Raw genomic sequence first — 541,564 nt, forward strand, 5'->3', positions numbered from 1 at the left:
ATTAGATTAAGACTATAATTCAAGAGATTATTGACCTATAAATAGATATCTCACTTCACTTGTAAATACATATTTGAATAAAATCTTCTTACTTCCTCAAAATATTTTCTCTTATATTTCTTTTATAATTGTTCTTTTAAGATTTATTTCATAACAAATTTAAGTTTGTAGCAAACTTCTTTTGAGCAATACAAAAGTAAATTTAACCATGTGACAAACATACGCATCATTTCATGAATGAGCATATTAACTCATCAAACACTATATACGTACACTATGCTCAAAGAGACTCAATCACAAAACAAGGTTATGAATAAAGCAGGCAAGGACTAGCCATGCTACAAACCTGGCCCTCTCTGATATGAACTCAACAACATAACAAGGGTGAGTTAATGAATCCATGTGTTGCACAGCACGACTACTCAAATACAATTATGTGAACATGATTAAAAGTAAAGTGGGAGGGAAAAACTACTGTTTTACCATGTCATATATTTTTCAAAGATAAAAGCATAATAAGAACCCTTTTTAACTCTATCCAAAATAACACTTATAAGCACCAAACTTCAAGAAAATCTTTATGGAACATGGGCTGAAGCACTACTCTAAAATGTCATCAGGGGGCGATTCTTTGTGGATCACGAGGGAAAAGCGAAGTTTTGCGAATGTTACCCAGACCACAAAAAAGCATCACGACACGCTCCAGTCCAACTCCAAACCCACCATGTGGAGGCGCACCATATCTGTATAAAAGTAGAGCAAATGAGCACATTAAAAACTCTAAGCAATTCAATCCTGTAAACACCAAGAAAAGCTTCAACAAAATAGCAGATGCCATTTATACAAACATTGATAAACAAATATTATGATCAGCACTAACTTATCTGCATCCCAGACTGTAAGTTAAGGTATAAAAGAAAAAATTGGCAATATTCACAATTAAAATTTACTCAAGTGACAATTCCAAAAGATATAAGAAAGAAAGCAAGGTAATAGATAATGGTGCTTAAAAGTACCTAAAAGAATCAATATAGGTTGATATTGTATTGACATCGATTCCACATGCCTGTGCACGTTCTGCCAAGAACTCTGGTACATGTATACGCTGGGCTCCGGAAATTATCTCCTCGCCTAAAGGATAATGAACAGTTCCACAAGTTTCAATCAATTGAATAACACAAATGAAAAGGGCTCAACTAAAAGAAATTTTCCTTTCATTAATAAAATTATTATAATTAAACATTACTATAAGCATCAATGGGGAGAATCATAAGCTGAAAATCACACCAAAAGGGCAAACACAAAGATAACAACAAATATAAGCCAAGAAAGAAAAGGACATGAATGCCATTATGTCATTTCAAGGGAATAAAAAAAAAGAAAACATTAAATGCGTCTTCATCATGAGCATGATAATTCTTTTTACAGCTATCCAAAAAGTGATTATTTCAATCCACTAAACCTCTTGTTTCTCAAATACCACCATGAATGCATTATATCATGTCAAGGGATAAAAGCAGAGAACAAGCATTAAATGCACATTCAACATGAGAATGATAATTCTTTTTAAAGTTATTTAAAAAGTAATTGTAAAGAGTTATTTTGGTAGAGAGAAGACGTGTTGCAATGAGTGAATCGGAATGCACTAAAGGCGACCAAGAGAAAAATAGGAGCAATCCTTGAAGCTTAAGTGATTTAGTGGCAGGTGATGAAGAATAAGAACAGGTGGAGGAAGCGACGGATTGCGACAAATAGAAAGGGCGGAATAAAAAAATTGTTTAGAGGAATCTCGAGTGAGCTTTTAGGATAATCTCTATTGGGTTTCTAATAATTTCTCCTTCTCTTCCAATCTCCAAGGCTCTCATATTTATTCTGAACAAGAACACTTTCTTTTCTTAAAAGTAATTAGGAGAACACGTTCAATCATAACATGCTTATCATAAAAAAGCACGTTAAAAGAACAACTTATTGGATATGAAACTCAATCATAGGAGAACGTACTTATCATGAAAGAACACGTTGAAGAATGACTCACGAGATATTAAGAGAATGACCATGTAGTTGGGTAGTAGACATTAATTTTAGATAGTGGAATAGTGACACTTGATGGTGCACTGCGTGTACTCTTAAGAAAAAAAGAAAAAAAAGGTAAATCACATGTACTTTAAGAAAAGATTAAAAAAAAGTCCTCTTAACTCTCTCTATATTTGAGTCACCAAACCAAGCTTTATAAAACATCTTAAAAGCGAAAGTAACTCATGAACCTCATCACTCGTTCTGAGTTACTTGCACTTCTTCATATAAATATTTGTTCCTAGGCGCTTTCGAGCTTAGAACGCTCTTGGGCACTTCCACGCTCCAAACACCCCTAGGCGCTTTCACGCTTAGAACGCCCCTAAAAGCTTCTGTGCTTGGAACTCCCCTGGATGCTTTCGCCTTTGGAACTCCCATGAGCATTTTCACACTTAAAACGCCCTTGGGCACTTCCACGCTTGAAACGACTCCAAGCACTTATGCACTAGAACGTCCCTAATGTAATTTTTTCTATAGCACATTACTTCAAAAATAATAATTAGAAAAAAATGAGCATTTATATGTTGCCCCCTGCATAAAAGTTCTTATGAAGAGTTTTACGCATGAAATATATATATTATTTTTATATTTTTCAAATAATAACTTACAAATTATTATTATTATTATTACGCACTTAAGAACGTTCTTGGGAGCTTTTCGCAATTGGAATGCCCTCGGGGGTTTTGCAATTGAAACGCCCTTGGGTGCTTTTGCAATTGAAACATCCCTGACCGCTTCTACGCTTAGAAGACCTTTAGGCACTTCCGCGCTTGGACCTTCCTTCAGTACTTCAACGCTTGAAACACCTTGGAAGCTTTCGCGCTTGGAACCCCCTTGGGTGCTTCCACGCTTAAAACTCCCTTAAGCGCTTCTACGCTTAGAACGCCCTCAGGCACTTTCGCGCTTAGAATGCCCTTATGCTTTATGCCCTTCAAAAACATTTAGCATAATTTTACCCCTGCATGATAATTTTATTATTGAAAATAAAAATTTCATATATAATGAAAATATTGTGATTAATAACATGTCTTGTTAGATTTATGAAGTAATTCCTTGCCATTGATAAAAACTGTAGAAAAAAAAAAGTAGAGATATGCGGGAAACAAGGAAATGTAAAAAAAAAATAGTAAGAAAATTTAAAATGTTAGATTCTTACTAGAAAAATAATTCCTCAAAGTCTAATAATTTTGCAGAAATTCACAATCAACTTCTCAAATTTCTTTGAACAAGTTTTCTTTACAACAATATTTTATATATTTTTTATATTGTTTCTTCTTGTTTCTTTTTTTAAATATTACTTTTATAAGGGAGAAATGAAAGATTTTATTTTTATTTTTTTATTATTTATTTTGCAACATAACTTTTTGTACAAAAGGTTTTTTTTTTTTTACGAAACTAGCATCTTAATCAAATTTTCTTTATGTATATATTTAATGATTAATATATTTTTCTACATGCTTTGTTTGGCATAAAGATAATAAACAACCATGGGACATTAGTATAAAAATATGAATAAACAAACAAAGATGAAACATTAATGTAATTTTAAAAACATAATAATGCGTAGGTAAGAATGATAATGAATAAGTAATAATAATGTATGAATACTTATTTATTTAGTGTTAAGGAGTTTCACTTTTTCATCTGATGACTAAGACTTATTTTGCACCAAGAGTTCGCTACAGTGAGTGTGGTAGAGTTGCTCTTAAAAACAAGAATATTGATATAGCTTCTCTTTCTAAGAAAATGTGAGTAAAAAGGACTAGCAAAGCTTCTCCTATGCCTGAAAAGTGGGATGATGATGTCATTAGGGAAGGAGGAGAGGATTGCTTCTGGGAAGTAATACATGTAAACCAAGCGGATAGGTATCCATGTGCTTCTGTTGGCTATCATTGAGTCCGCATTTGTACTGAAACAGCTCCAGATAGAAGGCGTTCAATCAATGTTTCTTCTCTTAGGGGTGTTCTATCAATGTTTCTTCTCTTAGGGGTGTTCTGAATACTACTCACAATACTTTTTCTGCAAGAGGTGTTCTAATACAACTCACAATGCTTCTTTTCTTGGGTGTTTTGAATACAACTCACAATGCTTCTTATTTCCATGTGTTGTCTTTTCCAATGATAGGTTGTAGACTTAATGCTTTAGACACTCATTTGGAAGGCTTTCATGACATTCTATTCTTATTGCAAAACTTAGAGCTTTTGGAGCGAATAGATGGCTTTACAAAGAGATCGAGAGATGGAGTTGCAAAGAAAATTAGATAGCCTTTTTAATTTTGAGCATGAGAGATCTTCCTCCACTCAAAATTTCTTGTTCTTGTTCTTTTGTAGACTTGTTTTCTATACTAAACACTTACTTTGCTTTCTTCATGGTTTAATTTCGTCACTTATAAACTGAGATACTCTATTCCATATTTCACTCTTTACAAACATGACCGTTTCGCATGTATCACTGCGCAGCTGAAAAGGGGTTATCCACTTCACATTAAGAAGAATAATCCTCAACTTAATATGAAAGAGAATAACACATCCTTTTATATAAACATTTAAAGCTGCAACCTATTTCTGAATAACAAGCTATGGTCAAGAAGTTATTGATAAAGCTAATGACTAATAGCATAATATCATTACAGCCAAATTATGAGCGATAAAGCATGCAACTGAAATATGAGCGATGAATTATATAGTCAAAGAATGAGCGATAAAGCTTGTGACCAAGTGCAACAATAACATTACAACCAAAACAAGAACGATAAAGCTTACAGTTGAAAAATGACTTCTCTTTTGCAAATATTAAATTTTGAATACATGAAATAATCGGTAGTAGAAATCATAGAAATCATGGATGAGCGAGAAATTGGTTATTCTAGATCTTGTTATTTCTAACCATTATTTCTCCTGGTTGCACTCTTTTATAAAACATTTTGCGTAGATCTCTACATTCATCAAATGAATGACTAATTGTACAATGATAGTCACAATACCTTAGATTAGACTTTTCTTCTGTTGTTAGTGGTAGTAAAACATAAGGTAAGTTCACTTGTCCATCCTTTATCCATTCGTGGAGAAACGCTCTAACTAATGAGATTGAGAATGGTGATGGAGAATCAATCTCATCTTCTTATCCTCTTCTTAGATTGTCTCTTTTAGGACGTAAAAGAGGTCGATGGTTTCTTCTCTCTCTATCTCTTCCTTGAATTGCGTTTACTGTTGGGGTATTTCTCCTCACAACACGACTAGCTCCCTACTGCCTAAGAATCGTATTGTTGGCTCGTCGTGCAGCTTCAACTAAAGTGACAAGAGTAAGAAAAAGTAAGTTTTCCAAATGTACCTTATATTCATCAAACATACTTTGAATGCAAATTTTGACTAGCTCTTTCCCATCATGGGAATCTTGTATGTCTAGCATCCTTTCTTTGAAGTGTTGGATGTATTCCATGAGATCTTTTAAATTCTGTTACTCTCTTTCCAAGTCAATAAGAATTACTTTTCTTGGATAAAGAAGAACTTTTCCCCAAACATCCTGCACATTTGAACCTATGATTGTACAGAACCAAGAGTAAGATTGACATAACAAGTGTAGGTTTTTTCGATAAGAGACTTAGAGAATTCCTTTAACTTCAAATCATCATCCAATCCCACTACTCCAAAGGTCTCCACAAACTTCATGACATGTTCTCAAGCATCACCGTTTTAGCCATTGAATTGCTTAAATTTTAGACTAGTATAATACTTGGGATATGGCTTGACAGCTCTGCTGGCAGAATAGGGCTACTTAAGATTAAACTTTGAAAAGTTGACTCTTATTCTTCTGATTGAGCAACTTTTCAAGCTCTACCTTTGTGACAAAGCTCTGAGTAAAGATTGAAGGACTTGTTGTAGTGAGATTCAACAATAAAGGGATTAGTGGTATTGTGAAGTGAGTCGATCATGTTCTCTCCATTTCCTCCATTTTCGTTCATATTGATGACCACGTTAGTCGCATTTTCGTCATTATGTGTTGGCATTGGTTAAGGTTGAGAAGTTGTGACAATTGAGGATGCAAACTGAGCGATGTTCTCCATCATCCGTTCGTTGTTTTTTTCCAAGACTTGCATCCTTTCTTGGGAAGCTTGGAGCATTTTCATGAGCTCCTAAACATAAGTAGGGACGGGTATTTCTTGGTTGTTTAGAGAACTCACCATATCTTCTAACAAAAAATTTTCGATAACTTTCACTTACTGCAATCACTCCTCTTAAGTGAAGTCGTTAAAATGTAGAGGGTTCTTTTGGTAAGGAAAAAAGACATGCTGCAATAAGTGAATCGGAATGCACTGGAGGTGGTAGAGAGAAAGACTAGAGCAGTCCTTGAAGCAGAAATGCTTTGGTGACAAGTGGTGAGGGATAAAAAAAATGAAAGAAGTGACAAATTACAACGAATGTGAAGGGCTGAATAAAAAGAATGTTCGGAGGAGTCTCAAAAGAGCTTTTTAGATAATCTCTGCTAGGTTTCTAATAATTTCTCTCCTCTAACCTCCAAGGCCCTTATATTTATACTGAACAAGAACACTTTCTTTTCGTAAGAGTAGTTGGGAGAACACATTCAATTATGAAGAATGTGCTTGCCATAGAAGAGCACATTAAAGAACAACTTATCGGATATGAAGCTCAATCATAAGAAAACGTACTTATCATGGAAGAACACGTCAAAGAATAACTTATGAGATATTAAGAGAATGATCTTGTAGTTGGGTAATGAGCGTTGTTTTGAATAATGGAGTAGTGACATTTGATAGTGCAACACGTGTACTCTTAAGAAAGAAAGAAAAAAAATAGTAAAGCACATGTACTTTAAAAAAAAATTTAAAAGAAGTCCTTAACTATTTCCATACCTGAGCCATCAAGCCAAGTTCTCTAATACATCTCAAATGTGAAGGTAACTCATGAACCCTGTCACTCGTTCTAAGTTACTTTCACTTCCCCATATGATTGTTCTTAGGTGTTTTCGTGCTTGGAACACTCATGCCACTTATGTGCTTAGAACGCCCCTAGGCACTTTCGTGCTTGAAACGCACATGGACGCTTCCGTGCTTGAAAGTACACTAGGCACTTTCGTGCTTAGAACTCCCCTGGGTATTTCTACGCTTGTAACGACACCAAGCGCTTATGCACTAGAACACCCATAATGTAATTTTTTCTGTAACGCTACTTCAGAAATAATAGTTAACAAAATTAGGCATCTACAATAATTATTTCAATCAACTAAACCTCTTGTTTCTCAATTACCACCTCAATCTTTCTACTATCACCATGGATTGATTTACAACTTCATCCATGCAACACAACAGCCACATCAGGAGTATTCTAAATATTCTTGAAGATCATTTCTTGTTTCATTTAACATTCCCACTCATTATTTATTTATAAAATAGTTATTCTTGACACTAACATAACTGTTAACAATTCCAAGTCATTCTTGGCACTATCAATACCAACTAAACCAAAATCCTCACATGATTAAATTTTGGCAAAAGAATACCATGAGACACGGAAGCAGAAACCATGTGAAGAAATCAAAAAAGTAAAACCTCCAACCAAAACATACTTAAGCACAACAAATGTAGCGAAACTAAGAAATTAAAAATAGGAAAAAATCCACACACAAGAAAAAAATTGATCTCACGGATTACCTCGAATGAAGACATCAAATGAATTACTATAAAGGGAATCATCATAGCAAGGCATGGTGTAGAATGGCCTTACAGCCAAAGGATAGCGATGCAGAATATAGAATTCAGTGCCGTACCTATGATACACAGTATAATTTTAGTTCCTTCTCACAATTATACAAAATTTAAAACTTAAAATATCGCATTCAGTAAAAAGAAACAAAGGAGTGACAGACAAAAATGTAAGGGACAAGAAATAAGTAAAAGTAATATATTACTTCTCCAAAACTAGCTGGCCCAATTTTCTTTCTGCTTCTGTATTTAAGTCCCCAAGAGGATCAACTTCCACACCAGCATCCTGAACAAACACACAAAAGTTTGAGAGAAGGTAAAGTATCCTCTGAGAAGATAAAACCAAAGCCAACTTAAAAATGGCATGCCCATTTCATAACATACAACAGATCTATAAATAATCCATGGTGTCCCATTAAAGCATAACAACTTAACCAAGCTACTTTCATCTGCCTCTTAATGCTCTTTTTTATGGTCATTCTAATTTATTTTTATTGTACATGTATTTTAGGTCAACACAATGATTTATTTCACCTATTCCCTTTTTGACATGTTTACAAATAAAAAAGGAAAAATATAGCAACATGCGACTTAAATTTAAATAGTAATAAAGATTTAAGATTACCTTCAGCATCTGAACTCCTTCTTCAAATGTAAGTCGCAGGGTATTTGGCTTGTACTGCACATTTATAAATGTCAACAATAGAATATCCATTCAAATCAAAGTGATTAACATTGCTACGTTTCTATCTATTCCACTTATTTTTAACAGACTAATACAAGTATATTTATTAATTCCAAAAGATACAATCACTTAATAGCAATAAAAGCATAGTAATTCTGAAAAGTGGATAAAGACCTTCAAAGGTTCAAAGGGATACTGCCTCGCCACAGCTTCAAGTTCCATCTCACACCTCTCATTCAAACTATCAAACATTGTAACAAATAATCGGTCCACAATGTCCATCACCTGTGCATAGAGGCTCAATTGGTCATTAAAATATAAACAATCACAAAGTTTTCAGGTAGTCATGACTCAAGACAACAACCATTAATTGTACCTCAGAGTAGTGCTTCTCAATCTCCATTTCAACATCAAGACCCGTAAACTCGCACAAATGCCTATGAGTGTAGGAATCCTCAGCTCTATAAACAGCACCGATCTCGAAAACCCGATCAAAATCACCACAGATTGACATTTGCTTGTGAAGTTGAGGAGACTGGGCCAGACATGCAGGTTGCCCTTTGTAGTCAAGTTTAAAAACAGCAGAACCACCTTCACTAGAGCCTGCTATCAGCTTTGGGGTGTGGATTTCAACAAAATCCTCTGATAGCAAGAACTGCCTAAATATCTGCAGAACTTTTCAACTTGTTTAAGAAGCCATTTACAAGTTTAGCACTAAGATGCAACTGGGAAAGGAAGCAAATAATAATAAGCTTCAGCAATTAGAGGCCACATAAAATATGGTGGATGAAAATCAACAATCACATAGTGAAACCACTCTCATAGTTCAACTTGAAGATCTTAACAGTTGATCGAAATGCATTTCAAAGCATATCCAAACCTATTAAATTAAAAATGTTGCAGACACAATAGCATGCAGCAATTTTTGTAATCATATAGTATTAAAAAAGAAAATGTCATAAGATTGGCAAAGACTCAAAGACTGACATTTCCAACTTGGCTTTGGATGCGGAAAATCCCTTGATTAGCAGGGGTTCGAATATCAATAACTCTGAAGTTCAAACGTGTATCCTGATTGACACGAGGAAGTTGCTCTCCAGCCTGTAGTAGAATAAATGATAATATGGTTGAGAATATTACTATGTATATATAATATATTGCATACCAAAATAAAAAGGCGTGAATGCAAAGGGTATATAACATACTTGCAAAGCATTTTCAATTTCAACATCACTTCGAGCAGCATCCTCAATATTAATGGGTAAGGTGGGCATGGCTTTATTCACACAATATAATTTTCTAACTTGAATTTCGACCTGAAACAATTAAAAAAGAGGTGACTGATGGATACTTGATATTATTTAAAAAACAAAGAAAGCAAGGCTTTATTACTATAGAAGAAGGTACTACTACCTGCTGCGTGGTTCCCTTGATGGGATTCCCAGGGACAGATACCACACCGATTACGTCTACGATGGACTCTCGGTTAAGTCCAGCTACAAACTTCACCATTTGTCGACTCACTCCCATTGATTGCGTGGCAGCCAAGCACTGGACAGTGAATCCCTTCTTCCTGACAACCAGGAAGGCCATATTTTTCCCCACCGGTCGTATTGTGTGGGCTCGCCCCCGTATTAGCACCTCCTTCTCCTTCAACTCCTGGGTAAGGGCTCCAACTTGAGTCCTAACCATTGATGCAACGGCTCGGCTCCAATTGCCAGCATCGGCTTGGGAGCAGGACTTGAGCTCGGGGAGAGGGACGTCGCCATAGTTGGAGGAATGGGGGTCCTCCTCGTCAACGGAGAGGGAAGAAGCCGAGGAGGCCAGGGAAGCGGCTTCCTGTCGGCGACGCAACTTCTCAAGCTTAGCAGCTTCCTTTTTGGCAGCCTTCTTGCTCAAGTTGGGCTCTTCCGCTTCCGATGACATGATGATGATAGAGAAAAGAAGCTGGAAAGGTGGTGGGGATGGCGGAGCGGACGGCAGAGTTAGAGAGAGGGAAGGAAGAGGAAAAGAGGGCAGAAAAGAAAGGTTTTATATGGGTAGGGTTGTAAATTAGAATAGTCAGCAGGGGGCATTTAGTCCGAAAAATGCTAATCCGTCGAGGAGTAAACTTTCTCTGAAAGGCGATTAAAAAATGAGTTTAACATTCGAAATTCGTTAATTATCCAATCAAAGAAATGAAAAAATACCCAGTTTTAAATTTGAAAATGATTAAAAGAAAATGGGGGCTTTTAAGTGGGTTACGTTTTTTCCTTTTTTAATAAAGAAATAAAAGATCTCAAGTTCCAATTTATTTATTTATTTATTTATTTATTTTTATAGAATTTGAATAAAAACCAAAATCAAATAACAAAAACCCAGAAGGAAATGTCAAGTAGAATGTCCCAGCAGGAGTGGTTACTTGCCCGGCCTGGATCACACTCATGAGGACCCAATTCAAAGAAAATAATCAGCACGCAGAAATAGCTATTGATACAAATACCATGCACCACTGAACATCTGCTCATAAACATAAATGAAAAATAACAAGTTTACCCAATTGAGAACCTGCATTTAAACAATCAAAGAGTAACAGATATGCCAGGCCCCATATATATAGCTACACAGGGTAACCACATCAATGATCCCCTTCACTACTACAACTACAACACCACTAGTCCAAGTACAGTTGACACCAAAATCCAGAAACCACCAGTCTCAATAGTTACCTTCTCCTATCTCCAACTTAAAAGGACAAAAAAAAAAGTAAAAATACTGATACATACATGAACTTATATGTAAATTCTTACTGCTCCTGTTTTTCCTTTTCATTTTCATTTATATCCTCTTTTCCTTTATCTTCTGTTCTTCACTCTCCTATTCTGGATCAGTCGATTGTCATTGGTTGAGTCATGCAACACCTGAAGCGGGCCTTACGAACAGTTGTCATTATCTCATTTTCAGCATTCTCAAGCATCTTCACAATCTCAGTGAAGGGAGGACGAACTTCTGGGTTAGTGTCCCAGCAACGTGTCATGATCTCACTCAGCACAGGGAGACAATCATTTGGAATGACCGGCCTTACACCCTTGTTCACCACGGCAAATGCTGCCTGCACTGCAGTCATGTTCTGGAAGGGAAGCAAGCCAGTGATAAGCTCCCAAAGTACAATTCCAAAACTATACACATCTACTTTTTGCGTGTAGGGCCGATGTTGTATCATCTCTCTGAAACAGCAAACACAAGCATGGAATCAAAACCAACTGTATTACTAACATAAATAAAGAACAAAACCAAACAATATACTTAACAGATAGACAATATGGATACCAGAGTCAAATGGTCAGCATATTAATGCAGTTTCATGGAGAAGAAAATTCAGTGACAACTAATGACAAACTAAATGCCCAAACAAGTGCACCATTGAGCACCACCATGTAGTTATACATAAGGTGCAAATCAGTTTCCAATACTCCATTTGAAACAGGAAAACAATTCTACTAGAAACATTCTAGCAACATGGCAAGCAGAGAGTCACAAGATGCACTGATGAAATGCTGTCAACTAGTTTCTCTAACAGTAGGGAAGCACTCTAGCAGTGCATACTAAGTCACGCACACAACGAAGAGGAATAACAAATAAACAATTTCATGCCTCAACCTGTTCTATTGACTATGGCTGCTAGATATACACCAGAATAAATCATGTCTGCACCTCAATCCTCTGAAAATTAGGCTCATAACTACACATGGATATTGACACAGCATAAAACATGAGCAATGCTCAAGAATTCCTCCACAAAAATCACCCTATCGGGGCAAAATAATTTCAGACAAGCCATTAAGGTTCAACACACTATTAATTGAAGCAGTAAATTAATTGATCCCTTAAGGTAACCACAGCAATGGATTAACTCATGGTAAAATGCATCGAGTGTCAAAGCTACCGTGTCAAAAAGATTGATCCACCATAATTAGAGTCATTAGACAATTATTAAGATCAGAAAAAACAATTGTGCAATATGGCCACATGAGTAAGCCTCTAGCTTCCTACAGATGGCAAACACTACAACTTTAAGACACTTCGAATTTGATAGGAGCTACATATCTTATACATGGTCGAACATATCTTGACATGGCATTCTGCCTTATCGGATATAGTTATATCAACTCATAGATACACCTCTTGACTTTACATCAAAGTTGAATTCCGAAACTGATATTATTCATTCAAAACAAGTACTTCAAACCAGTCAGAACTTAACCCTCTGCAAAGGTGTTGACAAAATTTTCCACCCTCAGCAACCAACAAGACCAAAGCAAATAGAAAAAATAATTCGTAGAGAAATCTTAACATTGAAATACAACAATCATTTGATGAATCCTAGAAATGTAGTGCACATCAATTTACTTAAAAGGACCAAAAATATTATGGGTAACGATCCATGATACTTATTTTCAAAAAAAAAAAAAAAAAAACAATCCATGATACTTTCTCATCTTCCCTAATTCAGGTTTTTCGCTCCATCATTGCATCTAATGAATGCAAATAAAATATTTCCAATTAAGAGGGCTGCATAATCTTTTGTTAAAATTTTCGGTAATTCTTCCACCACCCTACACCTACCATTTCTATTCTCAAAGATTCTATGGATACACTTTTATTTTTTTTTCGCTAATTTCTATGGATACACATTTAATGGGGAAAACAACAACAATTTTGCTTAATACTCGTCCTCAACAGTTCCCAATCTTACATGAGAGTGTTTTTGGAGGGATTTGATACTGAGGAAGGATTTTAGATTCCAAAAATTAAATTACATCATGTGGGTAAAAGATCGCAGAATTTTGGATAACCACATACCTGCTTCAAAACAAAGCCTTTTTTTTTTAACATTAAATTTCATTCAAGGTAAAATGGAAGTGCCCAAAAACACGAGCAAATCCATATCTGTACACAATCAGAATGGCTGCAAGAACTGTACAGGTTAGCAAAGCTTCAAAACAAAGCCTAAAGAGGTGTTATTTCAAATTATATTCTTCCTTCAACTAGAAAACAAAATACTAAAACAAAGAAAAAGGAAAGAGAAACTCTCATATACTCAAGCTTTGTCGCTGAAAGTCAATTTTTTGTCAGCAATTTCATTGTTACCACAGCAAGTGATATCTTCTCCAACTCCTATTGACTCCAACAAGACCAAATTTTATATTTTTCACTCTCCTCCCCCTACTCTACGGAGATCCCATCCTACACTCCACTTCTGGTGAGCTTTCTTCCCTTCTTATGCTTCAAGATGCCATTTCCAGTAAAGAACTAGTAATGGTAGCCACCTTTTTCTTCTTGTTCTACTCAAATATCTCTCTGGTCGTGCTTCAAGATTGGTCTTCTTTCAGCACATTTTTGAAAAAGAAAAAAAACTCAGTATGTTTGAAGCTATTGGGAGGATGATTTGTTGATGGCAAAATGGCAAGTTTCTGTTTACATCATATAACCCAGGAACAATATTTCAATTTGTGGAATAGTAAACTAAACCACACATTTTCAATTGCTGCATTTTGGATTGCCTCGTTTTAAAATGCTGTAGAAATTGTCAAATGCTCTATCCAAAGATAACCTAAGAAACTATTCTCAGTTTAAACCTAGGAAATTTCTTGGTAACACATACTTGCATGCAATCTCCCTACTTGTGCATGCTTCAGAGTAGGTCATTACTGAGTGCATTGAACAACTTGTTCATCTTCGTCTTTGTAGCCCCTTGCTTCAACACAACTTAGGCCATTATTAAGTACATTGATTCACCTTTTTGTCTTCCACCCTGTAATGCCTTGCCTCAACTTAATGTGACAAAATAGTAACCTCCCCTAATTAAAACAATAATGAAACCTCCCAACCATGAATGGACCCCTATATGCTATTAATTAGTAAGGTCATAGCATAAAAAAGAAAAACTTGAAAAGCTAAATCTTTCTTGCATGGCAAAGCAGAATAGTCTGAGTGTAAAGCAGAAGCATAAGACACCCGGAAACGCACTCACTTTGGCCATCCAGCCTTCATTATAAATTAAACTAAAAACAAAACACAACTCTTAACCCATCTGTTTCTCTGCATCACAATTATACAATGATGTAAAGGCTGCAAACAACATTAAAGTAGATAAGAGGGGAAACACGAAGCATAGGACAGGGCTTGAAAAAAATGAGTGAGAGATCTTTTGGCCATAATGAACTGGTTTGTTCCTACGCATGTGACAGGTAGATTCCAATGCTTGGCAATTAGCCTCTTTGGAACAGAACCATATTAAATTTAGAGAGCCAAGTCATATATACAAACTGTCTATCAGTGCAACCTCAGTGCTGTACGATAAAACATTGCAAACAATAACCTATGAATTCAAAATAATCCCCAGGGAGATTTTGCAACTCCTCTCTTGCTCTGACGCAGCCAATATGGTATAGGTGCTGCTGCCAACAACTAGTCATTGAGCCATATGAAAGTCTACTACAAGGACTGGTCACTATTCTAAATAGATAGTTATATAGTTTTATTAATTTAGAAACAAATTAATGGGTATGTATGACAGCAATCCGGAGAGTAAGGCAGAAACCAAAGAGGAAAAAAAATCACTTTATATGTGTGAATCCCAAGTACATCATAAAGGCCTCCGAAAGCAATCCAAACAAATAACTTTAAATACACCAAAAGTAAGTAGGAATATAATGGGTGAAAGAATAGTATATTCCTATGAAAACCATTCAACATGTGGCTTTAAAATGCACCCAAACATGAATAGGAACCAGATCTCAACATCAACCTCGCATATTACAATCCTATCACATTCAAATCTCATAGTAAGTATATTCACCCTTCCAAACTAATTTAAGGACCTAAATTGATGCATGCTTGATGGGTACTTTATTTATCAAATAACTACTAGATAGTAGCTACATCTATTATTTTTCTTCAAAAAGAAGCCTAATTCATTTTAAGCTGCGAGACATCCAGATCCCCAACACTCACACTTATGTTAGAGAAAGAGAGGGTGAGGCATCAAAAAATTAATCGTTTAAGATGATACATGCACATTCCCCAGAAACCTACCCCAAACACTCTTCTAGATAGACAACAATTATGTAAAATTATTTAAACCTCAAAATGTTCCAGCCAAAAACAGAGAACTCAAAAATTCTAAATCAAATCAGAGTCATGAAGGCAGTGCTTTACTTCAAATTATCAAACAAAAGCATCATCCATTTTAGAAGGTAGCTGCTAGTCAGCACGAAGGGGGTAGCATAATCATATTCAGAATTCAGATAAAGAGGTAGAAGAGTTTAACAATTTAGTTCACATTTTTAAAACGAAACTAAAAGAATATATAAACTAAAAGCTCAGAAGATGGAAACAGAAAATAGCAGAACCTTACACTGCAGGAGTTACCCCTTAACATAACTCACAACAGAAGAATATAAAGATGATCTACAAACAGATGAAGTTAATTAAACAAAGGAGCATGAAACCTTATCTGGAAGGTATGCACAACTTAAGGTTTTTCTTTAAAAAAAAATCTGGAGAGTTCATGCCAACTAGCAAGAATCATCTAAAAAAGATGAAAAAAAATGTCATATTGTAACAGGGAAGAAACTGAAACATATAATAGTCTAAAGACTTACGGAGCCATCCAACGGTATGTCCCTGTCTCTGGTGTCATACCCTCAGTCTGCACCTCAATACGTGCGACACCAAAATCTGCAATCTTTATTGATTTATCAGCGGCTATTAGAAGGTTATCTGACTTCAAATCCCTGTGAATAAACCCAAGCCCATGAACATAGGCCATCCCTCTTGCAACATCCAATGCCTGCTTAACTGCCAATTTCAATGGCACGGCACGATTCTGCCTCCTTGTTAGAAACTGTCGAACTGAGCCTCCCTTTGCATACTCTGTCACAATGCACCATACCATTGGCTTACGACATGCCCCAATAAATCGCACAATATTTGGATGCTTCAGTGTTGCAAGCATCATAACTTCCTGCTGAAACTGCTGCTCCATAACTTGTGCCCTCTCTGGGCTATTCTCTGGCCTTTCCAATATCTTAATCGCAACATCCTCACCATTATATGTACCTCTGTATAACTTCCCAAAAGCTCCTTGAGCAAAAGCTGTACCCATATTAAGTTTTCTTAAATCAATAGTCCACTCATCATAATTCTCCAAGCCCTCAGTTGGAAACCTACCATCCATCAATGCTTGTGCTAATGCATCATCATTAAGTGCATGGCCAACCTTACCAGGACGAAACACACTCTGACCCACAGAGACGGAGTAATTGTGGCGGTTCACAGGCTTTAGACCAGGGTGGCTTAAAATGTGGGTTAGAGAATCATTAGAGCCCACACTACTGTTTTCGACTGACATGGACACAGACCCACCAGCATTACTTGTCTGTAAACTGTCAATAGACATGTTTGTGCCCTCACCAAGTTTTTGGTAAAACCCTTGAGTAAAATCAAAGTAATTGTTATCATTGTTGTTGGTTCCTCCCATAAGTCCAGTAAATTTAGGCCCCTCGACCATTTTCCCAATCATGAATGAAACTCCAAAAGTTAAACACAGGATAAGCAGTTCTCCTTAGCCCAAACTCTTGACACTCATTTGATGGCGCAGTCTCTTTAGGATATGTCCTAAAACCAACAAAAATGAAAGCCTGTGAGTTACAACCTGACAGTAAGTGCTAAAGATTATAGGCAAGCACTTCTTGGGTTTTAGAACGTCACTTGTACTTAATTTATTGGGTTAAGGAATTCAAGAGAAAGACAGAAATCAAGAAGTGCGAGATAAAGTGTCCCTTAGCAAGCAAAGGGAGGTAAGTGGATGATCGGAAATGCAAAGAGAGAAGTAATTTTACAGGGAGAAGATATTTTGGGAAGCAGTGTCCAAATATCCAGCTCCCTGCATTTTTTTCATATATAAATAACGGATTTTCAAAAGGAGAAAATAGCTAGCTTTTGTTTCCAGTTTTGAAACGATTGTTCATACGTTTGCTTTTAAAAGAACCGAATGAAGAAATAAGACAAACCTTAATTTGGTTACGGGAAGTGAAAAGCTATGGAGGTGCTCGCAAACCCTAGAAATGCAATTATTTCGATCCCAGATTGTTTAAGCTGAATCGGAACCCGCAAGCAAAAATATCCGTTCAAGAAACAGTCAAACCCTCAAAGCTTCAGTGTTAGCTGAGATTGAAATGCAGAAAATGCAAAGCACTAGACTTTTAGATAAAAATTCTATTTCCATACGTACAAAAACAAAGGCACGAATTTTAACTTGGAAATGTAAAAAAAATGCCCTAAAGCCCCTATGCCCTTAGAACAACTGTACAGAGTGAAGCAGAACAAAAACGATTCAGCTACAAATATTCGACCAACAAAACACAAATTGAAAATGAAAAATCTTACCTTTTCATTTTCATTTCAAGTTCCACATCCTTCCCAATCAAAATATACCAATTGCTTTTAAAGGAAAAAAATGATTAAAGAATAACAAATTCCATCATAAATCAGCCAACTTCAGGCAGAGATCAGATTATCAAAACACGCTGAAAATCAAAGGAAGCGTAGAAAATTGCAGAAAAGCAGCAAAAACTTTAGCCTGAGAAGTGATCAAGAGAGCGGATTCAGAGGGGGGAAATATATCGAATGCATACCTGAGATATATTACAAAGAGAAAACGTGGACGAAATTTGGATAACGACTGATCGAGATACTTAATGAAAAATTCATCGAATGCGTCCCGCAAGAAGGAGAAGGAGAAGAAAACCCCTAAAAAGAGAAGAAGAGGAGCAAAAGATTTGGAAATAAGAAAGAAGAGCGGAAGAGAGAGACAGAACAAAAATAACACCAACAACAAGGAAGAGGAAGAAGGAGGAGGAGGAGAAGAAGAAGAAGAAGAAGAGAGGAGCAGTCCACGCTTCTCATTTACTTTCAAAGCCTCGTTTTTATTGTGACCAGACCCAGTACCACTCGCTACTATTCTTCACTTTTTCACTCGCTCTATTTCCTGTACACGTGTCGATAAAGCTTCGCTTTGTTTGCTTTTTCGAGGTCCTCCATCCCGTAATAGCGCGCGTGCCGTCCCTTCACTTTCCTTGTTTTTTTTTCATTACAAATTTTTTTCCCAATTATTTTATCAACAGTGTTGGACACATCTACGCCTTTAATAAGACTTGTCTAAATACATATATATATTTTTTAATTATAAGTACTTTAGTAAAGTATTTGGTTTATTCTAAACACATTTCCATCAGTCGCTAAATCAAATCTCAGAGTTGCCTGTTTCAACGAGTCTTAACATTGCAACTTACAATCACCATGAAATGGTGTGCTCTAGTACTAGCACTACCGCGCGAGCTTATTTACAATAACAATCATCCTTTTTTCACAATCATTCAAACACTTTAAAACTCGGCACTTTATGTATCCCATAGTCCTATGATTTCCCTAATAACCAGTATTGGTATGCCAAAACAAGTGGTAACAAAAGAAACAACAAACGGAGAAAAACCACCATATTTCTTATTTACAGGAGCTTTTTTATCCTCTACAACACTATATTCCAGGGATTTCCCAAGGATCTGCAGCTTCACAACCTGTTATGAAGTCTCTACCCCTGAACGTTTCTGAAGCAAGTTAACCTGAAAGCTGTTGTATGGAGGCCATAACTCCTCCTCGTTCAACAGTTGCTGGAACTGACGGTTCTGATAAGGCTAACACAGATGAGAGCCAGGATAATATTCTGCTCTGAATAGTCTTCCAGTTAAGGTGAGAAACTGCAGCAGCTGCATCCACCTTCCTTCAGACCTGCATTGCATTAACACCATTCATTCAACAAACAACACCCAGATCTTCATCAGTCCTGAAGAGAATAAAAACAGAAACTAGACCATATATTCCCAAATTCCAAAGCCATATCTGCTACGTCTATCAAGGGTTTAAATGCTTCTCCCCAGTGCATTGCTCACCCCTTTCTGCAACACCATATTTAGTGTATGAGGATGGAGACAGCCGACAAATAGTTAATTTCATTCCCAACCTCTAAATTATACCTCAACAATTTTTGCCTAGCCAGTCTGAAAAACTGACGAATTGCAAACGTACCAAAGGCATGCTGCCGCTAACTCCCTTGCCATTGGTTTAGGCTACTGAAGGAAATCAAGGATTGGAAGTTCATAGAAGAAAGATACTAGTACTACCAATTATTTATCCCTATTGCAGCTGATCATTTGGCTCAACTGTAAGTGCATATACCTCCCTACCCAAAACAGTTGAAGTTCGAATCCCCCCCTTCCCTCAAATTTGTACTTGACCAAAAAGAATTTATTTGTCCCTATTAATGTTCTAATTCCTAAAAAGCATGAGATATTTTCCCAGGACTGATTCTTAAACCTATTACGATGATGCTGATAGTTAATATTCTTTCTTACCACTGTGCTATATTCCAAATTGAACCAGATCTATATCACTAATCTCTAACCATTATTTTACTTATTTTCGCCCACAGACACTTATCAGCTATCCAATATTTCCCAATCATCCTAGACCGGTCTTATATCAAGCAGCCTTCAAAAATTGAAGGCAGCAACTTGAAAGCTGTAGTGATTCTTTCAAAATGTCTCTTCTCTATCCTCGCACTTTCATCAATTCTATGTTTCGATCCTTCATGTACTATGCTGGAGGATGGCAGGAAAATTAGAACTGGCAAACCTTGGACATGGACATGGATCTCATGATGATTTTGTAAAAGAGTATCAGAAAACATAATTATCCAGTGTCATATGGTTTTCAAAATTGCAACTTCAATCAAGTCAATCTAAATAGAAGCTTGGACCTTTGTGCAAATAATTTCAGCGAACCAACCATCCTACACCCCTCCAGGAAAGGAAGCTTGAACCTTTGTGCAAACCATTTCATCCAATCAACCAACAACCCTACACCTTACATCTTCAGGCATTATCAAGTAATCCCCCAGCCCCAGAGACAAATAATTATTTACCTTCACAATTCTCGAGACAAATGTAGCTCCACACAAAGTAACTGCCTTGTCAAGAGACTCCTTGCCAGCAAAAGTAATGTAAGAAGACCTAAAACCAGGAAAATTTAACATGCAATTAGCACATTATTGACCAGGAATAAAAAAGATTTTCCCTTTAGTGCCAAAACTGGTTAGCTGAATTAAAGAATGTACCCTCTTGGCCGGCCAGTTACTTTGTCAGTTAAAATCACCACATTCTCAACCACCCCACATTTGGCAAAATACAATGATAAAGCTTCCTTAGTAGCACCAAAATGCACCTGACAGGTTAGTATTCTGTTAGAGGTAAAAATCATAAGTGAGAACAAGTACTCCTTTACTGAGTTGCGCTGACCAATTTACATGAGGTTGAACTGCAACACATAACTGAGATTGCTACTGTCTACTCTTAATATAACCATACCAGAATGTGATAGTTAATACATCCAAGAAATCACACCTCATATGAAAGTTACAATAGCAGAATGTGATAGTAATAAATTTGTTTTCCCATCTTCCTCCTTTCCTTCCTGCTTTGTCCAAAGCTTTTGACATTTTTGTTTCAATTTGGTGCAATCTTTGTTTCAAATCTAGTACTTCCTGAAAAAGATCCTATGCTTCAACAAAAACTCAACTAGAGTCCTGGCTAACAACTATTCTATACTATCTTGCAGAAGGAAAAAGATATTCAACTGTTTATCTAAAGCTGCTTCTCACAGCTTGTGCAGGCATGCTGTTTTTTAATTTCATGACAAAGAATAAGTAGGCAAAGAACAGAACGAAACAAAATTTGGAGTAGTTTTTGATCCTTTGTGCCCAAGTTTAGTTTCTTCAAATCCTGCAAAGGGGCTTTGCATTCAATATCTATGTTCCTCTCAGTATCTGAAGAAACTGCACAAATTGCATGGCCAGTGCTAATTTCACCAAAATACTTATTCTTACTGGCTCCTCCTTCTGGCACAAGATGCATTTATACATGCTAGTCAAGCACTTTTTGCTCCCTAATGCCAGCATCATGCAGCTCAGTTTTGCTGCTCACAGATAATTCATCACACGGCTTGCCCAGTCTACCCCAAACACTACCCCGCGGTTCTACCTCCTGGTGAGGCACTGCACAAACATGTCTTGGAAAAGAACAACTTGCAGAAGCATTTGTAGTACATATTGATTTCGAAGAAGGTAGTCTGCATGAAGAAATGAACACACATGATACATCTTCGGTTCACAGGAATGAAACATTATGAGCATACATCAGCCATAATTTAAGGTGTCCAAAACATTTCTGAAAATGAATGCCGGTACCTGATATTGGGGATTTTAAATTTCTGGAAACTGAAGCCTTCACAGGCCATTGAAATTGTTGTGGGCAATCTACTCTCCAGCATCATTAGTGGCAGTTGCAGCAGCTCTATTCTGATTTGGGCATGGGTGGGGCTGGGAGTGGAACGACAACTTGTTGGTGCTGGGTATTAGAGTGTTAAAAAACGCTGAGGAGATGCGAAATCATTGGAAAGTTGGGGATGAGTGTCGTCATCATCGGACTGCCAGGGCCAGGGGCAACTACATTAATACTGGATCCCAAAGGAAAAGAGAGGAAAGCCATTGGAATGCACGAATGAGAGTCGAAAATACCAGCAAGGTGTTAGCATCTGATACACTGTCACATCTTGAATGCTTGTGTTGATGAGTTTTTGATAAGCATGTCTAGAATGGAAATCCTATAACCTACAAATACAAAACTTGAGAGTCGTGAAAATGAAGCAATGACAGAATGATCTCAAATAATTAATTGAAGCCAGGGCCTGGGAGGGAGGAAGAGAGGACCAAGACACGAATTCAGCAGTCTTATCACCTAGAAATGCGTCAAGGTCATCTCTAGCCCGATATTGATGCTTTCCATTGCAAACAAGAACCGTGATACTATCTTCTGCTAATATTATGAAACAAGAAGAAGAATAAAGAACGAAGAATGGAGATCATAGATTCACATGCATCTGACGATGTCTATACGTATTGACAGAAGGTGTAGAAAGTAGAAACAACTCTGAAGAAAGTGATGCTGAAGCAGGTCGCACAGCGAGGACGTCGTCGTTATAGTCTCCAAAGGAGCTGCATGGAAATGGAAGATTTGAGCAGGTGATTTCCTATGGATTCGGACCTCCACCGCCGTCACCATTACCATGGCTTGCCCCTCTCTTCTTCTCCTCGCCTCTATACTAGTACTAGTCTATTCTATTCTATTCGGGCACCAGAGGCAATCCGTTTTCTTAATCAGGATATTTATTGTTTACTAACAAGTAACAAGACTAGACGAATAATTAGTAGCCGTAAACAGCCAGAAAAGAAAGACAGAAATTCATTCCTTAAACCCCTTAATTGCTAAGGCCTCTGCTCCAATTTATTTGACATTAGCATTACATAGACTCCATAATCGTAGAGCCCCGTAAACAAAAGGAAAATGAATCCTATGATAATAACATAGCCAACAGCCCAGATGCCAAAATAGGCTTTGGTGAGGGTATCGAATTTAGCCCACACCAACCAACTACTTGTGGGCCTCATTCGGTTGGCATTGGCAGGGCAATGGCATTGGCATTGGCATTGGCATGTAGCACCCAACCCTCAACTGTCAACCATCATACACCAGGACCAAAATAATTAAAAAATTGGCTCTCCTCCGCCCTTGCACAGAGCCACATCCACCCTTCCTCCCACCCTCTTACTGGAATTTCTAACCAAAAGTAACTAACAACTTAGGCAAAATAAAAAATAATAATAATAATAACCCTTGAAACAATAATTACAAGCATTTCGACTATTTCTAAATGCATTGTGACCAACATTTCTGCCTATCTCGTTAAAAAAGAAAAAATTAGAAACCAAAACCATTGCCCGCAAAATCCTCTTCATCACCACTGCTAAAAGACTCGACCAACTGGCTGTCATCATCATCATCCTCACCCTCAGTCACAATCTCCAATATCCCACCTCCACCATCGAAGTCAACATCATCCATCATAAAATCTCCATCATCATCATCAAGTTCACTCACGCTGTCATCATCCTCATTGCTAATGTCAGCATCACTCTCACCATCCCCATTGAGATCTGGGCCAAGTATTGGGTCTATATCACCGTCGTCATCATCATCATCCTCGTCCTCATCACTTTCTGCATCATCAGGATCGGAATCATCATCAGTTGGTCTTCGGCGACCAATTTCATAAACCCTGGCTGATGAAAACATCTCTTCTTGGTCATCCATAGTAATCAACCCAACAAAGGAATCAGTTGGTTCAGTTGCAAAGTCAAGAACACATCGATCCACTGGAATAGTGGCAATATCAGAGTAGTTGATGGCATCTAATGTGCGGAAAGCAGCAAATAGGGGGTGCTTCACACGTCGAGTGTGGACCGCTGACATCACGTCCTCAAGATTTCTCCTCAGGATTGCATAAATTACATCCCCACGTGCATTGAATGTTATTGCTGTTTGGTCTAAAGAAGGTACACTTCGGAGTAACCTGAACTTCCGCAGATCCCAAACCTCAGAATTTATAATAACCTGTGGAAAGATAAAGTATTAACCAAAGTTTAAAAGCAAACTTAAGACAGGAAAAAAAAAACCAGCTAATATATTTAAGACTGCTTCAGTTAACAGACCATGCACACTAAAACTTCATTTTGCATCATAAAACAACTAAATGAAATGCACTCATAAAAAAATTTTTAGTAACAAGCCAATAAGAAGAGGCGTATTATAATTGTAAAGGACTGGAACATTCCTCCCAACTTCCGAAGTTTCAATGAACAGGCTTCCATTTGTACTGTCCTCCACATACAAACAGATCACCCTAGTGAACCACCTAAATTACTGACTTAAGATACAGTCTACAAAAGAATTTGAATGAGGTCTGAACAAAATGCTTTATAACAAAGAGTTTAAAGAGATAGCAACCGATAAAACAGACCAGCAACAAAAATACCAAAAGAATCAACCTATGGTGGAAATAGGGTTCTATACCTCATTCCCAGCAGGATGAAAACCACCACCACCATAATCTGTAAACTGGTCAAAACGATGAACAGGGCCTGGAACCCGCCGGTCCCATAAAACACCATTCCAAAGCAGCATAGTATCAGATGGACTAAAATGTATTAGAGAATATACATGACCACGAGCTGTAGAATTAGTTGTGGCATCAGAAAGCTTCAATTCCAACTGGTAGGTCTGGATATCATAAAGGAGAATTTCTCGTTGGGTGGAATCTGCAGATAGGGCTGCAAAAATGCTCCCAGAATTGCTGAACCTAGCAGCCTTGCAGCCTTCAAATGATTGCATGGCCCCACCTGATACAGAAGAGGCATCCCATAACCGCACATCCTGAGAGGTTGATGAGAGAACCATTTGGGTCTCACCAGAAAAATATGACTGAACAAGAGTCACAGGAAGCTGATGGCCTGTGCAGCTGTCCAGCACATTGTTGCTGTTGGAATCAAAAATTTTTAGCTCACCAGCATGGCTACCAACTGCAACATGGGAGCCATCTCCCAGAAAAGAGACACATGTCAACAAAGTGCCAGCATCGTCCCTGCAAGTTCTCCATGGCCTGAATCTACTGTAAACAAACTGACGATCCCTACGATTTCCATGGACTCCACCATAAACACTCCTGAACTCACGAGTACCAAGCCGTGAAGTGATATTCGATGGTGCATCAAGACTTCGTTTTGGCTCAGGACAAACATGTGGGTGTAAAAGAGATAGTGGTGGCAGAGTCGTTATAGGAGCAGGGCACTGACGATGCTGGTGCTTTAGATACTGAACAACTATAGTATCGAGACTTAAACGTTCTGAGTTGCTGGGTTGGGGATCATTTAGAAACCCAACTTGGGAGGAAGGTGTCATATGTCCCCCATGAGAGTTACCAGATAGGTTGTCATCGGACAAATCGATTATGCTGCTCGGTGTTGCTCGAACATGTTGATCCCTTAAAGTAGAAGTTGGTGTGAATGCAGCAGCATCTGCAAGCAGACAGTTTCTCCGAGTAGTATTGGGTGTCAGACAAACTGGAGATCGTGATCCATGATCACCAGTGTTGAACCGCTTCCCAGACAATGCCAAACCAGTATCCTTTAAGTCGGATAGCTTTCTTTTCATTGGCAACACAAGGGGTGTCTTACATTGTGATTCCATATCAAGGTTACTTTTCAGCATAGAATCTGTAGGAGTTTCTGATACACTTGCCAGTAAAGGACATGGTTTTGAACTAGTGAGTACTTTCCTGGCAGAAGATGGTTGCAAATCTTGGGATTGAAACGGATTTCTTGATTGTAACCCAAAAGTGGGCGAGAAAACAAGTGATTTCTTCTTTAAAGACAAAGCTGAATCACACTTCAAATTAACATCCTCATCACGGCCAGCAATCTTTGGTCTGCTGCAGAGAAATCCACCAGATATACGACCTGAGGGCCACTGGAGTTGTATTGAAGGAGTATCTTGTGTGGAGGCTTGGTGTGCAAGAGATGATGGGGCAGCCAAGGACGGCAAAGGTGTCAATTGAGCTTCTTTCAGAAGTGAACCAGCAGTTTCAGCCAGACCAGATGCCTGTAGATGTTCATGAATAAGAAGCAAAAGTTCCCTGTAGTTTCATGATTCATGGGCATGTGGAAACAACAGCACAGAATGAATAAGAAGAGCCAAAATATATGAATTAACGAAACAGTGAAGAGTTCAAAAGATGATGAATCATAAACTATCACTGCAAAAATATACCTCGAATGGTAAGTAATAGGAGTGGCAGCAGCAATAGCAGCTCTCTCTATGCGCCTCAAAGTGGGTGTAGCAGCATCTGTAGCTGCCAGAGTACTTGCACGACCAGAATTTGTAACAATCTAACACATCATAGACAAATGCTGAGAATCAATCTCCTATAAATTTAAGTACAAGCAAAAAATATGTTCACCACGTCATTTTCATTTATTGGGACAGTAAGCTTAAGTCATGCATGCATGAGAGAAAGAATAAAAAATACTTAATATAACAATCAATAATAATGCTTTCAGTCCAGTGATATTAATATCAAACGAACAAAAGAAACAAAAAGAAATATAAATACTCATCCAGTAAGTATCATAGAACAGAAGTACTACAACTCAACAAAAACAAGCAAAATCATCGAAAGCAAGTTATTCTGAAACCTGTGCTAATAGGTAGCATATGATGCTAAATTCTGCATTAATGAAAAAAATTTAGGGTTAAACAATGACTCAAAATTTGGTCCCTAAACCCTATTATTTGCATTTTGGGAAAAGAGAAGTCAACTTTAAAGTGCTTATGATTGATGGTTCTATACCAACCACTTCTTGATTGAATATTTGAGGGGTCATCACAAGGCGAATAATAAATATATCAAAGAATAAAGCATTGATTCTAAGGTTAATTACAAAGAAGCTTTTATCTCCCATTGAATATACCAGGTTGTAAAAGACGCACTCCATAACCACAATCGTTTGCAAAAATCAGGCCGGAAGATTATAAGCATAGCTTTTAACATATTCTAGTCTAATCATGCTAGGCAACAGGTATGACATTGCAGTAAAAGAAAATAGCCTTTTGCACAAAACGAAGCATGCAACCAGCGGAGAGTAGCAGGTAAAAATGCTTACAGCAATTAGCTCAATTGCCACCTGGGCAAGTTCAGATTGCCACCTTCCTTGCTCAGTTCCAGGTGTCTGGCCACCTGAATCTCGTATCAGTTCCGATAGCTTTTTCCCAACCTTAAACAATGATAAGTTTAAACTAGTAGCATTAACCAATGACTATATCACCATATCAAATAGATCTTAACAATATTCATCTTTTTCAGGGTAAGCAATGAGAGAGGAGTGAAGCAGTGAACTTTTGAATCCAGAAAAGTATGACAAATGGTAAAATTACAAAGAAGATATTAATCAGATAGAATGTGGTACTAATCTATTATAAGCATTGCATAATCCATGTTTACCTGAAGCTTGGTCAAAATGTGTGCAATTGTCTCATCTCTGGCTAAACCAAGCAAGACTCGGCATGCAAGGGCACGAAGACAATCCAAAGCAGCAGGAGGTGAATATATGCGGGGTTGGAGGAGATGCAGTAGAACCTTTATGCCATTATTGGCACGGACAACCTCTCTTGCTTGACGATATCCTTGTTCTAATTGTGCAGCAAGGCCGGCACAACCTGCTCCAGCACCTAAGGATATTCTACGATCTCCAACCAACCCAGACGGAGCAGCAGAAACAGGTGTCTGTGCATTGCTGCTGATGGACTGGGTGCCTGCTGCAGTGCCCCTATCTACCAAATTCGACTCTCCACTCCGCTCTCTCATGTCACTCTGATTAGCCATGTAAAGCACTCGATCAGAAACATTGCGCTCTGCATTTCTATCTCTAGTTTCCACAGCAGGACCATTTGTGGTTTGTCCAGAAACAAACTGCTGACCTTGAGCTAGTAAGGATGGTTTATTGCTGATTGAAGGTGGAGGGCAGACTAGATTGATTAACACATTAAGAGCTGGCTGTATAATCTGCAACAACAAAATCAAAAGGAGGTTAAGATTAGTGGCTAAACCAGTTAACATACAACTCAAAAGTCTACTTTCAGCATCCAAGAATAACAACAGTACTTTCAAAGCCATAAACACGATATCACAAAAAGGCCCACGTAAGTGCTAGCATTATTTACTAGAACAACAACATCACAATATCACAGCACATGCGCACCTCAGGGTCCACAAGACTACTAGCACTGTTTGCTGCATCCAAAATAACCGCTATGCCAGCACGATTATTGCTCAAGGTGGCATTCACAATCATCTTGCGGCTGACAGGCACCAATGTAACAATGTGCAGAACACCTAGAGCATACTGAAGCAAGTCATGCAGGTAACGCTCAACAGGAGGGGCCTACAAAGATTACAAGAGGAATAAATTATCAAAAGATGAGGCAGAAAATGATAACCCACGGGGGGAGTGGGGGGCAAATGAAGAAGTTTAACGCAGGAAACCTGACACAATTCCAACATGGTAATATGTCCATTACAGCTCAAAAACTTCTCAACAGCAGGCCACCGAGTTCTCACAAATGCAGGACCCAGCTTCCGATCCTTCTGTAACTGCAGAAACACAGCATCCATAGCCTCATTGCTAATGTCAAGTGGCTTGTATGCTGCCCTGGTGCTTGGAATATTCCGTGCCCCGCTTCGGTTACTTTTATTTGGACGTACGGAATCAACAAGCAAAAGAAGATGAGCTCTGAAGTATTGCCGCAAAGCAACACATGCATGGTAAGCTATCTGCTTTTCTGAGGATGTCAGTACCTCTGACGGTGATCTATCATTCCGAAATGACGTTGTTCCAGACAAACCTAATGCACCAGAATTTGCCCCAGATCTTACTGAAGCAGCATCATTTAAAAGGCCCAGTAGTTTCTGTAAACCATCTTGAGCATCAAAAGCATCAAGCACCGCTCTGAACACAAATGCAGCAGCAAAAAACAATGCTGCATTTTTCCGAGCTTGATCCTGGGAACATTCAAGAAGTTGGATAGCTAACTCAACCACCTGGTGGACAACATCAGAAGGAAGAGCGCAGACGCGTTCCATTATTCCCTAAAAGTGCAAGAAGAAAATAACATTATGGTAGTCCTCTACTTGCAATTTGTAAAGGCTCAAATCACATAGTTTCTCAAATACTCTCAAGCCAGGAAAAACATCTTCAAAACTCCAAGTTTCTTAAATATTTACTCCTTTATAGGATGGTGACCTCCATATATAGTTATAAGAATTTCAGTTAAAAATTCATGGTAATTCCTAAAATTCAGGAAATGTAAAGACATTGTATATAGTATGATAATACATCATAAAGTGTAACATTTAGTTTATAAGCATACCTGAAGAGAACCTATAGTAAATAAGCAAGAAGAAAGACCAAAAAAATTTTGAGCAACTCTTGGAACAGCAAGCAGTTTTTGCATGCCACCCCGATCAACAAATAATGCAGCAAACTTCCGATGGGCAGCCAAAGCACAAATTAGCTTCATCACATCAGGCAAAAGAGACATAGCCTTTGATGCTTCATCCAACTTGGAACTTCGTTGCAACAGGGCAAGACAGACATCTACACCCTTTTCATGCAGTACAGGCCCAAGGACTTCAACATATTCACCCAAAGTCTCAAGGCACTGAATACAGTATTTTTCTCTCAGCTGGGCAAGCTGCTCAGCATTGGGAATAGAATACTCTTCAGCATCCTCATTTACTTCGGTTTCAGCAGCACTTTCATTTATTGGATCAGCACTTGTGCTAGTGGAGTTCCTGTGATCAACAAATGAGGTGTATTACCACTTGCACTAGGCAATGGAAACCCAAATAAAACGTCTGTCAACAAGAAGTACCCACCTTGAAACTTCAATGGCATTAGCAGCATCAACAACAGTAGTTGCCGCTTTGGAAGCAGCCGATAATGCAGCTTCTTCGTTGTTAGTAGTTTTGAACTCCTGAGGGTAGAAAACAAAAATAAATGAGAATGAATCTCATTCAAAAGAAATTGTTTTGAGGAGGGGGGAAAGGGAAAATGAAAACAAACAGAATCATGAGAACAGCCTGGCACCTCTAAAGCAGCGCACTTGACAACTTCAGCAGCAGCATCACCAGCTGCTTTCACAGCTTCAACAGGTGCATTGGCTGCCCTAGCTTCAGCTTCAGCAGCTCTAACTGCTTTTTTTACCAGATCAGAGAAGTCTTTACTTCCAATTCTGCATCCTTGAAAGCACTCATCATTATCCTCTCTTTCCGCTACAAGATCATCAGCATTGGTCTTTCCCACACACTTCTTTGGCTCCAACACCTTTCTCCCATCTAAATTTTTAGACGAACTTCTGTCTCTCATACTACGTGCCTGCCCAAAACGACTTCCAGATCCTGGAGAGGTTAGTGACTGTTCATTCTCCATAGCCCCTTCAGTGGTCCTTCCCTTACCTCTAGACCTTGCAGATCCACGGTTTATCCTGCGCCTTGAGGAGTCATCTCTCCCATTTTCATCAACATCTCTAAATCTCATTTTTCCATCACGAACATCTCGAACATGCCATCTTTCCTCACTGTCAGCATCTACATCATGCATGTCAACCGCCTCAGCCACCCCATCAGGAGGTTGTCTGTCAGCAACCCAACACTCCTCTCCACGTAATTGCCGATTAGTGCTTCGATCTCGATCCCACTCAGCACATTGATCATCTAAAGATTTCTCATCTATTATTCTGGGATCATCTATATGAGTAGTCTCTAGAACTTGCCGAACCCTCCCTCGACCTTCATCTCTACTTCTAAAAGAAGCAGCACTGGATAAACTCTTACCTTCAGTTAAATGGCAGGCATCATTTTGACCTGCAGTAATCTCCCCAAGGACACGCACACGAAGATAACGCATAAGCTTAGCAGACAACCCAGAAGTCAACACATCTTCCACTACCTGACCACCACTGCAACCATACAATAATGATAAGAATGGTCAGATGAAGAACAAAATAATGAGCCCTAGCCAGGCATATAAGAACAGAATAAAGAGAGAAACATAAACATCAAGATAGGAGCAGACCCTGTCAAACACACAGCAAGAAGTCCAGTGGAATAGGTTTTTAAAATTTCAGCATCAGAGGCTTCCTTTCTGGCCAAGTCATGCTTGCAGTTGTTATCTTCAATAGAATATCTGGCAGTCTCATTCATCACCCAAACTTTAATATTCTCCAAAACTGGTTCTTCAAAAACATGAGGATACTGTGACCCATTTACAGCTCACTAAGTCAGAAAATATCCCATAAAGTTGAAACAAAACTAGAGGAATTAAATACATTCGACTAAAAAGAAAATCTCACAATCCAAGTAAGAGAACAGCTAAGAAGAAGTCTTGCAGCAGCCGCCTGGAGAGAGGTTGAATATCTACTCTCAGAAAGAAACTTTGAAGATATCAAGTCAAAAAACTCATCATTCTCCTGAAAGCAAAGGGCAAAGCTCCAAGTAAGAACTTTGGTCAAATGAGCAATAATGCGCTCAAAATCATATCTTGTCTAAATAACAATAAAAATAAAATGAGAAAGAGAAAGAGAAAGCTGCCAGAGACCAAGCTTAAAGTACAATAATAACAAATTCATGCATGAAAACAGGAAAAGCAGGAAAAATAACCGATCAACAAAGAAAAGTTAATTACCTTGACTAAGTTTCCCAGGCGTCCAATATTATGAGAGGCACGACCACTACTGGAAGAAGGACTGTTCTCTTGAAGGTATCTAAAATTAAATACAAAAAGAACTAAAAACATCTGTAAAGTATGCAAGATAGATACGGCCATGAAAAATAACTACTGGATAATATGAAAAAGAGAAAAGCATTGGGACATTACTGCCCATCCATACAATTTACATATCAGGCTCTCAATAAGCTTAATATATGTATTGTGTGCAGTTGTTGTGGTTCATTTTGAAGCACCTTGTTTGATTTTCCAGAGAACCAGGACTGGAAGGTAGCACAGATATAGGCGAACATTGCTTCCACCGCCAAACTTATTTTTCGTAATTTAGCATTGGACGAAAGAATAGGCATATGAACCATCAAGCACGGGGAAAACGTATGAATAAAAGTATACTAGTAGTATTAAATTACACTGTGCAAGCATTTCCTTGGCTGTTTAGTAGAAATAAATTTAAAAGAGCAAATCTATTTAGTAAAAATAAATGAATAAATAAGTAAGAGAAGGAGAGAGCTTACAAAGACTCCTGAGCTTCGAGAAGGGAGGCGAGAGCATAAAGAACGGTAGGATTAGGGTTATCAGGAGAAGAAGTGATCTTTTCCATAAGAGCCTGCGCCTTTGCCATCAATTCCTCGTCTTCCCTCCTCCCTTCTTCTTCCTCGTCTTCTTCTTCTTCTTCTTCTTGTTGCTGCTCCTCTCCTTCTGCGGGCGGCTGCTCTTCCGCTTCATTCTGATTTTCGTTTTGATTAGGATTTGGGTTGGGAGCTTGGCCTTGGTTGGACATATCCTCCATGTCTAAGCTACTATTTCGAATTTTATTTACAGGTTTAAAAAAAGAGAGAGAAAGCGGAATATATTGAATTACTATGATGAAGAAGAATAAATGATAGGTCCAATCGAAGAACAAAAAACCAAAAAGGTGATAGGTCCAAGGGAGTAACGAGTAGGGAGGAGGCTCCTTCTCGACGCAATGGGAATGGAAATTGGAAAGAAACTCTACCCTGGCTGTTTTCCGCTTTTATAAGCAGGGGCGGAGAAAGGGCAAAGGGGATCCGAAGCCTCTCGATTCTACCCGACCCCCTAACCCATTTCCACTCCGCCCCGTCTCTATTTTTTATTTTTCTTTTTTTTATTATTTTATATCTTTTAAACTTGTTCGTTTAAAAATTTTATTATTATTATTATAAGAAGGATGTTGTGTGGAACTCTTACTTTTCTCAATCTAACAGAATTTCACCACATATTTTTTAACTTTTAAAGAAAAGGTTGATATATGCACATAATCATCCCTATCTCTAAATCGGAAAATGAAAAGAGTTCTATGTGATCATATTTAATTGAGATGTAAACATAGAGTTTTACATGGAATCATAATTTATAGAATTTACATCTTTTATTTTTTATTTTTGGCTTTTGATTGAGTATTTTTGTACTGGATAAAATTGTATAAATGGTTAATTCGATCAAAGAAAATTTTATTAAATTAAATTAATGTGTTAAAAAAATTAATTGAATTAATAAAAAATTATGTTTTAATTATTAATCATTACTTAAATTAATCAAAAATCTTATTTATTATAATATTTATATTATACATAAACATAATATTTAAAAAAATTTCAAATTATTTAAGAAAATTCAAATCATCACTTATTCTTTTATTTTGTTCAATTAAACTTTTATTTATAACTAAGTTTGACTAATTGTAATTAGTCAAAATAACGTTTATTGTTTTTTACATTAATATATCACGTTATCATTTGTTATTACATGTCATCATGCCCCATCAAAATAATATAGAATAACATATAATATTTTAACTAATAATAGTTAATCAATTATTAATTAAAATAATTTATTTAATTCAAAATAAAAGTATAAATTTTGATTAAAAGTAATAAAAATAAAAATTTATTTAAAATTTTTTAAATAACTCATGAATTATTTTTAAATATTATGACTATATTATATATACATATATGTTATAATGTATTTTATAATAAAATTATATATGTTATGATTTATAAATAATTTATGTAACATCTCAGTTATCTATACAAGTGCATTACGAACGTTCAGTAAAAATGTTGGGGAATTAATTTAGAGGAGCTTAATGTATAGAGGTTTAACTTCAATTGATTAATATATATATATATATATATATATATATATATATATATATAATAAACCAAGATAGGGGTAGAAAATAGATTAATGGAGAATAAAAGTACAAGAGAAGAGTTGAGAAATAGATTAAAGTTAAATTTCTGCGGTAGAATTTAAATTGGTCCAACTAAGTTACAAACAGAGTTGGACCCTTAAGTTAAAAAAAGGCTGAACCTTAAGATGAAAAGAGCCCAGCCCGTAAGTTAAAATGATAGAAGAAGGCCGAAAACCCAGTAGTTGTGAGGCCGAAGCTGGCGGGCATAAGGGGTTTTACTTTGGAATGTCCACCCACTTGTTCCGTTGGAAAGAAAACGGAGGCTAACTTCTGCACGTGAACTCCCTGCTTTTTCCAAGGTGTTTGGACTTCAACTTCAGCCCTTGGAAGCTCTGAAATTAACAACCAAGATAAGGTTTAGTTTTCTAGTGGTTTTAGGTTTCATTTTGACTGGTTAGTTATTTCAAACCTGTTTATGTTTCAGTTGGGCACACTCTTCTTAAGCTGAAACATTTCTGAAGTTTCGGTTGTGGATTTAACTACTAAGGTAAGGGGTTTAATGTCTTGATGATTAAGGTCTGTGGGTTTAAGATTTGAGAACAAATTGTATAAGTGGAGCTGGGTTTATGTTGGTAAATTCTGCCAACATATGAAAAACAAGAAATTTGTGATATTATTCTATCTAGGGAATGTGGGAGGCGCGAAGGAGAATTGATGAGTATGTTAGAACATTAAATTGGAAAATTTAGAAATTGGTTTCAAGATATGTATTAATGTCACTGTCCTTAATATTTTATTCGCCCTCATTTGTAGTGTATAAAAGAATTACCGACGTATAAACCTCGAAAATACAATGAAGCATAGTGATTGAGGTATTTTGCACTGACCAAATTAATCTACTGAGCACTCAATGGAGTATAACAAAATTAACAAACTTTTATAATATTTTTCTACAAGAAAATAATATAAAAGAAAACTTGGAGAATATTTGAGAAGGGGAGGAAAGACTTTTCTATTTTTTATGTACGTTATCTTTTATAGGCTTAGATGCTTGTTCCTAACCGTCACTATTTGTGTCTGTTTCAAACAATCGCTCTTGTTGGTCTTTTCCAACAAACGTGACTTCTCTTTTATTTTATTTTATTTATTTTTAACAGACATAACCCTTCTCTTAATTTTAATTTCCAATAGTCATAATTTTCCTTTTGTTCTGATATCTTTTATTTGAAAATATCCAAGAATCCCCTACTATTTTCAAATTAATCCAAATTTTCAATAATCTTGGAAATCAATTGCTTAAATGAAGGTGTCTTTCGATTGAACTTTCACTTAGTGAAAACATATTAAAGTTAACCGAAATTGCATGATACACTATGCTTTAAACCAACTATTCCATTTGGTTAACCGAACACATCTCACACAACGATTTCAACGCCAATGAATGCATAGTATCTGGCGACGTTTTTATAGCCATGCGTTTGTATTCTCTTTTCATGGTGCTATTAAAGCCAAGCTCTTGAACTCTAGAAGCGGCCACACTTCACACTCACATAGGTAGATCTCATGAATGCCCCCGTAACTAAAGCATTCTAACAAATTTATGTTATGAGTCTATTAAGATATATAACTCATCATTTCCTTACCATTACGAGTACCTAGCACTTCACTTGGAATATAATATAATATATTATATTACAATGCTAACAGCAACATAAAAATGATGTACTTTGTCTCATTGAACTCAAGACTTGATGTTATACCAAGCGTTGAGTCAAGTTTCCACCATAGGTGACTTTCAATTTATGAGCTTGAGTCCCACCCCTTTTGAGGTCTTATTTACAAGATCTCTAGTAAGAATTTTTGTTAAAGGATCCGTCAAGTTTTCACTAGATCTCACAAAAGTTATAGTGATTACTCCATCAAAAATTAATTATCAAACATAGCTATATCTTAATCCAATATGTCTAGACTTTTCATTATACACTTAGCTATATGCTTTTGCTAAAGTTGCTTCACTATCACAACGGATAGAAATTGAAGAAATTGGTTTAGGCCATAAAGGCACACCATAAAGTAAATTTCTTAGCCATTCGACTTCCTTAGTGACAGTAGCCAATGCAATAAATTTAACTGCCATGGTAAAATCAGTTATACACTTTTGTTTCTTAGACCCCTAAGAAATGGCACCCCCACCAAGCATGAAGATCCATCCGTTTGTGGAAGCATGATCTTTTAAACTTGTAATTCAACTAACATCCTAATATCCTTCTAGTACTGATGGATATCCATTATAGCAAAGTCCATAATTAATTGTTTTCTTTAAATATCTTAGTACTCTATTTATGGCTTGCCAATGTAAAGTACTTGGATTACTTGTATATCTATTTAACTTTCCAACAGCAAATGCTATATCTGGCCTTATACATGTCATTGCACACATCAAGCAACCAATTACTCTTACATATTGTAATTGATGAATAGCCCTACCAGCATTAGGTACTAATTTAATTTGAGATGTAGATGCTGGTATACAATTACTAAGACCAAACTTTTTAAGCATTTTTTCAATGTAATGCGATTGAGATAAAGTTATACTATTTTTATCTCGAAATATTTTAATTCCTAAAATGACATCTGCTGCACCCATATCTTTCATTGCAAAGTTATTTGACAAAAACTTCTTTGTCTCATTGACTTGTTCCAAATTCGTATGAAAAATTAGTATATCATTCACATATAAGCAAATTATAACATTGCTACCATTTTGAAATTTGCTATATATACACTTGTCAGACTTATTTATGTTGTAGCCATTAGCTAAAACAATTTTGTCAAATTTTTTATGCCATTGTTTTGGTGCTTGTTTAAGCCCACACAACGATTTGACAAGTTTACGAACGTTATGCTTTTGTCTTGAAATAACAAACCCTTCTAGCTGTTGCATGTAGACTTCCTCTTCTAATTCACCATTTAAAAATGCTGTTTTGACATCCATTTGGTGAATTACCAGCTTATAAATTGATGCAAGAGAGATTAGAAGTCTAATTATAGCAATTCTTGCTATTAGAGCATTAAGTATCAAAGTAGTCAATCTCTTGCTTTGAACTTGTCTATGGTTTCATCCACTTTCATTTTCTTTTTAAAAATTCATTTACAACCTATTGGTTTGAAACCTGGTGGAAGATCAACCAAAATCTAAGTACTATTTCCCATTATTGAGTCCATCTCATCATTAATTGCTTCCTTTCAAAATGCAGAATCTTGAGACTTCATTGCCTCATCATATGTAATAGAGTTTGATTCTAAATTTAAACAATAAGGAATCTTATTGTCAATATTTTCTCCTATTCCTTCTACAAGGAACATATAAAAATTTGGACCAAAATCTTTTACATTTCTAGCCCTTTTGCTTTTGCTTATTTCTAGACTAGATTCATCATTATTTTTTTCCAATGGAATGACATTTGATTAAATTGATTGCGGTGGTTGTAGTTGTCTCGAAACAGATTTGAATCTATTTTCATCAAACATTGCATCTCTTGGTTCAATAACAGTATTTACTGGAATTGAATTATTTGGTTCAATTACCATCAACCTATATGCTTTACTATGTTGCGCATATCCTATGAATATGCATTCTATTCTTCTTTCACCCAATTTCTTTCTTTTGGGTTCTGAAATTTTAGCTATAACTTTACATCCCTAAACTTTCATATAGCTAAGGTTTGGTTTCCTTTTCTTCCATTGCTCATATGGGGTCATTTTAGTTTCATTTTTAGGAACTTTATTTAATATGTGACAAGCTGTTAACAAAGCTTCTCCCTATAAACCTTTTACAAAACCTAAATATGATAACCTAGCATTTACCTTTTCGGTCAATACCTTATTTTTCCTTTCTGCTACACCATTATGTTGTGGTGTGTAAGGTGTTGAAATATGATGGATTATTCCAGTGGAGGCAAAATAACTTTGACTATTATATTCTCCACCTCTATCCGATCTTAAACACTTGATAAAAGATTTACATTGTAATTCAACTTCTGATTTATAAACCTTAAATTTATCAAAACTTCATCTGTGAGATCTCAACCCCTATAGGCTCATAATTAAGCATAGATGTAATAACACGGGGCCAGGGGTAGTTTCGTCATTTCTTCTCAAAAGCTCCAAGAAGAAGGTTTATGGTATTTTAAGGTCTAAATAGGCATAATAAGACATTTTGGGTGCCAAGGAGACAAGAGGAGGCAAGAGAAAATTTTTGAAATAAAATAATATTTTATGAATAAAATATTATTAAAATATCAATATTTTATTAAGTGTCAAAATTTTCCATGAAGAAGGAGTATATGGTCAATCTAAGTGGGAGAGAAGAAGAATGAAAGAATTTTGGAGAAAAACGACGTTAATGGGGACGCGTGTCTTTATTAAGTAAAGATAGCGCGAGCAAATAAATATTTTAAATATTATGGGGATATCGCGTTGGAGTACAAACTTCATACTTTGTTTGTACATGTGTAGAAGAAGGTAATAGAAGAAAATTGGAGTTAAATGAGTGTTGGGAGGACTAAATTAAAATGGAAGGAAACAACAGGGGCAAAATGGTCATTTTGCACCCCGAGTCAAAATTTTAAGTTTTCGTAAACTCGAGTAGTTTAGACCATTGTGGACCTTGTCCTAGTGTCAAAAGAATAAAAAGATTGCACAAAGGATTGGAGAAGAACAAGTTAACTAGCTAAAGGGTATTTTCGTAATTTTAAAGGGAATTGGATAAGTTTGGCTATAAATAACTTCTTCTTCTAGCAGCTTCTTGAATTTCCAGCAACTCATCTTCTTCTTCTCCTCCCATCTCACATTGGTTTCTCCTCCATGGAAGCATGGTATGAAAACTTCCTAACTTTCTCTCTCTAGCTCCAATTTTCATGCTTTTGGTGCACCATTTCACAAATCCTTATGCTCTTCCACTCTCTCTCTTTAAAACCCTTGAAAAATCTTGTTTCCATACTTTCTCTCACTAGCTAGGTGTTTAGAGAGAGAAAGAAAGAAAAAAAGCCATATAATAGCTTGAGAATTGTTGGAAAGAAATTCAAAGTTACTAAACTATCAAGGTGAGTAGTAAATTAGCATTGGGTTTTAAATGTTGATAATGTTTAGCGATTAAATTATGGGTTTATTGTTGAGATTGTGTATTGACTCTATTATGACTAGGATAGTGGGAATAGATAGCCATTTAATGGCAATTGAAAGCTAGATAAGGGGTAGCTTTTAGGGTTTATAAGTATGAATTGACATTATGGTGATGTTAATTTGATGGTAGGTTCCAACGAAGCCTCATTATCCCAATTGGATCATTAGAGAAGTTAGAGTTGGCTAAAAGCTCAACTAATACCGGTGAGTGAACTGCATCTCAAAATCATTTTGAGATCGTGACTGTTTTGTACAAAGAACTTGAATGATTTTATACAACTTTTTCTTAAAACAAGTGCCTTGGGAACAAGCTTTTACTAAATGGTTTTAAGTTGTAAAATGTGGTTGTTATGGATTCATGCACTATTTCATTATGATGATATATATATATATATATATGTATGTATGTATATTGTGCATGATAATTGACATTGTGTATGATGACTATAACCGTGTGTGTGCACAATGTGAGGGGATGCACATGCCGGTGATGATGGTGGTGTGAGAGATGGATAATGATAGTGCCTGTGTGCGCGATGTAAGGGGATGTACACGATGGCACTGATTGTGCACGATGTGGGGGGATGCACATGATGGCACTGACTATGTGCACAATGTGAGGGGATGTACATAAGCCGGGTGTAATTATACTGATATTGGTGTTTATCTATGCATTTATATATATACATCTATGTTTATGAAATCAAAGTCCATGAGTATGGTATATGATTTTGCATATGTGAATCTTGCATGTTGAACATTGAAAGTTGCTAAGTATTGTTAAATTGATTTTCATTGTAACAAGGAATTTGGTTGCAGCGAAATGGATTCTCGCTGCCGCTAGAAATTTTCGGTGGTGGTATAGTACTGTCACTTTGACAGTGATTTTTGACCACCTTTCAATTAGAACTGGGCAAAGTGGTAAACAGTAAAGTCGTAGTCCTGCCTCTTAGCTTTCTAATGACCCAACAAGCATGTCAATTGGACCCATGTAGTGGAAGATATGCTTGAAAAACAGAACAATATACAAACTGAGAATGCCTTTTTCTACAGTGAGAAACGTGTTGTCACGTTACTACCTTGCTCGGGTTCTGATATAATTTCCTCCACTCCCTTTTCTTCATGATTGAGCATGGGTTTTTACAATACTAAGAGTCCACTGATCAATGACCAAAACAAGGGGGTTTGGGAAAAAAATTATACCAAATTGCATTGTTTTCAAAACAAGTGCATCACGATTTCCAAATTCTTCCTTATCAATTGCTTGTTCCCTTCCTTGTTTACTTACTGGGTTTATACTCACCGTTTTTAACTTCACGTTTTCAGATTACGAGGTAGTTGGTAACTAGGTCGGGGTGCCTTTACAGACTCGACTATTGGTAGGTGTTTCGGCATTTAGTAGCTGTATGTTCGTCGAGTTTTTTCGCTGGACATCGAGTCTCCTATTAACATGTATAGACAAATCTGATGTTAATTATTAAAATACATACTGTAGACAATGTATGCATATTTTAAACGAGTAGCGCCAATACGAGTTGGCAATGTCCATCACTATTTTGATCCAAAGTTATAAAATGTGACTTAGCAATATTTGATAGAGTAATGAGCATGATAAATAGTAAGCTTGCTTGGGCTTAGTAGACTACGTCCATTGGGCCCATGCGCCGGTCATGGCTTGAAATTTGGGTCGTGACATCATCTTTAGAATGCAACAAGTATACATAGCAATATCTGAAGAAATCATCAATGACTGTGACAAAATATTTCTTTCCAGCTAATGTAGGTATACTATGCATATCACACACATCATTATGTATTAATTCAAGTAATTTGACATTTCTTTTAACTTTAGAAAAATGATTTCTAGTTATTTTTGTCAGCATACATGTATTGCATTTATCAATATTTGGATTAAATTTTGAAGTTAAGTCCATTTTATACATGTTATCCAATCTTCTATAATTGAAATGTAAAATCTATAATACTATAACTAAGAATATTCAATCATATAAGCAGAAAAAACTGTTTTATTCTTATTATTATTAACAATATTTATTTTGAACATTCCATCACACATGTAAACTTTTCCCAACAAAAATTTCTCCTTTGAACATAATGAATTTATCTGTCTTAAATACAAGCTTGAAACTAAACTTTTTTAATAGACTTCCAAATACTAAATTTTTCCTAACTTTTGGAACATAGTATACATATTTTAAAGTTAAAGTTTTTCCAAAAGTGAATTCAAGTTCAACAATCCTTTTGCCTTTAATCGTTGCTATAGAAGAATTTCTCATGTAAAAGAAATTTCCACACTCACTTAGTGCAAAATTCTTGAAAAGACTCTTATCATTGCACACATGTTTTGTTGCGCCAGAATCAACCCACCAAGCATCATTTTCTTCAAGCACATTGATTTCAGAAATCATGGCTACAAAATTTTCAGAAGCTTTTCTTCTTGAAGAATCATTTTTCTTCTTCAATAATCGACATTCATTCTTGAAATGTCTTGGTTTTTTGCAATGAAAACATGTGCTTTTGTTTTGTCTTTTGAATTTCGGACTATTAACAATTTGCTTGAACTTCTTTTTGGCAGGTTTGGTGGCTTGTCCTTCCTCCACAACATGTACTTTGGCTTCACCAGAAACAACAACTTGTTCTTGTTTCTTGTATTTCTCTTCAATTCGAAGATGATTTGTGAAAGCCTCAAGAGTTATTTCTTCCTCTTTGTGTTTCAGACTTTTTGTAAAGTCTTTCCATGATGGAAGAAATTTTTCTATAATGGAGGACACAACTATAGTTTCATCCATTTTCATTTTATATTGTTTAAACTAATTAAGCATTCTTTCAATTTCTCGTAGTTGTTCTATAACAAAATGCCTATCGACCATTTGATAATTAATAGAGCAACTAACCAGAAATTTCCTACTTGTTGCATCTTTTGTCATGTACCTGACTTCCAGTTTGTCAAATAATTATCTTGTAGTAGCCTCATTTTGGTATGTGTCAAATAAGCCATCAACCAAACCATTCAAGATGTGACCTTTGCTCATATAATCGACATTGTCCCATTTTTCCCTCTTTCTCGTTATAGCAACAGAATCATTTTCTCCTTCTTCTGGTCTTTGTATAGTCAAAACATAGACAACTTTCAAGGTTGATAATAGGAAATGCATCTTCTTTTGCCATCTTAGAAAGTTGCCACCATTAAACTGGTCCAATTTTACAAAGTCAGAAACCAATTCTCTTAGTGTTCCACTTGCAGCAGCCATTGTTGGAACGAAATTAAAACCTTAAGATTGTTAGAACACCAAACTGAAAAACTTAGAAATCGGCTTCAAGGCGTGTATCAATGCCACTGTTCTTAAGGTTTTATTCGCCCCTGGTTATTATGTGCAAAAGAGTTATCGACGTATAAACTTTGAAGATACAATGAAGAACAGTGATTGACGACGTTTTGCGCTGTCAAAATCAATCCACTGAGCACCCAATGGAGTATAACAAAATTAACAAACTTCTATTATATTTTTCTGTAGGAAAATAATATAAAAAAAAACTTGGAGAATATTTGAGAAAGGAAGAAAAAACTTTTCTGTTTTCTGATGTACGTTCTGTTGGTAAATACGATCCTCTTTTATATGCTTATATGCCTGTTCTCAACAAACACTGTTTGTGTATGTTTCGAATAATCACTCCTATTGGTCTTTTCCAACAGACGTGACTTCCCCTCCATTTTATTTTATTTATTTCTAACAAACATAATCCTTCTCTTAATTTTAATTTTTAACAGCCATAATTTTCCTTTTATTTTGATATCTTTTATTTGAAAATATCCAACAGAGTAAAGATTGATGAATTATCAGCTGCTGGAGGGCATTTAATCATGGGGAGAGTAAAGCGCAAGTAGCTGTTGGCAAGCAAGGATGGGTGTAATGAAGTTGCTGGAAATTATTTAACCAAGGAGAGTGGGTGTTAGTTTTTAAAATGAAATTGTTCTGATATGTATATATACAAAAACAGAGCATGGGTGTTTGCTTGGCTAGTAGAATATTGCATTACTGGATTTTGTGACTAAACTCCCGATTCTGAATCTTCTGAAAAGTTGGTTTATGTATATATATAACTCTAAGAATAGGAAACAAGCATTTTAAATGTTTTGAACTTTCAGAAAGTTTTCTGGAAATTCTGCTCTGCTGTGTAGACCACATTGTTGGCATTTTCTGATTTAACATTCGCTTGGGAGTAGGGTTTAAATAGCTGTTGAGCTTGATACTTGCTTTGAAATATGTACCACATAGGTACATAGTGGCAATTATGCTTAGAGACTTGCAGGAGACTACGGTCCTAAACCCAACCAAGTCTGATACTTTCTGCTTAAAGCGGTTTGTTGAACTTGCTGTTACTGCATGACTAAATGTACTGACTTTGTCATACATGCATTGAATAAACGTCGAATTTCTGGAAATGTATGTGCTTTAGAATGGCTTATTGGCAATAAAGTCCATATAGAGCTGATTATTATTCCATCCAATGAATATGATACCGAACGAGTCTATTACGATCCAATGAGATCAAATATTCCGTCCGAAGGCTATAATGCTGGATGTGACCATGTAATATGCCATTCCGTCCAATACAATGGTTCCGGACGAATCTGTAATGATTAAATAAGATCAATTATTCCGTCAATGGCTTCGACACTGAAAGAGTCTAATATGCGATTGTTTATTCTGATCTGTACCTGTTTACCGTAATAAGGTTTTGTCTATGCTCATGCACTTCTGAGGTGTGTATGTTCTGTCATATTGTTATTTTTCTGTTGATGAATGCCTAAGGCATGTTTGATTAGTTTAAATTGTTAGGCAATTCTGACTTTGTCTGAGAGGCTTGGAGTTTGATCTAGCTTGAAGGTAAGCTTACGAAACTGCCATGTTGGTATGTCTGTAACCCTGCTTTTCTGTTAATGAGCTCATATTGCTTCTGTTTCTATTTTAAAGATTCTGCTTGCTACGGCAAAGCTTATGCCCTCTACTTATACACCTTTGAGATCAGCTACTGATAATTTAATTCTAGTTTTATATGTTTGATTGAGTCTCTAAGGGCTGGTTCATAAAGTTAGCTCTATGGTGAATATATATTCTGTTATACCTGGTATACAATCTATGATTTGAACGGCTGGGTATGAATTTAACCTTGTAAAAGCTATTGAGTTGGGAATATTAGACTTGGGTATAATTTTAATGAAATCTTTCTGTATTGTGATGATTGGAGAAAAAGGTTTGAGCCTTAGCATGTTATTTCTGGACATCTGATCAGCTTTAGATAAGCGTTCTGTCATCCTCTGTTTGTGCTCAATAATCTCAGTTTCTCTATGAGTATGCTTTCGTTATTTGCTTATGGACTTCCAGAGGCTAGTTTGCTTAATTTAAATTCTGTTTTGACACGTCTAATCGAGCCTAAGAGAACTGACACATGAAATTGTTCTAAAATATGCCTGGTACGCAGCATAAGCTTTGATGGACCAGCTATGATTTTGATTCTATTAAGACGAATGGGTTAGAAAATGTAAGGGCAATGACTTCCGTAATACTAGTTCTTGTAAAAAAGAAAAAACTCCAAAGGGAGAGATTTTATATTTCGAGTTTGAAAGGACTAGCTGGGCCCTGTAAAGCTGAAACACTTGAATCTGAATAAAGAAACAGAGTGCTTCACTTACCGTAACTCATAACAAAGCTTCTAAAGCATAAGCATCACAATAGCTTAAACTGAATGATAAAAGTAGCAACAGAAGAAGCAACAATTCCAATAGCGGAATAACAGTCAAAGAATCTCACCAAAATTAACTCATATGCGGAATAAAAAACATAAAAAAGACTGAGCCGAATGCAACATCGATGAGCACAAATAAATAGAATAAGGCACAACAATCAGTGCAACAGAAGTTAACAGTGACAATAGCGAGGCAAAAGATGGAAAGAAGGCGAGAATTGGAAAAAAAAAATTCAAATCCACACAAAATACTGACTCACGAAGGACAACGCCAAGCAAGGAAAACAACTCATGAACAAAATCAGATCCAACTGCAGAAAACACAAAGAATAGTAGAAAACACGCAAAGCACCAAAGCAATAGCAAAAAAGAAACAAGACACGAAGAGCAAACCACAGAAAGCAGAGATCAAACAGCACAAACCTCAAAAGAACGAAGGAAAGTTCTGGAACAGGCAAAGAAGAGGAAAAATACGAAAAAGACCTCAGGAATCCAAAGCCAAAGAAGATGGACTCCCGGCAAAGGACAGAAAAACTCTTATGAAAATTGATTGATAGACATCAAAGTGTCAGAAGCTGACATCGAGCGAAACACATAAACACCGCACCCAAATCAGACCATACACGTGAAGCCGTACGAGCTTCCTAGGGTTATTCAGCCTTTCTAACTCGATGATGTTTCAAATAAAAGAGTTTGGAGACATGGATGATTTTGGGGAGTTGCAAACCTGACCAATTTTGAGAGCCGCTTTGGTTTCTTTTTGTATCAAGTTATAGATAGTTGTTACAAACAAATATATGAAAATGGATTGATTTATGAGTTGCATACTAAGATGCACATATATCATTTAAATTTCAGTCTTGTTACCCTTATATGAAAAAGATTAATGTTTGTCAATTCCAAATTCGATTGCTGAGGTTCGTTCGGGTCTTACAGGTTTTGTCTGCTTGGTTCTTGCATTGGTAATGATTCAGAGGTTTAGGTCGTTATAATTTATATATATACGAATTAATTTGATTAATAAAAAAATTTTGATCGAATTAATTAATATAATTATATTTATTTTCAAGTTAATTGAACAACAAATTAATGAAATTGTTTTAACATCATTTTTAAAATTTTTCAATAATAAAAAATTCACTCTAAAAATTTTTTTTATTTAAGTTTGGTTTTTTTAGTTAGAAAATCTTTTCTTTTATTATTAAAGTAGATTTATTTTTCAGTGTTGACGGTACTTCCTCTTATTAGTTACATAGAAAATAAGTTAAAATATTTAAACCCTTTTAAGTTTAATCAAAAATTCATATAGATTCATTAATTTTTGAAATAGATAATGAAACTTAAAATGCAAACATTGTTAATAAAAAACATGGAAAAACTATAATATCTTTTCTGTTATGAAATAAATATGAAAAAACAACTACAAAAAAAATATAAAAACAAGTATTTTGAGAAAGCAAAAGGATTTTATTTAAGTGTATATTTACAAATGAAGTGGAAGACCTAAGCTTAACAACTCCTTGAATCGTAGTCTTAATCTAATTTTTTCTAAGACTTCATATTATATTACATTTTTTGTATCTTTTCTATTGGGCTGTTTGATTTGGTTTATACTTATTGGATCATAATATAATAGACATTCATATATTTATTTAAAGCAGACTTATTCCAAAAGTTTGAATTTAAAAAATATATATAATTTATATAATAATAATTTCTAAAATTAATAAAGATAATAAAAATATAATCAATTCGTCCCTAAGGAAAATATTAACAGAAAGATAAATTTATGAGAAATAGTCTTTCTTGATAAAGATATTTTAAAAATAACCATCAAAATAAATTTAACTATTTATAATCATATTTAGTCATGACTTGATAAAAATATTTTTAAAATTATTTTAAATAAATTAAACAATTCATCACAATTTCTCTCCATTTGTGTTTCTGATTGCTCTCTCTCACTATTACAGTCTCTCAAATTTTATCGATTTCTCTGTTCGGCATTAGTCTGCTACGCTTCTGATTTCTCTCTCACACATTTTCAGATTTCTCTTTTTTGCGCTTTCAAGATACCAAATAATGGTTTTGATGTTATTGGATAGGTGACTATTTGAAAAATTTGAATGAAATAGCTTTTAATTGAATCAATTTGGGACCTAAATACCAATAAACTCAAAAAATTGAAATTTATAAACTTAGATTTTCAAAAAAAAATTTTTTATTTGAAATAGGTGTTTTAGATAAGAAAATTTATATTTTGATTTATGAAAATATGCTAGAAACACTTTAATAAGTGTTAAATTATCAAAAAAATAAAAAAATATGAAGAGAGTTAAGAGAATTTGAAGTTTTGGTTCGTAAGTAACAACAACATTTTAAATATTTAAGTGTAACAAAATGTTTTTGAATATGACGTGTAATAATAATATTTTTTCAACATGATGTATAATAACAATATTATTTTTAACGTAACGTGTAATAATATTTTTTAACCTTAGTGCATAGTATGTAATTTTATTAATGATAATTTTATCTAATTTGATTTAAAATAATTAAAATTATAAAAAGGGTTATTTTAAAAATATTTTATGTTATTTTTAAAAATAACCCTAACAGAAATATTAACGTTAACGATTGACAACGTCTGATGACTGATCTATGTGTTTAAGGAAAAATAAATTTTTAGACTAAATGTAGATTTCGAAAACAAATCCTACACCCTAAAAAATATATGCATATGAACCGCCAGTCATCTGAATTCAGCACAAGGAGACTCTGAAGAAGTTGCGGTTATCTGATTCTGAAGTTCATCATCTGAATTCTGAACAAGTTGCGTATATTTGATTCTGATTTCTGATCGCAAGTTGTGAACAGCACCAGCGTAGCGAAAGCGAAAGAGGAAAATGGAAGGAGTAAATGAGAAAGAGAACGAAGAAGTAGAAGCACAAAAACATTCAGGTCCGTCTGAATTGGGGAAATGGGCAGAGTATGTAATTTTTGTATTGCATCAATTGTTTGATTGGATTTGAGTTTTTTATTTGTAGATTGTAGATTGTAGTGTAAAATAGACGAGTGATTGAAATGACAGGATTCAAGATATGCTGAAGAAGAGAGTCATTACCGAGGATGATTTCCCATGGAGATTGCCCTCTTTACAGTCACAACACCAACAACTCAGGTATGTGGGGGGAGTGGACGTCAGCGTCTCCAAGGAAGACCCATCCATGGCGTGTGGGAGCCTGGTGGTTTTGGACCTCCATCATGCTCTGCGCCTCGTCTATCAGTGCCATACTGTCCTCACCCTTGACGTTCCTTATGTCCCTGGCTTCCTTGCCTTCCGCGAGGTACCCACTTTTATCAGTATATACTAGCAACTAGTATGATTCTGTTCTATCATTATCTAACTAAACCCCGTTTACGGGTTCTTTTTAAAGGCTCCTATTCTTGTACACCTCTTGGAGAAGATGAAAAGCACTGCTAGTCCTTTCTACCCACAGGTCCTTTTTTGTATTCAATTTAATATTTTTAGTTTGTGACATTATTATCATTAGTCATCATCATTATCATCTTCTCTTTGTGTCTTCTAATTTCTGCATGCATTCAGCAGGTACTCATGGTGGATGGTAATGGATTGCTTCACCCTAGAGGCAAGTTTAGTCTTTACTCTTTATTAACTCCTCTTATCACCTCCACTTCCAACACCAATACTATGGAAACCCAAAATAAGCAACATTTATATTTATATTAATCCTCCACTTTACTTCTTTGCGATCATTTTCAGTTTTTCACTTTCTGTACGTTATATTGCGATAATGTGTACAATTTTCTTTGAGATCTTGTTGTCTAATGAACATCCTTCACAACTTGCACATCTCTGTTATCAGTTATCATCATTATTAGGGAGTTACTGCTTTCTGTTCATCTTCAACAAATGATTTAAACTACAAATTTTCCTCAGCCAGGTTTTGGTTTGGCCTCTCATCTAGGTGTTCTTGCTAATCTTCCAACCATTGGTATTGGAAAGAATGTGAGTTTACATCAACAATTATTCTAAGTACTACCATGGAGTGTGTTATTAGTTATTTCAAATATATACATATATACAGCCACTGCCAATATATTGGTATCTTTTACAGCTGCACCATGTTGATGGTCTGACTCGATCTGGGGTAAAAGAACTTCTCGAAGCTGAAGAAAACAGAACCAAGGACCTTATTACTTTAAGAGGCAGCTCAGGATTCATCTGGGGTGTGGTAAGAGGTTGAGCAGGATCTCTTTTTTTTTTTTCTTATTTTCCTTTCCCAATCCAAGCATAAGCAGATATGTAATACATTAAAAAAATTCACAATCATGCATTAAAACCACTTTTATTCAGCCAGCCTTTAAGGTGAAGTGAATGAATTCAGAAACATAATTAGCTGGCCTCATGTAATGGCCTAATACACCATGAGACTACCATCATATTGTTATGGAGCACTTTTATATTCATTACGGGCATTATCATTTGACTCACATGATTAACAAAGGAATGCATATCAGGGATGGAGCTGGTTGTTCTTCTTTGAAATCTTTTCTGGCAAACCTCATTTGGTTGCTTATGCTTCAAAATGAAGTAGGCATATGCCGTAATCATTCACTTAATATCAGCTTGAGGATTTTTATCTCATTCTATGGACTATCTATGAAATCAAGGAGCAAGTAGGTGTAGCTGTCTATTTATTTGATGCTGCAGTCTACAATCTTATGCAACATCAAGATGGAAAAAAATGGAGTTGAGGGACTTGAGAATAGACAAAATGGAGTTACAAAAGTCAACCTCAGCTTTGTAGTCCCAAATGTTCACAGTACTTTGCTTTGTTCTTTTCTTCATAGGCAATGAGATCAACTCAGAGTTCATTGAAGCCTTTATTTGTTTCAATTGGTCATCGAATATCACTTGATACCGCCATCAAAGTTGTGAAAATGACATGCAAATTTCGTGTGCCAGAGCCTATCAGGCAGGTAAATCGAGTTGGTGCTTTCTGGTAAAAACTATGAATTTTTTTTTAGAAAAATAAGCATGCAACTGATTCTTTGAAGTACTTAATTTTGTAGCTTTCTTAATTTCTTTCTAGTATAGTTGTTTGTTGTATTTCTAAACTTGAATGTGGAAGTATCATGCTGTTAAAGATTCTTGTATGAAGGCTTTGATGTGCTGTTTGTAGAGCTATCTGGTGTCGGTTTAAAGGAAAAAAAAAAACTAAAAAGAAAATTTATTTTTTGTATACATCTAGGAGGTAAGTTAGAGTGATTGACTATGGTTGTAGAAACCTCCTGTGATAGCTGTTTTCTTAGTGATTTAATGCTGACAGACGTCACTGATTCAGTGTTTTAAAATGATTACTCAGTAGTAACTCCTCTCCGTAGATGATTTCGGACATTGATTGCTACTCCTCACATAAGACTGTTATTATTGTTCAAAAAAAAAGTGCTGGTGTTCGGAAGGCCATTATTTTAATATAATTTTCCTAGTCGCTGAGATCTATTGTTTAGAAATAAGAAACTTGAGCCATTGAGCATCTGTAATTTGATTCTTTCTATTAGACAAAATACTAAAGCCTGGAGTTGCTTTCATATATGTAGGCTGATATAAGATCCAGAAAGCATCTTCGTAAGCATCAAATTGGAAGGTTAGAATGATACAATTGCTAAATGGTAGGTTATTTTTCCCTTTTTATTTAAACTTTTAATTTTCTTCTCAATTATGAGAAATGCAAAATAAGTGAAAGGTCAGTTCCTAAAAGTATTTGGCTAATGTGATGGAAAGCATCTAGGACGTACTGGTGGCAATATGTTGGGCAGATTACTTGCTCTGAGGTACCAGATTTTGTCAGAAGTTATCTGGTCCAGCGTTTTATTAGATTTTCAAAGTTGTTTCAGAAATTGAGCACACTGAGAAGGGAGATTCAGACACAATATTGACATGTCATATAGTTAGTTATGGATCTGCAACAAGTTGAGCCAGCAGGTTGTATCATCTGTGTTGCTACTGCTGCCAGTGAAAGCTACCGTGCATGATTTTTGGGGCTCTGACAGATGGATCACTTTCAACTGGCATCGTTAGCTTGTATTTCCTATCCTGACTGTTGATGCCCTTGCCTATCATCACTTCTTTCCTGGTAGTTGATGTTTATCATTTTATTGCTAAAACAAAAAATCTGAGCAAGATGAATTGCATCAATCAGAAGAACTTAATTAGAGAAAGTTTGTTCTTTCACATGCCAGGCATACATAGATAGCATATCAGCTCGCAAAACACTTATTAACATGAAGCAGGTCCTTTTTCTCTTTCTTTAATTGTAGAATTAGACAACGTATGAGCCTATGAAGTTATGGAGGTATACTTGGAGTCAACTGATCCCAAACAAAACCAAATTGAGGAGCTAATTGGTTAGCTCAACCTGTACCTATTTGACATAATACTTGGCTCCCAGATTGCAAGTTCAGAATCTGAAATGCTGAATATTCTCTCCGTAGTCTGTACATGTAAATTGAAGGAATGAAATGAATTGCGTGCAGCTGCAACCAAATGTTCACGAAAGTGTAAATACAAGTAGGGATACAAACACTAGGACATTCAGTCTTAAAGAGCTGGCTGTTCCTTGAGCTGCTGGCAGGCTTTGGATCATGATACTAAACCTGCAATCTCCAACAGATGGGTCAATGTCTGTGACAACAGAAAGGTTGTTTGGGAACATGCAGGCACTATCAAGCTGATTAAAAATCTGGTAGTAATTGTTAAATGCATAGGAGATGTTCCCACGAGGGTCCAAATTTGCACAGGAAGTAGCATACCCAAGACTGGTGCAATCAGCATGTGAGCAAGCATAACTCACACTTGGTCCCACCTGTGGGTCATCAAGGTTTGCCGATGGCGACATAACACACCATTTCTTGGCCATATAACGTACATCCGTAGCTGGCACCAAACCATTTGAGCTCGTCGTTCCCAGCCTGAGCGGGTACTTGGGTTGCCCGTCAAAGTAAAATAAGCCCCAGTGACGCTCAAAGTTACCTGGCTGAATGCTTTTGGCATCTTCATCTATGAGGCTAAATAGGTATGCATCCACAGGGCCTGATCTCATTGGGGTCCCCTTTCCAGCTATGACGCGGGACATAAACCCTTGGTTGAACTGCTGTGCGTACTTCGGATTTGCATTTTTGTCCCCGTCAGTAGGCCAACCAATTTCTCCGACGATTATGGACAAGTTCCCATATCCATTTTTCTGCAAGGCCCATACAAGTGTGTCGTGGTTGGCATCGAACACGTTCTCATACACTCTGTCGCCATCGTTAATTGCAGATGAGGAGCCATCAAAGAAGGCAAAGTCAATGGGGAAATTGGCATCGTTATGAAGGCTTATAAACGGGTATATGTTTACGGTAAAGGGGGCTCCGTTGTCATTTAAAAACTTAACAATTTGAAGCATGGGTTGGCGGATATCTGACCGGAAATCGCCATCAGAAGGAAGATTTGTTGAACTCTGATACACATCAGCATTAAGTGGCACCGTTACCTTCACTTGACCGGCCAAGCCAGCCTTTATTAGAGCTGACTGAACATTCTCAAGTGCAGGCAGCGTAAGCCCAATGTAGCTTCCATTATATGCTCCAAGGAATGGTTCATTTCCAACTGCGACATACCTACAGGTGAATTGGAAGGCACAAAAGTTAAAATAAGCAAACATGTTCATCAAATCAAAACAGGAAATGGCGAGTTCCCACGCCCGTTTCCGAAGAGCATATACCCATTTGGTAACAAAAATTTGGCAAATAGGAATAATGTGATTCAAGAATTATTAAAAGACAACATAAGTAAAGCTAGTTCAGTTGTTGATTTTCTTTAAACGGGACAGGGAAAAAGGGGATGTTCCATAGTAAGATAAAAAATGCTGTTCCATTTTAAGCTTTTCATCACAGGCCAACTTTCACTTTCTAGTTAGCCATTCTGGTGGAGATTTGGTACCAAGGCATTCTGTTTGTCCATCGTCTTATCAGCTCCATACCTAAGAGCCAGAGGGAGTGGGCTGTCTGCACTCTGATTTCTCAAGTCTATCTGAGTAACTAATTAAGCAAGTAGTATTATTTACAATATTACTAGCAGTGAGGAGTGATAAGATGTTAGCCATTGTTCATATCATCATCATCATCATCATTAACATCAAGTAAGTAATTAACGATATTTTGCTTACTCAACACTCGGAAGGTTTAAAGTGTTTGAAATTGGAATGTTTTGGCCTTGTGGGAGTTGGAAGTTGAAACCTGACAAAATGACTAACTACTAGGATGGATGTATCATGCTTGTTTGTAGTAGTAAGCTAAGATAGGAGAGGAGAGGAGGCGGCCAAAAAAAATAAAGAATATCTATCTATATATCACCTGATGTCGACAGCGTTGGAAGAGACGTGGGAAGAGACATTCTGAGCAACCCAATCTTGAGCGGCTTGAACACTGTTGGCAAGAGTAGGGAGCAAGTCATTGGGAATCCCCACCATCACCTGAATTCCGGATTTGCCAAGAGCTTTCAAAGTAGTAGCATCGGCGTCGAAAAGCTTAACCTTTTGAAAGCCAATATCTTTGAGCATCCGTACGATGGTTGAGGGAGGCAGAGGGTGCGTTGATTGGGTTCCCCAGTTCACCCCAATTCCACTGGCTGGACTGATCGACAAAGCCATATGAAGAAGAAGCACAAGAAGCCCCCCAAAACCCAAACTTTCGTGCGAGGCCATCTCCGCAATACGTATATATGTATGATCAAAATAGTTTAACTCAAAAATAGAGATGGAACTATATAGTGGTTTCAGAGCAAAACAGAAGAGAAGAGAGGAGAATCACAGGTCAACGGAATCTGACAACTCAAGGCAATACTGAAACAGAAGCTGCAACGCTACAAAAAAATGCGTAATATAGTGTAATTGAGAATTGAGACTCGGAAAATTCTTACCAGTATTAGTATAGATAGTAATAAATCAAAAATAGCCAATTCCTGATGCCTTTCTTCATATCTTTGCATAGAGGCTGAGATTGGTGGATAAAAGACGCAAGCAAGCTGCTTGCGAGTTGCCAGTATTATAAAACTTTAAAGAATATATATATATATATATATATATATATATATATATATCTTTAGATGAAAAAAGAATAGATATTATATGGTATACAGTACTAGTTGTTTGGTTTTCCAATCTCCTTTTAAGAGTTACAGCATATATTCCTGCCTGCCTGTATTGCTTAGTAGTAGAAAAATTCTTTGTTTCTTTTGGGTTGTTGTGCATTAAGATAAGGGATTGGGACTGCGTAACCAATAGCTCCCCTCCATTAAAGAAAGAAAAGGAAGAGCCTTGAACCTTATACCCCTGTTGTATTGTGGTTTGTTTTGCTTTTGCTAAATTGCCATAAATGCCTCCCAGGGGAAGGAAATGCCATCCAACTACTAGTATATTTATTTACTTCTGTTGGGCCCCGTCGGGTTCTCAATTATTTGGGCTGAACCTAGTTTTTTATCTTATTGTAGAATATAGTATGTATATGGCAAATGCCAAAGGATGGTATTTTTCTTTTAGACTGATACGAATGGTTTTTTATGTGGAAAGTGACCTTTTTTCCAAGGTGATAACGTAAAGAAAAGTTTGCTTAGTAGTATTTGTTTTATATTAACAGTTTGACACATGGACAAGGCAAATTAGCCATTTGTTTAGATTTTAAAATGATATTTGAAACGTAATTAATCAACTAAGTATTTCATCTTTTTTGGACTCAAATTGGCGTTAGTGTTAAACTCGTATAGTTGGCATTTTCCTTTACCTACAAGTTTAGTTCATTCTCATGAACAAGATAATTGGTACATTTAGTTTATTAAAAATATTATATCCAATTTTAAACATTATTGCTCGCAACGAAAATCTTGTAGTATTTGTCAAATTGGAATGTACATCTCCAAACAAACTAAATGTTTTGGGTTCTTTTTTTTGGAAAAAAAAAGAAAATATCATGCAATTGAGAAATTAATAAAAGGGGGAGAATTAAATTTCTATTAATTATTAGAACTGCCAATTCCAGAAAAAAAGGGTCAAAGAGTCAGAGTCAGAGTCAGAGTCCCATCCATCCCAGCTAAAATTAAGTGTAGCGTTAAAGGGCCAGGTTGGGATTTACCTTACTTTTTGCCTTTTCTGGGTAAATGCAAAAGTGGTAAATAGAAAAAGTTAGCAGAACGAGGAACAAAATGAGATGAAATGCAAAACGAAAGGGCAAAAAGGTAATCGTAGGGGCGATGGATAAGGCGAGATTCCAGGACCATTCTTTGGGGGGTCTTTAGAATCCGGATCTCACTTGTGTTCCCCAAACCCTCGTTATTGGAATATAAAAGGGGAGAATTGGTTTCATCATAACATATGCATATTCCTCCTCTGTTTTCAGTCTCCTCTCTCTCTCTCTGAAAGATCAGGTATGTTCATTCCTCCTCCAACAATTTTTATCTGACGAAAAACAAAAAAAAAAAAAAACCCTTTAATTGATTGAATAGTTTGCTACCAATAATACAGACGGAGATGAGATTGCCTAATTCTGAACTAGTACTCATAGATTAATTGATACCGCCAGTTTTTCTACCATTGTTGCAGAGCACCGTATCGGCAAATCGAAATCCAAAATGGCTGTCACCATTAAGCAAATGGCCCTGCTTGTCTCCTTTCTCGGCATCTTGTCTTTCATCTTTGGAGTCATCGCTGAAAACAAGAAGGTATTATTTTCTCAACCTTGTCTAATCCAATCTGCTACTGTTAATATTGGGGTTTTTTTTATAAAGAACCCAACTTTTATTTTTATTGATGTTGATTATATCTTTTTGATGAATCTTTACTACTTTAATTGATTTTTTCACAGCCTGCAGCTGGAACTCCAATTTCTGGAAAAGATGTGGTTATTTGCAAGTATCCATCGGATCCCACGGTGGTTCTTGGTTACCTAGCGGTCGTTTTTCTGGCATTATCTGGTCTGGCTGGCTATATCTCTCTGTTTTACCCTTACAAAGGAAAATCTGTTCCGCAATCTGTTCTCTTCCGAAGCACTAGTTTCTTCGTCTTCTTCAATATTGCCTTGTAAGCACTATTCTCTCTCTCTCTCTCTCTCTCTCGAAACTTCTCTTTTATGTAAATTCAATAATTTCCTTACTATGAGTCATCTGTTTAAGTTACCATTACCACTAATATTTGGTAGCATCACATCATATCATATTCTCGAATCATATTACTATTACTTAGTAATTTATCATGAATGGATCATCATATCCTATCAACATACTTAAGTATTCACACCCTTGTTCTTTAGATATACTACAAGTTTGACCCGCTTGTTGCAGGTTTACATGCGGCCTAGCAGCCACTCTGCTCTTATGGCCAACAATAACAGAGCAGCTTCACTTGACGCGCAATGTTCATCACAATCTCACCACAGAATGCCCTACTGCTAAGACTGGTCTCCTTGGTGGTGGTGCTTTTGTTTCACTCGATTCAGCTCTCTTCTGGTTAGTTGCCCTTATGTTGGCTAATAATGCCCGAGAGGATCACTTTGACGAAGTTGAAAAAGACAGTAAAGCTGAGCCCGGTCAGGTTCTTTCAGCTGAATACCATGTCAAAGGCGGTGCTGTGTAATGCTTTTGATGGCCCTAGAATCTGTCCAAATCTATCTTTATGGTTTAGATTTTTTACATTTCACAGTATCAATTATGTACTCGTGTTATTCAGCATCTCCATGGAATGAAAAACTTCTCATTGTAAATGCTCCCATCTTTCAATGTTGGTGTCAAATATGGTAGCTTAAGCTAAATTCATCTGGATTGGCTTGGTTTAGCATTGGCTGGTGTTTTCTTATGAATAGATATGGCGATTGATTTGGCTTTAAACACAAGCAGCTAGCTTTGTGAATTTAGCCGACTGCTGTTTGTGGTCTGTCTGCCCCTTTTCTCTTGTATTATAGAAACAAGTTGGGCTCTTTGCGTGGTAGAAAATGCTAGTTATTTTTCCAAAGAATTAGAAAATCATTCAGCTATCCGAAGTCCAAACTTTGGACATTTTTTATTGACTTTAGTTTATTAAGTATTCTATTTCTGAGGAATAGAGTTGACGAGTACCAAAAGCCAGAAGGCAACATCAACGAATTGGGTTAAAAACAATTGGTCTTGATGGCCAGATGAAGGTTGGGAGATTGCTCCTGAGATGGGCTTCTGACAAGATAGTAGCCAGTTGTATTCTACTCCCAAGGTCGTGGATGTTTATTGTTATGACTTGTTGTCCAACATGTAAAGCAATACCTGAAATAAGAGGTTTTTGCCTGCAAGTAGAGTCATTGCGAAGAGAAGAAAGGAAGAATAAGCCATAAGCCCATAAGTGTTACTACTACTAATACTTATCATTTTCTGGGTGACTTGGGGCCTAATTATTGGATCATGTATTATGATATGGGCTCAGCTGACTGGGCCACCAAGTCAGCGGTCACTGCTCAGCATGGACATATATAACCTAGGTTAGAAACAGAAGAAACCCTACCAAAACCCTCCCCTCCGGGCTCTGCTTCTGCTACATTCTTTGTGTCTTCATTTCCTTATTATTCCTATATAATCAAATTTTAAGGCAAAGCCAAAGCCAAAGCGAATAGATTTTGGTTTAGAGAAGAAGCAAGAATCAAGAAGCAGAAACAGAAACAGAAAAAAAAAAAAGAGAAAATGCCTCTAGGAGAGAGAGGAGGATGGGATAAGAGCGAGTCCAGGTACTGTGGGGTGGAGACCGAGTTCGAGGATGACGTCCCTCGCCTTTTGTCTTCCAATATCTCCTCTGGTGGCTTTGATTTTGTTGTGGCACCTTTGGTTTGTGCCTTTCTTCTTCTTCTTTCTTTTATGTTGAACAAGTAGGCAGTAGCCCACTCCAACTGCATTCTCGTTCAGATCTTGGTTGACGCTCAGACTCAGCCATGCATACTTTTCTTGTGTTATTTCCTCATTTCTGGTGGCTAGTTAGCCAGGCGTTTTTGTGTGTGAATGGTAGAAGGCTCACCTAAATCATGTTTTGGCGGCCTTTCTTGTGGAAACTGGATTCTTTTTCCACTTTTCGGCGGTCAACAACATTTCTTTCTTTCCCCCTTCCTGATGCTCCTTATTTTCCCTTCTCATCATATCAAATTACGAGTATTATTTCTTGAATGATACGCATACAGAAAATTCGCTTCTTTTCTGAATTTTTCCATTTTAGGGTGTATGCTACGTACCTGCTTTGTTTATTTAGTTCTCAATTTGGACTTTTTTTTTTATCTATACTAATTTTTCTTTTTGTCTGTTTTGAAAGCAAGAAAAATAGAAAGATTGAAATGAAGGGGGGAAAAGAAACTATTCTTTTATTTATGTTATTCATTTTCTAGCTGCACTTATTTTCCTTCCACTTATTTACACAGATGGATCCTACTTATAGACCCAGCTTGTTGGAAGTAGACATTGATAGCTTTCATGTTCTGCCATTTGCTGGGTCGGACTTAGTTTTGACTCCTGCCCAGTGGAGCAGTCACGTTGTCGGTATGAACATTTACTTGCATCCATTAGAATTTTAATCATGGCATTCTGAACACACTGTCATTAAGTTTTATTGTGAAGAGATTAAGGTAGTTGAAAGACATTGGGTATATCAGCAGTCTAAAACACTGGCTAATACAAGTAGACAAATTGTTCAGCTAAGGTAACCATTCTTAAAAACAAGTAGAATAGTACTCTGCATTTGCAATAAAAGGACAATAAAATGTGACTCCCTGGTCAGTTCAAGAAATGCAATTACTGATACTGAGCCCCTAGATCAAAGTAAAACAGACTTATAGTGTAAGTTGGCAGAATGTCTGTAATTAATCTCAAGCTTTGATAGTTACTATCTGTTTTCTATCCATTTTATGGTTGCTTTTATAAAGTGAATAATGGTACTCGTGTGACATTTTTGTCAACCATATGTTTATATCCATACCTCCTTGTAAGGATTTTAGATTCACTTGTCGCAGTTGCTAGCCATTGAATGTTTACATCAACCTGAGCTTGTTAGTGAAAGTCTCGAAATTTATTTAAATGCTATCAATAGCTTCTTGAAATTGTCCAGGAAAAATCAGTTCATGGATTGACTTGGATTCAGAGGATGAGATCCTTCAGAGGGATTCTGAGACTACCTTGAAGCAAGAAATAGCATGGGCTGCTCATCTATCCCTACAGGTGTGCATAATTGTAATATGCATTTTGTAGTGTTGTAAGGTTTTGCTTGCAGAGACATGCAGAAAGCTTTCTTTGCTTCTGATGTTCAAGATTAGTTGAAGAGTAATTTGATGCTTTTATTTTGAAACCAAACTTCACAATGTGATGAATTGTGGATTGACCTTATTTTCCAAGAATAAATTATCCTGTATTAGCATTCAATTTTAAATCATAATTCTAAAGTTGGATTTTTTTTTTTGGCTTACAAGATATTGAACTATAAAGTTGGATTAACAATACCACAAACATTGTAGATCTCATAAAGTTTTCATGGTCTATATACCACCTTGAAGGGTGTTTGTAAATAAAGATTCTAATTGCATTGAATGACTTCCATTTTTTTAAAAAAAGTCCTTTATTCTAATAGTATTGAGTAATTTATATATTAATATTATAAAATTTCAACTATTTATGCTTCAAATTTTATATTTCAAAAACATTTTTATTTATATATAATTATTATTTAAATATAAATAAAAGATAAGTACAACAAATGCTAGTATAAAATAAAGTAAAACATTAAGTAGGTTGCATAAGATGTTGGGGTTCATCTTGATGGTTGTAAAATGCATGACAAAATGTCATGTGTCCTCTAGTCCTTGAAAGAGATTTTTGGTTCTTTGATCGGCATCTTATGATATTCCATTTTACTATCTGCCGTAGGCATGCCTTCTTCCTTCTCCTAAGGGAGCATCCTGTGCTAATTATGCTCGATGTGTGAATCAGATTGTGCAGGGCCTAAGCAATATGCAGGTGGCTTTCTTTATCTGGATTTATAGTCAGAACCAATTTAATTTTTTGTGTCCTGTTCTAATAATTGCTTCTGCTCTTAATGTTCCTCACTTAAGCTGTGGCTAAGGATTCCACTGTTAAAAAGTGATGATGATTCACTGGATGTTGATTCTGATCATTGGGTGAGTGAAGTCTCTACTCTTGGTGCTGGCATCTTACCCTTGATGAACTGGATTGATCTATGCTGCGATTATCCTTTTACTATTTTCTATCTTGGTCTTCAATTAATTCCCAGAAAAAATATATATAAAATGTGTCTGAGAAAAAACTTGTCATTTTTATTCTATTGTCTACATCACTCATAAAACCTTCAAGTCTATAAATTTTTTGGAGTTATTTTTAACTAAGAGAGTAGGGTTGCAAAGAAGTGAGTATAACATATGTGCTTTCAATAGTTACCTTTCCCCCTTTTTGCACAGATGGATTCTTGGGAACTTTGGAATTCATTTCGACTAATCTGTGAACACCATAGTCAACTGTGTCTTGTCCTTGATATTCTGTGAGTTACCATGATTGGTTTTATTTTTATTATTTGACCAGACTTATGAGTTAAAACAAACAGTTTTAGTAATGATTGGTTTTACTCTAGGAGTACACTACCTTCTGCAAACTCAATTGGACGGTGGTTTGGAGAGCCTGTTAGAGCAGCCATAATACATACTGATGTAAGTATGCCATGAGGTTCTATTTACTGCTATTTTTTATTCAGAAGAGCTAAGTTCCAACCCCACCATCCCATAAGACTAAAACTCTTCTTTAGATTTTATTTAGTTTTAGTACAGATTATTCCATGTTTCCCTGGATTTTTAATGTACTACCTTTTCCAGTCTTTCCTGAAAAATGCACGAGGTTACCCATGCCTATCAAAGCGCCATCAGAAGCTAATTACTGGATTTTTTAACCATTCTGTACAGGTATGAGAACCAGGTGCAATCTTATTTGATTTTTATGTCATTTGAGGATTTTTTTTTTAGTTTTTTTCCTGGCAGTCCAATGTAAAAGCTTGCTTGCTGCTTTGTTTTAGACCGTAGCATGTTATGCTGTGATATTTAGATTTTTATGTTATTATTATTATTTGTTTTGAAAATTCACCTATCATTTTTCTTGGAAAATGTCTTGACAGATGGTTATTTCTGGAAAACCTGTGCATGGTATTCCTGGAGCAACTACAGGCGCAGCTGCTAATCATATTGATAACAATGTGAACAGTAAGTTCCTATCTTCTGTCAGAATAGCTTGCTGAGTGGCAGGGGGGTCTGATGTTGAATAAGCTCCATTTCATCTTGCATAAATGCAGGTATGCAAAGACATCCTCTCAGGTCATATTTGGATTATGTCGGTTATCTTTATCAAAGGATGGAACCACTCTCCGAGCAAGATCGTATTGAGGTCTCTTTCTTTCTCTTTCTGAATAAACATCAAGGCAAGTTAATTCTGTGCTATTGCCTTCTAACTCTTTCATTCTCATATGTCAGCTTGGTTATAGGGATTTTTTACAGGCTCCATTGCAAGTGAGTTTTCTTTGCCTTATTTTCTCTTCTGATTCACAAGCTTTCCCTTTGTGTTTGCAGATATTATTTCTTTTCTATTTCTGCTAAGAGAAATGCTAGAGTGTCTGATTTTTGACTACTCACAAGAAATAAATGCCCATATATTTATCACTTATATGCCATTTATGAGTAGTTGGATGGTCCGAATGTTGGACAAAATAGCATTACTCTTTTGCAAATTTCTTGCCAATATTATTATTATTATTTCAGTTAAAGGTTGGTTGATTATGCTATTTCAATGCAGCCTCTGATGGATAATCTGGAGGCTCAGACCTATGAAACGTTTGAGAAAGACTCGGTGAAATATATACAGGTAAATACTGTTTTGTTCCTTTAAAAATAATTTGTTTAATAACTTTTTTGTTGGTGGGACTCATCTTATAGTGTTGACTGGTGGCAGTAGTTATCTATTATTATGTTTTCATATTTTGCAATCTAAACAGAGGTGTGCTTATGTTTTGCTAGTATCAAAGGGCAATCTGTAAAGCATTACTGGACAGGGTCCCTGATGGGGAAGCATCAACATTAACCACTGTAAGCTACCTTTTTATCACAAATCATAATATTCTGATTTCTCTGTTTTGTATCACATCTGATCATCTTGTTTCCATATTGGCTTTTCATGGATCTGATGCTCACAAGATTTCTCATTCTTGATATTGGTGTGTCTTCTACTTGTGGAAGGTGTTGATGGTTGTGGGAGCAGGACGAGGACCCCTTGTGAGGGCATCATTACAGGTAAATTCCTGTGTCTTTTGCAGAATGGGCATGCTGATTTATGCAATTTCTTTCTATTCTGATGTGCATCATCACAAGATATTCTTTTTGTTGGTTTGATAGGCAGCTGAGGAAACTGGACGCAAGCTTAAAGTTTATGCTGTGGAAAAAAATCCAAATGCTGTGGTCACGCTTCATGTGAGATGCAGATTCTAGTTATTATGTTTCAAGTTGTGATACTCTGCAGATAATGCTCTGATAATTTGCTAAGACATTATGCTGGCAGCGTATGACTTTTGTTCCTGGATAATTACTTTGGATGCCCTGAATTAGAAATGTGGACTGTTTTTTTGTTCTTTCCTTGTCCAAATTTGTTGAACATTCATTTAGTTTTCAATTTTATTTAAACAGAGTTTGGTTAAACTGGAAGGGTGGGAAAATGTTGTTACCATAGTGTCTTGTGATATGCGTCTTTGGAATGCTCCTGAAAAAGCTGACATCCTGGTACGTGAATATTTATACATTGTGTTCTATTTTTCACTTTTTACTCTCATATTGCCTTTTCTTACATTTTCATATTCTTTGACTTTACTATGCTGGTATCTAGGTCAGTGAATTGCTGGGATCTTTTGGTGATAATGAGCTGTCTCCTGAGTGTCTTGATGGAGCCCAACGGTTTTTGAAGCAAGATGGAATCTCAATACCCTCATCGTATGTATATTCTTCTTTTATGAAGCAGCGTGGCAATTTATAATTCATTTTTCGAAGGAGGATTCAGCTGAATTCTCTATCGATGCTTCTTAAGGCCGAACCTCATGTAGGTAGAGATCAATACCTGAAATTTTGGGATAACAATATCAGAGGTCACCAGATTTGTCACTGTCACTTGGCTTTCTCAATTTGAATTCTTAACAATTGGTAACCTTTGGTTCTATAACCAATTGGGTCATTCTGTTAACTTGCATATCAACCATATTAGGAACCATGTCAACTGCGAAGGTCACCAACAAACTAAGTAAAGTTCAGTAACAATAACTGAAAATCATGAAGTCATGGTGACTGAAAAATCTGAAATGCATCTTGTTGTGATATGCCTCTCTCAGGTACACAAGTTTCATCCAACCAATCACTGCTTCGAAGCTATATAATGATGTATGCCCTTGTATATATGCTATACTATTTCCTGGTATGTTCTTTTGAAGTTTGTCTTCAAAAAACTTATTTTTTCCTTTTTGTTGTTTTCACAGGTGAAGTCACATAAAGATATTGTCCACTTTGAAACTGCTTATGTCGTCAAAATGCACAGTATTGCCAAGCTTGCTCCTTCAAAACCTGTGGGTTTCCACTTATTGAGTCTTGCATGCTTATGAAACACCAGAATTGTGTTATTTTTAACCTGTCTTTTTGTTTTTCCTTGTACAGGTATTTACATTTAATCATCCAGATTACTCAACTAAGAAAAGCAATCAACGTTACAAAAAGCTTCAGTTTGTAATACCACGAGACACTGGATCAGCCATTGTACATGGTGTGTAGTAATAAAGTCTATTTCATTTCCTTTCAATAAATGTTGTAGAAAAACTATATCATGCATAGATCATCATTTTTTTGGAGTTTTCGTGGAGTCTGGTTTACACTATTTTAATGAGTTGGATCTCTGTCCATTTCAAGAATAATCTTAAAAATGTTCTTTCAAAAAATGGAATAATCTTAAAAATAAGTGTAGCAAATAGTAATACAGGATGAGAACCTTACCTCTTGTTGTCTATGACCTCATGTTATAAATGTTTATTTGCATTATGATAATATTCCAGTTTGTCACAGATTTGATATATTATACTATTTTCAGGTTGACAATACTAGGTTCACAGCAGTCCTTTAAACTTATGAAGTGCTTAATCTTGATGAAACTTTAGAAATGTTAGTTTTCCACTAGTGGATAGTACTTCATATTTAGTTTAGTATGTAATTATATGCAACTGATAATTGGTAGTGATTTCTTTATGTTGGTGATGGATGCTAAAGTCACAATGTGGAATGAAGCAGCATTTTACAGGGTGCAAAATCCTTCAACCATTACCTATAGTAGCATTGTGGGATGTAGTATAGAAGCAAGGTAGTAGAATCACCAATAGACGTGAATAATTTATCTCATCCTACAGGGATCTGGGAAAGAAAAGAAGATAAATAGGTATTGGTATATTTGTTTGTGGTGGAGTTTAAATTCATAAGCCACACACAATCTAAAGTTGAATTGAGAAGAAATGGTTGGATGAATACCGGCATTGAAGCTTTAGGATTTAGCATCCGACCTTGTACTGCCTTGAAAATTCTGGTAGTAGATTGGATACCAATTACTTATACTCTAATGTTTTTCTTACTCATGATTACAAAATTGCATGCATGTTAATTTTACAGAAAACAGTTTTCTTAAATGAAAATCATAGTACATTTTCATGTGATAAGTTTTGGACCTGACTTCTGTCTGCAAACCTGATTAAAGGATTTGCTGGCTACTTTGATGCAACACTCTACAAAGATGTACATCTTGGTATTGAACCATCAATGGCCACGCCAAACATGTTCAGCTGGTATGCAATTCTATTTTTCTTGAATTCATGTGTGAAGGGCTCATAAGTTTGAAGCTTGTTTATCTTAGAAGAAATATGGAATCAGACATTTTCAAGTTGCATAATTAGTTAGAGGAAGCCAGTGCAATATTGAGAAAATAAATTGACAAACTTTGACGCAACCATTGTTTGCCTTTTAACTTTGTGGAACTGTGTATCTGATCTGCTATCTTGCAAACATCTGCAAATAAGTCCCACAAAAGAACCGCAAATATGACTTTGGGTTGGGTAATAATTTCAGCAAACATTTCAGCAGCATGAAGTATGGATAGCCCTAAACATAAGCAACTGGATCTCTTGTTTTTGCTGAGTGACCACTAGAACGATGGTGGTTTTCTTTTATTTTACAGTCTTTGCTCCTTTTTGTTGTTAAAGATATTTACTAAAGCTTCTTAGTGGGGTGGCAAGAATGAGACAAAGACTTAAGATTATTTAAAATTCAGAACCATTGAACTGCCTAGCACCTATACAGAGCTTTTAAACTTAATGAGCCTACTAAAATATGAGATGCATTATCTTCTATATCCAATTTTTACAAAACAAAAACTGGATGTTCTTTCCTTTGTAACAAGGCTTCCCCGAAATTGACAATTTTGGGTTTTGTGTTTTGATTCCATCAAGGTTTGCAATATTTTTCCCACTAAGGAAACCAATATGTGCACAGCCTGGTTCCCCGCTAGAAGTACATTTTTGGCGTTGTTGTGGTTCTACCAAGGTGAGTCATTTTGTCTATAATTATTATGAGTTTCCTTTTCTAATATTAGATTTATTATTTTCAAAGCCTGAATTCCTAGTTTGTTGTAAAATTAAAAGTGTAATTGATTGGGTGGGCGCAGGTTTGGTATGAATGGTGTGTGACGTCTCCTTGCCCATCGCCTATTCACAACAGCAATGGTCGGTCGTACTGGGTGGGCCTTTAGAGGGAGCTCGCTTCCAGTTGGGTGGAGGGAAGATGTATCGCTTCATAACATGTCAAAGTAGCAGAGGCATGATCTTGGAAACCTAAGAGAGAAAAAAAGGCTATGTTTTCCAGCCTCGAGTAGATGTGAATGCACAACAGTTATCAGTGTCCTGGGGGAGTTACATGGTGTAATGGTGCTTGTGATGTCATTTTCAGAGTACAATGGAATGACGTTTGGCCATTTAAGATGATTAAAAGAAATTATCAGTGTCCTGAAGTGGATGGAATGACGTTAGGCCATTTTCTGAATACAGCAGACAGTTATCAGTGCCCTGCTTGCCTTTTGCCTGTTTATCTATGTAAATAATTATTACAAACAGAAAAAGACCTTTAAGATGATTAAAACAAATCACATCTTTTATGGCATCATTGATCCAAATCCCAAAGAAGAAAAAACAGTTGACAGGTCCGTCAAAGGTTTAGTTGCCAAATTCATCAAGAATTTTGAAGTTGCTGATGAACCCAGTTGTTGTAATCTTGCACTAGCTGCTGAAGAAGCGAAGGAACAAGTCCATCCACGAGAGCCTGCATCATTCTGTTCATGGGAGATACAAATGAAAATCCATCCCATATTCCTACTAATTGCACTTCATCTTGACCGGCCTCTATGCAACTTAATTACTCATGAAATATATATATATATATTGTATTAAGATAGAGAAGCTACTTCATTTTTGCAACCCCCCAAAACACAAGTTCTTTGAATTGATGATGTGCATCCACTCCACAATACATATACATAATCCTAGCATCTGCGTGATTACTGCAATGAACATCTGCATTTCTTGCTGTATCTATCTTGTTGATAAATACATAATCTATGCATTATATGGCAAAATCCATAGACTACGCCATCCCACCAGTAAACTCATATTTTATTAAACCAAAAATACTTACAGATTTCCTGGACGCTCAACAGCTGAAATTGGCAGTGAAGTAAATGGTCGTGTGTAAATCTGTTTACAAAGGTCAGCATCATTTGTATGTTATCAAAGTGAAAAAGACTAAGCAGCTCAATACCAGGCAGAGAAAAGATGAGATAAACATATGTACAAGCAAATAATTTCAGCACACTAACATGTTTAAAACAGGAACACCATCATATTATCATGCTGCTGTTCTCAAAAATATGACCAGAATCGAACTTTCAGAAATAAAAATATAACTCGACTCATATGAGCCCCCCATCCCAACTTAATGGGATTAGAGCTAACTTGTGAAGTAAAAGTATCTGGTGAAAGGCCCCAAAATCATGGTGACACCAACACCCTGAATACTTTGAAATTCCATTAAAACTGAACCGAAGAAGTGCAAGTTGAAGAAGCGGGTGTATTTGACGTAGTCTGCTTCCTCTGTGGTCGAGAAGCTGGATCTAGACCAAACTTTTCATATTGGCAGATAGAACTAGAGCATGGCTGCATAGGGGAGAATGAAAAAACCCAATCTATCACTACTATAAAGCTCAGTGAACTGAATACATCCATCAAGATTCACTACTATAAAGCTCAAACAGTTGATCAGGTCCTCCCTTGTCGACTGTCACTTTAAGTGAAAATTGAACTCAACCCATGCATGAGACTTTTGTCATGCAACAACAATAAGCCTTCACTTGGTAGGAGACTAAAGTGAAAAGAGAAAATTGTTGCGATGTCATCCCCCTTCTATTCCATTCTATGAACCAAATGTGCCATAAATGGAAAAATGTTTTGCTATCTATCCACTTTTCCATCTTATCTACCAAGCACATGGTAGAAAGAGAAAAAAGCTCACTCCTATCTCCTCTCTCAACTTTCCTTCCCTCCACCTCTTTCTCCTCCTTATCAAAACTTGAATGACTTTGGAAGACAATTTCACAATTTCTTATACATTGTCAATGTGGCAGCATCTCAGGACCACACAAGAACCAGGAGAAGCATGGCATGTTGATATTAGAGAACAATGCTTTGTCAATGGGTGCAACCAAAATGTAATTTTCAGATTACTGTCATGATCTGTCAAGGAAATAAGATAACAACCTCAAGACTTAGATTCAACTTGACATTAACCTCCAAAAATGGTTCAGAAATATCTGTGTCCCAAGTAATATGATTTATCATAGAAGCTGCAAAATTGAAAGCAACATTAATTGTGATAAATTAGTAACAAATACTCATTTTATATGGCATAACATGGATTCTTGAAAATCCTAAAAACAAGTTCGGAAGTTCATAATTAATTTAGTGACAAGAAAAATCTTGATAGGCCCTCCAATTTCTAATAAAAAGCTTACATGGTTAATAAGGATACAATTGAATGAAATCTTGCCTAGTGTAAAGCAAAAATTACTTCATTTAATCAAAATAATTTTCAACCGTTAAATACATGCAATCTGGTTTTTACAACAATAGGTTTAGCACTATGAAAAAACCTATTGATTTTACTTCATACACAACATCTATCACTCTAATGAATACCAAAGCTATATAAGCCCAAAGATATACAAAGGCCATAAGTACCTGAAAAATAGTCATTTTGGCGTTCCACAACTTTTGAACCCTTGAACTGCATATACATTAGCAACAAGCGTATAAAATTTTCAGCAGCCATCAAACAGAATATGACTAACAATGACCTTCATTTTTCTTTTTAATACTTAACAAGGATCTACATTTATGTCATCCATTTGCATATCACTAGATTCTGGATTCAGTGAAAATAGACTATATGTCATTCTTATCATAATCATAAACTAACAAGCACAACAGCAAAAATTGGCATTTTGTTGTTGAGTGTCACTTATTTATGTGTATTCTTTTGTGTTGTGAGCAAGCAGAAACCAGCTTGATTGAGGAAAGAAGTCTTTCCGTACAACAATATTTTCATAGGTTGATCTGTTCAAATTTTGGGCATTCTTCACTTTTGTACTGGAGCTTCAATGCTCATGGGTAAATCACCAGATGATAGATTTTTTTACACCCACCTTCTACAATATCTAAATAGAGGATAGAAGCTCACCTTGCAAGAAAATAACTCCACAGTGCAATCTTCTTTTGTGGGGATCACTCGCAAGTCAAGTACAGGTGTTGCTTCAAAGTTGAAGAAGGCAAGTTTTGGAAGTGTGCACCTGCACAGCAGGCAAGAAAAATCATTTCTGCAGCTATTGAAAAGACAAAGAAGATGGGAGATAAAAGGCATCAAACCTTATTAAGACCTGAGGTTCAAGAATTTTCTAAGGTTAATGGTTTAGGATGACTGAGAAAGTAACTTGGAACGGATTCATTAAAAATCAGTTCCTTTTCTTTCGAGGAAAAAAAAATTGTCAGGCCATAGACTGAATACAACAAGAGTGGAGTTTAAAAATATATAATTTTTCCAAATCAAGGGTCGGGAAGTGAATCTCCTAACATTTACTTTCGAGGCAGAGCCAGAAAGGGTTTCTATCATCTTTGTTATGGAAATTTATTTAGTGAGATACTATGTTTTGCCTAGACAGCAATGGGGTGGAACAGTAGTAGAGGAAGAAGAACATGAATGATGATGGCAAATAAATAGTAGCAGTAGCAGTATGAGAATGAGACAAGGGAGGAAGGAAGTTGACCTGTATGCATTGGTGTCAAGATACTGAAAGTTTTGCAAGGCACTAGTGTTTAATATTGCTTGGATCCCAGATGGGTGGCTTAAAAAGTGGCTAATATGATAAGCTTGGCGGCCCTTGGAAGTGTCATCATAAACCGGAAGCTCAACTCTTTGGATCCTTGAGGCAGACAAATTCGCTTGCTTTGCATTAGCTGAGGCTACAATATGACTGGCTTGAACTTGATGCAGGTGTAGTTGGTCGGGGAGAGTAGCGTTCCTGAGTCTGAGACAGAGAGAAAGCATGTTTTGTATTTCAGGCAGGAATTAGTAGTAATAATTTACTTTATGAGGCATTAGCATCACATAAGAAGCAATCTCAACAGTCAACAGTACTGCTCTAACACAAACAACCTGCTGCTGCTGCTCAAGGTCCATCCACTTGCGGTGTTGCTCGCAGTTACCGTAGCCATCATCCCCAATTACTAGCCTCAAAACAAAAGGACAAGCTGAGTTGAGATTTGACACTTGTTATTTTACTTATACAGTGCAATCTGCAAAGTCAGCAGCAACACTTTTGCGTTTTGTCCTGCAGAGAAAGTTGTTGTCGGCCTCGCGGGATTTTTTTATTTTTATTGCAAGTGTCGTTCACTTGTGTAAGTCTGTGAAACCTTTTCCCAAAATAGTACAAATATACATACATATACATATATATATATATATATATATATATATATATATATATATATATACACACACACACACACGAACGACTTGCTTCAGGTAATAAGATGCACGTCTTTATTCATTTATAGACATTAATGGACGTCTTGCTTGCTTCTACCAACAATTCTTTTAGGTATATGAGTTTCTAGAAAGCTTTGCTTTTCTGCATATAGAAATGACGACCATCCCTCCAAGATGCATACATACGTACTCCTACTAAAGTTTCCAAATTGAGGGACAATAACCCCAAACGTTGCAGACATGAAAATTTTTCCTTTTATTTTTCCCCAGGGATGAATATGCGAGAATCTCAAGTGTTTCTTTTTAGTTTGGCTCAATGTAATGCAACTTAACTTGCACATCAAATAATTCCACTCGTATGACAACAAAAGGGTAGTAATCCCACGGCCAATGGTGGCAAAGGAGTCCCCTTCCTCTTTTCAAATGTCATACCACCATCATCGCCCATCCTCTTCTTATCCTCGTAAAATTGAATTTTAGTTACAAGATGGTACACTGCAACAATTTTTCCCTCTCTGGAAAGTTTCTAATTGTGAAACAGATAGGATTGAATACCTAAGGCAGAGCGGCTCATAAAAGATACAGTTATAACCTTCCTAAGCTAGCTACGACCTCCAGCTACAACTCACCTATCACCTATCTACGCACCTTCTGAATTACCCTTAGCTTAGCACTTCTACACCGACGGTTGAGCCCTTCTTCCTTTTCAGATGGTGTTAATGGCCTCTTGGTAAGTATTGTTCCATTCCAACCTTGTATTGTCTGTCGAATCCATGCTTCATTTTGATTATTGTCACTTTTCACCTTTCTCAAATCTCCTATATCCTCACTACCATCCCCACTTTCCATGCAGCAATCAATGATTTTAAGAAATGTTTGTTTCACAATTCTGTCCTCCAAACTGTGGAAAGAAATGACAGCAAGCCTACCCCCAGGAGCAAGGCAATCAAAACAAGCATACAAGGAGTCCTCCAGTGTCTTGAGTTCATCATTGACAGCGATTCTTAGGGCTTGAAACACTCGTGTTGCTGTCTTTACCCAACCTTGCCTGCCTCCTGTGTCAATTTAATTGCATGTTATCCATCCAGTAGAAATAAGCACAGCAGATTGTGTCCATTTAACAAACAAAAAGCCTCACCATTTGGACCCAGTCCTTAACTTATTGGCCACATTTCAACACAAGTAAGAAAATTTAAACACGAATCATGAAAAGCACAAAACTACACCAGATGAATGGAGAGGAAACCTACCTCTCGTTCTAGGATTCACACTCCGAATAACATCAACCAGTTCACCAGTGGAATGCAATCCACCTTGTAGGCGGGCCTGAATTATCTTATTTTGAAGCAACCACCAATTGCTTTCTTCTCCATAATCCCGAAGGATTCTTCCCACTTCAATGTCTGGCCAAGAATTTAATATGTCTTCTGCTTTCAGACTAGCCTGTCATAGACCAGTTAGAGTTAATTAAGTGGAAAAAAAATATTAAAGATTCTGAGATGTTTAAACACAAATTTCATCTACATGCACAATTGAGTGAACAGATTGGGTAGCAGATAAGTTGCCAATGTTTTGATATATATGATCAATGAACCAAGGTAAGCAATTTAGGATATGACATACTATAAATTTGCCCAAAAAGTGAACACATTTTAGGTAGCAAAGGAATCAACATCCATAAAGTTTCCTATGGCAGTGAGAAGAAATAAAGCAAAATTTTAACTCGACTGGCAGAAAGATGAACAAATTGCAGCGAAAAGGTAAAAGCAGAAAAGCATCATGATGAACATGTGTAAAATCACCAGAAAAGTTGAAAACTTGAAATGTAGATGTGGTAGAGGGAAAGAAACAATAACGAAAAACCATGCGGTGTCTTGTGAATGGCGAGAGGTCTTACTCTTAAGTCTTACCTGAGGATCCATGCGCATATCAAGAGGTCCATTAGCAAGCACACTGAAACCTCGCTCGGGATTGTTGACCTGCGCAAAAGCAGAAAAGGGAGACGATGAAGGATAATGACGGAGGAGGGAGGAGGGAGGAGGGAAGAGGGAAGGCAAGAAAACCTGCATGGATGACATTCCTAAGTCCATTAAGATGCCATCGACTCCCGAAGAGAAGATGTCGGGGTGGACAACCTGCCTGAGAAGGGATTTGATGTGTCTGAAATTGTCCAGAAATGTGAAAGCTTGGAAGTGAGGATGAGGATGAGAGTGGGACAGAGAACGGATGCGAGAACAAGCCATATGGAGTGCAAGAGGATCCACATCCATTCCAATGAAAAGCTTGAGTTCAGGGTGGGCCTGGATTATCTGACATTATATGGTGAAGATGAAGCACCAATTTGTTAGTATAGAGGAGAGGAGAAAAACCTAATATTAACACTCCGCAGTCCACACACATTATTATATAGTAAAGAAAGAGATTAGACCGCGGAAGCATGACCACCAGCTCCAAGAGTACAGTCCACAAAAGAGCAGAGAGGCTTTGAATTTGAAGAGAAGACATCAAGCACTTCACCCAACATAACGGGAACGTGGGTCTGGGTCTGGGTCTGCTGCATCATCACTGAAGTAGAAGAAGAATCATCCTCCTCCTTCTCCTCAATCTCAATATCGCAATCCCTGAGTGAACGGGTCCTTCTCTTTTCTTTCTCCAACGCGTTTGCATTCCAATTGCCCTTTTCTTTCTTCTTCTTCTTCTTCTTACTTGTATCAGTAGAGATGCTTCTACAAGCAGATCTCACGAGAGCACAGGATTTTGTGGGATGACGGACCGCTGATACCGATGCCGGTGCCGAAAGTGATGAAACAGAAAAAGAAAAGGAAGAAGACAACATCATCAGCATCATTTGCTTTGCCTTTGCCGCCATCGATTCTAAACCCAGATCTATCATCATCTCGATCAAGCAAATGCAGCCAGGGATAAAGTGAGCCATAAACCAACCACTAGGCCTAGAAGGCTAAAACCTTTGGGCCTCGTCCTTTTCCCAGACCCCATGGCCTTACGACTTTGTGCTTTTAATAATATACACTAATCATACTTCAGATTCTAATTCTACCACGATTTTTCTCTCAATGGAAGAAAACAAAACATGCGAATGAAATTGTATTTTAATTTTTGTTCATTTTTAATCAATTATTTCACCATTATTATTATTATTATAAAGTAAAAAATAGATAGCCATAAACTATGATTCCAGTTGATGTAACAGTAAGTAAACTGCTAGCTGAAAATAAGATTCCAGGAAAGCTACGTTATATATTTACCAAAATACTACTTCTAGTACTCGATAGGTCTGATGTTCTTGACACACAACACGACTAGATCTCAGTATGAACCGCACTCAGCATCCTATCTCCACATCTTAAACAGATATTACTCATTTGTACATGCAAAATATAGTCTACAACTTAAAAGCATCTCCAGTACAACCAAAGGAATATTACAGCCCCTCAACTGATACTCGTATCCATCTCCACTTGTATATATAAAAAACACTTCTCAGCAATTCCAGGATCCTCTTCTATCAGCGTGGTCACCCACCAGTTTACTCTAAGCATCTGCCATGGATGAGTAAGTCCGGGTTTTCTTCATATTATCAAGGCACAAAAATGGGCTGGGAAATAGACAAAAAATTCCTTTAAGCAGCAGCTTTCCTACCATCTGCTTCCACAAATACAACATTTGTATGAATCAGTTATTTGTTGCACCATTGACCAAACCCACAACAAGTTACAAAATCAACCAAATGAGATGCGTCCTCTTGCCATTTTACGTTTCAGACACCAACTGGAATGGTGTTCATGTCACCAGATATACAAAAGACTACTTACTGATGATGTCATCAGACAATCGAATGCAGATTCGAACATCTAATCATGTCTGAATAACCAATCCTAGAAGCTAGGACATTGACAATTTCATTCATGCTGCACTGGAGCAGAGGTCTGCTTACTGGCCATGGCAGCTTTTTAATAAGTATTATGTTAAGATGATAAATGAGGAAGCTAAAAGAAATGCGTGTCCAAAATATAAACAGAAAAAGTTTACAATCCAATAAAAAGAGTTAAGGCATCTTACCTCCTAACATGCAAATAGAAGCATTCCATGATTTCTTCTTCCAGCATAAATATCTACAAAAATTTGTTGTAGGCAAAAAACAAAAGTATTCTTCCTCTAAACAACTTGAGATGAAATATTTGCTGTCAATAGTGTTCCCCGAAATCCTTCTTCAATATTATCAACATTCATTTTCTGGTCAGAAAGCTCATCTGTGCAGCACCAAAGAATCAGCAAACAACAGCTACTTCAGTGTTGAACTACTTAGGTGATAAAGCTTACAATGAAAGTAACTATACAGATTCTTCCCATATTTTTCCTGTTCTAATGTCATTGAAATTAAAGAATCCAACAACTCTCACATAAACCAAAGTCAGATTCTTATTCATGCCAACTGCAGTTTAAAGCAGTAATTTATAACAAAGATGAACATGCTGAGGACATGAAGACAGAAAACAGTTTCCGTAGTTTCTTGTACATCATATCCAACTGGGGGAAAAACCAGTGCAATAACACCTTAATTCCGTTTAACACATTATCTATGACAGTCCATTTCTTGAAAAGGAAAAAAAAACAAGAACAATTACCAGCAATATCTCGATCTTCATGGATTTCTGAATCTTTCACCCAAAGCCTATCTCCAGGAAATATATTCATGTCTGCAAGAGTTGCCATTTCCTGATCAATTATTCGGGATCCTTTGTGAAGTATTTGGTTTTCCTTAACAACCTGCACAAAATGATTGTCAAAGAGGCTACTATCGAACGAAAACATATAATGAGGCTACTATCGAACAAAAACATATTTTACTATGAGAACAACAAGTGCTCATCAAAAACACATCTAATAAAAATAAAGTTGAAAATAGCAATATCTAAGTTTCAAGAAGACAAGCAATCAAACCTTGTCAGAATGAATAATATTAAGAAATTGACTCAAATGCTACATTTTCAAACAAAGATTGATATTTGGCCAAACAAAAGGAAATAAAGATTGATATCAACCCTAAATTAATAGCATGTTCTACTCAAATCATATGCAATGAACTTAGCGCAAACTTTTATTTTCCATAAATTTAATCAAACTTTGCCCAGATAAGTGATTTTAAATACATGAAGCTAAATCAGAGACAACTTGAACTAACATTCTTTGCAACATGACCTACTAACATTTTTATGAGCAAACAATATATTGCAATAAGAATGGCAAGCTTGATAAGATCAATGTAACAATATAAATGGTGTATTTAATATTACTAATTAAGACTTTATTCAACTCAACAACAATACATCACCAAAATTTTTAAAGTCCACAAATAGTAGTGACTTGTTAAGCAAGGAGATGGTAGGAAGACAATGGTTCATGGGAAAAGACAAGACTGTCAGTCCAACTAAAGTAGTCTTAAACATTACAACTCGAAGTTCTAGACAGAGAAAGGGGAATGCATGTTCCTATTTCTGCAATATTAAAAATGCATGATGAGTCGAGAAAAACAAAGCATGCACTTTCAAAAATAATAATAGTTAAATTCAACAAACTCAACATTACCTACCCCGAGTGATTCCCATATCATCATTTTTAACTGGTATATTGATGTAGATGCAGAAACTTTTAAATTTAGTAAATTTCCATTGTTTGTCCTTCGAGAACGCTTGGAGGTTCGTCGATCTGGCTCAGAGTACTCAGATGCTTGCAAGATCGATTTTGGGGCTTCTTTTCCACGTACAAGATAAACATAAATCTCTTCATCAGCATAGTTAAGCTTTTGCATCAACTCACAGCTTTCTCTTTCTCCAATGCACTCCTCACATGCCTAGCAAAATATCAACATAAGTCATTCTAACTTTCAAATATAAGAGTGATAGCAACTGAAAGCCCAACCATGTTTAGGACAGAAAATTTTTTAGCATACTTCATTCCCCAGATTTGAGGCAACTACAAAATTTTAAGGCACTATTTACATTCCTTTCATTGAGGGTCTCTGTCCATTTTCCCAATGACCTGGGCCAGTATGTTGTAACTTGCCTTGTCCACAATTCTGATGTCCAGATGTTATGGACATCTGAGATGCCCAACAATGTTCGGTGAACCAATTAGGCAATTACCAAAAATAATTTTCAAAGCACCATTTACATTCCTTTCAATGAGGGAGCATGGTCATTCCCAACAAACTGGGCAGAATGTTGCAAACCCACTCTAGCCAATATTACATTGTTCAAGTTTCATAACTTGTGAGATGCCTCAGAATTTTCTGTGAACCCATGAGCAATCCTGCATTCTTGCAAATTAAATTCCTAGAACTCTTTTAGGATCATATAGATCAAATAGCATCTATTTCATTCTTCCTCAATCTACAATAATATTTCAATTATTTCTCTACTTGAATGCATAAAAATTCACCCATTTATGTGAAGAAAAAAATAAATAACTAAAAAAAAACTACAGCAATCTTTGTCTTCTTCCCAAATATTTTTCTAGTTCTTCAAATTCGCATCTTCCATGTGAAAAAGAAAAAACCATGTTGCATACCTCAGGACTTCCACTTCACATTTCATTACAGAAAATTAACAACACCAACAACAATAGTATTAGCTAATTATCATCAATTTTAACTTTCAAAGGAATTCAATAGTCATGAGTACTAAAACAAAATAAACTCCATTACATAGATCACCGAACAATAAGAAAAGTTCAGGGTTAAATAGCAATATTACCTCCGGGCAGGTCCTAATCACCACCTGTCTTGACTCAACCTCATTATTTACTTCATTTGGAAGATCAAGTTGCTGCACAGATATTGGCATGTCCTCACAGCATCCAGCCAAATTATCAGTGCTACTTAACTCAATCACAGCAGATATGCCGTCCTCTTCGGTACCACCCCATTCTTCACAAAAGCATTTCCAGTCATTCTCAGTGATAATTGTCAACCTATCTGTCTAAAATCCAAAGATGAGAGGAGGAAGGAGGCAGAAAGAAAAGAAAGCAAGTGGCAGGTATTAGAGAATTTATACAAGCATTGACCTGAAGCAGAAGGTGCTTATATACCTTTAATTTTTAACTACTATTCTAGACAACTAGGCAGAGTGGGTATTGCCAAAAAAGCTTATAATTAATAGATAGCACTAGTAAGCGTCAGTGTCTGCATATTTAAGCAAATGAATATATATATATATATATATATATAAACATTCATATACTTACAGTAGAACCCTTCTGGAAATAGGAACCACGTTTGTAGACCACTTTTGGCGGCCTTTCAAGAAGACGTAAATGCTGGTGAAAACAAAGGTGGGAGAAGGATATTACGACCGTTATCCTCATGACTAAAAGTAAAGAGTGAAAGTTGAGCAAACAGGAAGCAAAATAGGCCCCAATAATCTACAGCTAATTTAACTTCTGACATCAAAGTCCTCACCATTTTGGCTAAAAGTCAATTTTAGTTATAAGGTGGTTGTTGGCCCATTCATAAGTGCATTATTCCTGAAATTTTCTTTAACTAACTACAGCAGAAAAATGTCATCATCAAATAATTGAAAGCAACAAAATGCACATCAAAAAATCTTTTCTACTTCCCCACATGAGAGGAAAAATAATAAGCACCAATTCTTGGCACAAAAAACAAATGATCTGCAATGGTGCTAGAATACAGAAAAAGAATTATTGGAGAAGTTGCAAGTCACCTTTTCACATTTCAGCAAATTAATGATGCCATCAAGAATTTCAGGTTCCATAGATGAAATATTTTTGCCGCTTGCAGTGATGTAGCTCCTCCATTTTGAAAGCCAAGTAGAAGGCACCAAGTAATACTTGCAGTTTAAAGACAGTGGAATACTCTTGCCCGTGGCTAATTTTTCATGATTTTGGCGCTGTTTAAGCTTTACTGCTCTGCAGCATAAACAATGGAAGTCAATCAACTGTGAAATCATATTTGTGGATATCAATACACAATGGATGTGAATTTAGTTCAGATGACCTTATAGAATCTTCCAAGCAAGCAACTTCCGAAAGTGCATTGCTGCACTCAGGACACTCTTGAAAGTCAAAAGGAAAAGTTGAGCAACCTGAAGGTTCATCAGGTTTTATTGTGATTGCATCTTCATAAAAGAAGAGCCATAGCTTCTCAGGAACCAGCAATCGCTTAGCACCAGCAGCTTGTTCCGGCATCAGGTGCCCATGAGGACATGTAATAGACATTGTTGGTCCAGCATCAGCTTCACTAGGTGCATCAAGGGTTTTTCTTTTCACCCACTGTTGCAACCTACAAGCAGCAACTGACTAGCATCACTACACACCCAAAACATAACAATAGAGAACAAAGTGGAGTAAGTTTCATTCTTCAGAATAGGTCACGTCATCATCCCACAACTTTCAACCTGACCAATTTCTAGATCAAATTGAAAGCTCAAGTTGACAAAATATGCAAGACAGAGCAATATAGCAGCTCAGAAGAAGAGAACCAAAATGTTAAAAGGAACTGATTTTCCTTCTATCAGGCAGAAGAAGAATATGATAATCTACTGTAGTCTGGCAAGGTAAACACAGCAGTGAAACTACTTAAAGTGGACATAAAATAGAAACAACTGTACTCATACCATGCCTTTGACACATAGTAGGTTCCATCCACGCACTTGCCCAAAAGTACATTGTCTGCAATCTCTTTCATCAATTTTCTTCGGTCCCTATAGCTGTCAGCACAGACGACTGTGCGTGCCACATCAATAAGGCATTCCATGCAGTAGTCAGCTTTGGCAAGTGCTGGGCCCCCATTGTACTGGTTTCCACAAGCATCCAACAAAATGTATCAGCAGTGATGGCACAGCACCACAGGGGCAAACACGAGATGAAAATGGAAATGAGAACCTATCTACATACATATGAATACATTGACATAACAATTATCATTTTTACCTTTTGATAACTGAAAAAATTAATGTGCACATCAGAATTCAAACCAAGATAAGTATACACATGCAGCAATAAGGAAAGAGAAGAGTTTAGAAAAACAGAAAAGAACAAAGAAAAGGCAAAGGAGGTGCACAAGTTGTCCAAGAGAAAAGATTCTCATGAGATTTCATCTTCCTATTGTAGATAGGAAGCATTAGACTACCATTTACAGAGAAGGCCAATACATCAGAAGACTAAAATATGTACCTTTCCAAGAAAAGACACGAAAGATACCCTGCAGGAATAACATTATACTCATGATATCCATTGTTACACACTTCGCATAGATTTGTGCACTTTGGTCTCTGGAAAATCCTGGGCCATATCTGCATGACCACACCATTTGTTCAGGACCTACAATTCACTAGCCCACACACCACCCAAGCTAAATGACAAATGTTTTCAATATCAACAGATGGAAAAAGAGATCAATGCACCAAGAAAGTGGTCCAGCAGCTCGCAGTGGACCACACTGGCTGCATATGGTGTTTAAAGGTTTACTGGCCTTCTGCTCTTGTTAAAGAGAACAATCAGAAATCTCTGCTCTCGTTAGAGAGCACAATAAAAAATCTCCTCCTCCGACACTCACTATGTAGCTATGGGACAGCTATCAAACTGCATTTTATTATAAATTTAACCAAGTGCCAAAGATTAAAAAACGAAAAAAAAAAGAAGCAACAAGAAAGGTGTTATAGCATAATTAACCATAATCAGTGAGTAAATAACACTAGACAGAGTTTGTGGAGCAAAAGTTAGATGACTAAAATGCAGCTACCTTAGAGAACAATTTCATCCAGGCTTTAGCTGACAATCGCTTCACAAAGCCAACTTTGGAAACTGGGACTTTTCCATGAAAACATTGGATAGATGTATTATTTAAAACACTGCAGACATCAAAAGTAAACCATCAGCTCTAAAAGTGCAGAGGTGACAAAATAGTAGAACTTGTGACAGTTGCCACAGACCATTACAAATATTCCAAAAAGAGAACTAAATTCAGAAAGTCAACACTAAAATTTAATTCAAGATCGCTAGTAAGCACGCGTCCACAATTTAATGTAGGCTAGTAGCCAGTAAAAACCATCTACTCATTGCTCAACAACTTCTACCTACAAGAAACATGTTTAACTGCCTAACATGCACAAGCTAACAAAAAACAAAGATTCAAAAGAAATTAGAAATGTGGCACTATACTTACGGAGGAGTAATGTTATCAGCCCATTGGCGAAGCCAGTCTGTAGAAATCCAATAAAATGGTTCTTCAACTGAATGAACAGGAGCTTCAGATAGCACTGATCTCACTTCCTGTCTCCTCGCTGTTATGTGCTCTAGTTCTCTTTCCTTCTTCAATTTGTATTGTTCACATGCATCATCATATGATGAATTCAAGTCTTTTATCTCCTGAAAAAGATGAGATGGAAGAGATATACCATCATGCAAGAAAACTGCATCCCCTTCTAGTTCCATGCAGTTGGCACTATACATCGTACATCCCCTCATGTCATTCTTCTTATTACACCTAAGATTGTACATTATCATGTAGGCATCAGTAGATGAAAATATCTCTGCATGACTCCCAATACTTGATTCTGCGTGTTGCTGCTGAATTTGATCCAAATGATTTCCATTGGCAGTGCCATCCACTCCTATGCAAGATGAATAAACAACTGGCTCAGTTCGAATAGATTTAGTGTTGGAAGTTGAAGAGCCTTCTCCAAATGGATGATGACCCAAGTTTGAGACATGCTCATCATCAAACTCCCACCACAGCCCTGTATTCTCATCCTTAATGTGAGCTATGTAATGGCCACTGTTTGCAGCAGTTCCTTTGTGAATAAGTACTGCCGATAAGTCATATATTAATTCCACTTGAGAAGGTTCAGACAGCCTCCCCCGCATATCTAGCTCTCCGGGAAAAGAGAACAAAGAAGAAATTTTCTTCTTTGTCGTAGTCTACTGACACATTGAAATACACAAACATCAAAAGTGATGACTGTTTGATGAAGCATGCTACTGACAAGAGCTTCTACCACAATCAATATAAATGGAATTGCTTTGCACATTGAGTCAAAAGGTTATTATAAAAAGGGAAAAGGATCAACTAATCTATTAGCTGTAAAATTCAAGCAAATAGCAAAATGGTACCAAATACATCATCAATTACCTTTTGAAGGAAATCATAGCGCTTAAGCTGAAAATTAAGCACATCAGGCAGTGTACGTAGCTTGATGCTGCGAGAAGCATCAACTCTTGTGTTACATGACTCACAAAAATATTGGTTATCACCATGCAGCTCTTCCACACTCAAGTAATCATTTAAACTCTCATCTAGAGTTTTCAGGCCCTTGACATTCAACTCAACCTCATAAAAGTCTTCCATCTTTGAAGAAGCTTCAGAATCTTTTCCACATTTGGAGCACCTATGAGTAAAGGATAATACATAAATCTCACACAAATTACACCCTTGTACCTCAAATTTTGTTACATTTATACGATAAATCACAAGATTACATATCAAATCCCACAGGGAAGTCCATTTATATAAACTCAGAGGCATAAACAAATGAATGGCTGAATGAGGTAAAATGCATACCTCAACACAAATTGCTAACATCAAAACAACTGAAAGAGGCAAACAAATAATCTCATGATTAAAAGTGGATGCAACAAGAGAATTGAAATGTTGACCAAGAGGTAGCTGACATAGTACAGGATATTTGTAACAAGCAGATGATTGCCGAAAGCTGCTGATTCATGCACCTCATATAAGCTAATTCTAACCCAAGCATGACAGACTTCGACTATGCAAGTTCACATTGGATGAATTATGTAAAATAAGGCAACAATAAAAGAGCATCCACAGTAATTTGAATAAACCATGGCCAAATATAAGAAACAAGGATTCTCATATATGAGAAGCATAATTGAGTATGATCTAAATATCGCTGGAGGAAATCCACTTAATGGGCAATGTAAGCAAGTAATAACATTGAATGGCAAATCAATATCTCTTAAAAACATCAAACAAATATCTGGTGCATGAAAAGAAAACTAAAATTTTCCCCTTGTTCCACTTAATTGGGAAAAAGTGTTTTTCAAACTGGAAGAATGGATTTTCCTTTTACCCCTCTCAGTTGCATTCCCTTTTAGGATAATTAGTCGTTTGCTTCTCTAGCTCATTTCTGAATTGTCTATCTCCATTTTCCATCATTATTCAATATCTAGTCATAACTTATATAGGTGGGCAGGGAAGATGCAATCATACATAAGGATCTAATAAGTATGCAAAAAACATATTAACTAAGTAAAAGAAGAAAAATGAGCAATAATGCTAGGGAAACAAGTACAGAAAATCATAATTTTCAAACTAGCACTGATGAAATCTAATCTTACGTTGTCACATGTGATACACTTCCTCGGAATAGATCTTGAACAATTGTCCTTGCCTTGGTAACTTTGGAATGGCTTAGACAACGCTCAAGCAAAGAAAAAAGCAAGGTCAGAAATTCATGGCTATCCTGCTGAACTCCATTATCTAACTCAAGTGTTTTTATAAATGGAGCAGAGTCAATGAAGGCCATTTTACTAGCATGCAATTGTGCAAAAAGTCGGGCAAGTTGATCCAAGACAGGATGTTGCTCCAAAATATCAGGTTCAACAGAGAAAACACCTTGTCGAAATGATTTATTCATGTACAGGCACTGTAGAATGCTGTTAGCATAACATGTTGCACCCAGATTCGTGAGACCTGCAGGTGAGTAAGCAGAAGCACGGAGATCTTTAAATGGATCTGGACCAAAGGCTTGGACAATATCTGACATTTTCTGCCATAAGCCAGTTTTCCGACTTCCATTTGGAGGTGGAATTAACCCACAAAAACAATTAGGGTTGTCTTTAGTATTCACGCGACATCCTTGACAAACTGGCTTTGTGATCATGTACAGCTGAAATACATCATCATCATTTATTTGACCCGTTGCATGAATTTTCCTGCACAACGCAAAAGAAAAATTATAGAAAAAGAAAATTCTCCCCCCCCAACGCGGAAAAAAAAAAAAAGATTCCTTAGTCTTAAATAGAAAGCTTGTACCTTAATATTTCAGAAGTGGTATCATCATTCTCCACTTGTCTATGCCTTTTATTTTTACTACGGGTTGTTGGTCGGCTCATTTTATCATTGACCAACCTTGCTGTGCACACATGTAAGAAGAATTGGTCATCTATTCTTGTTTTTTATAGAATAAAGGAAAATTCTCAATTAATAGGCAGCTGAGTACAAACATTAAATTCATAAGTTAATGAAAGAGACAATGAAATAGATAATAGAGCTTAAGTATAGTCCGCAATCATCCTAAAACGAGCCAAACCTTGGAGAGAGTTGAGGATTAAAATACCACATCCCTACCTTAGCTCAGTTGGAAACACAAAGATGATAGAATTGTGTTCCCCAGCAGAACAAATCTTAGTAAAATATGAAACTAACAACCTGATAGTATCATAGAGATAAATGATAGAAAAGAGCAAAGAAGTTTGCATTTCAACTTACTTTTCAAAAAAACAAGTTTGCATTTCAACTTTTATAGAAAAAGATAATGCAATGCAACTAATAGAACCTGAGATCTTCTTTGGCAAACACACTTATCTTCCAATTTCGAAGTAAGTTTGTCTGTTTGTCGTAAAAACAGATCATCAGCTAAGTTACACTAGTTAATTTCGTTTCAATCATCGGGAATCAAAGGCATACCAACTGTTCCATGAATTAGTTTGAATCAGAATCATACGATAACATAACTGAGTACGTTTAATTATAAAACTTATTGGAAATTTCAATTCATGTCCGCTAATCAAAATAAGACCTCCGGACTAACACGAGAATCAGATTAAAAAAAAAAAAGCCAATAGGAGTTGCAGAGACGAAAAGAAAACCCTAGAGATAATTACTACTCCTAATCCTAATAATTGTAAATTCGCATAAACACAATCGTCCTGAGAACATTATAACGGCAGAGGAGTCGGAGTTAATACCTGAGGGGGAGAGGCGGGCCAAAAGCTGCTCCGTAAGTGAGGTGACGAGAAGGAGGAGATGAACCTGATTTTTGGTGTTGGGAATTTTGGTGATATTCCCACAATTTTTGGCTTTGCGATATTCTTATTATACGTATTAATTATAAATTTATATTTTATGGGTAGTAGTAGCAGTAGTAATACTGGTGCCAGCTTTTTATTTCAATATACTTACCATATAATAATAGTTTTTATTCTTATTTAATAATAATAAAATGAAAACTTTGGAAGGGAGACGGACGAGTGAAGGAGGCAAGAGCGTGGCGAGGGTCAAACGTCAGAGTCCAGTCAGGTCAGCTCGGATATGGGCTCACACTTCAGCGCTGGACAGCTAGACGTACCTTCGTTATAATTAGTTGTTTATGAATATTAATTAGTAGAATAAACTTTGTTAACTTTACCCTTATTTTTGGCAAAAACGTTTGGCCCCGACAAACACCATGTTCATGCGTTAACCATTATTTTAATATATTCTCGGCGTCAGATAATGGATGATCCAATTTAAAAGGCATATAGTACGTGATAGGTGATGATATTAATTTTATAAATTAAACTAATATTTGATGTAATAAGTTTGTTTGCTTAAATTTTGAATGCAATAATTTATTTATATTGAACCTTATGTCAGACAATAATTTGGCAAATACTCATATACACGATGATAATTCATGTGTCCCATTAATTCTCATCATTGCCTACATTATAACAATTAGTACTATGAAAGTTTTAAATTGAAAATCTCAAATTCAAATGATTATACACTCATAAATATTTTAACGTGCTTACTTGTTAATATTTATAAACTCAAAATTTTAAAGTTAATATTAAAGAGGATTATCTCATTTTCATTTATGTGTTTGATCACTCATTTATATTAGATTATTATATATATATATATATATAATTATATTTATGGTATAATTTTTTAATTTTGTAAATGAATTTATATGATTGACAATTGCTTACCAAATATCTCAATTTTATGCATCCATTTTGTAAAACTTAAAAAATTGATAGTCAAGATGTAAAGATAAATGTCCTTTATATATTTTGATTGCACATGGAATGCAGACTCGATCATCCATGTCCACCATGCTCATTTATTACCTAGCACATGACAAATAGCAAAAAACAAGCATAACAAAGGCTTACATATGGAGAATTTGTTAAAGATAAAATAAAAGCATGGGAAGATAATATTTGTTGTAGAAAGAAGTCATGATTCCAATACTTTTATAACCCATTTTAGAAAGAAATCAAGTTTGGAATGTTTAATATGGAATCAAAGGCAAAATCATAAATATAACCAATTTAGCCCTCTAATATTTTACAATACTTACTATAATATTCCTTTTCATTTTAGATAATAATCATAATTCCAATACTTTTATGAAATGTTTAAATTAGTGTAATCATTAACACTTATAACACTAATGTGTGAAAATTTCCATTAGTTTGGAATTTTGTTTTTGTGGGAAGAAGAGTTCAAATTTAATTTTTTAATATATTATTGAATCAAATATTTATGTGAAAAATCAAATTGTTATTGTTAGTAATAAAAATTCTACTATCTTATATTTTTAAATTTATATATATGTATGTATAAATAAATATAAAATAGGTATACATATTTCCTCTAATTTATTGGTAGATAAATTAGACATATCATGATTTACAATGGTGTAAGTTGATGTTTTGATTAATTTAATTCTTTTTTTTTTTTAAAGAAAAACAGAAAGAGAGGGTGAAGAGTAAAATAATAATAATTTAAATAAAAATATGGTTGATTGCTGGGAGAAAGAGTTTAGGTATCGTGAAGTTAAAAAGGAGGAGGGTCTGGAATCCGCGTTTACCCCACGGAGTTGATTTGCAGTTTTCAACAAAAATTCATCATTGTTTTTCTTGTCATCGGTCAAAGAAGAAGTAAGGGAGGAGAAGGATCAGATCTACAACTTCGATTTCAATAATTAATACTAGTAATATATATATATATATATATATATTTATTTCTGATTATCGAAAATAGTAGGAGAGGAGGCTTTCCAGGTATTTCTTCCTTATTTTGCAGTCCCTACTTGTTGAATCGAAAATGAATCGTCCTCCGACTTGAATTTAGTAGCAACGATGATTTACCATTAATTTTTACGTGTTTGAGATGATTTAATTTATGGTAATGGCTTGTGTGTGTGTTTGAATAGGCAGCGGTGAGCGATGGCGGAGGACAAAAGCATTCCCGAAGGTGAAAGCAAAGAATCGAGTCCCCCGGTGGTGAAGAACAAAGGCAAGGGAGTCCTCTCCCGCGTCTGGAATGCAATCTTTAGGATTCATGGGGACGATTTCGAGAAGAGACTTGAACACATTTCCAAGGAAGAGGCCGCTGTTCTCGCGCGAATGAAAAGAAGATCCCAGACTTGGAGGAGAATGGTTAGGCATCTCATTGTCTTTTCTGTCATTTTGGAGGTACCCACCCTCAACCTCATCACCCTATCTCTACACTACACTAGTTGCTAATAACAATAACAATGCCAAACAGTTTTTTCACTCCTAATCTGCAACTTGTTGCTCTTCGTTTCTCATGCAGTGGTATTACTACTTTTTGAAATCATTTTTCAATCGGAAATGTAGCTTTATTCCGTGTTTTGTTTAACATGTGCATACTATCTGTCATTTGGAAAAGCTCGCGGTAGAGTCCACCAACCTTCTATCATTGGTGATTTTCCTCATATTCTGCATCCAACCATTCATATATTTTCTTGGTCAGCAGCTGGAATTTCTTCATCCATATTTAGCCTGTGCATCTTCTATTTACCTCTGAATAAATTTCGTTGTTCTATCAACTTCTTCCAGAACAGAAGTGCTGCCCAAATGACCTTTTTTTGTAAGAAAAAAAATGACAAGGAAAATGTGACAAGTACTTGCAATAACTTTCTACCTTTTCAAAGAACTCTTTCCTGGATGGGCCCTCATGAAGATTTTCTTGTCAATTTACAGGTTGTTGCAGTTGCTTATGCCATCATGACAACAAGATCCATGGAGTTGAATTGGAAGATGAGGGCTTTTCGAGTTTTACCAATGTTCCTTTTGCCTGTTTTTTCTTCTCTTGCTTATTCTGCAGTTGTAAGCATCACAAGGATGTGTAAGTAACTCAGTTCAGTTTCTTACACAATTTTCATGTTGTTAAAGGTCTAGAGTTGTTGTTTTGTCTCTCTCTCTCTCTCTCTCTCTCTCTATATATATATATATATATATATATATATATATTTTATGTTATTACTTGGTAATAGCTGTTGAAAATTTACAACAGGGTGAATCCTGTTGATAGAATTTGTGAGCATGTGCTAACTATCTGCACAAGTTATGTATTAAACAAGCACAGAGAAGTTCTAACCTTGTAAATAGTAACATGAAATATCCTCATTACTTCTCTTACTGGACAGTTGCCTATTAGTAATTTGCTGTTGTCATGCTTGGCATGTGTGTGTTGGAAATCGCTTTAATGCTTGTCTATAGAAATCATAACTTGTTTTTAATCTGTTGTATTTGTATCCACAGTTGTTATCAAGATGTATGAGGCTTGCCTTTTTTTAGGTTTTAACTTACTTTGAACATTGAGTATATCAAGCAGAAGTTAACAACCCTGAGATTGTTAGTATGAAGTGTGTTCTTAAACTAGACATGCTGATTCAACTTTAGATATAACTTGAGGAACCTAAAATTGAAAAGTATAGAATTAATCTAGTTGGCAGTTTGAAACCTGAAGACAATATGTCCGTTTGTTGAAATACATTTTTAACTTATATAGAACAATTTAATTGGATGGCCTTTTTCTAATCCTTTTTGTACTGGGTGACTTCCTCCTTTTTATCCTCCACTCCTGTACTTTTTTTCTTTCCATCCCCACTCATCTTAGATTTTCAGAAACAATTTTCCTGCTGCAAAACAATAACTTATTTACAATGTTGTGCAGTTAGTTTAGACAATCTTAGTACGCAACTTATTCGAACTTTTTGAGCTAACAACTCACATGAGTACATTCCAGTTGTGGCAAAACAACACTTATACAGAACACCTAGAAGGAAGCCTAAATCTAGCCTTAAAGAGGCCCTATTTTCTTATTAATATAAGTTTTATTTTGGGTAGCTTGTTTTTGTAAGTAGTTCAAGGTAAAACACAGAGCTGACTATTGATTTTAGCTGGTCACAATTGGGCTGTTCCAATCTGTTATCTTTGCTCTATTTCCTCTGTTTGTTACACTAAAGATTTTTTTTTTGATTAATTTATGAACCTAATATTTGATCCAGAATCCTCTCAGTGTACTTCCATGTAATTGGCGTCATGAATTTCTATACTTCATTTATCATTGTAGCATTGTCTACCTTAATGTTTCAAAATGCAGTCCTTTATTGTTGTATCTATATTTTGATGATCCAGGTCTTTCTCATGCTCTCTTAGGTAGTTGGACAGTTCTTTATTCTGTCTCTTACCTTCTTATGTTAGGCAAAGCTCTTTCTGATTCAAAAGCAAATAGCATAAGTGACATTCCATAATTATTCTTACTACTATTCAAAACACTATTTCCATCCTTTACATATTTCCTTGCATTGTGATTGTATTTTGGTAATATGTGTACCATGGAAGGTAAGCCTGTACAGTTTTTAAGAATAAGTGGTAACCATAATAAGCTATATTACGATGATATATTAGTTCAACGTTTGTGGGTTTTCTAATTATGGGTAATCTTGTTAATTTAATGCAATTTTATTTTATAGGCGATCGTAGGGACCAGAAAACTCTAGAAAGACTTCGTGCTGAAAGGCAAGCTAAAATTGATGAACTTAAGGAGAAGACAAATTATTACACTACACAACAGCTTATTCAGGTAATCATGGAAACCCAGCTATTCATTTCATCAAATCTCCATTTAAGTCCTGCGCTTGAAGTCTACTCGAACTTTCTTCTGTTATTAATGCCATGAAAGGGGGGTGTGAAACTCCCTGAGATATATTGTTGTAAAAAGTATTTACTGCTTTTTTATATTTTCCCTAGTAGTGTAAGACACCTCTTGGATAGCTAGAAGAAGAGTTATTTAACTAGGGAAAAGGTATTAGTTAGAGCCTCATTTTATTTTGAATGATAAACTAAAAAGGGAACTATTGATAGAATTGCTTGCAGAAGCACTGTGGGATAATTTTTCACATATATGCTATGCACAGAACCATGCAGGAAGGTATAAATGCTTTGATTAATCATCTTGAAAAAGTTGCTACTTAAGTAAATTATAGGTAAAAGCCTGTTATTAAGAAACTTATGTTATCAAACAGAAGGTATAACAATTAATTAAGATTTCTTCTTTTCTCTTTTTAAAGCTGAAATGGGGACAGTGGACAAAATTTCCTTTTTTAGTTTTTGTTTTGTTCTTAGAGTTTGTTTTGCTTATGAGCTAGATCCTGGAGTATTTTTTTGAATGCGTGATATCATATGCAAATCGAACTTAGCCAAAGCACTTTGATGCAGAGATATGATCCTGATCCAGCAGCAAAGGCTGCTGCTGCAACTGTCCTGGCATCTAAGTTGGGTGCAGATTCAGGTTTGAAAGTCTATGTTGGAGACGAATCTAAGCTTAATGTGCCAGGGGGGAAGAGCAATGATGTTGAGGTAGTGCCATCTAGTGGACTTCGAAAACGAAAGCAATTGCACACTAGATCCAGTAGTACAGGAAGCACTCCATTGCTTCATTCTGATGAAGAAACACCTCATTCTGCAGGGAATGAGGGTCCTCAACCTTCTGAGCATGATCAACTGGTTGTTGTTGATCATCACCATCCACAAGGACCTTCTGCACAGGATGGGGGGTGGCTTGCACGAATTGCTGCCTTGCTTGTGGGCGAAGATCCAACACAGTCTTATGCACTCATATGTGGCAACTGTCATATGCACAATGGTTGGTGGTATTTACTTTTGCGGTTGTAGTATCAACTCAGGAATATTGCTCATCCCCTGATTCCACCACATAATTGCACACATGGACACTACAGACTTGCAGTGTTATTGCACAAGAATATTAAACTTCAAATTATTTTGTTGTTTTTGGGTGTTCTTCAGGACTTGCCAGGAAGGAGGATTTCCCATACATAACTTATTACTGCCCACACTGCCATGCTCTGAATAGGCCAAAACAATCAGAAGAACATGTTTCTAGTTCAAGCTCCCCTAGTATGAACCCCTTGAAAGCAGAAGGAAGTGGTGATGCAACAAAACATTCCAGTGGCAGTGGTACAATGGGTGAGAGTGTACTGACGAGCAACAGCTCTGAGATTGAGGAAGTAACTGAAAAAGTAGTGTCAAGGGATTCAGTTGGATAAAACGCATATCCACATGGAGCCATGAAATTGAGTTGAGATGTTCTATTTTGTTAAAGAGTAAGAGGTGGTTCTGGTTGGCCTTTGATCTCATGTGTAGAGCATAGAAACTGTTGATCTCTGGATTTGCCCAGTGGTTTTGGTTCTCTTGGTTGGTTGTGTGACTAAACATTATTGAGATATCTTACAGGGAACTTGTGATTATACACATATAGATCACTTTTCCTTGATTGTAATCATGGAAAAAGTGCACCTGTACCATTTTACCTTGTGATCATCGCACTAAATCTTTTTAGGCTGTAAGCGAACATACTCGTGGAAGTTCCAAAAGATAAATGAGAGTTTTCATTTTGCCTATAAACTGTCATCCCATCTCTTTCAATTAAATTAATAGTCACTTTTCTTTTATTATTATTATCTTTAAAAAAGGGTTAATAGTCACTTATCATTGTCATCAACAATTACAATTGACCTTGTCACGCATGATTCGATAAAATCATCACAATACAAAAAGGCCAAGGACAGACAGGGTTCATATTTGGAAATCACAAAATCAAATTGACCCAGTATGTTTAGTTTGATGGGAAATTAGAAATAAATTGTTGTTTTCAAAAGTGAAGGCTTAGTAATTTGTAGTAACTAATTCGCATTAATGATTACACCAAAACCGACAAAAAAACAAAAGGGAAAAGGGGAAGAAGATAGAAGGCGGGCCGTGGCCCGTGGGGTTTTTTTATTACCAAATTTAGGGTGTTCCGGCGGGAAAGAAAGCACTTTGTTAACACGTGTAAAGAGGAGAGCATTTACATTTACTACTATTTATTAGAAAAATATATAAGTAGTAGTAGCAACAGTAATATTGGGAAGAAAAATTGGTAGCGAGAAGTCAAAATGGGTCTCGGCTTTAGGGTTCATGTTCAACCACTCTTACTCTAATCTTAGAATTAGAATTAGTCTCTCCTCAAGTTCGACGCACTCCCTGTGTGACTCGGAATCGAATCCATTTCTCATTTGAGGTTCTATCTTCTCCCATTGCATTTTTTCTTTACTTACTCTTTTCTTGTTTGGATTGATGCAGTTTTTATGAATTCGTTTTTCTATAAACCGTAACTGCTATTCTTCGATTCGGCTTACTGCATCCTCCTTTGGCTGCAATTCAGGGACTACGATGAATGTAGATTAATCCGATTTTCTTTTCGTAGTTTCATGTTTGAAATATAAATCCGCCGGAATTAACTATATTTCTTTTCTCTCGGTTTTGTTTTGATTCTTCGCTTCTGCTGGAGCTGCAGAACCATCGTTTCTGTGCCGTGGACGACTACATGGACCAGGTTAGTTGTCATTTTAATTTACCTCGTTATTTTGCTGCGTTATCTCTGCACCTGAGCTCGTTATGCTTTTTCTCAATCTTCCAGTACGAGAAAGTTGAGAAGATTGGTGAAGGAACCTATGGCGTTGTCTATAAGGCTCGAGACCGCATCACCAATGAAACGATCGCTTTAAAGAAGATTCGCTTGGAGCAGGAAGACGAGGGTGTACCTAGCACCGCAATCAGAGAAATTTCTCTCTTGAAAGAAATGCAGCATGGAAATATCGTTAGGTATGCTAAGCACTGCAAAACTCAACTATTATTCCATTCACATTGCTGTTTCAACCTCACCAGTTTAAACCATTTTGCTTTCTGCTTGTGCTACTCTTTAATTTTCTTCCTTGCTGTTCAGTCAGAGTGTCTAGTTTGTTGTCTACTCCTTAAATCACTAGATAGTAGATAATGATCCCTCCTGCTTTCTTGTGATGCTCTATTTAGAGAACAGGACCTCATGGTAGCTTTTGATGCTGATCTTGCCTGCCGTAGGTTTTAAGTTTTTGCCATATGGTATATGACAGCACCTCTTGCTTTAATCAGAAATTTTTTCGATTTTCCTGTAAGATGAAGTGAATAAGTATATTGAGAACTTACATTACGTATGGAGTGAAAGAAGAGAAAAACAAAAGAAATTTAAAAATGCGGCAACACCATACTTTCCTGGAAGCGGAAAGAAGCTGATGCATTGCTCTACTTTCTTTAACTAAGGAATTTGACTTAGGTTGCTTAAATTAAGCCCATGAATTGGCTTTCGTGGATCTGAATGTTTTGAAACCATTAACATCTCTGGTCATCTTTTGCACTATGTACTAACTTCTTCTTGTCTCTTGTATACATTGACCGTAGACTGTTTGTCAGGCAGCTTCTCTGATTGATCTTCTGATGACAGGTTGCAGGATGTAGTGCATAGTGAGAAGCGTCTATATTTGGTTTTTGAATATCTGGACTTGGATTTGAAGAAGCACATGGATTCATGCCCAGAATTTGGGAAAGATCCACGCATGATAAAAGTGAGTGAGTTTTTTCTTCTGTTTGAAGGTTTAGGCCTTATATGCATAAAAATGAGCTTTCTGTTTGGAGTTTAACAGCTTTAAAATGTCACACCCCATTGTCCAATTACTTAATATAATGGTTGCTGTAGGTTTTTGTTGTTTATAATAGATATGATTCACAAATTCATTTTGAAGTGTGAGGAGATGTAGTTCTTTTATCTGCAATCGTCTCATTCAAGTGTCTGTTGGAAGCCAGAAATATGCTATCTTATACCTTTCATGTTTTGTATATAAATTTTGAACTTAGAACATAGAAATGTAATGCTTTTGGAACTGCTTGTCAAGAAATGTCTAATTGCACAAGTCTTTCCCCCCAGCCTCCCCAACCGTATTAACTATACTATTGTAGGTTAGCATCTTCATCTGAGTGCATTAAGCCCTTGCTATTATCAACATTGGTCATTGCTTGACCTTGGTTGTCTAATGTATTCGGGTGATGATACTATTACTCACAATAGTAATGTTGTTATTTGATCACCTTGCAGACATTCCTTTATCAAATTCTCCGTGGCATTGCTTATTGTCATTCTCATAGGGTTCTTCACCGAGATCTAAAACCACAAAATTTGCTGATAGATCGCAGCACCAATGCACTAAAGCTTGCTGATTTTGGGTTGGCCCGAGCATTTGGTATTCCTGTCAGAACATTTACACATGAGGTATCAAGAATCACCGAGTTTAAGGTTTTGGGGTGTTCACTTGTCTTGCTAATGCTTGATTATTCCCGTTTTATGCTAGGTATTTATAGTTGGTTGATAACAAACTCTTAAAAGTAATATTTCATCTTCCTCTCATACAAAGTGATAACAATTAAAAGCTGGAAAAAAGAAGTTTCAATCTGCTGGAAAAGTCCTTGGCTTTGCTGCATTTCTGCAGGACGAAACATTTTGTTTCTACTTGTGACAAGAAAATTCCATTCGCTTGAAAATGGAAAAGATAGTCTGAGTAACTACAATTTGTTAGTTATATCAAACAGTTTCCCCTTACATTGCATTCAGGACTTCTGTTGCTCTGGAGTCTCTAATGCAGATTTAGATTCCTTTAGAGCATCAGTGAATTGGTTTCCAGTTGGATATATCTTAAATGTTCTAGGATAACAGAGCCTGGCTAATGACTTGCATGCTTGATATTTTCAGTACATCAGCATACCAATATTACCTTGGGTTCTAAAAATAGTCGTTATCTCTAGGTGGTTACCCTCTGGTACAGAGCACCAGAAATACTGCTTGGGTCCCGTCATTACTCTACACCTGTTGATGTGTGGTCAGTGGGCTGTATATTTGCTGAGATGGTGAATCAGCGGCCATTATTTCCTGGGGATTCTGAGATTGATGAACTGTTCAAGATCTTCAGGTGTTGTACTCTTCTTACCACAAAGTTGTTGCCTTCATTTAATTTTAGTTTCCATCCATGGTTGTAAATTTATTATCTGTGTCTGTTTCTGGTGTTCTTTTATAGTTCTGTTCAGCAGTTACCTTCAGTGCGTTCATTTGGAGTCTGCTCTGAATAGTCTTGAAGGGACGATTTGATTATGTTATTTAAATGCTAACTCAAAATGATTATAGGATATTGTTTAATTATGCATCTGCTGGGAGAGGAGTTGTCCTTAAACCGAAATGTATAGATAAGTTTATAAGTGGCTTGCCAGAACCAGACATGGACATTGATGGTCTTATATAATTCAATTCAAAGGAGTGTCCCTAATGTGATGGTTGGATTCAGCAAGGTTAAATGTTTCTTTTTCTATTCTTACCTGTTGTTCCACTCTTCACATGTTGGGAAAACTTATTATTTAAAATTTTGTGTCATTTTATCCACATATGACTAAATTTGGGTTGAATTTAGATAACATGAGCTAAACTGAGTTGTGTGAGTGTTAGCTTGGCTTGTACCGAAGAAGAAAAGAAACTTAGCTTGGCAAACTCTTTTAATATTTAAATAGATAGTGTGTTTATGTTTTCTCTTTTTCTTTTTTGACCCTATTTTTATAAGTCCTACAATGTTGCTCATCTGACATTTGATGCCTTCTTTGTTGATGTGCATAAGACAATGCATTGCCATAACCATGAGCTTTTGATTTGCATTTTGCTAGACGGCAACGTGAATCTCTACCGACTAAAGGCTAAAAGAAGAGTTATTTGGCATTAGAAGATATGAATGATGTTAGAATGGGCTTGCTTATGGCTGTTTATCTGTATTTTACATGTGCAAACACCCACACATACCTTGTACATATATATATATATATATATATAAACAAAATGGAGCTCTTTTAGTTCATTGAACATCAAAGGGTGCCTTCTACATGTAGTGTATAGGAAAATATTAGTGCAAATTTGCTCTTTCTCATGTAGTTTTGCATATATGTAAAACTTGTGCATTCCTTTTAGACTGATATATATATATTTTTTTATGTCAAGAATCTTGGGTACTCCAAATGAGGATATATGGCCTGGAGTGACTTCATTGCCTGATTTTAAGTCTGCTTTTCCAAAGTGGCCGCCTAAGGTAGCATTGTGTTTATGGCATCTAGTGGTTGTATGTTTTATCATCAACCTCTTAGAGAGAAAATGTTGTTGGATGAATTAATTGATACACCCTTTATTTGCAGGATTTGGCAACTGTTGTTCCAAATCTTGAATCAGCTGGCATTGACCTCCTTTCTGTAAGTATCTATCTGGTGTATTTCTTTTCTTGCTTCACCTGAGTCCTGATTATGTGACTGCAAAGTATCAAAATGGGCGATATATAAGATAAAATAACTTTGCTAGTTGTTATGAGTTGTGAGCTAAAGCAATGTGGCAATTTTTTATTTTGCTAAGGTCAGAGTATGTAGTTGATTGATGTGCTTGCTTCAGCTTTAGAGACTTTGGATTATTATTTTGTTTGTTTGAGTATATTGGTGATAATATTACTCCAAGCAGACTGCAGCTTGAGATCATTTTGAAACTCGCTAATATTACTCAATAAATTTAAGAAAAGATGGCTTAAAGCGAAGCATTTTTGTTTTCTGTGAGCTTTAACATATCACCATTCCTGATGATGGCCGAGGAATGTTTGAATACATGTATTGCATCTCTGCAATTTTAACTGATCATACATTGGTGCTATCATGTTTCAGAAAATGCTGTGCATGGATCCCAGCAAAAGAATTACAGCAAGAAGTGCACTTGAGCATGAATACTTCAAGGATATTGGGTTTGTACCCTGATAAAGCCATTTATCCATCTTCCTGAGAAGTGTCTATATTGATGTTAGCATCTTGTGGGTGTTGATTGTGAGAAATATGTGTGGTCTATTATAATTTTGTTTGTTTTTACTCATTGCAATTTTTGGTTGCCTCTTTCGATTTCCATGAACCAAAATTGAGATAAAATGGAACTGGTTTTTTGCAGTTACCTTGGAATTGTCTAGCAATAGCAAGTATCTGTCTTTTGTTTGCCTCATCCGGAATGAATCACATTGCATTGCTTTGCTTTTGGTAAAACATAACATTTTTCGTGTTGATTTGGATTTTATCTGAAACAGCCATATCGTTAGTTTGATGGGCCAGAGATGAAATTGACAAATCGTATCTCAATTAAAACCCCGTTAACCGGAAGGAATCATTTACGGTGAATATATGTATAAAGAATCGAGAAATATTCAATGGACAAAGACAAGCAAAAGTTAGAACAATGTGAAAAAAAACAAAACAAAATACGAAAGGCATAAATAAAGAGATCAAAAAGGTCCAGGCTATGACATTTTAGTGCAAGACGATGTGAAAGCACAATCCAAGCAAGGAAGCTTCCAAGGAACCAGCCCCGCCCGAACCTTGTGTCGAGCTTTTAAGGGAGCAGATGTAATTCAAATGCAACCGATGCAATCCTGTCATTCTTGTTTTTCTTCACTTTGTATCCAACTCTTAACATGCAGTTAATAGATATTAATTGATATAATACATATAAATAATTTATTAATGTACATAGAAATAGGCAGGTGGATGCCTAGATGACACGTACTGACAATTGCGGCAAGGATTCAATCCAGGTGTCGCAGCTGCATATATAACTGAATTCACCCACCCTTTCACGTGTAAGTACTCTTTTCTTTCCATTGGCCCTCTATGTTTCATCTTCTTCAGATATTCTGAAATTATATATTTGACTTAGACCTACTGGTTCTTTTTTTTTTTGAAAAAAAATGAAGTCTCAACTTTTCCTTCGTATCTAATTCATGTGTATATATAAAAAAATATATATAAGGAACAACAATATTTTCAAACCTCATTAATTAATCACTTTAATCTGCCATATGTTATGTTAGATACTTCTGGGAATTGAAGAAAGGAATATGATAATGACATGGCTTGTTAAGCAAAAGCCTTGGCAATGGGCATAGCAAGTAGCGGCACCTTTATTCTTCCCTTGCATGAGTGGCCAAAACAATTCACGGGACAAAGTTTGCATTGCCCTTTCGGTTTTTCCGCTTTACAACTTAACTTGTTTCCCTGCAACTGTACGCACGTATTACTGTGAGATAAAGTTCCCAACCTAGATGCTACGCCTACCCCCGGCAGCTGCAAAGCAGTTAAACATGTTGCTTTCTTCATAACCATAAAAGCTTCCCTGCATCACAGACTCCTTGACCCATCCCTTGCAAGTTTTACGTATGCTTTGCACTTATAAAAAGTTGCATTAAAGCCAACCCCGTGTCTCCCAAGGAATAGTTATATCAAAACCCCACAGCAGCTAGCAAGTACTCAACCCAACAAATACAATGGAGCCCTCCGCCAATTGTTCCGCATGCGATGCTGGCCATGGCAATGAGACTAGTTATTTGAACGTACCCTTGCTACTCCAACCATCGTACTCTAGATCAAAGTCCTTGCTCTGCGATGAGTTGCGCCGCTTCAGAATAAGCCTCAAGTGGTGTGCACTAGACCACTCCTCACGCCTAGGCAAATTCATATCCTATCTCATGTTTGTCTCCCTCACCGTTTTTGTGCCTATCATAAGCTCCCTCTCGGTTCAAGTCCCATCCTCTTCATTAGCTACAGACACCACCGCCTTCAACCTCCTGGTTCAGTTTCCTGAGTCAGGCTTGGCTTTCTTGGGCTTTTTCACCTTATGCTGCTTCTTCAGAAGATATGGTTTGAGGCAACTCTTGTTTCTCGACGCCCTGCAACAAGATACCACCTTTGTCAGACGTGGATACACTCGGGAGCTGGACAAGGCGTTTCGTTACCTTGCTTGCATACTTCTACCCTCTTTTTTTGTCCAAGTTGCGCATAAGATCATATTCTTCTCCACCGTAAAGATATCGCTGCCTTATGTTAGGTCCGGATTCCCACTGAACTCCATAATGTTTGTGTTGGTGCTGGGGTCATGGGTTTACAGGACGGGTGTGTTTCTGCTCGTCTGCGTGCTGTTTCGGTTGACTTGCGAGTTACAGATACTAAGGTTTGAAGGGCTCCACAAGATGTTCGAGGGGTCCGGGTCAGGGTGTGATGCTGGGGAAATATTTCAGGAGCATGTTAGGATCAGGAAACAGTTATCTGTTACCAGTCATAGATATCGCTTCTTTATTATTGCGTCCTTGGTTGTCATCACCGTGAGCCAGTTCGCGGCTTTGTTAATGGTTTTGGCTTCAAAATCAGAAAAGAGTTTTTTCAATTCTGGCGATCTCCTGGTAAGTGTATATACCAATTACCATGTAGCAGTAGGCAGTAGTAACATTAATCTGAGAAGCAGCGCTCCATATATAATTTCTCTTGGCCTCTTCATATTTTTGTAAGAAATTATAACTAATAAGCAACTTGTTACCGGTCGATCGATAGGTATATATGTATATGTCTTGTTGGGGAAATGAATTACTAGTAGTGTTTATGATGAAATTGGTGGTGGTGCAGGTTTGTTCAGCCGTGCAACAGAGCGGCTTCTTCTTGTGCTTGTTGGGTGCGGCGAGAATGACACATAGAGCCCAAGGAATGGCTTCGGTAGCAACCAGATGGCATATGAGCATTATTATAAGTAGTCTCGCAGGATTAGGGCAGCAGCAGCAGGGGAAACTCCATAACCCAGATACCGACGTGACCCCGCAAGCATCTATATCTAAATGCAACGATGAAAGCGACTCCGACTCTTCATCAGATACACTCATCAGGCTTTCCGCACAACATCCATCCAACTTCCAAACCAGGCAAGCTTTAGGTCGGTTTCTCATCCAGCTTCCATAGTTAGTTATATCTCACTCTGCATTAATTAATTATTTGGTAGATTAATCATATACAAGACATTAAGGACTATTCTATTGGTTTTGGATGCAGTGTTATATTTGCAACACAACAACCGAGGGATCACGCTATTCGGATATGCTCTGGATCGTGGATTGCTTCACACTCTCTTTGCATTTGAGTTCTCTTTGGTGATGTGGATTCTCAGTAAGGTTGTTGTTTTGTCTTAGAATCCCAGTGTTTACTAGTTACTACTCACTGCCAACACCAAAAACCATATTATGTATATGTCTCTGAACATACGAATGGAGAGGATCGAAATATCACAATATATATATATATGTATATATATATTAAATAGCTCATGTCAACAAAAAAAATGCTCCATATGCAATTTCTGTGTAGAAGTAGAACTAAACTAGTTTCATTTACGTTCGTCTTGACTTAATCCATACGGGCAATTTGCTACTCAATTACTATGGATAGAAACTGATGAAAAATAAAAATCCAAACCATCACCTTCCGTTTCATTCTTATTGTTACCAATCACAATTATTGTCTGGGTTAATCAATCCAATCTTTAGAATTGAATATTGAGCTGTTGTAAGTACAAAAAGCTTTGCTTCTGGGCCAGAAGCTACCTGTTCTTCAAATTTTAAAGATTTCCCCACTTGTTCCAGCTCCTTCTTCATTTCTTCTTTCTTTTTTATATTTTATTTTTTTTCTATGTTTCCCTGCAACATGGTAGCATTAGTATGAGCCGTTCAGCCAATTTTCAATATTGAAAAGTTGTCGAACATTCCAGGAGACTCCATGGCCCAATGGATAAGGCGCTGGTCTACGGAACCAGAGATTCTGGGTTCGATCCCCAGTGGAGTCGGTTGGCTGCTATGTCTTGAGTTTTTGATCTTTGGAAATGGCCATGGCTGCCATGCAATGAATTGGATAATGGAAGCAGGCCGGCCTCATTCAAGGCTCGCATGTTGAAATGTATCACTATGACTCATTCAAGTTGGTAGTCAATGATAAACCATATGCTTGAAATTGCACCCTCAATAGAAAGGAAGTTTACAAATATATCTCTTTAGGGCCAATCATTCACATTCCTGGACAAGTTCTGAAAACTGATTGAGAGTGCTTAAAATGTCTCCCAAGCATGCAACAAGCTTGTCCCCTTGACGTCTTATAAAATCTGTCCGGAAGTCCTCAACATTCTTCACATCAGCAGCTGAATGGTCAGCATTCTCTGTAAAATTTTCCTCAACTACGGCATGGATCTGCTCTGCCTTCTCACAAAGTCTTGCCATCATAATCTGCTCCTTTTCTTCTACACTAAACATATGTTTTATGCCCATGTAGCTCATTTCAGGATTTTCTCCTGCCTCGATTCTCCAAGTTCCTTCTTCTGCTTCGCTTCTCTGAGGCTTTTCTTCAGCACAGCTTTCCTGAAGTTGTTCCACCACATGAATTTTCTTCGGCTTTTCGACTGCCCAACGTTTGTGGGGCTTTGCTTCAGCATGGCTTCTCTAAGGAATTAACTGTCTCCTTTGCTTCCTGGGCCCTGATAAGACCAAATAATAAAAGTGCCACATGTTACAAGTTCAACGTCAAAGGTTCCAGCAAACTATTCATATTCTCATTCCTACATTGGCACAAGCACATTTCACTGAAGAGCAATTATGGTTGGTTACAAAAATATCATGAAGATGACAAAAGGCAGAAAAAAGCCACTGGAGACCATCACTGTATCAAATGCAAACATCACAATGCTAGGCCTATGGACAATCTGACAATAGCTTGAACAATTTGATTTCCGAAAGCTGAACTATTCATATTTATCACAACCCACTACAAATTCAATAATGTACAAAGATATATTCTATTTCCTAAAGCACTGCTTTGACAGTTGTAGTAGTAAATAAACAGATAAAATGACAAGACCAACTGCAAAAGAGAAGCGGAGAAAACAGATCACAGTAGGAAAATGGTGTAATAGGTTTCAATGGATAAACAACAAATAATTAGTATACTAACTTTTAGTTGAAAGAAGAAAATGGAGACCCTAGTAAAGTAATACGTAAAAGTTCTATGTCAGGACTAGCCAATTAAGTTTTTTGCAGTGAAAATGACTCAGGTCAGTTAGACGAGATACCATCCATATAAATAGACTTACAGAAAAAAAAAAGAAAAAAGAAAAAGAGTTCCATTGAAAGGAATCCTTCATGAAAATCCAAAAATTAAAGAGCATTCATGCATGAACAAGAACTCAACTGTCTAAGTCACACAATAGTAGAAAGCTTTTAATGAAAAAGCTAGTCTTCTTTGTGGTTGATGCGGTTCAATACTAACAAGGCATTTCCATTGTAAGACATGAAAAATATTTAAGCAAAGCTGATAATGGGCTCCTAATAATTACTACGCAATGAATGAGATAGATACCAACATAATATTCTTCAATGGACTTTGCAGAACGAAATAAGGAACTAAAGAAGCAGAAAATCCCATCAGTATAGCAATGCAGTGTGACCTTCACCAGAGTAAAAGTTGAACTTTACACAATCCACAAGTAGGATTGATGGTGATACTGAAGACAAGTAAGCAAGCAATCTGGTCGGAAACCACATTAGAAGTTACATACATTCAAGAGACTAAACTAAGAGCATGTTTGTACAGTAAGGATAAACCATACCTAGCTCTGCAGTTATTTCAACCATATCATCCTGGGCTTCTGGATCACTGTCTCGGTCAGTACCTGATTTCTCCTCCAGCAATCTAACAACATCATTGATGGCTTTAAACAGATCTTGGTCAAAATTTTCTAGAAGTTCGTATTCTTTTCTCCTTTGACCACCCAAAGACCAGTACGAATCACATAGTGCTGACTGTGACTCCCAACGCTTGATCTTGGTGTAGTCCTGAAGCAACAAGCTCCACTTCCTGCGGCACTGATTTGAAGAGTGTGGCACACCCAAAGCATTGCAATTTTCCACTATAATTTTCCATTTCTGAAAGGAAGACTAAGCATTTGAACAATCGGCCTCAATAGCAGCAATCTCATTGACAAGAATGAGCAGATGCTGTGCAACCCAGTGTGCAGATTCCTCGGAACGTGTTCGTCGAATGCCTGAAGAGCGTGATGGGATGTCATCTTTATGCTCCATCTTTATTTTGCTCGCCTAGTCTAAGAAAAACGGCAGTGGGTGGTTAGGAAAAAAAACAAAAATCAGAAAAAAGGAGGGTCTGCCTGTCTAAGAGGCTAGACAAGATACTGATGGCAACTGGTAATAAATTCATAAACAAACTGGAAATAAAAGAAAAAATTTGACCCTTTGGCATGGATTATTCAATTTGAGCTACGTGCAGAACCTAGCAGTAGCAGCCATCTAGGTTGGCCAAGTGAGAAATTAAGGCATATAGGGTCCAGAAATTCTCTAATTTGACTCACATTTATACACAAACGAAATGAGGAAAGAGAAAGGAGTTAGTACAAGGTCACTGTAAATGAAAGCTAAGACTGTAGCAGATTAAAAGGGAAAAAAAGAAAAACAATATAAACAAATACCTGGAAAGCACAGCCCTTTGGCTGGCGATAGAGACGGGGAGAAGAAGTAACATGGTGGGAGGCTGAGACCCAGGGTCTAGGCTAGCCAAATTTTATCTGAAGGGTTAAATAAGTTAAATAAGAATTAAAATTTTTTAAAAAATAATATATTAAATTCAATCAATAATAAAAATATAAATTTATAATTTATAAAATATAAATAATTAAAAATGATATATAAAATTAATAAATTTTTTATATAATTAAAATTATTTAAATATTATATATTTAAAAAAATTTTATTTTAACTAAACATAAAATGTAAAGTATATAAAAAAATATTCAAGTTAATTTTCTGTTATATAATTAAAGTTAATAAAAACAAATACGTTAATGAAATTTTAAATAATAATGTAATATTATAATTTATATTTAAAAATTATATAATAATTTATTAATTTTAAATAATAAAATAATAAAAAATAATATTTATATAAATATAAAAAAATATGATAAGTAGAAAGTAGATACCACATATTATATAACAAAAAAATATATATATATAGTTAATGATTTATAAAAATTTGAGAAAGAATATTTATAAAAATTTATAATATATAAATAAATAAATAAATATAAATTAAAAAATTTAAAGTTAAGTGAGATAAGTAAAATTATTTTATTATTTATATTAATTATTAAATAAAATATTATTTTGAGAGAGTTAGTAATAGAATATATAAAAACATTTAAAAATTTTTATATGTTATAGAAAAAAATTTTAAAGTTTTGACCCCCCATCACATGCGGAGGCTGCGCCCCTGCTGAGACCCATTCTTCATCTGTTGAAGGATTCAGGAAGCAATATTATCGTCATTTCATTTGCATTACGATTTGTAGCAAGGGAAAGCGACGGTCCAAAAGCGAATCCAGGTTGACCAATGTTTTACGTTTTGACTGAATTTTTTTTGTTTTTATTTATAATTTATTCAAGAAATAAATAAATAAATAAAAACCTCCGTGGGCTTGGGGTAAGTAGGCCTTTGAATTGACCAAAACAGCGGTCTTCGGCCCATATTCAAGTTTGAGCTTTGAACAAACGTCCAATTTATTGCGATTGGAATTCCAGAAAAGAAAAGTAAAAGTTTTGACTGACCATTGGGCACTCGAATTCCAGGTTCCGGTGGTGGACGGATGTTTGGATTTGGCAAATCACCTAATCCTCTCCCAACCTTAGGTGTCTACATTCAATGAATCCAAACTCCAAGAGTAGGATTTTGGTGCTGCTTTGCCTTTAAGTTTTTTGTTTGACTTTCATCACAGGTTTCTGATGCTCAACTTCAGTTATGCTACAGTTTCTCCTTAAAACTCGTATCCTATGCGATTTCCACGCGGAAAACGATACCGCGCTTGCCTGTTACTACTACTAGCTACAATTTGTCCAGGTTCAATGCATCTATAAACATCAGTCCCACGCATTTATTATCCATACCAGCATGACCATGACATGCATACCTTATTTCACATTTTTCAATTATACTTATATTATGTATTTCACCAAAAATATACATCGCAAGTTATGTAAATCCACCCAAAAAAAAAGGGAAAAGAAACAGATGATATGGTACATACTATATAATATGGGACAAGAGGATCCATAAGTGGATGGCATGGCGATGGCAAAATGGCAGCAGCATATACATATCTAAGACAATTAAATAATAATAATAATAATAATAATAATAATATTGTTGTTGCAACTGGCAAGGTATTGTTGATAGTTGAGGCCCAGTTTGAGTTTCGGTCTGGTTTTGGCAGCTATAAATAGTGTCCCAGTGCAACTCGCCTCCTCCACCTCCTCTTCTCCTCTTTCTTCCTCTTTCGGCCTTTGCAAACCATACACAGACCCCAGAAACGCAGAGAGAAAGAAAGGGAGAAGGGAGACGCAAAGCAGGACAATCTTAATCTCAAAGCCCAGCATTGTCTCTCTGTTTCTCTTCTGAAGTTGCCTGCCGCCACCGTCCTCGCTTGCTGTTTTCAGATCCAGGCAACGCATTCTCTCCTTCATATCTATCTATACATCTTCTTGTAAGTCCTCTCTCCTCTTTTTCGTTTCTCGCTTATGCTAACAAGAATTAAGGACCCCAAACATCCTTTTCTTTGGTTTTTTTTTTTGTTTTTACTTCATCGTGGAATGTATTCCCGCATTCTTTCATTGTGTTTTTATTACCTTTTCTTTCTTTTCTTAAAAAAATAAAAAGTAAAAAATACTACAAGTGGCATATATCTGCCATTGGCGGGGTACTCAATAAAGAGGGAACAATAACAACAAACCTGGTTTTGATTTTCACCTTCTCTTCTTGCAATTTTCTTTCTCCCTCTTACATTTTAATTTCCCCCTTTTTCTCTTTCTTTTTCTTTTTTCTAGTATTATTAGTTTTCTTGCTTTTGCCCTGCCTGCCTGTTTAAGTTTTCTTAGTCATGATTTGGAATTTGAGGACAGTTTTTTGAGCGCGGGTAGATAGGTTGAGCTATGATTCCTTCTCTTTCTCCTGTGATTCTGACTCAACTGGGGCCAACACTATATTTGTAACTTGCTTACATTTGTTGGGCTTGGATGAGTATGACAATGACTGCAGCGATTCATAAAATCATGACCAACAACACTTATTCTCTTAGTCTTTGCTATCAAAATGAGCTACCCAAAGACATTGCCTTGCCACAACTTGTACATTGACCAATCCATAAAAAAGATTTGTTGTCATTGTTTGTCATGTTGTGACACATGTTTTTGTTTTCATCTCATTCTATGATGAAGAATTAACGGTATCAACTTCATTTCTCAGGAGTTTTACAACTATGGTTTTCTGGGTATTTGGTTATGGTTCACTGGTGTGGAACCCTGGGTTTGAGTACGATGAGAAAGTCATAGGCTTCATCAAGGATTACAGGCGTGTTTTCGACCTTGGTAAGTATTTTATTCATATGCTACAACATTCTCTTGTTGTCAATGTTTGCCTTATATATTATTTTACTGCTTAATCATCTTTATTCCATATGACAGCATGCATTGATCACAGAGGTACACCTGAAAATCCTGCAAGGACTTGCACCTTGGAGCTCATTGAAGGAGCCGTTTGTGTAAGTAGCAGCTGGCAGCAACTCTTTCATGTCATATAATCTACTAGTTATCAAGTTTATGCCTTTGATTGTTACCTTCTGATATACTTGCATTTGTTGCTGATTATGAGAGGCAGTCATAGAGCAAGAGATCAGGATACTGTGATTTGTCTGTTGATTACTATTGCTTGTTATTAGTAGTCTTATTAAGAGCTGCATGTTTTCTTTGTTTGCTAACTCTTTAATATCTTTTTCAGTGGGGTGCTGCTTATTGTGTTCGGGGCAGTCCTGAAAAGGAAAGGGCAGCAATGGAGGTATCTCACTTTACACTTCACAGTGCTGTATTGCTATTTATATTTTATGTTATAGAAGGACGATTTTAGAGGCACTTAAAATCTAATGCTCGTTTGTTTCATTTTACTATTCTTATTTTTAGATGTTCTTTGTTTGAATTAATTTGCACATTATTTAGAAACAAAATTGATGTTATCTTCAATTTGTAGTACTTGGAGCGGAGAGAATGCGAATATGATCAAAAGACCCTTGTGGACTTTTACAAGGTAAGATTGAGTTTTCTATTTCTCTAGTAATTGGAATTGGTTATCTCTCGGTGTTTGTCTTTTTCCCTTACTTTTATTTATATTTGATTGCTTTCAATCAGGAAGGAGATCCTCTGCAGCCTGCTCTAACTGGAGTTATTGTGTAAGTTGCCCTGCTTATCAGTACATCACATCATTTTTCCAATTATAATATGTGGATGCAAAAATAGTCTTTTGTGTGCATAATTTTCTTAAAAATGATGTTACTGTCTATGCAGTTTCACATCTACTCCAGACAAAGTTTCAAACAAGTATTACCTGGGGCCTGCTCCATTGGACGAAATGGCTAGGTATAGTAAAGGCATACTCTGATCCTTCCATTGTTACCTCTGACCTTTTGATGAAGTTTTTGTTTAGAGTTTTATTGTTAAATATGCTTGTTACGTTTTCAGGCAAATTGCAACTGCTGTTGGACCCTGTGGAAACAATAGGGATTATCTTTTCCTGCTGGAGAAGGCCATGTTTGATATAGGTGAGTCATTTGTCCCCTTGGCACTGAGCAGGAATGTGTCATAACTGTATGAATGCACATATTGAGACGAATATGTTGAATGACCAAATGGAAAAATTTGGGATTTGTGTAAACAGGTCATGAGGATGACATGGTCATAGAGCTGGCAAATGAAGTGAGGAAGGTACTGGGAACATTGGGGAAAGGAATTTCCAAGGAGAAGAAGCTAGTGGGGCCGCCTCAGATGCCGCTTAAATCCCAGACCCCCCTCCCATCAATGCAGTTGCGTCTGCTTCCGGAAGCTGTTGCGATGGATTCCTAGGTTTTTGCACGAAGTATCAGTAACTAGAAGGGCGAACCTTGCTAATGCTAACCCAAAAATGACTCTAGGAGAAGAGTTATCCCATTATTGTTACCGGGTTAACCTTATACGTTGAGCTTTATTGTGGTGAAGACACGAGAGAAAGGATGTAGTAGGTTTAAACTTGTAATGTGCGTTTATTTCAGTTTTCTAATCAAAGAAAATAATACTACTCCTCTTTATGTTTAGATGCGTTTTGAGCTCTTTCAAGATTACCCATTATGCACTATTCATTGAAGATTGCCTTCTTTACTTGATTCTTTTCAAGTTGCCAATGATGCATACAGAGATAAATTGAAAAGAAAAAAATAATGAATGCGTCGTCTTTGCAAGGACATAAAACAGGATCAATATGCCCCATGGCCTATCCTATCTATGCATGTATGCGTGAATGAAATAAGTAAATAAAGCATAAAAGTATAATTAATTATTTGACATGATGAAGCAAATAATTACCAACAAGTAGCCACATATCTCTCACATAAACAATATTAATTTGATGCGGCAATAATGTGAATTTTAATTATGGAAATATCGTCACTTGTTATTAAGTTTTAAATAATATATATATATATATATATATATATATATAATTTTAGTTTGAGTGAGCATGCTGTGTATGTTAGTACATACGTATCTCCCCCCGCAAAAAGACTTGAGAGACAAGTCAGGCGAGTAGAAAAAGAACAAACGCATCTTCATTCTTCTCTTCTCTTCTCTTCTCTTCTCTTTCTCTGTAGGTAAAAGCTCTTTAAATAGTTTGTAGCATAGCTGAGCGTGAAAGCCAACGCCAATTACGAATACCAACCAAATGGATCTGAATATGAACCTCAACGCCCCTCACTCCATGGGCACAACCATCATCGGAGTCACCTACAACGGCGGTGTCGTCCTCGGCGCCGACTCTCGTACCAGCACCGGTACGCTATTCCTCTCTCTCTCTGGTTTTTTCTTTTTGTTTCAAAAAATTGTAATATTAGGTATTTGAATTTCTAAACAAGGGTTTTTGTTTGTTATTTTGATCGATTAGGGATGTATGTTGCTAACCGGGCATCTGACAAAATTACGCAGCTCACTGAGAATGTCTACGTTTGCCGCTCTGGATCCGTAATTCTTATTTTTCTACTCACTCCCTTTATTCCCCTTCACAAATTTTATTTGTGGATTTTTAGATGTGATTGTCCTGTTTGCAGGCTGCCGATTCCCAGATTGTTTCCGACTATGTCCGCTATTTCCTTCATCAACATACGTCAGTTCTTTCTTATGCTTTGCCTCTAATTTACTACTTATTATTTGCTTTGCTATTTTGCCCTTTGCAAAGACTCTGTCAATCTATCTGCTCCAGTAAAAGTTTGTTGCCATTTGAGATTCTGACTTTACTAATTCTAATGCTTAAGGAGCTTCAATGGCAACATTTCAACAGTCAAAACTCAAAATTTTTGACCCATTTATGATGGCCCTCAACATAATCTAGTCCTTCACCTAGGTAACTCTAGTTGCAGTTCCAAAACCAACGTCTCGTCTCATTTCCACACAATTACCTTGCTATTCCTTACAACTTGTATATACCAATTAGCTTCAGCAATTTGCACACCGTATCTACAAATTGCTTTGATCTTTTTCTGTTATGTTTACGTGATAGGTGATTCTTGGGGTATTATTCTGTTGGCACTTCTTGTTATCACTCTATATGAGATTCTAGTTTCGAACTTCCAGTATGAGTGATTGTTTAACAGCTTTTCTCTTTTCTTTTTTTCTCCCTGTACCGCAGGATACAGCTAGGGCAGCCTGCAACTGTCAAAGTTGCTGCAAACCTTATCAGGCTACTATCCTACAATAACAAGGTTTGAGCTTACCGTTTACAAAATTTGCTTGACTATTTTGTCAATCTTCGTCCATTTTTCCTTTTCCATTCTATTTATTCCTTCCCTTTTTTCCCCAATGTTACTTTGGATGATAAATTTAGTGTCTATTTGTACACCCCTCCCTATTGTACAGGTTTTTTATGTACAATTTGTCAGCACTTACACTCACTGGAATCATACTGTACTTTTGCTGCAATTGTCTGCTGGATTTATATTTCTAGGAGCAAATGGTGATCTTTTATCTTTTTCCTATAATTCATGTTTATATGCTTGACTCAGTTCTATTTATCTTGAGCAGAACATGCTTGAGACTGGCCTTATTGTTGGTGGGTGGGATAAGTACGAAGGTGGTAAAATATATGGAATTCCTCTTGGTGGAACACTGATTGAGCAGCCTTTTGCTATTGGAGGTATGCTATTCTCTTCTCTTGAACTTTATGTATCCTTTCCCTCCAATTTCAGGAATTAGGCTTGGTTCCTGTTTATGTTTTCCAGTGGTATGGTACCGTACATAGCTTTTTGGTTCGTTCTGGTGAAATGCTGGCTAGCATCATCGAGTATTGTAGTTACATTTATAGACATGCATGTGTTTTTATAGAGTTGACATGTATATAGTCTTGTTCAGCTAGAGGTTTCTCTACCTACTATCTGCATATTGCTCAGACTGTTGGTTGGCCTTTTTATTACCTTCATTCAGCTTGAGAAATTAGGTGTTAACCCTAAAGGTTCAATGTAGTCATGTAACTTTCAGAGATTTTGGCTGATATTGTTGCTCATATAATTTGAAAGCAGTGAGTCAGTGGCAAAATATGTGAAGTCTTCGCATAATAAGTTAACTGATGAAATTATATTTAACTATTTTTTTTTTCAAATTAGGTTGTTTTGCCCTGATGACTAATGATTTGCTTAGTGTTAATAGTTCATTAACTTTCAGGAATCAATTTCCAAATCATCTCATAATCTCTACGCTTATTCAGGGTCAATTAAATTTTGTTGAAATGGTGTATTTGGCTGTAATTCCTGTTTGCAAAGGCTTCAACCTAATCTTTTATCATTTTGTTTCAACAATAACAGTTTTTGCTTCTGTAAAAGTATTATATAGTCAGTTACTCAAAATTCTAGATCACCGAGTTTCTACTATTGACAACCTAAAGTATTGGGAGTGTGGCTAAAAGTATGACGTGGGCTACTATCTCATTTGGTTTGACGTGCATTGCACAGGATCTGGGTCCAGTTACCTATATGGGTTTTTTGATCAGGCATGGAAGGAAGGAATGACAAAGGATGAAGCTGAGGTACATTTGTTTTAGTCAAGATTGACAGTCATATGTTTCATGTTTTCTTTTAACAAATTATATGGATAGTTCTTATTGGTTGGTTGACCATAGATTCGTTGTTAATTGTTTTATGGAATTTCATTGCAGCAACTAGTGGTTAAGGCAGTTTCCCTTGCCATTGCTCGTGATGGTGCTAGTGGGGGTGTTGTTCGCACTGTCATTGTAAGAGATTTCACACCTCTAACTGAATGATACTTGCGCGGGTAGTTTGAAGTGTGTACAGCATCTAACCTTGCTTTGTATTTTGTGTTGCAGATCAACTCTGAAGGAGTGACGAGGAACTTCTACCCTGGTGACAAACTTCCACTGTGGCATGAGGAATTGGAGCCTCAGAATTCGTTACTGGATATACTGAACTCATCGAGTCCTGAACCAATGAATATTTAATCAAGGGGACTCATCTCTTAGATGGTGTCTCACTGCGGACTGCTTATTTCTTCTTATGTTTTTAGTTGAGTTGAAAAACAATGATGTAACTGTGGGTTGACTCGGAATGCAGTTTTATTGGTTGATGAAATATGTTTGGATGTTGTGGGAGCTTATTTTATTATAGATGTGATGTTTGCGTACCGGTAATGATGTTTGGGGCAAAAGAAGAGATGGGATGACTTCACTGCTTTTGGATATCGTTCACGATTCACAGGCAGTACAGTGTTTACTGTTGATATGATATGAAATTCACAAGAGTGAGTTGCCATAAAAGACTGCCTATGGGCTTAGACCTGTACTGGGTTTTACACTTATAAACAAACAAAGAGGTTAGTTCAAGAAAACAAACAAGTTTTAATTAATTAATTAATTTATACTTGAATCTTCTCACGAGAAGAGAAAAAGAAAAAGGACAGCAAACAAATATTGATTTAATTGTATAGTAAAATATTAGTATTTGGGCTCTGATGTTGCGGTTAAGAGCAGGTTGGCACTTGGCAGGGATCCAAAGCCCAAAGTGGAGAGGAGAGAAGAGGATTTTCATTTTATAAACAAATAATCTAATCTAATTAATCATCCAAAGAGCGCGGAAAGAGAAGAGAGGATGAGTGCTATGGCGATGGCGAGTGCGACTCCGAGTGCGAGTGCAGCAGCAGCGCACAACGTATTCGTATATGGAAGCCTATTAGCAGATGATGTGGTTCGCGTCCTCTTGAATCGAGTCCCCCTTTCCTCCGCTGCTCTTCTCAATGGCTTGTTCGTTTTCTTCCCTCCCCTCCCCTCCCCTCAATTCCTTTCTTCTTCTTCCCCCTGCTTTTTCACAATTTGTTTGCGTGCTGTGCAGCCATAGATTTAGCATTAAAGGACGCGTGTATCCGGCTATTCTCCCTGTCCAAAACCATCAAGTTATTGGCAAGGTGTCTCCCATTCCTTTTCTTTTTCTCTTGTATCCAAGAAACACAATTTCAGTCTTAAAATTCCTCTTCAGGTGTTGTTTGGAATCACGGATCCTGAATTGCATATTCTGGATGAATTTGAGGATGTTGAGTACCAAAGGTCCCTCGTTGAGGTCTCCTCGCTGGTCAGTCTGTCTTTTACATCTTTCTCACCTTGTTTGCTTTCTTTCACCTTCCTTCCTATTGCTCATATCTTGATTCATCATACGCCCATTGCCAACTCCAAAACACACCCTTCTTCATTAAAAAAGAAAATTTATTGCATTTCTTCTTGTTTTCAGAACAGAAATTCTGTGCAATCTGCGGTGCTGCTAATTAAAAATAAAATTGAAGACTGTCTGTCGTTGCATTATGCAGGAAAGTTCCGATAAATTGCAAGCTCACGCTTATGTCTGGTCCAACGCAAATGATCCCAACTTGTATGGACACTGGGACTTTGAGGTATTTTCAGTTTTCTTCTTCGCTACTCTTCAATATAGTCTGCTAATAATTGACACCAGAGATGGATGGAGTGTGATTTGAGATTTTACTATGCAATAATACTATAAATTTTCAAGGTCCACACAGCTTCATGTTCCTTAATTCCTTCCAAGCTGCTATGTTGGTAAATAGAATGGCCCTTTGGCATTCTAGTCTAGTGTGTTAGTTTGATGTTTTTGAAGAGGAGGTAGCAGTGTGTGATTGTTCAGATGACCTTCATCCTGATGTTACCCCAGAAAACTGTAAACATATTGTCAAAAAATGAAAATCCGATGTAGCAATCACTTAAGCAGGGCAGGTAAGAAGAGGCTAATGTGATTGCCCCAAATTCAGTGAAACATAGTTTCCTTTGCAATTTGTGAATAAGTAGTGAATTATTGTGTTTGTTGCATGTGTTAAAAAGGAATGGGAAGGAGCTCATAAGGAAAGCTTTATGAAGATGACTAGTGGATTTATGGAAGAACTGGAGCTGCCGGAATCAAAGGCAAGAGTGGCCACTTATGAATCCTTCTATCACCAAGATGCTGAAAAGTGACATGCATTCTTTTTTCCGAATGTAAGGATATTCTATTGTCCTCCATTGCTGCCGGCTATTGTAGTTTGTTTTGCTTTTGCATGAATAATGCAGACGGAAGATATAAATATTACCGTCATTATTTTTGTGAAAGAGGAAAGATGTTATCAATGGGGGGAAGGGATGATATCTGGTTGAGATTAAAATGAAAAATAGCAGCTCAAAGGCATATCCTTACATTTGGAAGGCTGGCTGCCCAAACAATTACATTTCTTATTTCATACCTGAAGCTAGACCGCACTTTTTCATCAGCCTAAACCAATTGCAACTATAAAAAGGTCCAAAACATGTTGACAATTTACTCATAAACATGTGTCTGTCTCTGTGGGAAAGATTTTTTTATTTTAAAGATTCTAAATTTAATCCCATAATAAATGAATTTATTAGGCGGACAATTTCGGGGGGAGGCGGCGGCGAATTCTCAAATGCCCAAACTTGCCCGCACCAGGGGATGACCCTTCAAATATAAACGGCAAATACCCCGTTGCTCTTTTGTACCTCTGCTGAATCTGAAACGATGCACAAATTTGCAACTCATTATCTTACTATATATAATAGTACTAGAAAAGGATTACTCTACTATTGTTGTTCAACACTAGTTACCTCCAGAATGTGTTGGCTGCTTCCCAGTGAGTTCCTGCCAATCACACACACTGTTCCACCCGAACCCCCGCCTGTAATTTTAGCTCCATACAAAGTTCCATCTTCACCTTTACCTAATTTACAGTGCTGCATTTCCTGCACCAACTCCACTAGTCTATCTGTCCCATCAGACCCCAGTCCGCACGCACTATAGCTGTAGTGGCACTGCAATTGCAAATGTGGTTTCAAATTAACACCTTTCGCATCCACTAAACACGCACTTTCCTTCAACAATTATTTTAAAAAACTTTTGCCTATACCTGGTACAACAGTTCCCCAAGTGCCGTCAGCTGCTCATCTGAAGATTCTGACGTCAGCAGTGCCTTGAAGGCCTACACGTAAAAGCACGCGAATAGTTGGTAAGGGAAAAACATGTGTCATAACAAAGTATGCATGCATGCATATCACCCACAAACATCTCAAGGTCAAATCACAAACCTTGACCCTGAAATTTTCATACACAGGATGCTTAGCGGCAGCTGTCACTGCATACGTTCGTTTCTTATCAATTACTGTAACTGTATCACCATGATCACTATACTTCTCCAAAAATGTATCACCAATCATTGATTCAGGAAGTAGCTTCGCATAAAGAGCTTCATATCTGTAGCATAAGACCAACTCAAAACGACAAAGTTTTCTTAAGTCATAACAACACTGCTAGTTGTCCACAAAAATAGCTTCTTCACTCTCGAATTAATTCAAGGTAGTAACATCTACAAAAGAGAAAGCCTTATAAAACACCATTACCTGTGAGGTGTCAAGTTGCATAAATAATCTAATGAAGCTTCAGCTTCAAGTAATTCCAATCCATCATTGTCCAATTCATCAGGAGATACCCCATTAGCAGTCGACAGTGATTGAGACAATTTAGTAGATGCTATAGCTTTTATCATCTTTCGGCCCATGAAGGCTCCTACTCTAACAGAACCATAGTCTGCACCTCCAACACTGCCGCATTAAAAAAAAAAAATCCAACAAATAAGAAATGCGAATTACTATAGCAAGGAAAAGGTAGGTCCATAGCTACTGAAGTTAGTGAGAACCATTAAAAGCTTTAGAGTAATTAAAAGATCATGAATAACTAAAAGATCATGAATAACTGGAAGGTATTCGACTTTATGCATGTTTTAGAGTGAAATATGAAGGGTGACTAACTTTGTCTTAGTATAGTCAAATTTTCAACTCAGCATAATTAGCCAAGAAAACAAGCATGCACTGTAAACAATGTCCATTACTACTACAAGCTCAGCAAAATTACAAAAAAGAAAGGACAGAGCATTTATGGACCCAATACCTGTGCCGTATTCCTGAATCAATTCCCCAAAATCGGATATGACTGGGAATTGCTACAAGTCCAACTATCTCAGCAGGCTGCATAAGACAACCATTGATTTGAATGTCAGTTAACCAGCAAAGGAACTTCTGCATAGATTTACTCTGCAGCAACAATGATGATTACCTGGCAAACCATTGCAAGTAGTTTATTTGCTTCACCACAGGCTGAAGTCATTTGGTCCATAACACCACATGGAGCTCCTACAATGTGATTCTCCACCTAAAAAACAACTCAAAGAAATAAGCAAAGCAACATATATACCTGAAGCATCTCTTCTGGAATGTAAGAAGAAGATATTAATCGGAGGATGGCACCCGACTACAATACCTTTTGGCAGAGCAGGGCAAGATCTCTTGGACTGATGCTCAATCCTGCAAAGTATGTAAATGAAGGTCTAAATAAAATCTCACTCCAAAATAAAGATTAACTCTATCTGCCTGTAAATGGTCTAACTCTAGGAAAGACTGCTTTTTTATATGATCTAAACATAAACAAGATGATCAGGGTTAGAGAAAAAGATTAGTAATTAAACAGAAAAGCTTCAAATTTTCCAATTATTTCACTGATTGAACAGTTTATATTATGAAGCATTGCATACTCCAAAATCTATTTTCTTAAAGTAGCCATCCTCTCTTCAAAGATTCCAATTCTTCTGAAAGACTTCATTCATTTATCTCTATGTAGTTATAGTCCTCATGTATCTCATAACAAACTACTGCTTTCCAACTAAAAACACAACCAGTTTTGTAATATGTAGAAACAGGACTGAGGAAATGTAATAAACAGCAGAGAAGTTATGCAAGGGAAATGAGAATGTTAGAAATACCATGAGCAGCAGCAATAGCTGACATGCTAGCAACTTCCACAGAGGCGGAAGAAGAGACACCTTTGCCTTCTGGAACTGCAGAAGAGACCTGTAAATAGCTGAAAGTAATTATCTAGACAACAGCAGCAGTGTTTGTGATATATAACAGAGAGATGTCGGAATTTATCAGATTAAATAACTTGTAAAATTAATTTCATACAAAAACAAAAAAAATTCACACTTCATAGATCAACATACTTAATGAACGCTTTCATATGCCATGCTACTTTGTGCATTCGTTTCTTTCCTTTTTTTCTATTGAGTACACAACATATAAGCAGCTCCATCAATACTTCATGTATTTCTTTTCTATTAAAATAGTAGTACAGTTTTACATATCTCAAGTAAACTTGAAGTTATGAAATTACAAGCTATATGTAAGCAGCCCTGTCAAACATTAATCAAATTAATAAAAAAGATAGTTGAATGTGGAGAAACAGAGAAAGAAAAGTTGGCAACAGCAGCAGCATAAGAGAATTCCAAGGGGTAGATATCAATTCAACAACAGTATACACAATGAAGAAAGCACCCTCTTACCAGCATGCTGATACTATCCTCAAAGCGTACACCTAATTCTTTCATCAAAACCAAAATTGTCCCAGCAACATATGCTGCCCACCTGATATATGAAACACATAATTAGTATATAACGTAACAAAGATGGATAAATCAAGCAAGAAGAAGGACCCACTTTTGGGACGGATCTTGGGCGAAGTATTTTTTTGCCTTCTCATATGAAATCGGTTGCTCTCCTTCCATAAAGTCAGCTAAATCCATGTCAAAAGTTGGGCCACGATTGCTCAACTCTGAACCATATGATACCTGATACAACCAATTGGAGCTTAGCAATATGCAACTAGTACAGCATTTTTATTTAAAAATACATGTATATTCTTTTTCTTATCCGATAAGAACTTTGTTTGATAGGATTTAAGCCTAATGTGAAGATTTCCAGCACATAATTTGGCTATTCATTTGCAAGGAAGATTAAGATCTGTTTTATTTAACATGCCAGCATCATTCCCTCAGAAAACAAGAAAATTATTCAGTCCATGTTGGTGAGAAACAAGTTATTCAACTAATGATATATACAATTTGCAAGACAGGCATTGGTCCTTGTCCTTTTGCATTCTGCCGAGCAAGTGCATGTTTCCAAAGCCTGTGTTTACTTGGATGATTCCTTTGCACTGCTACATGGCAGGCTTCCCTTATAGGCATCTGTCAGAGAAGAAATGGTTAAGAGGAGAAAAGATTAGAATTAATTCCATTGGGATACATTAATAAATCATGCGGCAAGAAACAAACCAAAATTCTACAGAATGGCACACATATAAGAGAGTAACTGTAAGAACTGGAGAAAGAAAAATCTAACCTGCAATACTAGGCTGCCTGAGTAGTCTGCAATGCCTCCCATAACATCCAACCTTCCAGGTGCCCTAGTCACAAAGACATCCTCCTGTACAAAAATAACACATAAAGCAATCAACAACCTGAAGCCTGTCTCAAAGTTAAACACGACTCTTGCCTGAAGCACGTTCCAGTTTTGAAAGCTCAGTAGAAAAACAGTTACTTAGCCTAAAATGAAACTGTCTGTCCTTCCACACTGAAAAGTGACAAGATTGAAACAAGCAACAACTGTTTATGTCCATCCAGTGTTTATATAATGCATGAAAATAGAACTTTTTTGCTCAATGGCATGAAAAGTCTAATACGCAGGTTAAAAATCCAACTGATAGATACTACGACTATACAAGAATACATTATTTTTCACATGTTCCTAGCTCAAAAAAATTTATAAAAAAATACATCATGTAAAATCATCATTGGAGACAGTTGCTAATAATGCAATCAGGAAGGCATATACAGGATAGGAAAATTTTGTTGAAATTGTAAAATGAATAAATTTTAGTTAGAATGAGCATAACCTCCCAATTAAAAAGCCCAGCAGCAGCCTTTCGTTCACGCATCTGGCGCTTCTCACTATTCTTTTCAGAAACATAAACATTGTCAAGTTCTACCAAGCCATTTAGGAAACTCATTGTATCTGAAAGACCTTGAAGATCTCCATGAAGAATTTCAAAGTCTTCAGTGCATCTACAAAAGAAACAAAATGTGTCAAAGAATGACAATTGAATCCATCTTTATCATCACTACTAATTAAGATAGATAAAACTCACAAATCTGTGATCGAGTTGCTCTCACTCATCTTACAAGTTGGCGATCCAGTACTTAAACCAAGTTCATTTTCAGCATTTGTATACCATTCAGGAATGCTGACATCTCTTCCAGGGACCCTTTGCAGTTGATACCCAAGAATTATGGCATCACGCAACCTTCTAGCACCACTCAACTATATAAGGCAATAAATGAATCAGATAGCATTTGAGGGAAACAAAAGTTGCTTAAAACACATTTTGAATTACCAGTTTAGATGGCTATTCTAAGCAGCAACTTTTAAAAGCTGTACTAGCTTATCATGAGTGCTGGTACCTATCTGCATTATGCCAATATAACTCTGCTGTTCCAGAGTATATAAATTTGACTCCATGAAAGGCAATCTCAGCCACAAGAATTGCCTTCGTAGTCAATATGATTTAGTTTCTGCTTATTTTCTTAGAATTGTAACCACAAAGTGCCACTTACATCACCATAACACAACATCCCTTCTGACATGCATGCACAATCATGAAATACATCTCTCCTTTAAAACCGCAGGAGAAAGAAAAACTTCTCAACTTAGAATTTTTTCACAATTCCTCTATTCTAGTATTCCTAAGAAATATGAACAACATAAGGTATGATGTTTCTTTTGGGGCTATAACAACGAGGTTCAGAGTTCTAGCAATTATGATGTACCTTATCTGAAGCATAGTTCTTGCCAATAGCTGTCTCCTGCAAGATGTGAGCTGCCACCTAAAATTTTAACATGACATCAGCAAGTTACCCCAGATTATTATTTTTAGGCAATATTAGTAATTAAAACCTAGAATTTTCCTCCAACCTAACCCACCCCTTTCTCTCCCCCCCCCCCTCCCCCCCCTTCACCGGATAACAACCAATGCAATCAAAATACTGAAATGAATAAAAGGATTTCTATTTCTAACAGTCGATATGTCAGTAAATTTAATGTTTTTTAAGTCATACAAAAATGTTGGTGATCGTTCCATGGAATGGATATAAATATCTAGAGTTTAAGGTTCATATTTTAGCTTTCATCTCCCCACTGCATGCTCCAATTGATCATTTTTAAGTGAGTTGTAGACTTTCCTATCAATAAAATTTATAAGTTAAAAAGCAGATTAATTGCCATGCACTGGTCTTCTTGTTTATAATTGCATAACTAAAAGCTCTCAGATGCATATGCAACATGTTTAGAAAATTAGTAAAACTCAAGAAAAAGTAAAAAGATACCTCACCACCATTGATGCCTCCCTCATAGCATGGTTTTAAACTGATTGCACGTTCAAGATAGGGTTTCCAATGACCAGTGAGTAAATCCCTCCTAATCATCTCAACACCACTTTGATAAAACTGTGTAGAAGATAATAATATCTTAATCTAATTCTTGATTATTTCTCATTTATTCAAAGTTCTTGATAATTAATAAGGATATAAATATGTAGAGGTGAGTTAAACAAAAAAAGTGATGAAAAGAAAGGTACCTCAAGCATATTTCTTAAGAAGGGCTCCTCATTGAAGTAATCTCTTCGTACAAAGACAAAAGGTAACTTATATGCCAAGGCTTCACTGACAGTACCATATCCAATTTTTCCTGAGACAATGAAGATCTTATTGAATATTACTTATCACTCATCTAATACAGTTTTGCATCAAGAAAAATTTTTTTACTAACCAAGCATACAGTCAGATGCCGCTATAAGATCAGGTGTGTATGCATCTTTTGGAAGCTTTATAAAATTAGGTGGAAGCTCCTGGGTATCAGAAGCACCACAAACCTGGATCATAGAACAATATTGAAGATTACCACATCAAGCCAGACAGTATGATTATATCAGAGCAATTCGTAGAGACAATTGAATGTGCAGCCAAAAGATGTAAGCAGTATTCAAGATACCAGGCACAGCCAACCAGAAGGTAAATACTCCTCCTTCAACTTCCACCCTGCAGGCTGCATGTAAGCAACTGAGTAAATACGTTTACTTTTCAATCAAACAGTCATCTGTCGACACATCAACATGTCATACAATACACTATCTAACAAATTTCACTTGTTAGATTACTCTAGTTTTAACATGATAAATGTATTCTACGTTAATTGATAGTCAGGTTAATAGCTAAATTCCTGCATATCAAGTTCGTATACTGATCCAGAAAATAAAAAGCACTTAATGTGTTCAGCTGTTAAACTATTTGCACAATTGAACAATATCTGAACTGCCAACAACTCCTTTAGCAATTATTTGAATATGATCATTCAAAAAAAATGATACTTCATGTTTATGGGCGTCTGATAAAAGATCTCACCAGCCAAGTCACAACAAAAAAATGATTAAGAAACACGCATAAAGGTAAAAATTATGTAGTTCAACTCCAAGAGAGAAGAAGCCAAAATATAATTCCACCAAAAGTTCCCATGCATAGATGTTTACACCAAATAGTCCAAATAAAATTAGAGAAAACTATCTTGAATTGATAAATTTACTTACCTGTCCACCAAAGTTAAGAATAACTAGCTTTACATCCTCGCCAATTCCAAGTTCCTTTCTCACCTAGATCCAATAGGAAGGGAAAAAGAGCAATCCTTTGAAAACATAGATCAAGATGTAAATTATCTAATGTAAAAGGTATTGTTACTGCCTTGTACCAACCTCCTTGCGAGATTTGTGCAATCTCCTTACAACTAGAGGTACATCAATAACATCACGGAAAGCAGGCACTGTGAAAATAAGGGACAATCAGACACCAATTATTAGACTTCAAAAAATATATAATCAAGGTCTAAATGAAAACATAGGAAATGATGTCTGTATACATACTTGGACAATATCCTGGGAGACGGATGAGAAACTCACAATGTGAATAATCCTCTGCTATCTGCATCAAGGTCTAAAGAGATTAGCACAATCACAAACTTTGAAATAATTGTCACAGAAATTTCACACTTCAACTCTTTTGTCTGGAATTCAAACAATCAGTAATGCAAACATGTTTTAAAGGTGTTATTGACCTAAAAGCAACCAACTGTATACAAAAACTTGAATGACGTGTTTTAGTATGTGATTTAAATTTCTCTACTATTCACAAGATGGTAATCTCTTAATAGGAATATCTCTATGCAGAACTAAAGCCAAAAAAGTTCAGTGGAAAAACACCTAATTAGCAGCTGGAAAAAACTTCCTCATAACAGAAAAGAGGAACCAAAGCAGAAAACCATGATCATAGAATATATGCATCAAACAAGTGGAATATATTAATCACCTGCCAAACTATTGAACGGTGATGATATCCAGCAGCCATTACATACTCTGCATAAATGAAGTCCCAGCTGCAACCATAGATGGGTACAGATTAAAAATGCAGACAATAAAATTTTAGGCTCTGACCATTTCACAAGGGTCAAAAACGTCTGGTACTCAAAACATATTATCAGGGATGAAGGGTTTGAAACAGATTTAGTTTATACAAAGGTGTACTTGTTCCTTGAAAAGAATGTCACCTGAAGTTGGTAACACAGACTGAGCGAATTCCAGCTTCAGCTGCTGCACGGCATGCAACTGGAACAACATCTGAAACCTGTTTCCATTCACCAAAAGCTTGGTTTTAATTTGGAAGGCATGTTAAATATTAGCTACCACAATACACAATTTTACATCTCTTTTCCATTTTGCTTATTAACATAGTGATATGAAAGATTCCATGTGCCAATTCGATTCAAACACTGATAAGTGAATGAACTTCAAAGTACAAACCAGTAAGTCGGCTTTGATGGAGTTGAGCCACTCGACTTCGGTAGCCAAAATAGAATCCCGAGGTTGCACAGCTGTTTCTGAATACTAAAATATAAAAAAAATAAATCGAATTATAAAATATTACAAAAACCCCAACTTAAAAAAGTACAAACAAGGAGGGAGGGGATATAAAATTGTAGATTTGTTAAATAATTTTCAGAGTGATATGGAATTGAAGGAAAAGAATGATGGACTATAACATTATGTTCTATAAACGATAAAAAATAAAATTGAAAGTTTGAAATACCTTCTGCAGGGAGGCAAGACGATCCACGGTCAATGCATCTGCCTGAACTGCTCCACAGTCTAAAACTAGCTGATGTTTTCATAGGGAGAACCATAGATTAGTATAACGGAGCAGAACATAATTTTCACAATTGTTGAAGGAGTTGTCTAATTCTTAACATATTCATCTGTATTGTATTTTATTATATACTGTATAATACAATACGATGATAAGAACATGAGGGGCAAAAAATTGAGTAATTAGAAAACCTTGCGAAGGAAGAGGCGAGGGGACTGAATTTCAGAAGTGAAAACAAAGTCAGGTGCACCGGTGACGACGTGCACATCATGCCCCGCCACAATCAGATTCCGAACAACCTACAAGATATCAATTGACAGCCGTAAGTGATCAGCGGACTCGCCTGGATCAACCGTTACGCAGAATTTGAAAAGGAAAAAGGAAAAACCTCAACAACACGAGTGGCGTGGCCGAAGCCATGACCAGTGACATAGTAAGCAAAGACGAGGTGCTTGATGGATGCACACTCTACTCCATTCTCTTCAATCCTCATATTGCAACTCTTTCTTTCTCTGCTCGTCTAAATTTTTTGATCAAATCTCACCCCTCTAAAGAATACGAATGCTCTTTCCCTATTTAAAAAGAAAGTCTCAACCAAAATCAAATCGAAAATCAAACCTATCATGCAGAGACGTAAAATCATAGAAAATTGGAAACAGCATACATTACACACCGGATAAAGATATGACGTAACGACTCACACATTTCAGGAGAAAGACGGATTTACTTTTTTACCATATTAGTTGTATGCGGTAAAAATAATATCTCTTTCACGGATTTTCCGATTCTCATATCTCTATCTGTTTTTTTTTTTCAAATATTTTTCTTTTTTTTTACTTTTTCTTATTCATCGTCAAAACACTTTCAATATGCCACAACTTCCGATCATTTTCATCCTTTTTTTTTTTCTCGGCAGAGTTTTACTTTAGGCGGTAATCACTGAGTCAGTGCCGAGTTATAATCCGTTTACTGCCACGTCAGCTTTCTTAAAAACCGTTATCCCATTTTATCTTCTTTCTCTTTTTGCAATACCATCCTTTCGCTCCCTCTTATTTACGTACAAGCCTCTTAGATTTCTATGTCATTTTCTCCCAACTCCCCCATATTTAATCATCAATGCCCAATCATACGTTACTTTAATTTCGAAAGTGAAGGGATAGAAATAAGGATATGAGAATAGACAATGTTAATTTAAAAAAAAAATCGAATCTTTATTTAGATTCATTGGAATTATCTCTTTTTAATATTCAATCATAATGGATAAACTCATCCAATATGTTTTGGATTTTTTCTTCATCCATTTAACTACTTTTTGATTAATTACAAGATTTCCATTTTATGAATTTGAGAATGTAGATGTAAGGCAATTTTTTTTCCTAGTTATGTCTTCATCTTATTCATGCATATTTGATTTTTTTAAAATTACATAATGATTAATTAAGCTGTGCAAATTAAATAAGGTTTCATTAATGATGACAAAATTTGGTTCAACCTATTCTAAAATTTTTAATTTTTGACTTGATTAAACTAAATTATTTAGCTTTAATGATAAGTGTTTATGTTTCCTTATTAAATGATTTCTATATCATTTAGTACTTGCAAAACAAATATTAGATTAATATCAAATTTATTTCTATATTATATTTAATGTCATTACGTTTTAATTTTATTAAAATTCCCACTATATATATTTTTAATTTTGTTAAATTTTAAATAAAAATAACAAAATCGAAATATTTCGTTAATGTAAAAGGTAAGTTTTCATCAATTTTATTATTTTATATAAAAATTTAATAAATTAAAAGTATTATGAAAAAATTTAAGAAAATAAAAATATATAATAATAAAATTCAACAATTATCCAAATTTGACTTTTAATTTATAAATTTATTAATTAAAAAAAAACATGAAAATCAATGTAAAAGGCCCACCTAACCAGCCTTAGGCCTTACACTTGATTGGATCCAAATGCCAAGCTACTGGACTCCGAAGTCCGAACTGACCGTGAGGTTGGTAGAGGGCAAGGTCGTCAGTACGTGTTCTATGAACAGAATAAGGGTTTTGCAAATCGCCATCCTCCATGCCTGGCGGCTATAAATCATCTTTGATATCTCGCCTCTTGGCTCAATTAAAATTAGGTTTAGCATAGCAGCTGAAGTTTCTTTTCAACATAGACGAAGAGAGAGCACATCTGCTTTTGTTTTTGTTTTTGTTTATGTTATTCATTCGTAGGATGTTGTTTGATTTGATTTTGAATAACGGGGCTGGAGTTTGGCTCTTTGGCTAACCAAAACCGTGCCATGGAGATGAATGCAGCTCCCGATACCAAACTCGCCAACCTTGTCACCGAATTTCGCTATGGTTAGCGGATTTCTTCGGTAAGAAAGGCTGGTACATCTTTTGAAAGAGTATAGTGTATATGCGAGTAGTAATTCAGGCAGCCTCCTTGCCCTCACCATGGCAAACAGGGGGTGTTAAACTGCTCGCAAATTAAATATTGCTTTTGCTCTTCAGACTTGCTGAGATTATTCCTTGAAGCTGGTCTAGTAAGCCTAAGTACATTCTTTCTTTTTCTTTTCAATCAATGCTTGAATCTGTGTCTAGGATTGTGTAGTTCTTTTATGATTTAAAAATGCTTTTATCAAGTTGAAGATGGTTTGCTCAAAGGGGTGAACATCTGTTTAAGAGTAATTGGACTAAACCAGAATTAACATTCAAAATAAGCACTTTACCTCCACCTGGGGCAGGGTCCCCAAAGTTTCAAGTTGCATTCTAATATCATTTGTGGAATTGAGAAGTAAATGTTAGAACTCAACAGTTCCCCGCACCAGAACCTTAGCAAGATAATACACTGCTGAATGCCGGTACAGACAATTATGTTGATTGAACAAATTCATCCTACAAGAAATCTACACAAGTTTCTCTCTGAAAAACTAGGGGTATCATCTAAATCTGTTCAGGGGTATTCAGTGCCCATGTCCTCTGTTCTATATGTACCAACTAAGGACAAATCAAGATTACCAAAATCCAAGCGTTAAGGCAACTCAACCAATTTGTTACCAAGTAACTGGAGTATTCATGTTCTGAGGGAACTGTGGCATCAAACAGTGCTGTTGCTGTTGCTGCTGCCACAGCTGAAATGCTTCAGTTCCTTCCACCATTTCACCATCCTGAAAACCTTTCCCTGCAAAGTTACTAACACTGCTCTCTTCTGCATCCATCATTTCACTGTCCATATCTTCTGCTTCCGTTGGCTGCAAGGGGGCAGTAATTTCTGTCTCTGTTCCAGCGGGTAATGGAAGTTGAGGTGCAACCCAGGGAACAACAGCCAAGCAGTCATTTGGTCCGCTGCTGCTTCCATTATCCGTTGCTTTATCCTCCATTGATTTCACTGCCCATGAATCCCCTGGATAAAGTAAACGATCTGCCAACAAGAAGATTAATTTTTTTTTTTTGAAAATAACAAGAAGATTAATGTAACAATAATTATACAAGTTTTATAGAAAAGGAATTAACATACAATAGGAACAAAAAAAAAAGCAAACGGAACAAGTCCTGCGTGTGGCTTAAATAAAAAATTCATCAAATGAATCTTCCATTTTACTGCTTCTAACACACACAGCATGAAGTAGCAACATCAAGCAGAATTTGTACTGTGTAATTGTCTGCCAATAGGAAGAGTTGTATCAGATGCTGGACCCAAATTGAACATATAAAAGCAGTAGGATGATCAGAACAGTGATTCACAGAAGATTTTAGAACAATTATAATGATGAGAGCAAACAAAATTTAATCGCATTGTGAGTTACAGCACAAGATCACGCAAAGAACAATATGGAGACTGAGGTACATACCTTTTAAACCTGGATATAAGGCAGAATCAATGACGATGGATAAGTCTGTTGAAGTAGGAGATTTGAGAAACGGGGTGTTGGATGAATTATAGAGCAGGATGGCGCTCACTTGGGATGAAGGCATTGTATCAACAAAGGAGGCATTTGATTGGGTATTGTTGGTAGTGGTTGGAAGGGGCCTCTCTTGATGTTCTAGTCGCAGAGGAACCCTAGTACTTGGATCCTCCTCCATGATTGATAGCAAGTCACCACCATCCTTTACAATATATAAAGCCCAGAGGAATCATAAATTTGTCTTTGCCAGAAGAAAGGGCGATGAAGTAAGCATGACTATAGAAAAGCAAAATTAAAGATATACAAAGTATTCAATTCAATCCCAATTCCAAGTCCAATTGATTAGTAGAATGGTATTACTAGAATCATTAAAAGCAATCATCAAATCATTCATCCAAGGAACTAATTCCAGAGTTCGAGTATGAGGCCATCGACAATGATAAAAGAAGAATATAATTTTCTACAACTTTGAACAGGTTATGTGTAGCAAATAGAAAAGGGATCGATCAGGAAGAAATAAAAATAACAATTATTAAATTAAAAAAAGAAAGAAGAAAAACGCACCAGTCTCCTAGATTTTGTGGAGCGTGGAAGGAAAGAGAAATCATCATCGATATCCTTACGCTTCATGGGAAAAGAAAAACTGATTATTGAGAATTGAGTCGACACCAAAATCACTGTTAGGAATTCTTAGTATTTGCCTTCTTGTTCTTCCTCTCTTGGTTTTCCTGGTTATTATTCGTTTTCGCTTCTTAAATATGCCTCCTCAGTCCCCAGTCCCTTCCCGGTCTTTTCTTTTCCTTTTCTTTAGCAGTCTCTACTACCTTCTCTCATCTCTACAGACCTGGGCCTAAACCTGCAGGCCTATTTTCTGGCCTTTTGATTCCCAGCATCCTCCAAGGCCCGTAATTTTTATTCAACTCTTATGTCTCTTAGCATTTTGCATTTTTTTTTTTACTATTAAGCTATATTAGTTGGTGTGTAAACAATTAATTCGGCTATCAAGATGTGTTGTGAAAATTAATCTAACAGATGGAAGATAAAATTTTAGTCAATTAATCCAATTAATAATCGAATAGGAACATTTTAGGATATTAATATATATATTATAATAATATAATATGTTTATATTATTATGTATGTTATAACTCGTAAATGGTTTAAATAAAAATAAATTAATTCAGTTAATTGAACAAAATTTATAATTAAAATCAACCGAATTGATTGATTTAACCATATTTTTTTTGAATTAATCATACTATTTTAACTGAAAGTTACTTGCTGCTTCTCTGTATTAGTATGCATTACTTCAATTTCAGTTTACAACTTATTTTGTCGATTTTATTTTTTTTAATCACCAAACCAGTTTAATCTTTTAGGACATTCAATATTCTTGGTGGGTGATTTCTCATACTTTATGATACTATATAGCACTACTATATACTGATACTTATTATGTTAGTATTAGTTGTTCAATTTTTAATATATCTTGGAATGAAAAACATTTTTCTAATTTAATAAAAAGGAAAAAATATAAACTTTTTTACATTAAATTTGAAATAGATTCACATAAAAAGTCTCTAAACTTTATATATTTTACTTAAAACATTTTGACATTTCAATTATGAATAGTGAAATTCTTCCATTAATAGATTATTAGAATATTAAGCTAGCTACCATGCAAAAACTATGTTTTGGACACTCTGTTCATGTTAACTAATCAATCTTTTAGTGACATTAATAGCAGTATTTAATTTCGTATGGATTAAATTTGATTAATTAGAGTCATTTAACTAAAGAGTAAGGTTAGGAAACTTTGTTTATTAGTGTAAAGTGAAAACTTAGGCATTAGGCTCATCTTCATTCATAGTGTATAAGTAATTCATTTTATGATAGTAAATGGGATTAGCAAGTATAAACAAAAAAATAGACAATGTGATTATTAATATTTTCCAAAAGAAGAAAAAAGGTGATTTTATTTAGCTCATTAATTTTGCATTGATCAGTGATCACAAGGCACCAAATTGGCGCCTTTCCTGCAAAGCCCTTGCTCAGCTACAGAAGAAACCAGCTTGGCGTAACTGTATCTGAGGGGCATCCGCCCCAAAACTCTATGGAACTCGTTTATGCAATGCCCTCTCCTCTTGCGGTGCTCCGCTCTCCTACTGCTCAACCCCACCTCTCTCATCACTCTAATCCCGCCACCATCACCGTCTTCGCCTTCGTTTCTCGGGTCTCCCCAATCTCTGGCCCTTGCCGCCTCCACCATCAGAGGCCCCGCGTTGGTCTCCTCTGCCACCACGAAGTTCATCAGAATATCCTCGCAATTACGCATCTCATCGACCATCCTCCTCATCTCACGCATCGGGGCCCCACCCTCGCAACTGTACTTGAACAAATACTCCGTCTTCATCATCATGAACTTGGTCAGCACTACGGAGTACTTGTCCGGGTGCACCGTGTAAATCCACTCCTTCCTTGTCATGTCTATATCATGCGATCTCACGAATATTCCAATCAGACGCTCCGGGTTCCACCTCCACATCCTGAAGGCGAATTCCACCGTTTTGGGATCCACTTCCACGTCGTCATCGCACACCAGAACGGCCCGTGTCCGGATCGAGGACCTCGGAAGGAATCGGGCGTTCAGGCTGCTCGAGGATTGGGGCACGAGGGAGATGGCGGCGCTGCCCGTGGAGGAGACTGACAGATTGTAGGCCAATTGTGCTAAAGTAAGGGGTGGGGTGGAGGGGTTCCCCCAGAGGACCAGCACAGAGTATACCAGCGGGGACGCCGAGTAAGTGGTCGCGATGGATTGGAGGAGAGGGAGGCGGGACTCGGAATAACCGTTGATGAGGACTGTGAACTGAGAGGATCTGAGAGAACGAGGGTGGGGCTGATTGCTGGGGTGGCATGCTGATGATGAGATTGTGTCCCGAGTCGGAGAGAGCGTACGATGAGATAACACAAACGAGACGGAGAGCGTGACGGAGAGGAAGACTGCAACTGCATATGCCCCCATCTCTGCCTAAACTCCGGCTGTTGCAACTATGCGTTACACGTTACTCAACCAGCACCAAAGTTGCTCCTAAAACACGCCACGGCGGTGGAGTTGGTGCATCGCTGCCTGCCTGGTGGCGTTTTTGTAATTTGGAATAAAGGCAGGCCTTTTTATTGAATTATACTTCTTCTTGGGAATTACTGTTACTAATTACTAAGATAAGATATTGCTGACACAGATCGAAAATTTTATGCCACTTGCCTCTTGCCCTCCACTCTGCATATTATCCAAAAATAAAATAATGGCGAATTGCATGACGATACAGCCCTCGATGCTCAATCTGGTAAGAACTATCGTTATGCCAATGCCAGCAGCTGCAGGGGCAGTAGGTTCAGGGACCAGGCGTTTCTTCAAACCCCTGTATTGTGCACCTCACCAGCAACTGCAACCAGAGGTCATTCTCACCCTCTGCTTTCCTCCCTCAATTTTGTTCTGTATCCGCATGCATATTACTGTTACAACTTCACTCCTGTTGGAATTATAATTAACACACTTCCGCTGATATTGCTTCCTCATCAAACATACTTCTTTCCAGTGATTTGTTAATTGTTCAATTAAATTGGGCTGGCCCTCTTCCTCTTGTTTACCTGCTAAGGGATTGTTCTACAATTGGCCAGTTGGGCTCATTTGAGTGTGTTCTTACTCTGCTCCAGTTGTGTTGAAGGTTGATGGAGGGATCATGTGTGAACCTTGCAATGGTAAAGGATGGTTGCTCTGTGATTTCTGTAAAGGACAAAAAACCAATGTCAAAGCCGATAACAAGCGGATCTACCGTCGATGCCCATCTTGTAGAGCTGTGCGTATTCCTGAATTCCTGATTTCTAGTCCACTGAATACCTTTTTCTTAACGTATCAGTTTATGATACTTATAGTGGTTGCCTGCCATTTTTTTTTTTTATATTTTTGACCACATAGACAAGATATGCATAGCTGATTTAACTGCTCAATGGAATGATATATTGAGAACAACAAAAGATGCTTAAGTAAATTAAGAAATTATATTTTTGGTTTGCCGGATGATGGCTACGTTAACAAGGCTAAAATATATAGCTTGGTTTAAATATCATGTGAGAAAGAGAAATCAATGGATGGTTGCATAGAAAGACAAGAAGTAGGCTTATACATGGGGCACAAGAATAAGTAGAAGGCATGATTCCTCGTCCACAGAAAAAATGGAGAATAACTCTCATTCAATTTTGTTTTGTGTGCCTAAAATCATGTATATAATATATTGGTGGCTCTAGTCTTCTATACTGCTATAACTTTGTAGTGGCTGCCATTCAGACTTAGGTATACCCCATGTTTCCTTCCAAATTACAAGCTATTGTGGATCCATCCCAAGCAACCTGATGATATCAATAACAAAAACCCCACATTTGAAATTATAATGCAGATTGGTTATCTTCTGTGTTCAAAATGCAAAGTCTTCAAGTGTGTCACCTTCCCAAACAGTAGTGACGGTGAAGAGTTGACCTTCTGAGCACACCTTGCTGGTTTATTCATCAAAGATTCAACTAGTGTGCTTGTGGAGTTGTTCTTGGAGGAGTTTGATGTCAGTTTTCTTCTTGTCCTCCTTTGTATTTTTCTTAAACTCTCAAGAAGAAACGAGGCATCTACTAATGTCTAATGTGCATATCATGAGCTGTGAAATTTGTTGGATGGGTGACTGTTGACTTGCTGTATATCATTGTTGATAAAAATGAAGTGAGTACAATAAAAGAGTCAATTTGGTTCTTCCTTGCAATCACAGAATGTTGTTGTTAAGTCGATTGAAAGCTTTTAGGAATGTGGTTTTAAGTTAATTGAAGGATTGTCTTTGAAGTGGCTGGTTGCCAGTAGCCTCAGAACCATAGAATAGAGGCTTATATATCCTGGACCTACTCCAGAGTAGTGACAGTGATTCTTACATATTTCTGAGCTGAATGTGATGGCGGGAAGTGATGATGAATTATCTTTATATCTCAAGGTGTTAGCAAATGCTTATCAAATTTACAAGGTACATAAGTAACCAGAATAAATGTGAAGATGGTTGTAGACTTGTAGTGTTCTGGTTTGAAAACATGTTACTGAGTTATTTGATAGCAAGAAATTAGCGTATTCTGTCAAACAACCTTATGGGCACTGGGCAGTTGTCCCTTTGTTTTCTTAATATGAGAAGTGTTGACAATCTTTGCCGTGTTTCAAATTCCATAAAGTTTTATTTGAAAGAAAGCTGGTTTAACTCGGAAACTTTGCCACGCATTTCCAATCTGGATTCAGCTTTTAAACCCACAGTGTCTTTTTTCTTATGATATACCATTATAAAACTTAAAACTTGGAGAAATACTGCAAAGACTTTGTAGCAGCTAATATGCCATGACATCACCGGTTATGTATTAAAATTGAAGAATAAACTTACAACGCATAATCTGAAAAATTAAGAAATTTGTTACATGTGCTCCACCCCTTCGGATTGTCTTGAAAGGTAAGATGGCACATCGGGGGCCTGAATCAGGTGAAATACTGCTTAAATTAATTCAAATTGGTGATTCATGTGGTGCAGTAATATAGTATATGGAGTGCTAGTTCTAGCTACAATTCTGGTTATGAATTTGGGATTAACACATACCTGTAACCTTTGGTTTAGATGTCATGTGGTGGGTTCCTGGTTCATTGGATCTTACCAAAGCATGTTGAATTTGACTCAATACTCTTGTTCAGGATCATATGATAAATGCTTGTGTGTTAAGTTGTTAAAAAAGGGTGATGAGTCATGTGGCTAGCTATGCTCCCCTTGAGTTTGTAATGAATGGACGCATGTGATTGAGTTAGAAAGGTGTCAGAATTTCAGTTTTTATCATGCAGCTCTAGTTGATATCAGTGCTAATAGAATAGCCTTCAAATCATCATTTCCGTAATGAGACACATTGGATACTGTACTTGCCAATGTAAATACATCTTTTAGTCCTTGTTTTTAACGATTTTGAGTAACAAGGACACAATCCCACATGGTAATAATGGTTGCGGTTATATTGATCAGAGACAGCTAGAACAGGACATTAATCTGTAAGCATTCACCCGTACAGTACTTGTTGCTGAATCTAGCTTGGCTGTATACTTAGTTTCACTTCATATCATTAAGCTTCCCCAAAAGCATCTCGTGAGGGGGTGTTGTTAGGTACTTACGGTTAAGAAGATATTGCCATAATTTGAAAGAAGAAGCACATGCCACTGATCAAGCAGCATTTCTCTTTTGGCTTTTTCGAGTAAAAGAATTATATCTTCTTTATGTTAGTATTCCAGTCTCAAACAGAATTTTATTTTTTTGAAAAGTGAATTTTATTAATTTCCTCACCGAATTGCCAATTCGAGTCTTAAGCTTAACTGCTAAGGACTCTTCGTGACATATGAGAGAAGGTGAGGTTAATGCCTTTGTACATTTTCCAACAAAGTTCGCTACTCGAGAGAGTGGTAGCAGCACACGAACCCAAAGAAACAATCTAAACTATACAAAACAGAACATTTTGCTCAGAAATCACATGATAGTCAACCTATACCAAAGCAGCATTGCCCTAAACAGTATCCTAAGGTGTCAAGATGAAACAGCCCCAGAAGCCATCAAAGAGGAAGAAAGCACCCCGAAAACACACTTAGAAAAACCCGGCTGCAAGAAGAGAAGCCAGGGGGGTGGAAAGCGAAACTCGCTCAGAGCCAATTCCCCTTTGGCAAACACGGAACCTGGCACCAGCATCGGAAGAGGACACGGCCAACACGAAGACCAGCACCATCACTTTCACCAATCAGCAGAAGAAGAACCTATGCCCTCCACAAACGAACTCAAAACAGCCACCAAGGAAAGACAGACCAAACACTAGGACACTCCTCAGCCACCTGAAGCAAGAAGCCATTCCCTCACAAACCCGGTCACTCAACCTCGAAGCACTCTCTCCCTCCCCACTCATAATGCAAAATCTCAAACAGAATTTTATGTTACATTGCACAAGCTGTTTCTGAAATGTTCCTCATCCTGACTCCATAAGAGTTTACAGGCATTGAAAGATAGAAGCTAGTGAGATCTTGGCTTCTAATTTAACAAGCAATTGGTTTAGCAGAACTTATGAAACCTGAATAAATACGTTGTTTTCTTCTTTAATCTGTTTTCCCGTTGGCCAAGAGAGGACTTCTTGTTATGCAACCCCTGAGGGAGGCAGAGGACTTCAGCACTTCAAATGTACAAGTACTTCAAGTAGCATCTGAGATAGTTTCAATGTTGGCACCAAATAAAAACTGAAGAGTCATTAACCAAACCCTTGTTACGGAAATCATTATGAATGGAAAAAGTTATACGATTTATATAGGACGGGATTTTCTTTGATCTTTCTTATGAATCCAGGACAAATGAGACAGTGACAGTCAATTTCAAAATCGAAGTTCTCTTCTATCTTTCAATCAATTCTTACATTTTTCTCATACAGTCGTACAACAACCAATGTGATGTACCTCTCTCTGTCATACATGACACATGATCACCTTATAATATTCATAGGGAAAACAAAAGGTGGCAAACGTTACAAAAGATGAAATGTTAGAACAAGCTATCTGCACAAGGGGCTCTGGGGATGGTGAGATGGAGTTCTTTGACTTTCTGATGCACAGTATCCCAGGGATTCCTGCATGAAGAATAAGTCTTTCTTTTCCTCAACCATCTTTACGATGCTCTCAAAGATTGATACTTCACAAGGAATCCTCAAAACACCAGCCTGCTGGAACCCGAATTCCTCTTCTGCTTCTCTCAATAAAAGGTGAAATGCGTGGTGACTCAAATACTCCGTGGGTATAATGAACCTCTTTTGCTCTTCTCCTACAGAGACAGCTAGGTAGCCCTTTGGGACGGTATTGCTGGATGCTTCACGGACGGAGTTATCTGACAGTGAGAGTGTCCTTTTCAGAAACTTGATGCTCTTACTGCCACTATTGCAGTTGCTGCTAGATTTTGATGTATTCGCAAGCTTTCTCCATTTCTTTAGGATTTGCTGAAGCCTCACAATTTCTCTGATCTTGTTAGACTTGCGGGAATCCATAGCACTTTTCTTACCGCTCTCCTTTTTCCTCCTCTGTTACCGCTTGCCGTTGCCTGTTGCTATATGTGCATGCAGCTCTCATGCCAATGGGCAGCGGCGCTTTGAATTTATAGAGGTTGGGACCTCACTCTGGGTTCCTCTACGAGTCTCACGTATGAACTGCAGAAGCCCTTTTTTTATTATTATTTCGTTTTTAAGAATAGATTATTAATATTATAATTTTGGTTTTAATGTTTATTAAACAGAAAACCCATCAAAGTTTTGCTTGTTTTATCCTGAGACTTGAGTAACTATGGGGAAAGAGAGAGAAGCTGCATTAATTAATGAAATAGCAGTCGGCATGGATGTGTGTATTTAAATGAAATACTAATAGTCACAATGCCCTCCAACTGAGATTCTCCGACTGTCATTAAAGACGAATTTTTCCAACGCAAACCGCCCCCAACAGTCAAAGCCACCTCGTACACTTCAACTGTACCCGCATATGATATCACAAGTCTACACTTGTTTAATTATTCAATTTAGCAGTAGCATCACTTTGCCTAGACTGTCGTGAAATAGGGAATTGCATTTTGCTTCAACCCATGTGAAAGAGGACACAATTTACGCCATACCCTAGGTATTAAGGTTTGCAAAACCCTACGCCCGGGTTTGAAAGGCTACCAATTGCTTCACAGTGATTAGCAGACTTTCTTTCTGGATTCGCAATGGAAGGAAATTAAGATCAGGTGGCAACTTGAACTGAATTCATTAGGAAATGTCCGCATGGGCATTCGCTTAAACAAATTTCCATTCATTTGAGCTTTTAGCCTGACCTGCTGCAGGTTTAAGTAGAGATGCAGCCAATCAATATCAAAATACATATCCTGACAACACAAATTGATTAAACCATGATAATCAAGGAGGCAACGCAACGCTTGAATGGCAAGGATAACGTGATCCGCACTCCCAGGCTCTTACTTTACTTAGCTCCTTTTTTTCCACTAATTCAGAGAAACCTTCACATGCAACGCAAGTATGCTACTCACTACTAATCATCCAAATGATTGAGAAAAATTAACACCAAAAGTTGACATTTGCTGCTGATTGGTTCTTCAAATTTCAATCAGTACGTATGTGATCTTGCACTCATCTAAACTAATTTCTTTAGTTTTTGATGCATATATACCTACATATATATACTTTTCAGAGTGAATTAATTGCATAAATTTTGTCATTTTTTATTTTCTAACTATAAATTTACCCCTCGAAAAATAATTAATGCTATGTACATTAATTCTGACCATAATAAACTAATCAAAGAGTAAATATTAATTAAGCATTAATCCGTAACCTTTCATGGAATGAAATTAAGTTCCAAATGATTGTTGAATTATTAAGCCAACGAAGACATGAATGGCAAATCAAATAATTAACACTAAGCAAATATACTACTAAATGGAGAACATAGCTGTCTTAATTTTCTTTGTATAGCACATTCTAAAAATTTGGTACATCATAATCATATAGCTATTAACAGCACTCCGAATTTGCAACTAATTCTATATCTATAGATCATTGGACTTTTTGCGTATGATCTTTTAGGTGAGACTACTAAATACTAATCTACTCTCTCTCTGTTTCAAATTTTAATTTTCTAGCCACACCTATCTAACTTAATTTCTTTAAGCTAATAAGTGAAAAGATTCTATCTAATTAATTATAAATACCTTGTTGTTAATTTTCAGAGTATACTTTGGAGGGATGTCAGTGTCATACAACTAGGAAGGACTCAAAATTTTGCTTCAACGGCTTATGTCAAGGATATTACTGAAAGAATTTTGCAATTCATAATTCATAACTTCATTAATTAATACCATATATCTTGATTACTGTAAAAAAAAGAAGAAGTTATTTGACCAGATCCATATACCATGCCAGGATTAATTAAAAGTTTCAAATAAAATATAGATATAAAATAAAAGAAATGTAGAGAAATCGAAGCATTGAAGCAAAGTCGACAAGCACGTGTCTTGAAGGTTGGAACTTGGAAGCTGCAGCTGTGTTCATGTGCTGTGATACCAGCAGCAACTACGATTTTCAAAATGGGCTTATTTCTGGGGGGCCCAATGTTGGATCCAAAACTTTGGGAACAACTGTCGAATCCATCCCAAATTCTCAATCCTTGGTTTCCTTTGTTTTTGAAATTGAATGGGTTTGTATGGGGGGCAGGGGCGCATGTTGGGGTCTTGTCGCGTCCTGAGTCATGCGTCAGGACAAGCAAGCTATTCTTTTTAGAGCACAAGGAAAAGGAAAAGATCAAAGAGCAAAGCCACTACAAGGATATTACCACTTTTCTTTCTATTTTCATTGCACAAAAAAGAAATATTCTTTATGAAAGGGAAAACTCAAATGCAAGCAGCTCTTTTTGATGATGCATACAAAAAAGAAAGTGAGAAATAAAGATAAACCCACCATTAAACGTAATTGACTTAGATTGCATGGATTGAATTGAAGAAATACTTGGGAACTTTGTAAAAGAAAAACCCAAGGTCATCTTCGGGAGCACCTGCCGTTGAAAATGGTCCTATCTGGATTTCAAAGAACATTTGTTGCAAGTTGGAACCACACCTTGATAGGATAACAAAGGACACCCCCGACTTTGCATTTAAGCATTGGCCACACTCATATATGCATTATTGTACACATTCCCTTCTTCCATTTTTTTTTCTTCATTGAATCAAAGAAGATTACTTACCTTTCGAATTCAAAGGGTAGACGTCCTTTTAAAAAAAGAAGAAGGAAAGTTTCAAAGGGTAGTGTAATAGTGCTGAGATAAAAAAACAAAAGCCTTTTTGGCAGCGTATTGCTTTGCTGATGATGAACCATATGTCCCTTTTGATATTTCTTTTTTGGTCATCTGTATTAATGCGCTTCCCACTATTATTTTGCATGGCTACTTACTATCATAGGTACTATATAGCAAAGGTTATCATCATAAACAACAACTATATATATATATATATATATATATATATATATATATATATTGTCTCTCATCTTTTTCCCTCTTTATCCCTTCCTCTTTTTGTTTCTTTTTTTTATTGGTTTTTCCTTTTTTTTGACTTTGAATGGAAAAGGATACTCAACAAGAACAATCATTCAAATCCCTTCCAGTACTAAACCCTATTAATGAAAAATGTTTCACAAACAATAGACAAGTGGCTCAACATTTGTTAATTGTTACCCTTCATAGTTAATTAAGAGGGCTAATTAATAAGATCCCAAGATTACTTCTCCTCCCCTTCTATTGCTAGACTTGATGATCATTCAAGAATTTGTCGTGCCCAAATTAAACCTATATATGTTCCTTAATTATATTTTTGCCGTAGTGAAAAGGAAGAGATTTTATACCCTATGATTCATGACAACGAATTGCCATTATATACTTAAACAAGTAAATATGCACATTTCATATATTTAACATTATAAATCTCAAAAGGATATGAATCAGAAAAGCATCAACATCCAATCGAATTATAGGTGTTTACAGCGGAAGATAACTTCAAAAAAAAAAAAAAAGAAGAAGCAAAAGGTTGTAATTCGCGAACTGCTAATTGCATCAGAGGTTTCCTTTCTTTCCCCTTTTGTCATTATTTCCAACACCATTGGAGACCAAAAGAGATACCACTCGGCACTCGTATATAATTTCATGATAGCAGCAGCATGGCTGGCTAGCCTAGCCAGGGAATGGCTTGCCAACCATCCCCGCAACTACCTTTTCTACGGACCAACCGGACATCATCTCTCTCAACTCAATCATTCTCGTTTTGTGACTATTAAATCATAATTTATTAAAATTAAAGATATGTTTGATTGATATATAATAAATTGAAAGACGCACAAGTATATTCTATCTTGATGTCAATTAAGTTTAGAGTAAATGTTTCACTACAAAAAAGTCAAGGGTATGATAAGTCCTCAATAAAAAAAGATTTTTTTATTATTTTAAATTAGAATAATTTTTAGATAAGCATGAATTGTTTCGTATTTAGACTGAATCATGAGATGCAAACATTCAAAAAAGAAAAGAAAAAGCTAAGGCAGTTGAAATAACTAATAACTACTACTTGTTTCCTGGATAATTGATAAGAAAGGTGATATTAATAAAACATGCCGAGAATAATTGTGGATTCATATGTAGAAGAAATTTCCAGAAAAGAAAAAAGGTAGAACGGCCTCTCAAAAACAAAGGAATAGATGACGGCCATTTCAAGAAATGATTCTTTAATGGAATATTTGACAAATGGTGGAGGCTGAATCGGATTCAAAGACAACGTCAATAATTCCTCTTCTTTCTAAAATCAAGAATAAACCAGAATTTCATCATATGTTTATATTATATCCACCGAATATATTGATTCTGGTGCACAAGGGTAAACAACTGATGAGAACCCAACCCAAGATTCCTCCTAACAGTTTCATGATTTATGTTTATATGGTGTTGTAACACAGGATCATACTTTATGTGTGGGTTTATAATTAGTTTCCATCTAAATTAGATTAAGCAATGAGCAGCGGCGTCGGATTATTTTTATTTATATGTAGAAATTGGTTCCAATTCTTAAGTTGGAAAAAGTTGGTATTAGGTCATATTAATTAGGTTGCCGTGAATAGAGATGAGTTGAGGCAAGCATATATATATATATATATATACACACCTAAATTAATATAATGTAAGAAACAATAGGTGGTGAAGAATCCTCCTGATCAATCCTTAATCCTCAGTCCTCAGCTTCAAAGTTGACAGAGAGTTGCGCACACGTGTATGCCACTATTCTAAGTTGTAACGTCGATTGTATATGGAAAGATGAGATGGAAAACTTGTGTGGTTTGTTTAATTTCAACGTAACTTTTCGTCCATGCCGAACCCTGATGACGGTTTTCTTTCTGTTACGTTATTCTTCACAAGGAAGATTGTTAATATTTGAAGTTAATGCTTGCAAACACATACACTCACGCAAGCAAACACATTCCTTAATTTCCATGTGATTTGTGCGAATTGAGTGTCACCTTGACTCATGAGAAAGTCGTGGGTTGGACTTGGAGCAATTCATCTCTCCTTTTCTGTCTCTGTCTTATCACTTGTTCATCTCTGCGCTTTGTCAGATTTTCACTCTCTCGATCAATCACCCTTTGGACTCTCTAACTTTCTACTTTGCCTTTCCCAGTTACAACCCCGCTTCTGATCCTACTTCCTTACTTAATTTTACTTGTATTCTCTTCTCTCTTTATTTTGTACCTGAATCACCCTAGCTAGCCAGTTACAACTGATTACATTAATTTTGTATTTATATATGTTTTAGCTTTTAGAGATTCGAAAAATATATATTTCTAGAATTCCAACTGTATGGACTAAAATGCTTTTTAATATTTGGATTTGATTAGTAACTAACAGTAAGGGTGAGAATGACTTATGTATATTGTGAGATTGTAGCTGTGGATGATGGAGATTTATTCCTTTCTTAAGATATAGCTTCGGATCTGCTAGTCATAATGCGTTTTGCCCACCTTGGAGGATGCCCAACTATACTCTCCCACTTGTACGCATATACAGTGTACTTGCTCATGCTTATGGACAGATTCTGTCATGGTAAATATAGGAAATGCTAATGGCTAAATGTTAGCAGAGAGCATGCATGCAAAAAGTAGGTAAATTATTTCGCTAAAAAAGCAGAGAGAGAGAGAGAGAGACATATATATAATAATAATAATAATAATAATATGGTAAAGTGGGGAATGAGACAAATGACAAATGTGTCGTCCCGCATATAGTTAGGCTTGAGTTGCGTCCATAAATTTATTATTAATTTAAAAAAAAAAAAAGAAGAGAAAAAGGGGTTTGCTTTAAAGTAGTAGGAAATAGTAATACAAGGAGCAGGTGGGTTGGTTTGTTTTGTGGGATTGCATTTCGCGTTCAAACAAGTCCAAGTGCATCAAATGCTACTGTGTGCATTTGTGAAACTCAACTCCCTTCAAAGCCTTATAAAAAGGAGTCTAGGTCCCAGATTAATTCCTATTATGGTCACTAAACCAATAGCAGTAAAGGTAAGGGAGAGAGAGAAAGAGAGAGATGGAGTGGCGATCATGTTATTTGGACATTATTTTGGTGCCATTAGGCCTTCTGATGACCGTCGCTTATCATTTCTGGTTATGGCATAAGGTCCGGACTCAGCCGCTCACTACCATTATCGGAACCAATGCCAGCGGACGTCGAGTCTGGGTCTCTGCCATGATGAAGGTATGCATCACTCTCAACCACTTCTACATATATATCTTTTTCTTTTTCATTTTCGTTTTATATATGCCAGACTCCTTTAACTTCATGTGGAAAATTAGAGAAAACTAACTAATTATGTGAATATTTAATGAAACGAATTCCCTCCCCCTTTCATTACTACATTTAACAGGAATGTATACAATACATAAACAGTCCAACATTATTGTCCACCTTCATTTCAGTGTAAATATGAGCTTCATTTTCCCAAATGTGAGAATGATTACAACAGTTTTAGTTGGTTTGATTGTGTTTGGGCCGTGCATGACTTGATGTGTCTGTATCCATGAACATGTGAATATCTTTGTAATTAGGCAATAGTTAATGGACAAGTCGTGTTACTGGCAACAACTAGTGGCGTTGTCGTGGTTGACAAGCTTTAAGGTTCAGTGCCACTCACAATCACATCACAAATAAAAGCGGTTACACGTTGTCATGATTTGTCTATTATACTATTTCTTTTATATCATTTTTTAAAATGTTTTAAAATATTTTTTTTTTCAAAGTTTAGATATTCCATACTAATGAATTTATTTTTTTACGTTAAAAATATAGATATCTATATTATAAAGAAAATTTAAAATTTTAATATAAAATACATTAAAATCAAAATTTTTATCTTAATTTTAATAAAAATTGAAGATGAACGAAGAGAATATTATTTCATTAAAATTAAGTTGCCTCATAATATACCAACTTTTTTCTTTCTTTTGGTTAAAGTGATGGTAACATCCACTAAGTGAAAAAAAAAAATTATTAGTTTTGAATTTCTCTTTTCCCATTACTCATAATCTCATACGTTATGGCTTTGATAGACATCGACCTTTCAATGAACTCTAAATACAGGAAATCTACAATTGATATACAAAGAAAGAAAACTCATTTCGTAATCAACTGGACTAAGCTGTATGGACAGCCCTTGTTTTAAAATACTGCATTGTACCCTATTCATTAAATTACCAGTTGAGTAAAATTTTCCAATATAATGAATTAGCTAGAAGTAGCGTAGTATAGGAGGACTTGATTTGATTTTAAATGGCACGTGTATATATATGTAAATAATGAGACAGAAATATATAGTGGTAAGTTTTGTTTGACAGCAAAGTCTTGTGCAGTGGGCTGTGGTTTTCCTTCCTGGCATAATAATATATATATATATATATATATATACAACAAATGACAGTAATTTGTGGATAAGAGATAAAAGACATATATTTATATAAGTGGGAAATGACTCAAAACCAATTAAAATTTCTATATATATATATATATATATATATATATATATATAACAAATGACAGTAATTTGTGGATAAGAGATAAAAGACCTATATATATATATATATATATATAAGTGGGAAATGACTCAAAACCAATTAAAATCTCTCTGTTGTCTCCTATGAATATGGATATGAAAACGATGAAAATGAGGTGTGGGTGGCAGGACAACGAGAAAAAGAACATCCTGGCTGTCCAAACACTACGAAACTCCATCATGGGATCGACCCTAATGGCCACCACCTCCATCCTTCTGTGTGCGGGGCTTGCAGCCGTCATCAGCAGCACTTACAGCGTGAAGAAGCCGCTGAACGATTCCATATTCGGAGCGCATGGAGAATTCATGATGGCACTCAAATATGTCACCATCTTATGCATTTTCCTTTTCTCCTTTTTCTGCCACTCCTTATCCATCAGGTTCATAAACCAAGTGAACATCCTTATCAACACTCCCCAAGGCCAAGACCCCTCCTCCATAGTGACTCCAGACTACGTGTCTTTGCTGCTGGAAAAGGGCTTCCTCTTGAACACTGTGGGCAACAGGCTCTTCTATGCTGCACTTCCCCTTCTGCTTTGGATCTTTGGCCCCGTGCTTGTTTTCTTGTGCTCTATCACTATGGTCCCAGTGCTTTACAACCTCGACTTTGTGTTTGGGACTGGGGAAAACAAGGGCAAGCCTCGAGTACTGGATGGATGTAGGGACTGTCAATCAGCAGTGTAGTACTTCTATATATGTACATGTAGCAGTAAAGAATATATGTACACATAAATATGTGTAATCGATCCCTGAATGAGTTTCATTGTTTATGTCGTCGTTACTCTGGCTGAATATTTAATAAACATTAAACTTCTATTGAGTCGTCTAAGAGTTGTTAATTTATTTTAATGTTGCATGATGATATAGCTAGCTAGCTGCTGACTGCAAACTGCCGAAGCCCTTGTTTAGATGTAGCTGCAGTTGGAATCTTTCTCCGTCCGAATACCCATGAAAATTGTATATAATATATACTGTATACAAATGGCGCCATTGCGTTGATTAATCCATTGGCAGGAGAATGAGAAAAAGAGCTCGCTGGCTGTGCAAAAGCTCCGTAACAGAGTCATGGAAATGGAATGGAATCGAGCCTAATGGCCACAACATCCATCCTTTCAAGCCTAATGGCACTCAAATATGCCACCATTCCATGCATTACTCTTCGTGTATTAGATTCCTAAATCAAGTGATCAGCTTCCTAATCAAGTTGCCGCAAGAGCATCCTCATCATCACTACATGACAGAGCGATTGGAGAAGGGGCTGGCCTTCAACGACTCTAGGCAAACGCCTCTTCTATGCATCCCCTTCCTCTTTTGCTTTGGATCTTTGGGCCGCTGCTTGTTTCCTTATGCTGTGCCATTATGATCCCATGAACTTCTTTGTAGCCATGACTAATTTCTATAATGTGATTTGAGAGTGCAAAATTAGGATGCAGGGACAAGACTATTGGTGCAACAATACTTGATAATTGTGATTGTGATCATTAAATCCTACTTCTAATCTATATTAAAATCGTCTCACGCTCGCTCACTCTCTAGCATTTTTCCTTTTTCATAGAATTGCAAAATCAACCCACTGCTACAATTTTAGGTACTGCTATACGTTTTCATTTTTAGCAATGGATTCGACTCGGGACTTAAACTAAGGGAAATGGGCATGGCCTTGTTTTTCTGAGCTTTTCGTCTATGGAGCATGGACATGTGATCTCGTGGGCTTGTCCCTTATGGGCGAGGCGAGTATAAGAAAATGGGCCAGTTGGGGGCGATGTAACAGACAGTAGGAACTTAAACAACACTAAATTTTCTCTCTCTCTAGTTTCGACCCCAATCCCCAAGCCAAGAAGAATAGAAGATCTCCATTCTCCAGCACTCCCTTGCTCTCAATCAGACTCAGTTGTTGAACCCCGAGCTCCTATTTTTGGTCCTGCCAAAGGTACCTGATTTTCCTTTCCTTCTGAATTTCCAAAATTTCTCTTAAAATTCTCCACCTCGTCAACAAAAAAGTTTCCTTCCTAATCTGTTGAGTTTATACTCGATGTTCCCACACGAAAAAAACATATAAAAAGCTCTTAATTTGATAGTATGAGCCAAATGTTTTTCATTCTTACCAGACAAGATATAACACAAAGTCCAGTTAATTCATAACATCAACATGATCCAGCAGCTTTCTCGCATGAAAGCACTCGTCTTCTTAGGCTTTTCTTCTTTCTTGGATTTTTCATTTAATCAATTGTATATACAATAACAAGGTCAGATAATTGCTTTCACTGTAAAAAGCAAAGTTACTTGTATTATGGTGAGCTAACTTGTTTCTTCTGGATGCTGAGCAAATGTATCAATCGAGGATAGACCTTGAGACTTCAGCCATTGATATTTATGTTTTTGTTCTTGTTGGTTTCCTCTGTCTGACCTTTTAACTCTGAATTTTCCTCAATGGATGGCATTTAGGGATCTAATTCGGTTTAGATTTGGTGGTTTATATTGCAGCATGTATTTTGCACTGTGACAAGAGCAAACCACTACGTCTACATCATATCTTCCAGCTACAACAGAATCTGTTGCTCAAGCTTTAGAAGCTAACAACCCAAATGAGACCATCTCTATTCTTTACCGCATACTGGACAATCCTTCATCTTCATCAGAAGCTCTGCGCATAAAAGAACAAGCCATTACTAACCTCTCTGACCTACTTAGGCAGGAGAACAGGACTGAAGTCTTCGCAGCCTTCTTACTCAGTGAAAGGAATTGTTGATTGTGTTGCCAAAATACCAGGGACATCCGGCCTCCAAATTGCCTTCTGCAGAGAAACAGAAGCGTACATTTCTCAGGCAGAAAAACTGAGGCAAGGCTTGCAGCAGTTTTGATGGAAAACAAGGAGTATTCAGGAGCTTTAGCCCTTTTGACTGGCTTGGTTAAAGAGTTGAGGAGATTAGAAGACAAGCTTCTCCTTATGGATATAGACTTGCTAGAGGGTAAGCTACACTTTTCCTAGAGAAACCTTCCAAAGGCAACAGCTGCAAATGCTATATATGTGCCACCGGCTGAACAGGGAACTATAGATTTGCAGAGTGGCATCCTTCATGCAGAAGAGAAGGATTATAAAACAGCATACAGCTATTTCTTTGAGACGTTCGAGTCATTCAACGCTCTTGAGGACCGTAGAGCTGTTTTTAGTCTATGGTACATGTTGCTGTGCAAGATATGGTGAATCCAGCTGATGATGTGGCAGGGATAATTTCATCTAAGCCCAGCTAGAGGAAAGTTCAATTATCTACAGACACCACTCTTCCCTCTATGTCACACTTCTGGAGCAAAACTTGTGCAGGTTGATTGAGCCTTTCTCTAGGGTTGAAATTGCTTATATCGCTGAGCTGATTGACTTGACTATTGATCATGTGAAGAAAAAGCTCTCTTAAATGATTTTGGACAAGAAGTTTGCCGGGACATTGGATCAGGGTGCTGGATGCCTAATTATATATGAAGAGTCCAAGACAGATGACCGGCGGGGATAGGAGGTATTCTGAGAGATCACCAGGGCGATGTTAAAATTACTTTTTCCAAATCAGTTGGAAATGGGGATGCCAACCTTGCCGAGATACTAGCAGTAAGGGAAGCACTTGTGGTGTTTGTAGCATCAAGGTGGAAGGATCAATATAAGCTAATCATTGAAAGTGATTCTTGTAATGCTGTGAAGTGGGTACAACATCCTGATATGGCGCCTTGGAGACTACGGAAGTGGCTGCTGCATATTGAAAGGTTAAGAGAAAAGCTTAATGACTGGAAAATTCAACATGTCAACAGGGAGGCAAACCAGAGGGCTGATGCACTAGCAAAGGAAGGAGTTGATCGGCAGTCAGATTCTGTGCGTGTTTTCCTGTAAGTGCTTGGTGTTAAAGTCCTTGTTTCTGTTGGGTTTGGCTTTCTGGGTGGATGCTGGGTTGATGATGTGAGTTAGTGAGACAGGGCCCCGCTGGATTGCTGTGTTTTTAATCGCTGGGATGAGAGTGTGAGTGGTTGTTTGGTCGGACGACATCTGCTGTTTGGTTCTAGAAGGATCCTCGATGTATAGGGATAGTGTTGGTTTCAAGAAATAGGTCTCGGGTTTATGGTTGCTGTATATGATAGGTTAAGTGCTTTTGGCTCATTGCAAACAGGTGTAGAGCTGAATGGTGGAAAAGAGTTTTTGTTTCTGAGTTTTTGGGTCCTTGATGGGTTTGGCACCTTGTTTTTTGTGATGCTTGATTATTGGAATTGGCAAAGGTGTCTGTACAGATTTTCTGGGAAGGTCTGAGCTTTTTGAGACCTTCAGGGCCATGTTTTTGTATCTAAGGGCTGTCCATGCCCTCTGATTTAATGAAACTTACTGCATTTAAAAAAAAAAGAGTCCAAGACAGATGCCATCTACTCTGCAACTTTAGAAACCATTTCCAACATGGGCGAGGTTGTGGACAGCCTCTATGTTAGGTCTGCCAAGACCATGGCATGAAGTTTTCTTCGATTTTAGTTGGCATTGTTACTGAATCTTGCAGGTTTCCTTTTTCTTAAGAATTGGGCATCAAGGCCTAAGGCTTTAGCTAGTTTAGACCCCGGCGGGTCTTTTATTTTGTCGAAGGCTTAAACGCAGGCTGGTTGGTTTTATATATAGGGCTTTGCCCCTGGCCCAAAGACAGGGGATGTAGACGTTTGCTATGGATCTTAAATTAAACCTCAACTATCTTGAGAAACAATAATAACTGATAAGTAGAAAAATTTTGACAGTTGAGAGTTGAGAAGTAGAACTGTCAATGTTACCGTCTTTTTAACCCTTTCCTTATGATGGAAGGAAAACAACTGAAAAAGAAGTTCATAAAAGTATAAAAAGCTTTAAGACGGTGCCATGGTAGTGGTTTTAGCATGAGGTTTTGCTTTTTTTCGTGAGCACTGTAGAAAGTTAGGTATTACCCATTTCCCAAAATCTAAAAATAAAAGCAAAGATCGGAAAAAGCAAAGCTTGTTACTTTATTAAATTGAACTGGCTGCTTCTTTTCCTGAGCATGACAATTGACAGACAAAACAAAACAAAAGCATCTCTCAGCAACTTTGTCTTAAGGTCGGTGGCAGTCCATATCAACCCCCATTTCCTTCTTCTAACTTGGTCCTGTAATAATATATTATAATAATCTTACACCCTGATTTAAGTATTTACCATAAGACGAGGAATTGCCCCTCGAAAAGATAATCATTCTCTGGCTTTCCCTCTTGACGAAGGAAAGCGTAGCGTATAGGTATAGGCGTATAGCTCTGGCTATTATAAACCCAGCCCAGCAGGATTAGCAGTATTAAGGTTTAAGAGGGTGTTTTGAGTTAAAAAGCATAGAGATAGTAATTGGATGCATGAATTGGTGGAGGAGATGATGAAGCAGAGTGCCTCGGAGTTGGCTTTGGAGGAGTTCATCAGGAAGACTATGACCTTCTCTGACGCGAAACCCTTTCCCGATTTTGATCCGGATACCTGGGTCGCCCATCTTTCTAATTCTTTCGATGTCTTCAAAGATCATCTTCTTCACCAGGTTTATCTCTCACCTCTCCTGCATCATATATATATATATATAAACTCCTATGGAAATGATTCTCCTAGCTAGCTGCATGATTCATGCTTTAAACGCCTTCACTACTCTATAAATTCTTTTCTGATTTCAACCGCGCTGGTTGCTGCTGATGCATGTACTACTTGTTCACCGAAGCAATCAGGGTTAATTCAATGGATATCTGAATTTGCAATCTGTTTCTTTCTAGCTAGTGTTGGTGTATATATGCCTTTGGGCCAAGCCAATGGCAACCTGACAAAAACATACATGCTGTTACAATATAAATTGCAATCTGTTGATTCCTTTTCCTTTTGGATACTAGCAGTAGCAGTCTTATTATGGATATGCATGGCCCTTCCCTTCCCACTTCCCACCGATGTGCTTACTGTATCAGTCAGTCAAATTTTCAACTTCCATAAACATATGATTACACTAATTAAGACTATAATTAATCAACCAAATCTCTAATCTTCTAATTAGAGGCTCATAGTAAAACAGCTTAGCTTCTCATGTTAGGAAAGTCTAGTAGTCTTTGTTTCTTTGGAGCAATGTACTATTGGTACTATTTTTGTTTTTCCAAAGTAAAAGCAAAGGCGGACACTGTTTATGCTTTTGCTCTTTAATTAAAATATATAAAAAAAAAGAAATTGCATTTTAGACATGAAAAGCGAAATAGGGAAAAATTGTTATTAAAAGCTTTTACGGTAATGATCTGATTAAGCTGTGATCTTATATTCTCTATGTATCTCTTCTACCCTTTCTTCATCAATCAACCTTTTCTGTTGGCACTATTCTAAAGTGTTTATTGCTACGGAATTCATGATCAGGAAGGGGAAGCTGAAACACATGTATTATTGTTACAGAATCTTACTCCAAATCAATCCAGTGTTACAGCCACCCTTGATTCGCAATCATCCATTTGTGGTATGACACACATAGTTTACATATCTACCAATATACCAATACCATGTATATATACATATATCATTAAGTTAATAAAATTGTGGAATTATGTTGGATCATAAAGAGAATTTGTCATCCGGAAGTCCACTGTCTGGCAACAACCCCAAAATTAGGGAGAATGAAGTAAGAGGAGCTACAAGTGGTTCGTCTCATGAACAGTCGGATGATGAAGAAGATATAGAAACAGACCCTGGTCAATGCGAACAGAGCTTAGACCCCACTCATTTGAAACGCCTCCGCAGGTATATATACATCAGTGCCTAATTGCCAATTAACTTAATGATCATATCACCTCCCTAAAATATACATCTTCATCCATGCAACTGACCTGCCTTTGCTGGCTCTTATGATTCTATATGTATACTTCCAGGAAGCTTTCTAATCGGGAGTCTGCCAGGCGATCCAGGAAAAGAAAGCAAGAGCATCTTGCAGATCTTGAATTGCAGGTTATTAGCAGTATAATTCTATCTAATCAAACGATGCCTTCATGATTGCTAGTTTGGAACTTCCAGTCATGTTACTTTTGATCACTAACTAATTCAGTCCATCTGTTATATCATTTCTAGCACTAGTGAAGTTAATGTTTATAATCATGTTAATGAAGCATGCTGAGGCTTGGTTCTCATTTATGTATAAGGCTGAACAATTGAGGGGAGAAAATGATTCCCTATACAAGCAGCTCACAAATGCTCATCAACAATTTCGTGACGCTGACACTAATAATCGAGTGCTTAAGTCCGATGTGGAAGCCTTGAGAGCCAAGGTAGGGGTTTTCTTTTAGTTTTGGCTGAGTTATTGCTTTTTGATGTTTATAATTTGTACAGTCATTATCATGGATTGTCTGTAATGCAAGTAAGCAAAGGTTTAAGCCAACATTTTTGAGGATATGCTTGCTCTGAAGGAATTCATGGTGTGATTATAGGTAAAGTTGGAAGAGGATAGGCTTGCTCGACGCACCTTGACATGCAATTTGAATCTTCTTCAAAGTCACTTGACTTCCCCGCAACCGATTGCTACTCATAATCTGCGGATGGTGGCAAATGTCTCTCCCACCATTACCGTCCATGGAGAGGATTCCTCGTACGCAGGATTGACAGTCTCTGGGAATTCAGCACTTGGACTTGGAAATGTTGACATCAGCAATGGGAATCTGAATAGTGGAATTGGTAGTGATGCTGTAAGCGGTGTTTCAGAAATTTGGCGTTAGGATTCATCTGTGTGTGTGCCTGCTTTGTTCGATTAGATCAAGCTAATGTCTTATCTCTTAAGAAATATTTCTCCTGTAATTTATGGGTTTCTGTTTCTCTTTTCACTGCTCTGCTATGGCTATGCGGACATTGTCTTTTTCTTTAGACATGAAGATACTGAATTGCTTTCGTGATTCACATGGTATTTCTTTTGGATGTGGATGTAAAGAGAAGAAAGATTGTGAGAAAGCCAGCCACATTTTAATTCAGATGAAAATTATAAGTAAATAAAAAGGAAATATACAATTAGCATTGGAAAAAATGGTATTGAACATAGAGCATATATTCTAATTTTCCCTTGCTCGACACATTCGGTTTAGCCCATCATCAATTCGAACTCTCTAAAATCAACCTTTCCATCGAGATTCAAGTCTACAACCATCAACATCTTCTCAATCTGACCCATATCCCACCCATTGTCCAAGCCCAAGCATTGCAGCACCCTCTTCAACTCTAATGCGTCTATAAACCCGTTGCCATCCTCATCAAAAATCCTGAAGGCTTGGCGTAGCAGCTCATTCCGCTTGGAACCATCTTCCATGAATCCTCCTAGCACCTCCTCCACGGCTACTTCGTCCTCTAACCCACCACCACCGGCAGCAGCACCACCACCACCAGGCAGGTCAAAGTTAGTAGCGTCTCCCTCACCCTCAACCAAACCAAGCTTCTCCACCACTTGACGGGCCTTCTCCTTGGTGATTCTGCCATTGCTTTCCATGCCAAACACAGCAGTGAGAGCCCGAAGCATCGAGTCATCAACTGGAGCACGACGGGCCTCCTCCTGTGGCTTGAAAGCTGCAGGGTGAATTGGATCAATATTGTGAGCTGAAGTTGATCGTACTCGTCTCAGCCCATGCAGTAACTCCCCCATTAATCGGGAACATGCTCCGGTTATGCCAATCATCTTCAATTGAAGTGGGAAGTGAGAGGAAAGGGACTCAAATTGCTTCACTCGTTGCACTTGCTCCAACACCATCCCTCCAGGCTGCAGCGTCCCTAGGTTATATAGTTGAGGCTTTCAAGTAGAACCCCTGGTATCAACGAAAATCACAACAAGTGCCATTCTGTAACCTCACCAAGTAGTATATAAACTAGTTCATTAAAATAATGTGGCTCAAATCTGATTAACTTGTATATATAAATCAGAAATGAAGCTGGAAAATTAGGGTAATAAAATATAGTTGTGAGAGGATGATACATGCATTTTAGCAGCCTATAAATGCTATGTTCATAATTGTGTGGTAGTTCATGGCAGAATCAGACAACTCTGGGATGCCTACACCCTGTCCAGCGTCAGACTGTTCTTCCTCCACTAAACGATGCCCGCCTGATCAGGACAGTACATCAATCTCACCAAGACAAGAGGAAGCAAATTAATCACAGCATGCATTGCATTGCCCTGTAAATATAAGATAAATTTTAGTGCATAGTGGCGGTGGGGAGGCACATAAAATTAATACTACCCGGCCAGATCTGCAGCAGTACTGAAATTTAATTTCATATAAACAAAAGGGTTAGTAGTATTTTGTCCATTTTGAAATATGGGATTAGATGTGGGAAGGTGACATCGAAACCAACTGATCAAAAATGAACAAAAGGGGATGGATGTCAATGGTTGCTTGTAGCTAGTTGAGTTGTGCGCAATACTAGTAACATAGAAGCTTCTTGGAAGCATGGAGGACACCAATCTCTTGTCTTGTATACGACCTGATATTGTGAAGAAGACAGGTTAAATAATTGAAATTTCAACAAAATGATACTGGTATGGGAGTGTATCAAAAATGGGATATATATATATATATATATAATGGTATTCCTTTCCAGCCATGGCCATTAGTACTAGTATTTTAAAAGTTTTAAGAAGAGAGTGGGCAGAAACCGCGTTTCGTAGTTTTAGGCACTTGTAAATACGTGTAGGAATGGTATCACGCATGCATTCGCCAGCCTCGTCTTTGGATCCCATTAATTCACAAATCACAGTCACGCGATAGCGTTAATCGCCATGTAATGATAGGTGATTCGCCTGCACTTGGAAAACAAGGTTGGCATTTCATTATGTATTACCTTTTCACCTTCCATCTTAATTCATACAAAAGGAGAGCACCACACCTCAAATTCTTACCTTATTCCATCATATTAATATCCTGATACACTTAAAACCATTCGATACAAAAAATGGAAATGTATAAGTAAGATTTACAAGTTACATACCGTCTATCCATCATTATCACCCCCTTAATTTTTTCTTCCTTATTATCAAGTGGTATAAGAATAACCCTATAATAATCCATCATTAATCCGTGTGGCTATGTATGATATACATAAACAAAGTAACAACAGTACCACATGGCAAAATTTTATTCTCGTCCTTAATTAATCAAAGGGCTGAAGGTATTCAGATCCCTTCTACTAGATCCGGAAAACTCCTCCGGCAATGGGATGTTTAGCTCTGAACAAACAAGCTCAATAATCTTTGCGGTCACACCCCCAAATGACATTTTGTTAAGGGTCACTGCAATAGCAAATCGGTTTTTAATATCACAAAAACCTGTTGATCCACCCATACCCGAGTGCCCAAAGCCAATTAAAGACCCATCCTTCGATTTCAACCTCCTAAATCCTAGTCCAAATATCCCATCTGGCAAAGCCAAATTTCCATATTCACCTACACCCATGAATGCATCATGTATCCTAGGGTCAGAGAAAATCTTGTCAGTTTTGTTTTGAGGAGTATCCCTATTTGCATTGCAGTTGCTTGTACTGCTGCTACTGGTACTATTGCTATCCTCACTGTCAACCCTAGTGTAACTGTCGCCACTACCCTTGAAATCTTTACTGTAATACCTGTTTTGTCTACAACCATTAGCTTTATTCTTCGACACAGCATCTACCATGTTAGTCCGCTTACCCTTTTGCCTTTTATGGCTCTTCTTGGAAGGATAACTGGGGATATGGGGATGCCTGCCAAGCGGTGGATTGGAAAGAGAGGAATGTGGCGGCGGGACCACACCACCATCAGCTAAGGCTGCATAGTAGCGTGCAAGTGCACGGGCTGAGCAATGTCCATTAGCAGCAGGTATGATAGCTCGGCGGATGTTAAGCATATTAAATAAAACAGGTAAGGAAGTTGCAAGTTGGGCAAAGTTGTTTTGGAAGGTGGATGGCATCACAGGTCGATTGCGTATTTCTGAGAGCTTGTTAAGATCATCTGTATCTAGTGTAAGTGAAGCAAGTCGAGATTCCACACCTGGAGAGGAGTCAATAAAGGCATTAATACTAGTTTGAGTGAAAACGACTAGGGCCAGCAGGTAATGTGTATGTAGCATTTCTACTTAATGAAGCAAGAGGATAAAGACAGGAATTGGAAGTACCAGGCGGAATTCCAACATAAAGCTCGCCTTCAATTTTAAGAGGATGAATGAATGCCTCTTCAAGAATCTCCTGAAATTTCTTCCTAGATGCATGCTGTATCACCCAAGCAAATCATTAAGACCAGGTTAATATGTATTAGTTTGTTAGACTAAGTTCCTGAAGTTTCAACTCAGCAGAATGTTAGTAAGAAGAAACTGATAACAACAAGTGACCATGTATTCCTATCAAAGCCACTATTTCTTCCTCTTTTTTTTTTTTTTTTTTAAGATTGGTGAAAGCCACTATATTATAACAATTGGCAAAGACATTGTTTAACTGCTTGGAGAGAGAGAGAGAGAGAGAGAGATTTGAAAAACAATATTCTCAAAATAAATTCAAGCAAGAGAGTGCTGGGAAAACAATTACCAAAAATAATTAGAATTTCCAAGAGAACTTTAACTTCACTGAGCTAGGTGAAAGTTCGCAGGAAAAAAATTTATTAACATGTTTGAGCTTTCCTCCAAGGGAAGGATTTCCATATAGTTTCCTTTGAATTCAAACAGCACTATGATTGTGTAAGGATAGTGGACCTTTGCAAAAATCAACTCTAATAGTCCTCCCCAACAACATTGAAGTATTTAAACCCTCTTCATTTTTCTTTTTCCAAATAAGCATCATAATGGAATTAAATGAAATAATCATTTTAGGAATATGGTAAGATTTTAGAATCTTAAGCCTTAATTAAGTGTAAGGGAAAGAGAAGGAAAATATACACTTGAAAGTGTGATTCTTTCTCAATTTTAACCATTAGCACCCTTTTTTTTTCTTTTTAATTTGCACCTCAAAAACATTGAGTTACAGTGACACAATCCAATGAGAGAGCATGAAAAAATACCTCGATTATTCCACCACATAGCCAACCATAAGATAGATAATGATACAACTGCTGCTTCCCAGGTTCAGTCTCAGGTACTGATGCTGCAATCAGTTTCAAGCATTCATCCCACTCAGACATTAGCAAAGGATTTTCTGCTCTAAGTTCAGCCAAGGCATTGTGCAAACCAGATGTATGGTTAAGCACATGATGTACCTGAAGGAAAAACGTTTAAAGAACGATGACAATGAAATACTTACAAATTCTAAATGGTGGTTATCCAGTTTAATAGGTATATGTGTACAGAATAGTAACCTTTATGTGATCTTTTCCATTTCCTCTAAATTCTGGCCAAATATTTGCAATATTTTCCTCAAGTTTGACTTTTCTGCAAGACAGTGCACTATTTGTAAGAGACTACTAAAAATTTTCGTAACTTCGATTTTTCAAGCATCTCTTCTATGAAAAAATTGCATATTATTTGCAAGATTTTGAACAACTCATAATCGTTTGACCAACCATCATTCCTTAATTCTCCTAATTCATTACATTTGACAGACTAACATATTGAAATTCTAGAGTACGAGCATGGTCTTAGTCAATGCATTCCTGACAAGAAAAAGAAGAGTATTCCTACATATGTAAGACAAATTTTACAGGACATACCAACTTTTTCCAGTTATTCCACAAAGTGAATCTAAAGATTTTTCAACATTGAACTTTGCAGTTATGACATTATTGCATACCCATTGTCTACCAGCCAGTGTAACATTCCTGCAGTAATACCCTTCGTTGCAGAAAAGACAGAAAAAAGAGTATCAGGCTGAACAGGGCGAGGATCGTATCTTCCAAGCACTCCTGCAGCAGAATCAATAATAACCTCCCCATCTTTGTATGCACAAACCTTGAGATAAAAATTGAAAATATTATCAAGATCAACAACAGTCAATATTCTTTTAAAGTCACAATAATCAAAAAATAGAAAAAGAAAATAAAGCCTGTCACTTATTATTTTAAACTAGCCTTTTCAACAAAAATGTTAAAATATCAAAAGCAATTTACCTCTTAACTGTATATTGAAATGCCCTTATTCTTTGTTTCACCAAATCTTAAAAGTCCACCAGAGAAGGAATTCTAATTTCTACTTCGGCACTTGAGATAGTTAACGATTTATTTAAGTAAGAAAGTAACTTAGCCCCTAATGCTTTTCCAGACAAAATATGGACAGTGCAGGAGGGTTAAACGTATAAATTAGTGATAGTAACATACTTTGGAACCAAATACAGCATGTTCAATTGTTCTCAAAAGATCCTTATAAGGTGTATGAAATCCTGCCAAACTGCATGAAATAGAAAAACTAGGGAGGTTTCAAATGCTTATTTGAAGCAGACTCAATTATTGAAGCCATTTCAAGAAAAAGGACTTAGTCTGAAAAATCACTACATAAGAGAAAGAGGAGAAAAAGAAGGAAAAAGAGAAGCAAATTCCTCTGACGCATTTACTGAGCTCAGTGTAATGTTTCCAAACAACTTGGCTGGCAATAAAATAATAGACTGCAATCAAGCTTGGAAATTAACCACTGTAGTAGTGGAATTAGGCAGGTAAACAAAATATTGAAAAAGAAATAGAGGCTTGTCAGATCATCAGACAATAGTCTAATAACAGAATGCTGGTGGTGCAAACCTGAATCCCAAGTATTTTATCATTATTTCCCAACTCAACTAACAGCTGCCTCAGCTTGGCCTCTACATCGGAATGGACTGGCGTGTTATAGATCCACTGTGCATTTGCTGCTGGTCCCTTATTAATGTTTCTGAAAATGAAATCACAACTCAATCAAAGAGGAAGCAGGAGAAAATATTCATAAACTTGACCATGTAAATTTTAAAATAGACTCACCCTAGTAGAACAGATTCAGCAAATGGTCTCATGATATCTAGATATACTATGTGGACATCCATAGTGGATGAGAGCCCTGAATCCATGTAATACAATGATCAATTAGCAAAAGGCACAATCATTTAATACAACAAGGTGAAGATTGGAGTTTTTATTACAGACCTCTCAGAAGATTTAGAACCCGTGTAAAGATTACAATATCACCTGGAAATGCATCAACCTGAAAACAAATTGTATTCCTTAGTTAATGATGGGCTATAGTTAAGGAAAATACCAAAGGAATACCAGTAGTAGATGAAATGGACTTACAGGGTTATGTACCAAAAGAAAAGCAGAAATAAACTTACGGGGTTGAAGCGTTTAACTTCTTTTCGGTTGAGTTGCATCTTTTCCTGTATAATCTTCATGTTTCTGTCTCTTTGCTCAGCCAAAGATTTCATGGTTTGCTTCATGGAAAAACAAATAGCATTAGATGGACTCAGAATTTGAATGACAACTTGTGAGGCAAGCAGTGTCACTTACATGAGCTTCATTTGCTGGTGTTGAACTACGGAAGAATACAGTTGTTACCTCCATAGCCTGCTCAGGTGCATCAAGGCGCAGCTTGAGGCCCATTTCTGAAAAGGCAGACAAAAGAGCCACATGGTCACCCTGCCACAAAAAGTGATGTATTATTTCATAATCCAATTACAGTCATTTCAAGTACTCTTGGAGTGAAGAAGATGACAGCAATAAAAAAGTCTGTATCATTGAAACTAGATTATTAAAAATGTCAAAACAGTAAGGTGAATCATATCTCTCTCTCTCTCTCTCACACACACACACACATGCATATGTGTGTGTGTGTGTGTGTGTATTAACCTAAATGAAGGTGAAGACTTTGAAGAACTAGATAATATTTGAAGGTATAGAGCCATGAAGACAGGTAAAGCAATGATTGATATGAGTAGGTTGAGAAAATAATCCACACATTTAAAGTAGGAAGACGTGAAACAAGGACAAGACACAGTTTAAATAAATATTGGTAAAACAGGAATTAAATGACTGTTAAATGGTAAAGCAATGGAGCCTTAGGTATTTACAGCTCAAGGTCAAAATATTGAGCCATCTCTTATCTCTGTAATGGTCTGCATTTCACATGAAATGCAAGATTTAATGGAAAACAAATACATACATAAAACACAAACCTCGGCCGATGCCAAAAACATTTTTGCTAGTGCTTGCTTCACAGAGCTCGATAGTTTCTTTGTAAGCCCAAAATCAAGTAAAATTGGGCGATGAGGGGCTTCCTTGCTTACAAGGAAATTTCCTGCAAGTAAGTTAAGAAGAAAACTTGTAAAGGGCAAAACTCATGAGAAAGTAGCATCAAGTAGATCAGAAGTACACATGGCAAAAATTATTTGTACAGAGAAATTAAACTGCAGAAGATAGATGGATGGATAGATAGACAGATAGATAGATCACAGTTTATAGTACTAGGATGAGGATAGCCATTAAAAATCCATCAAGGTAGAGTTGGCAAGAGAGAGAAAGGGATACCAGGATGAGGATCACCATTGAAAAATCCATCAACATATATTTGGTGGGCATATGCACGAGTGATTTCTTCAACAATCTTTTGTTTGTCAACACCAAAAGCTTCCAATGATGCAGAGTCATTTAGACGAATTCCATCCATGTACTCTAAAATGAGGACACTTTGGGTTGACTGTCATTAAAACCAACAGGAATCAGACTGAGACTTCTAAACTGAAGAGGCAACATAATGAAGGAATAAGCTTGACACGCTAATCAGATGTAAGGTGACTAAAAGGAGGAACACCTCTTCCTCACATGGAGATTTAATCAGGAAAAATATGTGCTAGAGTTGTTGCACACAACATTTCTCTACCACATTCCAGGGAGAACCTGACGTTATGATAAAACCTAGAAGCTAAAGTTAAAGGCCTCTCCATTTATAGGCATAAGATTTGTTGGAGAGTATTCTGCTATAAAGAGATAGGTACCGCGTCAAAGATAAGCAAGGGCGCTAATTCCAATTTTTGTCTAAAACAAAATCATAAGACCACAGATTTAAAAGCCTTAAGATTTAAATTTCAATTATTATAATTCAAAGTTTTCCTTTATCTTACATTAGTTCATTTTTGTTTTATATGAAGTTAAACTAGAACTTCTATTTGTACATTAAGTTTTGCTTTTCAAGTTTTCAAAATTAGAAGGTGTTTCTGTGCCTTTCAAAGAGGCAACATTTTAAGGAGTCATTAGCTGACAGGAATCATCATATGTATTGGCCTTACATGTTAGTACCACATGGTCACAAAGATCAAAATTATTTCCTGTGCTAGATCTTTCACGCGCCACTACTACCGTCTTTAATTTAAATTATGAATCATGGTACAACAAGAACAACATAAGGATGCTCAGATGGTCAAATCCTAACAGTTTATTCTATCTTGGATCACATGCACTATAGCAACAAATATTCATGTATAGAAATTAGCTCAGAATATACCTGAATAACTTCCGGAATCAAAACATTGACTTGGTTGGAAGATTTGTTCTCATCATGTAACTTTTTGCAGCCAAGATTTCTAGACACAGTTCTAGTATTCTCTACAAAGGCAAGTGTCAATAAGAAAAATGACAGGAAAAAAAAGACAGAGGGTACAAAATTGCAATGTGTCTGAGAAAATATTTGCACGACTCGATTGAAGAAGGGTGCAGAGAATTTGGGAACCGGACTCATCCGTCTTTATCTTTTGGCCAGGGTTTAAAGGTCCAAACTATTAGCATAAAACTTAAGGAGGTGTTCCATTCTCATAATCCCAGCTGCTTGGATGCCTGACCACCTCATGGTCAAACAATACTATTAGATCACCATACTAGCAAACAGCCATTGAAACAGCCCTGCTAAACTGATGTCACCACATCACTTTTACCACTATTATCATTACCATTATGCTCATGCCAGAAAATTTTCATTTGTCCACTGCTTTTCTACTACCGTCAGCATTATCGCCAACAATTTTATTTCTGGTTCATGCACCAACTCCACCTACTGTGTAATTTCCAAAACCATTTTAAAGTCAAACACCAGTTTTCTCTACTGTCATTGACACAACATCAAAGCTACCATCACCAGTACCATCGGCATTACCAGCAATGCATCACCAACTACTATCAAGCAACATTAATCTATTAATTCATTGGCAATCTAAGTAGATGTGGAAATATAGAAAGTCGAAAAAGGATTTTCTTTCCTGTCATATCAATTTTCTTCTTGAAAATTTGCCCCAATTTCATGATTGTGATATAACTCTTTCTTTCAGTGGATTTACAGTGGGAATAATTGAAATAAAAAAGAAAATCCTTTTTTTTTTCCAATTACACACATCAGATATAGAATAAATCAAGTTAAAATAGTGCATACCAGCTTCATGATTAAAATCAAGCTCTTTTGGAGCTTCTTTGCACCATTCATCTATCATTGGATTAAAGTCATATTGGGGTTCTGCCCAAGCTATCCAGTCAACAACCGACTTTGCATTCTTTAAGTCCTGTAAAACAACAGCATGTCCAACAACCATAATGACTGCAACTCTTACTTTTCATCTCAATATCTTAAAAGAATAAGAAAACAAAACCTCCAATATGATTGCTTTGATGCCATCATGCTGAACTTTAACCACCACCTCCTGCCCATCGATTAATGTTGCTCGATGTACTTGTGCAATCTGCATAGAATAAAAGATGTCCCCATTCAACAACAAGATTTTCCAAAGAAATACTTTTAATTTGCCTCGGGAGAATAAAGCAACATGTCTATGGTCCTTACTGATGCTGTTGCCAAAGGTTCTTCCAGAAAATCTGCAAAGAGAACATCCATGGTCTTGCCAAACTCTTTTTCTATAGTCCGACAAACCTGTGCAAAAAAAATTGAGCACTCAGTCAATAATTACATAGGGCAGGACTGGTAGGAACACAGACAGAAACAATCATCTTAAGTTTTTCCTTGGAGAATTAAATATGTATAGAATCAATTGAAATATTAACACACAAACAAGTTTCAATTTCATTATTTTTTGTGTACCAAACTCCCCGGCTGCTTTATCCTCATCTTATATGGAATAATTACCGCTCAATACTGAAGCCTTCAGAAATCATCTGATGCACCAAGTTATCTCTTGCACTGACTTTTTATGGAATTCTAGCCATCTAATCTTAGCATGCAATCTTAGATCTTTATCCTTCTCCAAACCAAAAAGGGTTAATATTCTTTATGCATTCAAAATGCTCATGTGAATCAAACTTTCTAAAACAAGTTTTACCAACAATACAGTAATGAATTTTTTAGATATTTTACAAGACATCACCCTTAGTCAAGCAGAATGGAGGAATGTCACCGAATCCATCTAGTTTAAAAATACGACCTCATTGAGTTGAGCACATTCTAATAACTTCTCAAAGCTATCCCCACCCAATTTTTATTGAGCTAATAATTTTCCAAATACAAGTTAATCCATAACAAGTAAAATTCATGCTCAAGGTTATTATATACAAGTATAAGCACTTGGAAACCTGTTTATATATCCACTCATGATGGCATATATGTACTCCACAAACATAATAAGAACATCCAGTCTTTACACTGCACATGGTGACTAAAATCCAAATAAGTAGGACGGCTTCCATATCTTGGGTGTCAGACCAGATATTACTTAGTCATCACCATAACAAGCTTTGTAATTCTTAGGACGCATAAACTTCATGGTGGGATCATATGATAATAGTAACCTCAAAGTTAAGTGATTCAACAATAATAGAAGTGCATGAAAGGAGAACTGAGAGTATTGCCAACTACATCAATTGAGCAGATAGAAGTGCAGGAGACCATCTAAACCACTAAACCCTGTCCCTTTTGTTCATAGTCAGAGTGATAACATTGGGTAAGAAATTGATCTCAAAATGTCAAAATATAGAGCATTACCTCTTTCAAAGGACGAGGAGGAAGAGAGTCTTGCAATTGCTTGAGAAGTGATATATACGCTTGAGGAAGAACATCAGCACGCGTGGATAAGTACTGCCCAAGTTTCACCCATAAGCCTTCCAACTCAATTATCAAACTGAGAACACGCTTAGCATTGCGCTCATGAGCCTTTTCCCATAAAGCAGCACTTTTTGATTTGTTAGTCCATTTCTCTCTTTGCTGAACAGCCTTCAATAAAGGTAGAATACAAGTATATAAGATTCTCCAAGCATTAATTCAAAATAGAGGTAAGAATCAAGAAATTTTACCTTATAATCCAGGTATATTAAAAAAGCAACTGAGAACACTTTCACGCGTCTTTTATAAATATTTCCCCACCCCATCATACGAGGAGCAAAATGAAGCCAAGATAATGAAATGCACTGATCTCTGAGGAAGAAAAAAGGTAACATCAAAAGAAAATTATCAGATTGTGCTACAGTTCACACTTGGATGAATCAACACCAACATGAGCAGTCATTAATGTGAAGGTTAGCAAGAGTTTGGAAACCCCTAAGAGTTAAACATATGCAATAAACGACCATCCAAGAACAATACAACTTATATGATTTCCATTTTTTCAACATCAATCAGTACAATCTTAAATTGGCTGGTTTGGATTATTTATCCTAAATACGTGCACATGGATGCATCTAAACCATCTAGTGAAGCTTGAATTCATCACCACAACCCAAACCTTTTGCTCATTCAATATTACTCCTATATCTTTACTTTCTTAAGGAATGAAGTATTTACTTGTAGCACAGTATTTGGAATGACAAGTCAATCATTTCAATGTCAAACTAATGTTTGAGATGCAGTACTCTTCAGGCTCAGCAAATCAGACAACTATCATCACTGTCTTATCCCTGATAATGAAATTACCACTCGCACTTGCACTTGCACTTGCAAAGGAAATGAGACATACGAATTGGACACATTGCTTTGCAAATTCATACACCAAACCCAAAACTAAAGTAATTGCAAATTCATACATATATTACTATTAATATTTCAATCCATTTGCAGCGTAAAAAACAGAAGGTAAAACCACGCTCGGATTGAAAATCACAACATTGTTTGATTTGCAACGTCGAGCCTTGAGGATTGAGTCATTATTCCAAATCTTCTTAAAAAACATAAATCAATAAATATAAATACATTAATTTGCAACAATAAGAACCGATACAAATCTAAATATCACAATAAACAGAAGAAGCGACCTGGAACTCCAAAATTGGCAACTAGTTCAAGGAGAAATACACTCACACAGCATGGATCGAACGAGAAGGATGGGATCGGGTTCAGTTAAGGTAACCTAGAGGGTGAAAGCCTAATTCCAATCAAGCTCGCGTTGTTTTGGCATGAGAATCTTCCTTTCTACCTTTCGCTTTCGCGATGGAGTTAGACTCGAGGACCTTAGGCGCCGCCTGCACACAACCACTCGCATTTGCATTAACGCCACGAGCCGACAGAGATTGACCACGTCATCATCAAATTTTCAAATGCGACACGCGTCCTAACGTGATTAACCTGGTTAAGCGAGGCTTTGTCTTTCTGGTAGAGCGAAAAATTAACGTAACAACAAGTCAATGACATTAACATGGCGTGGAATCGCAGTGAAGAATATATCCTTCGGATGAGGAAAGCCGGAATCGGAGGGAATCCAATCCAAGACGTTAAGTTAGTTGAACGGCCTAGACCTTGAAGCCAACCTTGGGCTTTCTCTTCCAACCCATGAATTGCCTGGAAACTTCCACCTAAGGAAATTATAAAAGTTTTTATAGAATTAAGTAATATAAACAAAAAATAATTTAAAATTAAACTAAAACTATATATTTAATTGTTTGATAAAATAAATTATATAAATTTTAATTTTAATTAAAATTATCATAAAAATTATTCATATCATCTTTAATTATTTAATAAACTAAAGCAGAACAAATTTACTTTGAATTATTTCAAATGTTAAAATAAAAAAAATTCATAAAAAAACAACAACTCACAAATTTTGTATAATAATAATAATATCAAATTTTTATTAATATAACAAGCAATAAGATAAGTAATGCTTCAATTTCTCAAAAAAGAAAGAGAAAATAGAAAATGTTGTATTGAACATTAAAATTTTTTTTTGCGAAGAATAGGTAAAATTTTTAAATAATATCTTAATGTAATTTTGAATTTTTGATTTTTTTTATTCTATTGCCGAGAAAGGAAAGAGAAATCCATTAAGACAAGGTAATTTCTAAAAAGCTATTTAAAAAAAAAATCCTCTCTATATCTTATTCTTTAAGTTTTTTTTTAATTTTATTTTTTTTGAAAACCATTTTTGTTAAAACTTTTTTCTAAATCTTGTTTGGTCTAACTTAATAATAGATAAACTAAAAAAAAGTCAAATCAAATAGGCAATTATTACAAATATTTCTTCATTGTATGAAAATTTAATTATTTATTTTTTTCTTTTTATTAAAATTAATTTTTAAACCTTTTCAAATATATACATTTATAATTAAATTAAAATTTTAAATACATAATTTTATACCGTTACATTTACCAACTAAGTGATATAAAATTAAATTTTTTTTTTCAAAAAATAAATCAACCTCTAAGCTAAACTTCTCCTGCACTTGAACATTTAATTTATTAATTAATGTATAATCTTCTCATTTAAAACGTAAAATTCAAATTCTCTTTTTTTAAATAAAAAAAGCTGTATTTCTCCTATCTAGAAATTGTATTGCCTATAAATTAGGCATTCCTTACCTCTTCTTTAATTAACTATAAAGGATACATAAATGTTAGCGATAAGTAGATATATCGGCATTTAAAGAATTAATTCCACTCTTTAATGAATCCAACTAAATAAATAAAGAATATAAAAAATCGAAAAATATGGTCATCCTTAAATGTATATTCCTTTTTTCCACGGGCGCCGGCCTTTGGTATTAGGACAAACGCAAGGCCCAATGAGAAACCTCTGAGAAGGGCAATGTTATCTTTCTTTCAGTAATATAAGCCCAATGCTATCACCACAGGCTGTCGGCTGTCCATAACCACGTTCACGTAAAACAAATAAACAAGAAAGGGTACCATAGCTCAAATTCCTACGTAATGGTATGCCAACAAATGAATAATCTCCTTAATTAATCAGAGGTCTGTAAGCGTCACTAGATCCTGAAAACTCCTCCGGCAATGGGAGATTTAGCTCTGAACAAACAAGCTCAATAATCTTTGCCGTCACACCTCCAAATGACATTTTGTTAAGGGTCACTGCAATAGCGAACCGGTTTTCAATATCACAAAAACCTGTTGATCCACCCATACCCGAGTGCCCAAAGCCTGTAAAAGACCCATCCTTTGATTTCAACCTCCTAAATCCTAGTCCAACTATCCCATCTGGGCGTGGCAAAGCCAAATTTCCATATTCACCTACACCCAGGAACGCATCATGAATCCTAGCGTTTGAGAAAATCTTGCTGTTTTCGTTTTGAGGACCATCCCCGCTTGCATTGCAGTCATCACTTGTACTGTTGCTACTGTTACCATTGCTACCCTCATTGTCAAACCTAGTGCAACTGTCACCACTGTCCTTGAAATCTTTATTGCAGTACCTGTTTTGTCCACAACCATTCGTTTTATCCTTCGGCGCAGCATCTACCACGTTGGTCCCCTTTTGCCTTTTGTGGCTCTACTTGGAAAGAAAATTGGGGATATGGGGATGGCTGCCAAGCGGTGGATTTGAAAGAGAGGAATGTGGTGGCGGGACCACACCACCATCAGCTAAGGCTGCATAGTAGAGTGCAAGTGCACGGGCTGAGCAATGTCCATTAGCAGCAGGTATGATAGCACGGCGGAGGTTAAGCATATTAAATAAAGCAGGCGAGGAAGTCGCAAATTGAGCAATGTTGTTGAGTTGGAAGGTGGATGGCATCTCAGGTCGATTGTGCGTTTGTGAGAGCTTGTTGAGATCATCCGTATCTAGCGTAAGTGAAGCAAGTCGAGATTCCACACCTGGAGAGGAGTCAATGAAGGCATTAATACTAGTTTGAGTGAAGATGACTAGAGCCTCTTAAGTAATGACTACTTAATGAAGCAAGAAGATAACGACATGAGCTTGAAGTACCAGGAAGAGTTCCAACATAAAGCTCGCCTTCAATTTTTAGAGGATGAATGAATGCCTCTTCAAGGATTTCCTGAAATTTCTTCCTAGATGCATGCTGCATCACCCAAGCAAATATTAAAACCAGGGTAATATGTGTTAGTTTGTTCGACTAAGTTCCTAAAGTTTCAACTTAGTTAAGATGTTAGTAAGAAGAATCTGATCATGATAAGAACGAGTGACAATGTAGAAAACATGAGAAATGCTCACTCTTGTGAAAACCAACTCCAATAGTTCTGCCCAACAACATTGAAATATTTAAACCATCTTCATTTTTTTTCCCCAAATAAGAATTATAATTGAATTTAAAATAAGTGAAAGGGAAGGAAACTACTTCATACACTTGAAAGCATGAGAAAATACCTCAATTATTCCACCACACAACCAGCCGAAAGATAGATAATGATACAACTGCTGCTACCCAGGTTCAGTCTCAGGTACTGATGCCGCAATCAGGTTCAAGCATTCATCCCACTCAAACATTAGCAAAGCTGTAAGATCAGGCAACGCATTGTGCAAACCAGATGTATGGTTAAGCACATGATGAACCCGAAGGAAAAACGGTTTAAAGAATGATGATAATGAAATACTTACGAATTCTAAGTGTTGGTTATCCAAGTTTAATAAGTCTTTATGCACAGAATTCCAACCTTTATGTCATCTTTTCCATTTCCTCTAAATTCTGGCCAAATATTTGCAACATTTTCCTCAAGTTTGAGTTTTCTGCAAGAGAGTGCACATTTCTATGAAAAAAATTTGCATATAATTTGAAAATTTTTGAACCATTAATAGTCGTTTGACCTACTATCATGCCTTAATTCCCCTATTTCGTTACATTTTACAGAACAGACTAATTTTTTCCAGTTTTTCCTCAAGAGTGAATCTAAAGATTACCCAACACTGAACTTTGCAGTTATGAAATTATTACATACCCATTGTCTACCAGCCAGTGTAACATTCCTGCAGTTATACCCTTGGTTGCAGAAAAGACAGAAAAAAGAGTATCAGGCTGAACTGGGCGAGGATCGCATCTTCCGAGCACTCCAGCAGCAGAGTCAATAATAACCTCCCCATCTTTGTATGCACAAACCTTGAGATAAAAAAAATTGTAAATATTATCAAGATAAACAAAAGTCAATATGCTTTTCACAATTTATCTCTTAACTGTATACTGAAACTACAGTTAGCATGAATTATGCCCACCAGTGCAAAGTATAATACACAAAGATTGCCCTCATTTCTTTTTTTCACCAAGTCTAAAAAGTCCATCAGAGAAGGAATTCTAATTTCTACTTTGACACTCGAGATCCTAAATGATTTATCCATTAAGAGGGCAACTTAGTTCCTAATGCTTTTGCAGTCGGGTTAAACTTATACATTAGTGGTAGCAACATACTTTGGGACCATTTACAGCATGTTCAGTTGTTCTCAAAAGATACTTCGGAAGGTGTATGTAATCCTGCTAAAATGCATGAAATAGAAATACTATGGAGGTTTCAAATTGAGGCTTCTAAGATCATCAGACGATAGTTTAATAACAGAATAGTGGTGCAGACCTGAATCCCAAGTATTTTATCATTATTTCCCAACTCAACTAAGAGCTGCCTCAGCTTGGCCTCCACATCAGAATGGACTGGTGTGTTATAGATCCACTTGGATTTCCAGCTGGCCCCTTATTAATGTTTCTGAAAATGAAATCACAACTCAATCAAAGATGAAGCGGGATAAAAAATTCATAAACTTGACGTTGTAAAATTTAAAATATACTCACCCTAGAAGAACAGACTCGGCAAATGGCCTCATGATATCCAGATATACTATGCGAACACTCATAGTGGATGAGAGCCCTGAATCCATGTAGCACAAATGATGAATTAGCAAGAGGCACAATCATTTAATATAACAAGGTGAAGATAGGAGATTCTATAACAGACCTCTCAGAAGCATTAGAACCCGTGTAAAGAGTACAATATTACCCGGAAATGCATCAACCTGAAAACAAATTGTATTACTTAGTTAATGATGGGTTATATAGTGAATGAAAATACTAAACGAATAACAGTGGTAGATGAAATGGACTTACAGGGTTCTGCACCAAAAGAAAAAGCAGACATAAACTTACTGGGTTGAGGTATTGGACTTCTTTTTGTTTGGATTTCTTCTTTTCCTGTGCAAGCTTCTTGTTTCTGTCACTTTGCTCACCCGAAGATTTCCTGGTTTGCTGCATAAAAAAACAACTAGCATCAGACGGAGTCGCAGAAGTTGAAACACCACTTGATAGGCAAGCAGTCGACAATTACATGAGCTTTATTGGCTGGTGTTGAACTACGGAAGAATGCAGTTGTTACCATCATAGCCTCCTCGGGTAGATCAAGGCGTAGCTTGAGGCCCCTTTCTGATAAGGCAGACAAAAGAGCCACATGATCACCCTGCCACAAAGAGTGATGTATTATTTCATAATCCTATTACAGTGAATTAAAGAACTCTTGGAGTGAAGAAGATGACAGAAATAGAAATATTTGTATCATTGAAACTAGTTTATTAAAAATGTCAAAAGAGAAAGGTCAACCATATCTCACATATGTATATTAACGTAGATGAAGGTGAAGACTCAGAAGAACTAATTTGATAACACAAACCTCGGCTGATGCCAAAAACATTTTTGCTAGTGCTTGCTTCACAGAGCTTGATAGTTTCATAGTAAGCCCGAAATCAAGTAAAATTGGGCGATGAGGGGCTTCCTTGCTTACAAGGAAATTTCCTGCGCATATATTAACAAGAATACTTATAAAAGGTCAAAAACTCATTAGGAAGTAGAATCAAGTAGATCAAAACATACACCTGGCAAGAATTATTTGAACAAAGAAATTAAACTGCAGAACAGAAGATAGGTGGATGGAGAGATTGACAGATACACAGACGCATAGGTAGATAGAAAGATCACAGATCATAGTACTAGGATGAGGATATCCATTAAAATATCCATCAAGATAGAGTTGGCAAGAGAGAGGAAGGGATACCAGGATGAGGATCACCGTTGAAAAGCCCATAAACATATATTTGGTGGGCATATGCACGAGTGATTTCTTCAACAATCTTCTGTTTGTTAACACCAAAAGCTTCCAATGATGCAGAGTCATTCAGACGAATTCCATCCAGGTACTCTAAAATGAGGACAGTTTCAGTTGACTGTCATTAAAACGAATAGGAACCAGAGCAAGCCATCTAAACTGAAACATGTGAACATCTCTCACGCTCCATTGCTACCCTCTTTAATTTACATGATTAATCATGATACCAGAAGAACAACATACGGATGCTGATCAGATGGCAAAAATCCTAACATAGTACTCCATTTTGATCACATGCATTGTAGCATATAAATATTCACGTTTAGAAATGAGCTCAGGATATACCTGAATAACTTCTGGAATCAAGACATTGACTTGGTTTGAAGACTAGTTCTCATCACATAACTTTTTGCAGCCAAGATTTCCAGACATAGTTCTAGCATTCTCTACATAGGCAAGTGTCGATAAGAAAAATGAAAAAAAGAAAAAAGTGGGGGTAAATAATTGAAATTAGAAGAAATCATGTTAAAATTGGCACACCAGCTTCATGATTGAAATCAAGCTTGTTTGGAGTTTCTTTGCACCATTCATCCATCATTGGATTAAAGTCACATTCTGGTTCTGCCCAAGCTATCCTATCAACAATCCACTTAGCATTCTTTAAGTCCTGTAAGACAACAGCATGTCCAACAGCCGTCTAATCACTGCAACTCTTACTTTTCATCCCGACATCTTAAAAGCCAAAGCATGCAAAACCTCCAATATGATTGCTTTGATGCCCTTGTGCTGAACTTTAACCACCACCTACTGCCCATCGATTAATTTCGCTCGATGGACTTGTGCAATCTGCATAGAATCAAAGATGTCCTCATTCATCAGCAAGATTTTCCAAGGAATTACTTTTAATTTGCCTCAGGAGAATAAAGCAACACATCTATGGTCCTTACTGACGCTGTTGCCAAAGGTTCTTTCGTGAAATCTGCAAAGAGATCGTCCATGGTCTTGCCAAACTCATTTTGTATAGTCTGACATACCTGTGCAGATAAAAATCAGCGTCAGTCAATAACTGCATAAGGCAGTTAGATATATGATAGGAACACAGACAAAAACAATCATCTTAAAATTTTTCCTTGGAGAATTAGATATGTATAGAATCAATTGAAATTTACACACAAACAAGTTTCAATTTCATTATGCTTTGTGTACCAAACTACCCGGATGCTTTATCATCATCTTAGTTGGAACCTATTACTGCTCACTTACTGAAGCCTTTGGAGACCATCTGATGCACCGAGTTACCTCTAATACTGGCTTTTCATGGAATTCTAGCCATCTAATCGTAGCATACAATCAAATTTTCTCTATCTCTACCCAATGTAGTGGTCGGCAGGAATTATGTCAGTCTTTGTCCTTCTACAAACCAAAAATGGTCAATGGTCTTTATGCATTCAAAATGCTGGTGTGAATAAAAAATTTTAAACAAATTTTACCAACCACACAGTATTGTGAATCTTTTAAATATTTTACAAGATATGGCCATCAGTCAAACAAAATGGAGGAAATGGAGGAACGTAGATGAATCCATCTAGTTTGAGAATAAAGCATCATTGAGTTGAGCATATTGCAATGAAGCCATCCGGAGACCCAACTTTTATCAAGCTAATACGTTTCCAAGTACTAGTTAAGCTATACCAAGTACAATTCATGCTTAAGTTTATTATGTTCAAGCAAAGGCTCTTGGAAACCTGTTTATGTATCCACTCATGATGGCATATCTGTAATCTGCAAATGACATGACAAGAATATCCAGTCTTTTCACTGCACATGGTAACTGAAATCCAATTAAGCAGGACAGCTTCCATAACTTGGGTGGCAGACCATGGTATAGTTTCTTAGGATTCATAAACTACGTGGTAGGATCATATGATAATAGTAACCTCAAAATTATATGATGCAACAATAATAGAAGTGCATGAAAGAATACCTGAGATGATTGCCAACTACATTAAGCAGACAGAAATGCAGAACAGCTATACCACTAATTATAAGTCCTGTTTTTCTCGTTCATAGTCAAAGTGATAACAATGGGGGTAAGAAATTGATCTCCAAACGTCAAAATAAAGAGTATCACCTCTTTGAAAGGACGAGGAGGAAGAGAGACTTGTAATTGCTTGAGAAGGGATATGTAGGCTTCAGGAAACACTTCAGCATGTGTGGATAAGAACTGCCCAAGTTTCACCCATAAGCCTTTCATCTCTATCATAAAACCGACAACACGCTTAGCATTGCGCTTATGAGCCTTTTCCCATAAAGCAGCTCTTTCTGATTCGTTAGTCCATTTCTCTCTGTGCTGCACAGTCTGAACGCCAGTATACATAAGATTCTCCGAGCATTGATTCACAAATAGAAGTTAGAATCAAGGAATTTCATCTTATAATCCAAGTAGATTGATATAGCAACCGAGAAAACTTTCAAACGTCTTCTGTAAATACTTCCCCACCCCATTGGACTGTGTGCAAAATGAAGCCAAGATAATGAATTGTTCACAGATATTTGCGGAAGAAAAATGAAAAAGTAACATCAACAGAAAATGATCAGACTGTCGTACAATACACACTCGGATGAACCAACACCAACATGAGCAGTACATTTGATGTGAAGGTAATAAGCAAGAGTTAACCGTTAAATTCATGCAAAAAATGACCATGGGTACAATCTTAAATGCATGCACATGGATGGATGTAAACCATCTAATGAAGGCTCGAATTCATTGTCACAACCCACAGCTTCTGCTCATTCGATTCTACTCCTATATCTTTACATTTTTGTTTTCTTTCCTGAGGAATGCAGGTATCTATCATCTCAACGTCAAATTATTGAATCGGACCCTGTACCTCGGACGCCGCCTGCGCACAGCCGCTCGCATTTTAATAACCGCCACGCCCAAGTGTGAGAGATTGACCAAGTCTGTTTCAAATGTGACACGCGTTCAAACGTGATTAACTGGGTTAAGACGGGCTTTGTCTCTCTGGATCAGGTTCAGGGAGAAATATACATCACAACAAGTCGAATAACATTGACTTGAACATTTCTTTCTTGTTTCATTATTCTAGAACTTACGCTATAAATGATTCTAATTAAGAAATCCATGTTTTGTATTTATTTTTAAATTAAAAATTTAAATACATAATTTTATATATCTACATTTGTCAATACGTGATATCAAAATTAAAATTCATCAAAATGATTATAGTGTAATTTACTACTCTTTCGTTGCATATCTTCAAAATATGTCTTCCAATAAAAAAAGAAGTTGAAGAGACAAATTTTTTAACTTATTTCGAGAGTTAAAAAGGTTAAAATAAATAAATACTATTATATGCTTGTATATTTCATGCATGGTTGAATCGCAATTTTTCTAACTAAAAAAATGTAATTAAAATACTATTAATTTGTATTAAATTATGTAAATTATTATTACATTAGTGATAGCACTAGTGAATTTCAAAGTTTTTATAAATTAGATAGAAATTTGAAACAATTAAATAAAGAATACATAAATGTTGAATGATGAGTGTATCTATTCCGTGTTTAAAGAATTTGTTCGAATCTTGTTCCCCTCAAATCAAAATTAATAAATAAAAGAGACGAAGAATTGAAAAATATGCTTAACCTTCACATATTCCTTACTTCCACACGTGTGAACGTGACAGCAAATCTGTTCCACGTGCCCCAGCCCTACTGGGCTTGGGAGTTTGGTAATCGAGAGGAAATGGCACGCACAAGCGCAAAGGCCCAACGCTGTCTTTCTTTGGAAAATAGAAGCCCAATATTATGAATATGGGCATCTAATCTTCACATAAAATAATTATTTTGTAAATAATATAATGGAAGTAATGACGTGTACAGCAACGATTGTTCTCTTTGCCAAACATTTGCTCATCTTGTGTTGATAGGGATTAAGGGATGTGATGACCATATGTTGCTTTTCCCTATCAAAAACTTCAAAAGAAAAAAGAAAAATCCACGTGGCATTTGAATGGCATATTGTGCCCACTTGGATTGGGACAACTTTAACCTAACGTGGGGAAGCGGCGGTCTGCGAAAAAAATGGCATCAAATACTAATACTATTTCTTTTAATTATTTTTCTTTTTTGAGGCGTAAAAAGCACGAAAAATCATTTTATATATATATATATATATATATGCTTCGAGAAAGAGTGACAAAATGACATTACCTATCGAGATATGCCTCCACAAAATGTCAAAAGCCTTGCACTTTTTTTCCTTTCCATGTGTTTTTGCCCATGACAGATACAGCTCATCTTTCTCTGATCTCTGCCAGCCACATTCATTTACTGATCTCAAATTGCCTAATGATTTAATCTTTGCTAACCCAATTAAGAACCATATTTGACATAAAGCTTTCAAGCATGATTCATTAGAGCTGATATTCATGCCACAAGTTGACAACGGTCCCAAAAGAAAATTCAAGAAGCAGGGTGGGTGCAATGGCCCGATGGTGCTGTCTTCAGTCCTGAAAGCCACGTCTATCAAAGATTCCGTTCAACAAAAAACCAATTGCCATCATTTCCATTGATACCTCTCTGACTTTTTCCAAAGCCAAGTGGGTCCAGGAAATCCTGAGTTGGGACCTCGTCTGCTAACCCAATTGAGTAGGGTCTTGGACGGATTTATATCACTTACATGGGGAATTAATCTGGGCCATGTTTTATAGGTGCTCTTTCTTTGGCACACTGGCCCTTGGCTGGCATTTCGGTCACTGGCCTACTTTTGGAATCTTTGGGCGATGCCCCCACTGTTCGTTTTTGTTCAGGCTAGCTAGCTAGGCCTACGAATATCAGCAACATGTGTCACAGATTTTCGTCCAAATCTTTTTTATCTATCTATATATATATACACAGCTCACAGCTAGAATGATTTGCATAGCAAACCAAGTAGAAGTGGCCGTTGGGGGCTTGCATGAAGAGGTAGACAGTGTGGTGCAGCCAAGGATGACTTGCCGGCTAATCCCTAGGAGGCATGCATTTGCCTTGTTTCTCTGCTTTAGATTATTCCGGCTAGTTGTCCTTGGCTACGGTGCGCTGTCTTCTTCTCATGTAAGACCTACATAATGGCGCAAGTTCGCCAGCAAAATTGCGTTAATATTGGAGCATATATCCGCCTAACAAAGGTATACGTCGAAAGTGCCTTGCCTGGAGAGGTAGAGAATTTAGTGCAGCCAAGGATGACTTGCCGGCGTAGACAATACTCAAATACTAATTATTATTGTATTTTTCCGGCAAGTCTGTCCTTGGCTACATTGGTTTCTCTTCTTCTCATGCAAGACCTGTTACGGCCACCAACTACGCGGTTAACATGTTCTTCTGATAGCATCGAGAGGGAGCTAGCCAACACGATGCGCGCGGTACTGTGTAGTGTAATGCACATCCCATGCCCATGGAGTATTACAAATTCTGCAAATGATATTGTGCTGATGACTGTAGAACTATAAATCTTTTAATAAATCAAGTTCACCTTTCAAAACCCAAAGCACGGGATATGAATATTGCTCCGTTAGCATTACCAAACCATATATCATGCACTACCATCTGGCAACTTTGTCCATGGCTGCGTTTGGTTCCTATTTTTCATGTACTGGCAATGAGCTTAAATGCACTGTCACTGATTATAACACTAATATTCATGCAAATTTTACGTATCGTATGTATATATTTGGCCCTCGTTAATCTTGCACCAAAAGGACTCGCTCACCTAGAAAGAATAAAGAGAAATTATCATCAGCCGGAAATGGAGTTCAAAGTACGGAAGCCTGAGATAGCATTAAAGGAATCAAAGATCGATCCTACCCCACTAAGATACTAATCATGGAGACTACAAATTGTAAACCCTGGTGACAGAAGGGCATGCCCCTGGGTCCTTTTTGGGCTATTCAAATCGTGAATCTTATTCTTTCTCCTTTACCTCAAATGAACAAAAAGATCGATCAAATTAATTAAAATTTAAGGAAACAGAAGCAACTTTTTTTTTGAAAAGGAAACAGAAGCAACTTAAGTCGAAGGCTAAGCATTAAGGATCAGAAGGAAAGCTGGAAGTTTCAATTACAAAAGAAATGACAATATAAACTTGATGCTATGTATAAACATATATATATATATATATATATATATATATATATATATATATATATATATAAAGAGAGAGAGAGAGAGCGAGAGAGAGAGGATCAACATTTGGGAACCTACCTTACTTTCGGAAAGAGTCATAAAAAATGGTCCTTATCCCACACATGTTTGGCCCCGCCGATAGCAGCCAAGAGATAACATGGCAGAACCAATGTGCCTTCAGACAGAAGTTTAACAGGAAATCTTGCTCTGTTTGATTTTTTAAAATCATGAGAGAAGAAATATGAATCTATTTTTTCTATTTTACTTAAATTTTGTCAGGCTAACAACGTGTTGCTTCCAAAAATGATGGCGTTGGTGGCTAAATCTGGAATTAATTAATTAGCTCACCCATTTTCACTTTTGCAAAGTGGCAGGATATATTTTTGCCCAATATAACTTAAATTTCTCACTATACTGATAATTGATCACAGTCAGAGTGGAGGACCAAAACTTTGGGCTAATGCCTTTCCCAAATGAGTAAGGTATTAAATTACACGGGAATATATATGGCATATATTTCCAAAAGATAGAGATAGTGCTTTTGCACGTACCTTTCATTCATGGCCTTTGCTAGCATTAGGGCAATGTAGGGAATATTTGTAGATTTTGATGTTAGATTGTCGGTTGACCGACCCAATCAAGGCTGAGGAAATTTGGGTAGTGGAAAGTGTCACCATTATTCATTTTCATCATTTGCATCTTGGCATTTAATTTGCCTATATATATAAATATATAGGAGATCGCACCACACACATTACAACGTGAAACTAAAATGAGAAAAAGCCCTAGCTAGCTACCTAGCTCTAAGGGCCTTACATGACGAGGTGGAAAGTGTAAGATTAATAAATATTGCCTGCCGCCAAGAATGACTAAGCGGTTAGAGGCTAGGGCTGGGGGGTTTGTATTCTTTGATTACCGGCCGGCTGATTGTTCTTGGCTAAATTCAGCTCTCTTCTTCTCATGCAATGATAGGATGGCAAAAGCTGGCGGCAAGATGGTACATATACACGTAGGCAGGATTGTTTCCATTAAGTCAAATCTCAAAAGCGCCTAGCATGGAGAGGTAGACAACGGAGTGCAGCCAAGGATGACTTGCCGCCAATGGCTAGCTGGAGACGAGTTGCTTATACGACCCTTTTCGTATGAGCAAGTCGTAGACCTAAGAATAGGCGGTAAGTTGTCCTTGGCTACATCAGGCTCTCCACCTCTTTTGCGAGTCCTTGTTATGTTCATGATGCAATGCATTCATCCGACGGCAACAGATTTATATGTTCTGCCATGCACCACTTAATATTATGTAAGTTTTACATTTACATATAGTACTAGGGCTTGCCATCTTGTTGTTGGTGTGTGATCGGACTGCGGGAGACCAAAAGCACATTTTGAAATGATTGATCCATGCATTCTTCACAAGACAAAGTGGGAACCAGTTGTTTTTAACTGGACAAAAATCTCTCCCGACATCGAAAGCTTTTTGCCTTTTCCTTGTTTCAAATTACACTCTGTAAAGTGTGAAAACCACCTTGGACTTTCTTGTGTTGTGTTATTAATTATTACACTAACTCTCGTGATGGCATAAATTATATGGTATAACTTTTATAACTTGATTAGACATTTGGTAAGAGAATCGAGCAACGTTTCCGTTGAATAAACCAGTATTTCATGAACAATTGAATATCTGGCATATCTCAAAGAAACGAATTCCTTCAAATCATGAATGTACTGCTGTAAACACTAGTTTTTGTCTTTGCTTAGCTTCGGTTAAATGTTTATTTTCAATGATTAATGTGCTAGTGGGGGAGAACCAGGTCTAAGGTCTAAGATAGGTCATTCCATTGTCGAAAATATCATATTTTTTTGCATAAAATAAAATTCAAAATTTTTAACTTATAAATTACATGTTTATACCTAATTAAACAAAGACTGTATAATTCATGTCATGGAACGGTGAAAATGACTTTGTTTGGTCCACCATATACTGTAGAACAGTCTTTTTTACTCCAAAAAAACTATAACTTAGCCAAATTTGGACAATGAAATCTAAAAAATGAGCATTACAAACTGAAATTCTAAAACAAGCAAGTGGGCCTTGTGCCAAGCTCAAGCCTTCGAAGTCAAAAAAGCTAGCCCAATTTGTTCCAAGCCTAATGTGCCATCTACTGGGTTGGCCCAAAGAAAAAGAAGAGCCCAATCCTGGCCTGTGGACCGGGGGGATCCTTTCTTTATTTATGGCGCAAAAGCTTGTACGGGATTAGGTGTGGCTTAACTTGTCCCACCTACCCTACCCGCCTTGATTTGTGCACCATTCGAATTCAATTGTCATCAAATCAGCCCTCCCTCCTTCATCATACGCCACGTGCTCTTCTTTAGAGATACTTAGAATCTTCGACAGCCACCTGTCGGTCTGCGCCCTTTAGTTGTTCTTTCCTCAAGGATTCTTTCATGGACCGGCTGGGACTAGTTCGCTCATAACAAAAAAAATATCTGGATTCGACAATCCGACTATTCTATTTCTTCAACGATTGATTTTGTTTGGGGATAAAATAATTGCCACGTTTCGTGAGGGAGAGCGAAAATCCAAGTTTAAACAATTTAATAATATTATTTTATTCAGAAGGGGAAGAAAGAAAAAGATTTGCAAATTGTTGAATCGATCAATCAGTCAGAAGTTGAAACCGCCCCTTGCTTCTGTTTGGCCTGTGCGGGTGTTAGTTTTTCCTCCTCGGCGAGTTTTGGTGGCTAAGTAACTGGCTGATGGCGGCCTCAAAGCTCGTGATTTTCTCCCTCTTTGTAGCCCTAATTTTCGCCCAAGTTAGAGCGGATGCCTCGATCGAACCCGTGCCTGAATCGGCCGGCGCCGATTCCTCTGCTCGTAAGATTGAGTTGGATCAACTCAAGGCTAAGATCCGTCTTCTTGGTTAGCTTTCCTATTCCACGATTCTCTACTTGACTATTTGTTTTGATTTTTTTTTTTGTTCTTTCTTTCTATATTTGTCTCTATTTCTATTTTAGATTCAAGCCTTTTACTTTAGGCGGACTAATCGAGATTACTTCGTTTTTTTCTAATACTAGTAATTCTTGTTATGCATTGACTTTATAATTTAGGCTGTCCACTTACTCATAATCATTGATGCTAGGTTTATCAATTATTAGAGTGGCTTAAGCTTACCCTTTTTTTTTTGTTTTTTGTTTTTCGTGGGTGAAAATTAAATTGCTTTTTCACTTATTTGTAATGTGGATTTGATGTTCATCTGGCTAATTACAAATGTTTCTTCTTTCGTTTCCTCTTATGTATATGAAGAATCAAATGATGAGGAAAAAACTCGAGAATTGAAGACCAAGGATGAGTTGATAAAGCAGAAAGAGAAAATCATTCAAGAGAAATCCGACAGCATTGCATCCTTGAACACTGAAATATCATCTCTTCAGGTCTGCAATTTATTTCTTTGTTTCTTTTAAATTGTTAGTGTGATAAGGAAGAGTGTACAAATGCAGAGGGCTTACCCATTTATTTTGCTCCTGAAGTGTATATTTTGTTGTTTCTCAGAAAAAGGGGACTTCAGATGCCAAGGAGCAAGTGGGGAAAGCTCACGCGCGGGCTCTTGAATTGCAGAAACAGGTAGTTGCTCATCAATGAAGTTCCTAGTTTTATGAATAAATGAAGCTCAATTTCAACATTCTGATGTGACTTCTGGTTGTCAAGGTTGATACACTTAAAAGTGAATTAGAAGCAAAATTAAAGGACAAAGATTCCTTGGAAGCCCGTGCAACTGATGCTGAGAACAAGTTGACTGAGTTGAATCTAAAGCTAGAGAATGTAAGTTCCTTCTTCTTCCTCTTCTATTTTTGGTTTGTTTGATGTGTGGAATTCCAACTCCTTTGTTGCTATGTTCTGCCGTGATTTTTTTTCTTCATCAATTTGATCTTGTTTCAAGCTGACAGAGTTAGTGGAGTAGTTTAGATTAGTGCGTGTTCTATTTAGAGTTTTCTGCTTTCAGCTTGCTCTATATGTTTTTAATGGAGGACTCATTCTAGTTCAGCACTTTTAATCTCAAAAAAAAAAAATGCTTTGGAGGGGCAATGTACAGCAGTAGACGCATTCTTCTCCTCCTCCCCCATCTGCCCTGTCTCTCTCTCTCTCGCTCTCTTGCTCTCTTTACGCACACACACACACACACACCCTATTTTTGTATGTGTTTAGCTGTGCCAAGCCTTTTCCGCCTTCCATCCCGCGTTGCCACTGTTCTGTCAAAATTGGAGAAAGATTCCAATTTTTTTTTAGTGGCTCATATCTAAATGCATTTCTTATGGTGCACTTGCTATGTGTTATAATTTTGTTAAGAGTTGTCTTCCTTTTTACAGCTTCAAAAGATCAATAACAAGCAGAAGAGCAAAATAGAAAAAACTGAGAGAGCTCTTAAAGTTGCTGAGGTATGTTATGGCTAAGTAGGTGCAATATCATGCTTTTCGCTAGATGCTGGTCCTTAAGTGAATTTTCTAACTATAGCATTTTTATTTTAATAGGAAGAATTGATGAAGGCAAAGTTTGAGGCCACTTCAAAAACAAACGAGTTGATGGAGGTAATAAGTTTGCTTAGTTCATCATGCTATGCTATCTGTGTGGCATTCTTTCGATGTGTCTTGTCACAAATATCTGAGTTCATTTAGTAAATTGTCTCTGCTCTTTGCTGGTTGAAGTAATTTTTTCCTTCTGCTAAAAGAATTAGTAAATGGACAACATTTGGTATAGGCCTTAGCTGCTTAAAGTTCATTAGAGGTGGTTACTATTTTAAGTGATGGCACTCTGTTGCCTTAATTTTGATTTGTCTCTTACAGCTTTTAAGTAGATGGATTTTCTTTATCTGGGATTTCTGTTTCTAGGAGTTTTCTTCAATCATCAAAACTGTATATTGATAATTTTAGTTGGTATTACGTGTCGATTTAATCCAATTACCTGTACTAGCTCCAATATAGTCTATTTACTACTGTTGTTGATAATGAACTGCAGATATTGTAGCCCACAATGAAAAAAGTTTGTTAAAGCACACAGTCCTACAAGTATCATAGGAAGTTAGGGAATCGAACTTTCTTAATAAATTGTGAAATGAATCTTATTGGAAACTATGAATTCTAGTCTAATACACATGTTTGCTATCAGGTTCATGGTGCGTGGCTCCCACCTTGGCTTGCTGTGAAGTTAATCCATTGTCAGGTAAATTTAGGTAAATATGTAATTATTCTCTTAAATATTGTACAAATATCTCACTTGTGATTCTATCATACTACCATGCTGCAGGCCTTTGTTCAGACACATTGGAATGAGCGCGGAAAACCGGCCATGGATATGGTGATCCAGAAGGTATTATTTACAGTTTTTTTATCATATTTTACTTCTATGTGACACCTTTAATATCTTACTGGTTGAAAACGGTTATTTATTACTTAGATAATTGTGTCAAATCTCAAATCTAGTGCAATATTATTGTTGAATATAACATTATATTATTGCAACTAAATGTTGTTCAACTTCTATCCAGGCTCTGGAGAAAAAGGCCTTAGCTGAAAAGTGGGCTGAACCCCGCATGGAAACAATTAAAACTGTAAGCTTCTCTTACAGCTGATTTTTTCAAAACAAATCAGGAGCTTATATGTGATTATATGAGCGTCTTTCTAAGTAAATGGCGTTCTTATGATTCTGTTATTTTCACTTGAAGAAATGGGTTCCAGCTGTAAAGGATCAGTGGTTGGTTGTAACTACATATGCTGAACCACATGTGCAATTGCTAACTGCAAAAACAGTTGAAGTTTATGAGGTATCAAAGAGTGCTATAACTCCTCATATTATCAAAGTTCAAGAAATAGTTGATCCTTACTTCCAGGTATGTGCTTATACTCCACCATGTCTTCTATATATGTTGACATGCATCCTGAAGCACGACTCTGGTCACAGGAAGCTAAGAAGCTCAGTAAGCCATACATTGATCAGGTGGCTACTTTAGCAAAGCCTCATGTTGATAAAGTTCGTGTGGTGATGAAGCCCTATACGAAGGAGGTAGTTAATGCTTATGGGAAGTTTTTGGAATTGGCAACAACATACCATCATCAGGTAAGTTATTGTTTGGTCTCCCTTCATGAGCTATTGTGGTAAATAAGGCATAAGTTTATCGGATTTGTAGAAGTTGGCAGTGTGTATAAGGTGCTGGCATTTAGAACAAGTAAGCCAGGTGGTTCTAGTGTGTTACATTTTTAATGTTGTTGATCTATTTTGCTGGGAGGCATTCACATTGTTTTTATTTTCCTTTTCATGTTTTAAAGGATTACATATTGAACATTTTTGGTTGTGGCACTACTAGATAATAACTTTAAATGTTCTTTTCCAAGTAAATGAACTGGAATATTGGCGTGACTTCAATGTAATAGTCTCCTAACTGTTTTGGCATATTAAGGTTTTCCACACTGCCTAGAATGCGACTAAACTGAAATTAGTTAGAGGCTAAATCATACAACATATTTTACATGAGTTGTTGGTTGCTTAAATCTTTCAACTGTATTAATTTTGTTTAGAATCTGTAATTGGAATATAATAATTTGAGATCGTTTTAACCTTGTGATCATTTTGGTACTATTCTGTTTAAAAGATATATCATAGCTTATTGGACTATTGTTGCATGTACAATTTAGGTTCAAGCCTCTGTCCGGGAAATGCTCAAGAAGCATGAGCTGACAAGACCTCTTGCAACCAAAGAGCTTGAGTGGTTTGCAGTATGTATATATTGTTTGTGTACCATAGCTTTGCCTATTGATTATTCTTCGCTGAAATCAAATAATATAATCACTGTTTACTAGCATAAACAATATAACTTACTGGTATTTCAATATTGCAGGCATCAGCTTTATTGGCCCTACCTATTATCATTTTGTTTAGAATATGTTCAGCAATTTTCTGGTCAGTTTCTTAATTATCTATTGAGTTTCCTGGTACATTATCTATTGTTCTTATAAGAATGTTTTAGTTTGCTGTAGATATTCTTATTTTCACCATGCTGAAGAATTTAATAACTCTAATTACTGCAGCAAAAAGGCAAAGAAACCTGTTCGACATGCTAATACCAACCAGGGTCGTCGTAAGGCCAAAAGGGGGCACCCAGACAAGCAGACTGCATGAGTTTACTTTCTAGTCTCTTTATTTTGGGAAATCTAGAGGTATGCTTCTCTGATTCAATTGGCCAACATGATAGTAAAACTTGCTTTCAAAAGAGGAGGAATTGGAACTGTAAATTTTGATGGTCAGAAAAATCTTGCATCACAATAATAAGACAGGTGATTAATAGTATCATAGCTTCTACAGCTGATGCAGTATGTCAAACCTTGAAGGTACAGAATCAGGAACTGGTCATGTTGCCCAATGGTTCATAGTTCACCTCATTGGCCTTGCAGTGCCAGGCTTCTGTTGACCATCTGAGTTGCTGACACTTTGCTTCCAACCTGTAAAATATCCCCGTTTACCATCTCTGTAGATGACCAGTAGTTCCTCAGTTGTCTTGTCTTTAGGTTCAGCTAGTAGGTTAAATAACATCAATAGGTAGAATTATGTGATAAATGTCACAAAAGAAAAAAAGGGGTGAGTATGGGTGAGAGAGGAAGTGGACTTAACGCTTATCATTTTCATCGAGGCGTGGTGTATGTGTACCTTGAGCATTCGCCTTATCTATGAATGCAATTTAGCGTGCTAACTATTTTGTTTTGCCTTTTGCAGACTGGACGTGTGTTCGTTGGGGTTAGAAGTTTCATCTTGGATAGGAAGCTTTGATTTTGCATTTGAAGCTATGGAATCTTTTCTTAACCCCCCGACTTCCCTCTTTTTCTTTTTGAGGAAAAATTGAAAAAAAAGCTCAGAACCCTTTCCCGCTACACAGTTGAATCTTGAGATATCTCAAATCTAGGAGTTTGTGTATCATGGCCGATGTTGGTTATTTCTGTTAGTGTAATTTTATTTTTTATTCTTCTAGATTCACAATGGAGAGAAGTTTTACGTTTTAGAAACCATACTTTTAGTTGCAACACCAATGGGACGTGTTACCGTTGTGTCCATACACGTTTAGTCAAAAGGTTAATGTTAAACAAGTTATTTTAGATTTGATTTCTTATTGCCTGCATCATTCGTTCATTCATTCATTGATTTTCCGGATTGGCCTCTGGCGTCTGCTTGCGCTTGGTTCTGGATTTGTTAGCTGTTAAAACATTGGCTTGCGTGATATTTTGGACAAAAGATGGCAAAACAAAGGTCAAAAGGTTAGGTTTGTGCCTTTGTTGTCCAACTTCTGTTATGCCCTGAGGGTGGACGAGGATCATTATTATTATGTTTGTAAAGAAAAGTGCCTAAGGATTATTAACAAATAGAACAGTGAGTTTACATTTGACAATAAGTAGAACAGGTAATTTAAGAATCTAGGTGCCGGAGGCGAGCTCGAATAAGGTGTGAATCTCAATTTTCTTTTCACAATTGAGACAGACAAAACAAAAGAGGATACTGATATTCCTAGTTTTCAGGGTAGTGACTGTTTGACCCGATGAACTTCCCAGCGTGATGCAGGGGAGTGAAGAAGTATTCCAAACTAAACAGATACTCGTGATTAACTAGTCTAGCAGATACTCGTGATTAACTAGTCTATTACTGGAACAAACTTGGAGGAAATTTTGTTTGATTTTTTGCTTGTCCTGATCAGTATGTAGCCCAATAGTTGTCTAAGTCCATGCAATGGTCCATGCTCAGGAATCTGTTGCTAGGCCCATTTGCGTTGTTGAGCTCTGCAGTACCATAGCCATTCTCTGCGGTGAAAGAAGTGGCGCTCATCATGGTGGCCGTAACGTCTTGTTGATGCGTTGCTGGAGGTGGCGGAGGTTGCATTGGTCGTATTACCTGCTGCGTGGAGGCACCTCCGAGATTCAAATTCAGCCCCGATATAGTGAACCCTCCTGGATAGTTGATTTGGGATTGAATAGGCAGGTTTACAGTAGTGCTTGGACCACCCCTCAGGACCCTTGAGAGCTCCGCTAGTTCTGCGTAGTTCCGCCCCATAGAGAACTGATAGTTTTCCGCCTGCATCATTGCCGGTGGCATGACACTTGCTCCTATTTCCAAGTTGTAGGGATTAACTGCTCTTGATTGATTCGAAGGGTACTTTTTCACCCCCGCACTCTTCTGGAACACACGGCAAACAACCCATTCATCCTGCTGGAACACATACTTTTTTCGTCAGTATAAATCTCCTCGCGTTGGAGACTGGCTACCTAGTTTTTTTGGACCAAGCTTCTTTCTCTACTTTCCTGTTTTAGTAATTTCTGTACCATGTCCTCTTGGCGAACTTATTTGCCAGATTAATATTAATAGGAGCGATTGCAGAAAAACACTACATAACAAGAGACAAAGAAGATCTTTCTTCAGCTTTTGTTTGCAATTGGTTTAAACCCATCAGCTTACTATGAATTGCTTCAAAAAAGTTCTTTCAGGTGGCCTTCCTGGCGTATGCTGATGATTTTACCATGAATTATGAACTTATCTCATACTAAAACGAAGGTAATGCAGCCCCGTACTCGAAAATGGTTTACAAGCCTAGTCAGATGGCGTAATGTAAACGAAGTTAAAAAATAAAAAACGGAAGAAGAAGTGCTGCATTTTGTTTTCATTGCTGTGAAGGGATGAGTGCATAGAGAAAGAATCAATGTAGATTTCTAATATGAATGAATGACGTGGATGTTAGCAATATACTCTCACTTTGCACTACTCAAAATGCTCGTACAAACTTCATTGTAAATTTACTTTATACCAGGTACTTTTATTTCCAGCTTCACGAACTGGAAAAATAGGTGACACAGGCATAAGCTTGATGATAACCAGAACCTAGCTACCTCCAAAAAGGAGGTTAGAACTCCTATAAGATTTGGAATGATATGACTTACGTACTTGGATATATATTTTAGTACCTTACATACTTTTCCATAGATCCAGGTCAGAAGCAATGATCTGATCAAACTATGAAGCAATACATACATACAGATGATGATGATGCATGAGCAGGGAGTATTGATTGGTACCTTGGTAGTTCTAAAAGATGATTTCGAGTGAATACGGTATTCATGCATGACCCAGTTGGTTTTCTCCCCTCTGGGAGCTCTCCCTCTGTAAAACACTAAGGTTTTCTTCATCCCAACCAACTCTGATGTGACGCTGTTGAAGATCTCCTTGTCTTTTCCTGTGGTTTTCCAGTAACCAGTGTTGGTTGCTCGATTTGTTCTTACTCCAGTTGGGTATTTTCGATCCCGAAGGCTGAAAAAATACCACTCTTTTTCTCCCATTTTGGCCTTCCCTGATTTGAACAAACGTTTTGAAAAGAATCAGACATCTAATAGTTAAATTTTATGCAAAGTTTGTCTTTTTGTTTTTTTGAACAATATATATATATATAAAATGATATATTTATCACAAGTTATGAATGCAAGTTGATGCTATTTCATCGTAAACTTGTACTTCCTTCCTTCCTTCCTTCCTTTCTTTTCTAAATTTCTTCCTGGGATTAAATTACTTACGCTACGTACGTTCGTTAAAGAGCTATGCTGCAGGTAAAACTTTCTATATTCGATGAAAGAGCATAAATATGACTTTGGGCCTTTATAATTTCTTTCAGAAGACTAAATTTGCCTTAGTGATGGAATATGCATATTACTATGAACTCAAATCTTCGGTATTGATGCTCAAACTTAATTTAGAACCAACGTGGATTAAGGATATTTAGAGATTAAGGAATAAAGAGGTATTAGGATAAACTACCAGGAAGGTCCCAGGGCTCGCACTTGTTAAGATCAACATCAGCAATTGCTCTTCCTGTAAAGCTAGCATCTGAAATCTTGTTCACAAGATAGTAAGTGATGAGCTCTTCGTCGGTTGGATGAAACCGGAACCCTGGCGGTAAGGTTTCTTCTTTTCCCTGTCCTTCCATTGCCATTTCCTTTAAGCTTTTCTTCTTCCCAACACTTTGCTCCTGTAGTAAAGGTAAAGACAAATTGACATAAAATGGAAAAAGGCAGTAGCTAAAGAAGCAACCAAGGAGAAGTGAAAAGAGTATGCGGATTGATTATCTTCCAAACTAACAGAAAAGAATATTGAAAACCCTTTAGGAACTTTAGTATAGCTTAGTTGTACGAAAAGAAAAACAAATTCTTCGGTCAGGGTTTGCTGATCGTTATCATCATATCATATTTTGAAATAATAGAACAAGGATTCTAGATCATAAGCAAGGTGTCAGAGTTGAAGAATTTAGCTACCTTGTGGGTTTTCTTACTTACCATGCACAAGAAACCGAGGAATTTAAGCTCCTGATTTGAAGAAAGAGAGCTGAGGGTATCTGTGAAGCTCTCACCTACTCTGGGTCTTCACTTTGAAGGTACAAGATAAATTTGGCCACTGACCACGTTCCTATTTTTATACATATATATATACGCTTTTAATCAATACACTAATATCAGTAGTATACATAGTAGAAAATTAAAATAGTTATAGTAATAAAATAGCGATGGATGACAAATTAACAAGAACAGGAAACCAAGGCATGCAAGTGCGAGTAAGACAAAGTCACGTAGATAATGTCGACTGCTGCACGTAAACCCCGTTTCACATTTCAGATTTCTTTCAGACCAAACAATCAGCATATATATTTGTATATGCCAGCTGCCAACATGCCACGTGATAGTGGACCTCTTGTCCTTTGGAATTCAATTCCGCCTACCTACCAATGGGTTCTTGCCACGTCGGATGGTCCAAATGCCACGGTGGGACCGCCTTTGAAATGGTAAGAGGAAGGAAGTGTCACGTGCCAAATGGATTAATTAGGAGAGGAGAGGAGAGGAGAGGCGAGGAGACGGGGCATGGGGTTTCCTGGGGAGCCAACCGCTGCCATATAAAAATGAATAATTCAAGGAACAGACGACCAATCTCCTGGATTCCCTACCCCTTTTCTTCTGCTGTTTCGGCTCCTTTAGTTTGTGCACATCTCCTTCATTATTTTTGGCTTTCACTCTAAAGGACATAATTTAAGGCGCTATGTATATCACACACCCCAGAGACAAGGTATCCATGCAACAGACCACCGTAGATTACACATGCATATAGAATAAAATAAAAATTATATGCAGAAACCAAACTGAGGAGTGGAGTTCATTTCAATTTGTCTGTTACATAAATTGCAAAACCCTGAGCCCATCATTTATTCTTTCACATGAATTCAAGGTTCATCAAAGTATATCTAATAATCGCTTTATGCATGCAATGATTTTTCTGTCTTCAAAGCTGAATTGTCCCTCCATTGTTTGACAATTTCAAAAATATAGGGTAGGGTGCTTTCTTGTTTGACTAAACGGTAAGCGAATTCCTTTAGCGTGCTTCCCATCAGACAGGAAGTTGCGGTGGCACAACCAGTCGTCCAGACTTCACCGCTGTTTGCTTATGTAAACGATGAAGTATATCATGCACACCTCATTCACGCAAACAAATATAATTATTTGCAACAATTTATTTATATATATATATATGCAGGCATTTTTGAGATGTATAAGATTCATAGCGATCTAATTATCGATCATTGCTTTATATGATTGATCATGACCTATCAAAAACCAGAAAGAACTCCTTTTTTCTTCTCTCAATATATATTCCATTCTTAATTTTTTCTTTTAGATATATATTCATTTAGGTTCTGAACATCTTGTGTTTCTCATGATCAATAGCAAAGACTTAAGACTGCAGCGGCTCTTAATTGTTCATGAAAACCAGGTCTATCTAACCCTGCATATATAGAATTAGTTTTGGACTTCAATTCTTCTCCCCATGGAAGGATAAGGGCATGCATGTCCCCAGTTTGCACGTTGAGTGACTAATTCTTTACTGAATGCAAGAATCAGTTTTCGTGTTGTTTAAGTAGAATAGTGGAACAGCTGATATAGAGATTCATAATCGTAACAATTAATCAATTTTTTTGTTAAGGGTGACTGTTAGTTATGATTTTGAGGAAAAAAAAAGTTAAAAAAATTGTAGTGGTATTGAATTTTGTTCCATGTACAAGACTTCCCAGCACATTTAAACAATTGTAGGAGTAGCCATCTATCCAAATCTTTTCTTTACTTATCTCACACTTCAAACATGAAAATTTCCATAAAGGTCTTGATCATGCCTACCTGTTCTGATATTGAAACTCACCTACTATATATCTCCAGATGATAAAGTTTTGTTGTTTTGCATCCTGATATTGAAACTAAACTAGATATGCTGATTCATGGCTACTACTTTTTTTTCTTTTCCCTTTAGATATATACTATTAATTTGATCTACTGACTCGTTTATCATCAGTTTGATATCAGCCATCCGCAACCTGCGCTAGCTTTTGCAGCCCTCTCCCCGAGAAATTCAGATACAAGCTTCATCCGAAATTATTGAGAAAGAGGCCGACGACCCCATATATTTGGTTCTTCCCCATGCAAATTACGTTCAACGAGACATGCTACTATAATTGTTTAGCTTACAGGAGATGATGGTGCCTAATAATTAAGTCTGCAATTGCAGAAGCTGAATAGTAATTAAGCATATACTTTCCTCAATCATCATCCATAGCAAATGGTGATCAGAGGTGGGTGATTAAGATCATGATCATCCATAGAAAATCGTTTGATATTATTGGTAGTTTATATTACATGAACACTATGTCAACAAGTGATCAAACATAGTAACAACAATTTAAATTAAACCAATTGTTATGCAATTTGTGAGCAATGATTGTCAAGGCTAAGTACTGATAAAGCCAGAAAAGGTAAGCCTGCAATTGTTCTGCCTAATGGAATCCAACTGCCACCAAAATTTCCAATCCATGCAGCTGGCGTGCTTGATTTAGTGATGAATAATGCCATTTAGCCAATTACCAGTTCGTAGCCAATATTATTTTATTGCTGTCAAGTCGGAAATGAAGCAGAAATGAGACATCTGTCTAAGAATAGGTAGAGACAATGAATCTCCAGACTAGTAAATTTGGCACAGAAGATTGCTTGCTTGTAGCTACTTGCTTGGCACTTCAAATTGCTATTAAACAGTTCATGTTTGAATGCATATTATACAAGAGATATAGTTACTTATATATTTATTTATGTATATGAGTTATATCATTTTGTTGAAGTTGTTGCATATAAGTCCTAAAAGATATAACGATACACATATGCACCATACTTCAAAATCATCTTGTTATTCTTAAAATTATAAAATAAGATTACGTGTTAATTTACATAAACATTAAAAAAGATTGTGAATCATTCACTTATTCAACACGATTCTAATATACGTGTTTGTTTTCTCTCGATTCACTCGTGATTAAGCTCTTATAATAATTCAACGACGACTTTAACGATGCATTCTCGGGGTAAAGTAGTTGTGCAGTAATTTTCAAAAAGACTCGTAGAACAATGACATAAACCCTAAAGTAGGTTTGGGAGATTCATGCTTGGCATGCTACTTGTCAAACACTTCAAAATATTTAAAGAAGGGCTGCTGCTTAATCTCACGGTTACGTCTTACCAGGTATGTTCCATAGGGCATGATAACAGCGATGAATCAAACTTTGAAATGGAAAAATGTGGATGATCATTCGTTGGTATGAATATATAGAAAAGATCAAGTAGAGTGCTGAGATGATTATTATTCCCAAAAGGGATGCAAAATATTCAAAGGAGTGGTTGCATGTCAAAACAAAATGATCAAATTAATTATACGTGGGATTATATATGCACAATCTTGGCCAAGTTTACCACACTAATTACAACTTGTACTTGTATCTAATCTTGTTTTGATTTTGTTCTGTTCCCCTCCCCCTCCCTTTCTCTATTTTTTTCCTCTGCAAACAAACAAGTTAGGCTTTAGTTAGCGTATGGTCTTGTTTCTTGTACATTTCTTGTCCAAAAATATAAAGTTATAGTTATGAATTTGCGCTAGGATTAGCATACGTTAGGTTGGAACTCGGAGGAGTCCACGTTCTACATATTTAGACTTAATATACAACATTCAAAGTTTCGGAGGGATGGAACAAGAATTGTGAAGCAAGGGCGCCCCGGTAGGGTGGTCGCTAATAAGTTTTATGTTCAGTGACTTTAGAGTCCACGGATCACCATACGTCTGAATTTACAACATATTCATTTGCTCCAACTGTATCATATTCAATTATAAAAGTACTTATATGATCATTGCTTGGTTCAATATGTAATGATTGGGCTAGAGGAACACGGAAAGGGTCGAGGTTTCAAACTTTGGTTGAGCCTAAGCGGGCCTACGAAGGGGTCCATATCATGGCTGATGCTCCACTTTTACCCAACAAAATACATGGGTCTTAACCCATTGTGATCATTTATCCCTGTCCCAGCAGTCTTCTTAATTTGCATGAGTGAACAACTTCCCTTTCTATCTCTATTCTGTCTGTCCTCCGGTATTTCCACATCAAAGTCACGCAGTCACATTTCCATACATATCTTAAATGGTGAAATATAAAGAGCTTCATTTGTTCCAAGTATCTCTATTCACTGAAATAAAAGAAAATGGCTCCAGCACATTTAAAACATTACGGCAACTCAGTACCTAAAACTGCTATATCCTCCCAAGTTGGAGGAGGAAGAGGACCTATAGCCTCCAACACCGGACGATCCATACCCTCCTATATGCGATGATGCAAATGTTGAACTATACGTGGTCTCTGGCAACTGGGAGTATGCACTCAACCCTGTGTCAACCTTGCTGTATATGCTTGGTGCGGGTTCCTTGTGACTGCTAATAAACTCCTGCAAAAAGAACACCACTTGAAGCTGTTAAAACGATATCTTACATGTTAAGACCTGAATTTGTACAGAGGGAAATGCACTCAACAATTACTATCTCATCTAACTTATGACACAGAATTGATGATAGCTACCTGGATTAACTGTTGGGCCATCTGTACTTGTGAAGTGGTGCCCTTGATTTCCACCGTAATCTCATCCGGTAAACCCCCACTCTCTTGTATTGTTAGGATTGCTCCACTCGCACGGCGAATATATGCAATATTTGATCCACCGACACCAATGATGTCCTCTGCATAGGACAATGGTACTTGCATCGTTTGCATCATCTAAAACAAAGAGTACCCATGCTAATGTTCAATCCAAAAAGAATAAGCCAACCAAAAAAAAGAAAAAGAAAAGAACAAAGAATTGGCCCAGAAGAATATAAAATAATAATAATTACAAAGAAACTGAAAGACTGGGAAGACATTCACACAATTCTTCTATCAATGCAACTGAAGCCAGAACAGTACACATAAGAAAGCCTCTATCATTTGAGATCATTTCCTAACTATCACCGGCAACAAATGGATGCAGAGGTATCCTGAGATACTATAAAAAACTTTCTTGAAATGAGCACATGTAGCATAGCAACACCAGCAGCAGCCATAATTTTGATGATTATGATTATCTTCATAATAATTACCTAAAAGCTCATTCTCATATGTTGATAATACATTGACAAACCTGTGTAACTATAGGAGCAGCAGCACGACTAACTCCACTTGAGCGTATTGCTCCAATTCCATGATCTTGTCCATATAGTGACAGTCCTGATGCAGGAATTTTGGGTTCTAGATGAGCTTCACGATCATATAAAGGATCCCGCTTCAATGACAGGGAATAATCAGAACCAATCCCAGTTTGATAAGCAGAAGCAGAATGCAGTGAGGACTGACTTCTATCAGTCCAGGCATCAACCGGACGCTCCTGTGATATTTTTGCATGGTACTGACAAAGGCATATGTTTCAGTACAGCTTGCAGTTTAACACTTACAACTCTGCAAACATGTAAAGTAGAAATTTCAGGTCTAACACTTACAGTTTTCTCAAAAATAGGAATGACGCTTTGATCAACCAAGAACTTCCTCAACTGTCCCAGTACAGCTTCTAATGCTTTAAGAACCTTCAATGCTTCACCGTGTATCTCCACAATTCTCTCATCCGAAGAAGCATAGGATGGCACTTCATCTGAAATAAATATAAATCTCAGAACCAAGCTGCTTTGAATTCAAGGGGAAAGAAATAAGGTACAGCAAATTTAGAAAAAGAAGTAAAATATACAGAAGATGGGGACTTGTTCAGAAATATACAACATGAGGGAAGAAAAGGAAAAGGAAGAAGAAGATACCACAAGAGGAGTTTATTTGATAGTTAAGGTGGGGGGTATTTAAACTCAAGACCTCAACTTTAGAGGTAGGGTGTGGCCACAACTAGGCTGTTGTCTCAGCCACCAAGATATCCCATCAAATTAGCAAATAGAAAACCAAGATTTGGGTTCTAACAATCAGCTAGGAAAGTCTTAATCCGAGTGGGTTAACGAGGTCAGTTTTCTTAAAATCCTTGCTTGGTTCTAGTAGATAACTAATTTAAGGAACCATAAACAGGTAGTGTATATGCAAACAAAAAGCAAACCAAAAGGATGAAATGCAGAAGTCAGGCATTGGCTTGCTTGATTTTGCCTTTTAAATTGAGATGTCTTATGAAATGGTAATCTTATTCAATTTCATTCTACCTTTACTCTTACTGACACCATTCTCGCACTCAGTGGAGGTCATTTCCTTAATTTATGGCGAGCTAAATACATGTCGATCCCACCTAAGTATAAGTAGTCAATGCTAAAAGAATTCCAATAAGAAGGGAAACGAAAAACTAAAAACATGTAGAATGAAACAGAGGTCCCCAGTAAGCAAGAATAATAGAGGCCCACCACACCAGAAAACTGATAGAGCGACACTTAACATCAAGCAAAGCCGCAAAGAAGAAAATCAACATTGGTAGTTTAAAAATTGTGATGAAGAAACAATATAGAGACTGAAGAAAAACATCATTGAAGCTGTTCCATGCAACAATTGTAGCAAATGTTTTGCAAAAAGAGTAAAATTGCACCTTCTGATAAAACCCGGACAGAAGCATCAGTGGCCTCCTGAATAGATTTAATAGTTGAGCCTTGCTTCCCAATCAAATTGATTGCTTGGGAAGATGCCACCAATAACCTTATAGAACAAAATGCTCCCCCGGCAACGTCACCTTCATTAGTTGATAGACCAACCACACGTTTAAAAACTCTTACAGCAGCATCCATTGCAGGGGAGAGTGAGAAATCTGGCTCTTCTTTTCCAGATATTAGAACCTAGAAAAGGAAAAAAAACTTTGCCCTAGGTAAGTAAGACATAACTACGCTGCACAGAATGAATAACAATTAATAAGAGAAACAAATAAAAAGATGGAATTTTTTGGTTGTGGGAAAAACCCTAGAGTTATTGTAGGAATTGAAGAAATGGAGGGAAAAGGTAACAGACAATGCGATCAGGAGTGCCAAGGGGGCCTTCGAGGATGCGAATGCGAGCACGAGTTTCGTCGCACATCTTCTTCACGAGTTCTCCCTTGCGTCCAATGATGCTCCCAACCTTTGAAACCGCCACAATCAACCTGAACACGTTGCATCCTGGCCACCCGGGCCACTTCTCCACCGTCGCCTTCTTAATCTCCAATTCTTCCTCTTCTTCTTCTTCTTCTTCTTCTTCTCCCTCTTCTTGCTTCGCCGTTACTTGTTCTGCCATAGCCGCGGTCGTCGCCGGAGGTGAAGGAGAAGGAGCGTCGGATGCGGGTGGTTCGGCGCGGACGCTGATAGAAGTTTCGTCCTTGCTATTGTTGTTAGAAGCCATTGAATTTTTATTTCGCGAGCTTGTTCTTTGTGCTTGCGCTTTGCGAGAGTGAAAAGAATGGCTTTGAGTTGAGCGGTGTCGCAGTTGGACAAATGCTAAAGCTTTGCTTTAGGAGTTCAGTTTTCGCTAGGACTTAATGCCCACCTGTCATCGGCAAAATTTGAGGTTTTTATTTATTTATACTACAAATTTTGAGGTTTTTATTTATGTATTTCTTCTTCCTTTAAATAATTAAAAAAATTACTTTTCATGAATTTTTTTTTTTAAAATAACTTTTTCTTATATAATATTTAAAAAAATTTTAAATAAAATTTTTTACTACATTCAACCAAATTTTTATATTTTTAATTTAGATAAAATAACTCTTAATGACAAATTATTAATTAACAATATTATCGTTGTTACATAGCATCATTCATATTAATAAATGATATGGTTACAGACATTTCACCGTTCACTTCAACCTCACATCATCGCTGAATGAACATACAATTTCTATGAGAAGCTCTGACTATTTCTTTAAAAAATGAAGGAGTTACAAAAGGAAACATTGCTAATGTACCTATCTCAGCTGAAGCATGGAATAGATGGACTCTTCAGCTCTAAACTTCCAACATCATCACATACTACTAAAACAGTAAACATCTGATTGCATATTTGATTTAAATGGAGGTTGCAGCTTGACAACCATCGAGCAATGGGGGTACAGTAAATGAATAAGTTTGTACACCCAGGCCAGAAGCTTATGAAAGCAACTCAGTGATCCACATATAAAAAGATCAAATAGGAAGGAAAAGTTACATTATTGATGAAGCTTCTCAAACTATCAGCACCAAACCACCATTTGCAATTATGTCCTACAGCTGATGGACAGGATTGGATTGGTTATCTTTTTGTCAGCTATGGAGCCACCAGATGATCTCTCTCCAGTCTCCGCTATGCAGAATACCTTGTAGTTGTAGAGACCAAATAGGGCTCAAGAAGCCTCCTTTTGCAGCCATCTCCATCGTAGGGGACCTTGGTGCTTCATAAACCAGATAGATACGAGTACTCAGTAGAAGATAAAAGTACAAACCCATGTTTCCGTAAAAAATATAACAAGCTATAGATTATGTGCAATGCAATCTTACTTCATTTCCAAATTGGGAATCTTCACTACTAAAAGGGCCCTCAAAAACATTGCCACCAGCCCTGCCCTTTTTTGCTGGATGATGAGCTGAATCTACCATACACATACAATGGGAAGCTTGAGAAGATGAAGGTTAATGTAGCCCCCCATTCTTTTCTATATTCCAGTAAAAACACATAGCCCGTTCTTCATTTTTTTAAAAAAAATATGTAGCCCCATTTTAGTCCTGGGAAGAGACTAATTAGCAACTATGTCTAGGATTTTGGAGAGCTATTCCATTCCCCAGAATCACAAATTATACTAGAAATCAAAATGCCTAACAAATAAAGATAAATTTAAACAAATACCTTGGTCCTCAGGTGTCTTGGAACAAAAGGTTTTGGCAGTCTCAAAGCATTTAGTTTTCCTCATTCTATGCAGTGCTCTTGCTCACTGTTAATTCAATTTCCAAACCATGAGGTGATTTAAACCTTACTTCGGGATCCCTCTGATCAAGCAGGATGTGTTGTAAACTGGAGGTTATCCCTATCTGATGCAACTACCAGTCTTAATCAGCCTTCAGTTCCTGCCAAGCACCTGGAACTGAATGATTACAGGAAAGCTTTATGGATTCAAACCACATGCTCATGTGCACGAAAGAGAGAGATGCTAGAAATTACCATTAACTTGTAATAAATACAAAATAAAAGAGAACTTCAGCATATTAAGAAAAAAAGCTTAAATAGACGGTAAAAGACGCATACCTCCTTAAAGAACACATGTAAGACTCAGCCTCCAAAATCCCAAAACACTTGACATCATTCAAAACTTGGACTTTCGAAACCATGACTTGAAAGCAAAAATGGGTGTTGCTTTTCTTGATACCCGTATCTGATTAAAAAGGATAAATCATTTTTTCCTCATCAACCACTTCTGATAGAGAGCAAATGTCTTAGTCAGAATTCCTCAATTTCCACTACTTTTTAATAAGTTTCTCATAGGGAACATGATCAATTTGTACACCAGATCTCTGAATCTTGGCAAAAAGCTCTTTTGCCTCCCTCAGGTTACCTCTCTTCCAGTGACCTCTAATCAGTTCTGTATAAGTTATTATATCAGGTTCACAGCCTCCTCTCAGCATCTCATCATGTAATTGGAGTGCAAAATCAAGCTGTCCAAAGTTAGAAGCAGCACCTATCAATAAATTATAGGTAACCACATCTGGGAAAAGGCCATTTAAAAGCATCTCCTTTTTCACAGAATATGCACTTCGTAAATTTCCTCCTTTCACTAGTGCATGAATTAATGCATTAAAAGTAAATATATTTGGTGAAACACCAAATGATAGCATTTGATCTATAATAGATAATGCATTTCTAAAATCTCCACATCTTCCATAACCATGAATTATAAGGTTCCATATAAGAGGCACTGGCAGTATGGACTTCTTTAACATGCTGAGAAGAAACTCATTAGCTTTCACAATATCTCCACAGGAACATAGGCCTTGAATAATTACTTTATAAGAAATCTGATCTGGAGCAATACCCATTCTTAACATAACACCATGAATGTGACAAGCCTCATCAAATTTTCCCTCCTTGCAGAGAGCACTTACAAGTGTGTTATAAGTAACAACATCAGGAAGTAAACCTCTTCTAAGCATTTCACCACAGTATCCGTAAGCAACCTTCCTGTTCTGACTCAAACAAAATCCGTGAATAAGGACATTATAAGCAACAACATCAATCTGAATATTCTTTTGAAGCATCTCATCCCAATATCCAAGAGCTTGAACCATATCCCCACTCTTAAAACTGCCATCCATAAGTATAGTTGAGGTTATCAAATCTGAAGTTGCTTGCGAATTGTCATCGCTTAAAATCTCTCTGAGAAGCTTCATAGCATCTCTTAATAGACCTCTCTTCAACAATGCATGCATAAGTATGTTACAAGTAACTCTATTTGGCCTAATAGAACAGCTGGCCATAGCGGAGAAAAGATATAGAGCTTTATCCATATCATCTATAAGACAGTAGCCCTTGATAAAAGTGTTGTAAGTCACATGGTTTGGAGGTGGACCCTTTTCTATCATCTCACGAAAAAGCCAATCTGCTTTCTTCATGTCACCTATTTTGCAGAGGCCATTTAGAAGATAATTGTGTGCAAGTACATCAGGAATAATACCTTTCTGTATCATCTTCCTCCGCAACATTAGAGCTGATCCCAACTTCCCGTCCAAACATAAAACCTGAATTATGGCTTCACCATGGTCCTCCCTTAACATCTTCCCAAGAAGCCTTGTAGCATCTCTCAGAAGATGTCTCTTGCACAATTTATGCACAAGCATACTACATGTAACCCTATTTGGCCCGATACCATGGCTAGTCATAGTGGAGAACATATAAAGGGCTTTATCCACATCATTTGAAAGGCACCATCCCTTGACAAAGGTGTTGTAGGTCACATGGTTGGGAGGTGGGCCAATTTCTAGCATGTCCCTAAAAAGCCAATCTGCCTTCTCCATGTCACCCTTTTTGCACAAGCCATTTAGAAGATAATTGTGTGTAAGCACATCAGGAATAACACCTTTCTTTATCATCTCCCTCCGTAACCATAGAGCTGCTCCCAACTTCTGCTCCAAACACAAATCTTTAATCATGGCTATCTGTCCAGCATTATCATCACTTAAAATCTCTCCGAGAAACTTCATAGCATCTCTTACTAGACCTCTCTTCAACAATGCATGCATAAGTATGTTACAAGTAACTCTATTTGGCCTAATAGAACAGCTGGCCATAGCTGAGAAAAGATAGAGAGCTTTATCCATATCATCCATAAGACAGTAGCCCTTGATAAAAGTGTGGTAAGTCAAACGGTTTGGAGGTGGGCCTTTTTCTATCATCTCATGAAAAAGCCAATCTGCTTTCTTCATGTCACCGATTTTGCACAGGCCATTTAGAAGATAATTGTGTGCAAGTATGTCAGGAATAATACCTTTCTGTATCAGCTTCCTCCGCAACATTAGAGCTGATCCCAACTTCCCGTCTGAACATAAAAACTGAATTATGGCTACACCATTGTCCTTCCTTAACATCTTCCCAAGAAGCTTTGTAGCATCTCTCAAAAGATGTCCCTTGCACAATTTATGCACAAGTATACTACATGTAACACTATTTGGCCTGATACCACGGCTAGCCATAGTGGAGAACATATAAAGGGCTCTATCCGCATCATTTGAAAGGCAACATCCCTTAATAAAGGTGTTGTAGGTCACATGGTTGGGAGGTGGACCAATTTCTAGCATCTCCCTAATAAGCCAATCTGCCTTCTCCATGTCACCTTTTTTGCACAAGCCATTTAGAAGATAATTGTGTGTAGGCACATCAGGAACAACACCTTTCTTTATCATCTCCCTCCGCAACCATAGAGCTGCTTCTAACTTCTGCTCCAAACACAAATCTTTAATCATGGCTATCTGTCCAGCATTATCAGCTTTCAAAGTGCGTACCTTGAGTCCTAACTTTGTCAATGATATATTTTCCCTGAAAAATCTCATATAGAAATGAAAGACATTATAGGTGAGAATTTTCTCATTTATAAGTCATTGAATCATCCATGACCAACACTCTCGAAATGCTTATGTAAAACAATTGGAAGGTCTTAATTAACAATCAATCAATCCTGACATAAAAGATAAATATTAAAAACAATTTCAAGATCCCAAGAGCAAGATCATTCTTAACATCAACATGCAGCCTTGATTTAAAGAAGTTTAACCAGATATCAACATATGTATATTATTTATACCCAAAGGCAGATAAAGCAAGTGTTACTTCAACTATGAGTTCAAGTCTTCAAGATGCTTAAAATGTATATTTGAAACTCTTAAAAACAAAGTAGTATATCCAATCTATTAGACATTATAAAAGTCATAAAACTCACAAAGTAGGCCTATGATTTCAAAAGAGGAAAAAAGAAATAAACTATCTTTATCACATATTGCATATAACATTAATTTAGTGTTCACTTTCTCTTTTGAGCCATGTTTGTTAGATTGACACAAGTAAGTCATAACATTGCGCTCAAGCAAAAATAAAATGCATGAAGCATTCAAATTTTGATTACAAATCATCAAAGGATAATAGGAATCACCACATGATTGTTTCCTTAGTTTTCATTAAACTCATTGGTTGTATGAGATGAGCATGGAAACAATATTAAATGATTGTGCAATTCTCCTGTTTCAAATTTTAGAAGGAGAAGAAAAGAAGCTGTGATTCCCAAACAAAAAAAAAGAATCAAAAGCTAACCTCATCATTTTCAAACGCTCCAAACTCTCCTTTAGTGTTGCATCTAACACATTGAACACTGCCTTTGGGTCTTGTTTGCCATTGAAATCTTTCTTCTTAAAAAACCAATCTTGAGTTCTCAACTGATAATGATCACTGGTAGCTGGCATGAGATCTCCAACAGCTGAAAGTGGATTTTCAACCTTACTAGCCCTTCACGAATTTTCAGGTCCATAAATTAGAAAACAAAATGCAAGGCAAGGTGCAATATGCTCAACAAAATGAACTCCATAAAATGTTTTCTTTAGGCTGATTAAAATTTCTATTGGATGGTTCCATCCAAAAAACAAACACTTTTGGGAAACTCAGAGTGGTTGTTTGTCTATATTGGGAATTGTTAAGAGGATGAGTCCTGTTTGTTGGATCACTCTGTAGGTTATTCTTTGTTCTATCACGTAGTTTTTTAAGTCTCCTCAGTTAAAGTTTAGCTGCCTACCCCAAGTACCCTTTTCCTTGTCTTGGACTGTACCATTAATACATTTACATAGCAAAAGTTAAAACAGCAAATCAAATTAAAGCAAAGATGGTTAAACAGCTACAAGAACATTGCAGATTCTTCAAGTTATTTTCCCCACAAAATATAACGATATAGCTGAACTAAACTTGGAAGGGAGATTAATCTGGAAATTAAAACAAAAAAGTTACCTTGCATTTGGATTAATGCTCAAAATGTTGGCCACCATCTGCGCAACATTGTACTTAATGGAATCGAGTGCTTGATTCAAGAACCGAATCAGAAAAACATGAGACGATGAGCATGGCATTGATTCCCCACAGGCAATTGCTAACTGGATAAATTCAAAAAACCATTTTCTTTTTACCTTTCAATACTTCTTTTTTACAAAGAAGAAGAAAAAAGAACAAGGGAACTCACGGCCATTGGATTAACGTCCTCGTAGGGCAAGGAATCTCAGTAGCTTCTAACTCTGCATCATCACTTCCTCTTCGTTCGCGGTTGCCCAGCCACGGTTGAGGCAGAAGTCGGAGGAGTTTTGCTCCGTTTTCTCTTTTCCCTGGGCTTACCGGGTTTCCTTGGATTTTGGACCTTGACTTCGAATGGGCTGGGACCTTAGCCCAAACCCCTCTGTTTGGAGGTAAGTTGGAGATTCTCACGTACACCTGCAGTGCACAATCTCCGGATACATCAGCCCACGTGGCGCCTATGTTAAAAAGACAAAACGAAAATCACTCGCTAAGTGCAACCCACATCCGCGGTTTAAAAGGCTAACCGCTCCTTCACCTTTCTATTGCAACTTGTAAGTTGTAGAGTAGAATTCCAGCAAAAGGAAAAATCTTTACTTCAATTTCCCGGTAATTCTAATTTCTGAAAGATGTTCTTGTCTATTTTGTTGCTTATTTGTTTTAGACAAAGATTTGGTTCTGTCGGTGAAGATGCTGCATGTCTCTGTCTCTCGACAAAAGTTTAATTTCTGTTCCGTTATATATGTTGGAATCAATCTAAGCCATGACTTTGATTATTCGCTAAAAAATGGATAAACTGGATTCGCTACTTGAATATTTGTGAGATATAGACATGTTGCAAATGATTGAACTTTCTTGTAAGATACTCCACTAGGTGTTCATTGACAAACAATATACTCGAAAATTTTAGATTTATTATTTGTTTTTGTTAAATTTATCATTGTTTATTGGATATAATCTTATTTTTGCGAACATGCACACTTACTAAATTCTAATCGGTGAATTTTTGCTCTTGGTGTGTGCTGAAACGATCTGCAAATGTTGAAACCAATGTTCTGTTAACAGTGGTGGCAGGAATATGTTTGTAGAGCACTGGCAGGGTTTGGAATGTGGTGAAATCCTTCACGGTGGATCAAAGCTGCTGACTGCCAGCAATACATGTATGACTTCTGAACCAACTCTGCCTTGCAAACGAAGGAAGCTTCTGAATAACGCCATTATTGTGTTTCCTGGTGAGCCAGAAGCAGATGAACTGCCTTCATCTACAGTCAGCGGAAGTCCTTCAAAGACTCAAATCTTGTATGGAAATAATTTGGTTGCTACAGGTCCTATTACTGCTGCACACAAATATGAAAGAGATCTAGTTGGTTCTGATGCTCTTGCAAATTCACAAGGGCTTGATAGTGGTCCTGGTTTAGACATTAAATTATCTATGAGTTTTGACCATGATTCTGAATCACAGTTGATACTCTCTGATAAAACGAGTAGATCTGATAGTTTTCATTTACTGGAAGGCAAGATGGGGGATTGTTTTGGTGTTACTAATAAGACTGAAGTCAATAAACCCTATGGTGATATTAAAGGAGTAGAGGAGGTAAAGGAAGACCACTCTATAAGAGATCTGTGCATTTCTGTTCTCAATAGTCAAGGGTTGCCTGTAAACGAGTGGTCTAGTACAAGTAGTCCTTTCACACAACCTCCAGAAGTTTGTAATGATTGGGCTTTTACCCAAACTTGTAAACAGTGTGGTAATTCTGAAAGTACACTGGAAATGTTACTTTGTGATCATTGTGAAGAGGCATATCATATATTTTGTTTGAACCCTAGGTTAAAGAAGTTGCCAACAGATGAGTGGTTTTGCCATCACTGTTCAAATATGAATTCGAAAGTTCTCCAAGAAACTTCCTTTCTTAAATCACCTATTCCAAGTTGGAGGAGAGCAACAGCTAAATTTGAAATGGGTCCAATAGCAATCATGTTGAAATACCCTGAGCCATACGTGTCCCATGTCAGAATTGGCAAACCATTCCAAGCAGAAGTTCCTGAGTGGTCTGGTCAAGTTCCTAAGTATGTTATACCTTTAGATCTACAAAGTAATATTATACATGTTAGCAAGCATATGTTTCTTGTACTTGTTCCTCTTTCCAACTTTTAATTTAGAGTATTCTGTGATGGTTATATAGGAGCCAAGTTCTAGTGCTATGGTAAATATCCAGACAACTTCTACTTGATCTTGCTATCTAGCTCTTTTATGAATACTCCTACTATGTGGATTTATTGGTGAACTGAAGTTTTAACAGTATCCTTTCTTTTGTAATACTGTTTTCTTTGATGGTGCAGTGATGATTATTTCTTTGGTGAGCCATTGGAATTGGATCCAGCAGAAACTGTTGCTTCAAATGTAAGAAATCTTTTTCAGCATGGCTAGTGGATCTTCTTTGGCTGTAAAGCTTCGACTTTGAGAATAGCTAAATCTTGAAAATAGGATTTGGGAAATATTGGGGTGGAATAACAGGTATTGTGGCTTCTCAGGTCCACTGGTCAGACTGGTTTTCCAAGTCCAATTCCTTGAGTAATTGGCTCCAATGTCGAGAAGTCCATTATGATGATGCAAGAAATTGTGTTGAAGGAACTGCATGTGGGAAATGGCGCAGGTAAATACAAATGCATACTTTCTCCTCTTTTCCTATCCTGTAGGGATGCAAAGTCCACCTGGATCACAAGTGTTAGAGGAAATTCTAAAACAATTGTGAGAGCAATTCTACCAGTTTGTCTTTTGTTAACTTCCCTAAAAATAGAGGAAAAATTTTCATGGTAATTCTACCTCCCTGCTGCTATTGTTGTATGGGCTAATGCTCATAAGATTTGTTGTAATAAGAAGGCAAAATCTCTATCATATCATTTTGTGACTGATATTGTCACGATGCAATAGGTACATAACTTTATGGAGCACAGATATGAAGTTCTTTTATTTTCTTATCATATCATTTTGTGACTGATATTGTCACGATGCAATAGGTACATAACTTTATGGAGCACAGATATGAAGTTTTTTTATTTTCTTTAAATGAGAAGGCACATTTTGCATCTCACTGGCACTTTATCAAATTTTTTTCCCTTATCCAATGTAATTGTGCACTTAAAAGTAAAAAAAAAATACATGCATCACTTTCATACATCCCTTTTACTTACTTGAAGCCCTGATAATACAGGGCACCACTTTCTGAAGTCCAAACTGATGACTGGGACTGTTCTTCTGCTGTTGTTTGGGACCCAGCCCACGCTGATTGTGCTGTTCCTCAGGTATTCTTCTAGTCTTCTCTATTATTTTGAACACTTCCTGCTTAGTAAGAGGTTTGCTCTGCTACATTCTGTCTTGCATGTTACAAGAGTAGATATGTCGTGTGGTGTGCCTGTGAGTATGCACTTTAAATCGTCATCTACTTTTCCATGCATTTTTCTTCGTAAATCTTAAACAGTTTTTCTATTGTATTTCACTAGTAGTGAGCTTAGTTCTTACCAAAAGCTTAATCTAGACAAATGAAAGCACTTTGAATGAACGAACTTTATTTCTTGGGTATTTTTGTTATAAGTAATGAACATTCTAGAAGGTCTGTTTTTTCCATAAACAGATTCTCTTTCTTCCCTCCTTCTGTTTGTAATGGACCTTATTATTACATAATGATATAGTTTTATCCTTTTTCTAGGAGTTGGAAACAGAACAAGTTCTAATACATTTGAAGTACATAGAACAGGTATGTCCCCTTTATTTACGATTCTGGAGCAGTTTTTGGGAATATGTTGCTGAGAATGTCTTTCTGGTTAGGCTATTGGAAGTGTTGCATTTGATTTATTTGACAAACACAACCTCATTGTTTAACATTGTAGTTTCTTGGGATTTACCTTCTGTCTCCACTGGCTATTTTTTACTTGGCCTGGTTTCTCTATTGTTAATTAAAATTTGGCTTATGGTTCCATAGTATAATTAAGTTATCTAGGACAGGGTTGGTTTATCATGTTTTGTCATGAAATTTAAGAAATAACACTATGTTTCCACGACTGCTAAAGTTAGAGGCTTGTGCTATATGGATTACAGTTTTGCTTATTGATTCATGCTTTATAATTTATATTAACAATTCTCTTACCTTCTGTCAATGGCTGTGTAGCTGAGATCTCACTTTGGTGCCAAAAGGAGAAAGACTTGAATATCACTATTACAAATTTAGAGTGCAGTGGTTGTTTTCCAAATCTGAGGTGAGTGTTCATAAACTACAAGAGATTGATATCTCAAAGTTTCGATTAATAAGAATTCCTTTTTGAATACCTTTTTGTCTTTGCAGAAGACCGGCGTAGATCTTTATACAGGCAAAAGGTTTAGCAATTCCACAGGAATCAACTTGGTTTCATTGTAGTTATACAATATACACAACAGTTGCCAGATGGAGCTGCTGTTGTAATTGTCACCCAAAAATGTTCAATTTTATACGCCCTTGATCTAGTTCGCGCCTGTAGTTTCCCCATACCATGCTGATGCTGGGTGAATGTCCATTCTTTTCAGCCACTTGGCTCCACACACAAACATAATTTTTGTTTAAACTCAAAAATAATGAATGCTATATTACCAATTCTTATCATCTTTCCAAGGTGAAATTGATCGAAAGAAATGCGAGAATGATATTTAAAAGATATTCAGAATATGTAAAATATGTTTCCCCTTGGATGTTTTTCCTTGTTTCATCTCCTGTGTCCCTGGAACTGTCTCCCACCAGATTTGCTTCTTCTCCCCACGCTTTGATTATGATGCCTGTTAGTGTTCCCGAATTTGAGAGGTACAACTTGCTCAATATATGATTTTCCAGGAAAGTTCCTCTTATCTCTGGGAAGGGCAAGAAGCTCTGGTAACCAATACGCCACATACTCGCCTTCAGGGTCATATGTTTGTGCCTGAAAAATCATTTATCTTAACAATATTTTTGCTTAAAAGAACTGATGTAAGCAAACTAATCTAAATGCAAGTAGAAAATTTGTTCAGAAATTTAGATATCAAAGTGCACGTACTTGCTTTGGGATGCTGAAATAGCGATCTTCTCTAGGGTCATTTCCAACTCCTTAGAAGAAGGAGCAGTAGTTAATGTTAGGATAAGACCTCAGGCTAGCTAGATTCTAAATATAGATGCTTAAGAAAGGAAATGCACATGTGAATTCACCTGCACCATACGTCCAGTTTCCATAGTTGGAACATGGGTCATAATCTAAAAGGCATGTTTCGAACCATTCTGCTCCCATACGCCAGTCAATTCCCATGTCTCGAACAAGAAAGGAACATACAATCTGCAGATGAGTAGACTAGCCATTGGTAATGTTGCAAACATGTTTAACAGCATGCTGGATTCCCAGAAAAACAAAATGAAGATGTAGGTGTTATCTAAGGATTGTTTACCTGCCGGCCTCGATTTGACATGAATCCAGTGGCTGAGAGTTCCTTCATGTTTGCATCTATAAGAGGGTACCCGGTGCAGCCATTTCTCCAAGATTCAAACAATTTTTGTTCTTGACTCCATCCCCTTTCCGCTTTTCTGGGGCCACCTACAATAGCTAAATTTGTCAAATGATATGATAATGACCATTGATTCATATGCATTTGTTCAAAGAAAGTTGGTCTTCTACTCAAACAGTGACAGAATTTCACCACAAAAACATTAATTTACTCCTAAAGAAATTCAACTAATTTCGATCTTTACCTAAATGGAAAATTGAATTCCCATATTTGATCGAAAGAAATCTGAAGTAATCCCTCCATATCAATTCAAACAACACCCTGCAACAAATTTCATACTGAGAAGAGTAAGGAAGGAAATGTTTTCCGCTGACAGCAAGAGCAATGGAAGGTACCAGTATGTGGAGTCATTCGCTAGCCTTTCCTTTTCATATCTCTTTACCTAATAGCATTAACCAAAATACCTGCCTGAGTTAAAATCATCATTTCCATCATACAACATGGTTATGTAACAACAGCAAAGGAAAAGTTCAGAAAGTTTGCAAACCTCTTCATATATGAATCGAGGAGAGAGACTTCCTGAAGCAAGCCATGGAGAGAACTTCGTTGAGTAATCAGGTCCTAACATTCCGTTCCTTGTCTCCTTGTATACTTTTAACGAGTCCTATAAACGCATGCAATTGAGACTGATTAAGGAAGGCAGCAAAATCTGAGCAATTTTTTCTTTTTACCTCCCTGTTATCAACTGCCCATGTTATAGTATTACATTCTCCGTCTAACACATATCATGCAAGTAAATTGGTAAATGAGCCAATTCATCTTGCCTTCTTCCAGAAGTACTCTGATACTCTGCTCAATGCAGCAGTTTCGCCTCCCAAAAATCTCATTCCTTTTGTAGCCTGTCATTTGAAGAAGAATAATAAAAGAAAAACTCATATAAACACTATCATTCTCAATGCTTGTTGAATATTTGTATGCATACTATATATGGCATGTTAGCTTGCCTTTTCTGATTGAAGTCCAAGCTGCTCAATTGAAGGAACATGTCCCCAGTCATCGATACTAGGAGCTGGCCCAAGAGATTTTGGAAGTCTGATGCACCCTCGTATGGCACATTTGGCTTCAACAGACTGCAAGTGTTAACTTCTGTTAACAATATCTAACACACACAACCTTCTTACAGTCATTCACACCAAACCATGATGAACCGAAAATGACAAAATGTAGAATCATGCCTTACGAAACTGAGTATACACGTCTGGCAAACTGCTGATACTGATTGGAAGGTCATCTAAGTGATACATGGTGCTGCCCCATATAAGTTCTAGCTTAGGATTGTGAGTTGAACTTGAACTCGTAGAATTCCCTTGAGCAGGTGATAACACCACCCCTCTCAGACCTCGCGTGACCAGTCTTTCAACTTGTAGCTCCTCACTGCAGGTTTCTTTATGTGCATATACCTGATTAGATTAGTATTCAAAAATGCGCATTATGTAAATTCAATGACTCAGAAAGAAATTATAAACCATAGATTCATTTATAGCTTGAAGTGGTAGGCACTCAACTGTGTGAGCTCCAAAAGCTTTTGCAAGAGAAGGAAGAATGTCCTCTGGCTTCCCACGTTGAATGAGAAGATCAAGGCCCTTCTTCATCAAATTCTTCTTCAAATCAGCCAAGCATTCAATAATAAATTGCGCTCTCAAAGCTAGCAAGAAACAAATGGAAAGAAAATAGAAATGAATAAAATAATAGTATTATTAGTAATACTAATGGCGGATTCAGAAATGATACCTCCAGTCTTTGGGAAACCAAAGCAATAGGTAGTCTCAAAGAGACGAGGATCGATGCAGTAAACAGGCAAAATGGCCTCAGAAGAAACCCAAGCCTTAAACAAAGCCTCGTTGTCTAACACTCTCAGATCATTCCTATACCAAACTATGGAAATCCCTTTCCCGTTCCTCTTCACTGTCTTTGATGAGTACCTTTCAAAGGTTTTCTCCGCAATGCTGTCCATTTCATGGGAGTCTAGTCCCGGGACCTGGTAGATTGTAGAAGAAGAAACGGATTTGGGTTCGGATTTTGAAGTGGAATTCATGATTTGGAAGCCAAGACGGAACCTAATATGACTTGAATATGCAAATATCGAAGACGGGTAGATCAGTTTTCTCTGTGAAAGTAAAGAGGATGAAGGAAGAATGGCCATGTTGCATGTAGTTGGGGCTTTGTAGCTGGCAAACTATTAAGCAGTTAGGCAGTTGAAATGTGGATATGAAGGACGTGGCGCTTTCTTAACCTGTAGACAGGTTCTTAAATTTCTCAACGGATTTGTCTCAATAGCAGCCACAGCTTTGTCTTTCAAAAAGTAACCCAGACTTGAATGACAGCAGATGACAAGCTCTAAGCCAGCTTTATTATGCAGCTTGGCCCACTTCAGGCTCCAACTCCCTTACAGTTTGGGGTCCAATTCATGATCTACAGACTGTCCTGTGCCTTTTTTATGAAAAAAATAAAACATGCTTGTAAATTTAGCAAGGAAGCTTCCTTGACAAAGGTGCAGTCAAGGTTTGCTTTCCTATTTTGGAAAAGAAAGATGCATAGTTGCACTAGCATCATCTCTTCTTGAATCATATGAACACATCTCGTCTAATTTATGATACAGAATACAGATATCATTAGACAATTTCTGCTTCTCGACCATACTGATGCAGCATTTTGGGCTATTCGGGTTTCATGTCTTTCGTTTCATCGTATGTATGATGTTGGATCTTGACATCAGAATAGCTACTCATTTGACTAATCAAACTTCCCCAGGATAAGCCTATCCAGATAGAACCTGCTGCTGGACAAAACTGTCGAACTAGGAATGCCAAAAGTCAGAGCAATCATTGATCAAGACAACGCAATTTTTCTTGGTAACATTCACTCCATTCAACCAACAAATTTTCTTTCTTGTTTGTTCATAGTTTACTCAACAATTAGATTGCCTTGAACATGAAGGAAAAGTTTTTTACACCTACAATTTTGTATGGTTCAGTGATGCAAGATGTCTCTAAGCTGCAAGTAGATGATACAATAAAGGCATCAGTTACATGGTGAGGGCTTCAACGAGCTCCAAACTTTGTCTATGCCTCACCAAAATTGTTGCGTCAGTCTGCAGCAAACACAGATAAGTCCAATCTAGTCCATTTGCTGCAATTGCCAATCACAAGAACAGGAATGCAGGTTTTCATGAAAACTTCAATCTGCACATGCAGAAGTGAAATGATAGAAAAGGAAAGTACCATTATATAACCAGAAAAAGAAATAGATAGACAAAAGAAGTGCAGTACGGGTACATACGTCTATTACTAGCTAAGGGTTCAATTAAGGCAACAGGGTCACAAAGAACATGGTAAGAACAATGCTACACTGACGGAAATGAAGACTGTAGATTAGCTAACTATTAAGTAATCTTAACTCACTACCTGTGACAAATGGAGTTAATCTTTCTGAAGGCCTGATAATTAATGATAAACCTGAACAAGTGAACATAAGATTTCAATTTTATATCTTGGAACAAAAAAAGGGGGAAAATGAATGAAGAGATTTCGTGCCTAATCACATGCATGGTGCATTCCTAGTGGCTTGTTTTTTAACGTGGGCAAAGCAACCACCAATCACCAACCTAGCCTTATTCTACGACCAGGAATGATGTAAAAGATTGGGAAAGAGAGGGGAAGAGCTGAAAAGAGCATTTCAGTTACCATATCCATAGCATAAGCAAATAGTGTAAAGGAGGAGAAGCATCAGATAATGATTTCAGAATTACCTAAGTGCCATGATTCACAACATGAAGATGGCTAATGATGATACTTTTGTCCTTTCAGAATAGTCCATGACCTGAAATCAAATTATATATCAACTCTCATAGGGTAAAGGGCAGAGAGTTATAAAACATAGGTTGCTGCTAAGCACTAAGCAATATCCAGAGAACAGAGCAAGTTTAAGATGTCTCACGAATGATGTCCCAAAAAGAAAAGCAAAAGAGGAAAACGAGATATAATTGCACTTGTGACCCAGACCTAAAGAGTTCAATAAAGTTTAACAAATTTGACCAGACAATATAACCATCCACCATTAACTGTTAAGAGAAAGCAACCACTCCTAACAATCCAAGTATTGTCTTATCTCAATAATATCTTCAATAACTTCCCATCTATATCCAGCTCAAGCAACAATGAGAGATGAGTCCTTCTGCACTATTGATTGACACAAACACAAAGGCAACTGAAACTTTCTGATATGCTGCATAGGACAGCAATAGCAGAATCACTATACCAACCAATAGTCCCGATTCCACCTAAGTGGATCAAAATTCAAACCCCTGTTCTATAAGAAGTAGCTGGGAAATTTTAGGTTGGAAAACGGTCCTTGAGGATGATTAAACAGTTACAAAAATCTCACCAGGAGCTTTTACTTCAAGATAGTTAAAATTATTGCTCATTTATGGTGACAGGAACCACCTTTTTCTTTCCTTTTTTTTTCTTTTCTTGATGAATTATCGTTTATCATTCAAAATTAGATTGAAGAAGGCTGCAAGCAGCAAATGAACAAACATGACTAAAAATCACCTTGATGTCAAATTAGCATTGTTTGTTATAAGTTATAACCAACAAATATGATTTCTGTAATGAATGTTTTTCAATGTTCCATGAGATTGGATGTATGAGATGATACTGAAGATGGAACTGTTAACCTCTTCTCACCTATAAAGTTGTTCCAGGAGCACAACTAGTGCAATTTGATGATTCAATACCATTGAAGACAACTTGATTGATACATTTGCACGTTCTCGTATTTGTTGTCCATGACCATAAGGTCCACCAATGCAAAACGATAACCTTAAAGCTCCCTATAACATGGAAAATTGCAAAAACACTTATACTATACATGAGTCAGTCTTTTAAATATCAAATTCAACCAATACGGAGTTACAAAGTATGCTTCATAATGTCCTATATCAGTGCATTGTGATCAAGGATCACAAAGTGAATATGATCCCAGAATTGTTCTGGCTTCTAAAACATTTGCAATTTCAAGCATCTGATAAATGGAAGGTGGTATCTAGCTAGAAACGAGCTTGATGGTGATGGCTAATATCTATCTCAAGGAGCAATGCAAAATATGTATGACAACACTTACAATTCCAGCTGCATACGCACCTAACTTACCAGAAGCTATTTGATGCCAATTTAGTTCTGAGTATTTTCCACAGTCAGTTGGTTTCATATACTCAAATAAGACTTAAGCAACAGGATAAATGTATTTTCATTCATTCCCAATAATCATTGTAATGGTTTTTATTCCATACCGTATTCCCAGCATCTCCTAACAATTCGGCCATGTGCTCAGACCCAATATCTAGTCCATGCTCATCCAACATCACCACCTACAAGTAGAGAGGTAAATAGTTGCAAATCAAGGCTGAATGCTCCAACAAAACTAAATTTGTGAACATTACAATGGTTAAAGGTGCCTAATAAAGAGCTGGAAGACAAGCAGGCAAACAGAAATAAGAAGTTAAGTTGAATGGTGTTTGAGGCCCTACCCAATCATCGGACCTGATAAGGTTGACAACAGCCGTGTCTTCATCATCAACCTGAGCCCTCGCATTGCTACAAGAAGTCAAGAACAAATTCACCCATAAAATTACAGTTCTTAGATGGCATAAAAAATGAGCACATAAAGACATAAAGGAAAGAGTACCGTGCATTTTTAGGATTGGACCGAATTTGAACATCATCAACATGACAATAACATTTGAGCTTTGCGATATATTCATCCACCAGTAATTGCACACCAGGAGACCTCTTTTTTCCTACCGATAGGATTCGAACAGGCAATGCTCTCTGCCCAGTCCCACCAATCGAAGCCTCATAGTTGTTACTAGCTGTTATTTATAATCTTGAAACATGAATTTGACATGAAACAGAGGGGGCGGAGCAGGAAGTTTACCACGGATTGACCAGTGTATTTGCAGCCTTTACCTGATAATTTTGATTCGAGAATTGAGATTAATACAAAGTTGCAGACGAATATTTAATAGTTTGATTCTGATTAGGATACAAAAACCTGAAGAATGAGAGCTGGAATTCTTCCACTGAAGACAAGCACCACACGCTGAAATCGCCATTGCCATCACTAACTTTTGGTATTATAATTGTACTACTAGCAACGGCGTCAAGAGTAAAGACTGTAGCTTTTCTTTTTCTTGGTACATAAAGACTGTAACTTTTCTTTACCAGCAATGGGTTCTGATGGTGATGAGTCTGGTGACCACTCACCCGAACCCCCACGTTGTGGTAAATGTACTATGGGTGAAACGACAGCGTTTCTCGAGGCTAAGTCAGGGTGGTTCTCTTTTTATTTATTTGTTCATTTTTCACTATAAAAGGTCTGTGGTATGGATTCTGGAAATGCCTCGTTCGTTTCCAGAACCTGCGGGACTGTTGGGTGCTGCGGAGGAAGAAAACAACCTCTTCAGCGTCGAGAATCAGGAAACGACGCGAAGATTGTCCTTAATACAGACAGGAGGTATTTCCAAGTGAGTAACCCAAATACCAATCCTTGCATATTTGCATTCTCAGCTAAAAATTCTTTCGTATCATTGTTTATATACGAAGTATATTAGTTGTTGCATTTGTGTTATCTTTAGATGTCGGCGTACGAGAACTTTGTCGGGGGAAGACTGAGGCTGAAGGGGAAACCCCTCCACGTTAAAGCAGATGGCATTTCCAAAAACAAGAAGAACAGACACAAACACCGTATTGCCTTCCATTCCCAAAGTTGGTTCCACCTCATGTGTTTTGCTTTATCTCCTCCTTCTGTGTCTGTTTCAGACATTTATCTCTATACTTTCTTGATATAAATCTTAAGAGTTGGATGATTAGTTTTGGGTGTTAAAAATCTATGATTAAGCAGAATAATCTCAGTAAGCTTTAAGCTTTCTAGAGCAAGGTGTGGTTTTCTTACTGTCCAAGCTGATCAAGGTAGAAATCAGGAATAAACCTTTTTAGGACTTATTTCCGTTTTTTATTGAGCCTTCTTCCTGCTTCATGTGCAAATTATGTCCTTCAAAGTCATGACTTTGGAAGATTGGAATCTGCGCTGCTAACTCTTTGCAAACTTGAGCTCTTGGTCTTTTGGTAGAACGGAGATAAATAAGCTTGCAATGGCCTCTAAAGGAAATACTCTTCTTTGATAATGACTTTCTGAAATTCTGATCATGATTTTGCTTCTGGATTTGCTTATGGAGTACATTTCTCCTTCATTTTCGCTTATCTGATGCCTTCACTTACACCTTGTTCATCAAATTTGGAGGTTGACAGGTGAAAAGACAGGGTTGTCAACAGATCAGACTGAGGAGGTTATCCATGAGACTGAACAAGATGGCAGCGAAGCTCATGCTTTTGAGGATCATCTTACGCCAGCTGAAAGAAAATTCCTGGAGCAGACGCACAAACTTGAGCTTCAAAGACTGGCAAAGATGGCGAGCAAATCACACCGTGATCGCATTCAGGAATTTAACCAGTATTTGGCTAATCTAACTGAGCATTATGACATTCCCAAAGTCGGCCCCGGTTAACTTTCATCATCTGTCTTGTTTTCAGTTGATTAATTGAACTGACCTGGATTTCAGAGTTCAAAAGGTGCAGTATTGTTTGTTCTGAAAAATATGCAAGATATATTTGAGTTATTCTGCTCAGTAAATCAACTGTCTGAAAAACTTTGGATTCTAGAACTTTTCCAGTTTGTTGGACTTCCTCTGTGTTTGTGAAATGCTCTCTCCTTTATCACCTAGATTTTGCATGATTTCGTCCATTTAAGGTGTTTGCTAGTGTGATGATTGTATTTGTATCGCCATATGAATCATTTTCCATTAATTAGTAATGGATGGTTCATTATTTATCTACCTCTGCTGTGAAGATCAATTGATCAAGGCTGATGTATGATAAAATCTTGAGCTTTGCCCATTCCATCTTCACTATACACTAGAGATTCAAGCATGATTCAGCATATCATGTGGAGTAAATTAAATTTTGATGTTTGATCCATCAAAATGATGTTCTTAATACTCAAGCATGCCCATACATGCAACTTCGCATTAACCATATAGAACAATGTTGAAACTGTGTGCGTGTATCTGCAAGATCAAATCCTTCATACTCTAGATGCATGGATACACATTGGCACAATCACACACGGATTCCAAATCCACGACCAGGCAAAATAGGGCATTTCGACCCTACAAGTTAGATTGTATGGTTATGTCCATTTAAGGTTTCTCATGCGCCAGTTGCGCCAGTTTCAACAACAACAGCAACTTTCGGCAGCATATAAGGATCTTAAGTATTCTGTTTATGAATCTGCAAGTATCAATCTTGCACACCTATCCACGCCTTTGAAATACAAATAAGGAACCTCTGGAGCCCTTTCCCAGTCTGACCTTCTCATCTATGTATGTGATCTGCAGCTTGACTTCACTCTCACCACCATATCGGAAGTCCAATGCTCCTACCTTCAGTTCAGGTGGCTCAAAAATGACTTGAATCCATTGACCATCCAGTACCTTCAGCTTTCCTGTACATAGCATGAATGAATACTTATCAGTTGACATCCACAATTTCACACCACATAAATTGAGTCCCTAATTCAGTTTGCTCTATTAGTCAGAAAACTATGAGATGGCCGCCATGGCAATGCCAAGTTTTGTCAGTGGGTGTCTCTTTAAAATTAGTTTACCGCATGCTAGTATATAGAAATTCATGCCAATTAAAACACATGAAAGATAATGAGAACTGCCGCATATCTTATTTAGGGGCAAGAAATCAGTGTCCAATGTCTTTGAGTTTGACAGATCGAAGAAAAATGTCCTCAAAATTGCCATACCCTGGCTTGGAAAATGCAAATAGCATCAAGGTTATGTTCATAATTGGACAATGAGCCTACCTTTCAACGAAACCTCTCCATCTAGAAACCCAAAAACCGAAAAGGAGACTTTGTTTCGGACGGTGTCAGGAGCTTCAACAGCCTGAATCATTTCCTTGGTCCTGAAGAAGAGGCGGCCTAATGCACTTCTGTAGCCGCCTCCTGGTGATGTAGGCCTCGAACAGTAAACCACATCCCACTCTGGAAACACAAATCCCCCCGCTACATTTGGTCAGAGCATCCAAAACTTGAAAAAAAAAATGATTTGTGACATAAATTTGGGCTGTTGAACAGCACAATTCTCTTTTGATTTTACCTCCGAAGATTAAAGGGCATTTTACTGGTTCATCTACGCAATATTTCTGCAACTCGTCAGCTACTTCAGCTACCTCTTCGTGCTCTTTTTTGGTCAGTGAAACCCCACCGTTCGTTTGCACCACCTAATTCATAATTCAGTTCTCATCGTCTGATCCCAGACTCAACCGACTAAAAAGTAGAGGAATGACTAAAATACTAAAATATGTAAATAATCCTGGAACTAAAATGTAGAATGAAGAAAATGAAGCAGATACTTTTCAAAACGAGTCAAACCTTGGAGAGAATAGAAGCAACTAGATCATCCGGGCCGGTTCGCAGTCCCGGATTGGAGATTGAAACCGAACTTGAAACAATCCTCAAAGTCTGGTTATGCTGGTACTTGAGCGGAAACGAAGATTGTAACGACAGATTAAAGCGTTTCGATCCATAAATGGAGGGTTTAGGTTGGGTGAAGAAGGATGACAGAGTGAAGGAATAAGCCGCCATGGCGGATATTAGTTATTATTATGGCAGATGAGATGATGTTCACCTTGAAAGAGAGATGTTCCTGCCTGTCCTCTCCCTCGCTTAAGAGAATTGAGATGATGATGATGATGATGGCGATGCCATGTCGCCATGTCGCCATGGAAATCAGACAAGGATAAGGATCCACCACCCCGTTAAGAACTGGATTACGTGCTGCCACCTAAGCAGATTTTTACTTCTGCATTATCCTTTGTGAATGTGGGCTGCGCAACTTGAGGCTGTGGCCATGATGACAAGTAAGTGGCCAAGCGGTAGTTGAGCACCGTATTGGAAGGCCCACCCAATTAAAATTTTTAACTAATAAGTTTTACTTCAATTGTATATAATTGTAATGTTGTGGATTATCTATAAGCAATCCATTAAATCGATAATATCGATTAAAAAATTTTATCAACTGATTTTATTGATTCTTTTATAAAATTAACTGAATTGATTGACTTTAATCCTTAATCGATTTTAACATTTTATTTTTTTATTTATTTAACCAAATATGTAACTTACATAATTTGATCTAACTTTTCTTACTTATAATTAGAAATTTTTTTATTTTATATATATATGAAGAGATTCTAATAGGAATAAAGAAGGAATTTGAACATTAAATCTTGATTTTTTTAATATAATAATCATTAAATCGAACATATATTATTTATTTATGGTTAGACCTTTTATATGAGATTGAGCTCTCCATAATTGTATTTCTTATTTTATTGTTATCAATATTTCTCACTACACCAATCAACAACCATCACAATTTGTACATAAAGGATGCCACCATTGAGTGTAAACATCACATTCTATAATTATAATGAGTGATAAGTGTATTAAATAGAACTCGTAATAATAATAATAATAATAATAATAATAATAATTAATGGAAGATAAATAAACTTATTTATTAGAAATTTGTACACTTCATTTATAGAACATTAATTCTTGGTTAAATGCATCCGTTCTCCATTTAAATAAGAAATTCCCTATTCCTCGAAAATCAAAGAAATCTAAAACTCATAGATTCTAAATAATATTTAAAAGTCATGACTTATTGTAGGAAAAGTCAGACGAATTAAGCAAAGATATCTAAGAATTGAATATATAACTAAATATACTGAAATTATAAAATTGTTTCTACATATAAATGGTGTAATCTAAAAAAACACTTTTTCAATAAATCACAAACACGTGACATTTATTTATTTTTAATATCTATTAATTGAAATTTTACCCAATGATAAAAAGTATATATATTTATTGTAATTGTAGATGCATGAATAGGTATAAAATATTCAATTGTACAAAAAAAAAAAACCATAATAGAGCCATAGTACTTAGGTACGGTCCCAAAATTGAGTTTAAAAGATTACAAAGAACTTGTTAAGACACGACTCATTGTAAGAAAAGTCAAAAGGACATGTAAAGATGTAACTAATATATAAATGTCCAATCTAAAATAATTTTCAATAAATCACAATCACGTGACATTTATGTTATTTTTTAAAATACTAATTGAGTTTTTTCCCAGAATAAATATTCGATCATATAAAATAAAGACTATCGTATTTAGGTATTAATTCCAAAAAAAGTTAGTTTATGAGTTTATTTATGTCTCATTTTTTTTAGGATTATGTAGATAATACGTGGGCGAGAAAGCAAGGAGAAATCATGTGAAGGGTAAAATTGGGAAAAGGGTGATCCAATCCAACTCATCCGAGGGAGATGGGAAATTGAATTCCAAGTTTGAATGATTCTTTAAAGGACAAAAAAATGGAACCTCACTAGAATTTCGGGTAGCGAAGGGCACAAAAGGCATTAAAGGAATACGAAAAAGCATGACAAAAAGAAAAGTCAGGGAAACAAGGAGCATAACAAAATTAAATTAACTGTGTAAACTACAGAGATACCCGTACGGGCCACCATGGTTGGAGCTCGAAAAGATTCCAATGAGATTTAATTACTGCTTAAAGCATAAACTTACAATTACTTTGAAAAATATTTGCTAGTAATAGTAAGATAAATTACTAGGAGCATTCTAAATCGCCGGCTCAACCCCAAGTCAAGATGAGAGAGCCCGAAGGCCGATCTCAATATTAGCACTCCTACTAGATCTCTCCACTTACTTCTGATCTCTTTGCATCTCTGCTCGATCAGCCACATTTCTTTCCAGGTACTTTTACCTTTCGTCGTGATTACGCGCCTTCTTCCTTATCTAGATTGCTGTGGATTACGATTGACAGCAACATGAATCGGTTGCTTCCGCTTTCTTTTCACATTTTTAATCGAGTTTGACTGTTCCCGTAGAAATCACATCGGGGTAATGCTATGTCAATTCTAATGTCATTCAAATCGGAGTTTTATTCGTTTCGACTATGATTTCTCTCTTTCTTTTTTTTTTTTTTTAATTTTTTCTTTTCCATATTTATTCAACTGGTATTTGAATCGGGGGTGGAAGCTGACTTTTCTGTTTGGTCCAGTGGTTTTCATCGGAATTAATATTGGCCTGATAGATAGAGTTGATTTGCTGGAATCTGATAAACACTGTTTGTAGGAGCCAATGCATCAATAATCATAATTGTTACTGCTTAACAATCATGCATACACCTTCACTATCAAGATTTAAAGGCTGAAATCTTCTGTATTTGTCTGTATCTGGCTGTTCAGAGAATCCTTGTTTTCCATAGTATGTGATTATAGATTATAGCTAGATTTCATCACCTCCAATTCGACATAATACTAACACATTTTAGAGTTGGTTTTGGATATTTCTATCACTCAACGGGTTAACATATACCTAAAATAAAGGTTAGGATCACTTGCTTCTTAACTTCAAATTCCTACTTTAGTTTTTTGTCAAACTAGTTTGGTTTCATAGTTAGTGTTGAAGATTTAAAGCTTGTTATCATGAATTCTAAGAATGATTATATGCCTCCTCCTCTCATATTGTGGTTCAATTATATTGGCCATTATGCCTTTGATGACTATATTTTCTACTTTTTTTCCCTTGTTTGTGGCAAAGCTTAAGGAGATCAGATCCCCTTAATCTGCATTTTAAACATGGTGTGTGTGATTGAAAATAGCAATAGTGGCTGTGGTCTTGCTTTACATACTATATTTTTGCTATCCTAAAAAAATGCTTTATGAGGTTTATTAAGCATGCTTGTATCCATCACTTTGATGCTGTATTTGTTTCCCATCTTGCCCATTTCAGATTACGGTCTGATTCCAATAAACTGATCAGCATAGTGTTCTTTGCACTCAACAGTGAAGCAGTAAGATGGTGAGATAAGGAAACTGAGTGATGCTTTGAGATACTGATATGTTGCCTTCAATCTAGATGAAGACAACTCGTGCATGGCAGCTAGGTGTAAAAGATATTCTAGTCATGTCTAGTTCAAGACAGCGCCCGCATCTGAAGAGGCCAGTGTGGATTATTGTATTGGTAACTTTTGTGAGCATATTTTTGATTACTGCCTATGTCTACCCTCCAACAAGTTCGGCAGCCTGCTATATATTTTCTTCAAGGGGTTGTACTTTGTACAACCAGCCACCGACATTTCCTTCTAGGGAATTAAGTGATGATGAGACAATATCTCAGGTTGTAATTAGGGAAATCCTCAAGACACCTCCTATACTATCGAAGAAATCGAAAATTGCTTTCCTGTTTTTGACTCCAGGGACATTACCTTTTGAGGAACTGTGGGATAAGTTCTTTCGTGTAAGGCTTTGTTCCTTGGTCATCAATAATTTTGTCTTGACTTTGCATCATTTATGAATCTTCTCATTTGCAAGTGTTTCCAATCTAAGAATTCTTCTGTTTCTTTCTATGTGGCTGCCTAGGTGGTCAGAAATTGACTTGTATGTTATATGGACTTTGGTGTCAGTGTTCAACTCATTGCATGTTTAACTTTCAGATTAAGTTCCCAAACAGAGGCAAACATTTTAATGTCCTTAGCTATTTAATCAAAAGGAAAAAAAAAGGCTAAAAAACTTACCTTTAATGAGAGATAGGCATAAAATTTGGCATCAGGTCTGACAAGTGCAAAAGAAAGCAATAGATGCTGATGTCTAATGAACAGTGGTTTTCAAGTCTTTGTTTCTAGGCTTTCCCAACTTCTCTAACTGAAAGCTAGCCTGAGATTTCTTACCTTCTTTTTTAAAATTTTCTTGAGGCAAACAAATTACATCAAATGTGAAGATATCAATCACTGCCTTTTCTGGGGGCTGATTCACACTTCACAAGCTTGTTTTAAATTGATTAGTTGAGAAACAGTTGGAAAATACAAATCATTACTTGATGGAAAACTTTGATCTCCTTGGCTTTTTTTTTTTTTTAATGATTTCTGGCTGTGTTATCTAGTGCAACTTCTTATCCTTCTCAAAGTTGGTATGGCTCCTTTCTTCTCTGGCAAGTTTAAATTTTATTCCAAATCACATTATTTAATTTTTTCGTGTAGGGCCATGAGCACAGATTCTCTGTTTTTGTACATGCTTCCAAAGGAAAGCCAGTACACACAAGTCGTTATTTTATTGGTCGAGACATTCACAGTGAAAAGGTAGGTTGAACTAGTCATTTTAAGCATTTTGTTAGGTATAAGATTATAACATCAAGCTACTGGAACTGTTTGCATCAAAAAGGTTGAGAGAATCATGATTGAATTTTACTCTGAGAGGGTGTTATTGGCCTTAATCTGTTGAGAAAGGAAGAGGATTGTTAAATTAGTTTCTCAGTCAAATTTCCATGAATTTTTCTTTTGTGTTCCTACACTTTGGCTGAAATATATATGGGGAACTTGTATATCTTTCTGAATGCTTAAGTTTATCTTCTGCCTACTTAAGGCTTGAAAAGGTTCTCAACCAAAGCAAAGAAGGGAAAAGGAAAAAAGATGGGTGTGCACATGCAATTTTGGTTTTGATGATGACCCCTTCTGTTCCCCAACTTTTGATGAATTCTGTCTTCAGTATTCCTTTTTCCTCCATTGACTTCACATGTCTGCTTGAACGTCATTATATAGTGCCTCCTAAGAAGAAGCTATCTAATGCAGGTGGTTTGGGGAAAAATTTCCATGGTTGATGCTGAGAGGAGACTGTTAGCACATGCACTTTTAGACCCTGATAACCAGCAGTTTGTGTTGCTGTCAGATAGGTAATTGAGGCATCAGATTTCGTGTCTTAATGTTCTTATGATAGGCATTTATCTAAAGTTTCCTCCCCTTTTTTAACCTTGTTCTACAGTTGCATACCGCTACACAACTTTGACTATGTGTACAACTACCTGATGCTAACCAATGTCAGCTTTATTGACAGGTAAGCAACATCGAAACTGTTTTCTTATCCTGTCATGTAACTTAGTATGAAAACCTCGTGAAAGAAAAATGGAAGCCTTTTTCATTTGTTGCTTGAAATATTAAGAGTGTATAAAAATTACTTTCCCCGCAATTCATTTCTCTCTCTCTCTCATCAGTTTTGTGGATCTTGGTCCACATGGAACCGGGAGGTATTCAGAGCATATGATGCCTGAAGTTGAAAAGAGCGCTTTCCGGAAAGGTTCACAGGTAAATCCTTTTACTGTCATAATGTGGCTTTGTGCTTATTAACCAATTCCAGAAAAACGAAATTGATATTTCAAGTGTAAAATGGAATGTGGTTCATATCGGAACTTTTTCAAGAATGTTTTCGAACTCCTAGATGTCTGGCTATTAGCCAAGTCTTTCCAGTTGGCATCTGTTAGAATAGCCCTGTTGATTGATATTGCTATTCCTGCCTTGATCAATAATGTAATTTAGAAATATTTTCTTGTTTAAAGTTGGACCACATCCCTTTCTTTCTCAACTGAGTAAGCTTGAAGACTGTGAATTGATTGAAGTGCACTTGAGCTTGCACCTCTTTTATGTAGTCACTATAGCTTTTATAAGCTATCCTATGGTGGATGGGATGTCGGAAAAAGATTACTATGGTTCTTAGACATTTTTTATAAACTGTGAAAGAAAAAATGCTTTAGCATATTTTAAGTATTATCAGTTTTACTGTTATTCTTGTTTGCCTCTATAATAACTGAAGAGTTTGACAACAGAATATGATATTTCTATTTGGGAATTTAAGCAAGTTTTTTCAGATCTAATTTACAGATCATATTATAGATAAATCTAATCATGAGATTAGTTAGAACAGTGGTTGGAACTAAACTTCACTTTATATTGTGTGCATGATCACTGAAAGCTTAGTTGATTTCAGGGTTGATAGTTGATACTGTTTCAGTATAGAAAACCAAGCAAAAAATCAAGGAATCCTGAATTCCCCATTAGGGCTTCCTTATATATCATATAGGAATACAGTGTAACATATTGTGGATATTGTACTTGTGATTGTTATTTCTTTTTCAGTGAGGATGTCATCCTCTACTCCTCCATTTGTTTCTCAGTGACGTTGGCATTCCAGGTTCATAACAATAGATAATTGTGGACAATTACTTTTTGGGTTTATTTTGCTTTGTGCATAAATGAGCTATCAGGTCATTCTTTGATTATAGATTTTACTGCATGCTGCGTTAATTCAACTTTGAAATCTCTGATTTAAGCCAGCCAAACAGTTTCAGAGATCTGCCAGTAGAATAGGCGTAACCAATTTCCTGAATTAGTGCAGTTCTAATGTCCCACCAACTCCCTGCACCCCCCACCCCCCCCCCCCCCCCCCCCCCCCCCTTTTCCCTTTTCTTTTCTTTTTTTTTTTTAATTTAATAGTGATTTACTGTATTTTTTTGGTTTATTGTGCTGAGCAATTAATGGCTCATAGTGTAAGATTTGTTGAGTTGTTCAGTGTTTTTTACAGTGGATTGGCAGGACACAGTAAGGTTTTTGGTGCTAAATATGGTTCCTCTTTTTATAACAGAGTTTTATCTTTATGGTTCATACATTTAGTTGGTTTTGATTCATATTTTATTTCAGTGGTTTTCCTTGAAGCGACAGCATGCTATAATAATTATGGCAGACAGCCTATATTACACAAAATTTAGGCTTTACTGCAAGGTAATCTGCTCATCACAGTTAGTTTGTTTTTATAACCTGCAGTGTACGTGTACGAATAATTCTTAGAATTTTGCTTTTCTATCAGTTTCTGTTGCAAACTCACCATAATAAGTTCATTTGTCCAAATTTCAATACTAACCACAATTCCATTATATGATGGAGTTTTTGAAAAAAAAAAAATTATGCATGTTGTTTTATTAACATACATCTTATGTTTTTGTGCCAGCCAAATATGGATGGGCGCAATTGCTATGCAGATGAGCATTACTTGCCAACCTTTTTCAATGTTGGTACATCGGACTTGTTTCTTCTGCTTGCATCAAAACTGCCTTTAGTTCATGTTTATTGCATATAACCAACCTCCTTATTGCCCCCCCCTCCTCGACACGAAAATAAAAAATATCAACCTCCTTACCCCAATTAATTTTTGTACTACAGATGATTGATCCTGGCGGAATCGCAAATAGGTCAGTAACATATGTTGATTGGTCTGAAGCAAAGTGGCATCCCAGATCATTTAGGGCTCAAGATATTACATATGAGTTCCTCAGGAACCTTACGGTACATTGTTCAATCCCAAATATCTTTGTTTCGGTGTTGTTTATGAATGTGGCATGGTATAGACTTAGAAACTTGTCTGCCTTTGCAGTCCATTGACAAGAGCGTACATTTCACGAGTGATCCAAAGGTGAAAGGTTCATTTTTTTTCCTTGCATTATGTTTTCTGGAAGAAGTAAACATACTAACAAGCAACAACTATTCCATCTGTTTTTCTTGGTTGTGGGTGCAGAGGAGAGTGATTACGGGGCCTTGCTTGTGGAACACAGTGAAGCGACCGTGTTATTTATTTGCACGAAAGTTTTATCCAGAAACCCTGGACAGATTGATGATCCATTTCTCTAATTACACAACAGTGTAGGGCTTTCCTAATGATAAATGTTATTATTCTTTTGGTGGGATCAATGTCATTTTATCCCCTGCCTCGCTTCCCATTGTTAATTAAACAAAATCTCCGATATTTTTCAATGATAAATTTTGATATTAGTATTATGAAATATTCTTACTGGGATGGAGCCGAACCCAGCCCGCAGCGCAGTGCTTTAAATCAACCATATTGCACGGGGAATGATGCTGGGTTGGCCTTCTTTTTTCTCTGCTCTCATCTATATATTTTTCCTCTTTTGTACTCGTAAAACATAGTTTGTTGTGTTCCCCTTTAACTAAAAGGTAACTAGGTTTTCTTTTTTTATGTAATGATTATTTTTATATATTATTATTATTCAATTGTGATTTTACAGATCATAAAAAAGGGGTGCATCCTTAATTTAAATACGTAATTATTGCTACGTAGTTAAATAGAAGCAGAAATAGTGGTAGTAATACTAAATTAATTGCAAAACCATAAAGACGCAGAGAAGGCTTTTTCGTTTTTTTTATCTGCTGACTGTAATCATGAGAATCCACTGTGTAGCACGTGGCACATTCCCCGTCCTTCATTTACATCCAGACACCTCATCTTCTGTCCGTACATAGTATTAAGCATCAAGGGCCATGAGCATTTAATCAAGAAATGAGTGAGCGGATGCCGTCCGTTTAAATTCCCTACCATATTGGAGCGCGGGAATACCAAAAATATCAGCTGCTGCTTAGGAGACCGTCGCAACGCAACCCAAGCCACAACAAACAAGAGAGAGAAAGGAGGAGAGAAATGGCTCCCAGGAAGCGAAAGGTGACGGACGGCAACGAGGGGGAAGCCAAGCCTCTAGGTCAAGAGACGTTGAAGAGGGTGACCCGGAGCATGACAAAGCAGCCAGGTGCCGAGTCTTCCCAGTTGGCTCAGCCCAACAAGGAGAAACCAAAGGCAAAAGCGAACGCAAGTGCCAAGGAGAAGAAAGTCAAGGTAGCTGTAGCTGTGGAGGAGGCTGCGCCTGAGGACTTGACCGTCTCTGAAGATGGGTCCCACAATAAGACTGTAGTAGTAGAACACTGGTCAGTTTCTTATCGCTTTGCTTTCTAATTATTTCTCCACAAACTTGTATTACTAATTTTGTATTTTATTTTATTTTATTTTTTGTACAAATATGATCTGTAAGGATTCTTTTTCGAAGAAGAGAGAGGACTAAATTTTAAGGGGTTTACAAGAAGAGTTGAATTACTAGTATTGCAAACATTTCTTGTTCCATCGGTCGTCTTGGGTTAATTTAGGGTTTGGCAACGACTATCGAAAGAGGCTAATCTTTAAATCCTTATGTTTTTGTTGTTCATAAATTGGTGCTAACGCAAGCAAACCACAGATTATTGGGTGTAGACCGTAGACTTTCGGGAACAATGAGAATATATGTACAAATAAGAAAAATGACGTTTCTAAATTCTACTTCTAGGGTTATAGTAGTTAGTTTCGGTTCAATTTGTCCCCTGCAACTAATAACTTTGGCCCATTTCACTTGGCTTCGTCCCCTTTGGTTTTTAAAAATCTCTAAATTTTTGCGCAAAAATGGATGTAACAACTAACAAGAAGGAAATAAAATGTACTAGTAAGTGATAGAGTGAACGGAGCAACCTTTCTTCCCGTTTTGTCTCGGCAGGTATTTAGGCTTTGTTGGTCCTCTTTTGATGGATTCGATTGAATGAATTTCGGGTCCTCACAACTTGAAACGCCCTTTTCTTTTTTCTGTTGTATGACATCTTTTGTTTATGATTGTTTTTTTCTCTAGCAAGCAATGCAACTCGTTCAAGACAAGGGCTGTTCAAGTCAAAGATGGTTTGGAGAAAGGTGTCCCTGGCATCAAAGTGTTGCTCAACCCTGAAAAGGTTAACACTAATTTCACATAAAATACTCTCTCCAGTTTACTTGCGCTTCAAATCTTTGTTAAACTAACACCTCAGGCATCTTGTTTGCAGTGGACACCGATAAAGGGATAAACTCCTTTCTTTCTCTTCTTTTAGCGGAGATGCCTTGTCCTTTTTCAACAAAAAATGGATGGTTTTTTATTTCTTTGTCATATTGTAATTATCTATTGTTTAATGACATTCATATTGTACCATGTCAACTCTCTTTAAGCATACAGTAGAGGGTTCTGTTATCATTCTCCGAAAGTGCAGTTCATTATTAGCTCTGTTCTTAATTTTTATACGACCTGTCAAAGAAACCTGCTGTCGATGTTGAATTTATAGATGCTTTGACTATCTGACAATGGTTTTCATAAAGTAAGATGTACTAAGTTTCTAATTACTCCATCAAATTTAAAGATCTATTTTATTTTCTCAAGATAAAGATCCTTGTGTTATAATTGTGTGATGAAAACTGAAATTGTATTTATACACAATGCACGAAGTTGGACTGGAGCATTTATGGCTTAAATAACCATATCTTGAGGTCTTATTTTTAATGCCTAATTGAATTTAACTCCAAACATTTCAATGTTAATACATGCAATATTGCCTTCAATACTCAATTGATTTTACCAGGGCCAAGCATCTATGATGGGTCAATTTGTTAATCAAAGAGGTACTTCTAGTTAGAAAGAGGTGTCTTGATTGTGATGTTCATATAGTTTCATGATTGTTTACACTTTAGGTTATCTTTGCTTTCAATGTTCCTGTGTTTTCTGTTCTGGCTATAAAGATCTTTCTGAAATCTGTTTTTTTTTTTTTTCCTTTGTTATTGACTTTTCTGTTGAAATGTCAATTTTGTAGTTGATCTATCCTTGCATTTTTCTTTTTTAATTTTCAACAGCCAAGAAGAGGTTGCTTTGAAATACGAGAGGAAGGTGGCGAGAAGTTCATAAGTCTGCTGGTAAAGCTTATTCTTGAAGTATTTACAAACAGCTAATTTGTTTTATGTAATTTCATGGTTGTAAATTACCCTTCAATACTCAATTTTTGGGTTAGCCTTCTAGACTTATTCCCTATTTTCCATTTAATATATATGCATAGTCATGAGAGTGATTTAGTAATTACAGAAATCTTATTTATGAAAAAAAGGAAATTGTCGTAAAAAGTTGATGATAGGATGATAAATCAACCGTTATGTCATGGTTCTTGATACAGAACAGATGCAATAGACTAGTTCATTTTTGGGTAATAAACCAACTTTTACGGTTTTAGAACACTGCATGATACAAATTAGCTTGTGATATAAATAAATTTACTGCGATAGTTAGGTTAGTGAATGCAGACCATGTCTAAGTCTAGTAATTAATATGTACATATCGATGATTTCTATCTTGAGGGCAATAAATAATCTAGCATTCTGGATCACTGCATGGCTGTACTGAAAACCCCTTTACTAAAATTTAGTAGAAGTAATTTTTATGATGATGAGTGGGATCATTTTCTTTTTGACAAGAATAAATTTGGTTTTTATGTTCTGCTTGTAAAGAAAGGTTTAATATGTTGCAGAGGAATTTGATTTATATGTCAGATATTTCCAGCAAATTATTGCAAGAACCTCTACTTAAGTTAACTGTGATTCTGCAAAATTGTTTTGCAGGATATGAAGCGACCATTTAAACCAATGAAGGACCTCGACATGGAGAAGGTGATCTCGGATATCATTGACAAGATTAAGTGATGAGGACCATGTGTGCATAGAACTGGAAGTATGTCCTGATAGTTACAGTGACAGCATTTTGTGGTTTTACCAGATTAACTTGCCTTGTAGAAAGGAGGGCTCGGTAAAAAAAAAAAAAGAAAAAAGGGAAGAAAAACTTCATTTTGTGTATTATCTTCAGTTCTTGATCATTCAATGTGTCAGCAGATGATTTTAGATTCGTAGGTATTGTGGATATTGTTGGCTGGTCGGCTTGTAGAAGATTCCAAGTGATACTGCTTCCGAAGCAACCTTGATCTGTATTCTTGTTTATCTTTCTGTAACCGCATTAACCTTTTAATTTTTTCCACCTCTAAGCTGCTTTTACCTTTTTAATTCTTGTTTACCTTTTATGCTTGTTTGGGACATAAGAATTAACAATAATGTTATAACAAATAACTGGATTGTCGGGATTTCTTAATTAAAATTCATAATAGAAAAAAAAAATTATCCGAACTGCCAATTTTACCTTTCTTTTCAATAATTCTCATCATGAGATTACCCATTGCCGTCTCTCCCAATACTCACGTTCACCCCTCGCTTTTCGTCTTGAATTTCAATTTTAGAAAAAAAGAACTAAAAAATTTTCCATCTTTCTTTACGTTATATAGCAATATCTTAGAAGGCTACTAAGTTCGCGACCAAGCCCATCACCGCTGCAACAGCCATGCTTGAAGCCACTCTAGAGGAAGCGGAAGGAGCGGCTGCTTCTTCATCAGCATCTTTGGGTGCCGGGGGCGTCTTCCCCTTCGTTGGAGCATCGGCCGCTGGAGCGTCAGCTGGAGCAGGGGAGGGTGCACCATCTGAGGCTTCCGATTCTTCATCATCAGCTTCCTCCTCCTCCGAGGGAGCAGGTGCCGCAGCCTTCTTGGGAGCAGGGGATGGAGGAGGGGATCCCGGTGGTGGTGGAGGAGCAAGGACCGCCTCACCGAAGCCAGGGGCCACAATAGGTGTGCTAACGTGAAGCACTGATAAGTTGAAAGGCTGGGAAACTACAGACCCCAAAAGCTTAGAAACCAGCGGTGCACCCTTCACGGCCGAACCGAACACAACTTCACCTGGACCTAGCTTGGTAATGTTCAAGAAGCCTTGTTGACCCTGAGCCAGGCCTGTGGTTTGGTATAATGTGGTGAGAATGACGCTCTTCTTTCCCAGCTTTTGGATCTTGAAAGTATCGAAGTAGTCAAGGACAACGTGATTCATGAGGATCTTCTTGACTTCATCACTAGGCCTGCTTGCGATGGAGGAGATGGAAGCGTTATCCAGGGCCAGTATGGTAATGGTTTGGCGATGGCTGATTTCTTCAGCGAGCTTGGTCTGGCTCAGAAGGTCGTTGAAACTGCCATAATCCGGGTATTGTCCTAGGACCTTGGTGACGTTGAAAGCTGTAGAAGTGGTGGACAAAGCTAGCAAGAACGCAAAAACGAAGAGGAGGGAGGCTTTGGCAGCCATATCCTTATCTATTTCTATTCGGAAAAGCTGACCAATACAAAGCCTGGATTCCTGCTAGCTCAACGAGTTTATGCCTTCTCATATATAGAGGTGGGGGAAGTGCCTATATTTGATGGCTGGGAGCGAATTCCTCTCTTGAATGGTCACAGGTCAATGAGGTTTCCACTCTACATGTAAATCTTTGGAGTTTGTTTTGATAGAGAGAAGGATGCCGAGCTGGACGATACAACAGGGAATTGGTCAATGCATGCCAAGAGTCACAGGAGGTGGATTTTCCTGTGAGTTAACCCACGCCCCTTACATTTGCAGCAATGCAATCGAAGTGGAAAATGGCCAGACGGCCCAAACCTAAAGGTTTCAGTGAGTCAGGCCGAGGACAACAGAAGTTGGGGCCTGAAGAGATTGGAATTCGGCCTATCCTAGCAGGCTTAGCTACAAGAAATATGAGGAGGCTTGGAAAAAGGGAAAGGAAAATAAAGAAAAGAAGAGAGAGGAAGGAACACTGAAACAGTCTGATGGAACTAGAAGCCAATGAAGCTGATGGTATTTTTGCTTTATTCCGAAAGCAGAAGAGGGTTTCTTGGAATTAATGTTGTCATTTCCGAAGGAGAATAAACATTTGTCAACTATGGTGGTGCAGAATACATGTAAACCTAGGCTTTTTGGCCAAGCCGAAGCCTACCAATATAGCCTTTAGCCAAGTTCATGGAATGAAAATGCTTAATAAACAAACCTGATTGTCCCTCCCTCCGGGGACATCCACACATATATTTTATGTATATTAAGTGGTATATATGTAGCAACATTGCTATGGGGCAATGGCTTTAATTTCTTAAATTGTACAAAAGGAATTTCAAAAGAATCAAATATAACAAAAACCCAAAAAAGATAAAACATTACATAATCACTTGAAACGATAAATTTCTACTTTTCCTTAATTATAACCCATCTACCATAAAGTTCGACTCTAGAAAATATGCATTAGTTTATTAATTCCCTAGCTAGCTTTCATTGATGCGTGTGGGAAACAATGGCCTTCTTTCGGAGCATAATTTTGTCAGGGAATGTGTTTCAAGCTTAGTCGAAAGGGATGTTTAGGTTATTTTAAATGAAGTTAGTTATAAAGGAAAAGATCCCAATATTCCTCTTGGGAGGGAATATGGAATCTCCAAATAAATTTTACTTATCAAAACCTAAAGTACCACTAGTAGTTTAATACAAACCTTTCATTAATTAGTCTCTTGTCTTCTCTCTTTCCCTTTAACTTTTGCAATATTCCTTTATAATAAGCTAGATTTTCCTCTGGGGGGGGGGGTTCTGGTTACTAATACAGGTTATACCCGATCTGGTACCCTTTACCTACTTTTGGATTATGCACCTTATCTTGCTTTTTGTCATTAATATATTTCTGAGTACATATGCCCTCACCCTCTAAACTAATGCACTTTCAATTAGTATATGTTGTTTTTAAAGCTTAACTGCATTAATTAGAAAGACAGTAATACGATTCTGAACGTCAGCAATCATTTTAGAGCCTCCGGACGAATGAAAGATATCTCAATTTTGTATTGGAAAAGTGATGGATTAACTAAAATAGGGATCCAAGAAAGGCCGAGTGGGAAAGGATTAATGTGAGTTTCGCATCCCTATCTTCTTTCCAACTTTCTAAGGCTTTGAGTGCTGGGAGAGTATGGATTTGATGAGATGATGGAGTGTAGTGGAGGGCTGCCTTTTGCTTGATTCTCATTTCACAGAGATAAAAGCTAATCGTATTGATAAAGTTTGTGGTGCAGGGTGAAACTGGGTATATATATATGTCCCCACCAAACCTGAAAAACGATCTAGTTGGACAAAGGAAAACCATAAGTCTCTGGCCTTAAAAAAAAAAAACAGTCAAAAACCCTTTGAAAATTCAGTAACAAGGAAGAAGTAAAAAAGATGTATTTACCGACACAAACAGGAATTGTTGCTGAGCTGGTTTTGTCCTCCAAAATCCCTTGGAATCCTAGTTGGATATGAGAAAATGACATGGGGGGGAGTATTTGAATCTAGGCATGGCTGCCAACTAAGCACCTTCACCCCAAATTCCTTCCCAACCTCATCAAACTCCAGCTGTTTAGCTGTACAAATGCCCTGGAGATTGACTCAGACTGACTTCTAGAACCATCACAAGCTCTCACGTCGGCCAGGCTTTTTCTGTTTTCCATACGTACAGTATATGGAAGCCTGCGCTCTCTTTTATAGAAATAGATATATAGATAGATAGATAGATACGTATCCCTGTAGATATTTTTCGTTGGTGATCTCTTCCAGGATCAAAAGGCAAAGACTTATACTAGTCTATAGGAATATTATCTACTCCTAGATTTTCTGAATTGATATCAATCGTGTCAGATCCCCATGCACAGAAACAAGGGGTTGGCTGGTTTTAGTCATTTACATAAGTAAACATATGCATGGATCAGTATACTTTCAAGCTAGCTAGGTCTCCCGCAAGCCTAACTCAATGATAGGTTGGGCCAATATTGAAAGTTGAAACACTTGCGGACGTCTTCTCCCTCAGCAGGAAAACATATTACTTACGAAAGAAGGAAGCGGGAATAATTTCTTATTTGAGGGAGGAAGTGTCAAGAAATTATTTGTGAGCTGGAAGGTAGGCTTGTGGGATAGAAGTTAGCTAAAAGTTGAAATCTTTATCTAAAACGGGAACAAAGACAAGTGGCAGTTCGTGAGTGGATGGAAAGAGAAATAATAGTGCAGTTTGGCATCACTTAGGATTCACCAAATCATGGGGCTATGAAGGGTCTGTATCGTTTAGGACATGGTGGCATGCTTAAAGAGGAACAGCGGAAACACAAAGAAAGAAAAAGGAAGGAAACCCCTTGTGCTAGAGCCTTCGGATGTCTAAAGGCATGCACAATCCTTCGCATTCCCCGCACGAGGGCACCATCCATTCACTCATCGTTGGGGAGGACCACTGCTGACTCCAATCAAAGATTAAAACGAAACCAAGGGAAGACGGAAACAAAAACACTCAAATCCATCAACTAATTTCCTACTCCAATAGGTAAAGAGTCTTGAACTTATAAATACGAGCATTGACTCTAACCTAATTCGTTTAGAAAGAAAATAATGACTCCATGATAAAGTGAAATTTAAACTAATTAATCTAGACGCAACAACAATATAACGTCGACAAGCGTTCCAATGAATGAAGTAAGCAGGATGACTCAAATTGCAATATGGATGTAACGAATTCGAATGGTAAAGAATGTTACGGAATCTAACATTTGATAAGTTACAAGTCTTGAACTTATATGTATGGACATTGTAGACTCTACTAAACTAACTTTTTAGAGAAAAGATAATTGTCTGGTGACAAGAGCAACTTGTGTCACGGCAGTATTAATTTTCCTGTCATTCCAGATTAAATACAAGGAGGGGGAGGGGCGGGGGGGGAAGATGATGGGAAGTTTAGCTCAAATTGTAGCGAAGGCATGACAGGATGTGTATTAATTGGATTGCTGCAATGTTTGAGAAACATCCAGTGACAAAGTTCATGGTAATGATAGATTTGACAAGACGGGGTAAGGGAGGACCATCTAGCCCATGTGATGCCATGTGGGTAATGTTGCATTTTGATTTTTTGCAAACTGAAAATATATACAGAGAGATATGTATGGGATAAAATTTTGTAATGTGATAAAGATGACTGAAATCTAACTCTTGCATGTGGTCCATTCTCTCTTTCAGTTTGGAACTTAAAAGGCTTCAATGATTTCCGAATTGACTTTGAAATATTAAGATTCTTTATTAGGTTCTAGTGGTGTTTTAACAAGATCCTAATCCAAATCATCAAAGTCTAATCTTCCAATAATTCACAGTCAAATCAAAGTACATACAAAACCATGAACAGTTTGGTACTCAAAATGTGATGATTAGTTGATTAAAACATCAGCCAAGTGTTTTTTTTTTTTTTTAAAGCTAACAATGTACAATTTCGTAAACTTCACTGTTCTTTCTTTAGAATTAATTAATTTTTATAACCGAGAGCCCTTTTTAATTAAAATCTCAAATTTTAACTATATATTAGATTATCTTTCAGGAACCACCCTTAATTATATTTGGTTTCTTCATTGAGAAAAGGTTTTCCTCTTAGAGATGTAAATCATTTTTGATTTGATAGCTTTAATTAGTCTCCACCTATCCAAGCAAGAAAGAAAAGACACCTAAATTATTAGGGTTTGGTACTTTTGGTAGCTAGGAAGGCACTAGCAAGGGCTGGTGTGTATATAGAAATAGGGAAGAAAGAGAGGAAAAAAGGGCAGCCAAGAAAATGACTAGAACTGACTTTAAGGTTTCAATTGATTGGCCAATGATGAGTAAGCAACAAAGGAAACGCCCAGAGGCAGAGAGAGCAGATGCCTTTCTTAGTCCTTTCAGTCACCAAACCCACTACCAATTTTACTAGTTGCGAGACAAGAAAGGGGGAAGTACCATCCCCTTTCCCCCCCCAGTGACAACTGTGCTGCGCTCTCTTCACGTGGACATCTCGTGCTTGGAGTGGGGCTACATTTGCAACACAACCCCGACCCCCTTTCGATCGATTGACTTTTGAAAATTATATCTTGTGAGTCACTTAATAGAACAGCGTCACAGCAGGATTCCCAATTCTGAAAAGCAAAGGGAAAAACCCTTGCACAACTAAAAAGAAGATTCTTTGTAAAACCCACACCCCCACGGATGGTGCGTGTGCCCTAAATTTCATCCTAAAGGCATCCATGTACCCTCTTATTTAAACCCATTGGGTCCCACAATATCCAGATTCTCTACACAAAGCCAAACATGCCTATCATCAACCCTTGTGTATGCCCCACTCCCTTCTTTCCTGTTCCTATGAAGAGTATTTTCCTCTTGTTTTTATGTGTCCCCCTCGTCACTCGTATATATACCCCCTCCCCCTCATTCTCCTTGCATCACCAACACACACCCTCAACACTTTTTTTCCTTCCCTTAAACACGCAAAACGAGCTCCTCGACCTAGCTATCTGCCCACAAACCATAAATAGAAAGCAAAGCAAAAAATGGCTGGAGTTTGGGTGTTTAACAATGGTGTATATCGCCTTGAAAGTAGTCCCCGGAGAAAGGTTTTGGTACACTTGCCATCTGGTGAGGTTATATCATCCTACTCTTCTCTGGAGAACATTTTGAGGGGTTTAGGGTGGGAGAGGTACTACGGGGGTGACCCTGACCTCTACCAGTTCGACAAGCACTCCTCCATTGACCTGATTTCACTTCCTAGGGACTTCTCCAAGTTCTGCTCCGTTCACATGTATGATATAGTCGTTAAGAATCCCAATGTCTTCCATGTGAGGGATATGTGAGCTCAGCTCTATCTACAGGCTTGGGCCAAATTAGCTCTGATCTCTTTCCTATATATATATATATATATTCCATGCTACCTGTATCATCATAACCAGTCTCTAGTCTAGTTCTTGTGTGATCCCTTGTCTTTGATTTCTAATTTCTGAGGTGACTTCAAGCTCATCTGTAGGGCATTGTTATCTGGTGTAGCATATGTTTTAGGAATGGTTCCACTAGTGTTTTAGGTCTCTCAGACGACCTATTTCATGTGCTTGCTTCAAATAAAGTGGACTAGTGTTTGTAATAGGTTTGTAATAAAGATATGGATTGCTTTTGTTTCCATGTCTGTATGTATATTTATTTTATGATAATAAAGTCATGGACCTTGACAGCAGTTTGAGATTTTACCATCAATCAACCCCCTTCTCCCCCCCCCCCCCCCCCCCCTCCCCATCCTTGCTTTCCCCATCACTTTCTGCCATGTCAGCCCTGGATTTGTTTCAATTGTTGTTTTGTCGAGAGACAAGACAACCAAAAAGTCAGCCCCTAATGATTCTGAGAATGATGGATTTGTTACAATTTCGATGGTTATCAAATCCCATCAAATGGCAATGATCATCAGCACTCTATATAGCAGACCATATCTAGCTAAACCTCGTAACAGTTACTACTTTCACTCCACAAATTGATCACCAAAGATCATAATTAATGCCACAAGGAAGGAGAAAATGCCTGTAAGTTTAGAATCAATCCCGAAGTCCTTTGTTTAAATTAGGGGAACAATCAGACAAAAAGACATTATGGGATTTGAGGTATTTGGAGAGTAATGTCCTGTGTATGGATGATCCAGCTCTGAGACGTTGTTCTTGGAATGGAAAATGAGGATAAATATTTGAAGATGTTGTTATATATATATATATGTGTGTGTGTGTGTGTGTGTGAGTGTGTGATACGAAAGACAGAGAAGCATGGAGACAAAAAGTCTAACTGTAGGATTTGAGAGAGAGAGAGAGACAGAAAGGGAGAGTAATCCAATCATAGAATCTTCAAACAAGTATTACCTTGCTTAGGTTTGATCGGATCCGAGGGGAGGAAACGGTCCCAAGCGAGAGGGAGGAGCAGATGGGGCATCACGTGAAGCAGATAGCGACACTTCATCCAAAGCCACGAATTGGTGCCACGTGTTCCAATAAGACGTGTCACTTCACCAAGATCTTTGCACTGCACGTGGGACTTCTCTCTCTTTCATTACAAGGTTTGTCAATGTTGTTTTCCGTGGCTTTCCAAATCCCCCGATATCTGCCCCCACATTCCTTAATTACACTTCCGAAAACGTTTGCCTGTCGAAGCAAGAAGCCAGGGAATCGACATTAGTTGCAACAATCTCACCACTCTCCACCATGTTTCATGATTATATGCTAACTATGTTTTGCTATATGAACAAGTAATAGAAGACTACTCAAACTTATCAATTTCCTCAAACCATGATTTCGCTATGAAAAGAGAGTTGTGATCCATTATAGCTTCCACTGTATCTTTTCCTCTCTTTTTGCTTTCTATGAAACTCCTACTCTTACAATTCTCATTTTCACCAACTGTGAAAACTTGTTTTTACCTCATTAGTTCAGTTAACTGTCACCCTTCATACTTTTCACAAAAAAAAAAAAAAAATCACCCTTCGTACAAAAAATGAACATGGTAGGTTGATTTCTGTTCTTTTTTCTTTGTTCATTTTTTCAAATATCATAAATATTTTTTTCTTTATTAAATACCTAATATTTGCACTTTTTCTATATCATAACCTTATTTTTCACAATTTTTTTTTATTTTTACTGAAAAGCTTTAAACATTTATATTATAAAACATACTTTAAATTTTTTTACTAAATTATTTATACTGCTACTAGTCTAATTCTCGCGCATCAAACTGTCCAACACATAACATGAAAAGCCACGGGCCGAAGACTCAGAGTTCAGTGGCCTTCGGCCTCTAACCGTGGCTCCAGTGCGGTAGAAATGCCCCTCTACTGCCGGAGGGGTCTGACCGAACGGGCACTTAATATCCGCGTAACTCCCTTCATTAGATCAATAACTCATAGCAAGTTGCTATACCCTTTCTCCAGACGGGACCAAATCCCTCCGAATTCCTGATAAGAGATAACAAGATAATTGTGGAGGTTGAAAGTAATTAGAATAGATAATAGCTCCAAAGAATTAAGATAGAAACCAAAAAGATGCATGTTAAGCTCCCAGCTATATCGACATTGTTGCCATAGAAACAGTCTGCATTTTCATCCAAATCACTTTTATTCAATAATCCCTTACTGCTAATTCCATTAGATAAATAATAAAATCCATCACAGACAGAAGGTTGTTTAACATGACACTAGATATTTTCAGAACATACTGAAAATTGGTACCACCTAAATTATGAATAGAGTATCAAAAAGGTAGCACCTATAGTTCAATATGCTACATGTCACATTTCAAAAGTGGCCCTAGATAGAAGCATCCAACAGATATCTACATGCTCTATCAAGGACATCGAGGGAAAAATTATCACTAACAGCATAGTTCATCAGTCATTAGAGATCCTAACACCCAAATTCCAAGCAAAACGCCACTCCGAAACTTAGCAACCTTCCACAGCCTTGTAGTGATAATCATCAATGGAGGAGTACACCAAACCTTCCTTTTCAAGGACATCGATAGCATCCCTAGCACATAAAAGAAGGAAAATGAAATAATAGAAGATATACATATATAGAAAAACAACAAAGTATGTTGGCAAGAGGATACTTGATCTTCTCTATGGGAGCTTTCAACTGTTGGGAAAGTTCTTCTACATGTACCCCCATTTCTCGATCACTGCAAATAACAACCAGTCAAATCAAATTAGAAAAATTAGCACCTAGAGTATAGCTGTAAGCAAGAGCATGTGAATGAATTTGATGAATGCCTCATACATCAGCACCCTAATAAAGCTAAAATCTCAAAGTGAAGAAAATCCAGTAAAGGACAGGGACATTATCACATTAAATGTTCCAATAGCAGTAACCAACACCAGAAAGATACTTAGAAAGAACATAAGACACGCTTCAACATTGCAAAAGCTCAATTCATTCAAGTTCATGAAAAGCTTGACTTAAATAAACATGGGAAATATATGTGCTTGTAACTATATACATGTATCTGCATTTTTACGCATGTAATGAGCGCATACAGGTTTTCCAAATCAAAATATTTTGAAGGCCACTTTCCTCCAAAGGGGTCAAACACAAAATTTTAGTGCACTACTTACATGTTTGAAGGTTGCTGCAGATAGTTCAGGACCATTTTATCAAAACCCTTGAGTCCATCAGCACTATGTTGCACAGAGAACTGGAAAAGAAAAGAATATGGTTTATGCAAAATACAAAATGATAAGGATTCCAAGAGAAAACAAAAACTATAATATTTTGATTTCATACATCATTCACCAAAGCTGGCTGAATTCCAGTTGATGCACCCCGCACAGGAGTGCTCAATGATGAATCCATCTGTGGCTGGGACAAAGCACCACCCTGTGACTACAATTAGCACAAGGAAATCACAAATCAAAAGCAATACTCTTCTCCTAAAGAATGAATCAAATGCATAAGCATTTTATAATGCAATTTTTATCAATTTTAGACATAAATACCTGTAGTTTGGAATGAAGATGGAAATGTATGCACTCAATAAAGTGGCAAGTAACTTCATCAAAATTTGTCACTGGCCTGAGAATCACAAAAAAAAACCAAATAAACCATAAGACACTAATGCTTATGCACATGGATGCACAAAGTGTATCAAATAGAAGTCAAGTAATTGTCAAGATTACATATCCAAGCTAGTCTATTGATTTATGATTTATAGATTAGACAATCAATTAGACAGCAGATGGCAGAACTGAAGGGAAAACAGAGTAACATATGGCAAAAGAAACTCATTGCTGCTCTAATGGTACCAGAAATCCACACTAAAATGCAACTAGGTGCACACTGACACATTCTCAGGCTGTAGGCATCCAAATTTTTGTCACAGTGCCAAATTAAAGCAGGCAAATGAATAAACATCGACTGCAAAGCAATAAAATGTTCTAAGCAGAACAAGACAACAATGCCTGTCCTAGTTTTGGCTCTCATGCTTGCTTCATTGGGAGTTGAAATAAAGCTAACTTGACAAATGCATATACATGAGTCTATAGAAACAATTTGTCACATGATATGGAATAGATGCAATTAAAATTATTAATATGATCAGATTCATGGAAAGAGCACATACTATCAACAACTTGTTGGATGTGATAACAACAAAAAAGAGATCCAGAAAATATTGGAAAGCTAGAAAATTTATTTCTACAACCACACCTCACAGAAAAGGCACTTAATTGCTTCTTGCCTTGAAAACTTTGCAAGTGTCCATTGACACGAACATAGGTTCCATCTCTGTTGCACAACGAAATTAAAGAATGTAAAAATAATATTGATCTAAAAGCATCTAATGATATTCCAAAACGCGAAACAGGTAATGCTTAATTGATTCAAAGGAAGGAGAGAGCTTACTCTAATGCATCCATTTCTCTTGTGTCAAGATTTTCGGTTACCCTGATTGAGACAAAAATTCATTTATATTAAATAATTTCAGATTTCAAATCAAATGTGATTCTCTAATCCTAAACAATATTATGATACTCATAGAGTGAATTCAAATGGAAACTGGTTCATCACCATCTTATACATTCAACTCGGCCTGTTCCATCATCAAGGTGGAAACGAACATCCGAGGTCCTTACATTTTTGTTAAATACCATGCCAACCACCGTAACCTGAACCAGCAAAGCACCCAAAAAAAGAAAGAAAAAGGAATTAATGAAATAGTTGAGTGCATTGTTTGAAATCTCAATTCAAAACCAAGCCACAGATATTTAGAACACTATTATTCTTTTTATACGAAACAAACAAATAAAAATGGAAGTAGTGGAAGGATTTAAGAAATGGTACATTGGTAACATCAACACCTTCAATTACGAAATTGGATTTCTCATCACCAGATTGAGAAGCTTCACTTATCTGCTTCACTGTCACGGATATCAACCCCTGCGTCTCACGACTCTGCTAACCCACGAATAATAAAAAAAGAAGAACATTGAAAATTAGATCAATTATAACAAATAAAACAAAGTTTCAAGATCCTTTTCCCAGATTTATGTTATTCCCCTGGGCGCTAAATAATTTTTCCCTAGACTTTCTCGGCAACCAAAGGGAACATACAAAAGACGAAGACATATAGATGAAAGAGAGAATGACTGACTCTTGCAGGAGATGGAGTTGAATTAGCGAACTGAGAAGGCTGAGAGGGCATGAATCCGCCGCCGGAGAAGGCGGAGGTGGCGTCGAACTGGCTGCTTGAGTACATACTTTGGAACCCTAGAAATAGCGATAAGGAGAGTTGAAAACTAAATTGGAACTGATAGTACTATTTTGTAGAATCTAGATAAAGGTTTACCTGTTCAGCTTTCCCGCCAATTAGTTTGGATTTCCCGCCTGGCTCTTGTTAATTGGTCCCAGCCCAGGTTGCCAGAAGAGGAAAGTCGATCCCGCTCGTATTTTCAAAATATCGCCAATTTCCGATCGCGAGTTCTCGTCCCTTCCTGCTGTGTCATATTTTTTTTTTTTTTGAAAAGCCCTCCTGTGTCATATTTAGTATTGGTATTATTATTATTTAGAATAAATATTATTACTATTAGTATAGAGTCAAATATAAGGATTAAATAAAATTATACTCCCCATTTAATACTATATTCATCATTTTATATGTCTTTTTTTCAGATATTCAAAACTACAATTTTGTAGATACCTAATATTCTTTTTTATAATATATATATTATTTTTTTATAGATTTTTTTTTTTTTTATATTAAATGTATTAACATTTTTTTTTATTTTCATACAAATAAAATAGTACAATTTAAAGATAGAAAGAGTATCATATAAAAAGATAAATTTAAAAATTAAAACTATGAGCATGAAATCACAAAATGCTACGAGCATGACTCTTGTCTTGTGTCCTATTATAGGCTGTCACCGTGAATTGTATCCAAAACTATTTTCATAATTTTTTTTTTCTACTATGATTTTTATTGACTATTATATTTATTTAAAATGATTATATTAAATGAAACTTTATAGCTTCTCCACCATATGTTATTCTTGAATACATTAGATAGTATCAGTGCAAGAAATTAATCAATAGTTAATGATTAGTGAGATTAGCATGAAAATTTTACCTTAAAGTACCAATCTAGATTAAATATTAAACTTGTTAAAATTTCTTTATTTTATTTTATAGATTGTATACATTCATTGGTTATATCAATCTATTTGTTTTAATTTTATTTTTTATTCTCATTTAATATTTTTTCTTTTGTCAATTTGATTCCACGCCAAGCAAATTAAAGTTGTTTTCTTATATTTCGTAAACTTTACCTATCTCATCATAGAAATCAAATTCAGAACTTCAATTCTTCATTGAAATATCACATTGATAACTCATTTATTTATAATTCATATAATTGTTTTAATTAGAAACCTTTTGAATTTGATTTAAACATTTTTACTTTGAAATTTTTTATTAACTTATTCTCAATGAATTCCAAAACTTGTTTTGAATAATAAAGTACTTTATATGTTTGCATTGAGTTTGGTTAGTCTAGCAACATAGAATCAATTCAAATGGTAATGGTTTAACAAGGTTTGAATAAACGTTAAATTTAAGTCAAAACAAAATTAATAAATCTTCTTAATTGCATTAGGATAAAAAAATTTTCGGCGGACAAATAATTGGATTTAGTGGGCGTGAGATATGTAAAAAATATTAATTAAGTCACTTGATATTAAAATTGAATATTTAGAAGCATTTTAATGAATTAGAAAAAAAAATTTAGAGCTGCTTGACGGCTTCGCATAGCACCAAGGAAAAGCGTGGACGCAAACCAAACAGAAACTCGCTTTCAATTCTTTCTCTCAATTTTTTTTTTTAATTTAATTAAAAATAAATTTATTAACAGCTAAAAAAATTATCTGCAAAAATGTTATGTGGTCGTCCATTTTAACTGATTTTCGAAGACTCTTCTTCTCTTCTCCCTTCTCAACCGCTTCGCTCCAACGCCAAACATTCGCACCTTCAAAATGAACTTAATTCACACAACTTGCATAAGCAAAACTCAATTCGCACCTTCTCCGGTCTCTGTCCATGGCGTGCCGCAAAGAAGCAAGAAACTCTCGGCGGTCAGAGTCTCTAATTTTGCCGCGTCGACGACTGAAGTTGTCGTAGATAACGGAACAGCCAGGAGGGGCTTAACGTCTTCGACCGACTCCAAGAATAAGTCGTTACCGCCGGGGAAGTCTAGCAGTGCCATGGAGCAACTTGATATCGAGCGCGGCGTTTGCATCCCCTTTCGAAAGTACTCTCCCGAGACAGTACGATAATATTCCAGTAATCAGATCATGTTCTATTCAATTTGCTATTCTTTTTTAAGTGTGCTTTGATTTTATGTTACAAGAAAGATATTAGGTATTCATAGAAAATTTTGTCGATGTCTGCGTTTAATTCGTTCTGAAACGATAAGGCAGTGTTGAAGTTGTTCCTTGAATTCGTTGCGTTCAAATTTATGTTTACTGTTTTCTGGTCTTGATATGTAGGTGAGGAATACGGTACTGGAATCTCGAGGGGCAGTTGCATCACTTATTCTACGTGGTGTGGAGATAGTGTGGAATTTGGGGCTGTACTGGTCTTCTTTGATGTACGATTGTTTGGTTGGGAGGGATAAAGAGGTTGTTCCATTTCGAGCTCGCCAACTTAGGAATCTCCTATGTGATCTCGGACCATCTTTTATCAAAGCTGGCCAGGTTTCTTGTGTTCGCTCTTCAAACTGTTGTTTTAAATGATTCTTGTAGTTGCTTACTTGCTTGAACTCCTACTTGAAGAGATTCTTTGAATTTCAACAAGATTTATATTCTGCTCAACCCACTGAAAAATTTAAAGATGAATTTTCCAAATTTCCTTCCAAAATTTGTTAAAAGGAGATAAAAAATAAGCTCATGTCTTTAATTGCTAGGTTTCCCTGGTGATGGTCATTTATATTGTTTTGACAGGTTCTTGCAAACAGACCTGATATTATCAGAGAAGATTATATGAATGAACTTTGCATTCTTCAGGATGATGTTCCTCCTTTCCCCAATCAGGTAGGAAAGCACTATGCTATCCCTGTGTTTTCTAGCAGCTAAATGTTTATGTTATGCTGTGATCGTGTCCTTTCACTTGACGAGAATTGTGTTGATAGGTTGCTTTTAACATCATAGAGGAAGAATTGGGCCAACCCCTTGAAGCTGTATTTAGCAAAATTTCACCACGGACAATAGCAGCTGCAAGTTTGGGTCAAGTTTACCGCGCAACCCTTCGTGCTTCCGGAGAGGATGTTGCAATTAAGGTATTAGAATGATTAACCAGTGGCTTTTCTGTTGTTATCCATAGCCTTGCCACTATGGCTCAAGTGTAACTTCCTATTTGCTTGGTGATTTTGTTTGTCATTGGAGTTTGTTGGGGGCGAAAAGTGCTCACTCTGCTCTTATTCTTGATGATCAAATTATTGGTGCTCAAGCACTGTTGCAGTTGCATACTGTTTCTGTGTAGCTGTACCTTTCCCACATGATATCTGTACTTTGGGCTATTTGCTCCCCTTAATTGCTGTGTGAAGAGCCACCTGAGTGGCCAAAGTGCTTGGCTGTGGATGCTTGAAAGATAGTAGTAATTTTGATTTGCTTAGTATATTATGCAGATTATCATAATAATTTTGGTTATTTTGCTTAGCATCTGAAGATTATCTTGGGAATTTTTCCTCCTCCATGTTTCTCTGCATGACTTAATTATGCCGTCAACCTATGTTTTGAAATGTTCGACTCTAAAATGGTGATCTTCCAAACAAAAACAAGTGCAGTAATTTGTAAATTCAATTAATGTAATTTCATTTACTTGCAGGTCCTGAGGCCTCAGATAGAACCGATAATCTATCGTGATCTTTTTCTGTTCCGAACGCTTGCCTCCTTTTTAAATGGAATTAGTATACAAAAACTGGGCTGCAATGCTGAACTGATAGTTGATGAATTTGGTGAAAAGCTTTTGGAGGAGCTTGATTATACCTTGGTACGTTCAAAGCTGCCCTGTGCTTTGCCTATGCTCTTTTGTGTAGATAAGAATGGAGTTTGGCTTGATTATCACTTGACATTAATGTCCTTCCTTTTACAAATTCATCTAAGTAGCAAAGAGAACTGCTAAAGTAGAGGTGTTTGTTTTTGTATCATAGTATTCTTGTCTTTATTTTTTTTTCTCTTTCTTTATTATTTAGGAAGCCAGGAATATTGAAGACTTTCTTGAGAACTTCAAAGATGATCCTACTGTCAAAATTCCTCGGGTTTACAAATCTCTTTCTGGCTCACGTGTTTTGGTAATGGAATGGATAGATGGTATTCGGTGTACTAACCCACAGGTTTGGATATCAAGATAGTACTCAGTTTACTGTCATTTTGAAATGGTTTTGTGGCGTATCTCTCCGTGTAACGTTTTGTCTCAATGCATCTCAGGCTGTTAAGAATGCTGGAATCGATGTAAATGGATTTCTAACAGTTGGAGTAAGTGCTGCTCTTCGCCAGTTGCTTGAATTCGGGTTATTTCATGGAGATCCACACCCTGGAAATATTTTTGCCATGCGAGATGGACGAATTGCTTATGTGGACTTTGGAAATGTGGCTGTGCTTAGTCAGGTAAGATATACCCGTTGAAGATATTTCAGTTCAAGACAATACTCAAGTTAGTAAGGATTTAGTTTCTCATTGCTTTGGCATGTAATTGCACTCAATTGCTAATGGTGGATATATGCTTTTCCTTACAATGCACCTGTTTACTAGTTGATAATGCTACCACAATTGTTATTGTTGCATGTTCCATGCTTTGATATGACATGCTACTCTCCTGCTTTCTAGGTTAGAACAGTCCAAAATCTGCTATATAGTAACTAGTGGTTTTCACTACGATGTATACTTTTGGTATGTCAAATAAGGGCAATTGATAGCAATGGTAGTGTTCCTACTATTCTTCACTAAGTTTGGCACATGTTAACCAGACCTTATTACTCTACATATTGACGTGCCTTTTGTCTTTCAGCAAAATAAGCAGATATTAATTGATGCTGTTGTCCATGCTGTTAATGAGGATTATGCTGAGATGGCAAACGATTTTACCAGGCTTGGTTTCTTGGCTAGTGGAACTGATGTCTCTCCTATTATTCCAGCTTTAGAAGCCATATGGCAGAATTCTGCTGGAAAAGGGCTCTCTGATTTTAATTTTCGAAGTGTTACTGGTAACCATTTTACATTTGCTTCAAATTGCGATTATTCTACTGGCTTACTTTTTCGTGTTTTAAGTTGATAAATCTTTCCTCTTAGCCCGCTTTTGCTGTATGAAGATTGCGAACCTTATATTTCTGCTATTTTTACTGCAGGGCAATTTAATAAACTGGTTTACAACTATCCCATCCGGATCCCAGAGAGGTTTTCCCTCGTTATCCGTTCTTTACTGACTCAAGAGGGCATCTGTTTTACCCTCAAGCCAGATTTCAAATTTCTTGAGGTGAGTTCACATTTGTTCTTTTAGGTTATGTTGATTCATATTATGATGCCTATCATCTCCATACTTGTACTGATTCTAAGCATTTGACTAGGTTGCCTACCCATATGTGGCAAAGCGCCTTTTAACAGATCCTAATCCAGCTCTTCGTGAACGCCTCATACAGGTTAGTTTAAAGCCACTTTCATCTTTTACTTCATTTAGAATGCTCATCACTCTGATAATACTGTAACTAGGTTCAAAAAGGCTTGTAGTGCACTTAATAGGTGTAAAAGGAAATCAGGAGGTTTTTTTTTTTTGTGTTGCCTCTTTGCACATTGCCTCCATTTGGAGATAATCCAATGACTTGGTTATAGATTACCATCTTTATATCTATTGTTTCTTCAATAGAGTCTATTCATTTTTTTAGTAAATCAATAATCGGTCTATCCTAGTTGTTGGAATCGAAGGCTTCTCCCATATTTATCAAGAATAAAATTCCTCCTTTCTCAGGTTCTTTTTAAAGATGGTGTTTTCCAGTGGAAACGGCTTGAAAATCTTATTGTCCTTGCAAAGGAAAATGTGGCCAAAATGAGTAGCAACCCTGCCTTGCGAGTGAGGAACGCGTACGTATCTCGTCGAAAGTCACTTGATCATCTTGTTTCAGATTCTGCCAAAAACTTTTAAGAATCAGCATTTACATAAAGTTTCAACTTCTTTTACTTTTTCAGGCCAAATTCAAGAAGCTTGCAAATTGAAAGAAAACTGGACCTGACAGACACCATTAAAGATGGAGCTCGTCTTTTCCTTTTTGATGAAGGTATCCGTAGACAGCTTCTTCTTGCTCTGACCGAAGACTCTAAGCTGCATGTTCAAGAGGTTTGTATGAACGTCAATGATAGTATCTAGTGGTTGCAATACCTTCTTTATGAGACTGCTAAAACGCTATGGTTTCTCCATTAGCTGGTTGATGTCTACAGACTGGTTGAAGATGAGATAGACATACCATCGGTGGCTGTGGAAATTGTACAAGGTAAATTTTAACTTGGATTTTCAAGTTATGTCAGAATATTGACAGTTTTAATTTCTGAATTGTCAAAAGTTTTTTACACTTAAACTTGCAGATTTTCCAAACGTGGTTCGGGATTTCTTGCTTTCATGGAGCAACTCAGTGTTATATGATAGATGATACAAAATTTTACTGCCTGTATGACAACACGAACTTGAGAATCATTTTGTCTTGATGAGCTCATCTGGATTCAGTAATCACCAAGAGTTGGTCATCGAAACTGTGAATACTGAAGGTTGTATCAGAAATAATTGCTGCTCCTGTATATATAATTATATCCATTCTTCTTGTAGGTATTTACTTCATATTTACTTATTGTAGGTTTTTTTTCTCTTTCCTTTCTTTCTCTTTTCTCCAAGAAAAAATGGTTTTTCGACAGACAAACGAGCAATACTTGAACATGAGTTGATTCAATACGCTTAATGTATATTAGGGGACCTTAAATATCACAAGAAAAACAAAACCATGCTATAAGTAGGAGTAATTCCCAAATTAAAGATTTATATACTTTTCAAGGTTTTATTTTTACCAAAGAAAGAAATAAAAGTTTTTTTTTTTTTTGCATGATTATTTGCTTATAAATAGGTATCGGGTATAAGTACATGATGATATTTTGATATTAACCTAATCATATTCGAATATTGGATATTCAAAAGATATATTCAAATTCAAAATAAAATGGTAAATTTATTATTTAAATTCATCTAAAATCTAAATATAAGATATTCATATCTTATATAATTAAATTGGATATTCGTGAATAACCGATTAAAAAGTGTTCATTACTATCTCTATAAGTTACCATCTCTAGAAGGGTTAGTTTTGGATTTTTCAATTTCAAGTAAAGAAAATTTAAAATTCAAAATGTGGATATATATATATATTTTTTGAAATAAAAATGTGGATCATTAGCATGGAAAATAAGAAAGAGTTGGGCCAACTTGAAAAGGCGTAGAACAAAGCCCTTTTCGCTGCATAATTTAATTTTTGTTGGGAAAAGAATTATTAATTAAGTAATCACAGAAAGAAGCAGTGAAGTTCAAAGTATCCCTGAAAAATCCAAAAATATTTGCAGCAGGCAACTCATTTCGTAGCATTGCTCATATCCAGAGAACACAAAGAAGCGCCTTCTTCCTCAGGTACTTTATTTTCCCCTTTATTTCTTCCTCTTTCCCTTTTCCTTTTCCCATCTCTTTCCATCCTGTTTTTGTAAACAATTAAAATCGGTTTTCATTTTGTTTTACTAAATTCTATATGAAAATGATCTCAATTCCGATTCTCCAAAAGCATAAATGCAAACCTCGTTCCTCTCAACCTTGTTTGATTGCTGAGAAAACTTACACAACTAAGAAACCGGAAAACTCTTTCCCACCCCATGTGAAACTCACTTCTCAGCTAAGTCAGATAATTTGAATCCGTGGTACGCACAGTTGAGTTTTGAGTTTCTCATTTTTAATTTTAATTTTTTAAATTTTGCGTATCTAATAATTGGAAGGGGAGGAAGCTTTTAAAATCTGTAATAGTTGGGACAAAAGTGAAAAGAGAGCATATGTTTTGGTGAAGTGAATGACATTTTGGGCTTTTGTGTGCAGTGCAGCTTCAGCATTCGTTGATGTGGGAGAGACAATAACCTTACGTATCAGAATTAAACTCATTCTATGGCTATTTGCAGTTTTCAACGTTTTCATTTTTAGATTAAGGTAGTCCCTTGAGCTTATAAGTCTTCGATCTTAGTATCAATTAGAGGTTGTTTTGGTTTCCCCATGTATTTCTACAATTATTAAGCAACGTCCCCACAGGGTATGCAAAATTTCCTAATTTAGCTTATTTTGTTTTTTTTTTTTTCCTTGTGTTACTTTTTTGTTAGCTTAGATTTGATATTCTGTTTTTGAACTTGTTTCGTCTTTGATTGAAACATCTGGTTGTTTCTTGGGTGCTAGAACTATGCCTCGGAAAGTTAACTATGGGGTTGATTACGATGATGATGATGATTATGATGACTATGATGAATATGACTATGGCTATGAAGTAGAAGAAAATGGTGAGTGGATTTTTTTCGCTTTTTTGTTGTCATGTCTTATATTTGTGATGAATTACTGATTAGGTGAACTTGCTGTTTTTGCTGGGTTGCTCTACATTTCACTAAAAGGCACTCAAAGATGAAACCTCAATATGATAGGGAGCAAAAACAGAACTTATGCATGCATCTTTCTTCTAACCAACTGAATGCGATTTGTTCCCTGCAACAGTGGAAACACCTTCTGAGGAAGAAACTATCAATCATGGTGTGTGGCGTTGCTCCATTTGTACTTACGATAATGATGCAACCTTGTCAGCATGTGATATTTGTGGGGTTCTTCGCAGTCCTTTGGTCAACAACTCCACCTATGATGGGAAGAAAACAGGTGTGTGACAATTGCACTTAACTTATTGATGTTGCTAATCATATTATTTAGTATGGGAGAATGAGCTACTCTCATTCTTATTCAATGTGATGGGGTCATTCTTTTTTCTTTTTCTTCCCCTTTGTCTCCATGTTCCTCTTTGTTGCTTCCTAGTTAAATTTTGATTCACATGGCCTTTGACATCCAACCTTATCAGGGTTCAATTTTCTTTAGAATGTCGTCAAACAGATAGCTTTCATGTGTCTGGATGTCCAATATATATTAAGTCTCTTTGTTTCATAGGTTCCTTTTACATTGGTGGTACCTTTTATAGAACAGATCTCTTTCCTGCAGTTGATGGCATATGCAAAGATTCTGGAGTATCTACTATGGCCAAGTCTCTTTTTGCATCACTGCCGCAACAGATGTCCAAAAAAGCTGTAGATTCTCAGCAACAGAATGATGGTTTTGTGGTGAAAGAGGGCAATAACTTCCACCCACTTGGGAATATCCAAGGACAATTTCATGAATTCCATAAAGCTTATAGTTCTCCTACCCATTCCCGTATTAATATAGGTCTGAGCATATTTTATAGCAGGACAAGGATATTTATCACAAGTGTTGCTTTAATTGAGAATACTTAGTTCCCAACAGTAGACACATTTCTTTGTTTAAAATTCCTGGTTTTTATTTCTTTTGCTGGATGCTGCCTTTGGAAGTCATTTTTCTGCTTTACTTTTGAAAAATAGTGCTCAAAGTATCCTGCTATAATATATTCTAACTGTACATGATTATTAATACAGCCCCTTTCAAGTTTGATGTTCCATCTCCAGATGATGTGGTTTCCAATGGACTGCGTTCCTCCAAATTGGGTTCGAAAGGTATTCATTAGCAATTGCAATTTGATATGTTGAAATTATTCCTTAATTATAACAGTTTTAGGGAGGACTGTAGTTTTTCAATTAGTCATGTCCTCTTTAATTGCTCTGAACCATCTATTACGAGCACTCCACAGTTTTGTTTATTAGAATGAATTCTTGGAGTAAGGTATAGCACATTATGTAACACCTGTGTGCTTGCTGCTGGTGTATTAGGATTGCATCAGAACTATATCTCTCTGCATCTTGATATGCAAATGCAAGTCTGCATTTTAAATAAATGCTGATTTTATTTTATGTAATGCATGTTTGTTTTCTTAGTGTTCTAAGAGTGTGTTTATGTATTAGAGTTCAACATCTCTAAAACAGGCCTGGAGTTAATGGATCTTGTGGAAAACTTTTTCTTTATACTGAGTTGAAGTTTAGTCTTTATCTTATTTCTATTCTGTCATTCCCTTGCAGCCAACATTTTTGACTCAAAATCTTCCAAAGTTTCCTCAAGTGTGGTCGGGAAGAATGAGGCAGCTAAAGTACAATTAAGTACTAAAAGGTCAGGTAGTTCATATGACTCAACAGCAAAAGACAAGCACAATAGACTGGATGAGATAATTTCTTCGAAGAATCTAGAAGTTGATGCATTGTCAAGTTCCAGAAACTCAGATAACTCCTCTGCATCAATGCCAAAAGGCAGGATTGATATTGTGGATGAAAGCATTGTTGCGGATAATCTGCGATCTAGTGTTAAAAGGTCATCATTGATGCCAAAAGAAATACATAATATGGTGGATGATAGCAGCTCTTCAAGGAATGGAGGTGAGGCACATAGTCTCACCAGTAATGTGAAAAACATGTCTTTGGCTGCTAAATCCGGGCACTCAAAGGATACAAGTGCTGGAAGAGCAAATTCATATGCTCAGTATAAACCAGAAGAGTGGATGCTCCCTGAAAAAGCAGAAGATTCACTGACTCAACTGAATCTTGCAATTGTACGTTAAAGTTTGAGTCTAATGATCTTAAAAGTTTAAGAGTCATTATCTTTTTTTCTTTTTTAATTTTAACATAATTGTTATGACATTAACTCTTCCTACATCTTAGGTTGGGCATGTTGATTCCGGAAAATCAACACTCTCTGGTAGACTGCTTCACCTTTTGGGACGAATATCCCAAAAAGAAATGCACAAATATGAAAAGGAGTCAAAATTGCAGGTAATTCCACGGCCATTTTCTACATGTGCTTATGTGAACACAAGTCTGTAATCTGATTATTTTTGTGTTTCCTATTCAATCAGGGCAAAGGATCCTTTGCTTATGCTTGGGCGTTGGATGAGAGTGCTGAAGAAAGGGAAAGGGGAATCACTATGACTGTGGCTGTGGCTTATTTTGATTCAAAAAGATATCATGTTGTTGTCCTTGATTCCCCAGGGCACAAAGATTTTGTTCCAAACATGATAACTGGAGCAACACAAGCTGATGCTGCAATTCTTGTCGTAGATGCTTCTATTGGTTCATTTGAAGCTGGTATGGACGGCGCAAAAGGACAGACAAGGGAGCATGCACAACTCATCAGAAGTTTTGGTGTTGATCAAATTATAGTTGCAGTTAACAAGATGGATACTGTAGAGTATTCTAAGAATCGATTTGACTTTTTAAAATCACAGCTTTGGACATTTCTCCGCTCTTGTGGTTTCAAGGATTCCTCTGTTTCATGGATTCCACTGAGTGTTGTAGAAAATCAGAATTTAGTGGCTGCACCTTCTGACGTTCGTTTATCGTGGTGAGTTTCTTCTTGCATGTATTCGAAGTTACTATATTTTTAGAATTTGGATGTTGTTAAGTCTCTATTGACCAGCAAAAAGAGAAAAAATCGAATCTTAACAGATCCTATTGAAAACTTGTGGGGAAATAAATATTTTAGCTAGTTTCATGGGAGATGATATTAGTTGGCTGCTCAATTGTGGCTTTGCCTGGTACAGCTGAAACTAAATCTAGACTAAGCTAAGCCTTTGTCAAATTCTGAATGAGAATTTATAGCTAAGCCCCACCCTGTTTTCACTTGATGTACCTGTTCTGAGAAATATAAGTATTGCCTATAAGTCTATAGTTGAATTTGTCTGTTTATCAGTTCCTGTCATCCCCAACTTGTAATGGCCTATTATGTAATCTTGGTCTCACAAGGTAGGAGATATGGTCTGCCCTTGTTACTATTGATGAAGTGAGTACCGTCAAAACTTGAATGCACACTTGACACTGGAATATTTGGTGTTGCAGTTGCACTGGCCTCAAAAAAGAGAGTAGCAAGTTATCAGTTAAATACTATTATTGGAGGACAAATATGATTTTATCATTTTATGTGTCAGTTGCACAGATCACATTGCAAGGCAACTTCTTGTTCACTGATTAACACCCTCTCTTAGGTTCAAACAAGTACTCTGGGGTTTGAATTTAAATTACAAGATGTAGCATGGTGGTGTTCATTACATAAGATATATCATGGATTTCCCTGTTAATTATATAATTAAATTTCACTATAACTTAGAAGCGATACTACACTATCTGAAGAAATATTTGTTGGAATTTTCTTCTTGATTTCCCATTGACACAGCAAATGTTGTAGAACTGACTTTGGTAATTTTGATGCAGGTATCATGGACCTTATCTATTAGATGCAATTGATTCCTTCCAACCTCCTACAAGAGATTTTTCAAAGCCTCTACTTATTCCTATATGTGATGTTATAAGATCACCTTCACAGGGGCAGGTGTCTGCTTGTGGCAAGTTGGAGGCTGGAGCTGTTCGAAGTGGATCAAAGGTAGACCATGTGTGGGATTTCTTGTTACCTCCTATTAGAAGAGCAGATAAAGTTGTTTGAATTTAGTTTCCCGTCTTGCCTTGCTGCCTTTGTTTGATTGATATTACCTATCTAAAAGTCTCTTTTCAGTTACCAATTATATTGAGTTCTGGTTTTAATAGAATAACATGTATACCATCCTTAACCATAAACTCGTTGTGTGTGATTGTAGGTTTTAGTCATGCCATCTGCAAATATAGCAACGGTGCGTTCCTTAGAACGTGGTTCCCAGGCTTGTACAATTGCAAGAGCTGGGGACAATGTAGCTGTCAACCTACATGGAATAGATGGAAATCTCGTGTTGGCTGGTGGAGTGTTATGTCACCCTGATTTTCCAGTTGCAATAGCAAAACATTTGGAGTTGAAGGTGCTTGTCTTGGATGGTGCAACCCCAATTTTAATCGGTTCTCAGGCAAGCTTCCTCTGTACATTTTGTACTTTTTTGTCTGAAATGTTTTGGTTCATGTAAACGGTCTAACAATCTGAATGGAATAATCAGTTGGAGTTTCATATACACCATGCAAAGGAGGCTGCAAGAGTTGCAAAAATATCATCATTACTTGATTCAAAGACTGGGAAAGTCACAAAGAAAGCACCCCGCTGCATTGTTGCTAAGCAGAGTGCAGTAGTTGAGGCAAGTCAGGAGTTGTTGTTACTAATTGCTGGTTTATTTGAGTTATTGGCCTGATAATTGCAACCAAATCTGGTTTCAAGTTGGCTTATTTTTCTACTTTCAGGTGATATTGCATGAACCGGTTTGCGCGGAAGAGTTTTCAAAATGCAAAGCCCTTGGAAGAGTGTTTCTTAGAACATTAGGAAGAACGGTTGCTGTGGGCATTGTGACTCGAATAGTTTAGGAGCAGTAATAGTTTCCACATGTGGTCGTACACTTCAACAGCTTTCAACCATTAGACTTCCTTTCTTGGTGAACGGCCACCTTGGTTGGAGACAAACTTTCTGTACTACTATTCCAGATTCACAACGAAGGTACTTATAAAACATCCAAAAAGAACAAAGCCATTTCTTTTTTACGGCTTGTATACTCCATGTTTGTTGTAGAGACAGATTTAAAGCTTTAGTCTGTACCATTTCTGGTCTGGCTGTACAATCAGTTTGATTGATTCTTTATATAGTATTAAGGCTTAGAGAAATATGCAGATCTTCTACCTGGTCCTGGTTGCACCTTGTAGCTAATTCTCCTACCATACCATGTTTGTTGTCAAGATAAGGCAAAGCCAGTGTCGTGTAGATATTACCTGCCTACCTGAACTGCTTAGGAACCAATGACCCGACAGGCAACGTCTGGTTTTAGTTATGAAAACATGTGTAAACAGATTTGCATGAGCCTTAGAAGGAGTGTGAAAGCAATTTCGTCTTGGGTTTTCCTTTCCAAGTCAATATACGATTTTCTTATGCTTGGTTTATGCTTAAAGCAATCCAACCTAAAATATCTAATCAAAAACCGGACACGTAGTTCAACGTAATTAAAATTAACTGAAAATTGTAAAAACTCATTCAAAAATGATCAGCTTTGCACCCCCAGAAGAAAATTTTTAATTACTAATTACTAATGAATTAACAAACAAAATACCTGGGTTTGACTTTGAGGGACAAGATAATGCAACTGTATATTGTATTCCTTCACGTTTGCCTTAAATTTTCAATTATTTCTTAATATTTATTTCAATAAATAAACTAAAATCTCGAATTTGTTTATGAAAGAAACGGAAGAAATGTTACTTAACGGGTCTACATTACAAAGGTGGCAAGTTGCAAGGCGCGGTTGGTCAATGGAAAAGGGCAATTACGTCAAGTCATTGAAGAGGGAAGTATGTGTACTTGCAACAGTAGTTTGCCTTTTTTATCCCTCTTCTCTTTTACTATAACAATATATAAAAAACAGTGGTAGTATATAACAAGGCCAGCAAGGCTACCTACTAAAATAAAATAAAATAAAATAAAAAAAAAGAACTGACCTTTCTCAATTTTATCTAATCAGAGAGGGCAGAGAAGAGCAAAGTCTCTCTCTCTTTCTCTGCTTTTTTTTTTTTTTTTTTACCTTCTGAACTTCTCGATCCTTTTTTGTTCTTTGTTGTTATATCCATTTTCAGTTCTAAACAAGTACATCTAAGGTAAGCCCCCAATTTTGTTCACTTCTCTTTCTTTTCCTTTTTGTTTTTTTTCTTCTTGAATATGCTTAGTGGGTTGCTTTTAAATTTGGTTGATTTCCCAAGCTCTTTTTCTATTCACATGGTAGGTACCCATGATTGCTTGCTGATTTTTTTTTCTTTTTATTAGTTCTATTAATACTGCCGGTTTGGGTGTAATCTTTTGACAAAGATTGTTGCTTTATGGACTGCTTTTTCATTTTGCTGAATACCCAATTGATCATTTCGTTTTACTCTTTATTGATGCATTCTTTTTAGGTGAGGTGATGAATCTTGTTGTTTTCACTGCGTATTTGATCATTTTCGTGATTGCCTATGCTCTTTATTCTCTCGTTTTCTGCTATATTAGTGTTTCGTTATTTACAATTCTGGTAGCAATCGGAATCTAGTTGTATGGCGTGATTTTTAATTTGGATAATAGTAATAAAATAATAATTAATATCATTACGAGTGTCTATCGGGTTATGACTTCTTCACTCTGTTTGGAGATCAGTTCCATGTTATTGCAGGCATCTGATAAGTTGATTGGTTTTAAGATTGTACTAGTTAATTAAAGGATCTTCCATCTTCCTCTTTGTTGTGTTTGGATTTTAGACGCGTTTAAACTGTTGCCACTTTCCATTGACCTTAGGAGTATGTTAATAACTGCAACTTACAGTTTTCTTCTGCTATGTGCAGCATCTTAGTTGGCATCATATAGTAGATCACCAGTTGATTTTTCTTGTTTGACACCTCGACGCTTAGTTGGTTTGTCCAAAAAGTTCTTTCTGATCTAATCTACGTTTGTCATACAAGAGAGGTGCATGCCATGCACTTGTAGTTTATTATGTAAGTTGTTTCTTTATGGCCTTCGAACCTTTTAATGCCCGAGGGCTCCAACCCAATAATTCTTACATGGAGGATGTTCAGTTGAATACCAATTGGGATGATGTGATTTGTCCTATATGTTTGGATTTCCCCCACAATGGTGTACTCCTTCAATGCTCATCTTACGAGAAAGGCTGCCGTGCTTTTGTGTGTGACACAGACCACTTGCATTCAAATTGTTTGGATCGGTTCAAAAAAGCTTATGGGATGTCATCTCCTTCAACATCTGATACAATTTCTATAACAAACATTCAGCTAACGGTATCTGAAGACAACTGCAGGCCGACCTGTCCCTTATGTAGAGGGGAAGTCACTGGATGGGTTGTTGTTGATAAGGCTCGTCTACATCTAGATGAGAAGAAGCGTTGTTGTGAGGAGGAACAATGCACATTTGCAGGAAGCTACTTGGAACTAAGGAAACATGCTCAGTTAGAACACCCTCATGCTCGTCCTTCGAGAATTGATCCTGCTCGGCAGCTTGATTGGGAGAATTTTCAGCAGTCCTCTGAGATAATAGATGTTTTGAGCACCATACATTCAGAAGTCCCACGTGGAGTGGTTCTTGGAGACTATGTAATTGAATATGGTGAAGATGATTCTGGAGATGAGTTTGAGGACTTCCCTGGTGATGAGGGCAACTGGTGGACCTCTTGTATTTTATATCAGATGTTTGATAACTTCAGGAATTCTAGAAATAGAAGGAGATCAAGAGTCACAGATACTAGAAGGGGAAGTCGCCGCTCTAGCTATGCTTCATCAAATTCTGATGAGGGTTCAGTGGCTTCTGTAGAATTTGCAGAATATAGAGTAGATGAGACTGATGATGAGTTTGTTAGCACAAGTGCCCCCTCCAGAGGTAGCTCTGCCTATCGGAGGTCAGTAGTTCTTTTTTCTTCTTCCAATTCCCTTTCTTATATGTTCTATTGTTCTACTCATCTCTAGTTTTACTTGTTGTTTTTGAAATAAGATATTATAATGGGCATCACAGAAAAACAGTTGCTTTATGTTGGACCAGATGTCAAAAAGCATCTCATGGTTTATTGTCTTTTTAATTGGTTTTCTACCTGGAAGTGTTATTTGTGAAATCATTTGTGTCTCTTGAACGTATCATAAAGACAAATCTTTTACATAATTAATGAGATGTTTGGCCTGCATTAGAACAGCTTGTGCTGTTGGGCTTAGGTCAAATTCCCGATGAATGGATCTTGTTTCTAATGAGAAGTTTGGAATAAACCAAATTTGTGGTGCAACAAGTACTAAAAAGTTGAAAGAGTATCTTTCAGCTTCATAATTGTGCTTGCTGCAGCTACGAGCTATACAAACTAGTCTGATTTCCCATGTGTTATTGCTGTTGGCTACTGAGTAATGACTGCACCTCACAGTCCACATTATCTGTTGTATTTAAATGAATGCAGTTGTTTCATTGACATATTTAGTTTGTTAGAAATACATGACAGCAGTTACTGGTTTTATGATCTTATTTTTCTTCGAAGTTTATCTATTTTTGTTCATGAATTTCACAGTTCACGAAGACGTCGTTCCCGCTTTTATGATAATTAGGTATGTACTGTCCAAAGCTTCCCTTGCTTCCTTTTATACAGGCTTTACTTTGCAAAGCCAAATTTTGATGAGCTTGACTCAAGTTTCCACTGATATTTGTGAAAACGTTTCTGGTCTGAGTTTTGTAGAGTGTAAGGCATGAATTGTGTTTTAAAACTTATAAGATGTCAAATTCTCAAGTTTCAATCATTCATTCATTCATTCTCTCAATTTCTGCTAGCAGCACCGAAGAAGAAATGAAGCTAGGGATTGATCGTGTAGAAGTGGAAAGTTACGGGACACTTGCTTCAGCAGATAGTATTAGATTTCAAAACATGTAAAAATACCTTTGGAACTTGTTATGCATGTGATCCAATGTTCTGATCAAACTTGAATTTCAAACATTAGAATTTCATGTGGTTCTGTTGACCATTTTTGTTGCTTTAAGATGTTTTATATCGAAATCTGATGGGAAAATTTTTTTAAGAACATTGGGATATTTTCTGTAGCCAACTGATGTATTTAACGATCATCTGTTTACCAATCATTTACTTTGAATGGGTTGTGGTGTGCTTTCAGGAGCAGAATGACAACCCACTTGTAGAGGTAACCCTGAGAAATTGATTAGTACAACAAAAGAATTCGTATTTAAAGCTGCACAATTTATATGGCTGGTAATTGCTGACAAGTCAGCATCTTGGTTTCCTTCGGTATTGTTCTGCTAATGTGCCTGAAAATGACAATCCTACTCCAATTTCGCTGTCAGCATAGTCCTTGGTAATGGCTGCCTACGCTGGCTGTGTTTTCCTGATTTTTTTCCTCCTTGCATCATTGTCCGATTGTCCTCTTTTACTCTTTCCCTGTTTCTTGTTTAGCGGTTAAAACAAAAGATTAACCAAACCGTCCAATTGACTATCGCTTGTTCATTTTCATACCAGAAATAAGCTTTAAGCATGATCAAACAACTAAGATTTTCATTCCCGAGTCATCAATCACCACCTTCAGAATATGTAAAATTCTATCATACATGGTTGTATGTCCTGTAAGTACTTTCAAACAGCTATGGCTTTAACATATGACCAGAGACAATGCAAAATTTGAGATGAATACAGAGCTAGAAGGCCCCCCAGTTTCCAAGAAATAAAATAATACTGAAAATGAGAGCCCGATGTGCTGAGATTTGCCACTGATAACAAAATAGATAGCCAGTGACTAAAATGGAACATTCTTAGGCAAGTTTCGGATGACATTATTCTTCATGCCAACTTTCGTCCGCATTGCTTCCACACCCGATCTATTCATTTGTTTCATCACCTTCATTCTCACTATTTGCTCTCTTGACTGCACAGTTGCTAATCCCATACTCCTGTACCTGAAAATCAATGCAAAATTCCCCATTACTGTATTGATTACAGTCTGCGTGTTGATCATTGTATAAACTAAGGAATTCAACCCTTTTCTAACCCTTTTTTTACTTTATTGTGAGCAAAAGCGAGGGGGGAATAGGGTGGGGTTGCTAGTTCCGATGGTTTAACAGACTTAGTAAGAGTGAAATCGACCTTGAGGCCAAGGCAGCCGTAATGGCCATGTTATTTGCAGGTGATGGGCGAGGCTTCTGTCGATAATAGAGCAAGTATTCACGAGAACCAAGTGTTTTTGTCATTATTCCCTGATCGGATCTTCTAGTTATAATAAGCTCTGAGCCACCACCAAGTTCTACAGTGTTGCCCATATCACCAACTGCAACCAACTGCTTCCCACTCTCATCCACATAGCTGTTTTCAAAGAAACAATAATAAGCAATAACAAATTAATATAAAAAAGATAAAATCAGATAAAATGATTGTTGAACAAAATGCACACCTGCTGCTATAATCATAGAATTCTTCCAATTCTGCTTCCTCCTCTTCATCGCCATCACCATAATGCACTTTACAATGAGCTTTGGCTGCCATATGTTTCCTAACAGCTTCCAAGCTAGCAAAAGGATGGCACCGTTCATTACAATACAGACACATGAAATCTCTCTTAACCTGAGATAAAGAAACCATATCGAGAGGGTGAACAAACCAAAATTTGATATATAACATATCTATCCAACAAAAGTACATACACTTTGGTACCTTAAGGCCAAGGTAGGTGAGCAAGCCTTCTGGATCCTTCAAATACTCAACATCAGGAATGAAGAAACCATGAAACTTATGCATGTGAACCATGCAGCTTTCAATGGTATCATGGTCAATATCACACATAAAACAACAGCATGGATCTAACTCCACTTCTTCTTCATCATCGGTATCCATTTCATCACCAGATGCTTCCTTGTTCACATTCAAATCGGTTAAGGAATTTGCAGCCTGACCAACCAAGTCTTCTTCTGGATCAACCTCCAACCACTCATCTTCACTTTCCTCATCATTTTTATCCCTTGGTTGTGGAGGTTTGTTTACAGCACAGCGAGGAAGTGGCTTGATAATTGCCTTCTCTTCTTCAGGGTTATTGGTTCCTTGAGAAGCCCGCATGACATGGGTTCGTGAGTTGAGATGCTGAGCATGAGCCTTGGAACTTCGATACCCTTTGCCGCAGAGACCACAACTGTAAAGCATGGGGGTTTCATTCCGCTTATCTTTCTCTTGAGCAAGCGCTGATTGTCTTGCCAGAAACAGAGCTTCTGTCACTCCTGGAACTCCAGCTACCTGATTCATTTCACCATAAAAACTCGCAACAATTATTCAAAAGCAACCATTAATTCAACAAAATGATTCATAAAAATATCAAACTTTAGCATCACAAAAGTTTCAATTTGAATAATTCAAACCACATATATGATTGCAAACATGGGAATATTGTTTTCACTTATGCACAAACAAAATTAAGAAAAACGAAGACCCTTTTCAATTGCAAAAACCAACAGCTCGTGCGGTGTATTCCAACTAACAACAAAGAAAAAGATTATGGTAGAATCAGAAATAGTAAAAGCCTCATACGGACATAACAAAAAGAAGAAGAAAGACAGACCTTGCGCTTGAGATTGTAGCGGTGCCAATCAGACCTGTAATGGAGCTTCTGCTCTGCATCGTCTTTGAATTCTTTGTTACAAGCGTTGCACGTTAGCCCCGGCATTTCCTTCTTCAACCAAAAGAGGCCAGACGTGATTGGGTTGGAAAAATATATGTGGAGGCGATTGTTTATTAGGTTTATGCGATGCCTCCTACTCGAAGTCGGTGGGAAGCCGAATTGAATGATTCCACCTCTTCGCTTGCGTAATCGATCATCCTCCCCCATTTTTTTTTGGGCTTTTCTCATTTCGACCCGAATGATTTGGGTTGGACCATATTGCTTTAAGGCCTGTAAAACTATATATTTGGGCCTCTACATGGGCTTGAAAACCCATTACATTCTCCACTTTTATTTTTTGAATCAATAAAAATAAAATACCAATCGATTAATTGAGTTAAATAAGTTAATTCCCAAATTAATTGAAATTCGAAGTTATGAATTTTAATACACTCGAAAGCAATTTTCTTAAATTTTATTTATTGTAAATGAATTTATTTGATTTTAATCGAAAATTACTAATTGATCTCAAATTCAGAGTTGCCTACTTTTCCTATGTATGTGAATTAAACCAAAAGAAAAACCATGGTTTCCGTGGTCCACCTTCGTATCCTTAAGTAACCAAACCTTCACCTCGTCCGTGTCTCCATATTAATTGTTCATCTCAGAATGTCATCCAGGTTTAATCATTTGACTTGGCACAACCACCAAACGATTAATCAGTACAGCAAGAGCAGGAATTTCTGGTTTTGTTTTGGAGCATTGCTCTTTTTGAGATTTACATCGTACCATCATTATTACAGCATCATTCATTCATCAAACCGGCATCGGTTTGATCTGGAGATTGTTTTTTTCCATTTTTTTAACGTAATCTGAGATTCAAAACGATCCATTCCGACCGAAAAGGCCAAAAATGGAAAACCTGGCCAATTGAAGATGGACACGTCAGGCAAGAAATAACCGGTTATTAACCGCTAAAAGGCAAAAAGAAAGGGAAAAAAAAAAAATTAAAAAGCCATCCATTTATAGAACCCGCAGCCTCACCTTATTCTCTCTCTCTCTCTCTGTATTTTTTTTTTTTGGTTTCTCTTGCAAGGGAACAGAACATGACAAACCCTTGAGGCTTAAACACTCCGACTTCTTTGTAACTAACCCCCTTGTCTTTCTACTTGTCGACATGGCCACGATTTCAGGAGCTAGCCAACGGCGAGAGCCCAGATCGGGTGGCAAAATGGTGAGGCCGAGGCGAGCCGCCTTACCCAGGACGCCTTATGACCGCCCCAGATTGGTCAATCCCACTCAGCAAAACCCTAATTGGATCTCCAGACACGTTTTCTCTCCCACTCGCACGATTGTCACCGGCGCCGGCAGGATTCTCTCCTCTGTTTTCGGCTATGAATCTTCCTCCTCCTCCTCCTCTTCTTCTTCTTCCGACTGCGATTTCTCTTCAGGTTCCATATAGCATTTTTATTTGTTCCCTGTTCAAGCTTATGTATCTCAGAATGCGGCATTTCTATTCCTTTCCCCTCTGCTTTAGTTGAATGCTATTTGGAGAGTTGGTAATGGCTTCTGTTCTAGGTTTTCGAATGAGGGATTTCTATAATCAAAGTTTGTAGCTTTTTTGTTAACTGTCCAATTGCGTACAAAGATGGAGCCTAGCATGTCGGTTGTAGCCACAGCCCGCAGACAGTAGCGTTAGTACTAGTAGTGATGGTGTTATGCTTCGCTTTTGCAAAGTGCTTTGCTTTGCAAATCCTGCTGCTAATTGTATTTTCTTATCCTGATTCTTGAGGGTTTCTTCATCTTTCCTGTCCTTCTTCAGGGGCCCTAACGTTTTAAAGGATAATTAAGCATATTTCTTTTTGGTAGAAATAGAGACTAAACAATCAGATTAATATAGGAGGCAATAAACACTCCATGTTTTTAAACTGTCTATGCTTCTGAAATTTCCGTTTTCTTAGGTAGCAGTGCATGTGTAGAGCTCATACTGCATCCGTGTTTATTCATATAATTTTTTGGTGCAGATGACACTGATGACAACAATGATGATAAAGATGTCCTGTCTCAAGGGGTTCATACCATAGAACATGTAAGTATGCTACCCTTTATGCTTCTTGTTATGCTGAATAAGTAGCTTGGATTTTTTAAAAAAAAAAAAAAAAAACTTTTATTTGGTGATACTGGTAACTTTGATGCTGATTTGATAATATTTTTTTTTCTCTGTTTTGTTTACTTGCCATGGTAGCATGTAGACATTCTTGACTCTAGTGATGATTGTAATGATGTTAGAGGATGCCTTAGTTGTTTCTTTGTGGGGCATCAGAGGGAGCCCCAATCTTTTGCAGGAAAGACTGAAACCAAGCGCCTAATAGAGCAGCTTCTCGTGCAGGAGACTTTCTCAAGGTAAGTAAGAACTTTATTTTCTTATTTGCTTATTTGGACTTTTGCCTGTTTTAATTCTTTTGTTCTTCCTCCATAGAGTGTCCTACTCATAAATTATGTTATCAACACCAAGTAATGCATGTGAATCATAACATTTACAGAATTTGATTCTTTGGCAAACTTCACATGACATTTTTTAATTGATTATGCATTTCAACTGATTTGCACTCATATGTATCTCCTGTTAAGCATAATTTGACTTCAAGTTTTGAATGGATGCTACTTCTGACCAGGGAAGAGTGTGATAAACTAACAAATATTATCAAATCAAGAGTAATGGACTCTCCCATGCTCACAGGCATGGGGGATGCAAGACTAAATGAAACGCCTAACAGGACAGGTGGAAGTGGTATGGCTTTCTTGAATTTGACAGACCTAATTTCAAGAATGAACTTCTTAGTACCCATGGTTGACTGGTTGTGTTTTTTATTTTTCAGATGTTGAAATTCATGATCTTTGCAGTGCAGCTGTTATGGAGGCAAGAAAATGGTTAGAGGAGAAGAAGTTAGGATCAAGTTCTAAGTCAGAATTGGACAATGAGACCTCTGCTCGGAATCCTGTTACATTCACACATGTTTGTAACTCTTTTTCTTATTATGCTTTTGGACTGTGCTTCGTTTTAAATTATTTCTTAGAAGGAAAATAGTGCAAGTGTTAAGTCGGAGACAGGAACATTCTCTTGGGAAGATAATTGACAAGGCTTTAGGCTTTAGTTAGATTATTATCACCGTGATACTATTATACTTTTGATAGCATCAGTACTGCACTAAAGATTGTCTGCCTGTTTCATCAATGAATGCTAGCTTCTTGAGCACCAGCTATGTGATTGATACAAATTCACCCCCTTTGCCTCATATAACTTATGCTGAATGTTCTCTTTCTTCCCCTTCTCCCCTTGGTTCTGTGCCATCTCCTTTCTGCTTTGAAGATGGAAACTGGGTTCTACCTCAAAATAACTACTTTTTATTTGGTGTATAGTATCATTTTTTTTATTATTCATGCTTCTTGTACTTAAACGTTTGTTTTCCTTATGTGGAAGATCTAATGAAGAAAAAATGTAGCATGTATCACAGGGACGAGTTTGAATATATGGGCCATAAATGGGTATAAAAGTTTTATCCTTCTGCTCCCTAAGTTTAGACAAAATTCTTATAGATATAAATTTCTTATGCTGTGTAGCTGTGCCAGTAGGTTGATTTTATGGTTTACTCACACTTGTGTAGGCAATGATGAAAAAGTGATGCCATTTCTGTTGTGCATAATTTTTAGTGGATTAATGATGTTAACACCAACGTTGTTGAAAGAAAACTTATGATGAAAATTGTTGATATCTTAATATTATGTTAGTGTAAGAATATGTCCATTTCTAACTCAATAAGTTTCTATTGTTGCAGGGTGCTGAAGGGGAAACAGGATCACCTGTGGACGTGGCCAAGTCATACATGCGAACTCGTCCTCCATGGGCATCACCTTCTACAAAAAATATTGGATTTAGATCTTCATCACCAATTGGGATGCCACTTTTCAAGGAAGATACACCATATTCAATTGGTGGCAATTCCTTCTCCTCATCCAAGGTGCTGTTATATGCTTATTTTGATTTATGAATATATGTAATTATGCATATATGTATTTTATGGGCATTAAGTTTGCTGGTTTTCTTTAAATTGTTTATGATATTATAGTCTTATTAATAGATGTGTTTTAAGTGCCATTGGAGGAATTTTAATTTCTCGGAGGGCATTGTTTTGAGGTACTTTCTTTATTTTTATTAATGAAAATCGTCTAATATGGTTCAAGACTCTAGAAGTGTTTCCTATTATGCTAATGATTATTTTGGATTAATTTAAAATAACTGTGAGAAGACTGACGGCTAGTCATGTGGTGTCTTTGGCATATAGCATTTGGTTTGATCATAGATTGATTCAGATTATAAGTTTCTAGCTGACCTTTTTGTGTTATTAAGCGATGGCTTTTGTGGTTGAGCCTGTGGTTAGTTTTTTTTGTTTCTATGCAATCATATCAGAAAAGAAAGTATACGGGTTTCTTGGACATGAAGCTTTTTGAAACTTGGTTTAGTGGATTGGAAAACTTGCATGCACTTAAGCTTGTGTATGAGTAATGTGCATGTGGGTGTGAGTGTGAGTGTGATCGTCTTTGCAGTGCCTTCTTCCCTTGGCTATCATTTGATTTGCTGCTTATATATATAACATGAATGCAGCTGAAAAGGGGTTCTCCTGCCACCGGCTCATGGAACATCCAAGAGGAAATACGGAAAGTGAGATCCAAGGCAACAGAAGAAATGCTGAGGACTCGATCATCCTCAAAAATTGACTGGTCTTCATTTTCATTCGAACATAAAAGTGGTCCTGATTCATTAGTTGCCAAGACCTTAGGACCTGCTGAGGAAGATAACCCACAGAGCTCTAAAAAGTCAGGAGATGCATCTGTAGACTTGGGTGCAAGGCCAGGTTTAGTTTTTAACTTTTCTGAAGGAAGCTCCATTGCTTCATGGAAATATTCTCATCAGATAGTATTTCCTGATTTTTAAAATTCAGCTAGTTTGTTCAGTTTCTAGGTAGCAATAATCTAAGACATTACTTGTCCTTTTTTGTTTTTTCAGTTACACAGATTATACAAGATGCATTGCATAATGATGCTTTACCAAGCCCAGCTACTATTGGCTGTGAAGAAAACCAGGTATCTTCCTAGTGGAATGCGAAGCTTTCATAGTGCTCTTCGATAAGTCTTTGATTGCATAGTTCTGCAGATTTTGTAGCAGTTAGTTTATTACCAAAATCTTTTCATTGTTTTTTTAAGGTAGAATTTGATTTATGTTGATATTTCATTATATTAATCAAGCACTATGATATTGACATTTTTCTTCTTTTCTTGCAAAGGGTATGGAAGCCATTCAAAGCATTGAGGGAAAAAAAGGTATTCTTGTAGCTTGTCTATCATATATTGTCAATTTTCCTTAAATCAACATAGTGGCTCTATATATGCTGTATTATGTACATAAGTTCATCAACTTGGGGAAGACAGTTATATTGTTATTGTTATACTAATACATGGTGCATGATATAAGGCAATTAAATAATTTGGGATGTAGCTGGTACTTGCAATTAGTTTTTAGCATTTTGAGGTATTTTGTTCACCATAGCAATTTCCCAGTAATTCTTCAGTTACATGTTATCACTGTGGTATAAATAAAGGTTGACAAGAATCAGTATACTTGAAACTGCACTCCATTCATCCATTCAAGGTTTCACCTAGGAGAAACCTATCTCGTCCAATTTATCTTTTGTCATGAAAAGTTGCAGACAGTGATATGATTACAAGGTGTTTGTTAGTGTCCTGACTAGGTTATTTCACAGTTACCTGGGTTTTTGCATTCATGCTTTTGGTATTGAACGTAGGAATACCTGGGGCAGTCCTCCAGTGGAGGTCTGTTATTTGTGAATATATGATTGCTGATTCATGGACAGAAACGGGGCCATCTGGTCTCCTATTTTTGGAAGATTGATGGGTTATGGTTTCCTGCAAGATCACCCAATGGCTTAATTGACAACAAGTATTTTTGCATTTTAGACTTGCTTTTTGTCTAATGAATTTGTGATCGAGTCATTGCATTTTTCATCTTCCATTGTGGATGGTTGCAGCCTCACTGTATTCCATTCTCTTCTGTTTTTGGTAGTCTTTATCATCTGATAAATCTTTTCCCTATATGAAATGTTTTCTGGGTGGCTCAGATGAGACATTAGATGTGGAACAGGGACTTCAATCAACAGTAGATATCAAGATTGCATCTCATAGGTTGGTCTGATTCTCTTTAAACAATCAACCCCCCCTCCCCCCCCCCCCCAACCAAAAAAAAAAAAAAAAAAAAGAAAAAGCAGCATTGGTTTTGTAATTCCCTTGTGAAATCCCTTTCTCTTTCTTTTGTAATTTATCACGTCTCAATGGTCATTTTTCTTCTTGTATGTAATCTCTTTATGTCACAGTGATGTTGTTGCTGCTGATGTTGATCGTTTAAAGGACACCAATGGGTCCATCCAGCAGTTTAGCTCTACTGGGGAAGAAGCTGTGCAGGGTAAGAAACTACTTACTTGCCGTTTGATTTGTCTACTTGATGCTTCCCAAGGTTCTTACCTACGTTCATCACTTTCCGTTCTAACTCTTCTTAACCCCTCTAAATATTACCTTGCAAGTAACATTCGCAGCTATAAAATCTATTGGTTTCTATGATTCAAATTGAGTGATTGGAAGATAAGATAACTTGGAGAAGTCTCAGCTATAAAGATTCTTTTTATTGTTTGGGTGTTTATGTGCATATCTAGACTAAGGGAGAGGGGTGGAGAAGTTCTGTTGTTTAGTACTTGATTCTATTGAGCCTGGGTCATACCTAATCATAATCTGCAGACTCACAAGTAGAAGATAAAAACTGTTCGACATTAAAAGAAGTTCCTGGAATAGGTGGTGCTGCATCTACTACCAATGGGTTCCCTTCTTCAGGATCCAGGTTATAAAGCTGCTAAACTGAATAGTTTAGTTTTGCATTGTTTGAATTAATTTTTGTTTAATTAGGTTTCCCTCTTTTCAGTATGTCAGCTGAACTGGATAAAGAAGAAAACCACAGACCAATTAATGAGGAAGACAAGGCAGTTGCTTCTAGTCACGACCATCAAACAAAAGTGGTGGCAGAGCAGAACTGTGAGCTTTTGAGTGAGGCTACCATGGAGGTGCCAATGGTGAATGAAACCGATGCTTCCCAGAACAGTTCCAGCATGCACCATGAAACCTCTCCACAGCAACCGAATGCAGCAGGTTCAAAACGCAACGTGGCAGGCAAAAGTAGCATGGGTATCGAGAAGCAGCAGGGAAAGAAAGTGACCAGATACAACAGGAGGGGCAGGGGACGGGGCAGATGATGCTAAAATCGTGCCTGTAGCTTACTGTAAAATGACCTGTAAACTTGGCCCAGGGGAATGATAAACCGCATAACAGGGCATTTGTAAACTGTAGCAAGTTAAAGAAACTAGTGTTTAGCTGTCAAAGATGGAGGAGATTTAGGTGTCAGGTCTGCAGTTTAGGAATTGATTTTTGTAGTTTCTTTGTATCAAAATATCGATGGTAAAACAATCGTGAGCCCGTAGTGGAAGTGATAAATTATTTTTTGTCCTATTGTCTTTTGTGGAAACGCCGTGTAATTTACAGTACCATAAATGTCAACAGTAGTTCTCTTGCAGTTAAGTATTTGTTTTTGGCTGGTTTTTGGTTACATCGTGTTGTCAAATTAAATAACATTAAAAAATATCGTAATATTTGTAGACATAAGGCCTGGTGAACCAAGTGATTAATATCTTCGAGCAAGTAGAAGTATAAGGGCCAAGCCCAAGAACAGCGGAAGAGTTTCGGGCTAACCGACCCGCGTCGCATCGGCGGTGCTTGTGATATTGCTATAAAAGAGTAAAACCCTTCGGCCATAGGTGCCACGGTGGGGGCTGGAAGTGCGAGCATGGATTCCGCGATAGCCCAGAAAAGATGGGAATTAGAGAACAACATCCTGACAGTGGACACGCCAGACCCTTCATCGGACTCGATTTTCTACTACGACGGCCCCGCTCAAACCAAGTTCCAACAAGAGAAGCCTTGGGCGAATGATCCCCACTACTTCAAGCGCGTTAAGATCTCTGCCCTCGCTCTACTCAAGATGGTTGTCCACGCCCGATCTGGTGGCACCATCGAGGTCATGGGCCTGATGCAAGGCAAGACCGACGGCGACGCCATCATTGTCATGGACGCCTTTGCTTTGCCTGTTGAAGGGACGGAGACTAGGGTTAATGCTCAGGCTGATGCCTATGAGTATATGGTCGATTATTCCCAGACCAACAAGCAGGTTTTTTTATTAATGTTCTTTTTTCTTTTTCCTCCTAAGTATGGATTTTCCTGGAGAGCTATTGTTGATGAACCGCTAGATTAGCTCAGTAATTTACGTACTGTTTATCATGTAAGCCAAGCCAAGATAAATGGAAGAGCTGATAATTATGTATGGGAGCTGAAAATCCTAAATTTGGTTATCAGTGATTGTTGAGTATTCTTTCACTGTTAAGAGCTAACCCCTATCTTTTTTGCACCATCTAGAAGGAAAGATGTTATTAACCTTCCAAAATTGTATTTTTGTTCACTTATATCCTTGCAGCTATGTATGATTGTATCAGAAACCATTATAATGTTGTCTATAAAAATCATTTCTCTCAAGAAGAATGTTGTTTGTTTCATAGGCTGGACGGTTGGAGAATGTTGTTGGATGGTACCACTCTCATCCCGGGTATGGATGCTGGCTGTCTGGTATTGATGTTTCAACCCAAATGCTCAACCAGCAGTTTCAGGAGCCCTTCCTGGCAGTTGTTATTGATCCTACAAGGACTGTTTCTGCTGGAAAAGTTGAGATTGGAGCTTTCAGGACATACCCTGAAGGATATAAGCCTCCTGATGATCCTATCTCTGAGTATCAGACCATTCCTCTTAATAAGATTGAAGACTTTGGTGTGCACTGTAAACAGGTTCTTATGCAATTCCAACAATGTTTTTTTTTTTTTTTCAAGAATGCTTGTCCTCTCACTGTTGGTAATTTTTGCTGTATGTTTTTCTGTAGTATTATGCATTGGATATCACTTATTTCAAGTCCTCTCTTGATTGCCACCTCTTGGATCTGTTATGGAACAAGTATTGGGTAAATACCCTTTCTTCTTCACCTCTCTTGGGCAGTGGAGATTATGTTGCAGGACAAATTTCAGATTTAGGTAAATTTTTTCTATCCTAGTTTCATTTGAGAGGAAAATTTTGTCGTATGCATAGTTTAGTTTTCTTGTTTGAGCATGAAATAGAGACCAAGTTCTTGTTGACTTTGATCACATTGTTCCATCTTTCAGCTGAAAAGCTGGAGCAAGCAGAGAATCAATTGGCTCACTCTCGCATTGGCCCACTAGGACCCCCTCGAAAGAAGGAGGTTAGTATAATATTTGTCATTTGTGTAGTTGTCCAAAGCTATTCAGAGGCTAATTTTGTATGCAATGTGGATACTGCACTTCTGAGTTGCAGGAAGAATCGCAGCTTGCTAAGATTACTAGAGATAGTGCAAAGATAACTGTGGAGCAAGTCGATGGTTTAATGTCACAGGTGGCTAGCTGTTCCAGATTCTTAGATATTCTTAACTTCACTTTAAAAACTTACGCATATATTGATTCTCTCATCCGCTTTTAACCATTTATCCTTAATATTCTTGTACTTGATACTTTTAGGTTATCAAAGACATCCTTTTCAACTCTGTACGACAGTCAAACAGGTGTCGAAATGACCATTCTGGTCCTGAGCCTATGGTTGAAGCCTGATCCTAACATGCTGGCATTGTCAGAATGCAGCAACAGATGAAATGCTTACCTTGCTGATGTTTTTCCTTTACCTTGAGAGACCAGTTTTTACAAGAAAAAACAACATGATCCCAGACTGCATAGTTTTTGTTCCCTTTCGAAACGCTGATGTAAATCCTTTGGCACAGTCCGTATTGATTTGTTTGGAACTTTAAGCTTTGCCTAATTCCTCTTCATTTATGCCTGTCAAAATCTTAGTATGGAATCAAATAACAGTAGCTAGCTTAAACTTGTCGATTTCCCATATAAATGCGGGTTGTAGAAGGTTGAAAACTAGCAGGTTGTACAAACATCAAACTGGAGTTTTCCAGTAGATCTTCTAGGCCTCGGCCTTTTAGGCATTCAAGAAGAGTTCGTGCACGATCCACATCCTACGTTATAAAACTACTGTCAGGTTTGGTCGCAAGAGTAGTAGAGGCTTGTCCGACCCAACCCAAGTTTACAATTCTCACCTTGAATTTTGTAAAATTCCCAGCCCATGAGGTTGCAGCAATTTTTGTAATTAGGGACTCGAGTTGCACCATGGGTTCCATTGATCAGTGGCTGTTTTGGGTTCCAACCTTCCTCTTTACTTCTTTGCCATGTCAGAACTTTTGGTCTCTGAGAATGAAATATGTCATGATTCTAAAAAAAGGGTAACATCAAGACATAACCGACTGTTTCCGGTACCATCCATGATCATAAAAGAATACTGCTCGTGGGGGCCAGTAGGTGCAGCCTGCTAAACTCTATGCAAAAGTTTGATGTGCGGCAAAGGCAAAAGGATACGTTTCACTTGCGTTGTATGAAAGAAGATAGACTATATGGATGGATGAAAAGAAAAGAAAAAAAATGAACTGTAATGAGTAGCACAGAGAAAGAAAGCCACCGGCATCCGATCAAATAGGAAGAAATGACTGAAGAAATCCTAGGCGAAAAGGACAGCATCCTAAGCACTAGTGGCTTTCACATGCAGAGGAAGCAAAACCCTTGTGACAATGGGTGAGCCTGTTTTCTTTTATAGGTTTGTCAGATTGCCAAAGTGTGAGGCCCTCTGCAAGAGAGGACTTTCTCATCACCATCAGACATCAGTCCATCACCAAATTGTACATCCCCACTAACTAGAAAAAGTGCCAGAGACATTACAAAATAGCCTACCTTTTTATCTATAGTCAGATTGTGGACTCTATTAATCCATACAATTCATGCCTGTCTTACCCGCAACCCTCAAAACCATTTATTAGAATGAGATTCCTAGATAAGACAGCAAAAAGGGGTTGTTTTCACAGAGAAAAATGGTCCTCTTTCATGCGCTTGGGCTCTTTGCCATGTGTACCTTTGAGGCTGTACTTGTGACAATCTCACATGGGATTAACTCTCCACCACTAGCTCACTTTTTTCTTTTTATTTTCTTTGCTATGCTTGAAAGTTTTCCCTTCTGAAGTTTCTGTTTCTCCCTTTTTCTGCTGATGCTGTAGTCATATACTAGGGAAGGTAATATGTGAGAGCATTTCCAGAGCCCCACCTGTGATCTCAACACTTTGTCTTCTCTCTTTTTTCAAAAAAACTAAAAAAAAAAAAAAAAAAGCCCATCATGATAGTCTGTGAGCTCTCTTAACCAACTTCATTCATTGAAAGTGCTTTCAAATAATTCATACATGAACAGTTCTCGTGAGTAATAATCTGAGTTTCATGACTGTATAAATGTTATCACGGCCTCAAGCCATGGAGTGCAGTTTCCAGTTGTTTGTTTTTGTATCTGATTTTAGAGAATAAAGAACTAAATAAAATAATCACAAACCAAACTTGTTTGGATCCTTTTAGAGGGTCAAATTGCAGGTTAGATGTCCCCTAATCTGATCAGGGGTCCATTCTTACAACATCCATCTGTACCCTTTTGGAGGACCACAAACCTGCAATGGAACATGATAGTTTTGGTAAACAGTGGGTGTGTGTTACATTTTTCACATTAGTTGGCTTAGCTCTTCCAATGTTAGTCGGCACTGGGAAGTGATAGGAATCACCAAATATGCTCTAACCACTAAGGAAAGTGGGCTGACTACTCCTCATCTCCAAGTTTGAAACGATACTCTAAGCATTTCCAACTGTTCTTCATTACCTAGCCAATGACATTGTCAGGGAAAGTTGAAACCTTGGCAACAGTGTTTAGTTCAATCACGTGTCTTTCACACTCTTTCTAAATCGAGACGGCATCAAAACAGCTCAACCAAAGCCGTTTCTTTTCCTGAGAATCTTCCTGACGAAAAAAAAAATATAAACACTAATAAAAGCTTTGGTGCCAACAAATCCGGAGGCTCTAGGCAGGTCACATCCTTTTTTGGCAATTATTCCCCTGCCAGATATCTAATTCTCTCTGCCTGCCCTTCTCCCTTTGCTTTTTACATATTTTGTGTTGGTTTTTCATTTCTATCATTCACTGGCTCAAATGGGTCAAAGGGTCTTTTAAAGAGCCCTTAAACAAGTTGGTGGACCCTTTGGAACAAAAATTTATGAACCATTCCTGGTGTTCACTGATAGTACTGGTACTGGAAACATTAGTGGGGGGTTTTGTGAGTGGGAATACAGTGCCCAACAACAGTTATTGAATTGAACACCATATCTGCTAACAGATCTGCCATTTTTTATTCATCCATTTGTAATCACCACACACTTGTCTCCTACTGCTTATAGAAATCCCATTCAATTTATTCTTTAGGAGGGAGGGGAAGCAATAAAAGTTCAATTTGATATCTTCCATTGGCAAAGACACCTAACCCTCAAAGATAAGCGAGTCAAGAGCTCCCGCTTTTCCATTTTCTTCCAATATCCTTCTGATCAAAGCAAATTTTTCTGTATGTACATTGAACAGGTTGGTGCTAGTCAATGATCAAAATAGTCACTTGAAATATGTGATTTACATGGATTCTTTATTCCTTGGGAATGGCGCCAAATATTAAAAGAAAATCATGGTCTAATCTCCACGTCTGACCTTTTTATATTTTTATCACAAATTAAAGTAGTGATAGTAGAGCCCAACTTGCTTTTTCTGTACAACATACCTTCTAGAAAAATGGGAAAAAAAAGAAAACAAATGCAATAATGTGAGGTGAAACGAATCAATGATCTGGGTCAAGTCCCATTTTTAAACAAAAGAATACAATGAGGATATGGATTTGATTAAATGGGCATTGATAATGTGGGGCTGTCCACAATGTTTTGAGAGGTTGAAAATCAAAGGTAAACACAGTTTAAGATGACGAAATTTGTAAGTGAGATGTGGACATTGGCAGTAGGCCGGTTTGACTTGTGCCTGTGCCTGTTCCCTCCAAATTCAGTTTGTGCTTGAGAATATATTGGCTTTGCAAGTTGCAACTCTTCCATGGAGGCTGTGGGTGCTTTTTCCCAAGGGTAAGGCGTGCGCGCAAGAGTTTTGACGTAGCCTTCCATCTCCAACACTTACCACTTTAACGCCCTGATCTTAGGTACGAGCCTAAGTTAGGGGTGAGTAACTTTTTGATTAAAATCGAATTTAATCGAATTAATAATCCTTAATGAAATGAAACATTAAAGAATGTACTCCATTCCTATTATCAACTTATTCTTTAAAAAGGGTCTTTAAGGCTTTTGATTGAAGGAAGTGTAAAGAATAGAAAATCCATTATTATACCATAACACTTTGTTTTTTATAATGATTAAATGATAGGAATTATTTATAAGTGTGAATTGAAAAATTATAAATGAAAATGGTATAATAATTGAAAGCTTCAAAGTTGAGAGATTGATATTTTACTTTTTAAATTAAGTTATTCATATCTTTTAAGTATTTATATTTGTTTAAATTCATAAAATAATAACAAATAAAATTAAGATAATGATTTTTTTCTTAAATTTTTACATATATGCTATTGAAGATTGATGAATCATAATTTTTAATTATTTTAACAAAATTAATATTTTCTTTAAAAAAAAAACGTAGTTTCGTCATTCGTGGAACCCTTTGTACGGAGGGAATAGTGCCGAACAATTTGACGAGACTCAACGCCAAGTGGTTTTGGTCCATTCGTTTTAGTTGCATCGTGCTTGGTCCCACGGGGAGGCCGAGGATTGGGCACAAGAGTCAGTTGCTTAAGCCCGCCGGCGTAGGAAATTAGACTTTGATGGTTTGGATCATATATAGATTCAGCTTAGCGACATGGGAAGAGGGTCCCGCCATTTTAAGGGTCAATTAGCCTTTAAAGTACGTTCGAAATCTTTTTTCTCACAGACTACCACCACACGCACAATTAAAAAAAAAAAAAAAGAATAGAAAAGAAATTCAAGCAAAGCGACTTCTTGGGAATCGATGGTCCAAACATTTTTTTTAAAAAAAATTGATGGATGGTCCAAACATGTGAGATTGAAAGGACAAAGCAAGATGAAGAAATTAAGAGGGTTGTCGTTTGATTGATTTTTAAATTGATTTTGAGAAAAATATATTAAGATTTGATTTGTCGAACATAAATTATACAATAATTACTAACTTAAATATCTTTTTTATAATTTTTTAATTTATGCTAATTGGATGAACACGAATAAAAGTCGTCTCCCCACTAACAGAACCGAAATCGACTGTTGGAATGGTCAAAATGGGCAGATAAACGAAAGCTACAATGCACAGCAAATTGAAATATTACTATTCAAATGTGAACAATTTTGAGTGATCAAATTTTTTTTTTCCTTAGTCTGTAAGACAGAAAAATAAAACAGATTGGGTAACACGTGTATAAGCCAATTCATAAGCTTGTCCAAGGTTTTCCAAGAAAACGTTCTTTCAAAAATAAAATAAAGACGAGACAAGAAAGAAATTCTTTTTCCAATTAATTGTGTATTAAAATATATTTTGTTTTCCTTGGTTCAATTATTCTTGATGACTTAACCTGGTAAAAAACTCGTTTACTTTTATAAAGAGCGCTAAGAAAATATCTACAGTTGAATAATAGAGATGTTTGCGGCCTAAAGTGCGGAGCTTTTTGTTTGTAGGATGACTAAACAAAGACAAAATTAAATCCGCACTGATGCACGGTGAAGACCAACATGTAACTTACGTCTAATTAAATAGTAGCATTGTTGTTGTTGCCAAATGGCCATAACAATTAAGCACATTTTTTTTGGGTTTTAAATGATAAAAAAGTTGTTAAATGATATCAATATATACAGTTGTGCCTTTATATTAAGGTATTTAAATAAATTTTTATTTTTAAATTTATATAAAACATATTTCATTCTTTTATTATATTTACAAATTCTTAATTGTAACGAGAAATTAATAATTATCAAATTTGATATCGACACATAATTTTCGTACGCATAATAGATAACGTAACTTAATGACCGATCACTTCAACAATTAGGCGTGATTATTATTTTAGAAAACCGATTGAGCAATTCTCCTTTATTGTAAAATTGGGATTGAAAGAGACGGTGGTTCGTGGGGACAAAACAAGACAAAGCCTCAACTTGGAGCAGGTCAGGAACGGAAATTTCCCACCCTCAGCCACCATAGCTTGACACGAAAGCCTTTTGACAATGAGAGAACCTAGAGATAACGAAGGCTTGATAAAAGAGAAGATTTTCCCATTTAATTTCGTTCCATAGCTGCCCCTTGCTGATCGCCCTGCCTCCACCGGCGCGTAAATGCACGCCCCCGCCTTTTCCCACTTTCACCGTTACGGTACCGGCTTCCTGCTCGGTCCAGAGCGTGCACAAAAAGGTATTGGATCCTATCCGAACGTGACGGCATGTGGAGAGCTAGACCCCAAGACGTGAAGCAATGAAAATCAACCCCAGAGTTGATCAAACTGAGGAGAACACTTACGCACTGGTACCACGTACCACCGTGTTAATAGTAAGCGCAAATAAATTGCGCTTGTGCACGTGGTGCATGCATTGCTGACCATTTGTTAAATAAAGTAAAAGTAAATGAATATGTCATAGAAACATAACTTCGTTTATGCGTCCGCTAGTGATTTATTAAATAATTCTTCAATTAAAGTTCATAAGTTTTATAATAAATTAAATTTTATTTAGTTTAAAAGAATAAGATAATCTTATTACGAAAAGAATAAACTTATAAGAAATATCTTATTATTTAGTATAATATGGATCGTGTGAAGTGAATTCAAACCTATTATCATATTTATATTACCATATATGAAAAAATTATAATTGATTTAAAATTTTGTAGTATCTATTGATATTCTTAAAACTCATTCCATAAACGAGAAAAATCGAAAAATACTCTAAAAACCATATCTCTGAAAACATTGGTAAATTGATCTCGTGAATTCAAATTGACATTAGACAATTAAATCTTAAATCTATTGATTTATCTTCATTAAAGATAAAAAATAATTCACAAATATCAAATTATATTATAACTATATATATATACACACACACATATGCATACTTGATTATAGATAAATAATTAATTATTTTTATCATGATTTAAAGATATTTATTTTGAGTAACTTTTTTTTGATAAATTGAGTAAATTATCTTTAACAATGGTGATTTTAAAAGAAAATAGCTATCTTATGCATGATAATCATTTGTCAATATAAAAAAAATTGAAGGTATATAATTGTCAGAAATGACTATTTTGGTGTAAAATTGAGAAAATTCACGACGAAATGGTCAAGCAATTCTTTGCATAATCATTTCCGTTCAGTACATCATGATGTCAAAGATCGAACGGCATCTGACCAAACGCAGCAGATGTCGTTCGTGTGTGTATGTGTACACAATAAAATTAAGCCTTGAATTTTATTTTATTTTCTTTAAACAAAGAAAATGAAGAATTAAATGCAGAAGATAAGTCCGTGGAGATTCTGGAGACAAGTGTGTGAAGTGAACTGAAAGAAGCAGCGCGTGCCGGATCAAAGAGGCCAAGAAGGACCAGGCTAAGCGGTCCCACCCGTGGCGATCTGGTGCCCTTCTTCTTCCGATGTAAGGCTCCCCTCCTCAATTTCACGTATATAAAAACGCACCAACGCAGATCCATTCATTTACGTAGTAATTAAAATCCTCGAAAAAAGGAAAAAGAAAAAGAAAAAAAAAAAAGAGAGACGTCTCTCTCTTTGCTCTATCTTCATTTTTCTTCATAGACTTTTTATAGTGGCGCTTCTTAGTATTGGTGTTAGCCTTTTTCTTTGCTTTGAATTATGAGTCTTTAAGTATCGACCTTTCCTTTCTATATTTGCTTGCAATACTCTAACAGCTCGTTCCTTCTCTGGCTGGCGCTGCTACTCCAACTAACCTTGGAAGATGGGCGGCGATAAGGGCATCAGCCTCGACGAGATCAAAAACGAGTCCGTCGATCTGGTATACTCTTTCTCTCGTCCTCTACATCAATTTCATTTGATGTACATGCAAATCTATATATCGGTTTCCGTTTGTTTTCTGATCAGATTGTATATAAATCATGTAAATGTTTTTTTGTACGGTACTCTGTTTTGGTATTTCGTTATGGAGTTTACTTTGTCATCGAACCACCGGCGGTTTTCCGTTTTTCTGGCTAAATGATAAAAGTTCACCATGCGTGTTTCGAACGATGCTTTGCTTCCTTTTCTTTTTTTAAAAGGAACTTTTGTGAATTTTAGCCAAACAAAGCGAAAAAAATCATTTTCTCTGTCTTAGAAGATAAAAGTCATGATATATGATTCGAACGATGGTATTGTCGTTTCATTTCTTCCTTTTTTTTTCCCACGCATTTCCTGCATGCCAAACAAGGCATCAACGACTTCTGTTACGATTTGCTTTTCCTTTTATAAAAGCTTATTTTATTTTATTTTCTTTGATTAATAGCTTGATTTGTATCTGTTTCTGGTAAGATACATCAATTTCGTCCTCCTCGATACTCCACCATGTGTTTTGATACAATCCTTTTCACACTCTCCGTATCTCTATTTCCTTCGCTTTTCCCGTTGTCTTTCTCCCAAAGCAAAAAAAAAAAAAAAAAAAGAATTGAGCTAAGATCTGCCAATGAGTGTAACGAACCATTATTTTCGCCATAAATCTTGCGTTGGTGTGTCACCGATGATTTTGCTACGAAAAGCCAAGCCGAAGTTTCCTACGCTTCTACGCCATAATCCAAGTTCCTTCTCATTAGAAGTTTTTAGTTTTTTAAATTTTAGTTCTCCGTTCATTTCTTTTTTTTCATCTTTCCCAAGTTTCTTTCGCTTTTTTGGTATTATTGAGTGACCGAATCACATGAAACAAGTGAGTCGACAACGCTAAGCGATTCGCGAATCGCTAACTGAGCGTGGTTGACAAATGGATTTGATAGCAATCCCACCAATTTGGTTAAATATCATATGCCTTTTGTCAACTACGCGCCTGAATGGCGCGCCACTGACTATTTCTTTTTTCTTTTTTTTATGCTCTGGTCTAACCATTGATGCCGTATAATAATTTCCTATATATTAAAAACAAAACATTCCATTTAATAGGTTTACCATATTATAAACTCGACATATGCTTCTCCACTTTTCTCTGGACTTGGATAATACCTTTTTATCTTAAAAAAATAAGTATTTCTTTTTAATCTTTTCAAAGATTAAGATAAAAATTTTGATTTATAAATGTTTAATATAAAAAATAAAAAATATATAAAAATAAGAATATTAAATATCTAAAAAATAAATTAACAAAAACAGATAGAGTGCCGAAAAGGGTTTGTACTAGTTTGAAAGGACGCACGATGTCATGAGTCGTACAATTCATACTAGTACTAGTACTATTAATTAATTCTTTCAATTGCTGGATGTGGCTGTAAATATCATGGGGACAGAGGCAATATTTTGGACTCTATTTGTTCGTTTTTGGACCTTTTGGCAATAGTTTGACTTTAACCGCTTATTGTTGGAAATGTGCTAGGTTTTCACATGATCAATGTGACTCTCTTCACACGAGTTGAGGTTAACCAATAGAAATGTTGGTTTATGAAATACTTTAAAATTTTTTATCTTTGGGTTCTAGAAAAGTAAGTCTGCTACTTGGTGTTTCACCATTTACCGCTATGGCGGTATTTTTAGGAGCTCGAGGCCCACCATTAGACACAAAATAAGTTGTCCACTAATTAACCAGGAAATCTTATTCCCATCCTTTTGAGGTTCTATTTCCCCAAATCAAATTCTGCTTGTATTTTGGTTTGTTATGTGATTAGATCAGGTTGGTTACTTTGGAAAAGCATCAATTCCACATAGCTAGACTAGACGCCACCCTGTGCATGGCTTCTCAGATTCTCTACGAAAAGATATATGCTTAGCTAATCTTAGCTGCAACTCTAAGCTTTGTGTTGATAAAATTTTCACAAAAAGTAGATTCTTGTGATATTATTATCATTAGTGGTATCTGTAATGATTGGTGGTCACTGGTCACATATGGAGTTCTTTTTTCTGCTGCACTTGATTTCTCTTCCAGCAAAGCCACACCATTAAAAATTATTAAATTAAAATTGAAAGTAAAGACTCGAATATTCACCAGTTCATACATGGATGAATGGAATCACAACAGAAATTAACGAGGATACTTAACGAAGCCATTTTCTGCCATTTAAGTTGTCTAAGAATGTGATAATTGCTTACAGGAACGGATTCCTATTGAGGAAGTCTTCGAGCAGCTGAAATGTACAAGAGCAGGCTTGACTACCGAGGAAGGCGCCAATCGCCTTCAAGTTTTTGGACCAAACAAACTAGAAGAGAAAAAGGTACAGATCATAACCGTTTACGTATAAGGTTCTAAATTTTCAGCTTGTATATGTTGCGTAATATGGTTTGATACTCCGCAAACAGGAGAGCAAATTTCTCAAGTTCTTGGGTTTTATGTGGAACCCTTTGTCATGGGTCATGGAAGCTGCTGCTATAATGGCTATTGCCTTGGCAAATGGTGACGGGAGGCCTCCAGACTGGCAGGACTTCGTTGGTATCATTGTCTTGTTGTTTATCAACTCCACCATCAGTTTTATTGAAGAAAATAATGCTGGTAACGCTGCAGCTGCCCTCATGGCTAATCTTGCTCCAAAAACCAAGGTGAAAAATGAAACACTCATCAGCTCAACAATTTGTTGTGTCATCTTTCCGTCCTTTTCTAGTTGTGATCTCAGCTTGTGGTGCTTGTACCATAATGTAGGTTCTTAGAGATGGTCGATGGAGTGAACAAGAAGCAGCAATTCTGGTGCCAGGGGACATTATCACTATTAAATTGGGAGACATAGTTCCTGCTGATGCTCGTCTTCTTGAGGGTGATCCTTTGAAGATTGATCAATCTGCACTTACAGGGGAGTCTCTTCCCGTCACAAAGAATCCATCAGATGAAGTGTTTTCTGGCTCAACGTGTAAACAGGGTGAAATAGAAGCAGTGGTTATTGCAACTGGTGTGCACACCTTCTTTGGGAAAGCTGCCCACCTAGTGGACAGCACCAATCAAGTTGGGCATTTCCAGAAAGTACTTACTGCCATCGGAAATTTCTGCATTTGCTCAATTGCTGTTGGAATAGTCGTTGAGATAATAGTCATGTACCCAATACAGCACCGCAAGTACAGGCAGGGAATTGACAATTTACTAGTTCTCTTGATTGGAGGAATCCCTATTGCTATGCCAACTGTGTTATCTGTCACCATGGCTATTGGTTCTCATAGGCTTTCCCAACAAGGGGCTATCACAAAAAGAATGACAGCCATTGAGGAAATGGCAGGCATGGATGTTCTCTGCAGTGATAAGACTGGGACCCTGACCCTGAACAAACTTACTGTTGATAGAAACCTAATTGAAGTGTTTGCAAAGGGAGTCGAAAAAGAGCAAGTTATCCTTTATGCAGCAAGGGCTTCAAGGACTGAAAATCAGGATGCTATTGATACTGCAATTGTAGGAATGCTTGCAGATCCGAAGGAGGTATTATTTTCTTCTCTCTTTGTTCTTTATATTTAGGATTGGGTCCAAGAATACTTGAGTCATTGTGGATACTGATTGGCCAGGCACGAGCTGGTATCAGAGAGATTCACTTCCTACCATTCAACCCTGTAGACAAGAGAACTGCTCTGACCTACATTGATTCTGATGGAAACTGGCATCGTGCTAGCAAAGGTGCACCAGAGCAGGTAATAATACTTTTTCTCATTATGGAATATCAGTTTTTGAAAAGTTTAGGGACTTGACTTCTGACTTATATGCTTTCAATATTCTGAAATAGATCATAACTCTTTGCAATTGCAAAGAAGATGTCAAGAAAAAGGTTCATGCAGTTATTGATAAATTTGCTGAACGTGGACTTCGATCTTTAGGCGTTGCAAGACAGGTCTGCAAATTAAACTTTTGCATGCTTCATGTTGATTTCGTACGTAAATTGGGGTAATCACATTGTTTAATTTCTATTTCTGCAGGAAGTACCTGAGAAAACAAAAGAGGCCCCTGGAGCACCGTGGCAGTTTATTGGTTTGTTGCCACTGTTTGATCCTCCAAGACACGATAGTGCTGAAACCATCAGGAGAGCTCTAAACCTTGGAGTGAATGTTAAGATGATTACCGGTAAGGATTGTTTAAAAATTGTTTTAATATTGTATATTGGCTGTAATTTCATGATGTAAATTTTATATTATTTTTCTATTATACCCAGGGGATCAGCTTGCTATTGCCAAAGAAACTGGCAGGAGGCTTGGAATGGGAACAAACATGTACCCTTCTTCTTCCTTGCTGGGCCAAGACAAGGACGCTTCCATTGCTGCCCTCCCTATTGATGAATTGATTGAGAAGGCCGATGGATTTGCAGGAGTATTTCCAGGTGTGTTCAGTTGTAAAATATCTTCTTAAATATGTGATATTCTGGAAATTATTAATATTTTTGTTATTTTAAGAACTTTGTTGATAATTAAGATGACATGTTGGCAGCATCCATATTTTTGCCTTTTTTTTAAAAAAAAAAAAAGAGTTCTGTGTAACACTTGTCAGTGGTCATCATGCACAATATTACATAACATACTAGATTTCCAGGCACGTTCGATATTTTTAGGTCGATTTGATAGCATTATTAAATTTCTTTTGATCTAATTCTAAGGTTTTCTTTTTTTCCTAACAATTCCTTTTCATGTCAATGATAGAGCACAAATATGAAATTGTTAAGAGGCTACAGGAGAGGAAACATATTTGTGGCATGACAGGAGATGGTGTCAACGATGCCCCTGCTTTAAAGAAGGCAGACATTGGAATTGCTGTGGCTGATGCTACAGATGCCGCTCGAAGTGCCTCAGACATTGTACTTACTGAACCTGGGCTAAGTGTCATTATAAGTGCAGTGCTGACCAGCAGGGCTATTTTCCAAAGGATGAAGAACTACACGGTTAGTCATATCATAGCTTACTTTCGTTTGCATTTTTCCGACCATTATTCAACAGTGCAAGTATTTGTAACCTTTTCACTTATTCCCTTTCAACTTTGTAGATCTATGCAGTTTCGATCACCATTCGTATTGTGGTAAGCATATCAAGACCTGTTGAGACTTTTGACACTTACAATGCTAAATAGTTTTACAGATGGATTAAGTTTTTTCATTTTCATTTTGGCAGTTTGGCTTCATGTTTATTGCCTTGATATGGAAGTTTGACTTCGCACCCTTCATGGTTCTAATTATTGCCATCCTCAATGATGGTGAGATGATCTTTATCAGACTGTTACATCAATTCTAACTTATTGTACAAGTCACCAGGACCGACCCACCATGGTATTGAATCTGATTTATTTCGTCATCCCATCTATAGGTACAATCATGACAATTTCCAAGGACAGAGTAAAGCCATCTCCCCAGCCAGACAGCTGGAAACTCAAGGAGATTTTCTGTACTGGCATTGTGCTTGGAGGTTACTTGGCACTAATGACCGTGTTATTCTTCTGGGCAATGCATGACACTGATTTCTTCACAGTAAGAATAGCTGTTGTTATGTCCCATTGATTATATTATTTTGGTGAGGTTTCTTGTAGTTTTGCTAAGGTTTCCTTCTCCAAATATTTCAGGACAAGTTTAGTGTTAGATCACTGAGGGGTAGTGATAAAGAGATGATGGCAGCTTTATACCTTCAAGTTAGTATTGTGAGCCAGGCCCTCATTTTTGTCACACGGTCCCGCAGCTGGTCCTACGTTGAACGTCCCGGACTTCTACTAGTCAGTGCTTTTGTAATTGCTCAGCTGGTAAGAAAATTTAACTAATCCTTTTTAAGATTCCATTCCATTTCGAAAATCTGTTTCCTGTCAAAATTGTGGTTGGTTTTTATTGTGTAGTTATCATAACAAACCCAATTATGTTTGGCAGGTGGCCACTTTGATAGCTGTCTATGCAAATTGGGGTTTCGCAAGGATTAAAGGTATGGGATGGGGATGGGCTGGTGTAATCTGGCTTTACAGTGTGGTGACTTTTGTCCCACTTGATCTTATCAAATTTGCAACCCGATACGTTCTTAGTGGAAAGGCTTGGGATAACCTTTTGGAGAACAAGGTACGATTTGCATTGCTCTGTTTCAATCGCTTCAGCTTTGCTCTGTTTCTGATTTGATTGCTCTTACTCTGTTCTTGGAATTCCAGACTGCCTTCACCACAAAGAAAGATTATGGAAAAGAAGAAAGAGAAGCACAATGGGCAGCTGCACAGAGAACTCTGCACGGTCTTCAACCACCTGAAACTTCAAACATTTTCAGTGAAAGGAGCAGTTACAGGGAACTTTCAGAGATTGCAGAGCAGGCCAAGCGCAGGGCTGAGGTTGCAAGGTGAGTGGAGCTGAATTCTGGACCGACTTCATCATTTACATTTGCTTGCAAAGAAAAACATAATGGATATTGATGATGATTTTGTGTATGCATTGTGTGCAGGCTGAGGGAGCTGAATACACTGAAGGGGCATGTGGAATCAGTTGTTAAGCTGAAGGGACTTGATATCGATACGATTCAGCAGCATTACACGGTTTAAAAGAGGGATTTGGAACAAAAGAAGCATAGAACCAGGATGATCTTTCCCTTCAGAAAAGCAAAAACAAAATTATTATAATGACGAACAAGGCCTAAAGTGAAGAAGAAACCTACGACGACCAATGTTAAGGAGATACTTACTAGTTATAGAAATAGGCGCATTTTCCTTTTACTAAATGTTGCGATTTTAGTGTCATTGTCACTCTTCTCTTTTTTTGAATGAACAAGGTAAGGAACTGTTGTCCTTTTTTTAACAGCAAAAAAAAGAAAAGAAAAAAAATAACACCGCCTTTCATGGCTGCTGCTTACCCACTTTCTTTTCTTTTTCTGGTCTTCCCGTTACTACATCGTAAGTACTTGGTTCTTTCCATGCGGATGAACCTTTTGAGTTTCAAAATGCAAATGTCACGTGAGTATTACCTTTTGCGCAATGTCGGTGGTTAGTGCGATTTAATACGTGGCCAATACAAGGGATTTAAAATAAGAAATGAAACCATGAACCCTAAACAACACAACGAAATTCTTGTTCTTTGTTTTTAGGCATTTTATCTTTCATCTTCATTTTTTCCCTTAACATCTCCAAAGGTCGAGCACAATATAAAATAGACATGTTGAGTTGAGGATTTTTGTCCCATAGAAACCTGGTTTTGTTTCTCACTCCATCTTTATCATCAAGAGATGCTTTAGAACATGAAAAACAAAGGAGAAGAAAAATGTTGCAAAAACAAGTTGGATAATCTAGTTCACAAGAGCGCAATCATGCCTGATCTCACCCTGTTTGCCCGTCCTGACCCCTACCCTTCCAAGCTTGGTTATCGCAGCAACAAAAGCCTCTTCAAAGGCCGTGTTGTTGGAAGCAAAAACGTTGACAATATTCCTCGACATTGCATCAGTGAACAAAGCCTGATCAGAGGTGAAAAGTCCCTTCCCTTGTTGAAGGTTCTTGTAGTACATATTATCGAACGTTCCGGGCGTGCCTGGGTCCATCTCAATGGCCACCCTGGGGTCTACATTTCTCGGGCACATTTGCCTGAGCAGCCTTGCGTATTCTAGATTAAGCGTAGGATCAATTCTGCTCTTGCTTTTGAAGTTGTAAAGTCGTCTGGAGAACCGGCTGCAGTGTGAGAACCCGATTGTATGTGCTCCTAAATACAGATTACAACATTGCCTATTTGTCTTAGTCATCAAAACCTTGTTAAAGAAAAATGTTGGCTTTTCTGAGGACATTTACATGCGAGAAATCTGAAATTTTCCTCATCCTGCTGAACTACAAGTACCTGACAGGGCAACCAGATCCGTGACAGTGAGACCATGAGGGGCGAACATGGCCTTGAGCTTGTCTAATTTGAAATCCGGACCAGGGAGATGATGCCGCACGCTGGCTTTCCTAGAGATCCTACCATCAAGTCTTCCCAATTCTACTGCATAAGATGGGCCTCCTGTCTGCACCAGAAAACGTTACTACTAGAAAGCAGAGATCAACTGACCTGCTAGCAGCTTTCAACATACGTATAATAAGCAGGTTTTGCATGAGAAATTATTTATCAAGTCTTAGGTTTTGTACCAAAGCTATGACGTCCCTCGTAGCCATGGCTAAGATGTCAGCACATGAAACTTTGTTTCTGCACTCAGGCACACTGTCAACAGCGGCCTTGGCTTTGATCACAGTGTCAAATCCATCCGCAGCTAAGGAAAGATTATCCGGATTATCCTTCTCTGCCGTGTTGTTCCATGAAGCTAGCATCACCGAAGCATCACAGCCCTGCACAAACATAGAACTATAATCATGTAACGGCTATCTGAGTATTGAAGAAAGCAAAACCACCAACCATGAAATGCATGTATAACATAGGATATGGTGACAAACCCGGACGAAACAATCATGGAAGAATAGTCTAAGAGTTGCTGGAGCTGTAACGAATGTCTGCTGGAACTTGTGTGTAACGGCAGACCTGACGATTGATTCAGCATGAGGGCAAGAGTTCTGATAATAATCAACTCGAAGTCGAGCATGGCTTGGAGTAAGGAGGAAGAAGAGGAAAATTGGAAAAAAGGGTCTTAGAGAATCCATTGTTTCAAACTTCAGTGGAGTTGTTTTTCCATTTGATCTCGATCTGGGATGTTAATATATTGCAAAAGTGGATTGAATGTGAGGCTGGTTCTTCCTTTCAAGAATCTTAACAGGACCGGAAGAAGACTTAAGAGAAGGGTTTAAACAAAAAGAAGCAAGATTGCAAAACTAAGATATGGAGAAGGGAGGAGGAAAAAAGTGGTACGCTTTAGGTGCAGGCAGGCTCGGACAAAGACACCCTGGCGTTTGAGAATTGGAAATTTGCCTTTTGCCGGACAGTGTAGTGGGATCTCACTTCCTTTCCAACGGAAATGCACATTCCATTTCCACTTGTTCTCACTTTGTGAGTTTATTATACTTTATTCTCAGTTTCTGTTTTGTTCGGAATTTTCGTATCTTACCCAAAAAGAGGGTAGATACGGGATAGGATATACTTTTCACTACCTTATAATACAATAAGATATACTATTCAATCTTTAAAGTAAACTTTTGATACACGATACATTATTGATATATAAAGGCAAATTCTTGAGACTTTAGTCTATTTTCTAATGGTTTCTCCTGTTCAAGTGGCACTCACATGGCCATGGCCATGGCCACCACCAAATTTATACTTATATCGCGAGTCGTCTCGTGTGGTTTCTTTGATATACTTGAAGAATAATTCTACAAATAAAAGCATAAACAATGTGGTTTAACTATGTGTACCACAATTTGCTCATCACTTTTGGGCTCAATCAATTGTTTCCAATCCTAAAGAGATTAATACAAATATAACTGCAAAAGAACAAAAACTTGAAAAAGAACCACAAAAGGGAGAGAAAAGAAGGGTTTTAAGGTTGGGGAATGTTCCTATACAAAACCAACAGTACCCCAATCATTCACAATCCATGCCAATATACAACCATGCTCCAATATATATGTATATATAGCTTTGTACACACTGAAACTTCTGAACAAGGAAGCAAAGAGCTAACTCGGGCTCCTAAGCTGAGATAATTTGCTGCAGGGCTTGTGGTAGATTCAACACAATCTCTGCATATGCTGACATAAAGAAGTATGAACCAAACCATGGTAAGAGGGAGAAAAAAAGGTGAAAACTAATGAAAATCAATTATAAGTTAGTAACCGTGTGACAGCAAAGTGAAATGAGAGCTGCTTTTTAGGTTCAAATAATATTGCAATCAGCAGAAAGATTTTCACCAAATTTGAATACAAAACAAATTCAGCAACAACTAATTGCACATGTCTCTTGGACACTATAATTTCCAGAAAATAAGTGTTGAATGGAAAAAAATACATAGTTGACTGAAACAAACACTAGATTCTGGTAGCCTTTCGTCTCAACCACATCATTTAACCATATATGGATAACATCAAAAGCACATTAATATTCCAAATTAAACCAGATGCAGCCGAAAAAAAAACAAGTCTCAGAAGCCTCCCTCCCTCCCACTCAGTAAAAGAAGTAAAAATTTCTAAACAAGTAATACCAAAATGCATCTTTCACAGAAACATCTTCTAACAGGAAAAGAGAAGGCAATACCTTCCGGTAAGCTCATGGTTCTCAAGGCATCCTCTGCATAAGACAAACGAGATGGAACAGCTTGGGAACTCATTGCTCCATTTTCTTTCCTGCTCAAAATAGCTGAGCTTGTATGACTTTTCTTGAACTGATGCATTGGCCATGCTAGAACTCTTACTCGAGTTGGAAGTACAGAAACAAGATCTGCATATCTAAGACTGATTGTTACTTTGCTGCATCGAATAAAAACATAACAATCCCATCAATGCCAAGAAAAACATAATAATAATTAATTAAAATTTAATACCGTTTAAGATAAATATTTAGCCTTATAATGAACACTATTCTAACACAGTTAAAAAAAGTGGATGCAATATTCAATTTTCACTTCACAAAATATTAGAAAATAAAGACAGAACCAAAGTATCTACAGGAAAACTCAATGTACAACAAGAGAACTTAAAATGAGGTTTAGAAACCAAAATATCCCATTAGAGAGACCCTCCTTAGACAATTAATATATTTAAAGACTTTCATTAGTATAAAACAAACTGAAGCCTGAAAAAAGGAAGAAAGCAGAACCTTCCCTACATATAAACTACTTATATGTCTATAATAACAATTCCAGATACTCCATAAAGTGCAAAGTGGACCAACCAATCAGAATCATCTAGTACAAATTCAATCATGTGGTATGGAAGGCTATGATACAGCTCTCCTATTTGATTTCCATACAATTCCTTAATAAGCCGAACCTGCATTAGGGAGAAGGGGGAGGGAAAGAAATTTAATTAGCACCCCTTACTAATCAACAAAAAAAAAAAATCAGTGGAACATAAACAGAAAGTTTGGATTGAGGCATCATACAAGATAAGCAACAGTGGAAGCAAACAAGTGCTTCAAGAAAGAAAAAATTGCCTAAACAAGAGAAATGCTGGTTTTGGATAATAAAATATCATTTCATATGACAGCAACATTATTACCTGCTCCCGTCTGTCCACATAAGCCTGCAATAAATCTCCAATATGATCTATAAATCTCTGAAAGCAGATAGATAAAGAAAACTATTAAGAACAGATCTAATATCATGGTCTTATCAAATAAAAACCAGATAAGCAACCAAGTTACCATAGCATTAGAAGAAAGAAGATCATTTTCTGCTTCTCGTATTGGCAGGAAGAAAGGAATTGTGTGTTCAATGACAGTCATCTTTTCAAGAAATGACTTGCTTTCAAGCACACAATGGTACAGCTCACAAGGTTCCCCTACAAAATTACAGAAACAAGAATTGTAAAAATTTACAGAAACAAGAATTGTAAGAGTAACTCCAATGACATTGATAAGGGATTCTAGGCATCTATTTTAGAAGACAAAAAACTTCAAAAAAAGAAAAGACAAGGTTGAACCAACTTCCAACTTCTCTTAAAAAATTTACATCTTTAAATCAAAATGCAACATGACAGGATATGTCTCAGCCCCTTAAGCCTTTGTAAGACCATGATTGTTGAAGTAATACTTTTTTTACATGCCATATAAGCAATACTAATAATCAAATGATAAAACTTCTATAGTAATACCTGCAAAAGATGTCTCATATAATATGCCAATTCTTGTCCCTTCCAAACAGCATATCACCTGTTTACAAACAAATCTGAGCTACCATGAAATGACTTCACAAATACAACAATAATAAAGCACACACATAAAACAGTTGAAGCTGAAATATTGATCACCTGTCTAAAGCACATTCAAAATAAATTTACTAATAGTGACTTGTACTCTGTCTAAAGCAGACCTGCCTAATTATGACTAAAGAAAATTTTCTTTTCCTCACTCCCATACTCTACAACTCTACCAAAATTGCAAGCACTTTTCTCATGAAACTTTTATTCCTATCTCAGAAACTGTTAGAAAACTGCTCCATCTTCCCTCATCTTTGAGTAACCCTTGATGATATTGAACTCAATCACCTTTCGAAATCAACTTTGCATTTTAAAAGGCTGATGTCAGTATCAGTTAAAATCTCTAGAAACTGGAGAAAAAGAACATTGTAAAAAGTGTTCTTAACATATTTTTTTACCTTGCTACCAATTCTATAAGTAATCTTTTCCTCGAAATGAGTTGGCATGTTGTTTGTGTCCCCAGACGTTGCCTTTCTGTCAGCCTCCATGTGAACCTGATAAAAAAGTAGATAAGTTATCATCTAGACAACTTTATCAAGAGCAAAGAGTAGAAAACATTATTATGAATAGCATGATTCACTTAACCAAGAAAAATTATTCAACATCAGACACTGCCTCAATCATCAAATTCCAACTCAAACAGCAAAAATAGAACAAGAAATACAATTACTTTGAAGTGTTCGGCAAAGCCATACCCGCTCTCTTATTGTAGCTAATAGCCCGTCATTCCACTGTTCACCATCTAAATTAATCTCTGAAAGTTCAAAAGGAAAGAAAAGGCAATTTCTTATCAGAGTTAAAATTGCTTATGGTTATACACAGAGACAGTTGCCATGAGAGGTTGATAGACAGAAAGAACAAGGAATTGGGAATTAAAATGAATTTGAAAACTGGTAGCTTTATTGGAAGTGAACAACCTTCTTAACTAACTAACCTCATAAAAAATCCAACTGAATATTTAGCTGTGTCCCATTACTTGGTTTGAATTGTAACAGATCATCAAATTAATATCAGCACACTTTTGTTTTCATGCCCTAATTATATACATTAAACATTGTACCAAAATTTAAACATGTAAATACAGCATCATAGAATGGATAAGAGATTGCTACAAAACACATTTATTAATCAGCAAAAATGGTAATTCTATACTGCAGATGCATATATTTACCTTGAGTTTGAGAAGCTCGTGCAGCTTCAAATTCATTTTGTAGACGCTCAAATATCATCTTATCAGAATCCCTATCAAGCCACCACCATTTAGAGCATCAATCCTCTAAGAACCACAAAATTTCACATTTATGTGACATTTTAACGAAAAGCTAACTATGGCCAGAAATATTCACATGAAAGATGACATATAATAAAATATAAATTCCTAAAGTCAATAAAACATTCAGCACCGAGCAAACAAGGGTGGACAATACAAAACTTTATGCCTTTTTCACACTAGGACCACATTTAACACAAAACTAAAACAAAGGCCAGATATATGCACATGAAACATGCGAACTCACTATAGTGGCCAAAAAGATTCAACATCAAGCCACTAAGGATAAACATAAAACTTAATGCCTAGGTTTTGGCTTATACATAAAAAATCTCAGATTTTCATGCATCGGCCACCTCTTTTTCTTCTTCAATGCCCTCTAAGAGATACCATTGCACAAACCCCGCATAACTTGATATTTAACAATTTCTATAGAATATTGACCATGAAAGGATCAGACATCCCACTTCCAAAATTCAGAACTTGAAATAAACGTTGGAAGCCAAACTCCTAGTGGTAGAGAGAAAAGCTTTATCAATGGCCTTTTCAAAGTAACAGATGATAGAAACGGAAAAGAATAGTAGCACTTCCATCAGCTTTCTACTCTTATCAGTTGCCCAAGCCTAGGTACTGACAGCTCGGTTCATAACATCGATACGAAATCAGCAGTCCAAGGCAAGTACCTATAAGCCATAACAGCCATGAATTTCGGCTAATTTACAAAGAATAGCAATTATACCTGGACAGACGGTCTGTTAGCTGGGCATGCCTTTTGACAACATTTGCAACTACACAGAAGCAAAAGTCAATTCAATTTCTGTAGAAACGGCAATCTTATACACATGTGGAATTATAAGAAGAAGAAAGAGATCTTAGTTACATCTAGCTCGCGTAGTCTCCAACCGAAAATCTTCCTCTTGCATAAAATTCTGTAGAAATGGTGAAATATTTACGCAAATTAACTGAGTGTTCATGGCTGAAATGAACTAAGCTAATAAACGAAAATGTGACGGAATAATTACCACTTCCCCCATAACTGGATATCAGTTGTTCGGTGCTGCATGATTTCAAGAGTTTCAATTCAGGTTACCAATTTACCAGTAACTTAATAATCAAAAATAGCGATATTCGCGCATGCAAAATTGATAGAAGCAAAATATAAAAAATATAATGATAAGAATAATAATAATAATAATAATATTCGAATTTCCATTTTACCAGTTCAAGCGTTGCCACCAATCTGCAGCAATTCGGAGAAAGGGACCCGAACTCGACGACTAATTGCGGTCTGTTTTCTTTGTATTAAGCCCTAAAACAAGGAAGAAGAAAGAGGAGGAGGAAGGCTCTGTTTGTTCTCTGTTTTCTTTGTGGGCTCGAATAAATCAGGAATTGGGCCTCCATTTTTCCTTTTCCCTACATTAATTGGGCTAAACCCAAACCTTTTTGGGCCTCCTGGTCTCTTACTCTTAGGTTCTTGACCCATCGATTCAGTCGATTAAATTTTAAAATTTCAAAACTCAGAGTAATTAAGTTTTTTATAGAAAAATAATCAAATCAATCAAACTATGTCTTAAAATTGAAATAGTCGAAACGGACTTATGTTCAATCAGTTCAGTTAATTTGATCGATTTTATCATTTTTTATTAATAATATAATATTAATTTTATATTAATAATAACATATATTGATAATTAATAAGTTAAATAATATTATATTAAAAAATTTAATACTATTAATTGTCAATTTTTATCTATTCCATTTTCAATTTTGAACATCAAAAAATGATTAAATAAATCAAATAATTAATTAAAAACGAAATAAAAAAATCAAACCGAATTCAATTTATTTTGATCGATTTATTCCGATGAAACTTATTCCTGCTCAATTCTACCTATTATTGGGCCAATGCTTCATGTTTTAAAGAAATGATATGACTCTCTTGAGATCATATTCATTTCAATTATCATGGTTAATGGTTAATGGTTAATTTTTTCAAGAGTAAATTTTATCCATAATTTTTATGATATTAATTTTTTTCTCATAATATTTTTTATGAAATTTTGTTCTCAATTAACAATGTGTAATTCATTTACATGTGCTTCACTAAATATTAATATATGAATTGAAGTGGTTAATAGTAGACCTGGCAATTCGTGTTAACGTGTCAGATACGATTAGACACGAAACACGTTAAAACTAAACACGAACACGACTCGTTTAACATTCGTGTTTTAAATTTGAAATATATACACGTACACGTTTAATACATGTGTAACACGACACGACACGATTAACACGTTTACTAAATGTGTTAATATACGACACAACACGATTAATAACACATTTAACACGATTAAATAAAAATATTTATAATAAAATATAATTTTATTATTTAAATTTAAAATCTATAATTATAAAAATAATTATAATAAAACAAAAATAATAATAACATCAAATAATCACTAAAAGTTAAAAATTATGATTAATCGTGTATAATTACATTATACCTTTTATAAAATTAAAAAAATTATTAAAATAATTATTTAAAATTATTTATACAAAGTTAAAATAATTTTTAACTATTAATTTTTAATAGGTTAATAAATGTGTCACATATATACGTTTAAACACGATAACACGATTAAACACGATTACATAAACGTATTTAAACGTGTTTGTCATATCAGACACATTAAGACACGAAATTTTTTGTATTTTGACGTGTCTGATATGATTAGACACGAAATACGTTAACACTAAATTCAAAACCTATTTAACCCGTGTCTTATCGTGTCATGTTAACGTGTCGTGTTTAAAATTGTTAAGTCTAGTTAATAGTAACCAACTGGAAGAGAACATTGGACCACCATTGGAGGATCACACACTCTGCTTCCCTTGAAGTGGCAACTAATATCAGTACAAAAACTACCAGTTTCCTAAACCCTACTCGGAAAAAGCTGTCATCAGGTGGGATTTGCATATAATCATAAAAATAATTGCCCAATTTTCTAGATCTTTTCTGTCTCTATTATACAATAAATTGAAAGTTCAATGCATTCGAAGATTAATCGATTTTGATCGAATAAATTTGATTAAATTAACTTTTAATTTATAATTAATTTAATAAATTTTAATTATTTCTCAATTATTATGCTTTAAAATTTGCAATTTAATTTAACTGAAAAACCGATGCGTTAATAATTATAACATGGTAAACTGGACATTACTTAGAACACAGGATGATGGAAACTATTCTATAACGGAACTACTTTTGCCGAGACAAAGATTGTCTGACCCGACAATGAACAAAATGGGTCGTCTGCTAATGTTATCCTTTGATAAGTTGCAAAGGGATAATAAATTGACAAAACAACCTTGTCCTCCATGGATTTCCACACTAGAAGAGAAAGAACAATGCCACATTTCGCCTTTTCTTTTTAAATTCTCTATCTTATTTGGTTTGAGTATCTGTTTCGATATATACATTTATTTACTCGATAGCATATTATTTAAAATAAAATATAGCTATAGAATTTTTATTTTTTTTTAAATAACATGTTTGCCTATATTGGGTTGTATTATTTGTTTGTTTTCATGGTCAAACCCTTTTTTGTAGACAACATTTTCTTTTTTATTTTGTTTTGAAGATGCAGTAGCATTACTTATTAAGTATACTAAATATGTTTTTCCAATTTTAATTATTTGAAAACACAACAAAACATTGCTAAAACAAAGAAAGCGCAAAACATTTCCCAAAAAACCCAAAATTAATGAGGGAAATTTTCAAATTTGAATAATAATAAAAAATTATATTTAATCTACTACCCGCATATGATATTTATACAAACTACTATTTCATTCTCACTTAAATGATGAAATGTCACCTTGTTATTGCGTAAAAACAAAAATTTTTAAATTATGAATATTTATTTTAATTTTAAAATGTATTTATTTATTAACAAAATAATAATATTTAATTAAATAATGATATAAAAAACACAAAAAAAAAAGAAATGAAACACGTTTACACTTAAAAGGAACACAAGGTGAAGTCGAAGACATAGCGAGAAAGAAGGGAGCGAAGAGAGAGAGAGAGAGAGAGAGAGAGAGAGGGAGGGGAACAAGGAAAAGAAAGAAATAAGAGAGAAACACATATTAATATTCATATTTTATATACAAAAGAAGAAGAGAGAGAGAGAGAGAGAGAAAAAAAAAGAAAAGAGAAATTAAAATAATAGCAGCGAGGGATCGAGCTAAACACAAAACGAAGCGGAGCTGAAATAATAGCAAATCCAGAAGAAGGGAAAGCTCGAAAGGATGGCAAATGCACTCTAAATAAACACAGAAATTAAGAAAATAGAAAGTAGAGGGAGGAAGCCAAAAAGAATCGAGGCAGCGAGCAATCCAACCCAAACCCAAACCCAGACCCCGACCCCCCCCAACCAACAACTGAGTGGCACTCGATTTCTCTGCAATTGGTCAAGCAAGTTTGTCTAAGGTCAGCCCTCAATCAATCTTTTTTTTTTTATATTTTTTTCATTACTCTGGAGCTTCTTTTTTTTCCGCTCTTCATTGCTGCTTATTTTTTCTCTGCAATTCGTGCTCTGTTCTCAACTCTATCCTACCAACTCCACTGATCTCTTTCCTTCAACTTCAATTTTTCCAATTCCCAACTGTATTTGTATTTTGAATTAGACTGTAAAAGAAACCTTGGGTTTTAATTGCTGCAGTGATTTTATTTACGGTTCGTGCTGTTCCGCTTGAGACGAGGCAGGCGCTGTTGTTTCTTTCTTTTGTTTTTTCAAGTTCGGTGATACCGACTTTAGGGTTTTGATTTGTTCTTTCCTTTATTCAATTCGGCTTTGTTTAGTAGGGTTTCTGGTAACCACTCAACCGGAGTTTGATCCCTAGGGTTTTGGTTCTCCGAAGATGAGATTTGGGTTTGCATTGTATGGTTTCTCCGTGGGCCAATTTAGGGATGTTTGGAAACTGAAATAACCCTATCCACCTTGGGAATTGTGAGTTCTTTTTGCCTTTCTTTTTCTGGGATTTCGTCCTTGCTGTTTTACTCTCAATATGCAGAGATTGAGAGTTTGATTTGCATTGTATGGTATGCAAATTGGTGATTTTGGACTTGTTTGGTGGTGGAGAAAGCTGTAAATTGGGGTGGAATTGGGTTTCAGTGGTTTTGTAGTTCTGTGAATGGTGTAGGAATCTGCTTATTGAGCAATGCAACCGCAGCAGGGCTCTAGAATTGATTTAGGCGAATTGAAAGCTCAGATAGTGAAGAAGATTGGGGCTGAGAGGTCAAAAAGGTATTTTAGTAATTTGAGTAGGTTTTTAAGTCAGAAGCTCAGTAAAAGTGAGTTCGATAAGTCATGCTACCGCATTCTTGGGAGGGAGAACCTGCCACTTCATAATCAGTTGATACGATCAATCTTGAAAAATGCATGCCAGGCTAAGACTCCGCCACCAGTTCATGAAGCGGGTCCCGCAAAATCTTTGATACAAACTGTGAAAAGTTTTCCTGGTAGAGAAGATGGACATGAACAAACTGGATCCCTTGTTCCCAATCAGAATCCAAATATGGTCAGTTGGTCAAATGGGGTTTTGCCAGTATCGTCCCCACGAAAGGTTAGGTCTGGAATACGGGATAGAAAGCTCAGGGATAGGCCCAGCCCGTTGGGGCCAAATGGTAAAGTTGAGAGTGTCTCACTTCAACCAATGGGTACGGAAGACAATGGCAATAAATTGGGTATAGAAAATGGGGGTTTGACTCCATATGATTATCAAAGACCAGTGCAACATCTTCAAGCAGTTGCCGAGCAACTTGAAATTGAAAGAGAAGGTTTAGTGCGATCCACAGAAAAACCGAGGGTGCCTACTAAGGATCAGACTGAAGGAGCCATTGTTGAAGATGGGGAGGAGGTGGAGCAAGCTAACCACATTAATCTCTCTAGAAGTCCTCTGCTCGCACCACTTGGGATTCCATTTTGCTCCGCTAGTGTTGGTGGGACCCGCAAAGCTATACCATTGGTCAGCAGTGGCGACTTCATTAGCTACTATGACAGTGGCGGTTTGTATGACACTGAGACATTGAAGAAACGTATGGAGCAGATTGCGGCAGCGCAGGGCCTTGGAGGGGTTTCTGTGGAATCTGCTAGTATGTTGAATAACATGTTGGATGTATACTTGAAGAAACTGATCAGGTCATGTGTTGATTTGGCGGGATCAAGGTCTACACATCAGTTGAGAAAGCACTCTCCCCACAAGCAGCAGCCTCAAGGCAAGCTTGTTAATGGGATGTGGCCAAGTAATCACTTGCATATGCAGAGTAGCTCTGGGCCTGCAGAAGTTATGCAGGAACAGGGGCAGCGGTGCTCAATATCTTTGCTTGATTTCAAAGTGGCAATGGAGCTAAATCCCCAGCAGCTGGGTGAAGATTGGCCATTGCTGCTGGAAAAAACTTGTATGCATTCGATGGAAGAATGAAATATCCTACAAAGATTTGTTTATCCTGAAGCTGTGATTGCATCTGTCCATTCTGGTTCAATGTGCTTGACAAATGTTGAACACTGAAGCTCCCACGTCTTCTCCATTACCGACACGAACCAGATGGCAGCCACTCGGATAAATCTCTGGCCCTTGCAAGATGAAATTATGAGTTTGAGTGTCGGAATGTCTGTACTCCTGCTGCAGAGCCAGGATGGATCAGAAAATTATTTTTGAGCAACTGAGCTAAGGTGCTTAACAAGGAAGTGCTTATAACTGGTTGCTCTGTTGTACGATTAGCATTGTTGTTGGCTGTCTTCTGCCATCTCAACAGATCTCAAGCTTTTCTTGTAATTTACAGCCAATGAGGAGGAAATCTATTAAAGTTTTGCAGGGATACTGTTTTGTAGCTTGGTGAAAGGTAAAATTACTTATGTGAGAGCTGCAGCATTGCTCTGTATGTAATTTTAAAATCTGAGAATTGATTGAATTACAATATTAATAACAAATTGGCATCCATTAAATTGTCCATGGTGGTTTATTTTAGATGTTTCTGCTAAATGACCCCTGAAAGATCTATTTGCTTAGCTCTGATGCCATGCTCTTGTGGAGTTTCTGACGTGCTGATTTGGTGGCATACAGTTTTCATATTGCTCAAACCACTGTTCTTGACTGTTGATTAGATATGTATGCAGTTGCATGTTTCTTAAATTTCATTTAGCTAATATATACATGTGTGTGTGTACATTTTTTGCTAATCTATTGGAGGAGTGAACAATGTAGAGAGAAAAAAAAAAAAAAACAGAAAGAAGAAGAAAAGAAACGAGAGGGAGGGAGAGATGGAGATAGAGAGAGACATATCCAACTAAAAATTAAACATGGCAGGTCTACAGCATCAGTTGATTTTCAAAAGTACTATATGGCTTGTTGAGTGACTTGGTATCAGGCTAGTAATACAACAAATTTTATAGAGTTGCTTACTCTGATCTTACATATGTCAAGCAGTTACTACACATTGTTTGAATCTGAAGCTGGCCAAACTTAATTGATCTTAAGCTCTATAAGTTGGGATATTTTGGTCCCTGCAAAAGCATCATGCTAGGTTTGTTTGCAGAGTGCTTGCTATTTTCAGCAAGTATTCTGTGGACCAAATCATCCAATCTGCATTCTGATGTCTGACTATCTGGAACAGGAAAAGGGCAGTTGTAGATGAAGAGGATTGCTTGGTGACTATAAGAAGTACAAGTTTCTCAACATTGGATGAGAAATATTCTGTACCAACAACCCTTCTCTCTTCAGTTGGAGTAGGCACTCTTACTTGCTACTGCTTACAAGAGCATTTTTTCGACTTCACTCTGCTCTAGATATGAGAGCAATAATTTTGCAATTGTACTTGATAACATGCAAACGCTATCCTTTGTTGAGTTGTCCTTTATTGTTGAGCAGTTTATCAATAAAATGTTTTTGGAATTCCATTTTATGTTCAGATAATTAGATTTGCAACTTTCACCACTTCACTTTTGGATTTTTTTTATTACATTTTCGTTACTCAGTATATCATAACCTGAAAACTGTGTTCTCAGTTCCATAATCACTCTTTCAATATTTGCATCGTGACACACTGTAACTATTAGTTGTGCAAAAGTTCGTAATGGTAGGTAAGTACTCTTTTTAATTGTTTATGGAAATGTTGTTCCTTTGTTATGCATATACTATGAATCTTTTCCCTATGAGTTACCTAATTGTGTGTCTGAGGTTGGGGCAAATCTCAATTTGGCAGCTGTTATTAAACATTATTTAGCTGTACGGGTAGGCCAATTTACATGTTGAAGACATCTACATCACTTGTAAAGGAAAAGTGATGAACCTTATTGCAACATCAATGAATATGTTAGCCATTTTTCTTTCCCTAAATTTGAAAAATTTTACTGGAGTGGCTTTTCTGTTGAAGCTGCAGAGGAGGTTAACCAGGACCTCACAAAGTTCAGTTATCTTTGTCTCTCTTTTACTCGTATGTTGCATGATGTAGATGGGTCACAATGCTTTGTTTTTTTGGCCATCAGTGTTAACCACATTAGCCATTTCAGCTATCTGGACCATGCAGAGCTGGTATTGAGGTTCAGTTGATGAACCAGTGAATGATGATTTGATATTGTGAAAGCATTGATATTGTGAAAGCACCCTTTCTGATTCAGAGGGACATTATCAAATTAGACTGTCGAGAGTGTCTGAGGGTTTCTGCCTCAAAGCAACTGTTTAAACTTTGGAGATGGATTGTTGCCGACGATGCTTTGGAAGATCAATGTAATTACAATTGTTGTATATATCTTAAACCTATAGCAAAAGTTTTACAATCCACACCAAATTGCAAGATCCATGATTTAAATATCTAGTCTCATTTTAGTATACAACTTAGGTGGATTTCACGACTACCTCCTAAAACCGTGACAAAGAACATGATGAACCAAGAAATCTCCTGCACCTATAGTTACAGAAAAGGTTACTTTTTTAAGCAAATGTCCATCTCCTTTTCCTCCTTTGTATGCTGGGATTTTAGTTAGCCATTTTTCTATTACAATAATGGTCGCAATTCTGATGAAGGTATTGTTTTTCATAGCTTTCTGCACACTAATCTCTGGCACAGGCAACAAAATCTTATATAACCAAATCAAAAAGCTGAACAAATGCAGGTAAAGCACCAAACTGTAGAACCAGTGAAAATGAAAGGCAGGGCATAGCTTAAAGATTTAGAAAAAAACAAGTAGGTGCCACCAAAAAGAGTGTCAAAGCCTTTGCATAATTACTCATCGGGTGCTTCCTAAGCCCAAAATTTGAAGCAGAGGGTTGTGTTTAATTGTAAAAGCGACCGCATGGAATGATTGAAAAGAGGGAATTTATGCAGAATTTGATATTACTTATTAAAGGGGAAAATGAGGGAATAAAGAAAAAGGAAGTTGCCCATAGGCCATAGCTGTTACTATCACATAAGATCCTGTATCGCTGTTTATCTAACCTTCAAATATCAGCAAATTCCCAATGCATCTACTACCCTGAGAGAACCACGATGGAAAAAGTATCTTTGGTTTTGCTAGCAATTATGGAAGGTATGAAAAATAAGTACATCAGGCACCTAATGGACATTTACCAAGAAGAGAGAAAGAACTGATCAAGCTCAAATTACAGAAGTAATATGTGCATTTTGATTCACATTTCTTTTATGGGTGAATTAAGCTCCAGTGCAGAGCTAAGAGCGCCTGTTTTTATTAGTTGACTGACATGAGAAAGAGATTTGACATTTACAAGGTGATCATAAAATAAAAAATGCTGAAGGGAAGCAATCAATTTGCACAGAAGAAAACTCGTCTCTTGCTTTCTATTCAAATTCAACTAAGTTATGAGGAGGGCGCGGAAGACTGCATGGGTTCGGCTGATGCTTTGCAAATAGGGCACCAATTCTTCACCCGCAGCCACTGCTGTATGCATGCCACATGATACCTGTGCTCGCACTGCAACCTCCCTACTTCATCACCGATGACATACTCTTCCTGCAAGAGGAAAACCAATGGAATTCCATTAAGTTGAACTGAAACCAGTCAAGAAACAATTGCAGTCACATCCAGAGATGATCAGAGGAATATAGTAGTACAAAGTTTTTACTGATAGAGTGAAAAGTTATACAGAAAAGGACCTGACATATACTGCATTTGACATCATCCTTTTCACCCTCACAGCTGACATTTCCATCCTCTGAAGATGTTGCCTCATAGATGCTTTTTGTAAGGCATTTTGACAATGCTTCTTCTGATAATGCAGTGCTCACAGAACCCATCCTCTCTTCTAGAGCTAGTAATTCCTGTCATAATAGCAGGAAAAGCTTACCACATATTTCAACAAGAAGCATGAAGTGGGGGGAAATAAAATGCAAACTTTGCACCAACATAGCAAAACACAACAAACCTCATATGACATATTATCTATATCCAGTCTCATTTCTCTATGCTGGTCATAAAAGTTTAGGCCATTAAGGAACAAGCTGGTCTCTAGAACAAGTAATTGCTGCAAGACAGAAACAGAATCAACAACAGAGAACAATCAGGCAAATGAAACACTTCAAAACTAATTTACCTCATACGTCAATTCTTCATCCTGTTCAATCCTCTCAAGTGCTAATAATACCTGCATAACACAGAAAAAACAATAGTAACAGTTGAAGCTTCAGTAAATCAAAAACACAGCAAACAAACTACTAATGGTTCGTTTTTGCCTCCCCCTGGAGAGAACTCTGTAACACCACATGATTTGAGTTATTACATGGGTAAATAATACTCACAGCCCCACACAGTCCCTTCGCTGAATTCCATAGAACAAGAAAGGTATAAATGCATGCATAAGACAATGCAGGTTGATATATCCTGTTAATCATACCTCTGCAATGCCATCCATATTGTAGCGCTGGAAGCTATCCAGATTCAATGAAGAGCGGGTAATGCCAACTTCTGAAGGACTAGAGGGCATGACACTGCGTAAACTCTCACTGATACTACCTGCTCGACCGTAAGAACTAGCACGAGTTGCAGCAGTTTCTGTAGAAACAGGGGCATTCAAATCAATAGGTATATCAGATTGATGAACTTGCGGGATGACTACGGGGGACTCGTTCAAAGTTATACTATTTCCATTTGCATGGTTAGGGAGTCTCCCTCTGCCATAACTACTGTTTGATCTCTGAGTCCTAACTGAAGCAACACCACTATCCCCGTTAGGAGGCCAATTTCTGGCTCGCCTTGAATCAGAAATAGAAACACCGTGGCTAGAAATGTTGTTTCGTCCCTCCAAAGATGACCCACTCAACTTCTTTCCCCTTGTGGAGGAACTACCCTCTCCATCAGAGTTTCTCTTTTTAACTGTTTCTTTCCTTCTGCTAAGGCTTGAATCTGATGATGAACAACCAGATGGGACAACATCAGAAATAGAGTTACATTTTAGATTTCTCAAACCGTACTTGCTTGCATTAGCACGAGTTGCCTGGGAAGCACTTCGAGATGCCAAAGTAACAGATGGACTGGGCAGACTATCCTGGTTGCCCAACCCAGATCTCTGAATAAAATTTCTCCTTGATCTTGTGCTTGACGCTACACTAGAGCTCCCCACTTCCATCACTGTAACTTCCCTAGAATCACCATCTTCAGAATCAGGCTGCAGCCCTCTTTGAATCTTTCCTGGTGGGGGTATGAGTTCTGACACTTCTGGCTCATCCTGAACACTACTAGTTTCAGATGAATCTGTTTCCAGCTGAGATGGTAGCTTTTTCTGAGGATTTCTAGAGGATTTTCTAGTGTTGCTAACTGCAGAGTATGCCCTAGAAGAACTTCCAATTATTTCCTTGCCACTTGATGAAGTGCGGTAAGAAGGCCTAGAAGATTTGGCTTTTTCCAAGCAGCCATTTGGCGTACCTTTCATGGAGTTCAGCCTGCCATTGCATCCAATTCGGTTGCAAAATTGAGCATTTCGTTCTCTGTTATTAACATGATCCTTCAAGATGAGACCTGATCTCTTGCCAGGTACAACAAGCCCATCAACAGCTCTTTTACCAGCATACCCATCCATCTAGGTAACAAGTATCGTTTATATCTGGAAAAATCAAAATAAATGTATCATTAATAAGAGAAAAGAAATCCTCCACCATGGCAAAACTTTAGTTCAGGACAAAAAAGACAACCTAAAAATCATAATTAAAAGCATACACTGCATGCTTACTGCAGGAACCGGTCATAGTTCATTAGAAGTAAGATAATATTTGTAAACATTAATTCAAGCCAAAAGGTAATTCTCGATACCTGCTTATACAAGCTTAAAAGTTTTCAAATATAAACCATCTGTTAACCTTCCAAAGCAAGGGTAACTTTCATCCCAACATTAACACAATAGATAAAACCATGAAATTGATAAAAGAGAACAGATTTCATGCATAAATCTAACCTCAAAATATCACCTTCCTTTTCCCACGCAAAAAACAAATTTAGTACCTTCAAATTATTTGCTTTAAATGTTTAAAACTTTACCAATTTAAGATTATAACTGCTACTAACATAATCATAACCAATCAATCAGAAACGCTATTGCCCATTAAGTTCAAGAAATCCCCCAAAATACAGTGCCTGGCAGCTATCCTTAAAGGCTACTCAAATTTGGAACCATAAAGGAGAAGATTTGCAACCTATTTTCAACCTGATATAATCTGAATTGCTATAATCTATGCCCCCACTCCCAAAAGAAAAAGGAAAGAGTACAAATCATTAGGACAATTTACAGAAAGTAATCCTAAAACCAAATTAGAAACGCAATTCTATTTTACATTCTGCTCACCTTATTCACCAACAGATAAATTTTTATTTTCCACTGCATAAAAGAATTATGCATTCCAAACAGAAACATTCATAGAATGATAGAAATAGATGCCACAAACCAAAGAATCACCTTAAAACTGAATTGAATAAACAGAAGGAAGAAAATCATACAGAATGAACAAAATGAAAAGGGATGAAAATGAAACACCTTTGCTATCAAAGGATCAAACACGTTCACAAAGAGAGCCCTTTTGGTGTTTTCGCATAACAAAGAAAAAAAAAGTAATAAATCACAAAAGTGAATAAGAGGAAAACGAAGAGCAAAACAAAAGTAAACTAGATGGTCACATGCCCCCAGTATTGTATTTGATCCCAACAAAAGTGGGCCTTTGGTTCTCAAAGGCCGATGTTTTGTTTGAATTATTCTCCACACAATCCCATTTTTTTTTTCACCTCCTCTTTTCTAAAAATAAAAGAAGACTTTCTCCGTGATTTAAGGGTGGAAAAAGCTGATCAGCCATCAAAACCAAATTAAAACTTAACAGTAAGAGTAGACAAAGGAGACCAAAATAAGATAGGAAAAAAAAAAAGGCAATTGAACATTGCTTCAATACTTTTCCATCCCTTCCAAGCCCACCACCACCACCACCACCACCATACAGAAATTCGTGAGACTAAATTACCAAAATTCTTTCTTGGAAAGCAGAATGATCAAGTCATCCAAATAACCAATCTTTTAATGTACATAAACAAAGAAAACCTTCGATTAAGACAAAGACCCTTATTTGCAAGAGCTAGAAGAAGTGAGAATTTAATGAAAAATGATCAAAACTGTGGGTTTGTTGTGAAAGCGAATTTCATTGAGGTAAAAAGAAGAAAGAAGAAAGGAAGGAAGAAAAGACGTTAAATTTGAAAAAAAAAAAGAAAAAGGGAAAGCCATGTTCATGTTCTCTACCTCTTTGCTTATCCGTGTTCTCCTTCTGATTCTTTGAATATACAGAAGAGATTAAAGAGAGAAAGCGAGCTTCTTTTTAAGTCTTCGAGAAGATGAAAGAAAGAAGACAGAAGAAAGAAGAAAGCGAGACAACGCCACAAAGGCCAACACTAGGAAAGAGGAAGAGAGAGAGAGAGAGAGAGAAGCAAAAACGTGTATGAAAGAAAGACCCAATGCCTGCAATGAGCAATCTTCCTCTTTTATTTACGACCAATATTTTTTTTCAAAAAAAAAAGAAAAAACAAAAAACAAAGGCAGGAACAAAGAGAAAGGAGTACAGGCTGCTTAGGCTGCCCTTGCCGTCCTAACAGCAAATCGGGGTTCCGTGATATCGAGACCCTTGATTTTGGTTTAGGAGAGTCAAAGATCAACGGCTGAAGAAAAACTGTGGGGCCACATTTTCTTTTTTTCAGAAGCTTAAAGTGGAAATGATTTTGTGGACGGAAACGGAACAGAACCCCACATCAACAGCTGAGCCGCCCCTACCTCTTATTATTATTATTGTTATTTATTCCTAATTTCTACTAATTTCTAATTTAACTTTTGTACAATATTTTGATTTATGAAATTAGTGAAAAAATTTAGAATTTTGATATGACGGGGTTTTGTTTTTTGGATGAAAAGATGTGATGGCTTTTAATTACTTGCAATGGACACATTTTTATTTTATTAAAATATCCTGTTGACTTGTGAGGCTTTTCTTCTTCTTATTGTTGTGTTTATTTTAATTAATTTTATATTCAATCTTTGTCTTTACTTTCTTGGAGTCATTTTCTTTGGATTTCTTAAATTCACATTTTGGGATGTCATCCTTCGATTCAAATTTCCATTTTATTTGCTGCTTTCAGCTACTATCACACGTTTACATTCAAAAGTTCTGCTTTATTTTGCCTTGACATCTTTAAATTTGATACTTCACACTTAAATTATAATTTCTTTTTCAATTTTAATAAAAAATTAATTATCGTCATACTCAAAAAATCACATTAACTTTCTTATATTCATGTAGTATATAATTTTATTAATTGATGTGACCACGTGACAATTGATTAATTTAAAAATTATTTTTTTACTATTTTAATCTTAATTATAATTTAATTTTAAAACAATTACTTACATGGTTATTTTAACATCAAAGAATTGTTTTTCCTTATTGCTTTGAACAGAATTGATTCCAAAATTTATAACGTGTACCAACTTGGAATTTATAAATGATTAATTAATATAAACAATTATGATAAATTCTTCTTTTTTTTAACAAAAACTCAAATAAGAAGCAAGGAATTTTTATTTTAGTAAGGTACAATAAAAACGTAGGTCATGGGCAATCGGGTTGATCCTAACATGCGCTTAATGGCCGTGGGTCCGACGTCGTTTTCTCTACTACCCTCAGCCCCCGCGGCTATTGTACGAGTTATACAATAGCCCATCTACCATTTTTTTATTTCTTTGTTATTATTTAAACAAAAAAAAGAAATAGAAAAGACATGAAGTCGCAAAATTGGAATTAAAATTGAAAAATATTAATCGGATTAAGACTCTTTTTTTGTTTAATATTGCATGGATCTCCTAGTCTTTATTAGTTTATGGGTAGATAATAATATTAATATAAAATATAGTAAATTCAAAATTTTTATCTTAATTTCAATATTGGTTTATTGGAACCTTGAAATAGAGATATGGTGGGCAAATTGTGACTAGTCAACAAACCCAATGATAGCGTCATTCAAGATTGACGAGCCAATGGGTTTAAACTCTTGAAAACATTGAAGCACACCATAATGAAAATTAATGTTGAAGGTGTGAAAGTGTTTGAATCAAGAAGCTTTGGTCAATTTGCACTATGGATTGTAGGAAAGCTAGTCACTTAACCAACTAAAGCAATAATGAGAACCCTTCTATTTTTTTGACACCTGATAGGAGTTGCTTTCCTCACCAAAAGAAAATCTCTGCAATTGGTTAGATAAAGAAGGAAAAAAAAGCTGCAAAACCTCCCCAATTCATTGAAAATGTTTAGGTAAAGCTAGGTCAAATAATGGATTAGAATTATCAACCCCACGTGTGGCTTTTTGTTTTTTCCTTTTTGGTTTTATGAGTAATGGTGTTAGAGTGGGATAAGGATTGTTTACAGATGCAGCACTAAAATAACAGAAAAGGATTGACATAGTTTACAATTTCACAGATCAATCGTGCAATAAACAAATTTCTAAATAAGAACAATGGCACCATCATTAAGTTGTGGAATAGGCCAGCTGCCGAGCTCCAAGCATGATGAACAAAAATAATGGGATCGGCTGAAAAAAGTTTCAAACATTTTGTTGTTAGACAATTGCCTTTTTCATTTTTCTTGAAAGCATTAATTAATTAGATGGACAAACCCTTCTATCATGAGTTTCTTTTTCATTGCTAATTGTACTAGAAAAAGACCTTGGTGGAGCTTTATTTTTGCCTAAAGAAGCATGCCCCATGGAGGCTTAATAAAATAAAATAAAATAAAGAAGAAAATGAGGTAAGAATACCCTTTTTTTTCTTTTTGCAATGGAGGATTAAAAAACATATATTATAATGTAGACGGACAGAAGGCTGAGGTCCCATGTCCCCCCACAAATTCCACTGTTGATGATGTAGCTAATAACTATACTATATATGTTTTTAAGTACTTAAGCTTCTTGTTCTGGTTAGCCACATCAAGATAAGCTTTTGATTATAAAAATAGATGTAAGCTTTTCAAGGAAAAAAGCAAAGGGTAAGGCAGGAATTTGGTAATATATATGTGGGCATTAATCAATTAATTATTGATAAGGGAGGAGATTATGTACAGGTTGGCTAGGTATTGCCTTTGGTCCGTATAATGGAAATGGCGTGTCGTCTGGGCAAAGCCTACTAGGAATTGCCGAACAACAACGACAACAGAAAGTGGTTTTAATGGTTAAAACCCAAGCAGAAACCATGACAGAAAGAAATGAACCTCCTTGTCGAGCACCTACTTAATCAGGCAATCCATCGTAAGCTGCAGATTGTGCTGATTAATAATTGATTTGGAAGTACTTGCTTACATGATTTTTAAGTTATTAGACTAAGAGATCATTAATGGAGTAGTGGCTTAGTGGGTGACATGCATGTTGTTAAAATATTGCAGGGATTAACCATATCTGATATCTGGTCCGACAATGTCTAAAGGCGTTCTCCTCAAGGGGAAGACTCGGCTTGGGGCCCTCTAGCTAGGCTAGCTCCATATGGAAGAATTAGGCATTTGATTTTCGTCCTCATGTTCCCAGCTTCGATCGTTCTGAACTAGGAAATTATGTTCTCGATTAATCATCTGCGTTTTGTTTATGATGAAGCTGATTACCAGCTGGTGAAGCCTTTACTCTCACCTTTTGCCAAATGCAGTGGAGGGGATATGGTTTTCCTAACCAGCTTTGCTTGCCCTTGTCTTAAGCAGCAAGAAAGGGCTAGGCTTAAGCTGGATTTACTTTGATGAATATATAGTAAATTAAATGCAGACTGCAAACATGAACAACAAAGCATAATCAAAGGGATTTCTTTTGTTAGAACACAGGTCTGAAGAACAAAGCATATTAGTATATTCTTTCATGTTTATGTTACCTGACATAAACAAACATGTTTCCCAAGATGTGCAAAGCTGTTATTTCTCGCGTTAAAACCAAAGAAATTTAGCCAGTTGAAAAGGTCAACAATCCCCCATTTGTCTCGGTTTGTTTTGATGAACAAAATTTAGTTTACAGAGCCAGCCTTTGAGTCGTGCGAAATTCACGCTCCTTTTATCAAAACCAAGAAACCTCTCGTTTCTTTCATGTAACCCTCTCTCCCTCTTTCCCTTCATATACTCTTCTTCTTCAAATCATTTCGATCCTTTGTTCCCACACTTCCACTCTTCCATGAATTTGCTTTGAACCATCAAGGTACGCTAACTATATCTATCTATTTCCTTTCTCCAGGGGATCTTATCCTGATGATGCCTTCTTTTCGAAACTTGGGTTCAATTTTTCCTTTTTAAATTCTAATTTTCATTTTATTTGCTTGTCTTGAGGATTGCGGGTTGGGAATTTTGCACGCAATAATATGATATTTTTAGTCTTGGTTTCTTTGCAGCTTAGAAATTTCATTTTTCTTTTTTAAACTTTAAATGGATACGGACAAAAATGGAAGACACCCCAAGCACTTTGAATCTCTTAAACATTTGTAAACATATACATTGGTGAAGTTTCTTCATTGCTGTTCTTGTTGCTAGGTGTTAGAACTTGGAATATAGAACCTGGCTGCTAATCCCGAATGAAATATGCACCTTCTCTCCAACAATGGGTGATTTTGGATTGAAAGGTTATACGTGTTTTCATTAAGAAAAGGCTGGAATTTTCATGTAATTAAAGGACCTTGAGAATGTGATTATACAAGATGTAATCATCTATGCAAACGGCTGAGTTTAAATTTGAGTAGCAAACTAAAGGTTAACTTTCTTTCCCTTCAATCAGAAACCAACTTGATTTTCTGCAATTTTTTTCTTACGAGAGGGAGAATGATGTGCATTCCTGTCAGCCCGATGCTCTTTCTTTCTTGGGTGGCACACTCAGTCTTGGTTATGCTGCATTTTTTATGTTAATGCAGGTTTTTGTTACAATTTTCTTAGAGGAGAGTCAGAGACTTCCAACGATTTATGGCAACGACAAAAAGAGAGAGCAGTTTGGGGAAAGAGAAGAGGGGTACCTCCCCTTCGAATCCTTCCGTCGCCCATGGCCAAAGAAGATCCACTCCAGGTTCCACTGACAAACAAGTACCCAACTATCTCAAGCCTACAATAAGCTCACGCAATGATGGTGTCAAGACAGTTAAAAAAACTGGGCCTGAAGACACCTCCCAAAGGCCTAATCTGCTCAGAAGAAGATCTTTTGATAGGCCGCCATCAGCTGCTCGAGTTCAGAAGGCACTTATCTCTCCAGCTCGAGAGAAACCAACAACATCCCGATCTGCTTCTTTTTCCTCAAAGCCCACTGCTGCACCCAAGGCAACTTTGGAAAGGGTTGCCAAGAAGCCAAATGCAGGAAAACCACAGACGACGACGTTGTCTTCATCTAGGAGCATGAAGAAGACCACGAGTCCCACCACTAAGAAGGCAAGTACTTCTTCTTCGGGTTCAAAGAATCCTCCAGTTAGTAGTCATGACAAAAAAGAAGCACAGGAAGTTGAAACCAAGCATGAAAATAAAGAAAACCTGGATCATCAACCTGAAGAGGTTGTGAAAGATGATCAGAGTGAGATAGATGATTCCGAGTTGCCAAAAGCTGAAGAAAGTGAACATCCGGATGTTGTGGATACTTCTGAAGTTAAGAGTGTTGAAGAAGGAAAAGAAAACCCTGGTGGTATTTCCGCAGCTTCGCAAGAACATAACGTGCCTCCTCCAACTGAAGAAATGGAAGACAAGTTTCAGGAAGAAAAATCTGATCATACCCAACATGAAGAAGATAAAGAGAACCGAATCAAAGAGGAAACCGATGACCTCCAGGAAAAGATTCCTCATGAGGAGGCTAAAACAGAAACTGAAGACAAGGGAGAAGAGAATAATGTAAGTGACGAGGTGGCAGCTACTAAAGAGATTATCGGAGAAGAAAATGAACTTGAGAGCAGGCAGGAGAACGATGAAGGGAGGCAGCAGGGGCTCCAATCAAGTAAAGAAGAAGTAATTGCAGAAGAGGTTGAAGAACCAAAGCCAGAGGCAGCAAACGTGGTCTCCAAAAGCCACGGGAGGAAGGAATCTGCAACACCGTACAACGATGTGATCGAGGAGACAGCCAGTAAGCTACTTGAAGAGAGGAAGAACAAGGTGAGAGCACTGGTCGGGGCGTTTGAGACTGTCATAGATAAAGAATCTTCTAAATAATTCTCCCTCGAGATCGGTAGACATGAATAAAGGAATGAACCATGTCGTGAGCTTTCACACTTCGCTTGTAAACACTCTGTATAGCTTACAGATTTCTCATCACCATGATCAACATCGTGGTGGAGAAATGAGGTTGCTCATTTGAGTTTTTTTCTCTTTACAATTTCTTTCTACTGTTGAAATTCTTTCTTCTTTCTCCAAACTCTTCCCCTGTTTGTCTCTACTCTCTTAAACAATTTAATGTAGCAAGCATTCGAAAGGAATCCAAACAATTTGAACATTTTTAATTGGTGTGATTAATTCACAAAGGAAGAACAAAAGACAAATTCAAGTTTACACAACCCAGCAAAAAAAAAAAAGTTTATACAACCCAAATTGATGCAAGAAAGAAAATAAGAAAAAAAATAAAACAATCAAAGCTCAACCAAAACCAGAAATTCAAACAATTTTGCAGTATAAATATGGTATAAAGCCTCGCGAAAAGGAAAAATAATACTAAGTATAAATCTAATCTCGTTCTTGATAATTCTTCCGGGGCACTGCTTACAATAGGGTATAGCTCAACCGGCTTGTTTATAACATATCTGCAATGGTTGGAGACTAGTCTCTGTCCAAACTCCTGGTTCGGCAGTATCTTAGCTCCAAAGAAACCTGCCTTTCTAACCAAAGCTGGCGACGGAAATTGGAGATGAAAATCTCCGCCCTTCTGTCAACGTCATCATCTGCAGCATAGCTCGCCACTCTTTGAAGAGCTCGAACCGTACTTCTTTCGTCGGATTCTTGATCCTCGATGCAGCCGTGCAAACCCAAGCGATCGTTAAAGCTCAAGCACTGTCGCCGCTGCCGCCTGGTGGAAGCAAGTTTGAGGAAGCAAGATAAGCGCCATTTGGTCAGGTTTAAGCTAAGTAGAGATCTTATCTTCTTCACTGCTTTCTTCAGGCGCTCTGGAACATACCAGTTTTCTCTGCCCATCTCGTTGTTTCAACTTTCGATTCAAGGGGTCACAGGAATATGATCAATTGATTGCAGGTTCAGCGTTTATAGATATATAGACCATAGAAGCTGAGGCTTCTCGGGCAAGATTTTAGTTCTTGTCTGTCAGGATGATTAGTGTGTTAAGGTAACGCGCGAGAGAGACGACAGCTTAAATATACGTTCGAGTTTCATTTGATAACGTCATTTGAAAACGTCATCATCTAATTGGACTGTTGGTGTATGTTAGTTTGAAAGTGTTAATTGGCTCATTGACCCAATGCTTGGAGACCAAGTTTTGGCTTTATGCTTGGTGCGAAGTGAGAACTGAGACCTCGCAAATTCAAATATTGGGCGGAATTTCCCTTTTCCATAACTTTTTTCTTTCTTTCCATAGACCCTACAGGGAATTTTGGTTGCCATAGCAGATGATTATCACACACGAAACACACTTGAGTAAAGGAAAGTAACAGCCTGGCTCCTAAGCATAAAATGTGAACTATTGGTCATGGTAAATTGGTATTGTCCCTAAAGGAAAGTAAGAGTTTACAAAATCTGTCATGTAAAACTCGACCTATGTGTGAAAATCCAGCTTTGCTACCGCAACGACTGATAATTTCTTGCCGCTTACAGGCACTGCCACAGCTCGTGTCTGTCGTGCCAATGCTTACCAGGCGTATACCTGATGAATTGTTGGTAGTCATACCAACTCACCAGAAAATATTGAGATGCTATGCTAATCCATGAAAGTTCATTCTAAGTTTTGATTGTTAGCCAAAAACTGTGTGCAAGTGCAAATTAAGCCAGCGTTTTAGTCTTTCAGCTTGTGAAATTCAGAACCTGTTGTACCTCGCCATTGCAGTATTCTAACTGATATTTCCGATGGGTTGAATCTCGAGCGTCAGATACAACTTTTCCATGCCCACCGGCCTTCTGATTGTGCTGAATCTGTTGATTTGCTAGAGAAACTTGCGGTTTAAACTTTAACCTTCATGTTTATGTTAAAACACAAAAGGATGACCTTTTGTCTATCAGAAAATAGAGACTTGCTAACTGTGAAGTTGACGACATGCTTATGTCTATCAGGCCCGATCCTAGAAAGACTAATTCCAAACGTAACAATCAATAAACCAGAGCTACAAAATTATTCATTCGGGGAAAAAAAACCCTTAAAAGGTAGCAAAAATGTGGACAGTATCCAAGATGGCAAGCAGTTCTAAACTCAAGAATTTGCAACCAGCGGTTCATGAACATCAACACGTTAACTATCTTCCCCAATGCTAGCAGTTTCATCATCAGTTACTTGGCTGGTTTTTCCATCCTCGATTTTTTCCTGTTTCCCTGTCCATCCATACATCTGCCTTCTGGCATCCCTTCGAGCTGCTCTCTCGGCTAGCTTTAGGTCTTTGAAACCTTGTTCAAACTTTGCTTCCTCCTCTGGTGAAAAGAATACTACCTCCATTTGCCCAAGCTCTTCATACATCTTCTCAATTTTAGCTTTCCAGAACAGGCCCATCTCTGTATCCATCTTCTGGTAGGGAGTCTTCAGCAGGTACTCATCAATTCCACCTGCCTTGTCAATGCATCGAAGGGCATGAGTGGTGACTTTGACCCGAATGTGGCGATCTAAGATATAACTAAAGAGCCGCTTATCCTGGACATTAGGCTTCCAACTCCTCCTCGACCTGTCACAACCATTACACAATGTTAAAATTTCCCTATGAACAACAGAGCAAGAAGAAACTCTATATATTTTTAAGAAACTTCAATGGAGGAATTTGAGCAAAGTAATAAGAAAGTTTGGGCAGTAAAACACAGCTTAAGTCTAAACTCAGCTCAACTGAACTAAAGCTTTGATCCCAAGAACTAGGGGTTGGCTACAAGAATCATTCTCTCCATTCTTACTCAACCATGGCCAATATTGTCTTCGAAAGACCTTACGATCCAAATCAAAGAAATCTCTGACCCTTAGGAAGCATTTAAATCCTTGAACAAGTGAAAGCAAGACATGACAAAACAAAGCAATCCTTTTTTTCTTTCAATATATTCTTTAGGACTGATTCAGCCATACATATCAGAGTTCAAAGTGCACAAAAAAAGTAGAACAAAAAACTTTGCAGCTGAGAACTTGAACGGATCACATGCTTACAAGGAAATACAACATCTCAAAATAACATAACATGTGCTCAACAATGACAAACAATCCAAAATATTCTTTCCCAGTAGCGAGAGACACCAAAAACAGGAAATCACAAAGGCCTCTTGGTAGCCATAGATATAGACAGCATGATGACAAGTGAATTAGCTGAATTTGATTTCAAGACCAAGATCCAAACCACCAAAAATGCTTCATTGTATACAATTTTTAGTTACCAAACTGTTTAAGATCCCATGATTGACTCTGATTTTGAGTTTTCTAAATGATAATGAATAACTTCTAGCCTAATTTGCATCAAATTCCTGAACTAATATCGTAATACCCTACCCATACAATAACACCAGCTGAATTCTCAGCCTCCAATTATCATACCACTCCACAAATCCCTTCAGGGCAAAAACTAAAACATCCAATAAAAATACAGTAAGAATGGTAAAATAAACGATTTCAACAAAGAATTTAATTCCAGGATCAACCAAGGAGTAATGGAATGGAAGAGAAAGAAATACTTGTTTCCACCGTCTTCGCTGATGCGGTTGCCGAACTGGATATGTCGACCAGCGTAAAGGCCGCGTTTGGCACGGTTCATGACGACCTTGCTGTCCGGAATGCATTTTTTGAGTTGTTCCTTCACTCCAGGCGCCAAGTTGTTCTCTCCCACCTTCTTCACCAGCTTCTTCATCATCTCCTTCCCTCTGAACGCCATCTTCTCCTTCTTCTGTTTCAGTAAAGTTTTAATTTCTCTCTCCCCAAATAATCCTTCCTAACGAGCTTTCTGTCGACGCTTTGGAAATGGGAAGACAAAAATCACTGAAGTGATTACAGGTCAGGCAGAGTTCGAAACTCCTCCACTGGATTTTTGTCTGCTCTCAAGCCACTTCGTTTTTGGGAGGGGCCTTTTAGGTTTGGTCCTCCTCTCCGGTTAAAGGCCATACGGTAGGTTCCATCACTGTCTCTGATTAGTGCCACGTTAGGATACTTAAATTCCTCATTTCTCAAATCCCCTAAATTATTGTCATTTCTTCATCTAAGCCTTTAATCTTTTAATCTACTTAAATAAGCCCTTAACTTTTGATTTGAACTCAAATAAACTCTTAATTTTAACGAAAAATTTAGAAAAATTGAGTACCGTCAAACAATATCAACTAACATTTTTATTCCAGCAATTGATATAATCGACTCATTTGACCACGTCAACTTTCCAACATTCGACTATGCTAGCTATTATACGACTACGTCAACTTTTCAAGTCATATGCCACAACCAAATGCATTTATACAGAGAGCTATGGTGTAGGTAGTAACACTTCTATAGACTAATCTGGATAACAATGGTTAATTGTAGTAGTACAAATAGATACAAGGCACAAAATTCCTTACATGAAGCAGCTTGATACAACAGTTCAATTACACAGTTAACAAATTCCTGTTCAATTAGAGGACTACTCAATTTACATGCATTATCTACAAAAAAAAAAGCAGAAGATAACAACTGCATCAAAACATTGTTAATCTTCTCCAAAGAGAGTGTTTTTGCTTCAGCACCTCTGGCACAGGTGCCATGAGGTTAACTAATTGTTCAGCTGTAAAAACACCGACTGCCCTAGACCCATGCGTGGTACCATTCAAGTTGCTATGCTTGACAACAATGACCATTTTGTACTTCTGTTGCAAAATTAGATCAACTACATGACCAATGGATGTTGTCGTTGTAACACAAGGAGGTGGACTTCTCATCATGGTTGAAAGTGGGGCATTCATCTGCACAAGGATCAAGATCATGCAAGAATGAATCAGCTCACGATTAATAGAAATTTGAGGTGAATGACAACCAATCATAAATTTCATATGTCATCCTCCGAACAAAAATACTAGATGGAAATATGTTTCATATCTTAATTATGCGTGACAATGCTGCACGATGAATAATCAAACAATACCAAATCAAGCATGTCGTCAAATGAGGTTATACACCAAGGAAGTTTTTATTTGCTACCAACAAGATGTGAAAAGTACCTCATAACAATCCTCACGGTGCAATAGCCCAATGCAGCTGCCCCAGTCATCTATAATAGGCACAACTGGATCTCTATAGAAGCGCATTACAACTTTCTCCAACTCCAAAGTGCCAAGTACTGGCCTAACTGTTTCAAGTGGCATCATGATGCTCTCAATGGGTTCACCTGGCAACACCTGAACAGAAAAAATATTGACATTCAACCTAAAAAAATTGACAGTTTATCAGGACTCGGCACTTTGAAACTGCCAGTTCAGGTCACCATTCAGTTAGGTCCATCAACAAGATCATCATTGCCAATTCAACTAATTTGGTCACAACTAGAGTTGCTCTCATATATGGATATTTCCAGAACCAGAGATTCATTTTATCAGTAGATCCCCCAATAGCAACGCACCTAATAAATATGGTCACATTTTTTGCAATGGTACCACATACCAGAGCCACTCATATGAAGTTCATAAAATGCTTTGTCATACATATTCACACCTATATATGCAAATCATCCCTAAAAATTACTTGAATCTTTCTCCTTCTACAGTTCAAAATGAAAAGAAGAGACTGTGTACCTGAGGAAGCAAGTAAGGACTGAACATTGATTTGGTAAATCCCAGAAGAACCTCTATATGCAAAGCAACCTGCATAGCAGTAGCACATTGAAGGTGTTTAACTAAAAAGCATAACTAACATCTTATAAAGGGAGGAGGGTTAAACTACATTATGTGCAGTCCAGATTAATCCCATCAAACTAAACAAACAGGAGAACTTAGAAAAGCACGAAGTTTATTGCTTAACAAGGGCAATAGTAGTTGAGAACATTTTCAACAAGGGCAACATATTTACATACATTTCAAATATCTTATGTCTTCAACAGGTCAGGTAAGATTAAGCTGCTGTGTTCTTTCTTTCCTTAGTGTATTTGTCCAATCAACAAAAGTAAGAACAATTCCATACCATGCCTCCACGACTCGTCCATGATATACCCTTCTTCCATCTGTTAATAATCTGTGTAAGATTTTCCACAGCTGCATCAACCTGGTGAAAAAAGAAAAAAAAAAAACAGAATTCAAAATTTCCAAGTTCGGGAATTCTTACATGAGATAACCTAGAGTACAGAAAGAAAACCTATGATTGTCATTTAGTTTTGGAAGTATGCACATGGTCTGCCAGTGCCAGTTCAAGTTTTCCCAGTCATAATTGTGTCTGGTACATGCAGATGAGACAACTAATCCTAATAAACACAATAATTTATATTATAGATATGCTTTTTGCACCATGCATTAGCAATTGAAATGCCAAATATCAAGGGTAGATGGATTGATTACCTGCCCATCATTTAAAGCAGACTCCATAAGAAGATGATCAGCTTCTTCTTGAACAGCCAGGGAGATGGTTCCAGAAGAATCTGGCCACAACCGCTCATGCAGATTCTTAACCATATTGTAATCCCCTTGATCAGCAAAAGCACGCATCATGGAGAGATAAAGGTGAGGCTTTGGCCTCAAGTTCACATTTGCACCAGCCCACTTTATTATTTCTCCAAATATGCAAAGAGCACCTACGTTTTTTATTTGTAGATAACCATTCCATGAGTTATTATTCCAGAACTTCCCCGAAGAAACAAAGTTTTATATATACCACTAGTAAGTGAAAAAAACAAAAGTAGGTATGTAGCAAACTGGTTCACGTGACATGAGTTAACACCACTGATAGAAAACCCCATCTGTAAAATATTTTTATGTGCGCTTCAGCATGCTGATGCAGAAGCAGTATTCAAACATCACAAATTTGGTGCATATATTGTTTACATCCTTCAGAGAATATGACCTTAATAAAAGTTTTATTCAAAACATCAGTGGACAAAAAGTTTAAATTTACTTTGAAGTTACATCCAATCTGGATAAAGTTCATATAAGTTCCATGCAAAATGTAATCAGCTGCTGAACTAACATAAGATGAAAAATTCAAGATCTGAGCCTCAATCACATAAATAAGATACAATCACAACCCATTGCAAGTACTGAAACAATATCAGCAACATACCCTTGATTGAACCACAAGTTAGCAATGCATCAACCATTGCAGTGAATGCAGTACGATCAATGAACAAATCATGACGTGATTTCATCTCCAACACAATCTTCTGAACTGAATGGAGATCCTTAGAATGCCCAAAACCCTACACAGATATAAAGTAAAAGGAAAAATAAAATGGTAAATTCTTCCATAAATTTTTTGGTTGCATAAGAGCAATATATTGATTTCCAATTCACTCACAAGAGACAGATGAAGATCTCAGGAATACAATAAGGTTTACCGATGAAGATATAGACTATTTTGCATCCATTCCATAGGGAATGTTGCAGTATAAATGTTCTCATATTTTGACAAAAGCTCCACATCTAAAAGTTTGAAAGTTCATAAACTGCTCATTCATTTAACTATTGATACCTAAATAAACACAAGATTAACTCACCTTTAATAGCGTAGTGTAAGTAACAACGTCCGGGTAAAGATCACGATGGCATAACCTCTGTGCTTTATCCTGAAAAAAATTATCAGATATAATGATTTGGTCAGCTGGGTATAGTTCCCATGATTATTCTTATTACTTCTATGAGGAAGGCTCTAAACTGGCCTTTCAAATAAGTGCTTGAGACCTTCATTTCCTCAAAAAAACGTATTGCAGCATCTAAATTTTCTGTCTTGACACATGCAAAGATGAGAGTATTGTATGTCAGTCTATCAGGCTCTAAACCAAGACGTAGTATCTCTTCATGCAGGTTTACTGCAGCCTGAGGACACCCTGCGCCTATGTATCCCTGAAAGTTTGAAGGAGAGGAAAAACAAAGGGGAAAAACATAGATTAATCTTCAAGAATAGATGCTTTTAACTGACAAGCAAAGGACCATGAGGAAATTTTTGGAGGAAAATTAAACTATTAATTAGTCTCTCTTCCTTTGCAGATCTATAGTCAGACAAAACCTTCATTAGCAAGTTGTAAGTCGATATTGAAAGACTCCTGCCTTCACGAAGTAGAAAACCATAGCGTGCAAGAAGACCATTAGCACGGCGTAGATCTCCTGCACTAAAGCAGATTATGTATCACATTATCAGTAACGCCAAACTTGTTGCTTACAAGGATATACCTAAAACAGACAAAGTAACATGTTGAAGTATATATTCAGCTCAATTATACTCAACTCTCTACATTCTCCATTCATATGTATGTCTAGGTTCATATAGACCATGCACATGCAGGTGCTAATAAAATGAATAATCATCTAGTCAATACTATTATAATTTTTAACAGATAAAAAGTGTGATGTGCTGCCAAAACAGAGCCCTCATTTTTTTAAAATGGCTGCTTAATGCTTTCAGACTTGATCCCAATGACAAACTTACTCTGGTAGTCCAATTCTTTTGTCATTGACAAGAAAATAAACACAAATTATGATAATATAAGAATTTTAGTATTATGCTAATTATGCCATCCATTTAGTACTCAAAACCTTTGATTTCAAATTCATCCCAAGATTTCTACAGATAACATCTCAGATTAACAAAAATGGTTTCACTGGACTTGAAACACTGACCTGCTTCAATTAAAGCATTCAACAGACCGTAGATAAGCTGTGCTGACAAATTTGGCTTCCCTGCAGCGGTGCCTTGCTCCACAGACTCAAGTATTTGGAATGCTTCATCAATTCTTCGAGCCCGACCCAATCCCTTTACAAAGACAAAAGGTAAGATTCAATCATTCGATAAACTACCAGCTACAAAAATTTGCTCAGAAAAATAAATAAAATGCCTCGAAATGGTGATAAGATCATGTTTGGGAGTTGTTTGGTTTATTGAAAATCAAAAGAAAAAAAAGGAAATCAAAGTACCTTCAAGAGTGTAGCATAGGTGACAATATCAACACCACAACCGTGGGGTTGAGCCATTTGGTGAAAGATGTTGAGAGCCATATCAACATCTCCACAATGAACGCAAGCCTCCATCACGGCATTCATCACGATCGTGTTCAGCTTCCCATATTCCCTCCTCGCACTCTCGATTTCCTCAAATATCTGTAACCCACAGATACTAACAATGAATTCCAACAAAACAGCACTTTAAACCCCAAAAAGAAAAAGGAAAGAAAAGAAAACGGCTGACCTGATGAAGTTGTCTGCGGCGAGTGAGCTGGACGACGCGAGAGGTGAGACGTCTGAGATTGGGAGGTTTAGTGGGAGAGAAGGTCCTCCGCAAACGACGTCGAATTGGCGCAGAAGAAGAAGAAGAAGAAGAAGAGAAAATATTGGAATGCGGCAACGGCAATTTTGATGGTAAAGGCAAGATGGCGTGGACTTGAGGCATCGTTTGGCGGCGAGACTGGCGGTGCTGGTGAGCCTACGCCTACCCATCAGCCAGCCATGCAAAAACTTGCAAGCTGACAAAAGCAGAGACGAGAGGGCTATCTAGTAGTGACCTCGATGGTCCAAAACGGATAATGCGAGGGCCAGAGTGCCGGAGTTTGGAAGGAATTCATTGGTCAGTAAGGTAGTGTTAGACATCTGCTTGGGCCAATGGTACTGCTTCATTCTGGGCCATTACCACATATTTCACTCGGCCACTTTGGGCCACAGGAAAATCATCTATTTTTCAACATTCTAATGCAAAAATATATATTTAAAATAAAAAAGTTTCTTACCTAATCGATTTATTTTATAGACGGTCCATATATAGTATTTATATACTATTACTTAATTAAATTATTAATTTTATAAATATATTAATATAAAAATTTAAAAATTTTTCATAATAAATATTTTTTAGCATTCTTGACTTCTAAAATTTATTTATTAATGAAATAATAAATTTTAGTTTATTGATAATATATAAAATCTATATATTATATCAAATACAAACTCATATAATATTTTTTTTCCTTTTGTCATGTAATAAAAAGACTTGGATTTAATGGTTGCATTAAATCTTAATAAAAGAAAGAGATTTAGATTCCATGGCTTTAAACAAATATGATTAAATCCAATCATTCTCACTATATTTATTGCATTTCCTCCCTAATTTCCTTTTTTATCTTGAATCAAATGTTAATTATTGAACGATGAGGTCTTATTTCAATAATCACTAGTAAAAAGACATTCCGAAACTAATAAATTTGAAATCCAAATGTCATCATATATATAGATATACACATATATTATGTCATATTTAGTGAAAGTCGTTTGATTATAATTTCCATTTTTATTAAAGTATAATATCGTAAATGAAAACTATTCATTATTGCATAGGCCATAGAATTAGAAGTCAAGTAAAATACTACAATCTCCCCTTTACAAACATTAGTGAAGCTATGGTTTTTCTTTTCTGCTTTGACAAAGCCACTCATTTGGGTTTTTTTATTTATTAAATAAATATATTTTAATTTGTTTTCTTTTAATAAAATATGCCGCCCCTTTTGCTTAAATTGCTTTATCTTTTTTCTCCCATTTGTTTTGTTTTTTGTTCTTCTTTATCCCAAGTTATCATGCTAAAATTTTGTAACTTTGAGGAACATGCTGTTTCAGATAAGCCAAAAAATGGTGGATTAAAAAACACACAAGCTTTTGAAAGTCAAAAAGATGGTACTACTTTGAGCTTATTGTCTAATGTTTTAATTGAGATAATAATAATAATAAAAACCAAACTTCCTACTTACCATATTAACAATCAGATGTCTTAGTCTCCCAACTTCAAAAGTGGCCATCCGCATGACCCATTATTAAAGTACCCTTTCTTTTCTTTCACACAAATAATCATTAAAAATTAAAATAACTCAACTTTCCACATAATATTTTTAATTAACATTTATAAATATTTTCCATTCTTTGCATGAGACAAGAAATTCACGAGTAGATTGAAGTGAAGACAAATAGGAGGAGAAACAGTGAGAAATCTCTAATTATCTACAAGCAACTTTGTAGGTTTCGATAAGAAACCTTTGTCAACTTGTTTTTACAATCATCCTCATCCGCATTCCCGCATAATGCCTCCACCAATTCCTCGTCTTGTCAGCCCAAACCATTTCTCACGCCTCCGCCGCAACCTGTCACATTTGTCAATTTGCCTCACTTTGGAAAGATAAGGATGCCGATTACCCATGCTTTTAAAATCATCGATGGCTTAAGTTTGTGATAAAATTTTATATTTAATATATTATTAATGAATTAAATATTAACATCCCTAAAAAAATCATTCTTTTTACCATAGTCAAAAATAATAATTATTCCTCAATCATGCCCATAATTAAAACTAAACTACATATGGTATTTTGTCAAAGATAGGCTTTGATGGGTTGTATCAAAAAGGTTTATATGCAGCAAAACGTGGTTCATATAGGTCTCAATTTGAATTTATTCATGTCTAAGAAATCACATTAGGTCATTGGAACAGTAAATATTTGGCTAGACAACGAGATTAATATTCAACGAGATTAAAAAAAACAAAAAGTAGTAGCACCACCTACCAAATGGGCCAAGTGGGGTTAATTACTTCTAATTATGGGATATATCCGTGCTTATACGTGTCACTCGATCCACATAAGCAGCTCAAACAATTAAGTCACACCTATTAAACTCAAACAATGAAGACACTGGCATCACATATCTGTAATTTAATTTAGGTTTTTCCATAATTCTAATATTTCTCGGACAGCATTTAACTGTTAATTTTACCATATAAACTATTTAAAATAGCATAAAATGCTTAACTATCATATCCTATTTTATGATTTTTTTAATTTATGTCTCGTGAATGATTTTTATTTTTATAAAAAATTAAGCAGTTAATTTTACCATAAAATGCATAAACTTTGGATGTCGTTGAAGTAAAATGAAAAGTCGGAAAAGGACGGGGCAGGTGAGGGTAATTATCACAATAATTTTGTCAATAATTATTAAGGGCTTTGACGTGGCGTGTTTCATTAACACCAAGAGGAAACGGGATCTCACGTTCCAAACTTCCAATCTAACCACCACGACCTGGGCCCTACAGTTTGTATCAATTATTGAAAGTCCACATCACTGTTCGGCCAACTACATAAACTGTTGAGAGAATCCAACGTTTCCTGATTTCCTTCTTGTTCAAACTTGCAACCACTTTTAGCCCAAGCCCACATCATCATTTTTAGTTCTACCAATCTCAGACCAATTAAAAATTTCCGTCAAAGCTCCGGTTACCGGCGGCACGTGTTCGTCTCCTAGCTCAAGTTACGTCATCCGTAGCTGATCCCCGTGGTGTTGAATTTTCAATTCCCGGGAATTCCTTTTTCTTCGGATTTGCCGGATTTTGGTGCGTCACTTGATTTTAAGATTCTCCTAATATTCCGGTTTCTAGAAGCGGAACACGCAAACACAAAACAAAAACAAAGCCATCCTGTTTTGTTTGGTTTTTTTTTTTTCATCGAAAAAAGAAAAAAGGGTAACATTAAAATAGTCGAAAACACTTTGACAAGCCAACATTTCCTTGCTAGCTCGCTCTGTAAAGTTAGCTTCACATACTCAGCACTTTTTGCCTCTGCTTCCGCTTCCCTTTTATAATTCTAGCTATATAGGCAGTGCGGAGCATGCTCTGACGAAATTCCTCGACTTCTCTTCAGCTTATTTTTGGGGGGGTCTAAGCACAGAGCTTCGAAGATTTAATTAATGGCGGTTTCCAAGTCTTGGTCGAGCAAACAACAAGACAACTACGATCAAGAAAATCGCAAGAAGTCGGAGCCGTTGATTCCAGGGCTACCGGACGAGATCGCAGAGCTTTGTCTTCTTCACCTTCCATATCCATACCAATCGTTGGTACGTGCAGTGTCTTCCTCGTGGAACAGAGCCATAACAGACCCCGCCTTCCTTATCTCCAAGAGATCCTTATCACTTTCGCTGCCTTATCTGTTCGTTTTCGCTTTCCATAAATCGACGGCGAGGATGCTATGGCAAGCTTTCGACCTGCGATCAGGCCGTTGGTTTAGATTACCTTCCATGCCCTGTCCCAAGGCTGTGTGCCCACCAGGGTTTGCTTGTACTTCGATTCCGCGGCAAGGCCAGCTCTACGTTTTGGGTGGTATGCGCTCGGACACAGAAACTTCCATGCAGACGACAATCATCTACACTACATCCACAAATCAGTGGTCCATAGCATCTCCAATGATGACCCCACGATCATTTTTTGCTGCGGGGAGTGTTAATGGTAAGATCATAGCCGTCGGAGCAAGTGGGGCTGGGTATAATGATTCCATCACCTCCGTGGAATGCTATGATCCAGAAAACGACACGTGGGAATCCGTCGCTAAAATGCGGATAGGATTGGGCAGGTACGATTCGGCTGTGATAGGGAGCAAGATGTACGTGACCGAGGGGTGGACGTGGCCTTTCCTGTTCTCGCCAAGGGGCGGTGTCTACGACCAGGAGAACGACACGTGGCAGGAAATGAAGGACGGGATGAAGGAAGGCTGGACCGGGGTGAGCGTGGTTCTGGGTGACAGGCTGTTCGTCATTTCGGAACACGGTGACTGCCCGATGAAGGTGTACGTCCCTGATCACGACGCGTGGCAGTACGTGGGTGGTGAAAGATTCCCACGTGAGGCAATGCAGAGGCCCTTCGCTGTGAGTGGGGTGGATGGGAAAATCTACGTTGTCTCTAGTGGGCTAAACGTGGCGATAGGCAGGGTATTCGAGGGACAAAACGGGGAGTTTTCTGCCCAGTGGGAGGTCGTGGCTGCCCCAAACGCTTTTCACGACTTTTCTCCTTCAAGTTGTCAAGTGCTTTATGCCTGAGTCTCGTCTTTCATACTAACTAGAACTAGTTTATAGTAGCTTATCATTATGATTGTAAGACCAGGGTGGAGTTTTATACTTTAATGTGATCTTTTTTCTGTGTAAATTTTGTAGTGTTGTTTGTTCTGCTAGGCAATTTTTCCAAATTTTATATTGAGCACTACCTCAATGCCTACTTTGTGAATTCATGTAGGAAGATGATTCACAGCTGGTTTATCTTTTTTATGCAGAGTGACAGATTGGTAGTGTTAGGAGATTTTGTTTTCTTTTAAATATGAAAATATGGACTTTGTTTTAGTGAATTATCTCACAAATTCGCGTTGGCAAGGTGATTGGTACGGGAATGGCATGTCCCATGTAGTTATGGAGTTCAACGGCTCTCCTTTCTCTCTGCTGTCTGCTCGGACTATCTTGATTACATTTATAACCTTTCTCTCTCTCTAGCTAGCTGTGAACTAGTAATTGGCTTTCTCGGAATGGGGAACAAGCCACTGCCTTCCTTGATCGGCTCTGTCAATGTCCCCAAGCTGTTGTAACCATTCTGCCATTTCAGGATCTCCAAGCACACTCTGCCAGCACATGTTTTTCGCTTCTGGTGCTTCAGAAATGATCTGCCTGCATTTAGTTTGTAACATGCATCATTCAATGCGTCAGGCAGCAGGGTGCAGGCAAGCTAGATATGATTCAGGAATGAAGCAAACGGAGTGGTCTGTTTCTATGCTAAAATGTACTTTAGAGCTTGGGAACTCAAATTTGCAGAAGCAGCAAAAGCTGATAACCATTAATTTGTGCCAATTAACTTTGGGTTGTTTATGCCTGATAAAGTCCCATGGATCAGCAACTTTGCATTTACTTGAACCAGAGGGGAGTCAAAGGACAGTGTCAGCTTTCATAGAATTGGGAATTATTACTCCATCAACAACTGCAAAAATATCCTTAAGGGCATTATATCTAGTTTGAGGCCAATCCCACTAATTGTCTTCAACAACCTCAGTAACCTTAACCTGTTAATTTATGAAAACCACTAGCCATGTACTAATTTGAACATTAAGCTGCTTCAGGTATATATCGCCAAAACTTCGAGTACCAATTTGAACATCTTTGCTGCAATTTCCTGACCAGTTTAAATGGAAAAGACTAAACAGGGCAAGTTACCTAGGTAAACGCATCTAGCTCAGGGTCGCTGGTCATGGTCAGACAGAATCTTCCTGTTGGGGACACCCTTTACAGAAAGCTCTAATGCCATCACTTTCTTTTCCTTCCGGACTAAAAAGTTGCTTTGTTTGTTTTTCTTTATTTGAAAAAAAAAAAAAAAACTCCTTCCAAACTAAGTTACCTTGTTGATATTATCCCGGATCCTAAACCAATAAAAAGTTATCTTCTAAGTAAACCAGCTGAGATCAAGAAGATCAAAAGGATACTAGATCAAAACGAGACTATAGTTCAGTTCCGAGGGCAAGGAAGAAAGCATGCGAGGCTGTGAAGAAAAGAAGGCCGTGGTGTCTCACAGAATCGTCTCCTCTCGTACACAAACAATGCAAAGGATTTGTGGGGTGTTTGTGTGTGCAAAAGACAAGAAGGTGAGATATGGGCAGCCACAACCAGGGGCGTGTCCCTACTGCGGAGGGACGGTGCAAGCTATGAACATAAAGACCCAATGGAAGTTCTTCTTTTTGCCTCTGTTTTTCTGGAAGAAGAGAAAATCCTCTTGCAGCACATGTGAAAGTCGTTGGTGATTCTGTGATGAATTTCGTGTGCAAAAATGATGATATAGATATCTGAGTTGTAACAGTTGTTCTCTCCTAGTTTGCGCAGCGGCAAAGTTGTGGCTGCCGCAAAGGCTTGTTGGACTTTTCTCCTTGTAGTTGCCAGGTGTTTTACGCATAAATCTGTGTGCTTTTGACAGGACTATATATAGATACTATATATGTAAATCTTTTGTTTTGTTAGGCAAGTAGCCAGTTTCTGAGTTTATGGATAATGTAAGCTTGTTTATTATGCTGAATGACAGATCAGTAACGTTAGGTGATGCTCTCTTTAAAAATGTCTGTTCACATTTTCGCTGGCTTATCTTACAGTACGCATAATTTGGGAACGGCAACCACTGTTATTTTCTACCAGATAAAATTAATTTAGGCAGGAGAAAAACTTCTAGCAGACAAGTTTTGTGATCAATAACAAGAAGCAAAAGCACTTGGCTGTCTTGGAATAGCTGACAGGATAATGGTTTCCTTGATCAACTCAAGCAATATCTCCGCTCTTTTGCATCTATGCTGCCATTTTAGGACCACCCCAAGCTTTCCCTTTCTGCAATTGGAACATGTTTTATCGCTCCTTCTGGTGCTTCTGAGTTCTGGAAACCATCTGTGGAATATTTTGTGTAATGTTGACATTCAAAATTGTCAAGAAAAGCAAAACGCAAAAGCATTATCTTCAGATACGGGAACATCTAAGGTAATTGTTGATGCTGAGACGAGCTGAAGACCATGACATCACCAACAGTTAACTGTCATTTTGTGTTTTGAACTGTTTTAATAATTTCCAAGTTATATTGACAGTGTCAGAGCATGCAGCAGTGACTTGATTTCTGCCTTCTGCTTGTAGGTAGTGTAAGGCAGTGGTTTAAGCTATGTTTCTGTAATCTTTAAGACAAGTCTTATCTTGCTCTTGTAAGTTACTGAAGTGTATCAAATTTCTTCTTTCTTAATGAAATTGCAGTGAAGTTATGTTTCCTGGTTTTTTTCTATTTTCTGCAATTCAATGCTGTATTTATGCTTTTTGCTTATCTAGTTCAACTTGAATACCAAAATCTAACATTAATAACTGGTATGGTTTTAGAATTAGACAAGAACGGGGTTTTCAGTTATGTGTTCGCTGTCATCAAACGCCAATCATATTAGTTAAGTACTTTCTTTATGAACAAAACAACTTGAAGGAGTTACAGCATCTGCATATTAACAAATGAAAATAAAGAAAGAATCCGTACCACTACAGCACTTCCATAAAATTTTCTGTCTCAGTGGCAGTCATGATTATGATTCCTGTCCTGCCATGAATTCCAGCCAAAAGCATTTCAATTCAGAATGGCTTCTGGCCTATCACATTACCATGGGGATCATAATTACATGCGATCAGTGTGTCTCCACTTTTGCACACAACTTTGGCACACCCAATCTTCAAGCTATTCCTCCAAATTATCTGAGTATAATGCAGGCAGTCTCTGTTTTTCGTGCAAGTATTAGAATTATAGTTGTAGTTACTTTTCTCTGCTGCCCATGCCGAAACTGCATCGCCTGGTTTCCAATCCTTGCCGCTTCCCCAGAAGAGATTCTCCCCATAATTGCCATTTGAATGGATCAAAGCACAGTCACCTTGCCTCTTATGTGCCCACCAGGATGCAAAATTTGCAAGCTTTTTGCTCCATTTGAGAGGAGGGAGCCCACTCTCTGCTCTTAGAATGTTGTGGGGTATTAGATATTGTCGAACTGCACCACTAGGAGTTTGTGTAAACAGACGTCTGGAGATAACATGGGAAGGAACTTCATCGCTCAAGTGTGACAAAGATAATGGAAGAAGTGAAGAAAGGCGGAGGAAGGTTCCTAGCAGACTACATGAAAACTTGGTTCTGATCTCCATATTTAATATTTTGAATGGAAATCACAAGTTAGGCTTTTTGATGAGCAAGTTGATTGAAGATCAGAAGTTAATTAAGCTATATATACTAGCATGGAAGATTTCTGATGAAAATTTTTATATAAAAGATAATATATCTTTTCCATTCTGAGAAAGAATCATTTCACATGGTAGCAGGCTACAAGTTGCAGTACGTTTAAGGTGTATAACATGCTTGGGAACTGCAATGGGGGATCAGTTTGACTTTCAACGAACATAACTGCTTCTAATCATTATAAGCTTATGATTAACCAACATTTTTAGATAAAAATGCTCTATCCCGTTGGATGTTCTGGTCATAATTTTACACCACGTATCTAGTAAATTTTTTCTATAAACGTCACTCTTGCCTTCTTTAATTTTGCAGTTAAGGTTTAAGATTTTCTCATTAATAACATAAAACCGAACAGTAATACAAAATTATGAAAAGAATATCATGTGAGACATAGTTCTTCATTAGGCAAATACTGGAGTTTTCTCGAAACAAAATACGAAGATGCAATTGTGCAGGAATATGATGATTTGAGAAATATATTTGATAAAGTGGCCTTGGCCGTCAACATTCTTTCTAAATAATAATCAGAGAAGAATCTAATGGAAAGGAAATGAATGTCATACACGTGAGACCATGTGATCCAACTGTGACCGTACAAACAGCAAATGCATCAGTTTAAGGCTCGCTTATAATATAAAACTGGGCTGCTTGAAACATCCCGCGATCAGAAACAAAAACCCAGATTAATTGGCAGCTTCCAGAGTTGTCTGGATAGGGGGCTATGTAAGCATGGTAACATAAAATGGTGTCTAACAGAGTAACACAGATGACACAGGAAGACCCCTGTTTGCCATTTGGCCTACACAGAGGCAACTAATAGCTACTTCAGCAATCTGAAATGCGATGAAGACACCATCATCCTGCTTATATTCCTCCCACTGCTGTTTTCACAAACTATTTCCTAGATTATTATGAATCACCATTTACCAACAACACAAAACCAATGAAACAGAGCTGCGAGAATACGAGGAATGGCTATGGGCAAGGAAAAGATTGCCAGGTCCATCGAATGGACTCGGGCTCCAAGAAGGGGCGCCCACAGGCCACAAGGCAGGGTGCTGATTGATCCTGGGCTCTTGTCCAATGGACTCAGCCTACCCATGTTATTTCTTCAGGCCTAGTGCACTGAGCCCACAAAAGATAGCTAACAACTTTACGTTTACCCGCCGGCAACTGCGTGAGAGAGGTAGAAAATACTATTGATTTCAGCGCGTTTAGTTGATGTCACCGTCATCGTGCATAAAATTTTTTGTTCTTACTTTCTTTGAAGATAAATTCCTTCTTCGAACCTTCCATTCCAGGCTCAGGCTCAGCCTCACGCGCTTTCAAACAACGCTTCTTCCCTTCCAGACTAACCTATACTTCTCCGGATCCTTAAAAGAACTCGCCTTTTTGTCTATAAATATCGTAGCAAGCAAAACGCTCTTGAACAACGATCTCTTTTGGCTCGTTTCCTTCCAACCAAGAAATCCCAGAAAGCAATCAGGCAATAGACTCTGATTTCCGTCTACAAGAGCAAGCAATCAAAACCCAACCCCCCCCCAACAAGGTGATCGATCGGCGAAAAAGAGGAAGAGACAAAGATGTGTTTGGTGTTTGTGTGCGATGAGGATGAGAGGGTGATAGCGAGACAGCCGGCAGCAGGGGCTTGTCCCTACTGTGGAGGGATGGTGCAAGCCATGGATGTAGAGAGCCAGTGGAGGTTCTGCTTTTTGCCTTTGTATTTCAAGACCAAGAGGAAGTACTACTGCAGCTTATGTGCAAGGCGCTTGGTCATCCAATGATCCCATTTCTTCTATAGATATCGGAATTGGCATACTTTGTTTGATTCCTTTCCTTTTGTTTCCCCAAGCCGATCATCCCCTCTTCTTTCTTGTACATAAGTTTGACTGTTTTGATCATAGAAAAAGCTTCTTTATTTATTTACTTGCTATTGAGTTCATGAGCATAAATAATCTAAAATCTGAATGATCAATCCTGAAATCGATTTTCCTAGGAATACTTTGGCTTCTTTTTGTTTGGGATTTTGCCATAATTAAAGCTTCATTAATTCTCGAAAACTTCAAATGGATCGATGCAGTCTGAGATTGGGTATTACCCATTGCAAAGATGAGATGATCACCACTCGTTTAGATTCTAATTCCATGACCATTGACCAGGAACGGGATTCTCCCTCGGGCTGGAACATTTTATTCTAGGCCCTTGCGTCGGCCCAGACAAACAAGCCTCTCACGTGTCAACAAATTTAGCCCATGTTGAACCTTGATCCAATTTTCAATTAAAATGAAATTAAAGAAAATAATTTAACTAAAACGATTAGTTTAAAAATAAATACTGTTAAATTTGTATACGACTCATCTCAAAGTTATAACATATATAATAATATAAATATATTATAACCTATTAGTATTACATTACAAATCATTAAAACCTATATATTATATAGAAATTTTAATTAGTTAGTTGTTTTATTTTTGATGGATTGATTTTCAATATATTTGTTAATTTGGTTAAAAGTATTACCAGATGATTAGCAGATAAGCTAATAATGTTTTTTTATTTTATATTTTTACGTGTCAAAATGTTATTGGATAGATGGTGTTTTTTCTTTAAAAAAAAATAATCCTCATCTCACGATATAGTTAACGCCCGTAAAAAAGGTGAAAAATTAAATTTTTCACTGCCATAAAACGATAATCCTTCGCTTCCGCCTATAAGCTCACAGAGTAGGAATAGATCCTTCATCTTTAGATCTGAGGAGGGCGTCGTCTTCATTTTCAATTTTCCAATACAAAAAAACGATGAGCTTATTTTGAAGATCTAAAATTCTCCAACCTCCTCATATCCAACAAGAAACACAAAGCTTCTTCGCTTTCACGAACCGGCCTCTCTTCTCGAAGGATCTGATCGTTCGAGGTTCCGCTTTCTCTCTATCGCTCTTTTCAATTTTTTTCCAGATCTGTTGATTTTGCTTTCTACTTGGTTTTCCGGGCGTTTGTTTTTCATTTACTATGTTCATTTCTCTTATTGCCTGTTTGTTTTTCATTTTCGAAGCTGAAATTGTTCGATTTAGGTTTTATATTTCGTGTTCCTTATTGATTTGGATCTTTCATAGTAATAACTATGAGTGGGGAGTAGGATTGTGCTCTGTGGATTCGAATCTGATTTACATTTTTACGGCAGTGAGAGTGTGTTATGTTTATTGAATTTGTTATGTTTTGATTTGAATTGTGGAATTTAGCACTAATGTTGGAATTATAAAGATGAAAACTAGCGGATCTTACCTCTTTTCTTTTACTAAGTAGGCCGATCGACACTGATTTTCAATTAATAACTAAGCTGAGGAGTTTGGATTTTCATAAAGATTCTTTATTTAGATCTATTTCAATTGTGGCAGTAAGGCAGATTTGAATGGAGTTATAGATATAGCACTTTTTTCTTTGAATTGGGAATGGTCTAGTTTGATAGCTCTTCCCGTTTAGTATAACGAGGCAATCCCAAATCTATATATGATAGATATTTCATGTGAGATTCAAGTGGAAATTTTCTCTAAATTATTCATTAATCAGTAACTGTTATTTTTTGGAGTTGAGGAGAAATGTTCTATGCAAGATCTGTGTGCAAATTCTGTAGTAAACATATGCTATTATTTTCCGGAAATATGTTCCTAGGTGGTAACTGAGAGAGGGTATTGTTTAGGAAGATGGTCATAGAACAGATTTATCATTTCAGTTTTCAATTAACCTCATGACTTATGAGATTTGAAGTAATTGCTCTTCTTTGTCCAAAATGGTTCTCTTTCACAGCTACCTATTATGATTTATGTAAGCTTTGTGAAACTGTCATGTCATGGATGCGTATTTTATGCTGAGATGGCTTTATTTTAGTCCCATCTTTGTGAATCATCTTTAGTATTGTACTTTATTATGGGTTGTTGATTTGAATTTTTATGTTCCTTTATATTGCCAGAAAACTAGCAAATAATGGAGAAGTCCTGTACTCTTCTTATTCACTTTGACAAAGGAACACCTGCAATTGCTAATGAGATTAAGGAAGCGCTTGAAGGCAATGATGTTCCCGCAAAGATTGATGCCATGAAGAAAGCGATTATGCTTTTGTTGAATGGTGAAACCCTCCCCCAGCTTTTTATCACCATTGTCAGATATGTTTTGCCTTCGGAGGATCACACCGTTCAAAAACTTTTGCTTCTATACTTAGAGATAATTGAGAAAACTGATGCAAGAGGGAGGGTATTACCTGAAATGATCTTGATATGCCAAAATTTGAGGAACAATCTTCAACATCCAAATGAATATATTCGTGGTGTAACCTTGAGGTTTCTTTGCCGCTTGAATGAGACAGAGATTATTGAACCACTAATCCCTTCAGTTTTGCAAAATCTGGAGCATCGGCATCCATTTATTCGAAGGAATGCTATATTAGCTGTGATGTCGATATATAAGCTTCCACAAGGTGAGCAGCTGTTGGTTGATGCACCCGATATGATTGAGAAGGTCCTTTCAACAGAGCAGGATCCATCTGCCAAGCGAAATGCATTTCTTATGCTATTTACTTGTGCACAAGATCGAGCCACTAATTACCTCTTGACCCATGTTGATAGGGTTTCTGAATGGGGTGAATTGCTTCAGATGGTTGTCTTGGAGTTGATTCGTAAGGTTTGCAGAACGAACCGTGGGGAGAAAGGGAAGTATATTAAGATTATTATATCTTTATTAAATGCCCCATCAACTGCAGTTATTTATGAGTGTGCTGGCACCCTTGTTTCTCTGTCATCTGCTCCCACTGCTATTAGAGCTGCTGCCAACACTTATTGTCAGCTTCTTCTTTCTCAAAGTGACAACAATGTGAAGCTTATTGTGCTAGATCGGTTGAATGAGCTCAAATCTTCTCATAGAGATATTATGGTTGATATGATCATGGATGTGCTTAGGGCACTTTCAAGTCCAAATCTTGACATCCGTAGGAAGACACTTGATATTGTTTTGGAGTTAATAACTCCCCGAAATATCAGTGAGGTTGTTCTTATGTTGAAGAAGGAAGTTGTGAAGACTCAAAGTGGAGAGCTTGAGAAGAATGGTGAGTATAGACAAATGCTCATTCAAGCTATTCATTCCTGTGCAATCAAGTTCCCAGAAGTTGCAAGCACAGTTGTGCATCTGCTGATGGATTTCTTGGGAGATAGTAATGTTGCTTCAGCTATTGACGTTGTTGTTTTTGTTCGAGAAATAATTGAAACCAACCCTAAACTTAGGGTGTCCATTATAACAAGGCTGTTGGACACATTCTATCAGATCCGAGCTGCACGGGTTTGCTCCTGTGCCCTTTGGATCATTGGAGAGTATTGCCTGTCTCTGTCTGAAGTTGAGAGTGGCATAGCAACCATCAAGCAGTGTCTTGGAGAGCTACCATTCTACTCTGTTTCTGAGGAAGGGGAAGCTACTGATACTTCAAAGAAAACTCCTCAAGCAAACTCCATTACTGTCTCCTCTAGGAGACCAGCTATTCTTGCTGATGGTACTTATGCAACCCAGAGTGCTGCCTCTGAAACTGCTTTCTCCCCTCTTGCCATTGTTCAGGGATCTTTGGCTTCTGGGAATCTAAGATCTCTTCTCCTCACTGGCGATTTTTTTCTTGGGGCAGTTGTTGCTTGCACACTAACTAAACTTATTCTGAGATTGGAAGAGGTACAGCCATCAAAAGTTGAAGTTAATAAAGCAACCACGCAGGCATTGCTGATCATGGTCTCTATGCTGCAATTGGGACAATCTTCTGTTCTTCCACACCCAATTGATAATGATTCTTATGATAGGATTGTTCTGTGCATGAGATTACTGTGCAATACTGGTGATGAGATCAGGAAAATATGGTTGCAGTCTTGCCGTCAGAGCTTTGTTAAAATGCTTTCAGAAAAACAGTTACGAGAAACTGAGGAATTAAAGGCAAAGGCACAGGTTTCTCATGCGCAACCAGATGACCTTATCGACTTCTACCATCTAAAGAGTCGGAAGGTGAGAAAGCTTTGTTTTGTTTGGTCATTATTTTATTTGCATATGTTTAACTTCTTTGCTTTGCACCAAGTTGATCGTGCCTATTTCTGGTCATACATGCATGTTTGGTATTTTGTTTAAGCATGTATATTGTTTTAGTTTGTCTTATAGAACTTCTCTGCTTTATCTCCTTGGTTCACCTTCTAGCTTTTGCAGATATTTTGGCTATTGACTCTTAATTTCAATTCTTAGATTTTTGTCACAAATTTATGTACTTGTGTTTAAAATTTTCTATTGCTAACTTGCAGGGTATGAGTCAGCTAGAATTGGAGGATGAGGTTCAAGATGATTTAAAGCGGGCAACTGGAGAGTTTGTCAAGGATGCAGATGACGCAAATAAGCTTAACCGCATTCTTCAACTGACTGGATTTAGTGACCCTGTATATGCTGAAGCATATGTCACTGTGCATCACTATGATATTGTTCTTGATGTCACAGTTATTAATCGGACCAAGGAAACCCTTCAGAATTTGTGCTTGGAGTTGGCAACTATGGGTGATCTGAAACTTGTTGAGCGTCCACAAAACTATACCCTAGCTCCTGAATCTAGCAAGCAAATAAAGGCCAACATCAAGGTGTCTTCAACTGAGACTGGAGTCATATTTGGCAACATTGTTTATGAGACTTCAAATGTCCTTGAAAGAACTGTTGTTGTTCTTAATGACATCCACATTGATATCATGGACTATATTTCTCCTGCTGTTTGTACTGATGCTGCTTTCAGAACTATGTGGGCAGAATTTGAGTGGGAAAACAAGGTATCTCCTGAACTATTTCTCAATATAAACATCCCTGTTTCCTTTAATTTGCAAGCACAATATTGATGCTTTCATTTGCGGTGAATATAATGTATATAGAATGCAAGTTTAAATTAGCTCAAATTTGTAAGTTGCTCACATGCTTTTGCATAGTGTTCGATTACCCTTTAATTTTATTCCCCTTGTACTGCTAATAGAGTTCACACTATATATCTGTAAGCTTCTCATGGGCTGAGCTAGCATTTCTCATCCCAATTAATGTTTGGTGTTTCAATTTTAATTTTCATTATCTGTTTTGTGTTTCAGGTTGCCGTTAACACTGTAATTCAAGATGAGAAGGAATTCCTTGACCATATTATCAAGTCAACCAACATGAAGTGTCTCACTGCACCGTAAGTTTACCTTATTCAGAAATATCTAGATTTAAAAATTAACCGATCAGTTGTCGGTTTCTGCATACCATGCTGTAGGTTTCTCCTTATTAAGGTTGCGGCATGATATGTGATAAATGTGTGAACTTAGTGTTGTGAAACAACTTAATGAATCTGTCATGCTCAATTTGTACAATCACAACTTTATATTATGTTGGTTTCCATGTCTTTTTTTATGGTTCTGTGACTCAAAATAACCTTTATTAGAAGGCTGTTGAACACAGTAATAAATCTCTTATATGAACTCCTTGTAGATCATCTGAATTGTTATTAATCCATTCTTTCTTGTTCTTGCTTTTCGCTGGCTGGTTTGTGTTTTAGATCTGCGCTAGATGGTGAGTGTGGATTCCTGGCAGCTAACCTGTATGCAAAGAGTGTGTTTGGGGAGGATGCCTTGGTAAACGTGAGCATTGAGAAACAAGCAGATGGGAAGCTTAGCGGGTACATCAGGATAAGGAGCAAGACCCAGGGGATTGCTCTTAGTCTTGGGGATAAGATCACTCTAAAACAAAAGGGAGGCAGTTAATATGTGCATCATCTGTTTTCACCGATACTGGTAGTCATTATAACGTTTCGGCTTGTCAGTTACTGCCTCTAACCCCCATTGAAATGAAAGATTTAGTAACCTTTGTTATTCTGTTTAAAAATGCAGGTACTTGGCTCGCAATACAATCGATGGCTGCCTTCATTTTTGTTGGGTTCTCTGTATCTAGGGGTAGTAGCGGGTATCAAGAGTTGAGATTGTTGTATTTGGAGTCACATATTTCCAACAGTAGAAGGGTCATTGAACATTGGTTAAAATACTGCTTTTTTGGCGATGTTAAAACAGGATGTGCTTTTTGTGCTGCTGATTCTTTAAAATAGTATTGAATTCAGAGCTCTATTTCAGTACCATTTGCTCCGTAATAAATCATCCCAATTCTTTGGTTGCTATTCTGGTTCGCTTTTCGCTTCCTGCTTTTGCTTTGTTTATCTCTCTTCTGATTGCGGCCCCGCCCCCATGTTGTGCTTTGGAAAGGTAATATCAGCAAATTTTCTCGCTCTCAGTGGTATTCCTTGACAAAAGCTAGGCCCCGGGCTTCTCCTCTGTATGGAAACCAGAATGACTCGTTCTTGTTTCATGAGAAAGTCACGAGTCTTTCCGAGTCTTTAAGCTCTAAGCAGATTGCAAGCAGAGCGAGCGAGTGTTAGCATTGGGCCTGGGGATCTCGCAGCATCCTAAATGGGCCTAAGCCAGAAATCTTACAAGTTCTTTTCGTAAAGAGGACGTAGTTTAATTAAACATACTTGCACAGTCGCTTCCGAGTTATTGGCAAGTAGGCTTCAGTGCCAAATAAAGGCATGAAAACAGCAAAGCTTTGCTTCGATGCTGAAAATATAATAAATTTCAACTCATACAGGGAATTTAGATGTCGAAAGAATCACGGTACACAACCTATGATCTTATGCTCATCCTTTGAATTACTATTGGATTAGAACAATCAAAATAATCACTTACAAAGTTTCAACTTTTTGAAAAACACTGATACTATAGACTTGGGGTAGGGTTTTGTAGCCAGACAGGTTGGAATGTTTTCAGGCTGTTCAATCCAAAGTTTATGAGCAATACCACCGGCTGTCAGCTTTTCAGACAAGTTCAATATCTGGGTTTCTCCTTTCACCTCAAGGGTAACCTACATGTTCCAGGAACAAGACTGTGGTCAGAACATTTAGCTCATGCTCATTCCAGCCAGACAGACCAATAAAAGACCAAAATCAAGGAACAATTATAGGACCATCACACAACTCCAGACAAAAGGGCAAAAAATGACCAATCAAATTAACACCTCGTGACATTCGTTATCAAGCGATAATGAGATACTGTCAAATACTCAGGGGATTACAAAGGGGAAAACTCGAAGACTATTAACACGATGAGTGAAAGAGAAAGGTTTAATTGACAATAGAAATGGCAATCATTTCTTCTAATGGCAAATCTGTGTGCGGGCGCAATTTAAGGTAATGGTAATCAACTAACTAGACATTAATTTTTCCTAGTAGAACAAAGTTTCACCTTTAAAACCTTTCATTACTACAAACATAGCAAGATCTTTCATTTACTACAACTTTAAAACTTTTGTCTTGCTTCCAACATCCCTTGTTGGATGGTTTTATGGGACAAATGGATCATGCTCTCTCATCCGTTATCTCTTCTGCTATGAGATTTATAAGCCAAGAAGGACTAATCCACTCATTTTTGGGTGGCAAAGTCCCAAGCAAGGAGAGATCTAAGCACAATCTAGTAGGAGAAACAGAATGGGAGTGTGACAATGAGGCTGCCTCCAATTTGCCATGACCATACTTCATACAAGAGTAAAGAAGACAGGTTGCATCAGCTAACACAACCTCTTTGACCAAAATGACAAATTAAGGTTCTTCATATCATTATGATGAAGCTGCATTCTCATCTTTTTTATTCATTTTCACTTATTTCTAGCCTTCCACAGATCAATTTATCAGGTAAAGCCATCGACTTTAATCTATAATAAATCCAATTTATGGGAAGAACAAAAGTTTGCTTTACCTTATGCATAGAGTCAATGGTTTCAGGGCTGCAGTACTGGAGAGTATGTGGATCGTCCTTGTGAGACCAAATGGCACAGACGGAGGCGTGGCACCCCTGTGTTACCACGCTCCCCAATGGCCACGACTCTATCAGGTCTCTCCGGAGCACCACGTACTGCACCAGCATGTCCTCTTGGTCGTTCTCCGCCCTCGCCGACTCGGTTTTGGTGGCGCCGGCAGGCTGGGAGCTTGGTTGACTCATTGGGCTCGAAGACGAAAGCTTCCGAGTAGTGAGGCAGATTGGAAGATGGGGACGAACCCGAATCTTAAAGCTTCTCGGGGACGGGGTGATGAAGCAGCTGCCAAGGATTGTGGTGAACCTACACAGTGAGGGAAGTGCGGCCATCATTGACACCTTAAACGCTGCGTCGCCTGCTTCGTTGCGGATTTCCTTTCACAACTTTACTGGCCTTGGGCCGCATTTGCACCTTGGGTTTATGGACCTCTCCTTCTCCCTTCAAATTCTTTTGGGTTGGACTGGACCTCCAGCCTTGAAACAGCTGCATCTACATGCTTAGAAATACAGCAAGATGCGCATCAAATCTCTACAATGCATGCAAGTTTGTATCACAGCTTTGTTTGAAACATTCATGGGAGCCAAGTTTTCCAATTTGGAATATTCTGAGTGGCCAAAAGGAGTTATGTTTGAGTCTATCTCTTCACAACCCATGAAAGTGGCAGGCCGTGCACCTTAGCCTAAACCCCCAAACTGCCAAATGCCAACGTGCCAATATCTCTTTTGTCTCTCTTTGGATTCTTCTCTTTTCATCCACCAAAACCAAAGCCCACCCCCCTTTGTATCTCCCCACTTCACCACCATCACCATCACCATCACCATCAGCCTTTTCACTAGCACCGATCCAAGTTTAAGAACTCTTCCCTAACAGTCCATTTTCAACAATTGTAAAGTTAAGAATACACAGTTTTTGCGTTCATCACCACCACCATTCACCCCCACTCCCGCCCCTTTTCACATTTCTCTGATATCTGATGTTGGGATTGTGGGGATTGACGCATGGAGGCCACGTGCCTTGCATCCTTTTGGTTGCAATGTTTCTTTTCTCAATTATTTGTCAAGATAAAGATAAGATTTCCCAACATCTTACATTTAATATGTCATCATTTGGTGGTTGGCACGCATTCTTCAACACATTGTTTATGAGAAAAGACATTTACCATTTTTAAAGGACCAAAAAAGAAGAAGCGAAAAAAGGATATGTTAAGATGCCACCTACAAATTGAAATAAGATACTGCTAACTCCATTATTATACTATATCCACTTGGACAATAAAAAAATGGTGTAACCCCAGATCTCCTATCTGTCACCAGACAACTTAAATGTCAATACTGTCCCCATTCGACAACCTAGGTGTTCTAAGAACAAAAGGACAGGTTAGTCTTTATGCAAGAAAAAGAAAATCTAAGAATTTACAACACATATCATTCATACATACATGAACATGATCCATCATCTCTATCCATAACTATGTCTACCCCATCTCGTGTCTACTATAACAAAAATGAGGAGGATGATTTCATGTTGTAAACATATTTATTTTTATATATACTTGTACTTGCTAAAAATTTTGTTTTTCTTCTGAGTAAATAGAGAAGAAAAGGCAGGACAAGTAAAAAATAAAAATAAAAACACAAAAAAAGGGGGGTCTAATCTAAATCCTAAAGCATTTTTCATGCTGAAAGCAAAGGGCGTCATTGATGTTCTACTTGCAGATCTGTTAGAGAAAAACAACTCTGCGACTTAAAAGTGGCCTTCAGCTTGCTTTGCTGCAATTTTGGTTTTTGTGCTGCTACTGATAGTTTATCATTTGATGATGATGATGATGATGATGATGATGATATTGATGGCGTTTCTTTATCCTCTCCATCTTCTTCATCGTCTTCATTCAAAGCAAGGAGGGGCATGGAGTTGGGGTTCCGCCAAGAGTAGAAAGATGACTTCCTGGACCACTTGTTTGCAAGTAACACCCTCCTCCTTTTGTTGAAAGGATTCTCTGGCTTCAGCAGATCTTCCACTGAGCTTATATCTGAGAGATTAGCAAATGACTTTGATTTCCCTGCATAATGATTCGACAATCCCCTCCTGCAAATTCAATGAAAACAAACCCTTTTGATTCCTTGTAATCAAGAACAAAATACCACAAAGAAGTTCAAATTTCAGTTGATGGATATTCCCTTCAGAGTGCTGGTTCTATGATTACAATCAGATAGAGATTCATACTGTCCCTTATTTTTTTTTCTAACTACAACCACAAGAGAATCAAAATAGAGAATAATAGACAGGTAGAAATTCAACACCATAATACCAACAAACAGAAAAATCAACGAGACCCCAGAAAAGTAGTGGTTTCAAGTGATAAAATTAACACAGAAACTGGAAAGGAGACCTGATTGAGGGAGCCAGAGCTTAAGAAATGAAAAAAAAAAAAGGAAAAAGATACTAACTTGATGGGAAGAGAGTCCTCTATAGAAACCAAAGAAGCCAACCCACCACTTCCCCCAGATGAAACGACGCCCTCTTCCTCTTCATCATCGCTGTCTCCCGGAGCTCCGATCGAAGACGAACTCTCCGAAGATAGCTCCGGAGACCCGAGATCCGACCCTGTTCCCTCCCCGGTGGGATCGGCGCCACCAGCATCGTGCTCCTTGATAAACAAGCAAGCGGCGGCGGAGGAGGAGGAAATCTTCTCCTGAGGACGGTCTCTAACGTATGTGGCGGACGCAGCAACCTCGATGCCGAACGTGGAACCCACCAGAACCTCCATAGTTTTTTCTCCTTCAAGATACCACCACGAAACTCGACTCGCAAAATTCAACAAAGTTTCCACCTGCTCCTCTGGGTCTTCGTCTTCGCCTTCTCCTTGCCTTCCGGATGGGGTTCACTGTCATCAATCGGAAGCTTAAGGCTTGGAACAGTATGCTAAACTATCCGGCCAGCTGAGAGAGACAGAGAAAAAAAGATGCGCAGGACAAGAGGATGAGAGGGTGCGTACGTTAAGGATTTTTAAGACAAGCACCAAAGATACCAAGGGGACCAACAGCAACAAGGCTATCCATGTCTCCCCATTATATTTCACTTCTTAAAGAGAGAGAAGAAATGAAAAAGCTTTTTAGCTGTGGAGAGAGAATGTTAGAAGCAAAAGGAGAAAAGAACAGAACACGATAAGAGATGGATTAGATAGATTGTAGATAAATATAAAACAATATTTAAAAAACTATGGGTTTTTTTATGTATTTTTATAGTATTTCATACGTATTCGTATTTTCGTATGTTTATATAGAATCGACGGGAAAGGAAAGAAGGGAAAGTCTGTAACGTTGATTGAATAGAACGAGGTTTGACACGTTCGCAATGACGTGGCAACGACGAAGACCAGAAAAAAATCCCTAAAAAACACGTTTTTTATTCTGTACGGTCTTAAATCCCTAAGCCATATCTGTTCTTCATTCAATCACTCCACTTTCCGTATCTCTAATCTCTAATCTCGTTCCACATAAATACCAATCCATATTGATTAGTAGACCGAATATTCCATGCATTTGATTGTTTCGATTTTAAACTTAACAATAATTAAATCCATTTAATTATATTTTAAAATTAAAATAATCTAAACAAAATTATATTTCATCTGTTAATTTTTATAAAAAACAATCAAATCGATTGAATTATATTTTAAAATAAAAATAATCATAATTAATTTACATTCATTTATTGATTTTTATCAAATAATAATCAAATCGACTGAATTATATTACTAATAAATTTTACAAAAAAAGATTTAAATATTCTATTTAAATGCATACTTATTAGATAATTATTAAGCTTTATATTTAAAAACTTATTTATTAGATAAAAAGAAAAGAAGGAAATTTATTTCTAGTAATATCCTTTTCATGGCACGCTTTACGTTCATTTACCAGGGAGTTCGTAAAAGGAATTAACTCCAAAAGGATAATGACAATGAGCTGTTACCATGAATTGAATGTGCATTCATTTCATTATCCATCTATACAATTTCTAGTATTTTTAGCCTAATTATAACAGTCATATGAATTATAAATTACATCTGTAAAGTTAACCTACAATACGATTACGATGTTATTATTATAATTAGAAAAATTATACAATTTAACATTTTTTTAATTTGCCTATTTAAACTTTGTTGGAGATCTAACTGTACAATGTATAATCTATGTCGATTTTTGATTAAAAATAACATATTGTTGTTGTTAGAAGTGCATACAGTATGAAAACAACTCACATGTCTCAGTATTTTATTTTATAAATACAATCAAACTTATCACCTTAACCCTAAGAAATCTTAATAAAAAGAAAATTATTGTGCGGATAGAATCTGTTGACAATTTACACGGTGGAAGCTTGGAAATTGATGAGGTTGACTTCAAATTCTTCCAGCTTGAATACTGGGGTGGTGCAAATCGAAACTCGTGGCACAGATGAGTTCAATAGATACGGTAGATTAAGCTATTGAAACTGAATTATTGATGATAATCAGATCATTAGCTTAATTAATCAAAAACTTTATCGGATTAAGATTCGAATGGATCCAAGGATTTGACTCTTGGACTAGTTCAGCGAGGAAGATTATAGTATTAATTGAGTTAGTCGGTAATGAGTATTCATTTTTTTAAGAGATTTTTTTGACGTGAGATTCACGGCAATTAAAAATGGTAATTACAATTTGCAAAGAGAAAGAGAAAGAAAGAAAGAAAGGGGAGTGGATTTGTTTTTGTAAATGAAGGGCCCAGAGATGAGCATGAGCACCACTTTGACAAGAAACAAGAAATGCCAATGAGAGTGGTAATTTATGCACGGTGGACTTTTCCTTATTGGCGGACAGATATTCTGAGCCTAGGTTTGATAAATTAATTATATAATTATTATTTTTTTTAAAAAAAATAAGTATTAATAACATTAAATGAAGGGAGGGTAATTGGAGGAAATTAGGTCAATTTTGAGGAGTGACCAATGGATGTCATCTTGCCTTTAGGCTTAGCCATTCACCAAACCTAGCTTTATCTCTTTGGATCATACTATATTTATATATACTAAGCCCAGGCTTTGATGGTAGGAAATCCATTATTCAGTGTCGAGCATCTTTAAAATGGGGACAGCCAACTAACTACACCCATACATTTGTCTTTACCTTCTTAATTTAATCCAGAGTTTTTTTTTCTTGGTTTTAAATTTGAACTTAATTAAGCTACTTCGTACAATGGTATTTACTTATACTTTATAGGAAGGACTTTTTCTTGGTTTATGCCACGTGGTTAAATCTGTTAAATCGTCAAATACATCAATTATCACGTGATTACATCTCTTAATTAAGTTATTATGTGAGTATGAAATACCTATTGATAATGGATTTGATGATAATTAATTTTTCGTTAAAATTAAGATCATTACGAAAATTTAATCATTTCAATTATGTTTTAATAAAAATAAATATGTTTAAATAGACCCGAGAGATTAAGAAGCTTAAAAATTTAAACCAAAAGACACCAGTAAAAGATAAAATGGGCCGATAAATTTTACTTCTCAATTTCAGACAAAGCTTACAGCTTGGAACATGATCACCAAAAAATAAGATGAGATTTATTGTACGAATTACATAAATGAAATCTAAAAAGAAAAGTTGCATAGCAACAACATTAGTACTATTAAGTTATGAGTTTGTTTTCACCCTACCCACCAAACATTGCGTTTTTAGGAAAAATGAGCAGGAGGAGGGATACATTGAAACGATAATTGAATAGAAAATGAAAGAGAAATGTAATTTTGGACACAAGTGCATCTTTTGGGCCATGTTCTTTGCAATCCGAAATGGGTTTGAAGTCAAGTTTTTCGGCTATGATTATGAACAATGGTGACGTTTCCTGGCAAAGAGGCTGAAGATGCTACAAGGAGGTAACCTAAAAGGAGTTGATTGGTCTAAATTCATACAAGTTCAAAGCATTTATCTTATCTTGGTTTGACAAATTGACTCGTTTTGAACCCGACGTGCACGGATTGATAATGAGAAATTTGCTTCCAAGTCGTAAAACACATTCTTGTTGGCAATGAGGTGAGCATTTCTGCCATCCTTTCGCACAGCAGAAATAGAGACGGCTTGGTGGGTTTGTTTTTTCCTACCCAAAGCGTCAAATGGTAAGCTTTTCAATCATGCAATGTGTCATTTGGCAGAAGAATGTAGCACAAGTAATCCCAAATTACTCCCTAGTCTTTCCTTGCCAAGTTCCAACAGCAGGCAGGCCCGCCTGGAAACATCAATCTTCTTCCGCCATAGCAAGTTCGAATTTGATGCCGCAATGCAAAAGGACTGCATATCCCCTGTGAAAGCAAGCCTTTGTTGTTGATTTTGACAACAGAATTCTGTAACTCCTGTATAGATAATCATCGTCCTGAAGAGCATCTCTACATCTAATTCATTCATTGATACATTATTCCCTATCTAAAAATAAAATCCGAATCTCTTTTCTTTAATTATAAAAAAAAAAAAAAATCATCATCCTAAGGAATAAAGGACGCCCACCATCCCCAGGATAAGATTTAGATTTCCCGATAATTTTCACATTTGCTTGTACAGAACAAGTCGCATCACAGCCGCCCAACAGGATAAAAATCTAGGCTTCTGGTCGAAAAGTCACCCCTGTGGATTTAGAATCTCGTCAGGGTACCACGCATCCAAGCTATGTTGACTTTGAAGTTCTAATTCCTAAACAATGATTTGCTGGAAACAGATTTTATACCTAACGTATCAGCATTCTTTGACAATCATGGAAAATCTTTCTTAATCCTTCGAATGGAAGATGTTTGCCCAACGGCAGACTGCTTCTTGCTGATAAGGTCTGCGTTCTGACCAACTCTAATACAGAGTTTTCAATTCCTACTGCCCTGCTTCCAGAAGGTTGAACCGAACATTTAATCCAACACTTGATTTCATGGAAATATGATACATCCTGAAAGTTAGCCGTACATCCAATGGATCTCTCCTATAAGACTTGTTTGATTCTCATGGTTCTAACTATACATGGCTAGTCCGAAAGCTCCAGTATGCTTGAACAAAAAAGAGAAAAGGAGATGGACAAACATATTTGAAGAACAAATGACAATTTTAATCTTGGAGAAACTAGAATTACAGAATCCGCCAACAGAGTTTTAGCAGATTCTTGGCTATAATACACCAGTATGCTCTAGAGAACAGGTCCAGCCATCCAACAACACAAGTAATAATCATCGCATTAGTCAATTCTTTTAGGGAAATTGATGACTACATAATTTAATCATAGCTAGACCTCTAGTTTCACTTTATGTCAAAAAATTGTACATGAAATCTAGCAAATTACAAGCTTTAATGCCAACTAGCTAGTAACTGAATCAATGAGTGAATATGAAAGTAAAAGGAAAAGCTATACTTGAAAGTATTATTATTATCTACGAACCCAACATACTCCATTTTTATGTCTGGCACCCTCCATTTGCCTTGCAGAACCATCCAGGCAGTGGACAGAGCAAAACTGTTTCTCATCTATTCTGGCAACTCCTAAAACTTGATCCTCGAGTAATGAAATAACAATGTCTAGAGGAACTGCTGTCTTCAACAGCAAAGGATGAAATATGATAGGGAATAGTTCCACACCCCTCAGAACACCCTATGTACAAGATAATAGATTAACCCTCTAAAACACAGGGAATATGTTGACTGGACAATCACACAACTGCAGATGCAGTACGGCGTAGATCTACCCCATTATCCAATTTGCCGCTGGTTGGCCTGCCTTTAAAACTACCATACCTTTCCCGCCTTGGCAGAAAAAGAGAGAGGAGCATTTGCTCCAAACACTGCACTGTGTACTTTGCATACTTACTGGAACTTGCATCTTGCTCTACCAATGGCCCATAATTTTGCATATAGCTTCGATAGACAGGTAGCACAGTCTGCACTATTAGCTGGCATGTCTTCTCCCTCAAATCTCTTTCTGAGATAACCCAACCAGACTGCCTCTTATACATCTCATCAAAAGCTTCATTGAAAGTCTTCAGCCTTTTCTTTACAAGATCACGAGCAGTGGCACGGCCCCCTGAGAACAGAATTAAACCTTCCCGGCTTAAATGACCAGGAAGTTTCCCCCAGCTCTCCCTTAAGAAGACAGTGGAATAATACTCCTTGTACTGTTCATGTTCTTTCAACCAAGAATCTCCCATGAGCTCTCCAAGTCCCGTCCCCTTTAAGTGTTTGTACAGATGCCAGTGGTTGTTCATTGCAAAAAGATAGGACAGGGTAGCATCATCATACGCTTTCACCCATGTCTCCAAATTCAAATCAATGGCCTTAACTATTTTCAAAACCTCACTGACAAGAATCCTCTCTTGGAATTTTTCATGCTTCCAACTTCGGTGAATGACCAGAACTTGGGTCAGGATAGGCTTATAACCATCACCAAGAAGTTTATTACAGTAATCAGTTATAAAACTCACCAATCTTGGAACGCTCCCATCCTGAGGGGGCGGGCTCTGCCTTTGTAATTCCACCTGTACAAAAAGTTCCCAGAAAATTTCAGCTGCACCATCAATCACCCTCCTGATGAGATCTCTTGTCAGGTTTTGGATCTCAATACATGCTGCTCCGCCGAAAAGCCGGTTGAAATCCAATCTCAATTTGTTTAGAGAAGCAAATATATCCAATAACTTCAGCAGCTTAATAGGATCTTTCTTACTTTCTGTAACAGTCTTCCCAAACTGAAGAAAAGCAAGAATACCAGCTTGAGCAGCTATTTTAGCAAAGCATCCCATCCAAACATCCAGACCAATCCTCTCAAAAACATCATTACAAAGTTGGAACTCTGCCTCAAACAAATGCTTTACTGCAAACTCCAAATGTTTTCCCCACTGTCCTATATACCCATCTATGCTCTGCACATCATTAAATTCTGAGACCGAGATCTCAAGATAATCCAAATCAAGTGCCTGCAAACTAGCTCTGACATTTGAGCTACGAACTTCAACATAAATTGTAATGCACTTCTCAAGTCTATTATTAGCAATCAGCCTACCAAGAATTGCTTGCAACTTCTGAATAACAGTCACAGGTAATGGGGACGGTGCAATGCATGCTTGTTCGCCTAGTGATGGAGATGACATTGGAAGTGGCACACTATGCTCCGTCAATAGTCGTCTAAACTCACTTTCCAATTTATCTAATGCAGCATCTAAAAGCCCACCATCAATATGTATTTTTTCCCCATCCTTTTGCAACTCCCTTAGACCCTTGAGTGACTTCTTCAGATTTGAAAGATACAGCCCATCAGCAACTCTGTTATCCTCCAAATACTCAACTATATCTTCCAACCATTGAATCGCCAAGCCGCAATTATCACCCAGAAACCTTAATGCCTCTTCAAGGCGTTTCAACACCGATAAATACCCAGGCAGATCATTCCTGGGATCTGACAGTAAGGACTTTTCAAGTCCATGAACGGCATCAAAAACCTTAAGCACAGCTGCAGCAGGGCCCACGGCTCGGTTAATGTGACCACCAACAGCAGCAAGAGCATCTTTGTCGGCACGAATTGGGCGGACAGCAGCTTCTAAGGAAGGCAATCTTTGTTTGATCTCCTCTAATCTAGGTCCAGCCTTTTCGAGAGCCAATCCTAGGGTTTTCGATTTCTCTAAGCTAAGCTTTAGTGACTTCTTTGCAGCTATCAAATTATCAATACAATTATTGTTCTTGCAATCATTATCATTTGCTGATGGTTCCATCTTAAACCCCGAAGAAAAAAATCCTACTGAATCCAAGCTTGGAAAACTATGAATACGAGTGAACTGAGACTACAAATTTTTAAGATCTACAAGCAGAGCCAAAAAACAAAGGGGCTTTTTCCTTGTCTACTTTCAACGAGTGATCTTATCAATTTCCCTCGGAATCATCGAAGGAAAAATAGAAAACGAAATTAACCTGGACTCATGTAAGAACAATCCCTCATTCTTTTTTTTTTTTCTATTATTCTTCACCAAACTCTCACCAAATTAAAATAAATAAATAAAAAAAGAGGAGGGAGCAGAGAGAAAACGAGAAAATAACTCACTCGGAAATAGAGAAGAATGGTAGTTGGTTGAGGGACCTGAGTTGACACGACCAGTTGAGCTTAGCTGAGCTGGAAGGAGAGAGTTGGAGTGGAATCTGGATCGGTGTGTGTTGGATTCAAAGAGAGAGAGAAACCCTAAAGAGGGAATAAATCTAAAGAAAAAAAAAACAACGTAAAAAACTGTGAGAAAGAAGAAAAAAAAAACGAAAACTTTACACCTCGTTTTGCCTTGTCCGACGAGTCCTGCCAAAGTGCCTGACAGTAAGGCACCCGCTTCTCTCTCTCTCTCTGTCTTTCCAAAGTATGCTTCGCTCCTTATTACTATTTTACTATTTTTTACATTATTATAAAGAAATCTTTATTTAATATCATTTTGTTTTTCATACGTTTGATCTGTCGATGGTACGATTGATATTTTCTTAGTTTGGAAGCATGTTTGTTTTAATTTCAGTAAAAATCAAAATTAATTAATATTTAAGAACGGGAATATATAATTGTTTTGATAAATAAAAAGAAAGAAAAATAATAATATTTTTGAGTAAAGGGTATAAATGGATAGGTTCTAGTATTTTCTTTGTTTTTACTGCTAAGCTTACTTTATATATTTATTACAACTAAACTTAACAATTTATGTTTTCGTATTTCAAACGTGTTAGACACGATTAGATACAAAATACGTTAAAATTAAATACGATATAAATAATATTCATATCTTAAATCTAAAATAAGTACATGTATACGTTTAATAATCGTATAACAATATGCGACGTGATTAACATGTTTATTAAACGTGTCAATATACAACACAATACGATTAATAATACGATTGGCACGTTTAATAATATTAAAATAAAAATATTTATAATTAAATATAATTTTATTACTTAAATTTAAAATCAATAATTATAAAAATAATTATAGCAAAACAAAATAATAATAACATCAAATATATTAAAATTTAACATAAATAACAAACATAAAATTCATTATCAAGTAATATTATGAAATCCATCATTAACATCTAACCTTAAAATACTAATATCATCTAAAATTATCCATAATTAAATATATATCATTAATCACATCATCAACCATAAATAATTTCAAACACCAAAATCAAAATTATTTAAGTAAAGCTAAAATAGTCTTTGATTATTAATTTTTAACAGATTGATAAATGTGTTATATATATAAATTTAAACACGATCATATAATTAATTAAATATATTTTAAATATATTATTCGTGTTTGATACATTAAGATACAAAAATTTTTATGTTCTAAATATATCAAACATAATTAGATACAAAATATATTAAAATTAAATATAAATCTTTTTAACTTCGTATATTTTCGTATCGTATTAACATATCGTGTGTAAAATTATCAAGTTTATAAATTGTCGTAAAAAGTAGCTGTCTTCGAAAAAATTATGATGTCTAATTAAATATATATATATGGTTTAAACATAGCCCGCGTCTGGCCTTTGACCGAAAAATAATTGAGTCCAACAAGCTTTGTGGACTTTCTAACTTGATGGGCCTGCGGCTGAGGCTGAGGCTGCCTTATTTGAATATAAGTAGTGCCAGAAGTTTTACAATTATTGTTAAGCATATTAAGGTACAATTTGTCACTGTAAGGCACAGGATACTTATTTTCGGTCAATGGCAGGACTTGGGCAGAAAAGCTTGAGAGTCAAGACCCACACTTTCCTCGCTAGTCTGCCTGGTTTCATCCAACACAATAATGGCTCAAATAGCTGAAAAAGTAAGCTAAAAAAGGCCAGCTTTCTTGCATTATTCACCCGCATCAATTGACCAATCAAAAATCAAAATTATGTTCGTATCAATGTACCGTACTGAATTGATAATTATATTAATGTGCATTCTATTAAAAATAGGTTTAGAAAACCATTCCATAGCCCAAAAAAGCATGCAATTTGAGCATCACCAAGGTGTTATGATTTGTCAAATTATTAATCAGCCATGTTAGTTTCCAATGGACCACCCTCGTTTTCACCCTTTATCATCATGTCCTTTCACCATTAAAGCAGCAGCTGAATTTGACCTACATCTTACGACCCCACCACCTCAACGACTGAGCCCCCATCTCATTGACTCGGCACAGAAACAAGAAACAAAACAATTTAATTAAATTTTAATTTTACTTTAAGCACCGATTGGCACAATCTCAACTAATCTACTTTTTTTTTTTGTTTTCCATTCGGAAAAATACAAAAACAAATTTACATTCAAAGCCCCCCCCCCCTCAACTACTACTCCAAATATTACAAAAGTCTACGTCCTTCTCTTCCTTAATACCTTTTTTTCTTTTCTCTCTCTTTAGTTTGTTTATCACGTTGACTCGAAGACCAGTCCCACCCCAGGAGCCACGTTGTCCTGCATCGCGGGTTGAGAGTGGCGGTGCTCCCCTTCGTAAGTTACGATCAACATAGCCGGATCATCCGGGGCTCGCTCCACGTGTTTCCTCGCTGGGCATCCTCTGATGGTACTGCACTTGTAATATCCCCTGAAACAGTCGAACAAAAAATTTCTCATCTTAAAAACGGATCCTAGATATCATGTATCATCTTTGATTTGACTTAGGTAATGAAGGACTATGGTAGTTACCGTGGGTACGGTGAGCCCTTGATCGGCTTTTGCCCGTACTTCCTCCAGGAAAATTCGTCCGGTGGAATATCGGCGATCTTCGAACTGATCGCTGGAACTCTGATAACTTTTTTCACACGATTCTTCCTGAAACATTAAGAACAAATACAAGAGTTAAGCAAAATAATGTCTGTCATGCGCAGCAACCGCTATCGTGAGCCGTGTGCGTACGGCATCGAATTTCTTTTTTGTCCTAAAGGGTCAAAGGTTCAACCCGGAAGATAAGTCTCAAAAGCACCTAATAAGACAAAACTCTGGTGATACCCCAGTTTAGCCTTGTCATTATCACGCGTGCTATCTGGCGTTTAACCTTTAATACCCTTAACTGTTCAACGACCCCTTACGTTGACCTACACCTTCCCAGAATCGAGACGAGTCCAGCTAAACTCGGACGTTTTAATCCTGACTCGGGGCGGTTTTCAATAGAACTCGACCTAAGTTTTCTGAGCTAACTCACACAGTCAAGCTAAACTTATTTAATTTTTTTGAAAAGCACTTCGTTATGGTATCTAATGAAGTCAGGCACACAACGTTAGTCAAAAGCTAAAGCTGTGACCGCTACAATATGCCGTAAATTAAGAACAGTAGGAAAAAATTGTACTACCTTCGCTTTGAGCAATGGCACTTGCCGTTGCCGGACCCGGAGAACTTGCCGGATACGTCCTCGGAGTGGTCGTGTTCGTGGCACCTCTTCTTGTACGGAGCCGAGGAGAGCGGTGGTTTTCCCGCGGAAACGGCCGGTGCCGGCGCCAAGAATAGAGAGGATCCCTGCTTCCCGTTGGAAACGCTGCCGTCTCCGGTGATGGCAGAAGACATAAACGAAGAGTTCGACGAAACGCTGAAGCTTTCTTTTGTGAACTCCAACTCAGTGCTTTTAGTGTTGGAGCTGAACAAACTAGGTTTTGTAAAGTCGAGCGTCAAACTGTGTGGCTGCGATTGGACGAAACTAGCGGGAGTGATCACCGGAGCAGCGACTGGCGCCGGATTTATAGTCGCTGAGGTCGCAGCCGGAGCCGGAGTTAGAGCCCGAGTCTTGTGGGAATTAGGAACATATAGAGCAGCAGAGGATGATGAAGGGGAAGACGAGGAAGATGAGGACTGAATCGGTCCTCGTCTGAACCGGGCGTGACCGGTCCTGTTGAGAAGCGAGATGACCTTCTTGAACTTAGAGACGGTGATGTCGGCCAGGTCCGTGCAGTCGACTTGGTTTGACTGGTGAGAAAGGAGGCAGATCAGGTGCTCCATGCTCTTCAAGCCTTGCGATGCAGCCTCTTGTATGGCCTTCTGATCATCCATCTTCGGAAAACTGATCAGATCCACCGCCATTTTCACAAAACAACGACGAAATGAAAGAGACACGGAAAAAAAACGTGCAGGAAAGACACCCTAAAAGCTCAACAAGTCATTGAAAGCCCAGAGGAGGTGGAGGAGCGATGAGGATGAAGGGGGAAGGAGGCAAGTGGGTGGTGGGAGGGCAACGGGGGGTAATATAAGGGTGAAATGGTGACCGGGTGACCGGGTAAGAGTCAAAGTGGGGAGTTTCGGTCCAACGGCTGAGATTTGTTTGAAGATTTCCGCGGAAGGTGGTTGAATAAATAAATGGGGGTCTTGTCTCTCCAAATGCTGGGTGGTGGGCCCCTACGCGGGAGAGAATATGAGGTAAGATTTGGTTTTGGTCCAAAAGAAGTGATTAAGGGGTTTTGAATTTTGAACAAAAAACCAACTCATCAACAACGTTGACGAGACTGCAGCAAAACGACTGTCTCTCTGTAACAAAAGTAAAAGAAACGACACTGTGGTTCCAAGCTATGTTTAATTTTTTTTTCAAGGAGAGATTGGCAAGTCAAATTTACTTTTCAAATCAAATTTGCTACTTGCCGTATTTGACTTTTATTCTAAAGTAAAAATAAACTTAAATTTATTCATTTAAACGCATCCAATTGAAAAATGTTACATGGTGAAAATTATTTTGGTCATAGTTATTAACATTAGATTAAAAAATTATATTTTTTGAATTGGAATTTCAATTGGGTTTAGTCAAATATCAAAATCTTCATTAAGCAGACATAATTTCGGTAATTTAGTTGAATGGGTAAATGTTTACTTAGAAACATTAGCATTGTGAAGGTTTTCAAAATTTATGTTGACTGAAATGCAAAATGTCTTTCTTCTAGAATCTTTAATTCCCAATAAAGATTGCATTGACACACTTGAACTGCCAATTGAACGATAAAATAAAAGAGAGAAAAATTAGTGTATTAATAACTTCAATTACTATGACTTCTGTCCAACAAAAGGTACCTTTTGTTAAAGATTTTATATCAAAAATTAAAACAGTAAGGACAGTTAATAGTTGTAACATTACTTGATCATTGAGAAATAAGCACGGTACTAAGTGTTAATTTTAAAATATTTAAACTTGCATTTGTTTAAAATTTATATTTGAATATAAATAAAATTTAAAACTTAATATTTTAACTTGATTATTATTTGTAACAAGTTGAACACGAATTTACATTCAAAATATAAAATAAAAGTATCGAATTCAAGTAATCAACAGCTTATAACCATTACCCCAAACTCATTTCGAATAATAAAATAATGTAAGATAGCGAATTATAAACTAATCCATAGTATCCTTCCCTTGAAAGGGAAATTACGTACAAAACGACAGGGAAACAGTAAAAATTTTGAACGAAAGCTGACTGAAAGTGGGGATCACGTGGAGGCATTGTCCCTTTTTTAATCTGAAATTGTTGACCAACTTTTCTTTGTCCATGTAAACCGGGTGATGCCGGTTAACCCTGGCGCAGACCGTTCGATTACCCCCCAGCTAATCCAACGGTTATTTAGCTCATGAAGGAGTTGACTAAGCCTTTAATTAATTCTTTCGAGAACCTCGAAGTGCTAGTGCTAATGAGTTATGCCACGTGGCCGTAATTTAATGAGTCATGAAAATTAGCTGGTGCCAATTGAAAGAAGTGGAAGATGATAGAAAGAGTTGAGTATCCGGTACTTAAAATTAAAATTTTAATTATTTATGTTTCAATCAAATCTCATTAAAAACTAATATTCGTAAAAGTTTATAATTGAGTTCGATAACAGATACCTTCCGATCATTATTTAAGCCCATGAATAATAATTTCATAATTTAAATTTTATTCAAATATAATTATAAAATATTTTAATTTTATTTAATAAGACAATACAAATTATTATCGAATTTTATTGATAATAAAATCATAGTTAGGCCGTGCAAAAGGGTTGTCTTCTTTTCCTCTAAAATCATTATAAGGCATCTTAATAACTTTGACTAACAGTGCCAACCAATTAAATCGAACAACTTGCCTATGAAATTTTGACTTTGCTTTCAAGCATTTTTCTCTCTTGTCAAAGTCCACCATTGTGGTATTAATATTAACATGAGGGTTGACCACAAACCAAGTGATTAACTCAATAGACCATATCGCCATTCTTTTTCTGGAATTTTGAACCTTGACAAATTAAAATTCCAAAAATAATAACGTTGACATATAATTAACACATGAAAAATATTACCAGTACTCCAATGTTTTAATAAATTTTTTTATTAAATTATTCATTTAATCACTTCATTATTTGAAAGTTTTCATTTTATTCATTCAAAACTATGACACACACGATAAATATATAACCACATGACAAATGAGCCTATATAAATATGATTTGCAGTTAAAGTTTATAGACGTGAAAAGTCATATTAGATACATTAAATATTTATTTTTTATTTTTTTAATGATTAAACAATCAAAATATTAATTTTAATGAATTTAAAAAACCCAAAAATGGTTTTTAAAAATTGAATGATCAAGATAAAAAGTTAAAAAAATGATCAATTGAGACATTTACTCTACGTCTTCACAATATTTATAGTTTTTTTTTAATATTATATGAATTAAAAGGTTTCATTCATTGGTACATTATTATAAAAAAGAAATAGTTTTTGTCCCAATCATGAAACATAGCTGGTCACTTTAGATTAAATGACCATAAGCAATTAAAATTTCTTTATAATTTTTATACATCGTCAACTCCAATATTCAACATAACTTTCGATTTACGTAATTTTAAATGCTTAGCACGTACTATTTTTTGGAGTTAATTAAATTACTCTAATTGACAACAAATATATAATAAACGTCTCTTGATATACAATTTGAGGTGATTCGTGTTAGGATTTGATTCTTCTTAAATATGTTAAGGTCAATGGAAAAAAAGAGATTCTCCAATTCTTTTTCATTGTTTGAATTATTCGTGAAGGTGGGTTGTTTTATTGGTAAAAAATTCGTAGCATTTTGTCAACTTGTTCCATTTTCATCCCTAGATAAATGCGTGAGATGTCAATTTTTCGGTCGTTGTTTATTCGTAATTTGAAAAATAATATAAATATCAAGTTTTTTTGTTAAACAAAATTCTTATTTGAACCCTTATAATTGGCTTATTCAATCTAGATTGAATTTAAATAATTTCAGTCAAAAGATGAAAAATCTGCAAAACCTATATTTTAAACTTTGAGATTTGTATATCAAAATTTAATATAAAACATATCAAAATAAAATTTTTTATTTCAATTTTCGTAAAAACAATTACCACTATTATATATAAATCTCGAAGTACACAGGTCTATATAGACCGGCGTTAACTAGGCTCGTGGTAAAAAAAAAAAAAAAAGCACACCAACAAGATTAATCTTTCATCCTCGATTTTTTTGTTTATTTCACCATGTTAAATTAAATAATACACCACTTGTTATCTCTTAGCTAAGAACCAATTGCATATTAGTTTGACTTTAATTAAATAATAGTAATATTCGAAATAAATTAAAAAAAAAAACTATAGTTGGCGTCACTAAGCACCATTCTAGAAGATTTGGTTGAAGATTTGATTCCTTTATGTGAATCCGAACAACTTGGCCAATCAAACAAACACCGGATTTCATTAAATCTGTGATGCTCTCCTCCTCTTTAACAGAAGACCAATCCATTTGTTGTTAAGGTGGAGTAGTAATTTTCTTTTATTTTTTTAATGAAGTCTTGACAAAATTTATAATTTCTGTACTTCAAAGTCAACTCAAAACGATTGACGATGAAAGAGTCCACGAAGCAAACCCGAATTCATGAATAACAATTGCCATCATCCACACATTCATTGCACTCGTTAGAATTTAGATTTATATATGTATAATTAAATTTTTCTTTAATTAAGATGATATAAATTCTCGAGTTTGAATCTTAGAAGAACGAGAATTTACATGTAAACTTATTAATCATTTATCATTTCTTAATTACCGTTATTAGCATTGATACATTCATTACATTCGTTTAAACTTAAATATAATATTTAAATTTTATTTTTGTAGCTTAATATGTGTTTCTTCCCTTTTAAATAATTTTTTCAAGTGCCTAATTACGACTAAACTACACAATGCTTTGTTAATCTTTCTTTTACACTTGGATTCACGGGCCAATCTATTTTGCTTTCAACCTTTCTTCTATTCAGTTTTTTTTTTTCTTGTTTAACTCGTTTTTATAATGCACGAGGTTTGATTTCTGACTTTGACTTTCTGGGTATTCACGTGCCGTGCACCAGGGCAATAGGATGCCATGGGGGAAACTTTTAATTGTGGCTGTGGAATAATAGTGGACTTTCTGGGAACCCCCTTTAAAGTTTTAGATGCTTCCACTTTTATAATTCAGAGAACATGTGTGGCAGATTTTGATTCCTTGTGTACAGTGCCAACGAATTTCAAATTTGAAAGTTACTTGGACGTTACAATGTTATCATGTCACGGATCAAGAGAGTTCGGCGCAAGCTTTAATGTCATAACCGACATTAAATTGTAAAGTATTGTCTTTTTAATTTATTGAGATTTATAATTTTATTTCACAAGTTAAAAATAATGTGAACATTTAAATATTCAATTTTATTTTAATATATAAATAATGTAGAATTCATTTTAGAACTGTGACACATAGGGTGTACTCTTCAAGCACTTAATATCAGTCTTATTCACACCTCAAGATTTGGGTGCGGGTTGGGACGACGAGATCATGGTGGTATGATATTCCACTTGCCCAAAAGATAGCCATAAAAATATGATAAATTTTTCTTGCATGTAATATATGTGTTAAATTCGAAGTGTTTGGGAAAGTCAAGTAGCATGCTCGATGAGATTCTTAATCCCCTATAGTATAATGTATAATGTCGTTATCTTTTTTTTTTTAAATAATATAATGTCAGTACTTTATTCTAATATTTAAATGGGTTTTTGCTTTAGTGTCTTACACTTGAAGGAATGGTAGCCTGCACACGATCTTTGTTGCAATGGAAAACCAACTTTGAGATTGAGGGGATGTTAGTCTGCACATATTTCCTTCGGGATCACATGTGTACACAAAACACTTGATTATTGTTCCTTGAAAGGAAAGGAAACAGATTAATTACCATTGTCGTTAGCATCCATCTTTATATTTTCTATAATTGCATTCCAAAAATATCTAATATTAAGCAAGGGTTAGTTAAATTTGACAATTTTAAACAATATCCGTTAAATGATACGAAGTTAAACGATTTTGGATTTAAAGTTTTTGTGTCGATTTTGTATCTTAAATAGATTAAACACATTTAATTTGTACATGATTCGTATAATTTGTTTAGTTAATTGTGTTTTTGTGTCAATTTAGATAATATGACTTACATAATCTCTATATGATACCTATTTAAATAGGTTATTTTTTTTAAAATAAATTTATTTTATTGTATAAAATTTAATTCGACTTGTTTATTAATGATGCCAATCGTGTCATATAGTGTAACAAATTTATCCTTTTACGTGTTTAGAATGTCGATCTGTTTAATTAATTATGTCATTTTTATGCTTAGTTATAAAATTATTAATATCATACTTAAATACAACATGATTATAACACGATAATATGCATTGTCGGGCCTAAGTATAATTTCAAGTTTGGACCTTTTAAATTGCGAAAGATTGGGCTTCCTATCTAATGGCTCGATCACAAGCCCCCAAGGTTGCAGCCCCTTTTATTTGTCTGTTATGGGTCTTTAAAAATTGGGATGACAGCCGTTTAAGAGACGGACATGGACCGTTAATAACCCAAGTCTGAGATAAAATTATGGCAAAAGATTGAGCGACATTTTTCTTGAACCACAGACCCATATAAACAAAAGGGGCCTGTTGGCTACGGGCCCCTTTTTGCATATTTACCATGTCGGCCTGGGTTTCATTACACGTTAGCAGCTGATTGAAACAAACAAGGCAGCGATGAAAATTTGCGGAGTAGGACATTTCACCTATACGCAGGATTGAGAAGTTTGCGTTAGATCTAAGTGAATAAACTACACGCCCACGACACGAATACAAGCAACGGACAATTTGCTCGGCCAAACTTTCTTCAGAAACAGAGCAAATTTTGGCACCAAACAGCCTCATTCACGGCGCCAGGTTCTCGACCAGATCGCTGCAATTCAAGGTATTTGCTACTGCAAATCTTTTCACCGTTGTTCATCGTCAACCCTTTTGCCTTTTCTGTGATTTTTATTGAATTGGGACTGGAATCTTTGGGTTGTTTTCTTTTTTGAATATTGGGATTGGGTCTTTTGAAAAATGGTGGGAAAAGGAAAGGCAAATTAAGTTATTCATCTTGTATTTTTTTCCCCGTGAAATTGCATAAGTTTGTTGAAAATAAAATGACCCAGCAGCTATTTGGTGGCCTTTATGTTTATTTATTTGATAATAATAATCGTTTCTAGTTTATTAATTCGTGTTTGTTTGTTGCGGGGCGTGGTTAAGGGGGAGATCCTGATGGTAATTGAGACTTGGCCTTGATTTCTTAAGGGGTCAGAGTGGGGAGCAAAAACGGAGCGGATCGGATGGACAAGAACAAGAGCCGTACCGATCTGCTCGCAGCTGGACGTAAAAAGGTTTCCATTATTTACTCTTTCATCTCTGATTTTGGCTGTTGGCCGTTTTTCCCAACATACTCTGTTTGTCTGGTTATGTTATTTGTCTTCAACCATGATTTTTCTTTAAGGCCTGGAATGCTCTAGTTCGTGCTTATAGTTCACCAGCATGTTTTAAGTGCTTTTGAATTTGCCGTTGATTCCTAATGTTACTTCAACCCTTGTTTTATTCTTTTGCTAAAGAAAAGAGTGGAAGAAAACCAAAATCTTTGTCTTCGTTATTCTGAACCTTAAGTAGGGGGTTAGCTGTTTACTTTCCTTTATTTTCTTAACTTGAGCAAATCCTTTTCCTTTCTCCCTTATGGGATGCAATGTCTTTGTCTTTTTGTTAGGTAATAGGATTGATTAGAGTTTAATTTTATGTTATCTTTTATCAGCTTCAACAATATCGCCAGAAGAAGGATGGTAAAGGAAGTAGCAGTAAAGGAAAGTCTTCCAAAAAATCAAACAAATCTGAGCAGCATGAATCTGATGCTGATGCAGCATCTTCTGTTGCCAAACCAACAGTCTCATCACAGGTCTCTGAAGGGGAAACTGCAGATGTTGACTTTTCAGTGTCACAGTCTATGGAGAGTTCACTGCCTTCTGGGCTTGACACTGCAGCAGTTGTTACATCACTGGAGCCCATTGAATCTGAGACAGACAATGTCGATACTGTATTAGCCCATAATGGTGGATTACCCATTGAGGTGATAGCCCCCGGTGAGCATGATGTTGATTCTTCAGTCCCTAATGGTGGGGAAAGTACGCAGAGTGTTGATAGTGAGCTGTGCACAGAAATAACTTCCTCAACTGCAGACATCCCAGTTTTTGAAGGGGAAACAAAACATGATGATGCTCCGCATCCATCTGCTTCAGTTGGTGCCACAGAAGGGACAGTGGTTAAACTTGATGTGGTAGGTGTTAATGAGGAAAGGGGGCAGAACCCACTGCTTTCAGAAGATGATTTTCCTGATATGTCCTTGTCTCAAGCAAGGGGAGATCAGGTAACAGATCTAGGTTGTGCTCTCATTCCCTTGACATATGTTTTTAATTTTTTTCTCTAATTCTCTGTTAGGGGATTGATTTGGGCTAAATTGGGATGAGTTATGTGTGGGTTGATGTATAATTAAATTCTCATTTGTTGCTGGGTAGGGGCAATGCAGGAAGCTAATGGTATGGGGTTGAACCAATTTGATAGAGGCGGTGAAACAGAGTTTGAAGTTGATGGTAGATTTCCTTCGTCTGAGCATGGTGAATGTGCTGAACCTCTCGAAGGGGCAACTTCAGAAGTAACTAGAATGGATGGGCCATCCAGTGAGGCAGAGCAGGCCATCGGCAGAGATGATGCGTCTGTATTTACTGGGGCAGCCAGCAGTTCCCAAGCAGATGGAAGTTTGGCTGTGAGTCCTCAGATGAAAAAACTGGCTGAAGATGTAATACCCTGTTCACCTGTTGAAGAAGAACAAGAAATATGCTCTTCATTTGATGCTATTGGTGGTGAAAAGACTGCAGAAGGAAATCAGCAATATTTACCAGGGGGCTCCTTTGTGTCTTGGGGTAGAAGTCATGAAACATCTCTTCAGACAGAAGCGGCAAGTTCATCAGATCTGACTTTGTTTCTTGCCAGGGATGGTTCTCTCAAACTCTCTCAGCTAGCAGAGGTGATAAGAGGTCTTGATGAAGATGAATATAGGCTTCTGCTTAACTCTCAAGAATTGGTTTCCATTGCAAATGTTGGGACTGATACTTTAGCACCATCTTTCCATCCAGATTTATTCGAGAAATTGAAAGAGGAATTATATCTCACAAGTTTTACGAAAGATATATTTTATTTACAGCTTTCTGAGCAGTCAGATCTGCAAATGGAATCTGATCGGCATTGTCATCAGCTTATTGATGAAATACCTGTGCTTCGTTCTTCCATCAATGAGGTTCACATGAAGAACGCATGCCTTGTAGAAGAGCTAGCACAATGCAGGTCTGAACTCCAGGTTTGTGCTAATGCAAGGGAGGAGCTGCAAAACCAATTTCATACTGCATTGGCACAGGCTGAGGAATTTTCTGCTAAAGCAAATGAGTTGCACGTTAGCCTTGTAAGGTCACAAGAGGATTTATCGAGCCTCTTGTCTGAATTAGCTGATTACAAGAATCTGGTGGCCACTATACAGGTGGATAATGATAACTTAAATAGGACTCTTCATTCGCTGACTGAGGAGAGAAAGACACTTGCAGAGGAAAAGGAATCTTCTCTCCATGAGAATGAAAAACTGTCAATGGAGTTAGCTAGATACAAGGATTTGGTGGTCACTTTTCAGGAGGAGAGTGAACAGTTAAATGTGACTCTTGCTTCGCTGACTGAGGAGAGAAAGGCACTTGTGGATGAGAAACTGTTGTCTCTTCAGGAGAATGAGAAGCTACTGGCGGAATTAGCTGATTGCAAGGGCTTGATTGCTGCTTTACAGGTGGAACATTCTGACATAAGTAAGAATCTTGCTCTAATGACAGGAGAGAGAATGAAGCTTGAAGAAGAAAAGGAGCTTCTTGCATGTGGGAAAGAGAAAGCAGCTCTTGACTTGGAAGAGTGTAAGGGTTTGCTTGCTGCTCTACAAGATGAAAAGTCTAACTTGAATGGGAACCTTACTTTAGTTACAGAGGAGAGGAAGAAGCTTGAGGAGGACAAGGAGTATCTTTTCCATGAAAATGAGAGACTTGCTTCTGAGTTGCTTGTTCTCCAAGAGCAGTTAACTACAGAACGTGAGGAACACATGCAACTTGAGGCTGAGCTAAAAGAAGTAACAGTGCGCCTAGAGCAGTTAATGGAGGAAAACAGTTTTCTCAGTGCCAATCTGGACATGCAGAAGGCCAAGATTGTGGAAATTGATGGCAGGGAAAACCGGGATGTTGAAGCTGGGAGTCAAGTACAAAGTTTGGATGTTGGTTGCAGGGTCCAAGAAAATGCAGTTGACAATGAACATTCTTGCCAAATCCCTTCTAAGCAAGATCCTGAAGCTTCCGTTGTGGTATTGGAGAAAACCTTACCTGTTGATGTCGTTGGTGGGCCATCACTTGCACTGCTTGAACAGGAAGTCTTTGATGATTCTTCTGGTTTTCTAGTCTTGAAGGGACACTTGAAGGAGGCTGAGGGAATATTGCAAAACCTTGAAAAGTCATTTGAACAGATGCACTTTCATTCAGCCTTGTTACAGCGCTCCAGCAGTAAATTGGCTGCACCAGGAGTATCGAAACTGATTCAAGCCTTTGAGTCAAAGGTCCAACATGATGAGCCTGAGGTTGAGGAAGGAGATTTGACTGAATACAAATCACTGGCAGATCAATTTAATTCAACAAAAGAGGTAACAGAAAATTTGAGAGCTGTGCTTAAGCTCTTGGGTCAGGATACTGATAATGCTAGTGCACTTTATAGACGTGAGCGGGATTGTAGAAAATCTGCTAATTTCACATTTGGGGAGCTCAAGGTTCAACATGAAGCTTTGAAGGATTACGGTGACAATCTTGAAGCAACCAACATTGAGCTGGGGATTCTGTATGAAGCTGCTAAGCAACATGCTTTTGCAATTGAAGCCAAGAATAATGAACTTGAGGTTCTTTATGAAGCTCTAAAGTATCAAGAAAGTAGCCTCAGTTCAGAAAATGCGGAGCTTGGTGAGAAATTGAGCGAGTATCATTTGAGAATTACTGAAATGCAGAGTCACTTTTCTGATTTACAGCAAAGGTCAGATGAGATGGCTTCTGCTCTAAATCACCAGTTGGAAAGTTTACAGAAGGAAGCAGCTGAGAGGGCATTGATGCTTGAACTAGAATGGAAATCTACAGTTACTCAGATTGTTGAAACAGTCAGGAGGCTTGATGAGTCTATTGGGAGAGTCTCCAACTCCACCTTCTCAAATAACAGCAATGATCTCTTGGATGTAAATAGCCTGGTCACTAATTCTGTTAGTTTTGCCATTAACATAATCCAGGATCTGCAAGAGAAACTAGAAGCTGCTTATACAGGTCATGATGCGCTATCTGGTTCTTATAAAGAAGTCAATGAGAAGTATGATGATTTGCTCAGGAAGAATGAATTAATGGTAGGGATACTAAATGAGTTTTACAATGATCTGAAGAAACTTGTGATTGATTCATGTGTATTGGTGGGTGAGCCTGAGATAAACCCTCAAGTTGAGGAGCTGCCTGATCCCTTAGATTACAGCAAGTATAAGAACTTCATTGAACAACTGGAGTATGTTTTAGGTGAAAGGCTGCAGCTCCAGTCTGTAACTGACCAACTTAATTCAGAATTGATGAATAAGACAAGAGACTTTGAGGAAATGAGAAGAGAATGCCTTAATTCAAATGCCATTCAAAAGCTTATAGAATATGTTGAGAGTGTTGTAGAACCGGAAAGCAATGAGACTGACTCAGATAAAACACCTGGTTCTCGCCTTGAATTTTTAGTTTCTTTGCTTGTTAAGAAGTACAAAGACATTGGTGAGCAGGTGACTGATTGTAGGGAGGAGTTTGGATCTAAGGTGATGGAATTGACAGAGGTGGAGGAAAAGATACATCAGTTAGATGCATTGAGACTTCAGCGTGAATTGGAAATCCTTGCTTTGAAAGAAAGCTTGCGCCAGGAACAGGAAGCCCTTATGACTGCACGTTCTGAGTTACAGGAAAAAATAAGTGAACTTGAACAGTCAGAGCAGCGAGTGTCTTCTCTTAGGGAGAAGCTTAGCATAGCTGTCGCAAAGGGGAAAGGTTTGGTGGTGCAGCGTGATGGTCTTAAGCAGTCATTTGCAGAGACATCTGCTGAACTAGATAGATGCTCTCAGGAATTACAGGTGAAAGATTCCCAGCTTCATGAATTAGAAATAAAACTGAAGACTTACTCAGAGGCAGGTGAGCGTGTGGAAGCTCTGGAATCTGAGCTTTCATACATTCGCAACTCAGCTACCGCATTAAGAGAATCATTTCTTCTCAAAGACTCTGTACTGCAGAGAATTGAAGAGATTTTAGAAGACCTAGATCTGCCTGAGCATTTCCATTCTAGAGATATTATTGAAAAAGTTGATTGGTTAGCAAGGTCCACCACTGGTAATTCTTTGCCTCCCACTGATTGGGATCAGAAAAGTTCTGTTGGTGGTTCATACTCTGATGCGGGTTTTGTCACTGTGGATACCTGGAAAGAAGATGCACAACCAAGCTCAACTTTAGGGGAGGACTTGAGAAGAAAATATGAGGACCTTCAGAGCAAGTTTTATGGGTTGGCAGAACAAAATGAAATGCTGGAACAGTCCTTAATGGAAAGGAACCACTTGGTGCAAAGATGGGAGGAACTTTTGGACGGAATCGATATGCCTTCACAGTTGCGGTCCATGGAACCTGAAGAAAGGATTGAATGGTTGGGAGGTGCACTTTCAGAGGCTTATCATGATAGAAATTCTTTACAAGAGAAGATTGATAACCTTGAAAACTATTGTGCGTCTTTAACTGCAGATTTGGAAGCGTCTGAAAAGAGAATATATGATCTTGAGGTGGGCCTTCAATCAGTTACTCTTGAGAGGGAGCATCTTTCTGAAAGATTGGAGACTTTGACTTCTGATCATCATAACCATGCAGCAAAGGCAGCTGAGTTTGAACTTGAGAATGAAAACCTCCAGAATAAAGTTAGTGGTTTGCAGGAAGAATTGGTTAAGAGGATTGAAGAGGAGGAAGGTCTTCTCAAGATGGAGGGTGAGATAAGGAGATTGCAGGACTTGGTTTGTGATGTATTACGGGATCCTGAATTAAAAGATTTGGTTCCTGGTGACGGTAGTATTGCATGTTTGGAAGGATTACTGAAGAAACTTATAGAGAATTATACTAGTCTTAATTCTATGAATACTGAACTTGTGAATATTGAAATGGACCAGACCAAGCTAGGTGATGAAGCCAGAAGCAGAGAAGCACTGACTACTACTCAGGAGGATGTAGCTTCTTTGAAAAAAGAGCTGGAGGAGGTGCTGCATGACTTGATGCAAGTGAAGGAGGAAAGAGATGGACACTTCAGAAAGCATCAATCTTTGCTTCATGAAGTTCAAGAACTTGAAAGGAAAAGGGAGGAGTTGCAAGACCTACTAAATCAAGAAGAGCAGAAGTCAGCTTCTGTGAGAGAAAAGTTAAATGTTGCTGTTAGAAAAGGGAAATCTTTGGTGCAACAACGGGACACTCTGAAAAAAACCATTGAAGAGATGAATACTGAGCTGGAAAACTTGAAATCTGAGCTTAGCTACCGGGAAAATGCTCTGGCTGATTATGAATTGAAGATCAGGGACCTCTCTTCTTATCCTGAAAGATTACAAGCTTTAGAAGCGGACAATTTGTTCTTGAGGAATCATCTGACAGAAACTGAGCGCGTTTTGGAGGAGAAAGGACACCTTTTACACAGGGTATTTAACTCCATAGCTGACATTGATGTTGGTGTGGAAATTGATACCTTTGATCCAGTGGAGAAGCTGGGGCGAATTGGGAAAGTGTGCCATGATTTGCATGCAGCTGTTGCTTCTTCTGAACAAGAGTCACGGAAGTCCAAGAGAGCTGCAGAGCTACTGCTTGCAGAGTTGAATGAGGTTCAAGAGAGAAACGATGGTCTTCAGGAAGATCTAGCAAAGGTTGCCAGTGAACTTACAGAAGTCATGAAGGAAAGGGATGTGGCAGAGGCTGCTAAACTTGAAGTTCTGTCGCAACTTGAAAAGTTATCCACAGTTCACTCTGAAGAGAATAGGAAACAATATTCTGAATTAATGATATTACAATCTAGTGTAAATGAACTCAGGAAGGGCTTCAATGATATTCATAATCTACTATCTGATGTTTCTTCGAAGGACTTAGAATTTCTGCAAAATTTGGAGGTTAACATCAAGTCATGCTTGGAAGGGGATGATGCTCGAGATGTGGCTGGCTCGCCATACATTACATCCAGCAATTTAGAGAACAAGGTAACTTTTTCATGTCCTGCCTTTCCTTTGTGCATCCATTTTGGGGTATGCCTTTTTCAGTAAATATAGTGGTTTGCCTCTGTTATGGTTTCTTTTGTATTTTCCTTGCAGCCAGTTGATAATTATGCTTGCTGTATTATTATTTTTTTTTGATAAGCTTGCTGTATTGTTACTTGTAATTTTATTTTATTTCTTTTTGATTAGCATGCAAGTCATCTGTATTGAACAAAAACCTCATTTCACATTGAGGTATTTCTTTAAATAGATTATTTTTTTAATTGTTTCTTGGTTTCCTCTTCAGAACTTTCAATCCATGGATACTTGGTCAGTTACCAATATGCAGGACCTTATGGATGATGATGCTATAGTCAAAGTTTGCAGTTTAATCCGGCATCACTTGCAAGGTTTGATGACTGAAATTGCTGCACTCAAAGAAAAGTTCATTGTGCACTCAAAATTATTACATGAACAAGGTCACAGTATATCGAATGTACTGGGGATCTTGCACAGAGAAAGAAATTCTCTGAAAGAGTCATTTGAAGCTATGAGGCGAAACATTATGCATATAGAATCAATTGGGAAAGAGAAAGACCTGGAGATTGTTGTGTTGAGAAGAAACATTGCCTTGCTTTATGAAGCCTGTGCTAATTCAGTCTTGGAAATTGAAAATAGAAAAGCTGAGCTGTTAGGAAATAATTTGGCTACTGCTGATCAGGGGACTTACTTGAAGCATGTAACATTAGCTGATGGAGGACTTCCTCTTAGTGGACAAGATAGTGTTTCATCCGTGGAACATATTAGGACTGTGGCAGATAAACTTTTGTCAACAATGAAAGATTTTTCGAGCATGAAAGCTGAAATTGCTGAAGGAAGCCAAAGGGAAATGAAAATTACCATAGCAAACTTGCAGAAAGAGCTGCAGGAGAAGGATATCCAAAAAGAACGAATTTGCATGGAGCTTGTTGGTCAAATCAAGTTAGCTGAAGCAGCTGCTACGAATTACTCGCGAGATCTTCAATCTTCAAAAACACTGGTGCATGATTTGGAGAAAGAGGTGGAAGTAATGAGGGAAGAACAGAAGTCATTACAGCAGAGAGTAAAAGAACTGCAGGAAAGACTCAAATCACTGACAGACGTGTTATCATCCAAAGATCAGGGTATGTGTCATTTTTTGGATCCTACTTTTATTTTACCTGTATATATTTATCAGGTTGGAATCCTTATTTATTAATGCTATTTGCTGACAGAAATTGAGGCCCTCACACAAGCACTTGATGAGGAGGAGATCCAAATGGAAGAGTTGACAAAGAAGATCGAGGAACTAGAAAAAGTTTTGCAACAAAAGAACACAGATTTGGAGAACCTTGAAGCTTCTCGTGGAAAGGTTGTGAAAAAGCTTTCCATCACTGTGAGCAAGTTTGATGAGCTTCATAATCTATCAGAAAGTCTTCTAGCTGAGGTTGAACAGCTTCAATCACAATTACAAGATCGGGATGCTGAGATCTCCTTCTTAAGACAAGAGGTCACTAGATGCACCAATGATGTTCTTGTCACATCACAAATGAGCAACAAAAGAGATTCAGATGAGATATACGAGTTTCTGACTTGGATTGAGGCAATCTTTTCTCGTGTTGGGGTACCTGTTTTGCATTTTGATACTAAAAACAGTAAGGTGCCTGAATACAAGGAAATAATACAGAAAAAGATTAGTTCTGTTATATCAGAATTGGAGGACCTACGGGGGGTTGCTCAAAGTAGGGATGAATTGTTGCAAGCAGAACGGAGTAAAGTGGAGGAGTTGACACGCAGAGAAGAAACTCTCAAGAAGACTTTGCGTGAGAAGGAATCCCAATTAGATTTGCTTGAAGCTGAGGGAGATGTTGGTCAGGCTGCTAGTTTGAACTCAGAAATTGTGGAAGTTGAACCTGTGGTAAGTTATTTCATGTGTTTGCAAGTTCCTTTGATAGCAGATGGGCAGTTAGGACCTCTTACAGATCTACTGATAGGCAAAACTGTGACGTGAGCAAGGATAACCTAAGTTTTATGTCAGAAAATTTCTAGTTTCCTCATTTCATTCTGGAAGGAGGAAGTCTTGGCTGGGTTTATCACACATACATAGATGCATGAATAGAGCTATGGAAGCTCAATCTATAAGGCAAATATATCAGCATTTGACATATTAAGTTTCTGCTTATAAATTGGACTGTTTTAATAAATGATGATGATTTTAAAGTTGACAGTTAGGTATTTTCATCTTATCTGTTCACAAGAATAAGTTATACCTTTTGCAGTATCAACAGCAACGGAATTTTTATTGAGTAGTCTATTTTACTGAATATTTGTGTAGATAAACAAGTGGGCATTAGCGGGGACCTCCACAGCATCCCAAGTTCGTAGTTTGCGTAAAGTCAATAATGATCAAGTTGCTATTGCTATAGATATGGATGATGGTAGCAATAGTAGGTTAGAAGATGAAGATGAAGATAAAGGTATTCTTTGCTGCTTTCTTAAAATTATTTGTTCATTACTCATTTATGCTTCTAGTAAAGATAAGTTTTATTTAAAATTGCACATCCTTTAGTCCTTACATTTTAATTCATTGTTTCCTCAGTTCATGGTTTCAAATCACTTACCTCATCAAGAATTGTTCCAAGATTTACAAGACCAATAACCGATATGGTAGATGGCTTATGGTAGGGTTCATTTCTGTTTTTCAGTTTGTGTTGATTTGAAGTTGTGCAAATTTCATTTGGGCTGAGAGTTTGTTTATTTATTTACGCACAAAAGCAGCCTTTTTATTCAAGTAACTATGTTATGTTTATGAATTCTGCTAGGGTTTCTTGTGATCGGGCGCTTATGCGACAACCTGCCTTACGGCTTGGCATTATAATCTATTGGGCTGTACTGCATACGCTGTTGGCAGCTTTTGTATTTTGACAAGCCAATCTGGTTAGTGGCCACTTTGTCAGATGTGTTGTTTCATAGAGTTCTGGCATCATGCGTAGTGAATATGTTGATCTTTAATCTCCCTGGTTTTTTTAGTCTACATTTCAGAGTTATATGCCTTTTAATCCTGTTTGAGATCAGCACTATTCTACTTTTCCTCAGATTACATTTCATTGATTTCTCTTATGTCTTGTTTCCTAACTCCTGTCTTTTCCTCTTATCCTTGCATCATTTCATAATCCAATTTGTGTCCTGTTTCTTACAAATCCATGCTTCTCATACTTGAGTTTATGGTCTTGCTGTTCTGCAGGTTTTCCATCTGTTTTTGAGTCAAAGTTTAGCAAGGAGTGCCACCCACGATTTTTCCTTCAAATGCATACTTGGCTCAATAATCATTTTTTATCTTTCTGAACATGGACCATTGATTCATTATTTAGCTCAACCAGGCAACTTTGATTTGCTGTTTTTATCTGTATGCATCTCAGATTGCTTGGTTATGTCCAATAAGAAAAAATCATCGTTACAATTACATAGGACATAGATTAAGGATTGTTCACTTTGAACCCAACCAAAGGTTGTATGATGCTACTGTAGTTAAAAAGATTTGTCTACAAGCAACAGATTTTGTTAGTTATACACAAACAAGAATGCTGCATTTTGAATGGTGTTCAATCTTGTACGTATTCAGCAGATTTGCATTACAGTTTGTGCATATCTAACCTTATTTTCCTCTGGTGGCTACTTATCGCCCTCTCTTCCCCCACCTTTCTCTTTTGTTGGCTTAGTCCTGAAGTTCTGCTTTCAGGTATTGGAATCTTAGTGCTTTAATGGTTGTAGTCAAATCGAAGATGGTCTTAACTTGAACTTGTGTCGTACAACTTTTCAACGTGCAAAAACTCTCTAGGCTATAGATTCGATATGTTTGCTTATGATAAAATGTATGAAAAAGAAGAAAAATGGAAGAATGCTGGTGTTTGGGCTAAACTGATGACTAGTTTATACATAAAACATATGAGGTTGAGACATAGATATCACTAAGACCGCACGCAACATAGAGTGGCTACCGATAGCAAACTAGAAATGTTATCATTTCTCTTTGGAGATTGGACAAAAGAAGAAAGATTCGGGGGGGGGGGGGGGGGCGCGGTGTGGAGGGGAATGGGCACAATGAATAGAAATTTGTTTATGGTTCCGTCACAGTGCACTTGTCAATAGCCCAACTTGGTCTTCAAAGTCTTTAACGTTTCCGCCCGGATGCTCCTTGAATCTTGCTATCCTAAAATGCTTTAGCTCAATTCCTTCTGCCTTTCCAGTAAGCACGAGATCAGCCAGTATCCTTCCAATCACCGGCGCCATCTTGAATCCATGGCCGGAAAAACCTCCACCTATCACCACATCCTTCCCAAACTCCCCTCCCAGAAAATCAAGCACGAAATCTTCATCCGGGGTCATCGAGTACACGCACAATTGAGTTGCAGCAGGTCCACTTGAATCAACGGACCCTCTGAAAGTCTCCTCAATCCATTGCTTCAAGGAGCTGGGAATGACTCCAGGTCCCCATGTCCTCTTATCAGGGTCGCAAGGATACCCTCCATGCACTGCTACTTTGATCAGCCCTGGGTACTCCAACGATGGTGTGCCATACATGTATGGCTTCCCATAGCTAGCGAATGTCGGAAAATCACTTTCAATTGCGTACTTAGCCTCGTGCCCCTCCTTGATCCTCCAATAACACACATTTGTTTCCAGAGGTTGAATGGGCAGCTCAACCCCACTGACCTTCTTGACTAACTTTCTCATCCAAGAGCCCGCTGTCACCACACATTTTTTACCCCAAAACCTGTCACCGTTGCTTGTACTCACTATCACCCCGCCTTTCACCCCATCTCTGGTTACACCGTTCACCTCCGTGTTGTCCCAGAGGAATGCACCATGCTTAAGCGCCAGCATTTGGAACATTGACACCGCCTTGGTGGGCTTGATGACACCACCATGCTCGCAGGACACTCCAATCCAGCCCTCCGGGATATCAATCCTGCCGGAAAACTTTTCGGTGACTTGCTGGCGGTCGAGGACCTGGTGTGGCATGGACTTCCTTTGGCACGTGGAGATGACAGCGAGAAGGCTCTTGGCATCGGCTGGGCCCATGTCAACGTGTCGGGCCTTGAAGTAGACCCTGAAGCCAATCTCAGACTGGGCCTGCTCCCACATCTGATAGGACTCATTGACCATGTCATGGTAGTAGTCCTCGGGGTACGTTGCTCGGATGGTGCGGGACTCGCCATGCGAAGAACCCCGGTGGTGCAGAAAGTCGAACTGCTCCAGCAGTAGAGTTTTCTGGCCTCTTTTGGCTAGTTGGTATGCGGTGGAGCTGCCCATGACGCCTGCTCCCACTACGATTACGTCAAATTCATCAGCCGAATATCCCATCTCTCTCTCCCCCTTTCTCTCTCTCTGTGTCTCTCAGTGATAAGAAAAGAAATGCTTTAGCAGTTGTTTTCTGCTTGGTTGGATTGAGATATATACTCCTAGTAGGTAATTAAGATGAGATTTCAATGTACAGATCAACCCTTTGGCTGGAAATTCCATTATTGCCATTCGATGATCTGTTTCCCTTCCGATTTAATACATATGGAGATAGTTGGCACCTTCACTCCACAGCCAAGAAAAGAAAAAAAATCAAATTCTAAAAGCCGAAAACGATAAGTATTAGTTGGATAATGAATGGGCTATAACAACAAAATGGAAATAATTCTTCCATAGAAGTAAAACTATTGAAAAGTGAGGATACTTTGTTTTTAGTTCAAAATGACAGCGAAGAATATTCGTAGCAAAAATGAGCAAACACAAGAACTAGACAAGGTAGAGGATCGTCCAATTTTGATCTAACTGAACAGTTGTCAGGGCCATTTCCACGTGGTACATTTAATACTGTACGTCAACAGTGAAGCCAAAATACCCGGATTCCCTTCCTGCAATTTGTCTTTGGCAGCCAAGGAAATTATGATTATGTTTGGCCAATCATCATGATCACTGCATTGGCACGATTCGATGCATCTTCGTTCGGATTCCCACATTAAGCTCTGATGATAAGATTGCTTAGTTTGAAACAAAACTTGGGTCGTCCTTCATGTGTTTATTTCCTTTTTCTCCCTTCAATTGTCTAATCAATTAAGTAAGATGCATGTCCAAGATTGATATTGACTAGAAAATGCTAAAACGTCAGGAAAATTATAATGAAGAATTTGAAGGCGTCTTGGGATATAGATTAACGTGTAAATCCAATCCTTTCAGCCGCAATTAAGCTGGGAATGGGGAACTTTGTCAGATGGTGCAACATGTTCACTTTCGTCACCGTCCATTTGTTCTATTCTATATAATCAGAAAACCAATCTTTTGCTTTCTATAATGGCCTAATTAAACTAATGCGCCTCCCTTTTGCTTTTTGGAAGTGAAAGGTGGATATTTTTTTGGGCATGAAAATGGGAACGAAATTGTTTAGCCGACTAATGAGTGACAATCAGCCATGATTCACGAGGCACTCAGAATTGTGACAAACGAGCTCTAACCAATGTTTGGGCAACAGGAAATTTTGATTAGTTAGGTACAGGTTAGTAGTTGGGAGTTCTTTGGATCTTTGGTGCCTAATTGCATCACGAATCACGTGTGTATATTTAGAGAGTTCTTCAACAGATATGGTCCAGCGTCTGCATCACCAAGGACAAATGAATTTTCATGTCATAGCTGACTGACAAAGAGATCAGAACAAAAGATCGAGTCATCCTCCACCACCTATAGCTGTATTCAAGTTAACAGTAATAGATGATCCTTCTGCTGGCAATGGAATATTTTTATTTGGGCACACTGCACGTGTTTGCAAGCTGTGAATGTCTCTTGTTTTAGAGGATTTGGGTTTTAGCTTCCATGTTGGGTCCAAGCTGTTGGCTGGAAATTAATGGTCCTTCTTGGCCCCATCACAATGGCGGTTGGACGCTGCCTGTGGGACTGTTGTAGGGCAACCAGCAACCAAGCCACTGGCATAACTAAACTGATTCAAGCACTATTTCCTTTTTATCCAGGATCAGTTGCACAAAATTTTATCCGGGCATCGTCGATTGATGAAATGACCTGGCGAGAACGTTAAATATACACTGCATTGTGCAATAGATGCATGGTAGTAGGAGGCTTAAGCTTTAGACAGGGAAAAGGCAATAAAAAAAAGTTGAAAATACTGACTTTTAATTGTGAAATAACAAGGGAGCATGTGGGCTAAATGTTAGTCATTCAGGTGAATGAACAATATGGCCATAATTAACTTGAGAAAGAATAATGCAAGTGAAGAAAACTAGGAAAAAACCAGATAATCTTATCTTAAGTTTCTGATCCCTCCAACCTAAAACTGTAGCTAAGGCTCTCCTCTATTTGAATGATGAGTATTTTATGTCTTTTTGTTAGGCTTGAAGACATACTTGATGATTGAATCCTTAATGGACAACAATTCGGGAAATTCTTTCTTTAGCTTTGCTGCATCCAACTCATTGTTACTCCTTGGTGCTACAATCACCTTAGCCTGTTCTTCCAAGCTGAAGTTTTTCCATTTGAATTGAGGATTTATGTATGCACTGTACATCTCTAAGATCTCGTTGTGGCTTATAACTCCTGGATTGGTGAAGTTCCATATCCCTCTGCAGTTCCTCTTTGCCATCTCGATCGAGATCAGTAGGAGCTCATCTAGCACTGTCATGCTGTTTGGTATATTCACCACTTTGTTGTAGCGGGTTATCTTTGTTATGAAGTTCCGAGGGTTGCTAAGATCTGATGAAATTGGCATTCGAACTCTGAGAGTGCAGACATTGTCATACTCTTGTAGAAGCTCCTCAACCTGAAAAATGTAGTACATACTACAGATTAAATGGCGAAAATAGCTAAAACCATTGCTGAAAAGTAACAAAAAGGAAAAGTCCTTCAATGTCACCATAGCCTTGGTCTTAGAATAGAAGGAACCGATGAAGTTGGGCTTATCTTCCTCTTTGAATCCAATGCCTGATCCTAGTGGATGCTCTTTATCATATTCGAAAATACAGCCAGTTGCAAAGTTCATCAGCAGAAGATCATGCTCTCTGCAAACATCAGCAAGATTTAATGTCCCTACTACATTCGTCCTTATAGTTTCAACCTTATGTGATTCGCACCAATCAACATTAGGCCTCCCAGTAACCCCAGCTGCATTAAACACATGTGTGGGTTGTACTCGCCTAATATCTTCCACAAGTGACCTCCTATCTTCTAGTCTTCCTCTCCCATACTCGAATACGATATTCTTTTCTGCGCAAAGATTTCCCAACAAACCACCAATCCAACCAGTTCTTCCATATATCAAGAATTTCAGTCTTGAAGAGTCAGCACAATCACCTTCCATTCTATTTTTGCAATTTTCAGATTGTAAGAAAAATGCATTATCATCGGAATAAGTCGTTACTGAGAGATACGGGTGTGGACTGAGGGCAGCAGATACATCACCCCACCAATCAGAGTTACTAGTATACCACTCCATCGTCATCTTTAACCCTTCCTCCCAAGAAGTCCTTTCTTTCCAGCCAAGCTTCTTGAGTTTTTGATCATCCAAGAAGTATCTCTGATCATTGAAAGGTCTATCTTGAACAAATTTGATAGCTTCTTTAGGGTTCAAACCAAAGAGCTTGCAAATGTCCTCTGCAACGTCAATGACTCGTCTTTCCCTTTTAGTGCCAATATTGTACACATGCCCTACGACCCCTTTATGCAGAATCACATCAAAAGCCTCTGCAACATCATCAGAGTGTAGATAGCTTCTCACATTTGTGCCATTGCCATGAATTGGCAACTCCCTACCTTTCATAGCAAGGAGGATTAATTTGGGGATGAGCTTTTCTGGATATTGGTTAGGACCATAGACATTATTGCCCCTAGTAGTAATTATTGGAAGGCCATAAGACCTATGATAAGCCATGACCAGCATTTCAGCCCCTGCTTTGGTGGCAGAGTAAGGATTTGTGGGAAGCAGCTGAGAAGCCTCAGGATTTCCAATGTCAGTTTCCATGTCAGTTTCTCCATAAACTTCATCGGTGCTCACATGAATGAACCTCTTGATCTGCTTTGACACCTTGCAGGCTTCAAGAAGTACATGGGTGCCATAAATATTATTGTTAGTGAATTCAAAGGAGTTTCCAAATGAATTATCAACATGGGTTTGGGCAGCAAAGTGCATTATAGTATCAATATCCTCGGCTACCAGAAGATAGTTAAGAAGATCAGTACAAATGATATCACCCTTGACAAATTTGAAGTTCGGAGAGGAGAAACATGGCTGGAGATTCTTGAGGCTGGAACAGTAGTCTAACTTGTCAAGAGCCACGATCTTGTACTCAGGGTAGTTATTGATCAGTCTACTTGTCACATGGGAGGCAATGAAACCGGCTGCACCCGTTATCAGGATTTTTTTGGGTGCATAAGGAGCAGGTTCAGAAGACATCCTCGGTTTTCTTTCTCTGGTCTCAATATGCTAGCACTGCATAAAGTATTCCAAAGAAAACAAAAAGATTCAACAAGAAATTATGATTAAAACATTGGATGAGCAAAGGTTAAATGCATATAAGTATCTAGTGCAACTTCAATCCTCTCAAAATATGCATATTTTATCGGTAAAATCACTCAAAAAAAGATACTACAAACATTCACTGCATGTACTCTCTACAGAATGCAGATAAGGCATTTAAATCATCTTCATTTAGAAACTTAAAATGAATATCAGAATCGAAAATGGAAAGAACCATAATCCAACATACACTGATCATCTAATTCTCCCAAAAATTGTCAACAACTCTTGCCCGAAATGATGCCATATCTGCAAGAAGAGCTTTATCCAAGATGGTATTCGATGCTATGACATGAAAGTTCTCTTCGTGGCAAATCTAATGTAAATGGAAAGAAAGAAAGGGAAAAACCAACACACATGGCAATGCATTGCACAAGAAGAATGTGTCTATTATTGGGAGAGGAGCAGATTCACGTGATTCGAAAAGAGTGGCGAAACAGGTGATGGAAGACATGATGGAGTGGAAATAGAAGAAAGCTTGGATCAAATCTTGAGTCATAAGTTCAGGGTTGTTAGAGATTAAGAAGGTCTCTGACTTTGTGCTAAGGCTACAACTCATGTAACGTGTTATTCATCCCGACGGTCTTCCAGCTTCAGATCAACCATGGACGCTGACCTTATCTTTTATTTTCCCATAAAATTCCAGTAATTAGAGAATTTAAACTTGGTTCATTTATCCAAAAAAGGAAAAGAAATTGAATTTGTTAGATTTAGGGATAGAGATTATAACATATAGTCCTAGAATATATATATATCATTTTATCTTTTGTGAACCTGAATTTGTTAGATTTCAAAGCTAGATTTTATCTTATCTCTTTTATAGATTTACTCACGGTTAGGTAATTTATTAATAAAAAAAGAATTCGAACCCATACTTTTTAAGTAGAGATCAAATACTAATCAATGAATTAAATACTCAAGTGCTTACGATTAAGTAGTTTCATGCTTCGTATGTTTGTAAAATGCACCAGAAATCACTTTGCTTAGCTGCTCAGGTCATGCAATAAGCAAAATTTCAGACAATGTTTGTGACTATTTTAGCAAATTAACTTACACACGTATGACACTCTCTAATCAAGACATATATGCATAGAAATTTATCTAAAATAACTACCAAAATGCTACATTTAATCTTTCCATTAGACATGATTTATTGAGGGGAAAACTTTGTCTCTTACTGGAATGACTCTAAAAACTCAACATTATGGGTCTCAAATTACTCTTTTATTCATTGAAAACTAACCCATATCCATAACTGTATTAAGACCTATAAAAGCAATTGCAAAAGTCTATCCATTGTATTTATATATTAAAATAAAAACGAATCACTTAACAGATGAATTAGTGAAGTCAAGTATTTCGTGTGAAAATGTTCTTTACACTTCTAAAGATCTGGCACCATCAGATGAAGGCTAGCCCTTTCTTATGATTCCTTAATAAAAATCCTTACCTTTAAAAAAAAAAAAGTTGTCTCTTACAAATCTATTCATGGGAAAAGTTCAGGCTCAAGGCTGCATGCCCGACCTGCATGTAAAACAAAAGAGTAGTCATTCCAGAGAAGGTAGTAACTTCGTTTTTGACAAAAGGAAAGTTACTTTTATGGCATTTTGGATCCTCTCAAGGCCCTATAAAAACGTTCCTCTACGTGACCGTTTGAAGCATCAAAGAAGAGTTCTTACAGCCTTACCAGTGAGTTCTTGAGAACTACTCCCTTAGCTTTAGGTAAATGGCATTGCAAGTAAAGAAGACCCTCTTCCTGCTCATTGCGTTACTATTATTTAGTTTGACATCGGCTCAAAATTCTGGGATAGCAACTTACTACACCCCTTCCTGCATGCGTAAGCTTTCGGCAACATTCTTTCTTAGTTTTTGATTCTAACTAAGATGTTCGGAATCTTATATCTAATGAAGGGTTTTCTTTCTGTTTTATTGTTCTTGTTGGAGCAGCGTCTGCTTGTTATGGATTTGAGGATCAAGGGGTAATGATCGCAGCAGCAAGTGAAGCAATATGGAACAATGGGGCAGCTTGTGGCCAACTCTACCAGGTGAATTGCCTTAGTGGGACAAATGCAGGCACCCCAATGCCGTGTCAGGGGCGTGGAGTGGTGGTGGTGAAGATTGTAGACCGTTGTCCCGCCGGGTGCAGGGGTACAATTGACCTGTCACAAGAAGCATTCGCCCTCATTGCCGATCCTAATTCTGGAGTTATAAACATCTCTTACCAACAGTAAGCGCCATTAGTGTTACATTAAAATTAGCTGCTGTCAGTGCACTTAATCTACAGTTCCTTGACGCTTCAGTCTTCACTACTGCTATATTCGTTTTGATATGAACATATTGATGGAATGTGTTTGTACAGGGTTTAAAAGACGAGGTCCTGACACGTAGTGTTAAAAAGAAGGGCACAGCGATGTGGAATGATAATTTTCTACGCTTTACCTGTTGTTTCGTTTAGTGCTTTTGTATAATTTTGTACTATCTAATAGTTTATTTCGTTGATTTGGCATTTTTGTACTTGTCTCGATCAATAAACATGCAAGTGGATTCAAGATTTTGTACCAGAAAGGAAATTAAAAGAAACAAATATCGCTGTTGCTGATTTGACTCCTGCATTTCTGATAAACACTGGTTGGAGGTCAATGGTTTGGGCCCCTTGCTTCAACCTGACGATCCAAATGAGAAAATTTGCTTCATTTAACCAGCCTAAATGATAAGTTTTTCTGTATCCATGCCCAACCTGTGGGTGGGGTTGGGCCCAAGGGACCTGTCTTTTACCTCTGTCCAGGGGAAAATGGCTACATGGTCAGGGGATTCAATCTGAAGTCACTCAATTCAACTTAACAAGGCATTTCAGGTTAAAAAACCAACAGATGCTTCTATTTCTGTCATGGAACATTAAGAAAACAAGAAAAAGGCATAAAGCTTCATACATTGGGTTTAAGCTTCAGGCATAAAGCCAGTAGTCTGTCAGATCCTTTGTATATGGATACATACACCATGTTCAGGTTCCACAAGCATCCTAAAAGCAGGAGAATGTCGATAACTTGGAGATAGAGAGAAACTAAACCTGGAAACAATGAGGGATAGAAGAACCTTCAATTGAACCATGGCAAAGTTTTTCCCCAAGCACAGGCGAGTACCTAAACCAAATGGGATATAGCCTTGCGGGGATTTGCAAGCTTTGGAGACACCATTGATGAACCTCTCAGGCTTGAACTCATTGGCATCCGGTCCCCATAGGTCAGGATCCCGGTGCAAAGTTGGAATCAGAGTCCAAATAAATACACCTTTCGGGACCAAAATGTTTCCAATTCGAGTCTCTTTGAGCGCCTCCCTAGACACGAATGCTGCTGGGGGGTAAAGACGCATGGTTTCTTGAATCACCATAGTCACCTGCAAGGAATTAAAACACATGGTTTACCAACTTATATGTGGTAATGAAAACTTTTAGGGAATCAAAGGAATATTGCAGAGCATGCGTGTACCGTTTTCAATCGAGAAATCGAGTCTGCATCAGGCAGGCCATTCTTGCAAACTTGAGCCACCTCTGCTTGAATACGAGATTGCCACCCTGGATGCAGAGCCAGTAGCATCAAACACCAGGAGGCAGTGATGGCAGTTGTCTCATGGCCAGCGAAGTATATGTTCTTGCAATTATCAACTATGAACTGCTGAGAGGAAGCCTTGCCTACATAGGCATCATTGACAGCGCCCTCTAATATTAGCTGCATCAAATCTTTTTGACACGAAGATTTGTCTACACATTCCTGCTGGCGTCCTTCGACTGTCTCCCAAATCAACAATTCTACCTCTCTTTCCAATGTGCTGATCTTCTTCTTGGTGGAAAGAAATCTGCCAATCCATTATTAGTACAATGCGAATTGAAAACACTAGTACAATGCCGATCATGAGGTGTGAAATATATATATTGGGATATTGTACCTTGAATTATTGAGCCCAAAGACAATGCCTGGCTTGTTAATTATGGTGGTTTGAAGAGTCCTAAGCTTGGCGAAAATCTCTTTGCCTTTAGCATAAGAGCTCCCAAAACATGCCCTGGCAATGACATCGGCTGAAACGCTCCTTAAATCCCCATCCACATTGATTTCCGCCCGCAAACCGCCTTCTGCTTCAATGATTGTTTCCCATTTTTTCAGCAATGGCTCTGTTGATTCTACCATAAGCCCCACCATGCCCTGACAGATATACCAAATGGTCCCAACTTACAACGTTTCTACGCCAGATAAACATAAAATATTTATGAACGGCTTGCGAAATATTACCTTAACCTTGTCCATGAAGAACTCTGGGGCAATGATCTTCCTTTGATGGGCCCATAAATGGCCATTGGCTCTTATGACACCATTGCCGAGCATGGGTCGAAGAGCCTTGGTCATGTAAGAAGCCTTGCCCAAATGCAAAGTATTCAACTGGTTCATTTCCTTCACCAGCTCAAGGTCATTCACGTACAAATGTTGCCTAAGCCCCGTCGAATATGTGTATATTTGACCTGCATCAATTTCAACTGGGGTTAATATTAATTTTGTAAATAACTAATATATGCAAAAAGATTCATTGGTTGAATCAAACTTGGAATTGGGTTTTCAATTTTTAATTTTGATAGTAATATAGTAATAAATCGTCATGGTTAAATCAGAAAAGAAATTCAAACTCGACCTAATCCATAAAATATTTTCTAAAAAACCTTTACTCTTATTTTTAATTTAACTTCTTCTTAATTTACTAGTAAAATAATGTATCATGTTTAGATGTTGTTATCACTTGCACACTATACAATAATAAAATAACGACCGAGGGTAGCTACTTGTTTTGGTGTTGGCATCTTTGATGTGGGAATATGCTGCTATATGCCAAAAATTATAAAATAAAGTTAAATAATTAATAATTAGCAGTAAAAATATTAATTTATAAATGAAGAATTATTAAGAGGGGTTCTAGTGTATTTTAGCACACAATCATTGTTTTTTTTTTTCAGATTAAATATTATTTTGAGTCATTGTCATCAGGCTTACACTTATATTGATGTAGTATAATAATATTCATTTTAAATCCAAAAGAAAAGTCTATAAGATAGTTTATTTTAATCAAGTCTAAACAAATACCCAAAGCCAGATAATTTCATCTAAATTTTCGTTGTTTTTTTATTTTTTTCTCTTTAATCTTTACGAGATTAAAATAAATTTTTGATTGTGATATATTTTATATTAAAAATTTAATTTTTTTTTATAATATATGTGTTTTTAATATATGTATATATATAAAAAAGAAAAAGACATCATTTTGGGACATTTTGAAAATGAAAGATGAACAAAGAAAAAGAGATGAAGAAAGAATATAAATATTTTAATTTATGTTTTTCAATAATTTGTTTATAATTTTTTTTTGTATTGAATTTGTTTGTGTTTAATACACACTGTAATTCTCAATCTGGAAGAAAAAACAAGAAGATAGCTTTCAGAATCAAGAAAACATAACAAGCTACCTATATGTTAAGAAATTGTTTGCTTTCACTTTAAAATCTCTTTCCGAATATTACAAAAGGGAAGAGAAGGAAGAAAACAAAAATGGAAGACGTCTTTGTTTTGAGCCAACATTGTACATTTGGCACTTAGAAATGGACTGTCATGCGAGACATTTCGTAAGAATGCAAAAAGTTTCAAACATTTTCCGGGAAAAATGACCCCTTTCTGTCAGTTTCAACAGAAAGTTGTCTTCCTTGACTGAGATTTTGATCTTTGTTTATCTTTCTGTATGATCAAAACACACGGATATGTATGAATTTGTTGAGGAAATGATCAAATACATGGCTCTTACCGTATTCCTTTCTCCAATGATCAAGATACGGGAAGAGGGTGGAAGTGTAGTCATGGCCAACAATTTCACTGTGACTCCGAGTCTTCTTTGCCTGCAACTGGATTTGCTGCATCTCGGCTACATTCCCGTAGAGAAAAGAAGGAGGAGGCCCTCTGATGCCTTGCATGCAGAGCTTCCTTCTCAGCCTTCGAGACTTGAGCCAGCTCTTGCAGTACTGATGAAAGACGTAGCAAACGACTCCAGCGAGGGCTAGCGAAGAAAGGGTTCTGAAGAGGAGAAGGAATTCCATTTCTTGAGTTTAATTTCTCAAGTACTGGAGGTGGCGGTGGTACTAGCCAAAACTTTTTTGTATTTGTGTATGAATATGTCTATCGCTAGCTTATTTTTTTTATAGGATGGGGGAGATTCAGGTGACATTAATGCGAAGTAGATTAGCGTTAAGCAAGTAGACATTAACCTACAAACAGATAGGGACCGGTGGACCAGCATGATGTGAAGTATACATGTACATGATGCTCCTCAATTCTTCTATAACATCCAATGAAAAATGATTGGAGGCCAACAGGGCCAGGAGAGGTCACCTTTGAACTTGACAAGCTGTTTATCGGAGGGAAGATCATATAGAGGTAAATTCAATGGACGGAGTAGAGAAAACAAATTAAGGTATATGTATATTACGTGTAATAAAGTCCTGATTTTAAGGATTTCTTTTGCTCATTTTTTGGATTTTTGTCTCGAATAGGACATTAACCACCTCCTATCATTATTTAAATAATTTTTTTTTCATTTTTCAAAAAAATTTAATATATATATTAATGGTATAAAGAGGAATATAAGTGATTAAACCTAATTATAAAACGAACAAGTATTTTGCAAGCTAAGTTAATGGATTGATATTTCCCAACAATATTTAACTCACTATGGACGATAATTTTATAATTTTCTTTAGAGAAAATTTTCAAAAAAAAAATTCTTTAGAGTTATTTGGGGTTGACTTTTGTATGTCTTGAACAAACGCACATGCATACTTTGAAAACTAAAGATGATAAAAATATTTGGGCTTCAATCTCTAAGCTAAGTACTTTAAGGAGACCTTGAGAAGTGGTTATCAAAAGAAAAATAATAATAATAATATATATAGCTAGCTGTAGCAATCCATGCTTGCAATCCTGTAAAGTTGAAGTTGATGTAGGCAAGGACTGGTCGAGCAAATTAGGTTAATATCATTTCATTTGGGTTAGAAAGTAAGAAAGAAATGGATTAGTCGTCGACAAATATAATCTTACAATAAACAAATCTGACCCTTTGGTCAAGTGGCAAATCTGACTCGACATTTCTGGTTCCATCCCTTTGTAGCTTACCATGCAACAAAAGACCAGGCCGCATATATGCATAAACCCCCCACTTTCACTTCGTAAACCTCATAAAGCCTGCTTTAGCGGCCGACCGTATGGAAAGTTTGATCTCAAAACCTTGGAACCAGGCCTTGGGTGATCATTTCATTGTAAAGAAAAGGGAATATCCTTCTTAATCACCACCATTTTCAGGCATTTTAGCTATGTATAATCGGCCTGTGCATTGTACATAACTATCTAGAATATAAAAATACCAAAGCTTTCAGAGATTAATGCTCTCAGACCTTAAGTATAAATACATGGCATTCCTTCCCATTTGATCACCACTCAAACTCACAGGAAAAGCTAGCTTCTTTTTGCTTTGTTATAAAGAAGATATACACTGCATGCCTGCCAAAGACGATATGGCATTGCCCTATTTCCGCATCCTTTCCATTACCCTCGTTGTTGTTGCTTCCTGCTTAAGTCACCTCCCTTTACTGTCAAATGCTCAAGAAGCTGGCACTGCGACCTACTACACCCCTCCCTATACACGTAAAACATCTCAAATTAAAACAAAAGTAGCCTCATTTTTTGCATTGTAATTTATCTTCTGAGTTGTTTTCTTTCTTTCTTTCTTTCTTCTGCAGCTTCTGCTTGCTACGGTTACGAGGAGCAGGGAACCATGATTGCAACAGCAAGTGATGAAATTTGGAACGACGGCGGGGCATGTGGGCAAATGTATCAGGTCACTTGTGTTAGCGGAACAAACGAAGGGACCCCGTATCCTTGCTGGGGAAGTGGGACGGTGGAGGTTAAGATCGTGGACCATTGCCCCGCCGGGTGTAGAGGAACCATTGACTTGTCACAAGAGGCATTTGCCTCCATTGCTGATCCTGATTCTGGTGTTATAAACATCTCTTATCAACAGTACGTACCATATATTATACATATTATTATATCCATCCATCTCCTATAAATAAAAAAAGAAAGGACATATATTTAAAAACGAAAAGAGTAATTGTTGATTTGAATTTTGCAGGGTTTGAAGGATGACTCGAGAGTACATTCATTTATTATGGGTGCACCAATTCGGAATAAAATAATTCTAGCAATCACAATTTTGTTCCCCATTTCAATGTTGGTTTTGGATCCACTAATATTGCAAGTGGGCAAATAAAATTACTAAAGAATAAATAGTATTACACAAATATTTTTTTTCTCCCCACTCATTAGTAACCTTGTTGTGGAAGCATGATTTCTTTTCATGGGAATTATATGAGAATGATGAATAAGATCTTTGGTTCCTGAAACTTGAAAGAAAACGCTATTTGTCGCCCAATTATGTAATTCAAGCATGCAAAAACCCAAAGTGGTGGGCACCCATCAAATCATGGTAAAAGTTGAATATGATGGAACCCAATAATTACTCATACGAAATGAAAACCTTATTGTGGTAACGTAAAATCTTAGGTTAAAAATTTTAATAAGAAGAAAGATATGTCATAATTAAAGTTTATATTTGATACATGTTTAATGTATAATATTTAAATGTTATTATTTATTAATAAATATATATATATATATATTTGCGCATTTAACATCATGTATTAATGTGTATAGAAACTATACGTTAGGGGCCTGGATTAGGGACCTTCTTCCATTGCAGTTGGTGGTTGTGTCGTGGGCCGATGGTTTCCAATGGCTATTGTATGGATGACGTTTGCATGCATATATGGTGCATGGTCCCTCTTTTAGAAAGTTAGGAATGAAAGTAGAGTAGGACTAATTAATGAAAGAAAAGGAGGGGAATGAGCTGTTTCCATAGCAGAACAAGAGGGCTGCAAAATTAAATGCCTTGTTAGCACTTTCTTTGTTTATAGGTGGGAGGGTGAGAGTTGATCATTCCCCTTTTTATCTTATTAGATAAGGATGAGTATATAAAATCAAAATAATCCTTCAAAATTGATTGACTTCTCTTCATTTCAATAGATATGCTTTCAGTTTTGATCTTAGTCCATTAAAAGGGATAATCTATTTAACTATCTCAATCCATTTTCAGTATTCAAAATTTATAATCGAATTCATTGAAAAATTAAAAAAATAATAATATATTTTTTAAGATAAATTATATATTATTAATGTTTTTAAAATATACTTTATTCAAATCAAAATAATCGATTGAATTGATTAAAATAAATTAGTATAAGTTATTTTCAAGTTTTTATTATAATTTGATATCGTTCAAGATAAGTTGGTTACGGTTATTTTCGAGTCTTTATTATAATTTGGCTGATTATTTTTTATAAGATTTTGATTATTTCGATTTTTAAAATTTCAAGTTTATTTATTTAAGAAAAAAATGAAAAAGATTTGGGTCAAGTCATTGGGCATTGGGCCTGTTCTTTGATCAGCCACCAAAAGGTCACAATGGACCATATGCTATTCCTTGATGGGCTTTTTTATTCATGGCTCGATAATAAGAATGAGGGAAGTTGGTTTCGTTTTGGTACTGAATCTGGAATAAAGACTGTCAAGCAAGGGCAGTATTGGAATATTAAGCACCAACCGACTAATTATGCCGGTTTTAAAACTTGTTGCTATATAAAAAAAATCAAAAGCCCTAATTCCCCCAAAAAACAGAAGGCGGAAGCAGCTGCTACGGCCTCTCCTCTTTCCTCCTCTTCGTAACGCACCAGGTTCAGATCTCTCTGTCTTTCATTTTTTTAATTAATTTTGATTTAATTTCTTTTGTTCTTTACTTTATTGCAACATTTAAAAAAAAATATTTTTGGTTGTTGTGTTTGGTGTTGAACTGAAATTTGAATAACGTACGAATTGTTTGATAGGTTTTCTTTTGAATCCCAAAAAAAATGTCTCGCGTGTACGTGGGTAACCTTGACCCACGAGTCTCGGAGCGAGATCTTGAAGACGAGTTTCGTTGCTTTGGAGTTATTCGAAGGTAGAAGATCGTCGTACTTTACATTTTTATTTTTTTTTTTGTTTCGTGTTCCTTTGAACTGCTACATGTTACACTATAATTGTCTGTAATTTGAGCACCTTTAAAGTTTTGATTTTGTTGTCTTAATTCCTTCGAATGCTGTGTTTTGATTTGCTAAATGTTTCTCTTTTATCTTTTTTGTAGTGTATGGGTTGCTCGTAGGCCACCGGGTTATGCTTTTATTGACTTTGATGATCACAGAGATGCTGAGGATGCAATCCGTGAAATAGATGGTATTCAGACCTGATCCTCTTATATCACATAATGGCACTAGTTGCATCTTCATGTTCTGTATGGTTAGTTGTGATTCCTTTCTGGTTGGATGGGACGATGCTAGCCTTTCTTGTTAAAAAAAAAATGGATAATGCCCTGATTAGGAGCTACCACATAGTTATCGGGCTACTCTTTCTTTAGTAATAAGAAAGTATTATGATGGAAGTCATGATTTTGGGATGCCTCTGGTAGTCTCCTACTTCTGCAGAATCAGGTGAGCTCTATGAAGAATGTACTTCTGCAGTTCTACAGTTCCATGTTTATTTGTGGAGGAAGTGTGTACATGTTTGATCACAACTGAGCTGCTATTGTTGCCAAATTTGCTAATAATATGGGTCATATTACAAGGGACCCTCACTCTTTTTAATTTACTTTATAGTTAGATTTATTGTCCATAACCATCTGTTTTTATGTTGTTTTTGACATTTTTCCAGTCTAGTTTTATATCTTAGCTCCATAGTATGTAAAACTTGTAGAGGGGTCATAGTCTTTACCTCTTTTGTTCATCTAACAGCAAGTTTCTGATTTCTTTTTCTTAATGGCATCTTTAATGAGCATGAGCTTATCATTTGAGATTCGCACTATACACCATGCCTTATAAGTCGTGGATTTTGATCAGGCAAGAATGGCTGGAGAGTTGAGCTTTCTCATAATTCTAGAGGCAGAGGTGGACGTGGAGGTGGAGGTGGTCGTGGACGCTCTGGTGGTTCGGATTTGAAGTGCTATGAGTGTGGTGAGCCTGGTCATTTTGCTCGAGAATGCCGTATGCGTGGTGGTTCAGGAAGACGTCGCAGTCGCAGCCCTAGATATCGCAGGAGCCCAAGCTATGGACGCAGGTAAGGCCTTCAAACCAAACATTGTCTTATCTTTATGATTAAATGAAGTCTTAATTTGGTTGAATGACACTTACCATTTTGAAGCAGAAGTTACAGTCCTCGTGGACGATCCCCAAGACGTCGTAGTGTCTCTCCTCGTGCGCGTAGCTACAGCAGGTCTCCACCATACCGTGGTCGTGAGGAATTGCCATATGCTAATGGGTGAAGCTCCTTGAACTTTATACTAGTAGCTGTAAATGCTTTCTTCTTGTAATTTTTTTCACCAATAAGTAAGGAAGTGCATCGAGCTGATTAGGATTTTGTCACCTGTACTACACATTTTGACCATGCTCAGAGCTATGTTCATCTTAGTTTTTTTTTTTTTTTTCCTTTTATGTCACATGGTTTTGCATTATGATATATGAGTGTGAAATATTGGTACTGAATTTGGTGCAGAAATGGTGTAAGGGAACGCCGTCGAAGCAGGAGCTAAGTAGCACAAGGATGTAACTTTTATGTGAGGAGACTGGGATTAAGTGTGTTTATTGTGTTTGGACTTCAGTGCAACTATTTTAAATTGGCCCTCAGCCTCTTGGATTTGGATAAGTTTCTTTTAGTTTCTCTTTATTCTATGATGGTTTTCTTTGCTTTACTTATGCTTAATAGTCCTTTTTTCTATGTAGGAAAAAAGTTGCTTTAGATGGCCTTTATAAATTTATTGAGAAATCATTCTGGAAGTCTGCTAAAAAATTCATGCTTTTCTTTTTGTGTTGAGGTGTCTTCTGGGTCTGCCTCATTGGTTTTCTGCTTCTACACTCCCCTGGGATTTACTTCTTTGCTGCCCGGCTATGGGATCTTCAATTCTCGATGATTGTGGGTCCCATTTGGCATCATCTCTAGTTGCTACTGTTTGAATGAATCTCTCCAGCTGTGATGCACATACTCTAGTGGCATTTCTTTACTTTATCTTAAAAGGAATGAGGAGCTGCGTCAAATGCTTCTGGCAGGTACTTATATCTGTTCTACAGAAGTTGATGTTTTAGGGTCCTTACATGAGTGGGATTGGTAATTCACAGATATAATTTCTTTGCAAACTTTTGAAAATGACAACAAAAAAGATTTAGAAGGATGCAAGGATATTTTACTTACTGTTTTTGTAACATGTCTTTGGTCATTCAGCTGACAAGCAAGAATAAATTTGGAGTCTTCTACTTCTATTGGGTTGGAAAGTTGGGGAGCCGAACTTGCTTTTCTTCCTAGTGTCTTCATCTAGATCCAGATGATAATACATGATAAAAAAAGAGTGTTTGCTTTTTTTTTTTTTAATTTACTATTTGAAGTGAGTCTTCTGTCAACACTTTTTGGGGGCTACATGAAATGGGGTTTTCTGGGATGGTTGGCTTTTAGCTGCAGAACTTGATGATCTCTGAGCATGTCCCCGCAAGTTAATTATGATTCGTCCACCCAGCTATATATTGGGGTCTCTTCATAGGCTGCAAAACAAGTATAGGTGAAGTGACAATGCCTGTTCTCTTTGGTCTCTACTGGAGGATGGTAAACCTATCAAAATTTGGTGGTTGTGTTTGTGTTTTAACAGCACGGAGCTTATCTCTCTCCACATGTTTATGGTCATTGCTTAGGAATGTTAATCTTCATTGCGCCCCTTTGAATCTCTTTGCTACAAGTGAGATGGTTACGCAGCTGGACCTCATCATGGTTTTGGCCCTGTGGAATATATTAGACTCTGAAACAAGAGCAGGGATAAAGTTTTTCATATTAGGTTTCATAGGGTTCAATCATTTCAGATTGGGAATTCTTCTACTTTGAAAAGTGTCTTGATGAATTCATTATATTTTTCTGAAACTATTTTTTTTGGTATGAATATGGTCAAATGAGGGTCACACTTTTGTTTGTTTTCATTGAATCAATTTTTACCAAGTTTCCCATACATGAGTGGCAAGATGATTGCAATATACCCTTATTCCACTGAGGGTCACCTTCAAATTTACTCTCCTGTTGAATTCTTCTCCCAAGGTTTAGATCATGTTATTGGTGGCTTTGTCAGCCTCCACTTGGTTATTGATATTGAAACTTTTTAAAGTCCAGCAAAGACTTTTTCTCCCATTTTAAATGAGGGTGGGCCGGCCTGTTAACATGATTTGTCATTAAAGGCAAGGGGTGGTTGTAGCCTAATTAAAGCACATTCCATTCCAAATTGGCATTTTTTCCAGGCTTACCCCACAAAAGCGGATGCAAAATATCTTCCTTTTCAACTTAAATCCAATTGCGTGTGTCTGTACTGTATGTTAAAGCAAGACAAGGTAAAGAGGTTGTCATTCAATCTACATATGATTATGTTTCACTTGTTTTTTGGACCAAAAGAAATAGCGCAATGCCAAGTAGTTGAATCTGCTTTTTGCCTAATTCAATCAAAATATTACTTAGGATCTATCAAAATATTATATTCGGTTTTTTACTGTGATATGATATTATAATAATATAAAGAATTATAAAAGTTAAACGAGTTTGAATGGAATATTATGTGATGGAGTTAATTAATTACAATCATAAATTAGGTTAAATCAATGAAAATGTTAGATGAAGTCTTGAATCATACGTAACTTGATTACGCTAGATAATGAAAAGAATTGAAAGTGAAATTATTTCTTATATGACTCTGTGGAAACCGACGTGGCAAGAACTGGTTGGGTCGTGGGCCCCAAAACAAACTGTTCCAAACTGCCAATAACGAATCGTGCCTGCCTGCCTCCGAAGGCTAAAATAAGAGAATCAGAGGCAGAGCAGCATGTCTAATTGTCTGACTCGGGATCATGACTCACCATTTCACGCAACACAAGTTTGACAAGAGCAACTAACTTTCATTTAACGGCAAAGTGTTTTTTGTTTTAATTGGTCCTAGGAAAAAGGAAATTCAAAAGGGGGAACTCCGCCAAATCTGCTAAAAGTATCTTCCTTTCTTGGTTGCCGCCTCCAAAGTCATGGCTCTCACGTCCTTTCATACTGAACCCCTTCTTCCAAAAGTTCATAATTTGTTAAAAAAACAGTAAACTCACTGCCATGTGAGCTGTTTTTTCTATTATTTTATGGATATATATATTATTTCTTTCGTTGCTTATTAGAGGGAAGTCAAAGCACATAAAGCCAACAAATAGTGCAGAATTCATCCTTTCCTCCCCACCCCAGTTTGACCCTGCATCCTTCCTTCTGATCTCTTCTCCTTCTGCCCCCCAAATCTTGCATCTAATTACGTCAAGATTCTTTCTCTTTTTGCAGTGAAAAAGAGCTTTTTTGTTGGTATTTTACTATGTTGGTCGATATGACAAAAAGTAAGAAAGGTTTTCTTAAAGATGGTATTTTCAGATAATATCTGTTGCAGTAGAGCTGCAGCCATTTCTCTGCCAATGGTTGTTTTCACTTTACGTATGTGAGTAAGAATTACAAGGATGGAGTCCAGAAAAGAGAAACAAGTGAGGTAATCTCTGCCACATCCTCTGTTTTTCATTTCCCAATTTCTTTCTTCTTGAAATTTCGTTGATAGGGCCTTTCTTGAGTTCTCAGGTTCAACAACAATGGCAGTACACATCTAGAGAAGCCACTGCCAGTGTTCAAAGCAACAGCTCCTTTGTTGAAAACTGAAGGAGGTCTTAGTGATAGAGATAGTGGTAGCAGAATTCCCAAATTTGGAAAGTTTAAGGTTTTTCCAGAGGATCATGAGCCACGGAGGGAGAGAATTCTGGATCCTGGTAGCGAAATTTTTTTGCAATGGAACAGGATTTTCCTCTTCTGGTGCTTAGTAGCTCTATTCGTTGATCCTTTGTTTTTCTACCTGCCTTCAGTAATAAACAAAGACAAATCATCTTGTATCGATACTGATTTAAATTTAGGAATTATTGTGACATGTTTTCGGACACTTGCTGATGCATTTTACGTGTTGCATATAATCATCAAGTTCCGGACAGCTTATGTGTCGCCTATCTCCAGAGTATTTGGGAGGGGTGAACTTGTCACCGACCCAGATATGATTGCCAGGCGGTATTTGAGATCAGATTTTTTCATAGATCTAGTGGCTGCTCTCCCTCTTCCTCAGGTACTTCTACAGTATGTTTCTCCATCAATGGTTTACAACGTTGGATTTATGTTCAATTAAACCAAATGGTTTAAATTGGAGGCCTTCGATGTCGGAATGGTCTGTTTGTTTATAAATAGAATTCAAAGATTAAAGTACAGTTTGAAATCATGGAAAGTAGCTGAAATTGATGTAAATGTTGCAAGCAAAACAGCTGAAATTTGATAAGGTTATATGTTTCTTTCACAAGGTTCAATGTTTAGTCTTGAAGTTTGATAAGATTAACATCAGTTTATTCCTTTTCTTGTTTTGCAGATTGTGATATGGTTCATTATACCAGCAATCAGAAGCACCAATGCTGATTATACTAATAATGCACTTGTGCTGATTGTTCTGCTCCAGTATGTTCCTCGATTGTATCTGATCTTCCCTTTAAGCTCTCAGATTATCAAAGCCACAGGAGTCGTCACAAAGACTGCTTGGGCGGGGGCTGCATATAATCTCCTACTTTACATGTTAGCTAGCCATGTATGTAATCGTTTCTTACTCGAATTTCATCTCTTATCAGTCAAGTGTCTATCATTGTTCCCATTTTTTATTGTATCCTTCCAACTTTATGGAGTATGCATACAATGATATGGCTTCTCTTCTTGTAGGTATTAGGGGCATCCTGGTATCTATTGTCAATTGAACGACATGCAACATGTTGGAAATCTGAATGCAGAAATGAGACTAGCCCTCTGCGATGCAATCCTCATTACCTTGATTGTGCCACGTTGAATGATGGCCGTCGCCAGATATGGGAAAGCAGTACTCTTGTGTTTAGTAATTGTGATCCTAGCAATAATATCAGTTTCGACTATGGGATTTTTCAAAATGCTTTGACAAAGAAAGTATTCTCCTCAGGCTTCCTTCAGAAGTATTTCTATTGTCTGTGGTGGGGTTTGCAGAATTTAAGGTATGCCTCAAGAACATGATGTACAACAGACTACCTTTATTTCTGTTCTAAAGGTTTGTATAATATTTAGTTGGATTTATCCCTGATAGTTATAGGTTCCATTTTTCTCCATGGAACAGTTATATTTCCTGCTTTGCTTGGATGACAAATAAAAACAATTACGCTGTCCACATACTTTATTTTATGGAAAATTTTGATGTATAACTCTGCTTTCTGAATTTTCAGCTCTTATGGACAGACATTGAATACAAGCACATTTGTATGGGAAACCTTGTTTGCCATACTGATTGCCATCTTGGGTCTGGTTCTGTTTGCCCATTTAATTGGAAATATGCAGGTATTGCGGAACCCCTGCATACAATTGTTACTGCTTTTGACATTGGATCAATATATTCAGTGTTAGGATTCAATTATCACACATATTCTTCTATTGATGTCTGTTTTCTTAGTGGATTGAACCTATGGTTTTTCTCCCTTTAGACCTATGAATTTGTGTTTAAAAGTTGTTTTTCATAGGATTAATATGAGTTCCCTCTGGTTAGCTTATTTTCATGTTTCATGATGTTCTTACCTGTTTTAAACTTTAGCAGAAACAGTGTGCTCTCAATGGCAATAAGGATGCTCAACTACTAATAATTTGTTTTTTTTTTTTTTTTGGCTCAGCCAAAAGTATAGTTGTTTACATATAAATCACTGAAAATACAGTGTTGAGGTAGCATTGAAGCTATCCTGAAAAGTATAACACCTGGATACACCTTGTGACATCTTTGTAACACGTTCATTACATCTTATAACTTGCTTAGGTGCTGATCATACATTTATTACATCTTTGTAGCACAGCTCTGTTCAGGCTTTCGAATTTTTGAACTGAAATCTATCTGATGTAACAAATGGCATCAGATAAGAAATAGTAGCAAGGATTTACAACTTTTTGTAACTTGCTTAGGCCTTGATTATATACTCATTTTACATCTGTATGACACAGCTATCATGCTTTCAAATTTCTAAACTGAAATCTCTCTGATGTGATGAATAGTATCAGAAAACGAATAGCAATATGGATATTCCAACTTCTTACAAGGCCTTGATCATATAACCAATAACTATGTTGCTATGGCGTGCAGACCTACCTACAATCCATCACTGTGAGACTGGAGGAATGGAGGCTCAAACGACGAGACACTGAGGAGTGGATGAGACATCGCCAACTCCCTCAAGATCTGCGAGAACGTGTTCAGCGCTTTGTTCAGTACAAGTGGCTTGCAACTCGAGGTGTGGATGAAGAATCAATCTTACGTGCCTTACCTCCAGATCTTCGTCGAGATATCCAATGCCATCTATGCTTGGACCTTGTCCGGCGTGTAAGTTCTTCATGCTAATTTCATTTAGATTTAGTCCTAAACGTCTGACTGCTTCCAATGAAATTTCTTTACCATTGACTTTATTGCAATTTCAGGTACCCTTTTTCTCACAAATGGATGATCAGCTACTAGATGCCATATGCGAGCGCGTAGTATCCTCCTTAAGTACTCAAGGAACCTACATAGTTAGGGAAGGTGACCCAGTCACAGAGATGCTTTTTATTATCAGAGGGAGGCTAGAGAGTTCAACTACAAATGGAGGCCGGACAGGTTTCTTCAATTCAATTAATCTGAGACCAGGTGACTTTTGTGGTGAGGAGCTACTTTCATGGGCACTGCTTCCAAAATCTTCGCTGAACTTGCCTTCCTCCACTAGGACAGTAAGAGCCCTTGTTGAAGTGGAGGCCTTTGCATTAAGAGCAGAAGATCTCAAATTTGTGGCCAATCAGTTTCGACGTCTGCACAGCAAGAAGCTACAACACACCTTTCGTTATCATTCTTACCATTGGAGGACATGGGGTGCCTGCTTCATTCAAGCGGCTTGGCGTCGACACAAGAAGAGAATGATGGCCAGGAACCTCAGCGCGATGGAGTCCTTGTCATATCCTCCTGACGAGCAAGCTGCTTATGAAACAGAACAAGAGGAAGAACACACTCTTGCACCTTCGAATTCTTCCCAAGTAATACAGAATTTAGGTGTCACGATTCTAGCTTCAAGGTTTGCAGCAAACACACGGCGAGGAGCTCAGAAGATGAAGGATGTTGAAATGCCCAAGTTGCAAAAGCCTGAAGAGCCAGACTTCTCAGAAGAGCCAGATGATGACTAGTTTCCCAACCCTTATCTGCAATGGTAGCTGAAAGGAAAATCCCCATTGGTCCGATGGAGGAAGAAACTGGTTGCTGTGAAGGACGATGGTTGTCTATAGTCACAGTAATACTTTTTCTAGCCTACACTCTTTAATTTTTTTGTAGCACGACTGTTCTAACTCTGTAAAGTAATATTCGAAGTTATGCATAGTTAATTCAATTGTCATAGTGCTATATTACCATCAGGAGTTGCAAACAGGGAAAGTTAATCTGATAAAATTTATAAATTAATAAGGTTATTTTTACTCGACTTTTTTGTGTCCGGCCAAACTTTTTAAAAAATAACTAAAATGTTTCAATATCATATAATAAATAGAAAGATATTAAAAAATTTATAAACATGACGTTATACATCTTTTTAGATTAATCTTTTTCTAATAATTCCGTGACATTTACGTTTTTTTTTTACTGATGCCTTTTTTTTACCTGGAGGCCTGTGCTAACAACATTGATATGACATTGTTAGGCTCAAGTTCTTATTTCTAAGATGATCCCCAAGCACAGACTGTAGAATCCCAACTAATTAACTGCTAATATTTTCCTCCGCTAAAAAAAATATATGCTGCAGATACTGTTTTTGAGAGAAACAAAACCAAAAGGTTAAGGGGACAAGAGGGAAGCAGAAGATCTTAATCAGAATGATTTCAGGCCCTACCAAAATACTACCCAACTTCTCCTGCAACCCGAAACCCTTGGCCTGCCTGCCCTTCCTCCGTCTCTCGATGCGGCTTCTCTAGATCAGAAAATCTCAGTGGAGTGGACCATAAAAGAAAAGTCAAGGAAAGGATCAAGTTTGTCTTGAGCTCCTGGGAAACACAACTCATTACCACAGCATTTGCAAAGAAACGGAATCAGCATATGCCCACCAAAGATCTCTTGGCCCCAGCCATGTCAACCTTTTTAATGGGAATGTGATGCACACATGAACGAACTAAAACCTTCAGCCACCCCCACCACCACGTTTTGGTTCATCCCCTTTTGCCTGCCGACACTTTACATTATTCAATCACACATGTGCACATGCCAAATATGAACAAATTGCAAACTGAAGGCAACAAAGATCAGAAGAAGATGGAAATTATTTGTTATATTAGATAGAACACAATGTACAAGAATAATGTTTTACATATCGCAGAGTGAACATGGAATCTGAGAACCAGAAAGGCATGAAGCAAGCTCATTCTTATGCCTTGCTCAAGCTTTTCGAACTTTACAAATACAAATATGGCTTGAATCTTTAGTGCCAAAACCACACTCAAGCAAGAATCAAGAGTGATGTATGAAATGGGAAATACAAATCCTACCTATAGCAACAACAATGGTTCAACGGCCTAAGGAAGAATACAATGACCACTACCCAATGTGAAAAAAAATAAAGATATAAAATGTAAATAAAAACTGAGACTACGGAGAATAGAGTTTTGATGAATAAAAAACTTCTATTGGGGCATCTCAAAGCTGATATAGGAAATAAAACTTTGGTCACTGAACTGGATGGTACCCTTAACCATTTGCCTGAAGGAAAAGAAAAGTTCAACTGCACAGCCAAAAACCAGCTTTTGTCAGTCGATAGGAAGAATATTGGCTGAGTTTTAGCACCTTAAGCTTTCTCTCTAGCTTCCATGCAGTGTTAGCTCATCTGCTCTCCTATTAAATCCAGACCCACTAGGAGAAAGGTCACCCCTTGGAAGAGAAGGAAGTAGAAATGTACTCCTTGCGCCGCTAACAGACTCCTAATGGAAGCTGTGAGTAGGAGGAATGCCAGAGTGAGCTCTTTCCTGTATATCTTATTGACCCTCTTAACAGGTGTAGGAGCCACTTCTTTCTGTTCCTTTAATCGGTTTAATTCAGTGAGCTCACTTTCTGAAGCTCCTCTCTGGATTTGCAGCTGGTTCGTTGTCTTTGATTCCCTCTCAACAGCAGCCAGTAAGTCAGATTCTGATGACCTGCCAGCCTTCTTGGTGACAACCCACTCATAGGAGCTACCCAACTGGAATAATCCAGATACCATTGCGTTGAATTTGGTCACAGACATGGTGTTTTCAAATAGAAGGTAAGGGGCAATGAAAGGGAATGATTTTGGGGCTGGAAGGATGTTGAGGAATGACATAAACACAGGTACATAACAAATGACCCAAACAGGAAGCTCAGCCTCTGGTACAAACATGGTTAGCGGAAGAATTATGCAAAACAATGTGAAGGAGTAGAAGGGAAGGATAAGTTTCCTCAATAAAAAGAATAGCAGTATTAAGTTTGCTTTCTTCCATATTGGTATCTGCAGAATTACAGCATTAAGGGTACTTAGTATACTATAAATAAACCATAACCGCCAAAGATTGGAAGTTGTGTAACAATTTACCTTGGAAGTTATGATTGCTGGAAGGCATAAGCGGAAAAGGTGCATAGGTCCTGAATGCCAGCGATGTTGCTGCTTCCTGTATGCTTCATAAGACTCTGGGACTTCACAAAGGACCTAAAAGTTTACACAGTAACTGGCTGTTGTCAGGACATTCCCCAAATCTTCCATAAAAAAAAATCCTTAACCATCAACTTCTTTTCCATTTCATTTTTCAGCAAGGAGTTATGCACTTAAATTTGATCATTTGCAGCTATGATTCTTAAACTGAAAAAATTTATTGATAAGCAAGACTGAGCCAGATCAACTATTGCGACACATAGTTTAAATGATGCATGTATCTTAATCAGTTTTGCCAAATTGGTGAAAGTAGACCATGCAATGGTAAAAATCAGAAAAGAGAAAATTAAATGAAAGTCAATTTGAGCCAAAAGGGATTAAAATAGTATAACATGAGGGTACCTTTACATCGTTAAGGAAGATGAATTTCCAGCCGTTGAGATGAGCGCGAACAGCTATGTCCATATCCTCTACAGTTGTCCTTTCAAGCCAGCCTCCAGATTCCTCAAGAGCTTTAATTCTCCAAACACCAGCAGTTCCATTAAAACCAAAGAAATTTAAAAATACACCATTAACTTGCTGTTCAACTTCAAAGTGGAAGCATAAATTAATGTGCTGGAGACGAGTCAACAAATTCTCATCCTTGTTCACAAAAGCCCATCTAGCTTGCACTAAACCTAACTCAGGATTGTCCTGCAAGATAAGGGAGACATACATAGTAAAAAGCCTGATAAGCTGATTGAAGGAAAGAAACTAAACTAAAATGATTCTGGCTTGTTTAGCTTCACCTTGAAATGTGGCACTGTTTGCTTTAGAAAATCTGGGTTAGGTTGGAAATCAGCATCAAATATTGCTACAAACTCATAGGCCTGTACATACTCGCAGCTCATTGCAGACTTAAGATTCCCAGCCTTGTAACCAGTTCTTACCAAGCGATGTCGATAAATTATGTTAATGCCCCTTTGGTTCCATGTCGCAACCTCCTCTTTAATTAAACACTGGATGCTTTCGTCATCAGAATCATCAAGAACTTGAATCAATAATCGATCCTTTGGCCAATCAAGTTGGCAGACGGCAGAGATAGACTGCTCATATACCTGTATTCACTATTCCATTAGAAAGCTAGTCTAAAGTAATAGTCACGAGAATAGCAACATAATTTGTCAAAATTCTTTTAAAAACAGCTGTTCAATTATTCTCATGCCAACAACAAAAAGTATTTGCCTTGCATACAATGAAATCATGTCCAATATTCTTAAACGTCTAACCAATTCGTAATTATTTGTTGAGATCCAATTTATTGAATGCATTCTTTTACTTTTCACTACAACTCTATGAGTCTGTTAGATCATTGGTAGAAAAAGAAACTGCCAGGCATAGATCAGTTTATTACCTCCCTCTCATTACACATTGGGATTTGAACAAGAACCATGGGGTACTCATAGCCTGATCCCTCGACATCATCTGACTTGAACGGATCCCCCACAATTCTCGGCTTAATCTTCTTGTATTTAATCCAAAAGCAGCCCAAGCAAAGTATCATACGATCTGCAGATTGGATAAGGAACAGAGCTACACAAAATTTAGACAAAGCTTGAATTAGCGGTGCAATGTACTCGGCCCGAAATGACAACCAAGTAACATAAACCAAGTGGAGCAAGCCCTGGATATCACTAGTCCTCGGAATGTGCAAACCGGGATTCTGAAAATAGTGCCAACCCTTGAAATAAGCAGCAACCTCAAAAGCGAGAATTGTCAAGGAAGTCGCCAGGAAGACTTTAATGACTGTGAAGAGCAGTTTTCCTTTCCCCAACTTTTCACTAGCCAGAGCAACATCTTGCCTGAAGATCAACCTCCTCTTTATGGTACCAAGCAATGCCCAGAAGAGTGTAGCAATCCAAGCAACACAACCGACAGCACGATGAGCCTTGAGAAGTAAAACCCAAGTCACTTGCTTGGCATTCTTCCCTCTGCTCTTTTCCACAGGCCTGAATGCAGCATCTGGGCCGTCGATTTCTACAACAGAGTAGTTCGGGTTCTCCATCTTTACTACCACCGGTGTTCCTTTCCTGGTATCCTTTGCCCACCAATTCGAGAAATCTAATCTTGGAGCCATTTCCTGCACGGTGGGTCTTACTCTTTACTTCAACAGGCAACAAGCAGCCAAAATGAACAACCGTGCACTACCCAGAAACAAAAACAAAAAACAAATACAAAAAAACAAAATCCCAACAATTGTTCAGCACTCAGATCTCAAAAAAAAAAAATCAAGTAATGAACAAGAGCAATTGCAGACCCAATTACCAAGAACCAGGATCCCCAAATTACAAGGTGAAAGGAGTCAGCTTGAGGCTCTCCATTGTAGAGAAAAATGTAGCAAGGGAGAAGCGAAGAAAACGGAGTGTCGGAGGTTGTTTGTAGTTTGCAGTAGCTAAGGGCAGTCTAGAAGACAAACCCAACATGGGAAAACAACATGAAGAGGAAAGGTATCTGCAGCTGTAAGACCCCCTAACACCACACCATGCGGTTCTTTTTTTTAATTTTTGTTTATGGTCTGATAATCCAAACAAGCAAACCCCTCCATTTTTAACGTCCCACCCAGAATTTACTCTTTTCTTTGGCGCACATATTTTTAGCTTAAGAATGGAATCTGCGAAGCCAGTTAAGAAGCATTAATTAAGCAATACTAGAAGACACTGACTAACTTAGATTGGACTTCCGTCGCCAACACACACTCCAGCTAGACTAAGAAGTAAACAGACACTCCATCATTAAGTCACAAAGCAAAGATCTAGACGCAGAAGGATTCGGATGCGGACCAAGTTGTTTTAGTCTTGACCAAAATAAATAATAATAAAAATATTCCTACTGAACAAGGGAGGGAGAGAACATGGAGAAATTAAACAGCTAAACATGGTCATCCCTAGCAAATTTCTAACATAAGTTACCTACTTAATCTTATTAGTATTAAAAAATAGTAAAATAACACATTTTGTCATTCACCCAAAAAAAAATTTAATTGTATTTTAGCACGTAAATACGGTATACGATATAATAACACGCATCATATATTCTACCAATATTATTTTGATTAATTCTTTATATAAAAAATTTCATAAAATTAATTACATATCGTAATAAGGCATTAATGATATAGTAAAAAATGTAACTTTTTTTTTTTTTTACATTGTTTGTTGGGGTAAAGATGATAATGTTTCACGTTTACTGTCGGTTACATGCAGTAGGATAAGAATATTCTCTTGTTCTTTTACGTTGTCTACTTGCCTTGGCATAATTTAATATTTTGTAAAATGGAAAAACAAGAAGTTAAAATAATAGGAAAAAAGAAAAGGACGAGACATTGATTTGGGGCCCTTTCCCGAAATGTCATTATTACCCTCTGTCGGAGCATGGCAACTTTGGGAATGAAGCACCCTACGGAGGGAGCTGGATTGTCTTTTCACCCTTTCAAACAAAATTCTCCTTCGGTCTCAAATTGTATACATTTACTTGTAAATTTAAATAAATAATTTCACATTCTTATTTCCATTGAATTAAAAATAAAAAAGAATTTAAAGATCCAATCTCTTTTTTATTCAGATTTTTTATACATAATAAATAAATAAATAAATAAAACGTCCTAGTTGAATGATGGTATTCCAAAATTAATAAATGATGAGATTTATTATTAAAAAAAATTTTCTTTTGAAAGGCTACTAGGATCATCCTTTGCACCTGGGAAAGCAGCGTATGATAGTAACAATACTTAATGTCATAAAGTAGCATTGATATTTGCTAATTACAGAAAACAAATTTTTTAGAGAATTAAATAAAAATAAAGAAAGCATTAAAATGTCAGGCATCTGGAAGCTTAATAAACAATAAAATTTTGTAGAGGTGCCATCATTGGGTTCATTATGTTCATTATGTTAATGATGGCTTCACTTTATGACAAGTAAAACATAATGATCATGAAAGTGCTTAGTGTAGCAACTTGACAACTTTGTTGTGGCCTAATGTTCTCAATTTTTTTTAATTTTAAAATCAAGAATAAATCCTATGTACATTTATTTCAAAATTTTTGCATGATTTTTTTGATTAATATCATATAGATAATTTATGTTTTCATAAAAAAATTAAATTATTAAATACTTTTAATTTTTTATTAAATAAAATTAACGACATAATTTCGTATACAAACCGAAGTTATTTATGTAAAATTAATTCAAAAAATTAAAAAAAAAAAAAAACACATGGAAGTGGAGGTAACCCTTTTTCTACTTTCTTTGTGTTTCTCTTTTTGATTTTGGATAACATGGAGAGGTTTCTTTTTAAAGGTAGTGGTTATTATGGTTGAATTATCTCAGCAATTGTGTGGAAAAGACGTTTGATTTTGGGGTTTAACGCCCATGCAATAGCCCCCCTCCATCTTTCCCCTTTGTTTTCTTTTCTTGCTCCCCACTTGCTCAAGCTCTGTACAGTAATTAATTTAATTAAGATGGTGTGTCTCGAATTAAGAAAAGTAGTAATTAATTTTTTGATTAATTTAGAAATACATGTCAATATCATTTTTTAATTTATTTTTGTCTGGATTTCGTCTGTGTGTATTATTACTAATCGAAATTTATCTGATCTTATGATCAAAATTTTTATATTAATTTCTGTGAAATTAAAAGAAAATACTGCTTAAGAATGTAAATTATGTAAAAAAATTTATGTATGGGGAAGATTGGAACGTGGAGAGGTGGGTGTGTATTAGTTGTTTTGTGGGACACCAATTTGCATTTCATGTCTAATTTTGGTCAAATAATTTTCCTCCATATCCAATGTTGTCTACCACCTCCCTAGCAATTGAATGAACCAAATTGTCACCATCAATCATTCACACAACAAGGAAATTAATGAAAAGGAAAAGAAAAGAATGGTGAAGTTATCCCATTTTTCTTTTATTTTTATTCATTTAATAATATCATTCTCTGTCTCTTTTCTTGCATTGGTCATTGTTTTATTTATTTATTTATTTTAATTGGGGGTGTTGGGCGACTATTTGCAGATCCGTCATCCCTTGCATGTGATGCCAGATTGTGCAAACTAACCAAATCCAAGAGGATATCCATCTTAAAAATTTGAGCAACTCTGAGCTGGATTCTCTATCTTTTTTTCCCTAGGATGGTAAGTAGCATTATCCCAAGCCTCATAAATCTGCTGCCATTAATTAAATACTCCTGATTGAAGCATGTGTTGATCATGCTAAATCCCAGTTTTTTTCAGAGGCAAACAGTCACAATTAATTAAGGAACACAACTAGTAAAAGCAAGAAATATCGAAGACAGCTCATTTTTCTTTTTGTGTTGGTGACAAGAATATGAGATGGAAACATACAGATAGCTAGGTTTCTTTTCACATATTAGCATATTCCCCCCCCAAAAAAAAAAACAAAAACCCTTGAACCAGATGTCGGTCCAGGACTTGAAACATGTATAAAGATAAACTCCACTTATATCGTTTATACCGATAAATTTCTATCTAAGTATGACGATTTCATTTCATTTTTGTCGTGGAAGGAAATCACATCAAGTTATTTGCATATATATTCCATGGACATGAAACATTTACTAACATTGTATATACAGCAATGCACATGGGAATTTCCAAATGGACAAGACTGCTACCTATGCGCATGTTTTGTTGTTTTTCCAAGATCTCAAACTCATGGGAAAATAATAGTCGGAAGAGAATGAATTCCCTGCAAATTTTTGGATTTGAGGGGTCAGCGGTGGAAATTGATTTCCAAATGACATGAAATGATGGGAATTGACTAATTTAATCTCTTGTTTTAACAAACAAAAGAATGGCTGGAATTTCCTTTTCGAGCTCGTCAAGCATCGAATTTGCAAGCAAAGAATGATGCACAAAGAGAGAATTCGGAATCAGAAGAAGACAGCCACACGCACGCAATACCCTACTTGCCATCCGGACCCCACTGGCCACTAGGGATGCCGATGCCTCCCTCCCCTAACACCCCAATTCTTTTGTCGGCGGAAAAACCATAAATAATCAACAACAAAAGCAACTTTGGTGTAAATTAACTAGGTTGTGGGTGGACCTCTCTCTGTATGACCACAAGTACAAACCTATTTTACATTTCTGTTCATGAGGTTACGAGATGGTCAGTCCTCTCCTTGAGGTTTCGTCCACCGACAGAATCCATAAGAATAAAAATCTGGTTTCTATGTAAAACTTACTTATATATATATATATATATATATATATATATTACTACAAAATGCACTTCTCAAATAGTCAAATGATTGGATTTTTTTAAAGAGTTCTTCTCTTGCTCTATTGTATTTAAATCTCTGTATAGGAGGCTAACGGTGCTCATTAAGCTTAATTAAGTAGTTTAAGCTAAATATGGAAGGGCAAAATGCATGTGATTGGATTAATACTAGTTCTAATAAAGAAACATTTAATATATATATATATATATATTTTTGCAATGAACCGAAAAAGTCAGACAGGGACAAGGTAAATTAGAACATTGGGTTAGTTTTTTGACATAAGAAACATGTGATCCATGTTGTACATTTGTAAGTAAAAGCAGCAGTTAGATCATGGGTGAAAGTGACATTAATCCACATCAGGATAACAAATGCATGTGCAGTTCCAGCAAATTAGGCACTTCCGACGTCTTGGTCAAAAAGGAAAGACAAAGTACTTCCGAACTGTAACAGGTAAAGAATTACTACAATTATTGGGGTTGATACCCTTCCAGATTTTTCTGCTGCAAGAGTTAGGTAAGTAAATGAATACATTATCCATGATGATATGATCCCAAGGCAAACGTGGGGACAGCATACAAGTTGCATCAAGTCACAATAGGAGGGAATGCATGCAATAAATGTATCAATATTATTATAGACCATGTTCCCTTCTATATCCTTTTGTTGCTTTTCTTTGCCCCTGCCGAACCTCCCTTACTTGGAAGAGTTGGGTTCTTGAGTGCTAATTTAAGACAATTCTCCTACTAAATCAATACGCTTAAGGAATGGAAGATTGATAAATAATCAATTCATGATCCATTTGATGAATGACACGATTGGAAACTTGGAAAAGAAACCAGGAGTTAGAAACCTTGTAGGAACCCTTACTTTCGATGAGCCTCCAGATCCAGCATCAGTTTTGGTGGTTTTTTCTTCTTTTGATTATATTTGGCATATGAATACCACACACCACCAGCCGTGTTGATAACCAATCCAGTAACGTTCAAAGCATGTACTTGCACCCCACCGAGTAATATGAAACCAAGCGTCTGAGGAAAAAGGGAAAAATTTAGTCTGTCATGTGATCTAAAATTTTACCTTGTCAAGAAAAGATGCATGTTCCATTCAATTCCAGGAAGACATGAAGAAACGATGGGATTCAAAATTCTTGAAAAACAGTTTTGGGAAAAAAACTGATTCAGATATCCACCTTGCATCCCTTTTCCCCCAGCTTAAGCAGCAAAGTTACTTACCGTGGACCCTACGCCTTTGAGTACTCCAACAATGGTTGTAGTAAGAGCAGAGTTAACTATGGTACACAAAAACATGGTGTAGTTAAGGGCAATGCCCATAACCAATGAAAGAAGCAGGATCACCAAAAAAGAGAAAGAATTGCTCTGCAAACATAGACAACTGATGTTAGGAATCAAATATATGAACTGCTAATGACATCCAACGAACAGTACACCAACTCACAAAGGCTTAATTCCCAATTTTGACAATCAAAAATTTCAAATATTTGGGAATCAACTAAGTTCAAGATTTTTATTTTATCTGGTAGTATGATATGAAAGGAATTCGTTTCGACATCCTATAGAAAAGTGGGCTTAAGCTCTGTAGAACATAAATTGCTGAAATGGAGAGAGGAAGCTAGGGGCAGTCAACTACCCTATGTTAAATGTGCAACCGAAATAGTGGATACAAGCAGCAAAAGATCAAAATTCATAAATAATGCAAATCATTGTGGTAATGGTCCTAATGGAAGTTGAAGTGGTTTTTAAGATGTCTTCCTTTGGGAACACAAACAAAAGTAAATGTATGGAATGATATGCCAAGAGATTACTTGTTTAAGCACAAGGTGCTCTGAAAACTGAGGGTGAATGATGTTTATGCAATCTAAACCTCATGCTTTTCTTGATAGGTTATGTGCCTTAAGAGTCGCTTATCTCACCTACACTGTAGGTATCAAGAAGGTCTTGAGGCTAAATGTTATTGGAAATTTTGAGTGACTAACAATTCATTCTTTCTCATACATTTATAAATTCTGGCAAATAAAAGATACAGCTTAGTGCAAAAGAAATTTTCACTTGGTCTAGTGCCTTTGGTTTGGGCCTAACCATATGAAAGTGTCACTGCAACATAACAGAATCGCAAATGAATAACAATTTAAAGAAATGGGTAAAGATCCTGACCTTTGCAAATAATATTGACAAAGAATTTGGAAACTCTCCTGTCGCTATGATGAGAAACAGCAAAAATGGAAGAGAAAGAAAACTGTTATAGAACATTATCTCCACTGAAGAAAGCCCATCCTCTACACCAGACTTCTCCACCAACACAAGGTACATGGTCTGCGTTTTAGTTTAAACTCCACTATGAGAAAGCAAACTCTATGCAGGTCATAATGGTAAACCTCAACATGCAACGCTAAAGCTGGAACAAGAACATTCATAAGCACATAGAATTTTAAACCCAACCTGGAAAAACACAGAAGTTAGGGCCATGCTGTATCCGAAAAGGTCAAAAGAAAAATCTCCCATTGCAGCTACAATAACTCCTGCAGCAGTCAAAAGTACTGAAAGGGTCACCTGAAAATTGACAATGAAGCAAGTAATGGCTGAGATTCTTCAAAATCAAGTTCAATAAATCCGATATTATAAACTTTATGTTGGGCATAAAAATGCAAGAAAACCCTTCAAAAGTAGCAAATCTCAATTCTAAGGCCAGCTTCCTTCATCAAACAATTCTTCTAGGCTCAAGAAACAAAGTGCAAATGCACACTAGCCAAGTTAATCATATTCAGGACTAACAAACCACAAGAAACCAACAAATCGAAAGTGAAAAGGGAAATGTCTTTGACACCTTTAGTTCAGCTCTGTTTTTGTTGAGACAAAGAGGGCAGTTGATACTTTATGATGCATATCATGCAATGCAAACTTTACTAACAATTGAACTGTAAAATAGCGGTACTATTATAAAGCTTAAGCAAAGCATATTATAAATCAAAAGCGATTGACACGAAGTTGTGACATAAACTTCAAATGATCTCCTTAACAGTCCTTTAGAAGACCCAAGCTCCCAGTCAAATGCAAAAATCACATCACCAAGAGATCAAGAATTTTTTTAAGAAAAAAAAGGAAGAAAGAAAGGATAAGGAGTAACTAAGGTGAAAGCCCATCAATGAAATGACAGCACAAACCTGAGTTGTAGGCTTTCCCTTTCCTGAAAAGAATCCAGCAATGAGCACAGCAAGTGGTGTGAGCCTCTTTATAGCAATATACATAGGAATGTTAACGCCTTTCAAGCTTGCAAGAGCAAATGCCACATTAGCATTGTAAAATAGAGAAATAGGGAGAAGCCTTTTAGCTGTCGTGATATCAATCCCTTTAGCTTTTGAGTAACCCACTTGCCGGCCGAAGTGAATGAGCAAGGCAGTCGCCAATTGCTAAGACAATCAACACAGCAAGTAAGTTCCTTTTCGATAAATTCCAAAATTGAATATGCCCATCATTTTCTCAAAAAGAAAAAGACATACCTGCACAGTGAGAAGGGTCATGGAGTGCGCATACTGCATAAGAATTGCCTTATTGATGAAAACCATGGCCATCGAAGCAATCCCATATGACAAGGCCGCGGACAAACTACATTGCAAAACAAACCTTCAGCTTTGTGCTTTAATAATTCTTATCCATCATTTGCATCTTGTTTATGTTCCCCAATGTTTTTTTCTTTTTCAGTTTTCTTAAGGAAAAAAAAAAAAGGAAAAAGTAAGAACAGTACTTTATGGGCAAAATAAATGGTAACTCTGACATCTAAAATCTTACTGTCGGAACAAGTACAAGGCAAGATTTACCTTAAAAAGGAACTGCTTTCTGCATCGCTGCGAGTGTCCATGACTAAGACCGAAGATCACGTTTGCAAAACCAAAAAGAACTTGACCAGCAGCCAATCCAAATCCAATCACATCGTCTAATTAACAAATTTCTAAATTCCCCAGCTCAAAAATTTTAGTACTTTAAAAACAAAAAAAAGGTATTCCTGCAACTCAAAGAACAATCAGAAAAATTGGGTCTTTGGAACAAGCTCAAATCGGGGAAAAAAAAAAGGAAACGGGAGTCAACCCATCATCGGAATGCAAATCACCTGACAGGACTGAATTACATAGTCACCCAGGGCTGGTCTCTGTCTTCTTGAAAATTTAGAGAAACGTTGGATCGAGTGAAAAGGGGCTTAGAAGAGTTGGAGAGGGAGAAGAAGTGCAGTGAGGGTGGAGTGTGGGGATGGCATATCCAATAATAAAGTAATAAATAAAAAATAAATAATCACCGTTAAGAGAGGAGAAAAAAACAAGGAAAGGGAAGGGAGATTTAGCATAGAAGGGTTCACAAGTGGCGATAGAGTGGAAATGGGCTCGGCTGGGAACAAAAGACATCGCCATCAGGATCACCTGGGCTGCTCCCTCACTGGTTGGCTCCTTTCAAAACACCTATGGAGCTTTGGCTGTTTCGTTGTTGCACCCCCACAAAGCCTCCAACAACTATTAAATACATATAGGCTCTCATTTCTCAATTTGTAACGGACCCTGCAAACATGCAAGCTTATCCCGTACCACTAATCCACTCTCTCACTCTCTCTATGGTGCTTCCTAAGTCCTAAGAACAAGCCTTCTTGTTGTTTAAGCCCAACAACAAATAAACCAAACTGGCTCTAATACTAATCCTAGAAGCACTGTTAGTTGCCTTATTTAATCAAGCTAATCATAGTGTAGCTTTCTTGTTTTAGATTTCTTTTTTCTTGTTTTTTTATTCATTTTAATTATAACATGAAATAAATAAAAAAATGAAAGCGATTATTGTATATATATTTTTTAGATTTAAGAGAAAAAGATTCGAATCTTATTTTTAACGAAAATTATATACTAATTAATAAATTAAATGTTTGAATGTGTAATTATTATATATTAAATGGTGATAATTCGATTATTTTGAATCTATCATTTCAAATTAATTATTTAGAATCTATTTTTAAATTTAAATAATTTGAATTGCTGTTGAAGTCAATTTAGATTTGAATGATTAATGTTTTTCGATTGAATTAAATTGAAAAGCAAATCAAAGGAATATTTGGAATTCAATCCATTTAACCATGTTGGTAATTAACTATGGTTCCGCCCCTGAACGAGAAAGGGTAAACTACGATGCTAATTAACTATGGTAGGTGCTTGGTTTCGTGAGAATATTTAAGGACTTGGAAAGTGATCAGAAACGCATTAATTTAGACGGGCGATTGGCTCTATCTTCACCTTCAGGCTAGACCCTGCTTGGTTCCATAAACAAAGAAAAGCACAGTAGATTAAACTTCGGCGTCGAGCCCAGAAACGCTGCAATGTCAAATGCAAAATTTACTCCAAATATGCCCCACTTCCTCAAGCCCCTCTTACCAGGCTTCCACAAGCAGCTTGTAAGTCTCTCTCTCTCTCTGTGCATGTGCTGTGTGCCATCTCTAAGAGCTGCATGCATTCTTTGCAGTCAATTCCTCTTTCATTTTTCATCAAGTACTTAAAGGGTCAGAACTGTGAAAGAGCTGTACTGAGGACCTGTGGTAGCAGAACATGGTCCGTCAAGCTTAAGGGCCGGAGATTTGAAGATGGCTGGGAAGAGTTTGCTCGAGACCATGATTTATATGTTGGCGATGTCTTGGTGTTCAGAGATGGAGGAAACATGGTGTTTGATGTTATGGTTTTTGACACGAGGAGTGCCTGTCAGAGAGAATATCCACTGTTTGCTATGAAAGGCAAAGACCAAAAGAAAAGTTCAGCAAAAAGATTTGGCAGTAAGCTCTTCCCTTCCATCTGACAGGCTCCTTTTTCCCCTTCCATTTAAAGTTATAATTGCTTAATAACTATTGCGTTTTGATGGTTTAGAGCAACTTGAGAAATGTACAAGCACTTCGTTCAAGCATGAACACCCTTATTTTGTGGCAACTTTGAAGCCTAATAACCTGAAAGTTTCTAAACTGGTTAGTGCCTGTGTCACAAAACAATATGCCCAAGATTAAAGTCTTGGGTTTAGGCTTTCAAGGTTCCAACCCTCACAGTTCTATTTCATAGCAGAATATTCCAAGAAAATTTGCAAGGTCCAATGGTCTGACTGACAGATTCTGTGAGATGGTTCTTGTTGATCAACAAGGGAGATCGTGGATAGCAAATTTACGGCACAAGAAGTCAGATGGCCAAGTCTATATTGGGCGCGGTTGGAGAAACTTGTGCATTGCAAATAACCTCAAAGAAGAGGATTCTGTCCTACTTGAGCTCATTGGAAACGGGAAGAAACCTATATTTAAACTTGGTATTTTTAATTTATCCTTTTAGCAAAAATTGCTTGATTCATGGCACAAGTCATTGAAACATATATACTAGACACGATTTTCTTGGAATGGGATTTGATTGATCTCAAATGTTACTGATCGGAAAAATAATGTCTTCGAAACTTTGTTTCTTCAGAGGTTGCAAGAGATTCTAGTGCCAAGACAAAGCCAAATCATCCTGATTCCAAGGCCGGTAATTGGAGCTGTTTCTGTGAAGGATCGAGCAGGTGCTGACAGTGAATTGCTATGTAGTGAACAACTGAGAGATCTTTTTGTGTAAAGTTATAACTACAACTTGGTTTGCTTTTTGAGCAGTGAAACATGGTTCCCGTATAACATGTACTGAGCAAAAATGTTGTTTCTTGTATCATGTATTTCATGTAAGTCCCATAGTGCATGGAGCAAGTGAAGAGATCTTACAAAACTTATAAGCAGAAAGTAGTAAACAGTCGATCAGTTTCTTTTTTTTTTTTGGTTACAATGATAAAGGTAATGCCAAGGTTGGATACGTCAACTAATAGCTTAAACATTTCGCAAGACTGACAAGTAATTCAAGGGCTGAGCTAAAATTATTAGCAAAGGAATTCCTGCTAATGATTGTGACCATATCCTTCCATTTTGTAATGGTTATGGGCCATCTAAAAATTGGTACAATAGAATCTGAGATTTCTGTAAATAATGAAGCCCCAGATGAAGAAACCCAACTCATTCTATTCTTTCGATGATGGGATGATTAAAAAAATTATGAACAAAATAATTAGCGAGAGAATGCAGCCAATTATTGCTAACTGCCATCTGCTATTTCAGCTCTCTTGATCCCATTCCCTCGCTCGTGTTGCAAGGATAATTCACGTTTCACACCAGAGGTTCTGGTGGCTGGAGATGTCTCATCTGAAAATGAAAAATTGCTGCTGCTATCCCCTGCAATTGATGCACTTGGTTTAGAATCGGCCATACTGATGTCTTCTGAGTCTTCCATTACATAATCAATTGTTACTTGCGAATCTTGCTCACAGCTTTTTATGTCTCTTGTAACTGATAAATATTGCTCCACTTCAACCATCTTCGTACTTTCTGGGTGTTCTCTTACAGCTTCAGAACTGGCTGCAACAACCAGATCTTTATCACAGCTGGGAACCTTCTTCGTATCAGAACATGGCTGAGCACTATTTGTGTCCATATTCTCTGGATTTTCTCTCGCTGTTGTAGAATCAACCCTATCCATATCTGCACCATTTACTCTACTGGCTTTTGAATCAATCTGGAAAGGTGACTCATTTGAACAGATGGAAACCTCCTTAGAGAGAGATGAATTTGACTTAACCACGTCACCATCCTTGCGTCCATGAAAAGCATCACCATTCATTCCAGTAGATGACTCAACTCCATGTCTCGGAATTTCTGAATGCAAACTACCATTTAGTGACAGGGAAGCAGAATGATTACGAGAATTAACAGAATCTTTTCCAGGTACACATTCAATTTGTTCCTTTGGACAATGCTCTAGTTCAGCTTTCATTGGTTTCTGTTCATCCATCCTTTGAGTTCCAGAGGTTCTAAGACATGATGGGCGTGCAGAAACCCTGAACAGAAACAGTAAAACAGCATCAGTATAAGGTCATGAGTATTAAAGATTATGTGAAGATAATTACACATACAAGAAAGCAACAGGAATTCTTCTTGAGGAATTGGATTTTTTCATATTTTGGCTGGGGCCAAAGCACAGGACAAGAATATTAATATGCATTTCTTACTCAGTCCCATTCATGCGCGTGCACATGGGATTCTTGTTTTGACAACCAAAACCTAGGGATCTATTTATAAACCAAAAACCATCTGTGGCTCTCTTTTAGAATAGATTTAACACGATTCCTCTTTCATGCAAAACAACAGGTCAATATTAATAAAGTCTTCAGTTACAGGTACTCGATGACAAAAAGGATCAAACAGAAGTTAAAATTTCATAACAAGTAATAACTGCAACTTTATCTCAACAGGTTAATTCACATGTACCCTTCAAGATTTATAGGGCAGAATCTATACACTTTTTCTGATTAGTTAGTAACAAACTCCTGTAATCTTTTATAATTTGAATGGGCACTCTAGCTATCAAAATATCAGGTTACAAGTCATTTACAAAGTAAACCATGGCTACAAAGTAACCAAAGCTCGAAAACAAAGGGAGAGAGAGAACTGGCTTTAAGTGCCAGTTGAGGGGGGAAAAGTGCACCTGCTATATAACAGCATATATGCTCCCTGAGAAAGTACCTCTTCCGATTCAACCCTCGTAACCTGGAAAAAGTTGCAGAACAGGTTAAGAAAAAAACTGTGAATTCAAGTACACTATACATGACACACAAATTCTTTTGTGTAAGCATCTACTTCATCTTCTAAATATGATTGAATGGGGATGGCACAGAACCTTGGCATAAGAAAACTCCACAGACAGATTCCTTTTATAGGCAGACAATCACAAGCAGAGAAGGGAAATGGGTGGTAAATGCATGAGTGAGAGAGAGAGAGAGAGAGAGAGAAAGAATACCTTACAGTCATCAATTCTATACCAGTTTCCACAGAAATCTTTTGTGTAGCAGATGTAATGACCAAAAAAGGATGCGTTCAGCATATCCAAATGGACAACAACTGCATAAAGTTTGTACACATTGGAATCATCTCCATCTTCACTCATATAAGGGGTAAGATCTAAGGTCTCAGGAAAGCTAACTCTTTTGTTGAGTTTCCCAAACCGGCCACTCTGCAGAGATTTTCAACAGATATTACAGATATTATAAAACAAAGCTTCAATATTCACCAGAAAAAGGAAAAGACAAGAAGCATCCACTCCCATGTCAACGAATGCCAACAAATAACACATGCATTGAGCAGTAAAATCCAGTGCTTGCACTCTGTTTTGTACTCCTTTCGAGCAGTTTTGACTGCCTCCCTACTGCCTTGAGCAGTTTTTAAATGAAATCTACTTTATTGGCTGAGCACAAAAAAAAAATAATAACACATGCATTATGGTTTATGGATGTAATTAATACCTGAAATCTTTTTAAGGCAATGGTAAGAACGTTAGGAGCCCATTGTACGGTAAGGCGCTTCCATGCCTTGACATAGTCATTGCAGCTGAAAAGAGGAATAAAACACCACAATTAACACTATATCCAAGAATGTGATCAACTGAATAGTACACATCAAAGTATAATAAAAACTAAATTATATACTTCTCAAGGCCAAGTGAAGGAGAAGCAATCATACCCATCACATTTGTACATATTATCTCCATGAAGCCACTCTTTAACAGTAAACTGATCAAGGCATTCCTCCAACGATGAAGCATCTCCATGAATTTCAACAGTTAAATCCATCATATTTTCATATTGACTTGAAATCTTATCGCAATTTGTACAAAACACCTAAAAGGTTTTAACAAGATCATAAAGTATTATACATCAGAATACAAACTTAAGCATAGGAAAACACCAAGCAATATGACTTATAAAAAAGATTCAAGGCAAGATCAACAGAAAGTTTTGAAGTTCAACTGCAGAAAATTGCTCACTTAGTTATGGAGCAACATTCTCATTTACTATGAGTTTCTAACTCATATAGGTACTCTATCTTGGGGAACAGCTATATTAAGAAGCAAATTGAAAAACAGAAAATGCTCCAAAACATTGTTAGTAATAGAATCTATAGATACTGTATCTTTAGCAATGGTGAATAACCAAATTTTAATAGCAAAGAAGAAAAGTCAATGGTTCTACACCAATAGCATACATCACCTGAGACTGTAGATGACCACCAAATATATGCTGAATAAGGGTTGTCTCTTGAGAGCTGGGATCAACAGCTTTTTCTCCACCAAATTCATCAAGGCAAACTGATTGCATTGTATCAATAGCAAACCTGCAAAAAAGACAATGAATAATTACAGATAAATCTACAAGGCCACAATTTCCTCAAGTTAATTTCAAGAAGATGTCAAAAGAAGATGCAATTAAATACAAGTGATACTACCTCATGAATTCATGTGCATCCTCCTGTCTTCCATAACCAAGATTACCTCCAATATTAGGCAACCGTGAGAGAATGTTAATTGGTGAAAAAGGATGCAGACTTTGGCTTGATCTTTCGACATGAGTTTGAAATTCGCACATAAAGCACCAGTCATTACGTCTGCCTAGAAAATAGAAATGACAACCATAAACATCAGATGTTCAAGAACCTAGAGATGAAATTCTATCAGTTCTAGTTTCTCAATTTACATTCTTTCCGATGGCCTTTCTCCAACAAGTAAGCGACAAGTGGTCGAGTGGATACAAGGCATTGCAGAACCACATTGGCAAAGCAGCTGCAGAAAAAGAAAAAACAGAAAAAAATAAAAATAAAACTTAGAAAAAAGGAACCTAAACTCATCTTGTCTAATCAGAAGTCCCAAGAAAAAAAGAAATGAATGTGGTAAACATGAACCTGTTTCCACAATTTAAGAGTCCACATGGAGGGAATCCTAGTTTCTCCCAGTTAAAAAGTTTTACAAATTCATCATATGGAAAAAGAACCTGAAAGAAAAATGGAACATGAGTTTCAAATTTACTTCTTTCTGTTTTGAAAAGGGTCAAAAGATTCACCTTTCTTGGCTTTCGGATAACCTTAGAGGTTCCACTGGCAGGAACCAGAGCAACTCCTAAAAATGGTTTTGTGCTTGCAGTCTGTGCTGAATTTACTTTGCACTCTGTCTTATGCCCAGCCTTCCAGTGCACCTGTTGGCAAGCCGAGGAGCTGAAAAAGAGAGCCAATGTAATAAGATTAAAACCTCCAAATGATAGATGTAGTGTAACCAACAGTACATGAATTAAAGGTTTGTAAATCAACGTGAACTAGGATGTTAAACAGACAACTCTTGTTTTCTTATATTGAACAAGGAATGCAAAATTTAAAGTCAAGAAGCATTGAAACTAAGAGGCATTTTGTTACTCATGCATATATGACTACAAAAATGACATCTATCTGTATAATTGACTGGGGGAGTGACAAAAATTTTGTCACTGAACTTGCTGGGCATCTAATTTATTGACATGTTCAGTGTTTAATAAGTTCCCATTCAACCTAAATTGATCACAACAGTACTTTCATAGAGGAAAAAGATGAAGAAAAATTACTTATCCAAAAAGAAAGAAAGAAATATGAAGCATAATTCCTAGAAACCCGTCTAAATTTGATAGCAAAAGCAATTCTTTTTAACCTGTAAATCAGAAAATGCTAAATAAATAAAACATGTAACTTAAATAGCTTTAAAAAAAAAATCCCAATCATAAGCAATTAAGCCTCAATGCAATAATATTACCACTAAACAACAGTCACAGAAAATTTGAAAGGCAGTCAATCACTAGGACGATTAAACAAGTATTAATAACATTAAAAAGAAAAAAAAACTTTTTCCTTAACTTTTCTATTCCGAAAAGTAAAAGAAACAGCTCCAGCAATCATGGAAAAACAGTAATAACCACCGCAAAAATCAATGAAGGAGGAGGATCACGCAAGAAGGAAAATTCTTTTTTTAAAAAAAAGAAACAAAACAGAATAAAAAGAAAAGCTTTTACCAATAACGAACAGATTTGCAACGAGAGCACTTCTTGGAGGCGGGATTAGAGCAAACGGCGCAAGGAGAGAGGTCTGGGTCCATGGGCATTGAAGGCACTGTTTGGTCACGATCGAAATTGGCGTCGACTTCGAAGTACTTCGACGCCGTGTTCTTGAGCAAGTGGAGAGCCCCCAATGCGAATATAAAAAGCGTAAATATGAATTGCAGGAACCAATTTAGATCCACCGTTATTCCCCCGACATGCATCTACACGGCCTCCTCGATCCCGATCCTAGGGTTTTTCTTCATCGATTTTTTTCCTCTTCGCCTCCACTCTCCCAACCACACTTTTCCCCCCACCCTCACCCAATTTATCAACCTCTTTTTTATAAAACTATTAATTACTCTTACTCTCAAACACCCAAGATTCAAAATTAGCCAAGGCTTCACCTTTTCCTACTACTTGTGTAACACGTTAGAAAGGAGGAAGCCAGGTAGCGTGAGGGCTTTCGGTTACGCAGAGGAATTTTTTGATTTCTTACTTGAAAAGAAATAAGGCCTTTTGCCCCTGTTTACTTACACAGGCAGATGCAGGTTCCACACGCCCCTGAAGGACAGCAAGCACGCCGCTTTCAAGCTCTCGGCCCTCGGGGCAGTTGGGCCCTTCGCTTCTTAAGGCTTAAGCCTTTAAAGTGGGATAAAGATACCTTTCTTTACTAGTTTAACTAATACAACTAGTGTTAGTAAAGGTACTCAAGAATTATTATTGCCAGTCACGAGTTTCGAACTTAGCTTCACTCCATCCAATGGCTTTTTTTTGTCAATAATTTGTAAATATACAGTGAAAAACTCATGATTTAAGTTATTGAATATGAGTCAGAATATGTTGTGTAAATTATCTTTTGATTATGTAATATGAGATGTGTTTTAAATTAAATGTAAAATATAAGCAAAAATTAGGTGTAAGTGCACACGATCGTAATAAGTAATATAGTGATAAATTGAGTTTGTCAATCTCTCGAAGAGTTGATTTAATTGTTGTTGCTAATTACTAAAATTAAAAGAAGCTAATTTTATCCAAATATCAAATTTTAAACAATGATTAAAATGTAATGTAATTAACTAACTTTAATCTAAGAGGTGCAAAGAACAAATTGAGATAGAAGTAATAGTCTAACAGTCTAGGATTATAGTATCCTTTAATATTTCACTTGAAATTGTGTTTGCTTAATTACTTAATCTCAATAAAAGTCGATGTTAGTCTAGAATCTTAAAATATGTGTAATTCTCCGTCGAGATATTACACACTTACTTAACCTAATTGAATCACTATATGTTTATAGGAAACAACTAAATTAAATTCTTTAAGCCAAGATTTTAAAAATTGACTATGTGTGGCAATTAAATGTATGTCTACTCTAATTGCACATCAAAACACTAAAATTCCTTTCTAAGTGTAATGAATATACATTACCCAAATCAAAGTCTAATTTAGACTAACTCTCAAGTATCATCTAAATACCTAAACACATTTAAATGGTGATCAAGCAAATAAATGGGGAATAAACTCCAATTTGAGTAAACATGAATATTTTCATAAAAAATAAGCAATAAACTAACACAATATCCAAGCTACATATTAAAATTCACCATAATCCTAGATCAAAAATTCTAGTTAAACATATTTAATACAAAACTCAATTTATTCAGAAAAATATTCATTTCTACAGCAAAGAAGAGAGAGATGAAACTAGTGTGAGAAAGTTAGGCTGATGTGGATGATACAGCTCTCAAGAAAATCTCACTACTCTTCTCCCTTTTCTTTTTTTGTGTAGACCAAATCCCTCACTTTTTTCTATATTTTTGAAAAGCTGTTCTTTCCATATCTTTCTCTTCCCAGATCTTCCCTCTTTAGCCCTAAGAATGGCTCTTTTTATAGCACTCTACATGGCCCTCTGATCTTAAAGATCGGAGGGTCCAGCCTTCTTCATTTAAATTAACGCTACAACGCTAACTTCACTACCAAAGGCAGTGTTGTTTCACTAGACAGCACTGTAACTTTGAGAGTGTGGTGCTACAACACCAAGCATACTGCCTGGTGGAGGGTTTGTGCTACTGAGGATAGCGTTGCAGCGCTACAGACTTGGGGCTGCAACACTGATGATACTACCTTGTAGAAATGATGCTGGACAGTGCTGCAGCGCTGAAAGCTTGGTGCTGCAACGCTGTAAGTTCTGTTTGGTAACGGGGATAGTGCTGCAACGCTATACTTGCTGTTTCTTGTTGTTCTTCCTTGAAGCTGCCTAGTGCAGAGTAATGAATATGAAAGTTGTATCCTTTCCTTTTAGCTTTCAATGGTCTTAGAATCACATTGATTGGACTTTTGTAGCTTGAGTTATGTCTGAAATATTATTGCATGTTCGGTGAAGTATGCACTTGACCAACTTGTGTAATTTTTTGCCACTTGACCCCTTCTCTTTTAAAGCCTTGAAAACATAGGAACTAAATTAGCCATAACTAAAAATAAGCATTCTTACCATACAAAATAACTAAAATAACTTGAAATAAAGTAGCTTAATCATGAATTAACTAATTAAAGAAAAACAATGAAAACTATTTATAATTTTGCCTAAACTCAAAGACTTAGCCATTTTATCACTCAAAATATGACAAGATAACTATATAAAATAGAGTTATCAAGATACTCGATAATAAGTACTTAATTAATTATTTTATGTTATCCGATTTGATTAAGTAATGCCTAAGTGGGAAACAAACAGCTGGAAACCATGGCTAATACTCCTTGGAAGCCTTGGGCTGTTAGGCTTTCAAGGGGCAAATAAATCTGGATCAGTATGGTTGGGGGTCATGCCTCACACCATGCTTACATTAAATTACATTAATTCCATAGGAAGGAAAAACATAAAGGTTTGTAGTCCTAAGTATAAATTAGTCAAAATAAAACATGAATCACTCATTAATTATAGTCTTAATTTATTTAGTACTTTGGTTGTTGGCAGCAAAGAGTTCCTTCTTCCTATCTAATCATACCATATGAAATTTGGGAAAACAATTTCATTGCATTAACATATGAAATTGGGTAAATGGTTGAAAGGATTTGCTCGTCTCTTTCCTCATACTGAAATATTCTTGGAATTGAAAAGGGTTAAAGAAAACACCTTTCTTATTAGAAGCCTGCCCAACTTTAGGTCCAAGTTGTCCTGTTGAACCAGACCAAGGCTAGCAATTAGCATTAATTTTAGACCACAGCCTGGTTTCATGTATCAATAATGACATATTGGCCCAGAGCAGAAAACATCTGGGCTTGGTTGAGGAACGATCCTGAAGATGAAAGAGTTTTGGGTCCGATAGCTACACTGATAACACAGATCGAAAATGCTGGAGTTTCCCTCTCTGCCTCCACAAACAAAGCTCAAAACATGGTGGGCTTTAGAGAAACGAGGAAAGCCAACTGTTGGGGAGTGGGGAGGGTTGGTATTCTGCTGCACAAGTTAAATGCATTTGCAGGAAAATATTTTCTTATTGGCTTTGTTTAATTACAGTACGTCTGGCATAGGCATTGACCAAAAGTACTGTTTTTGTTTGTAATTGGGCAGGACAATTTAGATCAGGATCGTGTCAAGTGCTCACATGGCTACCACATGCCCAAATAGCAACACCAAAATCCATTGGGAAACCAGCTAAATTTGGATCTCAGGCACCTACCTACGTTAGTTTTTTTAGCCTGTTTTTGTCTCAGATACAATGGAAACTCCGAATATGCACCCAGCAAATGTCTTCCAAGGAGGATCAAACTTTTGTAGTTTACCAGATACTGTGATGCAAAGTTAGACCAAAAGCACGAAACTTAGAAAGAAAACAATAAAGAAAGCATATTGGCAGCTTAACCTTTATTGTCTAATCATTGTTGGATCTAGTTAACCTATTTGGAAAAATAATAAACTAGATATTGAAGTCGTTAAAGGTGGCTACTTGGGTTTGAAGAAACAGCATAGAATTCTCCCATACTCACATTAACAAGATCTTGCTTCATGCTCAAACTTGCTTTGGGTCATTAACGTTAATAAGAGTTATTTTATTAACGGTTAACGAAGCAAACACAATTTCTATTTTGTTACACGTGACAAAAATGTATACATAAAGTAAAAAAAGGGTAGAGAGACGCCGACAAAAGATTTTTATTCATAAAAATTATAAAGGTATTCAACTTGTTTTTATTCTTCATGTGTTGGATGAAGCTTTGTATTTAGTTAAAGGAGCCCACTTCATTGCCTTCTAAGCATCCACCCAACCCAACCCATCCCATCATTTAGACATAAATTTGATTTGGAAGCCACATGTGGAAGACACTGCCGTTCCGGATGTAATAATTGTGAATGCCCCAAACCTACTGAATTTGGTTCAGGGAACCTGCTTAATTGCCTTCTCTTTTCGGAAACTACAGTGTTGTTTTCGTTTTAGAATTGTTTCATATGAGAAAGGGGAAGGTACCAACTAATGGAAGAAAAAGATGAGAAGAACACAAAGCCACGATCACTCTCTATATGTCACTTTCCATCCTCATTGCTCCATAATTATTTAGTATTAATTACAACTTTTGTTTTTCTTCTTTTTCTTGCATTATGGAGGGAGGACATCCTCTTTGGCATCTATAATTATTCAATAGTGGAAGCCAATTCAATTAAAGCACTCGTTTCCTTGAAAGCAAGACAAGCTTTTAGTGCTTCTGTTTTATCATACGAAGAAAGGGATGATGGTTGAATAGGCATACAACTATGTTTGTGCTTGGATTATCAAGCAAGCCTTAGTCTTTGTACATGGGAAAAGGAGAGAAACTTTACTTTGAAAGAAATGAAAATGACATGCATAACTTATTTGTCTCGTCGGAACCAATCATCCAAGTAAAGGCATTAGGAATTTAGGGCCGTAGGGTAAGAAAACCCGGAGTGGTGTTGCCCACTAAAGCCATTTTTATACACTTACCAAAGCTGATTATAAAGACCCCATAGCAAAGGATATATATCTCCCTCTCATCAATCATGAATTGACATGAAGAGCCCGACGTGTCTTTTTTATTTGGTTTTTCTTCCGTACTATTAATTATTTATATTTATTAATATATAGATATCGTTATATATCACAAATCTCATATTATAATATAAGATGGAGTAGGTCACTTAAAAAATATCTTTCGAATTAAAAATGTAGGCTCTTGATATCATGCGCCTCTATCAATCATTTTTATAAATTTTTTTTTATCAAGATTATAACGATGTAAGAAATTGGACACGTGTCATTTTAATTATGTATAAAAACAATCACTTATTGTGTAAATATCCACTCTGGATAATCAACATGTCGAAATGAGTCTGGACTTCTAGTCACACGTCCAGTGATCAATGTTACTACAAAATGTGAAGTGACAGAAGTAAACAAAAATGTAAACAGTTAAGATTTGGAAGGAGGAGATGAAAAAAGACCTAGGAGATGCGAAGAGTACAGCCATGGGCAACAACGATTTTTGTCTGGGAGTTGTCCGGTGGCGGCAATCTTTGTAAGGCCATATCATATCGGCATCAGCATGGGTAACCTCCGGGGTTTGTGGGTTGGGTGTTTTGGTTTTTTCTTTGCCCACCCTTTTTAGATTCGGTGCTTGTACGGTTTTATAATTACAAGTAGTAGCATTTTGCTTTTGTCCTTTGCATAAGGATTTAACATCACCTGCTCCAAGGTTTCAACTGTAGATCCTACCCAACATGGGAAAAGTAGCCTTTTTTGGGTTTGGTTCTTTGCTTGTGGTCTCCAATTCTAGTTGTTGTTTTGCATCCAAAGCTTTTAAGTTGCTTCTTCCTATCGATTTGGGCACGTTGAATACTTTAGCTGTGATTCAGAAGTCATCTTAGGACAGTATTTGGGGTGACAGTTGGCTTGTTAAGAGCGCGAACAATAATTGTACTATTTTAAATTTTATTTGAATTCAATTTTAATATATTTTAATTTTACTTAATTGAATTGAATAATCAAAGAATCATTTATCCTTAATTCCATATAAATGGAATAGCTAGAAAATAATTTTTATTTTCTAATATATGATTATTAGATGTAAAGGTCGTAATTATTGAATTATATTTTTATTTGTCTTAAACATAGCATAAAAATTCGTAATTTATTTAATTACAAAAAGGGAAAAGAAGTAAACATTCCTCATTTTTTATTTAATTTATTTATTTTATGATTTTGGTTTAATTATAAAAAAAAAAAAACTCATCAGCAGTCAGAAAAAGAGTAGTTTGTAAATGATTGAAGAATAATGGATTAGTTTTAGTTGTCATAAAAAAAATAACAATAATAATAATAGTAGATTACAGGGAAGCATGTGGGCCCCACAGTCCACGTTGGTCCACCTGCTTCGGGCCCGTCCAGTCCAAAAGTGTGTGACACGTGAGCACAATTCTTAGTCTTTTAACACAATTAGTTAATTAAGGATCCAATCCCAAGTCAATTTGTTTTTTCTACTTCTTTGAACTTCGAAAAATGAACAGGGTCCAATCAAACACGTCCATCTGTTTATTTTTTTTTACATTACCACTAGCTAGGAGGCACGTAGCGGAAGAGACATATCCATGCATGAATTTTGGCGTTCCTTTTGTCTCATCAACCAATCAAAATCAAGCATATAAAAAAATTTACCCATTGGAATATTTCCCCAATTTCTTTTTTTTTGTTCTTTTCCCCCCAATTTGAGTAGTATGCAAAAAATGTGAATAGGTAATTATTTATATTTTTTAAAATTATTTATTATCAAGATCAATTTTCTCAAAATTGAAGAGAATAATTAATAATCTAGTATTTAGACAAATCATAGATTAGTTCAATGATTATGCATTTCGTTAAATTTATAAAATTTTATAATCATATGTGGAAGATGTATCTAAAAAATTAATTATATTTTCTTTAATTATTTACTATCGTAAAGTAAAAATTTCTCGAAAGTAGAAAGCAGAATGAACCGTGAGCTGTGATTCCTTACACGATGAATAATTTTATTAGAAAAAACTAAATTACAACAGTGTTTTTAAAGCCCTATGGTTAAAGAACACGTGGCAACAAAACTTTTAGCCATAAGCTTAAAAAAGTATAGAACTAACGACAAAGCTAACCTACCTACAAGCTAATTGAATATATGTTTTTAGTGCATTTGTTTCTTGAAGTGGAGGGGGGGCACATGATGAGCTCAAGTTCCTGTTCAATGGCCAATAACACAAAATTGAAATTAATTAATTAATACGGTAATCATCTGCTTTGACCAATAAATCCATGAAAGCGATCGATTATAAACATAGTGAAAGGGACTGTATCACGTTAATCAAAATATTTGTTTAATTATTAAACTAATCCGTGTATTAAGGATGCTGTCTCATCCAATCACTACTCCTCTTTCTTTGTATTCACTTAATTGTTTTCTGTAGTTTTTACTATCCTGATAAGCTGACCTTGCTTCCCTTTCGATACGTAAAGGAAGTCCACTCCTTTAACAAAAGCTACATCATAGTATTTTTTTTTAATTTATCTCTATTTATATTTTTTTTAAGTCTTAATTTTTCACATATAACACGTTATTTTTTTATAGTCTTAATAAATATTTTTTTCAATTAACATTTATATATAACTTCTATTTCCACAAAAGGTAAGCTATTAAGAGTATTTTTATAGTTCTACTAAATAAAATTAATAGTCTTGTAAATAAGATGTTAATGGAAAAAATATCACAAAATATATATTATGTGAATTATTTTTTTATTATTATATTATATTAGAAAGTCAAGGGTGTTTCTCTATTTTTAATTCTATTTAAACATTCTCTTGAGTATTAATTATAAAATTACGAGACGATGCTTTTGTAATTATTGTCAATTCGTGAATTATAGTGATTACTTGATATATAATTTTGTGCTCAATTATATTTAAAATAGCCGTGATGCAATTTTTGCATGAAAGCAATTTGTGTTAGATTATTAATACATTGAAATTGAAAAAAAAAAGAAAATTCAGTTGGGGGTCATTTTCCTTTTATTTATTTTATTGTAACTAATCATAAATTGATTAGATTATTAATACATTGAAATTGAAAAAAAAGGGGAAAAATTCAGTCGTGGGTCATTTTCCTTTTATTTATTTTATTGTAACTAATCATAAATTGGTTATAAATTCTTGTCGTCTCATCATAGATATTGAATTATTAGTTTGCAACTTATAAGGTATACAAAGACATTGATGGCTACATCTTGCATAGACTTGCATATATAACTGTATAAGCTTTTATTATTTGATTTTTTTTCTCTCTCCTTAATTCATTAGATCTGCCAACACCTTACTGTCTCATGTTGTCGCCGTCCGTTGAATTAACACTTGAAATTAGATGGCGTTACATGTTAAAAGTTACATATATCTTAATAAACGCTTGTTTATTTATTTAAATTTTGTTTGATTGATATTTTTATATTTTTTATCGGTCGAGGTCGAGGCCGAGATGGAAAAGGCACAGATAAAGTTAACTTGAACCAATCAAATGACTGTCGAAAATGTGCTGGCAAACAGCCCCCCCCCCCCCTCCATTCTTCCTCCCCCACCCCAGTTTCCCACCCACCAAACAGGCGGCTTTCTGTTTACAGTTTGTTTTCCTTCTGCTAATACTTTCCTAAATGTTTGTTTGAAGGCTAGAGAAATGACGGAAATTCGAATCTAATTCATCGTGTTTTTCCGATTAGGAGCCGGCACTGAGCAAAGTTTACCTGGCTGGCAGAGAAAGTTTGGGCTTTGGGCACCTGCCACTTGTCTCGCCGTTTACACACCACGTGGCATTTGTGTTGATGATGTGGCGTTATGGGTGAGTCAGCAGCCTGAAGCCTGGTGGGTGAGTCAGCAGCCTGAAGCCTGGGGAACTACCGCTGCAGACTATAGACAATTTATCCAACTCCAAAGAGAAGAAAGAAAGAAAGAAAGAAATGCAATGGCTTAGTTGTTTTGTTGCATAAACCATCAGCACTGTCGCTTCGATTAGCCTCAGACCAATTTATCACACTTTGTTCAAATAGTTGTGTTCATATAAATTGTATGGAATTCGAAAAAAATAACATTTAAACACAAATCAAATTGAAAAAAACTTCAAATTCAACACTAAATCACAAACATTTCAATTCTATCCATCACCATTTTTACGTGAAAATTGACATTAAAATACCCTATTACTTCACTATTTCACTTCACTTCTAGTCACATGAATCTTAACCATGATTAGGAAGTGCTTGACTTGTTTCTACAAAGAATTTGTTCTTCCATTTTTGGCCATGAATATATATATATATATATATATATATATATATATATATATATATTCAATTCAACTGATGATATCAATACATTTGTCTCCAACACAGAAAATCATGTAATCTGCATCAGAGTTTACTGCAATGAATGGTCCAATCAATTATTCATGAATTTGATTACTGTTATTTATTTCCCAACACAACTTGTTTCGTTTGATGTCGATTTTTATAATTTTACGAGTAAATAATTTTTATTTGTTTACTCTCCAACATGCATCAATCAAATAGACAAAAAACAAGAAATGTTTGAGAATGGTCCAGCCGACTAGCCGCTGAGATCGTGCTATAAAGTGGAAGGGGGAAAACATTTGTTTAACCATTGTTTTAACAACAAAGCCAACCATAAAGGTGATCTAACCCCAAAGTAATTAAACTAATCCAGGTTTAAATCTAAAGGTTTATGAACAAGATTCTCCACCTCCCTTTCCATTTGCTTTCCTCAGGTTTTAGTTTAGTTAGCATCAGACTTTCCAGCAATAAATACTTTTGATAGATGGTATCAGACTCTTAGACTCCCAAACTCAGTGCTGCTGCCATAGCAGAAAGAAAGTGGGATTGGATTGGATCATCAATCATCATCATTCATCAGCAGCACCTTTTGCGCGTCATCTCCACACGCCGTCCCGACACGTCACCTACGAATAGTAGAGGGGCGGGCGGGGAAGAGGGAACACCAAGGAACTCCCTCCTCATTTTAAAAAAAAAACACACTCTCCTTCTTTCTCTCTCCCTGTCTCTCTCTCCCCAAAGTTACTTGCTTTCTGATTTTGTCTCGAAGTTCTGTTTTAGTGTTATTTTTTTCCCCCAAGGGAGTGAAAGGGGAGAAGCAAAAGGCACTCAACCGACGCTAAACCGCTGTAAAATTGTGAACTACTTGTTACGTAGCTCAATGTTGAAGAGACTTTGAATGTAACCTCAGAAAACAGAGAGAGGGGAATAGAAATAAAATATATGGAAGGAAAAAGGCCAAGAATGAGAGAATTGTCTAATATTTTTGACCTCCAATCGCACATGGCTTCTTGGGCTTACCCGTCTCTCCACATTTTTTTTTTTCTTTTTCAATCACATGCTCTCCTTCCTCTCTCTTGAAATAAAAACTCCCATGGTTTTTCTCTCTCCTCTCAACACTCAGCTGCTTTCAAGCTTTACTTTTTAGTTTTTTTCTGAATTTTTTTTCATTAGCATTTGAAGGTTATTGACTCGACAGTCGAAGAGAAAGATATTCCTCAGATCTACAGTGAAAAGGGTTTTGAGTTTTGGCCGTCGTTGTCAACCTTTTCCTTCTTCTTCTTCTGAAGACTCTGTTCTTTGCAGGATTGGCTGTGATTCAATCTCAAAAAGGTCAGCTTACTAATGTGCTTGTTTGCTGTTTTGCTGAGTCTTAGTTGATTGACTGATTTGTTTTCATTCAAAGAAAATGCGCCTTCAATCTTGTCTGTTGGTGAATTTCCACCAATTGTTGGTCCTGTTTTTCCTTTGTTCTGTTTAATGAATCTTATTCTTATTTCAGCTTCATTCTCTTGAATTCAGATTCCCATTCGACTACCTTTTTACTTATTGTTTACAATTCAGTTAAAGTCAGCCAAGTTTAGCTTCATCTCTCCGTTGAATGCTACATGACTTTGATTTCCTTTCGTTTTCATGAAAATTGAAGAACTTTTCTTTTCATCTTTTATTATATAAAATTCTATCAACTTTTGGAATAAAAGGATTTCTGCAGTTAATTTCGTTTCCAATTTGATGTTTTTCCCCATTAGTCAACATTTTCTGTCTCCTTTTTTTATATAGTACTAGTTAACATGTTTCTCTCTGTTTTCTATGGTTTTCTGCCATTAGCAACATTCTCTGTTCCAAGAACGACACATCTTTGTCATGTAGTTGGCTTTCAAATGAAGTAGTAAGGCTGGAGAAATCTAAGAATCAATTAAAGTAATTTTCAAGGCTCGGTGCTTTATTTTCCCCTGCAGGTTCTGTCCTGATTAGAAGATGCTTTATAGAGATCCCTGAAGAGCAGTTGGTGATCCATCGATGTTCATTTATGTTCTGCACATTTCAAACGGGTTGTAAGTGATTTTGATGGTTTGTGAGATGGAGACGGATCAAATTGAAGACATGGACGTCGAAGTCCTTTCTTCAATGTGGCCTGAAGATATCAGTAACGATCCCGGAAAGCAGTTCAATGTAGAAAAGCCAGGAGGTGATCAAGATATGTTGGAGGAGGTCACAATTGTGGAGGAGCCAACCATAGTTGATTTCAAGCATCTTTTAGAGCTAACCAACTACACTGACAAGGGCTCGTCTCAGCTAGCATACCTTGTGAAACACTGGGAATATAAGCAAGCAAATGCTGTTCGTCTTCTTAGAGAAGAACTTGACAATCTAAGCAGGCAAAGGCAGGAATCTGAGCTAAAGAAATTGGAGATATTGGAAGAACATCGTTTCGAGGAGGAAAGGTATGGAGGAGATAAACGCCCGATTTCCATACTGGATGAAGTTTACGATATATGGCTAGAAGTTCCTCGGAGGAAAAACGATGTTGTGGTTCCAAGTAAAAGAGTTGAAATTGATGCTGAGTATGACACTGTCATATACTGGAAACAGCGAGCTTTGCATTTTGAGAAACTGTTGGAAGCAAGCATCCAGAGAGAGCAACTGCTCAAGGAGAAGTTGCAGGAAAGCATAAAGAACCTGGAAAGACAGTCCTCACCAGTAGAAGAGTTGTCCCAGATTCTTAAAAGAGCTGATAATTTCTTACATTTTGTACTTCAAAATGCACCCGTTGTTATAGGACATCAGGTAATCATGCAATATTTATTAGCCTTTGAATTGATGGTTCTCTTTATGTATAATTATTTGATTCAGTGAATGAAAGTTTTTGTTATCTTTCTGTCTAGTTGATGACTTATCTCCTGCTATAGACTGCATGGTCAATTCCCCAAAGTTACTCGTTTTTGCCTTCCTTTTGTTATTGCAATTCCATCAACCTGTGTTATAGCAGGTATACAGCTAAAGTATGAAGAATATTTTTTGTTGCATAATCCTGTCTCAGTTCTTAGCATCTTGTATACCCTGGTGAGAGGGACTCTGTGGATTATGTAGATGCATTTGTTACACTGTAAATATACCCATCATTTCTTCCAGTTCTTAGCATGTTGTGTCTGTTGAACAAACGAATGTCAATTAGCTGAACTGAAATATGAGAAGATGTATATTTTCTTTTAATCATTTGTTACTAGAACCGCATATGTTGATTTTCCTTTTTCATTGTCATAGTGTAATGGTTCAACTAATGAAACTACTTCTTTGATAAACTTTCAGGATAAAGAGCTGCGATATCGGTTTATTTATAACCATTTTCCAAGTTTACAAGAGGAGGTAATTTATTGCCCCAGAAGTTCTTATTCAAGGTTTGATAATCCTTTGTTGAGTGTTGATTGTGAGCACATGTATTTTGTCCTCCTATTAAGCTTTTGTTTCCTTTGTTAACTCTCCCCCCCCTTTCTGCAGTCCCCTGTCTGTAATGAGTAGTATAAGAATTACCTTTAACTTAATGGTATGATTTCAGGACATTCTAGGCAAAACGGATGTGGAAATTTTCACCGGGTCTGGTGTTAAGGAGTCTCAGGAATTTAAAAAGGAAGTGCTGGAAAAAGGATTACCTGCAAAGAGGGAAATTACATTTGAGACAGAACTATTTGGATCAAAGACATTTTTAATATATGTGGAACCAGTTTTTAGCAAGGCAGGAGAGACTATTGGTATAAATTATATGGGCATGGATGTAACAGATCAGGTATGTTCAGTTTGTTAATATGGTTGAGTAAGCTATTACTCAAGATGGAGAAGTGGATGTTTATGTTTCTGATTGCAAAATAGGTAAGGAAAAGAGAAAAGATGGCAAAGCTTCGAGAGGAGATTGCGGTACAAAAGGCAAAAGAAACAGAACTGAACAAAACCATACACATAACAGGTTCATTTACTCAGTGACAACTGAATATGCTGTGAAATTCACTTTAGCTACCTCTTAAAGCGCTGAAGTAACTCTGCCTTACCCTTTTACACTTCTCTAGAGGAGACAATGCGTGCAAAACAAATGCTGGCAACCATGTCTCACGAGATAAGATCTCCTCTATCTGGGGTTGTTAGCATGGCTGAGATCCTATCCACCACAAAACTTGACCGAGAGCAAAGACAGTTGTTAGATGTCATGCTATCTTCAGGAGATTTGGTCCTTCAACTTATAAATGACATCCTTGATCTTTCCAAGGTTGAATCAGGTTTGGATTTTACTCCCAAATAGCATGAAAAGCTTAGCCACATGTTTTTTTTTTTTTTTTTCATTTTTTATAACTCTTGAGATTGTCAGAACTTGAAATTCTTGTAGTACTTACAGCAACAACAAGTGTGAGAGATCTGGTTTCAAAATGCTCTTGTAATGCATGTTTTGAAAGTCCTGCTTCTTATTCACAATCACATTGTACTTTTTTTTTCCTCAGAATTTGATGCTATCTGCCTCATCATATTCTGCTCAAATCACAGACATGTTATCATTCTCATATGTTGAAATTTCTACAGTTATCTTCTTTTATCTGTTTGTTTAGGTGTTATGAAGTTGGAAGCTACAAAATTCCGACCACGAGAGGTGGTAAAGCACGTTCTTCAGACGGCTGCAGCATCATTGCAAAAGATTCTTACCTTGGAAGGACATGTGACAGATGATGTTCCTATTGAGGTGAGAGTTTTATGAGGCATTGTCATCCAGTATTATATCTAGACATTGAAGTTCCTTTTTTAATCCTCTGCATTGATTTCAGGTCATTGGAGATGTCCTAAGGATTCGACAAATTCTCACTAACTTGATCAGGTACTGAATTATGTAGCAGTCATGATTTCTGTTTTGTGATCCTATAGATTACCATTACAATTTTGTATAAGTCAGACAGGTTACACTGGTAGCATATAATCAGGACTGAATAACTGATCGTCTGTTACTGCAAGAGTGAAAGTAGTTTCAAAAATCAATGGTCCTAACAATTATGCTGATATGATCTTTTTCAATCATTTACTCTTTATAGCTTTCATTTCTCGCATGTTGGGTAAAACTAAAACCTTTTACTTTCTTCAGCAACGCGATCAAGTTTACACATGAAGGGAAGGTAGGAATAAAACTTTATGTAGTACCAGAGCCTCCTTTTGCAAAAGAAGGATCTCAGCACGTATCTGATGGATCAACTGCAAATCAATCAACTACTAATGTAGCAAAAGAAGAGACCTGTATATCAACATCTCAAGCTAGCAGTGATCAGAAAGGTTTTCATGGTAAGAAACGTGAAGGCCCTTGCCAAAATCATTCACTCAGTGACAAACCTGGTACTCCAGTTATGAATGGAACAATAGATGGAGATGAGGAGCAAGAAGAGTTACCTGAAACAACAGTGTGGATACGCTGTGATGTATATGACACTGGAATTGGAATACCAGGTACATACATACGTATGCTTTTCTTTAATCATTACATTGTCACAAGGAATCTAATTTTTTTGTTAGATATATATCATAAGTTGGTTCAGTATGGGGATTAGTTGATACATTTTCCTGTCTTCCTGTGACAGAAAATGCTTTGCCCACTCTTTTTAAAAAGTACATGCAAGTCAGTGCTGATCATGCCCGAAAGTATGGTGGGACAGGACTGGGCCTTGCAATATGTAAACAGCTGGTGAAGTCTTCCCTCCATCAACACTTGTGCTTTATTTGGTTTGGAATTTACATTTTACAGTTGATAGGATTCATCTACAGTGTATGCTTGTTGCTTAATTGCCTGGCAGAGATTTGATCTAATACTCTTGCTGGTACCAAACTTTTAGACAATTCGTCCTAACATTCTATGCATTTGCTATAGGTTGAGCTAATGGGTGGCCGTCTTACTGTGTCTAGCCGAGTGCATTGTGGTTCTACATTCACGTTTATCCTACCTTACAAGGTTTCACTAGCGTGTGATCATTCTGATGACCTGGATGACCTCTCAGATATGCCTGAACATGATGCTGCAACTGACGATGCAACTGCTGGCTTCTTCCAATTCCAGCCACGCACTTTGGGTTCTCTATTTTCTTCTAATGGATCTAGCAGAACCCAAAAATTAATGCCACACAATATTGGGTATGCAAATTCACATAAACTAAATGGGTTCGCAGACAATTCTTATTCGTTCCCCACGAATAACGGTCCTACAAAGGAGCTGGCTCCGGTTGAGGATGCTTGCTCTGTGGCTGAAGCTGTGGGGACATCATCTGAGCCTGAGGGTTCATTTAGTCACAGCCCAGACCCTGATAATGAAAGTGCAATTTGCAGAGACAGGCACCATCAGAATGATGCAAATGCTCAGAACAAAGTTTCTACCACAGAGTTGTCAAGTTGCTCAGAGGCAAGCAGAGAGGTGGATGCAAAAATGAAGATAAGTGAGCCCCAGCTCTCACCTAAGCAGGAGAAATCTGACACCGGTTCCCAGTGCACATCAAACAGCAGTCGAGAAGTATCAAATTTGACCTCAAAGCCTAAGATCCTACTTGTGGAAGATAATAAGATCAATGTAATGGTGACACAGTCAATGATGAAGCAGATAGGCCACACGATAGATGTTGTGAACAATGGTATTGAAGCTGTCCATGCAGTTCAGCGCTGTAGTTATGATCTTGTCCTGATGGTAATTCTTCCTGGATCTTTCGATTCCTTCTCTCCCCAGTACAGGAGTTGCTTCTTATTGGGTGGCAATCTGCTCAAGTTTTACTGTCTTCAAATAAGCATTACTATTTTAAGATGAAAACACTTTGCTGACTTGAGTTTAATGGTAACCATTGACTACACTTAACTTGCAGGATGTCTGTATGCCAGTCATGGACGGCCTTCAAGCAACAAGATTGATTCGTTCCTTTGAAGAAACTGGTAATTGGGATGCAGCAGAAAAGGCTGGGATTGAGCAACCTTTGCCTTCTTCAGATTCATTACAATATCTTCCCGGTTGTACACCTCCAACAAAGCGTATTCCCATAATTGCTGTGAGCTCTTCACTTTTCCTACCCTCAAATTGAGCTTATCTAATTTATTCTACCTATTTCAGTTTGCTTGCATATTGTGCATAGTTTACCACAAAAAAATCTTTGCAGTAGGCTGGTCTGCTCACTTTCCAAGTCAAAGAGAATCATTGGAAAAAATTACTGCATTCTCTTCGCATCTGTCTTAAAAATGACAAACCAGATTCACCTAACCAATTGTTGGGTGTTCTGATTCTCTGCTAAATATAATCTCATAGAGTAAACAATTAAAGCTATATATTCTGATTTGTCAAATCATTACTGCTTATGAGGGGCTAAACATTGTCTGACCAAGCTGGTTTCTGCTAAGAATGAAAGCTATCATCATTTTCTTCAGAGAATTGATTGTTTCCCCTTACTTGTACTTCTGTACATGAGTCTTTCTCACTACATAAATTTTCAATGTTCTTCATAAGCTGTAGTCTTAACATTAAATTCATTCTTATAACGGCTGTAATGTTACTCTGTATGTATTAAACTAATCAGAGTTTGTTGGTACAAATGCAGATGACTGCAAATGCATTGTCAGAGAGTGCTGATGAGTGTTATGCAAATGGTATGGATTCATTTGTTTCAAAGCCTGTAACTTTCCAAAAACTGAAAGAGTGTCTTGAACAGTATTTGCCATGATACCCTCCTGTAAATTTATGCATGTGTATAGAAAAAATGGCAGCATGTTAGGAAAGTTTTGTCAATGTATCATCTTCTTCTCAGCCATTAGCATCTCATTATAGATTGTATAGTTATATGTCATTTGTCTTTTGTCTGTCTCCAATAACTTTTTCTTCAAGTCAGATTAAGTTTCTGGAATGAGTTAATTAGCAGTTAGGACATTGAGGCAAATGAAGAGAAATATCAGTACAATAATACAACTATAAAATTCTGGTAATTAAGTATCAACGATACCATGAAATACTTCTTTTGATCATTTGGAAGATACATACGAATTTCATAAGTGTTAAATAGTGCAATATCAAGCTGGAATGCAGATATTCCAATTGAAAACACTAAAGTAAGCTAAAAAACTAGGAGCTCAACGAAGTCAACCACTTCAATTTGGCTTTATAATCTTATATCTACCAATGAACATCAATTTACGATTCTGGATTACTGAAGTTGTCAACGGAGCAAAGCAAAGGGGAATATCTACGCCAATTGTTCTCTGGGGCCATTTTCAATGTTAGCAAGCTCAGTAGAATGTCTTCCGGAAGATGGGAATGTCTCTAGAGATGCTGCAGCACTTGGGGTCAGATCGCCATTTTCAGCTACTCTTCCTTGATCTTCCAAGAACACAAAGTCTGGTTCAGTCTGGTTTGAGTAGCTTGATGGACTTGGTGGGTATTTAGTGTTTGGCGAGTCTCCTGCAACGCTAATACTATGAACACTATCATTTCCGCTTTTGGCTCCGAGTTCACTCTTTCTGAAAGTATGGGAGCTAAGGTCTCTTTGGTCGATTATTCTTGATATGATCCAAATTCTTCTCCAGAAAGGAGTTTCAGAATCAAAGCGCAACAAGACATGCCTTTGATTATACAAGAACATTGCTGCAAATATGATTAGAGCTGATATTGAGACGACCCCAGCAATGAGGAACAAGCCCCAAAAACTCTCAACACCAAGACAGTTGGGAGAAACCAAAGTGTTGGGGTCAGGACAATTGCTTTCCTTCTTGAACCATGTCTATTCAATTTGATTCATTTTATCACCTTGAGTAACATTTAGGACTGCCTTGAAAACATCTGCTACAAGAGGGGAACCTCTAGGAAAGACCTGTAAATTACAAAACAGTATCAGCACAAGAAACATCCCATATGGTTAGAGAGAAGATTAGAGATTGAGAGAGAACTCACAAAACCGAAGCTATTAGTTCTCAATTTTGGTTCGACTGCGGTATATTTGATCCAATATTTGGCGAGAAAGAGCTTCATATAAGGAATTTCGTCCAAAGTAGCAGCAACCCCACCATTGGCACTTCCTTCAGTAAAGAGATCATGAAGTTCTTCCGGGGACTGGTATTCTATGAGCTGGGATTCAGGAAATCTAAACCGACCCTTCAAGATTCCTTCGATAAAGGAGCCTTTCAGGAAACCAACATTCTCCTCTTTCTTTAAGAGCTCCTGTATGTAAGTTACCGTAGGTTGGAGTTGTTGCACAGTTAGAAGTGAGGTCAAACTAGCCGTGTAGCTTTGGGTGAGAATGAGGACGACGAAACACCATATTATTACAACGAATCGAGCCAAGTTACTAACCACTCTCTCCCTTGCAAGTATAATCCGAGAAGCAAAGAAAGTAAACAATCTGAAGTCAATAGTACAACTTCGTAAATAGAGAAGGTGAAAGAATTATTACGATGTGCAAACACCATGGTGGAGAAGGAGAACCAGAAGCTCGTGCCGGCTTGATGCGAAGGGGGTCCCCCGAAATCTTCATTTATTCTGTGTTCTAGAACCCAGACAACAAATCCGATGAAAAGAAAAAAGCAAGCACTTGTCAACCAAAGGTCCCATGTCAGAGGTTTCAAGAAAACCCATGCATTCTTCCTCCTGTTATCTCTGATCGGTACAAACATTGATACACCTGATTCAGTGTATGGTAATGTGAAGTCCACGTATTGTGACCTGTTTGCCACAATCGTTGTATCTCCTACCACTGCATCGTATGTCTGTTCATATTTGCTAAAAAATTAATGAAAATTCCTGTTAACAAACTCAACGTATAAAGAAGATAAGGAGATGTTTTACCCCATTGTACACTTGAAAGATTAAGTCATCATAAGTCCCGGCGCTCTTGCCGTCGGGTTTTGCAAAGGGAATAAACTCATAAGTAATAACATAAGGCATTGCAGCCATTACAGCATAAAAAACATCTATGCAATATCCGGTGACTGAAGCAGCTGTATGAGAATTAGGATCCCATGTTACTTTAACAAATTCACTGAAACCACCCTTCACTGGAACCCCAATCCTCAACTTCTTCTCATTTGTTGGAATCTCCCAACCTTTTGGAGGAGAGGTGGTAGCCCCTGGCCATATGATGGGGCCAAGATTTAGCTTATGAGTAGAATTAGTGCTTCTGTTTGCCAAATTCAATTCTTTTACAAGTCCACTTTTTGGTGTCCAAAACTCGACTCTTCTTTCCCCATTTCCATTTACGTTAACTATCTGAAAAACTGGTGATTGTAGCTGTCCATTAACAAAATTAATGTCTCCGGTAAGACCCCTGAATTTAGTGCTTGACAATGCTAGGATAAGTTGTGGACCATTTTGTGAGACGCCGAGAGATTCAAGATCTGTTCCACTACTGGAAACATTAGTTTTGTTGAAGCCGAAGTTTCCCATGCTAACATTCTCAATTGCCATGGCTAGTGCAAAAGTGGCATCATAAGCCCACGGTCCAAAAATGTTCAACTCAGCATTAATAATGGTGGGATTGTCTTGCTGGAATTTCCTTTTCCATCGAACTTTAAAATTTTCTAACTCATTTGTTCCGGGAACGTAAGTCCTTACACCTAAAACCCCTTGCATGGAATCGATGGTTGGAGGGTTTGTTAAACTCCAAAGATTAGTCATTCCATCTGTCACGATCCAAGCATAGCCTTCACTCATCATTCCAACCTCTTTCGCTATGGCAAAAAGCTTGGTGCCGAGAGATGGTGGCATGTGCACAATGAACACTCTTGTTTGTATCGTCATTAGCTTGTAAATCTCTTCCAAAATTTGGTCATCGTTAGCCGATGAAGGGATGACACTCCGGTATGGGACACGAACATTGATCCCTTGCAAGGCGTTTGTCAAGTAGGGTATAATACCCTCTCCAATTTCATCGTCTATGTAGATTGGCACAGCTTCTCTCCATCCAAAGGCTACAACAATTGCACAAATGGCTTTCACTTGAGATGAGTCATTTTGTGTAGCTCGGAAAAAGTATGGACTCCGAAGAAAGGTAAGGGAAGGGCTTGTTGCCGAAAACGATATGACGGGTACCTGGGATTTGTTTCCGAGGTTGATAACAAAATTGGCCTACATTGAAGTGTGCGGCCCTATGATTGCTTGCACTTGTACATTTTTTATCAAGTCAAGAGCTGTTTGTCAAGCAAACAAAATTCTGACTTAAATATAGTTGCTGTAGCTGGATAATCCTAGATTATATATGCTCTGACTACTCGTTAACTAAATCTACATGTGTCTCGTGCCAATTATATTTTTGCAATATACACATACTTCTCTATGGTAATAATGCCTATCACTCCTTTTCTTTAAGTCATTTTCAAGATAAACTAGTACAAATATTTTAATAGATTTTAAGCCAAATATTCTCGATACAGCTAGTCTCGACTTCATAGTATAAAATTATATATATATATATATATAAAGTGAAGGCAAATTGATCAGTCACAAAATCTAAGATATAAGTTATTTAGCCCTTTTATATTATTTTATTTCAATATAATACAAGTTATTCATTTAAATTTGATTTTATATATGAAATTTTTTCAAACTTATTTTATAGAAGGAGAATTCAAACTTAATTTTTTTAAAAAAGATAAATTAATATATATATTTGAGAATCAAATAACCAAGTAAGTAAATATTTATATATATTTTTTAATACCATAAATCTTTTCCACTTAAATATTTGACTTCTTTATAAGTATATCTTTCATCTACTTAAATATTTGTATTTTTAAATATTTTTTTAATTTAATCCTTCAACATCTCAATTTTATTCAATTTAATTCATGTACTATACATTTTTATTTAATTTAATCTCTATGTTGTGACACAAAAAATTTTTAAACATTTTTTAATCTATCACATGGCACTGACACGCTAGCATGTCAATGTCAAGCTCGTATTCTCAAAGAATGCTAGTTAGGGTGATGCCAATCTCGAAGAGGTGTTGGCGATTTAAGAGGCCATTTTATAGCCTCCTCTTGGGTGCATTCTTATAGCATTATCATTGAATCTGACTCTATGAGTGTTGTGTCTTGGGTGTCCGATCCTACTAAAGCTTCGTCAAGGTTGAGACAACTTATCCTTCAGATTTGCTCACTCAAAAATGCAGTTGCTAGCTGGCAGATCAGGCATATTTCAAGATCAGTAATGAGGCTGCTGACATCCTTGCCAAATTAGGGGTTGACAAAGTCCATGATTTGTTACGCTTTCAGCCTTAATTGTTGTTGTGACTTTGTGCTTGCGGGGATTTTTGGGTTATTGCTTTAGTGTGGAGTTGCTGCCTTTCTCATTCATGTGAAGGTAATGTCTAATCCGGGGAATGTCATGCTTTTGTCATATTTGCAAGAGGAGTAAACATCCATGAGGGCCATGTTTCTTACTCTTGTTTATCATTTTGCCTATTTTTGTTTTGGGATGCGGTTTATTGCTAAGGAGATATGAGAACTTTTTTTGTATAGTTACAGGTTGTTTCTGACTATATTTTTGTAAGCCAGACTTCCAATAAAGTCCTGCTCATTGTGTATATGGGATTTTCCCTTTTGTTAATGAAGTTTACTGTCTTTAATTTTCCAAAAAAAAAAGGGTTTAAGCCTCGTCATTATTTCAATCATAGTCAAAGAAACAACTTAACTATTTGCATGCATTACACTTTACATCAGGCCTGAACCAACAATATGACTCCGTGCGACTCCTTTTCTTGTAATGGGGACAAATAGGGAATCTTGTTCTCTTGTTCTGAACTTTTCTTCCCTGTGAGTTTCCTCTTTCTTTATCCTTGACTTCACTCACATATTTCTTGGTTGAAGCTTCTGCATGTGCCTTTTCCCTTCATTCAAATAATAAAGGCAAGATCAGCTTTTTCATTTTTCCTAGCAACTTTCCTTTATTCGTCAACTTCTAAAACATTCACCAAATTTGATATAGAGCTCTGTGAGATGTCTTTCACTTGTTCCAAAGAAGAAACTGTGGCATCAAACCTTTCAGGTAAACTGGTAAGGACTTTCTCCACAACCTTAGCATCAGATAAAGTCTCTCTCAACAGTCGAATTTGATTTTCCAGCTTCATCACTGCATTAATGAATTCTTGCACAGTCTGACTTTCTTTCATCCTCAGAAGTTCATATTGCCTTTTGAAGTTCTGTAGATGAATTGGCTTGTTTATGGCAGACCCCAAAAGTTCTTCTTCAAGTTTGTTCCAACCCTGTTTTGCTATCTCACATCCCATAATCATGCTGAAAACGGACTCTGTAACAGCTGAGTGTATGAAGGATAAGGCTCTGAATTTCTTTGCAATATCCTCTTTATATTGCTTTACCTATGTTAGTGTGGCTTTATCTCTCAATGCTGGTACATCTGTCTCATTTTCAACTGCATTCAATAGATTGACACCTTTCAAGAATGCTTTCATTCTAATGACCCAAACAAGATAGTTAGAGCCATCGAAAATGGGCGTAGTTTGACATTTTGATGAAGAATAAACTTGTGATGAGTGAGAAAGAGGTTTTAACTGGCTCACAAATTGGTTATCTGCTTTGATATCATGTCATGAAGCTAAAAGAAGATGATAAAAATAGTATTATATACTATTCTATAGAAAAAGGAAAAACAGAGAGCAAGCTGGAGAAGGAAAGGTGCTTCATTAATTACTAAACATATAATATATATACAAGCATCATATGGTTAACAACTGTTTACAAAGTGTACAAGTGTTATTAACTAAAACATGCACTAAAACACCTTATAAACACTGGTATAATATTCTTAATAACCAGTACAATGAAGCAAAATACATAGTAAAAAACAAAATGATAAAGTTAATGCATGCTTTAACTCTAACTTGTACATCAATTTATATTCTTCATTACCGACGTTGTCAATGGAGCAAAGGGGAATATCTACACCAATTATTCTCTGGGGCCATTTGTAGTGTTACCAAGCTCAACAGACTGTCTTCCGGGAGAAGGGAATATCTCCGGAGAAGCTGTAACACTTGGGGTAATATCACCATTTTCAGCTACTCTTCGTTGATCTGCCGAGAACACAAAGTCTGGCTCTGTCTGGTTTGAGTAGCTTGATGGACTTGGTGGGCAGTTAGTGTTTGGTGAGTCTCCTGCAACGCTAATACTATGAACACTATCATTTCCGCTTTTGTCTTCGAGTTCACTTTTTCTGAAAGTATGGGAGCTAAGGTCTCTTTGGTCGAAAATTCTTGACATGATCTGAATTCTTCTCCAGAAAGGAGTTTCAGAATCAAAACGCAACAAGACATGCCTTTGCTCATAAAAAAATATTGCTGCAAATATGATTAGAGCTGATATTGAGGCGACTCCAGCAATAAGGAACAAGCCCCCAAAACTCTCAACACCAAGACTGTTGGAAGAAACCAAAGTGTTGAGGTCAGGACAACTGCTTCCCTTATTGAACCAGGCCTGTTCAACTTGATTCATTTTTTCACCCTCAGTAACATTTAGGATTGCCCTGGAAACATCTGCTACAAGAGGGGAACCTCTAGGGAAGACCTATAAATTACAAAATAGTATCATCATAAAGAAACATCCCATATGGTTAGAGAGAAAATTAGAGATTAAGAGAGAACTCACAAAACCGAAGCCATCAGTTCTCAATTTTGGTTCGACTGCGGTATATTCGTCGCAATATTTGGCGAGAAAGAGCTTCATATAAGGAATTTCGTCCAAAGTAGCAACAACCCCACCATTGGCACTTCCTTTGGTAAAGAGATCATGAAGTTCTTCTGGGGACTGGTATTCTATGAGTTGGGATTCAGGAAATCTAAACTGACCCTTCAAGATTCCTTCGATAAAGGAGTCTTTCTGGAAACCAACCTTTTCCTCTTTCTTTAAGAGCTCTTGTATGTCAGTTACCGTAGGTTGGAGCTGTTGGACAGTTAGAAGTGAAGTCAAACTAGCCGTGTAGCTTTGGGTGAGAATGAGGACGACGAAACACCATATTATTACCACGAATCGAGCCAAGTTACTGACAACCCTCTCCCCTGCAATTATAATCCAAGAAGCAAAGAAAGTAAACAATCTGAAGTCAATAGTACAACTTCGTAAATAGAGAAGGTGAAAGAATTAGTACGATGTGCAAACACCATGGTAGAGAAGGAGAACCAGAAACTCGTGCCGGCCTGATGCGAAGGGGGTCCCCTGAAATCTTCATTTATTCTGTGTTCTAGAACCCAGACAACAAATCCGATGAAAAGGAAAAAGCAAGCACTTGTCACCCAGAGCTCCCATGTCAGAGGTTTCAAGAAAACCCATGCATTCTTCCTCCTGTTATCTCTGATCGGTACAAACATTGATACACCTGATTCAGTGTATGGTAATGTGAAGTCCACGTATTGTGACCTGTTTGCCACAATCGTTGTATCTCCTACCACTGCATCGTATGTCTGTTCATTTTTGCCAAAAAAATTAATGAAAATTCTTGTTGACAAACTCAACGTATATAGAAGATAAGGAGATGTTTTACCCCATTGTACACTTGAAAGATTAAGTCATCATAAGTCCCGGCGCTCTTGCCATCTGGTGTTGCAAAGGGAATGAACTCATAAGTAACAGCATAAGGCATTGCAGCCATTACAGCATCAAAAACATCTATGCAATATCCGGTGACTGAAGCAGCTGTATGAGAATTAGGATCCCATGTTACTTTAACAAATTCATGAAAACCATCCTTCACTGGAACCCCAATCCTCAACTTCTTCTCATTTGTTGGAATCTTCCAGCCTTTTGGAGGAGAGGTGGTATCCCCTGGCCATATGATGGGGCCAAGATTTGGCTTATGAGTAGAATTAGTGCTTCTGTTTGCCAAATTCAATTCTTTTACAAGTCCACTTTTTGGTGTCCAAAACCCAACTCTTCTTTCCCCATTTCCATTTACGTTAACAATTTGAAAAACTGGTGATTGTAGCTGTCCATTAACAAAATTAATGTCTCCAGTAAGACCCCTGAATTTAGTGCTTGACAATGCTTGGATAAGTTGTGGACCATTTTGTGAGACGCCGAGAGATTCAAGATCTGTTCCACTGTTGGAAACATTAGTTTTGTTGAAGCCGAAGTTTCCCATGCTAACATTCTCAATTGCCATGGCTAGTGCAAAAGTGGCATCATAAGCCCACGGTCCAAAAATGTTCAACTCAGCATTAATAATGGTGGGATTGTCTTGCTGGAATTTCCTTTTCCATCGAACTTTAAAATTTTCTAACTCATTTGTTCCGGGAAAGTAAGTCCTTACACCTAAAACCCCTTGCATGGAATCGATGGTTGGAGGGTCTGTTAAACTCCAAAGATTAGTCATTCCATCTGTCACGATCCAAGCATAGCCTTTACTCATCATTCCAACCTCTTTCGCTAAGGCAAAAAGTCTGGTGCCGAGAGATGGTGGCATGTGCACAATGAACACTCTTGTTTGCATCGTCAATAGCTTGTAAAGCTCTTCTGAAATTTGGTCATCGCTAGCCGGTGAAGGGATGACACTCCGGTATGGGACACGAACATTGATGCCTTGCAAGGCGTCTGTCAAGTAAGGTATAATACCCTCTCCAAATTCATCGTCTATGTAGATTGGCACAGCTTCTCTCCATCCAAAGGCTACAACAATTGTACTAATGGCTTTCACTTTAGATGAGTCATTTTGTGTAGCTCGGAAAAAGTATGGACTCCGAAAGGAGGTAAGAGAAGGGCTTGTTGCCGAAAATGAAATGATGGGAACTTGAGATTTGTTTCCGAGATTGATAAGAAAATTGGCCTGCATTGAAGTGTGCGGCCCTATGATTGCTTGCACTTGTACATTTTTTATCAAGTCAAGAGCTGTTTGTCAAGCAAACAAAATTCTGACTTAAATATAGTTGCTGTAGCTGGATAATCCAAGATTATATATGCTCTGACTACTCGTGAACTAAATCTACATATGTCTCGTGCCAATTATATTTTTGCAATATACACATACTTCTCTATGGTAATAATACCTATCACTCCTTTTCTTTAAGTCATTTTCAAGATAAACTAGTACAAATATTTTAATAGATTTTAAGCCAAATATTCTCGATACAGCTAGTCTCGAGTTCATAGTATAAAATTATATATATATATATATATAAAGTGAAGGCAAATTGATCAGTCACAAAATCTAAGATATAATATATTTAGCCCTTTTATATTATTTTATTTCAATATAATACAAGTTATTCATTTAAATTTGATTTTATATATAAAATTTTTTCAAACTTATTTTATAGAAGGAGAATTCAAACTTAATTTTTATAAAAAAGATAAATTAATATATATATTTGAGAATCAAATAATCAAGTAAGTAAATATTTATATATATTTTTTAATACCGTAAATCTTTTCCACTTAAATATTTGACTTCTTTATAAGTATATCTTTCATCTACTTAAATATTTGTATTTTTAAATATTTTTTTAATGTAGTCCTTCAACATCTCAATTTTATTCAATTTAATTCATGTACTATATATTTTTATTTAATTTAATCTCTATGTTGTGACACAAAAAATTTTTAAAATTTTTTTAATCTATCACATGGCACTGACACGCTAGCATGTCAATGTCACATCAACATATTAGTGCCACATGGCATGCCACATCATCATATGGGTGCCACATCATCGTTGATATCAATGCTGATATCATCATTTTAACAAAAAAAATTGAATGCTGTTAAAAGAGGGATTAAATTGAAAAAATTCTCAAAATCAAAATATTAAATTATTTCGATTTTGAATATAGGGATTGAATTGAACAAAATACATAAATATAGGGACTTGTTGGATGTTTTGATTAAGGTTGAAAGTTAAGATTTCTAAAAGTTTTTCATATATATCAATTTTTTTTTTCTGAAAAAAAGGAAAAGGAAAGTCACATGGAGAGAGGTGACAGAGGAAACGCGTACCAGCAGCAGCGGCGCCAATAACGTCCTTGGAGTCCCTGGGGTTCAAGACAATCCTGGTTCTGTAGGAAGCATGAGTGGCGTAAAAGTCAGAGAGGGCCATGTTGATGCAGCTCAACCCAATCTTCCCAAGCTTTGTATCCAAGTCAAGAACCACCCCCACATTAACAGGGATGCTATTGTTGTTTTGTGCAACAACCACATGCATCAACAAAACCTTGCACGAAATGACCACGAGGTAGAAAAAATGGAGGAGAGGGCTGGTTACTGCGGTAGCTTTTTGCATCTTCATTGAAGCTCTTGAGCAGGGTCTGGCCTTCACAAGAAGATACTGATATTTACACTGGATGAATAAAAGAGCCGCAATTGGAGAAATTGCATGGGTAAATTCTGAAGGATATGGTTAGCACAACTCAAGACTGAAGAGTGAATAATTAAATAATAATAAAAAACTTATCTCCTCCTCCTTACATAAGGGAGTGGGACAATGTCGATCTGATGCCTAGAGATAGAATTTGTCTTGTTTCAGTATCAATCGTTTACCTTGACCAAATCAAAATACAGACAAAAAAAAAATCGACATCACCTTGTTGCTCTCAAATTAATTAGAAAAGAAATTCTGCTCCCCCAAATTTGTATCCTACGAAGATTCTATTGGAAGGGAAATAACGGTCAGTCAGAGATTGGTGGATGGCTTTTCATCAAGTTCCAATCGTATATTTTGTCAGCAGGCAGGCAAGGAAATTTGAGGCAGCTGGTGGCCCCTACTTTGGGTGTTGAATAAAAAAAAAACACAAATGAAAAACATTACATGTCCTATTGGCCATTGGGGGAATATCAGGACGACTGCCAGGAAACAAGTAACCCAAACAGTAGTCTACTACACATGTTTAGAAGAAATTTCAAGCTTTGACTTGAATAAAACATGGAGTAGTTTTGAGTTATTTAATATTGTGCCAAAAATATAAAGAGAAGTTAAACTAAAGACATGTAAAGTAACATTTTATGAAACTAAAATTACTTATCTTACCTTTGTATTTTACTAGTACATTTCAGGATTTATATTTTCCAAGTTAGGCCAATTTTTCTTTCTTTGAAAAGTTTTTGTCTTGTAAAAATGTTGAATTTGAGTAGCCTACTTAATCAATCAATTTGTGTGGCAGCAAATGTCCTTTCCTAGGATCTAATCAATGACTTAATTACTCAAAACATTACATCATACAGCTTCTTTTCCAGGAAAGTGTAAGGAAAACATGGGACTGAAAACTCGGGACTCTTAATTGATAATGAAAGGCCACAAGTAGCATTTGATTTGAGGCAAATTAAGCAATGGTTATTAAATTAATCATGACTTGGAGTATATTTGTCAATTTAAAAAAGAAAGATTCTCTACTTACTTTATACTAAAATCCTCTGCTTCTCTATTAGTATAAATTAATAAAAAATAAAGTAAAATACTGTTATTCTCTTAATTTTTAATCATAATTCTAGACGAGTCTATTAGTTTTCAAAATGAACATTTTATCTAAAAAGTGTAAATATTGTTAATAAAAATTATAAAATGACTAAAACACATTTTCTTTTTTTTTTTCTTTCAAACAACATGATCAGTCGACGACAAGAACACCGATCAAGTTCTCCTTAGGACCCTAGAAGCTCCTCGACTTCTTTTGGCAAAAAAAAAAATTACAAAAAAATTAATATAATAATTTTTAAAATTAATAAAAAGTAAAATTATCTTTTTAATATTGTCACGTCATCAAACTAATAGAAATATTAACAGTTGATTGATGGCTAGACCTATGTGTTTAGGAGAAGATATTTTTTAAGATAAAGTATTCATTTTAAAAATTAATGAACCCGCTTGGAGTTATGACTAAAAGTAAAAGTGAGAGTATTTATCTTAAAAATTATAATAATGAAAAAGTAATAGTATTAATTAGGAAGGATATGAAGTAACTATTGCAAAAGCTTTGACCTCATGTCTTGTTAATTAATTAAGGAAACATTTTGTCTCCTGATTTTTCCAGGAAACCAAACGCCTCCCTCTTCTATCCTTGTTTTTCCTTCCTTCTTATTGCTCCATATTATTTTATTTTCTTGCACTTGCTTCACAATCATATGGCTTATTTTATGTATGCAACCACAACTCTAAACATCTTCAACTAGGATTTTATATTGTCTCTTCCATCCTCTACACCATCATAGGCAAATATATCTATATCTAAACATTTGACTCATTGATTGGTGCATGATCCCCTTACCTAAAAAGCAAAGTTTGAATCCCCTCTCTCTCAATTAAAAAAAAATTCATATATATATATATATATTACCCTTATCCTTTTTCCATTTTACCCCGAGTCTAGCACCCGCTTAACCAGCTTGACTTCCAATCTTAGGGACTCACTTTGACTTTGAACAAGGAATTGATAACGACCTTTATCTTTAATAATCTCAATAATCAAGCATACTTTTCCTGAGTTGGAAAATTCGGTGTAGATGAAAAATTTGAATTAAAATTTTTCGATACTGACTCAATTTTTTAAAAGTTTTCCCCAATTTCATGATTATTTATTTAATCGAATGTACTAATCAGCCAACATATTCATCCGTTAAAAATTGGAGCAAATGTTGGCATGTTTAGAAACAACCATGCATATGTATTTGGGACCATTCTATGAGTTACTTATAGATTATCTTGATATTTTCAATCCCTAGATTTTAATTTTTTTTCTTAATCAAAGGTAAATTTTATTGAGTATCAAATGTTTGATAAGAAAGATAGCAAGAAAAGGAACAATATGTGCCTAGCCCATTGTTATTATGTAGATTTTATGTATTATTAATGAACTAAATATTTTCACATAATTAATAAAAAAAATTTAAAGGTTGAGTAGTCTAAAAAATGAATACTTATAATTCTAAAAATATATATTTTGAAATTTTTTTAAATTTTTATCTTTACACATTTATAAAGTAATGTTATGTAATTAAATAATAATATATAAATATTATACATTGATGGTATACTAAATATACCTATAGTGCTATTTCTTGGAAGTTTTCTCAAATACAAACCTCAATATTATTTTTTTTATATATAAAAACGTTAAGCCACCATCACTGATATTGTAACTGCTTAATTCCAGTGCAACTATCTCACGGAAGATGACTAAGTCCAAGGTTGTTTGGGAGTGCCCACCCAAGGGTTGGTTCAAGTTCAATACCAATAGGGCAGCTAGGGGTTGTCCGACGCATCTTGGGATTGGAGGGGTTCTACGCGACGACACAAGGGCTGTCAAGCTCGTCTTCTCAAAGAATGCTAGTTAGGGTGATGCCAATCTCGAAGAGGTGTTGGCAGTTTAAGAGGCCATTTTATAGCCTCCTCCTGGGTGCATTCTTATAGCATTATCATTGAATCTGACTTTAGGAGTGTTGTGTCTTGGGTGTCCGATCCTACTAAAGCTTCGTCAAGGGTGAGACAACTTATCCTTCAGATTTGCTCACTCAAAAATGCAGTTGCTAGCTGGCAGATCAGGCATATTTCAAGATCAGTAATGAGGTTGCTGACATCCTTGCCAAATTAGGGGTTGACAGAGTCCATGATTTGTTACGCTTTCAGCCTTAATTGTTGTTGTGACTTTGTGCTTGCGGGGATTTTTAGGTTATTGCTTTAGTGTGGAGTTGCTGCCTTTCTCATTCATGTGAAGGTAATGTCTAATCCGGGGAATGTCATGCTTTTGTCAAATTTGCAAGAGGAGTAAACATCCATGAGGGCCATGTTTATTACTCTTGCTTATCATTTTGCCTATTTTTGTTTTAGGATGCGATTTACTGCTAAGGAGATATGAGCACTTTTTTTTGTATAGTTACAGGTTGTTTCTGGCTATATTTTTGTAAGCCAGACTTCCAATAAGGTCCTGCTCATTGTGTATATGGGATTTTCCCTTTTGTTAATGAAGTTTACCATCTTTAATTTTCCAAAAAAAAAAAAAGGTTTAAGCCTCGTCATTATTTCAGTCATAGTCGAAGAAACAACTTAACTATTTGCATGCATTACACATTACATCAGGCTTAAACCAACAATATGACTCCGTGCAACTCCTTTGCTTGTAATGGGGACAAATAGGGAATCTTGTTATCCTGTTCTGAACTTTTCTTCCCTGTGAGTTTCCTCTTTCTTTATCCTTGACTTCACTCACATATTTCTTAGTTGAAGCTTCTGCATGTGCCTTTTCCCTTCATTCAAATAGTAAAGGCAAGATCAGCTTTTTCATTTTTCCTAGCAACTTTCCTTTATTCATCAACTTCTAAAACATTCACCAAATCTGATATAGAGCTCTGTGAGATGTCTTTCACTTGTTCCAAAGAAGAAACTGTGGCATCAAACCTTTTAGGTAAACTGGTAAGGACTTTCTCCACAACCTTAGCATCAGATAAAGTCTCTCTCAACAGTCGAATTGGATTTTCCAGCTTCATCACTGCATTAATGAATTCTTGCACAGTCTGACTTTCTCTCATCCTCAGAAGTTCATATTGCCTTCTGAAGTTCTGTAGATGAATTGGCTTGTTTATGGCAGACCCCAAAAGTTCTTCTTCAAGTTTGTTCCAACCCTGTTTTGCTGTCTCACATCCCATAATCAGGCTGAAAACGGACTCTGTAACAGCTGAGTGTATGAAGGATAAGGCTCTGAATTTCTTTGCAATATCCTCTTCATATTGCTTCACCTATGTTAGTGTGGCATTATCTCTCAATGCTGGTACATCTGTCTCATTTTCAACTGCATTCCATAGATTGACACCTTTCAAGAATGCTTTCATTCTAATGGCCCAAACAAGATAGTTAGAGGCATTGAAAATGGGCGTAGTTTGACATTTTGATGAAGAATAAACTTGTGATGAGTGAGAAAGAGGTTTTAATTGGCTCACAGATTGGTTATCTGCTTTGATATCATGTCATGAAGCTAAAAAAAAATGATAAAAATAGTATTATATACTGTTCTGTAGAAAAAGGAAAAACATAGAGCAAGCTGGAGAAGGAAAGATGCTTCATTAATTACTAAACAGATAATATATATATATACAAGCATCATATGGTTAACACCTGTTTACAAAGTGTACAAGTGTTATTAACTAAAACATGCACTAAAACACCTTATAAACACTGGTATAATATTCTTAATAACTAGTACAATGAAGCAAAATACATAGTAAAAAACAAAATGATAAAGTTAATGCATGCTTTAACTCTAACTTGTACATCAATTTATATTCTTCATTACCGACGTTGTCACTGGAGCAAAGGGGAATATCTACACCAATTATTCTCTGGGCCCATTTGTAGTGTTACCAAGCTCAATAGAATGTCTTTCAGGAAAAGGGAATATCTCCGGAGAAGCTGTAACGCTTGGGGTAATATCACCATTTTCAGCTACTCTTCGTTGATCTGCCAAGAACACAAAGTCTGGCTCTGTCTGGTTTGAGTAGCTTGATGGACTTGGTGGGCAGTTAGTGTTTGGTGAGTCTCCTGCAACACTAATACTATGAACACTATCATTTCTGCTTTTGTCTTCGAGTTCACTTTTTCTGAAAGTATGGGAGCTAAGGTCTTTTTGGTCGAAAATTCTTGACATGATCTGAATTCTTCTCCAGAAAGGAGTTTCAAAATCAAAATGCAACAAGACATGCCTTTGCTCATAAAAAAATATTGCTGCAAATATGATTAGAGCTGATATTGAGGCGACTCCAGCAATAAGGAACAAGCCCCCAAAACTCTCAACACCAAGACTGTTGGAAGAAACCAAAGTGTTGAGGTCAGGACAACTGCTTCCCTTATTGAACCAGGCCTGTTCAATTTGATTCATTTTTTCACCCTCAGTAACATTTAGGACTGCCCTAGAAACATCTGCTACAAGAGGGGAACCTCTAGGGAAGACCTATAAATTGCAAAATAGTATAATCACAAAGAAACATCCCATATGGTTAGAGAAAAGATTAGAGATTGAGAGAGAACTCACAAAACCGAAGCCATCAGTTCTCAATTTTGGTTCGACTGCGGTATATTCGTAGCAATATTTGGCGAGAAAGAGCTTCATATAAGGAATTTCGTCCAAAGTAGCAACAACCCCACCATTGGCACTTCCTTTGGTAAAGAGATCATGAAGTTCTTCCGGGGACTGGTATTCTATGAGCTGGGATTCAGGAAATCTAAACCGACCCTTCAAGATTCCTTCGATAAAGGAGTCTTTCAGGAAACCAACCTTTTCCCCTTTCTTTAAGAGCTCTTGTATGTCAGTTACCGTAGGTTGGAGCTGTTGCACAGTTAGAAGTGAAGTCAAACTAGCCGTGTAGCTTTGGGTGAGAATGAGGATGACGAAACACCATATTATTACCACGAATCGAGCCAAGTTACTGACAACTCTCTCCCCTGCAATTACAATCCAAGAAGCAAAGAAAGTAAACAATCTGAAGTAAATAGTACAACTTCGTAAATAGAGAAGGTGAAAGAATTATTACGATGTGCAAACACCATGGTCGAGAAGGAGAACCAGAAACTCGTGCCAGCTTGATGCGAAGGGGGTCCCCTGAAATCTTCATTTATTCTGTGTTCTAGAACCCAAACAACAAATCCGATGAAAAGGAAAAAGCAAGCACTTGTCACCCAGAGGTCCCATGTCAGAGGTTTCAAGAAAACCCATGCATTCTTCCTCCTGTTATCTCTGATCGGTACAAACATTGATACACCTGATTCAGTGTATGGTAATGTGAAGTCCACGTATTGTGACCTGTTTGCCACAATCGTTGTATCTCCTACCACCGCATCGTATGTCTGTTCATTTTTGCCAAAAAAATTAATGAAAATTCCTGTTGACAAACTCAACGTATAAAGAAGATAAGGAGATGTTTTACCCCATTGTACACTTGAAAGATTAAGTCATCATAAGTCCCGGCGCTCTTGCCATCTGGTGTTGCAAAGGGAATGAACTCATAAGTAACAGCATAAGGCATTGCAGCCATTACAGCATCAAAAACATCTATGCAATATCCGGTGACTGAAGTAGCTGTATGAGAATTAGGATCCCATGTTACTTTAACAAATTCACTGAAACCACCCTTCATTGGAACCCCAATCCTCAACTTCTTCTCATTTGTTGGAATCTCCCAGCCTTTTGGAGGAGAGGTGGTATCCCCTGGCCATATAATGGGGCCAAGATTTGGCTTATGAGTAGAATTAGTGCTTCTGTTTGCCAAATTCAATTCTTTTACAAGTCCACTTTTTAGTGTCCAAAACCCGACTCTTCTTTCCCCATTTCCATTTACGTTAACAATCTGAAAAACTGGTGATTGTAGCTGTCCATTAACAAAATTAATGTCTCCAGTAAGACCCTTGAATTTAGTGCTTGACAATGCTTGGATAAGTTGTGGACCATTTTGTGAGACGCCGAGAGATTCAAGATCTGTTCCACTGCTAGAAACATTAGTTTTGTTGAAGCTGAAGTTTCCCATGCTAACATTCTCAATTGCCATGGCTAGTGCAAAAGTGGCATCATAAGCCCACGGTCCAAAAATGTTCAACTCAGCATTAATAATGGTGGGATTGTCTTGCTGGAATTTCCTTTTCCATCGAACTTTAAAATTTTCTAACTCATTTGTTCCGGGAACGTAAGTCCTTACACCTAAAACCCCTTGCATGGAATCGATGGTTGGAGGGTCTGTTAAACTCCAAAGATTAGTCATTCCATCTGTCACGATCCAAGCATAACCTTCACTCATCATTCCAACCTCTTTCGCTAAGGCAAAAAGCCTGGTGCCGAGAGATGGTGGCATATGCACAATGAACACTCTTGTTTGCATCGTCAATAGCTTGTAAAGCTCTTTTGAAATTTGGTCATCGCTAGCTGGTGAAGGGATGACACTTTGGTATGGGACACGAACATTGATCCCTTGCAAGGCGTCTGTCAAGTAAGGTATAATACCCTCTCCAAATTCATCGTCTATGTAGATTGGCACAGCTTCTCTCCATCCAAAGGCTACAACAATTGCACTAATGGCTTTCACTTGAGATGAGTCATTTTGTGTAGCTCGGAAAAAGTATGGACTTCGAAGGGAGGTAAGAGAAGGGCTTGTTGCCGAAAATGAAATGATGGGAACTTGAGATTTGTTTCCGAGATTGATAAGAAAATTGGCCTGCATTGAAGTTTGCGGCCCTATGATTGCTTGCACTTGTACATTTTTTATCAAGTCAAGAGCTGTGTGCCAAGCAAACAAAATTCTGACTTCAATATAGTTGCTGTAGCTGAATAATCCTATATTATGTATGCTCTGACTACTCGCTCTATTTTTTCAATATACACATACTTCCCTTTCCGTAAGTCATTTTCAAGATAAACTAGTAGAAATATTTTAATAGGTTTCAAATCAAATATTCTCTATACAGCTAGCCTCGAGTTCATAGTCCAATGTTTATAACTTTTTTTATATAAAAATTGAAGGCAAATTTTCAGTTACATAATCTAAGACATTAATATATGTATTTTTTTTTTTTAAAAATTCCTTTTTCAAAATCTTAGCTGTCTTTGTTTAACCCATTTTTCTCTCATATTTAAATAAGCTCTAATAGTGGAAACTAGAAAATTTTGAGAGGAAAACAGTCTTCTTCTTTATTAGGAAGAGAAGGGGCTAAGAGGGTTGTCAAAATTCTGATTGTTGGTGTCTATACATAAACATTTATACACATTTTAAGTAGAGTATATGTTTTGGCTTTTAAATAATGTTAATGAAGTTAACCGTTCACTGAACAGTCAATCATTTGATATTCTTGTTTCGTGTTAAACTAGGCAGAAGGAGGATCTGAAGAGAACTATATATCTACAATTTTCCGAGTCACGATCTTCCCTCCTCTTTTGAAAGAAAATAAAGAGATTGTCAAATTTGTTATGTCTTAGAGACATATGGTTTTCATTACAAATTGCACAGATAACTCCTAATCTCCGATGCATTATTATCAACATTTTATGATAGTTTATTTGTTTGGAGCATTGGATTAAACAGGTAAAACAAAATAAAAATACCACGCCATCATTGGTCATGTAAGAAGCTAACCATTAACAGAAAATTTAAGAGAAATGATTCAAAATAAGTTAAAAGAGGAGAATAAAACAAAAAAGAGAGAAACAATTCTGGTTCGGCCCATTGATTGTTATCTTTTTTATCAGACGAGTTAAAGTTCAAAATTCGAATTTATTTTTTCTATGAAAAAGAAAAGGAGGGTAAGGAGAGAGGTGAAAGAGGAAACACGTACCAGCAGCAGCGGCGCCAATAACGCCCTTGGAGTCCCTGGGGTTTAAGACAAGCCTGGTTCTGTAGGAAGCATGAGTGGCGTAAAAGTCAGAGAGGGCCATGTTGATGCAGCTCAACCCAGTCTTGCCAAGCTTTGTGTCCAAGTCAAGAACCACCCCCACATTAACTGGGATGCTACTGCTGTTTTGTGCAACAACCACGTGCATCAGCCAAATCCTGCACCAAATGATCACAAGGCAGAAAAAATGGAGAAGAGGGCTGGTTACTGTGGTAGCTTTCTGCATCTTTAATGTAAACTTTTGAGCACGGTCGGGTCTTCACAAGAAGATGTTGATATTTAAAGTGGATGAAAAGTAAGACTAGAAGAGCCACAATTGAAGAAATTGCATGGGAAGAATCCCAGTGGATTAGAAACCCTGCGGGGAATTAACCCTTTCGATCTTCTCCTTTGACTTTGGCAGTTTCATTGCACGGAATTTTCTTGCTATTCTATACTTTAATGCTAGAACTAAAAGTTTATGCAAGTGAGGTGTAAAGGATAAGTACATATTTCTTGTTAATTCACTTTCCTTGGGGGGTAGCATGGATAGTTTAGAGGCATGACTGTCTGGTTAGCAGCACCAACTCAAGACTGAAGAGTGAATAATTAAATAAATAAAATGAAAACGTAGCTCCAACCTCCTCAGTTAAAGGAGTGGGACATGGGGGACATGTCGATCTGATGCCTAAAGATAGGATTTGTCTTATTTTATTATCGATGGTTTACCTTGACCAAATCAAACTATACACAAAAAAGTCAGACATCGAAGTTGTTTAGTTTAATTTGTCAATTTCCAATTGGTGGATGGCTTTCTTCAGTTGCCAATCATTTATTTAATTTGTCAAACAGGCAGGCTAGGAAAATTGAGGCAGCTGGTGGCCCCCTTCTTTGGCTGTTAGAAGGAAAAAACATTACATATCCTATTGGCCATAGGGAAAATATTAGGAAGATTGTCAGTATTAAATCTTGTATAGTAGTATTCCACTACTCATAATTAGAAGAAATTTCAAGCTTTAACTGGAATAAACATGGAGTAGTTTTGATTTTGATAAGTTGTGTAGCAGCAAATGTCTTTTTCTAGGATCTAATCCGTTGACTTACTTAAAGCATTACATCATGCAGCTTCTTTTCCAGGAAGCTGTAGGGAAAACTCGGACTGTTAATTGATAACGAAAGCCAAAACTAGAGTCATTAAATTAATCATGAATTAGAGTATATATCTCAGTTTAAAATAGAAAGATTCTCTACTTACTTTTTACTGAAATCCTCATCAACCAAATTCTCTGCTTCTTCATTAACACAAATTAATAAAAAGTTAGATAAAAAATTGGGTGAAAGTGAGTATGATAAGAAGGATGAAGTAGTAACTATTGCAAAAGCTTTGACCATTTTTTGTTAATTAAGGAAACATCTTGTCTCCAACCTTTTCCAGGAAACCAAATGCCTCCCACATATATATAGCTCTGAATGCAATAATATTTTAATTTCCTGCACTTCCTTCGTGATCAGATGGTTCATGTTATGTGATTTCTGAAGAAGAAGAATGAGTCAACGAAAATAGAGCAAGAGAGCAACCAGAATTCTAAACAACTTCAACTTGGATTTTATATGTTCACTTCCATCCTCTTCACCGTCATAGACAACCGTATTACCCTTTTCTTTTTTCCTTTTCTCCCTGAGTTCAACCTATGCTTAAACAGCTTGACTTTCTGAATTGAACAGGAAATTAAATTGAATTTGCTGATGAGGGGCTCAATTTGAATTCAAGTATTTTGAAAATTAGTGAGAGAAATTCAAAGTCATGGTATCGGTTGGCATTAATACATAACTTCATGTTGTAATTGATTAACACCTTTATCTTTAATAATCTTAGTTCAAGCAAACTTTCCCTGAGTTGAAAATGAGAAACTTGAATTAAAATTCTTCCATGCTGACTCAGTTCTTTTAAAAGTTTTTCCCCAATTTTCTGATTGTTTGTCTAATTGAGTGTACTAATCAGCCAACATATTCAACTATTAAAAATTGGTGCAAATGTAAGCATATTTAGCAACTACCATGCATATGTATTTGGGACCATTCTATGAGTTACTTATAAATTATCTTGATATTTCCGATACCTATATTTTTTTTTCTCAATCAAAGGTAAATTTCATTAAATATCAAATGTTTGTTAGGAAAGATCAAAAGAAAAAGAACAATATGTCCACTATTTTTTTTTTTGAAAATTAAGGTTGATCATTTCGTTAAGGTAACCTTACATTAAGACAAGAAGTAGTCAACTGGTACAATATGTCCACAATTAGTGAATAGATTCTATATATTATGAATGAACTAATAATTTTCACATCGTTAAAAAAAAAGTTTAAAAGTTGAGAAGTCTAAAAAAAAATACTTATAATTTTAAAAATATTTATTTTGAAATTTTTTTGAGCTTTTACCTTTACATTTTTATAAGGTGGATTAAATAAGAAATATAAACTTTTTTAATTAATTTTATTGAAATCCATAATATCCATATGGTGTTATTACTTTAAGTTTTCTCAAATACAAAGCTCAATAATATTCTTCTTTTTTTATATTAAAGAGTTAAGCCTATCATTATCCCCGTCATTGTCGAAGAAAACCTCATTATTTATAGTAATTTTCAATATATACTCTATTGCAATTAGGAAAAGATCAAGTTATGCACAGTTCAATTGGACTAAATACTATAAAAAATTATCATAATGAAATGTTATAATCTTTTATCTACCAATGAACATCAATTTATGACTCTGGATTACTGAAGTTGTCAATGGAGTAAAGGGGAATATCTACTCCAATTGTTCTCTTGGGCTATTTGCAGTGTTAGCAAGCTCAATAGGATGTCTTCCGGAGGATGGAAATATCTCCGGAGATGCTGTAGCACTTGGGGTGAGATCACCATTTTTAGTTGCTCTTCCTTGATTTGTCAAGAACACAAAGCCTGGCTCTGTCCGGTTTGAGTAGCTTGATGGACTTGGCGGACAGTTAGTGTTTGGTGAGTCTCCTGCAACGCCTATACTTACACTATCATTTTTGCTTTTGTCTTCGAGTTCACTTCTTTTAAAAGTATGGGAGCTGAGGTCTTTCTGGTCGAAGATTCTTGACAGGATCAGAATTCTTTTCCAGAAAGGAGTTTCAGAACCGAAGCGAAACAAGACATGCCTTTGCTCGTACAAGAACATTGTTGCAAATATGATTAGAGCTGATATTGAGGTGACGCTAGCAATAAGGAACAAGCCCCAAAAACTCTCGACACCAAGACTGTTGTGAGAAACCAAAGTGTTGGTGTCAGAACAACTGCTTTCCTTCTTGAACCATGCCTCTTCAATTTGATTCATTTTTTCTCCCTGAGTAACATTTAGGATTGCCCTGGAAACATCTGCTACAAGAGGGGAACCTCTAGGGAAGGCCTGTAAATTGCAAAACAATATCAGCACAAAGAAACATTGCATACGGGTAAAGAGAAGATAAGAGATTGAGAGAAAACTCACAAAACCGAAGCCATCAGTTCTAAATTTTGGTTCGACTACGGTATATTGGTCGCAATATTTTGCGAGAAAGAGCTTCATATAAGGAATTTCGTCCAAAGTAGCAGAAATACCACCATTGGCACTTCCCTTGGTAAAGAGATCATGAAGTTCTTCCAGCGTCTGATATTCTATAAGTTGGGATTCAGGAAAAGTTAACCCCTTCAAGATTCCCTCAACGAATGAGCCTTTCTTGAAACCAACCTTCTCCCCTTTCTTTAAGAGCTCTTGTATGTCAGTTACCGTAGGCTAGAGTTGTTGCACGGTTAAAAGTGAAGTCAAACTAGCTGTGTAGCTTTGGGTGAGAATGAGGACGACGAAACACCATATTATTACCACGAATCGAGCCAAGTTACTGACCACTCTCTCCCCTGCAAGTATAATCCAGGAAGCAAAGAAAGTTAACAATATGAAGTCAATAGTACAACTTTGTAAATCAAGAAGATAAAAAAATTATTACGATGTGCAAACACCATGGTAGAGAAAGAGAACCAGAAGCTCGTGCCGGCTTGATACGAAGGGGGTCCCCTGAAATCTTCATTTATTCTGTGTTCTAGAACCCAGACAACAAATCCGATGAAAAAGAAAAAGCAAGCACTTGTCACCCAGAGGTCCCATGTTAGAGGTTTCAAGAAAACCCATGCATTCTTCCTCCTGTTATCTCTGATCGGTACAATCATTGATACACCCGATTCAGTGTATGGTAATGTGAAGTCCACGTACCGTGACCTGTTTGCCACAATCGTTGTATCTCCTACCACAGCATCGTATGTCTGTTCATAATTGACAAAAAAATTATAAAAAATTCTTGTTAAAAAACTCAAAAAGATAAAGAGATGTTTTACCCCATTATACACTTGAAAGATTAAGTCATTGTAAGTCCCGGCGCTCTTGCCATCAAGCGTTGCAAAGGGAATGAACTCGTAAGGAAAGACATAAGGCATTGCAGCCATTACAGCCTTAAAAACATCTACGCAATATCCGGTGACTGAAGTAGCTGTACGAGAATTAGGATCCCATGTTACTTTAATAAATTGACTGTAACCACTCTTCACTGGAACCCCAATCCTCAATTTCTTCCCATTTGTTGGAATCTCCCAGCCTCTAGGAGGAAAGGTGGTATCCCCTGGCCATATAATGGGACCAAGATTTGGCTTATGAGTAGAATTAGTGCTTCTCTTTGCCGAATTCAATTCTTTTACAAGTCCACTTTTTGGTGTCCAAAACCCAACCCTTCTCTCCCCATTTCCATTTACGTTAACTATCCGAAAAACTGATGATTGTAGCTGTCCATTAACAAAATTAATGTCTCCAGTAAGACCCCTGAATTTAGTGCTTGACAATGCTTGGATTAGGTGTGGGCCATTCCTTGAGACCCTGAAAGATTCAAGATCTGTTCCACTGCTGGAGACATTAGTTTTACTGAAGCTGGAGTTTCCCATGCTAACATTCTCAATTGCCATGGCTAGTGCAAAAGTGGCATCATAAGCCCACTTTCCAAATATGTTCAATTCAGCATTAATAATTGTGGGATTGTCTTGCTGGAATTTCCTTTTCCATCGAAATCTAAAATTTTCTAGCTCATTTGTTTTCGGAACGTAAGTCCTTACGCCAAGAACCCCTTGCATGGAATCGATGGTTGGGGGCTCCGTTAAACTCCAAAGATTAGTCATTCCATCTGTCACGATCCAAGCATAGCCTTCACTCATCATTCCAACCTCTTTCGCTATGGTAAAAAGCCTAGTGCCGAGAGATGGTGGCATGTGCACAATGAACACTCTCGTTTGCATAGTCATTAGCTTGTAAAGCTCTTCCGAAATTTGGTCATCGCCAGCCGATGAAGGGATGACACTCCGGTATGGGACACGAGCATTGATCTCTTGCAAGGCGTCTGTCAAGTAAGGTATAATACCTTCTCCAAATTCATTGTCTATGTAGATTGGCACAGCTTCTCTCCATCCGAAGGCTTCAACAATTGCACTAATGGCTTTCACTTGAGATGAGTCATTTTGTGTAGCTCGAAAAAAGTATGGACTCCGAAGGGAGGTAAGAGAAGGGCTTGTTGCCGAAAATGAAATGATGGGAACCTGAGATTTGTTTCCGAGGTTGATAACAAAATTGGCCTGCATTGAAGTTTGCGGCCCTATGATTGCTTGCACTTGTACATTTTTTATCAAGTCAAGAGCTGTTTGTCAAGCAAACAAAATTTAATAATCTTGATCATCTTTATACTAATCTGTATAGTAACAAATAATATAAATTCAATAACCTCATTTTCATATTCTATGAACAATTTTGATAAGATAATAAAATTTAGATTAAACGATAATCATGTATATATGCATAAAATCTTTCTTATTTTTTTTCTAACAAAAATAAAATCAAAAGTTCCGAATTAATTTGCAACTTTCATCCAACGAAAAGCTAGGAAAGACTACCACCCAATTACCGCACAATTTGGAAGAAATATAGAGTAAAAAAAAATGAAGGAACCGGTCTTCTGACCAGGTCTGATTAAAAGGTAAAAAAATATTTTTTGAAAAGTAATATATATATATATATATATATATATATATATATATATATATATATATATATATATAGTTGCTGTAGCTGAATACTCCTAGTTTATGTATGACCTATTTAACTGTATCTATATATATATCTCATATTTATTATTTTTTTAGTATACACATACTTCTCTATGGTAGTAGAAATATTTAAATGGATTTCAAGTCAAATATTCTCGATACAGCTAGCCTCGAGTCCATAGTCAAATGTTTATTAGTACAAATTTTTCTTATAAAAAATGTTTATTATTACAAATTGAAGGCAAATTTTCTGTCACATAATTGAAGGCATTAATTATTATATGGATTGGCTTACTCAACGTGTATGGTCTCTCACAGTCTACAACCATAATTTTCTAATTGATCGGCTACTCCACAATCAAAACAATCTTTATATCAAATTAAAAAATGATGTAAATTATCAATATATGTACTGTTCTTTTTCTTTCTTTAGGAGGTGAAGGGGCAAAGAGGGTCGTCAGTTATCAATTATACGGTTTTCATAACCAATTGCATATGCCTTGATAAAGTTTTCTTAGAGAAAATTAATGCATATAAACGCAATGTGCCTTTGCTTGAGCAAATTTAACTCCTAATCTTCTATGCGTTATTATCAACCTTTATGCTAGTTTTATCAGTTTGGTCTCCAAAAAATAAATAAATAGAACAAGCTTGATATATACCTCATTTTAGAAAAAAAACTAAACGATTTAAAATTTTAAAAGAGAGGTTTTGAGATTTTGAGGCAGATTAAATGAAATAAAACAATAATATATATAACTTTATCATTTGTCATGTGAGAAAATTAAATATTAATAGAAAATTTATGATTGATGATTCAAAATAAGTTGAATGAGAAAAATAAAACCAAAAGAGAGAAATAATTATGATTTGACCTGTTAATTAACAAGTACAATCTCTAAAATGTTTCCATATATATTAAAATTTATTTTTTAAAAAGAGAGTAAATGAGGAGAGAGGTGGAAGAGGAAACACGTACCAGCAGCAGCGGCGCCAACAACGTCCTTGGAGTCCCTGGGGTTCAAGACAAGCCTGGTTCTGTAGGAAGCATGAGTGGCGTAAAAATCAGAGAGGGCCATGTTGATGCAGCTCAATCCAATCTTCCCAAACTTTGTATCCAAGTCAAGAACCACCCCCACATTAACTGGGATGCTACTGCTGTTTTGTGCAGCAACCACATGCATCAGCAAAATCCTGCACGAAATGATCACAAGGCAGAAAAAATGGAGAAGAGGGCTGGTTACTGCCGTAGCTTTCTGCATCTTAATTGAAGCTCTTGGGCAGGGTCTGGCCTGGACAAGAAGATACTGATATTTATAATGGATGAAAAGTAAGAATCAAAGAGCCGCAATCGAAGAATTGCATGGGAAGAATCCCCCGGGGATTTAACCCTTCTTCTTCTTTGACTTTCGCAGTCTCATTGCACGGAAATTTCATGCTATTCTATAGTTTACATTTTTAATTTTCGGAAAGATATTTTACACCAGGCAACCCTAGCTAGCTTGGTGATACATTTTACACCAGGCATCCCTGTCTGGTTAGCACAACCCAAGACTGAAGAGTGAATAATTAAACGAAAAAACTAAGCTGCTCCTCCTCACTTAAAGGAGTAGAACACTGACAAATGTAGATCTGATGACCAAAGCTAGGATTTGTCTTATCTTAATATCGATCGTTTACCTTGACCAACTCAAACCTTCTTGCTCTCAAAGTTTGAAGGGAAAATTGCGTGACTCGGATTAGTGGATGGCTTCCTTCAATTTCCCATCATTTACTTTGTCAGCCGGCCCGCAAGGAAAATTGGGGCCACGCCCCTACAAGTCTTTGGTTGTTAGAAGCAATAAACAAATTACAAATATTACATATCCTATTCGCCATTGGGAGAATATTAGGGAAAAATAAAAATAAAAAGAAACCCACATTTTAATAAGAGGTCTGATGAATTAGCTGTGATTACATGAATTGTATTCAAACCAATATTCTGGCATAATAATTTTCTCTGATAGTATTAAATCTTATAGTAGTATTCATTATTAGAAGAAATTTCAAGCTTTATACCTTGAATAAATGACTTGCTCAAAACATTACATCATAAGTTGTGTAGCAGCAAATGTCTTTTCCAGGATCTGATTAATCAATGACTTGCTCAAAACATTACACCGTACAACTTCCTCTAAGGAAAACATTGGATTGTTAACTAATAATTTGAGGCAAATTAAACAATGATCATTAAATTAACCACGAAGTTTAAAATAGAAAGATTCTCTACCTACTTTTGGCTAAAATCTCCATCAGTCAGATTCTCCACTTCCTTGTTGACACAAATTAATATTATTCCTCTTTTTTTTTTCTGTCTCTATTTGATTTTTACAAATATATATTATACTAAAATTTGTAAAAAAAAAATTCAAAGTTCAACCTATTCTTAAACAGCTTGACTTCCTGAATTGACCAGGAAATTAAATTGAATTTGCTGATGAGGAACTCAATTTGAATTCAAGTATTTTGAAAATTAGTAAGAGATATTCAAAGTCACGGTATCGGTTGGCATTAGTACATAACTTCATGTTGTAATTGATTAACACCTTTATCTTTGATAATCTTAGTTCAAGCAAACTTTCCCAGAGTTGAAAATGAGAAACTTGAATTAAAATTCTTCCATGCTGACTCAGTTCTTTTAAAAAATTTTCCCCAATTTTCTGAGTGTTTGTCCAACTGAATGTGCTAATCAGCCAACATATTCAACTATTAAAAATTGGTGCAAATGTAAGCATATTTAGCAACTACCATGCATATGTATTTGGGACCATTCTATGAGTTACTTATAAATTATCTTGATATTTCCGATACCTATATTTTAATTTTTTTTTCAATCAAAGGTAAATTTCGTTAAGTATCAAATGTTTGTTAGGAAAGATCAGAAGAAAAAGAACAATATGTCCACTATTTTTTTTTTTTTAAAATTAAGGCTGATCATTTCATTAAGGTAACCTTACATTAAGACAGGAAGTAGTCAATGGGGACAATATGTCCACAATTAGTGAATAGATTCTATATATTATGAATGAACTAATAATTTTCACATCGTTAAAAAAAAAGGTTTAAAAGTTGAGAAGTCTAAAAAAAATACTTATAATTTTAAAAATAATTATTTTGAAATTTTTTTGAACTTTTACCTTTACACTTTTATAAGGTGAATTAAATAAGAAATATAAGCTTTTTTAATTAATTTTGTTGAAATCCATAATATCCATATGGTGTTATTACTTTAAATAAGAAATATTCTTCTTTTTTTATATTAAAGAGTTAAGCATATCATTATCCCCGTCATAGTCGAAGAAAACCTCATCATTTACAGTAATTTTCAATATATACTCTATTGCAATTAGGAAAACATCAAGTTATGTACAGTTCAATTGGACTAAATACTATAAAAACTTATCATAATGAAATGTTATAATCTTTTATCTACCAATGAACATCAATTTATGACTCTAGATTATTGAAGTTGTCAATGGAGTAAAGGGGAATATCTACTCCAATTGTTCTCTTGGGCTATTTGCAGTGTTAGTAAGCTCAATAGAATGTCTTCCGAAAGATGGGAATATCTCTGGAGATGCTGCAGCACTTGGGGTGAGATCACCATTTTCAGTTGCTCTTCCTTGATCTGCCAAGAACACCAAGCCTAGCTCTGTCTGGTTTGAGTAGCTTGATGGACTTTGTGGGCAGTTAGTGTTTGGTGAGTCTCCTGCAACGCCTATACTTACACCATCATTTCTGCTTTTGTCTCCGAGTTCACTTCTTTTAAAAGTATGGGAGCTGAGATCTCTCTGGTCAAAGATTCTTGACAAGAACAGAATTCTTCTCCAGAAAGGAGTTTCAGAACAGAAACGAAACAAGACATGCCTTTGCTCGTACAAGAACATTGCTGCAAATATGATTAGAGCTGATATTGAGGTGACCCCAGCAATGAGGAACAAGCCCCAAAAACTCTCGACACCAAGACTGTTGTGAGAAACCAAAGTGTTGGTGTCAAAACAACTGCTTTCCTTCTTGAACCATGCCTGTTCAATTTGATTCATTTTTTCTCCCTGGGTAACATTTAGGATTGCCCTGGAAACATCTGCTACAAGAGGGGAACCTCTAGGGAAGACCTGTAAATTGCAAAACAATATCAGCACAAAGACACATTGCATATGGGTAGAGAGAATATAAGAGATTGAGAGAAAACTCACAAAACCGAAGCCATCAGTTCTAAATTTTGGTTCGACTGCGGTATATTGGTTGCAATATTTGGCAAAAAGGAGCTTCATATAAGGAATTTCGTCCAAAGTAGCAGAAATACCACCATTGGCACTTCCCTTGGTAAAGAGATCATGAAGTTCTTCCAGGGTCTCATATTCTATAAGTTGGGATTCAGGAAAAGTTAACCCCTTCAAAATTCCCTCAACGAAGGAGCCTTTCTTGAAACCAACCTTCTCCCCTTTCTTTAAGAGTTCCTGTACGTCAGTTACCGTAGGCTGGAGCTGTTGCACGGTTAAAAGTGAAGTCAAACTAGCCGTGTAGCTTTGGGTGAGAATGAGGACGACGAAACACCATATTATTACCACAAATCGAGCCAAGTTACTGACCACTCTCTCCCCTGCAAGTACAATCCAAGAAGCAAAGAAAGTTAACAATCTGAAGTCAATAGTACAACTTTGTAAATCACGAAGATGAAAGAATTATTACGATGTGCAAACACCACAGTAGAGAAGGAGAACCAGAAGCTCGTGCCGGCTTGATACGAAGGGGGTCCCATGAAATCTTCATTTATTCTGTGTTCTAGAACCCAGACAACAAATCCGATGAAAAAGAAAAAGCAAGCACTTGCCACCCAGAGGTCCCATGTTAGAGGTTTCAAGAAAACCCATGCATTCTTCCTCCTGTTATCTCTGATTGGTACAATCATTGATACACCCGATTCAGTGTATGGTAATGTGAAGTCCACGTACTGTGACCTGTTTGCCACAATCGTTGTATCTCCTACCACAGCATCGTATGTCTGTTCATAATTGAAAAAAGAAATTATAAAGAAATTCCTGTTAAAAAACTCAAAAAGATAAGGAGATGTTTTACCCCATTATACACTTGAAAGATTAAGTCATTGTAAGTCCCGGCGCTCTTGCCATCAGGCGTTGCAAAGGGAATGAACTCGTAAAGAACGACATAAGGCATTGTAGCCACTACAGCCTTAAAAACATCTATGCAATATCCGATGACTGAAGTGGCTGTACGAGAATTAGGATCCCATGTTACATTAATAAATTGAGTGTAACCACTCTTCACTGGAACCCCAATCCTCAACTTCTTCCCATTTGTTGGAATCTCCCAGCCTCTAGGGGGAGAGGTGGTATCCCCTGGCCATATAATGGGACCAAGATTTGGCTCATGAGTAGAATTAGTGCTTCTCTTTGCCGAATTCAATTCTTTTACAAGTCCACTTTTTGGTGTCCAAAACCCAACCCTTCTCTCTCCATTTCCATTTACGTTAACTATCTGAAAAACTGATGATTGTAGCTGTCCATTAACAAAATTAATGTCTCCAGTAAGACCCCTGATTTTAGTGCTTGACAATGCTTGGATTAGGTGTGGACCATTCCTTGAGACCCCAAAAGATTCAAGATCTGTTCCACTGCTGGAGACATTAGTTTTATTGAAGCTGAAGTTTCCCATGCTAACATTCTCAATTGCCATGGCTAGTGCAAAAGTGGCATCATAAGCCCACTTTCCAAAAATGTTCAATTCAGCATTAATAATTGTGGGATTCTCTTGCTGGAATTTCCTTTTCCATCGAAGTCTAAACTTTTCTAGCTCATTTGTTCTGGGAACGTAAGTCCTTACGCCTAGAACCCTTTGCATGGAATCGATGGTTGGGGGCTCTGTTAAAATCCAAAGATTAGTCATTCCATCTGTCACGATCCAAGCATAGCCTTCACTCATCATTCCAACCTCTTTCGCTATGGCAAAAAGCCTGGTGCCGAGGGATGGTGGCATGTGCACAATGAACACTCTCGTTTGCATCGTCATTAGCTTGTAAAGCTCTTCCGAAATTTGGTCATCACTAGCTGATGAAGGGATGACACTCCGGTATGGGACATGAGCATTGATCTCTTGCAAGGCGTTTGTCAAGTAAGGTATAATACCCTCTCCAAATTCATCGTCTATGTAGATTGGCACAGCTTCTCTCCATCCGAAGGCTTCAACAATTGCACTAATGGCTTTCACTTGAGATGAGTCATTTTGTGTAGCTCGAAAAAAGTATGGACTCCGAAGGGAGGTAAGAGAAGGGCTTGTTGCCGAAAATGAAATGATGGGAACCTGAGATTTGTTTCCAAGGTTGATAACAAAATTGGCCTGCATTGAAGTTTGCGGCCCTATGATTGCTTGCACTTGTACATTTTTTATCAAGTCGAGAGCTGTTTGTCAAGCAAACAAAATTTAATAATCTTGATCATCTATATACTAATCTGTATAGTAACAAATAACATAAATTCAATAACCTCAATTTCATATTCTATGAACAATTCTGATAAGATATTAAAATTTAGATTAAACGATAACCATGTATATATGTATAAAATCTTTCTTATTTATTTTTTCTAACAAAAATAAAATCGAAAGTTCCAAATTAATTTGCAACTTTCATCCAACCAAAAGCTAGGAAAGATTACCATGCAATTACCACACAAGTTGGAAGAAATATAGAGATAAAAAATGAAGGAACCGATCTTCTGACCAGGTATGATTAAAAGGAAAAAAAATATTTTTTGAAATGTAATATATAGATATATATATATATATTTTCTGTAGCTGAATAATCCTAGATTATGTATGATCTATTTAACTATATCTATATATATATCTCATACTTATTATTTTTTTAATATACACATACTTCTCTATGGTAGTAGAAATATTTAAATGGATTTCAAGTCAAATATTCTCATACAGCTAGCCTCGAGTTCATAGTCAAATGTTTATTAGTACAAATTTTTCTTATAAAAAATGTTTATTATTACAAATTGAAGGCAAATTTTCTGTCACATAATTGAAGGCATTAATTATTATATGGATTGGCTTACTCAACGTGTATGGTCTCTTACAGTCTACAACCATAATTTTCTAATTTATCGGCTACTCCACAATCAAAACAATCTTTATATCAAATTAAAAAATGATGAAAATTATCAATATATGTACTGTTCTTTTTCTTTCTTTAGGAGGAGAAGGGGCAAAGAGGGTCGTCAGTTATCAATTATACGGTTTTGATAACCAATTGCCTATGCCTTGATAAAGTTTTCTCAGAGAAAATTAATGCATATAAACACAAGGCGCCTTTGCTTGAGCAAATTTAACTCCTAATCTTCTATGCCTTATTATCAACCTTTATGCTAGTTTTATTAGTTTGGTCTCCTAAAACAAACAAATAGAACAAGCTTGATATATACCTCATTTTAGAACAAAAAAACAAAACTAATCCATTTAAAATTTTAAAAGAGAGGTTTAAAGATTTCCACGCAGATGAAATGAAATAAAAAACAATAATATATATAATGTTATCATTTGTCATGTGAGAAAATTAAATATCAATAGAAAATTTATAATTGATGATTCAAAATAAGTTGAAAGAGAAAAATAAAACAAAAAGAGAGAAATAATTCTGATTTGATTTGTTAATTAACAAGTAGAATCTCTAAAATATTTCCATATATATTAAAATTTATTTTTTAAAAAGAGAGTCATTGAGGAGAGAGGTGGAAGAGGAAACACGTACCAGCAGCAGCGGCGCCAACAACGTCCTTGGAGTCCCTAGGGTTCAAGACAAGCCTGGTTCTGTAGGAAGCATGAGTGGCGTAAAAATCAGAGAGGGCCATGTTGATGCAGCTCAATCCAATCTTCCCAAACTTTGTATCCAAGTCAAGAACCACCCCCACATTAACTGGGATGCTACTGCTGTTTTGTGCAGCAACCACATGCATCAGCAAAATCCTGCACGAAATGATCACAAGGCAGAAAAAATGGAGAAGAGGGCTGGTTACTGCCGTAGCTTTCTGCATCTTAATTGAAGCTCTTGAGCAGGGTCTGGCCTTGACAAGAAGATACTGATATTTATAATGGATGAAAACTAAGAATCGAAGAATTGCATGGGAAGAACCCCTTTGGGGATTTAACCCTTCTTCTTGGACTTTCGCAGTCTCATTGCACGGAAATTTCATGCTATTCTATAGTTTTCATTTTTAATTTTCGGGAAGATATTTTACACCAGGCATCACTGTCTGGTTAGCACAACCCAAGACTGAAGAGTGAATAATTAAACGAAAAAACGAAGCTCCTCCTCCTCACTTAAAGGAGTGGAACACTGGGGACATGTTGATCTGATGACCAAAGCTAGGATTTGTCTTATTTTAATGTCGATCGTTTATTTTAAAATTGCGTGACTGGGATCAGTGGATGGCCACCTTCAATTTCCAATCACTTACGTTGTCAGCCGGCAGGCAAGGAAAATTGGGGCCACGCCACTACAAGTCTTTCGTTGTTAGAAGCAATAAACAAATTACAAATATTACATATCCTAGCTATTCGCCATTGGGAGAATATTAGGGAAAAATAAAAATAAAAAGAAACCCACATTTTAATAAGAGGTCTGATGAATTAGTTGTCATTACATGAATTGTATTCAGACCAAATATTCTGACATAGTAATTTTCTCTGATATTATTAAATCTTATAGTCGTATTCATCATTAGTAGAAATTTCAAGCTTTATACCTTGAATAAATGACTTGCTCAAAACATTACATCATAAGTTGTGTAGCAGCAAATGTCTTTTTCCAGGATCTGATTAATCAATGACTTGCTCAAAACATTACATCGTGCAACTTCTCTTCCAGGAAGTTGTAAGGAAAACATTGGATTGTTAACTAATAATTTGAGGCAAATTAAACAATGATCATTAAATTAACCACGAAGTTTAAAAATAGAAAGATTCTCTACATACTTTTGGCTAAAATCTTCATCAGTCAGATTCTCCACTTCCTTGTTGACACAAATTAATATTATTTCTCTTTTTTTTTCTCTATTTGATTTTTACAAATATATATTATACTAAAATTTGTAAAAAATATTTATAATATTAATGTTCAATGTTTTTTAATATGAAATTTTTTTTAAAATTATAAAAAATAAATTTATAACATAAAAAAATGAGAGTATTAAATGTGAAAAAAAAAAGAGAGGAAAAGACTATCATAATAAAGATGAAGTACTACCGTTGACCTCATTTATCCTTAATTAATTAAGGAAACATTTTGTCTCCAAACTTTTCCAGGGAACCAAACGCCTCCCTCATATATCCTTCTTTTTCCTTCCTTCTGGCTCAATAATATTTTACTTTCCCACACTTCCTCCGTAATCATATGGCTTATATCATGTGATTTGCGAGGAGAAATGAGTCAATGAAAATAGAGTAAGAGAGCAACCAGAACTCTAAGCAACTTCAACTAGTATTTTCTATTATCTCTTTCATCCTCTTCACCAAATCATACGCAACATGTTACCCTTTTCTTTTCTTTTTTTTTGTTTTCCGTTATTCCCCGAGTCTAACTCATGCCTAAACAGCTTGCCTTCCAATATTAGGGAGTCACCTTGACTTCTTGAATTGAACAGGGAATTAAATCAATCTCTGACGAGGGACTCGATTTTAATTCTAGTATTTTGAAAATTACTATATAACTTCAGTTAAGCTGTAATTGATGATGACATTTACCTTCAATAATCTCAGTAGTCAAACACATTTTCTTGACTTGGGAAACTTGAATTAAAATTTTTCGATGGTGACTCAAATTTTTTATTTTTTTTTCCAATTTCTTGTTTGTTTATCTAGTTGGATGTACTAATCAACCAACATATTTAACTGTTAAATATTGGAGCAAATGTAAGCACATGTTTGGAAACAACCATGCAGATGTATTTGAGACCTTTCTATAGGTTAATTATAAACTATCTTGATATTTCCGACTCCTAGACTTTAAATTTTTTTTAAAAATTAATATTTGATGCATTGTTAATATATAAATTTTATATATTATAAGTAAATTAGATATTATCACTTTCTTAGTTATAAAATTTTAAAATTAAGAACAGATAATATACATATGGTACAATTTCTTCGAAGTTTTCTCTCAAAACAGGAGTGAAGCAATCAACCTGTTTCTTTTTTTTTTTTTCTCTCTCTCATATACTTTGTCAAATTTCTAGTAAGATTTCAGTTTACTGGGAAAGTTCTCGTGTATGCCCCTAGGGTTATTATGAAAGACATTGCAATTTCCTTTTTTTATTTTTTTGAGAAAATATTGTGGTTTCTGTTGAATATGTTGTTCCTGCTCCACTTACCAAAAAATTATTGGTTTTTTGTACAGAATGGAAAGGTTGCAGCAACTGGCTTTGGTCATCCAGGATGCTGATGGAGAGGTCAGAGCTGACGATCTTGTTAACTCTGGACCTCTCTTTCTCTGTAAATGGGGTATACCCTTTTCTTCATGAAATGAAATGATTCTTAATCTTCAAAAAAACAAAGTTTTCATATTAGATGCCAGCTAATTAGCATAGGTTGGTTTCAGGTGCAATTACAACTTTTTAAAAGCAGAAAGCAGGGAATTCTTCCTCAAATTGTGAACAATTTGAGGAATTATGGAGGATGAAAATATGGCTCCTGTTAGGAAGCCTCTGTTTAAGGTTGAGTAGAACAGGGGCGAACAGAGTGTTGGCAAAATGAAGGAAAAAGCACCCACTTCATTCATAATCCAAACAATATATACAGCCTACTAGCTACTTGGTAGTTATAAAGAGTTACAAGTAAAAGCTTGATAAAAAAATAACTGAATACAGCATCATGTTTCCAACTTCCACGTACAAGTCGTGCTGCTATTTTCAACTGACAGTAACTTGTTGCCAGCATTATCAACTACACAATTACGGCGCGGAGTGGATTTTCATGCAGAACCCCGTAAAATTCTGTTGAAAATTGGCCTGGAAGCAGGAATACGGATGTAGTCTAGTTCATCAATTTACAATATTCATCTTCAACTATTGTTCTCAATTGAGTGGGAATATATCTGAATCAATTCAGCTCATGGGTCATTTCTGTTAGCAAGCTCAAGTGAAGATCTTTCCGGAGATGGGAATATCTCAGGAGATACTGATCCACTCGGAGCTAGATCACCATGCCCTGTAACCCTCCCTTGGTCTACAATGAAAACAAAGTGTTAAGAATCTGTCTGGTTTGAGCAGCTTGATGGACTCGGCGGGCAGTTAGTGTTCTGTGAGCTTCCAACAACACCTATGCTGTGAACACTGCAAGTGCTGCTCGCATGATCTCTGACTTCGCTTTTTCTAAAAGTATGGGAGCTCAGGTCTTTCTGGTCAAAGATTCTCGACAAAATTCGGATTCTTCTCCGTGCTGAAGTTTCAGAACGGAACTGAAACAAGACATGTCGTTGTTCATACAAGAACCTTGCTGAAAATATGATGAGAGCTGATATGGATGCTGCCCCAGCAATGAGGAACAGGCCCCAAAAGCTCTCAAGACCAAGACTGCTTGAAGAAACAGAAGGGTCGACGTCAGGACAAACAGTTTCCTCCTTTAACCATGAGTTTTCAATTTGTTCCATTCTGTCACCTTGAGTAACATTCAGGATTGCCCTTGAAACATCTGTTACGAGAGGGGAACCTTTAGGGAAGACCTACAAAAAGCAACATAAATAAAAATCAGCAAGAAACATTAAGCATATCATAGAGAATGGTGGAAGCTAGAGTAAGAGAGAGGGAGGGAGGGAGATATTGACAGAGAACTCACGAATCCAAAGCCACCGGTTTTAAACGCTGGCTGTACTGTAGTATATTTGCCACAGTATTTAGAAAGAAATATCTTAATACCAGGAATTTCATCCAAAGCAGCAGAAATACCGCCGTTAGCACTTCCTTTGGTAAAAAGTTCATGAAGTTCTTCCGGAGAGTTATATTTCTTGAGCTGGACTTTATCAAATTTCAACCCCAACAAGATTCCTTCAACGAACGAGCCATCCAAAAAACCAACACTCTCCCTATTCTTCAAGAGCTCATTGATATCAGTAACAGTGGGCATGAGCTGCTCAACTGTTAAAAGTGAAGTCAAACTTGCCGTGTAACTTTGGATGAGAATGAGAACGACGAAGCACCATACTATTACCACAAACCTTGCCAAATTGCTCACCACTCTCTCCCCTGGATTCAAGAACAAAAAAATGGGGTTCAAAATGTTGTATCGAAATGCCATATATGTAAGTGAAATTCAATATATTTATAAATTGAAAAGGTGAAAGGGGTTATTACGATGAGCAAACACCATGGCTGAGAAGGAGAACCAGAAGCTGGTGCCAATTTGATGTGCAGGGGGTCCACGGAAATCCTCGTTTATTCTGTGCTCGAGAATCCAAACAACAAATCCGATGAAGACAAAGAAGCAACCGCTCGTTACCCAGAGGTCCCATGTTAAAGGCTTTAAGAAAACCCATGCATTCTTTTCCTTGTTATCTCTGATTGGCACAATCATCGACACACCAGATTCTGTGTATGGCAATGTGAAGTCCACAAACAATGACCTGTTTGCCACGATCGTTGTATCTCCTACCACAGCGTCATAATTCTGCTCATAGCAGTCAATTGTCAAAAGAGAAAAAAATAAATTGAAGCTATGCATGAAACCATAGTGGTGAATTATAGCAATAGACAAAAGGATTGAAGGAGGAGACTTACCCCATAGTACACTTGATCAATTAAGTCATTGTAAGACCCAGCAGGTTCTCCATCAGGTGTTGCAAATGGAACATACTCATAAGGAACTGCATAAGGCATGTTTTCCATTACAGCATCGAAAACATCAATGCAGTACCCTTTAATTGATTTTGCTTTCTGATTGAGAGGATCCCACACTACCTCAAGAAATTCACTAAAACCACCTTTCACTGGAACCCCAATTCTCAATTTCTTCCCACTTGTTGGGGTCTCCCAACCTTTGGGAACCAAGGTAGTATCCCCTGGCCATATAATGGGACCAAGTTTTGGCTTAGAAGTATTCGGGCTTGTGTTTGTCAAATCCAATTGTCTTACAAGTCCATTTTCGGGTGTCCAGAACCCGACCCTTCTTTCCCCACTTCCAATTACGTTAACTATCTGGAATACGGATGATTGTAATTGCCCATTAACAAAATAAAAGTCTCCGGTAAGGCCTCTGAATTTAGACTTTGATAATTCCTGGATGAGTCGTGGACCATTTTGTGAGACTCCCAAAGTTTCAAGGTCCGTTGCAGAACTGCTGGAAATATCTGGTTTGTTGAAGTGGAGGTTTGCAGTGCCAGCTTTCTCAATTGCCATTGCCAGAGCAAAAGTTGTATCATAAGCCCATAGTCCCAAAATGTTCAATTCAGAATTAATGGAGTCCGGATTCTCTTGCTGGAACTTCCTTCTCCAGCGAACTGTAAAATTTTCTAGCTTTTTTGGTTTAGGAACATAAGACTTCACACCTACAACCCCCTGCATGGAATCGATGGGCGAGGCATCTATTGATCTCCACAGATTAGTCATCGCATCAGTCATGATCCAAACATACCCTTCACTCATCATTCCAATCTCTTTTGCTTTGGCCAAAATCCGACTGCCAAGAGACATTGTCATGTGCACAATGAACACTCTTGTTTGCATGGTCATTAACTTGTAAAGCTCTTCAGCAATTTTGTCATCCGTAGCTAACGCAGAAATGACACTCAGATATGGGACGCGAGTGTTGATCTCCTGTAAGGCCTCCGTCAAGTAAGGTATAAGGCTCTCCCGATGCTGGTTGTCAACGTAGATGGGTACAGCTTCTCTCCATCCAAAAGCCTGGACAATTGCACTTATCGCTTTCACTTGATTTGAGCTACTTTGTGCAGCAAGAAAAAAGTATGGACTCTGGAGGGAAGTGAGAGAAGGACTTGTTGCAGAAAACGATATGATGGGAATCTGAGATTTGTTTCCGAGATTGATAACAAAGTTGGCTTGCATTGAACTTCTCGGTCCTATGATTGCTTGCACTTGTACATTTTTCATCAAGTCGAGAGCTGTTCACCAAGGGAATTGACAAAAATTCTGACTTAATTATTCATCCTGAAAGATTTAACATGCTACAGGAAGAATAAACATTAAAAAATAAACATGGCATTGGTCTGCTGACTCGGTTAAAAAATAAATGTCAGTCTGACTTGAAAATTGATAGCTATTAAAAATATTAGCACGCAGTTGTGCGATGAGCAACGAGCAATGACCATGGAGGGAAGATCTTTTCTAATCACATCATGGTCAATTGTTTTTTTATTACAATTAGTTGGAGGTCAATTCTTCTGTCAGAGTATTTTACCTAGTAAGTCAGGGATTGGTCATTGGTGCATACAGTAGGTTAGTATTATCGATGTCTGGGGTACTCCTACAACCAAACATTTTTCCCTGTCAGTATTATCAACCATCTCTTTCCATCTGCTGTCATGAACGTAATTTAAGGAGAAATAAATTAATGGCGGAATCATTTAGGTTAGCGTCGGTTTGGGTTTATTGCTGGCGGACGGAGAGAGCCTAAGGCTTCTGCCTGAGAGAGTCCCTGACTGTGATCGCTTGTGTATATATAAATGATGCATGCTTTCATAAGCAAAGCAAAAAACTTCTATATCCAAATATACATCAAAACGTCATACTGGTTCAAAAAGCAGAAGATATCGGACTAATTTTTTCAGGTGTTTTAGAGAGAAAAGTAAAAGGAAACAAAATGGACTGATTATATGTTAGTAATAGTTTCAGAAATCAATCGAAAGAAATTAAGTTATGGGTACATTGTGTAATAAAACTTCATTTGATAATGTTCATAGGGAAATGTAATAAGCACCCACAACCTTGACAAGGTGATCGGAGCAGCCAGAAAAAGGAAGAAAAAATTAAAATCAAACTACTCTACATCGATATTTTGCTATCTCAGTAGCTTAATTTCATCAAGAATAACAGAATAAGTTCAAATAAAAAGGTGAGTCGAAGAAGAAGAAGAAGAAGAAGAAGAAGAGGGAGAGAACGCACCGGCATCAGCTGCGGCGGCGACGCCTTTCTTGGAGTCCCTGATGTTCAAGACCATCCTGGTTTTGTAGTGAGCATGAGTGTCATAAAAGTCTGAGAGGGCCATGTTGATGCAACTCAAACCAATCTTCCCAACCAAGGAATCCAAGTCAAGAACCACACCTACGTTAACTTGGGTGGTTGTGTTTTGAGTCAGGACCCCTTCTAGCAAGAAAATGAAGACACAGAACAGATGAAATATGGGTTTGGTACAGCTCCTCATCATCTTTGGAGCTGATCTTCTGCTCTTGAACACGGTTTTCCCACAGACAAATATCTGTACTTATAGGAATAGGATGACAGATTTGAAAAGTAGTATGAATAACACGTCTAGACGAAGAAGTAGTAAACAAATACAGTGCATGGGGATACAAAATTATTTAGTCTTGGAATCATTGATCCTTTTGCTTTTTGTTATTTTTTATAAAAAAAGTTTAAACATAAAAAACAAAAAAAAATCAATGAAAGGAAACTTGTAAGCATGACTTGTAATCTTTCTAATTATCCCTAAACACGTGATTCATTGACTATTAAAAGGTAATTAATTACTTCTTTTGGTCTTCTAAAAAGCTTAGACTTCTTTCTTTATGTTTGAGAAAGACGTGTGTATAAACTTATTTATATATTTTTTTAATAAAACTTCATGGATTGTATTTAATTAAAGTCATATATAAAGAAACCATGAACACGTTAATTCAGAAGGTTTTTCAACTTTTTTTTTTTTTGAATAAGGTCCAAATTTAATATTTTATTTAAGGTGATGGGTCAAATTTCTCATTTATCATTGAATGATTTCAATTTTCTCATTTATACCTTTTAATTAAATTATAAAATATAGTGATAAAATTGTATTCATACAAAAATTAAAGATAAATTCGAATCTGATCCCAATTTTTTTAAATGGGGACGTATATAAAACAATTCTAAAAAAGGGTAAGAATAAAAAAAATTAAGTTCAAAACGTCGAAATATAACTATATTCTTATACTTTTTAAACAAAGGAGTATAACAAAAAATCCCTTTCTGGAATTTAAACCAAACCATGCTTAATTATAATCTTAAATTGATGAATTGGTTTTATACCATCCCCGTCCCTTATTTTGTTAACTAACTAAGCGTGAGTTAAGCCTTTTTTTTTTTTTTGGCCAAGTGAGTTAAGCTCTTGAAACAAAAAAAAATGATTTAATACATATTCATGTAATAACTTTTAATCATATATCATATTTTGATTTATCAAATTTTATAATTGACGTGATGGAAACTCTCCATTTAATAATTTCTCGTAGAATAGATTATAGAGTTCAAACAATTGTAATAAAATCTGTTAAGTACAAGCTGAAAACAAAATAATAATATAAAAATGTAAGTTCTTTATTCCATGGATGTGGAACGACTAGTTTAATTTAATAAGAGGGTTCCCATCAGTTGGAATGGGGCAACAGGAGGACTTGTCAAGGAGAGAAGGGAAAATTACAGGAGTGGAACGTAAATGGCCTTCAAATACGACTGCAGCATTTTGTCTTCTTATGTAATTAACGTTTACCTTGACCTAATCAATGCAGAATGATTTCTTCTGCTCAAGAAAGAGAAGACAAACTCTAATTCTAGTAATGAAGACTGCAAATTGATGTAGTATTGACGAATGGTTTGGTTTTCTTGCTGGTTTAGCCCATCATTTTCCATATCAATCAACAAATCATTTATTGTTGAATTAAATTCGAAATTAGCTATCTTTTCAATGTGTAATGATCAATCAAGATCCTGAGATAATGATAATGAGATTAATAGTTTAAGGAAAAGTATGGGTAATGTTATTGCCAAATTTGGTATTTATTGAAAGTATGAAACGAAATTTTATATTTTTTTTCGTAGAATGTCAAGTTGAAATTTAAGCTTGATTGTTTAATTACTTGTTAAGTATCCAGTTGTTTTCGTTTCAGGATTCTTGACTTATATCAATTTGATATATATTAATAAAAATTCTTTAGTTTGAGAAAAAAAGTTATTTACAGTACCAAAAAATCAAGTGGAGACAGCTAGGCCCATGGGGATTCCATGATAATGTAAAACTGAGAAAGGGCAGAAGGTCAGATCTAGCCGTAAAGGTTAGACCAAACTTCGATGTTGGTTTCTGTAAGAAAACGAAAAGAAAGACTTGACAAACAAAATGCAGCTTTGTTCTTAACGTTGTTGACTCGAGCAAGCAAAACGTGTGAAGTTTTTTTTTTGGGGGGGGGGGGTTCTTCGTACAAAACGAGTGATGATTACTATGGAGAAACATTCAATACGTAAAGAGATGGAAATTCCATTTCGTTAATTTAAAATTTGTAGAATTGGTAAATTAACTTGTTATTCTCTTTGACTAAAAAGAGAAGATCACTTGAACTTGATCAAATGAATAAAATTATTGATAATCAAACCAAATTGTGACATAATTTTCACTGATGGTATTAAATCTTATAGTGGTATTCATCATTAGAAGAAATTTCAAGCTTTAACTTGAATAATTTAAAACATGGAGTAGTTTTGAGTTATTTAGATTTTAAAAGGCAATATGTCTTAAAAAATTTCAGAACTATTTTCGAAAATTCAATTAAATTTTTATTTTTTATTATATTAAATAAAATCTTGATATTTTTATTTTTGATTACATAAGTATTTATGATTAATAGTTTACTTATTATTGTTAACCAAAATAGTATATATCACTTTTATATTCATGTGACATTGACATAGATAATAAAAAATGTCATATAATTATGTCATTATGTTCATAATGACATGTTATCATACCACACTAACACCTCAATTTGAAAAATATCATACTATCACCTCCTGATGATGAACTCAATTTGAATACAAGTATTTTAAAAATTACTGTATAACATCAGTTGTAATTGATAATGACATTTACCTTTAATAATCTCAGTAGTCAAGCAAATTTTCCTGAGTTGGAAAATTTAGTGCAGATAAGAAACTTGAATTAAAGTTACTCGACGGTGACTCAAAACTTTTAAAAGAATTTTCCCAATTTTCTGCTTATTTATCTAATCGAATGCTCTATTCTAATCTGTCCAAATATATATATATGTTCAACTTTTACAAATTAGAGTCCATGAAATTTGTTTAGAAACAACCGTGCATATGTATTTGGCACCATTATCTTGATACTTCTGACCCTTAGACTTTGAATTTTCTTTTAAGGCTTACATTTGAGATATCGATGATAATAAAAAATTTATAAGTTGAGAACATATAATATACATATAGTACTCTTTCTTAGAAGTTTCTTTCAATTACAAAGCTTGACCAGCAGGAGCGAAGCAATCCACCTGTTTCCTTTTTTTTCTCATATACTCTGTCAAATTTCTAGTAAGATTTGATTTTACTGCATCAGTTTCATTTTTGGAGAAAATGTTTCAGTTTCTCTTGAATATGTTGTTCCTGCTCCACTTACCAAAAAAATTAATGATGATCAAAGTAGGTAGTTTTCATTAGATGATAGCAAACTAGCATTGGTAGGTTTCAATTGTTGTAAAAACAGAAAACAGGGCTATCTTCCTCAAATTGTGAACAATTTTGGTGCGGAATGGATTTTCATGTACAACCTGCAAAATCCTATTGAAAGTTGGCTTCCTTTTCTTGTTTAAAAAAAAGTTAATTTTCAACCTGGAAGCTGGAGTACAGATACATTCTAGTCCGAAACACAAACAGGGGGCTCTGTTAACCAGGAAACGGCTAGCTAGAAAGCTAATTGAAGTACGGAGCTCATCAGCTCCACTTCCAACCATGATGCTATACCGATACTATACATGAATTTACAATATTTTCTGCTCATGGGTCATTTCTGTTGGCTGGCTCAATAGAAGATCTTTCCGGGGAAGGGAATGTCTCTGGAGATGCTGATCCACTTGGAGTCAGATCACCATGCCCTGTAAACCTTCCCTGGTCTACAAAGAAAACAAACTGTGAAGAATGTGTCTGGCTTGAGTAGCTTGATGGACTTGGGGGGCAGTTAGTGTTTGGTGAGCTTCCAACAACACCAATGCTGTGAACACTTTGAGTGCTGCTTGCATCTCTGACTTCGCTTTTTCTGAAAGTATGGGAGCTCAGGTCTTTCTAGTCAAAGATTCTCGACATAATTCGGATTCTTCTCCACACTGAAGTATCATGGAACTGAAACAAGACATGCCGTTGTTCGTGCAAGAACATTGCTGAATATATGATGAGAGCTGACATAGATGCAGTCCCAGCAATTAGGAACAGGCCCCAAAAGCTCTCCAGACCAAGACTGCTTGAAGAAACAGAAGGGTCAACGTCAGGACAGACAGTTCCCTTCTTTAACCAAAAGTTTTCAATTTGTTCCATTTTGTCACTTTGAGTAACATTAAGGATTGCCCTTGAAACATCTGCTACAAGAGGGGAACCTTTAGGGAAGGCCTACAAAAAGCAACATAAATAAAAATCAGCATGAAACATTAAGCATATCATATAGAATGAAGGAAGCTAGAGAGAAAGAGATTGACAGAGAACTCACGAATCCAAAGCCAGCGGTTTTAAATGTTGGTTCTACTGTAGTATATTTGCCGCAGTATTTAGAAAGAAATAGCTTAATATAAGGATTTTCATCCAAAGCAGCAGAAATACCGCCATTGGCACTTCCTTTGGTAAAAAGTTCATGAAGTTCTTCTGGAGAATTATATTTCTTGAGCTGGAAGTTTTCAAATTTCAAACCCAACAAGATTCCTTCAACGAAGCAGCCATTCAATAAGCCAACACTCTCCCTTCTCTTCACGAGCTCATTGATATCAGTTACAGTGGGCTGGAGCTGCTCAACTGTTAAAAGTGAGGTCAAATTTGCCGTATAACTTTGGGTGAGAACGAGAACGACGAAACACCATACAATTACCACAAATCTAGCCAAATTGCTCACAACTTTCTCCCCTGTAATATTTTTCAATTCAAGAACAAAAAAATGAGGTTTAAAATGTTGGATCGAAATGCAATATGTTTATAAATTGAAAAGGTGAAAGGGGTTATTACGATAGGCAAACACCATGGTTGAGAAGGAGAACCAGAAGCTGGTGCCGATTTGATGTGCAGGGGGTCCACGGAAATCCTCGTTTATTCTGTGCTCGAGAATCCAAACAACAAATCCGATGAAGACAACGAAGCAACCGCTCGTTACCCAGAGGTCCCATGTCAAAGGCTTTAAGAAAACCCATGCATTCTTTTCCTTGTTATCTTTGATTGGCACGATCATCGACACACCAGATTCTGTGTATGGCAAGGTGAAGTCCACAAACAATGACCTGTTTGCCACGATTGTTGTATCTCCTACCACAGCGTCATAATTCTGCTCATAGCAGTCAATTGTCAAAAGAGAAAAAAATAAATTGAAGCTATGCATGAAACCATAGTGGTGAATTATAGCAATAGACAAAAGGATTGAAGGAGGAGACTTACCCCATAGTACACTTGATCAATTAAGTCATTGTAAGACCCAGCAGGTTCTCCATCAGGTGTTGCAAATGGAACATACTCATAAGGAACAGAATAAGGCATGTTTTCCATTACAGCATCGAAAACATCAATGCAATACCCTTCAATTGATTTTGCTTTCTGAGTGATAGGATCCCACACTACGTCAAGAAATTCAGTAAAACCAACTTTCACTGGAACCCCAATTCTCAATGTCTTCCCATTTGTCGGGATCTGCCAACCTTTGGGAACCAAGTTAGTATCCCCTGGCCATATAATGGGACCCAGTTTTGGCTTAGAAGTGGAATTAGTGCTTGCGTTTGTGTTTGTCGAATTCAACTGTCTTACAAGTCCATTTTCGGGTGTCCAAAACCCGACCTCTTTTTCCCCACTTCCAATTACGTTAACTATCTGAAACACGGATGACTGTAATTGTCCTTTAACAAAATGAAAGTCTCCGGTAAGGCCTTTGAATTTTGTGCTTGATAATTCCTGGATGAGTCGTGGACCATTTTGTGAGACTCCCAAAGTTTCAAGGTCCGTCTCACCACTGCTGGATATAGTTGGTTTAATGAAGCGGAGGTTTTCAATGCCAGCTTTCTCAATTGCCATTGCCAGCGCAAAAGTTGCATCATAAGCCCATAGTCCCACAATGCTCAATTCGGCGTTAATGGAGTCCGGATTCTCTTGCTGGAACTTCCTTTTCCAGCGAACTGTAAAATTTTCTATCTTTTTTGATTTGGCAACATAAGACTTCACACCTACAACCCCCTGCATGGAATCGATGGGTGAGGCATCTATTGATCTCCACAGATTAGTCATCCCATCAGTCATGATCCAGACATACCCTTCACTCATCATTCCAATCTCTTTTGCTCTGGCCAAAATCCGACTGCCAAGAGACATTGTCATGTGCACAATGAACACTCTTGTTTGCATGGTCATTAACTTGTAAAGTTCTTCAGCAATTTTGTCATCCGTAGCTGACGTAGCAATGGCACTCAGATATGGGACGCGAGTGTTGATCTCCTGTAAGGCATCCGTCATGTAAGGTATAAGGCTCTCCCCATAGTGGTTGTCAACGTAGATGGGTACAGCCTCTCTCCATCCAAAAGCCTGGACAATGGCACTGATCGCTTTCACTTGATTTGAGCTACTTTGTGCAGCTAGAAAAAAATATGGACTCTGGAGGGAAGTGAGAGAAGGACTTGTTGCAGACAACGATATGATGGGAACCTGAGATTTGTTTCCGAGATTGATAACAAAGTTGGCTTGCATTGAACTTCTCGGTCCTATGATTGCTTGCACTTGTACATTTTTCATCAAGTCTAGAGCTGCTCACCAAGGGAATTGACAAAAATTCTGACTTAATTATTCATCCTGAAAGATTTAACATGCTACAGGAAGAATAAACATTAAAAAATAAATATGGCACTGGCCTGCTGACTCGGTTAAAAAATAAATGTCAGTCTGACTTGAAAGTTGAAAGCTATTAAAAATATTAGCACACAGTTGTGCGATGAGCAACGAGCAATGACCACGGAGGGAAGATCTATTCTAACCACATCATGGTCAATTGTTCTTTTATTATAATTAGTTGGAGGTCAATTCTTCTGTCCGAGTATTTTGCCTAGTAAGTCTATACCCGATCAGGGATTGGTCATTGGTGCATACAATAGTCTTCTCTACGGTATATTTAATTTTCTAACGTCTGGGGTACTCCTACAACCAAACACTTTTCCCTGTCACTATTATCAACCATCTCTTTCCATCTGCTTTCATGAACGTAATTTAAGGAGAAACAAATTACCGGCGGAATCATTTAGGCTAGCGTCGGTTTGGGTTTATTGCTGGCTGGCGGAGAGAGCCTAGGGCTTCTGCCTGAGAGAGTCCCTGACTGTGATCGCTTGTATATATATAAATCATGCATGCTTTTCATAAGCAAAGCAAAAAATTCTATATCCAAATATACATCTAAACGTCATACTGGTTCAAAAAGCAGAAGATATCGGACTAATTTTTTCAGGTTTTTCAGAGAGAAAGGTAACAATATGGACTGATTATATATTAGTAATAGTTTCAAAAATGAATCAAAAGAAATTAAATTATGGGTACGTTGTGTAATAAAACTTCATTTGATAATGTTCATAGAGAAATGTAATAAGCACCCACAGCCTTGACAAGATGATCGGAGCAGCCAGAAAAAGGAAGAAAAAATTAGAATCAAACTACTCTATATCGATATTTTGATATCTCAGTAACTTAATTTCATCAAGAATAACAGAATAAGTGCAAATAAAAAGGTGAGTCGATAACCTGGAAGAAGAAGAAGAGGGAGAGAACGTACCGGCATCAGCGGCAGCGACGACGTCTTCCTTGGAGTCCCTGATGTTCAAGACCATCCTGGTTTTGTAGTGAGCATGAGTGTCATAAAAGTCTGAGAGGGCCATGTTGATGCAACTCAAACCAATCTTCCCAACCAAGGAATCCATGTCAAGAACCACACCTACGTTAACTTCGGTGGTTGTGTTTTGAGTCAGGACCCCTTCTAGCAAGAAAATGAAGAGACAGAACAGATGAAAAATGGGTTTGGTAGAGCTCCTCATCATCTTTGGAGCTGATCTTCTGCTCTTGAACACGGTTTTCCCACAGACAAATATCAGTACTAAGAGGAATAGGATGACATATTTGAAAAGTAGTATGGATAACACGTCTAGACGAAGCAGTGGTCAACAAATATAGTGCATGGGAATACAAAATTATTTAGTCCTGGAATAATTGACCCTTCTGCTTTTTGTTATTTTTTATAAAAAAGTTAAACATTAAAAACAAAAAGAATCAATGAAAGGAAACTTGTGAGCATGACTTGTAATCTTTCTAGTTATCCCTAAACACATGATTTAATAATAGTTTAATTTAAGAAAAAATTGTGAGAAATGGACCTCGTGACAAAGTGATTTCAGAAATAACGATCTATATAAAGTTATCTGTTTCTAGCCAAAAATAAGCATGAGTAGACCAAAATGCCCTTAAAAACATTGTTTCAAATAAACACTCAGCTGTTTGAGCTATCTGCATCCCGCTAGAGAGAAAATAGAAAAAAATAAATAAATGCACGTAGCTGTTTGGGCTCGGTCATCTTTCTCTCTCAACTCTCTGAACTATCTCAACTCTAGCAAGTTTCTGTTGAGCACCATCGTCATCGGGCTGTGGTCTATCTCTCGGCATCTAGCTACATTGTCGAAGATTAACAGACCTTATAGCAGATATGACATCAAGGTACCTGTTATTGGGTTTATTTATGCAACACACTTAAATTTTTAAAACATTTGGTGTAAATTAGAAGATGGAATGGAAACATTGCCCAGAGTTGTTACACGCCATGCATCTATAACATGTATTAGAGTTATTTTAGCGTGTCACGGCTTTTCGTGGCGTGTTGTGGGTTAACTAGTTTTTTGGGTTGTTAGCGTGTCACGGCTGTTCCTAGCGTGTCATGGGTTAACTGAATTTATGGATTTTTGGCGTGTCACGGTTGTTCCTGACGTGTCGTGGGTTAACTGGTTTTTTGGGTTTTTAACGTGTCACGGCTGTTGGTGTAACAGGTCAGTAATTACAGTGATTGACGTGTCACGAGAGTGATGCATGGCGTGTCACGATATTTGACTTGATATGCATGGCGTGTAACAACACGACAGACAAATTTTTGATCACGACATGTATTATGTAAAATGATTGACAATAAATTTTTTTTCAAAATTTCAGTGGGGTTCCAATTGTGTGACTTGTGATAAGACACGGTGGTCAGTGGGTGGGTGGCAGTTACAAAGGTGGTGAGTCACGAATGCGGGGGGTTAAGAGTGATTTGTTGTTTGTGGGCTTGATGAAGCTGGTTGAAGATGTTGTTGGGGTAAACTTAGAAATTGACGAGATTGAGTTACATGCACTAATCAGTACACCCGGAGAGCTATCACGGCCAATTATCAAGGACGATGAGGATGTTGCATTAATTTTGCTAGAACAGAGGAATGTTCTGGCTGTGTATGTCAGCATTGAAGGACGTCAAACAAATGTTATGTCACATGAAGAAGTTGGACAACATGGTAATCAGCTCAATCAAAATGAGATTTACAATGCTTCACATATACCACAGCATTCTGTCCATAACCCATAACAATGGCAATTGAGGTATGCACAAAAGTTTGTGCAACCCGGTAAACAGACGACATTCACAGAACAGTTGGCTACACAATTTCGATCAGGATGTGCATCAAACCAATTTCTTGCTTCTCTTGAACAAATGCAATGATCGAGTGAAACTGTAGAGTGTGTAATGCCATTGTCAAATGAGAATACGACCGTTGAGGACAACAATGTGAGGTTGGAGGGTGACACTACGACGTTGGAGGATAATACTGCATTTGATGAGGGAAATGAGGATTTTTTCACTGTCGGTGAAGAAAGATTTGATGACACTTCAGATGATGGGCTTGAACAATGGCAAGATGACAGTTCAGACGATGATTGCCTTTATGACAGTGATATTCCAATTTGCAATAATGTTGAAGGCGAAACGGAACCTGTTGGAGGTGTTAATGTAGGAGATGTTCAGTGTGATGACCCCATATACAATAACCCCATCGCTGGTGAGAACGGGATTCGTTCCCTTTATACATTACTCAATCACAGTGATCAGGAAAGGGGAAATGCAGGGATATCTCGTACGTGGGTAATTGCAGGTGCAGAAAGGTTCTCCTTCCAAACAATTACCATTGAGGAGTCGACATGTGCCGAAGATCGCTTATACAAAGGAAGAATGTTTTCGTCGAAGGCTGAGTTGAAACGAGCTTTGAACATGTTGGTTATAAAAAAAAAGTTTGCGATAAGAGTAAAAAGGTCATGTAAAGCTCGTTATGAGGTTGGTTGCAAGGATAAGGCATGCAAGTTCAGTGTTCGTGCAACGAAGTTACCTAATAGATGAGAATATTGGCAAGTTCGGACATTCCACAAAGTACACACCTCTACCGTTGATGGTTTGCAAGGGCGGTTTGCAACTACGAGTGCAAAGATGATTAGTGAACTTATGTCACGCAAGCTTCAAGCTAATGGAGTAGCATTGAGACCTAAGGACATAATTTGTGAGATGAAAGTTCAGTGGGGATTGGAATGCTTATATGGTAAGGCTTGGCAAGCAAAGGAGTATGCGGAGAGACTAGTTTTCGATCCACTGGAAGAGTCATTTCAACTACTACCATCGTATTTTTATATGTTGGAACAAGAAAATCCTGACACAGTGACTGCAGTGGCTACTGATGAGGAAGAGAGATTCAAATATTATTTCTGGTCATACGAGGCTTATATTCGGGGGTTTAGGGATGCAATGCTTCTTATGGTTGCAATTGATGCGACACATCTCAAAGGCAGGTTAAACGGTGTTCTGTTTGTCGCTGTATGCAAAGATGCAAACAAGTGCGTATATCCAGTTGTGTTTGGTATCGGCCATGTTGAGGACGAAGACTCGTGGACATGGTTTCTTAGCAAGTTGAGTGATGCGGTTGGTTGTCCTGAAAGCATTATGTTCATTTCTGATCAGCATCTCGGCATTAAGAAAGCAATCTAAAATACATACCCAGAAGCGCACCATGGTTTATGCGGTTACCACTTGAAAAAAAACTTTAAAAACAAGTTCAAGCGTGACGATGTTTGTATGCTTTTCACCCTTGCTCGAGATTACTATAAGGTGGCCGATTTCAACAGACATATGAACCAGATACAACAGATTCACTCAGGAGCCCACGCGGACCTTATGATAATAAGGCTTGAGAAATGGGCACGTGCATGTTCACCGGTAAGGCGATACCAAATGATGGCATCCAACATTAAGGAATGTGTTAACTCATGCTTGAAGCATGCAAGACAAATGCTGATCACTGTTTTGATCGAGTTCATCAGAGACATGTTCCAGCGTTTGTTCCATGACCGGTACGAGGAGGCCGTCAAGGTGAGCATGCCCCTCAGCCCTTGGGTTGCCAGGCAGTTGAGCAAAAGGTTCAATGATGCACATCACTTTTTAGTTAAGCCTATCAATCGAGTGGAGTTTGAAGTTAAAGACGGGAAGATGGACGGAGTTGTAAACCTGTCCAAGAATACGTGTTCATGTTGTGAGTTCCAAACAGATTTACTGCCATGCAGCCATGCAGCCATGCCATTGCAGCAATAAGGTCATAATATATTTATTTCTTATTTGAACCGTAATTGACATATCATTTACATTGTGCTTGAAGATTGAGTTTATTATGTTTTTCAGTAAATGCAATCGTGAAGCCATTAAATTCTACGCTGACTACTACAAGACAACCGTTTTGGTGGAGGGTTATTCAGGATCCATTAGGTCGGTTGGGCATCTTAGTAGTGGGACATCCCCCTTCATGTGAAATAAATTGTCGTCTTGCCCCCACCTTGGTGAGGCCAAGTGGAAAGACTTAAGAGGAGAAGGATTCCATCCGCTGGTGAAGGTAGTCGAGCACGGAGATGTTTGCAATGCAAGAGGTACGGGCATAACAGATAGAACTGCCCATCCCCATTTGTAATTTCATCCACAAATTCGGCACCATCTCCAAGTCAATCGACGCCTCCACGACTGCGCCGAGCCAAAGCATGTTCAAGTTGCAGACAAACCGGTCACACACGCAATAATTGTCCAATACGAAGGACAATGTCTAAAAATGTAGGGTGTGTTGTGGATGAAGACAGCTTGTCCGCCTAACTAAATGTGTTTGAAAATTAACTGCAATAACATATATAACTGTGTTATTCAATAATCATATATGAAATTGTTGAACATTAATCGTTACAACTTTAATATCCTAACCGATGGCTCATTAGCAATCTGCGGTGGAGCTGAACCTATCGGTGCTTGAGGACCAGTCGTCTCTTCCATAAACTGTAATTACATATATAACTGTGTTATTCAATAATCATGTATGGAATTGTTGAACATTAACCGTTACAACTTTAATATCCTTACCGTCAGCTTGTTAGCTGTATACGGTTGAGCCAGACCTATCGGTCCTTGAGGACTTGTTGTCATTTTTGTAAACTACAATTATAGAAATTACTATGTTACTCGAGAAACATATGTAGGAATGTAGAACACAAACTATTAGAATTGATCTTACCGACGGCTCATTTCCATTGTGCATTTGAGGAAGACCGGTGGGTGGTTCTGAAGCTACCGACGCATGGTCCAACTGTAAACACAGAAATGCTATTCGATAATCACATATGGAATTGGAGAACACAAAACCATTACAATTGTCCTTATCGGCTATTCACTGCCTTAACCATGGTCGTCCCCTTCGTCAATCAACTCAGGGCCTGACAGCTCATCAACTAAACCAGCGACGGTGCGTATCCGCTTCGTGCCACCAGAGGCTCTTTTCTCTTTCAATGTTCTCTTTTTTTGCCTCGCACCTATGCCCCAATCCTACCGATCCTCCATGTGCCCTATTGGCATGTACTCGTGGCCCTCCGATAACAGGACATCAAGGTACACAAAATACTCCCGGAGGGCCTCATCCGCAGTGGGTTCCAATGTCTCCAGTGACCAAAACTGCATATAAACAAATAAAATGTTATCATTATCAAATAAGGAAAATTATTATACAAATATAACGTAAAAATTAGTAACTATTCACTCACATCGTCAGATGACTCTAACTTCTGAATTGCCTTGTAGAAGTCTTTAGGCTTCTGATTGTAATCATATTTGCACATTCATGGGTACACGTTGTCCTTTGGACCAGAGGGGGTAACTATTTTTCAGAGAGCAAGAATTGCCTCCATTGTCCAAAACTGCATGTCAAATGTAACCATTATCAGATCGTAAATCATAAACAAGTATACCAATTAATTATTTTTTCAAAAGAAAACTGAAAAATGTTACGTGATAGTACCTGTATCACCCATGTGAATCCGTATATGTTGTAGCGTAACCGAGTTTCCTTTGTCACGCTTGACTCAGGCACTTCAAATCCCTTCAAAAGGTAGTCCAAGGTTAGCTTTCAAACATAGTGACCCCATGGGAAGACATTCCAAGCGTCGATGTCCTCCACCAATGACAGCAACCAATGCGTCACCCGTCGACGATAATCTTGACCAAAAAAAAATGTTGTTCGCGATCAAGACGAGTGCCATCTTCGTCGCGTCTCCTGATTGCTGGAAGTTGCCCTCGCAAAACGTATCATGCAAAGCTTGCAGCTTGACACTGTCCTGCCCGTTCCAGTATCTGTCATGAATTCCCCCCTCAGCAATCTCGTACGATCGTCTGAACACATCGAGCATTGGACCAAACTTCAGCCCGGTGATAAGGTAGAACTCCTGCTTTGACAGCCTCGCCTTGCTCTTGCCAATGGCAAACCATAGCTCGTGGTCCATTGATTGGCTCTCATTGATCCGCCAAATCATTATGTTGTGCAAGAGATCAGCGTAAAAGTACCCTTGTGGATAGACGTCTAGGATCATTCCGAAGTAGGTACGTTTAACTACATCATACTCCCCCTTCTGTTGGAGAGTCTTTGTTCTCTAATGCAGCTGCGACCACTTACAATGGGTGTTAATTACGACGTTGAACGCCCCCTTCTCCCTCGACACGATCAGCAAACTATCAAGATCCTCATACTGTCTGCGCTGGATCTGCAAAACATGGCACACATGCACCAGTGAGTTAAGCCGTCATGTGCAACAAGGTATACTGAAGACATAAATAAGGAATGAATGTTGTGACATGCCATTCATAGCAAGCAAAATGTTGTGACACGCCATGCATAACAACTTAAATGTTGTGACACGCCATGCATAACAAGTTAAACGTTGTGACACGCCATGCATAACAAGTCAAATGTTGTGACACGTCATGTATATCAAGTAAAATGCTGTCACACGCCATGCATAGCAAGTAAATTGTTGTGACACGTCATGCATATCAAGTAAAATGTTATCACACGCCATGCATAACAAGTAAAATTTTGTGACACGTCATGCATATCAAGTAAAATGTTGTCACACGCCATGCATATCAAGTCAAATGTTCTCACATGCCATGCATATCAAGTCAAATGTTCTCACACGCCATGCATATCAAATCAAACCATATAAAGCTGACACGCCAATAACTAACTATAATAACAAGAATAACAATGGCGTCACCCGATTAACACCCAAAACCCCTAAAACCACTATGACTTAACCCCAACAATCATCAAACCAGACCCTAAACATAGTCTAAACATTTGCAATACAAAATAAAAAACCTGAACATATCAAACAAATTCAGGAAAAAATCCAAAAATTAACGAACACAAGAATGTTTTAATTTGAGACTCACTGACCTCTTCATTCATGGCCGACATTGTTATTGGTGCTCTGGTGTCCTTACGCTTGCAAAGAGCCTTCTCGAACACTCCGGTATTGGCGAGAATGAGAAATGAATCACACAGACGTTACAAATTCTGAATAATAACTGTTTAAAATGAAATGAAAAATGGCCTTCTAATATTCTTATTTATTCTGAACAAGGGGAAGGAGAATTAATTGAGTGGAAGTCCAAACGGTTACCACGTTAACTGCCCACTTTTTTTCCTCTCTCTATTTTAAACCATGACATGGTAGCTACTCAAGCACTGACGTGTCACACACTCTAAGCCATGACCATGGCGTGTCAGCTTTTCAAGCAATGTCGTGTCACACACTCTAAACCATGACCATGTCGTGTCACCAACTCTGAACTTTAGAGTGTCATAACTTCCCTCCATGGCGTGTCACCAACTCTTAACTCTGGTGTCTCACAGATTCCCTCCATGGCGTCTTACCAACTTTGAACACTGGCGTGTCACAGATTCCCTCCATACCATGTCACCAACTCTTAACTCTGGCATGTCACAGATTCCCTCCATGGTGTGTCACCAACTCTTAACTCTAGCGTGTCACACATTCCCTTCATGGCGTCTCACCAACTCTAAACGCTGACGTGTCTGACGTCTCACAGATTCCCTCCTTGGCATCTTACCAACTCTGAACACTGGAGTGTCACAGATTCCCTCCAAGTCGTGTCACAAACTCCTAACTCTGGCGTGTTACAGATTCCCTCCACGGCATCTCACCAAATTTGAACGTTGGCGTGTCACAGATTTCCTCTATGACGTGTCGCCAACTCTTAACTCTGGCGTCTCACAGATTCCCTCCATGGCGTCTCACCAACTCTGACCAGTGCTGTGTCATAGCCGTCTCACACATTCCCAACATGACGTTTCACAAACTCTAAACCCTGCACTGCTACAGTCGACTCACATATGGCCTGCTATAGCAGGACCATTTCTTGCTTTGGATTCACATCTTTCTCCTTTCAATTTACCACTGTATCAAGGATTTCTGATTTCACATCATTAGCCAAGCTTTCGATTCATGACAACTGGTTCCTCGTTCGATTTAATATCTCTCTTCTCCTATTATCTGAATGTCGTGTCTCAAATCTCTGAAAACACATCTCATGCAACATTATTTTGTTTTGCACAACCTTCGCAAAAAAAATTATGGGTATTTTGTACAAACAATCTTCGCATATTTTTTTTCTCCCATTTTTCGCCTGTTTGAGAGTGCACGCTAACGAAGATGGCTCATTAAGAACATTTTTGTCTCAAAATCATCCTGGTAGTTAAAAACAGTTAAAATTATCCTGATGATTATTTTAAAAAATACGTTATTTTTAAGGGTTAAAAACAAAATCCTCCTTAATTTAATAATAGGGTTCCCATCAGTTGGAATGGGGCAACAGGAGGACTTGTCAAGGAGAGAAGGGAAAATTACAGGAGTGGAACGTAAATGGCCTTCAAATATAACCGCGACATTTTGTCTTATGTAATTAACGTTTACCTTGACCTAATCAAAGCGGAATGTTTGCTTCTGCTCAAGAAAGAGAAGACAAACTCTAATTCTAGTAATACAGACTGCAAATTAATGTAGTATTGACGAATGGTTTGGTTTTCTTGCTCGTTTAACCCATCATTTATAAATCAACAAATCATTTATTGTCGAATTAAATTCGAAATTAGCTATCTTTTTATTGTGTAATGACCAATCAAGATCCTGAGATAATGATAATGAGATTAATAGTTTGAAACGTAAATTTTATATTTCTTTTGTCGAATGTCAAGTTGAAATTTAAGCTTGATTGTTTAATTACTTGTTAAATATATATTCAGTTTTTTTCGTTTCAGGATTCTCGACTATATCAATTTGATATATATTAATAAAAATTCTTTTGATTGAGAAAAAAATTATTTACTTTACAGTATCAAAAAATCATGTGGAGACAGCTAGGCCCATGGGGATTCCATGATGATGTAAAACTAAGAAAGGGCAGAAGGTCAGATCAAGCCGTAAAGCTTCAACCAAACTTTGTTGTTGGTTTCTGTAAGAAAATGAAAGGAAAGACTTGACAAACAAAATGCAGCTTTGTTCTTAACCTTGTTGACTCGAGCAAGCAAAACGTGTGTAGTTTTAATTTTTTTTCTTTTGGGGGATCTTCAAACAAAACGAGTGATACGTAAAGAGATGGAAATTCCATTTCGGTAATGTAAAATTTGTAGAATAGTTAAATTAACTTGGTATTCTCTTTGACTAAAAAGAGAAGATCACTTGATCAAATGAATAATTGATAATCAAACCAAATCGGGACATAATTTTCACTGATGGTATTCAATCTTATAGTAGCATTCATCATTAGAAGAAATTTCAAGCTTTAACTGGAATAATTTAAAACATGGAGTAGTTTTGAGTTATTTAGATTTTAAAAGGTAAAACGTTTTAAAAATTTCAGAACTATTTTAGAAAATTCAATTAAATTTGTATTTTTTTATTATGTTAAATAAAATTTTTATATTTTTATTTTGAATTAAATAGACATTTATGATTAATAGTTAACTTATTATCGTTAATCAAAATGGTATACATCATTTTTATGTTCACGTGCTGTTGACATAACATTGACATGAATGACGAAAAATATCATGTGATCATGTCATTATGCTACATAAACATACTATATCATCATACATTATGATATATCAACATATCATATTAACATCACGTGATATAAAAATGATAAGTAACATTTTGTATAATAACAATTAATCAATCATTTTCTCAAGTTTCAAATAAAAAGATTATCTACCTACTTTTTGCTAAAATCCCCATCAACGAAATTCTCCACTTCCTTATTAACACAAATTAATACTATACCTAAAGTTTTAAAATGTATAGATAATATAAACGTTCAATGTTTTTTAATATAAAAATAAAAACTATGAAAAATAAATAATATGGCATATATTATGTGATTTGTGAAGAGGAATGAGTCAATGAAAATAGAGTAAGAGAGCAACCGGGAATCTAAGCAACTTCCAATTTGGATTTTCTATTATCTCTTTCATTCTCTTCACCAAATCATACGCAACATATTACCCTTTTTCTTTTTTCTTTTTTCTTTTTTCTTTTTTTTTTTCATTTTTATCCCGAGTCTAACTCATGCTTAAACAGTTTGACTTCCAATCTTAGGGAGTCACCTCGACTTCTTGAATTGAACATGTGTAATATGCCTAAATAATAATAATAATAATAATAATAATAATAATAATAATAATAAATAAAACAAAAAAGACTTTTTGAAATAGAGTAGATATATTTTAGTTGGTGTCAGATTACGTTATCACATTTAAAATAAAATCAATCAGTCTTACTTTATTGTATTAAAAAAAAATAATCAGTTAATCTTATCATGTTTTAAAATAAAAGTAATCAGTTTTATCTCAATATGTTTAAAAAAAAAAACAGAAAACTCACTTCAGTTTATTTCATCAAACTCAAACGATAGGTAGTTAGAAGAGTTAAACACCAGAAAAGAAGAAAGATGGAGGAAAGGGAAAAGTATTTAAAGGATTGCTGATTAAGGTATGTTTAGGGTTATATTTTCATATTTTTGACACAAAAGCTTTAAATTATTTGTATTTTCTTACCTTTTATTCAAATCCAACACTTTTTCGATGACTTTTTGGTGACATGATGGGTACCAATGGAAAGGTCTTGAAAAGATCTTTCAACAGTTTTTGTAGCATCTCGTTTGGTCCTACAGTTATGAAGATATGAATTTTTGAAGTTAATTGGAAACCTGATTTTCAACAGTTTTGACAATCCAACTTTGGGTCATCGGAACTCTATATTCCGTTAACATATTTGCTCATTTCTTTGAGGGCTTTTGTAGTATGAAATGAGATGTTTAATTTGGTGTCAATGGCTCAGTTAAGGGCATCTTGTATTAAGAGAATTAAAGCCTCAAAATAGACACGCTGATACTGGAAACTCAGAAATCTGAGTATTTCTGTGATGATTTTGATATTTTTGGCTTTCGAAACTTGAGAATTTTGTGGTCTTTTTAATCAAAACAAATTTTGGTGTTGTAGTATGATATAAATACTTCATATTGGTGTTGATTTTATCCCTGGAAATAAGTCAGGTTAAAAGTTATAAGAGCTTAAAATAAGCCAAATAGTCATTCAGATTCTGAAAATTTCAGAAAATAGAAAAGTCCTTTTAAATTTGTTTTAAAATTCGATTTTAATTAATATGTGATAAATTCTGTTGTAAACTTCATAAATATTGAATATGTGATTTCTACTGTATTTTTATGTCAAAAGGAATATATCTTTATATTTTATAAATTTATTTCTTAAATTAGTAGATTTTATTAAAATATCAAAAATTTATGAAAAATTATAAATATGATTTTTATGAATGAAATTAGTGTTATCTCTCTACCTGAAATTAAAATCCTTCATGATTTTATGATTTAAGTTTAATTCTCAACTTTATTGGAAATTCTATTTAATTCAAAAATATATATAATAATAAAATATTACCTTATTAATCGAAAATGTTTTTAAATTGTGCTAGAGGTCACTACACACCCTAAATGCTTAGGATGGCCAATGGAAGTCACCTTGTAGGATTCGTTGCAAATTCAGTTCTGATATTTGTATATATTTCTTGAAATATTAGGCAACTAGGAGGATTGTCTGATATGCTGCTTAAAAGTGAAATTGACAAAATCAGGTAAGTAGCTAATATCCCCTCGGTGTTTTCACACCCTAAAAATTAGCCTCAATGTGGATTTAAATTTCATATATTATGTATAATATGTTTTGTCCTATGGTTTGTAAAAATTGAGTTGAGTATGCAAAATAGATACATATGATTTTCGTATGTTGGATTTTGGAATGTGAAATTTTTGTCAAATATGATTTTTGATTTTGAAATATGAATATGATTTTTATCTAACATATGCATATATGATTATCTTAGTGATTACATATGTAAATACTTAATTTGAAATAAATATACTTTTGATATGCACGATATGTGTTTTGTAAAACAGAATATTACCATTTTGTGAATTTGAGTAATCTAAAAATATATGTTTCTATTTTGTCTCCTAGTATGGCTATGCTCTGATCTTGCCTATAAAGGTTAAATGTTGGCCATGTCGACATGTATTTTGTGATTAGAGATTGATCTCTCAATCGCACCACTAGTTACAGAATAGTGGTATTTGTGATATTTATTTAATACAGCCAATAGTTGTTTTTGATATATTTATGATCCATGCCACCGGGGTTGATTGTGGATTTATTTCTAACTTATACTATAAGGGTTAAATGTAATTGTAGCATGTTACAAGAGACCAATAAATATATGAAATCAATGTGAAATTATGTTTTGTTTTGTTATCTGAAAGTTTCAAAATTGTGTTAGCTATGTTATCTAAAACGAAATTATGTTTGCTTATGAAATTAAAAAATGAAATTTTGAAATATATGTTTTGAATGAGATTATCCAAAATTTTGTTTTGATACCTATATACGTATTCGTAACTTGGCCTAAATGTTTTAAGCATGCTTAATCCAGCTAAAGGGATGTTAGTTACTTGTTGAATAATTAGACTCAGCTTCCTTCAAATTTTTTTCAGGTTGTGATTTGGTCAATCACGCGAGAATTTCGAGTAATGATATTTAATCTAGTAACATTTAAATTGTCTAGGATTTATTTAAATATTATAAATATCAAACTATCTTAATTAGTATTCAGACTTTTATCTTGACATAATAGCTTTATGATTTTGGAAATTTAATTCTGAATATTGTCGAATTAAGATCTTTTAAATTTCTACCTTTAGATTTAGTTCTATGAATTACTATATTTTTCAAGTATTAGTCTCTTCTAGATAGTGTTATAAGGTATATGTATTAAACCATTGCATGTCTGTAAGATTACATCTTACAAGTATATGGCATCTGTCATGTCTTGGGTTTGGGGCATGACAACATGGGATTGAATTCAATCTCTGATGATGAACTCAATTTGAATACAAGTATTTTAAAAATTACTGTATAACATCAATTGTAATTGATAATGACATTTACCTTTAATACAAGTATTTAACATCAATTTGACATGGGATTATTTACCTTTAATAATCTTTAACATCAATTTAATAATAGGGTTCCCATCAGTTGGAATGGGGCAACAGGAGGACTTGTCAAGGAGAGAAGGGAAAATTACAGGAGTGGAACGTAAATGGCCTTCAAATACGACTGCAGCATTTTGTCTTCTTATGTAATTAACGTTTACCTTGACCTAATCAATGCAGAATGATTTCTTCTGCTCAAGAAAGAGAAGACAAACTCTAATTCTAGTAATGAAGACTGCAAATTGATGTAGTATTGACGAATGGTTTGGTTTTCTTGCTGGTTTAGCCCATCATTTTCCATATCAATCAACAAATCATTTATTGTTGAATTAAATTCGAAATTAGCTATCTTTTCAATGTGTAATGATCAATCAAGATCCTGAGATAATGATAATGAGATTAATAGTTTAAGGAAAAGTATGGGTAATGTTATTGCCAAATTTGGTATTTATTGAAAGTATGAAACGAAATTTTATATTTTTTTTCGTAGAATGTCAAGTTGAAATTTAAGCTTGATTGTTTAATTACTTGTTAAGTATCCAGTTGTTTTCGTTTCAGGATTCTTGACTTATATCAATTTGATATATATTAACAAAAATTCTTTAGTTTGAGAAAAAAAATTATTTACAGTACCAAAAAATCAAGTGGAGACAGCTAGGCCCATGGGGATTCCATGATAATGTAAAACTGAGAAAGGGCAGAAGGTCAGATCTAGCCGTAAAGGTTAGACCAAACTTCGATGTTGGTTTCTGTAAGAAAACGAAAAGAAAGACTTGACAAACAAAATGCAGCTTTGTTCTTAGCGTTGTTGACTCGAGCAAGCAAAACGTGTGAAGTTTTTTTTTTTTTTGGGGGGGGGTTCTTCATACAAAACGAGTGATGATTACTATGGAGAAACATTCAATACGTAAAGAGATGGAAATTCCATTTCGTTAATTTAAAATTTGTAGAATTGGTAAATTAACTTGTTATTCTCTTTGACTAAAAAGAGAAGATCACTTGAACTTGATCAAATGAATAAAATTATTGATAATCAAACCAAATTGTGACATAATTTTCACTGATGGTATTAAATCTTATAGTGGTATTCATCATTAGAAGAAATTTCAAGCTTTAACTTGAATAATTTAAAACATGGAGTAGTTTTGAGTTATTTAGATTTTAAAAGGCAATATGTCTTAAAAAATTTCAGAACTATTTTCGAAAATTCAATTAAATTTTTATTTTTTATTATGTTAAATAAAATCTTGATATTTTTATTTTTGATTACATAAGTATTTATGATTAATAGTTTACTTATTATTGTTAATCAAAATGGTATATATCACTTTTATATTCATGTAACATTGACATAGATGATAAAAAATACCATATAGTTATGTCATTATATTTATAATGACATGTCATCATATGATATGATATGTCATCATACCACACTAACACCTCAATTTGAAGAATACCATACTAACACCTCCTGATGATGAACTCAATTTGAATACAAGTATTTTAAAAATTACTGTATAACATCAGTTGTAATTGATAATGACATTTACCTTTAATAATCTCAGTAGTCAAGCAAATTTTCCTGAGTCAGAAAATTTAGTGTAAATAAGAAACTTGAATTAAAGTTACTCGACAGTGACTCAAAACTTTTAAAAGAATTTTCCCAATTTTCTGCTTATTTATCTAATCGAATGCTCTATTCTAATCTGTCCAAATATATATATATATATATATATATGTTCAACTTTTACAAATTAGAGTCAATGAAATTTGTTTAGAAACAACCGTGCATATGTATTTGGGACCATTATCTTGATACTTCTGACCCTTAGACTTTGAATTTTCTTTTAAGGCTTACATTTGAGATATCGATGATAATAAAAAATTTATAAGTTGAGAACATATAATATACAAATAGTACTCTTTCTTAGAAGTTTCTTTCAATTACAAAGCTTGACCAGCAGGAGCGAAGCAATCCACCTGTTTCCTTTTTTTTCTCATATACTCTGTCAAATTTCTAGTAAGATTTGATTTTACTGCATCAGTTTCATTTTTGGAGAAAATGTTTCAGTTTCTCTTGAATATGTTGTTCCTGTTCCACTTACTAAAAAAATTAATGATGATCAAAGTAGGTAGTTTCCACTATATGATAGCAAACTAGCATAGGTTGGTTTCAATTGTTGTAAAAACAGAAAACAGGGATATCTACCTGAAATTGTGAACTATTTTGGTGCGGAATGGATTTTCATGTACAACCTGCAAAATTCTATTGAAAGTTGGCTTCCATTTCTTGTTTAAAAAAGAGTTACATTTCAACCTGGAAGCTGGAATGGGGATACATTCTAGTCCGAAACACAAACAGGGGGATCTGTTAACCAGGAAACGGCTAGCTAGAAGCTAATTGAAGTACGGACCTCATCAGCTTCACTTCCAACTATGATCCTATACCGATACTATACATGAATTTACAATATTTTCTGCTCATGGGTCATTTCTGTTGGCTAGCTCAATAGAAGATCTTTCCGGGGAAGGGAATGTCTCTGGAGAGGCTGATCCACTTGGAGTCAGATCACCATGCCCTGTAAACCTTCCCTGGTCTACAAAGAAAACAAACTGTGAAGCATCTGTCTGGCTTGAGTAGCTTGATGGACTTGGGGGGCAGTTAGTGTTTGGTGAGCTTCCAACAACACCAATGCTGTGAACACTGTGAGTGCTGCTTGCATCTCTGACTTCGCTTTTTCTGAAAGTATGGGAGCTCAGGTCTTTCTGGTCAAAGATTCTCGACATAATTCGGATTCTTCTCCACACTGAAGTATCATGGAACTGAAACAAGACATGCCGTTGTTCGTGCAAGAACATTGCTGAATATATGATGAGAGCTGACATAGATGCAGTCCCAGCAATTAGGAACAGCCCCCAAAAGCTCTCCAGACCAAGACTGCTTGAAGAAACAGAAGGGTCAACGTCAGGACAGACAGTTCCCTTCTTTAACCAAAAGTTTTCAATTTGTTCCATTTTGTCACTTTGAGTAACATTAAGGATTGCCCTTGAAACATCTGCTACAAGAGGGGAACCTTTAGGGAAGGCCTACAAAAAGCAACATAAATAAAAATCAGCATGAAACATTAAGCATATCATATAGAATGGAGGAAGCTAGAGAGAAAGAGATTGACAGAGAACTCACGAATCCAAAGCCAGCGGTTTTAAATGTTGGTTCTACTGTAGTATATTTGCCGCAGTATTTTGAAAGAAATAACTTAATATAAGGATTTTCATCCAAAGCAGCAGAAATACCGCCATTGGCACTTCCTTTGGTAAAAAGTTCATGAAGTTCTTCTGGAGAATTATATATCTTGAGCTGGAAGTTTTCAAATTTCAAACCCAACAAGATTCCTTCAACGAAGGAGCCATTCAATAAGCCAACACTCTCCCTTCTCTTCACGAGCTCATTGATATCAGTTACAGTGGGCTGGAGCTGCTCAACTGTTAAAAGGGAGGTCAAATTTGCCGTGTAACTTTGGGTGAGAACGAGAACGACGAAACACCATACAATTACCACAAATCTAGCCAAATTGCTCACAACTTTCTCCCCTGCAATATTATTCAATTCAAGAACAAAAAAATGAGTTTTAAAATGTTGGATCGAAATGCAATATGTTTATAAATTGAAAAGGTGAAAGAGGTTATTACGATGGGCAAACACCATGGTTGAGAAGGAGAACCAGAAGCTGGTGCCGATTTGATGTGCAGGGGGTCCACGGAAATCCTCGTTTATTCTGTGCTCGAGAATCCAAACAACAAATCCGATGAAGACAAAGAAGCAACCGCTCGTTACCCAAAGGTCCCATGTCAAAGGCTTTAAAAAAACCCATGCATTCTTCTCCTTGTTATCTCTGATTGGCACGATCATCGACACACCTGATTCTGTGAATGGCAATGCGAAGTCCACAAACAATGACCTGTTTGCCACAATAGTTGTATCTCCTACCACAGCGTCATAATTCTGTTCATAGTCACCAATTGTCAAAAGAGAAAAATCAAATTGAAGCTATGCATGATAGACAAAAGGATTGAAGGAGGAGACTTACCCCATAGTACACTTGATCAGTTAGGTCATTGTAAGACCCAGCAGCTTTTCCATCAGTTGTTGCAAATGGAACATACTCGTAAGGAACAGCATAAGGCATTTTATCCATTACAGCGTCGAAAACATCAATGCAATACCCTTCAATTGATTTTGCTTTCTGAGCGATAGGATCCCACACTACGTTAAGAAATTCAGTAAAACCAACTTTCACTGGAACGCCAATTCTCAATTTCTTCCCATTTGTCGGTATCTGCCAACCTTTAGGAACCAAGTTAGTCTCCCCTGGCCATATAATGGGACCCAGTTTTGGCTTAGAAGTAGAATTAGTGCTTGCGTTTGTGTTTGTCGAATCCAACTGTCTTACAAGTCCATTTTCGGGTGTCCAAAACCCGACCTCTTTTTCCCCACTTCCAATTACGTTAACTATCTGAAACACGGATGACTGTAATTGTCCTTTAACAAAATGAAAGTCTCCGGAAAGGCCTTTGAATTTTGTGCTTGATAATTCCCGGATGAGTCGTGGACCATTTTGTGAGACTCCCAAAGTTTCAAGGTCCGTCGCACCACTGCTGGAAATAGTTGGTTTATTGAAGCGGAGGTTTTCAGTGCCAGCTTTCTCAATTGCCATTGCCAGCGCAAAAGTTGCATCATAAGCCCATAGTCCCACAATGCTCAATTCGGCGTTAATGGAGTCCGGATTCTCTTGCTGGAACTTCCTTTTCCAGCGAACTGTAAAATTTTCTATCTTTTTTGATTTGGCAACATAAGACTTCACACCTACAACCCCCTGCATGGAATCGATGGGTGAGGCATCTATTGATCTCCACAGATTAGTCATCACATCAGTCATGATCCAAACATATCCTTCACTCATCATTCCAATCTCTTTTGCTTTGGCCAAAATCCGACTGCCAAGAGACATTGTCATGTGCACAATGAAAAGTCTTGTTTGCATGGTCATTAACTTGTAAAGCTCTTCAGCAATTTGGTCATCCGTTGCAGCCGCAGCAATGATACTCAGATATGGGACGCGAGCGTTAATCTCCTGTAAGGCATCCGTCAAGTAAGGTATAAGGCTCTCTCCGGACTGGTTGTCAACGTAGATGGGTACAGCTTCTTTCCATCCAAAAGCCTGGACAATGGCACTTATCGCTTTCACTTGATTTGAGCTGCTTTGTGCAGCTAGAAAAAAGTATGGACTCTGGAGGGAAGTGAGAGAAGGACTTGTTGCAGAAAACGATATGATGGGAACTTTAGATTCGTTTCCGAGATTGATAACAAAGTTGGCTTGCATTGAACTTCTTGGTCCTATGATTGCTTGCACTTGTACGTTTTTCATCAAGTCTAGAGCTGTTCACCAAGCAAATTGACAAAAGTTCTGACTTAATTATTCATCCTGAAAGATTAACATGCTACAGGAAGAATAAACAATAAAAAAATAAACGTGGCACGGGTTTGCTGACTCGGCCAGACAAAATCTGACTTCAAAGTTGAAAGCTATTAAAAAATTAGTATATAATTGTGTGATGAGCAATGAGCAGGGAGGGGAGATCTTTTCTAACCGCATGAAGGTCAAATGTTCTTTTGTTACAAGTTGGAGGCAAATTCTCCGGTCAGAATATATCAGCTTAATTAGCATATCAATACCAGATCAGGGATGGGTCACGTGTGTTGGATCATACAGTTGTCATCTCTACGACCGCATTTAATTCCCTAATTTCTGTGGTACTCCCACAATCCTAACATCTATCCTTGCAAGTATTTGTATTTGGCCAAAACTGATAGGACTGGGTACATAATATGAATGAAAATGCAGCTGTCTTGGTTTTGACTAGCTGGCTAGGATAGAGACATTAACTAAGAACAGTCTTTTACAGGTAAGGACTTGGATGAAAATGTTCCTTGTTTGAAAAAATTTGTCTTTGCAGAATATAACGATGATTATTTTCCTCACATACTGACATACAAATTATCAACCATCTCTTTCCATTGGTGAAATAAGACCAATTTTGACAGCCGGCACTTGGTCTGAACCCTTTAGCTTATAGTTGAGTCCGTCATTTTGGGTTAATTTCTGGCGGACAGAGAGAGCCTCAGGCCTTGCCTGAGAGAGTTCAGAGCTGAGTCCCTCACTGTTGTCACTTGTATATATAAATCATGCATGCTTTTCCTAAGCAAGCAAAACTAATTATTTTCATACATAAAAGTCATACTGGTTCAAAAAGCAGAAAAAGCAAAAGACATATAGTGCTAATCTTTATTTATGGTAGAAATTAATTTATTTATGGTATAAACTGGTATATATGCATATATGGGTACATTGTGTTATATAAAACATGTTGGTTTAATTAACCCTAAAGAGAAATGTAATAAGCACCTACAGCTTTGACAAGGTGATCGGAGGAGCCAGAAAAAGGAAAATCAAACTACTCTATATCGATATTTTGCTATGTCAGTAACTTAACTTCAACAAGAATAACAGAATAAGTTCAAATAGGAAGGTAAGTAGATAACCTGGAAGAAGAAGAGGGAGAGAACGTACCGGCATCAGCGGCGGCGACGACGTCTTCCTTGGAGTCCCTGACGTTCAAGACCAGCCTGGTTTTGTAGTGAGCATGAGTCTCATAAAAGTCTGAAAGGGCCATGTTGATGCAACTCAAACCAATCTTCCCAGCCGGGGTATCCAAGTCAAGAACCACACCCACCTTAACTTGGGTGGTTGAGTTTTGAGTCAGGACCCCTTCTAGCAAGAAAATGAAGACACAGAACAGATGGAACAACATGTGTTCGGTAGAGCTCCTCATCATCATTGGAGCTCTTCAGCTCCGGAACACGTTTTCCCCACAGACAAATGTCACTATTTATGGGATGACAGATTTGAAAAGTAGTATGAATAAGACGTGTGGAAGAAATAGAAGCAGTAAACAAATACTGTGTATGGGGATTCAAACCTACACGTAATTTCAGTTTACGTTGCTTTTTGTTTGAAATTAAAAAAGATGACTTTGTATGTAGACTTTCATTCCATGTAATCGTAGACACATGATTAATAGAACATTGTCTATAAAGTAATTACCCCCTTTTGTCTTCTAAAAATCATGGACTTAACTTTATACTTGTCAAAAAGACTTGTGTAATCTTATTTTTATATTTGTTTTAATGAAATTTCTTGAATTGTATTTAATCTTTCTACTTTTTAATTTAGCAGTAATTAAAGGCCTATTTGAACAAACCTCGAAAACGTCAACTCAAAAGGTTTTTAATTTCTTTTAATTAGATAAAATCCGAATTTAACATTTTTATTTCATGTGATGGGTCAACTTTATCATTTCTAATTTTTGAATGAGTTCAATTTTATCATTGTATATTATAATTTGATTAAAAAATGATCAAAATTTAGAATATCCTTTTATTTTTTAAGGGAATATTCTTTTTACCGCTAATTTTTTTTATCATTTTTAATCAAATTACAATGCACGGTGATAAATTTGCATTCTTACAAAAATTAATGATTGTTTTGACCCATATAGAGAGAGTGATAAATTTGAATCTTATTCCATTTATTTTTCAAAAAAAATTAATTTGAGGACCGAAAATAAATCTAAAAAAAGAGTAAAGAATGAAAAAACAATAAGTTCAAAAATATCCTATTCTAAATCTTCACCTAATCGTGCTTAATTATAATCTTAAATTGATGAGTTGGTTTTTTACCATCCTCGACCCTTATTTTATTAACTAATTAAGTGTGAGCTAAGATCTTGAAAAAAAAAAAAGACATGAATCAATACATACTTATATCATAACTTGTAATTATGCAGCGCATCTTGATTTGTTGAATTTATAATTAATGGGAATTCTTTATCTAATTATTAATTTCTCTTACGAAAGACTATAGAGTTCAAACAATTACAATAAAATCTGTTAAGTAAAAGCTGAAAATAAAATAATAATATAAAAATCTAAATTCTTTATTCCATGTGCGTGGAACCACTAGTTTAATTTAATAATGGAGTTCCTCGTCAGTTGGAATGGGGCAACAGGAGGACTTGTCAAGGGAATATTACAGGAATGGAACATAAATGGTCATCAAATACGAGTACAACATGTTTTGCCTTATGTCAGTAACATTTACCTTGACCTAGTCAAAGCAAAAGTACAAACAAATGGACAAACTGTACTGATGGTAATAGAGACCGCAGATTAACGTAGTAATGGCGAATGGTCTGGTTTTCTTGCTCGTTTGCCCATCACTTTTCTTATCAACATGTGTCGAGTTAAAATTTAAGTTTGAATTTTCAATTCCTTACTTAGTCGGGAAGTATATTCGGTTGTTCTAAATCAAGATTCTCAATGTGTGTCAATTTAATATGAAATTGTTATTGCGAAATGAGGAACTGTGTCTTTGGCCTAGGAATGATATGTAGGGTTCTCCTGCTTTGAGATATTAAGCTGGTTCATCCGACTCTTATGTACCCAAAAAAAAAAAATTTTTTTATTAGATTGAGAAGCAAAATACGGGTCTACAAACTGAAAAAATCAAGTGGAGGCAGCTAAGCAAAGCTCCACGAGATATCAAGAATCAATGATGTAATGACAAGAAAGACCGGGAGGTGAAGTCAAGACATAAAAGATTCAACAAAGTTACGGTTGGTTGTTGTAGGAAATTAAGAGGAAAGTCTTTAGAAACAAAAATACGGCTTTGTTCATTACTTTGTTGACTTTTGCGGGTACCTGCAAAGAACACGAGTGATTGCTATGGAGAAACATTCAAAACCTAAAGAGATGGGAATTCAATATTGATCATCGAAGCATATTCAAAAAAGAGATGAAAAATAGGTAGAATGATTCCGATACCGTATTCTGAAATGTGAATTGCACAAAATTAACAGAAATTCACTGGTTTAGCTTATAATCCTGTATTCTTGATTAATTGTTTTTGAAAAAAGAAAAATTTACCTCTCTGTAATTTCTCAATGAGCGTTGATTTCCGCTCTGACTTACCGAATTAAACAAATAATTGGAATTAAGAAGTCGAATTTTGAATTCGAGTTTTTTGACAAGTACAAGAAATTAAAAGTCATGGTCATGGTCTGTGTAAATTTGGTAGTAACAGCCGCATCGAGGACAGGGCAAAGCTTCCATGACCTTGATCGGCATGGAGGAAATTCCAAATGAGTTTCCTAGATGGTGACTTTTCGCATCTCTACCCACAACTTGCTTCATACGTAAACGACAAGGGGATCCTACTAGTTGAGCACTGCCATCAACCACGATAATTGTAGTTTAGATTCATTCATTGGCTAAGAAGGAAGATAGCGACTCTAGCTTAAATAACTTAAATATCAAACCAGAATTATCCAAACCTGAAAAATGACCCCACCACTGTTCCACCCAATTACCAGCTTTAGGCGGAGAGCAATAAAAGACTAAAAAGACCAGACAAGTGAAGGGACTGAACTGTAGTTGGGAGAAGCCCAAAAGCTTGCCCGCATGTAGCAAGCGGGCCGGGCCAACAAAAACCTGGCCTTTCTGTTATGGACAAGTGAAAAACAAAAACGAGCAGCCCAAAGATGGATGACTATTTGACCGTGGAGGATTAGATAGACGAATAACTAGTGGCCATGTGGATCTTTCAAGATTATATTCAGATGCTTCTGCATTCTAGTTTTTGAGCACCGTCACAAATTAAATACGTATAGAAAGAACTGAAAATGCAGGGATGTTATGGTGGTGACATAGCTAGTACTCTCAGACTATATTATCTTCACAGTCAACATTGAACAGACATTATGCAGAGACAAAGTGAGAAACCAGCTACAGTTGCAGTAACATCATTAACTAAATACAGACAGGCAATGACATGGCGCAACTCCAGCTATTCATCTCTAGAAGCAGGATCGATTCCGGTTGATGGGCTATCAGCAAAATACTCCTGGTGCTTCACATTCACTCCATACTGCTCATTCAAAGAACACGACAATTATTTCTAGATACAAATAAAAAATGATTCGAGAAATTGATAGTATTAGTCGTTGAAGACATAAACAAAAGGCTTGAGCAATGTTTAAACATCTGACAATCCACCAAACGCTTCTCAAGCATAAAGATTGACGGGACACATTCTTCTATTTCTCAAGGAAATTAATCCACTCAGGTGTATGCCTTAGCAGCTACAAGATGTATTTCTCATCAAAATCTTAGACAATCTAATGTTGTAAAACAAATAAATGCCTTGCTTCTGCTTAAACCTCTGCTCACAATGAATCAAAACAATAAGCTCTTATAGAAGATAAACAGGGATCAAATTTGTGCAGTCTATGATTGACTAAAAAGTATATTTTTTTTTTCTACATACATACTTGACTCACTCCACTAGGATTAAATTAATTAAAAAACCATTCATGTTACACAAAAGCCAGAAGTTGCTTCCACATTGCTGACTAGAGATGTAAACCAAAAATATTTCAAATCTTAACCACTCCTTCAAAGAAGTTTCAATGCATAAAAACATCAGTGGTCAATTCCTTACCATAGAGTTCTTTCTCTGCATGTTGATTTCTCATAAGAAGAGAATATATTAACAATCAGAATCAATCTAATGAGAAATTGAAGTTCCCTTCAAGGAGCTACTTAGTGCTAGACGCTTAAACATAATGATGTAGCATGTACTAAAGAATCCTCCACTCAACTTAAGACGTAAGGAAATATAGAAAGAGGGGCAATATAGAAATTAAAATGCCTACCTCACGCAATGACTTTGAGAGGTCCTCCATTGTCAAGATTAGGCGCTTATCCTGTTCCAACAAGAAAGTCAGACAAGCCAAAAAGGGCTAAGAAACTTTAAGAACAAACATGAATAGATCACCTTTTGCTGCTTGTCCCTTTTGTCTTTGATGACTGAAGCCTGCCTTGCCTTGCAATGCCTACATTACGAGTAAAATATCATAACCAAACGTACTAACTTAAACATGAGCAAATCCAAACTGAAACTACTAAAACCTTTACTTATTTCTTTAATATCTCTCTTTCACCTAAAGAAATAACCGACAAATGCACATAAACTGACAACTTTAATACTTAATCCTTCTCCTAACAGTCCTAGGCATTTCACAGCTTCTATGAAAATACTCCCAAACTGACAAAACAGCCTTGAAATTTCTGTAACATAATTTTGTTCATTCTTGAATAAAACACAAAGGGAGGAAGGGTTAAAAAGTTGTTGGTGTCATACTGAAGTGCATCACTTGCAACCTCTGCAACAAACTTCTGAGTAGCAACAGCTACAAGCCTTATTCTGCAAAAGCACAACAAAAGTCAAAAACACAATCATAGATAAACGGAAAAGAACATTGAAAGGTAAGGCTCAGGCCATGAGTTAAATCAGAAAATACTCTAAAAGAATGCTCAAATCAAAAGGAAATCCCCTGCCACAAACCCCCACCCCTCTTTTTTGACATAGAATGGTAAGCAAAATAATTCAGAAAACAAGCTACCATATAAAAAAAAAAAACAAAGCTTTTCTTGTTTTCTCATTTTATCGAATATAGCAAAGTAATGTCCTGTACCTTTATCTCATTTTCCTCACAAAATAGATAGTAATTAAACCTTTGTTATGTGCCACACAGGGGAAACAGCTTGAATTTTTCATTTTTCGGAACCCTAGAACCAACTTAAAAAAAGATGAGTAACCCTAAGCACAGCTATTAGCGCAGAGTAACATAAATTTTCAAACTTTATCATCTTAAACTAACAAAGAATTAAAGATTAAGTAAATTTTCAAAGAATTGAATTTATTTTCTTCATATTTGCGTTTGGGCAGCCAAAAAGAGGAACAAAAAGAAATCGAAAGAAATAAAAAAAAAAGAGGAGAAATACCTACAATCGAACATCAGGACATTGAACACCACTCTTGGCTAAGTAATGTTCCACCAATTCGTCAGGTATCTGCCACAAATCAATCAAAATGAAGGTTGAAAAACTTGTTAGAAACGTAAATATGGCATACAATTTACAGGAATTCCCTCCTTAAAGGGAGCTTTTTTCTTCCTTTTGAAAGAGATATAAAAAAGATTGATGGAGAAAAAGGGTAAACGAGAACGATACTGTGGGAGTGTATTCCATGAGAGAGGCGAGGAAATCGGAGAGAGCAGTGTCGTCGTCATGCTTCCCGTCGCCGGATTGCGGGTTATGGTTCATTCTCTGATTTTCTTTGCCCCTTTCCCAAAATTGTCTCCTCTCTTCTCTCCGGCTCTAGTCAGCGTGGCTCGCGCTTTTTAATTAAGGTGGTAAACGGGTAGGGTCTCCGGTAGACATCCGAATTCCTTTTAACATCCCAACAAAATGTAACACTATTTGTTAATTATTTAATTTCATTAACTATTTAATTAAATAATTAAAATAATTAAAAATAATATAAAATTTAATTTTATATTTATTAATTGAAAAAAATGGTTAAATGGTAAAAGTTATGCTGAAAGTAAATAGTAAAAGTTTAAATATCATAAATTACAAATTTTTAAAATATTATATATATAATATTAATTTTAAAATATATAATTCGATCAATTTCAAGTTTAAAATATCTTAAGAATGGTAGCCGAAACTCACCTGAACTCAAGTTGAGTATTAAAAACTTTATTCAAATTTGTCTTATGCTCGAATATAAAATATCTGAACCTTCTAAATAAATATTCAACAAATTATCTAAATATTTTAATAAATTTTTATTTTTCTATTTAATTCAATTGAGTTTATATATTATGACACATAATTAGAACATCATAGTTCATCATCTTTCATTATAACACGTGAACATATGTCATATAATATAAAATAAATAATAAATGATATTTTGATTAAGTTAATTTTTAATTATAAATATTTATTTAATTTAAAATAAAAGTATAAAAAATTATATAACACACATAATTAAAGAGTTTTTTTTAAATATATTATCATGAAAAATAAAAAAAACCAAAAACAAATAGGCAGAAACTTAACCGCACGAAGCCTTAAGCTCAGTTGTGGGCTTTTTCGACTATAATAGAACACGCATGACAGCTCCGAGACCCATAGCCTAAGTGAACATGATAAGCTAAGGCTTGACAATGGCAAGTGGCAACTATACTTCAAAGTTTCAGTAGGCCCAAAGTAAAATGTCCCAAGCATTCCTGGAAAATTTTTATTGCATCAGAGGAGTGAACTAATGTTTTCTTGACTAGTTCACTATGTATCACAACTCCAACAGCAACCATTTATAAGAATTTACAATCAGCCAAGATGAACCTTTAACCGCTTGGATATCAACAGCTCTATACTTTGGAACTATAGGAAACAACACAAAATTCAAGTTCAACTAATCTATCTTGACATTTGCCGGCTATAGCGTTGTATTCCATAGATGTCTACAATGCCTGGGGGGAAAACAGGATCAGCTGCCACTCTCACTGCAACCTTTGCGACGGAAGTTACATTAATGGGAGGAGTGAACAGTGGGCCAACAAGTGGAAGCTGGTTCAGTGGTTTTGCATGTTGGAGAACCTGCAGAGATTGAAGAAGCTTGGTCAATGACTTATGAGACCAAGTTCTGTTCCCAGAAATCTAAGCTTAATCACATTACATGCATCATTGGAGTTCAGCTAAGCATAGAACCATTTCCTCCATTGGGCAAAATTTCTTCTCATTCAAGTTGTGATTCTATAAGTTTTTGTTCTTCACAAATTAACTCCTAATATACTAGGATGGATCATTGGACCCCATGCACTTTGCTGTTTGAAATTTCCAGTTTGGTCCAAAGACAAAAGTAACTGAAGACCACATATAAGAGTAAAACAAAAAGAAAAAGTTGAAGCATAGGCATTTACCATTTCCAGTGGAGAGCCAACAACACCTAGAGGTAACTTCACACTTCCAACACTGCGAGTCCCGTAAATGAAGCCAGGCCTCAAAATCACTCCTGAAATAGAAAATGCAAAACTGTAAGTGATAAAGTGATAAAGTGATAAAGTGCAACACTTCCATAACTAAGTTTTTAGTCTACTTCACTCCTGCAAAAAAAAGTGATAAATTCATTTTACTAGCAACTCTACCATTAGCAATAAGCAAGTAAATAAGAAGCAATTAAACGCGAAGTGCAGAATGTTGCACTAATTACAGCAAGTGATTAAGAAAACCCACCTCCATAAGGAAATTTGGTCAGTAACTCAGTCTCAGCAGCTCTCTGTGCCAAACAAGACAAGGAAAAAACAATTTTCCATGAGAGAGAGCAAATAATCAGCAGAAGACTTCTAGAACCATTATTCCACTTACACATCAAAATCAATATTTCCATGTATATGCTAACTTATCCATCTTGTGCAGAACGGTAAGCATAAATACAGACACCTGAACAGATGGCAATCAGGAAACAACAGCAAAGAGAAAGTACCTTTCCCTCATAATATCCTTGCAGTAAATAGTTTGCCAAGCCAAAATCAGCAGCAGAGATATAAATAAATCTTTTCACACCTGCAAGCAAATTTAAACGGCCCATTTAAAAAAAAAAAAAAAACCCTAGGTAACCGACCATAGCTAATGTTACCAGTGGCAAAGGCCAAGAGGAAAATAAAAGTGAAAGAACACAGAATGAAAACACCAACACTCTGTGAACTTTTTTGCTATTTCTTCTCCCTTTTTTTTATTTCTTTTTCTGGCAAAAGTAGTAATTCAAATAGAAAGCAAACAAAATTTTCCATCAGTACACCACCTTCCCCTAAATAGACACTCAATTAGCTATACCTTTCTCTGCAGCAGCTCTGATTGCATTAATGTTTGCAGTCCCATTAATCTTATACATATAAGAATTGGATCCAAAGCCCCCAACACAAGAAATCTAGAAAAATTAAACTTAATTAGCAGGAAAAACCATACAATCAAAGATGTGAGTAAGATTCTAATTAAATCCCAAGTAAACCATGAAATTTTAAAATGAATGCCAAATTAAATTATAAACCAATTGTGCATCGCTTGTGCATGTAAATTTAGTTCAGATTTATTCTTAATTATTAAGACATCTGCAGAGTTAAAGGACTACATACAACAGATGTCACTCCATTCAGAGCTTCCTTCCATGAATCAGATGAAAGAAGGTTTCCTGGAATGGCAAAAACATGTTAGACACATTATAAAATGCCACCAATAAGATCATTACAAGTAAATAAAGAAAAGAAACCTTGATGCCATGTCACATTTTTAGCCCAAGAGTCATGTAAAGATGACCTGCCAGACCTAATTGAAAGAAGCAACCAAATTAAGGAGTTGAAGCAATACAAATAATTGGTGAAAAGGAAAGAGGGAGAGAGCACAGCACAACATATTAGGCATATTTTCACAAACCAATAATGTAAGGTATACCCTAGGCTTTAAAAATTGAACATCATACTACAAAGCATCCACAGAATGACCAGAGCTTATTTGTAGCAACGAACAGAAAGCATATTAGGGGAAAAATGAATAAGCAGCCTTTGGAATACAAATACACGAATAACAACTAAAAGCAGATCCCTTTTAGCAGGCATCTCTACAGTTGCAAACACTTCTGATGATATTTAAACATTTAATTTTAAAACACATTGCAGTCCAACAATCAGAAGTTCCTTATGTACTTTACTTTCTTGCAAGATCACATGGATGCAAACACTGCCAGTTCATCCATTCATCACGAAACCAGACTCACAGGAGAAAGAAAACTTAATTTCAAATAAATTATAATATTATATGAAGAAATTGTGGAAAATAATCAATTGTAGCAAAAATTTTGAGAAAATTTGAATACCTGCTGAGGCTGGCAACAGTCAGACCACGATTCAAAGCTTCCCTGCAGATATGGGAGCCAACAAATCCATTCCCACCCAACACAAGCAGCTGAAATGAATAATACATAAATCAAAATAGAGGCATAAATCATACGGAAAAAGGCAACATTACTTAATTAACAATAGTTTTAACACCTTTTCAGGAGGAGGAGGAGGTACATGTACAGTCTCTGCTTCTTCAACATTAAAAGGGTCATCAACCTTGTCAGACTCTGTTGAAAGAAATCTTCCATTCTTGGACCCACCCACTGCACTGTTTCATGAAAAAGGAGAAGACCCAAAACGAAAATTAACCTTTTCATTTCAAACAGAACAAATCTTTCCTAACATATTAGCCTCATCGGGGAGAATTCGGATTTCAATACATGGCATAATCTACAGGAAGTTACATGAAAATTTATAACAAATCCAAAGAAAGAAAAACAGAATTAAATCTAGTTTCTGCCATTTCATCAATAACGATCGAATTCAAATATGAACATACGAATCAAAGAAACAGAAGAAAAGAATATAAGCCTACTAGAGTCTAGAGAGTGAGAGTCTGGAATGGATCAACCGTAAAGCCATGGAGCTCATTTCAAATTCCTTCTCTTCCTCGATTATTCACCTTTCTCAATGGGAATTTTCTGAAACAAAGATTGCTTGAGAAATTGGAGGTTGGGTTCTTCTTTTCCAGGGAGCCTGGTGTCCTAAGAACTGGAAAAGTCGGTACTAGTCAGAAACGAGAACTGAGCACACACGGCGCGTTATGGTAACGACAGGTACGGTAGCATATGTGGCTCATTTTAAGCCTACAGAAATATTTTGGTCAAAGAGAAGGGTTAAGAAAGACCCAACATTAATCAAAATTAATGAATTCGATTAATTCGATTTAATTTTTTATTTTATATTAATGTATTGGAAAAATCGGTGTACTCGACTACTTCTGTTAATTTATTGAAAAACCGATTATTAATAATATATTTTTAGATATATAATATTATTATTATTGTGTTTAATATATATAGTTATTAAAAGTATCTAGGATTTTCAATGTAATATAATTAAAATATCAAGTAAATTTTTATAAATATTATTAATTGTTAAAAGTGATCGAACCAAAAGATTTAGTCAAGATATGATTTCGATTATTTTAGACTTTAATGTATAATTCAGTCAACTTGATTATTTATAATAAGAGTTTGATTAATTTAATGATTGAATGCTCACTCTAATTTAAAAGAAAGCACATTAGATTGCTTCAATTTTGGCGACGTGGCACAAGTGCATTGATTTGATAAGATGGTCAAGTGGCACCAGTTCTAAATTGGGCCTAAACTTTTGGGCCGAGTCCTGGATCCAAATCGCTCCACGAGGGGACCCTGGAGGCCCAAGAATATTTTGGTACATTTCAGCCACAGGAATTCCTGCACTTTCTGATGCCTCGCGCTCAGAGCCCAAAAAGCCCAATTTGAGTTCTTTAGCATTTGAGTTTAGCTTTCGGTTGCTCATATGGAGCTTCACGTTATCATTTCCATAATTACTGAGATCTTAATTTCACCTGACTGCATGAGTATCATGCTTAATATCAACAGATTAAAGATAATATGTATACTTAAATATTCAATCTCATTATAATTCATAATCGCTATGAAATTTATAATTCTCTTTTGAGATCGTGACAATGAACATGTAGATATTTTTTTGATATATAACATGATATTTTGTAATTTATTAATTAATATTATCAATTTAATTCATAATTTTATACGATTACGATAGTTATTTTAACAAATATTTTAGTTGATCAAGGCTTAAAAGAATGTTCTTCCTTATTCGTGGGCATAACTGACGCAGGAGCGTTTAGGATTGTATTTAGTTTTTGCTAATTTAGTTGATTTAGGATTTATTTTCTTTATTTTATTTAGATTAGGATTTTTTTCTTATTTTTATTTTAATATTTTTAAGAATTAGTATTTAATTAGAATAATCATGTTCTATTTAGGAATAGAACACCTATTTTATTTAAATATCTTATTAATTATTCTAATTGTATTAGATAACTAAGAGTAGAGTTTTATTAGAATTTGGGCTTATAATACTATAAATAGGACCCATAGGCTTAGTTATGAGACATTCAGAGTTTAGAGTTAATAAATAATATTTTTTTAAGCATGAATGCGTATTTCTCTAGGCTCTTTTTAAAGAGTAAGAGGTTTTAGTATCTTTGACCTAGCCAACCAAAGTGGGATTTTGGCTATTTTTCACCTTAGCGGGGTTTTCAACCTTACCAAGATTGGTGATTCACCTTAGTGGGGTTTTCAACCTCGCCACAATTGATGTCTTTCATAACGCTCAGGTGTGCCCAGGCGTCAGTTTGGTATCAGAGCGGGAGGATCATTATTCGCTACATAAGTTCTGGATCGCTGTCGAGTTTTTATACTCCATGTTCGGGTAAGTTTATTTATTGCTTTATAGTTATATCATCATTTTTTTTTTCTCTACACCACCACATCGTCATCACCATACAATAAAATGCTACAAAGACATCAAAATTGTCAAAGAGATGATCAAGATATTGAGATTGCAGAACTACGTCAGCAAATTCAAGAATTACAAGAGCAACTCATAAGACGTGATGCTCAAATTAACAATAACAGCTCTAGTGATGAAGAGAATGATACTAACCCGTTTCATCAAAATTCGTCCTCTAAAGAAGAAGATTATGTGAATTGAAAAAAATTAGAACCAGTCTATGGTGAGTATGATGATGAAGAGATAGAAGAAGTTTCTACTGACCATGGAGAAGCTCTTATTGTTCGTCGTAACTTTAACACTGCTATGATGACTGAAGATGAAAGTTGGCTTCGTCACAACATATTCTATAAAAGGTGCACATCCCAAGGGAAAGTTTGTAATGTTATTATTGATAGTGAAAGTTGTGAGAATGTTGTTGCCAACTACATGGTGGAAAAGTTGAAACTTCAAACTAAAGTACATCATCATCCTTACAAGCTACAATGGCTGAGAAAAGGAAACGAAGTTAAGGTAACAAAGCGTTGTTGTGTTCAATTCTCTATTTGAAGTAAGTATGAAGATGAAGTCTGGAGTGATGTTATTTCAATGGACGCATGTCACTTGTTGTTAGGACGCCCTTGGCAATACGATCATCGAGCTCACCATGATGGATACAAGAATACTTATTCATTCATCAAGGATGGAGTAAAAATTATGCTGACTCCATTAAAACCAGAAGACCGACCAAAGAGACAAGAGGAAAATAAAACACTCATCACTATATCTGGCTTAAACAAAGCTTATTATGAGTCAAACTATTTATGTCTTTTATTAGTCTCCAAGGAGAATGAAGTATCTTCACCCATATATGGTCAAACAAAATTGGTCAACCAAAGTTCGAAAAACTTATCGAGAAATTTTGTGGACAACCATTCCGTTAACAAGACTACAGTTAAGTATGATTTTCCCATCCCTCGATTGGATGGCATGTTCATTGGCTCTAGAGTGTTTTTGAAGATCGATTTGAAGAAAGGATATCAACAAATTCGAATACAACTTGAATGGAAAACAACCTTCAAAACAATGGATGAATTGATCAAATGGTTGGTATGGACTATGACAATATATGGATCCAGACATCAACATGGAGTATGTCCAGACCTACTCGTCAGAGTCGAGTTTTTCTGACCCGAAGAGAATGACGCAGGAGCGTCTAAGATTGTATGTAGTTTTTGCTAATTTAGTTGATTTAAGATTTATTTTCTTTATTTTATTTAGATTAGGATTTTTTTCTTATTTTTATTTTAATACTTTTAAGAATTAGTATTTAATTAAGATAGTCATATTCTATTTAGGAATAGAACACCTATTTTATTTAAATCTCTTATTAATTATTCGAATTGTATTAGATAACTAGGAGTACAGTTTTATTAGGATTTGGGCCTATAATACTATAAATAAGACCCTTAGGCTTAGTTATGAGACATTCAGAGTTGAAAGTTAATAAATAATATTTTTTTAAGCAGGAGTGCTTATTTCTCTATGTTCTTTTTAAAGAGTAAGAGGTTTTAGTATTTTTGGTCTAGCCAACCAAAGTGAAATTTTGGTTATTTTTCATCTTAGTGGGGTTTTTAATCTTGTCAAGATTGGTGATTCATCTTAGTGGGATTTTCAACCTCGCCACAATTAGTGTCTTTTATAACGCCCAGGTACTTTTACAACGCCCCGGCATCAACAACTCCAAGAATAAGAATAGAGGTTAAATTATTGCTCTTTGCCTAAAGTTTCCCGGCATTGGCACGTTACCTCTCTAATCATGCAAGAATTTTACTAGCCCTTTTAAGGATACGAAGGTTCCCATGGAAGGTTCTCCCTTGGATTCGTGACAAGTTTAAACAGAAACGAAAATCAAGTGGCCTGCATGCACTTGTAAGAACTAAAGGGAAATGACGAGGTGAAGCATAAAGCCACGATCGAGCTCCATGGCAGGCAGGGTGGCATCGTGGCCAGAAAGCTTTAATCAGTTCTGATAGCAACGGCACGGCAGGGTGGTGAAATTAAAAAGGTGAATAGCCACTAAAAGAATAAAGAAATATGCAGCAGCACTGCGCCATGCACATTTTCGCATGTCATTTCCCGTCAAGAGATTCTCACTGTCACAAAGTCAAATCTTTTAACTCAACATTAACCTGAAATTAAAGTAAACAGGAACAGATGTGTAAGTAAGTTCGTTCTCAACTTGAGAACCTGCATCCTGTTTTTCTCCCAGGATGCAGATGGGAATTCCTGGAGGCTTTCAGGATATGTATGCTTAAAACAATTTACGTAAATGAAACCCCAAAATCAAGATTTATTTCGTCTAAAAAGATTATGTGGCTGCCTCTGGTTTTGGTGCAGCTAACCCTATCCAGAGAGAGGGGGGAAGCCATGTCTCGGATCCCATTCGAGTGGGTTGGCAACCGAACATCTAATCGATCTTTTCCTTCTTTCTTTCTTTCGTTCTTTCTTTTTTCCTCCATTTTCTGCTTTGAAAAAAGATTCCAACACCTATATCCTTTAGAGAAGTCCAAATTTAATAGATTAGTTTGGACGCTAACCTTTGATTAAATATGACCCAATCCAAGTGCCCTATCCACCACTTTGGGCACTGTCTAATTTTTTATCATTATATTTAGCACCATGCCAACATTTCCTACAATATAAAGAGTACTTCATTAGTACTACCATGGTTTCTTTATCATGTTAATTAATTAAGAAGAACAAAAGAACGGATATGTGCCCTGTTGACATTAATTTAAGCTTCACGAACGACAGAAAGCAGCTGATAAATCTAGATTGGGAACTGATTCAGCTCATCACTCTCCCAACAGTATATTTTGTAGTAAAGGGAAAAGAAAGTGAATCAATTATTGAGATGTTTTATACTTGGTGGCCATGTAGTACAGATCGAAGATAAAGATTTGTTCTTTACTTCAATTCTGCTTCATGATTTTCTTATTGCGGATTATCAGGAATTGTATCAGGTTCTGATATCAATAAAATATTACTACTCTAAATGGGATATTAGCTTATCTCAAACTGCTTATCTAAATGGGATGTTAACCATCTTTAAGGCTTCTTATATCAGTTAGAAAAAAAAAAAAAAAAAGGGGGGGAAATCTGCAAATGTGATTAGTAAACTTTTCACACCAAAATCTACAGATATTGTGTGCACCAATGGTGATATATCACCTGTAAAATAATGATCTGGATATTTGGGTAGTAGTAATTCCAAAGCTTATCATGTGATTTCATTAGATGATATCAACTGGCTAAGTGGAGCATAATTTTCTTGTGCCTTCTCATTGACCTTTAACAATGGTACAGCCTCTAATTATGATTGGGAATATCATCAGAGTAAAACAAAGATTATGGTTAATTTAGAAAGAAGGGTTTTAGTACAAAAATAGTTGGAATCTGATTATCAAGATGTCAAAAAGAAAGGTGACGACACCATCAAATTTAATCAAAAGAATAAGAAAAAGTTAGGGGCGAATTTTTCCAGGTACAAGTGGCTTTTGGGTGCAAAAGAAACGAATAACAATTGATTTGTAAATGCTTAAAAAAAAGGGCAGAATGTGGAAGCATCAAAAAAATCGATACAGACAAGTGTAGATAGGGAGAGAGCATTGTTTAAGCAGAGATATGATTAAAAAGAAGACTAATACATAATTGGGTTGATAAATTAGTTCATGCCTAAGCAAAAGCCACTTAAAAATTAACTAGAAATTGTAAAGTAATTGACATGAAAAGTTAACATGAAACGAGTTGGATACCATTTGCCAAGCCATTAGTTGAAAACTTTTGCATGGGAAAATTGAGATAAAGTGAGAGCACCATCAAAAATAGGTATTTTTTCATAGAATTTTGCCAAAAATCCGTCTGAAAAGAATATCTCCAATATATGATAGAGGACTAATACGACTAATTAAATTACAATTAAGCAAAAGTTAATATCTTTTATATACATATATACCCTTTGAAGAAGAAAAATAAGAGCAAGAATGTAGACAACCAACCTCGATTTTGGGCAAGAGGGGCTTTAGAAAAGATTTTTCTACCGAAAGAAAAAAACAAAACAAAAGGGAAAGCAAAAGTTTATGTTATGAATATCAGGAAGCTGCATTATTGTTCCATTCAGAGACAAAGGGACAAAAGCAAGCTAAAGCAAAAGGAACTCCGGGATATGCATGCAAACAAGTTACTTTACCCCCTGATGGGTCTGCAAAGCAAAGACAGCTTGTAACATAAGTGATTGCCTGCATTCTTAGTTATTTGGAATTGCTTCCGAACATTATTTTTCAGAGGCTGGTGCATGATTTCTACTTTAAAATTTTAACATTATATGGGAGATTTAGATCAATAATTGATATATGTTTCTGTTGACAAATAGGATTCGAATTCTACTATCTTCAGATAAAAGAACTCTTGGGCATAAACTATATATCAAAGACACCAAGAGTAAACGTGAAGCAAGCAACATAAGCTGGAGAACCACATATCAGACAGAGCCAAAAGTCCTTGCAATTGCAGTACCCGCTGCTTGATTGGGGGAAGGGAAGTGGAGGGTGATGGAAAATGAAGGACCTACAGAGGAAAAAGTAAACAGCTGTGCATGATTAAGGGACCCATAGAGACAAGACAAAGTGCGGTGACCCCTCGCTCACTGTTCGGACCCTCGATGATTAGCTATGAATTCACCCAACAATCAGAGAGGGTGGTGTGGCCAAATGCAAAGCGCCAAAGTCCGAGAGCAATGGGACCTGCCTGGGGCGGGAGAGCCGGGTGGCATGCAAAAGCATAAAGCGCTTGATGGTGGTGGTGCTGGTGGGAAGTCGAAAGCTAGCCAAGAGAGACAGACAGACCGAGAGCTTCGTGGTCTTTAGCTAGTGCACCAAAGACCCCTTTGTCGTCCTTAAACTAGCATATTTCCCAAAGTTCTATGGGTCCCATCCGACTCATTTCCCACCTGAGCTCTTCTAGCTGGGGCTCCCCTTCTGGCTTCTACTGTTACCCAGTGATACCAACTCTTTTCAGATTATATATTTTCATTGCTTTGTTATAACTTAGAAACTAATACAAATTCAAATCCGACAAACTCCAACATGTACGATACACGAATTTTAATATACTTGATATAGAAAAGAGTATAATACAATATTATATCTCATCCATTAAATAAATTTGGATTATTTATTCATAGTGTCACAAGTATCGTACCTATAAAATAAAATAAAATATGTTTCAAGAAAAATGTTAAAATAATTAATCGTGATTTTATTATCCAACGCGTTTGAGTTAAGTATTCAATTAATCCTATTTAAATGTAGGTCAAAGTGAACAATTACAAACATGAAATTGTAGTACTCAAACTTATTATTTGACGTTACATTTGATGTAGTACTTCTATTATTGTCTTCAATAGTTCCCAAGTTCGAACCTAGGATGATACTAAACATCGCCTTGATAAGGTACCGAAAAGTTGGTACTCCATTTTGAACAGTTGAGCTAATGTACGGAGAACAGATAGGCATGGAGACGCCATTACCAGAATTTTTGTTGGGATTGCTGTCATGAGTCAAGGACAACAGCTCCACGAAGGGAAGAAAGCCGGAAGGTTAATTTAAATAATAAAATTGTAGGCCAATACATTCAAGGCTTACTGATCATCTTCTCTGTGAATGGTTAATGCGGAATCTGAATTCTGATGCCTCCAGATATTCGTCAATGCAAGATCATTGTCAGAATGATGGACGAATAGAAACGGAAGTGCAAAAGCTAAAGCAGATTTTAGAGGGCTCCGTGCGATTGTTGTCCAAACTAGATTTCACGGGTTAACCTGTTTCCTGTGATTCATTTAATGACCAACCAGAGCGAGCCATTCCCTGGCTGGCGGTGGTCATGCCCTGGGGTAGGTTAAGACTCAAAACCGGTCAAAGAATGGGCAAATGCCCCAACGCTCCCCAAACCCAATGATCATCTGACCGTTGACTTTTGAAGGGCTATGGTCTTTTGCACTCAACAATCTCGCACAAGGAGTCACATGCCATTGACTCGTTTTGAATCACACAAACAAGTACTTGTAGAATTCACATTTTGTGTGGTGAAAAATCATTTCCGGGGTTTAATTATGATAGCAAAAAAAAATCTGTCAGAATCTGCAACTTCCAAAAGAAGAAGAAGCTAATTGCTCTATTTGATTCTTTCTAACTCATTGTAAAAGGGGCGGTGGCATCTCGCAAAGCCGTCTCCTATTTCCTGGCTACCACTAGAGCTAAAGATACTCCAGCTAGCCAAGAGCCAACAGACCCCTGACCTGCGCCTTTACTCCCAACTTTGAAAGTGCAGCTTTTGTATCTGATTTTAAATTTCTACATGCATGACCTGATATCCACAACACTGCTGCAGCTTTTGCCTTTTGGACTCTACACAAATACACTATCCATACCCTACGTCTAGTCTCCCAAAAAAGCCAGGACTTTCCTCTAGAGATGTGGTCCGAATTGGGATTCCTATCATTACTATCTCCCTGTGTAGACTTGTTGGGCCCTCTTAAGATGATAAAAAATACAGGCTGCAGTATGGCAGCAGCATGCTTGCAGACACATCTTGCTACTTGCTCCAGGTTTTTATCCCGTTCTGATATATTTTCACCAGATTTTTTATCCCATGAGAAACCTTCTTTCTGCCTGGTTAAATATTGCAGTCGATACTTACATTAACTGAAAGCAATCGTGGTTGAATTTGTAGGGGGGGTATTGGAACATAAAGAAGTTAGATGTCGATGGAGACAAGTTTGGCGGCGGTGATATTTTAAGCAAGACACCATTGGATCAAATCACAAAGCAAATTGACCAAATGAATGGAAAGCCACAACACATTGTTGCTACTTTACCCACAAGGCTTATGCATTATTATCTTTATTAAATGATTGTGGTCGATTTTAGCTATTCTTCTCCATCATCAGCAATGCAACTCAGTGCGTTTTAACTGTTCCCTAAGAAATATGGACCCCGACCAATATATCCACCCAATTGCCGCCCTCTTAATTACATCCCATGGGTTAATTGTTTCAAAGGCAAGGTGTTACAGGCTTACAGCACAAACAAGAACATTCTTTTCCGGCCACCTTGGTGGAGGATTTGAATTGAAAACTCCTTTTCTCCTATTTATGATACAGCAAAATTATGATACTGATGTCTACTTGAAATCATTTTTCCATGCCTCCACTCTCACTAAAACAACAAAGGGTGTCTTCATATGACGCCATCCTATATATATTCAATATGCCGATAATGGATAAACTTTTTTATGGTGTACTAATTAATCAATTAAATTTGGGGTTTTTTTATTGTTGCTTTGGAAGCATTCCACTCTTAGCTTCAACACCTGCAAATACGAGTTGACCCTAGGCTTAACAAGAAAGTTAATGGCTAACATTCTTTGGAGACATGACATTAGAAGACTGTGATCATTAGACATATTGGCTTGATCGAGGAAGTGTCGATTTACAAGTGATCACAATCTTCCGAGTATCATCGGTGTCATCAACAATGAAGTCAAGATGCCAGGATTGATACTATAATTTGGCGCAAAAGAATATTGTTTCACAATCAAAGTGAAAATCAAAACAATTTCAATTCTGTGTCGCAAGTAGCAGCAACATTGGATTAGATCCAAATCGGTTCTTGATTCCAACTTAAAACAAGCATGGGATTTGTCACTTTGATCCCATTCATGTCATTGATGTGGAAGTTGGCGCTGGAAGGCATCAATCCCTTGGGATTAACATGAATCTGGTTAGGCCCATTGCTGCATAATGCAAAGTTCTTTTCTGATTTAACTAATTATTGCCTCTTATTTCATGTAAAATGACTGTAATTAATTAGAGCAAAGGGGAGACAAGGTCAATTCTAAACCTAGAAAAAAAGTGGGCACTCTTTAAAAATTTGAAATGAAATGTTAGAATCAGAATCCACAAGCTTTCACATCAGGTTAGATATATAACACACTTTTTAAGCTTGGTATAAATCTTATTGGAAAAACACCAATACAAATTTTTTGAAAGAAAAATGCTGATGCCTAATATGCCATATACTCCCATGATACAGAGCTGCCATTGGTGGTTCCTGCGGACCCACATGACCAATGGGTCCAGTAGCTCTGGGCCCGACCAGAACGCACCATGGTCTATTGGGGTCAGTACCCCGGATGCTGAGGATCTGAGCCAACAGCCAATTGCACCTGGCCATCGTTGTTACAAAGTACAGACCATAAACTAAAGAAAGAAAAACAACGTACACAGGGCCAAGTCCGTGACCTTAATCAAAAAGGCAGAAATTACTCGTCCCTCTTCCTCACTTTTCCCTCCTTATAAATAACCGTCCTCACCTGCTTTCGCTCTGCCCAAACCAACCCACCACCTTCTCTATTAACCAAAAAAGAAACACGTAGATGAGACCTGTTAGCAGGTTTAACGCAATGAAAACAGGAGCAAAAGCCTCATTGTCACCACCAGCAATGGCGCAACCACGCTCTCCATGGCACTCTCCTGTGCCCTACCTCTTTGGAGGGCTAGCAGCGATGCTGGGTCTCATTGCTTTTGCTCTCTTGATCTTAGCTTGCTCCTACTGGCGACTGTCTGGTCGTTTGGATAACAACAGTGAAGGAGGTGCCGAAGGAGATGTTGAAAGTGGTGAGAAAGATCAGGGTGATTCTAACAAGCAGGTGAAGGTTTACGAGGAGAAGATTTTGGTGATAATGGCTGGTGAGGAGAAGCCCACGTTCTTGGCTACCCCTGTGTCCACTAAAGCTTCCTCTTTCGGTGATAAAAATGGAAAGGTTGAGGACAAAGAAGGATCGGAGAAAGCTGAAAGTGGTGAGAAAGTGAAAGAAGAGATGGGTGATGATCATGAACAATTGCCAACAGTAACAGAAAACCCTGAGAACCATGAGAGCCAACAAATCCAATATCAAAACCAAAACCAGTGAGCATAGCTCATAGCTCATAGCTCTTAGCTGCTTTGCTTTTTATTTCCTTTTTCATTTTGACCTCTCTTTGCAGAGAGTGAGAGAATTTTCTCTGTTTTGATTTCTTCCTTGTTGGTTTGATGTTTTTGGGGTTTTGCATTCTCAAATCCTGAGAAGTTAATGTTCCAATTCTGGTAGTCGGGAAAATGTAAATTTTGCTGAGAAGATAAATTAGACGCAGAGAGAGTTTTCTTCCCAAATCCCAATTGATTACAGCTTATAACTTCTTCTGCCATCAAATTTCCAATGCATTTTACAGTTCGCCGAACCAGCCTTCTGCCTGAGTCATCATAACAACAAAGGCAAAATAATAATTACTGAACAATCTGGATGCACTTGCTCGCGAGTCCCAAGCCCCAACAGGCACAAACTGGGTGAGAAACAAAGAGCAAAAAGTACAAAGCAATGGGTTTTAATCAAATTCTCTAATTCCCCATGTGTCCTTGCACTAAATCCAACAGTTTTGAGCCGCTTGCTAACACAAGATATGATATAAAATTTGAATGGAATCATCTTTCGTTAATGAAATTATCAAATTCAATTTTAAAGTACTAATGGACGAATAAAGGAAAGAAAATGACTCAAAGGACATATTCTTTCTGGTTTCTCTGCTGCCCGGAAGCTGTCATCAGATGACTTGTGGGGAAAACCCAGGAGGGAACATTGATCGAGAAAGTGTGGAAGCCTGCAGTTTTTTGCTATATTTCTTGAGCAGGAAGCCAGGGGACACGTGCTGACCTTTAACGCGTAGTTTGGCTTCCATTAACAAGTTTAATGCATGAAAAATAAAAAGCCAAGCGTGAACTCAAGTAGGCTAGGTTGTCTGAGCAGCGCGGCGACGCGACCCCAGCATTTGCTTCTTTAAATTCCACCCACCCTTCCCCTTTTTGTTTATTCCGATTTCCAACACATTTAAAGTCGAGATATTTTAGCAGGCCGACCAAGGTGCAAGCGGACGCCCAACACTTTGATCTAATATAACTCGCCATAAATCGAATTTATTTTTTAATATAAAAAAATATTTATTAAATAAATAAATATTTTTATTTATAAAATTAAAATTTATTTATTTTTTATTAATATGAAATTCATAACACAACATTAATTTTTAACTCTCTCGAAAGTTGAAACCTACTATTTGCTTCATTGGAAGCTTAACAATTGAGAAAAAGCATAGAAGGTTTTTCAATAGTTTAATTTAGTCACAGTGATTTTAATTAGATACATTTTGTTTAATAGTTAAGAATGATAATCAATATGATTTTCGTCTGAATTTTTATTATTTGTGAGGATATCTGAATCTTATAAATAATCAATTAAAATTTAAAAATTATTATTCGAATCTTACCGGAATTAGAAATAGATAAACACTATCGTTAGATAGTTGATTGCCATCCTTATTGATAAAAGATGATAGTACTTACTAAAACGCCTTTTGGTAAAACAAAATCATATTCTTTACTAATACTAAACATGATAACAATTTATGCATCTATTTGGTTCAATATCTATTATTAATATCATGTTCTTGTTGGATATAAGATGACAATTGTTAAACCCTATTTTTTTTATTTATAAAAATTGTTTATTCCCTGCCCCTAGCCTGCCTTAATTCCCAATATTTGGTAGTAGTATTGCGATCTTTTCTTTTTCTGTTTTTGAGATGGGCCATTCTTTGGGCTCATGGTTTAGCACTACTGAATTGCCTTGAGGGCATGAGCCATGTCCAATGGGTTTTAATTGGGCTCATTTAGCCCATACTGAGTTACTGTATTTGAAGGCCCTAAGCCTTAGTTTATAGAGTACCAGTGCTATGTTTTTTCCCCCCTTTTTCCTGTGAATTATGATGGTATTCACAATATCACCAAAATCAACATTAACGAGATGGGAAATTCTTTTTGAATTAAATAGTTTAAAAAATCTATGCATTATGGTCAATTTTTTTCAATTAAACATTTTAAATCTTGATTTGTATGGTAAACAAGCTCTTAATCTTCACAAAAAATTAATTATTATCGTTAAAACTCAATATCGGTTGGCATTTTATGCACATGTCACATATGGCTTAGCAAGCCAATATTACGTGGATACGTGGCAGTTGACATGGTCAAATACGTCGATCATATCAGTTGCTTGCGTTATGTCATGTGAACAAAAAATATCCGTTAATATAGTTAAGGTTGAGAATTTGGTTAAGTACAAATAAAAAATGAAAGATTTGTTAAAGAAATTATCTTAATTCAAGGGTTTTTGTTGTAATATATTTAACCCATTTTCTTTTAACGTACAGCCATTAGTCTAATAAGCATCCAACTGTCTACTGCCAAATTGCATGCAAGGAGTAAGGACAGGAAGGTGATGAGCTTTCTTTCCGTCCTATTTAGGGCGTAATCATAAATGTTGATGACTATTGAAAAGTTTTGACACGAGATAACAACTGCAAAAATGGACAGCTAGCACTATTAATTTTCAGACAGAACCACATCAAATCTTTGCCTATAGAAGTGTTTTTTGAGTGTCAAAGCAGACAGTCGAGGTGGTAGCATTTGGCAAACATGAAGCACTCCTATCTCCCTCTCCTACTAGTGTTTTTCCTCATCGTATCACCAGGAAATGGTAATAGAAACACCCCCACTGTTTCCCCATTTCTTTGCCGTCCTTTCCACTACGGTCTGAACTTGTTCTTTTAACTCTCTTTGCTTTTTCTGGGATCGGAAAACCGGTGAAGCAGCCGCTGATCAACCATGCAGGACATCTCCGATCCATCTCCCCAATTGCTCGCATGAAGCATGCGTGCAAAGCTGCGTCGAGACGTATGGTGAAAGTGTCAATGGGGGATGCATCGATAACCAGACTTGTTGTTGCAACATTGGACAGACGAAACCAAATACCTAATAAAGTGTATTAACTTAAAACATGTCCGAATGATTGAGCCTGTTTGGTTTTAATCAATCGACTTTCGAGTTCTATGTTTATTTTGTTCGCTTCCTCAATTACAGAGTTAAAATTTGGAATTGACATTCAAGCTTGCCTAGTCACTTATACACATGGCGTTCAATTTAATTGATCGAACCATTGAAAACCATTGCAATTCAGTTTGATCCCTTCAGTTATCTGGTTTGCCTGCTCAACAACTTATCTAGTATTGGCACAAAGCGTAGTGGAACAGTAATAGTAAAATACCAACTGCAGTTTTAAGGCTTCATGTCTGTAACTTGATGAATACAAAGAAAGTACGCACCCCAAGAGTTGTAGCTGAGGCATGGTCAAATGAATGTAGATGACTTAGGAGTTATCTTATTATGTGCCGATGATTTAGCTCAGTTTAACCTGCCCTTTTTCTAACAGGTAGCCAGACCTGCATCAGGTAACTGTTATTTAGCTTCAATTTCTATAGGAAACATCCCTATGCATTTGATGTAGAGAAGAATAAGATTTTCAATCCATCTGTAAAACATCCCTACAATTGATGAGCATTTAGTTTGCATGGGTTTAACATCATTTTCTTATGGTCTTTTATAACAGGTCAAGGTTTTTACAATTCCAACATATTAGAATCTTGATTGATAAATAGTGTTTAAAAAGAAAAAATGGAACAACAAGGGGTTGTCCTCAAAACTTTTTTCCAACTCCATTTTCAAGCCCCTTTTAGCTTTTCATCAGCGAGATGATGGGCTTCCCCTTTCCGCCTGTCTTTTCCTTTTAACGTATCATAAGTGGGCTCTGTCCTCTAGTCTTGGGAAGAAGCATGTTTATCACATTCGATGGGCCAAGCTCTGTACAGATTTAAAGTTAATTAATGCATTGCACAGGGAGGTTGTGTCTTGACTCTTGACTCTTGTGTTTTGCACGCATCATCTGCAAAAGTGAGAATAATCACTGAACAGAGAGAAAGATAAGGTAGAACTGACTGCCCTTTGAACAAGACAAAGAGAGCCCTACCAGGCGTGGGTGGGGGAAAACTCACAAAAGTTGGAAAAAAGTTTCATGACCTCTGCATGATATAGCCTTTCACAATTACAGGGATATGGTAAGGCTGTGGGTTGGAAAATGACTTCCAACCATCAGTGTGCAAATCACGTTCCCTCTCTCTTTACAAACCTTGATGTTCTTTAATTATGTATGGAAATTAATCTCCAGGATCTAATTGGGACAACAAGGTTGTGATTACTTGGACGGCGCTTCATCTGATTTTAAACGTGAGCTTTTGCAGTTTATCTAATTCTAATTCTAATTCTAATTCTAATCCAACTTTTTGTAATGTCAGGAGCAGTAGCACCGACCAGGTAAGAAAGAGTAAACTGATCAAAACAGTGAATATAGGATTACAGCGCAGTTATTCATGGAAACACACAAAGCAATAATTCCAGAAGAATTGGTGGGGAGTTGTTTTCCAAGTAATTAGAGCTTTCTGTGTTGGTCGCATGACCTCAACATGAGATATGCCATTTGTACCATACATAACTTCCATATCAATTCAATCTTTTTTCTTCTCTTATTATGTGTTCGTAGACCCCGTTACCACAATGGGTATTAAATGCTCGAGTATCTAAACTTACGGGTTCCGATATTTTATATTCAAGTTTAAGACGAATTGGAAGAGGATATTAATTAGTAATTTTTTCATTTGTTTTCAAACATCTTAATGTAATGTTCTCTAAGCCCCAAATATTGGAGATTTGTCTAAGTAAGGTAGGTGGACGACCCCAAGCAGGATCAATTCAAAAAAGAAAAAGTAAATTAATGTTATAATTTTGTATATTCCATATTTACATCTTAATTACTAAAAAAGAAGAATGAATTTAATCAATCACTTTCTTTCTTTGCACCCCTAAATTTGGGAAAAACAGTGCTGTTAATGGCACCTCATCTGTCCCCAACCAATCATTCCGAGAAAAAGAATTTAAGGAATTCGTTTAAATCGACCAAATCCATCAAACTGACAGACTATAGAGTTAATATAAACTTATTTAAACTCATTTAATTTTAAAACATAATTCGATAAATTTGACCCCTCTTTTTTATAAAATTGAATTAATTTAATTTTTAAAATTTTAATATCAAACCAATCGAGTTTATGAACAGATCCCTCTAGAACCTCAACTTGAAACCCAAGCGGGGACCACCAGCTGCCCCCATTTACTGTTTTTTTCATGCACCCAGAAACCAAAAAAGCCCCTTTCTTCGGTGGGGTCCACCTCTCCCCCCATCCCTACCCCTAAAGCCGATTGAAATGGAAAAAGACAAGTCTCTCCTTTCGTCCCTCCCGTTTTTCAACCCCAAATACAATCCTTTTATTTCGGCTAAGCCTCGCCCACGTGTTCCTATCCCATTGGTTATGTCCTAGATCACCCCTGGCCCACTAGATAGACTCCACTCCCCCACAAGCGCATCGTCATCGCACAGCTTAGCCAAAAGGCCAAAGCTTCACTTCACGCAGCAAAATTACAAAACGAAGGAACCAAACTCAAACACTCAAACTCCAGAGGCTGAGAGGGAGAAGCGAAGAGAGAGACAGAGAGAGGGAAGCTTTGTTTGTTGGTTTAACTGAGGTGGGGTTGTGGAAATGGCGTCCAAGTTGTGTGACTCGTGCAAATCAGCGACGGCAACTCTGTTCTGCAGGGCTGACACGGCGTTTCTCTGCTCCAACTGCGACTCCAAAATCCACGCCGCCAACAAGCTGGCGTCGCGTCACTCTCGGGTCTGGGTGTGCGAGGTGTGCGAGCAAGCACCGGCTCACGTGACCTGCAAGGCCGATGCGGCGGCTCTCTGCGTCACATGCGACCGAGATATCCACTCTGCGAACCCGCTCGCGCGCAGGCACGAGCGCGTCCCGGTGACCCCTGTCTACGACTCTGTTAATTCGGTACCTGCCGTCAAGCCCAACGGAGTTGTTAACTTCCTGGACGAGCGTTATTTTTCGGAAGTGGACGGAGACGCGGACGTCAGTAGGGAGGAAGCGGAGGCGGCCTCGTGGCTGCTTCCCAACCCTAACCATAAAGCTGTGGAGAGCCCAGACGTGAACACCGGCCAGTACGTGTTCTCGGAGATGGACCCGTATCTGGATCTTGATTACGGGCATGTGGATCCGAAAATGGAAGCACAAGAGCAAAACAGCTCTGGGACCGACGGAGTCGTTCCTGTCCAAAGCAAGAGCGTCCAAGCTCCAATGGTTAACGATCACTGCTTCGACTTGGACTTCACCGGATCCAAACCCTTCGCTTATGGCTACAACGCTCACTGTGTCAGCCACAGCGTAAGCAAATCACAGCAGCTTTGAAATTACAAGTAGTACTATCATTTCAAACATGAAAGTAGCATTTAAGTTTGATTTTTTTTTTGTTTTGCAGGTATCATCGTCGTCTTTGGATGTAGGGGTGGTGCCAGATGGTAGTGCGATGACGGACATATCAAACCCGTACGGGAGAGGAGCGGAGTCAACCCATCAGACGGTGCAGCTTTCATCGGCCGACAGAGAAGCCAGGGTGCTGAGGTACAGGGAGAAGAGAAAGAACAGAAAGTTCGAGAAGACGATCCGCTACGCCTCCAGGAAAGCTTACGCAGAGATGCGGCCTAGGATCAAAGGAAGGTTCGCCAAGCGCAGTGACATCGAAGTCGAAGCCGACCGCCGTAACATGTATGGATTCGGAGTCGTACCCTCGTTTTAAACAATCAGTTTAACCCCCCTCCGCCCACCTCTCCCCTTCTGCTGTAGTAATATTATTTTTGTTGTTAAATTTTGGGTTTTTAATTATCAAGTCTTTCACTTTGTTCATCTCTCTCTCCCTCTCTCTCTCTGTCTTTCGCTCCTTCTGTCCTGAGGTTTTATCAGGGAAAGGATTTTGGCTGTTTATGTGTTGTTTCCTGTATATAAGTAGGTGAAGAAGGTGTTGTAATCTTGTAATCCGACCAACAATGGAATCTGGACCTTTGATTTTGTACAAGTTTTTATTTATGTAGCAATCACTTGTTTATCTTTTGCTTCCTCTGCTTTCCATTGGTGATGATGACGATCTTGGTTAATTCGTGGGATGGTATCAAAATCTGCCATGCCATTGGCTTTCAATGTGATAAGATGTATTATCATGTGAATAATTAATTCATAATTAGCAGACGTATAGTCAAAGGGTATTGCTTGCTTCATCTCCAACCCCTTTTTTAAGCTGAAAATTCTTCAATTGGTTGGGTAAGGCTTAGAAATATCATATTCAGGGTTTTTTGACCAAATTTAAGTTCAGCAGAGTTTCATTTGTTTACTCTTCTTCTTCTTCTTCTTCTTCTTCTTCTTCCCTTTCATGGGATGGAAGGTGTTTCATTTGTCTTGATACTGACTTTAGTAAAAAGGAAAAGAGAAATGGAGGAAACAGGGTGGAAAGAAAAGGTGGGGGGACAAAGTTGTTATCTCTTCATTAAATTAGAAAGGAAATAAGCAGTAAAGGAAGGGAAAATAAGTTTGATTTACACATCCCGTACTCTTCAAATACAATCAGTTTATGATTAAGTAGGGAAAACAACGAGATGATTGAATTAAAACCAATCACACATTACTTACTGATACTAGTATAAATTGTTCTCTTTAACCCTTTTTTTGCATTTTTATTCTACTACCACTTTCTGTCCCCTTCTCCTTCCTTACTACCAGAGCAAAGACAGTGTCAATGAAGTTTGAGTGAGGACCAGATGGTAACGGGGCTGCTGATGGATTGGTAAAGTAGTTTTTGATTCTTTTGAAAGGTTATGAGATGTAGGAGATGGATCTGTAATGAGTGGGATTTGGACTTGGAGAGAGGAACCGGGTCGATCTGAAGGTGCCTTCCACGTTATGACTTGTTCCATGTTTCAGCTTCATTTTCATAGTGGTCAATACTTTCATATCAAAATCTCTATGACTTATTGGTGAACGTCAGCATCAATCAGAAGTATTATTATTATTATTACTAATTTTAAGATTTAGTCCAGGGTATAAAATTTTGAGAATGATGCTTTGCTTCATGGAATCCAAACTCCATGGAGCATTATCCACTCCTGGTAGCCCAGGTGGAAAGATGTTAAAGCATCTTCCCTTTCGACAGCCCACAACCACCAACTGGCACATTATTGGGCTGAGTTAGCTCATTGGACAAGACCCAAATTCTCTTCCATGAAACAAAAATGACCCAACGTTGTTGTCGTAACTTGAAACAATACTGTTTAATGACTGCATGGTTTTGGTTTTGGCGTTGATAGTAATACTGAGACAATAATTGAACTGTTGTAACAGCTATTAGCTTAAATCAAGGTAGCGTAAGAAAAGATGTCACTAAGGTTACGTTTTGTTCGTAAAATAGATAAAAATAAAATAAAATAATTATTATGTAAGAATAAAATAAGATAAAAATATAATAAAATAGTTATTACATAATTTGATACGACAAATGGAATAAGATAAGAATAATTATTATGAGTTATTACAGTATTTGGTTGATAATGATAATTTTAAAAAAAATTTAAAAATAAAAATAGTTTTTATTATATATATATATGATTATTTATTTTTATTTTATTTTTAAAAAATTAATATTTATGTATAATTTAATTATTAATTTTTTATTTATAATTTAATATTATTATGATTAAAATATTAAAATTTTAATTAATTTCCAAATTTAAAATATTAATATTTATAATATATAATTAAAAACTAAAAATTTTTATTATAATAATATTTATTTTTTAAAACAACAAAATACTCTTTTCATAATTTAGTAAACTTTATATTTAAAGACAAATACAAGTAAATTTTTTTAATTATTTAATTTTTATTTTCATTAAAATTTAAAAAATTTAAAAGTTAATAGTTTTATTATTAAAATATTTGTATAGTTTTTTATTTTTTTTCTTTATTTGCATTTTTTATTTTTATTTATACTAATTAAAAAGTTAATATATTAATAATTAATAAATAAAGTATTAATATTTTTAATATTTTAATCATATTAATATTAATAATGTTTAAATTATATATAAATTATTAATTTTTTATAATTTATGAATAAAATTTTCTTTTTATTTTATTTTTTTCCTTTTTTCTTTCTTTTTCTCTATGAGCCAACCACTGGAAATGTGATCGGTGTAATGAATCACCGATGTAGCGCACCATGTGGCCGAATCTGGCCACTAAGGTGCCAGATCGATGCTTCCCACGACTGGATATGACTGTGGAGTGTTAGATCCGACCTTGAAGATCTGGTCGAGAAGCACTTAGATCCGGTGCTTCTCGCGGCCAAATCAAGCCTTGGATCCAGATTCGGCAACTCTTCGATTGAATCTTGTCAAAAAGTATTAGATCGACGCTTTTTGACCATATTCAGTCGTGAAACTATCGTCGCTGCCGTCGCAGTCTCTGGTGATGAGTGCAAGTTACAGAGAGAATAAGAGTGGCAAGAAAGCGAAAAGGGAGAGAAAAAAGAAAAAAAATGAGAAAAAAAATATTTGTAGATTTAGGGTTATAATATTTTAAATTATAAAGGGTATTTTAATCTTATTAGATTTTAAAGTTATTCCTTCAATCATGAAATAATAAATACTATAAAAAAACTTAAGTTTAGTTAAATTTAAATTTTATCCCATTTTAAGAAATAATTAATACTAAAGAATAGTTGTTCCTTACTACTTTGCTTACCAAATAAAGATAAAGAAAAAACTATTAGAATAGACAAAAAATAACTAAATTATTCCTTGTACCAAACATGCTCTAAAAGTTTGGTAAGTGGTTTCAGCTTGATCTCAGCCGAAAGGTCAAGAAAAGCAAGTGAATTCTTTCTTTTAAACAATTCAAGGTCTACAAGCCTTGGGCATCAAGGCACCTAATCACATTTTAAATACCCATTATTTCCTATAAAAAATATAAATAAACACACCTTTTCATCTTTTAAATACAACCCTTCTCATTGCCTAGCCACCATTGCTCTTTCTTTTATGTCTTGTTAGACATATGAAATGAATTTTGAATTCTTTCTTTTCGTTGGAAAAACAGAGGGCGATGATGAAGCTATCAAGGTTCGCTCGTCGTACGTAATGGCAGAATATTGCCTTGTCGACACTCTTCTTGATGCTCTGAGCTCCTCTTCGCTCGTGTCTAATTTTTTTTTTTTTAAAGGTGTTCGTCTCTGCCATATGAAAGTTTTTGCTTTACCCCCTTCGTTTTGACTTTGATTTTGACAAAAAGGAGGACGATGATGATGAAAAACATCAAGGTTCGCTCGTCGTACAAAATGGCTTACTTGCCTTGTTGACTCATCTTGATGATCCGAGTCCTTTTGCTTGTCTGCAATGCTTGCGTACTTCTGTTTGTGGTATAGCGATTTGGGTTTATAATTGATGACTCAGCTCCTTACTACCCATTTAGGCACAGAACTTTGCATAATTCTTAGTTTTTGGGTGAAAGGGAGATCAAAATCCTATGGATAAAATAGCAAGATATCCTTAAATTGTGATTAAAATTAAAGGAAGGTTTATTAGTTTGACAAAATACATATTAAGAGTCTATGGGAATGACACTGGAGATCCAGGTACTTGTATGTTCACTACTCATCCGGAAAGCCTTGGCTAAGTGCACAGATTCTATGATAAATAAGATACTTTAGTCTCTTGTGTGCTCAACACAAGAAAACCTTGACTTGTGAGTTCAGCATAGACTCTTTTCTTTTGCTGATTCTTAGTACGAATTTTAGTTCTGTGGGTGGTTCTGGTTTTTGTGTTTGACAAGATCACCTCTGCCTGTTTGATTGAGGTTTGCTAACCTCTTTTTGTTTGATGGGGATGTATATGCTGTTTTTATGGGGAAGGCTGGGGTTGGTCTTGTTGCTGCAGAATTGATTTTTTGTGATTGTGCAGCTTTTCCTGAGGTTTGTCCTCTTTTTAAATGTAGCTTTGTTTACTTTATGAATGAATTCTGCTTTTCAAAAAAAGTTTGACAAAATACATTAAATCCTCAAAATCTTAACATTGCTAATAAAAAAAATTAAAAGGACAAATACCCGTTCCTCTTTCTCTCACCTTTCCTCTTTTTTCAAACAATGATCGGCCGGCGACGTTCTCTTATGTCGACCCATGATCAAATCTAGCACTCTTCGACGTCGAAGAGCGTCAGATTTGACGCGATTTGAAATGCAAGATCTGAAGCTCCGAAATCTAACCCCCTCCGCACCAGAACTGGCCCTCTGCGAAAAGAGTGCGAGAGCTCCCTCAGAGGGGAGCTCTGGCGCTCCCTTGAGAGAGTGTGAAAGCTCCCTCAGCAGGGAGCATGCTAGATCCGGTCAGATCTGATCGAAGAACGTCAGATTCGGCCGAATCTTGCTAGAGAAGAAAGTGAGTTTTTTTTAAAGAACGATAAAAATGACAAATGAAAAATAAAAATTTATATAATGTTGTAATTTTTAACACGTTCGATGAAAAAATTGTCTAAAAATATTATCACCTTAATAAATTAAGGAAATCTTAACAATTGATTAACAATTGAACTTATAAGTTCAGTAACAGATTTTTTATGAAACGATATGTTTAACTTTTGAATTATTCGACTTTTGTATAATTTTAATTAAAATTTAAAAATATCTAAATATTTTACCCAAATCATATTATTCAGACAGTTTTGATTCAAATTGTCATATCAAGTTCATTGTCTGCCAATGTTTTTGTTTCCGACAGGGCTTGAAAGAAACCAGCAAAGAAATGGTCCAAGTGAGACATCCTGTGTGACTCTTCCAAGCAAGCATTGATGCACATTGGCTTTCGCCTCTCTGATGTTTTTAGCTTTGACTCCAAAGCTCAGAGATTTGACTATGACACCATAGTTACAGCCGGTAAAGGACCCTATGGATCATGTAATGCTTTGAAAGGAACATCACAAAGCGAAGAACGTGAACTAGCAATAAAAACAAGCACGTTTGTTTACTACATTTACAACATACAGAAGTGTACTTAGTCTGGAGACTCTTTACAAATTCACACGTGCACACATTCGGTTCTGACTATGTGCGAGACTGGAAGTAGTGAAGCTACACTTTGGATGCAGTGTTTCTATTCTAGAGGCTGAAAAGATGTGATAAAACGTTAGCAGCCTGACGCATTTTGTTCCTTCGTGTTTCTATCCTTACACATTACCTTGCTGCTATAGTTTTCTACGACTAGCTATTACTATTTAAGTTTATTTCACCTTACTTTTCCAACAGCTAGAGAACCAAAACCTAAAACCATACTGGGAGGGGATGCTTAAGCCGGAAGACTACGAGAGGAACCCCCTTGATTGGCCAAGAAACGGACGACAACGCAGGTGATATTATCTGCACTACCTCTCTGGTATGCCTCTTGCATCAGCCGCTTTGCAGCCTGCTCGGGATCCTGTATTGGCTTTATCATTGCCACAGCTTCCTGAGGAAGATAAAGCAGCAGTTATGAAAGTTGCCAACTATGATAGTCACAAAAAGCTGTCAGTTTTCGTCAAACTACTTCTAAGCTCAACAGAAACATTGTTGGATTCCAGGATAACAGTAAGATAGAGGCACAAAGTAAAAAAATTGTTTCATACCTCATTTGAAACAACATCCCACAGTCCATCACTTGCAAGAATAAGGAACTCGAGAGAGCTGTCAATCTTTTCCTCCTGCAAGCTCCAAAGAAATATCAGAGTTACAGAATGCTTAAAGAACAGGTAGAAAAGAAATACTAGTAGCAATGAAAATGTAATACTCATATAATCATCTCTCAAGTAGGATCTTATAGAGATTTCTCAAGATACCAGGAAAGCTCCAACAAGCAAGGCTACTTGCAAAGTTTTCATGCTGGGAATATGTATTACAAGGTTCTATCTTAATTAAGATGTACAATGACATCTCAGGCACTTGGCATATTTCATCAAGTTCTCAACCAGACCTGAATTTCTGGATCAGCAACAACATACTGCTTCAAGAGCCTGTCCCCAAATGCACGAGAAACGGCAAGAACACCTCCTACTCTCCAAGTTCCTACAAAGATGATTCCACTCATAATAAAAGGAAGAAATTCAACACATTGTAGCAATGGTTAAACAGAAAATAAAGAAGGGAAGGTAAGAGGAGGAATGAGAAATGGCTAGATGTGAAACCGCACCAGCCCACATGACAAATCCTCCTGCATCCTCAATCCGTTGTCTCTCATCAGTTTGATCTGGCTTGTGATCGCGAGACACGGCAATAGCTGTAAGAAGAGATATCATAGAAAAGTCAGGTATAAATAATCATTTTAGCAATCAACTTCATGCGTGGTGTCATGAATTAAATGAATAAAAAGGAAAGAAAACAAAAAGAAAATGATTAATCTTACCATTGCCTCCTCTGCAGATAACAGCTCGGGAATCCCCAACATTTGCAACTAGCAAACGGTCACCAACGAGTATAGCCGTAGAAGCAGTTGATCCAGCATCCCTATTCTGATTATTTTCTGATTTTAAAAATTCAGAGTCTGTATGGTTGTAGGCATCAGCTGGAGGTTGGAAATTTAAAACACAAGTTAGGCTGATGAATGAACAACCAACTAGAAAAAAACACAGTTGTATGACACAGTTATAAAGCGAATAACCTATAGCCGATTTGGTGTCAGATATGAACTTTGGATGCCTGATCAAATTACTGAAAAGGTTTTGCTTCACATATTCAGCTGCCCGAGCACCTCCATGGCCTGAAATAACCGTGCTTGTTAAGATTAGGTTAAACAATTTCTAACTAAGCATTACTAGCGAGCAATGAATTGTTTTTACATTACTAAAAATATATGATTTTTAATGATGCATTGTAAAAGAAAATATTTAATTCTACAGCAAATTTTAACAGTACAAACCACCTCAGCATAGAATTTATAGTTTACCACAGTAATGCCCCATCCTGAGCCAATAACAGCCCTTGATAAATGGCTTCATATACTGCTACCACATTGGAGCAGATAACAACTACCAGAATCTGCACGAAATCCTTTCAGATACATTCTCTAAGTTGGAACTACAGTGTATTATTATATAAGTTGGTATATGTTCTACTATAATTGTCTAGCAACCTTATATACTTAAGCAAAGGGATTAGAGCTAGATTAAGGAACAAAACACATAATTTTAAAACAGAAAAGAGATTATGCAATGAAGAAAGGATACAGCATGGAAAACATATATAAATTATACAAGACTCTTACCACACAAATAATAATCACCACAGACGTTACAAAATGTACTTAACCATAATTGGTTCATGTGAAGTATACATAAACCAATAGTTAGTAAGGTTGTTTGCATGTTCATGCATGTGTGCAAGAGAGAAAGAGAGAAACATACCATCAAAGACTCCAAAAAGACCAACTATCTCTCCATCAACACCATCAATCCTTGTCTCATAAAAATCTTCCATCGAAGACCTTTTCCCTGGAGAGCTAGCATAGCCGTAGCTGAACTTTCCATTCTGACTGTTGCCAGAAAACATGGGACACTTGGATTTAGTCATCTTCCGAAACATTCCATTATTTAAGAAAAGATGCAAACTGAATAACATTGATTCCTCATTATCATCAAATTTAAGCACAACATATTTAAGTAGCTTTTAATATAATAGCTTCCGCACTTTCAAAAGATATTTCTTCATGCATTTCTACTCCTTAATTCATTTCCATATGAAGATTTAACAAGAATTTAGATTTTCTATCTTTATAAGCTGCATGACCTAAATCACATGACAAAACCATGCAGTAAATTTTCAAGGCAAGAGATGCAACTAACTTAGTGCAAAGCTAGAAAGGTCCAAAAACTGCCTTGCCGAGATTAAGGAAGTCAGATCCTAAGCAAAACAGAAAAAAAAATAATAATCCGTTCTAGCCAGAGTAATATCGGCAATACGACAAAATTTTATTAATCCTGACCCATAAATAATGGAACAAACATGAGTGACTTCATTCCCCATGATGACAACTGAGAAATGGTCGCATGCATTGAAAACGACAAATTGAAGATTTTGGCACAGTTTGCTCCCACATTATGCAGTGGCAAATCATTAAAAGGAAAAGATCCACAAGAATTTAACACATGACAAGCTGCTCCAAAATTGAGAACAAATGTCAGAACTTTCCAAATTTATGGAGGTTAAGCATGCATTAATTGCATAATTTATTTATTTCCCTTCCCTCTATTTTCTTTTTATTTGGTTTTGCTCAGTGATATCAATGGACAGCCACAGGCCCTATCTAATTGAGATGTGTTTTAAGGTTCACCTCAAAGCAAACCATCCAAATTAGCAGAGATCTTTGTCTAAAGGCAATTAAACAACAGATACATCACGAATTCCAAATATTAAAGGAGATGTTTCAATTTTTAATGAAAAGCTAGTATTATTAACAGATATTTCCAAATTTCATACAAAATAAATAACAACAAATTCAGAATATATGCATAAAAATTGGACAGGACATGCAAACCAAAACACAACCACATGGAATTTGAAAAAGAAAAAAAGTAAAAGAGTAACTTCCAAACCTATAAAAAAGTATCATTCCAAAGAAATTCTAGATCTAACCAAAAGATTGATGAAAATAGAAGAAGAAGAAGAAAGGCAGCAACCTAAGGCCTCCGCCGCTGACCGGTCCATCTTCAGCATGAACCTGGGTTGAAGATTGCAACACGGAATTCAGATAGCCCATACTATCGCTCGAGCTTTCAAATTTTCCACCTCTTATCACTTGTATCCAAATCAGGAAATAACAAAAACACAAGCCTACTCGATAACCTCTATATTTTAGCTGAAGATATTGATAGATAACAAAAAAAGAATAGCCTAATTTAGTAATTTTGGCAAGCTAATGAAACCAAAAACAGTCTTCACGTTTCCGGGATCATCTCAAAATCGAATCAATCTTAACCTGAAATGAAAATTCAAAAAATTTCAGATCCAAACTCAAACGAATAGATCTTAAGATCTCAATCTCATGCATAACATGCTAATCAAAGCCTAAACAAACAAACGGAACATATCGAAGGCAATAAATGCAGGAGTTACCTGAAGGAGAAGGGATAGGAAAGGAAATGCCATGAGAGATTGGAAGGAAAAAAGACGAGACTTTCAAAAGAGAAGAAACGGTTTTAGAGAGAGAAGAAGGAAAACTCAAACCAGAGGCTGCTGATCTTTCTGTTCCAAGTTTGGTTTCAGTTCGGTTTTTGGTTTGTTGTGAGCAGCCCGATTGAAACACAAAAAAACAAAGATAAACAAATTAATAATTTAATTTAATTAATGATGAAATAAAAAGGAAAAAATAAAATTGGTGATGCTAGAAAACGGGGGTGGAGTTGTTTGGTTCACACGCGGCGCCGAAGAGAAAGCCGAGGGCCAAGCTTACGATACGACCAAGTCAACCAAGTCTTCTTTATTAGGTGGTTGAACCCAACACGCGTCGCACATGCAGAAGGAGGTGTACCACCCTTCGTTTTATCTAAGGTATATAGTATTTTTGCTCTTTATCTCTTTTCGGTTTTTCACTTTGTTTCTTTTTTTAATTGAGGTTGAGTAATTTTTTTCTCCTTTTGAATTATTGCTAGTATTAGTATCTAATATTCATATACTTTTAATTAATTAATAAATTTAAAAATAAATATTCACAATTAAAAAATATTTATGATTTATTGACAACGTTACTTTAAAAAATAAAAAATAAAAGTTTAAACATGTCAACAAATGAGTGGAATAAATTTAAGTAATGTTTGACATGTTCAATGATTTCTGACCAATTTTAGATTACATTTTTTTACTAATTTATTTTTATAATTAAAAAATGAGGAGACAAAAACTATTCAACGTTCTTATAATCAGTGGTTTCAAACATGTTCATGTTTATATGCAATCAATAACAAGACTTTTTCTTCACGTAGATAATAAAAAAGTTTCGATATTGTCTAAATTTTTATTTTTTGATTTATAGTTATACAAATCATTGATTTTAACGAAAAATTAATAATTATTAAATTTAATATCAATTAACATTTTTTGTTTATGTGGCATAGATGTAACCACGTAACAACATTATTTAGTTGGTATTTATGATGTAATTGATGTGATCATATAACAACTAATTTATAATAAAATTAGTTTGAATTTAACGGTTGAAAAATGAAATTTGGTTATAATAAAGTAATCGGTTTTTGTTTTTGGATAAGCAATAAGGTAATTGGTTGGTTATATACTATTTGAATCGTTAAACCGTTTGCTTTATTTTTATTATTCTAACTCATAATTATCCATTTAAACAAATTTCATTAAACTCTAAAATTTTATACATTATTTAACGACTGAACATTAAATCAAAATAAATAAATAATAATAATAATATCGTGAAGAGATGCAAGTAAGGCAAAAAAAGATCAAGATGGACGTCAGTATATGCTTTTTAACCAATTCTATACGAAATCATTTCATAATCTGATATTATCTTTAATTTTCTTTTTTTCTCTCATTAATTTTGTTTGCAAATCAATCCAAATACATGTGTACAATTAAAGATCAATCAATCAGATCCACCGCTGAAACCACTCATCTCATCAAACAATAAAGGCTACGTTTGCTGTTAATCGTTCTTCTATAAGTTTCGTGTAGTTGAGTTTCGATTAAATAAAATTAATAAATGATGCTGTCAAATCTGGCAAACTCATCTCATTATTCTATGTTTTCTTCGATACCCCTTGCCTCAAATCATGGGAATTGTAGCGTCTGAATAGGATAAGTCATATGCAATAAATGAGATCGATTCCAGCCTTTTGCTTCATCCCATCCCAATTATTTATATTCCTTTATTTGATACACAGTTAGCATATTTCATAGTCAAATATAAACGCTTCATTAATAAATAAATTTAATATTTTTTAACATTTTTATTTTTGTACGTCATATTAAATAAATACTATATACTAAATTTCCTACCCAAACTGATATCAAAATCCCAATACAAGATACCCATACTTTATATAATCGGGTCAAATATCCGCAAACACCTATTTAAACGATACCATTACCATGAAGTAGGCTAAAACTTAATCACTCAGATGGCAGCTCAAAAATTTTGAACCCAAACTAAAATTTCTGCTATCAAACTGTAAAATTTGGTTGTATAAGGGGAAAAAAATATCATCTAATATGATCGTTAGGTCCATGGTTTTTGGCAAACTTGCGGATTAGTGTAGACATACAAACCCAAAAAGTCTCTGGAAATTTGTTGCTGAGGTGCTTGAGCAAGGCCGATATGATGTCTAGAGAAAAGCTATGGGTTTCTGGCTTCAAAGCCATGCGGATGAACATTGCTGTCCACACCTCTGGGGCCAACTTTATGGCTTGATGGAGAGAGCGAAACCCGTTAACAACTCTTGTAATAGTTGCTTGATCCTGCAAAATTTAAAGCAAATACATAAGAAACCTACCCCCAGCAATATGTTCAGCAAATTTGCAAATTCATTCATCCAGTGAATTGATGATGTGTACTAGACAACTGATGTGTGATCATCGGCGTAACTACAAACAATTAGCACGAGGAAAAATTTTCTGATCAAGTAAATTGTTTTAAGTTAATAAAGCTACTTTTACTCTTTTAGCTTGTGGGATAAATCAAGAAGACATCACAAACCTCAGATTCTGAAGTTTTTCTTGCTTTACTTTCAGCATCTAGCCTACAACCCAAAACTTCATCCTGTAGAAAAATATCCGCTGCTCTAATTATATCCCGCAGGAGGAAAACCCGCACCATTAGACCCTGCTCAGATAGAATGAAAAGCAGAAGATCTTCTGTGGCAGCAACAACAGCACGGATATCAAATGACTTCCATTCCAAGGGATGTGAATCATTCTCTTCAAAGTTTGGAGGCTCCTTGGATGATTCAGAAGCCTGTTCTGATATTGCTGCTACCTGATACAAGTTGAACCCCATTAATGAAGGGAATGAGGCAAAATAGTGAACTCAAAACAGACAATTGTCTTCATATATTAGCAGATGCAATTTCAATGTAAATATGGACTAGTCTGCATAATGTAGAAACAAAGAGAGAAGGCCTACCAAGCGCTCTAGGCGATTCCACCTAATGGATCCATTATTACAGATGAGAAGTTCCCTTAAAATTTTTCTCATATCAGGATTTGGATCTTCCAAAAGCCTCCCAATCACAAAGGGATATGCACTCTCAATAACTTTAAAATCAGGATCAAGAGCTTTTGCTGTTCCTTCTAGCGAACCAAGAGCTCTTACCACCAGAGCATAATCCGGGGGAAGGGAGAAGTTAAAACCGTACATGACATCATATAACTGGCTCATTATACTCTGAAATCCAAAATAATATAAAGAAATTGCAGGTGTCATGCTTTTGCTTCTGAAAATAGTAAAGACGGAATTTATAATATGCAGACAAGTGACCATTAAAAACAAAGAGTCTCCCAGGAGCTATCATGCCAACTTTTCAGATTTAAAAGGATGCTAACACATCTAGATTTTAGAGAGATTTGACACTCAAATGAGTCTCATGCTGCAAACCATTTGCTGGAAAGTAGAAACAATAGTTCATGTTTCATCATAAGACAATACAAAATTAAATACTTTGCCTTAATTATGTAACATAACAAGGTAGTTATGTTTGAGAAGCAGCATACAATCTTTGATACAGATCTCTTTCCATAACTGTCAATTTTCCCTCATTAAATCAAACAAAAATAACAAGAAACATTTAAACAGACAAACTTGTAGAACTACTAATTTAACAACAGAGATGGCATTTTGAAGTGCTTATTATGCCTATGTTGTACTTATAAGAATTAAAGAGAGAAATATAGCAAATCCGAACAGAAGGTAAAGCAAGCAAACACCTGGAAGTCTCGAGATTGTCGAGTTCCATCCCCAAAAGATGCCTGCAATGCATCTGCCACTGATTGTATATCAACTCCTTCAGGAATAAATCCCAAAGAAAGAAAGTCATTTGCCAAACCCAGAGAGTCACGATTCACGAAGTGCACAAGCTGAAAGAAACAAGAACTTGTCAACACAAACACAACTTCAGGGAAATAACCATCAAAGCCCAGCACCATCATGCAAAAAAGACAAAATTAAGAATGCATAAAATAAAAAACATGCTAAAAGTATCAAAGATGCCAAAGGAGGAATATGACATGAGCATGGAATAGAAACCAGGAGAAGATATTTAGAGCCTAGGTTAATAGTTAACTGTAATTTTTCCAAGAATAACCATTACTTTATTCATTTCCATTATTTTTTTCCTACTCCTACTAAAATAAAATACCCCTGTTCATCTTCAAAAAGAGAGTTTGGTACTCATAGTTAGAGGAAAAAGACGAAATTTCAGTTTTGAAATGTTATTATCTTCATGCAAACTTATGCACCAATTCCTGTTCAATGATGCATGTAATAATCTCAATGTATCCAGAAAAACCATATTTTGAATACTAACAAATTGCTTAGAAGACCTATCATGACTACATATGACAAAATTTAAAGCAGTGCCCTGGTATAATTATCAATAGAACAGCTCTTACCACTTGAATAAGCCCTACACGATAATGGCGAGGGATATCCCCCATCATCCCAAAGTCAAGATATGCAAGGGAGCCACTACTAATAGCAAAAAGGTTTCCTGGATGTGGGTCAGCGTGGAAAAATCCCACCTCAAGCAATTGTCTCAAAGAGCAGTATACTCCCTAACAACCCGTCAAAGGAGGATAAAATCAGATTATATAGACACAGGTAGACCATATATCAGGTGCAAAAGTAATGGCTACTGTGTGACCACAAGCTGAAATTAAACAAGAAGGAAAATTTTTCATTATGAATCTCACCGGAATTACATTACCTGGTCAATCAGTTCCCTTCGGTTTAGGCGTGCCTTCTTCAGGCCAATTTCATCTGTAAGCTTAATGCCATCTACCCATTCCATTGTAAGCACACCTTTCCGTGTCAGGTCCCAATATATTTTTGGCACTTTTATTCCCTTTGCCTTTTTGTTTTTGATGGTATTCCCATCTTTAGCATTTTGATTATAAGTTTGGCCATTACCTGTACTCATAAGGAATATGTATGACTATAAATAACCACCTTAAGGACAAATGAACAAAAAAATGAAACTAAAAGCATCAAATACAACAGCAGGCAGTGGCAACAATTTGATGTAATAGAAGGATATCATATAACATTTTTTTCACTATAAACTACACTCCCGAGAAAAATATCTATCCTTGAAATTGTTCTTTCCTTTAATGTGAAGCTTTCCAGTGTCAACTCAAACTCCCCATAACACAATACTAGGCAAGAAAACTAAAACAACTCTACAAGAAAACGAAACATCAAAGAAGATCCCAGGTCATGTACAGCTCACAAGTTAACCCCTTTAATATTTCTACTCTAGAAGAAGCCTAACAAATTGATAAATCCCATATCAGTTGGTAACCTTTAAATTACTTTATATAGACTTTAGAATTCATAAGCAATTATAAATACTTACTAGGATAGCCACCATAAAGAGAGGCAAAGCGTTCAGCATTTCTTGCCTCCAAGATGTAATCAATTTCATCAAACATGTGCCTTACCTGTTCATTTAAGAGAGACCTGAAGATGTCCATAAGCATGTACAATCTCATCAATGAAAAGATGATGGTACAAATGCAGGTTTCATACAAAAACAATATGAAAATGAATAATGTAAGCTGAATTATTGCAAGAATCACAGAATCCAAATACTAAGAACCTACTTTTACAAAGATCAAAATATAAGCATATCATTTACCAATGCATATAATATAACTGATGGTAGAAAATGCATATAAGATGCCTTTCAAAAAAAAATGCATAAAACATGATTGGCATATTTACACACTCTAAACATGGAAGACTCACCACTTCATTCACAGCTACTAACAGGTCTTTGCGAGCTTTTGCAAATCGTTTCAATTGGCCCCCAATCATATGGAATAACAGAGCATCAAGGGTCAACAAGAGTGACATACCAGGCCTCTGTACTTTAACAGCTACAAGTTCTCCAGAATGAAGATGAGCTGCAAGACATGAAGCAATGAAGAAAACATTCAGCTTAAGTATTCCCCAAAATATAGACCTTTAACAGATGCTATATCGAAAGCTGGAATATCTTTACCAGGAGAAAATGATATGAGGGAAAAAAAAAAAAAAGAACAGATATATTGTTTTCCCTTTCAGAAAACTGCTTGTCAACCTTTATACACCTGTCCTAAAGATGCTGCTGCAATAGGCTCTGGGCTTATATCAGCAAAAATTTCTGAAACTGGAACACCCAGTTCGGTTTCAATAGATTTTATTGCAGTATGGGTGGGAAATGGAGGAATTTGATCCTGGCATTAATTAAAAAGACTCAAATGAGAAAGAAAATCACAGATCAATGTTAATTAGTCATAAATCTCAACAACATGACCCATAAT

At 36.7% G+C, this 541,564-nt stretch overlaps 91 protein-coding genes, 2 non-coding genes and 3 pseudogenes across 141 annotated transcripts in view; 41 read left to right on the forward strand and 55 right to left on the reverse strand.

Annotated features, from left to right (window-relative positions):
* Positions 1–229: 229 nt before the first annotated feature.
* On the reverse strand, positions 230–10,496 carry LOC18587561 (Class II aminoacyl-tRNA and biotin synthetases superfamily protein). The gene is made up of 10 exons (XM_007011408.3): positions 9,891–10,496; positions 9,683–9,793; positions 9,465–9,578; positions 8,854–9,144; positions 8,652–8,762; positions 8,418–8,471; positions 7,999–8,078; positions 7,742–7,857; positions 1,017–1,131; positions 230–743 (listed from the first exon to the last, which is right to left on the reverse strand). The coding sequence occupies exons 1-10, from the start codon at positions 10,401–10,403 to the stop codon at positions 617–619; spliced, it is 1,632 nt and encodes a 543-aa protein (XP_007011470.3). The 5' UTR covers positions 10,404–10,496; the 3' UTR covers positions 230–616.
* A 511-nt stretch (positions 10,497–11,007) lies between these two features.
* LOC18587562 (Protein kinase superfamily protein) lies at positions 11,008–18,418 on the reverse strand. Of its 3 annotated transcripts, none has more exons than XM_007011411.3 (4): positions 18,158–18,418; positions 17,534–17,687; positions 16,124–17,138; positions 11,008–11,683 (listed from the first exon to the last, which is right to left on the reverse strand). In XM_007011411.3, the coding sequence occupies exons 3-4, from the start codon at positions 17,041–17,043 to the stop codon at positions 11,344–11,346; spliced, it is 1,260 nt and encodes a 419-aa protein (XP_007011473.1). In that variant the 5' UTR covers positions 17,044–17,138; positions 17,534–17,687; positions 18,158–18,418; the 3' UTR covers positions 11,008–11,343. The 3 variants fall into 3 exon arrangements, with proteins under 3 accessions (XP_007011473.1, XP_007011474.1, XP_007011476.1); XM_007011412.3 differs by lacking the exon at positions 18,158–18,418 and adding an exon at positions 17,910–17,963; XM_007011414.3 differs by lacking the exon at positions 17,534–17,687.
* A 337-nt stretch (positions 18,419–18,755) lies between these two features.
* Positions 18,756–22,690, reverse strand: LOC18587563 (uncharacterized). Its single transcript, XM_088809592.1, has 6 exons — positions 22,373–22,690; positions 22,153–22,245; positions 21,823–22,061; positions 20,695–21,704; positions 20,503–20,590; positions 18,756–19,310 (listed from the first exon to the last, which is right to left on the reverse strand). The coding sequence occupies exons 4-6, from the start codon at positions 20,835–20,837 to the stop codon at positions 19,305–19,307; spliced, it is 237 nt and encodes a 78-aa protein (XP_088665718.1). The 5' UTR covers positions 20,838–21,704; positions 21,823–22,061; positions 22,153–22,245; positions 22,373–22,690; the 3' UTR covers positions 18,756–19,304.
* A 593-nt stretch (positions 22,691–23,283) lies between these two features.
* On the reverse strand, positions 23,284–32,800 carry DCAF1 (DDB1-CUL4 associated factor 1). The gene is made up of 14 exons (XM_018127521.2): positions 32,325–32,800; positions 31,768–31,846; positions 31,436–31,552; positions 31,159–31,337; positions 30,172–31,042; positions 29,961–30,058; positions 29,453–29,876; positions 28,569–29,171; positions 28,285–28,467; positions 27,528–28,088; positions 27,190–27,300; positions 26,297–26,415; positions 24,545–26,162; positions 23,284–24,085 (listed from the first exon to the last, which is right to left on the reverse strand). The coding sequence occupies exons 1-14, from the start codon at positions 32,597–32,599 to the stop codon at positions 23,393–23,395; spliced, it is 5,931 nt and encodes a 1,976-aa protein (XP_017983010.1). The 5' UTR covers positions 32,600–32,800; the 3' UTR covers positions 23,284–23,392.
* A 14,782-nt stretch (positions 32,801–47,582) lies between these two features.
* Positions 47,583–51,166, forward strand: LOC18587567 (endonuclease V family protein). Of its 8 annotated transcripts, none has more exons than XR_001929553.2 (9): positions 47,583–47,909; positions 48,012–48,267; positions 48,358–48,420; positions 48,531–48,570; positions 48,886–48,950; positions 49,060–49,183; positions 49,796–49,920; positions 50,546–50,617; positions 50,730–51,166. XR_001929553.2 is itself a non-coding variant. In XM_018127892.2 (9 exons), the coding sequence occupies exons 2-8, from the start codon at positions 48,022–48,024 to the stop codon at positions 50,600–50,602; spliced, it is 717 nt and encodes a 238-aa protein (XP_017983381.1). In that variant the 5' UTR covers positions 47,588–47,881; positions 48,012–48,021; the 3' UTR covers positions 50,603–50,617; positions 50,730–51,166. The 8 variants fall into 8 exon arrangements, 3 of the variants coding, with proteins under 3 accessions (XP_017983381.1, XP_017983380.1, XP_007011481.1); XR_001929552.2 differs by having other exon boundaries at positions 47,584–47,909; positions 49,796–49,924; positions 50,737–51,166; XR_001929551.2 differs by having other exon boundaries at positions 47,585–47,909; positions 49,796–49,924.
* On the reverse strand, positions 50,770–54,088 carry LOC18587568 (O-Glycosyl hydrolases family 17 protein). Of its 3 annotated transcripts, none has more exons than XM_088809843.1 (5): positions 53,907–54,083; positions 53,342–53,691; positions 51,530–52,606; positions 51,370–51,440; positions 50,770–51,078 (listed from the first exon to the last, which is right to left on the reverse strand). In XM_088809843.1, the coding sequence occupies exons 1-5, from the start codon at positions 53,973–53,975 to the stop codon at positions 51,068–51,070; spliced, it is 1,578 nt and encodes a 525-aa protein (XP_088665969.1). In that variant the 5' UTR covers positions 53,976–54,083; the 3' UTR covers positions 50,770–51,067. The 3 variants fall into 3 exon arrangements, with proteins under 3 accessions (XP_088665969.1, XP_088665970.1, XP_088665971.1); XM_088809844.1 differs by lacking the exon at positions 50,770–51,078 and having other exon boundaries at positions 51,135–51,440; positions 51,530–51,601; positions 51,758–52,606; positions 53,907–54,088; XM_088809845.1 differs by lacking the exon at positions 50,770–51,078 and having other exon boundaries at positions 51,135–51,440; positions 51,530–52,243; positions 52,412–52,606; positions 53,907–54,079.
* Positions 54,089–55,245: 1,157 nt separating this feature from the next.
* LOC18587569 (keratin-associated protein (DUF1218)) lies at positions 55,246–56,737 on the forward strand. 2 transcript variants are annotated; one of them, XM_007011423.3, is made up of 4 exons: positions 55,246–55,406; positions 55,582–55,700; positions 55,844–56,058; positions 56,319–56,737. In XM_007011423.3, exons 2-4 carry the CDS (start codon positions 55,611–55,613, stop codon positions 56,608–56,610), a joined length of 597 nt encoding a protein of 198 aa, XP_007011485.2. In that variant the 5' UTR covers positions 55,246–55,406; positions 55,582–55,610; the 3' UTR covers positions 56,611–56,737. The 2 variants fall into 2 exon arrangements, with proteins under 2 accessions (XP_007011485.2, XP_007011486.2); XM_007011424.3 differs by having other exon boundaries at positions 55,270–55,406; positions 55,562–55,700.
* Positions 56,738–57,475: 738 nt separating this feature from the next.
* On the forward strand, positions 57,476–66,154 carry SKB1 (SHK1 binding protein 1). Its single transcript, XM_007011425.3, has 23 exons — positions 57,476–57,821; positions 58,403–58,520; positions 59,086–59,195; positions 59,898–59,987; positions 60,083–60,148; positions 60,446–60,525; positions 60,616–60,691; positions 60,854–60,940; positions 61,150–61,234; positions 61,324–61,415; positions 61,502–61,537; positions 61,821–61,889; positions 62,042–62,110; positions 62,261–62,314; positions 62,417–62,491; positions 62,705–62,797; positions 62,901–63,004; positions 63,397–63,445; positions 63,541–63,627; positions 63,716–63,821; positions 64,797–64,884; positions 65,545–65,638; positions 65,760–66,154. Exons 1-23 carry the CDS (start codon positions 57,681–57,683, stop codon positions 65,841–65,843), a joined length of 1,953 nt encoding a protein of 650 aa, XP_007011487.3. The 5' UTR covers positions 57,476–57,680; the 3' UTR covers positions 65,844–66,154.
* LOC18587571 (DUF1997 family protein, putative (DUF1997)) lies at positions 66,093–70,086 on the reverse strand. Of its 2 annotated transcripts, none has more exons than XM_018127185.2 (7): positions 69,848–70,086; positions 69,462–69,722; positions 68,879–68,987; positions 68,380–68,425; positions 67,900–67,985; positions 66,782–66,840; positions 66,093–66,419 (listed from the first exon to the last, which is right to left on the reverse strand). In XM_018127185.2, the coding sequence occupies exons 1-7, from the start codon at positions 69,910–69,912 to the stop codon at positions 66,320–66,322; spliced, it is 726 nt and encodes a 241-aa protein (XP_017982674.2). In that variant the 5' UTR covers positions 69,913–70,086; the 3' UTR covers positions 66,093–66,319. The 2 variants fall into 2 exon arrangements, with proteins under 2 accessions (XP_017982674.2, XP_017982675.2); XM_018127186.2 differs by having other exon boundaries at positions 69,851–70,083.
* A 329-nt stretch (positions 70,087–70,415) lies between these two features.
* On the reverse strand, positions 70,416–73,281 carry LOC18587572 (mraW methylase family protein). Its single transcript, XM_007011428.3, has 5 exons — positions 72,612–73,281; positions 72,247–72,492; positions 72,094–72,162; positions 71,434–71,626; positions 70,416–71,238 (listed from the first exon to the last, which is right to left on the reverse strand). The coding sequence occupies exons 1-5, from the start codon at positions 73,116–73,118 to the stop codon at positions 70,820–70,822; spliced, it is 1,434 nt and encodes a 477-aa protein (XP_007011490.2). The 5' UTR covers positions 73,119–73,281; the 3' UTR covers positions 70,416–70,819.
* A 140-nt stretch (positions 73,282–73,421) lies between these two features.
* On the reverse strand, positions 73,422–84,375 carry UBP26 (ubiquitin-specific protease 26). 2 transcript variants are annotated; one of them, XM_007011432.3, is made up of 15 exons: positions 84,215–84,375; positions 83,280–83,379; positions 82,583–83,179; positions 81,354–81,609; positions 80,388–81,142; positions 79,965–80,073; positions 78,838–79,016; positions 78,219–78,503; positions 77,926–78,130; positions 77,447–77,518; positions 76,957–77,181; positions 75,795–76,055; positions 74,830–74,971; positions 74,264–74,454; positions 73,422–73,846 (listed from the first exon to the last, which is right to left on the reverse strand). In XM_007011432.3, exons 2-14 carry the CDS (start codon positions 83,357–83,359, stop codon positions 74,360–74,362), a joined length of 3,261 nt encoding a protein of 1,086 aa, XP_007011494.2. In that variant the 5' UTR covers positions 83,360–83,379; positions 84,215–84,375; the 3' UTR covers positions 73,422–73,846; positions 74,264–74,359. The 2 variants fall into 2 exon arrangements, with proteins under 2 accessions (XP_007011494.2, XP_007011498.2); XM_007011436.3 differs by lacking the exons at positions 73,422–73,846; positions 74,264–74,454 and having other exon boundaries at positions 74,836–74,971; positions 75,791–76,055.
* A 1,625-nt stretch (positions 84,376–86,000) lies between these two features.
* On the forward strand, positions 86,001–90,973 carry LOC18587576 (integral membrane metal-binding family protein (DUF2296)). 3 transcript variants are annotated; one of them, XM_007011443.3, is made up of 6 exons: positions 86,001–86,299; positions 86,452–86,677; positions 87,245–87,389; positions 89,023–89,132; positions 89,768–90,194; positions 90,356–90,973. In XM_007011443.3, exons 2-6 carry the CDS (start codon positions 86,465–86,467, stop codon positions 90,613–90,615), a joined length of 1,155 nt encoding a protein of 384 aa, XP_007011505.1. In that variant the 5' UTR covers positions 86,001–86,299; positions 86,452–86,464; the 3' UTR covers positions 90,616–90,973. The 3 variants fall into 3 exon arrangements, with proteins under 3 accessions (XP_007011505.1, XP_007011504.1, XP_007011502.1); XM_007011442.3 differs by having other exon boundaries at positions 86,003–86,176; positions 86,452–86,713; XM_007011440.3 differs by having other exon boundaries at positions 86,004–86,299; positions 86,452–86,713.
* Positions 90,974–91,462: 489 nt separating this feature from the next.
* On the forward strand, positions 91,463–96,473 carry CDC2 (cell division control 2). The gene is made up of 9 exons (XM_007011444.3): positions 91,463–91,628; positions 91,905–91,943; positions 92,028–92,212; positions 92,868–92,988; positions 93,516–93,689; positions 94,220–94,383; positions 95,451–95,538; positions 95,642–95,695; positions 96,152–96,473. The coding sequence occupies exons 2-9, from the start codon at positions 91,935–91,937 to the stop codon at positions 96,239–96,241; spliced, it is 885 nt and encodes a 294-aa protein (XP_007011506.1). The 5' UTR covers positions 91,463–91,628; positions 91,905–91,934; the 3' UTR covers positions 96,242–96,473.
* Positions 96,474–97,652: 1,179 nt separating this feature from the next.
* LOC18587578 (Ras guanine nucleotide exchange factor K) lies at positions 97,653–100,189 on the forward strand. 4 transcript variants are annotated; one of them, XM_018127359.2, is made up of 4 exons: positions 97,653–98,703; positions 98,924–99,213; positions 99,341–99,459; positions 100,053–100,189. In XM_018127359.2, the coding sequence occupies exons 1-3, from the start codon at positions 97,792–97,794 to the stop codon at positions 99,426–99,428; spliced, it is 1,290 nt and encodes a 429-aa protein (XP_017982848.2). In that variant the 5' UTR covers positions 97,653–97,791; the 3' UTR covers positions 99,429–99,459; positions 100,053–100,189. The 4 variants fall into 4 exon arrangements, with proteins under 4 accessions (XP_017982848.2, XP_017982847.2, XP_017982845.2 ...); XM_018127356.2 differs by having other exon boundaries at positions 97,665–98,703; positions 98,924–99,224; positions 100,053–100,185; XM_018127358.2 differs by lacking the exon at positions 100,053–100,189 and having other exon boundaries at positions 97,656–98,703; positions 99,341–99,584.
* TRNAR-ACG (transfer RNA arginine (anticodon ACG)) lies at positions 100,055–100,127 on the forward strand. The gene has a single exon. It is a non-coding gene; the product is annotated as a tRNA-Arg (tRNA).
* Positions 100,190–100,282: 93 nt separating the features above from the next.
* On the reverse strand, positions 100,283–102,735 carry LOC18587579 (sequence-specific DNA binding transcription factor). The gene is given in 2 exon segments (XM_088809355.1): positions 100,283–100,808; positions 101,937–102,735. Coding segments are annotated over 2 exon segments (939 nt in total). The 5' UTR covers positions 102,409–102,735; the 3' UTR covers positions 100,283–100,341.
* A 1,810-nt stretch (positions 102,736–104,545) lies between these two features.
* On the forward strand, positions 104,546–107,507 carry LOC18587580 (ChaC-like family protein). Its single transcript, XM_018126495.2, has 9 exons — positions 104,546–104,876; positions 105,635–105,756; positions 105,853–105,929; positions 106,166–106,222; positions 106,412–106,468; positions 106,570–106,610; positions 106,726–106,797; positions 106,900–106,979; positions 107,096–107,507. Exons 2-9 carry the CDS (start codon positions 105,648–105,650, stop codon positions 107,278–107,280), a joined length of 678 nt encoding a protein of 225 aa, XP_017981984.1. The 5' UTR covers positions 104,546–104,876; positions 105,635–105,647; the 3' UTR covers positions 107,281–107,507.
* Positions 107,508–107,945: 438 nt separating this feature from the next.
* PBA1 (N-terminal nucleophile aminohydrolases (Ntn hydrolases) superfamily protein) lies at positions 107,946–111,090 on the forward strand. Its single transcript, XM_007011451.3, has 8 exons — positions 107,946–108,239; positions 108,350–108,426; positions 108,513–108,568; positions 109,091–109,163; positions 109,483–109,594; positions 110,406–110,479; positions 110,609–110,683; positions 110,777–111,090. The coding sequence occupies exons 1-8, from the start codon at positions 108,131–108,133 to the stop codon at positions 110,906–110,908; spliced, it is 708 nt and encodes a 235-aa protein (XP_007011513.1). The 5' UTR covers positions 107,946–108,130; the 3' UTR covers positions 110,909–111,090.
* Positions 111,091–111,496: 406 nt separating this feature from the next.
* On the forward strand, positions 111,497–113,060 carry LOC18587582 (AIG2-like protein D). Its single transcript, XM_007011453.3, has 5 exons — positions 111,497–111,706; positions 111,795–111,867; positions 111,939–112,031; positions 112,264–112,347; positions 112,790–113,060. The coding sequence occupies exons 1-5, from the start codon at positions 111,555–111,557 to the stop codon at positions 112,919–112,921; spliced, it is 534 nt and encodes a 177-aa protein (XP_007011515.3). The 5' UTR covers positions 111,497–111,554; the 3' UTR covers positions 112,922–113,060.
* Positions 113,061–113,064: 4 nt separating this feature from the next.
* On the reverse strand, positions 113,065–122,921 carry LOC18587583 (L-arabinokinase-like). Of its 2 annotated transcripts, none has more exons than XM_007011454.3 (30): positions 122,781–122,921; positions 122,468–122,651; positions 122,271–122,378; positions 122,023–122,091; positions 121,737–121,820; positions 121,484–121,560; positions 121,246–121,312; positions 120,804–120,861; positions 120,636–120,703; positions 120,474–120,536; positions 119,882–119,935; positions 119,660–119,762; positions 119,469–119,578; positions 119,218–119,337; positions 118,663–118,719; positions 117,984–118,156; positions 117,732–117,900; positions 117,179–117,262; positions 116,899–117,024; positions 116,498–116,628; positions 116,344–116,425; positions 115,768–115,855; positions 115,269–115,312; positions 115,065–115,160; positions 114,900–114,976; positions 114,353–114,553; positions 114,041–114,206; positions 113,863–113,934; positions 113,564–113,767; positions 113,065–113,469 (listed from the first exon to the last, which is right to left on the reverse strand). In XM_007011454.3, the coding sequence occupies exons 2-30, from the start codon at positions 122,570–122,572 to the stop codon at positions 113,344–113,346; spliced, it is 2,982 nt and encodes a 993-aa protein (XP_007011516.3). In that variant the 5' UTR covers positions 122,573–122,651; positions 122,781–122,921; the 3' UTR covers positions 113,065–113,343. The 2 variants fall into 2 exon arrangements, with proteins under 2 accessions (XP_007011516.3, XP_017982886.2); XM_018127397.2 differs by having other exon boundaries at positions 122,753–122,899.
* A 1,593-nt stretch (positions 122,922–124,514) lies between these two features.
* LOC148760605 (small nucleolar RNA snoR77) lies at positions 124,515–124,642 on the forward strand. The gene has a single exon (XR_016028766.1). It is a non-coding gene; the product is annotated as a small nucleolar RNA snoR77 (small nucleolar RNA).
* Positions 124,643–124,786: 144 nt separating this feature from the next.
* LOC18587584 (uncharacterized) lies at positions 124,787–126,780 on the reverse strand. Its single transcript, XM_018126539.2, has 3 exons — positions 126,552–126,780; positions 125,934–126,189; positions 124,787–125,503 (listed from the first exon to the last, which is right to left on the reverse strand). The coding sequence occupies exons 1-3, from the start codon at positions 126,615–126,617 to the stop codon at positions 125,136–125,138; spliced, it is 690 nt and encodes a 229-aa protein (XP_017982028.2). The 5' UTR covers positions 126,618–126,780; the 3' UTR covers positions 124,787–125,135.
* A 1,146-nt stretch (positions 126,781–127,926) lies between these two features.
* Positions 127,927–129,009, reverse strand: LOC18587585 (Nucleotide-diphospho-sugar transferases superfamily protein). The gene has a single exon (XM_018128320.2). It carries the CDS (start codon positions 129,007–129,009, stop codon positions 127,990–127,992), a length of 1,020 nt encoding a protein of 339 aa, XP_017983809.1. The 3' UTR covers positions 127,927–127,989.
* A 229-nt stretch (positions 129,010–129,238) lies between these two features.
* On the forward strand, positions 129,239–130,792 carry LOC18587586 (chaperone protein dnaJ-like protein). The gene is made up of 3 exons (XM_018128321.2): positions 129,239–129,442; positions 129,713–129,844; positions 130,442–130,792. Exons 1-3 carry the CDS (start codon positions 129,239–129,241, stop codon positions 130,526–130,528), a joined length of 423 nt encoding a protein of 140 aa, XP_017983810.2. The 3' UTR covers positions 130,529–130,792.
* A 2,696-nt stretch (positions 130,793–133,488) lies between these two features.
* Positions 133,489–134,165, reverse strand: LOC18587588 (protein SMALL AUXIN UP-REGULATED RNA 9). The gene has a single exon (XM_007011464.3). The coding sequence runs from the start codon at positions 134,106–134,108 to the stop codon at positions 133,623–133,625; it is 486 nt and encodes a 161-aa protein (XP_007011526.1). The 5' UTR covers positions 134,109–134,165; the 3' UTR covers positions 133,489–133,622.
* Positions 134,166–140,128: 5,963 nt separating this feature from the next.
* LOC18587590 (uncharacterized) lies at positions 140,129–142,568 on the forward strand. Its single transcript, XM_007011466.3, has 2 exons — positions 140,129–140,388; positions 141,869–142,568. The coding sequence occupies exons 1-2, from the start codon at positions 140,221–140,223 to the stop codon at positions 142,421–142,423; spliced, it is 723 nt and encodes a 240-aa protein (XP_007011528.2). The 5' UTR covers positions 140,129–140,220; the 3' UTR covers positions 142,424–142,568.
* Positions 142,569–144,242: 1,674 nt separating this feature from the next.
* On the forward strand, positions 144,243–145,929 carry LOC18587591 (26S proteasome non-ATPase regulatory subunit 11 homolog pseudogene; annotated as a pseudogene).
* Positions 145,930–146,900: 971 nt separating this feature from the next.
* BZIP9 (basic leucine zipper 9) lies at positions 146,901–149,651 on the forward strand. Of its 2 annotated transcripts, none has more exons than XM_007011470.3 (6): positions 146,901–147,285; positions 148,167–148,227; positions 148,331–148,508; positions 148,637–148,712; positions 148,904–149,029; positions 149,189–149,651. In XM_007011470.3, the coding sequence occupies exons 1-6, from the start codon at positions 147,106–147,108 to the stop codon at positions 149,471–149,473; spliced, it is 906 nt and encodes a 301-aa protein (XP_007011532.3). In that variant the 5' UTR covers positions 146,901–147,105; the 3' UTR covers positions 149,474–149,651. The 2 variants fall into 2 exon arrangements, with proteins under 2 accessions (XP_007011532.3, XP_007011531.3); XM_007011469.3 differs by having other exon boundaries at positions 146,902–147,285; positions 148,131–148,227.
* A 108-nt stretch (positions 149,652–149,759) lies between these two features.
* On the reverse strand, positions 149,760–151,280 carry LOC18587594 (putative calcium-binding protein CML43). Of its 2 annotated transcripts, none has more exons than XM_007011471.3 (2): positions 150,716–151,280; positions 149,760–150,544 (listed from the first exon to the last, which is right to left on the reverse strand). In XM_007011471.3, the coding sequence occupies exon 2, from the start codon at positions 150,487–150,489 to the stop codon at positions 149,830–149,832; it is 660 nt and encodes a 219-aa protein (XP_007011533.3). In that variant the 5' UTR covers positions 150,490–150,544; positions 150,716–151,280; the 3' UTR covers positions 149,760–149,829. The 2 variants fall into 2 exon arrangements, with proteins under 2 accessions (XP_007011533.3, XP_017982790.2); XM_018127301.2 differs by having other exon boundaries at positions 150,712–151,280.
* Positions 151,281–151,619: 339 nt separating this feature from the next.
* Positions 151,620–162,316, reverse strand: LOC18587595 (ABC1 family protein). Of its 2 annotated transcripts, none has more exons than XM_088809530.1 (19): positions 161,887–162,316; positions 160,933–161,053; positions 160,625–160,852; positions 159,473–159,559; positions 159,282–159,371; positions 159,068–159,194; positions 158,150–158,250; positions 157,177–157,345; positions 156,825–156,946; positions 156,160–156,288; positions 155,985–156,083; positions 155,800–155,857; positions 155,638–155,713; positions 155,422–155,551; positions 154,485–154,642; positions 154,054–154,126; positions 153,760–153,954; positions 152,885–152,978; positions 151,620–152,760 (listed from the first exon to the last, which is right to left on the reverse strand). In XM_088809530.1, the coding sequence occupies exons 2-19, from the start codon at positions 161,008–161,010 to the stop codon at positions 151,883–151,885; spliced, it is 2,892 nt and encodes a 963-aa protein (XP_088665656.1). In that variant the 5' UTR covers positions 161,011–161,053; positions 161,887–162,316; the 3' UTR covers positions 151,620–151,882. The 2 variants fall into 2 exon arrangements, with proteins under 2 accessions (XP_088665656.1, XP_017982789.2); XM_018127300.2 differs by having other exon boundaries at positions 161,933–162,315.
* Positions 162,317–163,440: 1,124 nt separating this feature from the next.
* Positions 163,441–170,827, reverse strand: LOC18587596 (uncharacterized; annotated as a pseudogene). The gene is made up of 18 exons (XR_016028248.1): positions 170,329–170,827; positions 170,028–170,257; positions 168,844–168,930; positions 168,653–168,742; positions 168,437–168,563; positions 168,242–168,342; positions 167,846–168,014; positions 167,465–167,586; positions 167,126–167,254; positions 166,948–167,046; positions 166,760–166,817; positions 166,597–166,672; positions 166,382–166,510; positions 165,758–165,915; positions 165,477–165,548; positions 165,189–165,375; positions 164,790–164,883; positions 163,441–164,677 (listed from the first exon to the last, which is right to left on the reverse strand). The product of XR_016028248.1 is annotated as an uncharacterized LOC18587596 (transcript).
* A 5,685-nt stretch (positions 170,828–176,512) lies between these two features.
* LOC18587598 (uncharacterized) lies at positions 176,513–182,225 on the forward strand. The gene is made up of 15 exons (XM_007011475.3): positions 176,513–177,002; positions 177,387–177,514; positions 177,633–177,704; positions 177,789–177,902; positions 178,448–178,516; positions 178,610–178,666; positions 179,244–179,297; positions 179,382–179,444; positions 179,623–179,685; positions 179,800–179,964; positions 180,036–180,191; positions 180,767–180,847; positions 180,970–181,031; positions 181,160–181,288; positions 181,842–182,225. Exons 1-14 carry the CDS (start codon positions 176,840–176,842, stop codon positions 181,248–181,250), a joined length of 1,338 nt encoding a protein of 445 aa, XP_007011537.2. The 5' UTR covers positions 176,513–176,839; the 3' UTR covers positions 181,251–181,288; positions 181,842–182,225.
* A 332-nt stretch (positions 182,226–182,557) lies between these two features.
* NAC038 (NAC domain containing protein 38) lies at positions 182,558–185,544 on the reverse strand. Of its 3 annotated transcripts, none has more exons than XM_088809856.1 (4): positions 185,429–185,544; positions 184,914–185,124; positions 184,181–184,452; positions 182,558–183,320 (listed from the first exon to the last, which is right to left on the reverse strand). In XM_088809856.1, the coding sequence occupies exons 1-4, from the start codon at positions 185,429–185,431 to the stop codon at positions 182,808–182,810; spliced, it is 999 nt and encodes a 332-aa protein (XP_088665982.1). In that variant the 5' UTR covers positions 185,432–185,544; the 3' UTR covers positions 182,558–182,807. The 3 variants fall into 3 exon arrangements, with proteins under 3 accessions (XP_088665982.1, XP_088665981.1, XP_017983483.2); XM_088809855.1 differs by having other exon boundaries at positions 182,558–183,317; positions 185,408–185,540; XM_018127994.2 differs by having other exon boundaries at positions 185,408–185,540.
* Positions 185,545–189,646: 4,102 nt separating this feature from the next.
* Positions 189,647–193,026, reverse strand: PEP (RNA-binding KH domain-containing protein). Its single transcript, XM_007011477.3, has 6 exons — positions 192,508–193,026; positions 192,095–192,338; positions 191,028–191,176; positions 190,673–190,936; positions 190,078–190,272; positions 189,647–189,946 (listed from the first exon to the last, which is right to left on the reverse strand). The coding sequence occupies exons 1-6, from the start codon at positions 192,871–192,873 to the stop codon at positions 189,740–189,742; spliced, it is 1,425 nt and encodes a 474-aa protein (XP_007011539.3). The 5' UTR covers positions 192,874–193,026; the 3' UTR covers positions 189,647–189,739.
* Positions 193,027–193,503: 477 nt separating this feature from the next.
* Positions 193,504–199,538, reverse strand: LOC18587601 (Tetratricopeptide repeat (TPR)-like superfamily protein). Its single transcript, XM_018126412.2, has 7 exons — positions 199,208–199,538; positions 198,979–199,121; positions 198,295–198,486; positions 194,746–197,526; positions 194,350–194,584; positions 194,004–194,095; positions 193,504–193,897 (listed from the first exon to the last, which is right to left on the reverse strand). Exons 1-4 carry the CDS (start codon positions 199,211–199,213, stop codon positions 194,958–194,960), a joined length of 2,910 nt encoding a protein of 969 aa, XP_017981901.2. The 5' UTR covers positions 199,214–199,538; the 3' UTR covers positions 193,504–193,897; positions 194,004–194,095; positions 194,350–194,584; positions 194,746–194,957.
* On the forward strand, positions 199,514–203,660 carry LOC18587602 (uncharacterized). Of its 2 annotated transcripts, none has more exons than XM_018127202.2 (8): positions 199,514–199,644; positions 200,101–201,102; positions 201,376–201,436; positions 201,568–201,689; positions 202,248–202,338; positions 202,743–202,790; positions 203,202–203,289; positions 203,376–203,660. In XM_018127202.2, the coding sequence occupies exons 2-7, from the start codon at positions 200,114–200,116 to the stop codon at positions 203,238–203,240; spliced, it is 1,350 nt and encodes a 449-aa protein (XP_017982691.2). In that variant the 5' UTR covers positions 199,514–199,644; positions 200,101–200,113; the 3' UTR covers positions 203,241–203,289; positions 203,376–203,660. The 2 variants fall into 2 exon arrangements, with proteins under 2 accessions (XP_017982691.2, XP_088666305.1); XM_088810179.1 differs by lacking the exon at positions 199,514–199,644 and adding an exon at positions 199,715–199,892.
* Positions 203,620–207,285, reverse strand: CRY3 (cryptochrome 3). The gene is made up of 12 exons (XM_018127201.2): positions 206,324–207,285; positions 206,098–206,237; positions 205,768–205,992; positions 205,537–205,662; positions 205,357–205,431; positions 205,080–205,196; positions 204,928–204,974; positions 204,777–204,853; positions 204,476–204,621; positions 204,243–204,366; positions 204,094–204,143; positions 203,620–203,979 (listed from the first exon to the last, which is right to left on the reverse strand). Exons 1-12 carry the CDS (start codon positions 206,733–206,735, stop codon positions 203,770–203,772), a joined length of 1,749 nt encoding a protein of 582 aa, XP_017982690.2. The 5' UTR covers positions 206,736–207,285; the 3' UTR covers positions 203,620–203,769.
* Positions 207,286–207,435: 150 nt separating this feature from the next.
* Positions 207,436–210,859, reverse strand: LOC18587604 (methyltransferase). Of its 4 annotated transcripts, none has more exons than XR_016028516.1 (9): positions 210,644–210,859; positions 210,527–210,558; positions 210,278–210,420; positions 210,120–210,186; positions 209,883–209,960; positions 209,278–209,423; positions 208,341–208,411; positions 207,997–208,047; positions 207,436–207,721 (listed from the first exon to the last, which is right to left on the reverse strand). XR_016028516.1 is itself a non-coding variant. In XM_088810180.1 (8 exons), the coding sequence occupies exons 1-7, from the start codon at positions 210,708–210,710 to the stop codon at positions 208,372–208,374; spliced, it is 573 nt and encodes a 190-aa protein (XP_088666306.1). In that variant the 5' UTR covers positions 210,711–210,859; the 3' UTR covers positions 207,436–207,721; positions 208,341–208,371. The 4 variants fall into 4 exon arrangements, 2 of the variants coding, with proteins under 2 accessions (XP_088666306.1, XP_007011557.3); XR_001929420.2 differs by having other exon boundaries at positions 207,436–207,774; XM_088810180.1 differs by lacking the exon at positions 207,997–208,047.
* Positions 210,860–210,984: 125 nt separating this feature from the next.
* On the forward strand, positions 210,985–212,312 carry LOC18587605 (uncharacterized). Of its 2 annotated transcripts, none has more exons than XM_007011496.3 (3): positions 210,985–211,115; positions 211,227–211,356; positions 211,900–212,312. In XM_007011496.3, exons 2-3 carry the CDS (start codon positions 211,227–211,229, stop codon positions 212,154–212,156), a joined length of 387 nt encoding a protein of 128 aa, XP_007011558.3. In that variant the 5' UTR covers positions 210,985–211,115; the 3' UTR covers positions 212,157–212,312. The 2 variants fall into 2 exon arrangements, with proteins under 2 accessions (XP_007011558.3, XP_088666307.1); XM_088810181.1 differs by having other exon boundaries at positions 211,227–211,335.
* A 399-nt stretch (positions 212,313–212,711) lies between these two features.
* LOC18587606 (Plastid-lipid associated protein PAP / fibrillin family protein) lies at positions 212,712–214,453 on the reverse strand. The gene is made up of 4 exons (XM_007011499.3): positions 214,091–214,453; positions 213,816–213,939; positions 213,521–213,700; positions 212,712–213,151 (listed from the first exon to the last, which is right to left on the reverse strand). The coding sequence occupies exons 1-4, from the start codon at positions 214,301–214,303 to the stop codon at positions 212,961–212,963; spliced, it is 708 nt and encodes a 235-aa protein (XP_007011561.3). The 5' UTR covers positions 214,304–214,453; the 3' UTR covers positions 212,712–212,960.
* A 1,767-nt stretch (positions 214,454–216,220) lies between these two features.
* LOC18587607 (Core-2/I-branching beta-1,6-N-acetylglucosaminyltransferase family protein) lies at positions 216,221–222,416 on the forward strand. 3 transcript variants are annotated; one of them, XM_007011501.3, is made up of 11 exons: positions 216,221–216,506; positions 217,548–218,054; positions 218,794–218,892; positions 219,382–219,482; positions 219,572–219,643; positions 219,801–219,891; positions 221,281–221,361; positions 221,588–221,647; positions 221,800–221,922; positions 222,011–222,049; positions 222,152–222,416. In XM_007011501.3, the coding sequence occupies exons 2-11, from the start codon at positions 217,674–217,676 to the stop codon at positions 222,278–222,280; spliced, it is 1,176 nt and encodes a 391-aa protein (XP_007011563.3). In that variant the 5' UTR covers positions 216,221–216,506; positions 217,548–217,673; the 3' UTR covers positions 222,281–222,416. The 3 variants fall into 3 exon arrangements, with proteins under 3 accessions (XP_007011563.3, XP_007011562.3, XP_088665891.1); XM_007011500.3 differs by having other exon boundaries at positions 217,602–218,054; XM_088809765.1 differs by lacking the exon at positions 216,221–216,506 and adding an exon at positions 216,727–217,141 and having other exon boundaries at positions 217,602–218,054.
* A 554-nt stretch (positions 222,417–222,970) lies between these two features.
* Positions 222,971–226,225, forward strand: LOC18587608 (uncharacterized). The gene is made up of 4 exons (XM_018128130.2): positions 222,971–223,350; positions 224,076–224,172; positions 225,098–225,157; positions 225,854–226,225. The coding sequence occupies exons 1-4, from the start codon at positions 223,070–223,072 to the stop codon at positions 225,932–225,934; spliced, it is 519 nt and encodes a 172-aa protein (XP_017983619.2). The 5' UTR covers positions 222,971–223,069; the 3' UTR covers positions 225,935–226,225.
* A 113-nt stretch (positions 226,226–226,338) lies between these two features.
* LOC18587610 (fasciclin-like arabinogalactan protein 3) lies at positions 226,339–227,471 on the reverse strand. The gene has a single exon (XM_018128129.2). It carries the CDS (start codon positions 227,402–227,404, stop codon positions 226,571–226,573), a length of 834 nt encoding a protein of 277 aa, XP_017983618.2. The 5' UTR covers positions 227,405–227,471; the 3' UTR covers positions 226,339–226,570.
* A 4,924-nt stretch (positions 227,472–232,395) lies between these two features.
* On the forward strand, positions 232,396–233,110 carry LOC18587611 (flowering-promoting factor 1-like protein 2). The gene has a single exon (XM_007011508.3). It carries the CDS (start codon positions 232,489–232,491, stop codon positions 232,786–232,788), a length of 300 nt encoding a protein of 99 aa, XP_007011570.1. The 5' UTR covers positions 232,396–232,488; the 3' UTR covers positions 232,789–233,110.
* Positions 233,111–235,055: 1,945 nt separating this feature from the next.
* Positions 235,056–238,476, reverse strand: RPA2 (replicon protein A2). Its single transcript, XM_007011510.3, has 11 exons — positions 238,297–238,476; positions 238,102–238,217; positions 237,792–237,902; positions 237,519–237,616; positions 237,354–237,395; positions 237,159–237,236; positions 236,450–236,525; positions 236,238–236,336; positions 236,069–236,148; positions 235,567–235,635; positions 235,056–235,484 (listed from the first exon to the last, which is right to left on the reverse strand). Exons 2-11 carry the CDS (start codon positions 238,204–238,206, stop codon positions 235,400–235,402), a joined length of 843 nt encoding a protein of 280 aa, XP_007011572.1. The 5' UTR covers positions 238,207–238,217; positions 238,297–238,476; the 3' UTR covers positions 235,056–235,399.
* A 1,397-nt stretch (positions 238,477–239,873) lies between these two features.
* Positions 239,874–244,814, forward strand: ACDO1 (Protein kinase superfamily protein). 2 transcript variants are annotated; one of them, XM_007011512.3, is made up of 14 exons: positions 239,874–240,268; positions 240,491–240,697; positions 240,944–241,033; positions 241,132–241,278; positions 241,827–241,991; positions 242,194–242,334; positions 242,429–242,608; positions 243,009–243,204; positions 243,346–243,473; positions 243,565–243,636; positions 243,963–244,075; positions 244,181–244,328; positions 244,413–244,482; positions 244,574–244,814. In XM_007011512.3, the coding sequence occupies exons 1-14, from the start codon at positions 239,978–239,980 to the stop codon at positions 244,636–244,638; spliced, it is 2,013 nt and encodes a 670-aa protein (XP_007011574.3). In that variant the 5' UTR covers positions 239,874–239,977; the 3' UTR covers positions 244,639–244,814. The 2 variants fall into 2 exon arrangements, with proteins under 2 accessions (XP_007011574.3, XP_088666382.1); XM_088810256.1 differs by having other exon boundaries at positions 240,152–240,284.
* Positions 244,815–245,496: 682 nt separating this feature from the next.
* On the forward strand, positions 245,497–251,779 carry LOC18587615 (Translation elongation factor EF1A/initiation factor IF2gamma family protein). The gene is made up of 13 exons (XM_007011514.3): positions 245,497–245,657; positions 246,111–246,218; positions 246,459–246,559; positions 246,768–246,923; positions 247,257–247,478; positions 247,706–247,783; positions 248,243–248,766; positions 248,876–248,986; positions 249,070–249,554; positions 250,421–250,589; positions 250,801–251,040; positions 251,128–251,262; positions 251,366–251,779. Exons 3-13 carry the CDS (start codon positions 246,463–246,465, stop codon positions 251,483–251,485), a joined length of 2,337 nt encoding a protein of 778 aa, XP_007011576.3. The 5' UTR covers positions 245,497–245,657; positions 246,111–246,218; positions 246,459–246,462; the 3' UTR covers positions 251,486–251,779.
* A 1,736-nt stretch (positions 251,780–253,515) lies between these two features.
* LOC18587616 (E3 ubiquitin-protein ligase, putative (DUF1644)) lies at positions 253,516–255,691 on the forward strand. The gene is given in 4 exon segments (XM_088809842.1): positions 253,516–253,679; positions 253,682–254,538; positions 255,187–255,223; positions 255,447–255,691. Coding segments are annotated over 3 exon segments (915 nt in total). The 5' UTR covers positions 253,516–253,658; the 3' UTR covers positions 255,447–255,691.
* A 465-nt stretch (positions 255,692–256,156) lies between these two features.
* On the reverse strand, positions 256,157–258,409 carry LOC18587617 (Zinc finger protein 622). Its single transcript, XM_007011520.3, has 5 exons — positions 258,221–258,409; positions 257,326–257,898; positions 257,066–257,235; positions 256,762–256,977; positions 256,157–256,574 (listed from the first exon to the last, which is right to left on the reverse strand). Exons 1-5 carry the CDS (start codon positions 258,323–258,325, stop codon positions 256,415–256,417), a joined length of 1,224 nt encoding a protein of 407 aa, XP_007011582.3. The 5' UTR covers positions 258,326–258,409; the 3' UTR covers positions 256,157–256,414.
* Positions 258,410–259,287: 878 nt separating this feature from the next.
* Positions 259,288–265,885, forward strand: LOC18587618 (flocculation protein). The gene is made up of 13 exons (XM_007011523.3): positions 259,288–259,710; positions 260,284–260,348; positions 260,583–260,662; positions 260,935–261,050; positions 261,139–261,275; positions 262,096–262,278; positions 262,923–263,172; positions 263,325–263,401; positions 263,602–263,638; positions 264,454–264,517; positions 264,706–264,794; positions 265,124–265,223; positions 265,305–265,885. Exons 1-13 carry the CDS (start codon positions 259,437–259,439, stop codon positions 265,630–265,632), a joined length of 1,800 nt encoding a protein of 599 aa, XP_007011585.3. The 5' UTR covers positions 259,288–259,436; the 3' UTR covers positions 265,633–265,885.
* Positions 265,886–266,134: 249 nt separating this feature from the next.
* On the forward strand, positions 266,135–268,300 carry LOC18587619 (COP9 signalosome complex subunit 5b-like). The gene is made up of 6 exons (XM_007011528.3): positions 266,135–266,600; positions 266,986–267,267; positions 267,360–267,507; positions 267,637–267,713; positions 267,806–267,883; positions 268,006–268,300. Exons 1-6 carry the CDS (start codon positions 266,220–266,222, stop codon positions 268,093–268,095), a joined length of 1,056 nt encoding a protein of 351 aa, XP_007011590.3. The 5' UTR covers positions 266,135–266,219; the 3' UTR covers positions 268,096–268,300.
* Positions 268,301–275,275: 6,975 nt separating this feature from the next.
* LOC18587621 (plasma membrane ATPase 4) lies at positions 275,276–282,413 on the forward strand. The gene is made up of 16 exons (XM_007011530.3): positions 275,276–275,475; positions 277,742–277,861; positions 277,947–278,183; positions 278,284–279,045; positions 279,129–279,251; positions 279,344–279,448; positions 279,534–279,678; positions 279,767–279,931; positions 280,248–280,486; positions 280,588–280,620; positions 280,713–280,794; positions 280,905–281,065; positions 281,158–281,331; positions 281,453–281,635; positions 281,722–281,903; positions 282,006–282,413. The coding sequence occupies exons 1-16, from the start codon at positions 275,419–275,421 to the stop codon at positions 282,100–282,102; spliced, it is 2,865 nt and encodes a 954-aa protein (XP_007011592.3). The 5' UTR covers positions 275,276–275,418; the 3' UTR covers positions 282,103–282,413.
* Positions 282,414–282,817: 404 nt separating this feature from the next.
* On the reverse strand, positions 282,818–284,210 carry LOC18587622 (peroxidase 16-like). Its single transcript, XM_007011532.3, has 4 exons — positions 283,969–284,210; positions 283,666–283,863; positions 283,379–283,544; positions 282,818–283,246 (listed from the first exon to the last, which is right to left on the reverse strand). Exons 1-4 carry the CDS (start codon positions 284,170–284,172, stop codon positions 282,840–282,842), a joined length of 975 nt encoding a protein of 324 aa, XP_007011594.3. The 5' UTR covers positions 284,173–284,210; the 3' UTR covers positions 282,818–282,839.
* Positions 284,211–284,913: 703 nt separating this feature from the next.
* Positions 284,914–290,010, reverse strand: LOC18587623 (centromere protein O). The gene is made up of 13 exons (XM_007011533.3): positions 289,868–290,010; positions 289,672–289,706; positions 289,530–289,578; positions 289,389–289,437; positions 288,551–288,621; positions 288,075–288,133; positions 287,778–287,873; positions 287,275–287,332; positions 286,826–286,962; positions 286,681–286,737; positions 286,355–286,452; positions 285,719–285,930; positions 284,914–285,216 (listed from the first exon to the last, which is right to left on the reverse strand). Exons 2-13 carry the CDS (start codon positions 289,681–289,683, stop codon positions 285,158–285,160), a joined length of 957 nt encoding a protein of 318 aa, XP_007011595.3. The 5' UTR covers positions 289,684–289,706; positions 289,868–290,010; the 3' UTR covers positions 284,914–285,157.
* Positions 290,011–292,718: 2,708 nt separating this feature from the next.
* On the forward strand, positions 292,719–296,632 carry LOC18587624 (transcriptional regulator of RNA polII, SAGA, subunit). Of its 2 annotated transcripts, XR_001929610.2 has the most exons (3): positions 292,719–293,147; positions 293,380–295,562; positions 296,334–296,632. XR_001929610.2 is itself a non-coding variant. In XM_018128371.2 (2 exons), exon 2 carries the CDS (start codon positions 293,879–293,881, stop codon positions 295,139–295,141), a length of 1,263 nt encoding a protein of 420 aa, XP_017983860.2. In that variant the 5' UTR covers positions 292,719–293,147; positions 293,380–293,878; the 3' UTR covers positions 295,142–295,670. The 2 variants fall into 2 exon arrangements, 1 of the variants encoding a protein (XP_017983860.2); XM_018128371.2 differs by lacking the exon at positions 296,334–296,632 and having other exon boundaries at positions 293,380–295,670.
* Positions 296,633–298,318: 1,686 nt separating this feature from the next.
* Positions 298,319–302,662, reverse strand: LOC18587625 (uncharacterized). Its single transcript, XM_007011535.3, has 6 exons — positions 302,444–302,662; positions 299,567–300,772; positions 299,267–299,317; positions 299,099–299,197; positions 298,830–298,994; positions 298,319–298,686 (listed from the first exon to the last, which is right to left on the reverse strand). Exons 2-6 carry the CDS (start codon positions 300,746–300,748, stop codon positions 298,534–298,536), a joined length of 1,650 nt encoding a protein of 549 aa, XP_007011597.3. The 5' UTR covers positions 300,749–300,772; positions 302,444–302,662; the 3' UTR covers positions 298,319–298,533.
* A 3,504-nt stretch (positions 302,663–306,166) lies between these two features.
* LOC18587626 (calmodulin-binding protein-like protein) lies at positions 306,167–308,633 on the forward strand. The gene is made up of 2 exons (XM_018128295.2): positions 306,167–306,408; positions 307,112–308,633. The coding sequence occupies exon 2, from the start codon at positions 307,161–307,163 to the stop codon at positions 308,379–308,381; it is 1,221 nt and encodes a 406-aa protein (XP_017983784.2). The 5' UTR covers positions 306,167–306,408; positions 307,112–307,160; the 3' UTR covers positions 308,382–308,633.
* A 20-nt stretch (positions 308,634–308,653) lies between these two features.
* Positions 308,654–309,481, reverse strand: LOC108663494 (uncharacterized). The gene has a single exon (XM_018128298.2). The coding sequence runs from the start codon at positions 309,351–309,353 to the stop codon at positions 308,982–308,984; it is 372 nt and encodes a 123-aa protein (XP_017983787.2). The 5' UTR covers positions 309,354–309,481; the 3' UTR covers positions 308,654–308,981.
* A 971-nt stretch (positions 309,482–310,452) lies between these two features.
* Positions 310,453–312,444, reverse strand: LOC18587627 (Ribosomal L28 family). The gene is made up of 2 exons (XM_018128297.2): positions 312,021–312,444; positions 310,453–311,038 (listed from the first exon to the last, which is right to left on the reverse strand). Exons 1-2 carry the CDS (start codon positions 312,215–312,217, stop codon positions 310,615–310,617), a joined length of 621 nt encoding a protein of 206 aa, XP_017983786.2. The 5' UTR covers positions 312,218–312,444; the 3' UTR covers positions 310,453–310,614.
* A 360-nt stretch (positions 312,445–312,804) lies between these two features.
* On the reverse strand, positions 312,805–318,031 carry LOC18587628 (pentatricopeptide (PPR) repeat-containing protein / CBS domain-containing protein). 2 transcript variants are annotated; one of them, XM_088809665.1, is made up of 12 exons: positions 317,689–318,031; positions 317,418–317,600; positions 317,124–317,256; positions 316,513–316,610; positions 316,188–316,349; positions 316,004–316,072; positions 315,571–315,706; positions 314,853–314,977; positions 314,482–314,562; positions 314,097–314,165; positions 313,527–313,703; positions 312,805–313,271 (listed from the first exon to the last, which is right to left on the reverse strand). In XM_088809665.1, exons 1-12 carry the CDS (start codon positions 317,887–317,889, stop codon positions 313,008–313,010), a joined length of 1,698 nt encoding a protein of 565 aa, XP_088665791.1. In that variant the 5' UTR covers positions 317,890–318,031; the 3' UTR covers positions 312,805–313,007. The 2 variants fall into 2 exon arrangements, with proteins under 2 accessions (XP_088665791.1, XP_007011602.3); XM_007011540.3 differs by having other exon boundaries at positions 314,853–315,085; positions 317,689–318,030.
* A 2,603-nt stretch (positions 318,032–320,634) lies between these two features.
* AFR (Galactose oxidase/kelch repeat superfamily protein) lies at positions 320,635–322,637 on the forward strand. Its single transcript, XM_007011541.3, has 2 exons — positions 320,635–320,865; positions 321,173–322,637. The coding sequence occupies exon 2, from the start codon at positions 321,219–321,221 to the stop codon at positions 322,338–322,340; it is 1,122 nt and encodes a 373-aa protein (XP_007011603.3). The 5' UTR covers positions 320,635–320,865; positions 321,173–321,218; the 3' UTR covers positions 322,341–322,637.
* A 2,642-nt stretch (positions 322,638–325,279) lies between these two features.
* On the reverse strand, positions 325,280–325,976 carry LOC18587631 (CAP (Cysteine-rich secretory proteins, Antigen 5, and Pathogenesis-related 1 protein) superfamily protein). The gene has a single exon (XM_007011543.3). The coding sequence runs from the start codon at positions 325,974–325,976 to the stop codon at positions 325,419–325,421; it is 558 nt and encodes a 185-aa protein (XP_007011605.3). The 3' UTR covers positions 325,280–325,418.
* Positions 325,977–327,359: 1,383 nt separating this feature from the next.
* On the forward strand, positions 327,360–327,993 carry LOC18587632 (methionyl-tRNA synthetase). The gene has a single exon (XM_007011544.3). It carries the CDS (start codon positions 327,651–327,653, stop codon positions 327,849–327,851), a length of 201 nt encoding a protein of 66 aa, XP_007011606.1. The 5' UTR covers positions 327,360–327,650; the 3' UTR covers positions 327,852–327,993.
* A 783-nt stretch (positions 327,994–328,776) lies between these two features.
* LOC18587633 (Coatomer, beta subunit) lies at positions 328,777–334,257 on the forward strand. The gene is made up of 6 exons (XM_007011548.3): positions 328,777–328,983; positions 330,037–332,096; positions 332,384–332,893; positions 333,200–333,285; positions 333,646–333,880; positions 333,977–334,257. Exons 2-5 carry the CDS (start codon positions 330,051–330,053, stop codon positions 333,848–333,850), a joined length of 2,847 nt encoding a protein of 948 aa, XP_007011610.2. The 5' UTR covers positions 328,777–328,983; positions 330,037–330,050; the 3' UTR covers positions 333,851–333,880; positions 333,977–334,257.
* Positions 334,258–334,666: 409 nt separating this feature from the next.
* Positions 334,667–336,692, reverse strand: LOC18587634 (Peptidyl-tRNA hydrolase II (PTH2) family protein). The gene is made up of 2 exons (XM_007011549.3): positions 335,888–336,692; positions 334,667–334,997 (listed from the first exon to the last, which is right to left on the reverse strand). Exons 1-2 carry the CDS (start codon positions 336,275–336,277, stop codon positions 334,815–334,817), a joined length of 573 nt encoding a protein of 190 aa, XP_007011611.3. The 5' UTR covers positions 336,278–336,692; the 3' UTR covers positions 334,667–334,814.
* Positions 336,693–337,166: 474 nt separating this feature from the next.
* LOC18587635 (protein OXIDATIVE STRESS 3 LIKE 4-like) lies at positions 337,167–339,110 on the reverse strand. The gene is made up of 2 exons (XM_007011550.3): positions 338,393–339,110; positions 337,167–338,030 (listed from the first exon to the last, which is right to left on the reverse strand). Exons 1-2 carry the CDS (start codon positions 338,710–338,712, stop codon positions 337,640–337,642), a joined length of 711 nt encoding a protein of 236 aa, XP_007011612.3. The 5' UTR covers positions 338,713–339,110; the 3' UTR covers positions 337,167–337,639.
* Positions 339,111–343,194: 4,084 nt separating this feature from the next.
* EXO70G1 (exocyst subunit exo70 family protein G1) lies at positions 343,195–345,867 on the reverse strand. The gene has a single exon (XM_018128180.2). It carries the CDS (start codon positions 345,726–345,728, stop codon positions 343,680–343,682), a length of 2,049 nt encoding a protein of 682 aa, XP_017983669.2. The 5' UTR covers positions 345,729–345,867; the 3' UTR covers positions 343,195–343,679.
* Positions 345,868–348,182: 2,315 nt separating this feature from the next.
* Positions 348,183–350,190, reverse strand: LOC18587637 (putative WRKY transcription factor 11). Its single transcript, XM_007011552.3, has 3 exons — positions 349,328–350,190; positions 348,685–348,810; positions 348,183–348,583 (listed from the first exon to the last, which is right to left on the reverse strand). The coding sequence occupies exons 1-3, from the start codon at positions 350,047–350,049 to the stop codon at positions 348,409–348,411; spliced, it is 1,023 nt and encodes a 340-aa protein (XP_007011614.3). The 5' UTR covers positions 350,050–350,190; the 3' UTR covers positions 348,183–348,408.
* A 5,866-nt stretch (positions 350,191–356,056) lies between these two features.
* Positions 356,057–367,380, forward strand: LOC18587638 (nucleoporin). 3 transcript variants are annotated; one of them, XM_018127283.2, is made up of 10 exons: positions 356,057–356,255; positions 356,576–356,706; positions 357,123–357,744; positions 357,880–363,704; positions 364,006–364,861; positions 364,952–365,634; positions 366,052–366,193; positions 366,316–366,397; positions 366,539–366,653; positions 366,961–367,380. In XM_018127283.2, the coding sequence occupies exons 2-9, from the start codon at positions 356,656–356,658 to the stop codon at positions 366,639–366,641; spliced, it is 8,364 nt and encodes a 2,787-aa protein (XP_017982772.2). In that variant the 5' UTR covers positions 356,057–356,255; positions 356,576–356,655; the 3' UTR covers positions 366,642–366,653; positions 366,961–367,380. The 3 variants fall into 3 exon arrangements, with proteins under 3 accessions (XP_017982772.2, XP_017982773.2, XP_017982774.2); XM_018127284.2 differs by having other exon boundaries at positions 357,123–357,731; positions 357,891–363,704; XM_018127285.2 differs by lacking the exons at positions 356,057–356,255; positions 356,576–356,706 and having other exon boundaries at positions 357,593–357,731.
* A 243-nt stretch (positions 367,381–367,623) lies between these two features.
* On the reverse strand, positions 367,624–369,831 carry LOC18587639 (FAD-dependent oxidoreductase family protein). The gene has a single exon (XM_007011556.3). The coding sequence runs from the start codon at positions 369,078–369,080 to the stop codon at positions 367,845–367,847; it is 1,236 nt and encodes a 411-aa protein (XP_007011618.3). The 5' UTR covers positions 369,081–369,831; the 3' UTR covers positions 367,624–367,844.
* Positions 369,832–370,812: 981 nt separating this feature from the next.
* Positions 370,813–375,067, reverse strand: LOC18587640 (trifunctional UDP-glucose 4,6-dehydratase/UDP-4-keto-6-deoxy-D-glucose 3,5-epimerase/UDP-4-keto-L-rhamnose-reductase RHM2-like). Of its 2 annotated transcripts, none has more exons than XM_088809950.1 (4): positions 374,972–375,067; positions 374,735–374,808; positions 371,626–373,197; positions 370,813–371,532 (listed from the first exon to the last, which is right to left on the reverse strand). In XM_088809950.1, exons 3-4 carry the CDS (start codon positions 373,159–373,161, stop codon positions 371,089–371,091), a joined length of 1,980 nt encoding a protein of 659 aa, XP_088666076.1. In that variant the 5' UTR covers positions 373,162–373,197; positions 374,735–374,808; positions 374,972–375,067; the 3' UTR covers positions 370,813–371,088. The 2 variants fall into 2 exon arrangements, with proteins under 2 accessions (XP_088666076.1, XP_088666075.1); XM_088809949.1 differs by having other exon boundaries at positions 374,964–375,041.
* On the reverse strand, positions 374,835–379,488 carry LOC18587642 (cytochrome P450 714A1-like). 3 transcript variants are annotated; one of them, XM_088809952.1, is made up of 6 exons: positions 379,120–379,488; positions 377,568–377,794; positions 377,227–377,480; positions 376,770–377,136; positions 376,215–376,677; positions 374,835–375,443 (listed from the first exon to the last, which is right to left on the reverse strand). In XM_088809952.1, the coding sequence occupies exons 1-5, from the start codon at positions 379,406–379,408 to the stop codon at positions 376,252–376,254; spliced, it is 1,563 nt and encodes a 520-aa protein (XP_088666078.1). In that variant the 5' UTR covers positions 379,409–379,488; the 3' UTR covers positions 374,835–375,443; positions 376,215–376,251. The 3 variants fall into 3 exon arrangements, with proteins under 3 accessions (XP_088666078.1, XP_088666077.1, XP_007011621.3); XM_088809951.1 differs by lacking the exon at positions 374,835–375,443 and adding an exon at positions 375,825–376,061; XM_007011559.3 differs by lacking the exon at positions 374,835–375,443 and having other exon boundaries at positions 376,140–376,677.
* LOC18587641 (EG45-like domain containing protein) lies at positions 375,255–375,607 on the forward strand. Its single transcript, XM_018128465.2, has one exon. The coding sequence runs from the start codon at positions 375,267–375,269 to the stop codon at positions 375,513–375,515; it is 249 nt and encodes an 82-aa protein (XP_017983954.2). The 5' UTR covers positions 375,255–375,266; the 3' UTR covers positions 375,516–375,607.
* Positions 379,489–380,849: 1,361 nt separating the features above from the next.
* Positions 380,850–381,582, forward strand: LOC18587643 (EG45-like domain containing protein). Its single transcript, XM_018126758.2, has 3 exons — positions 380,850–381,008; positions 381,104–381,383; positions 381,496–381,582. The coding sequence occupies exons 1-3, from the start codon at positions 380,861–380,863 to the stop codon at positions 381,500–381,502; spliced, it is 435 nt and encodes a 144-aa protein (XP_017982247.2). The 5' UTR covers positions 380,850–380,860; the 3' UTR covers positions 381,503–381,582.
* Positions 381,583–383,020: 1,438 nt separating this feature from the next.
* On the forward strand, positions 383,021–385,194 carry LOC18587644 (serine/arginine-rich splicing factor RSZ22A-like). Its single transcript, XM_018128163.2, has 6 exons — positions 383,021–383,152; positions 383,303–383,415; positions 383,599–383,687; positions 384,347–384,563; positions 384,651–384,764; positions 384,999–385,194. Exons 2-6 carry the CDS (start codon positions 383,327–383,329, stop codon positions 385,033–385,035), a joined length of 546 nt encoding a protein of 181 aa, XP_017983652.2. The 5' UTR covers positions 383,021–383,152; positions 383,303–383,326; the 3' UTR covers positions 385,036–385,194.
* Positions 385,195–387,333: 2,139 nt separating this feature from the next.
* Positions 387,334–391,981, forward strand: CNGC14 (cyclic nucleotide-gated channel 14). The gene is made up of 7 exons (XM_018128393.2): positions 387,334–388,035; positions 388,122–388,650; positions 388,945–389,157; positions 389,286–389,587; positions 389,813–389,924; positions 390,712–390,948; positions 391,044–391,981. The coding sequence occupies exons 1-7, from the start codon at positions 388,007–388,009 to the stop codon at positions 391,773–391,775; spliced, it is 2,154 nt and encodes a 717-aa protein (XP_017983882.2). The 5' UTR covers positions 387,334–388,006; the 3' UTR covers positions 391,776–391,981.
* Positions 391,982–392,878: 897 nt separating this feature from the next.
* On the reverse strand, positions 392,879–397,137 carry CSLC5 (Cellulose-synthase-like C5). 2 transcript variants are annotated; one of them, XM_088810107.1, is made up of 6 exons: positions 396,536–397,137; positions 395,625–396,350; positions 395,020–395,328; positions 394,634–394,924; positions 394,175–394,288; positions 392,879–394,090 (listed from the first exon to the last, which is right to left on the reverse strand). In XM_088810107.1, the coding sequence occupies exons 2-6, from the start codon at positions 396,345–396,347 to the stop codon at positions 393,446–393,448; spliced, it is 2,082 nt and encodes a 693-aa protein (XP_088666233.1). In that variant the 5' UTR covers positions 396,348–396,350; positions 396,536–397,137; the 3' UTR covers positions 392,879–393,445. The 2 variants fall into 2 exon arrangements, with proteins under 2 accessions (XP_088666233.1, XP_007011627.2); XM_007011565.3 differs by having other exon boundaries at positions 395,625–396,414; positions 396,536–397,136.
* Positions 397,138–400,959: 3,822 nt separating this feature from the next.
* UTR7 (UDP-N-acetylglucosamine (UAA) transporter family) lies at positions 400,960–405,000 on the reverse strand. 2 transcript variants are annotated; one of them, XM_007011566.3, is made up of 8 exons: positions 404,638–405,000; positions 404,348–404,463; positions 404,030–404,135; positions 403,694–403,939; positions 402,972–403,082; positions 402,687–402,845; positions 401,748–401,891; positions 400,960–401,543 (listed from the first exon to the last, which is right to left on the reverse strand). In XM_007011566.3, exons 2-8 carry the CDS (start codon positions 404,386–404,388, stop codon positions 401,379–401,381), a joined length of 972 nt encoding a protein of 323 aa, XP_007011628.2. In that variant the 5' UTR covers positions 404,389–404,463; positions 404,638–405,000; the 3' UTR covers positions 400,960–401,378. The 2 variants fall into 2 exon arrangements, with proteins under 2 accessions (XP_007011628.2, XP_088666460.1); XM_088810334.1 differs by having other exon boundaries at positions 404,348–404,532.
* Positions 405,001–405,779: 779 nt separating this feature from the next.
* LOC18587648 (putative B3 domain-containing protein REM15) lies at positions 405,780–407,333 on the forward strand. Of its 2 annotated transcripts, none has more exons than XM_088810066.1 (5): positions 405,780–405,954; positions 406,023–406,326; positions 406,418–406,512; positions 406,604–406,841; positions 406,997–407,333. In XM_088810066.1, exons 1-5 carry the CDS (start codon positions 405,880–405,882, stop codon positions 407,092–407,094), a joined length of 810 nt encoding a protein of 269 aa, XP_088666192.1. In that variant the 5' UTR covers positions 405,780–405,879; the 3' UTR covers positions 407,095–407,333. The 2 variants fall into 2 exon arrangements, with proteins under 2 accessions (XP_088666192.1, XP_007011630.3); XM_007011568.3 differs by having other exon boundaries at positions 406,607–406,841; positions 406,997–407,331.
* Positions 407,334–407,353: 20 nt separating this feature from the next.
* On the reverse strand, positions 407,354–413,027 carry UBP18 (ubiquitin-specific protease 18). The gene is made up of 11 exons (XM_007011571.3): positions 412,467–413,027; positions 411,495–411,645; positions 411,337–411,425; positions 411,132–411,217; positions 410,884–411,046; positions 410,649–410,772; positions 410,122–410,279; positions 409,905–409,989; positions 409,403–409,615; positions 409,091–409,152; positions 407,354–408,443 (listed from the first exon to the last, which is right to left on the reverse strand). The coding sequence occupies exons 1-11, from the start codon at positions 412,712–412,714 to the stop codon at positions 407,645–407,647; spliced, it is 2,178 nt and encodes a 725-aa protein (XP_007011633.2). The 5' UTR covers positions 412,715–413,027; the 3' UTR covers positions 407,354–407,644.
* A 9,571-nt stretch (positions 413,028–422,598) lies between these two features.
* Positions 422,599–429,748, forward strand: HK5 (histidine kinase 5). Of its 2 annotated transcripts, XM_007011572.3 has the most exons (14): positions 422,599–423,195; positions 423,822–424,650; positions 425,173–425,229; positions 425,420–425,647; positions 425,731–425,824; positions 425,925–426,131; positions 426,456–426,586; positions 426,669–426,718; positions 426,980–427,335; positions 427,467–427,570; positions 427,754–428,013; positions 428,206–428,557; positions 428,730–428,909; positions 429,453–429,748. In XM_007011572.3, exons 2-14 carry the CDS (start codon positions 423,931–423,933, stop codon positions 429,573–429,575), a joined length of 2,862 nt encoding a protein of 953 aa, XP_007011634.3. In that variant the 5' UTR covers positions 422,599–423,195; positions 423,822–423,930; the 3' UTR covers positions 429,576–429,748. The 2 variants fall into 2 exon arrangements, with proteins under 2 accessions (XP_007011634.3, XP_007011635.3); XM_007011573.3 differs by having other exon boundaries at positions 427,754–428,557.
* A 343-nt stretch (positions 429,749–430,091) lies between these two features.
* On the reverse strand, positions 430,092–435,125 carry LOC18587651 (glutamate receptor 2.8-like; annotated as a pseudogene).
* Positions 435,126–435,518: 393 nt separating this feature from the next.
* LOC18507111 (glutamate receptor 2.7-like) lies at positions 435,519–440,274 on the reverse strand. Its single transcript, XM_088809439.1, has 5 exons — positions 439,837–440,274; positions 437,393–438,732; positions 437,000–437,312; positions 436,501–436,910; positions 435,519–436,419 (listed from the first exon to the last, which is right to left on the reverse strand). The coding sequence occupies exons 1-5, from the start codon at positions 440,123–440,125 to the stop codon at positions 435,805–435,807; spliced, it is 2,967 nt and encodes a 988-aa protein (XP_088665565.1). The 5' UTR covers positions 440,126–440,274; the 3' UTR covers positions 435,519–435,804.
* A 3,855-nt stretch (positions 440,275–444,129) lies between these two features.
* Positions 444,130–444,471, reverse strand: LOC148760606 (uncharacterized). Its single transcript, XM_088810303.1, has one exon. The coding sequence runs from the start codon at positions 444,469–444,471 to the stop codon at positions 444,130–444,132; it is 342 nt and encodes a 113-aa protein (XP_088666429.1).
* Positions 444,472–444,864: 393 nt separating this feature from the next.
* Positions 444,865–449,556, reverse strand: LOC18587653 (glutamate receptor 2.7-like). Its single transcript, XM_088810428.1, has 5 exons — positions 449,135–449,556; positions 446,743–448,082; positions 446,350–446,662; positions 445,851–446,260; positions 444,865–445,769 (listed from the first exon to the last, which is right to left on the reverse strand). The coding sequence occupies exons 1-5, from the start codon at positions 449,415–449,417 to the stop codon at positions 445,155–445,157; spliced, it is 2,961 nt and encodes a 986-aa protein (XP_088666554.1). The 5' UTR covers positions 449,418–449,556; the 3' UTR covers positions 444,865–445,154.
* A 2,295-nt stretch (positions 449,557–451,851) lies between these two features.
* On the reverse strand, positions 451,852–456,587 carry LOC18587654 (glutamate receptor 2.2-like). The gene is made up of 5 exons (XM_018126760.2): positions 456,295–456,587; positions 453,570–454,909; positions 453,185–453,497; positions 452,689–453,095; positions 451,852–452,607 (listed from the first exon to the last, which is right to left on the reverse strand). The coding sequence occupies exons 1-4, from the start codon at positions 456,575–456,577 to the stop codon at positions 452,974–452,976; spliced, it is 2,058 nt and encodes a 685-aa protein (XP_017982249.2). The 5' UTR covers positions 456,578–456,587; the 3' UTR covers positions 451,852–452,607; positions 452,689–452,973.
* Positions 456,588–458,789: 2,202 nt separating this feature from the next.
* LOC18507124 (glutamate receptor 2.7-like) lies at positions 458,790–463,369 on the reverse strand. The gene is made up of 5 exons (XM_018126761.2): positions 463,132–463,369; positions 460,434–461,773; positions 460,047–460,359; positions 459,551–459,957; positions 458,790–459,469 (listed from the first exon to the last, which is right to left on the reverse strand). The coding sequence occupies exons 1-5, from the start codon at positions 463,334–463,336 to the stop codon at positions 458,849–458,851; spliced, it is 2,886 nt and encodes a 961-aa protein (XP_017982250.2). The 5' UTR covers positions 463,337–463,369; the 3' UTR covers positions 458,790–458,848.
* A 2,879-nt stretch (positions 463,370–466,248) lies between these two features.
* LOC18587655 (glutamate receptor 2.7-like) lies at positions 466,249–470,801 on the reverse strand. Its single transcript, XM_018127060.2, has 5 exons — positions 470,489–470,801; positions 468,149–469,488; positions 467,726–468,038; positions 467,211–467,617; positions 466,249–467,097 (listed from the first exon to the last, which is right to left on the reverse strand). Exons 1-5 carry the CDS (start codon positions 470,748–470,750, stop codon positions 466,621–466,623), a joined length of 2,799 nt encoding a protein of 932 aa, XP_017982549.2. The 5' UTR covers positions 470,751–470,801; the 3' UTR covers positions 466,249–466,620.
* A 3,344-nt stretch (positions 470,802–474,145) lies between these two features.
* On the reverse strand, positions 474,146–478,711 carry LOC18587656 (glutamate receptor 2.7-like). Its single transcript, XM_018126614.2, has 5 exons — positions 478,353–478,711; positions 475,991–477,339; positions 475,568–475,880; positions 475,062–475,468; positions 474,146–474,964 (listed from the first exon to the last, which is right to left on the reverse strand). Exons 1-5 carry the CDS (start codon positions 478,612–478,614, stop codon positions 474,644–474,646), a joined length of 2,652 nt encoding a protein of 883 aa, XP_017982103.2. The 5' UTR covers positions 478,615–478,711; the 3' UTR covers positions 474,146–474,643.
* Positions 478,712–493,849: 15,138 nt separating this feature from the next.
* Positions 493,850–498,558, reverse strand: LOC18587657 (glutamate receptor 2.7-like). Of its 2 annotated transcripts, none has more exons than XM_007011580.3 (5): positions 498,215–498,558; positions 495,674–497,022; positions 495,276–495,588; positions 494,770–495,176; positions 493,850–494,672 (listed from the first exon to the last, which is right to left on the reverse strand). In XM_007011580.3, exons 1-5 carry the CDS (start codon positions 498,480–498,482, stop codon positions 494,067–494,069), a joined length of 2,943 nt encoding a protein of 980 aa, XP_007011642.3. In that variant the 5' UTR covers positions 498,483–498,558; the 3' UTR covers positions 493,850–494,066. The 2 variants fall into 2 exon arrangements, with proteins under 2 accessions (XP_007011642.3, XP_088666038.1); XM_088809912.1 differs by having other exon boundaries at positions 498,187–498,329.
* A 2,836-nt stretch (positions 498,559–501,394) lies between these two features.
* On the reverse strand, positions 501,395–503,972 carry TAFII15 (TBP-associated factor II 15). Its single transcript, XM_007011581.3, has 6 exons — positions 503,776–503,972; positions 503,552–503,616; positions 502,904–502,966; positions 502,538–502,595; positions 502,416–502,466; positions 501,395–501,628 (listed from the first exon to the last, which is right to left on the reverse strand). Exons 1-6 carry the CDS (start codon positions 503,866–503,868, stop codon positions 501,548–501,550), a joined length of 411 nt encoding a protein of 136 aa, XP_007011643.1. The 5' UTR covers positions 503,869–503,972; the 3' UTR covers positions 501,395–501,547.
* Positions 503,973–504,823: 851 nt separating this feature from the next.
* Positions 504,824–508,299, reverse strand: LOC18587659 (uncharacterized protein At1g32220, chloroplastic). Of its 2 annotated transcripts, none has more exons than XM_018128535.2 (10): positions 508,045–508,299; positions 507,684–507,777; positions 507,485–507,573; positions 506,882–506,937; positions 506,748–506,803; positions 506,449–506,542; positions 506,099–506,178; positions 505,849–505,891; positions 505,536–505,627; positions 504,824–505,212 (listed from the first exon to the last, which is right to left on the reverse strand). In XM_018128535.2, the coding sequence occupies exons 1-10, from the start codon at positions 508,098–508,100 to the stop codon at positions 505,033–505,035; spliced, it is 840 nt and encodes a 279-aa protein (XP_017984024.1). In that variant the 5' UTR covers positions 508,101–508,299; the 3' UTR covers positions 504,824–505,032. The 2 variants fall into 2 exon arrangements, with proteins under 2 accessions (XP_017984024.1, XP_017984023.2); XM_018128534.2 differs by having other exon boundaries at positions 507,660–507,777; positions 508,045–508,296.
* A 10,146-nt stretch (positions 508,300–518,445) lies between these two features.
* Positions 518,446–519,289, forward strand: LOC18587660 (protein GLUTAMINE DUMPER 2). Its single transcript, XM_007011584.3, has one exon. It carries the CDS (start codon positions 518,514–518,516, stop codon positions 519,048–519,050), a length of 537 nt encoding a protein of 178 aa, XP_007011646.2. The 5' UTR covers positions 518,446–518,513; the 3' UTR covers positions 519,051–519,289.
* Positions 519,290–524,500: 5,211 nt separating this feature from the next.
* LOC18587662 (zinc finger protein CONSTANS-LIKE 4) lies at positions 524,501–526,033 on the forward strand. Its single transcript, XM_018128194.2, has 2 exons — positions 524,501–525,345; positions 525,440–526,033. The coding sequence occupies exons 1-2, from the start codon at positions 524,656–524,658 to the stop codon at positions 525,755–525,757; spliced, it is 1,008 nt and encodes a 335-aa protein (XP_017983683.2). The 5' UTR covers positions 524,501–524,655; the 3' UTR covers positions 525,758–526,033.
* A 4,962-nt stretch (positions 526,034–530,995) lies between these two features.
* LOC18587664 (putative protein phosphatase 2C 59) lies at positions 530,996–535,288 on the reverse strand. The gene is made up of 9 exons (XM_018127605.2): positions 535,136–535,288; positions 534,700–534,998; positions 533,428–533,555; positions 532,686–532,784; positions 532,431–532,589; positions 532,218–532,304; positions 532,002–532,093; positions 531,658–531,732; positions 530,996–531,500 (listed from the first exon to the last, which is right to left on the reverse strand). Exons 2-9 carry the CDS (start codon positions 534,777–534,779, stop codon positions 531,342–531,344), a joined length of 879 nt encoding a protein of 292 aa, XP_017983094.1. The 5' UTR covers positions 534,780–534,998; positions 535,136–535,288; the 3' UTR covers positions 530,996–531,341.
* Positions 535,289–537,051: 1,763 nt separating this feature from the next.
* The window catches only part of LOC18587665 (Protein kinase superfamily protein), a 6,406-nt gene continuing 1,893 nt past the window's right edge, over positions 537,052–541,564 (reverse strand). For both annotated transcript variants that reach the window (XM_018127606.2, XM_007011589.3), the window contains exons 6-14: positions 541,342–541,477; positions 541,008–541,165; positions 540,616–540,700; positions 539,968–540,170; positions 539,654–539,815; positions 538,970–539,119; positions 538,170–538,430; positions 537,744–538,022; positions 537,052–537,505 (exon numbers count right to left, since the gene is read on the reverse strand). In XM_018127606.2, the coding sequence (XP_017983095.2) occupies positions 537,251–537,505; positions 537,744–538,022; positions 538,170–538,430; positions 538,970–539,119; positions 539,654–539,815; positions 539,968–540,170; positions 540,616–540,700; positions 541,008–541,165; positions 541,342–541,477 (1,689 nt within the window). In that variant the 3' untranslated portion in view covers positions 537,052–537,250. The remainder of the gene's footprint in view (positions 537,506–537,743; positions 538,023–538,169; positions 538,431–538,969; positions 539,120–539,653; positions 539,816–539,967; positions 540,171–540,615; positions 540,701–541,007; positions 541,166–541,341; positions 541,478–541,564) is intronic.

The sequence above is a fragment of the Theobroma cacao genome, chromosome 9 (assembly GCF_053813885.1).
Source record: "Theobroma cacao isolate CCN51 chromosome 9, ASM5381388v1, whole genome shotgun sequence".
Lineage (NCBI taxonomy): Eukaryota > Viridiplantae > Streptophyta > Magnoliopsida > Malvales > Malvaceae > Theobroma > Theobroma cacao.

Excerpts from the sequence above, each read along its gene's own strand:
- LOC18587640 (XM_088809950.1), bottom strand. The coding sequence starts at position 373,161 with ATGTCTTCTGAACCTGCTCCTTATGCACCCAAAAAAATCCTGATAACG. Across the intron at positions 371,533-371,625 it reads ATTCTAAGACCAAGGCTATG|GTTGAGGAGCTTCTACAAGA; the intron begins GTGACATTGAAG and ends TACATTTTTCAG.
- LOC18587642 (XM_088809952.1), bottom strand. The coding sequence starts at position 379,408 with ATGGAATTCCTTCTCCTCTTCAGAACCCTTTCTTCGCTAGCCCTCGCT. Across the intron at positions 377,795-379,119 it reads TCATTGGAGAAAGGAATACG|GTCAAATATACACATATTCG; the intron begins GTAAGAGCCATG and ends AAATTGATGCAG. Across the intron at positions 377,481-377,567 it reads TCTTCATGGACAAGGTTAAG|GGCATGGTGGGGCTTATGGT; the intron begins GTAATATTTCGC and ends TATATCTGTCAG.
- LOC18587598 (XM_007011475.3), top strand. The coding sequence starts at position 176,840 with ATGGCGGCCTCAAAGCTCGTGATTTTCTCCCTCTTTGTAGCCCTAATT. Across the intron at positions 177,705-177,788 it reads CTCTTGAATTGCAGAAACAG|GTTGATACACTTAAAAGTGA; the intron begins GTAGTTGCTCAT and ends CTGGTTGTCAAG. Across the intron at positions 179,298-179,381 it reads TGAAGTTAATCCATTGTCAG|GCCTTTGTTCAGACACATTG; the intron begins GTAAATTTAGGT and ends ACCATGCTGCAG.
- LOC18587561 (XM_007011408.3), bottom strand. The coding sequence starts at position 10,403 with ATGTCATCGGAAGCGGAAGAGCCCAACTTGAGCAAGAAGGCTGCCAAA. Across the intron at positions 9,579-9,682 it reads AAATTGAAAATGCTTTGCAA|GCTGGAGAGCAACTTCCTCG; the intron begins GTATGTTATATA and ends ATTCTACTACAG. Across the intron at positions 744-1,016 it reads ACCTATATTGATTCTTTTAG|ATATGGTGCGCCTCCACATG; the intron begins GTACTTTTAAGC and ends ACTTTTATACAG.
- LOC18587585 (XM_018128320.2), bottom strand. The coding sequence starts at position 129,009 with ATGGGGGCATATGCAGTTGCAGTCTTCCTCTCCGTCACGCTCTCCGTC.
- LOC18587628 (XM_007011540.3), bottom strand. The coding sequence starts at position 317,889 with ATGCCTCAAGTCCACGCCATCTTGCCTTTACCATCAAAATTGCCGTTG. Across the intron at positions 316,073-316,187 it reads GTTTTTTTGAGGAAATGAAG|GATAAAGCACAGAGGTTATG; the intron begins GTCTCAAGCACT and ends AATTTTTTTCAG. Across the intron at positions 314,563-314,852 it reads CTGCTTTAAATGATGGGCAG|GTTGATGCAGCTGTGGAAAA; the intron begins GTAATCAATCCA and ends TTTTTTCACCAG.
- LOC18587653 (XM_088810428.1), bottom strand. The coding sequence starts at position 449,417 with ATGCAGAAAGCTACCACAGTAACCAGCCCTCTTCTCCATTTTTTCTGC. Across the intron at positions 446,261-446,349 it reads GACCATGGTGTTTGCACATC|GGGAGAGAGTTGTCAGTAAC; the intron begins GTAATAATTCTT and ends TTGTAATTGCAG. Across the intron at positions 445,770-445,850 it reads GAACTGATGGCTTCGGTTTT|GTCTTCCCTAGAGGTTCCCC; the intron begins GTGAGTTCTCTC and ends TGCAATTTATAG.
- PEP (XM_007011477.3), bottom strand. The coding sequence starts at position 192,873 with ATGGCTTCTAACAACAATAGCAAGGACGAAACTTCTATCAGCGTCCGC. Across the intron at positions 192,339-192,507 it reads TTGGCACTCCTGATCGCATT|GTTCTAATATCTGGAAAAGA; the intron begins GTCTGTTACCTT and ends TTCCTTTTCTAG. Across the intron at positions 189,947-190,077 it reads TGGCCCAACAGTTAATCCAG|GAGTTTATTAGCAGTCACAA; the intron begins GTAGCTATCATC and ends TTCTTTTTGCAG.
- LOC18587584 (XM_018126539.2), bottom strand. The coding sequence starts at position 126,617 with ATGAAGCGTAAGGATATCGATGATGATTTCTCTTTCCTTCCACGCTCC. Across the intron at positions 126,190-126,551 it reads CCACAAAATCTAGGAGACTG|GATGGTGGTGACTTGCTATC; the intron begins GTGCGTTTTTCT and ends TATATTGTAAAG. Across the intron at positions 125,504-125,933 it reads CTTATATCCAGGTTTAAAAG|ATCGTTTACTTTATCCAGGG; the intron begins GTATGTACCTCA and ends TCTTGTTGGCAG.
- LOC18587562 (XM_007011414.3), bottom strand. The coding sequence starts at position 17,043 with ATGATTGGGAAAATGGTCGAGGGGCCTAAATTTACTGGACTTATGGGA. Across the intron at positions 11,684-16,123 it reads ACATACCGTTGGATGGCTCC|AGAGATGATACAACATCGGC; the intron begins GTAAGTCTTTAG and ends TTGCTGTTTCAG.
- NAC038 (XM_018127994.2), bottom strand. The coding sequence starts at position 185,431 with ATGGTAAGTAAGAAAACCCACAAG. Across the intron at positions 184,453-184,913 it reads CGAGCCCTGGGACCTTCCTG|GGAAGGCCAAAATGGGAGAA; the intron begins GTAGTTTATCCT and ends TGTTCAAATCAG. Across the intron at positions 183,321-184,180 it reads CATCTTTTAGAACTACCAAG|CAGGATGAATGGGTTGTTTG; the intron begins GTACCAATCAAT and ends TATGTGTTCCAG.
- HK5 (XM_007011573.3), top strand. The coding sequence starts at position 423,931 with ATGGTTTGTGAGATGGAGACGGATCAAATTGAAGACATGGACGTCGAA. Across the intron at positions 424,651-425,172 it reads CCGTTGTTATAGGACATCAG|GATAAAGAGCTGCGATATCG; the intron begins GTAATCATGCAA and ends ATAAACTTTCAG. Across the intron at positions 427,336-427,466 it reads CACTGGAATTGGAATACCAG|AAAATGCTTTGCCCACTCTT; the intron begins GTACATACATAC and ends TTCCTGTGACAG.
- CSLC5 (XM_088810107.1), bottom strand. The coding sequence starts at position 396,347 with ATGGCTCCAAGATTAGATTTCTCGAATTGGTGGGCAAAGGATACCAGG. Across the intron at positions 394,289-394,633 it reads TCTTCCTTAACGATGTAAAG|GTCCTTTGTGAAGTCCCAGA; the intron begins GTACCCTCATGT and ends GTAAACTTTTAG. Across the intron at positions 394,091-394,174 it reads CAGCAATCATAACTTCCAAG|ATACCAATATGGAAGAAAGC; the intron begins GTAAATTGTTAC and ends GTAATTCTGCAG.
- LOC18587576 (XM_007011442.3), top strand. The coding sequence starts at position 86,465 with ATGGCGGAGGACAAAAGCATTCCCGAAGGTGAAAGCAAAGAATCGAGT. Across the intron at positions 86,714-87,244 it reads TCTTTTCTGTCATTTTGGAG|GTTGTTGCAGTTGCTTATGC; the intron begins GTACCCACCCTC and ends GTCAATTTACAG. Across the intron at positions 87,390-89,022 it reads TGTAAGCATCACAAGGATGT|GCGATCGTAGGGACCAGAAA; the intron begins GTAAGTAACTCA and ends TTTATTTTATAG.
- SKB1 (XM_007011425.3), top strand. The coding sequence starts at position 57,681 with ATGCCTCTAGGAGAGAGAGGAGGATGGGATAAGAGCGAGTCCAGGTAC. Across the intron at positions 58,521-59,085 it reads GTGGAGCAGTCACGTTGTCG|GAAAAATCAGTTCATGGATT; the intron begins GTATGAACATTT and ends GAAATTGTCCAG. Across the intron at positions 59,988-60,082 it reads AGGGCCTAAGCAATATGCAG|CTGTGGCTAAGGATTCCACT; the intron begins GTGGCTTTCTTT and ends TCCTCACTTAAG.
- LOC18587654 (XM_018126760.2), bottom strand. The coding sequence starts at position 456,577 with ATGCAGAAAGCTACGGCAGTAACCAGCCCTCTTCTCCATTTTTTCTGC. Across the intron at positions 454,910-456,294 it reads TGTTGGCGCCGCTGCTGCTG|CTCTTGACTTGATAAAAAAT; the intron begins GTACGTGTTTCC and ends CTTGACAAACAG. Across the intron at positions 453,498-453,569 it reads TCTTTCAAGTGTATAATGGG|ACATACGATGCTGTGGTAGG; the intron begins GTAAAACATCTC and ends AATTATGAACAG.
- LOC18587639 (XM_007011556.3), bottom strand. The coding sequence starts at position 369,080 with ATGGGATATTCGGCTGATGAATTTGACGTAATCGTAGTGGGAGCAGGC.
- EXO70G1 (XM_018128180.2), bottom strand. The coding sequence starts at position 345,728 with ATGGAACCATCAGCAAATGATAATGATTGCAAGAACAATAATTGTATT.
- LOC18587627 (XM_018128297.2), bottom strand. The coding sequence starts at position 312,217 with ATGGCGTTCAGAGGGAAGGAGATGATGAAGAAGCTGGTGAAGAAGGTG. Across the intron at positions 311,039-312,020 it reads AGCGAAGACGGTGGAAACAA|GTCGAGGAGGAGTTGGAAGC; the intron begins GTATTTCTTTCT and ends TGGTTGTGACAG.
- PBA1 (XM_007011451.3), top strand. The coding sequence starts at position 108,131 with ATGGATCTGAATATGAACCTCAACGCCCCTCACTCCATGGGCACAACC. Across the intron at positions 108,569-109,090 it reads TATTTCCTTCATCAACATAC|GATACAGCTAGGGCAGCCTG; the intron begins GTCAGTTCTTTC and ends CCTGTACCGCAG. Across the intron at positions 110,684-110,776 it reads GTGTTGTTCGCACTGTCATT|ATCAACTCTGAAGGAGTGAC; the intron begins GTAAGAGATTTC and ends TTTGTGTTGCAG.
- LOC18587635 (XM_007011550.3), bottom strand. The coding sequence starts at position 338,712 with ATGGAGGTTCTGGTGGGTTCCACGTTCGGCATCGAGGTTGCTGCGTCC. Across the intron at positions 338,031-338,392 it reads GAGGACTCTCTTCCCATCAA|GAGGGGATTGTCGAATCATT; the intron begins GTTAGTATCTTT and ends TTGAATTTGCAG.
- LOC18507111 (XM_088809439.1), bottom strand. The coding sequence starts at position 440,125 with ATGAAGATGCAAAAAGCTACCGCAGTAACCAGCCCTCTCCTCCATTTT. Across the intron at positions 438,733-439,836 it reads TATTGGCGCCGCTGCTGCTG|CTCTTGACTTGATAAAAAAT; the intron begins GTACGCGTTTCC and ends CTTGACAAACAG. Across the intron at positions 437,313-437,392 it reads TCTTTCAAGTGTACAATGGG|ACATACGATGCAGTGGTAGG; the intron begins GTAAAACATCTC and ends AAAAATGAACAG.
- TAFII15 (XM_007011581.3), bottom strand. The coding sequence starts at position 503,868 with ATGAACCATAACCCGCAATCCGGCGACGGGAAGCATGACGACGACACT. Across the intron at positions 503,617-503,775 it reads TCATGGAATACACTCCCACA|ATACCTGACGAATTGGTGGA; the intron begins GTATCGTTCTCG and ends GATTTGTGGCAG. Across the intron at positions 502,967-503,551 it reads CAATGTCCTGATGTTCGATT|AATAAGGCTTGTAGCTGTTG; the intron begins GTAGGTATTTCT and ends GTGCTTTTGCAG.
- LOC18587634 (XM_007011549.3), bottom strand. The coding sequence starts at position 336,277 with ATGATGGCCGCACTTCCCTCACTGTGTAGGTTCACCACAATCCTTGGC. Across the intron at positions 334,998-335,887 it reads CCATTGACTCTATGCATAAG|GTTACCCTTGAGGTGAAAGG; the intron begins GTAAAGCAAACT and ends TGGAACATGTAG.
- LOC18587611 (XM_007011508.3), top strand. The coding sequence starts at position 232,489 with ATGGCTGGAGTTTGGGTGTTTAACAATGGTGTATATCGCCTTGAAAGT.
- LOC18587621 (XM_007011530.3), top strand. The coding sequence starts at position 275,419 with ATGGGCGGCGATAAGGGCATCAGCCTCGACGAGATCAAAAACGAGTCC. Across the intron at positions 278,184-278,283 it reads ATCTTGCTCCAAAAACCAAG|GTTCTTAGAGATGGTCGATG; the intron begins GTGAAAAATGAA and ends ACCATAATGTAG. Across the intron at positions 279,046-279,128 it reads TGCTTGCAGATCCGAAGGAG|GCACGAGCTGGTATCAGAGA; the intron begins GTATTATTTTCT and ends CTGATTGGCCAG.
- ACDO1 (XM_007011512.3), top strand. The coding sequence starts at position 239,978 with ATGAACTTAATTCACACAACTTGCATAAGCAAAACTCAATTCGCACCT. Across the intron at positions 241,992-242,193 it reads AGGAGCTTGATTATACCTTG|GAAGCCAGGAATATTGAAGA; the intron begins GTACGTTCAAAG and ends TTTATTATTTAG. Across the intron at positions 242,609-243,008 it reads ATGTGGCTGTGCTTAGTCAG|CAAAATAAGCAGATATTAAT; the intron begins GTAAGATATACC and ends TTTGTCTTTCAG.
- LOC18587664 (XM_018127605.2), bottom strand. The coding sequence starts at position 534,779 with ATGGGCTATCTGAATTCCGTGTTGCAATCTTCAACCCAGGTTCATGCT. Across the intron at positions 533,556-534,699 it reads GTCAGCGGCGGAGGCCTTAG|TCAGAATGGAAAGTTCAGCT; the intron begins GTTGCTGCCTTT and ends TTCTGGCAACAG. Across the intron at positions 532,590-532,685 it reads TGACACCAAATCGGCTATAG|CTGATGCCTACAACCATACA; the intron begins GTTATTCGCTTT and ends TCCAACCTCCAG.
- LOC18587637 (XM_007011552.3), bottom strand. The coding sequence starts at position 350,049 with ATGGCGGTGGATCTGATCAGTTTTCCGAAGATGGATGATCAGAAGGCC. Across the intron at positions 348,811-349,327 it reads TGCCATTGCTCAAAGCGAAG|GAAGAATCGTGTGAAAAAAG; the intron begins GTAGTACAATTT and ends TTAATGTTTCAG. Across the intron at positions 348,584-348,684 it reads AAGGGCTCACCGTACCCACG|GGGATATTACAAGTGCAGTA; the intron begins GTAACTACCATA and ends CGACTGTTTCAG.
- LOC18587595 (XM_088809530.1), bottom strand. The coding sequence starts at position 161,010 with ATGATGGGGTGGGGAAATATTTATAAAAGACGCGTGAAAGTGTTCTCA. Across the intron at positions 160,853-160,932 it reads TAATATACCTGGATTATAAG|GCTGTTCAGCAAAGAGAGAA; the intron begins GTAAAATTTCTT and ends CCTTTATTGAAG. Across the intron at positions 157,346-158,149 it reads TGATTCCGGAAGTTATTCAG|TCAACCCAAAGTGTCCTCAT; the intron begins GTATATTCTGAG and ends TTTTAATGACAG.
- LOC18587578 (XM_018127356.2), top strand. The coding sequence starts at position 97,792 with ATGGAGCCCTCCGCCAATTGTTCCGCATGCGATGCTGGCCATGGCAAT. Across the intron at positions 99,225-99,340 it reads CCAAACCAGGCAAGCTTTAG|TGTTATATTTGCAACACAAC; the intron begins GTCGGTTTCTCA and ends TTTTGGATGCAG. Across the intron at positions 99,460-100,052 it reads TGATGTGGATTCTCAGTAAG|GAGACTCCATGGCCCAATGG; the intron begins GTTGTTGTTTTG and ends CGAACATTCCAG.
- LOC18587641 (XM_018128465.2), top strand. The coding sequence starts at position 375,267 with ATGATCGCAGCAGCAAGTGAAGCAATATGGAACAATGGGGCAGCTTGT.
- LOC18587625 (XM_007011535.3), bottom strand. The coding sequence starts at position 300,748 with ATGGATGGGTATGCTGGTAAAAGAGCTGTTGATGGGCTTGTTGTACCT. Across the intron at positions 299,198-299,266 it reads ATGAAGAATTGACGTATGAG|CAATTACTTGTTCTAGAGAC; the intron begins GTAAATTAGTTT and ends TCTGTCTTGCAG. Across the intron at positions 298,995-299,098 it reads TAGATAATATGTCATATGAG|GAATTACTAGCTCTAGAAGA; the intron begins GTTTGTTGTGTT and ends CTATTATGACAG.
- LOC18587580 (XM_018126495.2), top strand. The coding sequence starts at position 105,648 with ATGGTTTTCTGGGTATTTGGTTATGGTTCACTGGTGTGGAACCCTGGG. Across the intron at positions 105,930-106,165 it reads TCATTGAAGGAGCCGTTTGT|TGGGGTGCTGCTTATTGTGT; the intron begins GTAAGTAGCAGC and ends TATCTTTTTCAG. Across the intron at positions 106,223-106,411 it reads AGGAAAGGGCAGCAATGGAG|TACTTGGAGCGGAGAGAATG; the intron begins GTATCTCACTTT and ends TTCAATTTGTAG.
- LOC18587610 (XM_018128129.2), bottom strand. The coding sequence starts at position 227,404 with ATGGCTGCCAAAGCCTCCCTCCTCTTCGTTTTTGCGTTCTTGCTAGCT.
- LOC18587662 (XM_018128194.2), top strand. The coding sequence starts at position 524,656 with ATGGCGTCCAAGTTGTGTGACTCGTGCAAATCAGCGACGGCAACTCTG. Across the intron at positions 525,346-525,439 it reads CTCACTGTGTCAGCCACAGC|GTATCATCGTCGTCTTTGGA; the intron begins GTAAGCAAATCA and ends TTTGTTTTGCAG.
- LOC18587594 (XM_007011471.3), bottom strand. The coding sequence starts at position 150,489 with ATGGTGTTGGAGCAAGTGCAACGAGTGAAGCAATTTGAGTCCCTTTCC.
- LOC18507124 (XM_018126761.2), bottom strand. The coding sequence starts at position 463,336 with ATGCATGTGGTTGCTGCACAAAACAGCAGTAGCATCCCAGTTAATGTG. Across the intron at positions 461,774-463,131 it reads TGTTGGCGCCGCTGCTGCTG|CTCTCGACTTGATAAAAAAT; the intron begins GTACGTGTTTCC and ends CTTGACAAACAG. Across the intron at positions 459,958-460,046 it reads TACTGTGGTGTTTGCACATC|GGGAGAGAGTGGTCAGTAAC; the intron begins GTAATAATTCTT and ends TTGTACTTGCAG.
- LOC18587605 (XM_007011496.3), top strand. The coding sequence starts at position 211,227 with ATGTCGGCGTACGAGAACTTTGTCGGGGGAAGACTGAGGCTGAAGGGG. Across the intron at positions 211,357-211,899 it reads TATTGCCTTCCATTCCCAAA|GTGAAAAGACAGGGTTGTCA; the intron begins GTTGGTTCCACC and ends GGAGGTTGACAG.
- LOC108663494 (XM_018128298.2), bottom strand. The coding sequence starts at position 309,353 with ATGGGCAGAGAAAACTGGTATGTTCCAGAGCGCCTGAAGAAAGCAGTG.
- LOC18587590 (XM_007011466.3), top strand. The coding sequence starts at position 140,221 with ATGGAGTGGCGATCATGTTATTTGGACATTATTTTGGTGCCATTAGGC. Across the intron at positions 140,389-141,868 it reads GGGTCTCTGCCATGATGAAG|GACAACGAGAAAAAGAACAT; the intron begins GTATGCATCACT and ends TGTGGGTGGCAG.
- LOC18587643 (XM_018126758.2), top strand. The coding sequence starts at position 380,861 with ATGCCTGCCAAAGACGATATGGCATTGCCCTATTTCCGCATCCTTTCC. Across the intron at positions 381,009-381,103 it reads CTACACCCCTCCCTATACAC|CTTCTGCTTGCTACGGTTAC; the intron begins GTAAAACATCTC and ends TTTCTTCTGCAG.
- CNGC14 (XM_018128393.2), top strand. The coding sequence starts at position 388,007 with ATGGAGTCCAGAAAAGAGAAACAAGTGAG. Across the intron at positions 389,925-390,711 it reads ATTTAATTGGAAATATGCAG|ACCTACCTACAATCCATCAC; the intron begins GTATTGCGGAAC and ends TATGGCGTGCAG. Across the intron at positions 390,949-391,043 it reads GCTTGGACCTTGTCCGGCGT|GTACCCTTTTTCTCACAAAT; the intron begins GTAAGTTCTTCA and ends TTGCAATTTCAG.
- LOC18587601 (XM_018126412.2), bottom strand. Across the intron at positions 198,487-198,978 it reads AGCATTAATCCAAATGCAAG|GGCTAGTAAGGTTGAAAATC; the intron begins GTAACTTTTTTG and ends AAATTCGTGAAG. Across the intron at positions 197,527-198,294 it reads GAGCGTTTGAAAATGATGAG|GGAAAATATATCATTGACAA; the intron begins GTTAGCTTTTGA and ends GAGATTTTTCAG.
- LOC18587617 (XM_007011520.3), bottom strand. The coding sequence starts at position 258,325 with ATGCCGGGGCTAACGTGCAACGCTTGTAACAAAGAATTCAAAGACGAT. Across the intron at positions 257,899-258,220 it reads GCTACAATCTCAAGCGCAAG|GTAGCTGGAGTTCCAGGAGT; the intron begins GTCTGTCTTTCT and ends GAAATGAATCAG. Across the intron at positions 256,575-256,761 it reads ACGGCTGCCTTGGCCTCAAG|GTACAGGAGTATGGGATTAG; the intron begins GTCGATTTCACT and ends ATTGATTTTCAG.
- CRY3 (XM_018127201.2), bottom strand. The coding sequence starts at position 206,735 with ATGGCCATTCTTCCTTCATCCTCTTTACTTTCACAGAGAAAACTGATC. Across the intron at positions 205,993-206,097 it reads AAGCTTTTGGAGCTCACACA|GTATATGCACATAAAGAAAC; the intron begins GTTGAGTGCCTA and ends TAATCTAATCAG. Across the intron at positions 204,622-204,776 it reads GAATTCAATTTTCCATTTAG|GTGGCCCCAGAAAAGCGGAA; the intron begins GTAAAGATCGAA and ends TAGCTATTGTAG.
- LOC18587583 (XM_007011454.3), bottom strand. The coding sequence starts at position 122,572 with ATGAGGATTGAAGAGAATGGAGTAGAGTGTGCATCCATCAAGCACCTC. Across the intron at positions 119,579-119,659 it reads GGCATCTGACTGTATGCTTG|GAAAAATTGGATATGGTACT; the intron begins GTTAGTAAAAAA and ends TCATTGTCTCAG. Across the intron at positions 114,554-114,899 it reads GATTCAGGAATACGGCACAG|TGTTGGAGGTGCAGACTATG; the intron begins GTATTGGGTCCA and ends TTAATGCGGCAG.
- LOC18587626 (XM_018128295.2), top strand. The coding sequence starts at position 307,161 with ATGGCAACGACAAAAAGAGAGAGCAGTTTGGGGAAAGAGAAGAGGGGT.
- CDC2 (XM_007011444.3), top strand. Across the intron at positions 92,989-93,515 it reads AAGATCCACGCATGATAAAA|ACATTCCTTTATCAAATTCT; the intron begins GTGAGTGAGTTT and ends ATCACCTTGCAG. Across the intron at positions 95,539-95,641 it reads TTCCAAAGTGGCCGCCTAAG|GATTTGGCAACTGTTGTTCC; the intron begins GTAGCATTGTGT and ends CTTTATTTGCAG.
- LOC18587623 (XM_007011533.3), bottom strand. Across the intron at positions 289,438-289,529 it reads GGAGACTACGCGAGCTAGAT|TTGCAAATGTTGTCAAAAGG; the intron begins GTAACTAAGATC and ends GCTTCTGTGTAG. Across the intron at positions 287,333-287,777 it reads CTTATAGAATTGGTAGCAAG|GTGATATGCTGTTTGGAAGG; the intron begins GTAAAAAAATAT and ends GTTTGTAAACAG.
- LOC18587655 (XM_018127060.2), bottom strand. The coding sequence starts at position 470,750 with ATGATGAGGAGCTGTACCAAACCCATATTTCATCTGTTCTGTGTCTTC. Across the intron at positions 468,039-468,148 it reads TTGATCAAGTGTACTATGGG|AATTATGACGCTGTGGTAGG; the intron begins GTAAGTCTCCTC and ends TGCTATGAGCAG. Across the intron at positions 467,098-467,210 it reads AAACCGGTGGCTTTGGATTC|GTCTTCCCTAAAGGTTCCCC; the intron begins GTGAGTTCTCTG and ends TGCTTTTTGTAG.
- LOC18587622 (XM_007011532.3), bottom strand. The coding sequence starts at position 284,172 with ATGGATTCTCTAAGACCCTTTTTTCCAATTTTCCTCTTCTTCCTCCTT. Across the intron at positions 283,864-283,968 it reads TCCATGATTGTTTCGTCCGG|GGCTGTGATGCTTCGGTGAT; the intron begins GTTTGTCACCAT and ends ATGTTTGTGCAG. Across the intron at positions 283,247-283,378 it reads GGATCTGGTTGCCCTGTCAG|GAGCACATACAATCGGGTTC; the intron begins GTACTTGTAGTT and ends ATCTGTATTTAG.
- LOC18587619 (XM_007011528.3), top strand. The coding sequence starts at position 266,220 with ATGGATTCCGCGATAGCCCAGAAAAGATGGGAATTAGAGAACAACATC. Across the intron at positions 266,601-266,985 it reads ATTCCCAGACCAACAAGCAG|GCTGGACGGTTGGAGAATGT; the intron begins GTTTTTTTATTA and ends TTTGTTTCATAG. Across the intron at positions 267,714-267,805 it reads GACCCCCTCGAAAGAAGGAG|GAAGAATCGCAGCTTGCTAA; the intron begins GTTAGTATAATA and ends TCTGAGTTGCAG.
- LOC18587656 (XM_018126614.2), bottom strand. The coding sequence starts at position 478,614 with ATGATGAGGAGCTCTACCAAACCCATTTTTCATCTGTTCTGTCTCTTC. Across the intron at positions 477,340-478,352 it reads CGTCGCTGCCGCTGATGCCG|CTCTAGACTTGATGAAAAAT; the intron begins GTACGTTCTCTC and ends CTTGGTGAGCAG. Across the intron at positions 475,469-475,567 it reads AACCATGGTGTTTGCCTATC|GGGAGAAAGTTGTGAGCAAT; the intron begins GTAATAACCCCT and ends AAAATATTACAG.
- LOC18587657 (XM_007011580.3), bottom strand. The coding sequence starts at position 498,482 with ATGATGATGAGGAGCTCTACCGAACACATGTTGTTCCATCTGTTCTGT. Across the intron at positions 495,589-495,673 it reads CTGATCAAGTGTACTATGGG|AATTATGACGCTGTGGTAGG; the intron begins GTAAGTCTCCTC and ends GACTATGAACAG. Across the intron at positions 494,673-494,769 it reads AAACCGCTGGCTTTGGATTC|GCCTTCCCTAAAGGTTCCCC; the intron begins GTGAGTTCTCTG and ends TGCTTTTTGTAG.
- LOC18587624 (XM_018128371.2), top strand. The coding sequence starts at position 293,879 with ATGCAACCGCAGCAGGGCTCTAGAATTGATTTAGGCGAATTGAAAGCT.
- UBP26 (XM_007011432.3), bottom strand. The coding sequence starts at position 83,359 with ATGAGCCGACCAACAACCCGTAGTAAAAATAAAAGGCATAGACAAGTG. Across the intron at positions 78,131-78,218 it reads TGCTTGGAAGATTCTATAAG|AGCAGTAAAGCTTAAACAGC; the intron begins GTCATCTGAACT and ends TTTATGCTGCAG. Across the intron at positions 77,519-77,925 it reads ATTTGCTGAAATGTGAAAAG|CATTTACGTCTTCTTGAAAG; the intron begins GTGACTTGCAAC and ends TGTTTTCACCAG.
- LOC18587567 (XM_018127891.2), top strand. The coding sequence starts at position 47,827 with ATGGAAGGAGTAAATGAGAAAGAGAACGAAGAAGTAGAAGCACAAAAA. Across the intron at positions 48,951-49,059 it reads CCATTGGTATTGGAAAGAAT|CTGCACCATGTTGATGGTCT; the intron begins GTGAGTTTACAT and ends TATCTTTTACAG. Across the intron at positions 49,177-49,795 it reads CAGGATTCATCTGGGGTGTG|GCAATGAGATCAACTCAGAG; the intron begins GTAAGAGGTTGA and ends TTTTCTTCATAG.
- UBP18 (XM_007011571.3), bottom strand. The coding sequence starts at position 412,714 with ATGCATGTCGGGGGAATAACGGTGGATCTAAATTGGTTCCTGCAATTC. Across the intron at positions 409,616-409,904 it reads TTGCCTTAAAAAGATTTCAG|AGTGGCCGGTTTGGGAAACT; the intron begins GTATTAATTACA and ends AAATCTCTGCAG. Across the intron at positions 409,153-409,402 it reads ATAGAATTGATGACTGTAAG|GTTACGAGGGTTGAATCGGA; the intron begins GTATTCTTTCTC and ends AACTTTTTCCAG.
- LOC18587568 (XM_088809843.1), bottom strand. The coding sequence starts at position 53,975 with ATGCAAAGATATGAAGAAAGGCATCAGGAATTGGCTATTTTTGATTTA. Across the intron at positions 53,692-53,906 it reads TACTATCTATACTAATACTG|ATGGCCTCGCACGAAAGTTT; the intron begins GTAAGAATTTTC and ends CGTATTGCGGAG. Across the intron at positions 52,607-53,341 it reads TCCAACGCTGTCGACATCAG|GTATGTCGCAGTTGGAAATG; the intron begins GTGATATATAGA and ends ATTCACCTGTAG.
- LOC18587648 (XM_088810066.1), top strand. The coding sequence starts at position 405,880 with ATGTCAAATGCAAAATTTACTCCAAATATGCCCCACTTCCTCAAGCCC. Across the intron at positions 405,955-406,022 it reads CAGGCTTCCACAAGCAGCTT|TCAATTCCTCTTTCATTTTT; the intron begins GTAAGTCTCTCT and ends CATTCTTTGCAG. Across the intron at positions 406,842-406,996 it reads GAAACCTATATTTAAACTTG|AGGTTGCAAGAGATTCTAGT; the intron begins GTATTTTTAATT and ends TTGTTTCTTCAG.
- LOC18587569 (XM_007011423.3), top strand. The coding sequence starts at position 55,611 with ATGGCTGTCACCATTAAGCAAATGGCCCTGCTTGTCTCCTTTCTCGGC. Across the intron at positions 55,701-55,843 it reads TCATCGCTGAAAACAAGAAG|CCTGCAGCTGGAACTCCAAT; the intron begins GTATTATTTTCT and ends ATTTTTTCACAG. Across the intron at positions 56,059-56,318 it reads GTCTTCTTCAATATTGCCTT|GTTTACATGCGGCCTAGCAG; the intron begins GTAAGCACTATT and ends CGCTTGTTGCAG.
- LOC148760606 (XM_088810303.1), bottom strand. The coding sequence starts at position 444,471 with ATGGGATGTGAGACAGCAAAACAGGGTTGGAACAAACTTGAAGAAGAA.
- LOC18587588 (XM_007011464.3), bottom strand. The coding sequence starts at position 134,108 with ATGGATTCCCGCAAGTCTAACAAGATCAGAGAAATTGTGAGGCTTCAG.
- RPA2 (XM_007011510.3), bottom strand. The coding sequence starts at position 238,206 with ATGTACTCAAGCAGCCAGTTCGACGCCACCTCCGCCTTCTCCGGCGGC. Across the intron at positions 236,149-236,237 it reads AGCCAGCTTTGGTGAATGAT|TTCTCTGTGCAACATAGTGC; the intron begins GTATGAAATCAA and ends TTTCTTTTCCAG. Across the intron at positions 235,485-235,566 it reads GCTCCCATAGAGAAGATCAA|GGATGCTATCGATGTCCTTG; the intron begins GTATCCTCTTGC and ends TTTATGTGCTAG.
- LOC18587618 (XM_007011523.3), top strand. The coding sequence starts at position 259,437 with ATGGCCACGATTTCAGGAGCTAGCCAACGGCGAGAGCCCAGATCGGGT. Across the intron at positions 259,711-260,283 it reads CGACTGCGATTTCTCTTCAG|ATGACACTGATGACAACAAT; the intron begins GTTCCATATAGC and ends TTTTTGGTGCAG. Across the intron at positions 261,276-262,095 it reads ATCCTGTTACATTCACACAT|GGTGCTGAAGGGGAAACAGG; the intron begins GTTTGTAACTCT and ends CTATTGTTGCAG.
- LOC18587602 (XM_018127202.2), top strand. The coding sequence starts at position 200,114 with ATGTTTGTAGAGCACTGGCAGGGTTTGGAATGTGGTGAAATCCTTCAC. Across the intron at positions 201,103-201,375 it reads TGGTCTGGTCAAGTTCCTAA|TGATGATTATTTCTTTGGTG; the intron begins GTATGTTATACC and ends TTGATGGTGCAG. Across the intron at positions 201,437-201,567 it reads CAGAAACTGTTGCTTCAAAT|GTCCACTGGTCAGACTGGTT; the intron begins GTAAGAAATCTT and ends GTGGCTTCTCAG.
- BZIP9 (XM_007011469.3), top strand. The coding sequence starts at position 147,106 with ATGCATGAATTGGTGGAGGAGATGATGAAGCAGAGTGCCTCGGAGTTG. Across the intron at positions 148,228-148,330 it reads TTCGCAATCATCCATTTGTG|AGAATTTGTCATCCGGAAGT; the intron begins GTATGACACACA and ends TGGATCATAAAG. Across the intron at positions 148,509-148,636 it reads CATTTGAAACGCCTCCGCAG|GAAGCTTTCTAATCGGGAGT; the intron begins GTATATATACAT and ends GTATACTTCCAG.
- DCAF1 (XM_018127521.2), bottom strand. The coding sequence starts at position 32,599 with ATGGAGGATATGTCCAACCAAGGCCAAGCTCCCAACCCAAATCCTAAT. Across the intron at positions 28,089-28,284 it reads GTAGTCTTGTGGACCCTGAG|ATTATACAGCCAGCTCTTAA; the intron begins GTGCGCATGTGC and ends TTGTTGTTGCAG. Across the intron at positions 24,086-24,544 it reads TTCATCCTGCTGGGAATGAG|GTTATTATAAATTCTGAGGT; the intron begins GTATAGAACCCT and ends ATCTTTCCACAG.
- LOC18587607 (XM_007011501.3), top strand. The coding sequence starts at position 217,674 with ATGAAGACAACTCGTGCATGGCAGCTAGGTGTAAAAGATATTCTAGTC. Across the intron at positions 218,893-219,381 it reads GAGACATTCACAGTGAAAAG|GTGGTTTGGGGAAAAATTTC; the intron begins GTAGGTTGAACT and ends TATCTAATGCAG. Across the intron at positions 219,644-219,800 it reads AATGTCAGCTTTATTGACAG|TTTTGTGGATCTTGGTCCAC; the intron begins GTAAGCAACATC and ends CTCTCTCATCAG.
- UTR7 (XM_007011566.3), bottom strand. The coding sequence starts at position 404,388 with ATGGACACTCGCAGCGATGCAGAAAGCAGTTCCTTTTTAAG. Across the intron at positions 403,083-403,693 it reads AGGGAAAGCCTACAACTCAG|GTGACCCTTTCAGTACTTTT; the intron begins GTTTGTGCTGTC and ends GTCAATTTTCAG. Across the intron at positions 401,892-402,686 it reads TGTCAATATTATTTGCAAAG|AGCAATTCTTTCTCTTTTTT; the intron begins GTCAGGATCTTT and ends CTATGTTTGCAG.
- AFR (XM_007011541.3), top strand. The coding sequence starts at position 321,219 with ATGGCGGTTTCCAAGTCTTGGTCGAGCAAACAACAAGACAACTACGAT.
- LOC18587660 (XM_007011584.3), top strand. The coding sequence starts at position 518,514 with ATGAGACCTGTTAGCAGGTTTAACGCAATGAAAACAGGAGCAAAAGCC.
- LOC18587631 (XM_007011543.3), bottom strand. The coding sequence starts at position 325,976 with ATGGAGATCAGAACCAAGTTTTCATGTAGTCTGCTAGGAACCTTCCTC.
- LOC18587606 (XM_007011499.3), bottom strand. The coding sequence starts at position 214,303 with ATGGCGGCTTATTCCTTCACTCTGTCATCCTTCTTCACCCAACCTAAA. Across the intron at positions 213,940-214,090 it reads TTGCTTCTATTCTCTCCAAG|GTGGTGCAAACGAACGGTGG; the intron begins GTTTGACTCGTT and ends ATTATGAATTAG. Across the intron at positions 213,701-213,815 it reads ATGCCCTTTAATCTTCGGAG|AGTGGGATGTGGTTTACTGT; the intron begins GTAAAATCAAAA and ends TTGTGTTTCCAG.
- LOC18587638 (XM_018127283.2), top strand. The coding sequence starts at position 356,656 with ATGGACAAGAACAAGAGCCGTACCGATCTGCTCGCAGCTGGACGTAAA. Across the intron at positions 364,862-364,951 it reads GTTATCATCCAAAGATCAGG|AAATTGAGGCCCTCACACAA; the intron begins GTATGTGTCATT and ends ATTTGCTGACAG. Across the intron at positions 366,194-366,315 it reads AGATGAAGATGAAGATAAAG|TTCATGGTTTCAAATCACTT; the intron begins GTATTCTTTGCT and ends TTGTTTCCTCAG.
- LOC18587582 (XM_007011453.3), top strand. The coding sequence starts at position 111,555 with ATGAGTGCTATGGCGATGGCGAGTGCGACTCCGAGTGCGAGTGCAGCA. Across the intron at positions 111,707-111,794 it reads GCTGCTCTTCTCAATGGCTT|CCATAGATTTAGCATTAAAG; the intron begins GTTCGTTTTCTT and ends CGTGCTGTGCAG. Across the intron at positions 112,032-112,263 it reads TCGTTGAGGTCTCCTCGCTG|GAAAGTTCCGATAAATTGCA; the intron begins GTCAGTCTGTCT and ends TGCATTATGCAG.
- LOC18587608 (XM_018128130.2), top strand. The coding sequence starts at position 223,070 with ATGGCTCCCAGGAAGCGAAAGGTGACGGACGGCAACGAGGGGGAAGCC. Across the intron at positions 224,173-225,097 it reads TGTTGCTCAACCCTGAAAAG|CCAAGAAGAGGTTGCTTTGA; the intron begins GTTAACACTAAT and ends AATTTTCAACAG. Across the intron at positions 225,158-225,853 it reads AGAAGTTCATAAGTCTGCTG|GATATGAAGCGACCATTTAA; the intron begins GTAAAGCTTATT and ends ATTGTTTTGCAG.
- LOC18587633 (XM_007011548.3), top strand. The coding sequence starts at position 330,051 with ATGGAGAAGTCCTGTACTCTTCTTATTCACTTTGACAAAGGAACACCT. Across the intron at positions 332,097-332,383 it reads ACCATCTAAAGAGTCGGAAG|GGTATGAGTCAGCTAGAATT; the intron begins GTGAGAAAGCTT and ends GCTAACTTGCAG. Across the intron at positions 332,894-333,199 it reads AATTTGAGTGGGAAAACAAG|GTTGCCGTTAACACTGTAAT; the intron begins GTATCTCCTGAA and ends TTTGTGTTTCAG.
- LOC18587563 (XM_088809592.1), bottom strand. The coding sequence starts at position 20,837 with ATGATTTTTACCTCTAACAGAATACTAACCTGTCAGGTGCATTTTGGT. Across the intron at positions 20,591-20,694 it reads GTAACTGGCCGGCCAAGAGG|GTCTTCTTACATTACTTTTG; the intron begins GTACATTCTTTA and ends TCCTGGTTTTAG.
- LOC18587604 (XM_088810180.1), bottom strand. The coding sequence starts at position 210,710 with ATGGCAATGGCGATTTCAGCGTGTGGTGCTTGTCTTCAGTGGAAGAAT. Across the intron at positions 210,421-210,526 it reads AATACACTGGTCAATCCGTG|AGAGCATTGCCTGTTCGAAT; the intron begins GTAAACTTCCTG and ends GGGACTGGGCAG. Across the intron at positions 209,961-210,119 it reads TTATCAGGTCCGATGATTGG|GTGGTGATGTTGGATGAGCA; the intron begins GTAGGGCCTCAA and ends CTCTACTTGTAG.
- LOC18587632 (XM_007011544.3), top strand. The coding sequence starts at position 327,651 with ATGTGTTTGGTGTTTGTGTGCGATGAGGATGAGAGGGTGATAGCGAGA.
- LOC18587659 (XM_018128534.2), bottom strand. The coding sequence starts at position 508,100 with ATGAGCTCCATGGCTTTACGGTTGATCCATTCCAGACTCTCACTCTCT. Across the intron at positions 507,778-508,044 it reads CTCTCACTCTCTAGACTCTA|TGCAGTGGGTGGGTCCAAGA; the intron begins GTAGGCTTATAT and ends TTCATGAAACAG. Across the intron at positions 505,213-505,535 it reads TTGGCTCTCCACTGGAAATG|GTTCTCCAACATGCAAAACC; the intron begins GTAAATGCCTAT and ends CAATCTCTGCAG.
- LOC18587644 (XM_018128163.2), top strand. The coding sequence starts at position 383,327 with ATGTCTCGCGTGTACGTGGGTAACCTTGACCCACGAGTCTCGGAGCGA. Across the intron at positions 383,416-383,598 it reads TGCTTTGGAGTTATTCGAAG|TGTATGGGTTGCTCGTAGGC; the intron begins GTAGAAGATCGT and ends TCTTTTTTGTAG. Across the intron at positions 384,564-384,650 it reads AGCCCAAGCTATGGACGCAG|AAGTTACAGTCCTCGTGGAC; the intron begins GTAAGGCCTTCA and ends ATTTTGAAGCAG.
- LOC18587572 (XM_007011428.3), bottom strand. The coding sequence starts at position 73,118 with ATGGCTCACTTTATCCCTGGCTGCATTTGCTTGATCGAGATGATGATA. Across the intron at positions 72,493-72,611 it reads CTGGTGGTCATGCTTCCGCG|ATAATCCAGGCCCACCCTGA; the intron begins GTCTAATCTCTT and ends ATATAATGTCAG. Across the intron at positions 72,163-72,246 it reads TAGGAATGTCATCCATGCAG|GTCAACAATCCCGAGCGAGG; the intron begins GTTTTCTTGCCT and ends GCTTTTGCGCAG.
- LOC18587615 (XM_007011514.3), top strand. The coding sequence starts at position 246,463 with ATGCCTCGGAAAGTTAACTATGGGGTTGATTACGATGATGATGATGAT. Across the intron at positions 246,924-247,256 it reads CTATGATGGGAAGAAAACAG|TTGATGGCATATGCAAAGAT; the intron begins GTGTGTGACAAT and ends TCTTTCCTGCAG. Across the intron at positions 251,041-251,127 it reads CAATTTTAATCGGTTCTCAG|TTGGAGTTTCATATACACCA; the intron begins GCAAGCTTCCTC and ends TGGAATAATCAG.
- LOC18587571 (XM_018127185.2), bottom strand. The coding sequence starts at position 69,912 with ATGATGGCTACGGTAACTGCGAGCAACACCGCAAGTGGATGGACCTTG. Across the intron at positions 66,841-67,899 it reads AGTTGAATCTAAGTCTTGAG|ATTTACACACGACCATTTAC; the intron begins GTTGTTATCTTA and ends CTTTGTAAACAG. Across the intron at positions 66,420-66,781 it reads GTTGAGCGTCCAGGAAATCT|AATGATGCAGGCTCTCGTGG; the intron begins GTAAGTATTTTT and ends TCCCATGAACAG.
- LOC18587586 (XM_018128321.2), top strand. The coding sequence starts at position 129,239 with ATGCCACTTGCCTCTTGCCCTCCACTCTGCATATTATCCAAAAATAAA. Across the intron at positions 129,443-129,712 it reads ACCAGCAACTGCAACCAGAG|GTTGATGGAGGGATCATGTG; the intron begins GTCATTCTCACC and ends GTTGTGTTGAAG. Across the intron at positions 129,845-130,441 it reads GATGCCCATCTTGTAGAGCT|ATTGGTTATCTTCTGTGTTC; the intron begins GTGCGTATTCCT and ends ATTATAATGCAG.